The sequence below is a fragment of the Hyperolius riggenbachi genome, chromosome 3 (genome assembly GCF_040937935.1).
Source record: "Hyperolius riggenbachi isolate aHypRig1 chromosome 3, aHypRig1.pri, whole genome shotgun sequence".
Classification (NCBI taxonomy): Eukaryota; Metazoa; Chordata; class Amphibia; order Anura; family Hyperoliidae; genus Hyperolius; species Hyperolius riggenbachi.
The window spans coordinates 62,518,505-63,031,820 of NC_090648.1; the positions used below are offsets into that span (position 1 = coordinate 62,518,505).

General features: G+C 45.6%; 3 protein-coding genes and 1 long non-coding RNA gene across 4 annotated transcripts; 2 read left to right on the top strand and 2 right to left on the bottom strand.

Moving 5' to 3' along the window:
- Nucleotides 1-70,276: 70,276 nt before the first annotated feature.
- Nucleotides 70,277-383,490, top strand: CACNA1A (calcium voltage-gated channel subunit alpha1 A). The gene is made up of 45 exons (XM_068274204.1): nucleotides 70,277-70,404; nucleotides 80,325-80,464; nucleotides 128,023-128,114; nucleotides 141,322-141,471; nucleotides 159,620-159,807; nucleotides 177,762-177,865; nucleotides 179,620-179,735; nucleotides 183,909-183,959; nucleotides 186,138-186,230; nucleotides 190,796-191,005; nucleotides 191,975-192,087; nucleotides 194,255-194,367; nucleotides 199,318-199,449; nucleotides 200,291-200,363; nucleotides 200,454-200,571; nucleotides 206,120-206,187; nucleotides 206,404-206,510; nucleotides 214,256-215,077; nucleotides 216,776-217,206; nucleotides 222,212-222,350; nucleotides 224,675-224,804; nucleotides 228,149-228,208; nucleotides 234,468-234,574; nucleotides 243,636-243,735; nucleotides 246,348-246,508; nucleotides 249,786-249,923; nucleotides 252,492-252,693; nucleotides 255,198-255,362; nucleotides 257,468-257,578; nucleotides 260,365-260,448; nucleotides 287,077-287,193; nucleotides 289,191-289,256; nucleotides 290,349-290,449; nucleotides 292,242-292,392; nucleotides 294,016-294,143; nucleotides 305,145-305,241; nucleotides 330,303-330,408; nucleotides 331,435-331,542; nucleotides 332,585-332,685; nucleotides 334,134-334,243; nucleotides 338,181-338,319; nucleotides 341,972-342,085; nucleotides 370,916-371,114; nucleotides 375,255-375,466; nucleotides 382,962-383,490. The coding sequence occupies exons 1-45, from the start codon at nucleotides 70,312-70,314 to the stop codon at nucleotides 383,487-383,489; spliced, it is 6,888 nt and encodes a 2,295-aa protein (XP_068130305.1). The 5' UTR covers nucleotides 70,277-70,311; the 3' UTR covers nucleotide 383,490.
- Nucleotides 370,870-452,179, bottom strand: LOC137562657 (uncharacterized). Its single transcript, XR_011030158.1, has 3 exons — nucleotides 452,076-452,179; nucleotides 374,961-375,012; nucleotides 370,870-371,130 (listed from the first exon to the last, which is right to left on the bottom strand). It is a non-coding gene; the product is annotated as an uncharacterized lncRNA (long non-coding RNA).
- IER2 (immediate early response 2) lies at nucleotides 432,248-433,561 on the bottom strand. Its single transcript, XM_068272168.1, has one exon. The coding sequence runs from the start codon at nucleotides 433,480-433,482 to the stop codon at nucleotides 433,012-433,014; it is 471 nt and encodes a 156-aa protein (XP_068128269.1). The 5' UTR covers nucleotides 433,483-433,561; the 3' UTR covers nucleotides 432,248-433,011.
- Nucleotides 452,180-480,123: 27,944 nt separating the features above from the next.
- STX10 (syntaxin 10) lies at nucleotides 480,124-501,408 on the top strand. The gene is made up of 8 exons (XM_068274206.1): nucleotides 480,124-480,708; nucleotides 484,678-484,847; nucleotides 487,507-487,601; nucleotides 492,724-492,786; nucleotides 493,077-493,184; nucleotides 500,527-500,633; nucleotides 500,718-500,812; nucleotides 501,163-501,408. Exons 1-8 carry the CDS (start codon nucleotides 480,674-480,676, stop codon nucleotides 501,237-501,239), a joined length of 750 nt encoding a protein of 249 aa, XP_068130307.1. The 5' UTR covers nucleotides 480,124-480,673; the 3' UTR covers nucleotides 501,240-501,408.
- The last annotated feature ends 11,908 nt before the right edge of the window (nucleotides 501,409-513,316 follow it).

Here is a 513,316-nt window from a genome sequence, read left to right on the forward strand (position 1 = left end):
GGTGTGATTAGTCACAGATGAGGGGGAAATTAGACAGGCTAAACTCTCTAATTACATACACGGTGCGTTTCCCTGTGTTTTCCTTCTGTCCTGTGCAAGAGTTCAGGTCCGTTAGTTCTTTGCTATCAGATAATTACAAATCAAAAATTCAGTGCAAATAGGGAGGAGGAACAAGCCTATACTTTCCCAAAATTAGAGAGTAGGACCTTTACTAAAGCGTTTGAAGTCCTCTGGCTCTCTGTATTCTCATCCGCCCAGCCCTTATGGAGGTAGAAGATTTGCTTTAGCTTTCATCTGAAGCTATCAGTCTCTTCTTATGCATAATCTCATTTATAAACTCTGGCCATGATGAGATAGAAGGAGCTCCGAGGGATTTCCAGCCGCTTGAGATATGGTAACTGTTCTGGCAACAACGAGACAATGGGCTTGATTCACTAAACCGTGATAATTCAAATATCACACCTTATTAAAGATATCACACGTTATCAAAAGTTATCACATGTTATCAAAGTTATAACACGTTATCAAAAGTTATCACACGTGTGATAACTTTGGTAACGTGTGATAACTTTTGATAACGTGTGATAACTTTGGTAACGTGTGATAACTTTGGTAACGTGTGATAACTTTTGATAACGTGTGATAACTTTGGTAACGTGTGATAACTTTGATAAGGTGTGATATTTGAGTTATCACGGTTTAGTAAATCAAGCCCAATGTCTGATTATCCTCTTCTGAAGATATGAACACGCCATACATTTCTTGTGTTGCCCAAACAATTATTTCTGATTGGTTTGGGTTAAAATTCACAGGTGACACTTAATGTAGGTGGTCTCTAAACACAGACCAACTACGTATGTCAGTACGGTCACCCGGTTACCTGAGGGATCGGGTCCTAAGCCCCATTGAACTACATCCCTCTAGGGTGTGTACTGGCCTTAAAGCTGCCCATTAATTATACAATATTTTCCTCAGACGTGGTCATTTGATCAGATTTGCGGGATCATAAGTAACAGGAAGGTCTTTATTGATTTTTCCAATAAACGGCTCGATAATGACACTTTCTCTCTTCAGATACGATTACAAAATCCTACATTCCGATCGACAAAAAATTCTGTATTGCGGTCGACCATTGAATTGTTTCACATTGATTTTCCCTACATACTGCGTGGTTTTCTGCACAATTCGATCATAAAAATCGAATGGAATGATCGCATCTGATCGCAAAATAAAAACAAACAGATACTCACCTAAGGAGAGGGAAAGCTCTGGGTCCTACTGAGGCTTCCCGTTCCTCTCGTGGTCCCCTCGTTCCACCGCAGGCTCCTCCGTTCAAATCTCTCGCCGAGGGAGGCTTCAGGAGCCCTAGTGTTCCTGAAGACGGGTGGTTCTGTGCATACGTGAGCGAGAGAGAGAGCGCGCTTGCACACAGACATTATGGAGCCACTCGTCTTCCGGAGCACTCTGACTTTCGAAGCCTCCCATGGCGGAAGAGCACAGTCTCCAACCCATCGGCAAGATACTGCTTATGAAGGTGACAGCGCTAGAACGAGGGGACCGTGAGAAGAACAGGAAATAGGCCCTGTAGGACCCAGAGCCTTCCCTCTCCATAGGAGGGTATCTGTATTTTTATTTCAAAAACTCTTCAAGGTTACTTTAAGGCTAATGACAAACAGGCAGTTTAAAGAGAATCTACAGTGAAAATTGATTTAGCCGAAAATTACATAGCTGGATAGCGCTGACAATAAAGAGTAGTTGTATCCTTTTACTGCTGCTCAGCACCCTCTCCTACTCCGTTTTTATAGATAAAATCCTGGACTTCCTGGATAAAAGATAAAATGGCCATGACCCCTGTGACAGCTTCCAGGTTGCGGCCCCAGTCGGGACAAGAGTGCGCGCATGGATGCGCATGCTCCAGTGCGCTACCCTGCTACAAGGATAGTACTGTGCATAGAGCAGGGTGGGCTGGTTGCACACCCAGCTGAGCATGAGAGGAGGCATAATAATTACAAGGGGGCGGGAATAGGCGGCGATTAACTAGTGAAGAAGAGGCAGAGCTACGGTAAACAGCTCTGCCTCTTCCTGTTGGGTCGTGGAAGATAAATAGATCATCATGCGCAGAAGACCATGACTGATGAGACTGAGCCAGTTACCGTGGCTGATTGCCGCTGAACGGAGGCACTCGGGAGGACGGCGGTGGACTCGGCGGCGGTGGTGCTGGTTATAGGGCTGGAGGAAGCCCCGGGTAAATATCAAATCTTTCTATACTACCGTCTCTGGTATACTTTAATTCTGTGTTTACATTATAAACCGCCAGCGCTTTTTCAAGCGCTGAGCAATATTTTGCAATTTTTTGCAATTTTTAAAATCCTTTTTAAAACGCCTTAAAATTTTTAATATTGCCTATCCCTGCGTTTTCTAAGCCCTTTTCTAAGTGCTTTTGCGAAGCAATTTTTTCTTTCACTACCTGACATCAGTCAGGAAGTGACCTATTTATTCATAGAAGCGCTCAGGAAATCGCTATACAAAGCGCTTTTTGAAGCGCTTTGCGATTTCCCTATACCTTCCGTTATAGGCAAATCACCCCAAAAATGGTACAGGCAGTGCTCTTTGGTACAGATCGCAAGCAAACCGCTCATGGGTGAACACCCCCATAGAGAATCATTGCACACGCGCTTTTAGAGCGATTTTCAAAATCGCTGGTGCTTAAAACTCCCTGAAAAAGCTCTAGGGCCTCAATTCACTAAAGGATGCTAAGTGTTAGCACGCCAGTAAAAAGGCACTTAGGACGCGAAAACGGCCGCTTCACACGCTAATATGCGCGCAATCGTTTGCACGCGCAAAGGTTATCTCTGTGCGGTGCGTTCGAAACGTCGCACCGGTGTGTGCGAAACGTTGCAGAGTTCGCAAGCAAAAAAGCCTGAAAACCTATTTTACACGCGAACGGTGCGACGTTTCGGGCACACCAGCATCAATAACAGCTTTAGACATGCAAACTACTTAGCACCTGAGTTTGCACGTCCAAAGCTTTTAGGCGTGCTAACTGTGTGAGCACCCTTTTGTAAATCTAGCCCTAGGTGTGAACAAGCAACTAAGTCATGTACAATTTTCTTGCCTTCTGCTTGCTCTGCTGCTAAACACATTTTTCTGTAAAACAGAAAAAGCATGGATTGATTTTAGCTGAAGTATGTGAGATCTTTGGAGCAGGCCTTTTGTGCACACTGGAGATGCCAGGCCTTGGAGGGAACACTCGTCCTCAGGAAGGTGATATGAAACCCCCGGTGGGACTTGTCTCTGATCCATCCTCATGTGGAGGAGGAAGTTCCCTCCGGACCCCAGGAATGGCAGTCAGCTCTGGTCTTGGATCAATCATCCCAATAATGTCCCTTACTAATTATAGCTACGGATACTGTTCCTGCTCAGTGAAGCATCCATCTATTGTGTACGGCAGTGATGGCCTTGTCTTTATAACCTACTACAGAGAGACAGTGTGTGTGCATGTGGGCCAGGGCTGGCATTTTTTTTTCTTTTACATATTGCTGGTGGGTGGGAAGTATGTGGTATAGAGTAACCTTGTCACAAACCCTGGTAATGGAAACCTGAATATGATGACCGGTAATTATAGTGATATAGGTCACTGGAGTCATAGCAAAAGTTCCATAAAGAGGAACTGTAGTGAAAATTACATAATTAATAAAATTGCTTATTTTTTATTATTCATTTATAGCTTATTTAGTCAGTGTTTGTCCATTGTAAAATCTTTCCTCGCTCTGATTTACATTCTGAAATGTATCACTGGTGGAGACATCTTTAGTTCTGCCAGGTGATCTGTACGGAATGTTTGTTACTGAGAGTTCTATACACAGAGGGAGATGCTGCTTGCTTGGCAGTTGGAAAAAGCTGTTATTTCCCACAATGCAACAAGGTTCCCCTACATCAAACTGTCAGGACCATGGTCATGACATCACACTGTGGGGGGTCACCACAATATCAGCCATACTTACATTACTGATGATCTATTTGAGAAAAGGAATAGATTTCTCGTGGGAAAGCGGGTATCAGCTACTGATTGGAGTGAAGTTCCATCCTTGGTTAAAGTTCCTCTTTACGTGTATATGTGAAATAGCCCAGGGCAAGACTTTTTCAAGCTGATCCCGTAAACTGCATGGATAGCGCATCCCTGCTACAGAGTGGCTACAAATTACCCAGGATTCTTAGAGTGCAGCGCCCATCTCACACTCCAGCTCCTGCTGTGTCCTGTATCAGGTTCTCTTCCTGTGTCATCACTCAAAAGAACCATCAGATCAGATTCCAGTGGTTCTAAATCATGACTTTGTATGTATATGTGCTATATGTACACTATATACAGAGCATGCATTCATGGAATGGACACGTTATCCATATTTTACTATCACCTTTACTAACCTGTCTCTCAGACTAACCCCCCCCCCCCCCACACACACACACACACACACACACAACACACACTCAACATACAAACACACAAAGTATTCTTTGATTCTTTGATCAATTGGAAAAGGAAATAAATATTCATCCGAAAGTTGGATTTTAGGATCAAATCAGAATGTAAAACCTTAAATGGTTCGGTTAATGGGAAGAATCGATAATTGCCTTCCAATTAGTTTTTATCGTCCAAATCTGTCAAAAGATTGAATCTGAAGGTAAATTTGTACCATTAACGGTACACCTATCTACTTTTGGCAGTAGTTACCCCCATTGCTGCCTCTGCAGATATCCTACATTTCTGTTACTCAGCTAGGCTATAGCTGAGTGCCCACCGCTAGTTCTGGTGTCCAAATCAAGCTCCTATATAGCCATGTGCTCAGCTGAACCGCCGTAGCACTGGAGTACACTTTGCTATACTATAGCTGAGCACCCATCGCTGCAGCACTGGCTCTATCCATAGCCATAGTGCAGCTTCAGTCACCGAAACATTACCGGCTGTTAAAGGGGCACTACAAAGAAAAATTGTAAAATTTAATATATGTGCAAACATATATAAATAAGGAGTATGTTTTTTCCAGAGTAAAATGAGCCGTAAATTACTTTTCTCCTATTTTGCTGTCACTTACAGTAGGTAGTAGAAATCTGAAAGAAGTGACAGGTTTTGGACTAGTCCATCACTTCATAGGGGATTCTCAGGGATATATTTATTTTCAAAAGCACTTAGTGAATGGCAGTTGCTCTGTTCAACTGCCAAAAAACTATGTAGGGAGCAGGAAAGCTGGCCAGCATCATTGTTTAAATGCTTTTTAGGGAATAGCTTGATAAAGAATAAAAGCCTTGCTGAGAATCCCCTATGAAGAGATGGACTAGTCCAAAACCTGTCACTTCTGTCAGATTTACTACCTACTGTAACTGACAGCAACATAGGAGAAAAGTAATTTATGGCTCATTTTACTCTGGAAAAAAACGTAATTCTTATTTGTCTATGTTTGCACATATTTTAAATTTTAAAATTTTTCGCCGTAGTAGCCCCTTTATCTGTCATTCAGGTATGTAATAGCTGAATTCCGACACCGTGCGCCCAAATTACCTTGCTAACACCCCTATAGCCGCTAATTGTATACAGGTAGTCCCTGACTTACGAAAGCTTGACTTACGAACGACCCACTGATACGAACGGCATGGATTCTGTGTTTTCATGGGAACAAGTCAAAACATTTTTTTTTCAAATTGGACTTGTAGTTTTTGAGAAAATCGATTTAAAAAAATTCAACGAAAAAATGGCTTTTAAATTTGTATAAGCAGGCACAGAGTGCAGAGGTGACACAGAGAGGAACACTGGGGGCACAGAGGAGGTACAGGGGACAGAGATGGCATAATGTTCCGACTTAAGAACAGATGCAGGTTAAGAACGAACCTACAGTCCCTATCTCGTTCGGTAACTGCGGACTACCTGTAGTGTGCTATGTCAACGCCTAAATCACTAGTTGCACCATGCTCCCAAATTCCCTGCTTCAACAGTGTGTGAATCTATACAGTGTGTATATATATATATATATATATATATATATATATATATATATATACATATATATATATACATATATATATATATATATATATATATATATATATATATACAGTGCAGGGACGGATCAAGACCAAGTTGCGCCTGGGGCAAGGTCAGGTTTTGGCGCCTAAACTGCCATTCATTTTTCCTTTTTAAGAATTTAACAAACTGCACCTGGGGCAAGATACCCGCTTGCCCCCCCTAGATCCGTCCCTGCTACAGTGGTGTGAAAAACGATTTGCCCCCTTCCTGATTTCTTATTCTTTTGCATGTTTGTCACACTTAAATGTTTCTGCTCATCAAAAACTGTTAACTATTAGTCAAAGATAACATAATTGAACACAAAATGCAGTTTTAAATGATGGTTTTTATTATTTAGTGAAAAAAAAGCCTCAAAACCTACATGGCCCTGTGTGAAAAAGAAATTGCCCCCTAAACCTAATAACTGGTTGGGCCACCCTTAGCAGCAATAACTGCAATCAAGCGTTTGTGATAACTTGCAACGAGTCTTTTACAGCGCTCTGGAGGACTTTTGGCCCACTCATCTTTGCAGAATTGTTGTAATTCAGCTTTATTTGAGGGTTTTCTAGCATGAACTGCCTTTTTAAGGTCATGCCACAACATCTCAATAGGATTCAGGTCAGGACTTTGACTAGGCCATTCCAAAGTCTTCATTTTGTTTTTCTTCAGCCATTCAGAGGTGCATTTGCTGGACTGTTTTGGGTCATTGTCCTGCTGCAGCACCCAAGATCGCTTCAGCTTGAGTTGACGAACAGATGGCCAGACATTCTCCTTCAGGATTTTTTGGTAGACAGTAGAATTCATGGTTCCATCTATCACAGCAAGCCTTCCAGGTCCTGAAGCAGCAAAACAACCCCAGACCATCACACCACCACCACCATATTTTACTGTTGGTATGATGTTCGTTTGCTGAAATGCTGTGTTACTTCTACGCCAGATGTAACGGGACACGCACCTTCCAAAAAGTTCAACTTTTGTCTCGTCGGTCCACAAGGTATTTTCCCAAAAGTCTTGGCAATCATTGCCAAGACTTTTTTTTAGCAAAATTGAGACGAGCCTTAATGTTTTTTTTTTGCTTATAAGTGGTTTGCGCCTTGGATATCTGCCATGCAGGCCGTTTTTGCCCAGTCTCTTTCTTATGGTGAAGTCGTGAACACTGACCTTAACTGAGGCAAGTGAGGCCTGCAGTTCTTTAGATGTTGTCCTGGGGTCTTTTGTGGCCTCTCGGATGAGTTTTCTCTGCACTCTTGGGGTAATTTTGGTCGGCCGGCCACTCCTGGGAAGGTTCATCACTGTTCCATGTTTTTGCCATTTGTGGATAATGGCTCTCACTGTGGTTCGCTGGAGTCCTAAAGCTTTAGAAATGGCTTAATAACCTTTACCAGACTGATAGATCTTAATTACTTTTGTTCTCGTTTGTTCCTGAATTTCTTTGGATCTTGGCATGATGTCTAGGCTTTTGAGGTGCTTTTGGTCTACTTCTCTGTGTCAGATATCTCCTATTTAAGTGATTTCTTGATTGAAACAGGTGTGTCAGTAATCAGGCCTGGGGGTGACTACAGAAATTGAACTCAGGTGTAATAAACCACCTTTAAGTTATTTTTTTAACAAGGGGGGCAATCACTTTTTCACACAAGGCCATGTAGATTTGGAGTTTTTTTTTTCTCACTAAATAATAAAAACCGTCATTTAAAACTGCATTTTGTGTTCAGTTATGTTATCTTTGACTAATAGTTAATGGATTTTGATGAGAAGAAACATTTAAGTGTGACAAACATGCGAAAGAATAAGAAATCAGGAAGGGGGCAAATAGTTTTTCACACCACTGTATATATAATCCAGAGGGGTCAGCAGCTATCACGATCCAAACGATCCTTGTATGCACGCAACTGGGGTGGCCCAATTCCCACAGGACCAGATAAGAATAAAACGAAAAGTTGCAGCACACTGCTCTTTTATTTGAGCTTCACATAACTTGTGTGAAGCTCAAATAAAAGAGCAGTGTGCTGCAACTTTTCGTTTTATTCATATATATATATATATATATACAGTCCTGCTTGAGGTCAGAGCTGGTGACAGATGCTCTCTGCTTGCTACAACTGTACTCTAACAAGGCAAATAGTGAGTATTTGATTAAAGACAAAATACCTATATTTTACCATTGATGTGACACACGTCACCAATTTTGCAAACCAGTGTATTTAGCGGATATGGGAGTGTGTGGAGCCCCGCCTCTCAGTCACACTTTTGTTGTGTGTTATAATCCCCCCCCCCCCCCCCCCACCGGTGCTGTCAGTCCACCTGTTGTAGCGTGGATCAGAGGAGGTGAAAGCAATCTCAGCTGTCTTCACATGGGGCTATGTGCTTACAGACGCAAGCAGATATGATAAGCCTGTAACGCTGCTCACCTGCTCATTCAGAGGCTGCGGTAGGAGTAGTGACAGTCAGAGACAGAGGACTCTTGTACAGCAAGTTCAGAGAGTAATTGCTGGATATAAGGAAAAGGATTACTCTTCATAATAGCCCTACTTGAGTTCAGCCCAGTTGGAATAAAAGCTGTATGAGCCCTTTTCATTCAAATTCTCTGAGACACCAAATAACAATTGTATACATGTCAGGGCCCTGCATAGACGGTCATTTGAATATGATCCGTCACAGTAGAAAACACTTCCTATCTTAACCCTTTCCTGTTGATAAGCCTGACTTTGGCATGTCAGTGCAGAACCCCTCATACAAATAATAGTAATATTGCTGCAAAGCTTTAGTGCTCAAACCCACTAGCAACCTTTTGTAAGCGCTAGTGATTTGAAAAGCTCTCGCTAATGCAATGCTATGGGGGATTTTTATAAAATCACATCGCACAAGTGGGATCACACCCATAGCATTACATTATCAAGAGTTTTTCAAATCACAAAGTGCTCAGAAGTGCGCTCCTAGGGGGTTCCAGGCCTTACTGAAGCCTGTGTTGCCTGCATTTGCTGCCCTATGATAGCCTTACCCATACCTGCCTCTGCCTGTATACTGGCGCTTGTGTGTGTGTGTGTGTGTGTGTGTGTGTGTGTGTGTGTGTGTGTGTGTGTGTGTGTGTGTGTGTGTGTGTGTGTGTGTGTACCGTATATACTCAAAAACAAGTTGACCTCGTGCATAAGTCGACTCCAGTATTCAACCCTCTTAAGCTGCAATTTTTTATTGACTCAAGTATAAGTCCACCCAGCAAAGTTAATGGCTGGACTTGGGGACCAGGAGAGCTTAAAGGGAAGGTTCAAGCAAAATAAAAAAATGAGTTTCACTTACCTGGGGCTTCTACCAGCCCCATGCAGCCATCCTGTGCCCTCGTAGTCACTCACTGCTGCTCCAGTCCCCCGCTGGCAGCTTGCCGACCTCGGAGGTCGGCGGGACGCATTGCGTACATTTTTATGCATTCCCGCTAGTGCAGGAACATTAACACATACATTTTACGCGTTATTGGTTCAATGCGTACATTTTTACGCATTGAACCAGTAATGCGTAAAAATGTATGTGTTAGTGTTCCTGCACTAGCGGGAATGCGTAAAAATGTACGCAATGCGTCCCGCCGACCTCCGAGGTCGGCAAGCTGCCAGTGGGAGACTGGAGCAGCAGTGAGTGACTACGAGGGCACAGGATGGCTGCATGGGGCTGGTAGAAGCCCCAGGTAAGTGAAACTCATTTTTTTATTTTGCTTGGACATTCCCTTTAATGGCTGCAGTGCATACAGTATTGCAGCCATTAACCCCTCCTGTCCCTTAAGTGCAGCCAATACCTCCTTCATGCCCTCAATTGCTGCAATTATTCACTCCCTTTTATGCAGCCCAGTATTTCCCCCCTGCCCCTTTCCTTGTTAATTGTTGTGGCCGGGACTTTCAGACAAGTGCTTTCTTGGCATTTCCTTTTCTCAAGGTCTCAATCAGCACAGGGTAAATTGCTGCAAATGGGAATGTCACTGATAGTGCACACATTACTCAGTGTGCTCAGTGTAGCCCATGACTCATGTATAAGTCGACTCCTATACTTTTATGAAGTGAATCAGACCTAAATTTCTAGACTTATACTCGAGTATATACAGTATACGTGTGTGTGTGTGTGTGTGCGCGCGTGCGTGCGCGTGTGTGTGCAGTGTGTGTGTGTGTGCGTGTGTGCGTGTGTGTGTGTGTGTGTGTGTGTGTGTGTGTATGTATGTATGTATGTGTGTACGTGTGTGTGTGTGTGTGTGTGTGTGTGTGCGTGCGTGAGTGCGTGCGCGTGTGTGTGCAGTGTGTGTGTGCAGTGTGTGTGTGTGTGTGTGTGTGTGTGTGTATGTATGTATGTATGTACGTGTGTACGTGTGTGTGTGTGTGTGTGTGTGTGTGTGTGTGTGTGTGTGTGTGTGTGTGTGTATGTATGTATGTATGTATGTACGTGTGTACGTGTGTACGTGTGTGTGCGTGCGTGCGCGTGTGTGTGCAGTGTGTGTGTGCAGTGTGTGTGTGTGTGTGTGTGTGTGTGTGTGTGTGTGTGTATGTATGTATGTATGTATGTATGTATGTACGTGTGTACGTGTGTGTGTGTGTGTGTGTGTGTACGTACGTACGTACGTACGTACGTACGTACGTACGTACGTGTGTGTGTGTGTATGTATGTACGTGTGTGTATGTGTGTGTACGTCAGTGTGTATGTATGTACGTGTGAGTGTGTATGTATGTATGTATGTATGTATGTGTGTGTATATATACAGTGGTGTAGCAATAGGGGGTGCAGAGGTAGCGACCGCACCAGGGCCTTTCGACCAGAAGTGTCCACTAGGGCCCCTCCTTCAACCACTTTATTAACTCTTTACTGATCACCTCTATATGTGCTTTGATTAGTTGTAACAATGATTAGACTGTTCTCCTTCCTAGCTAACACCCCTATGACACAGCAGCTGTCCCTGGCATGCTTTGGTGCCCCATATCCATTGTTATGTATAGAGCATTTGAGGGGACCTCATGTAAAACTTGCCCTGGGGCCCAGAGCTCCTAAACTACACTTTCCAGTCCCACTTTGAGAACCAAACCCCCCTGTCCATCTCTCTTCCTCATTTATCCCTTTTTTGTGCAGATCTATGTAAATATTCACACGATTCTACTGGCAAATGTATTTAATAGACTCTAAACTTTATTTTCATTCTTTAAATAGATTTCTTATTTTAAATGAATGTGAAGGAAAACTAATGATAGAAAGGACCAGTGTGGTGTGAATGATAAAGCTACATATCTTCTGCTTATGAATTATTTGTGGTATGTGTGACTAGTGGTGTGGGTGTGGCTAGAGGTGGGTGTGGCTAGAGGTGTGGCAGGGGAATGTGTTAAAGGTGTCCCTCCTTTATATCGCAAAATGTTGGGAGGTATGTTATAGGAGGTCACATGACTTGTGTGTGGCTGTGACAAACACTCAGCTACTCCCATAGCTCTGTGTGGGAGAGGAGCAGAGATGAGCAGAGAGCAGCAGCAGTAGATGTCAGACAGTAAAATCTTCAAAATATGCGATTCCAGGAAAGTCTTAGTTCTATTCCCTTACATACGTATTTGCCTTTAAGCAGTGCACATCGCCTGGCTGTCCTGCTGATCCTCTGCCTCTAATACTTTTATCCATAGCCCCCTGAACAAGCATGCAGCAGATCAGGTGCTATGACTGGATCTGTCTCACTGGATTACCTGCATGCGTGTGCCAGGTGTGTGATTCAGACACTACTGCAGCCGGAGAGATCAGCAGGACTGCCAGGCAACTGACACTCTCTAAAAAAACCCTCCCTGATGCATAACCTTAACCTCCCTCCTCCCCGCCCACACACCCACCGCACACTGCAAACACCCTTCCTTACACCTAACCTTACCCACCCTTGCCTCAAACCCCATCCCTGACACCTGACCTTTCCTGGCACAAATACCTGACTCCGAACCTTAACCTCCCACCCCCCACCTGCCACAAAACCCCCTGCAAGAAGAGCTAAATATTGGGTGCGGCTATTTGGACAGTATTTATTGGGCTTCAGTATTTGGATGGGCATCTATGGCAGCGCCCAAACTTCTGCAGCTCTCCGGCGCCCAAATTTCATGCTTCTCTCCAGCACCCAAATTTCATGCTTTAGCCTGAAGAGCCTTTTGAGTTTCGAGGTAAATATATATATTTATTTATTTCCAGCTCTGGTACACTTTAATGTGAATCTGCTATGAGCAGGGCTGGTTCTACACTTTTTGCTATCCGATGCAAACTTGTGAGGATGCCCCCCTCCTGATTTGGAGTGATCGCAAAGCACCCAACAATTTACTCTGCTTCAATTAATGTTCTCACATGACATGCTGCAGCTCAACACTATAGCACACTGGCTGGCTGTGAGTCTCGTTCTCTTCCTACTCTGACTACATGCTGTTAGTCAGGGGCATAGCAATAGGGGTTGCAGAGGTTGCGACCAGAAGGGCCCTCCCTCGACTGCAGTACAGTGTTCTCCCCAGGCTCTTTTAGCCGGGTGCTCCACCCGGCTAGTTTTAGTGAGCACCCGGCTGTTATCGGCTCACCTCTTCCTATGCTGTAAGCAGAGTTGAAGAGATAAGCACCGACCCTGCTTTCTCTTATCGCGCCACACCCAGCTACTTTTTCATGCCACCCAGCTGGAAGAAAATTCTGGGAAGAACACTGCAGTATTAGCTCTCTATTGGTCCTATACTCATAATAATCACTTCTATAGATACTTTGAATCGTGGTAATCATTAACAAGCTGCTCCCCCATCCTCTTCTTGCACCTCTGACGCTGTAGTTGCCATTTGCAGGTTTTGGTGCGCCGTATCAATTGTTATTTATAGAGTGCTTGGGGGGCCCCATTGTCAAACTTGCAACGGGGCTCACAGCGCCTTAGCTACGCCACTGCTGTTAGTGTAAACACAGTACAAAAATGCTGCCCCTGTAATCTCTGCCGCCTGATGCAAACGTCTCACCTTGCCTCATGACTGAACCGGTCCTGGCTATGAGTGCTAAGCGCAGGCTCATCTGCAGGCGTGTCTTCCATGCTAGGAGTCATCACTCTCTGTTGTATACGGGCTGCTTAGGTAATATCACTGAGCCATATGCTCATACATTTCTACATACAACAAAGAATGAATTCACACTTACACAGAGCTATGAGGAATCCTGCATGGAAACCCCCTCATAAGGAAAACATTGCGAGGAATACCAGTGACAGGTGTGATATTGGAAGCCCTTACTGAGCACATTTTTACGCTGCGGTGTTGTGTAGCACGCAGAGCGAGCCGGCGGTGTGAGCGTGTAATGAATACGGTGGCGAGAAAACTGTCTCTAAATAGTATCACGTTTTGCTAAATGCGATCAACAGGACTGCGGATTAAACAGGAAGTTAAGTCAAAATAACCTAATGAATAAAATGGCTTTTTTTCATTTATAAATAATTTAGTCAGTGTTTGCTCGTTGTGAAATCTTTCCGCTCTCGGATTTACTTTCTGAAATGTATCACAGGTGGCAACATTGTTAGTACTGGCAGGTGATCTCTGCGGAATGTACGTTTACTGAGAGTTTTTAAAGTGTACCAGAGACGAAAGTAACTAACCATTTGATACTCACCGGGTGCTTCCTCCAGTCCCATAAGCTCGTTGTATGCCGTCCTCCCGTGGTCTGCCGTTCAGCCGCAATCAGCCCCGGTAACAGGCTCAGTCGCGGCTTTCTGTGCTTGCGCAGAGGACCCAGACTAAACGCGACTGAGTTGTTACTGGGGCTGACTGCGGCTGAACAGCAGACCGTGAGAGGACGGCATGGGACTGGAGAAAGCCCCGGGTGAGTATCAAATCTTTAGTTATTTTCATCTCTGGGTTACTTTAAGCCAGTAGAAGAGATCTCTTTTCTCCCAGAATTCTTTGGTGGGGAGAATTCTCAAACAATGTGATGGGAATGTAATGGCTGGAAAAGCCGGGTACAGGTGTAATATACAGTGGGAAAGCCGGGTACAGGTGTAATATACAATTGGAAAGCAGGGTACAGGTGTAATATACAATTGGAAAGCAGAGTACAGGTGTAATATACAATTGGAAAGCCGGGTACAGGTGTAATATACAATTGAAAAGCAGGGTACAGGTGTAATATACAATTGGAAAGCAGGGTACAGGTGTAATATACAATGGGAAAGCCGGGTACAGGTATAATATACAGTGGGAAAGCAGGGTACAGGTATAATATACAGTGGGAAAGCCGGGTACAGGTATAATATACAGTGGGAAAGCCGGGTACAGGTATAATATACAAATGGAAAGCAGGGTACAGGTGTAATATACAATTGGAAAGCAGGGTACAGGTGTAATATACAATTGGAAAGCAGTGTACAAGTGTAATATATAATGGGAAAGCTGGGTACAAGTGTAACATACAATGGGAAAGCAGGGTACAGGTGTGATATTCAATGGAAAAGCTGGGTACAGGTGTAATATATAATGAGAAAACCAGGTGCAAGTGTAATTTATAATGGGAAAGCCGGGTACAGGTGTAATATAGAACGGGAAAGCCGGGGACAGGTGTAATATATAATGGGAAAGCCGGGTACAGGTGTAATATATAATGGGAAAGCCGGGGACAGGTGTAATATATAATGGGAAAGCCGGGGACCGGTGTAATATAGAATGGGAAAGCCGGGTACAGGTATAATATATAATGGGAAAGCCGGGTACAAGTGTAATAAACAATGGGAAAGCAGGGTACAGGTGTAATAGGTGTAATATACAATGGGAAAGCAGGGTACAGGTGTAATATACAATGGGAAAGCAGAGTACAGGTGTAATATACGATGGGAAAGCAGAGTACAGGTGTAATATACAATGAGAAAGCAGAGTATGGGTGTAATATACAATGGGAAAGCAGGGTACAGGTGTAATATACAATTGGACAGCAGAGTACAGGTGTAATATACAATGGGAAAGCAGGGTACAGGTGTAATATACAATTGGAAAGCAGAGTACAGGTGTTATATACAATGGGAAAGCAGGGTACAGGTGTAATATACAATTGGAAAGCGGGGTAAAGGTGTAATATAAAATGGGAAAGCAGGGTACAGGTGTAATAGGTGTAATATACAATGGGAAAGCGGGGTACAGGTGTAATATACAATGGGAAAGCAGGGTACAGGTGTAATATACAGTGGGAAAGCAGAGTACAGGTGTAATATACAATGGGAAAGCAGGGTACAGGTATAATATACAGTGGGAAAGCAGAGTACAGGTGTAATATACAATTGGAAAGCAGAGTACAGGTGTAATATACAATGGGAAAGCGGGGTAAAGGTGTAATATAAAACGGGAAAGCAGGGTACAGGTGTAATATACAATGGGAAAGCCGGGTACAGGTATAATATACAGTGGGAAAGCAGGGTACAGGTGTAATATAAAACGGGAAAGCAGGGTACAGATGTAATATACAATGGGAAAGCCGGGTACAGGTATAATATACAGTGGGAAAGCAGGGTACAGGTGTAATATACAATGGGAAAGCGGGGTACAGGTGTAATATACAATGGGAAAGCCGGGTACAGGTATAATATACAGTGGGAAAGCCGGGTACAGGTATAATATACAGTGGGAAAGCAGGGTACAGGTGTCATATACAATGGGAAAGCAGAGTACAGGTGTAATATATCAGGGCTGTAGAGTCGGAGTAGGAGCAATTTTGGGTACTCGGAGTCAGAGCAATTTTGGATGCCTGGAGTCGGGGAAAAATGCACCGACTCCGACTCCTAATGAATTTAAACTGTAATTAGAATAGAAAATATAATAAAATGTTCTATTTCTCAGATAATAGTCATCATAAATAATGTATATATACAGTAATAGCTGTGCTTAGTCCACAAATATGAAATAAACCAATCAAAAAATAGTTACTTGTGCTGCTTCAATAAAGCAGTCCTCATATTTTTGAAGTCAGATATACTGTACATATCTGATTGTGTGACTGTATATATGATGTGTACACAGGAATCTCTTACGGTATATATACTAAATAACATCTATGCTGTAAGTATAAAGCCTGATGTGTAGCCGTGTCACTAATAGAGATGGTCAATGAGATGCAAATTATTCTGCGTTGATTCTGGTTTATGCAAATGTATGCACTCCCTTTGTTCATGAAATCAAATAATTTGATATGTTAAAATTTGGTTTGGTGACTACGAATTAAAGGGTACCTGAGACGATGAAAAGCAAAGTTTTATACATACCTGGGGCTTCCTCCAGCCCCCTTCAGGCCAATCAGTCCCTCGCTGTCTCCACCTGGATCTTCTGCTATAAGTCCTGGTAATTCCGCCAGTGAGCGCAGTCCGGCCATGTGCCACTTCCACAGCCAGGGTCGGCTTCTTGGGCGCTCCATGGCGCGGGTCACGTGACCCGGCTGACGTCATTAGGTCTGTACTACGGATGTTCCCTTTAAGAGATGAATTTCATGTTACATTCTTTCAATCAACCAGATTGTAATATGCAAATTAGAGGAATTGAGGCGTTGGAGTCGGTGGAATCCTAAACTGAGGAGTCGGAGTCGGTGGATTTTTGTACCGACTCCACAGCCCTGTAATATACAATGGGAAAGCAGAGTACAGGTGTAATATACGATGGGAAAGCAGGGAACAGGTGTAATATACAATGGGAAAGCAGAGTACAGAAGTAATATACAATGGGTAAGCAGGGTACAGGTTTAGTAGGTGTAATATACAATAGGAAAGCAGGGAAGAGGTGTAATATACAATGGGAAAACAGGGTACCAGTGTAATATACAATGGGAAAGCAGGGTACAGGTGTAACATACAGTGGTAAAGCAGGGTACAGGTGTAACATACAATGGTAAAGCAGGGTACAGGTGTAACATACAATGGGAAAGCATGGAACAGGTGTAATATACAAAGGGAAAGCTGGGAACAGGTGTAACATACAATGGTAAAGCAGGGTGCAGGTGTGATATACAATGGGAAAGCAGTGTACAAGTGTAATATATAATGGGAAAGCTGGGTACAGGTGTAACATACAATGGTAAAGCAGGGTGCAGGTGTGATATACAATGGGAAAGCAGTGTACAAGTGTAATATATATAATGGGAAAGCTGGGTACAGGTGTAACATACAATGGAAAAGCAGGGTATAGGTGTGATATACAATGGGAAAGCAGGGTACAGGTGTAATTATACTGGGAAAGCAGGGTACAGGTGTAATATACAAAGGGAAAGCTGGGTACAGGTGTAACATACAATGGGAAAGCAGGGCACAGGTGTAATATACGATTGGAAAAGCAGAGTACAGGTGTAATATACAGGAACAATATAGACTGCAGATATTAGATACAGGAACAATATAGGCTTCAGAATTTATATTGGAATCATTAGGGTGAGGATGTTGGCTGCTTGGTGAAAATAGGGTGCTAGTTTTGAATACAGTATTGGGAGAAAACGGTGTAGATTTTGGATCCCAGGAGAAAAATAGTTATTGGATGCAGGTAGGGCATGAGGCGCAGGGATTGGATAGTGGTAGAGAACAGGGGCAGATATGAGACAAAGGGAGAACATGAGGTGCAGGGATTGGATAGAGGGAGAGAACAGGGGCAGATATAAGAGACAGAGGGAGAACATGAGGTGCGGGGATTGGATAATGGGAGAGAACAGGGGCAGATATGAGACAGAGGGAGAACATGAGGTGCAGGGATTGGATAGAGGGAGAGAACAGGGGCAGATATGAGACAGAGGGACAACATGAGGTGCGGGGATTGGATAATGGGAGAGAACAGGGAAAGATATGAGACAGAGGGAGGACATGAGGTGCAGGGATTGGATAGTGGCAGAGAACAGGGGCAGATATGAGACAGAGGGAGAACATGAGGTGCGGGGATTGGATAATATGAGAGAACAGGGGCAGATATGAGACAGAGGGAGAACATGAGGTGCAGGGATTGGATAGTGGCAGAGAACAGGGGCAGATATGAGACAGGGAGAACATGAGGCGCAGGGATTGGCTAGAGGGAGAGAACAGGGGCACATATAAGACAGAGGGAGAACATGAGGTGCAGGGATTGTATAGTGGGAAAGAACAGGGGCAGATATGAGACAGAGGGAGAACATGAGGTGCAGGGATTGGATAATGGGAAAGAACAGGGGCAGATATGAGACAGAGGGAGAACATGAGGTGCAGGGATTGGATAGTGGGAGAGAACAGGGGCAGATATGAGACAGAGGGAGAACATGAGGTGCAAGGATTGGATAGTGGGAGAGAACAGGGGCAGATATAAGACAGAGGGAGAACATGAGGCGCAGGGATTGGATAGTGGGAGAGAACAGGGGCAGATATGAGACAGAGTGAGGAGATGAGGTGCAGGGATTGGCTAGAGGGAGAGAACAGGGGCAGATATAAGACAGAGGGAGAACATGAGGTGCAGGGATTGGATAATATGAGAGAACAGGGGCAGATATGAGACAGAGGGAGAACAAGAGGTGCAGGGATTGGATATTGGGAGAGAACAGGGGCAGATATGAGACAGAGGGAAAACAAGAGGTGCAGGGATTGGATAGTGGGAGAGAACAGGGGCAGATATGAGACAGAGGGAGAACAAGAGGTGCAGGGATTGTATAGTGGGAGAGAACAGGGGCAGATATGAGACAGAGGGAGAACATGAGGTGCAGGGATTGGATAGTGGGAGAGAATAGGGCAGATATGGGAGAACATGAGGTGCAGGGATTGGATAGTGGGAGGGGACAGGGGCAGATAGGAGACAGAGGGAGAACAAGAGGTGCAGTGATTGGATAGTGGGATAGAACAGGGGCAGATATGAGACAGAGGGAGAACAAGAGGTGCAGGGATTGTATAGTGGGAGAGAACAGGGGCAGATATGAGACAGAGGGAGAACATGAGGTGCAGGGATTGGATAGTGGGAGAGAATAGGGCAGATATGTGAGAACATGAGGTGCAGGGATTGGATAATAGGAGAGAACAGGGGCAGATATGAGACAGAGGGGGGACACGAGATGCGCCATAGATATGTGGGGAAATTAGATAGCAGAAATCAGAGAGAAAGGGGTGAAGATGCTGCATGCACGGAATTCATAAAATGCAGCTGTTGGATATGGGGAGAGATCAAGGTATCCATATTGGATACAGCAGAGTATAGTAGGATGCAGATACTGGATAGAGGGAGAGCCGGGTTTAGGTGTGACATACTGGCAGGAAGAGAGGCAGAGTCTGGATACACAGAGAAAATAGACTGTAAGGATTGGATAAAGGGGGTAAATAAGGTACTATATATTGGATGGAGGGAGCATCAGGAGGCAGACTTTGGATAAGGCACACAAGTTGGATAAAGGAAGGAAATGGTGCAGAGAGTGCCGACAGAACATGTAGCTTAAAGGCAGACATATTTTCTGCATTTTGCTGGATCAGCAGTGTGCAGCATATGTTCAGTGCAGTGAGTGTGTGTGTGTGTGTGTGTGTGTGTGTGTGTGTGTGTGTGTGTGTGTGTGTGTGTGTGTGTGTGTGTGTGTGTGTGTGTGTTTATGTGTGCATTTATGTGTGTGTGTGTATTTATGTGCGTGTGTGTATTTATGTGTGCATTTATGTGTGTGTGTGTATTTATGTGCGTGTGTGTATTTATGTGCGTGTGTGTGTGTGTGTATTTATGTGCGTGTGTGTATTTATGTGCGTGTATTTATGTGCGTGTGTGTATTTATGTGCGTGTGTGTATTTATGCGTGTGTGTGTGTGTGTGTGTGTGTGTATTTGTGTGTGTGTGAGTGTGATAATGTGTGACTGTGCATTGCTCTGTGTGCAGCGTGTATGTGTATTTGTGCAAATGCAGTGTGTCTGTGTGTCTGTATATAATAACGTGTGCCCAGTGTGAATGTGTATTCCTCTGTGTTCTCTTTGTGCAGCATGTGTGTGTATACTGTGTGTGTGTGTGTAGTGTGTGTGTATGTGGAGTGTGTGTGTGAGTGCGTGTGTAGGTGTGTGTGTGTGTGTGTGTGTGTGTGTGTGTGTGTGTGTGTGTGTGTGTGTGTGTGTGTGTGTGTGTGTGTGTGTGTGTGTGTGTGTGTGTGTGTGTGTGTGTGTGTGATAACGTATGTCCAGTGTGAGTGTGTATTCCTCTGTGTGCAGTGTGTGTATAGTGTGTGTGTGTGTGTGTGTTAACGTATGCCCAGTGTGAGTGTGTATTCCTCTGTGTGCAGTGTGTGTATACAGTGTGTGTGCGCAGTGTGTGTGCGCAGTGTGCGCAGTGTGTGTGTGTGTGTGTGTGTGTGTGTGTGTGTGTGTGTGTGTGTGTGTGTGTGTGTGTGTGTGTGTGTGTGTGTGTGTGTGTGTGTGTGTGTGTGTGTGTGTGTGTGTGTGTGTGTGTGTGTGTGTGATAACGTATGCCCAGTGTGAGTGTGTATTCCTCTGTGTGTGTGTGTGTGTGTGTGTGTGTGTGCAGTGTGTGTGTGTGTGTGTGTGTGTGTGTGTGTGTGTGTGTGTGTGTGTGTGTGTGTGTGTGTGTGTGTAACGTATGCCCAGTGTGAGTGTGTATTCCTCTGTGTGCAGTGTGTGTGCGCAGTGTGTGTGTGTGTGATAACGTATGCCCGGTGTGAGTGTGTATTCCTCTGTGTGCAGTGTGTGTATACTGTGTGTGTGTGTGTGTGTGTGTGTGTGTGTGTGTGTGTGTGTGTGTGTGTGTGTGTGTGTGTGTGTGTGTGTGTGTGTGTGTGTGTGTGTGATAACGTATGCCCAGTGTGAGTGTGTATTCCTCTGTGTGCAGTGTGTGTATACAGTGTGTGTGCGCAGTGTGTGTATACAGTGTGTGCGCACAGTGTGTGTGTGTGTGTGTGTGTGTGTGTGTGTGTGTGTGATAACGTATGCCCAGTGTGAGTGTGTTTTCCTCTGTGTGCAGTGTGTGTATACAGTGTGTGTGTGTGTTAACGTATGCCCAGTGTGAGTGTGTATTCCTGTGTGCGCAGTGTGTGTGTGTGTGTGTGTGTGTGTGTGTGTGTGTGTGTGTGTGTGTGTGTGTGTGTGTGTGTGTGTGTGTGTGTGTGTGTGTGTGTGTGTGTGTGTGTGTGTGTGTGTGTGTGATAACGTATGCCCAGTGTGAGTGTGTATTCCTCTGTGTGTGTGTGTGTGTGTGTGTGTGTGTGTGTGTGTGTGTGTGTGTGTGTGTGTGTGTGTGTGTGTGTGTGTGTGATAACGTATGCCCAGTGTGAGTGTGTATTCCTCTGTGTGCAGTGTGTGTGTGTGTGTGTGTGTGTGTGTGTGTGTGTGTTAACGTATGCCCAGTGTGAGTGTGTATTCCTCTGTGTGCAGTGTGTGTGTGTGTGTGTGTGTGTGTGTGTGCAGTGTGTGTGTGTACAGTGTGTGTGTGTGTGTGTGTGTGTGTGTGTGTGTGTGATAACCAGTGCCCAGTGTGAGTGTGCATTCCTGTGTGTGCAGCTTGTTTACCGTAGGCAGGAAGGTGCTTGCTGTGTGTTGCAGTGATATGCGGCAGTATCACTCAGCTCCTGGTATTCCCTCTCTCCTCGCCCCCACACTCTGCTATTATTTGGCAAGCTCTGTCTCACATGTTGGAGCATCCTCCAGTCTGCGCGAACCGCAGCTGCTGTTCTATGTTCCGAGCACACGGTGTCTCATTAACGCAGGCCCTCATTAGAGAGCTTCTCCAGCACTGTCTCTTCTCCTGTGCGTGTGAATAGTACAATGCAGGGGCAAATAGAGAGAGTCTCCTCTCCTGTGTGTGTGAATAGTACAATGCAGGGGCATATAGAGAGAGTCTCCTCTCCTGTGTGTGTGTGGATAGTACAATGCATGGACATATAGAGAGAGTCTCCTCTCCTGTGTGTGTGTGGATAGTACAATGCAGGGACATATAGAGAGAGTCTCCTCTCCCGTGTGTGTGTGTGTGAATAGTACAATGCAGGGACATATAGAGAGAGTCTTCTCTCCTGTGTGTGTGAATAGTACAATGCAGGGGCAAATAGAGAGAGTCTCCTCTCCTGTGTGTGTGAATAGTACAATGCAGGGGCATATAGAGAGAGTCTCCTCTCCTGTGTGTGTGAATAGTACAATGCAGGGGCATATAGAGAGAGTCTCCTCTCCTGTGTGTGTGAATAGTACAATGCAGGGGCATATAGAGAGAGTCTCCTCTCCTGTGTGTGTGTGAATAGTACAATGCAGGGGCATATAGAGAGAGTCTCCTCTCCTGTGTGTGTGTGAATAGTACAATGCAGGGGCATATAGAGAGAGTCTCCTCTCCTGTGTGTGTGAATAGTACAATGCAGGGACATATAGAGAGAGTCTCCTCTCCTGTGTGTGTGTAAATAGTACAATGCAGGGACATATAGAGAGAGTCTCCTCTTCTGTGTGTGAATAGTACAATGCAGGGCATATAGAGAGAATCTCCTCTCCTGTGCGTGTGAATAGTACAATGCAGGGTCATATAGAGAGAGTCTCATCTCCTGTGTGTGTGAATAGTACAATGCAGGGACATATAGAGAGAGTCTCCTCTCCTGTGTGTGTGAATAGGACAATGCAGGGACATATAGAGAGAGTCTCCTCTCCTGTGTGTGTGTGAATAGTACAATGCAGGGGCATATAGAGAGAGTATTCTCTCCTGTGTGTGTGAATAGTACAATGCAGGGGCATATAGAGAGAGTCTCCTCTCCTGTGTGTGTGGATAGTACAATGCAGGGGCATATAGAGAGAGTCTCCTCTCCTGTGTGTGTGAATAGTACAATGCAGGGACATATAGAGAGAGTCTCCTCTCCTGTGTGTGTGAATAGTACAATGCAGGGGCATATAGAGAGAGTCTTCTCTCCTGTGTGTGTGAATAGTACAATGCAGGGGCATATAGAGAGAGTCTCCTCTCCTGTGTGTGTGGATAGTACAATGCAGGGGCATATAGAGAGAGTCTCCTCTCCTGTGTGTGTGAATAGTACAATGCAGGGCATATAGAGATAGTCTCCTCTCCTGTGTGTGTGAATAGTACAATGCAGGGGCATATAGAGAGAGTCTCCTCTTCTGTGTGTGAATAGTACAATGCAGGGGCATATAGAGAGAGTCTCCTCTTCTGTGTGTGAATAGTACAATGCAGGGACATAAAGCGAGAGTCTCCTCTTCTATGTGTGAATAGTGCAATGCATGGACATATAGAGAGAGTCTCCTCTCCTGTGTGTGTGTGGATAGTACAATGCAGGGACATATAGAGAGAGTCTCCTCTCCCGTGTGTGTGTGTGAATAGTACAATGCAGGGACATATAGAGAGAGTCTCCTCTCCTGTGTGTGTGGATAGTACTATGCATGGACATATAGAGAGAGTCTCCTCTCCTGTGTGTGTGAATAGTACAATGCAGGGACATATAGAGAGAGTCTCCTCTCCTGTGTGTGTGTGTGAATAGTACAATGCAGGGGCATATAGAGAGAGTCTCCTCTCCTGTGTGTGTGGATAGTACAATGCATGGACATATAGAGAGAGTCTCCTCTCCCGTGTGTGTGTGTGAATAGTACAATGCAGGGACATATAGAGAGAGTCTCCTCTCCCGTGTGTGTGTGTGAATAGTACAATGCAGGGACATATAGAGAGAGTCTCCTCTCCTGTGTGTGTGGATAGTACAATGCATGGACATATAGAGAGAGTCTCCTCTCCTGTGTGTGTGAATAGTACAATGCAGGGACATATAGAGAGAGTCTCCTCTCCTGTGTGTGTGAATAGTACAATGCAGGGACATATAGAGAGAGTCTCCTCTCCTGTGTGTGTGTGAATAGTACAATGCAGGGGCATATAGAGAGAGTCTCCTCTCCTGTGTGTGTGAATAGTACAATGCAGGGGCATATAGAGAGAGTGTCCTCTCCTGTGTGTGTGGATAGTACAATTCTGGGACATATAGAGAGAGTCTCCTCTCCTGTGCATGTGAATAGTACAATGCAGGGGCATATAGAGAGTCTCCTCTCCTGTGTGTGTGAATAGTACAATGCAGGGACACATAGAGAGAGTCTCCTCTCCCGTGTGTGTGAATATAGTACAATGCAGGGGCATATAGAGAGAGCCTCTTCTTCTGTGTGTGAATAGTACAATGGAGGGTCATATAGAGAGAGTCTCATCTCCTGTGTGTGTGAATAGTACAATGCAGGGACATATAGAGAGAGTGTCCTCTCCTGTGTGTGTGAATAGTACAATGCAGGGACATATAGAGAGAGTCTCCTCTCCTGTGTGTGTGTGAATAGTACAATGCAGGGGCATATAGAGAGAGTCTCCTCTCCTGTGTGTGTGAATAGTACAATGCAGGGACATATAGAGAGAGTCTCCTCTCCTCTGTGTGTGAATAGGACAATGCAGGGACATATAGAGAGAGTCTTCTCTCCTGTGTGTGTGAATAGTACAATGCAGGGGCATATAGAGAGAGTCTCCTCTTCTGTGTGAATAGTACAATGCAGGGACATATAGAGAGAGTCTCCTCTCCTGTGTGTGTGAATAGTACAATGCAGGGACATATAGAGAGAGTCTTCTCTCCTGTGTGTGTGAATAGTACAATGCAGGGGCATATAGAGAGAGTCTCCTCTTCTGTGTGTGTGAATAGTACAATGCAGGGACATATAGAGAGAGTCTTCTCACCTGTGTGTGTGAATAGAACAATGCAGGGGCATATAGAGAGAGTCTCCTCTCCTGTGTGTGTGTGAATAGTACAATGCAGGGCATATAGAGAGAGTCTCCTCTCCTGTGTGTGTGTGAATAGAACAATGCAGGGGCATATAGAGAGAGTCTCCTCTCCTGTGTGTGTGTGAATAGTACAATGCAGGGCATATAGAGAGAGTCTCCTCTCCTGTGTGTGTGGGTAGTAGAATGCAGGGGCATATAGAGAGAGTCTCCTCTCCTGTGTGTGTGGGTAGTAGAATGCAGGGGCATATAGAGAGAGTCTCCTCTTCTGTATGTGTGAATAGTACAATGCAGGAGCATATAGAGAGAGTCTCCTCTCCTGTGTGTGTTTGAATAGTACAATGCAGGGACATATAGAAAGAGTTTCCTCTCCTGTGTGTGTGAATAGAACAATGCAGGGGCATATAGAGGGAGTCTCCTCTCCTGTGTGTGTGTGAATAGTACAATGCAGGGTATATAGAGAGAGTCTCCTCTCCTGTGTGTGTGGGTAGTAGAATGCAGGGGCATATAGAGAGAGTCTCCTCTCCTGTGTGTGTGGGTAGTAGAATGCAGGGGCATATAGAGAGAGTCTCCTCTTCTGTGTGTGTGAATAGTACAATGCAGGGGCATATAGAGAGAGTCTCCTCTCCTGTGTGTGTGTGAATAGTACAATGCAGGGACATAGATAGAGAGTCTCCTCTCCTGTGTGTGTGAATAGTACAATGCAGGGGCATATAGAGAGAGTCTCCTCTTCTGTGTGAATAGTACAATGCAGGGACATATAGAGAGAGTCTCCTCTCCTGTGTGTGTGTGAATAGTACAATGCAGGGACATATAGAGAGAGTCTTCTCTCCTGTGTGTGTGGGTAGTAGAATGCAGGGGCATATAGAGAGAGTCTCCTCTCCTGTGTGTGTGGGTAGTAGAATGCAGGGGCATATAGAGAGAGTCTCCTCTTCTGTGTGTGTGAATAGTACAATGCAGGGGCATATAGAGAGAGTCTCCTCTCCTGTGTGTGTTTGAATAGTACAATGCAGGGACATATAGAAAGAGTTTCCTCTCCTGTGTGTGTGAATAGTACAATGCAGGGACATTTTATGTTACGGTTATACTAGACACTGGCTTTACATTAACCAAAAAACACAATATATAGTGGCCATTGGTACAAGGGTCATTGGCCTATATTGGTGCTGTATATGACTGTATATGGCCAATATTGGTGCAGGGTATGACTGTATAGGGGCCATTGGCCAATACTGGTGCAGGATATGACTGTATATGGACAATAATGGTGCAGGGTATGACTTTATCAGGCTAACTGGCCAATATTGGTGCAGGATATTACAGTATACAGTGGTGTGAAAAACTATTTGCCCCCTTCCTGATTTCTTATTCTTTTGCATGTTTGTCACACTTAAATGTTTCTGCTCATCAAAAACCGTTAACTATTAGTCAAAGATAACATAACTTAACACAAAATGCAGTTTTAAATGAATGATTTTATTATTTAGTGAGAAAAAAACTCAAAACCCACATGGCCCTGTGTGAAAAAGAAATTGCCCCCTGAACCTAATAACTGTTTGGGCCACCCTTAGCAGCAATAACTGCAACCATGCATTTGCGATAACTTGCAACAAGTCTTTTACAGCGCTCTGGACAGGGTCTCGCTACATGATAATGATAGCCGCTGCTCAGTGGCATCCCCCCAGGTGATCGGAGATCAGATGATCCCGTTCAAAGAACGGGATCTCCTGGAGGGCTTCCCCCCGTAGCAAAGTGCTAGCTGCGTGTAGCAAAAAAAAATTATGCTAATCGGCCCAGTGGTGCCTTCCGGCGGCATAGCCCGAGCTCATGACGTCACTCTAAGCGTAGCATGTACGCTTAGAGGGATGTAGGGGGGCGTAGGAGGCAGAAAAAGCGAGGCTTCAGAGAGGGAGGGGAGGGGAGAGAGGAATCAGTGATCGGGCACCATGGCCCGATTCATTGATTCCTGGGCTAACGATCCGCGGCCGGGAGCGCGCGTGCACATGGATTGGAATAAAGTTTAGAGTCAATGAAACACATTTTTCAGTAACAAAGTACATATATCTACATAGATCTGTACATCAGTCCTGAAATAGGGACAAATGAGGAAGAAAGAGGGACAGAGGTTCCTAAAGAGGGACTGTCCCAGAGCCGGGACAAGGTCCTCCAGCATCCGAGGCTGAGACACCAAAGTGCACCCACCCATCCCTCCCACCCCAGCCGTCACACACTGATTGCTATTAGACTAAGAGACACCCCAGGGCCCCCAACCCCCCCCCCCCCCAACACCTTAACCTCCCTGGCGGTAAGCCCGAGCTGAGCTCGGGCTATGCCGCCGGGAGGCACCGCTCAGGCCCCGCTGGGCCGATTTGCATAATTTTTTTTTTGTTACACGCAGCTAGCACTTTGCTAGCTGCGTGTAACCTCCGATCGCCGCCGCTACCCGCCGATCCGCCGCTATACCCGTCGCCGCAGCCGCCCCCCCTTCCAGACCCCGTGCGCTGCCTGGCCAATCAGTGCCAGGCAGCGCTGTGGGGTGGATTGGATTCCCCTTTGACGTCACGACGTCGATGACGTCGGCGACGTCATCCCGCCCCGTCGCCATGGCGACGGGGGAAGCCCTCCAAGAGATCTCATTCTTTGAACGGGATCTCTTGATCTCCGTTCGCCGGCGGCGATCGGAGGGGCTGGGGGGATGCCGCTCAGCAGCGGCTATCATGTAGCGAGACAATGTTTCGCTACATGAAAAAAAAAAATTAAAAAAAAAGGTATTTGCTGCCCCCTGGCGGATTTTAACAAACCGCCAGGGAGGTTAATCTCTAGATATCTGGCTTGCAGTTACTGCCATGTATCCCCTTTTCTTATTTCTGCTTCAAACACAATAGGTGATTGATAGCTGAGTTGTGCGCCCCCTCCTACACTGCACCCTGAGGCTGGAGCCTCTCTCGCCTCTGCCTCGGCCCGGCCCTGGACAGTCCCTTCAAAAGAGGGACAGTTGGGAGCTATGTATGGCTGTGTCACACCATTACTGATACACTCTATGTCTCTGGCTGTATTACAGCATTATTTGTGTAGTGTATGATTGAATGAAGTAGGAAAAATGGGGGAGCAGGCATGTACTAGTATGTCATGTGCAGTGCGCTCTCCGGCGTGGGCAGGCACTGTAGGACGCGAGTAGCTGGGCCAGCACCTGCACACTGATGCCCGCCTCTGGCAAACACGGAAGAGGCTGTCGGGGGGGATTTAGGTACGAAAGGAAGGGGACAGAGGAGAGGAGCGGAGGGCATGAGGACAAAGGCCTGTGCATGCCTCCTCCCCCGTTTTTCCTACTTCATTCGGCTCTGGTATCCTTTAAGCCACCAGCAAGCAAGAAAATACTCAGAATAATTTTAATAGTACTTCTTCGTCTACCTTTTGGTACTTTTTCAACTGCAGAGTGCTGAAAAATTATCTCCTAGGAGAAAACCTGAAAAAGTGAATTGAGTAAGGGCCTATATGTCTCTGGTTGTATCGCATAAAAATTGGTACAGTATATGATTGTAACTGGATTTATCATATCAATACTGGTAAAGTGGCCATACATTTAGCGATTTGTCTGTATGATCGACCATTCCATTTTATTATTTTATGGAACCGAGAAAGAATCAAGTGTGTTCCAATATGCCTGGTCGATGAAAAAATGCCCGATATCATGTTTAATTGACCAACCTAGTCAATCTAGCAGGATGGAATATGTCAGTCAATTGCACAGGAATCGGCTTCTGTTTACATGCAAATAAACCACACTGAAGTTGATCAACTAATAAAGTCGATCGCTTAGTGTGAGGTATAGTACTGTATGAGCAAGGTCTATTTTACCATTGAGTCTCAAGCAAACAGAAAGCACACTTGTGCGGCATCAGCGGATCCCCCTGCCGGATAACCGAGACTCTATTGTATATGACTGTATGTAGTTGTATCATATCATTTTTGGCCCAGCAAATGCAGGTATCTTATCTTTGGTGCTATAGTCTATAATTGTATCTGACTGTACTCAGTTGTTATTCATGTGGTATGATGATAAAATTACGGCCAAAGACAGAAGTTGGCCAAAGTGGGAACTGGACGGTAGTTGTAAAATCAACCGCCAAAGTCCAACATTGCCCAGCCAATGTGCAGAATGGCTTTCCTGCTATTTCACTATTTGCCTGGTGTCTTGTCACTTTGTTGGACATGACAGAATCTGGAGAGGTGGAAAGGTTAGTGTTAGGCATAGGACATGGTAGGTTAGTGTAAGGCAGATGAGAGGGAAGGTTAGTGTTAAGTAGAGAACAGAGGAGGTTAGTGTTAGGCAGATGAGAGAGGGAAGGTTATTGTTAGGCAGAGGAGAGGGGAGGTTAGAGTTAGGCAGATTAGAGGGAAGGTTAGTGTTAGGCAGAGGACAGGGGATGTTAGTGTTAGGCAGAGGACAGGGGAGGTTAGTGTTAGGCAGAGGAGAGAGGAGGTTAGTGTTAGGCACAGGAGAGGGGAGGTTAGTGTTAGGCAGAGGAGAGGGGAGGTTAGTGTTAGGCAGAGGACAGGGGAGGTTAGTGTTAGGCAGAGGAGAGGGCAGGTTAGTGTTAGGCAGAGGAGAGGGGAGGTTAGTGCTAGGCAGAGGAGAGGGAAGGTTAGTGTTAGGCAGAGGACAGGGGAGGTTAGTGTTAGGCAGAGGACAGGGGAGGTTAGTGTTAGGCAGAGGACAGGGGAGGTTAGTGTTAGGCAGAGGAGAGGGGAGGTTAGTGTTAAGCAGAGGAGAGGGGAGGTTAGTGTTAGGCAGAGGACAGGGGAGGTTATCGTTAGGCAGATGAGAGGGAAGGTTAGTGTTAGGCAGAGGAGAGGGGAGGTTAGTGTTAGGCAGAGGAGAGGGGAGGTTAGTGTTAGGCAGAGGAGAGGGGAGATTAGTGTTAGGCAGAGGACATGGTAGGTTAGTGTTAGGCAGATGAGAGGGAAGGTTAGTGTTAGGCAGAGGAGAGGGGAGGTTAGTGTTAGGCGGAGGAGAGGGGGGGTTAGTGTTAGGCAGAGGAGAGGGAAGGTTAGTGTTAGGCAGAGGACAGGGGAGGTTAGTGTTAGGCAGAGGAGGAGGTTAGTGTTAAGCACAGGAGAGGGAAGCTTAGTGTTAGGCAGAGGAGAGAGGAGGTTAGTGTTAGGCAGAGGAGAGGGGAGGTTAGTGTTAGGCAGAGGACAGGGGAGGTTAGTGTTAGGCAGAGGACAGGGGAGGTTAGTGTTAGGCAGATGAGAAGGAAGGTTAGTGTTAGGCAGAGGAGAGGGGAGGTTAGTGTTAGGCAGAGGAGAGGGGAGATTAGTGTTAGGCAGAGGACATGGTAGGTTAGTGTTAGGCAGATGAGAGGGAAGGTTAGTGTTAGGCAGAGGAGAGGGGAGGTTAGTGTTAGGGAGAAGGGAGGTTAGTGTTAGGCAGAGGAGAGGGGAGGTTAGTGTTAGGCGGAGGACAGGGGGGGTTAGTGTTAGGCAGAGGAGAGGGGAGGTTAGTGTTAGGCGGAGGAGAGGGGGGTTAGTGTTAGGCCCCGCTCACACTTGTGTTTTGGCAAGTAAATGGACCGGATCCTGATCGGATCAGGACCTGATCCTGATCAGAACCGTACGGTTCCGATCCGGATCCGATTCGGATCCGGTCCATTTGTATCAGGCATGCATCAGGCTGCCATCCGGATCCGTGGGCAAAAAATTGTGAAATTTAAATAAAAAAATGTTGGGGTCAGCAGAAGGTGCACCTGTAGAATCAGGTTCCTCCGCTGTAGGCCTCACCTCCACCTCCGACATTCTGCCAAACAGCTCCAGCACGTCTGTCACTGCTGCTCCACTCCAGACATGCTTGGCCCATGTGTCCCCATCCGAAATGGCCGCTTGGATACGCATAGGAAGTGGGGTAGAATGTCAGGTTTTTGTAGGCAGTGTGTTCTGTGCCTTCCGTTCTCCATTGGTTTCTGTGTTCCGGATGGTGTTGTCAGGCTCAGGTCCGGCTCCGGTCCGGGTGCGTGGGCCGGAGATCCGGACCCAAAAAATAGCGCATGTTGGAAAAGTGTCTGGAGTCCGGATTCGGTCCGGCTCCGTACTGTACGGAACGGACACGTGTGACCGTCCGCATAGCCTTTGCATTGCTAGGAGAGGAGAGGAGAGGTTAGTGTTAGGCAGAGGAGAGGGGAGGTTAGTGTTAGGCAGAGGAGAGGGGAGGTTAGTGTTAGGCAGAGGAGAGGGGAGGTTAGTGTTAGGCAAAGGAGAGGGGAGGTTAGTGTTAGGCAGAGGAGAGGGGAGGTTAGTGTTAGGCAGAGGAGAGGGGAGGTTAGTGTTAGGCAGAGGAGAGAGGAGGTTAGTGTTATGCAGAGGAGAGGGAAGGTTAGTTTTAGGCAGAGTAAAGGTGAAGGTTAGTGTTAGGCATAGACCTGCAGGTTGCACATTCAGATGAAAAATCCTTTTTTAGTTACCTCACCAGCCAATGTATGACATACTCTTTTATGTCTGACCTTAGCCACATCTCCTGGCCATTTCCCACATTGGCTGGCCACTCTTCTGGCTTTGGCCATAACAGTTACTGTATGTATGACTGTATCAGACAATTATTAGTGTACTGTATATTTGTATCAGACTGTATCACATCATTTTTGGTTTGCAGGATGTATATTAGTAGTGAGTAGTATTGAATTATTATTACCGGGATATATTATTGTGTCTGACTGTATGAGGTCACTGTGAGTGCAGTGTGACATTGTATCCAGACATTATTGCTGCAGCATGTGATTCTATGTGACTGTTTTGGGTCATTATCACTTTAGGATATGATTGTATCTGGCTGTATCGAGTAATTACTAGTGTACTATACGATAGTATTTGACAGACACAATCACTTTTCTTTAGCATGGTACTTCATAGGATTGTAGCATTGTAGGTAGACTTTATGATTGTATCCAGTCATTATTAGTGCTATAAATTATTGTTTCTGACTGTAATGGGTGATTAAAGAGGAACTGTAGTGAAAATAATGTCATGAATAAAATAGCTCATTTTTTTACAATATTAATTTATAAATAGTTAAGTGTTAGCCAATTGTAAAATCGTTCCTTACCCATGTCTGGTCTCCCAGAATGCTTTTGGAGGAGAATTCCACATAGCTAAACAGCCTAAACTAAGCATCACTGGGAGGGCATTACGAAATCTAAATAGATTGTTACGGTGCCATTGACTCCAATGCATTCGTGTGCCGAGCGCTACTGCTCATACTTCTCGGCAACCCATTACAGAGTCTGCATCATGCTTGTAGGAAATATAAAGCAGAAGAACCAAGAGCTCAATATAGTGTAGTATGTATTGGAACAGGGAGAAATAATGATAAAGCAGAAGAACCGAGAGCTTTATCTTCATTGCCTGATGAAGTGGGATTGTGCCCGTGAAACGCGTTGCAGTTTTATCTAGGAGTATGTGAATAAATTACTATTATATCAAGCGACAGCATCGTGTCTGTTTTGGTGTGGCTGGGCCCCCACCGCCACCTCAACGTTTTAAACTTTTTAGCATACTTTATCCTTTTGGTGCCTCTGCACATCCCTGCATCATGCAAAGCACGTCCATGGCATCGCACAGCGGCTACTGTTGCTAGTCTCACAGAGACTAGTAGCCACTGTGGCGGGAGAGCAATGCAATGCTCCATTGTGAAAGGTGCCTAAACAGGAGCCCTATAGGCACAGATGTCCTGCCACCCTAGACTTTGCCCTCAATGAACCTACAAACCCGAACTAAACTGCGCCACAAGTGTACTTACTGGCCCAGCTGTCACTTCTCCCTTACTACCCTTGCCTGTCATAGCTACAGGTGTCCCTTACCATTAAGTAGCCAGAGGTTCTGCCAGTATTAAGTAGCTAGAGGCATCCCTGACTGAAGGGAGATCTTGTCAGTGGAATGCCAAGTAACCTTTCATTAACACTCTCATCAAGACTCTGCATAGGGAAGGAGGGAGGGAGGCACAGGAGGAGGGGAATGAGCCGCCTTTCCATCATCAGGCGCCTGTAGGCACATGCCTGCAGTGCCTTATGGTAAATCCAGCACTGGGCCTAACACATACTTACCTTAGTAGAGGAAAGCCTCTGGATGGTCCGGAGGTTTCCCAGATCCTCTGCTGTCCAGGACCCTCTTCTTCTTCATGTCTATGTACGAGCTTCTCTGTACTGGAGGAAAAAGCTGTGCATGAGCGTTCTACTGGGCATGCATGAACTGTACTCGCACATGCCCAGTATGGATGCATTGTACATGGATGGGAGCTTGACCACAAGGGCATATGCAATATGTCCAGAGGGACCCAGGGTTGGAGCAGTGGGCTCAATAAGGATCAGGAAAGGCTCAGGCCAGTTTCACACTGTGAACTGGCAGCAGCGATGCGGTGCGTGGCTTCCACATCGCACCTCCAGCAAACAGGCCTGCGGGGAATACCGCATTACTACACAGTATTCCCCATCTGGCATTGGGCCAAGCAGGAAGTGACACGCGCTTGTGGTCACTTCCTGTTTTCAGGGTATGCGGAAGTGCACGGAAGCATATTGTAAAAATATGCTTTGGCGCATGCACACCACGATGTCGCTTTGGTAATATTTTAAAAATCCCCATGTTGCCATAGACTAACATGACTTCCGGGCCGCTGCAGCTCGCTGCAGAAGATGTGCGGTAATGTAGTTCTGCTCCAGGGTCGGGGATGCAGTGAAAACATCAGTTGCGTAGCGCCGTAACGTGGAACTATGAAAGTCTTGTAAAAATACCGCACTGCCCCAGTGTGAAAGGGCCCTCTGGATTCTTAATACTGAGGTAAGTATCCAATTTTTAATTTCAAGTTTGCTTTAGGTACATTTTGAGTTATACAGAATAGACCACTTTTATAGAATGTCATACAAATATATATATCCACTAGCTGATGGCCCGGCATCGTCCGGGTATGTATTTGGCTGGTGTTGGCTCTGCCCACGTTTTCTAACCCTAACACACAATTATTCAATTACTCAATGACCTAGTTTGTGAGCTTTGTAGTGTTTGGCCTCAATAATTTGCATTGAGTTGAAACCAATCTGATTGGTAGTTTGTGCTCCACCCCCTTTTCTGAATTTGAACCACAGTCACCAAATGACCAACTGTACCACGTTTGAGGTTTGCGCCATTAACAGTGCAAGAACGGCAGCAATTAAATATTCCCCTTGAAAATCAATAGGTGAATTTTGATTGGCTTTTGTAGGCTCCACCCACTTTTCTGAATATGAATGAATATGAATCCCTGTCACCCAGTGACCAACTGTGCAAAGTTTGAGAACCCTGCCATTAACACAGTGTAAGAAAAGCTGCAGTTTACATTTTCCCAGTGAAATTTGTATTTGTCTCCACCCACTTTTTGGTTATGGGGATAAAAAGTATTTTATATGTTATTCTAGGTAATGTACTATGTGTGTGCCAAATTTCATTCAAATCCGATCAGCCATTGTTGCGTGATTGAGTAACAAACATCCAAACTTTCCCATTTATAATATTAGTAAGATTATATAGACACGTGAGTATTGCTGTACATATGCACAGACAGGAGGGTGGCATGGAGACAGTGGTGAGGTGGATTGCTGCACTGCGTTCTTACCTCTGCACCAGATCTGCTGCTGAGCCGGACCCCAGAGAGAAGTCCCACATTCTCTAACTTACTTTCCAAGCAGCGACTGCTGCCTCAGTCTATTTCTGCTTGGGCTGGCTAAAGAGCCTGCTGGGCCTATTTACATGGAAACTAGACCAGCCTTCTGCCAGCTTTATTTACTGTACTCATTTTTCATTGTGATCGCCACCATTTTATTTACCAAAGGCTATGTCAGGGCTGAGGCTCACTTGCCGGCGCACGTGAGACAAACCTTCACAGACAACTTATGTTACTATATTTAATTATTTGTCTTAAAGTGTACCTGAGATGGAATGTCTGCCATGATTTCGACACAGAAGCATGCTAGTGATATCATCACATGCCTCTGTGTCCATTTATTACTTTTGTTTGTCCTCCCTGGCCGCTGCATTCCCCCCCCCCCCCCCCCCAAAAAAAATGAAACTCTCAGGTGTCAGGAACCTCTGAGCCTCTCCCCCACCCTCTGAGCATGCCCAAAGCTCAGGCCCTCTCGTGCACTATTCTCGAGGATGTGCCAGGATCCTGGAATTTATTCCACCATCGCGGCCATCTTGGAGAGTAGATGGACTAGTCCAACACCTGTCGGTCCTATCAGATTTCTACGACCTACTGTGAGTGACATCAACATAGGAGAAAAGTAATTTATGGCTCATTTTACTCTGAAAAGAATGTACTTCTTATTTGTGTATTCATGCATTTTAAATTCTACAATTTTTTGAGATAGTGGTACTTTAAATTATTCATGGTATGCATGATTAGGGGTGATTTGGGGCCAGGGCTGAAAGTTTGGCAGGGGCGTGTCTAAATGTGCCCCTTTTTTTGTATCTGAGAAAGTTGCGAAGTATGTTGAATATTGCCTCATAAAGTAGATGCACACGTAGTTTGAAGCCTTGTCCACACTTACAAGGCTTGTCGCCCAGCAGAAATTGATCTGCTCCTTAGGGCGCCATTACAGTGCCAAGGCTGTACAGATGCATTGCAGGCTAGCGACGTGTCCTGTTGCTATGTAGGGGGAGGGAAGGGGCGGATGGAGAGATCTGGTTGAGACGTTACGCAGGAGCCAGTTGAGTGGGGTGAAAAAGGCTCTCCGTTGTCGCTCAACCGAAGCAATCTGTGACAGAGCGGCTGAGGGGGTTCTTGAGATGGGTTGAAAAAATTCCATTTTACTCACCTAGGCTCTTCCCATAGCTTACAGGTCCCTTGGTTTCCTCACGGACCGCTCTGTTGTGCCGCCGTGCCCCTCCACAAGATCGGCTGTCGTGGGCTAATGCGCATACATGGCCCAGGCCGCACCAGCGCCTGGTCCCAGACCACAGGAGCGTGCGACTGGTCCACTTGGCAAGCTTTCAGAGGGGCACAACGGAGTGGTCCGGGACCTGTAAGGCTGCGGGGGCTGGAAGTGTGCACCCAGCCTTTCAGTTCATATTGTAGTCCACCCTTGGTGGATAGGTGCAACTCGCTTTTTTCCTATCTACAGAGAGCGACTTCTTAACCTGAGTGTAACACCTGTAACCTAATGTCCTACACCATTGTGGGCTCCCGGTTTCCTTTTTGTGATATGTGATATTGTGGTCAGCTTATTCCTGCATGTCCAGCCAGCCTCTGCTTGTACTCCGGCTTCTGCCTTCAAGATGGCCGCCTCCCCTGTAGAAAGATGGCAGGTCTAGTGTACCCCTCCCTTACCTATACAGTTCCCTGGTGCCTAGTGGCCCCTCTGCCTCCCCTATACAGTCCTATACATTTCCCTGGTGTCTAGTGGTTCTCCTCCTTCTCCTATACAGGTCTCTTGTGTCTAATGGTCCTCCTCCTTCCCCTATACAGTTCCCTGGTGCCTAATGGGCCCTCTCCCTCCCCTGTACAGTTGCCTGGTGTCTAGTGGCCCTCCTCCATCCGCTGTACAGTTCCCTGTGTCTAGTGGCCACCCTCCCTCCCCTATACAGTTCCCTGGTGTCTAGTGGCTCTTCTCCCTCCCGTATACAGTTCCCTGGTATCTAGTGGCCCCTCCCCCTCCCATATACAAGTCCCTGGTGTCTAATGGCCCCTCTCCCTCCCCTGTACAGTTGCCTGGTTTCTAGTGGCGCTTCTCTCTCCCCTATACAGTTCCCTGGTGTCCGGCCAGCCTCTGCTCGTATGCCGGCTTTAGCCTGCAAGATGGCTGCCTCCCCCGTAGAAGGATGGCAGGTGCAGAGCAGCAGCTGCCAGCCATGGACGAGGCCGCACAGTGTTTATCATACTGTATAGTAAGTAGCTCAGCGTGTCATTGATGCATCGCCGTGGTAGCAGAGCAGCGTTGCGGCATTTTCACGCGCTGCCCTAGATTTGTCAGGGAAAAGATAAATATTTAAGGGCCGCTATGCTGGGGAGGTTTTTCTCTTCTAAGCACTCGCTTTAAAAATGTGCTGTGTCTTTAAAACGGCCGGGAGTAGAGCGAAAATAATCCCATCTGCTCATTAAATATGAAAAGCATCTTTTCCGATGACTTGCTACAGAGTGCGCCATTTACTTGTCATATGGCTTGTTTTAGCACTTTCTGTTGGGTTTGCAGCACGGTTTGAATAGTCTGAAGCCCTTTTTTTCATCCAGATCCTTTTACAAGCTTCTCCAAGGGGGGCCCTGCCCAACCTGCGGCGATATTTAACCCCCCCACAACCCTATTTCCTGCTGTTCCGGGACCCATAGCTGACACTACTGTGCCTCCGCCCATGTTACAGCAGAGATAGCCTATCTAGCTTCTCTGTGTGGAGATCTACTCTCTGGTGTGCATAGTAGGCAGAGGAGTCAGGCGAATTACAGAAAGAAGATGTGTGCAGAGATGGCTTTTATCATGGTGCATCTATATAAGATGGGCTCAGTTCCTGCAGGGCTATAAAGGCTATATCAGCTTACAAACCCATAGTTTCCTGGTGTGTAGTGATCCTCCTCCCTCCCCTATACAGTCCCCTGGTGTCTAGAGACCATCCTCCCTCCCTTATACAGTTTTCTGTTGTCTAGTGGTCCCCCTTTCTCCCCTGTACAGTTTTCTGATGTCTCATTGTCCTTCTTCCTCCCCTGTACAGTTGTCTGGTATCTAGTGGTCCCTCTCCTATACAGTTCCCTGGTGTCTAGTGACCCCTCTCGCTCCCCTATACAGTTCCCTGGTGTCTAGTGGCCCCTCTCCTATGCAGTTCCCTGGTGTCTAGTGGCACCTCTCCCTCCCCTATACAGTTCCCTGTTGTGTAGTAGCCCCTCTCCCTCCCCTATACAGTTCCCTGGTGTCTAGTGGCTCCTCTCCCTCCCCTATACAGTTCCCTGGTGTCTAGTGGCCCCTCCCCTTCCCCTATACAGTTCCCTGGTGTCTAGTGGCCCCTCTCCCTACCCTGTACAGTTCCCTGGTGTCTAGTGGCCCCTCTCCTATACAGTTCCCTGGTGTCTAGTGGCCCCTGTCCCTCCCCTATACAGTTCCCTGGTGTCAAGTGGCCCCTCTCCTATACAGTTCCCTGGTGTCTAATGGTCCCTCTCCCTCCCCTATACAGTTCTCAAGTGTCTAGTGGCTCCCCTCCCTCCCCTATACAGTTCCCAAGTGTCTAGTGGCTCCCCTCCCTCCCCTATACAATTCCCTGGTGTCTAGTGGCTCCTCTCCCTCCCCTATACAGTTCCCTATTTTCTACTGGCCCCTCTCCCTCCTCTGTACAGTTTCCTGGTGTCTAGTGGCTCCTCTCCCTCCCCTATACAGTTCCCTGGTGTCTAGTGACTCCTCTTCCTCCCCTATACAGTTCCCTGGTGTCTAGTGGCCCCTCTCCTATACAGTTCCATGTTGTCTAATGGTCCCTCTCCCTCCCCTATACAGTTCCCAAGTGTCTAGTGGCTCCCCTCCCTCCCCTATACAGTTCCCAAGTGTCTAGTGGCTCCCCTCCCTCCCCTATACAATTCCCTGGTGTCTAGTGGCTCCTCTCCCTCCCCTATACAGTTCTCTGGTGTCTAGTGGCTCCCCTCCCTCCCCTATACAATTCCCTGGTGTCTAGTGGCTCCCCTCCCTCCCCTATACAATTCCCTGGTGTCTAGTGCCTCCTCTCCCTCCCCTATACAGTTCCCTATTTTCTACTGGCCCCTCTCCCTCCTCTGTACAGTTTCCTGGTGTCTAGTGGCTCCTCTCCCTCCCCTATACTGTTCCCTGGTGTCTAGTGACTCCTCTCCCTCCCCTATACAGTTCCCTGGTGTCTAGTGGCCCCTCTCCCTCCCCTATACAGTTCCCTGGTGTCTAGTGGCCCCTCTCCTATACAGTTCCCTGTTGTCTAATGGTCCCTCTTCCTCCCCTATACAGTTCCCAAGTGTCTAGTGGCTCCCCTCCCTCCCCTATACAGTTCCCAAGTGTCTAGTGGCTCCCCTCCCTCCCCTATACAGTTCCCAAGTGTCTAGTGGCTCTCCTCCCTCCCCTATACAATTCCCTGGTGTCTAGTGGCTCCTCTCCCTCCCCTATACAATTCCCTGGTGTCTAGTGGCTCCTCTCCCTCCCCTATACAGTTCCCTATTTTCTACTGGCCCTTCTCCCTCCTCTGTACAGTTCCCTGGTGTCTAGTGGCTCCTCTCCCTCCCCTATACAGTTCCCTGGTGTCTAGTGGCTCCTCTCCCTCCCCTATACAGTTCCCTGGTGTCTAGTGGCCCCTCTCCTATACAGTTCCCTGGTGTCTAGTGGCTCCTCTCCCTCCCCTATACAATTCCCTGGTGTCTAGTGACTCCTCTCCCTCCCCTATACAGTTCCCTGGTGTCTAGTGGCTCCTCTCCCTCCCCTATACAGTTCCCTGGTGTCTAGTGGCCCCTCTCCTATACAGTTCCCTGGTGTCTAGTGGCTCCTCTCCCTCCCCTATACAGTTCCCTGGTGTCTAGTGGCCCCTCTCCCTCGCCTATACAGTTCTTTGGTGTCTAGTGGCTCCTCTCCTATACAGTTCCCTGGTGTCTAGTGGCTCCTCTCCCTCCCCTATACAATTCCCTGGTGTCTAGTGACTCCTCTCCTTCCCCTATACAGTTCCCTGGTGTCTAGTGGCTCCTCTCCCTCCCCTATACAGTTCCCTGGTGTCTAGTGGCCCCTCTCCCTTCACCATGTGTCTTAGCTCAGGTGCTGGTGGGTCAAACATAATGGAAAGTGGGGAAAACCACTTGCGGGTCAGATTTGATGGCATGGTAGGCCACAGCAACACTGTTGGGGGTGGCCTCTGAGCTCTGGACTCTGGAGATTAGTGACTCTTTCAGGGTGAATGGATGAAATATTCATCCACCGTTAGTATGAAGACTTTATTAACAAATGCCTTCATTACAGTGGTGGTTGTCTTTAGTTTCAAATTCTGTTGTATTGGGTGTATCAACAACGTAGAAAAGCTTTTTTAATTTTTAATCTTATAAAGATTATGCATTGAAAAAATAGAACATCATCATAACAACAATTTAACTTCACATACATAAAATCAAGACAGTTTAAGTATCGCAATGACTCATATGCAGGCTCATTTATCTGACAATAGGTAGTTTCCTGGTATAGCGCACAACAAACATTGTGCCAATCTGTACAGTAGCGGGCGGGATTGATGTCAGAGAGACATATGCAGCAGTGAATAGTAGCTTGGTGACACCCATGATGCTACTCAAGGATCCCATACTTTATTATAATGGTCCAAAGACTCCACACTTTACGATAATGATCCATAGCAGAGGTGTCAAACTCAGTCACTTAAAATTAAGGGGCCAACATCTACAACACAGTTTAAGTAGCGGGCCAAATTGTTTATTGACATTTAACATTTATTGAACAGTCTCAACTAAAGGCGCGTATGCACGGCATACTGTAGCAAACAAGGGGTCAGACCCTCCCGCTGGGCGGACATTCTGTCGACAGCAGCACGTGTGTACATGCTGCCGGCAGACTGATAAGATGTGTACACACGTGCTACAGTCAGCAGAACGTCCGCCCAGCGGGAGGGTCTGACGGACCCGTTGTTTGCTACAGTATGGCGTGTGTACACGTGGCATAACTATAGCCCCTCCCCCCTTGCATCAGGCGCAGAGATTTCAGGGGCAGCATAGATGTACTGTGTGTACACTGTACACTAACAGTATGCAGTCAGGATAGGAGGAGAAGCGAGAAGAGAGCGAGGTGAAGAGGTCATCATTGGGGAAAAGCAGCTTGTTGTGCTGTGTGAGGAGTCTGACAGGAAGTGAGTGAGGAGGGGGAAGGCAGGAGAGCAGCAGTGTTTTATTTGACTTGCACAGCAGAAGGGAGGAGGTGGTACTGCTGTCCTGACTGAGGAGGAATGGAGTGACTGAGGGTGAGCAGTGTGACTGTCACAGACTCACAGCCAGCCGGTGTGCTATTGTACTGAGCTGCAGCATGTCATGTGAGAACATTAAATGAAGCAGAGTGAATTGCTGGGTGCAGTGTGATCATTCCAGAATGTGTGGTGTGTGTGTGTGTGTGTGTGTGGGGGGGGGGGCAGCCTCACAAGTTTGCCTCAGGCAGCAAAAAGTCTACAACCAGATCCCCCCCCCCCCCTTTAAGTGTCTCTCTTTCTTATCTTAAAAAGTTGGGAGGTATGACTTACCTGCTCCAGTGCTTTTTTGAGGCTCCTCTGATCTTCCTGACAGCCACACGCTCTATGCTGCGTACCTCTGGCTTTGAAAACATGTCACGTGATCGGGAGAAGGAAGTATGGAAGCCCAGAGCGGGCGACTGCCAGGAAAAACAGAAGAGATAACGTATAGCTGAAGCAGGCAAACATTTCATTGTTCCACTGCAGTATTCTGCTATGCGGGGAGAATAGGGGGTGGTGTGTAGGTGTGCGTGTGTATGATTCTACCAGTTACTGGGAAGGGGGAAGTTGGATCCAATTTTTGGGGGATGGGGGGGGGGGGGGGGTTAAGGGTAGGGAGAGTTATTGCTGCACCCTGGCTCAAACTGACAATGTTTCAGTCAGACAGTCGGGGCTTTTGTTTGACATCTGTGAGCTACATGATTGGCTAGGGTAGCATTCATTTTCTCGCACATCATAGCTTTATTAACCTCCCTGGCGGTAAGCCCGTGCTGAGCACGGGCTATGCCGCCTGGAGGCACCGCTCAGCTCAGGCCCCACTGGGCCGATTTGCATAATTTTTTTTTTGCTACACGCAGCTAGCACTTTGCTAGCTGCGTGTAGCATCCGATCGCCGCCGATCCGTCGCGCCGCAGCCGCCCCCCCCCCCCGACCCCGTGCGCTGCCTGGCCAATCCGTGCCAGGCAGCGCCGTGGGGTGGATCGGAGTCCCCTTTGACGTCACTACGTCGATGACGTCATCCCGCCCATCGCCATGGCGACGGGGGAAGCCCTCCAGGAGATCCAGTTCTTTGAACGGGATCTCCTGATCTCCGATCGCCGCCGGCGATCGGAGGGGCTGGGGGGATGCAGCTGAGCAGCGGCTATCATGTAGCGAGACTTTGTCTCGCTACATGAAAAAAAAAAAAATTAAAAAACACTACTTTGCTGTCCCCTGGCGGATTTTTTTAAACCACCAGGAGGGTTAATCTTATCAATAATTACCTTATATATTAATTTTTGGCTTGTTCCATTGGGATGCAATGTGTGTGTTTTCATTGTTGCAACTATAAATTGTATCAGTTTATGCTTAGCGTGCAGAATTGTATCAGTTGTCATCCCCAAAATTAATACTTTTGGATCCATATTTATTTTTATATTTAGTACCTTTTTCTATCAGCTTGGAAATTTTTCGCCATCATTTTGTAAATACAGGGCAAGTCCCCGGGTATGGTAGAACAAGACCTCTGACATCACAGCCCCTGAAATGTATTGGGAATCTAGTATTAGCTATTGCTTATAATTTTGTAGGGGTCAAATAGTTTCTATGGAGGACTCATAATGAGACTTCCAAATTGTTCAAAACTGAGGCGCCAGATAAGGATAAAATAGTTAAAAAACGTTTAAAAAGGGGGAGGTAGTGGTGGACTTACCTCCCGCAAGTAGAAATATGATCAGTTATTCACTGAAAAATATCTTTATTCAAATAGACTCCAGATTAAAGGGACTCTGAGCACCTCTCATGGGCATGCCTTTAAAGAGAAACTCCGACCAAGAATTGAACTTTATCCCAATCAGTAGCTGATACCCCCTTTTACATGAGAAATCTATTCCTTTTCACAAACAGACCATCAGGGGGCGCTGTATGACTGATATTGTGGTGAAACTCCTCCCACAAGAAACTCTCAGGACCGTGGTACTCCTGGCAGTTTCCTGTCTGTGAACCTTGTTGCATTGTGGGAAATAGCTGTTTACAGCTGTTTCCAACTGCCAAAAAAGCAAGCAGCAGCTACATCACCTGCTAGCAGTAAATATGTCACCATGTAATACATGTCAGAATGTAAATCAGGGATTTAAAAGATTTTACAATGAGCAAACACTGACTAAATCATTTATACATAATTATTGTAAAAATGAAGCACTTTTTTATTACATTATTTTCACTGGAGTTCCGCTTTAAGCATAGCTCCCAACTGTCCCTCTTTTGGAAGGACAGTCCCCCTTTGGGAGCCTTATCCGTCTGTCCCTCTTTCCTCATTTGTCCCTCTTTCAGGACTTTGTCCCTCTTTCTATGTAAATATTTGTATTTATCTACTAAAAATGTGTTTGATTGACTCTAAACTTTATTCCTATCCTTTAAACTGATATATTTCTAATTTTCAGTTGTTAATATGAAAGAAAATGAACCAGGATATAAAAGACCAGTGTGGTTTGAGTTAAAAAAACAACACATTTTTCTTATGAAATCTTTATAGTATCCGTGACTAGGGGTGTGCTGAGGGCGTGGTTAGAGGTGTGGCATGGGCGTGGCATAAGTGTCCCTCTTTCTCATCTCAAAAAGTTGGGAGGTATGCCTTTAAGCCAGACGACTTCAAACAAAGTCGAGCTATGACCCCTCTGGAGGAGCCTCTTGCAATGGCCATGCGTGTCACTTCCTCTTCCTGCTTCATTCAGTGATGCACTTCTCTAACAGAGAATACAGGGGTGACCTGGAAGTTATAACACAGCCAAGATGGCAGATGCGATTTTTAAATTGAAAGAAAACTATTTGGTGTAGAACGGCAATTCAGGAATCAAATGAAAGAGGAGAGCACAGGCTTCAGAAAGGTATGCATCTAATGCATCTAAGTACTTTGCAGTACTGGTCGGAGTCTTAAAGGCATGCCCATGAGAGGTGCTCGGAGTCCCTTTAAGAGCAACGCGTTTCACGGGTAACATCCCGCTTCATCAGGCAGTATATAGCGCTTGTAAAGATCCAGACCAGGTATGAGCGCCTTCAAATTTGTAAATTGCATACTGCCCTTGAATAGGGTTTCTAATGACTGTTACCCTTGTTCTTCGGTTAGGGTCTCTCTGACATCTTTTTCCCCTGCCGCCTGCAGCACATCCTGATTCATGCCAAGTACTTGATTGGGTTAAGCCTGAGGGCCCTTTCACACTGGGGCGGTGCGGCCATTTTACTGTACCCCACCGCAGGGCAATGAAAGTGTATGGAGACTTTCATACTGATGCGGTACGGCGCGATGCAATGGAAGTGACGTTTTTGCCACATCCCCGATACTCGGACAGATCTACATTACTGTGCGGTTCTGCGTCAACTTGTGGCGGACCGGAAGTCATGTAAGTTTATGGTGGCGTGTATATTTTAAAATACTCACCGCAAGTATTTGTGTTGCGCATGTTTAAAAGCGTAGTATAGCAATAGGCTTCCTTGCACGTAAAACACATCGGCCACAGGAAGTGAGCGCCACTTCCTCCTTGGCCAGCTGCCAGATGGGGATTACCGCGTACTAACGCAGTAATCCCTGAAGGCCTGTTTTTGGTGGTGCGGGGTGGCGTCAGTGTTTACTATTGGAGAGCTGCCTCGGCACAGCTCTCCTGCAGTCTTTTCGCAGAAGCTGATAACAACTCATTTAGACTGGTTAATCTGCCAAAACAAACACAGAGAAGTGAATTTCTTTAGCACCTATGTGGAATTAAAACTTTTCATTGTATGCTGTGCAAGAGTTCAGGTCTGCCTTAAAGTAAACCTAAAGGGGCCCATACACTCAGCCGATTTTCTGGCAGACCGATCGATCCCGATCGATCGATCGATTGCAAATCGGTTGGCCAATCGACCGATCGATGGCCGATTTCGATCGATTTCGATGGATTTCCATCGAACTGGCAGGGTGGAAAATTTAGGTCGATCTGATGAGATTGCTTATCAGTTTGCATTGGCCTTAATGGAAATCTGATGGCAAAAAAATGCCATCAGATCGAATTTCAATAGATTTCAAACTGAAATCTATTGGAATTCTATCCTGGTAAAAAATGTTCTAAAAACGCATCAGATAGATCATCAGATGCATTTCTTATCTATCTGCTGCCAATCTGACAAGTGTATGGGCACCTTAATGCTGGATACACACGGTGCGTTCCCGCACTCGATTTCCCGCTCGATTCCCATCGATTCGTTTATTTCCAACATGTCCGATTTGCATTCCGATGGATCGTTAGGTCGATTTTGACATACTTTACATGCGAATCGACCTAGCGATCCATCGAAATGCAAATCGGACATGTTGGAAATAAATGAATCGACGGGAATCGAGCGGGAAATCGAGTGCGGGAATGCACCGTGTGTATCCAGCATAAGATGACTTGAATCACTGTTTTTATACTTACCTGGGGCTTCCCCCTGCCCCGTGAGGTGCCTGGGGTCCCTCGTCGTCCTTCCCTGCAGTTCTGTTCTCTTAGAGTCCTTCCTGGTAGACTGGCCGGTCTCGTTCTTCTGCGCATGGGCGGCTTTGCCACGTGTGCACCCCCTGTCGCACTCCCGTTCCTGGGATAGTTCTGCGCGCAGAATTTCCTAGGAGCCCTGAGCTCTTCTTTAGCCCGCCAGGGATAATTCAGAATGTCAGACAAACTTTTGCCATGGCTGCATTATTTAGCTTTTTAAAGGAAATCGCCAAGATGCTGGTTTGAAAACATCTTAAAATGACACTGAATTAGCCATCAGATGTTTGCTGGATGCCTTTATCTTAGGTGTGGTGGAGGCACAGCTGGAGGCGTGGTGTGACGGGAAGGCATGACGGGAAGTGTGGTGGAGAAATGACTGGAGGTGTAGTGTGGGTATGACTGGAGGTGTGGTGGGGATGTGACTGGAATTTTGGTGGAGGTGTGACTGAAGGTGTGGTTTAGGCATGACTGGAGGTGTGGAGGGTGTGTGTCTGGAGACGTGGTGTGGGGCGTGACTGGAAGTGTGTAGTTAGGCATGGTTGGAGGTGTGACAGGGCATGACTGGAAGTGTGTAGTTAGGCATGACTGGCATGCCTGTGGTGGGGGCATGGCTGGAGGTGTGGTGGGGGCATGACTGGAGGTGTGTTGGGGGCATGACTGGAGGTGTGGTGGAGGCATGACTGAAGGTGTGGTGGGGGCATGACTGGAGGTGTGGTGGGGTATGACTGGAAGTGTGTAGTTAGGCATGGTTGGAGGTGTGACAGGGCATGACTGGAAGTGTGTAGTTAGGCATGACTGGCAGTATGGTAGGGGCATGACTGGAGGTGTGGTGGAGGCATGACTGAAGGTGTGGTGGGGGCATGACTGGAGGTGTGGAGGGTGTGTGTCTGGAGACGTGGAAGTGTGTAGTTAGGCATGGTTCGAGGTGTGACAGGGCATGACTGGAAGTGTGTAGTTAGGCATGACTGACAGTATGGCAGAGGCATGACTGAAGGTGTGGTGAGGGCATAACTGGAGGTGAGGTGGAGGCATGACTGGAGGTGTGGTGGAGGTATGACTGGAGGTATGGCAGGGGCATGACTGGAGGTGTGGTGGAGGTATGACTGAAGGTGTGGTGAGGGCATAACTGGAGGTGAGGTGGAGGCATGACTGGAGGTGTGGTAGGGGCATGACTGGAGATTTGGTGGAGGCATGATCGGAGGTATGGCAGGGGCATGACTGGAGGTGAGGTGGAGGCAAGACTGGAGGTGTGGTGGAGATATGACTGGAGGTGAGGTGGAGGCATGACTGGAGGTGTGGTGGAGGCATGACTGGAGCCGTGCAGTAGACAAGACTGGAGGTATGGCAGGAGCATGACTGAAGGTGAGGTGGAGGCATGACTGGAGGTGAGGTGGAGGCATGACTGGAGGTATGGCAGGAGCTTGACTGGAGGTGAGGTGGAGGCATGACTGGAGGTATGGCAGGAGCATGACTGTAGGTGTGGTGGAGGCATGACTGGAGGTGTGGTGGAGGCATGACTGGAGGTATGGCAAGGGCATGACTAGAGGTGTGGTAGGGGCATGACTGGAGCCGTGTAGTAGGCATGACTGGAGGTATGGCAGGAGCATGACTGAAGGTGAGGTGGAGGTATGACAGGAAGTGTGGTGGGACATGAATAGAGGTGTGGTGTGGGTGAGTCTGTAGCCCAAATATGTTTGTGCTAAAGAACGTTGGTCTTTGGCCAGCTGTACACTGGTTTCTGTACTGCAGGTGCTTTTACAATAGAGAACCCCTGTCATGCTGTCACGAGGGAGTTCTGCCATTGCTGAGCTGCTGTTAAATAAATGACAGTTTCCTGTCTATAATACAGCCTGTGTCACTAGAGCATGCTCTGAATCACGGCCTTGGGCCAGGAAACACAGCAGGACCTATGCCTCTGCTTCCTGTCCCCTATAGTGGTGTTTCTCTGCACTGTTACAGTGTTTACCCTTTTATGAATGACAGAGTTTAACAGCCCCGCCCCCCTGCTGTGGGTGGCATCCTCTCAAGGACCTCTTGACACATATATCTTTTAGGAGCACTTCATGATCGCAGGTGCACACTTTCCTAAACACCACCTTGAGCTGTTAATCAGCTGCAGAATATGTATTGAGGCTTCTTTACATAGCATTTAGCATTTTTATATCAAAACTTACTATAATGAATTGACTGTGACAAGTTCAAGTACTCTTAAGGCCGGCATAAGTAAGCCCTGGGGTGCACATTCCACATTCTGTCTGATGCTGCCCTCTTCAATGTATAGCGACCCTTCACCTTCCATCTCCTCCATGAACTGCAAAGCCAGCCAAAATGATTGTCTGTGGTCATTTCCACCGACACCTACCTGGTGTGGAACAGTTCATGTACAGGCTTGGCAGGGGTCAAAGTTTAGCCCAATGACGAGGTATAAGGGACGCTATGTGTTCGCTACTCGATGCGGACAGCTGAAATCCGCGTGAACTACCAGCTGGGCGAACTGTTCGGGCCATCTCTAGCTGTGTGTACTGTCCTATGGAGAGGAGAGGGGGAGGAAGGGCAGGAGGCTGCATGTACTGTCCTATGGAGAGGAGAAGGGAAGGAAGGGTAGGAAGCTGGGTGTACTGTCCTATGGAGAGAAGGGGAGGAGCCTGCATGTACTGTCCTATGGAGAGGAGAGGGGGAGGAAGGGCAGGAGGCTGCATGTACTGTCCTATGGAGAGGAGAAGGGGAGGAAGGGCAGGAAGCTGGGTGTACTGTCCCATGGAGAGGAGAAGGGGAGGAGCCTGCATGTACTGTGCTGTAGAGAGGAGAGGGGGAGAAGGGGAGGAGGCTGCGTGTACTGTCCTGTGGAGAGGAGAGGGGGAGAAGGGGAGGAGGCTGCGTGTACTGTCCTATGGAGAGGAGAAGGGGAGGAGCCTGCATGTACTGTCCTGTAGAGAGGAGAGGGGGAGAAGGGGAGGAGGCTGCGTGTACTGTCCTGTGGAGAGGAGAGGGGGAGAAGGGGAGGAGGCTGCGTGTACTGTCCTATGGAGAGGAGAAGGGAAGGAGCCTGCATGTACTGTCCTAGAGAGAGCAGAGGGGGAGGAAGGGGAGGAGGCTGCGTGTACTGTCCTGTAGAGAGGAGAGGGGAAGAAGGGCAGGAGGCTGCGTGTACTGTCCTATGGAGAGGAGAAGCGGAGGAAGGGCAGGAAGCTGGGTGTACTGTCCTATGGAGAGGAGAGGGGGAGGAGACTGCGTGTACTGTCCTATGGAGAGGAGATGGGAGGAAGGGCGGAGGCTGCTTGTACTGTCCTATGGAGAGGAAGGGCAGGAGGCTGCGTGTACTGTCCTATGGAGAGGAGAGGGGGAGGAGGCTGTGTGTACTGTCCTATGGAGAGGAGAAGGGGAGGAGGCAATGTGTACAGCAAGCTAATTGTACAAGCTGTTAGTCGGTATTTCTCCTGTCTGGCTCTCCGGGAAATTGCTGATATTGCTGAAACCCAAGAGAAGCTGAAGACGTGTCTGACACTTCTGCTGCCCAGAGGATCAACTGTATACACATCACCATGGCAACAGGGACGTGAGCCCTGTGCTGCGCATGCACACTGTCCCAGTTTGAAACATATTGTATGGCTCTCACAGAATTACATTTTGTATGGCTCTCTCAGCCAAAAAGGTTCCTGACTCCTGTAGTAGACTGTAGAACAGGAAAGGTTGTCCAGTTTGTTATTTATTTATTTATTTATTTTTTTTCAAGCACAACAGCTCACCCTGCTTCCACTCAAATTCCAGGGAAGGGGAGAAGGGGTTTAAGGGGCATAATTACTATTACCACCCCGGTGGCCCCCGAATTACACTGCTGCGCGGCCACAGACATAATAATATTATACCTATGGTGGTGCCCACGTCAGGAGTAGCGCGGGAAAGAACGTGCGCTGAAATGACCTGCCTGGAATTGCATGATGTGTAGGAGGCATAAGCCTCCTCCCTGAGCCAGCAATGCAGGGCTGCTGCTGGGGAGAGAATGCTGGAGGAGCTGGATATTTCAGGCTCAGTCCTGCTATTTCAGCAGGAGCTGGTCTGTTGCAGTCACATCTCTCCTGCAGCATTGTCATCCGGGGCCTGCCTGCTGCAGTGTTGAAAAGCACAGCGCTGTTACTTCTGCATTAATAGCACGTCGCGCTCTTTAGCGATCCCATCACACGGGGTGTTGATGCAGCCTTGATTCAATATTACCGCAGTATCTGTTTTATATCATCAGCTGAGCTAAAAAAAAAAGCAATGTATGGAGGGCGCGATGGCGTTGGGAGCCGGCGATTGGCGGAGGGACGCGGCGTGACGGCAGAAGCCCGTGTGTGTGATCTCAGGCGCTGTGCAGGATCTCAGGGAGTCTCCTCCCCCTCCTCCTCCCCCCCTCCCATACTTAGCGTAATCCTTCCTCTCCCCGGGGGGCTGCTGTTAGCACCACACCAGGGCTCAGCTGGGTCTTCACGCTGCTAAATATTTCATAAATGAGGAAGACAGGCTCTGATGCGGCTGCTCGTTTGATAATAACACTAATGAGAGGGACGCAGCGCGGTGCCACCATGTCACCCGATCACACGTTAATCACCGATCATTAGAGGAGAGGCTCAGCGTGTCATTGTGTCGCCGTCTGAAGGGGCTGCGGAGTACCTGTGTTTGTGTGTCTGCTCGCGCCGCACGGGGCAGGAGGGGCAGCTGGAGGCAGGTTCAAAGAGCAGGATGCCCTGATGATGGTGAAAGGATACAATGAGAATGAGAACCTCAAAGTGGAAGAAGTATTATTATTAGGCATTTATACAGCGCTGACGTTTATCATAGCCGATTGTGTATGCCATACAACTCTACTGACTCCTCTGATGGTCGCCTGTACTTTCTGAATCGCTGAGAGCTCCAAACTCGGCCCGTATATTATTATTATTTATTGTATTTATAAAGCCCCAATATATTACACAGCGCTGGACATTAGTTATGGTTACAGACAATATTTAGGCATCGCTCCCAACTGTCCCTCTTTGGCAGCCCTGTCCTCCTGTCCCTCTTTCCTCCTCATTTGTCCCTCTTTCAGGACTTTGTCCCTCTTTCTATGTAAATATATATGTGTGTTTGATTGACTCAACTTTATTCCCATCCTTTAAATTGATATATTACTAGTTTTAAAATGTTAATATGAAGGAAAATGAACCTGGATACGAAGGACCAGTGTGGTTTGAATTATTAAACAACATATTTTTCTTATGAAATCTTTATGGTATGCGTGACTAGGGGTGTGACGGGAGTGTGATCAGGGGGTGTGGCAGGGACGTGGCTTAAGTGTCCCTCTTTCTCATCTCAAAAAGTTGGGAGGTATGATTTAAGGTGCCCATACACTTGTCAGATTGGCAGCAGATAGATAAGAAATGCATCTGATGATCTATCTGATGCGTTTTTAGAACATTTTTTACCAGGATAGAATTCCAATAGATTTCAGTTTGAAATCTATTGAAATTCGATCTGATGGCATTTTTTTGCCATCAGATTTCCATTAAGGCCAATGCAAACTGATAAGCAATCTCATCAGATCGACCTAAATTTTCCACCCTGCCAGTTCGATGGAAATCCATCGAAATCGATCGAAATCGGCCGTCGATCGGTCGATTGGCCAACCGATTTGCAATCGATCGATCGATCGGGATCATCGATCGGGATCGATCGGTCGGCCAGAAAATCGGCTGAGTGTATGGGCTGCTTTAGGTGTAACATACAGCAATAAGACAATACAGGAATAAATGCAAACCAGATCACACAGCACAGTAGGAGTACAAGGTAATGCTTAGTCAGTCATTGGATGGGAGCATGGAGATTAGGCAAGTCGAGGTCACTCAGATCCATAGGATGGGTGTACAGTGATGGAGGTGTGTGAACAGGTAGCAGACATAAGGAGGAGAACCCTGCCCAAAGGTTTACAATCTAGAGGGAGAGGTGGGGACACGAAAGGTTGGGGACCAGAGTTCAACTGCGGGTTTAGAGCACTAACAAGGGGGGGGGGGGGGGGAAGAGTAGGCCAGAGTGAACAGGTGAGTTTTGAGGGCCTTCTTGAAGATGTTGAAGGAGGGGGCTGCCCTAATGGGGGGAGGTATATGCAGTATGTTCCCGCAGGTGATTCAGATGGGAAAATGCTCCCTATTACTATTATGCAGAAAGGGATTAAGATGAAATGAGGTCCTAGGGAAGATAGCATTTTTTGCCCACCACTGATGGTCACCTGGCTTTTTTTTTTAGCAAGACTTAGTGGGGGCTAGCATCCACTAGGCCCATAGACTCTCTCCAGGCCCTAGGCAGCTGCCTAGGATGATCTGGCTCTCTTGCTATGTCTAGCCATTTGAATTGCACTGCTTTCTTGCTTGAAATTTTAATTCATTTTTCGGAACAGTTTTTGGGTACCTGGAGTCGGAGTCGGGAAAAAAATGCACCAACTCCGACTCCTAATGAATTTAGGGCTGGTGCACACCGAGCGGCTTTTTCAGCATTTCTGCGCGGATCCGCTTGGTCAATGTATCTCAATGGGGTGGTGCACACCAGAGAGGGAGGCATTTTGCAGAAACGAAAAATGCCTGGGTGAGGCCCAGTGCACACCAAAACCGCTAGCAGATCCGCAATACGCTAGCGGTTTTGGGAGCTGATTTCAGAGCGATTCTAGGTATGTTTAGAGAGGTTTTCTAAACATACCTAGCGGTTTTGGGTGCGTTTTTGTGTAGCAGATTACACATATTGTTACAGTAAAAGCTGTTACTGAACAGCTACTGTAACAAAAATGCCTGGCAAACCGCTCTGAACTAGCGTTTTTCAGAGCGGTTTGCGTTTTTCCTATACTTTACATTGAGGACGAAACGCTTCCGAAAACCGCAAACGCGCAGCAGGAGGCGCGTTTGCGGCTTGGCAAAAACCGCAAACCGCCGGTGTGCACCATCCCATTGCAATACATTAGACAAGCGTTTTTAGAGGCGGATGCGGCCGGCGGATCGCTCCAAAAACCGCTCAGTGTGCACTGGGCCTGAGGCATTTTTTGGATTTCGGATGCGTTTCTGCCTCAATGTTAAGTATAGGAAAAACGCAAACCGCTCTGAAAAACGCCTGTTCAGAGCGGTTTTGCCGGCGTTTTTGTTACAGAAGCTGTTCAGTAACAGCTTTACTGTAACAATATATGAAATCTACTATACTGAAAACCGCAGCAGCAATCCGCAAAACGCTAGCAAAACGCCATCGAAAAATAAAAAAAGCGTTTCAAAATCTGCTAGCATTTTGCGGATCTGCTAGCGGTTTTTGGTGTGCACCGGCCCAAAATGGTCTATTTCTCAGATAATAGTCATCATAAATTATATATACTGTAATAGCTGTGCTTAGCCCACAAAAATAAAATAAACCAATCAAAAAATAGTTACTTGTGGTGCTGCAATAAAGCTGTCACTGTATTTTTAAAGTCAGCTATACATATGTGACTGTATATCTGACTGTAGCGTAGCAATAGGGGGTGCAGATGTAGTGACCGCATCAGGGCCCTTGGGCCAGAGGGGCCCCGAGGGGCCCTCCCTCAAACACAATATTAGCTCTTTATTGGTCCAGTACTGGTAATAATCATTTCTATAGATGCTTGAAATAGTGGTAATCATTAATAAACTGTTTCCCATCCCCTCCTTGCACCTCTGACACTGTGGAAATACTTGGCAGGTTTTGGTGCATCATATCAATTGTTATGAATAGAGTGCTTGGGGGCCCCATGTAAAACTTGCATCAGGGCCCATAGCTCCTTAGCTACACCACTGATATCTGGTGATGTGTACACAGGAATCTTTTATATATAATAAATATCATCTCTGCTGCAAGAATTAAGCCAGATGCGTAGTTCTGTCACTAATAGAGATGGTCAATGAGATGTAAATAATTCTGCATTGATGCAGGTTTAGGCAAATTATGTATGCAAATTTATGCAATCCCTTTGCTCATGAAATCTATTAATTTGATATGTTGTTAAATTTGAAAATACAGAAGTACTATACTCTACAAATGTACTCCCCGCAGAGCTGTGTTGTGTGTTGTTCCTGTCTGTATCCTCTACAAGTACTCTTACAAAGGACTAGTTTTGATTTCTATTAAACAGCTATGCTACAACAATATCCTAACTTTAGCTAAAATGCATCTCTGGTGTACATAAAAAAAACACAGAGTACGCCAATGCTTAAAAGTTAAAGTGTCCCAACATATTGTCTGTTTAACCACTTAACGACCAGCCAACGGCGGCTGGTCGCAGTGGTGTTTCCATAGAGGCCGTTCCATGTCAGTTCACGGAGGGAGTCTCCGTGAACAGCCTGCGAGCCTCCGATCGCGGCTCGCAGGCGAAATGTAGATACCCGGAGAAGAAAACAGTGTGACAGCAGCGCCGTAAAGGAGATCGGCGATCCCCGTCCTCTGATTGGCCGGGGATCGCCGCCGTCTGATAGGCTGAAGAGGAGGAGAGTGAGGGGGGAATAGCGATGCGGAGGGGGGCTTTGAAGAGCCCCCCCCCCCGCTACACGCAGATAGCCGGCAGCGATCAGACACCCCCCAGCAGGGCATCCCCCTAGTGGGGAAAAAAGGGGGGAAGTCTGATCGCCCTGCCTATTACCTGATCTGTGCTGGAGGCTGAAGATCATCCAAATGTCAGCCGGTCCTTAAGATTCGCGGGAACCCTGTGTCAGCTGGGTTCCAGTGCATAGATGTGCCCAGTGCTGGACGGGGAGGTGGAAAAACTGAGGAAATCCACTTGCTGGCTAAGCAGCAATAATCGTGTTGTTGATCACAGTTGATCACTTGCTACAGGTTTCTATTGGTAGTGATAACACATTGTTTCTTCCACTTGGCCAGCAGGTGGATTTCCTCAGCTTTTCCACCTCCCAGTCCGACACTGGATCTGCCCCCTTGCAAAAAAATGGTCCTGGCTTTTTTCTATCAAATATAGATAAGGTAGAGGCTTTTTTCTGCTAGGTGGCAGGGCTACACGCTGGATCCCAGGAGATATGGAGCTCAGGTGATTCTTATTATACAGACAACATACTGGGGCATCCACTTGGACTATGACAGGCCAAGGTGGCTGACAGAATAAAGTGTGGAGCTTTTTGTTCCCAAAAGCGGATGCCATCTTATAATATTTTTACAGGACAACTCAGGTCAAAAGAATATGGAGGCTCCTATATTTACAGTATTTCCTTATAAACAATACCAGTTGCCTGGCAGCTCTGCTGATCTATTTTGCTGTAGTGGTGTAATAACACCAGAAACAAGCAAGCAGCTAATCTTGTCAGATCTGACAATGATGTCAGAAACACCTGATCTGCTGCATGCTTGTTTAGGGTCTATGGCTAGAAGTATTAGAGGCAGAGGATCAGCAGGACAGCCAGGCAACTAGTATTGCTTGAAAGGAAAGACATATGGAAGCCTACATATCCCTCTTGCTACAGTTGTCCTTTAACATTCCTAAGCGTTGGTAACGAGAAGATGCCTTTTATGCTACATACTTTCAATCAGCAAGATTGTAATATGCAAATTAGAGGAGTCGGAGTCAGTGGAATCGTAAAAGAGGAGTTTTGTACCGACTTCACAGCCCTGTTTCTGTGGCTCGCTGTGCTATAGGTTGGAATTGTATGGCCTGCTTTAGGCAGGGTTCACACTTGGCAGTACTACAAAAGCAAGCTGTTCGGTCTGAGCACTTGCCATTTCTCTTTGTTTGTTTAACCTGCCTGGCGTTCTGATTCCCGCAGCCCTGCGGCCGCGGGAACGTTTTTTACATATATTTTTTTTTTTTTCATGTAGCTAGCCTAGCGCTAGCTACATGATTCCCCCCTCCCTGCGGCATCCCTCCCACCCCTCCGATCGCCGCCGGCGCAATGGCCCGTCCGGAAATCCCGTTCTGAACGGGATTTCCTGGAGGGCTTCCCCCGTCGCCATGGCGACCCACGTCGTGACGTCATCCACGTCGTGACGTCACAGGGAGACCCGATCCACCCCTCAGCGCTGCCTGCCACTGATTGGCCAGGCAGCGCACGGAGACTCACCTGGGGGGGCCCTGCATCGCGGCGGATTGGCGGCGGGCGGCGGCGATCGGGTAAGGCACGCAGCAAGCAAAGTGCTTGGTGCGTGTTTTAAAAAAAAAATTATTCAAATCGGCCCAGCGGGGCCTGAGCAGTGACCTCCGGCGTAGCTCGTCCAGAACGCTAGGGAGGTTAATCTATGATAATGGCTTTAAAGCTGAACTCTTATCTAAAACGGAACTCTACTAGCTAACTAAAAAAAACACTGAAGTACCCCCTTCTCCCGCAACCACAGGGGCAGCCTCCTCTTCTATATGCAGGAATCCCTTTTCCATTTACAGCCTTCCTTTGTGCAGCATCCGCCCAAGGCACCAGCCTTTGTGGCCTGGTGAAGGGTGGAGCCATACAGCCCACTTGGTGGGTGGAGTCATGTGTCATTCCTAGTTGATGCCTCCTGTAGCTGTATATCGGGGTGTCTAAACATTTTAGGCCAATGGCCATATCTTCGTTCTTCAGAGTGCTAGGGGTACAAACTGGCGATTAAACACAATTTTTGCTGATTGTCGTTAGGTACACTATGCCTGTGACAAATAAAACAAATGAAGTAATTGATATACCGTGTGCAGTTAGCACAGTGGCAGCTGCAAATCAGTGCCTGTTACTGCTGATGTTACAGTGGCAGTTGCTAATCAGTGTCTGTTACTGCCGCCGGCATAGTGGTGGCTGCTAATCAGTGGCTGTTACTGCTACAGTGGTGGCTGATAACCTACAGGCAAGGTTATCAGCCACCACTGTAGCACAAGGTAGCCCATGCATGCGGCACCATAGCTACAACCACATGGAATTAACAACTGTAGAGAGCTTTTGGGGGCCACAAGAAAACGCTCAGTGGGCCGCATTTGGCCTGTGGGCCGGCCGTTTGACATGCCTGATGTATATGGTGTAATGGAGGGCATTTCATTCAGTTACATGGGGTGGATGGATGCAAGGCATAGACAAGGCACTACAAGTTTTCCCTTCCTGCATACTACCTTCTTAAGTTTCTACGATTACTCCCAAGGTGAAAGCTTTTTTTGAGCAATGACCCTACACTTATACTCCTCTTTCAGTCTCAGGCCCTGTAATGCCCACAGGCAAGACTGCCTTCAGGACACCACAGTGGGTACTGCTGTATGGGGCCTGAGTGAATCTGGGGCCCGGCGAACAGTGTCACACATGGGATGAGAGGTGCCGGGAGGCTCACCCTGGAGTTACCCTAGTCAGGTATTAAAGTAAATGTGAGACAAATGGTAAAAAAGTATTTTACTTACCTGTGGCTCCTTCCAGCTCCCTGTAGTCCGTCAACTCCCTCAATGCGTACGTCAAAAAAGGGCGTCGGGAAAAAAAGGCGCGGGGTGTAAACGATAAGCACTGATATCGTTTATAAAAATATTGTGCTTTATTTCGTTTAAAAATAATGTTTTAAAAAATGTATAAATCATTAAATAATGTGTATGAAATCGGCAATTGTGAAAACGTTAATCTTCCCATTTCAAAAGTGAAACTTATAATTAAGTTTCTTAAAAAAAACGATAATATATGTTTAATCGTTGTAATTGTATATTATTGTGAATAACCTTCATTTATTGTTTCTTCTTATAGTAAAATCTGAAAATATTGTTTATAACAATGATATAAATATAATTAAGTTTGTAATAAGTGTGGTAAAACATTAGTAAGTATTACTAAAATTATACCTAACCCTTTATACCTAACCCTACTCTCACACAGAACCCTCCCTGTACCTACCCCTAACCCCTAGACCCCCCTGGTGGTGCCTAACCCTAAGACCCCCCCTGATGATGCCTAAACCTAAGACCCCCCTGGTGGTGCCTAAACCTAAGACCCCCCTGGTGGTGCCTAAACCTAAGACCCCCCAGTTGGTGCCTAAACCTAAGACCCCCCTGTTGGTGCCTAAACCTAAGACCCCCCTGTTGGTGCCTAAACCTAAGACCCCCCTGGTGGTGCCTAACCCTAAGACCCCCCCTGATGATGCCTAAACCTAAGACCCCCCTGGTGGTGCCTAAACCTAAGACCCCCCTGGTGGTGCCTAAACCTAAGACCCCCCCTGGTGGTGCCTAAACCTAAAACCCCCCTGGTGGTGCCTAAACCTAAGACCCCCCTGGTGGTGCCTAACCCTAAGACCCCCCCTGATGATGCCTAAACCTAAGACCCCCCTGGTGGTGCCTAAACCTAAGACCCCCCTGGTGGTGCCTAAACCTAAGACCCCCCCCTGGTGGTGCCTAAACCTAAAACCCCCCTGGTGGTGCCTAAACCTAAGACCCCCCTGGTGGTGCCTAAACCTAAGACCCCCCTGGTGGTGCCTAACCCTAAGACCCCCCTTTGTGATTGCTTTATTGTGTGGAGAATAATGTTTTTCAAACAGTAAGGGATAAAATTTTAATATGTTAAGGACAATGATCGTGGGGAAATGGGGAAAACATAAATTAGCAAAAATGTAATGATAAAACGTTATTGTACGCGGGCGCCCTTTTTTCCCAGTGGGCGCCCGTCAAACGATAATTATTATGGCAGTCTATGGCGGCGCCCTTTTTGTCCACTTGCCTCATGTGCCCGAATTTACTGTTTCCCCCTCAATACCCTTCCGGTCTAATTTGTTGTGTTCCTGTGAAATCCACAAGCATTGTTCCAGGCCTCACACTTCCTCGGTCCTGCCCTCATAGCTGGGAGCGTTCTGTGCAAGTTACAGTCTTAATGAACTGAGCATAAGCAGAAAGCCCCCAGCCACGGGAGCATGTGGAAAATGGACACACAGACGTTAGTGAGTTCAGGCCTATCGAAGATTGTGATTTGCCATGTGGGTGTAGAGGGGAGTGAGGGGCACTCAGTAGGTTTGCCCAAAATTTCTGATGACGGCCCTGCCCACAGAGCCTTCCATGGTGCTAACTCTGCCATTGTACACTCCATTCCCATCTCCTGCTTGGCGGAACAGTGCCTCAAACATAGTCACCAAGGTAGATTTTAGCAACCAGGTTCTTGTTGATTCTTCCTACGGGTTTCCTTCCTATTTGTGTATTTTAATGAACCGTCTGTTGCGAGAGCCAGCTAACGAGACGACAGGATGTCCTTGCTGTCGGCAGACGCAGTCACATGGTGGGCTTGGCACAACAGTGTGATAGTGTTGTGACATGTTGTGACAGTGCACATATTCTCCTTGAGCATTGTTTGACTGTGCCCTGTCACAATACAAGCGTGAGGAAGGCGGTGTGTAACAGAGCAGTGCCGAAAAAGGCAGAAAAGCAGATTTTATTCAGGCACTGACTGAATTTTCTAGGAAGTGCAAAGAAGCAATTAGATGTGCCGTAGCTCAACTACCAATCAAGATTCAGCTTACTCAAGTACATCCAGTGAAAAAGACGACTTCTGGTTGGCTGACTTGGGTCACTGTGTATTGGATGTTAATTTTTGCCTAACTGCGTAAGCACACGTTTACCTGCAGCCATAAAACAGGGAGTCGCAGCTCAACAAACTCCACCTACAACTAGTAGGATTGGCCCTTCAGGCTAGTAGCACACTAGGCAGATGCGGTAGCGTTGCCCGTCATGGAAATCTGTGGGCCGCCTGTAGAAGGGCATACACATTTGTTCTTCAAAACGCTCAGCTTGCTGTATGGTTCTCAAAAACGCATGTAAAACACACATAATGCATCTCAATGGATAAAGGGTAAATAGTGAAAAATGCAAACACACCAAAACCACATGAATACGCCTATAGGGCCCCGTTTCCACATGGATATTCAATTTTGCATGTGTTTTCCCGTATCCAAAATTTTGCATTTTGTATGCAAATTTTTATGTTAATTTTTGCAGCCATCTAGCAAGCTGTCTTTTTTTTTTTTTCAGATTGGAAACACTACAAAAAATAAATTCAATGGATACGATTCTATTGAAACTGCACTGTGTTCAGCATGAATGCGAGTTTTCGCAATGAGAATTTGCGCTCAGTGGAAATTGGCCCTTAGCCTAAGCTCACACTGATACAGTTGCGATGGCCAGGTGGCACTTTTTGGGGGATTTTTTTTCCAAAATGGATTTTTTTTCTTAGTTAGTTAATGGCCACACGGCACATTACAGCGGACAGTCCCTTGTCGCCATTCGGCTGTAACGCACGAATAATAAGTGTGTTGTTACGACAGGCCGCTGAGCCGTTACGACAGTGTGAATGTGCCCATTGTAAGTCCATTGCAGTGTGTTGCTGTGCGATGATAACTCATAACGTGCTGTAATGCACATAGGGCTTGATTCACTAAGACAAATAGCATGCCTTATCCGAGATAACACGCCTTATTAAACTGAATACGCCTTATCAGAGTAGCATAGCGAACTTATCCCTGCTAATTGGCAATGACGAGAGCTCCACTCATCCTGCCCTGAGCCCCTGCAGGTTCGTAGCGCTTGCTATGCTACTCTGATAAGGCGTGCTAACTTTGATAAGTCGTGCTATTTGTCTTAGTGAATCAAGCCCGTAGTGTGAAGCCACCCTTACAGGCAGCAGACACCCAAGGATACATTATAGGTCTGTACTGGTGGGTTTGGGGTAAGTGCCCAGTAATACTAATACTTCTCAATGACATACAGCTTTCTTTGGTGATTTTGGCAAATCTCTCACGTTAACAGTTTCCTAATAACCAACACTAACCGCCTCAGTCTAAAATACCAGAGCTGTCCTGGCCGCGTGCGCCTGCATACTACCGCCCATCTCCACTGACCTGAGCTGTCGTGGAGGTATTTGGGTACTAAGGAGGGGGACGGAGGAGAATGAGGGGAGCGGTAGTCATGAGCACTGCCTCTGATACATCCCCCCACCCCTGTTTTTAATATAGATTCCAGCTTTCGTAGCCTTTAACCTCCCCTCCTATTATTACCTCCCTCCTGATACCCACCTCTAACCTACCCAACGCTAACTTCTTCCTAACATTTAGTCCTAAGCTTTCCCCATGTCATGTCAACCTCTTCCTTACCCCAAATCTCCCCCCTATTGTTACCACCTTCCTGATGCTTACCCCTGTTACCAAGTCCTAAAATTAACCCCTTCCTGACTCTTAAAGGGGAACGAAGTAAAGGGTATACGGAGGCTGCAATATTTATTTCCTTTTAATCAATACCAGTTGCCTGGCAGCCCTGCTGGTCTATTTCTCTGCAGTAGTATCTGAATAACACCAGAAACAAGCATGCAGCTAAACCAAAACAATGCCGAGTGCAACTAAATTTCTAACCAGACCTCTATCCATGTCTCTGGACAAAGCATACATGACCAGCAACAACAAGAAAAAGCGTCCATGACACTATAAATCAACAATTACCAACTCCATGATCATCATATGAAATACTTTATTGAGGGTTAACAAAATAAAATCAATTAAAATTAGTGTCATGGACGCTTTTTCTTGTTGTTGCTGAACAAGCATGCAGCTAGTCTTGTCAGATCTGACTTTAAAGTCTGAAACACCTGATCTGCTGCATGCTTGTTCAGGGGCTATGGCTAATAGTATTAGAGGCAGAGGATCAGCAGGGCTGCCAGGCAACTGGTATTGATTAAAAGGAAATAAATATGGCAGCCTCCGTATACCTCTTACTTCAGTTCCCCTTTAAAGAGGAATAAATAAATAAAGTAATATAATAAAATTGCTTAATTTTTTTAAAAAATTTTTTTATACCATTCATTAATAAATTACGCAGTCTGTGTTTGCCTATTTTCAAAATGTTTCCTCTCCCTGATTAACTTTAGTCCTGTCAGGTCAGACATTCTAAAATGACAGTGCCACATTTCGGAGCAGGGTAGAGCTGAAACATGGCTCAACCTGCTATAGCATAACCCTAGGGTGACGTTAAAATCTCCCCCCTGAGTTGTAGCAACTCGGGGGACACGTAATTTGAGTCTCGGCTATTGCCGGCGGTTGAATGACTTAGTCGTTTTGCTCATTTGAGCTCCGGCTATTGCCGGGGCCCAACTTAGTCAATGAGCATCGTTATAGCCGTAATTCGCATTTGGCGGCGCCTAAATCATCTGTGCAACGCTGCGCCAAAATTAGCTGTCAGGTGAACTCTGTGGAATGTTTAGTTACTGAATGTTCCAAAGCCAGTAGAAATTATACCTGATCTCTCACAATGCTCCTGGGGTGAGAATTCCTCATATCCAGTCTAGGCTTAACATCACTGGGAGAGTGGGGCTACATTCAATAGAGAACAATATATAGCTATAGAAAGTTTTTCTGATGCTGAAACCAACATCATAAACAGTGGGTATTTTAAATAACTTACTGCATTCTACTAATATGTCTTCACGGTTCCTCTTTAATTTCCACCCCTACTAGAACCCTTTCCATTTGCCTAACCCTTGCATCCCTACTACTGATACTCACCTTTCAGCATGCCCCAGCTCCCATTCTCTTCACCTGTACTAACGCCAATGATGCAGACTCCAGCTGATAACGAGGTGTCCAAACCCTGCCCTGCTTACTGATAAACAGTGGGCATGTGGTGGACAGTTTTTGGCACTGTGTGCCTAATCCACTTGCCTGGAACTCCAAAGGGCTCTCTTTGTTCCTGTAGAGTAGAGGCATGCAGCAACTCTGGATATGTACAGTATAGTCTCGTTATAGTAAACTCTGATAGAGTAAACATTCGAATATAGTAAACTTGTTATCCAGTTTCTGACCAATCTCCATTATAAGTCTATGGGAGAAACCCTGGTTATAATAGAACTTCTGTTATAGTAAACCAGTTGTTTGGCCCTTGTGGTATTCTGTATCCAGCCATAGTAGAAAGTGGGCCGGCGCACATGTCATACGTCAGTTGGAGACCCATGAGTCATGGGCGGTGGGCGGGCTGGCGGCCACTTGTAGCCTGCTCGCTATCTGCGCACTACTGTGGGCCTGCATGGATTACCTCAAAAGCATCAGCCGGTGAGACCTATGCTTCCTGTGTAAGCTGCTGTCTGATTACTGAGGGAATTGCCTGCCATTTGTGACTTGTTTGTGCATGACTGCAACGATGTGGACAGAGGAGTACACTATAAGTACTGTACCTGCATTACCTAGTGAAATCTATGTTTCCTGTGCAAGTTGTTGCATGATTATTGCCTGCAATCCCTGCATATTGAGCACGGTGCATGTTGATCTAACTTAGACACTGAGCTTGCTTGCTGACTCACTGAAAACCAATTATTGAATGAATTAAAGTGTACCGGAGACGAAAGTTTAAAAAAAATTCATACATACCTGGGGCTTCCTCCAGCCCCCTCCAGCCTGATAGCTCCCCCTGCGCCGTCCCCTGCCTCCTGGATCTTCGGTACAGGGTCCCGGTATCTTCGGCCAGTTGCGGCAAGTCGGCGCATGCGCGCTGCTCTGTCTCGCTCTTGCGGGTAGGAGAGTTCTGCGCCGGCGCAAAAAGCTCCCAGCGATGGGAGGGGGACGGGCGTGTGCGCAGCCGGGCCACACGTTTATTGAACCCTGACTGGCCAAGTTACGGGGACCCTGTACCGAAGATCCAGGAGGCTGAGGATGGCGCAGAGGGAGCTATCAGGCTGGACATGGCTGGAGGAAGCCCCAGGTGTGTATGAACTTTTTTAAAGCTTTCGTCTTTCTGGCTTACTTTAAGATCCAGGACTATAGCATACTTTATGTGCTTGAGTATGACCATTTCTGATATAGTAAACAACTGATATAGTAAACTGCTTTTCCCGGTCTCATGGAGTTTACTGTAAAGGGATTCGTCTGTAGCGAGGAGAGATGAACAGTGTGCAGCCAGGCCTGGTGGAGGGGCCTGTTACAGTCAGACGTTTCACAGCTTGCTCCCTGCACACTGCTATGTGTGAAAGCTCCCTGTGTTCATGTAATTGAGGGCAGTGCTGCGCTAACCTGTCACCGGCTGCCTGTATCACACTGCTGTGACCTCGGCCCTCTCCACACGCTGCCCGCTGAGCTATGGAAGCCACACTGGGAGTCTGAGGTACAGCAAACACTCCTAGGTGGTAATGTGTGGTGACTGGATCACTTAAACTGTGATTCTAATTATAGCCACTGAGCTGTATAATGACCTTGTTCAGTGGTGCATATGTACAGTACGGAAGCCAGGAGCTGCAAGCCTACACATTCTTCTGATCAGAGGAGCTTGCTGGCCAGTAAAGATAGCCATACTTCAGAAGAGGTATGGGCAGATCGACCAATAGACAGATCTCTCTCTGATCTAATCTGATTGAAGAGAGATCTGTTGCTTGCCCATACACAGCAGACCGATTCCTGATCAATTTGATGCTGAAATTGTGATGGTGCCATCCACCGCCTCGCTGGCCTGACAATGTCCCCCCAATATTAACCACTTCACCCCAAAGCGGTTTTCACCCTAACGGACAAGAGCGATTTTCAGTGCTCATCCCTTTCATTTGCCAATAGCTTAATCACTACTACTCACAATGACATGATCTACATCTTGTTTTTTTCACCACCAATTAGGCTTTTAGGCCTGGAACCCACTGAAATCAGCAAACGCAAAACGCAACCGCTAGCGTTTTGTCTGAGTGGTTTGCAAGCGGATTCATGCGCGTTTTTGGTCGTGTTTTGCAACATTGTATTTTTTTGCCCAGCGAGTGCGTAGCGTTTTGCGTTTTGCGTTTTTATCCTGATTGGTCCTGTGAATTATTTTTCATTTTGTTACAGTGTGCTGAACCGCAAAACGCTAACAAAACCGCTCAGTTTAGGTTTTGCTGAGCGTTTCTGCTAGCGTTTCAATACTTTACATTGAAGCGCTAACGCTCCCAAAATGCTGCAGGTCCTGCGTTTGCGTTTCTGGGAAACGCAAACGCTCCTGTGGAAGTTGCCCCATCCATTAACATTAGCCCAGCGTTTTGGCAAACTGCTAGCGTATCGCAGTGCTGCCAAAACGCTGCCAAAAGCGCTCCTGTGGGTTCCAGCCCTTAGGGGTTGATATTTGTTTTCAGTAATTACTTTACTTTCTATGCATTTTAAAGGGAAAAACAAGGAAAAAATGAAAAAATACACTTTTTCTCCAATTTCATCCCCTATAGTTTTAATATAAACACTACTACTGTGCATAAAACTCATATTTTATCTGCCTATTTGTCCTGGTTATTATTACAAGATTTTAATTATGCCCCTAGTACAAAGTATAGTGACAATATAGTATTGGGAAATAAAGTTGTATTTTTTCTACGGTGTAAATGGGAGAGCTCATGTGCACCCGCGGGAGCGCACACATGCACACGCACAGCGGCAGCAGCACTGTTTGACTTATAAAAACGTCCTGGACCGTTAAGAGGCTCTAGCAGGACGTTTTTATAAGTCTGCTTGTCATTAAGTGGTTCAATGGGCCTAACCAGAACCCAGCGTATTATACTATACCGGTTTGCGGTATAGCGAGTATAATTATAATAGGTTATTGTGTGATGACAAATATTTTTATTGGGGTTTTTTATGTTTTTAAATTGTATTGTACAATCATAAGGTATTGAAGTAGCATTGATCCTGTATATCTTTTTTTAAACTTTGAGTGGTGCTGTTTTGGGGGCTTTTTTGTTCTTCTCTGGGTCTATATTGCTGGATAGTGGTTGGATAGTGTGCTGGTTAAGGGCTCTGCCTCTGACACAGGTGACCTGGATTCAAATTAAAGCTCTTCCTATTTCAGTAAGCCAGCACCTATTCAGTAAGGCATTCTTGGGCAAGACTCCCTTACACTGCTACTGCCTACTGAGTGAACCCTAAGTGTTTTGAGACTGACAAGAGAAAAGCACTAAACAAATACTGGAATTATTATTTATGTGTCTAGCCCTGGCATATCTTGATAGCGCATGGTGGTTTGGGGGCCCCAGCTAGTGAGAGAGACCTGGGGCCCCCGGCTGTCGTGCGGACCAATGTTTGTGATTTTACACATCTTGATAGGCAGGGCCGGAGCTACCATAGGAAAAAATGGGTAGTTGCCCCAGGGCCCCAGCGCCTGTAGGGGCCCCCAAGGTGTCCCTCCCCCATCTTAACTGTTGCTCCCCAGGTACTCTGCAGAGTCTGTTAAGTTGGGAGGTGATTGGGGGGAGGGGGGTCAGCAGCCAGTTCAGGGGCCCAGGAGGGAAATTTGGCTGCAACAAAGGGCCTCTAATGACGCTTTTTAGTCAGGGGGGTGTCTGTTGCGGGGCCCACAGGCTAATTTTGCCCTAGGGCCCAATTGTTACTTAAACCGGCCCTGTTGATAGGCCAGGGTGGGGACACCATTTCTTGTTTTATTGACTAAATTAACAATAGGACAATAAACACTGGGGATTTCTCTCATTCTCATTTATGCTGAAATAGTCTCTTGCAATGCTGCTGAAATGTTTTCCAGAGTGCAATAAGGAAAAGTTAAGTTGTATTCAATGTATTTTCATACCCAGCCCTAATGAGGTGTTTTACATATCTGGGATAGAAGTACTTTCTGTGCTTATACCTACATGTATTGTATTATTTTAGGCTACTTGCACACCAAGACCTTGCGTTAGGTGCTACGTTAAGGTCGCATAACGTGCACCTAATGCAACGCATGGTGGTGCGGGAGAGGACGGTAGAGTGAACCGCGTTAGGCGGCTCTATCCGTATAAGGCCTCCCAGAGTGGCGCTGATTGGCCGGCGGGACCACGTGATGCGGAGCGAGACACTCCGCATCACGTGGTCCCGCCGGCCAATCAGCGGCCGCCAGTGCAGTGAATATTAAGTAGCCATGTGCGCGGCTACTGTAGCAGCATCTCCCTGCCTCCTCTCCGCCCCCCACTGAGCATGTGCAAACAGTCTAACGCGGCTATAGCCGCTCTAACGCCGTAGCATGCTGCACTTTCGGCAGAACGTGCAGCATTACATGTAACGCAACGTGGGCTGTGTGAACAGCCCACTTGTGTTACATTGCTGTGCGTTGGGGGAGCGTTACAGGCTGCACTAACGTGCGCCTGTAACGTCCCTGTGTGGAAGCAGCCTTAATGTATGTTTGATGGGCTTGTTCTCTCTTTGGCCTTTTATTCGGGTATTGTATTTATTACTGTGGTGTGCACCCATTTCCTGTCAGGGTAAGGGGGCCGTTCACACTTATCAGAATCCACGTGCATAGTGCGGGATATCGTTTTCCCACTCATCGCACATCTAATGTATGAATCCGTAGATTCATATCTGTAGAAGCGTGAAACGGCCGTCATGCATTTGTACCCAGCACCCACCGATTGTGCCACCTCTCCATCCATCGGTATGTTTACCTTTTATTCAATTTATGGACAATGCGTGTTTGCACTCATCATGTAACAGAAAGTTTTGAATAAAAACAGTGTTTTGTAATAGTGCCAGCATCATCCACTTCTTATGTTATGTTGTAACTCTAAGCATGCTAGAGCATGCTACGCAGGGCCTGGGCCAAGGCAGAGGCGAGAGAGGCTCCAGCCTCAGGGCGCAGTGTAAGAACGGGCGCACAGCTCACTCAACTATCATTCCCCTATTGTGTGTGAAGCAAGAGAAAAATAAGAAAAGGTAATACACAGCAAGTCAGATAACTAGAGATTAAGGTGTTGGGGGGGGGGGGGGGGGGGTCGGGGTGCCTCTTAGTCTAATAGCAATCAGTGTGTGACAGCTGGGGTGGGAGGGATGGAGGGGCGCTCTTTGGTGTCTCAGCCTTGGGTGCTGGTGGACCTTGTCCTGGTTCTGATGCTACGCGCACCAACCAGGAGAGGAAACGCATTCAAGCCACCCTTGCTTGGGCAATCGTCTTGCTATACGCTGTGGTGCCAACATGCCGCTACCACTCCAGCTCTATAAACTATGAGTGCCCCAGAATATCCGAAACAGGACTGTACTGAGATTGGTATCGTACTAAAATTCACAATTTTGAATACATATGTTCTGGGAGGTGTGCTACTCAGTGATCAGCTGGGGTAGACACTTTTACATGCAGTTCCACAGATATGCGATGATTTTGAGTTATTGACTTTCCTATTATTTTTTTCTGTATTTCGTTTTGCTTTGTTAATCATGTGATTGGACCTGTGTATCATGTGATTTCCTGTGGGTGGGGTTTTTAGGTGTCACTGATGTGAGGAGTGGCACACCTGAGGAAGGGCAATGCCAGAAAGATGTTATGTGCTTCTGTATGCTGACAATACAGGTTATTACTGAGCCATATGTGTACCATCTCCAAGTCTTTTATAGGCTTCAGAAGTACTCCGGTCTCCAAGTACATCCAATTTGATCTCTCAGCTGTATCAGCTGACTGACATGGCAGAGTAGCTAATTTGTAAACACAGGATGTTAAGCCTATGTTTTCTTCCACGAAAGCAGGAATTAGACACACTGCAGATTTATTGCAGGAATTGTATCAGCTGTAACAAAGACATATTTTTTTCTTTAAAGGTTATTATGCTGTTGCTTATCTTTTAGAGCAGAAAGGAAGTTCTGAATTCAAGTCCGCTTTAAATAGCATTTTATTGATAAGGTGTGAGAAGATCACCTAGGAGAAAATGTAGGAGAAAGCGTGAATTGAATAAGGGCCAAAGTCATGCCCTCCAGTGTGTGAGATACTGGGAGAAAAAACTCAAAAACAACGGGAGCCCAAATGGTGCAGTATGCCACAAATGATGAGTATATGAAAAAAGGTATCTGTAAAAGAAAACTCATAAAGGTGGGTTGCACACGGGGCATCCGACCACTTCAGGCAGGTGGAGTGTCTTAAACCTGACTCCACTCAGGTATGCCAGCAATCCTGGATGCGGTCGCTCTCTTAGCAAAACATCTCATGCACCTTGAACTCCATAAGGTGGTGAGATTCCACCCTGGGTCAGGTGTATGAGACTCTCCTCACTGAGAAGTGGGGGGGGGGGGGGGAGTAAGGCACAGGAGAAGATAAAGAGGCACCCAATGTGTATAAAATACTTTAAAATCAATAAAAATAACAAAAATGAAGTGGTTTACCTCACAGATGACAACTCACTTTAGGTTGAAAAATTTAATAGCGAAATAAGCATAGGCAACGCGTTTCGTGGGACCAAGCCCAGTTCTTCAGGCCAAATAAAAGTGTCTATGAACATCAAAGAGAGATGCTCCATAAGCCAAATGGATCGAGCACTAAGGGCTTCTCTTTGATGTTCATAGGCACTTTTGTTTGGCCTGAGGAAGTGGGCTTGGTCCCATGAAACGCGTTGCCTGTGCTTATTTTGCTATTAAATTTCTCAACCTAAAGTGAGTTGTCGTCTGTAAGGTGAGCCACCTCATTTTTCTTATATTTATTGATTTTAAAGTATTTTATACACATCGGCCACCTTTTTATCTTCTCCTATGCCCTCCAGTGGCTGATTTTTGGAAACAAGTTGTAGATTTCCTACATGACTGTATGGGCTGTGCTGATCCCCTTGACATTAACACATCTATCCTAAACCTGATGGATGAAGACACCCCTAAATTTGATAATGCCCTCCTTATAGAAACCCTGTTTGCCGCCAGGCAATGCGTGGCTCTTAGATGGTTGTCACCCGTCTGCTCCTCTTTAGAAGACTGGAAAGGCAAAATTAAAAACTTTATTCCTGTAGTATTCCAACATAGATGGTGTCTCTGCAAATTCAACAAAGTCTAGGACAGATGGCTGACGAATCCCAGTCTATAACTATTTTTATACTCCGTCAGGTTTGGGTTACTTTTATCATCTTGAAATACCTAAAACTATCAAAGAAACTGTCCTTCTGTAAACCCTATACAGTATACCTATAGAGCTTTTAGCCAGCAACAATAGAAAGCTTTTCAGATGTCTCTCATCACAGCCTGTGAGAAAAAAAATGCCTTGTTTACAAGCTGTTTGTAACAGTTTGTATTGGTGTCAGTGTTAGAGGCTAAAGCCATCCATACCATGTAGCTAGGTTTCACCTCTCTGTCACTATTCACAGAGGAATGATTTACTGTTTGTTCCTGTCATGCCTGCTTTCTCACAGATCATATGAGAACAGCTGAGGCATTTTTAGATGCAGAAAAGGATCCGAGAAGAAGGACCTGTACTTTTTCCTTACTTGGATTCTTTCCCCCCCCCCCCCCCCCATCCCATTCAGAATGAGATCTTGTTCTGGCTGTCAGCTATTTATTTTACACTGCGAGGTGGAGACAGAGACACAGGATCAGGCACACAGGGCTGCAGCTGATGATTATTTACACACATTTGGAGCTAAATTTCTGCTTTCTATCATTCTGAACACATTTTACTCACAGTATTAGAGCCAGTGAAGATTGTTTCTGTATGCTGGTTGTTCTGGACACAGTCCTCCATAGTAATACCCACAGTGAGAACTGTTCTCTGTAAATTTAATTTTCTTGATATAAACATGAATATATATATAAGACTTTGTATTATTTGCTAGTAATTACTGGAAATATATGTGGCATTTAGAGTTTTAGTTAACTTTGATAATTCTCCTTTAAAGAGACACTATAGTGAAAAAAAATTATGATATAATGAATTGGTTGTGTAGTATGGATAATTACTAGAATATTAGTAGCAAAGAAAATATTCTCATATTTTTATTTTCAGATCTATCGTTTTTTATAACATTGCATCATTCTCTAATATTTTATGTTTACACACTACACAGCATTCTAAATGATTTTACAGAGCAGGTCAATGAACTTTTGAATCCGTCTCTGAAGAGAAAAAGAAAATACAATGACTGACAGTTGCGATAACAAGTTTCAGAAGACAGAGCTCTGTGCAACTTTGAAAGTCGTGGAGCTCAGTGGCTCTTTTGCATAGATAACTGGAGTTTCTTAACTCTTCCTGTACTGGAAACAATATTAGACTTAAGTCTCTACTCCTAATGTTTTATTTCTTAGCTGTACTACACATACAAATCATTATATAATAAAAAAAAAATTCGCTTCAGTGTCTCTTTAAGTACTTTCTTTCAAGTGATGCACTGTGAATACTTTCTGGATGCACTGTACTCTATAACGCATTAACATGTATTGTCATTGTGCCCATAAACTTCTGGTCAATGAAAAGAATAAGGGCCAAAGTCTATTATGAATTCCACTGAACCTGTATTTTCCTTGACTCCGCCTTCCTCACTCCTTTTGAATACATGATTTTAGCAACTATCATAGCAAATTGCATTGTGTTGGCGATGGAGCAGCATCTGCCGGAGGGAGACAAGACCCCCATGTCAGAGCGCCTGGTAAGTGCCAGACTTTTCACTCTATTACAGTGGCAATACTAATCTTATCATCGCCGTTTGTAACTCGGTTACGGAGTGTTTTCCAGCCTGAGAACGGAATGAGACGAAAACCAGGAAATGGGTATTTACTGCATTTTATTAAAGTGGTTACAGGATAATGTCATAATGAGCTTTTTATTACAACGCAAATTAAATTGTCAAAGTGGGCTTGATGTGTTCAAAATCAATAATGAAGCGATACCAAGCGAGGGATCTGCTCCTTCATTATTTTTTTTTAGCATGATTCATCGAATGAAAGCAAATTTTGGTTAAAAGAACGTCACATAGAAAAATTACTATGAAGTCAGCCAATAGAACGTAACACATGCCAAAAAAAACCCATTCCGTTTAGTGCAGGGGTGTCACACTGAAAATACAAAGTGGGCCGACATTGAAAAATTGGAACCAATTCGCAGGCCGATGTCTATTAGCCACCTCCCTCCCTTATCAAGTTCCCTGGTTTCTAATAGCCCCCTCCCTTATATAGTTCCCTAGTGGCCCTCCCTCCCCTGGTTTCTAATGCCTCCTCTCTCTCCTTGGTGATTTGTGATCCTCCCTCCCCTTTACAGTTCCCTAGTGTTCAGTGGTCCTCCCTCCCCTATACAGTTCCTTGGTGTCTAGTGTCCCCCTCCCTTCTCTATACAGTTCCCTGGTGTCTAGTAGCCCAACTCCCTATCCTATACCATTCCCTGGTGTCTAGTGCTTTGTCCCTCCCTCCTCCACATGGCTTCCCTGGTGATCTAGGTCTTCACCTCCAATATAGTTTTCCTGGTGGCCTACAGTGGGCCAAACATAATGCAAAGTGGGAAAACCACTTGGGGGCCAAATAGGATGGCCACGAGGCATGGTTTAGTGGAACAAAGTGTAATGGATCCTACGCGAAGCAATAGCATCTGTTCACATCAGTCTGATCCGTTTGGACTGTTCTGAAAAGGAGAATGAAACTTTGGGTCCTGCAGAATAATTCCAGATTGGCTGGATGAAGTTGTTGGTAACAGATGGCGACGGAATCATTGCTAGCCTATGAGAAAAGGTGATTTTGTCTGTTTTCACTAGGCTGTTCGCCGCATACATTATGCAAATTACTCACCTGCGGGCGATCATTCGGTCCCTTCACTGCAACCGCCATCCTTTGGGTCCCTGCATGCTGGATATGCTGGTATACAGATCCCAAAGCCCCATCAGAAGCATCAGGCTCACATTGGTTTGCAATAGACCAATGAGAATCATCCCTCCCCCAGGGAGTAATCTCATTGGTGCACTGAGTAGTGGACCAATAAAAATACCCATTGGTGCTCAGGGAGACTTTCCATTGGTGTTTTGCAAACTAATGGGAGACTGATGCTTTTGATGGGGCTTTGGGATGGGTATACCGGCTAGCACACAAAGTACCCAATTAGTGGTGGAAAGTGAACGTGATTGCGGCAGGTACCAAGCAGGGGGCGACACAAAATTCCATGGAGGAAAGACCAGATGAAAAACTGATGGCATATAAGCAGGGTGACCGTACCATGAATGGCTCCCACAGGACATGTGACTGCAGGACATGTAAGCAGGGTGATAGTACCATGCACAGCTCCATACATTACAGCACATGTGACTGCAGGACATGTAAGCTGGGTGACAGTACCATGGACAGCTCCCGTACATTACAGCACATGTGACTGCAGGACATGTAAGCAGGGTGACAGTACCATGGACAGCTCCATACATTACAGGACATGTGACTGCAGGACATGTAAGCGGGGTGACAGTACCATGGACAGCTCCCGTACATTACATCACAGGTGACTGCAGGACATGTAAGCGGGGTGACAGTACCATGGACAGCTCCATACATTACAGCACATGTGACTGCAGGACATGTAAGCAGGGTGATAGTACCATGCACAGCTCCATACATTACAGCACATGTGACTGCAGGACATGTAAGCAGGGTGACAGTGCCATGGACAGCTCCCGTACATTACAGCACATGTGACTGCAGGACATGTAAGCAGGGTGACAGTACCATGGACAGCTCCATACATTACAGCACATGTGACTGCAGGACATGTAAGCAGGGTGAAAGTACCATGGACAGCTCCATACATTACAGGACATGTGACTGCAGGACATGTAAGCAGGGTGACAGTACCATGGACAGCTCCCGTACATTACATCACATGTGACTGCAGGACATGTAAGCAGGGTGACAGTACCATGGACAGCTCCATACATTACAGGACATGTGACTGCAGGACATGTAAGCAGGGTGACAGTACCATGGACAGCTCCCGTACATTACATCACAGGTGACTGCAGGACATGTAAGCGGGGTGACAGTACTATGGACAGCTCCATACATTACAGCACATGTGACTGCAGGACATGTAAGCAGGGTGACAGTACCATGGACAGCTCCATACATTACGGGACATGTGACTGCAGGACATGTAAGCTAGGTGACAGTACCATGGACAGCTCCCGTACATTACATCACATGTGACTGCAGGACATGTAAGCAGAGTGACAGTACCATGGACAGCTCCATACATTACAGGACATGTGACTGCAGGACATGTAAGCAGGGTGACAGTAGCATGGACAGCTCCATACATTACAGGACATGTGACTGCAGGACATGTAAGTAGGGTGACAGTAGCATGCACAGCTCCCTACATTACAGCACGTGTGACTGCAGGACATGTAAGCAGGGTGACAGTATCATGGACAGCTCCATACATTAAAGCACATGTGACTGCAGGACATGTAAGCAGAGTGACAGTACCATGGATAGCTCCATACATTACAGGACATGTGACTGCAGGACATGTAAGCAGGGTGACAGTACCATGGACTGCTCCATACATTACAGGACATGTGACTGCAGGACATGTAAGCAGGGTGACAGTAGCATGGACAGCTCCATACATTTCAGGACATGTGACTGCAGGACATGTAAGCAGGGTGACAGTAGCATGGACAGCTCCATACATTACAGCACATGTGACTGCAGGACATGTAAGCAGGGTGACAGTACCATGGACAGCTCCATACATTACAGGACATGTGACTGCAGGACATGTAAGCAGGGTGACAGTACCATGGACAGCTCCATACATGTCCATGGTACTGTCACCCTGCTTACATGTCCTGCAGACATTACAGCACGTGTGACTGCAGAACATGTAAGCAGGGTGACAGTACCATGGACAGCTCCATACATTACAGCACATGTGACTGCAGGACATGTAAGCGGGGTGACAGTACCATGCACGGCTCCCTACATTACAGCACATGTGACTGCAGGACATGTAAGCAGGGTGACAGTACCATGGACAGCTCCATACATGTCCATGGTACTGTCACCCTGCTTACATGTCCTGCAGACATTACAGCACGTGTGACTGCAGAACATGTAAGCAGGGTGACAGTACCATGGACAGCTCCATACATTACAGCACATGTGACTGCAGGACATGTAAGCAGAGTGACAGTACCATGGATAGCTCCATACATTACAGCACATGTGACTGCAGAACATGTAAGCGGAGTGACATTACCATGGACAGCTCCCATACATTACAGCACATGTGACTGCAGGACATGTAAGCGGGTTGACATGTAAGCGGGCTGACAGTACCATGGACAGCTCCATACATTACAGAACATGTGACTGCAGGACATGTAAGCAGGGTGACAGTACCATGGACAGCTCCATACATTACAGCACATGTGACTGCAGGACATGTAAGCGGGGTGACAGTACCATGGACAGCTCCATACATTACAGCACATGTGACTGTAGGACATGTAAGCAGGGTGACAGTACCATGGACGGCTCCATACATTACAGCACATGGGACTGCAGGACATGTAAGCGGGGTGACAGTACCATGGACAGCTCCATACATTACAGCACATGTGACTACAGGACATGTAAGCGGGGTGACAGTACCATGGACAGCTCCATACATTACAGCACATGTGACTGCAGAACATGTTAGCAGGGTGACAGTACCATGGACAGCTCCCGTACATTACAGCACATGTGACTGCAGGACATGTAAGCAGGGTGACAGTACCATGGACAGCTCCCGTACATTACAGCACATGTGACTGCAGGACATGTAAGCAGGGTGACAGTACCATGGACAGCTCCCGTACATTACAGCACATGTGACTGCAGGACATGTAAGCAGGGTGACAGTACCATGGACAGCTCCATACATTACAGCACATGTGACTGCAGGACATGTAAGCAGGGTGACAGTACCATAGACAGCTCCATACATTACAGCACATGTGACTGCAGGACATGTAAGCAGGGTGACAGTACCATGGACAGCTCCATACATTACAGCACATGTGGCTGCAGGACATGTAAGCAGGGTGACAGTACCATGGACAGCTCCATACATTACAGGACATGTGACTGCAGGACATGTAAGTGGGATGACAGTACCATGGACAGCTCCATACATTACAGCACATGTGACTGCAGGACATGTAAGCAGGGTGACAGTTCCATGGACAGCGCCATACATTACTGCACAGGTGACTGCAGGACATGTAAGCAGGGTGACAGTACCATGGACAGCTCCATACATTACAGGACATGTGACTGCAGAACATGTAAGCAGGGTGACAGTACCATGGACAGCTCCCGTACATTACAGCACATGTGACTACAGGACATGTGGGCAGGGTGACAGTACCATGGACAGCTCCGTACATTACAGCACATGTGACTGCAGGACATGTAAGCAGGGTGACAGTACCATGGACAGCTCCATACATTACAGCACATGTGACTGCAGGACATGTAAGCAGGGTGACAGTACCATGGACAGCTCCCGTTCATTACAGCACATGTGACTGCAGGACTTGTAAGTGGGGTGACAGTACCATGGACAGCTCCGTACATTACAGCACATGTGACTGCAAGACATGCAATCAGGGTGACAGTACCATGGACAGCTCCATACATTACAGCACATGTGGCTGCAGGACATGTAAGTGGGGTGACAGTACCATGGACAGCTCCATACATTACAGCACATGTGACGGCAGGACATGTAAGCAGGGTGACAGTACCATGGACAGCTCCATACATTACTGCACAGGTGACTGCAGGACATGTAAGCAGGGTGACAGTACCATGGACAGCTCCATACATTACAGGACATGTGACTGCAGAACATGTAAGCAGGGTGACAGTACCATGGACAGCTCCCGTACATTACAGCACATGTGACTACAGGACATGTAAGCAGGGTGACAGTACCATGGACAGCTCCGTACATTACAGCACATGTGACTGCAGGACATGTAAGCAGGGTGACAGTACCATGGACAGCTCCATACATTACAGCACATGTGACTGCAGGACATGCAATCAGGGTGACAGTACCATGGACAGCTCCATACATTACAGCACATGTGACTGCAGGACATGTAAGCAGGGTGACAGTACCATGGACAGCTCCGTACATTACAGCACATGTGACTGCAGGACATGTAAGCAGGGTGACAGTACCATGGGCAGCTCCATACATTACAGCACATGTGGCTGCAGGACATGTAAGCAGGGTGACAGTACCATGGACAGCTCCATACATTACAGGACATGTGACTGCAGGACATGTAAGTGGGGTGACAGTACCATGGACAGCTCCATACATTACAGCACATGTGACTGCAGGACATGTAAGCAGGGTGACAGTAGCATGGACAGCTCCATACATTACTGCACAGGTGACTGCAGGACATGTAAGCAGGGTGACAGTACCATGGACAGCTCCATACATTACAGGACATGTGACTGCAGGACATGTAAGTGGGGTGACAGTACCATGGACAGCTCCATACATTACAGCACAGGTGACTGCAGGACATGTAAGCAGGGTGACAGTACCATGGACAGCTCCATACATTACAGGACATGTGACTGCAGAACATGTAAGCAGGGTGACAGTACCATGGACAGCTCCCGTACATTACAGTACATGTGACTACAGGACATGTAAACAGGGTGACAGTACCTTGGACAGCTCTGTACATTACAGCACATGTGACTGCAGGACATGTAAGCAGGGTGACAGTATCATGGACAGCTCCATACATTACAGCACATGTGACTGCAGGACATGTAAGCAGGGTGACAGTACCATGGAGAGCTCCATACATTACAGCACATGTGACTGCAGGACATGTAAGCAGGGTGACAGTACCATGGACAGCTCCGTACATTACAGCACATGTGACTGCAGGACATGTAAGCAGGGTGACAGTACCATGGACAGCTCCGTACATTACAGCACATGTGACTGCAGGACATGTAAGCAGGGTGACAGTACCATGGACAGCTCCGTACATTACAGCACATGTGACTGCAGGACATGCAATCAGGGTGACAGTACCATGGACAGCTCCATACATTACAGTACATGTGACTGCAGGGCATGTGAGTGGGGTGACAGTACCATGGACAGCTCCGTACATTACAGCACATGTGACTGCAAGACATGCAATCAGGGTGACAGTACCATGGACAGCTCCATACATTACAGCACATGTGGCTGCAGGACATGTAAGTGGGGTGACAGTACCATGGACAGCTCCATACATTACAGCACATGTGACGGCAGGACATGTAAGCAGGGTGACAGTACCATGGACAGCTCCATACATTACTGCACAGGTGACTGCAGGACATGTAAGCAGGGTGACAGTACCATGGACAGCTCCATACATTACAGGACATGTGACTGCAGAACATGTAAGCAGGGTGACAGTACCATGGACAGCTCCCGTACATTACAGCACATGTGACTACAGGACATGTAAGCAGGGTGACAGTACCATGGACAGCTCCGTACATTACAGCACATGTGACTGCAGGACATGTAAGCAGGGTGACAGTACCATGGACAGCTCCATACATTACAGCACATGTGACTGCAGGACATGCAATCAGGGTGACAGTACCATGGACAGCTCCATACATTACAGCACATGTGACTGCAGGACATGTAAGCAGGGTGACAGTACCATGGACAGCTCCGTACATTACAGCACATGTGACTGCAGGACATGTAAGCAGGGTGACAGTACCATGGGCAGCTCCATACATTACAGCACATGTGGCTGCAGGACATGTAAGCAGGGTGACAGTACCATGGACAGCTCCATACATTACAGGACATGTGACTGCAGGACATGTAAGTGGGGTGACAGTACCATGGACAGCTCCATACATTACAGCACATGTGACTGCAGGACATGTAAGCAGGGTGACAGTAGCATGGACAGCTCCATACATTACTGCACAGGTGACTGCAGGACATGTAAGCAGGGTGACAGTACCATGGACAGCTCCATACATTACAGGACATGTGACTGCAGGACATGTAAGTGGGGTGACAGTACCATGGACAGCTCCATACATTACAGCACAGGTGACTGCAGGACATGTAAGCAGGGTGACAGTACCATGGACAGCTCCATACATTACAGGACATGTGACTGCAGAACATGTAAGCAGGGTGACAGTACCATGGACAGCTCCCGTACATTACAGTACATGTGACTACAGGACATGTAAACAGGGTGACAGTACCTTGGACAGCTCTGTACATTACAGCACATGTGACTGCAGGACATGTAAGCAGGGTGACAGTATCATGGACAGCTCCATACATTACAGCACATGTGACTGCAGGACATGTAAGCAGGGTGACAGTACCATGGAGAGCTCCATACATTACAGCACATGTGACTGCAGGACATGTAAGCAGGGTGACAGTACCATGGACAGCTCCGTACATTACAGCACATGTGACTGCAGGACATGTAAGCAGGGTGACAGTACCATGGACAGCTCCGTACATTACAGCACATGTGACTGCAGGACATGTAAGCAGGGTGACAGTACCATGGACAGCTCCGTACATTACAGCACATGTGACTGCAGGACATGCAATCAGGGTGACAGTACCATGGACAGCTCCATACATTACAGTACATGTGACTGCAGGGCATGTGAGTGGGGTGACAGTACTATGGGAGCTGTATATGGTGTTGTACATGGTACAGTCTCTGTGCTTACATGTCGTGCATCACAGCAGATTTAATGTGAAGTTACCAGTGATGAGATAAGTTTTGTGAATAAACAGCATTGAAAGTTTTAGACGTTTGTAGCCATGAGGACACAGCCGTGTAGAGTTTATTGTCTGAAACTTTGACGTATGCTGTCTGCTGGAGTCAGTAATCAAGCTTTTAAAGGAAATCTAAAGTGAAAGTAAATGTGTGAGATAACAAATTGTATGTGTAGTACAGCTAAGAAATAGAACAATAATATTAAGAAAAAAGTATCCTGTCATCCAGTACAGAAAGAGTTATCTATTCAAAAGACCTTCTCTGAGTTGTTTGACCAACTTGGCTGAACTCAGTCTTGTTTTCTGCATAGCTTAAAGTGACACTTAAAGTGAACCAGAGACGAAGCAACCTCATTTATTTTACCATATATATCAGTGGGAACATTAGAGAAAGCACCTACCCTGCTCTGTTTCATTCTTCACTGCTTAGCCTGCTTGTTATCAGCCATGATAAAATCACTGACTGAGCATTCAGTCTGGCTTTGCTCAGGAATCATTATAGCTGAGTCATTATAGCAGAGCCAGAAGGGGGGCAGGCTTGGGCTTGAAAAGACATCAGAGAAGACAGACTCAGCTATAATGATTCCTGAGCAAAGCCAGACTGAATGCTCAGTCTGGGATTTTATCAGGGCTGATAACTAGCAGGCTGAGCAGTGAAGAATGAAACAGAGAGCAGGGTAGGTGTTTTCTCTAATGTTCCCACTGATATTTATGGCAAAATGCATGAGGGTGCTTCCACTCTGGTTCACTTTAAGTCTGTCATAAAAAATCATTTACTCACCTGGGGCTTCTACCAGACCCTGGAGCCGTCCCCAAAGAAAGAGACGCGTGGCTACGCCTGCGCAGGTGCAGTGAGCCTGTCTGGCGAAAACTAAACTAGCTGGCGGTGACTGCGAGGGCACAGGACGGCTGCCGGGTCTGGTAGAAGCCCCAGGTGAGTAAAACTGATTTCTTATGACAGGCTTAAGGATCCCTTTAACCACTTGAGGACCGCTGTGTTAAACCCCCCCCCCCCCCCTAGTGACAAGGCCATTTTTTACTAAAATTACCACTGCAGCTTAGAGGCCTAGCTGCAGGGCCGTACAACTCAGCACACTAGTGATTCCCCCCCTTTTCTCCCCACCATCAGAGCTCTCTGTTGGTGGGGTCTGATCGCTCCCCCAATGTTTTTTTCTTTTTAATAAATATATATATTTTTTTAAAATAAAATGCGGTATTTTTGTTTTATTTTTACAACCCTCCCTCCCCCAACCAGCCAATCACTGCGATCGGCTGTGATAGTCTTCAGCCTATCACTGCTGATCGCTTCTTTGTCCCCAGTACAGCGCTGCCTTAGATCGCAGCGCTGTACATGTATATTAGATGGGGGTTTTGCCATCTAACAGTCTCCGGGGCGGCGATCACCTTGCGTGTGCAGTAGCACGCGCGATCTCCTGCTAACCCCCTAGAAGACCGTTCACGCCAATCGGTTTGGAGCGTACCTGGGGCTGCCGCCGCGTCCACGCCAATCGGCGTAGTGTGGTCGGCAAGAAACAGTGAAGAAACAGTGAGCAACAGCTTTAGATAAGGTTTTACTGCAAGAAGGTTCAAAGGGTCATTAGCTCTGCTCTATTCCACAACTTATAATACAGAGTGTGGTTTCTAAACGGCAGATATGACAGAATGAGGCAATATTATAAATGCAGCTATATAACTGAAAATAAAAATATGAAACTCTTTTCCATGACCTTCTCTCCACAGGATGACACAGAACCTTATTTCATTGGAATCTTCTGCTTCGAAACTGGAATCAAAATCATTGCCTTGGGGTTTGCATTTCACAAAGGATCCTACTTACGCAATGGCTGGAATATGATGGATTTTGTGGTCGTACTGACAGGGTAAGGTTCTTTATTTTATTATATGCTATCATGACAAACAATGTTATCCATGACTGGGGAGATTTGTCCTTGTCCTGCGCGGGCACTGGGGATGATCTTTCAATACAGGTGCCAATTCATTCACATTTCAGCTTTTTCTGGGGACCTGAAGTGTGTCCAGAAAAAGTTGTATGACGTGTAAACATATACACGTCATACTTTTACCCCCGTTTATTTGAGCCATAGAGAAACATGGACATTACCTTGCACATCAGGTGTCCTTTCAGTTATAACCGACAGAAACGGATATAGTGGGAAAGGGTTCTACGGCTTTCAGTTCTGACTAGATCCTGTCAGAACTGGGAGTAAACGTTGTTAGAAGACATTGGTGAGCTTTTGAGAGGAACTGACGGTGAGGTAAGTATGTCATATTCATTTGCAGGTACATAATGTGTTTATTTTAAATAGTTGACTTGGTTCAGGTTCCCTTTAACAGCACCTGTCTGTGAAGGAGATGAACGATATGTGTCTCACCTATATAGGCCTGGATGCGTCTTCCCCTGGAGCGCAGCCAGTCACAGCCTGTATGATTTGTCCTGGCAGCTCTGTGGAGCTCAGTACTGCAGTGCTGTAACTAGTTCAAGCTTTAAATAACTGTCCTCATTGTGTTGTCCCAGCAGTGGCATTCTGGGAAGTCAGAGCACCTGGGAATTGATGATCTCGCTCAGCTCGCACATTGGACTTTCCACATAAACTGATAAACTCGCCTTACTTTTATTAAAGACATACTGGCACGCAATTCCGGTGATAAGAAACTCTGAGTCACAGGGTACTATATCAGTCTGTTTCTAATTTGTTAATCTATACTGTTCTAATATATATATATATATATATATATATATATATATATATATATATTCAGTTGGGTAAATGTGAAATATTACTTAACAAAACCTTGTGGACAGTGGTGGCTCCAGCTTTATATTTTTAGGGGGGCACAAAGGGGGCATGGTGGCTGGCTGGTGGGGCCAATTTGGGTGATCAAAATAGATGTTTGTATGGTGAGCTTTAGATATTTTATGCCTATCTCAGGTGATAAAATTCAGGCTAACTAGTTCAGCAATGATAGGAACCAAATCTACTGTAAATATCACAAACGAACATTTAAGCAGAGCAGATTATCCACTTGATGGTGCTATAATTGAATAAACTTTACCTACAGATATACTTGGCTAGTTGGCTGACATTCTTTAATCCTTACTTGCTAGCAAGCTGCTCCTTAGTGGACAGATCACAGACAAATCATTCCAGCCCCCAGCCTGTGTCTCTCGACTCTACAAGGAAGTGGAGGAGGAAGAGGCAGGACAGAGAGAAACACTGTTTGTGTATTTCCTTATCTTAGTAGCTAAGCATTGCTTGATACCAGAGCTTGTATTTTACAGACAGTAATTTTTGGATTATTATCCTTATTCAAAACATTCTGTCTGTGACTGTAAAATACAAACTCTAATTTATTGGCATATTTAAAAGAAACAAGTAATCTTTCAGCTAGTAAGCCTTCTTCAGACTCGGTTCCTGATGACTGACAATATTAGAACATACAATCAGAAGGAGGTAGAGATATTTTTTTCAAATATAAGTGTCATCCAGATACATTAATTATAAGGGATCTTGTAAGGATTGTGAGGTATTTATGGTTTAACGCCTACATAGACTAATGGGGAGTTTTTCTACAGACCCTATCCTGTTCACTGTACGCTGCTGGATCCTGGAATCAGTTAACTGGTATGTTAGTGAGTTGGGGGGGCACTCTGGGTGGCACAGCAATTTCTTGGGGGGGCAGTACTCCAGTGTAGTGCCGCCCATGCTTGCAGGTACAGCTGGTAGCCAGCACATTGAGTTGCAAGTTGTCCACATCCTCAGTAGAGCTTTTTATTTAAAGTATACCAAGATGAACTTATGAAAATGATTTTTACTTACTCGGGGGTTCCTCCAGCCCCCTGCAGCCTGTCAGCCCCCTTGCTAGAGGACCATTTGGCCTGGGGGGGGGGGGGGGGGGGGAGGGGGGGAGAAGGTACACAACCTTGAGGCCCTTTCACAGCAGCCTCAGGCCAAGTCCATATCTTGTGCAAATATATATAATGTAAGGTTAGTGGTAGCAGTAGTAGGAGGGTTAGTGTTAGGTTTGGCTGCAATGGCAGGATAAGTGTGAGAGAAGGGATTAATAGAAGTGTTTGGCACAAAAGCTTTGAGTTATTAGTAGTATAATATTGGTAATATGGAATTACCGATATTAATACAGTTAAACCTTTAAACATAGTTTTAACCTTAAAGAGAACTTGAGGTGGGATTTAATTATGCTAGTGGGGCACAGAGGCTGGTTGTGCACACTAACACCAGCCTCTGTTGCCCCATGGTGTGCCTCCAGGACCCCCCTGCGCGCTGCTATACCCTCCACAGTGCTAGCGACACACAGCGTGTCGCCAGCACAATGTTTACCTATGCGGTGTCAGTCAGCGCCACTCCCCCTGCCTCCTCCGTATCGGCGCTACTCGCTCGCGTCCCTTCCCTCCAATCAGCGGGAGGGAAGGGACGCGGGCGGGTGGCGCCGATACAGAGGAGGCGGGGGAGCGGCGCTTACTGACACCGCATAGGTAAACATTGTGCTGGCGACACGCTGTGTGTCGCTAGCACTGTGGAGGGTATAGCAGCGCGCAGGGGGGGTCCTGGAGGCACACCATGGGGCAACAGAGGCTGGTGTTAGTGTGCACAACCAGCCTCTGTGCCCCACTAGCATAATAAATTCCCACCTCGGGTTCTCTTTAAAGGAGTTATCAGACAAAATTAAAAAAAAGCTTTACTCACCGGGGCTTTCTCCAGCCAATTGCAGCCGTCTGTCCCACACCGACCGCTCCGCTCACTGCCGCCGTCCAGGTCTACGCGCACGGTGCAGAGACCGACCCCGAGGCACTCCTTACTGTTCCTGCTCGAACCACCGCTGTCAATCAAGCCCACGTTGTACGCAGCTTACTGAGCAGGTGTCAGCGGAGAGCGGAGCGGTCGGCGTAGGACAGTCGGCTGCAAGGGGCTGGAGAAAGCCCCAGGTGAGTGAAGCTTTTTTTTTTTTTTTGCTTGATGATTCCTTTAATACAAAATACTGTAACTCCAGGAAAGTCCTTTTTAGGATTAGTACTATAGATACAATTGTTTATCTCATCAGCTTATGTTCGCTTCAGGTCTGCTTTAAACTTTGTACACACCTTTTTTGTTAACCTGAAACAATCATTTATGATTGTTGTGGACAAAAGTCTACAGTGCCCATTGGTGGTTCACAATGTCTGCAGCCTCCTACTTAGAGAACAGCTGGGCCAGAAAACACTGGGCTGATGCCCCTGTTGTCCCTACAGCAGATGCCTTCTACTGCTCCTGCCTTCTGTTCTCCCTAGTACCGATCAGGCTGCTCATTGCCTAATAATTAACCAACATGCCTGTGCAAGATTTGCTACTACACTACTGCCTGAAGTGATCAGGAATGATTGTTTGGTGTAACAGTTATCCAAGGTGTATGCAGAGCTTTAGACCATACATGTCAATCTCCGGTCCACAGGCCAAATATGGCCTGCAGAGCCATCATATTCGGCCCACGGGTGGTTTTCCCAGTTTGAATTATGTTTGGCCCACTCTAGACCACCAGAGAAGCTATATTGGAGGTTAAACCCTAGATCACCAGGGAAGCCATATGGGGGAGGTAGGGGTAAAGCACTAGACACCATGGAACTGTATAGGAGAGGGAGGAGGGCCACTAGACACCAGGGAGCTATATAAGGTTGGGGAGGGGAGACACTAGATGCCAGGAGCTATATGGGGGGGGGGGGGCACTAGATGCCAGGGAACTGTATAGGGGAGGTAAGGGTACCACTAGAAGCCAGAGAACTGTATAGGGGAGGAGGGCCACTAGACACCAGGAAACTGTATAAGGAAGGGAGAGGGGTCACTAGACACCAGGGAACTGTCTAGGGGGGGAAGTGGGCCACTAGACACCAGGGAACTGAATAGGGGAGGGAGGGGAGCCACTAGATACCAGGGAACTGTATAGGGGAGGGAGGGGGGCCACTATACACCAATGAACTATAGACATTAAGGTTAGTCCGATTTAACCATCCAGCTTTGTCACTTGTGAGCTTCAGGATGCCAGCCTGGTGACATTTTCAGAAGGTCGCCTCCGTGTCCCTCCCGTGACTGGCTTACATTAGCCTCGTTTTTTATGCAACGCTCACTTCGCTGTTCCACTTCCGAATCTTCCCGAAGGCAGCATTCAGCTCATTTGCACAATTCTGGGAACTTTTATTACAAGGCAGGAATTAATCACTTCTTCTTATCCAAAATATTTCCTGGGAAAAAAAAAACAATTCAGTAGTTTCCTACATGTTATGGAGGCGTGTGAAAGGCCCCACCCACTCAGGCAACATTGTGCTGCTGGGAGGGGGTGCGGTCAGATGGCGATAGAACCATCATTCTGATAAGAAACCGTTTAGTTAGACTGAGTATTGCGCTGCCGCATGTTGCCGCTAATAGTGAAATATCGCTAATTTAAATGATCAATATTTTACCATGCAGTAACCGGCACCCATTCTCACTTGTACTATCTGCTATAAATGCTTAACCCCCCACCTAATGTCTAACCCTAACCCCCCTTCCCCCCCCCAGTTGGTGCTTAACCCTCTGTTAGACCCCTGCCAAGCTCGGCACCCAATTAACCTGGAACGTTTTTGGCATGTCCCGCCAATAGAAAGAGGCTTTAAAGTGGAACTGAACTCTTGCACATGACAGAAGGAAAACATGCAAAATGCACCCTGTATGTTTTTAGAGAGATTAGCGTATCTAATTCCCCCTCATCTGTGGCTAGTTAAAAGTGTAATTTGATATCTCCCCTGTGTTCGTTCAGGAATCTTGACAGTCCTTGGCAGAGCAGCTAATTTGTAAACACAGGATTTTAACCTTAGGTCTGCTTCCATTAAAGCAGGAAGAAGACACACTGCCGATTTATTGCAATCTTGATATCAGCTGCAACAATGAATTTTTTTTCTTTAAAGAGACTCTGAAGCCTCGTAAAATGTCACTTTTTATACAATTCCCTTCTACACTATCACCCCAGCTTAAACTCCACATCCCCACGGCAGATCGCTGTATCTAAACCCCCCCAATACTGGGGCAAAAATCCACGACTCTGCATTTGCATTGTGTTTGGCCCACTCTAGACCACCAGGGAAGCTGTATTGGAGGTGAAACCCTAGATCACCAGAGAGGTATATGGGGTAAGTAGGGGAAAGCACTAAACACTAGGGAACTGTATAGGGGAGGGAGGACCACTAGACACCAGAAAACTGTATAGAAGTTGGAGGGGGCCAGTAGACACCAGGGAACTTTATAAGGGAAGAAGGTGGCCAGTAGACATTGAGGTTGGCCTGCGACTTGGGCCCAGGGTTCAACTTTGGCCCACTTTGTATTTGAGTTTGACAACCCTGTTCTGGGAGATCATTTTTCATCTGCTATATAAAATAACTTTTCAGCAATTGGAAATGTACCAAACGTAGGTGAAGATTTTCTGTCTAACTTATTCTGAGTATTTTCTTGCTCACTGTTGGCTTCAAAGGCATTTTATTCATAAAGTGTGAAATAGGAATAGGGGATATTTGAATAAGGTCCTCTGTTTCATCACTAAGGTTCCATGATGAAGCCTAATGTTAACCGATACTTACTATCCACAGTATTCACTCCCAGTGGCAAATCCATCACTGCAGGTTTAGTGATTTGGATACCGACTATTGGTTGCAGTGTTGAATCTGCACACTGTGCACAGCCTATCTGAACTGAACACTGCATATACTCGAGTTTAAGTCTCGAAATTTAGGTCTGATTCACTTCATAAAAGTATAGGGGTCGACTTATACTCAAGTCACAGGCAACACTGAGCAGGGATTTGATGCCATAATCATGCAACACCTTGCACAGGAAGCATTGGTCTCACCAGTTGATGCATATACAGTACTGATAGTACTGTAAGATTATCTGTCCACATTTCTGTGCAGCCTGGATAATGCTGTAGCTTTGCAGCCATGCACAAGCAAGTGACAGATAACAGGCAATTCCCTCAGTAATCAGTCAGCAGCTTACAAAGGAAGCATAGGTCTCACTGGATGGTGTTTTTGAGGTAATCCATGCAGGCCCAGAGTAGTGTGCAGGCTACCAGTGGCTGCCAGCCCACCCACCAACAACGGCTCATGGGTCTCTGACTGACATATGAATCATGTGCTTGCCCACTTTCCACTATAGCCGGATACAGAATACCGAAAGGGCCAAAAAACAGGTTTAGTGTAACAGAAGTTCTATTATATCTGAGATTACTATAACAGGCCTTACTCCCATATATTTGTAATGGGGTTTGGCCGGGAACTGGACATTTAGTTTACTAGAAGAGTTCAGAGTTTAGTATAACAAGATTATACTGTACCTTTTAAATACTAGAAATTCCCTTTAAAAAAGAAAAGCTGCCAGAAAAAAATGAAAAAGTAAAAAACAAGAGCAGCTGCAGATATCATGTACACAGAGGATTATGGGCAGCAGACAGCTGTCTTATGTTGCTTGTTAGCATCATTTTCATAACGTCGTCTTATACCGACTCCGTGTTATAGGCTTGCGAGGATAAGCGGATCGCTACATCTCCACTTCTAAATACAAACTACAGCATAAAATGCACAGGGGTTTTTCTCTGTAATTGGAGACAGTACAGATATAAGGCTGTACGCAGATTTAGTAGGATGGGAGGAATACGTACCACCAGTGTTCCTTGTAATGACCACAACAGGTAGGGAGTGAGGACATATATTACTTAGCTGAACCCTTTCCTCGCTCCCACACCTTGTTTAGCAAGATTAGGCGGTAAAGGACCACTAATGCAAAAATGTTAAATACATAAAAACACATAAATAAAAGTAACTTTCTACCAGACTAAATTGTGCTATAAATTACCTTTCTCCTATGTTGCTGTCACTTACAGTAGGTAGTAGAAGTCTGACAGAAGTAACAAGTTTTGGACTATCCCATCTCCTCATGGAGGATCCTCAGGGTTTTCTTTATTTTCAAAAGACCGGTAATTGCTCAGTCCAACTGTCAAAATAGCATGCAAACAGGTGGTGGTGGTGGTGGTGGTGGTGGTGGTGGTGGTGGTGGGGGTGGGGGGGGGGGGGGAGTCAGCCGGCATCTTTGTATAGATTGCTGTTGTAAAAATTAAATGAAATACTGATTCCCCATGAAGTGATGGACTAGTCAAAAACCTGTCAGTTCTGTCAGATTTCTGCTACCTACTATACGTGACAGCAACATAGGAGAAAAGTGATTTATGGCTCATTTTACTCTGCAAGACACATACTTCTTATATGTATGTGTTTACATACATTGAAAATTGTAACGTTTTTCAGAATAGTGGTCCTTTAACCTGGCCGTACAAATATCGCACTTTCACACGCACTTTGATCTCTGTTGAATCTGCCAGAATTATGCAGATTATCAATTCCTGGTGGATTTTGGGATGTTTCTTGATTGAAATGGTGATTGGGCATATTGGGAAATCTCCATCAGGTGGGCTGGGACAGGGCATAACTACAAACCATGGGGAATTTCAGCAGAAATGTGATACATCCCTCACCCCCTGCTCTTCCCGTCCATCCAGACATGAAGCGACAGTCTTGGGTGAAAAAACATGCAGAACATTACAACTGCTAACAGAAACCTGTAGTATATAGAACACAGAGGGCTTGATTCAGAAAATGGTGCTAAGTGTTAGCACGCTAGTGAAAAGCCACTTTGCATGTGCTAACATGCTTTGCACGTGATAACTAGGGTGCTAAGTAGTTAGCACATGCAAACTACTTAGCACCATAGTTAGCACATGCAAACTACTTAGCATCCTTGTTAGCACGTGCAAACTACTTAGCACCCTAGTTAGCACGGTGCTAAGTAGTAGTTTGCATGTGCTAACTACGGTGCTAAGTAGTTTCCATGTGCTAACTACTTAGCACCCTAGTTATCACTCCCAAAGCCTTTAGGCGTGCTAACTGGGTTAGCACGGTTTACTGAATCAAGCCCAGAGTCTGATCACAACTGCAACTTACCTGGCTTTCGTTTCCTGTGGCTTCTGTAATGTCCGAGTCATCCACCTGGATGATACATGTGTTGTTAGATCATGTGCATGAAAAAGGGGTGCAAAGATATTTGCTATATCTATAGACTATTTGGATATGGACTACCTGCATGCAGCTGGCTAGTTCAAGTTATTTGGAAAGGTGCCTGGGCTCGTTGTTTACGTACATAAGGATACTTGGGCACTCAATTTTGGCTAGTAGAACGTCAATAAAATGTACCCATATTCTACATTCTAAAAGTGTAAATTGCTGTAGTATAACATCGGAAAATAATACCAATATTAAAGTACTGAGCCAAATCAATATCATCATCTAGGATGTGTAGCACAAGCACTATACGCAGAAGAAAACACCATCCATCTGGCAAACTCAATAAGAAATGAAAAAATCTTTTCTTTCTAAAGTACAAAATATATAATTCATTTATTTAACAGGTACGTATCCAATCATAAAAACAATTAAAAACTACAAGCAACAGGGCACAGTGTCATAAATAATACAATTATAATATCAATCACAAGATAACGCTGGGAGACGAAGGCTGGTACGCTGACTATATAAGATGGGCCAAAAGGACAGAGTAGGGCAAGGAAATACAGACACTCAGTCTGGGTGTAAGAAATATAGAAAGCTGTAAGCAAGCCCACTAATTCCGTACAGTTAGCACAAAGAACCTCGGAGTAGAAAAATAAACAGTATCTTACCACAAACGTCCCTAAATAATACACTAGCCGTGCCGCCCCTCACATGTATCGTAACAAACCGTTGGTTCTTCAGAGGATAGTGAGGTACGCGATTGTTCCTCATTAAATACAAGCACTGCCGCCCTAACTGCTCGCAGGGCGTGGCCACGTCATGCTGACGCAATGACGCCGCACGTCATCACGTCAGCACATTAACCTAACACTATTCTCACCCAGAACCCTCCCTTACCGATGCATAACCATTGCCACTCCATGCCTAACCCTTAAGAACACACCCCCACACCTACCCTCTGCCACCCCCCCATGCCTAACTCTTAAAAACTCCCGCCAAGCCTAACCTTAACCATCTCCACTCGATGCCTAATCCTTAAGAGCACCGGCCCGCACACCTAACCCCAACTACCCCTCCACGCCTAACTCTTAAAAACACTCCACGCCTAACCCTTAAAAGCAGCGGCCCCCATGCCTAAACCTAATTGCCCCCCTCCCACGCCTAACCCTAAATGGGCACACAAATTTCCCGTTTTGGTCAGAATACCTGATCGGTATCAAAAGGGATAGGCAGAGGATCAACAAAATGGCCAAGCAAACCGAATTTACTAAAAGGGAATAAAGATGGCAGATTCCATATCTCTTTCATTACAAGCTTACTTTAACATGAAACCCCACTTTTGTAGATTTTAGTTGTGATTCCACCTATTACTAAAATTAATAGCAAATATTATTTCGTCTTACTTACTTCGTTTTTGTTGCGTGTGCAACACACAGTTACTCCTCAATAATCCTAACAGAAATATATATATATATATATATATATATATATATATATATATATATATATATATATATATATATATATATATAGCGTGTCAAAACTGCACCTGCCTAGCACCTCAATTACTGCAGGTGTGGAAAATAAAAAACAAGGGTTACTACCCTGTTTGGCTAATTACTTCTGCAGGAGGGAGAAAATAAAAATATCTGGGCAGTTACCATGCTTGAAAACGTTCTGCAAATTGAAATGCAAAGGTATTAAATTACAAAAGATTTGTGTAGTACTGATACACTTCCTCCATGGACTCCGGTTTCCTTCCACACCCTAAAAACACACAGAGAGGTTAGTTAGTCCCCCTAAAAAGCCTTACACTGCAATTGTACCGTAAGACAATGACTGACTATTGTAGGTATTAGATTGTTAGCTCCTCTGCTGGGATAGTGATGGTCGTATCCAGGAGAGCTCACGGAGAAGCATGTGATTTGTTTGATCAGCTGACAGATTTGCACAGCTCTGATTTGCTGTGACCACATCCTGCTTGAGCACATGATCATAACTAGCAAATCAGAGACTTGCATTTCTATCACCTGACCAAACTGATCACATGCTTCTCCAGGAGTTCTTCTAGACATGACCATCACTACTGAGCGACAGTTAGTGACATGACTATATATACTAAAGTGCTGCAGAAGTGGGAAATTTAAATAAAAGCAAATCTAAAGAAAAGCTGAAAAAATGATAGATACTCACCAATGTAGAGTTAAGGCTTGGGGTCCCATAGAGCCTTCCCAGTTGTCTCGGCGCCCCGCTGTTGCATGTTGAAATTTCACACCATCAGGATTCCTTGGAAAGCTTTGGAAGCAATTGCATCCTGGAGTGCTTATGAAGATGTGCGGCTCTGTACTATGCTTACGCGAGCCCAGCTGCAGTCCCATGTCATGTGACAGCGATTGAAGCCTCATGGTGATTGGCTGGCTGCACAGCACTTGTAAAGAGGAAGTAAAGAGGGCCTGTATCGCTGCCGCAAGTAGGTAATGTATAATGCACTGAAACGCGTATCTATGAATTTGCCATTCCCCCTGCAGGTCGCTGTGGATGGTGGGGAATGATGTAATTCGGCTTCCAGCTAATGCTGGCGGCTGAATTACAGTGTTTTTTTTATAATTTGTGCTCCCTCTTTTGACGACACCCAAATTAGTCACTGAGCGCCGCTTTAGCTGTAATTCCTATTACAGCCGGTCCGAGGCAGAGGTGAGAGAGGCTCCAGCCTCAGGGCGCAGTGTAGGAGGGGGCGCACAACTCACTCAGCTATCATTCCCCTATTGTGTTTGAAGCAGAGAGAAATAAGAAGAAAGGATACATGGCAGTGACTGCAAGCCAGATAACTAGAAATTAAGGTGTTGGAGGGGTTAGGGGCCCTGGGGCGCCTCTTAATCCAGTAGCCATCAGTGTGTGACGGCTGGAGTAGGAGGGATAGAGGGGCGCAATTTGGTGTCTCACCCTTGATGCTGAAGGACCTTGTCCCTGCTCTGTAAATTACAGCCTATGATTACGACGGCTGCACCCAAATCTCCTGTGCTGTTTTTATAGCTCTCATCTGGTGCCACTCTGCATTATGTACAGGTCCACCCCCAGCTCCCGCACCTGAGAATCCCCAGCCCTTGCCCCCCTGCCATGGCGGGGTTTACAGGGTCTACTGTAACACTCCTAGCAAGCCATGTAATCAATACAAATAATAATTCAAAAATAGTTTATACGCAATGCATTGCAAATTATGACATATTCCATACAAACTACGTCTTTAAGCAGCACAAATGAAAGCCACAGCTGACCGTATCTGAACAAAAGGCCCTACTTTTACCAAATACCATCCTTCGACAACATGAAAATCAAGACGAGTTGGTGAAGAATGGGACTGCTGGGAAGTATAGAGCGAAGCTCGCATCTATGTAAAATCCACACTAAAATGACTGTATGTAATCAGTGCCATTGTTGAAGCTCTGCAGATGCTGAAGAGGACCAGTTATGAACAGGCTCACGCGGGAATCTGAATCTTCATTCAGAAAATATCCCTACTGTGCAGGCTTAAAGGGAACCAGAGACGAACGGTCTATAAAAAATGAAAAAAGATGTTATACATACCTGGGGCTTCCTCCAGCCCCATAAGCCTGAATCGCTCCCACGCCGCTGCCCTCCGCTGCCTCTATCGCCGGTACCGGGTCCCGTGACTTCCAGCGGACGCGGCTAATTGTACGCAAGCGCAGGGACTCCCTCCATATCTTTACACATGCACCTGCGCAGTACGGAGGGCGCGCACTGCACTTGCGTCGACTGGCCGAAATGTCGGGACCTGGTACCGGCGGATGGAGGCAGCGGAGGACGGTGGCGTGGGAGCGATCCATGCGGATGGGGCTGGAGGAAGCCCCAGGTATGTATAACATCTTTCTCTGTCGTCTCTGGTTCTCTTTAAAGCAAACCTCAACTGAACAATAAAAGTGAAAGTATAAACAAACACACGTCATACTTACTTCCGCGAAGTCTGCTCACCAATGTCTTTTTGATCTAATCACTGTGATCAATGGAATTCTCCGTCCTCCATTTTAAAAATGGCGATGACCCTGTAACAGCTTCCGGGTCAGCACTCCGTTAACCAGGAATATTGCTTGATCCATAAGGAAACATGGACTCTACCTTGCACAATAGTTATCCCATACCTCCCAAATTTTTGAGATAAGAAAGAGGGACACTTAAAGAGAAACCGTGACCAAGAATTGAACTTCATCCCAATCAGTAGCTGATACCCCCTTTTACATGAGAAATCTATTCCTTTTCACAAATGGATCATCAGGGGGCTCCGTATGGCTGATATTGTGGTGAAACCCCTCCCACAGGAAACTGTGAGGACCATGGTCCTGGCAGTTTCCTCTCTGTGAACCTCGTTGCATTGTGGGAAATAGCGGTTTACAGCTGCCAAAAAAGCAAGCAACAGCTACTTCTAGTGACATCACCTGCCAGCAGTAAAAATGTCACCATGTGATAAATGTCAGAATGTAAATCCGGGAGAGGAAAGCTTTTACAATGGGCAAACACTGAATAAATCATGTATACATAATTATTGTAAAAATGAAGCACTTTTCTTTGTTACATTATTTTCACTGGAGTTCCTCTTTAAAGGGTAGGTTCAAGCAAAATAAAAAAAATGAGTTTCACTTACCTGGGGCTTCTACCAGCCCCATGCAGCCATCCTGTGCCCTCGTAGTCACTCACTGCTGCTCCAGGCCCCCGCTCGCAGCTTGCCGACCTCGGAGCTCGGCGGGACGCATCGTGTACATTTTTACGCATTCCCGCTAGTGCAGGAACATTAACACATACATTTTTACGCGTTACTGGTTCAATGCGAAAATTTTTGCGTAAATGCGTAAAAATGTACGCAAAGCGTCCCGCCGACCTCCGAGGTCGGCAAGCTGCCAGCGGGGGACTGGAGCAGCAGTGAGTGACTACGAGGGCACAGGATGGCTGCATGGGGCTGGTAAAAGCCCCAGGTAAGTGAAACTCATTTTTTTATTTTGCTTGGACATTCCCTTTAAGCCATGCCCATGCCACACCCCTTATCCCACCCCAGCACATCCCTAGTCACACGTACCATAAATAATTCATAAGAAAAATATGTTGTATAATTCAAATCACACTGGTCCTTTCTATCCTGGTTTATTTTCCTTCATATTAACATTTTAAACTAAAAAAAATATCAATTTAAAGGATGGGAATAAATGTTTAGAGTCAATTAAACACATTTTTAAAATACATATATCTACATACAGTAGATCTGTACATCATCCCTGAAAGAGGGACAAATGAGGAAGAAAGAAGGACAGAGGGATTGGGTTCCAAAAGAGGGACTATTCTGACCTATGGCTATGCTATCCGTTGTAAAGGTGGCCACTAACTGTGCACTAGCGAAAAATCGTTAGAGCGATCAGAAATTCTGATCGGATTGGTTGTAAGAGAGAGAGGCGAGTGGGGAGGAGAAGTAGAGAGAGGAGAGGTAGGTTATATTATCCCCCCAGTCATTCAGTTGTAAGCCTATAACATGGAGTGATCTCTCTATCTCTGTCTCCCTCCCCCTCTTCCCCAGCCCCCCCCCCCCCCCCCTCGCCCCTCTCTCTCCTCAGCTATGTTTGCATTAAAGTAGCCGGCTTTGCCAGCGACGGGTGTGATGTTGGGACACAGCTGAGAGGATATCAGTTAGCGATGCAGCTCCGGAGGCTACAGAGGCCATTCTCTTTACAGTAAATGCATTTGGGCAATTCTTCACTCGCAGTTGTGTCACTGTGACCAGATGACCAACAACGCGGCACACTTTATATGAATGAGTCAACAGGGAAAAAAAAATGAAATGCTGCAGACTTTCTCTCTCTGTTTGTAGGAAACTGAATATTTTGGAGATAATTCATGTAAACTTAGTGGAGCATAGTGGAGGTTTTGCCTGTAGCAAGCAATCAGATTTAAAGTTCCTCGTGTTGTAAATAATGATAACAGTCCTCACCATAGTTTAAGGGTGAGCTTACAGATGGAGGAACAGGAACAAAGTTCCGTGCTACCACCTAACCCCCCCCCCCTTCCCCATTCGGCACTTCACAAATGTAACGGTTTATTGCTCGGTCATACAACTTAGCACTCAAATTATTTTTACCTCCTTTTCTTCCCTCAAATAGAGCATTCTTGTTGTGGTATTTGATTACTGCTGCCATTTATAGTTTTGTGTTTTTTTTTTATAGATAAAAAAGTCCTCAACATTTTTTTTAAAAAAAAGAAATGTCTTATCCTAGTCAATGAAGGAGGGGGGGGGGGGGGGGGGCGTGTACTGAGTCAAAATCATGAATTGTCATGCCAGCTCCTCTGCGCAGACACACAGTGGTTTTGCACATGTGCAGTTCATTCCCCAGCAAATCACCTCATATTCCTGCGCAGCTTGTCGATCTGCACAACTCAGCATGTAGCAGAGAGAAGCCATATAGAGGGTGTTGCTGCACCACAAGTCCCAGCTAGCCCTCCTACAGCTTGTATTCTGGCTCGTCCCCCAACAGCCGGTTTTCGGACTGGAAGATAGAAAAGCTGAGGAGATCCACCTGGTTTTGGCGCACAGTACTTAACGCTGGGCGCCAAAACCAGACGCCCCATAGCAGCAATGTAATTCTGCCCACGGTGTGGAAGTGTAATTTGGGGCTCTGGCGGTTGGTTGCCAGAACTCCCATTACATCTCCCTCCGAGTTGCAACAACTCAGAGGGGGAATCGTATTTAACACGGCCAGGGAGTTTTGCGGCAGCAGGGAGAGTCACATTCGGCTCTCCCGGCGCCTAACTCCGTGGCGACGCATACAGCGGGCTGGCCAAGCAGCAGAACCCATGTGTTATCGCTCCCAATAGAAGCCTGTATCAAGTCTTCACAGTGAAGCAGCAGTGGGCCTGGGAAGGAGGGGACAGTAGACTACCAAATATACCTCTACTGTAGTACAACTGATATGGTAGAATATTTCTACTACCCGACTGACCTTACTAGTTTAGATTGGGTAGTATAACACCACAAAAGTATAACAACAAGACACATCACTGTACAATGGGAGTATCAGTGCATTAAACCCACCACCCCCATCCCATCCAGGATCCCCTTTCCACCCCAAAGATTCTGACACATGCTTTCCCTTCACTAGCTACCTCCAGCCACTAGGTGGTGCTGCTAAGTAGAACTTAGAGGGCCTCTCACTTCATCTCAATATTGACAGTGTCTGATATCTACTCAGTAGCCTGGTAGGGTGCAGCATTGGGTAAGTAATCCCCCTCCCCCCAAGAATTATACACCTGCTCTCTCTTTACCAGCTACCTTTATCTCCCTTTACCAGGTGGTACTGCTAAGTAGAACTTAGATGGCCTCTCACTTCATTTCAATATTGACAGTATATCTGATATCTACTCATTGCTGAGGAGGACATTCTATGAGATATCCAACTATCAAGTGCCAGGAATTGGAAGAAAAGAAGCTGGCTTCCATATGCCAGCCAGGGCCATATCATATGAACAACTCTTCCACTGTGACATGTCTCTACAGACAGCCACATGTCACAGTAAATCCAGCTTACATACCAGTACAGTTACCATAAAGGGTCCACCACCCCTCACCACAAACTGCATGTTGTTAAGGTTTCTGAGGAGCACAACTGTGGCTGGTATCAGTTCCTCGCACTGCAAATCTGTTATCAGCTTCATGTGCCAAACAGGAATCAGGACCACTTTGGCAAAATTCCCTTTAAATTGTATTTCTTAGTGCCAAATTTGCAGCAAAGTCTGTCTTCCACACATTGCTGCCATTTGAAGAGAATGCTGGAAAGTATCTGGAAAATGTTACTGTGCTCCTGTACCTGTTTCCAAGAATCATTAAGGTTCATGCAATGGGGTCTACGCCTGTAGAGCTTTGTTGATATGGAACTGTCCCCATTACCTCCTGTCAGCTGAGGGCAGTGTTTGTGGACAGGTCACGGACTGCTCATTCAGAATACCAAAGAATCTGACCCTTATACCTCAAAATGCAGCCACTAGTGGTAGATAAAGGTGAAATAAGGCAAAATGTGTACACTTAATGTAAGCTCTCAAAGCAAAAAACACTCCTCTCAGCCACCTGTTCGTATTTCACAATAGCATCAAAGTTAAACAGGAATGCTTATTCCCAGAACCCTCTCATGAAATCCAGCTGTCACGTGACCCTGGCTGGACAAATGGATCTTCTCGATCTTTTTGCTTCCTTTTTGCTTCCTACAGCATTTTGTGAGAGGAAGCATAGCCCTCACATTCCTTGTTGGTATGGCAGCCTGTGCAGTGGGGGTGGAACCAGGTGAAATGTGCGTGTTGTCCAGAAAGAGAGTGCAGGAGGTAGCCTAGCCTGGCAATCTACTTTGGGGTTTGAAGGAGGAAGTAGGAGAGTTGTGTGAACCGCGATGGAACGCATCAGCTATAAGCGGTGGTGTAGGTAAGTTAGCTGCCCCCCCCCCACCCCCCACCGCAGGCAGCGCTATCTAATTTAAATTTTGATTATGAGTAGCTATGTACTTGTAGCTACTCGTAATGTTCTCCACTACCCTAGATTAACTGGGATATGTGAAGGTTCAGGACAGAAAGGTACCTGTTTACTTATTTATTTTTTCCTGTTTACTCTTGATGGAAGGATGACTTTTTTTCAACCAAACTACCTATATGTAACTATGTTACTTACCATACGTTCATTTTATGGGGCCACTCCTCTGCTTCTGCCTCTCAGCCATCCTTGCCTAGAAAAGTGTACTGCTTGCAAATTTGTCCCCCGGCAGCTAGACTCACATGCACAGTGTTCCGCCTCTCTTCAATGGTCAGTGGAGGTGACAAAAATGCTGGATTTATGGCATTACACCTCATCGTGCTAATCCTCAACACACACGTTTTACTCACCTTTTCATGAGAATGTGGCAGTTTCCAGTCTGTGCGTCTGTAGCCACTGAATGCAATTTCTATGGCGCAAAGTTTGCAGACATCAACGCTGTACAGATACATTGCTAGGCAACAACATAGCTTTGCATCTATACAGTATTGGGTCCCTAAACCATACCCGTAGCAATCGCGTTTGATCACTATGGGTGACATTACAGGTGTCCCTAAATCTTGAGGCAAAGTATAGGGGACACATGGGGTTCATAAGGTAGATAGGGGTTAAAACCTAACTAATGTGACTGTCACTTTAAGCTTTTTAAACTTTCAATGAATTATTGCTGCTATAAAGCAACCATTCACTTTTAAACCGGTGCACACATGGAAACGACGAGGAGGACACAATAGGACGTAATAGTTATGTCTAAGAATCTCAACTGGTGGTATTTTTTCTTTGCTCTAAAACGTTATTTACACCATAAAACCTATTACCGCAAAAAAGTTGGTAGCAGAACAGCATTCAAACAGTTAACACAGCACTTTCTTTTTCAGTGGGCAGTTTCTGGCCGCATCTGAAGATGTGATATCTTATCTTTTGTTTACTAATTGTAGCTCACAAAGGAATGTAAACATTAGCAGTGTGCTGGAACTGGGCTGCTTAACATAATAAAAGCAGAGACAGCTGAGAAATCATCACTAATAAACAGCTGAGAAGTGATCACTAGATCAATTTTAATAAACAGTACAGACCAAAAGTTTGGACACACCTTCTCATTCAAAGAGTTATCTTTATTTTTCATGACTATGAACATTGTACATTCACACTGAAGGCATCCAAACTATGAATTAACACGTGGAAGTATAGTACATAACGAAAAAATTATAGGTTCTTCAAAGTAGCCACCTTTTGCTTTGATTACTGCTTCAAGAGGTAGTCACCTGAAATGGTCTTCCAACAGTCTTGAAGAAGTTCCCAGAGATGCTTAGCACTTGTTGGCCCTTTTGCCTTCACTCTGCGGTCCAGCTCGCCCCAAACCATCTCGATTGGGTTCAGGTCTGGTGACTGTGAAGGCCAGGTCATCTGGCGCAGCACCCCTTCACTCTCCTTCCTGGTCAAATAACCCTTACACAGCCTGGAGGTGTGTTTAGGGTCATTGTCCTGTTGAAAAATAAATGATGGTCCAACTAAACACAAACCGGATGGAATAGCATGCCGCTGCAAGATGCTGTGGTAGCCATGCTGGTTCAATATGCCTTAAATTTTGAATAAATCCCCAACAGTGTCACCGGCAAAGCACCCCCACACCATCACACCTCCTCCTCCATGCTTCACGGTGGTAACCAGGCATGTAGAGACCTTCACTTTTTCTGCGTCGCACAAAGACACGGTGGTTGAAACCAAAAATCTCAAATTTAGACTCATCAGAGCAAAGCACAGATTTCCACCGATCTAATATCCATTACTTGTGTTCTTTAGCCCAAACAAGTCTCTCCTGCTTGTTGCCTGTCCTTAGCAGTGGTTTCCTAGCAGATATTCTACCATGAAGGCCTGATTCACACAGTCTCCTCTTAACAGTTGTTCTAGAGATGTGTCTGCTACTAGAACTCTGTGTGGCATTGACCTGGACTCTAATCTGAGCTGCTGTTAACCTGCAATTTCTGTGGGTGGTGACTCGGATGAACTTATCCTCCGCAGCAGAGGTGACTCTTGGTCTTCCTTTCCTAGGGCGGTCCGCATGTGAGCCAGTTTCTTTGTAACGTTTGATGGTTTTTGAGACTGCACTTGGGGACACTTTCAAAGTTTTCCCAATTTTTCGGACTGACTGAACTTCATTTCTTAAAGTAATGATGGCCACTCTTTTTTCTTTACTTACAGTGGTGTGAAAAACTATTTGTCCCCTTCCTGATTTCTTATTCTTTTGCATGTTTGTCACACTTAAATGTTTCTGCTCATCAAAAACTGTTAATTATTAGTCAAAGATAACATAATTGAACACAAAATGCAGTTTTAAATGATGGTTTTTATTATTTAGTGAGGAAAAAAACTCCAAATCTACATGGCCCTGTGTGAAAAAGTGATTGCCCCCCCTTGTTAAAAAATAACTTAACTGTGGTTTATCACACCTGAGTTCAATTTCTGTAGTCACCCCCAGGCCTGATTACTGCCACACCTGTTTCAATCAAGAAATCACTTAAATAGGAGCTATCTGACACAGAGAAGTAGACCAAAAGCACCTCAAAAGCTAGACATCATGCCAAGATCCAAAGAAATTCAGGAACAAATGAGAACAAAAGTACTGTAATTGAGATCTATCAGTCTGGTAAAGGTTATAAAGCCATTTCTAAAGCTTTGGGACTCCAGTGAGCCACAGTGAGAGCCATTATCCACAAATGTCAAAAACATGGAACAGTGATCAACCTTCCCAGGAGTGGCCGGCCGACTAAAATTACCCCAAGAGCGCAGAGAAAACTCATCCGAGAGGCCACAAAAGACCCCAGGACAACATCTAAAGAACTGCAGGCCTCATGTAACGAATGGTGTCAGCACACAGAGTATATCTGATTATTGATGATCTGCAGTATCACCAATAATACAGATATACCTGATTATATGGTGATCTGCAGAATCACCAATAATACAAGTATAGCTTGACACAGGACACCTAATGTAGTGTAAGTGTTTGGTGCAACAGTAAGAAAGGTTATCTCCCGAGGAGCGGGAGATACAGACACGACTGCAGCCAAGGATTCCCTGAGGAGCGGGGAATTGGGCTGTATTGCAACCAGTGGACCCCCGAGGCCTCTGACTGTGTAGAACCTAACCTCTTTAAGAGGAAGAGATGGAGACTGTACTGCAGCCAGGGATTCCCTGATGGATTGGGAATAAGACTGTACTGCAGCCAAGGATTCCCTGATGGGCTGGGAATCAGACTGGACTGCAGCCAGTGAACTCCTATGGGGTAGAGTCTACTGACTGGACTGTGGGGAGGTCTTCCTGTGGAGCAGGTAGCCTTCACAGCTAATGGACATCTAGAGAGCTGGTGTCACAAGGAGTACAGTGAGGCTGATCACCCAAGGGACGAGTGTCAGCCAGAAAGGTCAGACAGGCCAGGTAGGCAACACACGAGTATATAAAGTACAGAGACAGAAGACTGATACGGTATCCGGGTACAGGCAAGGTTGGCAACGGGTAGACAGATAGGCAAGGTACCGAATCAGTAAGCAGAAGAGTGGTCAGGAAATCCAGAGATCATAACAGGTAATAGTATAGCACAATCCTAGTCTGAGGTGTGAGGTCCGTGGTCTCAACACCTGGGAACTAGTCTAGAGTATAACAGTAGTAACACAGCAATATCCTAGTCTTAGGTGTGAGGTCCTTGGTCTCAACAACTGAGAACTAGTCTAGAGTATAACAGTAGTAACACAGCAATATCCTAGTCTTAGGTGTGAGGTCCTTGGTCTCAACACCTGGGAACTAGTCTAGAGTATAACAGAACAATAATACAATAAAGGATAAAGCGGAATCTGACTAAGTGTGAATTCCCAGCTCCGGCTGGTTCTAACACACTGTAAGATCTGACTGAGGTCTGAGTGCTAACACGTGAGTATTTGCAACGGCAGACAACCCACAACTGACAAGCAAGTCCTATATATACTTGCAGCGCTCCGCAGCGCCGCCCCAGCCACTCAGCAAATCCGGAGTCCAGCTGGGATCAGCTGATCGGCCTGATCAGCTGACTCCCCTTCTGCTGGCATAAGGGTCCTGTCGCCTGGCGCGCGCGCGCACGTAGCTCTCCATCTGTGTGCACTAGAAGGACCAGGTGAACCAGTGACATGTTGCTGCGCGACAGAGGCCGCCGGCTGGAACGCGGAGATAGCCGTCCTGCCACTTGCCGGCGCGGCGGTATCTCCGCTATTCATTACACCTCACTTGCCTCAATTAAGGTCAGTGTTCACGACTCCACCATAAGAAAGAGACTGGGCAAAAACCGCCTGCATGGCAGATATCCAAGGCGCAAACCACTTTTAAGCAAAAAGAACATTTAGGCTCGTCTCAATTTTTTCTAAAAAACATCTCAATGATTGCCAAGACTTTTGGGAAAATACCTTGTGGACCGACGAGACAAAAGTTGAACTTTTTGGAAGCTGTGTGTCCCGTTACATCTGGCGTAGACGTAACACAGCATTTCAGCAAAAGAACATCATACCAACAGTAAAATGTGGTGGTAGTGTGATGGTCTGGGGTTGTTTTGCTGCTTCAGGACCTGGAAGGCTTTCTGTGATAGATGGAACCATGAATTCTACTGTCTACCAAAAAATCCTGAAGGAGAATGTCCGGCCATCTGTTCGTCAACTCAAGCTGAAGCGATCTTGGGTGCTGCAGCAGGACAATGACCCAAAACACACCAGCAAATCCACCTCTGAATGGCTGAAGAAAAACAAAATGAACAAAAAGACTTTGGAGTGGCCTAGTCAAAGTCCTGACCTGAATCCTATTGAGATGTTGTGGCATGACCTTAAAAGGCGGTTCATGCTAGAAAACCCTCAAATAAAGCTAAATTACAACAATTCTGCAAAGATGAGTGGGCCAAAATTGCTCCAGAGCGCTGTAAAAGACTCGTCGCAAGTTATCGCAAACGCTTGATTGCAGTTATTGCTGCTAAGGGTGACCCAACCAGTTATTAGGTTCAGGGGGCAATTTCTTTTTCACACAGGGCCATGTAGGTTTTGAGTTTTTTTTCTCACTAAATAATAAAAACCATCATTTAAAACTGCATTTTGTGTTCAATTATGTTATCTTTGACTAATAGTTAACAGTTTTTGATGAGCAGAAACATTTAAGTGTGACAAACATGCAAAAGAATAATAAATCAGGAAGGGGGCAAATAGTTTTTCACACCACTGTAGATGCTTTTTTCTTGCCATAATACAAATTCTAATAGTCTATTCAGTAGGACTATCAGCTGTGTATCCACCTGACTTCTCCACAACGCAACTGATGGTCCCAACCCCATTTATAAGGCAAGAAATCCCACTTATTAAACCTGACAGGGCACACTTGTGAAATGAAAACCATTTCAGGTGACTACCTCTTGAAGCTCATCAAGAGATTGCCTGTCAAGAGTGTGCAAAGCCGTAATCAAAGCAAAAGGTGGCTACTTTGAATAACCTACAATATGACATATTTTTAGTTGTTTCACACTTTTTGGTTATGTACTATACTTCCACATGTGTTAATTCACAGTTTGGATTAGGGCTGCACGATTTTAGGCAAAAATTGAAATTGAAATTGCGATTTTTCACTCAGAAATAGTGATTTTGATTTTTTTCACGTTTTTTTTTTCAAAACAAGCTTTAGCACTAAATTGCACATGTATGCAGGTGGGGCCTTCTGTGAGGACGCTGGGCTGGGGGCAGTTAACAATTTGCGGTGTATTGCGGAGTGCTTAAGCCGGGCAGCGTGGAACGGATCCACTCGAGTCACTGAGTGGCAGAAGCTAGGACTAGCAGGGAATATTTATGATTGTTAACCTCTTGCCGACCGCGTCACGCCGGTAGGCGTGGCCGCGGCAGCAGCCCCAGGACCGCCTAACGCCAATTGGCGTAAAGTCCTGGGGCTCTGTTTTGCAGGAGATCGCGCGCAGGCTGCGCGCGCATCTCCTGCTTGGGGGGCGGAGCTCCGCCCCGCCTTCAGTCTCCGAGCGGCTATTGCCGCTCGGGAGACTGTTAGACGGCGTGATCGCCGTCTATTTACTCTGTGCAGCGCTGCGATCAGCAGCAGCGCTGCACTGGGGACAGCCGTGTGACACGGCTGTCCCCCTGGGGGACAAGAGAGCGATCGGCTCTCATAGGCAGAAGCCTATGACAGCCGATCGCCGTAATTGGCCGGCTGTGGGGAGGGAGGGAGCGAGGGAGGGAAGGGGTTTAAAGGAGCAGTGTTTTAAAAAAAAAACACAAACATAAATATTGATTAAAAAAAAAATAAACATGGGGGGAGCGATCAGACCCCACCAACAGAGAGCTATGTTGTGCGGCCCTGCAGCTTGGCCTTAAAGCTGCAGTGGCCTTTTAAACTAAAAATTGCCTGGTCACTAGGGGGGTTTAGCCCTGCAGTCCTCAAGAGGTTAATGAGCGGGGCAGCAGGGGGCGAGTCCAGTCCAGAGCGGCACACAGCGCCACCAATCAATAGATAGAGATGGCATGACCGCAGCGGTAGGCGGAGCTGTACCCTCTGTACAGCTCCGCCTACCGCCTCCGTCATACCATCTCTATCTAGCTATTGGTGGCGCTGTGTGCTGGACTGGACTCGCCCTTCCCCTGCTGCCCGGCTCATTAATAATCATAAATATTCACTGTTAGTCATGGCTTCTGCCAATCAGTGGCTCCCAAAACCAGTCACTGATCCGGTGATGTGCGGCGTATTGCGGAGTCACGAGTGCTTGAGCCGGGCAGCGGGGGGTGGATGCACTCGAGTCACTGAGTGGCAGAAGCTAGGACTAGCAGTGAATATTTATGATTGTTGATGAGCCGGGCAGCGGGGGGGTTGGAGATTCAAGTCCAGAGCGGCACACAGCACCACCAATCACTAGATAGAGATGATATGACGGCGGCGGTAGGCGGAGCTGTACCCTCCGTCATGCCATCTCTATCTAGCTATTGGTGGCACTGTGTGCTGCTCTGGTCTGGACTTACCCTCCCCCTGCTCCCCAGCTCATTAACAATCATAAATATTCACTGCTAGTCGCGCGGCTTCTGCCAATCAGTGGCTTCCAAAACCGAAGCTACGGACAATTCCGAAATCGTCTGCACATGAATTGCGGTTTCGGTATAAAACCGCGAAACCGCGCAGCCCTAGTTTGGATGCCTTCAGTGTGAATCTACAATGTTCATAGTCATGAAAATAAAGTAAACTCTTTGAATGAGAAGGTGTGTCCAAACTTTTGGTCTGGACTGTATAAATAGAGCAGCTATGCAATAAAATGGAATGGCAGCTTTCAGAGCAGATTGTACTGTGAGAAGTATTACTTGAGTACAAAAGCAACAATTATGACTGAATGGGTAATAGAAAGTAGGAAAACATTTTTAATTGAATGTTACGTCAGTTTTATCCCACTTTAAAGAAAAATTCCACCACCCATCCTCCATTCACCTATTCATCCATTTATCAACCCATCCATTCATTTATCCATCCATCCATCCACCTATTAATTTATTAGTTCACTTATTCATCCATCTATCCATCCATCCATCCATCCATCCATCCAGTGGATGCATATACCGTACCTGTCCATCTATTCGTTTTTTTTTTTAGCCCACATAATCCTTCATCTTTCTATCTATCCATCCATTTTCCACTCCTTAATATTATTAATAAGTCCTTCCGGCCCTCCAACCCATTCATTTATTCTATCACTCATTCACCCATTCATTTATTTGCCATTCAGTCATTTTATTCATAAATTCATCTATTCATGTATTCATTCACAAATGATTTGTCTACCTTAGTGTCTTTATTCCATACCTTCTTCCATCCATCCTTCCATCCATATATCCTTCCATCCATCCATTCCTTCCATCCATCCTCCTATCCATCCATCCTCTTATCCATTCATCCTCTTATCCATTCATCCTCCATCCATCCATCCATATATCCTTCCTTCCTTCCTTCCATCCTTCCTTCCTTCCTTCCATCCATCCATATGCAGGACCATCCTAGTAGTAATTATCCTACCTGAGCAAGCATTCATTAAGGCATTAAACCATTCACTCATCAACCCATATGTTTTTCAGTTCAAAGACTCATTCTTGTATTTGCCTATCTGACCATCATCCACCCATTCTTCTATGCCTCCACCTATAACCATTTATTCCATTCACCATTACCCTCATCCATCCCTATCCATCCATCCTCTCATGCATCCTCCGCCATTCATCCCAGCATCCGTCCGTCCAGCTGTCCATCTGTCCGCTCATTGACTTCAGCCGCTTGATGCTGAGCTATGGATAAGCATCTCTGGGCTAACCGAAAAATATTCAACTGCCAGACAGAACTGTGGCATTCCACTGCAAACTCAATCCTCGCACCTTAAATAGGAAAACACGCAAGGAAGCCACAGACACCTCTTTGGGGGTATCTGTCTGACATCCGAAGTCATTCATAAAAGCTGCATGTCCCCCCTTCCTCCTCCCTCCTCTTGCCTGAGCCTCAGCTCTGCGCTATGCCAGGGAGACAGGAGGATGGGGAGAAGAGCATTCTGTTCTCGGCAAAGATGCTATCAATGAACAGTGGTTTGTCACCAAGGTAACAAGACGAAAAGGTAGTCGTGGAAACCATGTGAATGAGGCATGGCTTGTTGCCATGGAAACCTTGCTGAATGGGGATAGACCCACAGCCACCCGTCACCTCTCCCCCTCTCCCCCCTCCCCAAAAATATATTACCATAAATCCATAATTTATGGGACCTGATGATGGGATATTAATAGTACACAGAAAGGACTATCCTAATGCAGTGATGTGTTTTACCACAACGAGATGACTGCCATTGTATGTGATATTATCCTATAGCATAAAAGACAGCGCTAGGATCCTGAAACACTGCCTGATATCACTCAAAGCACACAGGCTGTGCTCTTCAGCATAGGTGACCTAGTTCTATATGATCCATAGCTTGTGCTAAATATGTCAGAGACCGCTCTGCGTTCTAATCTGAGCGCCTCATTGCAGTAAAGTGCACCTGTCATATTGCAGCATCATGGGATATATTGCAGTGCAGGCAGGGAAAGAAAGTGGACAGCGATTTAAAAAAAAAAAAATGAAGACTGAAATGTACGGTTTAGCCCTATATCTTACAGGACGTTGTCTCTGCATTCTGATGTTGGCACAAATGTGTCATCTCTGAATATTTATTGGATAACCGAAAATGCAACTCATTCAGGGGTGTAACTAGAGGGGAGCAGTACCTGTGATCGCAGCGGGGCCCAGAGCTGTGGGGGCCCCCAACTACTAACGTTCCCTTCTTCCCATACAGGGGACTCTACTTCAGATCTTGATGGCCACACTTGTCTTATGAGCCTTGTAAGACGGGCTCAAAGCCCTGGAGGGCACCAAGGGGAGGCAAGGGAAGGGGAGTCAACACTGGGGGGCCCCATCAAAGTTTGCAGGAGGGCCCCATGAATTGTAGTTAAGCCACTGAACCCACTTACTGATTTTAGGTAGTAGTGACCCCCATACTGGGTCCAGGGCCGCCTTCAGGGCATCACAGGGGGGACTGCTCTATGGGGCCTGACAAAAGTGCCACACAGTGTGGTATCGAGGCTCATCCACCTTAGTCAGTTAGTGATTAAAGTAAACCTGCGACAAATGGGAGAAAAGGATTTTTACGTACCTTCCAGCCCCCTATAGTCACAGCGTTTGCACTGTTCCGGGTCGCGTGGCTCTTCATGATCCCATAGCTTAACGAACTGAGCATACGCAGAACACTCCCAGCCATGGGATCATCTGAAAAGCGGTCACACAGATGTTACTGTGTTCAGGCCTTCAAAGACAGTGATTTGCCATGTGGTGAAGAGGGGGGGGGGGACCAGTAGGTTTGCCCAGTATAGGGCAGAGGGGAATGAGGGAGACCCAGTAGAGTTTTACCCAGTATGGTGCTCAAAAATTTGTGATGGCGGCCGTGACTGGGTCCATCGGTGACCTTTACCCGTGACCAATCCCTTTCACTAAAGGTGGCCATAAGTTACTCAATGGCCACCAGATCCATTGTTCGATTGATCCTTCTCTGGTTGAATCTCATCACAGAGGGATGTTGCTAGGAAAAGAGGAATGAGTGACAAGGTGACAAAATAAACTATAATTGGACCCCCCTAAAGATCAGACCTGAGACCATGAGAAATCCTATTGAGGTAAACACATAATGGGTGGTCACCAAGAAGTAATGTCTACTTGGTGCCCACCTATTTTGTGTTTACTTTGATCAGAGAGGGATGTGTTACCTGCCCACACGCTGTACACCAATTTCCAATAGATTTCAACATTAAATCACAACCGCTTGTGAGCCCCCAGATCTCCCCCCATGTAACGTGCGCCCCCCAAGCTTACCTGTTTACCAGCGGCTTCCTCCAGTGTCCCAAATCTTCTCTCCAGGGACGCCAGTACCCTGTGACCTGGTGGCACGTGCGTAACCTTGTACATGTCTTCAGGTGGTACAGGCCAGGCGGTGATGGAAGCAGGAAATGGGAGGAGGCGTGCTGGCGGATAGGTTTACCCCCCCTCCCCCCCCCCCGGCTCACATTAGATTTCGGAGGGTATACATTACTCATGGGGGAGACCAGCCAGGGGTTTGTTGGGCCCCTTTAAATGAAAACTTTCCAGCATGCCGGATCAATCGTTCTGATCAATTTCGGATGGAAAGCACACAAAATTACAATTGGGCAGCCACGTTGCAGCATCGATCACTGGCAGATTTGATCATTGAGATCAAATCTGCCGGATATTAATGTAATGTGTGGACAGCTTAACTCTTACTCCCAAACCAATGTCAAAGGATTCCCATACACGGCACAATCTTGGTTGTATGACAAGAAGTGCCAACTGATTAAGAATACTTTGAACAGATTGTTTAGGTTAGCTTTCACACTACGTGAATGTATTAAAATCTGTACAATCAAGATTATATGGTATATGCCCACTTAAAGACCAACCTCAACCCCTCACCCTTTACATGAGCTTTCACCTCAACTTTCCTTCTTAAAGTGAACCTGACCTCTTGCACGGGACAGAAAGAAAACAGCGAAATGCACCCTGTATTTAGGGAGTTTCGCGTCTCTAATTCCCCCTCATCTGTGACTAATCACAACTGTAATTCGATCTGTCAGCTGTTTGCCTTAGCAGAGCAGCTAATTTGTAAACACAGGATGCTAACCCTATGTCTGCTTCCATGAAAGCAGGAAGAAGACACACTACAGATTTATTTATTTATGACAACATTTGGAGTATATGTGGACTGATGTGAAGGTTTTCCACGAGATGTTTTCATTTATTTTTATTTTTTCAAAGGAATTTTATAAATATCTTTATAAGAATTTTAATTGGAATAAACTTAGTTGGTATAGAGTCATCAGCGCTGTCCTCGCTTTATAAATTTACACTACAGATTTATTGCAGGATTTATATCCGCTGTAACAAAGAAATGTTTTTCTTTAAAGGTCATCATGCTGTTGCTTATCTTTTAGAGCAGATAGGAAGTTCTGGGTTCAGGTCCGCTTTAAAGGGAAGGTGGGAGCATGAAAAATAAAAAGATCTACTTACATGGGGCTTCCTCAAGCCCCTGGCATCCTGTGTGTTGCTCGCCGCAGCTCCGGTGCACCGGGATCCTCTCAGTTGCATCACCAGGTCGGCATCTTTTGTGCAAGCGCGTGGCCGTGCCGCTCATGATCGCGCTACGTAGTCTGGAGCGTTTTGCACAGGAGCGCAATTGCGCAGGTGCAGAAGATGCTAACCTGGCGAGATCTGACTGCAACGGAGGGATCCCGGGACACCCGAGCTGCGGCGAGGGACACATAGGCTGCCAGGGGCTTGAGGAAGCCCCAGGTAACTAGATCTTTTTTTTTTTCATTCTCGCAGCTCGCACCTTCCCTTTAAAGGATACCACAACTGACATGTGGCATAATGAGATAGACATGTGTATGTACAGTGCCTAGCACACAAATAACTATGCTGTGTTCCTTTTTTTCTTTCTCTGCCTGAAAGAGGTAAATATCAGGTATGTAAGTGGCTGACTCAGTCCTGACTCAGACAGGAAGTGACTACAGTGTGACCCTCACTGATAAGAATGTCTATCTCATTATGCCACATGTCAGTTGTGGTATCCTTTAAGGAAAGCCTAACATTAGCACAATCACCATAACTTTTTTCACCACTAGTTCTTCACCTTCTCCACTGTAAAATCTGACCGCAAGACAATCCTAACTAACTTCAACACCAAATGACCTTACACCATGTAACTTTGAGACCCCTTTCACACATGGTGTTGTTCTGCGGTACACTCTCCCGCTGCTCCCCCCTCACAGTGAATACACTACCCGTGGTGCAACACGGCGGGGGCAGACTTTTCAGTGCATTGCTGACCAATACCGCGCGGCAGGTATTTGCATTGGAGTCAATGGCTGATAAACAGTGTCATACTTCCTGTCCAGCAGGGAGCGCGTCACTGGGGGGCGGAGCTATACATATTACCGTCAGCACACTCTGCCGCGGGATAATGTGCAAGGGGAAATGGTGGGGTGCGATTGTCCGAGGTTCCAAACAATTTTCTGGAGAGATATAATTGCCTAAAAGATTGCTTGTTGTATTGTATTGTAATGAAAGAGATGTCTCTGTATTTCCCTGATATCTGCCCTGTTGTGCCTGAAAAGTGAAATGCTTATGTAACTACCTGTCCCCCACATCAGTCAGATATTGGTGCTGCCCTCCTTGCATGTGAAGCCCCTCGATTCCATATATAGCAGCACCCCCCCCCCCATTTGTAGCAGCCACCTGCCATGAGCAACCTCTACGTTTGACAGCCTCATCTTCCATGTACAGCAGCCCCCTTCCTGGTGTAGCCCAGCCTCATTGGGCAGCAGACCCCCACTGCCCCGTGCTTCCCTCATACCTAACCTTCCTTTCCCAGTTGTTGCCTTCTCTTCCATGTACAGCGGCCTCTCTCTTCCATGTACAGCAGCCTCCCTTCCATGTCTAGCCTCCAATCTTGAGCATACCTCCCAACTTTTTGAGATGAGAAAGAGGGACACTTAAGCCATGCCCCTGCCACACCCCTGATCACTCCCCCAACACACCCCTGCCACACCCCTGACCACGCCCCATCACACCCCTAGTCACACATCCCAGAAAGGTTTCATAAGAAAAATATGTATTTTATAATTCAAACCACACTGGTCCTTTCTATACTGGTTCATTTTCATTCATATTAACATTTTATAATTAGTAATATATCATTTTAAAGGATGGGAATAAAGTTTAGAGTCAATCAAACACATTTTTTAGTAGAGGAATACATATATTTACATAGAAAGAGGGACAAATTAGGAGCAAAGAGGGAAAGGGCTCCCAAAGAGGGACTGTCCCTCCGAAAGAGTGACAGTTGGGAGCTATGCTTGAGAGCTCCCTAGCAGCCATCATACATTTAGATATCTCCAGTAGATTAGATGTTAGAGTTGATAAAAAAAAAACATCCAGTTTAATGAAAAGCATAGGTAGGGAGGCTATGAATTACAAAAATACATGATTGATGACTTCATTGGCTTTGCGCTGCATTGAGCAGTATAGGGGGAGCGGCTGCAATGATGCAAATTATATCAGCTCAGATCGAGTCCCGATCCCTGCGGCCAACAGTAATTGAGCGTGTATACGCACCTTTAAAGTAGAACTGAAGATAGTTGTAAAACAAACAGTTTCACTTAACTGGGTCTTCTGCAAGCCCCCAGCAGCCGTCCTGTCCTGCGCCGGTCCTCCATGATCCTCCGTTCTCCCGCTGCTAACTACTTTTGGTTTCGCCGCTGGGCCACTGTGACTGCGCGGCTCTGGCCATGCGTATCCTTCTCCGCGTTCCAGTCCGCAATAGTGCTATTGCAGACGGGAACGCATAAAAGAATACTCTTGGCAGGGCTGCGCAGGCGCAGTGGCCCCTTCACTTACCAGTCGAGAAACGAAATGGAGCGACAGCGGGGAACGGAGGATTGTGGAGGACTGGCGCAGGACAGGACGGCTGCTGGGGGTTTTCAGAAGCCCCAGGTAAGTGAAACTGTTAGTTTTAAAACTATCTTCAGTTCCGCTTTAAAGAGAAACTCCGACCAAAAATTGAACTTTATCCCAATCAGTAGCTGATACCCCCTTTTACATGAGAAATCTATTCCTTTTCACAAACAGACCATCAGTTTTGCGCTGTATGACTGATATTGTGGTGAAACCCCTCCCACAAGTAACCCCTCCCACAAGAAAAGTTCAAACTTTTGTGGAAAATAGCTGTTACAGCGGTTTCCAACTGTCAAAAAACATGCAGCAGCTACATCACCTGCCAACACTAAAATGTTCACTGGAGTTCCTCTTTAAGTATAGCAATAGCAGATGGGGTCATGCAGTGAAACAGGTCATTTTGGCGCTTGGCGCCGTCATAGCACTAGCGTTATGCTGTGCAAGAGTAATTTGGTGATCCAGCGATCACCAGACCCCCAAATACATCTCCCTCCAAGTTGCGACAACTCGGAGGGGGAAGAGTACTTAACGCTGCCAGGGAGTTTAGCGGCAGAAGGGTGCGCCGTTATTCGTCTCACCTGCGCCCAGCTCCCCGTCGGCAGAGGTATGCGTATCCCCCTGCAGTGCCTGGCTGTACAGCAATGTGTGCTTGTAGCTAGCAATATTATTTGGCTAAAAATATGGAATAAAACAAGTGCATGTTAGAAGCACTGTATTACTGTAGCTCCATAGGAAGTGGCCTTAAAGGTGCACAGCACAGAATACAGCCTATCACAATATTATTAAACAGTTGCCAGGGTTATTCTCGCTGCTGTGCATGCATGGTAAAATATTGTACTTTCTCACAAGGCATCCAATTAGGGTCATTTAATTAGTGCCCCAGCGCCTACAGATGTTGTTAGCTACAGGCATTACTTCCGTTAAAAGGCTGCCTCTAATTAAACAGACATCGTCATTCAACAACCACTTCACACGCTGCTATTTCTGCTTCCGAGAAGGACAGGCTTCTCCTTCTTCTCAGTCGCATGTATTCTAATGATGCTGAAGGCTTTGACACTGCACTGAGTGCACTCCAATATCACTGAGGAGTTTACACACGTTCATGCTGCTCAGTATTCTCAAATCAGGCTCTAACTGGGCTCAGTATTCTCACACTGCACTCTAATAGAGCTCAGTATTCTCATGCTGATATGTAATAGTGCTCAGTATTCTCATACTGATATGTAATAGTGCTCAGTATTCTCACACCGCACTCTAATAGGGGCTCAGTATCCTCACACTTCACTCTAATAGAGCTCAGTATTCTCATACTGATATGTAATAGAGCTCAGTTTTCTCACAGTGCACTCTAATAGAGCACAGTATTCTCACACTGCACTCTAATAGGGGCTCAGTATCCTCGCACGGCACTCTAATAGGGGCTCAGTATCCTCACACTGCACTCTAATAGAGCTCAGTATTCTCATACTGATATGTAATAGTTCTCAGTATTCTCACACTGCACTCTAATAGGGGCTCAGTATCCTCACACTGCACTCTAATAGAGCTCAGTATTCTCATACTGATATGTAATAGTGCTCAGTATTCTCACACCGTACTCTAATAGGGGCTCAGTATCCTCACACTTCACTCTAATAGAGATCAGTATTCTCATACTGATATGAAATAGAGCACAGTATTCTCACACTGCACTCTAATAGGGGATCAGTATTCTCACACTGCACTCTAATAGAGCTCAGTATTCTCACACTGCTGTCTAATAGGGATCAGTATTCTCATACTGATATGTAATAGTTCTCAGTTTTCTCACACTGCACTCTAATAGGGGCTCAGTATCCTCACACTGCACCTTTAATAGAGCTCAATATTCTCATACTGATATGTAATAGAGCTCAGTATTCTCGCACTGCATTCTAATAGAGCACAGTATTCTCACACTGCACTCTAATAGGGCTCAGTATTCTCACACTGCACTCTAATAGGGTCTCAGTATTCTCACACTGCACTCTAATAGGGGCTCAGTATTCTCACACTGCCCTCTAATATGGCTCAGTATTCTTACACTGCACTCTAACTAGGCCCAGTATTCTCATACTGCACTCTAATAGGGGCTCAGTATTCTCACATTGCACTCTAATAGGGCTCAGTGTTCTCACACTGCACTCTAATAGGGCTCAGTAGTCTCACATTGCACTCTAATATGGCTCAGTATTCTCACACTGCACTCTAATAGGGCTCAGTATTCTCACACTGCACTCTAATAGGGGCTCAATATTCTCACACTGCACTCTAATAGGGGGGTCAGTATTCTCACACTGCACTCTAAAAGGGCTCAGTGTTCCCACGAGGCACTCTTTTAGGGGCTTAATATTCTCACACTGCACTCTAATAGGGCTCAGTATGCTCACACTGCACTCTTTTAGGGGCTCAGTATGCTCACACTGCACTCTAACTGGGCCCAGTATTTTCATACTGCACTCTAATAGGGGCTCAGTATTCTCACATTGCACTCTAATAGGGCTGTAACGATTGTGGAACTTTCTCCGTGATCAGCGCACAACGCATGCGCTGATACGGCGGAAATCCTCCACAAGCGTATATTTGCAGGCACCCAGCAATAGGTGCTACGCACCCGTAGAGGGAAATTCCTGTCGGCAGATGGCGCTGGGGAGTGCAGAGGAACCAATCCTCTGTACCTCCACAAATGCCAGACAGGAATTGTACGAAGCACAGAACGCAATCGCAAGAGAGGCGATTGCGAATGAGAACGAGCAAAGGTACAGGTTGTATGTGTGTGCGCCAACCTAGTCGCCACCCTGCGACAGTGCACACACAACAGCAGATATGAAATAGGAACGCGATCGCGAGAGGTGCGATCGCCAGACGTGACACAAGGCAGATCAGAACAGAATACGAGGTTAGCAAAGGCACAGCAAATAATACAATGAGAATAACAAGCGCTAACTGAACGTGAACACCGCACTCATTCGCAACAGTGCACGCGTTCGTGCGCGGTCTCCACGTGATAAGCACAATAGAGACAAGCACGCCTAACTAACCAAGACAAGACAAACATGTAACAGAGGACGCGAGCGCTTGCTTAACGGTTACCTCACCGAGCCTCCAGCAAGCGTTTGTAGCAGACAAGACAGACACACGAAAACAGGGACAAGCGAGAGATAGGATCCACAGCACTAGCGAAAGTGGCTAGCGCGATCCAGGTACAGAGTAGCAGAACAGAAGGATCCACAGCACTAGCAGAAAGTGGCTAGCGCGATCCAAGGAGACAGAACAGAAGGATCCACAGCGCTAGCGCAAGATGCTAGTGCGATCCAAGTGAGACAGAACAGAAGGATCCACAGTGCTAGCGCAAGATGCCAGCGCGATCCAAGTGAGACAGAACAGAAGGATCCACAGCACTAGCGCAAGGCGAGTGCGATCCAGGGAGACAGAACAGAAGGATCCACAGCACTAGCGCAATGCGAGTGCGATCCAGGGAGACAGAACAGAAGGATCCACAGCACTAGCGTAAGGCGAGTGCGATCCAGGGAAGACAGATCAGAAGGGGCTACCAGTAACAACCGCTGTTCCGGTTAGCACCCAGACACACAGAACGACTTCCTATCGACCACCGCTGGGACAGGACAGTCGCAACAGACAAACAAACAGATAAGCAATCCTAACGGCACTAAAGAAACTGCCTAGTGCAGTCCCCAGAATTACTCTAAGATAACTTCAACAAGAAGTAGCATGGCTGACACTCACTAGGAGTGTTTACTACAAACCCTGAAGGAATGACCAGCAAAGGACTGTGGGTAATCCCAACCTTTATACTGCCAGTCATCACAGGAGGCAGGTAGGGGATTTGCATAACGAATGTATGCAAATTCCTCAGCAGCAAGCTGCAATACTGACAGAAGCTCTCCTTTCCAGAGTCCTGCAGCATGCAAACCTAAACAATGGTCAAAAAGCTGCCTGCCTGCACAGGCAGCTGAGCAGATCATTACAAGGGCTCAGTGTTCTCACATTGCACTCTAATAGAGCTCAGTATCCTCACACTGCACTCCAATAGGGGCTCAGTATTCTAACTCTGCACTCTAATAGGGCTCAGTATTCTCACATTGTACTCCAATAGGGTTCAGTATTCTCACACAGCACTCTAATAGGGCTCAGTATTCTCACACTGCACTCTAATAGGGGCTCAGTATTCTCACACTGCACTCTAATAGGGCTCAGTGTTCTCACACTGCACTCTAATAGGGATCAGTATTCTCACGCTGCACTCTAATAGAGCTCAGTATTCTTACACTGCACTCTAGTAGGGGCTCAGTGTTCTCACCTGCACCCTAACTGTCAGTATTCTCACACTGCACTTTAATATTACTTAATATTCTCACGCTGCATATTTAATAGAGCTGTGTATCCTCACACTGCACTCTAATAGGGGATCAGTATTCTCACACTGCACTCTAAGAGGTATCAGTATTCTCACACTGCACTCTAATAGGGGCTTAGTATTTTCACACTGCACTCTAATAGGGGCTCAGTATTCTCATATTGCGCTCTGATAGAGTTCAGTATTCTCACACTGCACTCTAAAAGGGATCAGTATTCTCTCACTGCGCTCTAATAGTGCTCATTATTCGCACACTGCACTCCAATATCACTGAGGAGGCTCAGTATTCTCACACTGCACTCTAATAGTGCTCAGTATTCTCACACTGCACTATAATAGGGGCTCAGTGTTCTCACACTGCACTCTAATAGGAGTCAGTAATCTCAAACTGCACTCTAATAGGGGCTCAGTGTTCTCACACTGCACTCTAATAGGGATCAGTATACTCACTGCACTCTAATAGGGGCTCAGTATCTTCACACTGCACTCTAATAGGGGCTCAGTATTCTCCCACTGCACTCTTTTAGGGGCTCAGTGTTCTCACATTGCACTCTAATAAGGGCTCAGTATTCTCGCGCTGCACTCTAATAGGGGCTCAGTATTCTCAAACTGCACTCTAATAGAGCTCGGTATTCTCACGCTGCACTCTAACAGAGCTCAGTATTCTCACACTGCACTCTAATAGGGGCTCAGTATTCTCACACTGCACTCTAATAGAGCTCGGTATTCTCACACTGCACTCTAATTGGGGCTCAGTATGCTCACATTGCACTCTAATAGGGGCTCAGTATTCTCACACTGCACTCTAATTGGGGCTCAGTATTCTCACACTGCACTCTAATAGGGGCTCAGTATTCTCACACTGCACTCTGATAGTGCTCAGTATTCTCACACTGCACTCTAATAGGGGCTCAGTATTTTCACACTGCACTCTGATAGTGCTCAGTGTTCTCTCGCTGCACTCTAATAGGGGCTCAGTATTCTCATACTGAACTCTAATAGGGATTAGTATTCTCACACTGCACTCTGATAGTGCTCAGTATTCTCACACTGCATTCTAATAGGGGCTCAGTGTTCTCACACTGCACTCTAATAGGGGCTCAGTATCCTCACACTGCACTCTAATAGGGGCTCAGTATTCTCATACTGAACTCTAATAGGGATTAGTATTCTCACACTGCACTCTGATAGTGCTCAGTATTCTCACACTGCACTCTAATAAGGGGCTCAGTATTCTCACACTGCACTCTGATAGTGCTCAGTATTTTCACACTGCACTCTAATAGGGGCTCAGTATTCATAAGGAGGAAGCCAGGTAGTGTGCCATTGGACAGATGAGATTTTAAAACACTGCATACGCGGGGGGACTCAAGCTGAGGGTATGTCGGGTACATCCAATTGATCCATAAGCCTGAAATCATTCAAAACGTGCATTGGGCAGACATGTTGCAGCACCAATTTTCCTCCAATTCGATAAAAATAACCCTGCAAAATTGCCTGATGTATGGGCCCCTTAAGAGTGAAATCAGCTGCGTAGCGCATTTCCTGAGCTCCTGTGCAGTGAACTCTGCTGCCATGTCCCGGAGACATCAGTAGCAAACAAAAAGCAAAAATAGATACAAAGGCATTGCTCATTGAACAATATTGCCTTATTGCTGACATTGTTCATTGAACAATATGGGCAGAAAACGGATGCAAACTTTCACTTCTCTAGCTTGTAACCGGTTTAGAAGTTTTCTGTGCATTTGTGCGAGCAGACACTTCCTAAGCACATTTGTGATTAACACAATCTACGTGTAATGCAATTCTTGTACATTTTCACAACTTTGGCTGGATTCACACTATACTGGTTGAAAAACTGATCCTGTAAAAACATTTGCTGTATTTTTTGTGCCTAGTTTTTCACCCCGTTTTCTGTAACATTCCCACTACCCGTCGTTGCGTTCTTTTGCCATTGCTGCCTCTTGTCCATTCGGGTCCCTGCATACTAGAAACACCAGTATACCGATCCCAGAGCCCAATCAGAAGCATCAAGCTCACAATGCTTTGCAAAAGACCAATGGGACTCCTCCCCGAGTAGCAGAGATAATTTTCCTTGGTCCACTACTCAGTGAACCAATGAGAATCCTCCCTGAAGAGAGAAGATTCCCATTGGTCTATTGCAAACCAATTGTAGTCTGATGCTTCTAATGTGGCTCTGGGATTGGTATACCCGCGTTTCTAGCCTGCAGGGCCCTGAATGGAGAGCGGCGCGGGAGGACCTGAATGGACAGCAGCAGGTGAGTATTTTGCAGAATGTACGCGCCTAGTGAGAACGGACACCGAGGCTAGCATTGATTCTGTTGGCCTCTGTCACGTCTGCTTTGTCCGGATGATCCAGAAGAGTTATACGGGACCCAAACTTGCATTCTGCTCACCAGGATGGACCAAGCGAATCTGCTCCAAGCGGACTGGTGTGAATGGATCCCATTGCTTTGCTTAGGATCCGCTCGCATTCTTTTAGATCCTTTCTGTTTTGTACCGCTAAATGGAACGTTTTTATTGCAGGTGTGAACCCAGCCTTACAGGCTGTATCAAGTGATACAGATGCCAATCCTGCATTCAAAACTTTCAAAACTTTGTCTGCTGTTATGATTTGGAGTTATCACATACCTTAGGAGCACTGGCCCTTTAATTGCCATTGCCAAACAGTTGCATGCTGGGGAAGGGGGGGGAGGGTCTTTTTATCTATAATATATTCCACCTCTTCCCTTTATTTCCCCCTTCTTCTAATGACATAAGACAGTGCACTTCCTAGTATAGACCTCAGTGGGAGTGTCTGAAGACTCTAGGAGGAGGGCAGGTAACGAATACACAATTAGCAAGAGGAGAAAAAAGAGTGAGGGAAGAAAAGTCAGGATTAGCTTCAATCACAGGTAACTAAGATGGAAAGTGTCTAGAATAGGATTCTCTGTTTTTCCTTTATAAAATTCACAGGAATCATTACGTGGATAGCACAATACATCTGTTATGTAAGTAGAACTAGTATTTATCTGCTTATATATGTGTTTTTTTATTTCTAGGTTAGCATGGGTGTCACTTGTTCTTTAATGTACATTTAAGTCACAACCATTCCACAGTGCCTCTAAATGAAGCTGAAAGAGTGTCAAAGATTGCTACCAGTCTGTTGATTAGTGCAGGTGTTGAAAATGAGTAACAAAGCCTCCTGCATTGTGCAGCTAATAAAGAGACAGGTCATTTGGGCACTGGCACAGATCAAGAAATTAGGTGCCGCCATAGACCGCATTAAAAATGTGCAGCTATGGCTTTGACAATTGATTAAACTGGGCACAGGAGTTTGGTTATTATATAGTCGTACTCCGGCTATCATGACAATCGACAGCAGAGTTCAACTGTTGTGTAGCCATACTTAAGATTGACTGTGGTGCATGTATAGCTGAGTAATGATATCACCTATATGTATAGCCGACTACTGTTATTTGCTGTGACAGATTGGTATCAGCTGCGGCACTCAGCTCTAGTGTTAGGTGTAAGTTTGGGCGAGGCTAGAGTGGTTGGCATAGGTGGGGGGCATAATATAAGGTGTAGGCAGAGGTGAATGGTGTTAGCCAAAGGTAGGGGTGGGGATAGTGTTAGGCGTGGACGGGGGGGGGGGGGGTAGTGTTAGGCATAGGTGGGGGGAGGTTAGTGTTAGACCTAGGTGAGGGGGTTAGTGTTAGGTGTAAGTATGGGGAGGCTAGTGTTAGGCATAGGTAAGGGGATAGCATAAGGTGCAGGCAGAGTGGAATGTTGTTAGCCATAGGCGGAGGGGTTAGTGTTAGGCATAGGTGGGAGGGGGTATTGTAAGGGGTAGGCAGAGGTGAATGTTACATAGTTATTTGGGTTGAAAAAAGACAAACGTCCATCGAGTTCAACCAGAGAACAAAGTACAACACCAGCCTACTCCCTCACATATTCCTGTTGATCCAGAGGAAGGCGAAAAACCCTTACAAGGAATGGTCCAATTAGCCCCAAAAGGGAAAAAAAATCATTCCTGACTCCAGATGGCAATCAGATAAAATCCCTGGATCAACATCATTAGGCATTACCTAGTAATTGGAGCCATGGATGTCTTTCAACGCAAGGAAAGCATCTAAGCCCCCTTTAAATGCAGGTATAGAGTTTGCCATAGCTCTATACCATAACTTGTTAGCCATAGGAGGGGTGATTAGTGTTAGGTGTAGGTATGGGTTATGAGGATAGTGTTAGGGGTAAGCTTGGGTGGTTAGTGTTAGGCATAGGTATTGGGAGGTTAGTTTTCTAGGAGTAGGTGTATGTGAGCGAGGGGGGGGGGAGGGGTAGAGTTAGGCTTAGATTGGAGGAATTAGGTGTGGGGGTAGTGTTCGGGGTTAGTGTTAGGTGTGGGGGTAATGTTAGGGGTGAGAAGGGAAAGATTGGCTTTAGGCGTATGTTTGGGAGGATTAGTGTTAGATACATACACAACATGATACATGCATAGGCATCAGTATGGTAGGGATTAGATTGTGAGCCCCTCTGAGGGACAGTTAAGTGACAAGACAATATACTCTGCACAGCGCTGTGGGAGATGTCACTGCTATGTAAATACTAAATAATGATAATAAAGTGTTTTCCCGCTGAACTGAAATGCTGGATTTAGGGCATTTCCCCCAGAACATGAAGCTGTACGCAGTTCCGTCAGGCAGCCTGTAGTCATTGCTCCGTAAGACAGAGAAGCTTCCCTGAAGTGATCTATGTTCCCGGAGGGGGGTGTGTGCTGACTCATCTCTGCTGCAGGCAAGCCAGAGCTAAATGACTGACCCCTGTGTCATTTTGGTTAATCATCCTAAAAGACTTAACCCCTTGAGAGAACGTTCATGGGGAATCGCTGCTACCATACATTGTATCCCTTACACAAATTAGGCCCTAATTAACCAACGCATCCCTTGTGACCCCAGGGGGACCCCGCTGGGGATATCATAAGCCATCCAGTAACCATGGACCGGACATTTCTTCACCCTCCACCAATCAGAAAAGTGCTAAAAATAAGGCGGGCAAACTTAGGGCTGGTTCAGATAGGTGGTAAACAATGCGTTTTTGGCGCTGTTTAAGCCTGTGTGATCACCACTCCATTCAAATAAGTGGATCTGGTACTTAAATGACAGTGACAGCTTTTGGCGTTGTAAACGCCTTGGGAGATGCCTCTTCTCTTCCTGGACGGTACGTGTAGCATTCAGTGTCAGCTGCATTCACAGTTCCATGTCCCCTATAGGGCTCCAAACAAAACATAACGCCGGGAATTGGCGCCGCAGAAAAGCTTCTAGCATTGGCTAAATGGGCCCCCACCAGCCATCCCGCAGAAGCCTGTCTGAACCAGCACAAATGCTGACATTATGATAAACAAGTCCAACGAACGTTACAGACAGGGCCGGATTTGTGAAAGGCCGTAGAGGCTCAGGCCTTGGGTGGCTGTAGCACCTGAAAATGAGAGCGGTGGCTACATATGAAAGAGGAGGCTACAAAAGGGGAGCAACACATGAAAATAGAAGCTGATGCCCAAGGCAGCTGTACATGAAAGAGAGGGTCAGCAGTGCAGGGATGTTACACATGGAAGAGGAGGCTGCATATGGAATGGGAGGGGCGCCGATTGACATGGAACGGGAGCCCCAATATCCTTAGCCTATGGACAGAAAAATTATAAATCCGGCCTTGATTACAGGAAGTGTGGGCCAGCTGGGCAAGCAGAAGCAGTGACCTCTGCTTGTTGTTTAGTGATCTAGAAGGATGAAAATCAGGGAACTGCTGTACACACGTTAGATTACCTAGCATGTGTTTTTCCAGGCTTTATTTTTGGGTTCTTTTCCTTAATTTGTGCTGAAAAGTTATTCTATAGATAAGAAACAAAGCTGAGTCTTCCCCACATGCAGATTCAGATGGGGAAACACAGCCTATTGAAATCAATCCGATATGGCTTGGCTAAAGGGATTTTTATGTGTTTCGCATCACAGGTCTACAGTCATCATTTCTCGCAAAAGACGCATGTCGTACATTTGCCAATGAACCAGAGACAGGCAGCCTGTACTGCTCTCTGCCATGACAATAAACATTTTTACATACAGGGAATGTGCGGGAATGCTTTCAAATGTTCTTTCATGCAGTTTTTCACGACACTTTTTTATTAGCATGGTTTGTTTTCGTTAAAGATCTAAAAAAGTATTGAAAAATGTCCACTAATCTTACAAACTGGCACTTTACAATATATCAAAACTACGCTCAAACTTTGAAAGTGGTTCAGGAGAAGTACTTCTCAGGACCCCTTATATTCCAAATGGTTTTAGGCTAATTATTATTTTTAATCACGTGCCTTAATACACACACAGCAGAAGCTGGTGATAGAACACATGTGGGGCACCATCTGCGGGTGGGGTTTCATCCAGGGTGGGGCTTAATCCAGGGACATGGCACTTCCTACAACCAATGGCACTCCAGGCAATGGCCTGGAATGCCTTTATTTAAAAATTGCCCTGTTATTAGGGTAAGCCAAGTAACCTACCAATGTTTTTGAGATTTGGGACCTTGGAAATTGGAGCTCTAGGAGGAAACCCTCACAAACCCGGAGAGAAAATACAAACTCCTTACTGATAGTTTGCAGACCGGGACTCAAATGTGGGACTTAAGTGTTACAAATTAAGAGTGCTAGTCATTACTAGTGATCAGGGTCGGACTGGGCCACAGTAGTACACTTTTTTCCCTCGGTGGGCCCCGCCTCCAGGTCTCTGGTGGGCCCCCCCCTCCTTGTCTGACAGAGCTCTAATTGCTGCCTGCAGCACAAAAATTCTCTTCTCAGTGCTGTAATCACTCATGCTGAGAGCAGTGGCGTAGCTTAGGAGCTGTAGGCCTCGATGCAAATTTAACAATGGGGCCCCCCAAGCACTCTATACATAACAATTGATACGACGCACCAAAACCTGCCAATGGCAACTGCAGTGTCAGAGGTGCAAGAAGGGGATGGGAAATAGCTTGTTAATGATTACCACTGTTCAAAGTATCTATAGAAGTGATTATTATGAGCACAGGACCAATAGAGAGGTAATACTGTAGTTGAGGGAGGGCCCTTCGGGGCCCCTTTGGCCCAAGGGCCCCGACTCGCAAACTCTGCAACCTCTGCGGTCACAACCTCTGCAAAGTAGGACATTACTTTATATTGAAGGAGGGGACTCTATGCAAAGTTTTGCTGGGCAGCAGTGTCTCTGAATTACAATACTGCTAAGATCATGTACATTTGGCCCTGTCCATAATACATCATGACCACACCCACCTTCCGGTGCATGGTCACGCCCTTTTTTCACTGCAATCATGGGATGTGTGAGCCCCAGGTTTAAATTTCTTTGGTGGGCCCCCAGTGTCCTAGTCCGACCCTGCTAGTGATAGTCCTGTCTAGGAGAACTCTTGGAGAAGCATGTGAGCAGTTTGATCAGCTAATAGATTTGCAAAGCTCTGACTTGCTGTGATCCCATCCTTCTTTATTACATGATCATGACTAGCAAATCACAGACTTATATATCTATCACCTGACCAAACTGATCACATGCTACTCCATGGGTTCTCCTAGACATAACCATCAGTAGTCGCTATATAATTGTACTACTAGAGCAATTTTTAATTGACGCAGTTCCAAGTCGCTATAACAGATCAAGACGTAGATGTGTAGCATTAAATCACTATATGTAAATGCGGGTTTCTAAGAATGCATATTGAATGGGGTATGAGTGGGGTCCACTTCCTGTGAGTAGGCTGCTGCCAGCAATCAGAGAAGTGGTACAGAGCAGAATGCATCAGCTGTTGACAGTGATCGGTTGACAAAGCATTGCAGCTTACAGTGGACTCTGTTCTTTCTAAGAGATGAGCAGCTCCTTGAATCCAGCTCTAAATATTGTCAGGATTAATAGTGCATATTATTTCAAACTGCTTACCTTGTATAAATTAATTCAAATACTTAGCGACTACTCCACACTGATCGTAAAAGACAATGGCCTCAATTCACTAAGATCATGCTGGAGATAATAAGGCAAGAGAAAACTTACCTCCACACAGTAAGAGAGTTATCTTATCTCTTCATTCCTTAAGGTCCGTACACACGCCGGACTTTAGGCAACGACGGGTCCGTCGTTGCCTCCCGTTGGGTGGGCGTGCCAGCGACAGTCCGGCGTGTGTACGCTCTGTCTTCAGACTGATACGGCTGTTTCTGAGCGATCCGCCCGGCGGATCGCTCAGAAACAGCCGTATCAGTCTGACGACAGAGCGTACACACGCTGGACTGTCGCTGGCACGCCCACCCAGCGGGAGGCAACGATGGACCCGTCGTTGCCTAAAGTCCGGCGTGTGTACGCTGCTTTACGTTACCTCTTCTGTAGTTAATTTACCTCCTCTGTAGTTATTAATTTACCTCCCCTGTAGTTATTTTCACACGCAGTTAATGAACAGCCTGTCTTTAAAGAGACTCTGAAGTGAGAATAAATCTTGCTTCAGAGCTCATAGTTAGCAGGGGCACGTGTGCCCCTGCTAAACCGCTGCTATAGCACCGCTAAACGGGGGTCCCTTCACCCCCAAACCCCCCACTGCGACACTAGGTCGCAGACTTGGTCGCTCCTGGAGGCAGGGCTAACGGCTGCAGCCCTGCCTCCAGTCGCGTCTATCAGCGGCGCATCGCCGCCTCTCCCCTGCCCCTCTCAGTGAAGGAAAACTGAGAGGGGCGGGGGAGAGGCGGAGATACGCGCTGACAGACACGCGTGGGGCAGGGCTGCGGCGGTTAGCCCTGCCCCAACCAGGAAGCGCTCCCCCGCTGAAACGAGGGGATTTGGGGGATCAGGGACCCCCGTTTAGCGGCGCGATAGCGGCGGTTTAGCAGGGGCACACGTGCCCCTGCTATCTATGAGGTCTGAAGCGAGATTTATTCTCGCTTCAGACTCTCTTTAACTCTGGAGTTATTTTAAGGATTAAAGAGTTAACTTAAAGACAGAAGAGTTAACTTTAGGTTTGCCTGAGGTAAAATGTTTCCTGAATACTGCATGCCTTATCACCATGGTAACAACTCTAGAAGAGTTATTAAAGACAGGAGATAAGCTTAGTGAATTGAGGCCTTTGTCTTGGCTGGAAGGCTCGGAGCAGCTGCCAGTCATTCAGTAAATGAAGATGGTGGAAAATAAGCAACAATTGTTCCCTGTCCCTGCAGCTAATTACTCATGGAAGAAGAGGAAAGTGCCTGGGCTTCCGTCTGCACTGAAAGCTAGTTCAACAAAGACTATACATTCCAGATTATAAATGAATTGAGCTTGAGCTTAGTCTGTTTTTGATATGTGGACATTTATCCATTTCCATTTCAGTTTCTGCTCACACCATATGCTAGAAAAACTTGCTTTACAAGTTCAATGTAGTTCAATGCTTGGCAAACTTTGTTTCTCAAAGAAGAACTTTAACCAAGAATTGAACTTCACTCCAATCATTAGCTGATACCCCCTTTCCCACGAGATATCTCTACCTTTTTTGAATAAATCATCAGGGAGGTCTGTATGGCTGATATTGTGATGAAACCCCTCCCACAATTTGTTGTCATGACCATGGTCCCGACAATTATCTGTCTTTGAACCTCGTTGCATTGTGGGAAATAACGGCTTTTTCAAACTACCAAGCAAGCAGTATCTCCCTCTGTGCATATAACTCTCATAACGAACATTCCATACAGATCACCTGGCAGAACTAAAGATGTCAACACCAGTGTTACATTTCTGAATGTAAATCAGGGAATGGAAATATTTTACATCGGGCAATAATGACTAAATAATTTATAAGTGAATATTGTTAAAAATCACCAATTTAATCAATTATGTTATTTTCACTACATTTCCTCTTTAACTGCATGCATGTGTTATGAAATAACAGGAGTGCTTAGTGAATTAAGAGCTATTAAAAGTCATATGTAAGAAACGGGCCTGTTTATTTAATCAGAAGACATGGCTGCCTCCTCTCTGATAGGTTTCTTATAATGTAAAGAGCAGCCCCGTTTCTATGGGCGTGCAAATAGTGCAATTGCACAGGGTGCCGGATTGGGCGGCAGTAGGGGGGTGGGCGGAGTGGTATGGGGAGCTGGCATAGTAGTTACAACTCACCTTCTGCCGCCGATCCCCCGCAGCCTCTAACTCCTTCCTCTTCCAGACGTCCATCAGGTTGTTAACAGCGCCCCCTGTGATGACGTGACCGCATGTCATCTCAGGGGGTGCTGTTACCAATGCGACAGGCGAGAGAGGAGGAAGATAGAGGCTGCGGGGGAAGGTGAGTAATAACTACTATACCCGCTCCCTCGCCGCTGCGGGGCACCTACCTATCTAACCTTTACTTGGGGCACCTACCTATCTAATCTATACTGGGGGCACCTACCTATCTAACCTATACTGGGGGCACCTACCTAGCTAACCTATACTGGGGGCACCTACCTATCTAAGATATATTGGAGGCACCTACCTATCTAACCTATACTGGGGGCACCTACCTATCTAACCTATACTGGGTGCACCTACCTATATAACCTATACTGCGTGCACCTACCTATCTAACCTATACTGGGGGCACCTACCTAGCTAACCTATACTGGGGGCATCTACCTATCTAAGATATACTGGGGGCACCTACCTATCTAACCTATACTGGGGGCACCTACCTATCTAACCTATACTGGGGGCACCTATATAGCTAACCTATACAGGGGGCACCTACCTATCTATTACACCCTCGCCCTGGGTGCAATTTAGCCTAGGTAAAGAGAGATGTTAGGGGTAGTTCTGAAGTATAAGGAATGGACATTATTCTTGCATACCCTTTAGGCTACTTTCACACATACGATTTTCAATCGCACCACACCATTTTATATTTTATACTTCCTACGACAGACTGTGCTGATTGGGTATTTTTCCTAGCTCCGCCCCCCACTCAGTGACGTGCTCCATGCTGGACAGGAAGTATGGCACTGCATTTTTTAATGGAAGTCTAAAGCCTGAAAAAAACCAAGCATTTTAAATTACTTCGGTTAGCCCCCCTGCAGTCATCCTGTGCCCATGTCTTCCTTTCCGCGACCCTCCAGCCATCAGCAGTGTCCCCCTCAAAGCTGGCAGGCCATGCGCCTCCTCATTGCACCCCCATGCAAGGCAGCGTTCTGTGCTTGTGCGGTACGGGGAAATTGCTACTGCACATGCGCAGAATGCCCCCGGCAACAGGAGCGCGTTTAGGATGCGTGAGGCACGGGGCCGTGCAGGCGCTGTTGCCTGCAACTGGCCTCCCCCGGCCAGCATTGAGGAGGTCACCGCTGCTGACTGGAGGGTCCCGGAAGGACAGCGCAGGCACAGGATGACTACAGGGGACTGCAAGAAGTGCGGTCCCCTGTAGTCATCCCCTGTAGTAAGTAAAAATGCTTTTCTTCCTCCAGACTTAAAGAGACACTGAAGCGGAAAAAAAATTATATAATTAATTGGTTGTGTAGTACGGATAATTACTAGAACATTAGTATCAAAGAAAATATTCTCATATTTTTTTTTCCGTTAGTGTGTTTTATAGGGTTGCATCATTTTCTAATATTTGCAGTTTACACACTACTCAGCATCCTAAATGATTTTACAGAGCAGGCTAGTGAACTTTTGAACTGTCCTCTGCAGAGAAAAAGAATATACAGCGACAGACACTTGAGATAATAAGCTTCAGAAGACAGAGCTCTCGGGGACTTTGAAAGCCAGTTGTGGAGCTCAATGGCTCTTTTGCATAGATGACAACTGGAGTTTCTTAACTCTTCCTGTACTGGAAACAATATTAGACTCATGTCTCTGCTCCTAATGTTTTATTACTTAGCTGTACTACACATACAAATAATTATATCATAAGTTTATTTTCACTTCAGATTCCCTTTAAGTATACCTGCATGTGCATGGACACCGCTACTGCAAGAATCTATAATAGATTGTAGCGGTGCCATCGACTCACATGCAATCATGTGCCAAGCGGTACTACTCAGCAACGCACTGCAGAGTCTGTGTCGCCTCTCCGTCCTCAGAAACACTTCTGGGTACTGTGGCCTGTCTCATAGAGACTAATGGCCCCTGCGACGAGCTGCGTCAGGGGAGAGCACCGCGATGCGACCTGCCATGGGTGAAGGGAGCCTTAGATGTATACATCTCCTTATTCTTTCATTTTGTATATCTTTGTGATTGTTACTGGTATGAAAATGCTGAATAACTAAATCTCCTTATCCTACCTCCAGAATTGTGGCATCTACTGGGCCAGAGTTGGACCTCCGAACTCTCCGGGCAGTGCGTGTCCTCAGACCTCTAAAGCTGGTGTCGGGAATCCCAAGTAAGTAAAACATCTATAAACAGTAAAGGACCACTATCCAAAAAAACTGTACAATGTAAAATGCAATAATCTAAACTGCATGTAAATGTACTACAAATTACCTTTTTCCTATGTTGCTGTCACTTGCATTAGATAGTAAAAAACTGAAAGGTCTGACAGATTTTGGACTAGTCCATCTCCTCATGGCTGGAGCAGCTCTGCATTATAGATGTTTGATGTTGTCTCTGAGTTATACTCTGGAATATAACGGAAGTGTATGGGAAAGCCAACAAACAATACAAAACAGTTCAAGAGAACTCCAAGGTGAATGCTAACGAAAAAGATACATATTTGCCACATATCAGGAAGCCTCAGGATCTTCCAGAGGCTTCCCATGCCTTCCTTGAGACCACCGCCGCTGACTGGGAACCTCTGAAAGTTTGCGATCGCGCTCCACTTTGTGCACGAGCGTGGCTGTGCTCCACTTGGCATAGTATAGCAGGGAGTGCAGCCACGATAATGTATCCGACAAGCTTTTGTCAGATATGTTCTGGGCAGGGCCGGTATTACCATAAGGCACTGTAGGCACATGCCTACAGGCGCCTGATGATAGAAAGGCAGCTCATTTCTCTCCCCTAGTGCCTCCCTCTCTCCTTCCCTATGCAGAACGTAAATGTGTGGTTACTCACCCAGCTCCCGGCATTCCACTGACCATTACATGGGGGCATCTCTAGCTACTTAGTATTAGGTAGCCAGAGCTATCCTCAGTATTAAGGGGCACGTGTAGCTAACTATGACGGGCAAGGGAAGTAAGGGAGAAGTGACAGCTGGCACAGTCAGCACACTTGGGGTGCGGTTCAGCTGGTGTTTGTTGGTTTATGGATGTTAGCTTGATTCCTTCCGAGGTGGCTGCAAGTTCATTTTAGCAGCAGTCAGACCTATGGATTCAACTCCCTGGTTCTTAGTGAGTAGTCTCCATCCAGCTGATGGTGTATATAAGATTAATACAATACAATACAATAACATTTCTATAGCGCTTTTCTCCCATAGGACTCAAAGCGCTTAGGCTCTCTCAGATTCAGTAGTTAGTAGGATGAAGTATTCACACAACAAAAGTTATATTTCTGCAAATGCCAGACTGAACAGGTGGGTTTTCAGTCTGGATTTAAACACATCCAGGGATGGGGCTGTCCTGATCTGTTGAGGTAAGGAGTTCCAAAACATAGGGGCAACATGACAGAAGGCTCTGGGACCAAAAGTTTCCAAGTGGACTCTAGGTATGACTAGATTATTAGAACCTGTGGATCTGAGAATGCGGGGATTGCTACGCAGCTGTAACATATCTTTCAAGTATCCAGGGCCTAGATTATTCAGGGATTTAAATGTCAGTAGGCCGATCTTGAATAGGACCCTCCATTCTATAGGTAGCCAGTGAAGGGAATGCAGGACTGGCATTATGTGGCAGTGACGGGGTTGGTTGGTTAGCAGTCTGGCAGCAGTATTCTGTATCAGCTGTAGGCGGTACAAGACCTTTTTTGGAAGGCCAGTGTAGAGAGCATTGCAGTAGTCCAGTCGGGATGTGATGAAGGCGTGGACTAAGGTTGGCAGATCTTCTGGGGGTATGAGGTGCTTGATTTTTGCAATGTTCTTCAGGTGAAAATAGGATGATTTCACCACCGCAGAGATTTGAGTTCTGAAGTTTAAATCCCCATCAATTAGAACTCCCAGGCTACGCACATGATCAGAGCTGCGTAGATCCGTGCCTCCTATTCCCAGTGGTGAAGACTGCAAGTTAAGTTGTTTTGTTATCATGCTCTGCCCTCCAATCAGAAGGACTTCAGTTTTGTCTGCATTTGGTTTCAGCCAGTTGTCATTCATCCATTGCTGTAGTTCACGTAAGCAGGCGTTTATAGTTAAGAGTTGGGTCTGTCACACCAGGCTTGAAGGAAAGATATAGTTGGGTGTCGTCTGCGTAGCAGTGGTATGTCAGGCCATGTTTTTGGATTAGTTTTCCCAACGGTAGCATGTAAATCGTGAAAAGCAGGGGGGAGAGGATTGAGCCCTGAGGCACCCCATACTTAAGTGTTACAGGGGTGGACAGGAAGGGCCCCATAGACACTTTGTGGGTTCTGCCACTGAAGAAGGATTGGAACCACTGAAGTACTATGCCATCAATGCCGCAGTATTCCTGTAGCCTGTTTATCAAGATTGACCTGTAAATAAAGATTTCAGATGCATTTTCACCAACTTAAGTGTCGTGTCATTGCATCTCCCAGCTGGAAGGAAACTATTCACTAAAACCAGGGAGTTGAATCCATAGGTCTGACTGCTGCTAAAGTGAACTTGCAGCCATCTCGGAAAGAATCAAGCTAACAATGGAGGACGAAGTCTAGGATGCCAGTACATCTGTGCCTATAGACTCCTGAGATGTAAATCCGGGCCTGGTTCTGGGGGTCCGCGTGTGGCAACTGTGGGGGGGGGGGGGGGGAGGACACGGGAAACCTCTGGACTATGGAAGTGTAATAAACTTGTAAACAAAAGTAGAATACTGCTGTATACAGGGGGGAAGCAGATAACTTTCTCTCCTTTATTTGCTCACAAATTACTTAAAGGGACTCTGAGCACCTCTCAGGGCATGCCTTTAAGACTCCGACCAGTACTGCAAAGTACTTAAAGATGCATACCTTTCTGTAGCTTGTGCTCTCCTCTTTCATTTGATGCCTGAATTTTTCAATTTAAAAATCGCGGCTGCCATCTTGGCTATGTTATAACTTCCGGGTCACTCCTGTCTTCTCAGGTAGAGAAGTGCATCATGAAATTACATCAGAGTAGACTAAAGGTGACCATACACTTATTGATGACTATCAGATTTCGTCTACCAGATAGATTCCATTCAGACACCTGTCAGATCATATCTGACAGGAATCTATCTGATGTGTGCCACACACTAGGAAAAGATTTACAATAGATTTCAGTATGAAATCAATTAAAAAATCTGGCAAACCACAGCGATGCACTGCGGGATACAGGTCTACGCTAAGGGCCATCAACCTGCTGCTGCTCTCCACCCCCCGCCGACGGACCTAGATTTGCTGTTGCTCTAATTAATCAACCTGATCGATTCTGGCTTAAAATTGTCCAAATGATTGATTGTGCCGCCTGCTGCATTGATTGCTAGCTAATTCAATCATAGTGATCAGCCAGATATCGATGGGAGAAATCTGTTAGTGTATGGTCACATTTATAGTCCTTCATATTCATTGTTTACAGTGTTTAAGTGAACCAGAGATGAAGCACCCTCATGTATTTTACCATATATATCAGTGGGAACATTAGAGAAAACTCCTACCCTGCTTTCTATATGGTAAAATACATGAGGGTGCTTCGTCTCTGGTTCACTTTGCATTAGGGCAAAAATGTAGTCCCCCCACATCGCAGTGGCTTTTCGTCTTTATGCGACCGGCCACGCTACCCACGGTGGTTCTGACAACGCAGAGGCCATGCAGACTCTGCAGTGCGTCACCGAGAGGTACCGCTTGTCACTCAGTGGCATTGGAGTCAGTGGCACCGTAACAATCTATTTAGTAGCGGTGCGCATGTGCATTCTTCACAAATCAGTGATGTACTTCCTGTCCAGCAAGGAGGGGGCGGAGCTACGCAAATCACCCTATTTGTGCACTCTGCCGCAGGGGGATTTAAACACGAAATGCTGTGGTGCGATTGTCCTGCGGCGGGCTCCCCTGCCGCAAGACAATAGCACCGCGCCATGGAGGTTGAGTCATGTTTACTAACACGCTAATAATCTCCTCTTCCGCTTTGTAATCAAATAGTGCTACTTGATGATACATCTCCGGACAGATATGCTCGCTAGTGGCAGCATAGGGTGCGTTCCTAAGCAATGGACGATACTTTATATACGGTAGTGATGTATTTCTACCGTGATACTTCGCCAGCAAGGCCGCTACTATGTTAATTAGCGATACGTTACCACAGCGTGGCTATTTAAAGTATCGGACGTTGCTACACTGCCTCTAGTGCGCAAAGTGTGCAAAAGATGTATCATTCGTTTGGGCTATTTTATTAGCGTACAGAAGAGGAGGTTACTCGCGCTGTGTCAGTGCGTTAGTGACCATGGGCTTAATTCACAAAGCGGTGCTAACAATTAGCACGCTGGTGAAAAGCCCTTTATCATGCCTAAACTCAGTTTAGGCGTGATCAGTTTAGGTGTGATAAGTTTAGGCGTGATAAGTTTAGGCGTGATAAGTTTAAGCACCAACTGGGTTAGCACCGCAGTGCACAGCTGATCAAAAGTTTTGCGCTAGCAAAATCTGGTGCACTTTGCATAGAGTTTAATGGCGCTGCTTTGCGTGCGGGACTTTGAGCACGATCTAAACTTATCTAAACTTATCGCGCCTAAACTTATCACGCCTAAACTTATCACGCCTAAACTTATTACACCTAAACTTATCACGCCTAAACTTATCACGCCTAAACGTATCACGCCTAAACTGACTTTTCACCAGCGTGGTGCAATGGTTATCACGCCTAAAGTCTCTAACTGGGTTAGCACCGCTTTGTGAATCGAGCCCCATGGGCTCGATTCACAAAGCGGTGATAACTCGGTTATCACGCCTAAAAGACTTTAGGCGTGATAACCTTTGCACCACTGAGTTATCACCGATTTTTGCTCTAACTCGCGCGAAGTTTCCGCGTGCGCGCGCAAAGTCCCATAGGGCTTAATGGAATCTTCGCGCGAAGCGCGCGGAAAATTCGCGCGAGTTGCTTCTTATCATGCCTAAAGTGAGTTTAGGCGTGATAAGGGGCTTTTCACTGGCGTGCAAACACTTTGCACCGCTTTGTGAATCAAGCCCCATGTGTGAAACCAGCTTCAGTCTATAACCTGATTAGGTTGCTTTCGGACACCTAGGTGACCCAGGGCCGGTGCTACCCTAGAAGCAAAGGGGGCAATCGCCCTAGGGCCACAGAGCATGTAGAGGCCCCCAGGGTGTCTCTCCCCATCTTAACTGTGGCTCCCTGGCGCCTCTGCAGAGTCTTTGGCAGGGCAACGTATCACCTGTGCTGGCGGGCAGGTGAGACACTACACTGCGAAAGACTCTGCAGGGGCCCTAGGGAGTACAGTTAAGGTGAGAGGTGATTGGGAGAGAGGGTCCACAGCCACCTCAGGGGCCCAGGAGGGAAATTTGGCTGCAACAAAGAACCCCTAATGCCGCTTTTTGGCTGAAGGGTGTCTTTTTGGGAGGCCCCTGGGCTGACTTTGCCCTGGGGCCCCACTGTTACTAGAACCGGCCCTAAGGTGACCCTGTGCTTGGGTGTCCTGCTATTGGTGACCTGCATGAACCCGGCCCGGAATAAGTCCTAAGTAAGGGCTAGTGCACACCGAAATCGCAGTAGCAATCGTTAGCGACTGTGATTTTGTGAAACGATTTTCAGTGCGATTTTTGAATGAATGAGTGTTTTTGCTCATTCATTCAAGCTGAATCGTTCCAAAAAATGCTACATGCAGCGGGTTTTCAATTTGAAAAAGTCACAACGCTGCTGTGGGAACACCCTCATAGGGCAACATTAGCCAAGCACTTTTCAAAACCGCTGGCGATTTGAAGAGCGCTCAAAAGGGCCCTTGGTGTGCACCAGCCCGTAGGTACGCGGTGTGATTAGAAATGTAGATTTAGTCCGGGAGGGCCGTCACCTGCCTCCTCCATCAGCTCAGAGGAAGGAGTTAAATATCAGCTTGGTCCAGAAGGTGAGGCTATGCTCTAAGCTGTTATTTATGCTGTCACTGTCTCATAGCCGCAGTCGGTGCAGCAGATGGCTTGTGGCTTCCTCCCTGTGTATCCCCCTTACCAGTGGCCAATAGAAAGGAGCGTGTGAGTAATGTTGCCGTGGCGCAGACGCCTCCCCCACGCAGGTGACATTCTGCCAGGTCGATGCTGACCAGGCCATTCCTGTCACTGAAGCAGAACCTGGAATCCAGGAAATGTGTCACCGGGGGGAGGGGGACACACTTGCCAGATGACCATATTGATATTTAGTCATCGTTGATAAATCAGACATATTAAATTTAACGGGGGGTTTAACCCCTCAAACCCCACTGGGCATGAATGGAGGCTTGACGGTAACTGACAGAGATATTTGCATTTATTGATCGCTGGGACAGTATGACGGGGCCTTCCCGCTGATCACCGGGCTTCTCTTCCCACTCTGCTATGTGATGATTCCTCTGTGCTGTACAGGGGGAGGAGGGGCTGCAATCACTCAGCTATAGTAACACTACCAGTCTGATGTATGTAGCTTCTGAATGCTTAGCTGTCGATGGATCGGTTGACCTCGCAGAAACGCCTCCAGACGAGCGAGGTTCCTCGGTCCATCTTCCTGCTTGCGATGTCACATGACGGCACATAACGGGCGTGAACCAGAGTTCAAACGAACACGGCACTTTTTACGGGAGTCGTCGGCGATCTTAAAGTGTACCAGAGATATTAAAATACAAAGAATCAATACTTACCCGGGGCTTCCTCCAGCCCCATAAGCACGTGAGTCCTTCGCCTTCCTACCACGCTCTGCCGTTCAGCTGCGATCAGCCCGGGTAACAGGCTCAGTTGCATCAGTCGGTGCCTTCTACGCATGGGCATGCTCTGCGGGAGGCGCATGCGCAGGAGACCCTGACTGACGTGACTGAGCTGTTACCGGGGCTGGTTGCGGACGAACCGCGGCACTTGGGAGGATGGCAAGGGACTTGCACGTGTTTATGGGGCTGGAGGAAGCCCCAGGTAAGTATCGATTCTTTGTATTCTAACAGCTCTGGTTTTCTTTAAAGATCCCATCCGCCGTGATGGTTGTTATCAATTTTTAAATTTTCACTGTGAGTGCCTGCACCACGTCACACCAATTCCGTGTAATGATGTCACTACATGCGGATGCGGCGGTATCATGTGGCGGAAGGAAGTGAGGATTAGCGCAGGCATGACAGCTGAGCATGCAACGCTCACCATGGCTCGGTGGGGGGGGGGGGGGGGGGAGGTGATACACTTAAGAGAACTGGCCAGCATGCTGAAATCTATTAAAAATCTGTCTGCAGTGTGTGGGCAGGCAATAGATCCCACTGTGATCGGATTCAGTCAGAGGGATCTATCTGCAGTGGCAGCAATATGGGAGGCAGAGGTTGCAACTACACTGGGGTCCCCAGACCAGAGGGGCACACTAGGGGCCCTTCTTCATCCATCTTATTAGCTTTGCACTGGTGCTAGGCTAGCAGTGATACCTCTATACATGCATTGCATAGTGGTAATCCTTCACAAACTGTTTCCTTACTAAATACACTTCTCTGACACTGCAGCTGTCCTTGGTAGGTTTTGGGGCTCCATAGCAATAGAGTGCTTGGGCCCCCATGTAAAACTCGCACTGGGCCCCCAAGTTCTTATTTACACTGTAGAAGTTTTTTTTTTTTTGGTGATTCTTGTAAGGGCCATGAATACCTAGGTGAGAAGTGGTGAGAGACCGGGAGCCCAAAGGTGCTGTATCATCAGGTATAGGGAGGATAAACTATGATATAAATATATACTCACAAAGGTGGGTTGCAGTTCCTGCTACCACTGTATAGGCCTGCAGGGAATTAACCGTCCCTACTCCCTGCTCAGTACTCCAGCAGGTCCTGCTGGACACTGGATGGTCGCTCTCCTGTAGTACGATAGACTTTCCAGAAAAAAATGCAAAGCAATTACCTCCAAAGGAGGTCTGACTGGTAATGGGTAGGCTGGAGGCACCCAACCCAATGTGTGTTTTATTATAGTGTTTTAAAGTATAAATAAAAATAATATAAAAAGCATTTTATATTGACCTGAGGAAGCGGCCATGACCCGTGAAATGCGTTGTCAGATTGCTTTTTGAATAAACATTTTTCCAGTTGAACTGGTGTCTATATCTTCTGGAGAGGTAAGCGATCACCTCACTTTTTTTATTATACTTCTTTATTTTTATTTATACTTTAAAACACTATAATAGAACACACATTGGGTGCCTCCATCCTTATTTACGCCACTGTGCATCTGATGGTCGATCTGTTGGCAGATAAAGTGATGTATGGCCGTATACCTTAACTTTTCCATGTATTATACCTCTTCTTGTGACTTCCATCCTATGTAATGGATGTGATCTTAACAACCCAGCCAATACACATTCAGACATCAGAAAGATGTGCTGATTTTTTTTTTTTTAAGACAGATCATAGTTACATAGTTATTTGTGTTGAAAAAAGACATGTCCATCGAGTTCAACTAGAAAATAAAGTACAACACCAGCCTGCCCCCTCACATATCCCTGTTGATCTGTGTTGATCTGTTGTTTAAAGGATCACTACAGGTAGTCCTCGGGTTACGGACGCCCGCTATATGAACGCCCCGCCGATGACGTCACCGCGAGCGCCGGATTGCGGTGATTTAAATGTTTTTAAGTACTTTTACATTGATCTAAAGACGCCATGTGTGTGTGGGGAGGTGAGCAGATACATACCACACACCTTCCATGTCCTGGCGTCACACTCTGCCTCTACAATACACCTCGGTATCATTACACAAATCCGCGTCCTCTGACGCAGGACAGGAGGCGGCCCAGCATACTGCGCATGCGCAGCACAGTACAGTATCTGAGTCAGAGGACGTGGATCTGTGTAATGATACGGAGGTGTTTTGTAGAGGCAGAGGGTGACGCCAGGACATGGGAGGTGTGCGGTATGTATCTGCTCACCTCCCCACACACACATGGCGTCTTTAGATCAATGTAAAAGTACTTAAAAATATTTAAATCACCGCAATCCGGACACTGTCTCGACTTAAGGACGCATTCAGGTTAAGAACGAGCCTACAGTCCCTATCTTGTTCGCTAACCGAGGACTACCTGTACAACAAAAAAGTAAGCAGTTCAAATCTGACAGAGCCAACAGGTTTTGGACTAGTCCATCTCCTCATGGTAGATTCTCAAGGTTTTCTTTGTTTTTAAAAGCATATCCTGAGCAGTAGTTGCTACGTCTAACTGCCAAAATACAGTAGTGTGAAAGTGAGTAGGGAGGCTGGCTGGCATCTTACTATTTTGGCAGTTAGACTTAATTGCTGTTCAGGAAATGCTTTTGAAAACAAAGAAAACCCTGAGAATTCCCCCATGAGAAGATGGACTAATCCAAAACTTGTTGGTTCTATCAGATTTTAACTGCTTACTTTTTTCACTGTAATGGGCCTTTAAAGGAGTCATCAGGCAGAAAATGCTGCCCTCTGATATACAGTACTTAACCGGCGGATTCCTTCAGCCCCTTGCAGACGACATGTCCCACGCTGCAGCGCCGCTGGCCCGGGGTCCTCACCGGTGACCTCCTCTGGTGCGCCTGTGCAAGCGCCACTGTCAAGCCCACGTTGTCTGCGATGTACTGCGCAGGCGCACTAGAGGAGGTCGGGCAGGCAGCTGCGAGCGAGAGTGCGGTTTGGGACGTGTTGGCTGCAAGGGGCTGGAGAAGGCCACGGGTAAGTATATCAGAGGGATTTTCTGCCTGATGACTCCTTTAAGCATAACTGATACATTATTGGAGCGGGAATGTATCAATTACGTCAAAAAGTCATAAAAGTCCAGTATTGTACATCTAGGTTTGAGGCACTAACAATTTTTAGGCAAATTTTTTTTTTTTTGGGGGGGGGGGGGGGGGAGGGGATGGTACAACCTACAGTCCCTATCTTGTTCGCTAACCGAGGACTACCTGTACAACAAAAAAGTAAGCAGTTCAAATCTGACAGAGCCAACAGGTTTTGGACTAGTCCATCTCCTCATGGTAGATTCTCAAGGTTTTCTTTGTTTTTAAAAGCATATCCTGAGCAGTAGTTGCTACGTCTAACTGCCAAAATACAGTAGTGTGAAAGTGAGTAGGGAGGCTGGCTGGCATCTTACTATTTTGGCAGTTAGACTTAATTGCTGTTCAGGAAATGCTTTTGAAAACAAAGAAAACCCTGAGAATTCCCCCATGAGAAGATGGACTAATCCAAAACTTGTTGGTTCTATCAGATTTTAACTGCTTACTTTTTTTTACTGTAATGGGCCTTTAAAGGAGTCATCAGGCAGAAAATGCTGCCCTCTGATATACAGTACTTAACCGGCGGATTCCTTCAGCCCCTTGCAGACGACATGTCCCACGCTGCAGCGCCGCTGGCCCGGGGTCCTCACCGGTGACCTCCTCTGGTGCGCCTGTGCAAGCGCCACTGTCAAGCCCACGTTGTCTGCGATGTACTGCGCAGGCGCACTAGAGGAGGTCGGGCAGGCGGCTGCGAGCGAGAGTGCGGTTTGGGACGTGTTGGCTGCAAGGGGCTGGAGGAAGCCACGGGTAAGTATATCAGAGGGATTTTCTCCCTGATGACTCCTTTAAGCATAACTGATACATTATTGGAGCGGGAATGTATCAATTCCGTCAAAAAGTCATAAAAGTCCAGTATTGTACATCTAGGTTTAAGGCACTAACAATTTCTAGGCAATTTTTTTTTGGGGGGGCGGGGGGATGGTACAACCCCCTTTAAAAGGGGGGTGGGGGTTAGGACTAGGTGTTATGCTAGGTACACATGATGAGATTTTCTGTTCGATTTACTGTCAGATCGATTTTCAATCTGATTTCCAATCAATTTTCCATAGAAGTGAATAAAAAAATCAGATCGGACCTGTTAGAAATAATCGATCTGACAGAAAATCTCATTGTGCGTACCTAGCATTAGAAACGGGGTCTTTATCATATGTGGGTAGATAGTGTACTAGTTAAGGGCCCTGCCTCTGGCAAAGGAGACCAAGGTTGCGAATCTTCGCTCTTCCTGTTCAGTAAGCCTATTCTCATTCAGTAAGGAGTCCTTAGGCAAGACTCCCTAACGCTGCTACTGCCTATAGAGAGCGCCCTAATGGCTGCAGCTCTGGCGCTTTGAGTCCGCCAGGAGAAAATCGCAATATAAATGTTCTGTCTCTTGTCTTGTCATGTGACCAGTTAGGGGTATCCAAATGATGAGGGAGAGGTGAGGAAACCACTGTCAAAAAAAATTGGTGTTACACAGCTGAGACGATAGCCGTGAAGCCAATTCCCAAACTGAGCGTCGCAGAGCCTCCGCGCAGTCACAGCTCCGTCTTCAGAGATGTCCCCCCCGGGATTTACTGCTATGTGGAGTACGCTACAAACAGTGTGTTGTGTTCATCTTTATGTAAAAATCTAATTGTTAAATAGGAACTGAAGCATCCTGCATGTCTGCCAAGTTTCCCACTTGCCCACACACAGCAGATGCTCCGAGCTACACACCAATATTTATGAGGTGGTTAATTATGAATTCTAAAACACATAGGCTCAACACATTAGCATGTGAAATGAGGAGGACTCGCAACCTCTAGCCCTCATCTGCTGGAAGCCCCGCCCCAATTTCACCATATTATTAACCTCATTTGTAATTTGTCCTAAAGCAAACCTTTCAGGCTTTGCTTAGTCATATAAATAGCCACTGCGGCTTGTAGCGCAATTCCAGGAATCTATTAAATTTACTCAAGTTTAACCCTTCCCCTTCCTCCCTAATCCCTGGAAAATGCCAGTGCTATGGCTCTGATTTGCGAAAACCTCTCCCGGCATCTCCAGTAGGTATCAGGGCTGGATTCCTGGAATGGCCACCAAGGCCCTGGTCTTGGAGCGGCTGCAGCCAGAGGGGGTGGCTTGACATGAAAGAGGAGGATGCAGAATGAAAAAGGAGGCTCTAAAAGGGGAGTTACACTTGGCAGCGAGGTGCTGCTGCCCAAGAGAGCTGTACAAATAGAGTACATGGATAGTACACATGGAGTGGCATAAACAAGGCATGTCCCAGGCTGGTGTCTGGACCCGGCCCCTCAGGTGACGTTACAGTGCCGAGGCTATACAGATGCATCACTAGTCTGAAGACTGACAAAGTGTTCTGTTATGTGGGAGGGCGGTAGGAGCAGTGCTGGTGTGACATCAGGTGAGCGGGGTGACCAATGCTCTCAGCCAAAGCAATCCCTGCCCGAGTGGCGGAGGGGGGTCAGGGACTGCCATGTACACACTGGATTTTCAGCAGAGACAGTCTCTACCAACCAGCATGTCAAGGTGGGAGCCATGGGGGGGGGGGGGGCACTCTAATTATGCAGAGCAGGGCACAGAGGAAACTACTTACAAAAGCTCTGGGCACCGGTTCTCTTCACTTGCTACAGCATCAGGTGCTAGGCTGCATTCTTGTACGGCTCTCGATGTGTCACCTGAGGTGCAGCAAAGCAGTAGGCATCTCCAGGCATTGATGAGGAACAGCGCTTGGAGCTTTTGTAAGTGGTTTGCGCTGCATTTGCTCTTAGGAGGGTGGGGGGGGGGGGGTTAGTGTTATGCGGTGCCAGGACAAGGTCCCCCAGCACCCAAGGCTGAGACAATAAAGTGTGCCCCCCCTCCATCCCTTCCATCACACAATGAATGCTATTAGACTAAGAGGTTCCCCAGCCCCTCCCCCCCCCCCCTTACCCCCAAGCAACAGGAAAGGATGTGTATGAGACTCTACTGTAAATGCAAAATGTAGAATAAAAAATAAAATAAGTTGCAGGGGTACAATTTAAAATTTTGCATACAGTGCCACCTGCTGGTTTAATTATAGTATATGTTTATAAATGAGGTCTAGGGGTTCTGTGATTTTTCTTTTTCTTCTCTCAATTTTTGTTATGCAGAGGCTGGACAAGGTGTAACCTCAGGGACGTATCTAGACCAAGCTGCCCCAACTTGCGCCTGGGGCAAGGTCAGGTTTTGGCGCCTAAACTGCCATTCCCCATCCAAATTTTGCCGCCTTTTTAAGAATTCAGCAAACTGCGCCTGGGGCAAGAGACCCACTTGCCCCCCCCTAGATCCGTCCCTGTGTAACCTCTGTGTAGGTAGGCCAAAGGGAAGGCCTACATAAATCTAACTACAGCCTGAACACGCTAAAAGGATTGTCCACATACCGAGAGTCTGTCTAGCCCCCCCTGCAGCAACCACCGCACGTATCACCGCAGTGCTAGCACCTCCCCCCCCCCCCTTTTTTTTCTCTTTTTGCCTCACATGTAACCACTGTGTAGTACTATGTACAGGGGCCAGAAGCAGACAAGAATTGTCCATTTTCTTATGTGGATTAGAGCAAGCAGCTTTTTTGTTTACTATATTTACATGTCATTATTTTGTTCTGTGCAGGTTTACAAGTGGTCCTGAAGTCCATAATGAAAGCCATGATTCCCCTGCTTCAGATTGGGTTGCTGCTGTTCTTTGCTATCCTCATCTTTGCCATCATCGGGCTTGACTTTTATATTGGCAAATTTCATACTTCCTGCTATGAACCAAGTGGTAAGATGGTCTTTTCTTCTTCTTCTTTTTTTTTTTTAGGCTGGGTTCACACTATGCTGGAGCAGAGCCCAGTAAAATGTATGTGCACTGTCTGTTATTTAGTGACTAGACCTCCTTTTGTGAACAAGGCCTTTGTGTGACATGTTCCACCCTACCTATGAGTCCCTTATAGGGAGAAATCTTCTTACGTCCTGTATCTGGGGCAAACTCTGTCTCTACTGTGAGCCCTGGCGGTGGAGCACATAAAAGCAGCTAAGGCTACCGTATGTCTTGCTGTAAGGTTTTCATTCTCTGTAGTACCCCTACATGAGAGTGAAATCTTGTAGAAACGAAAAGAACACAGAGAAACCGGGAGCCAAATCTCGTGTGAAATTGTACAGGCAAATGGAAAATTATGTAGGTCAATAGTTATACTCACAAAGGTTGGGGACAGAGGATGCAACCACTCATATGAGCATGTGGGGAAGGACCGTCCCCACTCGGCCTTGTGAAAGGAAGTCTAGAGGTCGCTGCTCCCAAAACGTTTCTCAAATAGCTTCCTGAAGACAACTAGAAAATGTAAATCCCTCTACAGAGGGTTACTATATGTACTAGACAAGGAGGAAGAGAGGAGCCCAAGGTATAAAAACAAAATAGATTATATCTATATTTAAGGTGATCTCACCTTAAAGATGCCACATTCAAGGTTATGATGCTTTCAATATAGACAAAATGTATTGTGCACATCAGACTACGTGTTTCGCAGCCAGAAAGAAATGCTTCATCAGGTCAAATTCAAGTGCCTTAAAAAAGTTAAATATGAACTTCAATTGTGACAGCACCAATGTAGCTTGACGTGCAGCGATCAGCCCTGGAGTGCACAGGGCATTACATCAAATAGAGAGTGTGTGCTACAGACATCTGAGGAAAGAGCTAAACTCTGAAACGCCGTGCGTCATGGTGACCCGGCTCACACTCAGTACTGCTTGTTATAGATTTTAAATGTTCTAATAAATTCTGATTTTAGACGGTGCGGATCCTGCTATCCTATTTAAAAAAGTTAAATGACAGTTGCTCAGAAGCAGAAAACAATCTTACATCAAATTCCAAAAATTAAATATAATAAATCATATAAAATCATACAGTATATAGTAGATATGACAAAGCATAATTTGAACCCCACATATAAATGTATAGATATAAGAATATAAATATGCCAGTAAAAAAAAGCCAGAAAAACTTTGCGACCAAATAAATACATACAGTATATAAACAACAATAAACAATCACAGTCTGCTTAAACTAATACCACACACATAATTAAATGTTTCCATGTTTTTATTGAACACACCATGTAAACATTCACAGTGCAAGTGGAAAAAGTATGTGAACCCTTGGATTTTATAACTGATTGAACCTCCTTTGGCAACAACAACTTAAACCAAATGTTTCCTGTGGTTGCAGATCAGATGTGCACAACGGTCAGGAGTAATTTTTGACCATTCCTCTTTACAGAACTGTTTCAGTTCAGCAATATCACTTTCTTGAGGTCATTCCACAGCATCTCAATCGGCTTGAGGTCTAGGATTCTGACTGGGCCCCTCGAGAAGGCATTTTTTTTTCTGTTAAAGCCATTCTGTTGTTGATTTACTTCTATGCTTTAGGTCGTTGTCCTGTTGCAGCACCCATCTTCTGCTGAAATTCAGCTGGTGGACAGATTGCCATAAAGTGAACCAGAGTTGAAAATAAACGAATGAGATAAACAATTGGATCTGTCCTTCTACTCCTAAAAATGACTCTTTTAGATATCTCAAGGTTTTACTTTATGCATAAACATTTACAAAGCAGATGTAATGGTTTATAGTCTCTGCTCAATTGCAGTATCTATAGAGTCCCAGAGTGAAAATACCTGAACTATTGACCTTTTTATATTTTCCCTCACGGTAAAAACCCAGGTATCTGCTTAGGAAAGTGTTTTATAGCTGTCATTTGTTATCAGTGAGCCGACTGGGTCCTGACTGGAAATTTTTTTATAGCTAATTATAAACTCCTTCAGGCAAGGAAAAAAGGAAAGGAGCACAGCATAGTTGTCTGTGTTCTTGCCACTGTATATGCACATGTCTATTTCATCATGTCACATGTCATCTCTGGTACACTTTAAGCTCTCCTGCAAAATGTCTTGATAAACTTTGGAATTAATTTTTCCTTCGATGATAGCAATTTGTCCAGGCCCTGACGCAGCAAAGCAGCCCCAAACCATGGAGCCCCCATCACCATACTTCACAGTTGGGATGAGGTTTTGATGTTGGTGTGCTGTGCCTTGTTTTCTCCACACATAGGCCTCAATTCACTAAGCTTTATCAAACACTTTATCAAACGTTTGAGAATTTTCCTCATGGGTAAAATCTAATTTTGAATTCACTAAGGTGTTATAGATTTATTGAAGTTTTATCAATAAAACATTCGATAAATATATAACACCTTAGTGAATTGAAAACTAGATTTTACACATGAGGAAAATTATCAAATGTTTGATAAAGTGTTTGATAAAGCTTAGTGAATTGAGGCCAATGTGTTGTGTGTTTCTTTCAAACAACAGAGTGGGTGGTTAGGAAAACATTTTGAAATCTCTAGTCTGTAAAAGACCCAGCTACATTCAGGATATTATACACCCCCTGAACCAACTGGTGGCCATCGGCCCAGTGCCTGGAAGCACCATTCTTGCCACTGTGGATGTAGAGTCTCTCTACACCATCATCCCCCATAATGATGGTATTGCGGCCTGTCGCAAATAGTTTCAAGGTTTGGACACACCTATAAAACCAATTGCTGGACTGATGAGATTCATTCTCACCCACAATTATTTCACTTTTGGAGAGGACCTCTATTTACAGTAAAGGGGAGTGGCAATGGGCTTACGATTTGCACCGCAGTACGCAAATCTCTTCATGGCAAAGATTGAAGAAGAATACCTGGATCTTTGTTATATAAAACTCATGGCCTACTTTCGTTTTAAAGACGATATCTTGATCATCTGGTCTGTAGGTGAGGAGGATCTTAAAGGACTTATGAGGCCAAGTACAGTAAAAAAAAAAATAAAAAAAGTTAGCTACCTGGATCAGCTTGTAAGGCACGGAGGACGCGGCTGTGCGGCTGCGCAGCTCTAAGGCCAACCCCCCGATCCACGCTACTGTTATTTAGTCGGGGGGTTGGCCTTAGAGCTGCGCAGCCGCACTCGTGGCTATGCGGACTGCGCGGCCAGCTCCGGCGCCCATCTTGGTACAGGCTGGGGAGCCCGACCCGGGCCGCGCGGTCGGGGACCGTTCGGGGGGCTGTTCGGCGGCGGGGACCAGGCGGAACGGCACGGAGGGCGCGGACGGCGTCCTCCGTGCCTTACAAGCTGATCCAGGTAGTTAACTTTTTTTATTTTTTTTACTGTACTTGGCCTCGTAAGTCCTTTAACCAATTTCACAGGAACTTCAATGCCTTCCAACCCACAATCAAACTGAAACTGAGCCACTCTCACAGGGAGATTAACTTTCATGACACCATCATATACATCAGAGAGAACAGCTTACAAATGTCCATGTCCCGCAAACCGTCAGATCGTCCCACATACCTCAGGTATTCCACCCCAAACATATAAAGAATTCCATAATTTACAGTCAGGCAATAAGATACAATCGGATCTGTTCTGGTAGGGATGACAGAGACAAACACCTGGGTTACCTGAAGAAGAATTTAATTAAACAGGGATGTTGAAGCAGTAGAGTGTTGTACCGTGTTAGCCATCAGTAAAAGCAAGGAGCGTGGAATCAGGATGATAATATTTATTGGCTAACTTAGAGATGCGTAAACAGTGAGCTTTCGGCTTATAAAAAGCCTTTGTCGGACTGGTTCCTGACCAGAACTGAAAAACACAGCTTATATACACTGACATACAGAGGAGAAACATTCTTTAGCAAACATAAATGTAATTAGATGCCTTAACTGTTATGGCTGGTACGCACGAGTAACAAATTTCTCTCAGAGACAAGAGACAAAAAAAAGGCAGCGACAGTTTGTCGCCAGGTCCCTCTGTGCAACAGCTGTACACACAGCACACAGAGGGACAGAGATGCTTTGGAAGCTGTCGCCGAAGGTTCCTCCCCCCGCCGGAAGCTCCATACATTGTGTATGGGGTTGCTGTCGCTAGGCCGCATACACACACGGTACGCGTGGCGGACTAGCGACAGTTGCGGCGACAGCTGTTGCCGACAATTGGCCGCGCCAATCGCCTGGCGACAGCTCTGAGTAGTGACGGTTCAGTGTGCGCGCCTCATACACACGGGCGACCTGTCGCCGCAACACGCGCGTGCCACGTGATTGCGGCGACAGTTGTAGCCCATGTGTATGAGCCATTACTCAGGAAGCTTTCCTAGGCATCCTGGCTGAATTGATAAGATCAACAGTTCCCTCAACATAACATAATGTAGACTCAGGTGATGGGGAGACATCATAAATTCCGAGTTCAAATTGTAACTGGTCTGGTTACATGCGCCATTAGTTCTAAGCTAAAGAGAATTGTGGCATTTGAAACCAGCACATGAAAGCAAATACAATGAATAGTGACAGTAAACATCATCTTACACAGCATATGGCACAAAAAAATGAATGAAAAGATAGAAAAATTGAAAGAATTGTGGCATTTAAAACCCATCGTACCAGCACAAGAAGTTAGAGTCCTTGTTTAAACCATCTTCTACAGTTTTGAACCAATGTATAAACTTTGTTTCTTGTGTTAGTCTCATATTTTCCGATTTGAAGCCACCCATTAATACAGTGATGCGAAAATCGTGTAAGCTGTGTCCAGGTAAACAAAAGTGTGTTGGTATTGGGAGATCAGTATATTTTGTAATAATATACTGTATGTACAGTATATAAACTGTATGTCAGTGTATATAAGCTGTGTTTTTCAGTTTTTGTAAGGAACCAGTCCGACGAAGGCTTTTTATAAGCCGAAAGCTCACTGTTCACTCATCTCTAAGTTAGCCAATAAATGTTATCATCCTGATTCAAAACTCCTTAAAGGGAAGGTTCAGGGACTAACTAAAAAAAATAAAAATCCATTTGCACTTACCTGGGGCTTCCTCCAGCCCGTGGCAGGCAGGAGGTGCCCTCGGCGCCGCTCCGCAGGCTCCCGGTGGTCTCCGGTGGCCGACCCGACCTGGCCAGGCCGGCGGCCAGGTCGGGCTTCTTCTGCGCTCCATAGTGCGTTTCACGCCGGCGCGCTGACGTCATTGGACGTCCTCCGGGCTGTACTGCGCAGGCTCAGTAGTTCTGAGCCTGCGCAGTACAGCCCGGAGGACGTCCGATGACGTCATCGGGCCGGCGTGAAACGCACCATGGAGCGCAGAAGAAGCCCGACCTGGCCGCCGGCCTGGCCAGGTCGGGTCGGCCACCGGGAGCCTGCGGAGCGGCGCCGAGGGCACATCCTGCCTGCCACGGGCTGGAGGAAGCCCCAGGTAAGTGGAAATGGATTTTTATTTTTTTTAGTTAGTCCCTGAACCTTCCCTTTAATTAAACAGGGATACAATTATCTAATGGCTGAGACCCAAATCAAGAAAGCTAACAATATCCCTAGGACTCAGCTCCTGGAATACAACCAAAACCAGGAAGAGAGCCGTGTCCCACTGGTAGTCACCTACAACCCACACCTGCAAATCTTAAGAAAGATTTCAAAAGAACTTCATCCTGTTCTACACAAGGATCAGAGACTGAGAAAAATATTCCCTGAACCTCCCCTCCTAGTGTTCCGACAGCACCCAATCTTAAACAGATGATAGTCAGGAGTGCCTTAAAGAGGAACTCCAGTGAAAATAGTGTAAAAAAAAAAAGTGCTTCATTTTTACAATAATTATGTATAAATGATTTAGTCAGTGTTTGTTCATTGTAAAAGCTTTCCTCTCCCAGATTTACATTCTGACATTTATTACATGGTGACATTTTTACTGTGGGCAGGTTATGTAGCTGCTGCTAGCTGTTTTGGCCGTTGGAGACAGCTGTAAACAGCTATTTCCTGTCTGTGAACCTTGTTACATTGTGGAAAACTGGCAAAAGTACTGCGGTCCTCAGAGCTTCTTGTAGGAGGGGTTTCACCACAATATCAGTCATACAGCGCCCCCTGAAGGTCTGTTTGTGAAAAGCAATAGATTTCTCATGTAAAAGGGGGTATCAGCTACTGATTGGGATGAAGTTAAATTCTTGGTTGGAGTTTCTCTTTAAATAGGCCAGAACAGAATGGAACATTCCCCTGCCGAGGGAAAAGGTGTGGGACCTGTAAACACATTCATTCCACCGACACTATACTAATACCAGGTACACAACAGGAATACAAAGTACAAGGCACCTTTTCCTGCGACTCATCTAATCTGGTGTACCTGATCATGTGTGCAAAATGCCCCAAAGGAATTTATGTAGGAGAAACAAGACAACCTCTACGTGATCACATGACACACCACAGGTTCACTATTAACAGCAGAAAAAAGGATATTACAAAATATACTGATCTCCCAATACCCACACACTTTTGTTTACCTAGACACAGTTTAAGCGATTTTTTCGTCACTGTATTAATGGGTGGCTTCAAAGCGGAAAACTTAAGACTAACACAAAAAACTAAGTTTATACATTGGTTCAAAACTGTAGAAGATGGTTTAAACAGAGACTCTAACTTCTTGTGCTGGTACGATGGGTTTTAAATGCCACAATTCTTTTTATTTTATTTTTTTCTATGTTTTCATTTTTGGTTTCATATGCTGGTAAGATGGTGTTTACTGTTACTATTAATTTTATTTGCTTTCATGTGCTGGGAAGATGGTTTTAAATGCCACAATTCTCTTTAGCTTAGAATTAATGGTGCATGTAATAATCAGCCCAGTTACAATTTGAACTCGGAATTTAAGATGTCTCCCATCACTAGAGTCTGCTTTATGTTATGTTGAGGAAACTTTTGATCTTATCAATTTAGCCAGGATGCCTGGGAAAGCCTCCTGAAGTAACAGTTAAGGGGCCCATACACTGAGCCGATTAGTGGGCAATCGATCGATTTGCGGCCGATTTTGATCAATTTCAATCGATCTGACATGCTGGAGAATCTAGGTCGATCTGTTGACATTGCTTATCATTTTGCATTGGACCTAATGGAAATTTGATGGCAAAAAAATGCCATCAGATCGATTTTCAATAGATTTTCATACTGAAATCTCTTGGAAATCTGTTCCTAGTAAAAAAATGTTGCTAAACACATCAAATAGATCAGAAATCTATCTGATGATCTATCTGCTGCTAATCTAACAAGTGTATGGCCACCTTTAAGGCATCTAATTACATTTATTTATGTTTGCTAAAGAATGTTTTTCCTCTGTATGTCAGTATATATAAGCTGTGTTTTTCACATTTTGTCAAGAACCAAGTCCTTATTATAAGCCAAAAGCTTACTGTTCATTCATCTCTAAGTTAGCCAATAAATGGTATCATCCTGATTAAAAACTCCTTGCTCTTTCAAACAACTCAACTTTGCTTTCATCTGTCCACAGAATATTTTGCCAGTACTGCTGTGGAACATTGAGGTGCCCTTTTACAAACTTTAAACATGCGGCAATGTTTTTATTTTTGGACAACAGTGGCTTCCTCTGTGGTATCTTCCCATGAACTCCATTCTTGATAAGTGTTTTACATATCATAGATTCGCTAACAGGGATGTTAGCATATGCCAGAGACTTTTGTAAGTCTTTAGCTGACACTCTAGGATTCTTCTTTACCTCATTGAGCATTCTGTGCTGTGCTCTTGCAGTCATCTTTACAGGACAGCCACTCCTAGGGAGAGTAGCAGCAGTGCTGAACTTTCTCCATTTATAGACAATTTGTCTCACCGTGGACTGCAAGGCTTTAGAAGATACTTTTATAACCCTTTCCAGCTTTATGCAAGTCAACAATTCTTAATTTAGCGTTCTTTTGTCCTAGGCATCATTCACATCAGGCAATGCTTTTTGGGAAAAGCAAACACAAAACTGGTGTGTGTGTTTTATAGGGCAGCTGTAGCCAACACCTCCAATCAGGGGCGTAGGGCCTGTGGTCGCAACCGTCGCCACGGCGACCTGGGCCCGGCTCCTGAAGAGGCGGGGGAGGGGCCTGGGGGGGCCATGTCTTTTTGTAGTGCCGACCGTGCGGCCCGTGCGCGCTATTGGGAGGGGGCACCCGCGGGGAGGGCAGCCCGACCTCTCCCTCCCTACCTCTCCCCGCCCCCCCCCCCCCCCCTTCAGATGCAGAGTGAGCGGCGCACGGAAGCGCTGTAGGCTGAACTTACCTCCGTCCCTGCGTTCCAAGCGCCGCTGATCTCCTCCCGCTGTATAGATGCTGATACACACTGCTTCCGGCTAAACAGGAAGCAGTGTGTAACAACATCTATACAGCGGGAGGAGATCAGCGGCGCAGGGACGGAGGTGAGTTCTGCCTACAGCGCTTCCGTGCGCCGCGCTCTCTGCATTTGAAGGGGGGGGGGGGGGCCCGGGGAGAGGAAGGGAGGGAGAGGTCGGGCTGCCCTCCCCGCAGCTGCGGCTCCCCTCTTCATTATGGGGGGGCACCTACCTACCTACCTACCTACCCTATCCTGGGGGGCAGCTACCCACCTAACCTATCCTGGGGGGGCAGCTACCTAATCTAACCTATCCTGGGGGGCAGCTACCTAATCTAACCTATCCTGGGGGGACAGCTACCTAATCTATCCTGGGGGGCAGCTACCTACCTAACCTATCCTGGGGGGGGCAGCTACCTAATCTATCCTGGGGGGGCAGCTACCTACCTAACCTATCCTGGGGGGGCAGCTACCTACCTAATCTATCCTGGGGGGGCAGCTACCTACCTAACCTATCCTGGGGGGCAGCTACCTACCTAATCTATCCTGGGGGGGGCAGCTACCCACCTAACCTATCCTGGGGGGCAGCTACCCACCTAACCTATCCTGGGGGGGCAGCTACCTACCTAACCTATCCTGGGGGGGCAGCTACCTAACCTATCTTGGGGGGGCAGCTACCTACCTAACCTATCCTGGGGGGGGGGGCAGCTACCTACCTAACCTATCCTGGGAGGGCAGCTACCTACCTAACCTATCCTGGGGGGCAGCTACCTACCTAACCTATATTGGGGGGGCAGCTACCTACCTAACCTATCCTGGGGGGCAGCTACCCACCTAACCTATCCTGGGGGGGCAGCTACCTACCTAACCTATCCTGGGGGGCAGCTACCTACCTAATCTATCCTGGGAGGGCAGCTACCTACCTAACCTATCCTGGGGGGCAGCTACCTACCTAACCTATCCTGGGGGGGGGGCAGCTACCTACCTAACCTATCCTGGGGGGGAAGCTACCTAACCTATCCTGGGGGGGGGCAGCTACCTACCTAACCTATCCTGGGGGGCAGCTACCCACCTAACCTATCCTGGGGGGGCAGCTACCTACCTAACCTATCCTCGGGGGCAGCTACCTAACCTATCCTGGGGGGGGGGCAGCTGCCTACCTAACCTATCCTGGGGGGGGAGGCAGCTACCTACCTAACCTATCCTGGGGCGGCAGCTACCTACCTAACCTATCCTGGGGGGGCAGCTACCTACCTAACCTATCCTGGGGGGGCAGCTACCTACCTAACCTATCCTGGGGGGGCAGCTACCTACCTAACCTATCCTGGGGGGCAGCTACCCACCTAACCTATCCTAGGGGGGGGGGGGCAGCTACCTACCTAACCTATCCTGGGGGGGGCAGCTACCTAATCTAACCTATCCTGGGGGGCAGCTACCTAATCTAACCTATCCTGGGGGGCAGCTACCTAATCTATCCTGGGGGGCAGCTACCTAATCTATCCTGGGGGGCAGCTACCTAATCTATCCTGGGGGGCAGCTACCTACTCTAACCTATCCTGGGGGGCAGCTACCTACTCTAACCTATCCTGGGGGGCAGCTACCTACTCTAACCTATCCTGGGGGGCAGGTACCTACTCTAACCTATCCTGGGGGGCAGCTACCTACTATAACCTATCCTGGGGGAAGCTACCTAATCTAACCTATCCTGGGGGAAAGCTACCTAATCTATCCTGGTGGGCAGCTACCTAACCTATACTGGGGGGCACCTACCTCATCTAACCTATACTGGGGGGCAGCTACCTAATCTAACCTATACTGAGGGGCACCTACCTATCTAACCTGGGGGCACTTACTTGTCTAACCTGTATTCGGGGCACCTAGCTAGCCTATACAGGTGGCAACTATACTGGCTACCTATATTGGAGGCACCTACCTAACTAACCTATACTGGGGGCACCTACCTATCTAACCTATGCTGGGGGCAACTATTCTGGCTACCTATATTAGAGGCACCCACCTAGCTAACCTGTACTGGGGGCACCTATCTATCTAACTTATACCGGCGGCGCCTGCCTATCTAACCTATACTGGGGGCAACTATACTGGCTACCTATGCTGGAGGCACCTACCTGGCTAACCTATACCGGGGGCAACTATACTGGCTTACCTATGCCTGGCTACCTATACTGGGGGGACCTATAGCTGGCTATAGGGATTCGGATATGTGTGTGCGTCGGGTGTTGCCGGGGAGGGGGGCTGTTGTTGCCGTGGGGGGGGGGCCCACATCCAGATTCCGCATCAGGGCCCAGAGGTTTGTAGCTACGCCACTGCCTCCAATCTCATCTCACTGATTGGACTCCAGCTGGCTGACACCTCACTCCAATTAGCTCTTTGAGATGTCATTAGTCTAGGGGTTCACATTCCTTTTCCACCTGCACTGTGAATGTTTACGTGTTGTGTTCAATAAAAACATGGAAACATTTAGTTATTTGTGTGGTATTAGTTTAAGCAGACTGTGATTGTCTATTGTTGTGACTTAGATGAAGATCACATCACATTTTATGAATTTGTGCAGAAATCCATATCATTCCAAAGGGTTCACATACTTTTTATTGCTACTGTAATAGGTGCTGCAGCAGGGAACACATCTGCCAGATAAGGAAAGATACTGTCACTTCTCCCTTACTTCCTTTGCCCATCATACGTAGCTACAGGTGCCCCTTAGTATTAGGTAGCCAGAAGTACCTTCAATATTAAGTAGCCAGAGGTGCCCCTGACTGAAGGAAGAATGCAGTGGAATGCAGAGAGCTGGGTGAGTAACCTCTCATTTACACTCTCTTCAGAACTCTGCATAAGGAGGCGCTCAGGGAGGGGACTGAGCCGCCTTTCCATCATCAGGCGCCTGTAGGCTCGTGCCTACAATGCCTTATGGTAAAACCGGCCCTGCTTATTACATCTTGAAAGCTGCGTGAGATTCTGCATATATGCGGGATGCACAGCATATGTTTAATTAATGATGTGACTTGCTTGAGACAGGAAACTGTAGCTCTTGTTTACATATAACTATAGTGTTGGATTTGCCATTTATCAGAAGGTAGATCATCAAATGCCAGAAGTTGTGTTGCCCGATGCATAAGCAGACCGCAAATAGCTTGTATTGTGCTGCCCCAGAACATACATAGACAAATTACACGCTATGGAGAGCGGATCTAGCCTGAATTATAATTTCCATTTAGATCAGGCACCGCCCAGCACTCCAGATACTGATAATGATCCAGCAATTCCAGCAATTCTGTAAAGCTGCTCCTTAGAAAGGAAATGTGGCTGCTTTAGAGAAAAGGGAAATATAATGGAAAAGACTTGCATACATGGGAGCAGAAGAGGAAGAAATAGCCGGAGTTGTGCAGCACTGAAGCGAGATAATAGATGCACCCGCAGCTCTCCGGGATCTCAATGTACTCTTTTTTTATTTTTTATTAAAGTGTTAGTGCATTTATGCTTAAAGTGAACCAGAGACGAAGCACCTCATGTATTTTACCATATATATCAATGGGAACATGACAGTAAACAACTACCCTGCTCTCTGTTTCATTCTTCTCTGCTAAATCTGCCTGTTATCAGCCCTGATAAGAATCCCTGACTGAGCATTCCGTCTAGCTTTGCCCAGAATGATTATAGCTGAGTCAGTCTTCTGTGATGTCTGTTCAAGCCCAAGCCTGCCCCCTTGTGGCTCTGCTTTCCTGCTATTTTTCCTCAAAGCAGCAAAGCAGAGCCACAAGGGGGCAGGTTTGGGCTTGAAAAGACATCACAGAAGACTGACTCAGCTATAATCATTCCAGTGAAAGCTAGACTGAATGCTCAGTCGGGGATTCTTATCAGGGCTGATAACAGGCAGATTTAGCAGAGAAGAATGAAACAGAGAGCAGGGTAGGTGTTTACTGTTATGTTCCCATTGATATATATGGTAAAATACATGAGGGTGCTTCGTCTCTGGTTCCCAGCGAACCTGAACTCAGAATTTCCTCTATGCACTAGAAGATAAGCAGCAACATAGTATTCTTTAAAGAAAACATTACTTTGTTACAGCCGGTGCAAATCCTGCAATAAATCTGCAGTGTGTCTACTTCCTGCTTTTATGGGAGCAGACATTGGGTTAACATCCTGTGTTAGCAAATTTAGTTGCTTTGCCAAGGCAGCCAACTGCCTGAGTTGAGAGGCCAAATTACAATTTGTAATTAGACACAGATGAAGGCGAATTAGACAGGCTAAACTCTCTAAATACACACAGGGTGCATTTCTCTAGGTTTTCCTTCTGTTCCATAAAAGAGTTCAAGTCCACTTTAAAGAGAACCTGTGTTCATATCACAGGAAACAAAGCAATCTTGTGAGAAGACTATACAGCCAGCCGTCCTATGACTGCTCCATATCTCACTTTTGCCTTATTTTGCTTTGCTCTGAGTTTACTTTTTATATGTGTATGGAGGGTTGTGCCTGCCCCTTCCTCCCTGAACCCTTCCTGGTGTGTCCAGTAATCACGGATGCAGAATAACTGGAACTAGGTTTATTTACAAGTTGCTGCAGTTCAGTACATCAAGCCCATCCTCATCGCCAGTTCCTTGTGCTCAGTAATCACCTTACCTCCCAACTTTTAGAGTTAAAGCCGTCCTAAACCCAGGACTTCCTCTCTGCTCTAAAATATAAGCAACAGCATAATAACCTATACAGAAAATAACATTTCCTTGTTACAGCTTATAGAGCTCCTCAGAGATGCAACAGTATAGTTACTTCCTTTGCTGGTTTGCTGGGAGCACATAGAGTGTTAAACTCCTGTGTTTACATATAGCCTGTCTGAAAGGAACACCAATTATAATGGCTCATTACTAGCAGATAAAGGAGAATTAAGGTCCGTACACACGCCGGACTGGAGGCAACGACGGGTCCGTCGTCACCTCCCGCTGGGTGGGCGTTGCAGCGACAGTCTTGCGTGTGTACAGTCTGTCGACGGACTGATACGGCTGTTTCTGAGCTATCCGCCAGGCGGATCGTTTAGAAACAGCCGAATCAGTCTGCAGACAGACTGTACACACGCCGGACTGTCGCTGGAACGCCCACCCAGCGGGAAGTGACGACGGACCCGTCGTTGCCTCCAGTCCGGCGTGTGTACGGACCTTAAGACAGGCTGCCAGGCCTCGATTTACATTACAGAAGGCTATAAGCACAGATGTCCTGGCACCCTAGATTTCACCCTCCATGAACCTAAAACCCCCTGCCGTACCGCACAGCAAGTGTGCTGGTTGGCCCAGCTGTCCTTCTCCCTTACTTCCCTTACCCATCATAGGTAGCTACAGGTGTCCCTTAGTATTAGATAGCCAGAGGTACCCTCAGTAGTAAGTAGCTAGAGGTGCCCCCAAGTATTAGGTAGCCAGAGGCTTCTCAGTATTAAGTAGCTACAGGTCCCACCGAAAGAAAGGGAGATCTCGCCAAGAGCTGGGTAACCTCTCATTTACACTCTGCTTGGGACTCTGCATAGGGAATGAGAGAGTAGGGCATTGGGGAGGGGAGTGAGCCGCCTTTCCATCATCAGCCGCTGGTAGGCACATGCCTACAGTGCCTTATATTAAAAATCCGGCTCTGCAGGCTGTTATCTCTAAATGCAAACAGGGTGGGTTTCTCCGTGTTTTCCTTCTCTCCTGTGGAAGAGTTTAGGTCCTCTTTAAAGAGGAACTGTCACGAAAATCTTAAAATTTAAAATGCATACAAATAAGAAGTACATTTCTTTCTGAAGAAAATAAGCCATAAATTACTTCTCTCCTATGTTGCTGTCACTTACAGTAAGTAGTAGAAATCTGACATTACCGACAGATTTTGGACTAGCCCATCTTCTCATAGGGATTTCTCAGAGTTTTCTTTATTTTTAAAGCACTTTGTGAATGGCAGTTGCTCCGTCCAACCGCCAAAATAGTGTGCAGCGAGCAGGGAGGCTGGCCGGCATCTTTATATAAATCTTTTTCAGGGAATGTCTTTATAAAGAATAAAGGGTTTTTGTCAGGGTTTTTCACCTTCCTCTGGATCAACAGGGATATGTGAGGGAGCAGGCTGGTGTTGTACTTAGTTCTTTGGTTGAACTCGATGGACGTATGTCTTTTTTTTAACCCATGTAACTATGTAAAGGCCATGCTGAGAATCCCCCTATGGAGAGATGGACTAGCCCAAAGTTGGTAATGTCCGATTTCTACTACCTACTGTAAGTGACATCAACATAGGAGAGAAGTAATTTATGGCTCATTTTACTCTGGGAGAAATGGACTTCTTATTTGTATATGTTTTAAATTTTAAGATTTTCGCAACAGTTCCTCTTTAAGAAAGAGGGACACATTAAGACATGCCCCTGCCACACATCTAGCCACGCCCAGCCACACCCCTAGTCACGCATATCGCAAAGAATTTATAAGCAAAAGATGTCATTTTATCATTCAAACCACACTGTTCCTTTCTATCCTTTCTATTCCAAAATAACATTTAAGAGTAACAAATATATTACTTTAAAGAGAACCCGAGGTGGGTTTTAAGAATGCAATAAGGACACAGAGGCTGGTTCTGCATACAATCACCAGCCTCTGTTTCTGTACTGGAGGAAGCCCCCGGTAAGTAGCGCTTATTTTCTTAAATTTGACCTGACAACTCCTTTAAAGGATGAAACTAAAGTTTATAGTCAATGTAAAACATTTTTTCAGGAGAAAAATACATATATTTACATAGATCTGTACATGCGTCCTGAAAATGGGACAAATGAGAAGGAAAGAGGGACAGGGGGACTGGGTTCCCAAAGAGGAATTGTCCCTCCGAAAAGGGACAGTTGAGAACTATGGTAATCGCGGATGCAGAATAACCAAAACTAGGTTTATTTACAAGCTACTGCAGTTCAGTACATCAAGCCATGCTTTTCTTTCTGTATAATAATCCTATCGTAATAACTCTAACATTTTTTATAGCACTTTTCTCCTGTTGGACTTAAAGTGCTCAACAGCTGCAGCCACTAAGGGCGTGCTCAAGGGCCACTCTGCAGTGTTAGGGAGTCTTGCCCAAGGTCTTCTTACATCTTACAGTATTCAAACCCTGGTCTCCCATGTCAAAGGCATAGCCCTTAAAGTGAATGGGAACCGCATTTTAAAAAATGAGACAGATACTTACCCAAGGAGAGGGAAGGCTCTGGGTCCTATAGAGCCTTCCTGCTCCTCTCCTGGTCCCCTCGTTCCAGTGCTGGCTCGCCCGGTAGCAGTATTTGACTAAATTAGTCAAATACTGCTTTACCCGACCGAAGGAGGCTTCAGAAGTCTTCAGGGAGCCCGAGTGCTCCTGAAGAAAGGCGGCCCTGTACAGCGCCTGCGCAAGCACGCTCTCTTGCACACTCACGCCCGTGCAGTATGGAGCCGCACGTCTTTGGGAGGACACGGCTCCCGAAGACTTCCAAATACCCTTTCGGTGGGGGATTGAACCGGGGGGAGCCAGCACAGGATAGAGGGCACCGAGAGAGGAGACGGAAGGCTCTATACAACCCAGAGCCTTCCCTCTCCTTAGGTAAGTATTTGCTTCATTTTTTCAAAATGTGGTTCCCATTCACTTTAAAGAGACTCTGAAGCCAATTTAAAAACGGCTTTTTACCTTTTATTTATGTTAGGCATGTTTGCCCCTGTTAAAACGCTAAAACAGTCTTCCTTCACTGAGAGGGGCGAGGGAGAGGCGGCGATCAGCGCTGATTGACGCGCATGGAGGCAGAGCTACAGCCCAAAGCTTTGCCTCCCCGGGCAGAAAAATTCACGACCAAGAAAGTCATGGATTTTGCACAGGGGATAAGGGGGGTAAAAAAATCCTCGTTCTGCCTGCAGGATAGCGGCGTTTTAACAGGGGCAAACATGCCTAACATAAATAAAAGGTAAAAAGCCGTTTTTGAAGTGCCTTCAGAGTCTCTTTAACCAGTACACTATCCAGCCACTCATACCCAGCACACACACTGACAGGCAGGAACAGGAATCAATCATTCTAGAACAGCATAGATAGATCCCATGCAATCATGCATTATCACAGTGCCATCCACAGGCCAGAAGAAGCATAAACACAACATTTTGCAATCCTTTTTCCCGATTACTCACGCCCCCCGCCCCGCGCTTCATTTTTTCCAGTGTGTTGGGGTGGACATGTGTGATCGGGATGTGCAGCGGCGGTAGAGACTCAGAGGGTCTGTACCTCCTGGCACTACAACGAAGTATGTGCCCCTTGGCCACCTCGGCCCCCCTTGTAGGCGCTGGGGCTATTGCTACACCCATGCCATCACCAACAGCCCACTCATCAACTGCTTACCAGATCCTGAGACCTCATATTAAAGCAGGATTGTCAGCTATAAAATCAAATTCCATGTACCGACTGCTCTGTGTTTATAATGTAGTCTACATGCAGTCTGCATTGCAAGCATTCCAATATAATCAGAAATGTTTCTGCTGCAATGAATCTTCTCTCAGTCAGCCTGGCTTTATTCTGGTACTTTGCCGAGGAGAGTGAAGCTTGTAATCTCCCCTCCCACATTCCTGCTCCTCACTGATTGGCTGAGGGGAGTTCAGTGTGACTGGAGGCTGGGAAAGAAAATACACCTCACCCCTCTGCTGAAGCTGCTGAAATACAATCTAGGCTGTGCTCACATGTGTTTACAAAGTAAGCTAGATATGACAGTGCAGTTTTAGTACAGAGCTCAGTGGGGAGGAAGACTGGCAATGCATACACCATTCCAGGCAGGAGAAAAAAAAGAGTAAGGGAGGAAATGACATCAGGATTGGCTTCAGAGGCAGTAAAGATGGAAAATGCCTGGAACAGTTTTGTCCTTATTTGTGAAAGCAAAACATGGACAGTACAATACATATGTTATGTAAGTAGAACAAGTATTTATCAGTTATGTATGTATGTGTTTTTTCCTGGGTTACTATAGCTGCCCTGCTGCTTTAGAAACAAGTAACTAAAAAAGAGTAAAAGTACAGTAATAATCCGTACGTGGCATCGAGGAGCGAGTATCACTGATGGAGGAGATCCCAGGACTGGATGTACATCACAGGAGCCTATAGGCACAGATGTCCTGGCACCTTAGAGTTCGCCCTCCATGGACCTACATACCCCTTCCGAACCGCACCATAAGTGTGCTGGCTGGCCCAGCTGTCTCCTCTCCCTTACTTCCCCTGCCCAGTGTACATAGCTACAGCTACGCCTTAGTATTAGGTAGCCAGAGGTAAGTAGCTAGAGGTGCCCCAGTGCAAATGCTGAGAGCTGGGGGAATAGCCTCACATATACACTCTGCTCAGGACTCTGTAAAGGGAAGGAGGGAAGAAGGGGCTCAGGGAGGGAATTGGGCCACCTTTCCCTCATCATCAGGCGCCTGTAGGCTCATCCCTACAGTGCCTTATGGTAAATCCGGTCCTGGGAGATCCACATGCTTATACAGGATCTTTACAATGTGGGGTCTCTGCTTCTGGCAAGCAGTTGATGAGTGGGGTAGAGACTGGTAGAGACTGGTGGGTGGTTTGGGTTGTAAGTGCCAAAGAAAAAAATAACTGAAGTACTTGAAAATATTTTGTTACTCTTCTTGGCAGAAATGGTTGGATTTTTGGTACAGAAGAATGAAGCAGTGCACAGCTTTCATTGGGTTGTTAATATCGTCTGTTTATCGTATTTAACTCCCATAATGCTTTGCTCCTCAGCCCGATGAAATACTCTCGTTATTTATCCCCCTAGGTGAAATCAAGGAGGAAATGCTCTGCGGGAACGAGTCAGCATCGCGCAGATGCCCAAACGGAAGCTTTTGCTACGATAGATGGGAGGGGCCCAATAACGGGATCACGCAGTTTGACAACATCCTGTTTGCAATCCTGACGGTGTTTCAGTGCATCACTATGGAGGGATGGACAGACATTTTATATTCCGTAAGTACATCAAAATATTCAGTTTAACTATTTAATTTTAACCACTTAAGGACCGCGGTGTTAAACCCCCCCAGTGACCAGCCATTTTTTACTAAATAGGCCACTGCAGCTTTAAGGCCTTGCTGCAAGGCCGTACAACTCAGCACACAAGTGATTCCCCCCCTCCCTTTTCTGCCCACCAATAGAGCTTTCTGTTGGTGGGGCTGATCCCTGCCAGCTTGTTTATTTATTTTTTATTCATTTATCGTTTGCAATTAATTCTTCATTTTTTTTAATTTATTTTTTAAAAACACTGCCCTGCCCCCAGCCTATGACAGCGGATCGCCTTTGTGCCTCTGGGGGGGGACAGCCAAGTGACACAGCTGTCCCCAGTACAGCACTGCCCTAGATCGCAGCGCTGTACAGTCTTATTAGACGGTTTCGCCGTCTAACAGTCTCCGAGCGAGAGACTGATGACGGAGTGGAGCTCCGTCATTTCAGCGGGGATGCGCGATCTCCTGAAATCCCTAGCACTTCATGCCGATTGGCGTCTAGTGGTCCTTGGGCTGCCGCCTTGTTCAAGCCAATCGGCGTGGAGTGGTCGCCAAAAGGTTAAAGTTGTATGAAACTCAGCATGTCTTATTTGCTCGTAAAGATATTTACAACCTTAAACGTTATACCACAAAAAAATGGTAGCAGAACAACATTCAAGCAGTTAAACACAGCACTTTCTTCTTCAGTGGAAAGCTTGTTGCTGAATCAATAATTATCTTTTGTTTAACCCTCCTGGCGGTATGAAAAATTCCGCCAGGAGGCAGCGCGGCAGTTTTTTTTTTTTTTAAATCATGTAGCGAGCCCAGGGCTCGCTACATGATAGCCGCTGCTCAGCGGCATCCCCCCGCCCTCTTCGATCGCCTTCAGAGAAAAAAACGGGATTTCCTGGAGGGCTTCCCCCGTCGCCATGGCGACGAGGCGGGATGACGTCAGCGACGTCGTGACATCATTGGGAGTCCCGATCCACCCCTCGGCGCTGCCTGGCACTGATAGCGGGGCGGCGGTGATCAGTGTGCTGGCGCAGCTAGCAAAGTGCTAGCTGCGTCCAGCAAAAGAAAAAATTAAGAAAATCGGCCGAGCAGGGCCGGAGAAAACCTCCTGCGCGGCTTACCCCGAACGTTACCGCCAGGAAGGTTAACCTTCCTTTGTCAGCTACAATTTGTAAATATTAGCAGCAGTGCTCAAACTGAGCTGTACTCATAGTAGAAGCAGAGAAAGCTGAGAAGTGATCACTGTATACATTGTAATATATCAATGCAGCAGCTATACAACAAATGCAATGGCAGCTTTCATAAAAAGATAAACTGTACTTTGGGAACTTGTAGTTTGTAAACAGATATTAATTAGGAAAACACATTTTTATTGAATGTGTTATCAGAGTTTTATCCCACTTTAACTTTACTTGTTTAAAAAAAATGTATTTCGCCTATGTGATTCTGATATATGTTGACATTTTGACAGATTTGCAGTTCTGATGCGCTGCCTACTTTTGCAAAAATGTAATGGAATTTTGCAAGATACAAACCTTTGCAAAAATGAGAACTTTCTTGAAAATATTTTTTCTTATGGTCACAGACTTCAACTCCTTTGGTGTAAATGTACTTTCTTCTGCTGGTAGACTTCCATAAATGTAATTTTGTGTAAATTGTGAAAATGACTCAAAATCAAGATTACCCATGAAATCATTATTACGATCAGATTTGGAACTGCGAAAATTACGTGAAACTTAATGAAAGCAAAATTACCCTTACGTCCATCACTACTTTTGTTTTTGTGTAAATTGCAAAAATTACTCAGGCTTGGTTCAATGTGTGTACCAGTCCTGTCAGTTTCTGACAATTGGCATCAGTATTGTATTCCTTTCTGTGGCTGTGTTCACACATAAAAGGTGTACATTTCCGGTCCAGTCCTGTCAGTTTTCTATGTGCTTTTAGGCTACTTTCTCACCTGGACGTTGCGTTTTAGGGGACGTTATGGTTGCATAACAAGCCCCTAACGCAACGCCTGGTGGTGTTGGATGTGGACGTCAGACTGAGCCGCGTTGTGCAGCTCACTCTGGCGTCCGTGATGCGTACTCTTGGACGCATGCGGCATCAGGTGGTCCCGCCAGCCAATCGCCGCACAGAGCGGCCGCTCCAGGAAGTAAACACTGCACGTCACACCGTGCAGTGAATATTAATTAGCCATGTGCCTGGCCGAGGAGGAGGAGGGGAGACCTCCTCCTCCAACATCACTGAGCATGTGCAAACAGTCTAACGCGGCTTAGCCGCTTATAACGTACAGCACGCAGCACTTTAACTTGACGTGCTGCAATACAATGTAACGCAACGTGGGCACTGTGAACAGCCCATTGACTTTTCATTACTGTGCGGAGGGCTGCGTTACAGGCTGCTCTAACGTGCGCCTGTAATGTCTAACTGTGAAAGCAGCCTTATGGCTATGTTCACACATAAACGTGTGCATTTCCGGTTCAGTCAGGTAAAATTGATAGAAAACGTGTGCAAAACTGACAGGACTGGACTGGAAATGTACAGATTTATGCATGAACCAAGCCTCAAAATCAAGATTACCTATAAAATAATAGTTCTGATCAGATTCAGAATAGCGAAACCTATGTGAACATTTACAAAAAGCAAAATTACTCAAGCAAAATAATTTTGCTTAAATTGCAAAAATGACTCAAAATTGCCCATGAAACAATAATTACAATCAGATTTGGAACTGCGAAAATACATGAAAATTTGAAAAAGCCAAATTACCCATTGTGATCATCACTTCTTTTGTTTTTGCTTTTCAAACATTGCCTTACGCTTTAAAAATCATCTCAAAAGTTAGTACAATAAATAAACTAAAAAGTTCAAGTACCACCCCAAGCCCAAAATACTGACCCCTTGGGGTGGAGAACCTAGGATATATGGTTTTGCCAACTTTAGAAATAGCCCTTGCGTGTTTCTGCTTGTATTCAGACAGATTCACTTAGACTGCAGTGCAGAAGCTGCCGGTACCTCGGGCAAAACATGTGAACTGCATTCATTAAATTTTTATCTTTCGTTTGAAGTTTAGTTAGTGAGAGTCATTGTTACAAAACACAGCAGTTACTCGAGAGAAAGGATGTCTCCATTTATTGTGCACAGTTCTGGTTCTTTGTGTGTCTATGACCATATAAAAAGCAGCTTCAGTGGTAAATGTTTTTCTATATCTTCTATGGACACAGAATTTTTACTAGCTGATACCCAACCCCCCCCCCCCCCCCCTTCTACTCCCCCTCTCCAGCTATTTTCCTGCAGCACCAACGTCCGCAACTGTGGCCTTCAGTCTGCATCACAAGCCATTGTCCTTACACAATAGAAATCCATATCTGGCACTGATAAAGGCCAAAGCATCCCAAAACAGCTGTCTGCCAGTTGGATCATACAGCTTTGTAAAATTAAAAGCTGCAGGCATGCTATACATTTCCAACTCAGGACATAAAAGTTTGGTTAGCAGGACTCCACCCACTGTCTGCAGGGACGGATCAAGACCAAGTTGCGCCTGGGGCAAGGTCAGGTTTTGGTGCCTAAAAGGTCAGGTTTTGGCGCCTAAACTCCCATTCATTTTGCCGCCTTTTTAAGAATTCAACAAACTGCGCCTGGGGCAAGATACCCGCTTCCCCCCCCCCCCCCCTAGATCCGTCCCTGACTGTCTGAAAGTGATGCATTAGGGGCTGGCTTTTTGGATAACGGTTGACTCTGCCCGTTTTCACTTTAAATGCTGAGGCGAGTCAGAGGAACTTAAAGAGACGCTGAAGTGTCAGAAAAATCATCTTTTTATTTAAAAAATGTGTTTAACATGCTATCCCTACCTAAACCGCCGCATCCCCACCGCTGAAATCTAGCTAAATCCCCCTACATCCCCCCTCCCTTTCCCCTGCAAAATCCACAACTTTCTTGGTCGTGGATTTTGCTGCTATTGGAGGCAGAGCTATGAGCTGCAGCTCTGCCTCCATTCGCGTCTATCAGCGGCAGATCTCCGCCTCTCCCCGCCCCTGTCAGTGAAGGAAGACTGAGAGGGGCGGGGAGAGGCGGCTGACCGACGCACTGAGAGGCAGAGCTGCGGCTCATAGCTCTGCCTCTCACGGAAGCGCTGCCCGGATTGCCCCCTGGGGAGTTTGGAGGGATTTAATTCGATTTCAGCGGCGGGGATGCGGCGGTTTAGGTAGGGCTAGCATAGTAAACACATTTTTTAAATAAAAAGCTGATTTTCTTGAGACTTGAAAGTCTCTTTAAAGGAAACCAGAGATTAATGCTTTGGCACAAAATAAACATATCCCCGACAGATTTTACAAAATAAATACTATACCAGGTATTTTTGCCGCTCTGGTGTGCTGTTTTTCGTTTTTTTACTAAAACAAAAAATCAGTTCATCAGAAAAGCATATTATTTAGTGGGCTGTGTGCAAAATGAAATCATCATTTCTAAAAACCTCTTATGACTAACAAATATAGATGAAAAAATGCAATTTTCCTCGGCACCAGCAGCTCCTCCCATCTCATAACAAGCTCTCTGTGATGCTGCCAGTATACATAGCAGGAAATCAGAGCCACAAGGGGGCAGGCTTGGGCTTGAAAAGACATCATAGGAGACAGACTCAGCTATAATGATTCCTGAGCAAAGCCAGACTGAATGCTCAGTCGGGGATTTTATCAGGGCTGATAACAGGCAGATTTAGCAGAGAAGAATGAAACAGAGAGCAGGGTAAGTGTTTTCTCTAATGTTCCCACTGATATATATGGTAAAATACATGAGGGTGCTTCATATCTGGTTCACTTTAAAGCAAGTTTCCACAAACCTAGTTGGGTATTTTAATTGAAAACAGGCAAAGTGGAGGTTTCGGGGTATATTCACTTCGGTCTTACACGATGAGTAGAGCGCAATGCATTGCACAGAATGTATTGCCTTATGCTTTACTCATGCTATTCTGAGGACTGTAGTATAGAGAATATATCCCTTCATTCCAAGAATGGGACACTGAGGCAGCCAATCACAGAATGCTGAATTTTTCAGCGGAATTCAGATTATGGCAGTAATTTTAGGCCAACCAGAGAATGCAGAAGTTTAATTACCAACTGGAAGTTTTAGAAATTCGAAATGCAGAATAATGGAGGTCCGCAAAAAATAGCTAAATCTGCAAATTTTCTTTATTAAAATTAATTTACTTTATTGGGGGAAAAAATCACATTCTTAGAAAATATGCGGAAATCGGGAAATTGGATTACATGGAAACCCACAGAACCACTTTTCGGAAAAACGGAAATCACCATTTCCAACCATCCCTACTGAGAATTATATTTCTTTCCTCCCGTTTACACTGCCTCTTTAACCACTTCAGGACCGCAGTGTCAAGCCCCCCCTAAAGACCAGGCCTTTTTATTGTTAATTGGCCACTGCAGCTTTAAGGCCTAGCTGCAGGGCCGTACAGCACACAAGTGATTCCCCCCCTCCCCCTTTTCTCCCCACCAACAGAGCTGTCTGTTGGTAGGGTCTGATCGCCCCCCCTGTGTTTATTTATTTTTTTATATAAATATTTATGTTGGCTCCGTCCCCACCCCCCGAGCAGGAGATGCGATCTCTTGCAAAATGCAGCCCCAGGACTTGATGCCAAATGGCGTTAGGCGTGGGGCGGTCTTTAAGTAGTTAATGGTGACTTCTGAGATGCGGCATAAGCCACACATGCCATGTGCAATAACGCACCCCCGTGCTCTCACTGATGTTGGCGGTTCTGCACTGACAACAAGATTCTGGAGAGCGTAAGGATCCATACCAGGCTGGAATGAGTTTATAAAATTGTCCTAGCTACTATTATTATTATTATTATTTAATGTATTTATAAAGCGGCAACATATTACGCAGCGCTGGACATTAGTTTAGGTTACAGACAATATTTAGGGGTGACATACAGCAATATGACAATACATGAATACAACACACAGCACAGTATGAGTACCAGGTAATGCTTAGTCAGTCACTGGATGGAGCATGGAGATTAGACAAGTTAGGTTCACTCAGATGCATAGCATAGGTTCACAGTAATGGAGGTGCATGATCAGGTAGGACACAAAAGGAGGAGGACCCTGCCCAAAGGCTTACAATCTAGAGGGAGAGGTAAGGACACGGAAGGTAGAGGACCAGAGTTCAGCTGTGGGTTTAGAGCACTTGTGAGGGGTAATAGGCCAGAGTGAAAAGGTGAGTTTTGAGGGCCTTCTTGAAGGTGTTGAAGGAGGGGGCTGCCCTAATGGGTGGAGGTAGGGAGGTCTATAGTGTTGGAGCGATACTAGGTGGCAAAAAAATGTAAACCAAATTTATAGTGGACTATAGCCAGAGTTGCTGTAAATGTGGGCAAGCAGAGTCCTTCAGTCACTCGCAAGTACCCACATATAGTGTTTTCCATACACCCATGATGAATTTTTTTTTAAATGTTTTCGCTGGTAAAACCCACCTGTTTACACAAGGACAAACCTTTCCCCACCCCATTATTAGGGTATGATTTGATCCAGGTGACACTTGAAAAATGTTACCTCTATTAGCTACTAGAGATGACCTGAACTGTTTGCTGCCGAGCAGTATTCTGTGAACATCCGCTGTTCGCATTCGCAGTGAACAGCGAGCATTTGGCGTGTTCGATTCGCCCCCTATACATCATCATTGAGCTAAACTTTGACCCCTTACCTCAGTGTTTCTCAACATTTTATTGGCCCTGTACTCACCAAGCACCCCCTAGCATAGTAAACATCACAAGTACCCCTTGACAAATATATATTTAATCCTATTACATGATAATTGATTCTAAACAATTTACAAGCACTTACTATTTAATTAGATAAAATACTAATTTGGTGGTGTTTAAATAAGATTTATCATTTTCTAAAACTCTAAATTTGTTATTCTTGGTTAAGTATATCAAGCCCGAGTACCCCCTGCAACCATCAGAAGTACCCCCTGGGGTACGCGTACCACACGTTGAGAACCTAGGCCTTACCTCACACTCAGCAGGCACATGGCAGCCAATCAGCTAGCACCCCTTCCTGGACTCCCCACCCCCATATCAAAAAGCAGTTCCGGTGGCCATATTGGATTAATTCTCTGCCGGTTGCTGACTGTTAGTGAGAGCAGGTTCAGACTTGCTGCAGATAGGTAGGGAAAGCATTAGCTAGGCCTGTGTTCTTGTTCCTCACTTGCTGTGAAAGTACTTCTGATGGCTAGCACATCGGTCTCGTGTTTATTTTGTGTGTGACACTCCACAGCCCACTGACACCCAAAGCTGTGTGCACACTACTGCTGTTACCTCATTAAGTTACAGGCACAGAACCACTCCAGTGCATTATTATTTCACTGCATTTCTCTGTCTGTGTCACTCCACAGCCCACTAACAGCATGTGCTGTGCATAATGTTATTTCTGCCCTTTAGGGATTAAAACCCGACTTTGCGTCAACTCCATAATTTTTGGTGGGACTTTTGGCATGGATCCCCCTCCGGCATGCCACAGTCCAGGTGTTAGACCCCTTAAAACAACTTTTTCATCGCTTTTGTGGCAAGAAACAGTCTTTGTAGGTTTTAAAATTTGCCTGCTCATTAAAGTCTATGGCAATTCGCCAGATTCGCAAACATTTTCGGAAATTTGCATTCGCCATTCGCGAACGGAAATTTCTATGTTCGCGACATCTCTATTAGCTACTAAGAATAATTTTCCAATCTTCTCCGGCGGTGGGAAACTTTGTGAATCAGGCCCATAGCGGTCTCTTGGCGTAATGACATCGTCGCAGCATAAAATACATTTACGCGTTCTTGAATGGTTGTTTTGATTAGACTGCCTTGGAAATTTACAAGCGAAGAAAGGCTACAGATTACTGGATGTCATTTTTGTAGGAAACGGAGAGATGGGGGAGCCTTTTCTTCAGGAAGACTTCTGCCTCAGAGTGCCAATTATGCAAAAGACGCCATCGCTTTTTCGGGCGTTTGCAAGCCGTCTGTCATTGGTTACCAATCGCTGAACCAAACATTTAGCCACTCTCTGGAACGCTCCATGATACACTGAAGAGAAACAGAGCAGCAGCCCGTACACTGACTCGCTTTAACAATATGTACAGTGCTGAACTGCGCTCTCCCCTGTTTTAAATGTCTCCAAAAAAATGAAAAAGACTGCACATAGCGTAATACTGTTTCTAATAGTCCACAGCACCCCTACAAGTCGTGATTTCTTGACTGCTCTGTTCCCTAACCAGGTACGCACCCTATAACACATTGGTGGTTTCATAGGTCAGGAAAATGCAATGGCTTACTGCCCCCCCAAAACAACTGATGCAGTATAAAAGCTTGTCAAATAAGCTTTTATCCCTAGGTTTGTAAAAAGGTCAAGAGGACATGATGAACTGTGCACGGAGGAAAGGAGAATTTACCATCTATTTAGGAAGGGATTCTTCACACTAATGATGGATAAGGTGTAATATCGTAACACGGGAAGCTGTTAAAAGGTTCTTGGAGTCTTTCCTTGCCAGTTTTCATCAGCTATGAATGCTGTGCGTTGGAAGGTGATACCCAGATTCAGCCAGGACATTTCTGCCTTTGTGGCTCACTGGATTTAGGTGCAGTAAGGCTCAGAACGTTGAACTTGATGGACACATCTTTTTTTCGCATATATGCAAAATAGTCTCCACGGAAATTTGGCCGCCAGAAACAGCTGCTAGTAGTATATAGGTAAAATGGCTGATATTCGGCAGTGGTAATTCTGATAGTAAAATATTGGTAAATGTCGCTAAACCTAACCCTGTTCTCACACGATCCCTCCCTGTACTGATGCCTAACACTAGCCGACCTCCCCACTGATGCCTGTCCCTAACCAGCACATTACCAATGCCTAACCCTAGCCGACCCCCTCCCCCCCCCCCCCCCCCAGCCATACCTAACCCTAACCAACCCCCCACCGATGTCTAACCCTAACCAACTCCCCACCAACACCTAACCCTAACTGCCCCCCCCCCCCCACCACCACCACAAACCTGCTGATACACACACACACACACACACACACACCGATGCCTATCCCTAATCAGCTCACTACCAATACCTAATCTTAACCGACCCCCCCACTTATGTCTAACCCTAACCAACTCCCCACCAACACCTAACCCTAACTGCCCCCCCCCCCCCCCCGCAAACCTGCTAATAACCATGTTTTCGCCAATGTACTTGATAAATATCAGGTGCCCACGTTAATCATAGCTCTCAACTGTCCCTTTTTCAGAGGGACAGTCCCTCTTTGGGAACCAAATCCCGCTGTCCCTCATTCTTTCTCATTTGTCCCTCTTTCAAGACTGATGTACAGATCTATGTAAATGTATGTATATATTTCTTATTTTCACATGTTATTATGAAATAAAACTAATGATGACAGAAAGGACCGATTTTGTTTGAATGATAACTGGTAACACAACATCTTTTGTTTATGCATTCTTTGTGGTATGTGGGGCTAGGGGTGTGGCTGGGCTTGGCTAGAGGCGTGGCATGCACCCTGGCGAAGCCCACAAGGGGCGGGCGCAATGCATAGGTGCCCCTGCTCCTTGTGTTATTCAGACACTACTGCAGCCAAATAGATCAGCAGGACAGCCAGGCAACTGGTACTGTTTAACAGGAAATAAATATGGCAGCCTCCATATCTCTCTCACTTCAGGTGTCCTTTAAATGCTCCCCACACACACCTCATTTGAAAGTGAACCTCTTTGAATTCAGCAATGAGCAGGAAGCTCACTGTCCAGGCATGCTGGAATTTGTAGTAACTTTTCCCGTGGTTCACCAGAGAAGGTGATGTGGGATTTAATGCACACAGTAATCCAGCCAGTGCCTGTGTGAGTGACAAAGGGCTCAAGGGCAGCATCCTGACAGACAGAGACTGAGATGGAGCTCCCCTCCCCCCCATTCTCTGCCAGGAGAGCCGCTCTCTTTCTTAGGATGCTTTTTTTCTCCTGCCGCTTGTATTTTTAGCATCAAGAAACGGGCATAGGAACCTTTCAGAGCACACGTAGATGAGAGCACCACCCCCATCTCCCTGCAGGGACAGGAGGAGGAGGAGGAGGTATAACCCTCCCACAGCTAGAAACCTGACGACTTTCCATTCAGCACTCAATACTTTGCCCATAAATGTCATCATGTCTTATCTCAACTGGATATTCACATAGAGATATTCCAGTGTGTCTCTGACTGATGTTATTATATGGCCTCCATTCTATAACTGCTCAGTAGCTGGACTGATCTCTATAACGTCACCCTTATCCTGTAATTGTCCTGTATCGATCACTGATAAGTCCTCCTCCTCAGAGCAGGATCATCCACCAGGCAACCTAAGCAGGTGCCTGGGGCCTAGTGGGTGTCAAGGGGCCCACCTACCACCTTCTCTGACTTCTCTCCACTTCAGCTTACCAAAAAGACCACAAGGGGGCCCCAAATCTGCTACCCTATTACATCTTAATCCATCCATTCCCCTCCTCATCCTGTAATTGTCCTGTATCTATCACTGACTAGTTATTACACGTCCCCTCATCATCATGTAACTGTCCTGTATCTATCACTGACCAGTTATTACAAGTCCCCTCCTCATCATGTAACTGTCCTGTATCTATCACTGACCAGTTATTACAAGTCCCCTCCTCATCATGTAACTGTCCTGCATCTATCACTGACCAGTTATTACATGTTCCCTCTTAATCTTGTAACTGTCCTGTATATATCACTAGTCTGTTATTACTTGTCCCCTCCTTATCCTGTAATTGTCCTGTATATATCACTGACCAGTTATTACATGTCCCCTCCTCACAGGGCAGTTTCTATGCTAAATTGCACCCAGATCGAGGGTGTAATAATTGCGCCCCCAATATTATTTGTGATGCGGTATTTAGCCCCCCAGTATAGGTAGCCAGGCATAGGTGCTCCAGTATAGGTAGCCATGCATAGGTGCCCCCAGTATAGGTAGCCAGGTATAGGTGCCCTAGTATAGGTAGCTAAGTATAGGTGCCCCCAGTATAGGTAGGCAAGCATAAATGCCCCCGGCAGAGGTAGCTAAGTATAGGTGCCCTCAGTATAGGTAGCCAGGCATAGGTGCCCCCAGTATAGGTAGCCAGGCATAGGTGCCCCCAGTATAGGTAGCCAGGTATAGGTGCCCTAGTATAGGTAGCTAAGTATAGGTGCCCCCAGTATAGGTAGCCAAGCATAAATGCCCCCGGCAGAGGTAGCTTAGTATAGGTGCCCTCAGTATAGGTAGCCAGGCATAGGTGCCCTCAGTATAGGTAGCCAAGCATAGGTGCCCTCAGTATAGGTTGCCAGGCATAGGTGCCCCCAGTACAGGTGGCCATGCATAGGTGCCCCCTGCATATGTAGCCAGACATAAGTGCCTCTAGTATATGTAACCAGACATAGGTGCCCCCACTACAGGTAGCCAGGCATAGGTGTCCCCAGTACAGGTAGCCTGGCATAAGTGCCCTCAGTATAGGTAGCCAGGCATAGGTGCCCTCAGAATAGGTAGCTAGGCATAGGTGCCCCCAGTATAGGTAGCTAAGTATAGGTCCCCCAGTACAGATAGCCAGGCATAGGTGCCCGCTGCATAGGTAGCCAGACATAAGTGCCTCTAGTATAGGTAACCAGACATAGGTGCCCCCAGTACAGATAGCCAGGCATAGGTGCCCCCTACATAGGTAGCCAGACATAAGTGCCTCTAGTATAGGTAACCAGACATAGGTGCCTCCAGTACAGGTTGCCAGGCATAGGTGCCCTCAGTATAGGTAGCAAGGCATAGGTGCCCTCAGTATAGGTAGCCAGGCATAGGTGCCCTCAGTATACGTAGCCAGGCATAGGTGCCCCCAGTATAGGTAAGCAGGCATAGGTGCCCTCAGTATAGGTAGCCAGGCATAGGTGCCCTCAGTATAGGTAGCCAGGCATAGGTGCCCTCAGTATGGGTAGCCAGGTATAGGTGCCCCCAGTATAGTTAGCCAGGCATAGGTGCCCACAGTACAGGTAGCCAGGCATAGGTGCCCTCAGTATAGTTAGCCAGGCATAAGCCCCAGTATAGGTGATAGAGGGGGGAGCCATGGCCACAATGACTTTCAGCTGCAGGAAGGGAGGCCCAACTTCTCCCTCCCACTCCTCAGGGACCCCATCCATGCTTCCCCCTCCACTGCATAGTAAGCGCAGCGGGACGCCTGGTGGAAACAATTCACATCCTTCCGGGCTCCATGTGATGATCACTTGCTGCTGGGCTCTTCTGTCTGCACCCGCTTACTCTCACTACTTCCTAATTAGCAGAGGAAGTACTGAAAGTAAGCGACTGCAGTACTGTAACTGCACAGCGCAGTAACTGTGGTGTGTCTGATGAATGTTGCCATTTAGTTTCATTAGTTTCCAAGCTATGCTCATTCCCTGACAGATTACAAGTAATTTTCTAATCGTTCAGCCCTAAATGATTTACAAGTCTTTCCACAAATGATCTGCTTAGTGAGGTTAATTCATAATACTTTTCCCACCTTGCTTATTAGCTCACAATTTATCTCAACTTAACTCATGATTTATCTCTCCTTATTTGACTTTGCTCATGGTTTATCTTTCCTTATTTTACTTATCTCTCCTTATCTGTTTTCCTCTTGAGACAATCACATACAGTGGGTTGCAAAAGTATTCGGCCCCCTTAAAGTTTTCCACATTTTGTCACATTACTGCCACAAACATGCATCAATGTTATTGAAATTCCACGTGAAAGACCAACATCTAGTGTACACATGAGAAGTGGAACGAAAATCATACATGATTCCAAACATTTTTTACAAATCAATAACTGCAAAGTGGTGTGTGCATAATTATTCGGCCCCCTTTGATCTGAGTGCAGTCAGTTGCCTATAGACATTGCCTGATGAGTGCTAATGACTTAATAGAGTGCACCTGTGTGTAATCTAATGTCAGTACAAATACAGCTGCTCTGTGAGGGCCTCAGAGGTTGTCTAAGAGAATATTGGGAGCAACAACACCATGTAGTCCAAAGAACACACCAGAGAGGTCAGGGATAAAGTTATTGAGAAATTTAAAGCAGGCTTAGGCCCCGTTCACACTTGCGGTTTAGTAAAAACCGCACCGGATGTCCGGACCGCACCGTATCCGGACCGGACCTGATCCGTACGGTTCCTATCCGGATCCGGTCCGTTTGCATCCGGTTTCCGTGCGGTGTGAACACGGTTGCGGTCCGGATCCGGTTTCTTAAGGAGATAACATCCTTTTAATTACCTGGGGTCTGGGAGGTCAGCAGAAGGGTCTGGGGTCATTGTTGGAGACAGGTGGACGTGTGGAGACCATCCGTGGATACAGAGACTGCAGTTGGGACCATGGATCCAGGCATTTTTTACTCGTAAACCTGGGAATTCTCTCTGTTGTTCGCCTCCTTCAGACATATCAGACATGTTGCTGGCAAAAAGAGCTCCAGCATGAAATCGCTGCTGCCCCACTCTTCGCTGGGCCCATGTGGTCCCCATCCAAAATGCATAGGAAGTGGGGTAGAACGTCCGTTTTTTGTAGCCAGTGTGTTGTGCGCTCTCCGGCTCTCATTGCTTTGTATTGGCCGGATGGTGCAGTCCGGCTCCGCTCCGGATACGGCTGCCGGAGGAGCCGGACCAAAAAATAGCGCATGTTGGAACGGACGCCGGAGTCCGGATCCGGCCCGGATCCGGTCCGGCTCCGGTCCGGCAGAACGGACGCATGTGAACGGACGCATAGGCTTTCATTGCCATGCCGTGCGTCCGTTCCGTCCGTTCTGAAAGCGGTCCGGCTCCGGCACGGCGATTCCGGACGGCCACCGCTAATGTGAACCGGGCCTTAGGCTACAAAAAGATTTCCAAAGCCTTGAACATCCCACGGAGCACTGTTCAAGCGATCATTCAGAAATGGAAGGAGTATGGCACAACTGTAAACCTACCAAGACAAGGCCGTCCACCTAAACTCACAGGCCGAACAAGGAGAGCGCTGATCAGAAATGCAGTCAAGAGGCCCATGGTGACTCTGGACCAACTGCAGAGATCTACAGCTCAGGTGGGAGACTCTGTCCATAGGACAACTATTAGTCATGCACTGTACAAAGTTGGAATTTATGGCAATAAGAAAGGCATTGTTAACAGAAAGCATAAGAAGTCCCATTTGCAGTTTGCCATAAGCCATGTGGGGGACACAGCAAACATGTGGAAGAAGGTGTGCTCTGGTCAGATGAGACCAAAATGGAACTTTTTGGCCAAAATGCAAAACGCAATGTGTGGCTGAAACCTAACACTGCACATCACTCTGAACACACCATCCCCACTGTCAAATATGGTGGTGGCAGCATCATGCTCTGTTCAGCAGGGACAGGGAAGCTGGTCAGAGTTGATGGGAAGATGGATGGAGCCAAATACGGGGCAAACTTGGAAGAAAACCTCTTGGAGACTGCGAAAGACTTGAGACTGGGGCGGAGGTTCACCTTCCAGCAGGACAATGACCCTAAACATAAAGCCAGGGCAACAATGGAATGGTTTAAAACAAAACATATCTATGTGTTGGAATGGCCCAATCAAAGTCCAGATCTAAATCCAATCGAAAATCCGTGGCAAGATCTGAAAACTGCTGTTCACAAACGCTGTCCATCTAATCTGACTGAGCTGGAGCTGTTTTGCAAAGAAGAATGGGCAAGGATTTCAGTCTCTAGATGTACAAAGCTGGTAGAGACATACCCTAAAAGACTGGCAGCTGTAATTGCAGCAAAAGGTGGTTCTACAAAGTATTGACTCAGGGGGCCGAATAATTACGCACACCCCACTTTGCAGTTATTTATTTGTAAAACATGTTTGGAATCCTGTATGATTTTTGATCCACTTCTCACATGTACACCACTTTGTATTGGTCTTTCACGTGGAATTCCAATAAAATTGATGCATGTTTGTGGCAGTAATGTGACAAAATGTGGAAAACTTCAAGGGGGCCGAATACTTTTGCAACCCACTGTATAAAAGTTTTATACATACCTGGGGCTTCCTCCAGCCCCTCCGCACAGATCGCTCCCACGCCATCTTCCTCCGCCTCCTCCTTCTCTTGGTAGAAGCCCCGTAAGTTTGGCCAGTCAGGGCACACTGTGCATGCGCCGACTGGCCCCGGCTACACTTTAAGTGGAAAAATAAGTAAGGTGAGGCAATTCATTATATAAGCTATATATAAGCCAGTGTCACACATTCAGTACAGTTATTCCCAGTGGGCTGCTGCCTATGGCCGTTCTGGCCGATGTGTACAGATAAATGCCGGAAATGCTCCTCCATAAGAGGATGTGAGGTTCCTCAGACCAACAGCTAGAGCAGCTTTCAGCATTACTTTAAAGAGGAGCTGTCAGCCATACAATCTCAGAAAAAAAACCCCACATATATAAGTAGATAAATACCTGCTCTACTTACATAACAGATGTATTGCACTGTCCACGTTTTAATTTTAGTAATTTTATGACAGTAAAAAAAGAGAAAATCCTTCTTAGCATTTCCCATTTTAACTGTGGCTATATTGAAGCCAATCCTTATGTCATTTCCTCTCTTACTCTCCTCTGCCCAATTGTGTATGCATTGCCCACCCTCCACTATAGAAAGTGCATAGTCTCAGCATGAGAAATATTGGCCAATCGGAGAGGAACAGAGGTATGGGAGGGGAAAACAGGAGGGAAAGAGGGTTCAGCCAATCAGGCTGCATTAGTTAAGTCTAAGGGGTAAAGCTGCGTACACACATGCGACTATAGTCGTTTGAAACAATCGTTCCCCGATCATTTCAAATGACGATTGTTTAAAAAAAAATCCAACGACCATTAACCCAAATGATGGACGAGCTAGATCGTTAAAAGCAAAAGATCTGCCTTGACGGATTTTTTTAAACGACGATCGTTTGCAAAAGTAGTACATCGTTAGAAAATGGTCGTTCGTACTAGGCTTGACATGCACATTTCGTTGTATCTCCATAGAACCTTTCATTTTTATGCGCAAGCGCAACAGTTGCTTTTCGTGATGTAACGTTCGTTCTATGAATGTGTCCTGTGACACGTTAATTGCTACAATATTATACCATAATTGTTATTTTAACAGGACAGAGTGTGTTTTTGTATGTTTTGTCAACGCATATTATGTAAATGCTCTACCTACATACCTACCGTATGAAATCTTGTACTGTAATGTCATATACGTAACGTTAGTTTTACAGTGTAACGTACGTTTTGAGCCGTTCGTTACGTACAGGCAGAACTTGCTATGATGTCACTTCCAGGAACAGTATGTGACGTTGTTCCGGATCGTTCGTTAACAAACGATCAGATCGTTATCGTTACGCACCTTTAAAAGCTAACTTTACTTAGGTCGTCCTTTCATCAATTAAAAGATCGTTTGTCGTTCACAACGAACGATCGTTGTCGTATGTGTGTATGTAGCTTTAGTAAAAAAGCAAAAAAGACAACCCAGCATGCGCTGCAACTTCCTTTGAGTGGCAAAAGTACCTGAGAGTCAGGTAAACTGGGGAATTATGATTTATCAACATAAAAAGTAATAGTGATGTTAACCTCCTGAGCGGTCTGGACGAGCTCAGCTCGTCCATCACCGCCGGAGGCTGCCGCTCAGGCCCTGCTGGGCCGATTTTTATCAAATAAAGTGCAGCACACGCAGCCGGCACTTTGCCAGCCGCGTGTGCTGCCTGATCGCCGCCGCTCTGCGGCGATTCGCCGCGAGCAGCGGCGAAAGAGGGCCCCCCTAGCCGCCTGAGCCCTGCGCAGCCGGAACAAAAAGTTCCGGCCAGCGCTAAGGGCTGGATCGGAGGCGGCTGACGTCAGGACGTCGGCTGACGTCGATGACGTCACTCCGCTCGTCGCTATGGCGACGATATAAGCAAAACAAGGAAGGCCGCTCATTGCGGCCTTCCTTGTTTATTCTGGGCGCCGGAGGCGATCGGAAGATCGCCTCCGGAGCGCCCTCTAGTGGGCTTTCATGCAGCCAACTTTCAGTTGGCTGCATGAAATAGTTTTTTTTTTATTTAAAAAAAACCCTCCCGCAGCCACCCTGGCGATTTAATCAGAACGCCAGGGTGGTTAAATGATACCCGAAGTGACATGTGACATGAGGAGATAGACATGTGTATGTACAGTGCCTAGCACACAAATAACTATGCTGTGTTCCTTTTTTTCTTTCTCTGCCTAAAAGAGTTAAATATCAGGTATGTAAGTGGCTGACTCAGTCCTGACTCAGACAGGAAGTGACTACAGTGTGACCCTCACGGATAAGAAATTCCAACTCTAAAACACTTTCCTAGCAGAAAATTACTTCTGAGAGCAGGAAAGAGGTAAAAAGGGGAATTTCTTTTCAGTGAGGGTTACACTGTAGTCACTTCCTGTCAGGACTGAGTCAGCCACTTACATAACTGATATTTAACTCTTTCAGGCAGAGAAAGAAAAAAAGGAACCCAGCCTAGTTATTTGTGTGCTAGGCACTGTACATACACATGTCTATCTCATCATGTCACATGTCACTTCGGTATCCTTTAAGTTTTGGATTGTCTGGTTAGCATCCGTATTACTTGTTTACCAGATAAAAATAAAGAATTGATTTTTGATTTTATGCACGACAGTTACACTTTAAAAGTCAGGTCTCCTACAAATACTTTTGTTTTCACACTAAGTGCCAGTTTGTTGCAGTTGAGTACGGCTTTACTAGTGCTTCCTGTTATCCGTCATATAGACTAATGGCTTGTCACTCTCGTGCTGTGTCTTCTCTATCAGTCTCTCCTGTTATCCGTCATATAGACTAATGGCTTGTCACTCTCGTGCTGTGTCTTCTCTAGCACTCACTATACTCTTCCTTGTGTTCTTGTCTTTGCAGAGTAACGATGTGTTTGGCAGTGCCTGGAACTGGCTGTACTTTATCCCCCTGATCATCATTGGCTCCTTCTTTATGCTTAACCTTGTTCTGGGTGTCCTTTCTGGGTAAGTACAGATGGATTTGTACCAAAAGGATTATGAAAATAACAGTTTCGCTCAGAAGCCCAATCTGCACTTTCTAAAGCTGCGTACAACACTTGGGATCCATGTCACCTGAAATATCTTTTTGAGATTGCTTCAGGTGATAGTATACCTTGATCAGGAGATTGCTTCAGGTGATAGTATACCTTTGATCAGGAGATTGCTTCAGGTGATAGTATACCTTTGATCGGGAGATTGCTTCAGGTGATAGTATACCTTGATCAGGAGATCGCTTCAGGTGATAGTATACCTTGATCAGGAGATCGCTTCAGGTGATAGTATACCTTGATCAGGAGATTGCTTCAGGTGATAGTATACCTTGATCAGGAGATCGCTTCAGGTGATAGTATACCTTGATCAGGAGATCGCTTCAGGTGATAGTATACCTTGATCAGGAGATCGCTTCAGGTGATAGTATACCTTGATCAGGAGATTGCTTCAGGTGATAGTATACCTTGATCAGGAGATCGCTTCAGGTGATAGTATACCTTGATCAGGAGATCGCTTCAGGTGATAGTATACCTTGATCAGGAGATTGCTTCCGGTGATAGTATACCTTTGATCAGAAGATTGCTTCAGGTGATAGTATACCTTGATCAGGAGATCGCTTCAGGTGATAGTATACCTTGATCAGGAGATCGCTTCAGGTGATAGTATACCTTGATCAGGAGATTGCTTCAGGTGATAGTATACCTTGATCAGGAGATCGCTTCAGGTGATAGTATACCTTGATCAGGAGATCGCTTCAGGTGATAGTATACCTTGATCAGGAGATTGCTTCCGGTGATAGTATACCTTTGATCAGAAGATTGCTTCAGGTGATAGTATACCTTGATCAGGAGATCGCTTCAGGTGACAGTATACCTTGATCAGGAGATCGCTTCAGGTGATAGTATACCTTGATCAGGAGATCGCTTCAGGTGACAGTATACCTTGATCAGGAGATCGCTTCAGGTGATAGTATACCTTGATCAGGAGATTGCTTCCGGTGATAGTATACCTTGATCAGTGAACAGTCACGCAGCTCTGTTTTAGAGTAGGTTCACACTTATTTTAAAAACGTATCCGTGGCTCCGTTTTTTGGCCCGGATCAAAAACCGAGCCACTGATACAAATGTTAAAAATAGCAGCAGTCTTCATTCAGTTTCAAAACTGCCGAATTCCGACTCGAGCTCTTTGCAGGCTGCAGCCGCCGTACAGCGCAAGACAGCGATGTACTCATAGTACTATAGTCTAGGGCTAATTTTAGTGGGAGCCAATTAACTTATCTGTATGTTTTTGGAATGTGGGAGGAAACCGGAGTGCCCGGAGGAAACCCACGCAGACACGGAGAGAACATACAAACTCTTTGCAGATAGTGCCCTGGCTGGGATTCGAACCAGGGACCCAGCGCTGCAAGGCGAGAGAGCTAACCACTACGCCACCATGCTGCCCAATGTACACATAAAAATCTTTATGTTAAAGGGACTTAAAATGAAGAATTTAGCCATAGTGCCACTTTAATTCTGGCTCACATGCAAATTCAATGCAAATTCCACAGCTTAAAATTGAGCCAATCAAAATCAACAGGAAGTACAGTAACAAGCTGCAAATGAGCTGGAATGATCAGCCTCTCATGGACTATCTGTGCTCGTGGCAGACAGGTGAATATCTCTGGTTTTAGAACACAATGCCGTACAATGCGGAGGTTATGTACTGAAATCTTTTGTCTCCCGCAGGGAGTTCGCCAAAGAAAGGGAGCGGGTAGAGAACCGCAGGGCGTTCATGAAGCTGAGGAGACAGCAGCAGATTGAGAGGGAGCTGAACGGTTACATGGAATGGATATCCAAAGCAGGTGAAGTCATGTGACTCGCTAGATGTATATTGTGTGAGAGTACCAACATGTTTTGTGCTGTTCTGAAATCACTCATAACTTTTCCCATGGTCTACTCCCAATCAGCAAAGAATGGTCAAAAATGCCAAATTTAGTTCTACAAAGGCTCAAATCTTGCAGGGGGTTATTTAAAGTGTACCTGAGCCTGAGGTGACATGTGACATGATGAGGTAAACGTGTATGTACAGCACAAAATATATTAATAACCAGGCTGTTTCTCTTTTTTATTTTGATACCTGAAAGAGTTAATTTACAGGAATGCAAGTGACAGCTTCTGTCTTGTTGGAACCTTGTCAGGAATATAGTAAACCTCACTGACAAGCAAATTACAGCCATAACTTTTTACCTGGCAGAATAATACTTCTGAGCGCAAGGGAGAGATAGAAAAAGGTCAACAGTCCATGTACTGTATTTTAATTCTTGGACACTTAATAGACTGTCATTGAGCAGAGACAATAAAACATTAAATCTAGTTTGTAGATGTTTAAATATAAAATAAAACCATGGGATATAATAGTCTATCTCATCAGTTCATACTCACCTCAGATTCACTTTAAATGAGGGGCTGTTCATACATAACTGAATTTGCGTGCGGTTTGCTTTTTCAAATTTGTGCTTGAAATCAAATGCTATTTTGAAATGAATTACATGTATAATAGAGTGTAAGGTGAAAGTGGCCATATCCTGGCAGCCTCGGGGTCCCCCCCACACACAGATGCTCAATAGGGGTCTTACCATCATAGGATAGGGTTGTGGAGGGCTCTGGCATCAACGTGAGTTGAAGCCAGATTCAGGGAGAGGACAGTAAGGCCAATTACATGCTGTCTTACTGTCTAGCGAGAGGACAGGTACTCTTTATTGGGCTGTTACTTAATGTTTGCGTTAGGTGGGCATAGATCTGGGGGTGGCAGGTGGAGTATATGTAAACAAAGGGGTTCAGCTGTCTTCTCATAGAGGAGCAGACTCAAAGACTCAGTAAGGTAGTAATTGTACATTATTGATTGTGGCTGCAGAAGAGCCTACTGCAGTGCACCGCACCATTTTGTTCTCTGCGGCAGACTGCGCCACCGGGCAACAGGCAAATCTGCGTGGCCCTGCCCCCCAAATGTGTGAGCCAATGACGTCAGAAACACCTGACCCCTCAGTCTTGTGCACACTTCCAGACAGGAAGTGCGACACTAGGCTTTACCGTATGCGCATGCTTGCTGCACCACTACCGCAACAATCTATAAAGATTGCTTGCAGTGTCATTGACTCCCATATAGTCATCCGCCACGTGGTACCAATCGGAAATCTACCACTCGGCAATCCGCTGCAGCTTCTGCATCGGCCAGACTACTTCCACCGCATCACATCACACTGGGGGCACTGTGATCCCTCCCATTGGGATCAATGGCCACTGTGGCGGGGGAGAGTACTGCCATGCAATGTGCTATGTGTGCAAAAGGGCTAAAACTCCCCACGTGAGGAGGGGTTTACTACCATCGATTTATCTAGCGACAGCATCTTTTATATATATATATATATATATATATATATATATATATGTATATATATATATATATATATATATACATACATAGTATATAGTATATATATATATATGTGTGTGCTTGTGTATATATACTATATATATATATATATATATATATATATATATACACAAGCACACACATATATATATATATATATATATATATATATATATATATATATATATATATATATATATATATATATAAGATGCTGTCGCTAGATAAATCAATGGTAGTAAACGGTAGAAAGCATCTGTCATTATGTATAGCCCAGTGCTGCACACCAAAGAGCACTAGCGTAATCGCAAACGCTCAGCGCTTTTTGAAGTGAATTTTCAGAGCGATTCTAGGCATGTGCCTAGTGATTTTTGAAACATGTCTAGCGATTTTTGGAGCATTTTGGTGTAGCTTTTTTTTTATATTTTGTTACAGTAGAGCTGTAACTGAACAGGACTTGCGTTTGCATCTGGGAGAAAAGCTCACAGCTCTGGTGTGCTCCATCCCATTGAAATACATTAGCCCAGCTTTTTTTTAAAGCGCTCAGAATCGTGCTTGGTGTGCACCAGCCCTATGTTTGTATATCAGTTCAGCCAAGCTTTAGTTTTTCCCTATTTATAACACAGTCAAGACCTGTCCATTTCAGATGTTAATTTATGACTCACAGCGCATGGAGTGGTCTGTATAATGATATCTTATGCCTTTTGCCCATAGGAGGACCTCTTATCTGCTGTTCCTGCAACACTACATCAGTCTCTACTGCCCCCTCCTGGGGCCGCTCATAACTACCGAGCACTGTACAGAGCCAAGTATTCCCAGCAGTTCCCCAGCATATGACAGGCATTAGCTATCAATAATATATTACTCACACAGTGATCTCCCTAGAATTTTTTTTCCAGCCGGGTGGCATGAAAAAGTAGCCGGGTGGGTAGCGATGAGAGAATGCAGAGCCAGTGCTTCTGTGCACAACTCTGCTTACATCATAGGAGGAGGTGAGCTGATGACAGCCGGGTGCTCATCAAAACTAGCCAGGTGGAGAATCCGGCTAAAAGAGCCTGGGGAGAACACTGCTCACACATTTACAGCCTCAGATAAACCATCCACAGCTAAAGACAATTATTATCATACATTTTTATGCAGAGTACGATTTTGTACAAAACGCTTTGTAAGTGCTTTTGCAGAGCGATTCCGTTTTTTCACTTCCTGACTTCAGTCAGGAAGTGAACTCTTTCACCCGGGAATGAATAAATACAATGGGCTTGATTCACAAAAGAGTGCTAACTGATAGCACGGCCGTTTTCGGGCAAATTTTCGCGTTGCGCGAGATTGTGAATTTTTGCATGAAACGATACCGGTTTCACGCGCAAACGATATAGTTTTACGTGAAAATTCGCATTTGCACGCGAAAACTATATTGTTTGCACGCGAAAATTCACGATTGCGCAAAACGCGAAAACGGACGTGCTATCAGTTAGCACTCTTTTGTGAATCGAGCCCAATGTATTTATTCATAAAAGCGCTAACGTAATCGCCAGATAATCGTTAGATAAAGCGATTTGTGAGCGTTTTGTGTTTTCCCTATACCTTCCATTGTAGCAAAATCGCCCCAAAAATGGTACATGCAGCGCTTTGCTGAGCGGAAAGCGGACGAAACGTGCTGATATGAACTATCCCATAAGGATTCATTGCACTATCGATTTCAGGACGTTTTTTAAAAATCGCCAGAGCTAAAAAAAAAAAAACCACGCAAAACGTTCTGAACAAGCCCTTAGATTGTAAGCTGTGCGTTGTGTTTCCAAACTCTCTTTTCAAGGCCCTTCTTGCTAGGACAAGGCTTGCCGTATGCCCTGTAGTGTCACAATACATCTCCTAAACCAGTATTTCCCAGAAGGCTTGTACACCCACTTGACTAAAGTTGGCTGAGGCTGCAGATAATCCTCAGCCAACAATCAACGGTGTATACAGCAGCCGCTGACCCCCGAGTTATCTGCCGAGCGGATCTACTCACCTGATCGGCGACCAATCGTGACGTCGCATACACACCGCTCCATCGTCCCTCAGCCCCCCCCTCGCATAGCTACAGTACATGCCTTCAGCTACATAGTGCAGGGGACACTCGTCTGTACCGGTCAGCTCAGCGATGTCGCCCAAGGGCATCAGGTTCCGATCCCAGATGGGAAACATCAACCACAGGTGTGTACCCACCTAACCATGCACTCCGTTTAGTACTTTTTGTGCTGAATGTGGAGAAGATGAGTTACCAAGGTGGGCATGTGGGTAATGGCCAGGCCAAAAAAATCCAGTTGTTTCATTCATTGCCAGGTGGCAGTGTCATAGGAACTGGTTATTATAAAAGGGGCCTGTTCAATTCCTTGGTTACAGCGCATAATGTACTACTGATGCGTCATGCGTGCATTTTTAGCGGATAAGGAATGACTTTAGCGCTCCAGCATAGGGTTACAGCTCAGCACAGCGCACACAGCTAACGCATGGAAGGACTCTTTGCATTGAGTCATTTTACTATCTGCATTTCGCAGGTTCGTTCTGTTTTCAGCAGTGCCTCCAGTTTTGTTCTTCATCTTGTTTTCTTTTCTGCCTCTAGAAGTAATTCTTGCAGAAGACGATAGCGACGTGGAAAGACTTCCTTATGATGGTAACGTAGATATGAAAGAGAAATGATTCTGAACACTACTGTACTTTTGTACATGAAAATGTAAAATGTAATTCTATTAAAGTCTTACCTCATTCATAACCTAAGCAGGGAAGGGGGCTGAGTCTTAAAGTTTTGCTGTTAAATTATCTGACTTAAGGGTGGTTCACAGGGACGCTTGGCGGGTGTTTACTGTCAGTGTCCAGGACTCGTTGTTAAACGCTCCCATTCAAGTGAATGGGAATGTTTGTATCGGGCGGCCCCACCAAAAGCCTACGAAAGCCCCCGAAGGAGACGCCGCTGATCGGGATGCTGCTTGAACCCCATGTGAACCGGCCCTTCCTTGTTAACTCACAATTTATTTCTTCTTAAAGGAATACTTAAGTCTAAAAAAAAAAAAGAGATTTACTCACCCAGGGCATCCCTCAGCCCCCTGAAGCTGGATGGTGCCCTCGCAGCCCTGCTCCGATCGTCCTGTCCCCGCCGGCGGCTACTTCCGGGTTCGGCGACAGCCGCCGACAGGCTGGGAACGCGAGTGATTTTCTGCGTTCCCAGCCGCTATACCACCCTCTATGCTGCTATAGCGTATAACATTTATGCTATAGCAGCACAGAGGGTGATATAGCAGCTGGGAACGCGGAAAATCACTCGCGTTCCCAGCCTGTCAGCGGCTGTCGCCGAACCCAGAAGTAGCCGCCGGCGGGGACAGGACGATCGGAGCGGGGCTGCGAGGGCACCATCCAGCTTCAGGGGGCTGAGGGATGCCCCGGGTGAGTAAATCTCATTTTTTTTCTTTAGACTTAAGTATTCCTTTAACTGACTTAACCCATGCTTTAGCTCCTTATTTGAGTTAACTAATTTCTCCTTCTCTGTTTATCTCATGAATGATTTCTCCTTATGGTATTTGTTCATCTCATGCACTAGTTATGGTGAAAAATAAGTAAAGGTGGCCATATACATCAGGCGACCATCTGATTCGAATAATTTAATTGGAACGGATGAAAATCGGGGCCACCAAGAGCATGCCCGATCGATGATGCGACCAGTTTCAAGGCGAAATTGGTCGCATGTATCGATCAAACATGCTGCAAGATGTAGGGTCGACTTGCATGATTGGGTGCGCGGCGGTAACAGCGTGAGTTATCGCGACGAGCGGCAAACGAGACGGAGCCCCCTGGCGATGTCCCCCCAATGTAAAATGTTCCCGTCCGGGGCAGTATACGGTACGTCTTCACACGTGGTTGCTGGCGTAATGCGGGCGCTTGTGTGACATCACACACGTGCCCTCTAATACACCGACAACCATGTGGGGCGCTTGTATGCGCACGGAGCCCAGAGCCAGCGGCGGCCATGGACAGGTAAAGTATACTGTCCCGGACGGGAACATTTTACTGTATGTGGGCAGCAAGGTGGCAGATGCAGCGCCGCAAGGATGATTCCCGAGAGATTTCATGCTGAAATTGATTGGAAATCGGCCTGAGGTGTATGAACAGCCAACAGATTGCATTCAATCAGAGAGAAATCTGTCTCTTGGTCAATCTGCCCATATATCGTCTGATGTCACTGGATTACGCTGAGCTGTGTGAACTAGTGACATCGCTGTAGCCTCAGGGACCCGGCAGTGATGTCACTGGATTCCACTGAGCTGTGTGAACTAGTGACATCGCTGTAGCGTCAGGGACCTAGCAGTGATGTCACTCGATTCCGCTGAGCTGTGTGAACTAGTGACACGCTGTAGCGTCTGGGACCTGGCAGTGATGTCACTGGATTCCGCTGAGCTGTATGAACTAGTGACATCGCTGTAGCGTCTGGGACCTGGCAGTGATGTCACTGGATTCCGCTGAGCTGTATGAACTAGTGACATCGCTGTAGCGTCTGGGACCTGGCAGTGATGTCACTGGATTCCGCTGAGCTGTATGAACTAGTGACATCGCTGTAGCGTCTGGGACCTGGCAGTGATGTCACTGGATTCCGCTGAGCTGTATGAACTAGTGGCATTGCTATAGCGTCTGTGACCCGGCAGTGATGTCACTCGATTCCGCTGAGCTGTCTAAATAATTGAGTCTGTCTACAGAGCGGCAGATTACACTATCTTAAGATGATTGGTACATCATAAATGCGTAGCTAATCAATGCATATAAACGTCAGCGACTGATATACTTCCTTTTTCTATAAACGCAGGAGCACTGCGGAGGCCCACAATCAAAAAAAACAAGACCGAGCTGCTGAATGCCGATGAGGGGGAGGAGGTCATCGGAGATATCACTGCAGTGGGTGAGTGTCTGTCCAGCTCCAGTTAAAGGACCATTATCCAAAATTAAAATACGGTACATGAAAACACATTAATAAAAAGTAAATTTCTCCCAAAGTAAACGTGCTAGAATTTACTTTTCTCCTATGTTGCAGTCACTTACAGTAGGTAGTAGAAATCTGACAGAACTTACATGTTATGGACTAGCCCATCTCCTTATGGGGAATTCTTAAAGTGGACCCAAATTAAAAATACAAGATTTCAGAAATAGAATCTATTTTCTAAATTATAACAATAAATAGCAGCATTTTTTCAGCTACATGATGACAAATATAAAATATTTTACATTTATTGGAAGAACCCCTCCCTTCCTTTCAAATTGCCAGGATTTTTCCGGCAAACTGGTGGAGTAGATGGTGTCTGGCAAAGGAGGAATTGCTAATGGCTGCCCCCAGTATAACCCTAGCTATGAAAAGAGAAGGGTGAAATGCATGCACTGAAATGCTCATAGGTTTGAAGGAGTGTTTATTTATCTTTGTATGTGTCAGAGTGGTGCAACTACATATTTTTAATTAAAAAAATGTTTGGTTTGGGTCCGCTTTAAGGTGGCCACACTATACAATTTGTTAAATATCTATTCAATTCAAGAATAGCAATCAATTTTTGCTGATTGTAACAATTAAAAAATCTGACCAATGTACCACATACCTATGTTCAGTTTTTCCCCAATCATGAATAAAATAATTGAAAGCCCAGAAAAAAATGATTGGAACTGTACATCAAGTAATTGACAATCCATCACATACCACACAATTGTTGATAAAGTTGGTCTGAAATTTCGAACATGTCCAATCTCCAAAAATAAAAAAAAATAAAAAAACGGGAAATTTGATCGGATTTATCGAGCAAAAACAAAGAAAAGCTCTCGATTTTTTGGGACAACTGATTGAAATTATCGAATTGGTGGAAAATTGGATCTTTTAATTGTAGGGCGTGTTGACACCTTTAGGGATTCTATATTTTCAAAAAGCACTTTGTGAATGACAGTTGCTCAGTCCAACCGCCAGAGTAGTATGCAAACAGGTAGGAGGCTGGCCTGCGTCATTGTAGAGATCCTCTCCAGGGACTGCTTTTGTAAAGAATAAATTAAATACTGAGAATCCCCCATGAACCAATGGACTAGTCAAAAAAATTGGCCATTCCGTCAGATTTCTACTAACTACTGTAAGTGAAAGCAACATAGGAGAAAAATAAATGTATAGCTCATTTTACTCTGGAAGAAACTGACTACTTATTTGTATGCGTTTACATGTATTCGAAATTTTACCATTTTTCGGGACAGTGGCCCATTTGAAACGAAAAGGAAAAGCTCACTTCAAATTAAGTGTTAGGTTTCCATATGGAACGCTATGATTACTTTATCTGTTCTCCTTATTTCTGATTGGGAAAGTTGTTTCTTGTCTTTTTTTCAGGATTGAAAGAGGAACTGTACTGAAAATAACATAATTAATAAAATTTCTTATTTTTGTACAATAGTACTTTTAAAAATGATAAAGGCCTTGTTCACATCTAAAATCGCAATCGCTGACACCAGTGTTTTGCGATTTTGTGAGTGAATTTTTTTAGCGCCTCCCGGCGCTCACCTGCTTGACACCCCGAGTAGGAAGGACAATAGAAGCCAAGCTAGATTTCCCAGATTAGCAGCACTGTGGTGAAAGCCATGTGTCTGCATGAGGAGGAGGGACCTTATAATTCACAGGAAGTAGATGTAAGCTCTCATTTCTTCTGACAGGAAATAACAGGATCTTCAGCCCCATATACACACTCAACAGCAGTCTTTTAAGCCGCATCTACACGCGTAGATGCGGCCGCGATGCTCCTTATCAATCGAGCTGATGCGGCTCGATTGATAAGATCCGACAGGACGGATCTTGCTTCCGCCGATTCCCTGCTTGCTCTCCGCGAGGGGACAATGGCAGGGAATCGAGCGGAAGATAAGCGGCGCCGGCGGGGACGAGCGGGGAATCGAATGCGGCGCATGCGCGGCGAGCGGGGACGCGGCGGGCACGCGCGGGGACGTGGAAGAGGCGATCCGGCGGCTAATCGAGCCGCCGGATCGCCACAACATCTCCTCAACATCTCCCCGTGTAGACGGGGCTTAAAGGTGCCCATACACTCGTCAGATTGGCAGCAGATAGATAAGAAATGCATCTGATGATCTATCTGATGCGTTTTTAGAACATTTTTTACCAGGATAGAATTCCAATAGATTTCAGTTTGAAATCTATTGAAATTCGATCTGATGGCATTTTTTTGCCATCAGATTTCCATTAAGGCCAATGCAAACTGATAAGCAATCTCATCAGATCGACCTAAATTTTTCACCCTGCCAGTTCGATGGAAATACATCGAAATCGATCGAAATCGGCCATCGATCGGTCGATTGGTCAACCGATTTGCAGACGATCAATCGATCGATCGGGATCGATCGGTCGGCCAGAAAATCGGCTGAGTGTATGGGCCCCTTAAGGCTCTCACAACTTTTCTTGTGAAACACCCAAAAAAAAATCTCTTGCTATAGTTTAAGCAGCTGATAAGACTGATAAGAAGTCAATCCAAATGTTGAATTGACTTCTTATCAGTCTTGTCAGCTGCTTGAACAAAAGCAAGAGATTTGTTTTAGGTGTTTCACAAGAAAAGTTGAGTGTGTGTATGGGGCTTTAAGGCTCGTACACACGCCTGACTGCAGCCAACGACGTGTCCGTCAGCACCTCCCGCTGGGTGGGTTTTCAGCAGACAGTACAGCGTGTGTACAGTCAGTCTGCAGACTGATAAGGCTGTTTCTGAATGATCCGCCTGGCGGATCGTTCAGAAACAGCCTTATCAGTCCGCCGACAGACTGTACGCACGCTGTACTGTCTGCTGAAAACCCGCCCAGCGGGAGGTGCCGACGGACCCGTCGTCGGCTGCAGTCAGGCGTGTGTAGGAGCCTTTAGCCTACAGGAGACAATTATGCAACTACAGGCAAATACTGCCACACAGAGGAAGTCTCACACTAAAAAAAAGTCCATTTCCCACATTTACTTTAATCAAGATGATTGTTTTCAGAATTTGCTTTGTTCAGTTTTGGGATTAGGTGAGCCTTAAAGGACACATCCGAGCACCTTAAAACTAAAAAAAATCTACTTACTTGGGGCTTCCTCCAGCCCCTGCCAGCCGTCCTGTGCCCTCGCCGCAGCTCCACTCCCCGCCGGTGGACCAGGGTCCCCTCCGGCGCAAGATGCCCACTGGTCAGAGTCACGTTGACATCATCCGGACTGCACTGTGCAGGCGCAGTAGTTCTGCGCTTGCGCAGTACAGTCCTGATGACGTCAGTGAGCCGCATGGTGAAGCCCAAACAAATCCTGACCTGGCGAGGTCAGCATCTGCACCGGAGAAGACCAGGAGCCACCGGAGCTGCGGCGAGGGCACAGGGCGGCTGCAAGGGGCTGGAGGAAGCCTGAGGAAAGTGGATTTTTTATTTTTATTGTGCTCGGACCTTCCCTTTAAAGTGTACCCGAGTTGCATAAAAAAAAACAGTTAGCTACTTACCTAGGTAGAGGGAAGCCTCTGGACCAGCAATTATTAACCTTGTTGAAGGTATGGATCTCTACAAGTTTTGCATGTGCATTCACCGAACCCTTCCTAGTCGGAACCCTTGGTAGCAGGAGGGTAACTACAGGGGCAGCTCCTGCAACCAGGGGGGCCCAGAGCTGCAAGAGGGCCCCAATTACTACTTCACTCCCTCCTATACAGGGGTCCATTTTTTAGATCATGCCTTTACATGGACACACTTGTTATGGGTGTGAAGAATATGATGTCCACACTTGTTTTATGACCCTTGTGAGATGGGCCCCCAAAGCTGTGAGGGTCATCAAAGGAAGGCAATGGGAGGGTGTGAACACTGGAGGGCTTGCTGGGTAGCTGGACAAATAAAATGTTTTCTTTTTCAAATATAAAACATAAATATATTTATTTTATTAGTGCACAAAATGAACCTTTGCTACTGCAAAGGCTCGGCCGTACTTGAGCAGGCACAAGTCACGCCCGTGCACAAAGAGGGGCGGGGCTGCAAAGTGTCCGAGAGTTTCAGCGCCGCATCAGGGGCCTCGAGGAGGACATGGGAAGCCTCTGGAGGATCCAGAATCTTCTCCCTAGGCAAGTATCAAACTTTTGGTGCTAGTCTACTTTAGGGAACCCGGCAAAAATCCTCATAGAGAACAGTTGTCCAAACACAGCACCCTCCACAGCACAAAGCTTTGTGATTGGCCAAATAGTGTGGGTGTAGTTTAGTACCACCTAGCAGTTTGAGAGGGTGCTGTCCACCCAATCTCGTTTGCTTAATTTCCCTATGAGGTTTCCTGCTCGGTCCCCTAAACTAGACTAGTGCCAAACTTTGTATGTTAAAAATGTTTTGTGTTCACTTTAAGGCACAAAGCAGAATATATTGTTTCTTTTTCTATTACACCACCTTGTTGTTCTTGTGATATGTGCTAGGATGACTGTTATCCCTTATGAATGTTCTCACACCTCTTGTGTGTTGTTGCAGGGTCCCCCTTCGCCCGTGCCAGTATAAAAAGTGCCAAGATGGAGAATTCCTCATACTTACACAAGAAGGAGCGGCGCTTTCGTATCTACGTTCGGCGTATGGTGAAGACTCAGGCTTTTTACTGGGTGGTTTTAGGCCTCGTAGCACTAAACACGCTGTGCGTGGCGATTGTGCATTACGGCCAGACTGAACAGCTATCTGATTTTCTCTGTGAGTTTCCGCATTGTTTATTATTATTGATTCATAAAGCACCAACATATCCTGTGGCGTTGTACAAAGTAAGAAACAAATATGGGGTACATAACAGTACAGACAGCGGTATACACCAACATACAAAATACAGAATAGGTACAACATACAGAATTGGTAATTACAGTGACAAATGTAACACAATGAATAAAATGTATAACTAATTTCAGAACACGAAAGGGCGTGAGAGAGCCCTGCCCCTGCAAGCTTACAATCCACAGGAATAGAGGGAAACGAAGTGGGGTAGAATACTATAATCATACTAAGAGTCAGTGTGTTTTTAGGATATCTAGTAAGGTAAGGAGTACAACCTTGGCCAGAGGTCAAAGGGGAATGACCCAAGTTCTGTGCAGGATGCTCCCAGCAGCGGGAGTGTAAACGAGGACGCACAAGGCCAGGGCCGCGTAGGCACAGTGGGCAGCAACTGAAGACTGCAAAACAGAGCCGCAGCGGAGAACGGGAGGATTTTTTGGTAACGACGCCGGCACAGGGAGGCTGCAGGGGGCTGCCAGAAGCCCCAGGTAAGTGAAACACTTTTTTTTTTAATACTTCAGGTTTCCTTTAAATAATACCAGTTACCTGGCTGTCCTGATGATCCTCTGTCTTTTATACATTTAGCCATAGACCCTGAACAAGCAAGTTTTCTAACAAAAAATCTTACAAGATTAGCTGCATGCTTGTTTCAGGTGTGTGATTCAGGCACTACTGATGCCAGAATGATCAGCAGGACTGCCAGGCAACTGGTATTGTTTAAAGGAAATAAATAAGGCAGCCTCCATGTGCCTCATGTTCCCTTTAAGAGTGTGGACTTTATGGGTTTAGCTATGATCAGGCAGGTCACTCGGAAGCATACACATTGCTGGTTTAGCTAGATATAAAACTAAGATTTACTCTGGCAGGTTCTGACCGTGGTTTCTTCTCTCCTTGCAGACTATGCAGAATTCATTTTCCTTGGGCTCTTTATGTCCGAAATGTTTATAAAAATGTACGGTCTTGGAACCAGGCCTTATTTTCATTCCTCGTTTAACTGCTTTGACTGTGCCGTAAGTATATGGAAAGGTTGTCACTGAAATACCATCTGTGGTGTTCATACTTCTGACCTGTAGTTGGCAATGTTACACTTGTAATATTATCTAGACTGTTGTGGATCATTGGTTTCTGTCGTTTGCTGACAGGAGATACAGAACAAAGCCGCTGCTTTATATAGAGAAGCCTGTAAATAAACCTTATGGTTATTCTGTTGTAAGTTTACCAAAGACGCTTGCTTTATTACTGTGTAGTGATAAGTTTTCACAGAGAGGGTGTTATCTTAGCACTCCAGTTCTTAAAGAGAATCAGTACTGTCCGATTTGTACAATAAAAAACATACCAATCGAGTCACTGTGAACTCCTGGATCCCTCTTTGCCGTTTCCGCCGCAATCCTGACTTTTAATCGCCAGTTGTAGGCAGTGTTTACAAACAAAAAACATGGCCGCTAACCAGGAAGTGATGTTTGTATATATATATATATATATATATATATATATATATATCATGTTACAGTATACTACAAGTTTTTATTACATAGTGAACTCCAGTCAGGGATTCTCACAGTTTCTCAGCATGGGCAGCTCCCTTTATTAGTCTGTGACTAATAAACAAAGCATACACACAAAGCCTGCAGGGGGCGTGGAGAGGTGTGCATAACTTCTCCCTATCACAGAGGCAGTGCATTCCTTTCTGGGTCGACAAAGCTTGACAAAGAAAAGAAGATTAGATATATTACAGAGATAGTGCAACTAGAAAAGGCTGCAGTAATCCAGAGCACATTAGAACAAGTATAGGAACTTATAGGATAGAAAAAAATAAGGCTGAAAATTTTGTTACAGAGTCTCTTTAAGTTATCACCTCTGTAGTTATTCTTACATGCAGTAGATAGGGAAGGCAGGAGCATCATCCCTCCTGCTGCCTCCTCTGCCAGCAAGATTGCAGTCAGCCTGCAGGTGCGTATGGTGTCCATGGAAGGGGAGAGAGAGAGAGAATGGATGTGTCTGTGTATGTGTGTGTGTGTGTGTGTGTGTGTGTGTGTGTGTGTCTGTGTGTGTGTCTGTGTGAGTCTCTGAATGTGTGTATACACATAAGCTTGATGTCTCCCTCTTCCTTCCTCTCTGTGTGCCTGCTGTGTATTTCTCTCTATACACAGTCCCCCTTCTACATAGAATACTAAAAAAATAAAGCAAAAAGCTCAAGATCCTCTACTTTACATTGCAGTCTCTAGTAACACTCAATGATAGCTAAGGGCCAGGTGATAATTTCTCACACACTTTACATTTGTTATCCATTGCTTTCCTCTCTGTGAATTGACATGCTGTCTTTAAAGCGGATCCGAGATGAAAAACTAACTATAACAAGTACCTTGTCTATATATCTTATATAAAGTTTAGATAGTTTACACAGCAAATCTAGCTGCAAACAGCTTTAATAGAAAATGATTATTTCTTCCTGTGATACAATGACAGCAGCCATGTTGTTTGTAAACATTACACAGAGGCAGGCTTATCTGTATCTTGATCACTAAGCCTGTGAAAAAAAACTAATCCCCCCTCCTCCCTCCTCCCCTCTGCCTCTGAAATCAATGGCTAGTAACACCTCCTCCTGCCCAGACTGAGCTCCCATGAGCCCTTGCTACTGCCAAGGCTCTCTTAAAACCTGTGGGCGTGGTTTATTTAGTTTATAGGGAATTAGAGTATTAAAACAAAAACAAACAAGTATTTGGCTTGAGGAATGCCCTATAAACAATAGGAAAGGAACGCAATTATGCAATGAGTAAAAGTTCACCTCCACTTTAAGTTTAGGATTCACATACTTAACTTAAAGATTGAAACATTAACTTTAAGAATCAATCCTTAACTTAAGGACAGAGATCTTAATTTTAAGGATTGCATGAAATAAATTGCCTAGGGAATAATAAAGGATTTTTCATCATGGTGATAACAGCAAAAACAGTTCAGAATCATTATTAAAGACGGGAGATAAGCTTAGTGAATTGTGACCAAAACGTTTGATACTCTGAATGTGGACAGAAGGAGTTTTTTTAGTGGTCAGCTTCACTGTAATATTAACTTTGCTTGCTGGTGACAGCAGGCTGCTTCTTGTGATTATCTTCCATTTTGTGCATACGCTTATTCTATAGCTTTCTCTACATGATGTTCTGTCTCTTCTCCTCTCAGGTTATCACTGGGAGCATATTTGAGGTTATCTGGGCAATGGTGAAGCCCGGCACCTCATTTGGAATCAGCGTCTTAAGAGCCCTCCGCTTGCTGCGCATATTCAAGGTTACAAAGTAGGTGGTCTTATTTCCAATCTGCATGACCGAGAATGTTAACATTCAAGTCTGGGGTTTATAAAAGTCTGTTGTGTTAAATGAAAGACACAGCAATAGGCACTTGTAATGGCCTGAATCCCCTCTCTAATATTGCTGTGACAGCGAAGCCTTAAAGAGGGCCTTTAACCCGGGATTTAATTTCATCCCAATCAGTAGCCCCTTCCCCACAAGAAATCTTTACATTTTCTCGGATAGCTCATCAGGTACATCTTTATGGCTGATATTGGAGTAAATCCCCTCCCATAATGTGATGTCAGGGCTATGGCCCTGACAGTTTACTGTCTGTGAACCTCATTGCACTGTGGGAAATAATGTTTTTTTCAACTGCCAGGCTAGCAGTATCTCCTTCTGTGTAAATATATTTATTAAAAAAACAACAACAACCTTTTAGCCTATCACATTTTTAGTGGGAGTGTTTATAGATAATGGCAGTTGGTGCTGTCTGTGTTTTGTTTTTGCCTTCCAGCAGTAAAGATGAAGGGAGACATTTATCAAGAGTGTCTGAGACAAAATATTAGTAGGTTTTTAGAAATCCGTGCAGAACCATCTCAGACAGCCTTAGAAATCACTAAATAGTGCAGATTCCTTCTTAAACTTTTAGGAATAGGAGGAGCTAGGAAGGTCTCTCAGGCAGTGCAGTGTGTGAGGGAAATTACTGTTGCAGAGGTAACCAACACACCTGCTGTCAGTGGGCTCTGATTGAGGGGGGCGGAGCCCTTCACAAATCACATCTAGCTAGCACTGGTGCACTATCTGGAGAACTGCTATGAAGCACTTCTTAATCTGCAGCAGTTTAGGAACGGATTTGCACTTTACTTAACTGTAGTGCAGCTCTAGAAATCCACGCTAAACTGCCGGTATTACGTGGGATTTGAGAAGTTTCTTACTATCATGCAGAACAGTCCCTCTGCTGGTTAGAACAGTTCTAGAAGAAAAAACTGTCGGTAATGCTTTGATAAATCTGGCCCGAAGACTCAAGGTGGAGCAAACAGCATGAGCAAATTACACATCGTATATCAATCATTTCTATTCTATTTCTATTTTTTAACTACTCACTTTGCAATATATTGATTTTTCCCCCTCTACTACTATAGTTCAGTGGGTTATCTTTAAAGTGGGTACACACCATGCAATTTTCACTATCGGTTGACTGATCATACCAATAGCTAGGTCTGACATCGATTGCATATACTGTAGAGGCAAGCTAGTGTATTCATGTATGCCATTTTTTTAAATTCCAATCAGATTTCCGATCATTTTTTCTAAATTGATATTGATCAAAAATTAATCAAAAGGACATACATACAAAATGATAGCCAGTATTTCCATTAATAATTTCCATCTGCTTTTGATCGAGAACAAGATCGATTCTGAGCTGGGATGGGGAGGGCTGACTCTTCCATAAACACAAAGGGGGTAATTGGGCACTATAACAGCATTGGTATCTCACCTGTCCCGGCGTCCGGCATGCTGTTCCGGTTGTTTCATGCTCCCCGTCTTCATATCTCGCTGCCTGTCCCTTGTGACCAGCACATATGATTACGCAACATGCGGCAGATCACAAGAGGCCGACAGCAGTAAGAGGACAGGAGCAGCGTGCTGCCACCGGGACAGGTGAGATACCAATGCTGTTATGGTGCATGGGCCTTGGGGAGCATGTCAGAGTTAAGGGGGGAGATAGCAGCAGCTGGCTTTGGGGCCCTGCGGGCTGAGTTTGCTGGGGGGGGGGGGAGGGGGGGGTAGCAGGTTACTTTTACCCCGGGGCCTGATCAGCGTTGAACCAGCCATGGGGACGGGTCACTGGCAGTCAGTAGGTTGTGTATTTTTTTCTCAATCGGAAACAGTATCTGAAGTGAAAGTTGCTTGGTGTTTGCCCTCCATTACCTGCCGGCAGCTACACAACTTTCCCCTGGTAGTGTCAATGGCACCGATGTCAGTGGTGTCAATTCCCCTGATAGAAGAAGTGGCAGAAAACTCAGAGGCTTATGTGAACTGCTCTGCCCTTATCTGCTCTGATATTCCACCATTCTGTATAGGCAGTTGAGGTCTTACGGAACATTTTACAAAGAGGACTTCTTTGGCTATATTACTTTACTTCTTTCTACAGGATTACTGTACAAGATGTATTGTTTTTAGAGCCTTATTAACTAGTCAACAGAGTCTATAAATCATTGTATTTAGCGTATATATAAGTAATGTATAGGACTCACAGATGGATTCAGTTAAAATGGGGCCCTAGGCAAGGTGGAAGCTTTGGCTCCCCCTAGTGGTTTCTTTGGTAATCTGATATGGGGGAGGGCTCAGAAAAAAGTGGCAGTTGGGCCTCCTGACTCCCACTTGACCCTATGAAACTGCCTACGTTGCCTTGTAGCTGATCCTGCTCTGATAGGACTAATGACCAGTAACAGTGACATTTTCTATGCAGAACTCCCTGGATCTTTTTGGTACATGTTGTTTCCTAAACTAAGAGTCCCCAAGGGCTCGATTCAGTAAGCAGTGCTAACTGTTACGCTTCTGAAAAGGCCATTATCACGCCTTAACTCAGTTTGGGCGTGTAGCGCAGTGCACGCGAAGTGCCCATTCACATCTATGCGACTTTCCGTGCGCACCGCGCTGTGTGCGCGCAAAGTTTCACGCGCGGGATCTGATTTTAGAAACAGTGCTAACCTACTTAGCACCCTGGTTAACACACCTAGGGCTTGATTCACAAAGCGGTGCTAACTGTTAGCACGCCTGTGAAAACCCCCTTAGCACGTCTAAACAAGATTTTCGCGCATAAAACTTTATGCGCATAAAACTTTATTTCGTGCAAAACTTTATGCGCATAAAACTTTACGCGCGTACTGCACAGAGCGCAGGGCGCTCCGCGCGAAGTGCCCATTAAAGCCTATGGGACTTAGTGCGCGTAAAACTTTGCGCGCGTAAAACTTTGCGCGCGCAAAGTTAGCGCGCGATCTGATTGAGAAATCCGGTGCTAACCTACTTAGCACCCTGGTTAGCGCGTCTAAAGACTTTAGACGTGCTAAGTAGGTTAGCACCGCTTTGTGAATCAAGCCCCTAAAGTCTTTAGGCGTGCTAAGTAGGTTAGCACCGTTTACAGAATCAAGCCCCATGTATGCATCTCTTCCTAATATGGTTCATAGATAGCTTTGTGTTTAATATCTAGAAGTCTGTTATGATTTTAAAGGTAAGATTTTAAATATTGTTGTTATATTGACTGTGCAGAGTCCACACGAGCTACGAGGGTTCATCCAGAAAGTAAAAGCCATTTGCTTTTATCTGGGTAATGTAACTTCATCATCTGTCAGGCTAATCTCTTCTTTCCTTGCACCGCTTGTCAAGGGACTGCAGAATGCTGGTAATGGTTTGCTCAGCAGCATTAACACAAAGCTCCCCTTCAATTACTGCAACAACAAAAGGGTTGAAACCTTGTAAAAAATATATGATAAATGCTTAATTGATTTTTTACTTTTGCACTTCCTGATCACTGTGATTGGTTTACAGTGATCGGGCGGTGAGGAGCCAATGAAAACAGCTCCTGACCGATGCAGAGAACTCCACTGAGATCTGTGCTTATGGGGATGCGCTATTGTGTCATCCGTGTTAAAACTACAGCCACACCAAGCTTAGGCAGCCACAAGTGCGGCGTCCTGCTGCACTTGTGGCATAGAAGTGAATCAACAACAGAATGGCAAGACCTCTAGAAAGCGATTTGCACCAGACATCCCAAGAATAATGCTGAATTTAAACCAGTTCTGTAAAGAGGCATGGTCAATAATTACTCCTGACCATTGTGCACATCTGATTTGCAACTACAGGAAACGTTTGGTTGAAGTTACCTAGTTATATAGTTATTTGAGTTGAAAAAAAGACATACGCCCATCGAGTTCACCCAGAGAACAAAGTACACACCAGCCTGCTCCTCACATATCTCTGTTGATCCAGAGGAAGGCGAAAAACCCTTACAAGGGGTCTGTTCTGGGTCCAGTGCTCTTCAATTTATTTATTAATGACCTAGTAGATGCAGTAGTGAGCAATGTTGCTATTTTTGCAGATGATACAAAATTGTGCAGCTAATTGGACCATGCCTTGTAAGGGTTTTTTCGCCTTCCTCTGGATCAACAGGGATATGTGAGGGAGCAGGCTGGTGTTGTACTTTATACTGGTTGAACTCGATGGACGTATGTCTTTTTTCAACCAAAATAACTATGTAACTATGTAAGGCATGATCCAATTAGCCCCAAAAGGGAAAAAAAATCCTTCCCGACTCCAGATGGCAATCAGATAAAATCCCTGGATCAGCAACGTTGATCCAGGGAAGTTATTGCTGCCAAAGGAGGTTCAACCAGGTATTAAATCCAATGGTTCACATACTTTTTCCACCTGCACTGTGAATGTTTGCATGGTGTGTTCAATAAAAACATGGAAACATTTAATTGTGTGTGTGGTATTAGTTAAAGCAGACTGTGATTGTCTATTGTTGTGACTTAGATGAAGATCAGATCACATTTTATGGCCAATGTGTGCAGTAATCCATATAATTTCAATGAGTTCACATACTTTTTACTGCTACTGTATGTGTGTGTCTGGTGGATCTAGAAGACCTTCCCTGCCAGTGCCTTGTGGTTAATTTGGGGTACCATTGTAGCTTGCTGCACCCCATGTGACCATGACTAACATCTTTATGCCTATGAGCCAGTGGCCAAATTACTGTAACAACTTTTAGACATAGGAAGAGGAAGCTGAAGGTTCCTTTTCCTGTGTCAGTGTTAAGATGAGCTAGAATTTACCGAACTGGCAAAATCAAGTTCATCTCTGATTCTAAACCTCTTTTTTATTCCATTTTAGCTGTGCTTTAAGTGTAAATCAGTGTTATTTAGGTGTGTTTGTTTTCTCTTTAATAAACAGATATTGGGCATCTCTTCGTAACCTGGTGATCTCCTTGCTGAGCTCTATGAAGTCCATCATCAGTTTGCTGTTCCTGCTCTTCCTTTTCATTGTGGTCTTTGCCTTACTGGGGATGCAGCTGTTTGGTGGACAGTAAGTACCTGTATGTCCATAGGAGATTGAGGGGTATGCAGTGGTACTGACCTCTAGGTTTCCACAGTGTGGTCTGGAGACCCCAGCAGTGGCGGAAAACTGGAGTCTCCCATCCATTAGTCTAAATCAAGCAACCCCTGACTGACACTTTCTGCTTAGAGCTGCAGGGCCTCTTAAAGACACAACTGGGCTTGTTACGGCTCAAACAGGTGCTAAACTCCTCCTGGAGGATGTTTGCTTCCAAAATAATTTGCATGCAAAGGATTTTGTATTACACCCTTCTAACACGAAGAGGTCAGCCTGTCAGAAGGGACCCTAGCAACTACCCATTAAAATAGGGGAAGGGGTGCAGCAGGAATCGCACACAACCCTAACCTCTGTTTAAAACACGTTGCTTTAATGATCTGATGCCATTCCTGACTGTGGAAAGTTAGCAGTCTACAGTGTTCACTGCTACAGTTTTCTCTGGTCCTACAAGATTGATATAAATGGCTAACACACACAGGAACCCACTAAGGCTGATATGTCAAAAGAGGTGCAAAGAATTCTGATGCAAAAAAAAGGGGCAGTTGTCCAGAGCAATCGGTCAGAATCTGTTTTTTTAATAGAGTTGGGCCCCTTTGTGGTCTTTTTGGTAAGCTAACGTGGAGAGAGGTCAGAGATGGTGGCTGGTGGACCCCTTGACACACACTAGGCCCCAGGCACCTTCCTAGGCTGCCTGATGGATGATCCGGCTCTGTGTCACGATGTCCAGTCTGCATATCCATCTCTCTTTCCTTGCATGATAACAGTCGCACCTTGTTGCATTAACTGCTATTTACACCTTTGTCTTTGTTAACAGGTTTAATTTTGATGAAAAAACCCCTTCTACAAACTTTGATAACTTTCCTGCAGCAATAATGACTGTGTTTCAGGTATGAGAGCCTCCCATCTCCATGGTACTTGCTTGTACAAGTAGTACCTCCAAGTCAGCTGTCTTCTCACTTTTCTTTTATTCCCAACAGATATTGACTGGGGAGGACTGGAATGCAGTAATGTACGATGGCATCAAATCTCAGGGTGGAGTGAAAAAGGGCATGGGATTCTCCGTCTATTTCATCATACTCACCCTATTTGGAAACTGTATCCTTCGTCTACAAGATGCAACTAATTTTGTCCATTCAACAATTACCCTGATCTTTTACAGGACTAGATGGATGGATGTAGTAGGTATTGACTTCTGACTGCATACTCAGCCAAACCAAGAAATCAGGTAAACTTGGCACCACACCCGAATGTCACCTCATCCTATACCGTGGCAAATCAAAGGATTTCAGCACCAAGAATGTTGGTGATGTGAGATCTCAGGGTAGGAAGGTAAGGCTTAGGTAGAGGGAGGTCTTAGGATTAGGCATCGGTAGATGAAGGTGTTAGGGTTTGGCTTAGGTAGAGGGAGGTCTTAGGGTTTGGCTTAGGTAGAGGGAGGTGTTAGGGTTTGGCTTAGGTAGAGGGAGGTCTTAGGGTTTGGCTTAGGTAGAGGGAGGTCTTAGGGTTTGGCTTAGGTAGAGGGAGGTCTTAGGGTTTGGCTTAGGTAGAGAGAGGTCTTAGGGTTTGGCTTAGGTAGAGGGAGGTCTTAGGGTTTGGCTTAGGTAGACGGAGGTCTTAGGGTTTGGCTTAGGTAGAGGGAGGTCTTAGGGTTTGGCTTAGGTAAAGGGAGGTCTTAGGGTTTGGCTTAGGTAGAGGGAGGTCTTAGGGTTTGGCTTAGGTAGAGGGAGGTCTTAGGGTTTGGCTTAGGTAGACAGAGGTCTTAGGGTTTGGCTTAGGTAGAGGGAGGTCTTAGGGTTTGGCTTAGGTAGAGGGAGGTCTTAGGGTTTGGCTTAGGTAGAGGGAGGTCTTAGGGTTTGGCTTAGGTAGAGGGAGATCTTAGGGTTTGGCTTAGGTAGAGGGAGGTCTTAGGGTTTTGCTTAGGTAGAGGGAGGTCTTAGGGTTTGGCTTAGGTAGAGTGAGGTTTTAAGGTTTGGCTTAGGTAGAGGGAGGTCTTAGGGTTTGGCTTAGGTAGAGGGAGGTCTAAGGGTTTGGCTTAGTTAGAGGGAGGTCTTAAGGTTAGGCATAGGGAAAGGGAGGTCTTAGGGTTTGGCTTAGGTAGAGGGAGGTCTTAGGGTTTGGCTTAGGTAGAGGGAGGTCTTAGGGTTAGGCATCAGTAGAGAGAGGTCTTAGGGTTAGGCATAGGTAAAGGGAGGTCTTAGGGTTTGGCTAAGGTAGAGGGAGGTCTTAGGGTTTGGCTTAGGTAAAGGGAGGTTTTAGGGTTTGGCTTAGGTAGAGGGAGGTCTTAGGGTTTGGCTTAGGTAGAGGGAGGTCTTAGGGTTTGGCTTAGGTAAAGGGAGGTCTTAGGGTTTGGCTTAGGTAGAGGGAGGTCTTAGGGTTTGGCTTAGGTAGAGGGAGGTCTTAGGGTTTGGCTTAGGTAAAGGGAGGTCTTAGGGTTTGGCTTAGGTAGAGGGAGGTCTTAGGGTTTGGCTTAGGTAGAGGGAGGTCTTAGGGTTTGGCTTAGGTAGAGGGAGGTGTTAGGGTTTGGCTTAGGTAATAATGGCAGTATTTGTATAGCGCCTTTCTCCTGTCGGACTCAAAGCGCTTGCGAGGCAGCCACTAGAGCGCACTCAGTAGGCAGTAGCAGTGTTAGGGAGTCTTGCCCAATGAACTCCTTACTGAATTACTGGCTTACTGAACAGGCAGAGCGGTAGAGGGAGGTCTTAGGGTTAGGCATCAGTAGAGGGAGGTCTTAGGGTTTGGCTTAGGTAGAGGGAGATCTTAGGGTTTGGCTTAGGTAGAGGGAGGTCTTAGGGTTTGGCTTAGGTAGAGGGAGGTCTTATGGTTTGACTTAGGTAGAGGGAGGTCTTAGGGCGTGGCTTAGGTAGAGGGAGGTCTTAGGGTTAGGCACCAGTAGAGGGAGGTCTTAGGGTTTGGCTTAGGTAGAGGGAGGTCTTAGGGGTTGGCTTAGGTAGAGGGAGGTCTTAGGGTTTTGCTTAGGTAGAGGGAGGTATTAGGGTTTGGCTTAGGTAGAGGGAGGTCTTAGGGTTTGGCTTAGGTAGAGGGAGGTCTTAGGGTTTGGCTTAGGTAGAGGGAGGTCTTAGGGTTTGGCTTAGGTAGACGGAGGTCTTAGGGTTTGGCTTAGGTAGAGGGAGGTCTTAGGGTTTGGCTTAGGTAAAGGGAGGTCTTAGGGTTTGGCTTAGGTAGAGGGAGGTCTTAGGGTTTGGCTTAGGTAGAGGGAGGTCTTAGGGTTAGGCATCAGTAGAGGGAGGTCTTAGGGTTCAGCTTAGGTAGAGGAAGGTCTTAGGAATTGGCTTAGGTAGAGGGAGGTCTTAGGGTTAGGCACCAGTAGAGGGAGGTCTTAGGGTTTGGCTTAGGTAGAGGGAGGTCTTAGGGGTTGGCTTAGGTAGAGGGAGGTCTTAGGGTTTTGCTTAGGTAGAGAGAGGTCTTAGGGTTAGGCTTAGGTAGAGAGAGGTCTTAGGGTTAGGCTTAGGTAGAGGGAGGTCTTAGGGTTTGGCTTAGGTAAAGGGAGGTATTAGGGTTAGGCATCAGTAGGGGGAGGTCTTAGGGGTTGGCTTAGGTAGAGGGAGGTCTTAGGGTTTTGCTTAGGTAGAGGGAGGTCTTAGGGTTTGGCTTAGGTAGAGGGAGGTCTTAGGGTTAGGCTTAGGTAGAGGGAGGTCTTAGGGTTTGGCTTAGGTAGAGGGAGGTCTTTTAGGCATCAGTAGAGGGAGGTCTTAGGGTTTGGCTTAGGTAGAGGGAGGTCTTGGTGTTTGGCTTAGGTAAAGGGAGGTCTTAGGGTTTGGCTTAGGTAGAGGGAGGTCTTAGGGTTTGGCTTAGGTAGAGGGAGGTCTTAGGGTTTTGCTTAGGTAGAGGGAGGTCTTAGGGTTTGGCTTAGGTAGAGGGAGGTCTTAGGGTTAGGCTTAGGTAGAGGGAGGTCTTAGGGTTTGGTTTAGGTAGAGGGAGGTCTTTTAGGCATCAGTAGAGGGAGGTCTTAGGGTTTGGCTTAGGTAGAGGGAGGTCTTGGTGTTTGGCTTAGGTAAAGGGAGGTCTTAGGGTTTGGCTTAGGTAGAGGGAGGTCTTAGGGTTTGGCTTAGGTAGAGGGAGGTCTTAGGGTTTTGCTTAGGTAGAGGGAGGTCTTAGGGTTTGGCTTAGGTAGAGGGAGGTCTTAGGGTTAGGCTTAGGTAGAGGGAGGTCTTAGGGTTAGGCTTAGGTAGAGGGAGGTCTTAGGGTTAGGCTTAGGTAGAGGGAGGTCTTAGGGTTAGGCATCAGTAGGGGGAGGTCTTAGGGTTATGCATTGGTAGAGGGAGGTCTTAGGGTTTGGCTTAGGTAGAGGGAGGTCTTAGGGTTTTGCTTAGGTAGAGGGAGGTCTTAGGGTTTGGCTTAGGTAGAGGGAGGTGTTAGGGTTATGCATTGGTAGAGGGAGGTCTTAGGGTTAGGCATCAGTAGAGGGAGGTCTTAGGGTTTGGCTTAGGTAGAGGGAGGTCTTAGGGTTAGGCTTAGGTAGAGGGAGGTCTTAGGGTTTGGCTTAGGTAGAGGGAGGTGTTAGGGTTTGGCTTAGGTAGAGGGAGGTGTTAGGGTTTGGCTTAGGTAGAGGGAGGTGTTAGGGTTATGCATTGGTAGAGGGAGGTCTTGGGATTAGGCATGGTTAGAGGGAGGGTTCTGTGTGTGAGTAGGGTTAAGGTAAGTCATAGTAAAGTATCTGTAAAGATTATTGATAATTGACTGTTGGAATTAAGTAGTAGAATATTGGTAATTTTACTGATATTCTACTAGCGGCAATCTCTCGCGTTCTTTTTTCCAGGTGCCTTTATTACATGATTGCTCCTCCAGGTACATCTGTGCTTTCCCACATCCCCAACCATACTGATAGGTTATTGGTGCTCTACCCACCTTCCCCCCAAAAAATGAACATAACATTTGTATCAGCACAACACCATTAGCATCTTATTAACCACTAGTCATTATGCCCGTTCCATTAATGGTCACTAGGTGTACACTGCGCATGTGCAGCCGTGTCCGGCGCCTGCATTAATACCCACTAAAGTGAACAATGAAATTGTTTAATCTTAAAAGCACATGTTGTGTATGTTTTCAATGATAAGTATTACTTTTACCAGCACAATTTCATGTTTAAAACTCAGTGTTTATGCTGTGCTGGCCTGGAGCTGTATGCCTACCCTTACACATGCAATACTTCTGCACCCCCTGGCTTCCTGTTCAGGAGGCGGCGTCTTACAGCTTTTTAGTTACATACTTCCTGTGAACTGCAATTGCAGCATTGAGACAAGCTTCCGCCAATTACCACCTATGCTGTACATATTTCAGTTTTTTACTTGCTTCATTTTCTCCAAAGTTCCTTGGTTAGGCAGAATGGCTCCTGGATTGTGACTTTTTTTTTTAAAAAACAGCCTTTATTAAACAATTATTAAGCAAATACAGTCAGCAACTCAGAAGTTATTAGAACTGGTGCAGCAGTACAATACACTTCAGAAGATCGCAATATTTATAAATATTACAATTTTTACAGTGTGATTTATAAACTTAATTACTTGCAGAAAATAATCTATCCTGTATTAAGGAGATATCTGGGAGCCCAGGAGTATCGAGCCAGCCTGCCCATATCCTATCAAATTTCGTTGAGGCTTTCCTATGCAGATAAATGCTCTTCTCCAGTTTTAAATATGAGTTTACCTGTTTAACCCAATCATCTACAGTTGGGGGAGTTGGTTCCTTCCATAGCATTAAAATTAATTTTCTAGCTTGGAATAATAATGTAAGAATCATAGTTTGCACATGCTCCTGTACTTTCAGCTCCAGAGACGAGCCCAATATACAAAGTTGAACCGTACGATTTAACTTTTGTTTAGAAACAGTATCTATGTTATCGATCACTTCCTTCCAATATCTATACCATTTTGGACAGCGCCAGATCATCTGTAACAGGTCCCAATGGTCCCTACTGCACCTAGGGCAAATTGGATCATCTCTGCACTTTATAGAGAAGAGTCTCTTAGGAGTAAGTAGATTCCTATATATAATATTTAGCTGTGAGAGTTTTTGAGAGGCATTAGTAGAGACCAGGGGGACATTCTGGAGAATGCTAATCCAACCTTCAACCGTCAACTCCCCTAGATCCTTCACCCATTTATCGTAGCAGGTAAGAGGGAACTTCTTCAGAAATAACCCAAGTATCATAGAATAGCAAACTGAGATAAAACTACTACGCCCTTTATACTGACTCGTTAAATTAAAAAGCGGTGCTGGTTGTAATCGTAGAGAGTGCAGAGATCGCTGTTTATTGATTGCATGTTTTAGTTGCGTATATTGAAAATTCACCAACAATGAAGAGGATCTTTGTGAATGAGTGAAAATGTCCGATAACGGTTTTAACCTTTCATCGTCGGTCAGAATATGAGTCAGTGAGGCAATTCCCTCCCTTGCCCAACTTTTTAAGAAGGATAAATTTGCAAGTTCGGGGAGACGGATCACGGCATATAACGGAGTATAAGTGGTAATCCCCTGAATTTCTGGATTGTGACTTTAGTGCATAACGGACATGAAACAGAGCACGGTGTATTACAGATAACATGTAAAATATGTTTATAAGATTGAGTCTCGCTAGCTGAGTACAGTAGGCTGGAGGTGTTCCTTAACTTACTCCGCACAGACACACTGCTGAATGTCTTCTTGGCTATCGCTGTGGACAATCTAGCGAATGCTCAGGAGCTCACTAAGGTGCGTTATGGGTAATACTGAAGGCTACGTTCACAGTGGGCCGTTGCTGCGTAGCGGCCATGTTATAATGTGGAACGTCACGCTACAATGCACCACCTGTGCGACTTCACAGTGCGGCCAAGGCAGTCATTGCAGCGACCTCTGTGAACCTAGCATTATAGACTATTGTTCATGGTATACAGACTGTGGCTCTGACCAGCATTTATCTATCTTCAGGATGAGCAAGAGGAGGAAGAGGCAGCCAATCAAAAACTGGCATTACAGAAAGCCAAGGAGGTGGCCGAAGTCAGTCCACTGTCAGCTGCCAACATGACCATAGCAGCGTAAGTGTCTTAGAATTCCATAATAGAAGGACATTACAGTTTTGCATTACTGATTATAATATTAGATAACCTGCAGTTTACCTCAACTTACTTATTTTACTACCGAAAATCATAAAAAGTTTAAAGTGGCACGGTAGCCATTAAATTAGTTTAGGACAGAGAAGAGAAAGGTTAGAACCTGAACCAGATATGTATTGCTTGCTATCTGAGGCCATTGCCAAGACTTCCCCTTACTGTTCCAGTAGCAGGCTATCTTCAAAACAGGAAGTGAATGGAAATATTTCCAACAAGCAGGGCCGGGCCGAGGCATAGGCTGGAGAGGCTCCAGCCTCAGGGCGCAGTGTAGGAGGGGGCGCAGAATTCATTCAGCTGTCATTCCTAATTGTGTTTGAAGTAGAAAGAAATAAGAAAAGGGGATACATAGCAGTGACTGCAAGCCAGATAACTAGATATTAAGGTGTTGGGAAGTTGTGGGCCCTGTGGCGCCTCTTAGTCTAATAGCAATCAGTGTGTGACGGCTGGGGTGGGTGGGATGGAGGGGAGCACTTTGGTGTCTCAGCCTTGGGTGCTGGAGGACCTTGTCCCTGCTCTGCCAACAAGGAAATAGACAGTAATAAAAAAGTACTTTCTAGTAGACTCAGGAATGCTTTCAAATTCTGTTACCCCAACAAAGTCCACTTATTTCTGTATTGGTGGTCAAAGCTCCATCCGTGAACACAGACAGCTATAAAATGCTGGCAAGGTTCTAACCTTTCCCTACTCTATCCAAACACAGAAAAAACAATTTGGTTGGAATTCCAGTTTTAACATCTCTTACTTTTCTTCCTAGAGTGGACCTGAAATCAAAACCAAAGAGTCTTCATGTTTAGCGCTACAGTACAAATACTACATTCAATGAATTAATTAATAAAAAATAGCCTTCCTTGAAATGAAGCTGAACAGGAAGTGCCTGTTGCTGTATCTACCCTAGACTGAGATAAAGGCTGTACTTCACAGCTGTATTCAGGAAAGAGGAGCTTCTACTGTACATCTGAGATATTGGAAATCTCTGCGATTACATTGTTTTCCCAGAATGCAGCTGTAACAACTTCCTTTTTTTCTCAGCCTAGGCTAGGTACAGAAGTAGACATTTTTATGTCTGCTTTAGTTTAATGTACATAAACATGGTGATTTTCAGTTTTGTCTTTAGGACCAGTTTAAAGTCCACTCCTTTTGATCAAAAAAAGTCGATCCCCTAAGTTCAGATCTATACATCTCGAGGGAATTTTATACATTATTTCAAATGTGTTGCCTTGTTTGTATCTGCAGAGACAGCCACATGTACAGCTCAGCCTTCCTGCAAGCAGAGTGAGTATTGGGTGTGTCAGTGTTATGTTTAGGGCAGGCGATGCTCCTCCAGATTTGCAGTGCAGTCTGCTGTGTTTCGGCTGGGCAATCTCTATTTTACACACCTTAAGAAGTACAGACTTCACTCAGGAAATGACCAAAAACAAATGATGGCACAGTGATTCATGAAGGTGAATGATCTTATACAGAGGTTTGATGTACAGACTGCAGTCAGGGCCGGCCCTAGACTTTTTGCCGCCTGAGGCAAGATTCGAAAAAATCGCCCTCCCCCCCCCCCCCCCCAGCCGTGGGGTGGGGAGTGCCGAGCTGGAGGGGTAGCTGGCAGAAAGGGGGTATTGGGCCTAGCGGCGGGGAGGGGGGTCGGACTCCCCCCTCCCTCGCCTGGGTCCCCCGATCTGCGCTCCTCCTCCAGCGTAAAGTACCAGGCAGCCAGCGTGCATATCATTAAGAGGCAGCGGGCGGGGGAATCACTCACCTCTTCCGCGTTCCATCGTGCGCTCCACTGACGTCACTTCCTGCAAGGCCGTCCACTTACAATACAGTGGGCGGCGTTGCCGGAAGTGACGTCAGTGGAGCACGCGATGGAACGCGGAAGAGGTGAGTGATTCCCCCGCCCGTTGCCTCTTCGTCATATGCACGCTGGCTGCTTGGTACTTTACGCTGGAGGAGGAGCGCAGATCGGGGGACCCAGGCGAGGGAGGGGGGGGGTCCGACCCCCCTCCCCGCCGCTAGGCCCAATACCCCCTTTCTGCCCTCTACCCCTCCAGCTCGGCGGGCGGCCCCAGCGTCCATGCAGAGGCGGGTGCCGCCCCCCCCAGATTTGCCGCCTGAGGCAAATGTTTCACCCCGCCTCATGAGCGGGCCGGCCCTGACTGCAGTTTCATTTTTGACGTTTGTGCTTAATTTTGATTCCTTGTTCAGAACTTCGGACAACAGTATGTTTTAAACACGTTTGTTTATATGGTGTCTGTCTGAACTTGTGTTGGATTCTACCTCCTGTGTAAAATAACATTTGTGTTTAAAGTTTAAAAGAAGAAAAAGTGCAGGCTTTGTGCGTAAATAATACTCCTTTTTAATATACTTGAATCACAAAATGACTTGATACATACCTGTGATATGTCATAGCACTTTCTTCTTTAACATTCGTTATTTTTGGAGAATTTTTAACACAAAAAAACAGAGAAATAACAGAGGTTTGGACAAATCGGCATTTGGGGTAAATATACAAACTGATTGGCTGCAAAATTCAACTAAGTTTTATTACATAAAATATCAGCTTCCATGATTACAACCAATCCCTGTGACCAATTAACTGAAGCCATTTGTTTTCTGGTTAGCTCTCTGCTTTTTTGTGTATCCGGTGAGAAATGCCAGACAATGGGGGAGGGGGGGGGGGGGGGAGAGATGAGAGGAGGAGGGGAAGAAGAAACTGTAAAGCTTCCTACACATGCTAGATGAAGCTCAGCTGAAGCGGCCAAAACAACTAACCTCTGCCAAGAATGTAGTGGGTGTACAGTGGCCAACAATGTCTTGGCTAACATTCAGCCAATTGGATCAGACTGAGAGCTTTGCTCTCCCCACTCACCCCGCCCACAGTGTGATGTCACAACTGTGACGCTCCGTCGGCCCTCCACCCACTTGCATGGGAGCAGAACAGGTCGTTACCATGCAGACTGGTGACACATATGTACAGTGTTGGCCCGGAAATGTCGCCAAAGGGATCAGGTACAGATCGCCGCCAGGCAACATTTCTTGTATGTGTATATGAATCTTTAGGGGGGATGGACTGGGGGAACATCAATATGGGGTTGATTCACAAAGCTTTTTCTTTTGAATTATCTCACAAGCAATCTCACACAGGAAGTGAGCAGCAGGCAATCTCACACAGGAAGTGAGCAGCAGGCAATCTCACACAGGAAGTGAGCAGCAGGCAATCTCACACAGGAAGTGAGCAACAGGCAGTCTCACACAGGAAGTGAGCAACAGGCAGTCTCACACAGGAAGTGAGCAGCGGGCAATCTCACACAGGAAGTGAGCAGCAGGCAATCTCACACAGGAAGTGAGCAGCAGGCAATCTCACACAGGAAGTGAGCAGCAGGCAATCTTACACAGGAAGTGAGCAGCAGGCAATCTATAACGGGAACTGAGCAGCAGGCAATCTTAGACAGGAAATGAGCATTGCAACAGGTGTGGTGTCAGTATGCCCTGGATTGTTATCGTGCCCTAAACCTCATGACGTAGCAATGATGCGTCATCAAGCTAGGGCCGCATTACTCATGCGCATGATAGACAGCCGATTTCAGAGACATGCACAGTTGCCCTATAATAGCACGCGACTGCCCAGCCCGGAAGCAGCATCAGAAGTTATGAAAAGTACTGCACCATTCTCTGTACAGACTGCCCCATTACTTTAGTGCTGCAGCAAGCAATAGCTACGTGATATCTCACCTACTCCTGTCACTCGTCTATTGCTTGCTGCGGTACTAAAGTAATGGTGCAGTCCATACGCAGAATGGTGCATCCCATACAGAGAATGGTGCTGTCTTTTTCATAACTTCCAGCACTGCTTCCGGGAATGGCAGCACAATGTTATAGGGCAACTGCGCATGTCTCCGAAATCAGCTATCCATCAGCTGGATTCAGAGACCGAAAGTTCTATTGCGCATGAGCAGGGGCGTAGCAATAGGGGGTGCAGAGGTTGTGAACATATCAGGGTCCTTGAGCCAGAGGGGCCCCGAGGGGGCCACCCCCAACTGCAGTATTAGCTCTCTATTGGTCCTGTGCTCATAATAATTACTTCTATAGATTCTTTAAATAGTGGTAATCATTAACGAACTTCTCCCATTCCCTTCTTGCACCTCTGACGCTGTAATAGCCATTGGCTGGTCTTGGTGCGCTGTATCAATTGTAATGTATAGAGTGCTTGGGGGGGTCCAATATAAAACTTGCACCGGGGCCCACAGCTCCTTAGCTACGGCACTGTGCATGAGTAAGATGGCCCTAGCGTGATGATGCGTGATTGCTACATCATGGCGTTTAGGGCCCCCTAACGATCTAGAGCATATTGACATCACACAAGCAATCTCAGACAGGAAGTGATCAACAGGAATTCTCAGACAGGAAGTGAGCAACAGGCAGTCTCAGCCAGAAAGTGAGCAACAGGCATTTTATACGTTATTTCAAATGTGTTGCCTTGTTTGTATCTGCAGAGACAGCCACATGTACAGCTCAGCCTTCCTGCAAGCGGAGTGAGTATTGGGTGTGTCAGTGTTATGTTTAGGGCAGGCGATGCTCCTCCAGATTTGCAGTGCAGTCTGCTGTGTTTCGGCTGGGCAATCTGTATTTTGCACACACTAAGAAGTACAGATTTCACTCAGAAAATAACCAAAAATGAATTACACTACAGTGATTTATGAAGGTGAATGAACCTGTGCAGGGTCAGGGTGGGGTTGAGTAGTAAAGCTTTTTCTCTTGAATTATGTTACAGCGAGTCTCAGACTGGAAGTGAGATGTTGGCAATATCAGACAGGAAGTGAGCAGCAGGCAATCTCAGCCAGGAAGAAAGCAGCAGGCAAACTCAGGAAGGAAGTGAGAAGCTGGTATCTCAGACAGGAAGTGAGCAGCAGGCAATCTCAGACAGAAGTGAGCAACAGGAACTCTCAGGCAGGAAATGAGTAAAAGGAAATCTCAGACAGTAAGTGAGAAGAAGGCAGCCTCAGTCAGGAAGAGAACAGCAGACAATCTCAGAAAGTGAGCAACCGGCAATCTCAAACAGGAAGTGAGTAGAAGGTGTTCTCAGAGAAGAAGAGAGCAGCAGGCAAAATCAGACAGGGAGTGAGCAGCAAGCAATCTCCCATAGGAAATGAGCAGCAGGCAGTCTCAGACAGGAAATGAGCAGCAGGCAGTCTCAGACCAGAAGAGAGAAGCTAGTATCTCAGACAGGAAGTGAGCAACAGGCAATCTCAGACAGGAAGTGAGGAGCCGGCAGTCTCAGACAAGAAGAGAGCAGCAGGTAGTCTTAGACAAGAAGAGAGCAGCAAGCAATCTCAGACAGGAAGTAAACAACAGGCACTCTCAGACAGGAAGTGAGCAACAGGTAATCTCAGACAGGAAGTGAGAAGCAGGCAGCCTTAGACCGGAAGAGAGAAGCTGGTATCTCAGACCGGATGTGAGCAACAGGCAATCTCACAAAGTGAGGAGCAGGCAATCTCAGACAGGAAGAGAGCAGCAGGGAATATCACACCGGAGGAAAGCAATTTCAGATAGGAAGTGGACAGCAGACAATCTAAGGCTGGAAGTGATCAGTAGCTAGTTTCAGTCAGAAAGTGAGCAGCAGGCAGTCTCAGACAAGAAGAGAGCAGCGGGTAGTCTCAGACAAGAAGAGGGAGCGGCAGGCATTCTCAGACAGAAGTATTTAATTCCATTTTGACACCAGCTTCCTGTAATCCAGTTCACAGCAGCACTCAGACTGGTGGAGGGCTGCACTGTGTGTCTCCCCAGCCTGTGCTGCATTGCAGAATGCATCTTGATTACAGGAGGTGAGAGCAGAATAACAAGCCAGCCAGTTAGCTGCTGACCTACACTGCTGGTGGATGGAGCATATTTTTAAAGCCCTAGTTTCAGGTTTATTTGTAATTGATTTATTATTCATAAATGCCAACTCCATGAGCATTTTAATTTTAGTTTTGCATAGTGTTGAAGATGGTTAGAAAGGTTTGGGAGGGAGACGGGGAGTTATTGCTGTCAATTCTCCACTGAAGAGATATTTCATCACTTCCTGTCCCGTGGACCTCCAGGGAGTTGTGTGGCTTTAGTGTGAAAATGGATGGTCACGGGGAAAGGAAATGACACGCAGCAATAAACAATATTCAGGGATCATCACTCTGAAATGAATAGCTGTCTCTGACACGCTCCCTACTCTCTATGTCAACTTTCTATGGTGTCAGAGCAGAGCCATATAATCCTAATAGAGTTTCTAACCCTTTACAACATTGTCCAAAACTGCAATATTTCTTATCCCGGAGCTGTGCTTCAAATGCATTAAAAACGTGCATTTCACACTGACCTGCAAGAACGATGCATCCTTGACAATTATTAATAATAAATTTGTTGTAATCAGGTCACAGGTGGCCAGGTCCTCACTGCTAATGTACTTGTTCCCCCATTCATATTCACCCCTCCCCCCTCCATTCCCAGCAGTCTGAGCCTGGCATGCTTTAACAGAAATAAACTTGAATTGGGGCTTTAAACGGTTACATGATTGTAGTCTTGTTAGTGCTTTTGTAGTGTTACAAAAGAGGTTGAGTGTTGTATAAGATACTCTTTATTTCGAACTAATCGTTTCTTGAAAGATTACCTTTTGGGAGTATTTCCCTCCTCAGATCCCGAGTATATTGACTCAGTTTCTAACAGTAAGAGCCCTTTTCCACTTTATCAGTTGCTGACAGTTATAGCTGAAATGACAACTGATTTGCAAGGTAATGTCCATGTTTCCCTATGGCTCAGTTCACATTATACGCATTTTAACAGAAAGCTTTTTGAAAATGCGCTGCGGCGGATTAAACCGCATCCGTTTTTGCAGCATATTGTGTAAAAGAGGCCTTAAAGGACCACTATCACAAAAAAAAAAAAATTGTAAAATTTGAAATGTGTGGTTATTCATATAGTTAAAATGTTTCTTTTTTTCCAGAGTGAAATGCACTATAAATTTATTTTTTTCCTGCTTTGCTGTCACTTACAGTAGGTAGTAAAACATCTGACAGATCTGTCAGGTTTTGGACTAGTCCATCTTCTCATAGGGGATCTTTTGGGTCTGCTTTATTTTTAAATGTACTAACTGGATGGCAGTTGTTCAATCCAGCTAGCAAAATAGTGTGCAAGTGAGTAGGGGTACTGTCCTGCATGTTTGTATAGATCCTTTCCATAGAGTGCTTTTGTAAAGAATAAAGGAGATACTGTGAATCCCACATGAGGAGATGGGCTAGTCCAAAACAGATCAGATCTGTCAGATTTTTTACTACCTACTACTACTGTAAGCGACCGCAACATAAAGAAAAGTAATATATAATGCTGTTTTACTCTGAGAGAAATGTACTTCTTATAAATATTTATTTTAAATTTTACAATTGTGATGTTGATGCTTTAACATTTGGAAGTTAAGTCGGTAACGTCAGGATCTGATGAAGTGAATCCCTTCCAAAAGTGATCCTTTGAAGAAACTTAGCATTAGTGCAAAGGAAAAACGTATCGTATACAAGAGGAATAGTACACAACCTCTTTTATTGGTTGTAAGCTGTATACTAACACCAAAGAAGTTGTGTAAAAGGGAAAAAAAAGATGGAGAATGCTTAAAGCCATGAATGTTGGTATAATTGTGATTGCATGTTTCATTCTTGTAGGAAGGAGCAACAGAAGAATCAGAAGACCAACATGTCCGTTTGGGAGCAGCGTACCAGCGAAATGCGTCGGCAGAATTTGATGAATAGCCGGGAGGCATTGTATAGCGAGCTGGATCCAGAAGAGCGTTGGAAGTTGTCTTTCCTGCGCCCAGATGTCAAGACACATCTTGACCGACCATTAGTCGTGGATCCTCAAGAAAACCGTAACAACAACACCAATAAGACGAGGCCCGGAGAAAGCAAGACACCATTGGAACAGCGACTTTCCCACCAACGAGCGGAAGACTATCTGCGCAAACAAGCCAGGTTTCAGGAGCGTGCAAGCAGAGCATATGACATGGGCCAGGAACCTGGCCGAAGGCCCCGGAGTAAAGATCAGGATATTTCTCGTGATGGGCAGGACATGGGCCTCCAGGAAAGGGACAGGACGGGGGAGATAGATGGAGGTGTACGACCACCCCAAGATCCATCCAGGAGACACAGAGGTGGAGGGAGCAAGGAGAGCAGAAGTGGTTCTCCTCTGCCTCGTGGGGACAGCGATCACCGCAGACACAGGGTGCATCGCAGAACAGGGGAAGACCAAGAATATGTGGGTGGAGGTGGAGGTGGGGGTGGGGGTGGGGGTGGAAGGGGAGGAGGTGGCGGAGGAGAAAGGAGACCCCGTCACCCAAGAGAGGGCGGAAGAACAAGGGAGGTCAGTGGTGGAGGGGAAAGTGAGGGTCCCGATGGAGAACGAAGAAGGCGGCATCGCCACACTGCACAATCCACCTATGACAATGACGTCAAGAGAGATGACAGAGAAAGAAGACATCGGAGACGGAAGTGAGTAACGGGCTGTGACTGGGGTACAATAATATCTTGTTTGGCATGAGTTGTAAAAATCATAACCAGACCTCTAAATCAAAATGTTTCCAACCTCTTCCAGTCCAAGGGCTGCTTTCCAGTGTGGATTTTTTATGTGGGAGGGGGGGCTTGGCTGCGAGTTGTCCTGATGATGGTCTTTGTCTTTTGGACCAAGGTGGTGTCCTATGGGGATGGTGGTGTGTTAGGGGTAACAGAGTTAGAGTTTTCGCCATGGTGTGGACATGTGGAAAACCATCACAACCTTCTAAACCTCACACAAGCACCTTCTAAATGGGCCAGAGTCCCCCCCCCCCCCCCAACACAATGTGCCCTGTCCCATGCAGCGCATCACCAGGTGGCACTGTCCTCTCAGCTGTGCTGCTTGTACAGCTCCCAATGGGTGTTCGCAGCAGGTGCCCTGCGGAGGATAAAGCAGCACAGCCGACAGCTGTAACGAGAGGACAACGCCACCTGGTGATGCTCTGATGAACACTGCTCTGCATGAATGAAATTAGAGAGAGAGGGGCCAGGCATACAGAATGGCTTAAGACACCCCAAGTACTGCCACCGCATCTGATGCATATTTTTCTGTTTTGGATGGAGAGTGGTAGAGTTCAGTTTCCATGCTTCTTGCATATTGCTGTCATTCATGCTAGTGAAGAAGTCTCCTCAGTATAACCAGCACCATTGCCAGCGGCCAATTCTGGCTTCTTCACAGGAATGTCAGCAATAGGTGGAAAGCAATAGGTGGAAATAAAAATCTTAGGTTCTATATCCCTCTCATTTAAAATGTATTTTAAAGAAGCACCACCCTCAGTTCCAGCCAGTCCCACAGGGCCTGTCATCCACAGGGTGTAGGAAGATGTGTTTTACAAGGTGGCATAGCAGTATAATAAACACACAACCATGGATTAATCATCACCAGGGCCGCCTTTAGGGCATCACAGGGGCTACTGCTGTATGGGGCCCAAGTGAATCTGGGGCCCGGCAAACAAAGCCACAAACGGTTCCCAGCTGCAGTCTGTGTCTGTCCTTCTGGCTGCCCATTAATGTGATGCCAGGAGGCTCATCCGGGAGTTACCTTAGTCAGTTAGTGAATAAAGTAAACCTGAGACAAATGGGAGGAATGGATTTTTACTATCTGGGGCTCCGTCTAGCACCCTGTAGTCTGTCGGCTCCTTCATTGCCCTTCCGTTCCGATCCGTTGTACTCCTGTGAAGTCTGAACAATCCAGCTGGGTTGTTGAGCGCTGCGCATGCACTCTTCTGGGCAAAGTGCCTCCTCCATCGTGCTCCCATAGCTGCACAAGCGCAATTACAGTCTTAATGAACTGGGCATAGGCACAACGCTCCCAGCCATGGAAGCGTTAAAAGCAAACACAGGGACGTTTGTGTTTTCAGGGATGTTAGTGCTTTCAGGACTTCAGAGATTGTGATATGCCATGTGGGGGCAGAGGGGAGTGAAGGGCGCTCAGTAGGTTTGCCCAAAAATTTCTGATGGTGGCCCTGATCATCACTGTTCACCGCAATGGAAACCGTGTTCTATTTCATTTAAGCCTTAGTCTAGCCAGTGCACACATGCATGTCCACAGGAGCCAGTTGGTACATTGAGCACTCCTGTGAGTTTTCCTCTGAATCATTACTTACTGATTGTCTTGTCTATTGTTTGGACTTGCAGGGACCCCAATGCTCCAGTGCAAAGCTCAGGCCCAAGTCTGTCTACCACGAGGCCCATCCAAGATCGCTCTCGCCAGGAGAACCAGAATCAGCAGCCAGAAAACATGGACAACATCCGCAACAACAAGCTGGTGACGACTGAACCCCCTATGGGAGGAGGAGGAGGCGGTGGAGGTGGAGGCATGAACCACAGCCCGGCTAAAATGGGCAATCACATCAACTGCGCCAACAACAACAGCATTCCCACCGTCAATTCCGCTCCCAGAAGGACTCCTCTTCCAACTAATTCTGGGCCTCCCCCTTCCGCACCAGATCCCACCCAGACGTTCAGTAACCCCTCTGATTCATCCAAAGGGACTAAAACTGTTGAGCAGACCACAGTGGACATCCCACCGCCTTTCCCTGCGCCAGTAGAGAACGCTATTGGACAGGGTAATGTCATTGAGCCACCACTGTTTGATTTTTTGTGTCCATCCCATTGTTTTGGCACTTCCCACAATTTACTTTAAAGTGTATCAGAAGGAAAAAGAAGTCCCCTAAATGGGTACTTACCTCAGTAGAAGGAAGACTCTGGTTAATCCAGAGGCTTTCTCCTCCCCCTCACCTCCACCGATTCCACACTTGGTCCCTCTGAACCTCCTCAGCAAGGGCTTGTCAAATAGTGCAATGCAAGACCACGGTCGTCAGAAAAAGCTATCCCCTTCGTTGGCGCACATATGACTTCAGTGGCAGCATTGCAACAGTCTAATGATCTGATCATTGCCGGAAGCGTGAAAATTAGTGCCCAGAAGTACAAAATTTGCTACACATAAGTACTCTGCACGGATTGATTGATATTGTTCGGTACAAATGATTAAAAGCGATTAAGAGCGAGTATCGTTCGAACTGATGGGATAGAATAGCCATCTTTTACCATCATTGGAACGTGGCTGACCCTTGAGCGACCCGTTGTTTATCTGTTTGTTTCTGACAACCACGGTGAAACTAGCCTAAGGGCTGGATCACACGGACACTTTTGCGATGTTAAATGCGGAGTTTCAGACGCAACCTTTTTGGGATCTACCGCCGTCCCATTCAAGTGAATGGGAGCGTTTAGGGATGGCTTTTCTGAACGCCTGGTGGTTGATCCCAGCATCGCGGCTCTTCTTGAAAGCAACATGCAGCTTTCAGAGGCGGTAAACGCTGGGAAACCAGTGTGGGGAACCTAAACGCCAGCCTTGAAGGCTTCCCAAAAGCCTTCAAAAGCTAGCGGTTAAAAGCTGGCATTTAATCGCCAGTGTTTGAATGTGGCGTCTGGCAAAAACCAACCGTCTGTGTGAACCAGTTCTAAAACAAATGCTGGCATCTTCTCTGTGATTTTGCAGTGAAGAGACAGCAGAAGCTGGCCTTAGAAGATGGATACTGGAACACCCTGTGCTCATAGCAACAGACCAATTAGAGTAAATGTAGAGAACAGAGCTGGGCACCAGTTTGAATTAAGAGGGAGAAGGAGGCGCCCTGGTTGTAGAAAAACTTCTAAAAACAGTTTAAAAGCGAAAAGAATAACGAGGTGTCTTACCTCATTGAGGTAAGACACACCTCATTATCCTTTTCGCTTTTAAACTGTTTTTAGAAGTCTTTATACAACCAGGGCGCCTCTTCTCCCTCTTAATGTGCATAGTACACCCCCGTACATAACCTGTCCGATGGTGGTGACAGTACACATCAGTGACATCTGTCCTCGTTTTTTCTTCTAAAGAGTGACCAATTCCAGGTCCCTCCAGGATCACCCCGAGTGGAGCATGGTTTATGGTCTCCACCTGCTTCCTGTGGTCGATTGCCCCGTGCAACCCTCCTTTGTAAGTAGCATTTATCTTCAATAATTGACATACTGCACTACTGGGCTCCCGTCTTTTGTCTCCTGTGCGTTTTTCATACCAGTGTGAATTGCTGCAAAACTTTAATCCACCTGGTGCACTTACCGTTACAGTTGTAACTGTTACTGTCCTGGATTAAAGTGTGCTTCACACTGGTGCCGTGCTTTGTTCTCTACATTTGCTGTAATCTTCTCTGTGATGCTGATCCCCTGGCTATAAAGCCCTCTAAAATCACTCACCTGGAGCAAGTTTACACTACAGGTGTTCCGACTTCCCTGATCTGTGCTGCCGGCATTACCACCAGAGGATTAGCATAGATGGAAAAGACTAGAGACGGTCAATAAAACGCCAATCATTTGGGCGCGCATGCAAATTAAATGCAGCTTGGAATTCAGCTAACACAAAACGGCAGGAAGTTCATCTCACTTTCTCAATTCCGAGCTGCATGCAAATAATATGCATTTTGCATGCAAGTTTGCATTGTTAGCATGTTGCTGCCCATCTCCAGTAAGGAATCAGACTATATAGCACTTGCCTCAGTGCCCGGACATGTTATGTGATACAGGCCATGCAGAGTGAGGAGCAGCAATGGATTCTGTGATAAAGTGGCACAGAGAATCTCACAAGGCCTGATTATTTCCATAGCAGAATGAAGGTCAGCCTAGAAGATGAATGGAATTATACTGCAAAACTGTAACTCAAATCAGGTCATGCTCCCAGATATAGCAGCACCAGAGACGGCCTGCAATGTTCTGCTGAGGCTAAAGTGGTGGGACAATAGCACCGCCGGCCAGCCACTGAGCTGCAGGGGTCATGTCATCAGGAGTCTGTCTATTCACTATCTATCATCCATCTATATATCTTTTGTCTATCTGTCGGTCTCTTGTCTACTAATCTATCTATCCATCTCTGATCCATCTATCTTTTGTCTATCTATATCACCATTATCTATCTATCTGTGTGTCTGTCTGCCTGTCTGTCTGTCTATCTATCTATCAATCTCTGATCTATCCGTCTATCTATCTATCTATCTATCTATCTCTTGTCTATCTATCTATCTATCTATCTATCTATCTGTGTGTCTATCTATCTTTTGTCTATCTATCTATATCACCATTATCTATCTTTCTGTGTTTCTGTCTATCTATCTATCTATCTCTTGTCTATCTATCTATCTATCTATCTATCATTATCTATCTACAATGTTCCCCATAATTATTCATACTCCTGGCAAATTTTGACTTAAAGTTACTTTTATTCAACCAGCAAGTAATTTTTTGACGGTAAATAACATAGGTGTCTCCAAAAAAGAAAATAAGACGATGTACAAGAGGCATTATTGTGGAAAAAAATATTTCTCAGCTTTAGTTTACATTTGAGCAAACAGTGTCCAGTCCAAAATGATTCATACTCTTCACAGTCTATGGGAAAATCCAAAATTTGATACCATTCCAAATAGTCCAAGCTGTTCTAAAGCATCCTAATTACCCTGATTAATTGGAAATAGCTGTTTTAATCAACTCAGTAGGTGAAAAACAGCAGCTCTCTGCAGTTGGTTTGTGGACAGTCATGGCTAAGACAGAGGAGCTCAGTAGGGACCTGCAGCTGCGAATTGTGGCTGCTCACAAGTCAGGAAAGGGCTACAAGGCCATTTTTAAATGTTTTCAAGGTCCACGGGTTACAGTGAAAAGTATTATTGAAAAATACAAGATGTTCCACACTGTAGAAAATCTCAGAGGTTGTGGTAGGAAGGCAAAAGTGATACCTGTGCTGGCCAGGAGGATAGTGAGAGAGGTGAAAAAGAATCCAAGGATCACCACCAAGGCCATCCAGGTGAATCTGGGCTCTGCTGGTGGCAATGTCTCAAGGCAAACAATCTAACAGACACTGCACACTGCTGGGTTCCACGGATGCAGACCAGGGAGGACGCCACTTTTCCAGATAAGGCACACAAAAGCTTGCTTCGCCTTTGCAAATGCTCATCTGGACAAAGAAGTAGACTTCTGGTCTTCTTTGTTATGGTCATATGAAACAAAAATTGAATTGTTTGGTCACAATGATGTTTCCTTCATTTGGCGTAAAAAAAAAAAGGAGAAGACTTCAACCCAAAGAATACCATCCCCGCTGTCAAACATGGTGGTGGGAACCTAATGCTTTGGGGGTGTTTTTCAGCTAATGGACCAGGGAACCTAATCACAGTAAATGGCACCATTAAAAAAGAGCAATACATGAGGATTCTCAACGACAACATCAGGCAGTCTGCAGAAAAATTTGGCCTTGGGCACCATTGGACATTTCAGCATGACTATGACCCAAAACACACAGTAAAAGCGATGATGAAATGGTTAGCAGACAACAACATTAAAATTTTGGAGTGGCCCAGCCAGAGTCCTGACTTGAATCCAATTGAGAGTCTGTGCAGGGAGCTAAAGATCAGAGTAATGGCAAGAAGATCCTCCTACCTGAAAGATTTGGAGCTTATTGCTAAAGATGATTGGGCAAAAATACCTGTGGAGACATGCAAAAAGCTGGTCTGCAATTATAGGAAGCGTTTGATTGCTATATATTGAGAAGGGTATGAATAATTTTGGACTGGACACTTTTTGATCAAAAAACCAGAAAAATACTTGCTGGTTGAATAAAAGTAACTTTAAGTCAAAATTTGCCAGGGGTCTAAAAAATTATGGGCAGCACTGTATCTATCTATGCCTTGGCTATCTGTCTATCGTCTATTGGTCTATCTGCCGTATCTCTCGCCTATCTCTGGTCTATCTGTCTATCGATCTATTTATTTCTCATCTGTCTAGCTAACTATTGTCTGTTTATCTATCTGTCTATCTATCTTTCTTTCTTTATATCATCTATCAGTCTATCTCTTGTCTATCTATCTCCTCTAAGTTGGGCGCTGGGTGGTGCCACTAGTAAAACATGTTGGTAATTTATATTACCAATATTTTACAATGCATTTACTCAGCATCCATTCCCACTTAACTCCTCCCCTCCTAAAACTGACCACCCACATTCTCAACAGTCTAACTACAACACCCAAACGACCGCAGAGGACCAGTTACAACCATTATTTCCTATGTAATAGCCTATGTATTGCCCCCCCCCCCCCCCCGACTCACCGCTTGCTCGCCTGCCTACTGATAACTAACACAGACTGCCTGCCAATCCTTGCGCCCGAATGACCTGATCCGGTCTGTCTATTCACCCATTTATTCTGCGTCTATCTATTAGTATCTGTCAGTCTATGTGTATATTTTGTCTGTCCCTGACATTTCTGCCCCTCTGACAACTGAAACAAGGAGAGAAAGTGGAGAAACACAAAAAGTCATAAAAATAAACATCCCAACAACTTCCTCCTCCCTTCTTCCCCAGAGCGGAGTTTCGCTCTCATATTCAGTGCTACTCCATTGATTTTTCTGTTTAGCCCACAGAAGTTCTCTCTTTGGTTGTTTGTACCACTTGGGCCACCATTCTGTTTTGGATCAGAGTGTAATAAACAACTTTTCATTGTTCCGTGTTTCTGGTCCAGTAGGAAGAGCCCGCTCTAATGCCTGTTCCTCTACCTCTTGTAGTGAATAAGACGGTGGCCGTCTCTCCCCTACCTCAGAAAGAGGATGAGAAGAAGGAGGAAGAAGAGGATGATGATGATGGCAAAGGTCCCAAGCCGATGCCACCGTACAGCTCCATGTTCATCCTGTCCACCACAAATCCGTAAGTTATGTCTCTATAGGACATGAGTGTTACTACAGGGGAGCAGCCCCTGCCACTGCACAGGGACCCCAAGCTATAAGAGGGCCCCAACTACTAACCTCCCCTACCTCTAATAAAGGGGTCCATCCTTCAGATCAGGTGTTTTGTGGCTACTCTTGTTATTGGTGTGAAGTCCACACTTCTTTTATGACCCTTGTGAGATGGACCTCCAGACCATGAGGGTCTCAAGGGGTTGGCAAGGTTAAAGAGTGTGAATGTTGGGGGGGGGGGGGGCATCAATATTTGTCAGGGGGCCCTATGATTTACAGTTCCGCCCCTGCTGCAGGCCTTATTGTCCAAAGGAGCCCGTACATTGGCAGATGGCCAGAAGATTCAAACACCAGATCTTTCTTTGATCAAATCTGATCAGAGAGGGATCTATTACTGACAATGTATTGTACACACATTTCCAATAGATTTCAGCATGTCTTTGCTGCTAATCTTTAGTAATTATTCATAGTACACAACCAGTTCAGTATATCATATATTTTGTTTTCGCTTCAGTGTCTCTTTAAGCTGCACTGTTAAGCAGCGCACCTTAATGTGAAGGAGCGGCCGCTAATGCATGCCTTACATAGTTGCACTCGCTGCTATGTAAGGAGCGTGCCTTCCTTAGATAGGAGCGTGCCTTCCTTAGATAGGAGCGTGCCTTACTTAGATAGGAGCCTACCTTCCTTAGATAGTAGCGTGCCTTCCTTAGATAGGAGCGTGCCTTCCTTAGATAGGTGAGTGCCTTCCTTAGGAGACTGCCTTCCTTAGATAGGAGCGTGCCTTCCTTATGCTGGGCATACACAGACAGGAGGGAGGCTTATCAATCGAGCCTGATGGCTCAATTGATAAGATCCAACCTGTCCGATACCCCGCCGGATCGATACTGCGCTCGATACTGGCGGGGAGAACAATGGGAGAAAGGAGCCGCCCGCGGGGATGAGCGGGGATCAATCGGCGCGCACGAGCAGGGATGCGCCAGCATCGAGCCAGAGGCTCGATCTGGTGCATAATCTATGCCGTGTATGCCCGGCATTAGATAGGAGCATGCCTTCCTTAGGAGAGTGCCTTCCTTAGATAGGAGCGTGCCTTCCTTAGAAAGGAGCGTGCCTTCCTTAGATAGGATAGTGCCTTCCTTAGATAGGAGTGTGCCTTCTTAAGATAGGATAGTGCCTTCCTTAGATAGGAGCGTGCCTTCCTTAGGAGAGTGCCTTCCTTAGATAGGAGCGTGCCTTCCTTAGGAGAGTGCCTTCCTTAGATAGGAGCGTGCCTTCCTTAGATAGGAGAGTGCCTTCCTTAGATAGGAGTGTGCCTTCCTTAGATAGGAGAGTGCCTTCCTTAGATAGGAGCGTGCCTTCCTTAGATAGGATAGTGCCTTCCTTAGATAGGAGCGTGCCTTCCTTAGATAGGAGAGTGCCTTCCTTAGATAGGAGTGTGCCTTCCTTAGATAGGAGAGTGCCTTCCTTAGATAGGAGCGTGCCTTCCTTAGATAGGATAGTGCCTTCCTTAGATAGGAGAGTGCCTTCCTTAGATAGGAGCGTGCCTTCCTTAGGAGAGTGCCTTCCTTAGATAGGAGCGTGCCTTCCTTAGATAGGAGAATGCCTTCCTTAGATAGGAGTGTGCCTTCCTTAGATAGGAGAGTGCCTTCCTTAGATAGGAGCGTGCCTTCCTTAGATAGGAGCGTGCCTTCCATAGATAGCAGCGTGCCTTCCTTAGATAGGAGTGTGCCCTCCTTAGATAGGAGAGTGCCTTCCTTAGATAGGAGCGTGCCTTCCTTAGTAGCGTACCTTGCTATAGATAGTTACTGTGTATAGGAAGGCACGCTCCTATCTAAGGAAGGCACTCTCCTAAGGAAGGCTTGCTCCTTACATAGCAGCGAGCGCTACTATGTAAGGCATGCATTAGCGGCCGCTCCTTCACATTAAGGTGCGCTGCTTTAGCAGTGCAGCTTAATGAATCAAGCCCAATGACTCTTGCTGTAATGTCATCCAGTCATGCACAGATAGCTCATCCGAGCTGCATGGTGCTACCTAATGCTGGAAGCCTGAAAGGAGAGGAGCAGGAGGACTCATTAGGTAAACAATAGGAATTAGTGGAGAAAAATCCAACATCGTTGATTGCATTTTAGCTGAAGCAGAGATGCTGCACACGACAGAGGCACTTGTACAAACATTAGACTTATCCAATCGTCAGTGATGAGTTCAGGTGACAGTAATGTAATAGCTGCACAGTTGTTCAGAGATTGCAGCCTTTTCTCCTGTCCTGGTTATTTTCTCCTCTCTTTGCTTCTGTTGCAGGTTACGCCGGCTGTGTCATTACATTGTCACCCTGCGATACTTTGAGATGTGCATCTTGCTGGTCATCGCCATGAGCAGTATAGCCCTCGCCGCAGAGGACCCCGTGTACCCAGAGGCCACCAGGAACATTGTGAGTCATACTTATCTACTGACATGTCCTGTTCCGTGCCGATAAAAACGGGTGCCTTGGCTTGCCGTCTGCTAGCCAGTAAAGCCTAGTGCACACTTTCAATTATGATTGGTCAATCACTGACCGATTTTGCCGCCTCAATGCAGTATGAGGGCTTACCTACACAATCTACTCACAGTATTCACAATTTGTTGACATTCGTACTGCATGGAGTGGTAAAATTGGTCAGTGACTGGTCAATTAAAATTGGATGTTTGTATGCACCTTAAAGCCTGGTACACACCTTCAATGTTGATTGGCCAATCACTGACCAATTTTTCCATCTCCATGTAGTATGATATCTTACCTCATACTACGTCAGGCACCCATAGACACAGTACTTTGGTCAGTTTAAATGTCTGTTTCAGTCTACCTGGTAATGCGTGACTAACAGCTGCTAGGAAGGATCTTCTCTGGCTGAGGATAGGGTAAGGGGAGGCATTGCATGACAAACTCCATTCACCACTACACTGGCATGGCCCTGGCACCTTAAGCTGTGTACCAACTCTCAAGAATGGGCATCACAATAGCCCCGTGACCTCTGCCATCGGTGGGGGGAGGATGGGCAGGAGCTGAGAGGGGGACAGTCCTGCAGAGTGACAGAGGAGCATTATATATTATCTGGCAAAACAGGTCCTCTTTACTTCCTGTTCAGTTAACAAGTGAAGGTGAAGTGCAGCCAGCCAATCACCATGCGGCTTCCGATCCTGTCACCTGACAAGGGATGGAAGCTGCATGGTGATTGGCTGGCTGCATGGCACTTGCAAATTAAACAGAAATGAAGAGGACCTGTTTTGCCCGGTAATGTTTAATACTCTTCTGTCCCTCTACAAGGCTGACAAACACCCCCCCCCCCCCCCCGTGAATCCTATACATTGCATTGAAGAGCAAACACTCCAAAACGCTGCAGGACCTGCGATTGTGATTTGGTGTAATCGCAATCGCTCCTGAGGGTTCGACTGCATTGACTTTCATTAACCAAGCACTTTGTGAAATCGCCAGATCCCAAAACACTGCTTCTAAAATCACTGTAGTGGACCATAGCCCACTGACAGTGTGAAAATAGAGTTTTCTGGGTATCAGCCCCCAAGGTGTGCAGCGTACCTGCAGCCCAGACCTCAGGGGCAGCCAGTGGAGACAGGGCCGGTTCTAGCTACAGTGGGGCCCTGGGGCAAAAGTAACTTGGGGGGGCCCTGATGCCCCCTTCCAACCAAATCATCCCCAGGGCCTCTGAGCCGGCTCCAATCCCCGCAGTAACACAATATCATTAGGTGTGCATGATATGTCCCCTAAAAAGCATTTTTGGGATTCCCATTATTCACCTCCTCCTTTTCTTTACAAAGTAAACACACAGCATCCCCACTGTCATTGGCCACCACAGCTGGAGGCGAGGAGGTGCACGGGGGGGGGGAGGGGGCGGGGGCACAGGCTGTGGGGCCCTGGGGCAATTGCCCCCTTTGCCTCTATGGAAGCGCCATCCCTGAGTGGAGACCCTTTTGCAGAGGAAGAGTTAATGAGTAGAGGAGGAAGCTGTGCCGGGGACTCAGCGTGAGGTGCGCTGGACTGACAGCCCGTTAATCATATCGCCCTCCCGCAGCACTGCTTACTCTGCAGATCCCGTCTGTGTGTGCGCACTGCACGCTCCCGCGAGGGGAGAGGAGGAGATGGAGGGATGAGAGTGCAGGCTGATTGAAATAATGGGAACATTGGCCCCAGTGGGATAAAAGAAGCTGAGAGTGGTGGATATAAATAGCACTTTATAGTGGTTATATATAACCAAGCATATTTTTATATTTATATGCCTTTGCACAAAATTAAAGGACCAGTGCATCTAAGACACTGATAACGTCTATGTATGGGAACATTTATTAGCATGAGCAAATCTCTGTGTAAAGACACACAACACGATTAGCTAGAAGAAGGGCACGGCGATAAGATCATTTAGCTGGCTGTTAAAGCAGATCCGAACTTGCTCTCTGCTCTGAAAGATACGCAACAGCATAATAACCTTTGAAGAAAAACATTTCTTTATTACAGCTGATACACATCTTGCAATTAATCTTCAGTGTGTCTACTTCCTGCTTTCAAGGAAGCAGACGTAGGGTTAACATCCTGTGTTTACAAATTAGCTGCTCTCCAGAGGCAGCATAGATTCCTGTGCTGACACAGCTGAGAGATCAAATTACAACTTGGGATTAGCCACAGATGAGGGGGAATTAGACAGGCTAAACTTTCTAAATACACACAATGTGCATTTCTCTATCCTTATGTCCTGTGCAAGAGTTCAGGTCCACTTTAATGAGGACTCAAGAATGGCAGGAACAATGGAATCGGGGAAGTTGTACGCAGGCTTCTACAATAGTCTGTGCAACATGGAAGTGTTCCCTCCTAGAGGAATGACTGTGCTTGGAGCTGACTCTGTCTCTAGGCAGTCATATGCAAACCTTACTGGTGTGTGTGGTATGCCCTGCATAGGGGATACATCATTTCTAAATCACCCTGGTAGAATAAGCCTAATGATAGCTAACAGGCTCTACAGCTGTAGAAAGGTACTGCTGACTGGCTGTGAGCAAGTTTGTTGGGGTAGCCTGTGGGGTGGGATAGCTAGCACTGCTTGAGCATTAGCCATGATCCGGCACTGCTTAGAGAGGAACTTTAACCCAGAATTGACTTTATCCCAATCAGTAGCCGATAACCCCTTTCCCACGAGAAATCTTAAGCTTTTCTTGAATAGATCATCAGGGGGCTCGGTTTGGCTGATATTGTGGTGAAACCCCTCCCACAGTGTGATGTCATGACCAAGGTCCTAGCAGTTTCCTGTCTGTGAACCTTTCTCTTCTTCAACCCTTCAGGGTTTCCACTAGTGCTGAAAACAGGCAAATCGTGCGGGGAAACTGTCATGGGAATAATGGTGCCGCCGGCCAAATTGCTTGTCATAGCGGTTCGGCTGACATTGCGAGTGGCAGCGAATCCCATAGCCGTGCATGCACCGGCTTCCAAGATTCGGCTGCGCACTCGCAGAAGAGGAAGTGCCGCCGCGAGTCTTGTAGGACGCGCAGCGGCTAGTGGAACACCAGTGAAAACGTCCAAAGTGTAGCACATTCTGGAGGTGCCTGTTGGATGTATGGGCGGTGGGTGCAGGGCTCTGATTATGCCTTGGAAGAAGCTCCCAATGAGCGGAATGGCCATCAGGCATAGTCAGCGCCTGAGAAAAAGACTTGTTGTTTGACAAAGGTATACTAATCATGTAAAACATCTCATTTGTGACCTGTCGGTTTGTTAATCACATTTCTTTCTGTCTTCAGGTTCTGCGGTATTTTGACTATGTGTTCACTGGCGTCTTCACCTTCGAGATGGTTATCAAGGTAGGAAGTGAAGTGGCATCAGCTGATTACAGAGGTGTTAAATCTGGGGATTGGCCACCCTGTGTGCTCAGTGCGTAGGTGGTCTGTAGATAGAACAGTGCAGATCATATACTGTGCCTATAATGAGAAAAAGATAGGGACCCTGACCAGGGTAGGGCCCTATTTGAGCCGACCTTATTAATTACCGTAACAAAAGCTATGACACCCAATTGGAGTTATAAGGCCACAGCTTTATTACAGTGTTGACATTAAACATTAAATGAGCTGTGACAAGAAACACTGAAATAAAAAGGGGGGGAAGGAAACAAAAACATATTACAATCACAACATATTTCTATTGACAGATGGCGGGGAGCTTGAGCGCTCTGCAGGTCCCTTGACAATGCCCTCCCGTGCCGGCCACCAGCCTTCGGCTTACATTATCACATTATACATTATTGCATTATCCATTATTGCCATTATCCATTATCATTATCATATATATTCCATTATGGGATCCTCATTTGGCGCATTAATTGGTTATGCCAGCTCGGTGGGGAATACTTTCTCGATGTCCAAAGATACGGCATTGTCAAGGACCCGCCACAGCATTCGTCTTTTCCCTCTCAAGGACGAATGCCCGCCCACACGCAGAGCGCTGCCTCGAGAGCCTCTCTCAGGCCATATAAAAGAGACAGCGAGATATCCTCCCGCTGTACCCCCCCCCCCTACTTCTATTGGGGCATACCCGCTCCCCCACCTTAGAGCTCCATGGAAAGGTTAATGCAAAAGCCAGTTGAAACAGCCGACTTTCGTGTTCACTGCGGCCATATACCTCCAGTGCGCCCGGTAGTTCCAATCCGCCGTGCCAGCGTGATGGCCGTTAAGCCTGGGTCGATCCCGTCGTTTACCGACGTGCCCCATGGGTGTGATAGGTGATGGGTTAAGCGATATTTACTTGCCTCTCTTTTGAGGCCCCCCCCCCCCTAGGGGGGAGATGTGTAGGTTGGTTATAGTTTTGCGTTTGCCGTTTGAGCAGGCCGATCTGCTTGGCCAAACGCCATATGCTAGAAGGTCGGCTTGCTCCCTGTTGGGGTACCTAACTAGCCATGGGGCCATCGCCGCGATGTTAACTGGCGTGACCCCCTCTCCCCGTTCATTGCTCTGTCTTGGTTCCCTGTGTGTTCTTGTTTCTTTTGAAACAGTTAGCCCCTGGATGCCCGCTGGCCCCGCAGGCTGCGCAATCGTGCTTATATCTGCATGTGGATCCCCGCTCGCAGGTGTCATTGTTGTATTTCCAGCATAAACCTTTTTTCTGCTGGGCCAGTGAGGCATCTGCCCCGCCGTCCTGCGCTCTAAAAGGGGTGTTGTGGCCCCCCTTGTACTCGCTACCGTACTCCGGCTTGTCTGGGCTACTCAGCGACATCCATAGCATGATGTCCCTGTGTTCCCACGTCAAAGATGACCTGACTGCCATCCTTTGGCGAAACTGCTCATCGTATAGCAGCCAGGCCTTCCCTCCGTATTTGTGGTGTGCTTCCCTGATGCCGTCCAAGTAACAGAACATTGCTGCGCATTGTTCTGGGTTCTTTTCCCCCACTATGCTGGCGAAGATGTGAAACGCCCTAGACCAGTTGGGGAATGTCCTGGGTATTAGTCTATACATTCGCCTTATGTTGTCCTCCTCCTTGCGGTGTTCTTTGCCCATTTCCCACTTGTCTATGTTAAAGTTATCCAGGGGGAGTACTGTGAATATGTCAATGTACTGACCCTTCCAAATTTTTTCCTTTGTTTCATCTGACACGTGGAAACCTAAGGGGCCCGCAAAGCAGATGTAGGTGCTGCTCTTAGCCGAATCGGCTAGACGGGGTGCCCGTCCGGGCTTCTCGGTCGTTGCCACCTCTGGGGCTGCGGCGACCGGCGGTTGACCGTTCCCAACCTCTGGAACCGAGCCGCACACCTCCGTCTGCTTCGCGGGCCTTGCTTCCTCACCCCCACCCCAGGCCCCTCCCTGCTGGGTTGTATTATTTGCCCTAATGGCCTTTAGGATTTCCAGCAGTAAAGCCCGCTGGTCCCCCTCCTGAGAAACACCGTTAGCAGTTGTAGAAGCATACATTTCGTTGGCAATCGTTTTGTTAGTCTCACCTGCTTGGTTTTCCGCCTCCTGGAGTGCCGCTGGTCCATCTCTTCCATGTGGCCCCTGAGCTATCTGCTCCCCGGAGCCGTGATGGGCGACCTGCTGAGGCAATAAGAAAGAGGCAACTCCCTCCGCCCAGTTGTACCGCTGCCGCGCGCCCTGCTGCTGCCGTCCTTCCCCGCTGCTGCTGGCCCGGCCTTGCGCCTGGTCCACCCTCGCTTCCCACGCGCCTTCTTGATATCCCCATCCGCCCTCTTGCTGGCCCCCGTACTGGCCCTGATCCTCCTCCTGGTCTCCTTCGCTCTCCCCCCCCTCCTCTGCCGAACTCACCTCCGTGGCGTGCTCCGGCTGTTGTTGCCGCCCTCTGCCCCCCTCCCACCTGCCGGGCCTCAGTGCTGCCCCCTGACCCCCACCCTGGCTTCTCGTGGCCCCCCTGCCCGCTGCCCTCTTCCCCCTAGCCTTGCGGCCCCCCCCCCCCTGTGCTGCCCTGCGTCCCTCTGTCCTCCTGGGGCCCCCTCTGTCTGTGGCCCCTGCCTCCCCCCAACGGCTCCCGGATCCGTGTTGGGGCTCTGCGGTGAGCCCTTTACTTGTCCCAGTGCCTGCAGGCTCGGGGCTGGGCTGGGTCCCCCTAGATGGCCATGTCTGTACGGCCTATGGGTGGGGGTGGCCGCTTGGTGGCTGGTTGGGGATGGGGTGCGCTGCGCTGCGGGGGTTGATGCAGGGCCCCCCCTGGCCCCACCGCTGCGTTCGCCGCCGCGTTGGACGCGCTGACAGGGCCACTTGCCTGCATTGTCCCGGCGGCGGCCATTTTGCCGTGGGCTTGAGGAGCTGGGACGGCGGCCATTTTTTTGGAGACCCGGGTGGCGGCCATCTTGTGGGAGCTCCTTGCGGCGGCCATTTTGGGTTGGGCCTCGAGGGGGGAGAGGGAGGGGGCGTGGACCTTCTGCCTGCTCCTGTACGGGCGAGCGAGTCTCCCCACTCCGGCCCCTATCCGCCCCACCATTGCGTTCCCCGCAATCCGCCGCCGCTGCCTGGGCCCCCATGTTCCCCGCGCTGACCTCCGCTCCGATGGGGCCCTCCTCCCCCCGCCCCCCACAATCCGCCGCCGCTGTTCTCCCCTGCTGACCTGCTACTTGGGACTGGGCCCCGCCGCCCCCCATGCCGACCTCCGCAGTGATGGGACCTTCCTCCCCCCGCCTCCTGCTCCTGGCTGGGGAACCTGCGGGGCTGAAGCGGACCGGAGGCCTCCTTCTCCTCGTGCCCTCCGGCCGTGGAGCCCCAGACAGGTTAGTGAGCTGGGCCTGCAGCCACAGCATCCCCTGCTCCCCCGGCATGGCCCGCACCCGGTCCCAAAGCTGCTGTATAGGGGCATCCATGGCTGTCCCTGTTGGTATACTGTGCAGCTGTTTGGGGAGGGTGGGGGGGGGGCTTCGTATGTGTTGGATGGGTCGGGGCACTGGGGTGGTATCGCTGGGACGGGGTGGCTGGGATGGGTGGGCTGAAATGGATGGTGGCTGGGATGGGTGGGCTGAAATGGATGTGAAGCGATGGGCTGCGCTGGGAGGGATGGGTGGATTGGCTGGCACTAAAGGGGCTACCGAGGCTGGATGGGAGGGAGGCCTGGAGTGCCCAGAGGCAGTATGAGATGGGATGTTAATTAGACTCTGCAGTTCTGCGAAATTGCATGTTTCTGCCGGGAGGGGAGCTGCTGTTTGTGGGCCTGATGCTGGGAGAAGGTTGGGGAGAGATTTCTGTCTAAGGGCCTAGTAAGAAAAGCCTGCACTTACCCCAGCCTTTGCTCCAGCGAAGAGAGAAGTTTGCTGCATCCACACGATCCCAAAAGGAAGGCTGCCAGGCCAGCCCCCTGGTCTTATAGTGTCCTGGCCCTGGCCAGGACACTCCAACTTTCTTTCACACCTGGCGACCCTATTGTTCTTGGACAGTCCAGCTCAGAGCCCACCCGGTCACGCCCCTTCTCGCCCTAGCTTCGCCCAGCTCTCAGGTTACTAACTCCTTCCTTTTAACAGCTAGCTCATATTGCTTATTCCAAATTGCTTATACATGTCCTGTCTGTCATTAAAGTGACCCTGTAGTGAAAGGGATATGGAGACTGCTATATTCCTTTCCTTTCAAGCAATGCCAGTTGCCTGGCTTTCCTGCTGGGCAGCACGGTGGCGTAGTGGTTAGCTCTCTCGCCTTGCAGCACTGGGTCCCTGGTTCGAATCCCAGCCAGGGCACTATCTGCAAAGAGTTTGTATGTTCTCTCCGTGTCTGCGTGGGTTTCCTCCGGGCACTCCGGTTTCCTCCCACATTCCAAAAACATACGGATAAGTTAATTGGCTCCCCCTAAAAAAAATTGGCCCTAGACTACAGTACTTACACTACATAATATAGACATATGGCAATGGTAGGGATTAGATTGTGAGCTCCTTTGAGGGACAGTTAGTGACAAGATATCTATATACACTGTACAGCGCTGCGTAATATGTCGGCGCTATATAAATACTAAATAATAATAATAATATCTTTGGCTGCAGTAATGTCTGAATCACTGACCTGAAACAAGCATGCAGCTAATCTAGTCAGACTTCAGTCACAAACATCTGCAGCATGCTTGTTCAGGGTCTATAGCTAAAAGTATTAGAAGCAGAGGATCAGCAGGACAGCCAGGCAATGTGCATTGTTTAAAAGGAAATAAATATGGCAGCCTCCATATACCTCTCACTACAGGTTCCTATTTAAATTCAGATAATAAGGAGAGTGAACCAGATGTGGAGCAAAACATGCCTTAGGTGTGGCTAAATGAACCCAAAAAGAACAAGGCCAATTCTAATAAAAATCAGGGTGATAAATAAAATGGACCTTGTATAGGTAGATAAAATAGCTGTATCATGGGCCGAATGTGCTGGTCAAGCCGTACTACAGTTTGCTTTCTTCTCTGTGTAAATGTAACTGGTAGGCGGGTCAATTAGAAGTGACCATGTGACTCCCAAAGTTGGAAGACCAGACTACATTTCCCAGCATTACAGCAGAAAGCATTTGGGTAGCAGTAATAACTAAGAGCTGCTGTGACAGAGGCAGTGAGGAGAGTGCAGCATGGGAATAGTTTGCACATTTGTTTCTTTAGCTGCATGGTTTAGTGCTCACCTTATCTGTATTCAGTGTTATGCAGAAGGGATGTTTGTCATTACGCTGCCACAGTCTGCTCACTTTCTGAACAATTAGCGGCAAAGTGCTGGGATTCTGTAGCTGAATCCGTAGGTGTACAGCTGCAGGCAAGCACAGCTATAAAGCACAGATTTTAATATTTTGAAAATGCAGTGTGAAAAGTAACACTTATCATTTATGCTAAGTATAATAATTGCTTTTGGGAATTAAATACTTACATTTTGGGTTTTGTTGGGCTGAATGCAGGCTGTGCTGTTGGCTGAGCCACAGAGTACAACATTTAATGCAAACCTGCAGAATAATTCAAATAAAAAAACAGATACTTACCTAAGGAGAGGGAAGGCTCTGGGTCCTATAGAGCCTTCCTGTTCCTCTCATGGTCACTTTGTTCCATTGCTGTCTTCCCCATTCAAATCTCCCGTTGCAGGAGGCTTTGGAAGTCTCAGGCACTCGGGCTCCCGAAAATGGGCGGCTCCATACTGGGCAAGCCTGAGTGCGCAGGAGAGCGTGCTGGCGCATGTGCACCTCGGAGCCGCCCGGGCTCCCGAAGACTTCCGAATCCTCCCGCGGCAGAAGAGAGCAGTCTGACCTGTCGGTTGGAGACTGCTAATGGGTAGACAGCGCTGGAACGAGGGTACCACGAGAAGAACGGGAAGGCTCAATAGGACCCAGAACCTTCCCTCTCCTGATGTATCTGTTTTTTATTGGAATTACACATCAGGTTCATTTTAAAGCTTTCTAGGGTAAAGACAGTTCTTCCTCAAGCATAATGTGGATGACCTCAGGTACGTTCCATCTGGACCTGTCCTGGGCATATAGAGAAGGTCCAGGGCCAGGCTCATAACTGGGCAGAAGTAATAATTTGTCATAGCTGACCATGAGTATATTGTCTTCATTAGGATAAACTGAGCAGAAATGGTTACGCTGATGATGAGACTGTCTGCTTTGGTTCAACTATCATTCTTCTCTCCATAGATGGTGGATCTGGGTCTCATTCTTCACCAGGGAGCTTACTTCCGAGACCTGTGGAACATCCTCGATTTCATCGTAGTTTGTGGTGCACTGGTAGCTTTTGCTTTCTCGTAAGTTCTTAACTTTCTTAAACTCCTTGGTCACAGCAGATAGTTTGGATCATGGTAATACTTGTCTCCTTGGGCAGGAATGTTTGGCCAATGGCGTCGTGTTAATGCATGGAAAGATATTTAATGGCATTATTACTAATGAATGCAGGCATAAGTTGACTGCCATGATTGGCTTGGCCTTGTTTGCATCAATCTGATTGTAAATAATTATAGACATCACTATCAATAACTCTTTTGTATGTTGGACACATGATGTGGCCCAGTGCACGTGAGGCGTGCATGAAAAAGGGGTGCGTGGAAATTTGGGCGTACAATTTTGGCTACTAGAATGTCGGTAAAATAATACCAATATTTTACAACAACTTGACCTAACCCTGTTCTCACACAGAACCCTCCCTTACCGATGCCTAACCTTAACCACCCCCCTCCACCTAACCTTTAAAAACACCCCCCACACCCAACCTTACCCCGCCCCCCTTTCCCCCCATGCTTAACCTTAACCGACCTCTGCCACCAATCCGCACCCAAATTTCACAGTAAAGCTGCAAATTATAATGGCACCTATGACAGTGCCCAGGTTTCTGCCGATAGTGGTCGCCCACATTTCCTGCTTCGCATGCAAAAGTTGACCATGATGGAGTTCAGTTGATGTAATATATTATTTTCTGTCCTATAAATGATCCCTTACCTAGCTTAACCTTTTTACCGTCTCATTTGTGTAACACTAACTCCCTCCTCTACTATGACTGATCCCTTACCTAGCTTAACCTTACATCCACCCACTATCCCATGTCCTACCCTAGCTTCCACCTCTCCTACGACTAATCGCTTACCTGGCTTAACCTACTTTTCTTACCTTCACCCACTATCCCATGTCTAACCCTAACTCCTTCCTCTATGACTGACCCCTTACTATGACTGATCCCTTACCTTCACCTTAACCTTACCTTCACCCACTGTCCCATGTCTAACCATAACTCCCTCCTCTACTATGACTGATCCCTTACCTAGCTTAAACTTACCTTCACCCACTGTCCCATGTCTAACCCTAACTTCCTCCTCTCCTATGACTTACCCCTTACCTAGCTTATTCTTACCTTCACCCACTGTCCTATGTCTAACCCTAGCTTCCTCCACTCCTATGGCTGATCCCTTACCTAGCTTATTCTTACCTTCACCCACTGTCCTATGTCTAACCCTAGCTTCCTCCTCTCCTATGACTGACCCCTTACCTAGCTTATTCTTACCTTTACACACTGTCCTATGTCTAACCCTAGCTTCCTCCACTCCTATGGCTGATCCCTTACCTAGCTTATTCTTACCTTCACCCACTGTCCTATGTCTAACCCTAGCTTCCTCCACTCCTATGGCTGATCCCTTACCTAGCTTATTCTTACCTTCACCCACTGTCCTATGTCTAACCCTAGCTTCCTCCACTCCTATGACTGACCCCTTACCTAGCTTATTCTTACCTTCACCCACTGTCCTATGTCTAACCCTAGCTTCCTCCACTCCTATGACTGACCCCTTACCTAGCTTATTCTTACCTTCACCCACTGTCCTATGTCTAACCCTAGCTTCCTCCACTCCTATGACTGATCCCTTACCTACCTTATTCTTACCTTCACCCACTGTCCTATGTCTAACCCTAGCTTCCTCCACTCCAATGACTGACCCCTTACCTAGCTTATTCTTACCTTCACCCACTATCCCATGTCTAACCGTAACTCCCTCCTCTACTATGGCTTCTCCTTTACCTAGCTTAACCTTACCTTAACCCACTGTCCCATGTCTAACCCTTAACCTGATCACTAAAGGATGTTGTGGGACAGCTGTACTAAAGCTCGATTTTTGCATGCGATGACCATAAACAACCATGTTTAACATTGTTCTAACAGTGAAAATCTAGCATGTGTATGTACCATAAAAATTCCCATACCTTTCTTTGATGCCTGTTAATTAAACTATCTCTCAAACCCTTCCCCTAATTGGATAGTTTAGCCTGAACTTTATGGTCTACAAAACCTTCACAGTGACCTCTAACCCTGACCTTTCTGACCCCTGAAAATATTCCATCCGCATGCACCATTACGTTGGTGTCTTTTTACTACAAGAAACCTTCTTAGAATGCTTGTAATCTGTATGTGATTGTCTTCTACATGTGAGTAGCAGGCAGTGCACAAATCCGTTACATCTTTCATCGTATTGCATCATCAATGTGTGCCCATAACCTACCAGACGCCGACTAGTGCCACAGCCAATACAAGCATAACTGGGGATCGTGATCATGTCCTGATTAAGAGAATCAGTATTTAAAATCAACAGATGTCAAAAATCAGCAACATTCGTTATACAGTATATGGATATTACAACTCTCTGCTGTTAGTTTAATCTTAGAAAAGTCTAATTAAAAGCTTTTTAGCACCCAGGATATCTTAATTGCACATTAAAAATGCATGCTAATAATGTGGCTCGTTATTAAGAATACTTCAATTTGACCTCTTCTTTTTACATTTAAAAGTTTAACAGAGGCTTTTTATTACCCTACTTCTGCCCAACCACAGAAATTTCAGGCAGAAAACGACTTGTGTAATTATTTTATTGCACACATTAGCAGAGAGCAAACAAAAGGTTTTATTAGTAGGTGGGTGGGGAGAAAGGATACTGTTCTTCAAAGAGTTTAGAGATGTCACAGATGCTATCTTCACACCTTCCTTCTGGATAAATAAGGGCAGTTAGAAGGGGTGGGGGGAGACATGGCAGCTCCTATAGCTATTAAAACCAGGAGAAACTGCAGGAAAAAAGGTGCTTTGTTCCCTTTAAGGCAAATTAGGATGGGGCCCAGCTATAAACCCCTCTAAGGAGAGCTGCACAGAGAATTGTCCTCACTGTCTGACAGATGATTCAGCACACAACTAAGAATATTCTCCCATGTGTTCCCTGCTGCTGTCATGTGACCTCTGATGTCACAAGCTGCAAGGAATGCTAGTAAGTACCAGCCTACAAGGAGGCTAGCTAGGAATTAGTTTGTAGCCAGCAAAGTGACTTGCAGAGCTGATAGGCCTGATAAAATGTGGGCTGACTATGTCTCCTATACCCCACTCCCACTACCACCTGTTGTTAGGCCCCTGAGGCCACTATTGCTTGGGAAATGCTTCTGCGTGACATACTTGCAAAAACGCAACAGACACATACATCAAATAAGGCTGTACCCAGGCATATGGCTGTGTGGCTACGTAGCTAGACATCTTGCAGTACAAGCCTTCCAGATAGAGATGGTCATTGAGCTGCCAATAATTCCAATTTACATACAAATTTCATTCAAACTGTATGTGGCTTGGGGATAGGCCAGTAAAAATCTCTTTTTTTCTGATTTTGATTGGCCGGACTCCCAAGTTGCACAAAGATTGAATTAAAGAGAAACTTTATCGAAAGATAGTAGTAGGCGGGGAAAATACGCCAATACCTTGCAAAGAGAGAAGTAAAAAAATAGTAGATAGCTCAAGAAATAAGTGATATTTGCCATGTTATCCGTAGTTGATATTTGTATATTGTTTGATCCACCTTGAGCCTGCAGGTCAGCATCTTTACTACTGGCAGACAAGAAAAAAAACAGCCCCAACTGCCATTATCTCACTAACAATGTGATAGGCTAAGAAGGTGTTTTGAATTTCTATACTAGGTTAAGTGCATCTCATTGACTTTCTCTACTCTTAGCTTCCGGTCTCGCCAGGACTTTATCTGTGTGGCGTAATCCACAGTGAGTCCAGGGGGAACCATCAGTTAGAATGCTGGGTACACACGTTGTGATTTCCCGCTCGATCCGCGGGATCGATTCGATTATTTCCAACATGTTCGATCTGGTTTCGATGGACACAGCCATACTTAATATGCGAAATCGACGGCTGTATCCTTCGAAACCCGATCGAACATGTTGGAAATAATCGAATCGATCCCGCGGATCGAGCGGGAAATCACAACGTGTGTACCCAGCAGAAGGTTCTTTTCTTCTGGCTCCTGACCCAGCATCCTCTGTACTGTTACTCAGGATTGGTCACACTGCTCAGTATATTGAGTCTCTTGTTCTTGAGAGAATGACTAATACCTTGCGTACAGATAACACATAAAACCAGCACCCCGTCCTGACCCCGGGTGGGCTCTGCATCTGCACAACATACAGTAATAGACTGCTGTGCTTCTAAAATAAGGTGCGTGAATAATGGATTCATCTCCAGAGGGCAGCCCAGCATTCCACCTCTGCCGTAATAAGCAGAGTATTTCTATCTGAATTTTCACAATAGTGCTACCTTATCATAAGGTTTAAGAACTGTAGAACATTTTAAAGATTTATAAATGGTCACAAATGAGTAGTCCTGTATCCTCTCCAGTAAATCAGTCTTGTCTGGCAGAATAAGAAAGTAAATATATACTGTATTTGTGCAAGTAATAATGATATATTTGAATATTGTTTGCATGTTAAGATGTAGCAGCATGCCTTCTATAAGAAAATCTATTCAGTACATGAATCTCATAAGTAATTATTTAGTCGACTGATAATCTTTTAACTACCTTACGTCCAGGCAAGCTACATGTACAAGTCTAAAGGTGGCCATACATCCAGAGATTTTGTGGCTCAATCGACCATCTTATTCGATAAATCTATTGAATCAGATGAAAATATGTGCCACAATATGTTTGATGATTTGATCAATTTCGGGCCGGAATCGGTCCATTGCTTTGATCGAGCACTAAATTCTCACCTATCCCACTGGTGTGATTGCCAGAGTCATCCCATCACCCCTGTTACTGAGTGCCAGTACCAAGTGGCACCATACACAGGGCCGGCGCTACCATAAAGGCAAAGGGGGGCCCGACCTCTGCTGAGGCCCCAGCAGCACCGACCCTGCTATATTTTCTTTTCCAATAGCTCCCCCTCCCTCCCCCCCTCCCCCCTGCTCGCACTGCTCCCCGGGGCCCTGCCGCAAGTATATTAGCAGCCATAATTACCTTATTCCCGGCAGGTGAGCGGGTGGGCAGCGGCTGCACTCGGAGACACGCTGTCTCCCTCCCACTCTATGACCAGGCGTGTGTTTACACATGACGCACCGGGTCATAGAGAAGGAGGGAGACAGTGTGTCTCCGAGTACAGCCGCTGCCCACCTGCTCACCCGCTGGGAATAAGGTAATTATGGCTGCTAATATACTTGCAGCAGGGCCACGGGGAGCAGAGGGGTAATGGGGGGGGGGGAATGCTAAAGTTTGCCCCAGCCAGGGCCACAGGGCCCCTTGAACCGACCCTGACCATACATGCCATGTGGTACCACCCTTGCAGTAACCGAGTTGACACCAGAGGGCACCGGGTGTCATGCCAGTGAGACTGGTGAGAAATTCCACAAAACTCCCACCAAGTCGAGGGCATCTGCCAGGCAGATGGCATCGCTAGGCCATTTCTGGATATTGGGAATCGGCCTGCGGTGTATGGGCAAGCAACAGCTCTCACTCTGATCAGATTCGATCAGAGAGAAATCTCTCTTGGTCGATCTGACCATACATAGCTGGATGTATGGGCACCTTAAAAGACTGTCTGTTCTGCCTGCAGCAACCAGTCATATCTCTCTTTCCATTCCATATAAGTAGATTTTTTTCCAGATGCAGGGGTCCTATGTTCTTTTGGTGTAAAGAAAAATAAGAGAATTAAGTTTTACATTACTACAAAAAAGCCCAGACGTCTGTGCACTGTTTGAGACTTGATGGCCATTTGTTCGTTGTTCGTGGAATTCCATCCAGCAATTGTCTGAACTTGAGGACCATGAGAAGAGGGGGGCCTGTCGAGAGGACATGATGTTGGTCTCTTTACTCATATGTGGTTCACTCACTTGATTTGACTTGTCTTTCATGTACAGTATGTTTATGTTTGTGGCGTCATGTCTCTGTGTGATTAATTCCCTCTCATTCCTACACCGGCTGCCTCCTCCAGGAGCAACCAGCGGTAATGTCCATTTGTCCTTTCTCAGCCTGTCTCTCTCTTCTTCATCACTTTGCAGACATTATCAGAGCTACTGACACTAAAATGCATAACAGGGACCCATGAGTAATAGGCCGGCTATACTCCAGTAGAACATATTCCGACTGTAATGAGAATCTAAGATCTTCTGCCACTGCTAGAGTTGCCTTTTCAAACTGCAGTAGTTGTTCTGCCAATTTAAAGAAAATATACATATGTTTTTCAAGAGGGTCTCCTACATGCTGTCTTTCTTCTCTGGTCTTGTTCATTGTCCTGAGTGGTCTATCGTCAACTTTTGCTTTTTATCAAAATATCCTTTGCCAAATGACCACCTTGAGCCGGGAAGACCTTGGCTTATCAGATCCAATAACCACTCCATAATTTAAGCTTGCGCCAGATTTACTTGTACATCTCAGGAGTCTATAGGCACCCAAAACTTAACAAATCTGGATGTGCACGCAGGTTCGTTTGCCCCACTGCAAGTGTGCTAGCTGCCCCCATACCCAGACCAACCCAGCCATCTCTTCCCCCCCCCCCCCCCCATCCCCTTTGCTTGCCTGGTATGCTAAATACTTTATTTCTGTGCTACAGGGACAGTAATGTTAACATGGGTCATGGATGGTGAGCTGGCGCCTCTAGTCTAAAGCCTCTTACACATGTACAAGTCAAGTTGTCTTTTGGGGATCCATACCCGATCCCTCAGGAAACATGGTTGGGCTGAGGCTAACAGACTTGTCGTTAGACTGCAGGCTAAATACCTGTTCTTCAGGAGGTGGAGCGGCAGGGCCGTGACATGATGTGGTAGGGAGGTTAAGTGGCAAGAACAATGCTCATCCTGCAGACATGCTGTTTTTTTGGTAGAATTGGTAGTTCATGCCTACCATGGAGAAGCTTCATCTAGCTTATGTTAAGTGTGCCTAGTGCCAAGTCTTGCCATGAGTCCAGCTAACCTGTTTATATATATGCATTGCAAGGCTAAATCCGGTTCAACACGTACCATTTTTTCTAACACCTATTCTGTGTATTCTGAGCCTTTAGACCTTCAGAGGCTTACGTAGCTGCCAGCAGGGCCGGCGCTACCATAGAGGCAAAGGAGACAATTGCCCCAGTGCCCCAGAGCCTATAGGGGCCCCGAGTGGCTACAAGAGGAAAAACATTTTTTCAAAAAGACCTTATAGTTTTTGAGAAAATCGATTTTAAAGTTTCAAAGGAAAAAAAATACACATTTAAAAACCCACCAACTTTAACGGTTATTAGCAAATCCACCTTAAATGCTAGAAACCCTAAATTTGTAGGATGTATTAAGGAGATCATTGGGAATAAGAAGAAAAAAACAATTTTTTGAAAAGACCTTATAGTTTTTGAGAAAATCGATTTTAAAGTTTCGAAGGAAAAAAGTATACTTTTAAATGCGGTAAATGTCACTTTTAGTACCTAACGGTAGTGTAATTTTACATGTATCAAAAGAAAGAGCAATACATTTCCTGACAGGGTTTTCAGGGGGTCCATACGCAGCCACAGCGCTTTGGCCAGGGATCGCTATACAGCCGCAATATGGCTGTATGAAGATCCCTGGCATTTTTTCCTATTTTCCCAATTTTTTTTTATTTTTAGAGTGTGGGAATTTTTTTTTTTTAATTATGTGGGGTCCCCCCTCCTGAAACTTTTTAACCCCTTGTCCCCCATGCAGGCTTGGATAGCCAGTATGTAGAGCTCCGACCGATTGGGGCTTCACACCCTGACTACACCAGCTGCAAAAAAGGTCACTTAATGCCGATTTTTGTTCCGGGGTATCTGTTGGGGGGGCCCCCCAGGTTTATTTTGCCCTGGGGCCCCATTGTTGCTTAAACCAGCCCTGGCTGCCAGCTTACCATCCACTCTGGGTATGGCTGCACCAACACATAGATAGAGTTCAGCTGGAAGAGAGATGGTATTCATGCTATAGCGACACTTACTTGTAAGTTTTTGAACCTGGTGGTAGTCTTGGGTTACATTCATAGGGCCCCCAGCGAAACTTTCCACCCCTTCCCTTGCCTCCACTTGGTGCTTTTTCCTGACCTTGGGGTCTATTTCACAAGGGTCATGAAACAAGTGTGACCCTCATGATTTTCACCCATAACAAGCGTAGCCACAAGGTTAGTATTTGGGGCCCCACCACAGCTCTGGGCCTCCCTGCAATCGCAAGGGGCTTCTCCTCTCTAGTTACATCGCTGGTTACATTATGGAACATGAAAAGTTTGTTTAATGCTTCACGTTCCTTCTTATGTGGAGATCCTCTTTAAAAACTCTGAAATAATAGACTGGTTGGCTTTCTTTCTCTTGAACTGTACGTTTTTTCTGATAAGAGCATCTCAAGCAGAAGATCCTAGTGACTGTGTCCTGCTTGCTGGGCAATGTGACGTGTAGGAGGCAGCCATGAGTATGAACGGCATTGCCTTGGCTGTGCCTCTCGTAGATTCCTCTGGAGGATCAGACATTTACTGAGATTGTTGCCGGTGGGGATAAAGTGCCGTTGTAAGGTTTCAGCGGCCGGGGATTTCTGCTGTGTGGTTCTGTAATGTAATTTCAAGTCCTGAGGGACAGGATGTGTTATCGGAAGACTTGACAAATGCTCCTGAGAGTATTCTACATATTAGCACTAGGGACTGAGAATACCCAGGTCTGCTAACAATCTCCTTTTCTCTTTTTCTCATCTCCTCTTCCTCTTCTATCCACATCTCTCTTCTTGTCCATCCGCCTGTTCTATGCTCTCTGCCTTTTTCTGCTCTCCTTTGTCCTTTTTATCTCAATTTCTTCTGATTTTCTGACTCGCCACTTCTCTGTTCATTTGCACTTGCATGACTTCTCCACAAATCTGTCTCTCCGTCTATCTTCTTCCTTTCTTCTTTGCCTATCTCTTCTCTCCTTTATGGTTCTATGCCTCTAATTCTTTTTTCCTGCTCTGAACCTGACTTTACTTCACTCTTCACTCAACCTGACTATCTCTTCTTGATTACTTCTGCCTCTTCCTCTCTCTCCTCTTCTTCTTCTTTCTTGTTTCTTCTGGTGTAACAACAGAGGTGGAAGTAAAGGGAAGGACATCAGTACCATCAAGTCCTTGCGAGTGCTTCGGGTCCTCAGGCCACTGAAGACTATCAAACGGCTGCCAAAACTTAAGGTCAGTGATTTTTCTTGTTTTATAGTTAAAGTATACGTGTTCCAACACCAGGGCGAGCTTTATGGAAAGGCCACCAAGTCCCGGGCCTTGGGCGGCAGCTGGCCAGGGGGCGGCTGGCCATGGAAGGGGGATTGCTGCATATGGAAGAAGAGGCTGCACATGAACCCAAAGGTTGCAAATAAGGAGCAACATATGGAAATAGGGAGCTGCTGTCCAAGGGACTTGTATAGAACTGAAGGAGGATGCTGTACATAAATGTTAGACATGTAAGAGGGGGTGCACAAGGAATATGAGGGGGTACTGTACATGGAAAGGTAGCTGCAAGTAAGTAGGCCTAGGGACTGAAAAAGTATAAATCTGGCCTTGTCCAACACCAAAACACTTGGGATTAGTTGATAAAAGCAAAGCATTTACATTTGTTGCTCTGCCATGCAATGATAGGTACTGCATTGTGTTTTTAAAAAATTTAGTTGGAAAATGTAGATCACGGTTTCAACATATGTCTTCAAGACATCAAAACTGATCTGGTGAAGGCCCCCTGCTAACCCCTTCTCCCTAATACAGCACAACTCCTTGAGGCTCCCTTCTCTGCATGTCTTGTGAAATGCATCAGGCGCTGCAAGGAGTTACAGTGTACGGTGCAGCTGAAGACATACGGTGGGATGCGAAAGTTTGGGCAACGTTGTTAATCGTCATGATTTTCCTGTATAAATCGTTGGTTGTTATGATAAAAAATGTCAGTTAAATATATCATATAGGAGACACACAGTGATATTTGAGAAGTGATATGAAGTTTATTGGATTTACATAAAGTGCGCAATAATTGTTTAAATAAAATTAGGCAGGTGCATAAATTTTGGCACTGTTGTCATTTTATTGATTACAAAACCTTTAGAACTAATTATTGGAACTCAAATTGGCTTGGTAAGCTCAGTGACCCCTGACCTACATACACAGGTGAATTCAATTATAAGAAAGAGTATTTAAGGGGGTAAATGGTACATTTTCTCTGAAGAGTAGCAACATGGGGGTCTCAAAACAACTCTCAAATGACCTGAAGACAAAGATTGTTCACCATCATGGTTTAGGGGAAGGATGCAGAAAGCTGTCTCAGAGATTTCAGCTGTCTGTTTCCACAGTTAGGAACATATTGAGGAAATAGAAGACCACAGGCTCAGTTTAAGTTAAGGCTCGAAGTGGCAGACCAAGAAAAATCTCGGATAAACAGAAGCAACGAATGGTGAGAACAGTCAGAGTCAACCCACAGACCAGCACCAAAGACCTATAACATCATCTTGCTGCAGATGGAGTCACTGTGCATCGTTCAACCATTCGGCACACTTTACACAAGCAGATGCTGTATGCAGAGGAATCCTTTTCTCCACCCACAGCACAAGCAGAACTGCTTGAGGTATGCTAAAGCACATTTGGACAAGCCAGCTTCATTTTGGAATAAGGTGCAGTGGACTGCTGAAGCTAAAATTGAGTTATTTGGGCATAACAAGGGGCGTTATGCATGGAGGAAAAAACCACAGCATTTCAAGAAAAACACCTGCTACCTACAGTAAAATATGGTGGTGGTTCCATCATGCTGTGGGGCTGTGTGGCCAGTGCAGGGACTGGGAATCTTGTCAAAGTTGAGGGACGCATGGATTCCACTCAGTATCAGCAGATTCTGGAGACCAATTACCAGGAATCAGTGACAAAGCTGAAGCTGTGCCGGGGCTGGATCTTTCAACAAGACAACGACCCTAAACACTGCTCAAAATCCACTAAGACATTCATGCAGAGGAACAAGTACAACACTCTGGAATGGCCATCTCAGTCCCCAGACCTGAATATAATTCAAAATCTGTGGTGTGAGTTGAAGAGAACTGTCCATGCTCGGAAGCCATCAAACCTGAATGAACTAGAGATGTTTTGTAAAGAGGAATGGTCAATACCTTCAACCAGAATCCAGACTCTCATTGGAACCTACAGGAAGCGTTACGAGGCTGTAATTTCTGCAAAAGGGGGATCTACTAATTATTGATTTCTTTTCTTTTTTGTGGTGCCCAAATTTATGCACCTGCCTAATTTTGTTTAAACAATTATTGCACACTGTCTGTAAATCCAATCAACTTAATTTCACTTCTCAAATATCACTGTGTGTGTCTCCTATATGATAGGATTAACAACGTTGCCCAAACTTTCGCATCCCACTGTATACAGTATAAAGTAAAGAAATTAGAAGTAGAGAACCAACACTAATTTGACTTTTATAAATAGTAAGATAATTACCCCATGTTGACCATAATGAACAGTTATTTCAGATTTGGATTCATTCACAATTCATTAAAATGTAGTTATAATTCTAATTAAGCATTAAATTTGATAAGCATATACATTTAAAAAAAAATAAGAAATAATCAAATTCTTTGCGTTATCTGCACAAAAATTGTGCTTTGCCTACACTAAGATCTGTATAAATAGACATAATGTCAAATGTTATATTTCTCAACCCCTTCTTGCTTGCTCCCTATGGATAATGAAATGACATTTTTGCATAACAGAATAGTATGTTGTTTTTACAATACTCAGTGTTGGTGACATGGCTTTCCCTCATCTTTCAGGCTGTGTTTGACTGTGTGGTGAACTCTCTGAAGAATGTCCTCAATATCCTTATAGTTTACATGCTCTTCATGTTCATCTTCGCTGTGGTGGCCGTCCAACTGTTCAAGGGCAAGTTCTTCTACTGCACAGATGAGTCCAAGGAATTTGAGAGAGATTGCAGGTGGGGGACTCACCTTCTCTACTCTATATATATTATGCCTTAGAGGTTTGTCCCACCGCTGTGCCTAAGCCCAGCCTTGTCCCTCTGCTGTGCCTAACCCTAACCTTATCCCTCTGCTGTGCCTAACCCTAACCTTATCCCTCTGCTGTGCCTAACCCTATCCTTATTCCTCTGTTGTGCCTAACCCTAACCTTATCCCTCTACTGTGCCTAAGCCCAGCCTTGTCCCTCTGCTGTGCCTAACCCTAACCTTATCCCTCTGCTGTGCCTAACCCTATCCTTATCCCTCTGTTGTGCCTAACCCTAACCTTATCCCTCTACTGTGCCCAACCCTAACCTTATCCCTCTGCTGTGCCCAACCCTAACCTTATCCCTCTGCTGTGCCCAACCCTAACCTTATTCCTCTGCTGTGCCTAACCCTAACCTTATCCCTCTGCTGTGCCCAACCCTAACCTTATCCCTCTGCTTTGCCTAACCCTAACCTTATCCATCTGCTGTGCTTAACCCTAACCTTATCCCTCTGCTTTGCCTAACCCTAACCTTATCCCTCTGCTGTGCCTAACCCTAACCTTATCCCTCTGCTTTGCCTAACCCTAACCTTATCCATCTGCTGTGCCTAACCCTAACCTTATCCCTCTGCTGTGCCTAACCCTAACCTTATCCATCTGCTGTGCCTAACCCCAGCCTAGTCCCTCTGCTGTGCCCAACCCTAACCTTATCCCTCTGCTGTGCCTAACCCTAACCTTATCCCTCTGCTGCGCCTATTCCCAGCCTTGTCTCTCTGTTAGGCACAGCAGATGGATAAGGTTAGGCACAGCAGAGGGAAAAGGTTATGGTTAGGCACAGCAGAGGGATAAGGTTGGGGTTAGGCACAGCACAGGGATAAGATTAGGGTTAGGCACAGCGATGGGGCAAGGCTGGAGTTAGGCTGTGCCTAACCCTAACATTATCCCTCTGCTGTGCCTAACCCTAACCTTATCCCTCTGCTGTGCCTAACCCTAACCTTATCCCTCTGCTGTGCCTTACCCTAACCTTATCCCTCTGCTGTGCCTTACCCTAACCTTATCCCTCTGCTTTACCTAACCCAAACCGTATCCCTCTGCTGTGCCCAACCCTAACTTTATCCCTCTGCTGTGCCTAACCCTATCCTTATCCCTCTGTTGTGCCTAACCCTAACCTTATCCCTCTGCTGTGCCTAACCCTAACCTTATCCCTCTATTGTTCCTTACCCTAACTTTATCCCTCTGCTGTGCCCAACCCTAACCTTATCCATCTGCTGTGCCCAACCCTAACCTTATCTCTCTGCTGTGCCTAACTATAACCTTATCCCTCTGCTGCGCCTAATCCCAGCCTTGTCCCTCTGTTAGGCACAGCAGATGGATAAGGTTAGGCACAGCAGAGGGACAAGGCTGGGGTTAGGCACAGCAGAGGGATAATGTTAGGGTTAGGCACAGCAGAGGATTAAGGTTAGGGTTAAGCACAGCGATGGGGCAAGGCTGGGCCTAACCCTAACATCCCTCTGCTGTGCCTAACCCTAACATTATCCCTCTGCTGTGCCTAACCCTAACATTATCCCTCTGCTGTGCCTAACCCCAGCCTTGTCCCTCTGCTGTGCCTAACCCTAACCTTGTCCCTCTGCTGTGCCTAACCCTATCTGTATCCCTCTGCTGTGCCTAACCCTAACATTATCCCTCTGCTGTGCCTAACCCCAGCCTTGTCCCTCTGTTGTGCCTAACCCTAACCTTGTCCCTCTGCTGTGCCTAACCCTATCTGTATCCCTCTGCTGTGCCTAACCCTAACCTTATCCCTCTGCTGTGCCTAACCCTAACCTTATCCCTCTGCTGTGCCTAACCCTAACCTTATCCCTCTGCTGTGCCTAACATTAACCTTATCCCTCTGCTGTGCCTAGCCCTAACCTTGTCCCTCTGCTGTGCTTAACCCTAACCTTGTCCCTCTGCTGTGCCTAACCCTAACCTTATCCCTCTGCTGTGCCTAACCCTAACCTTACCCCTCTGCTGTGCCTAACCCTAACCTTGTCCCTCTGCTGTGTGTAAACCTAACCTTATCCCTCTGCTGTGCCTAGCCCTAACCTTATCACTCTGCTGTGCCTAACCCTAACTTTGTTCTTCTACTGTGCCTAACCCTAACTTTGTTCCTCTGCTGTGCATAACCCTAACATTAACCCACTGCTATGCTTAACCCCAGCCTTTTCCAACTACTGTGCCTAAACACATTGTCTTGTCCATCTACTGTGCCTAAACCTTGCCTTGTCCATTTACTGTGCCTAAACCTTGCCTTGTCCATTTACTGTGTCTAACCTCAACCTTGTTTCTCTGCTGACCATACCTGTGTCCCTCTGCTGTGCCTACCCCTAACCTTGTCCCTCTGCCAAGCTTAACACTAAACTCATCCCTCTGCTGTGCTTAACCCTAACCTTGTCCTTCTGCTATTTCTAACCCCAGCCTTGTCCCTCTGCTGTGCCAAACCCTAGCCTCGTCCCACAGCTGTGCCTAACCCCAGCCTTGTCCCTCTGTTGTGCCTAACCCCAGCCTTGTCCTTCTACTATGCTTAAAGGGGAACTGAAGAGAGAGGTATATGGAGGCTGTCATGTTTATTTCCTTTTAGACAATACCAGTTGCCTGGCAGCCCTGCTGATCCTCTGCCTCTAATACTATTAGCCATAGCCCCTGAACAAGCATGCAGCAGATCAGGTGTTTCAGTGGTTCAGACTTATAAGTCTAATCTGACAAGACTAGCTGCATGCTTGTTTCTGGTTTTAATCAGATACTACTGCAGAGAAATAGACCAGCAGGGCTGCCAGGCAACTGGTATTGATTAAAAGGAAATAAACATGACAGCCTCCATATACCTCTCTCTTCAGTTCCCCTTTAACCCCAGCCTTGTCCTTCTGCTGTCCCTAACCCTTCCTTGTCTCTCTAATGTACCAAACCACCAGCCTTATCCTTCTGCTATGTCTTGCCCTAATCCTGACCCTCTGCTGTGCCTGTGGCTTACTTTTTCCTCACTGCTGCCCTGTGATAGCTCTAATTTATCTGATGTCTATTGTTGATCTCTTCCATGCCTGATGCCTAACCCTTACCTATCAATTATATACGAACTACGACTATGGGACACCAGGAAAGTCCTATTTAGGAGAAGGGCTATAGATACAATTATTTTTCTTGTCAGTTTATTTTCACTTCAGGTTTGTATTCAGTCATTTAGTAGAAGCCGTGGAGCTGGCATGTAATGCTGTATCATGCTCTGTGTCTCTGCAGGGGAGAGTACCTGGTCTATGAGAAGAATGTGGTGAAGGCACAGAAGAGAGAGTGGAAGAAATGGCCGTTTCACTATGACAACGTGCTGTGGGCACTGCTCACCCTCTTCACTGTGTCTACCGGAGAGGGCTGGCCAGAGTAAGAACACTTCTCTCCTCTTTACAGAAATGTGTCTGAAGGAAAAACAAGAATGCTATACGGAGGGCTACAAGCAGAACAGTGGTTTCCATACCCTGATCAACAGTGATGATTAATGAGATGCAAGCTGCCCCTGAACACAGGCCACACCCCCAAGCAAAAATATTCTGACCGCTAATCCCTTCCTTATGTCACTAACTGTCCTTAGAATCTTTCACACTTATCAGTGTCTCATATCCTCTTTAGTGACATGAGTGCCTGTGCTTAGTAGGCACATAAATGACCCAGGGTAACCCCTCCCCTGCGCTTCCTTCCTGCACAAGCCCACTATAAAGAGCAGCATTCAGATTGCACATATCTGGTATGAATGTAATAATCACTATTGCCTATCATACACTGCAGGATCATGGAACTTATCGATGGCTTCTAACCATTGCTATGAATAGGCAGTGGTGTAGGGATCACAATAACAGCCATAGCAGATGCTGTGGGGCCAGTGGCCAAGGGGGGCCTAGTGGTCTTGACCAGCGATAAATGGGTCCACTATGGGCCCCATGACGACCCGCAGCGAACCCCCAGAATTGCAGAGTAGCAAGCAGAGTGGTGGAGAGTTGTGACTCACCTCTCCGGGCTCCACTGATGATCTACCTTCCTTGCAGCATCCTCGTCATGGGTTGCATACCAAAACATGGTGCTGTAGTCATAGAGACTGGGAAGCATGGGGAAGGTAGATCATTGGTGGGCCTCTTAAGGGGCTAATCTGGCTACCTATGCTTGGGGGCTACTCATACTGGGGGGCTAATCTGGGTACCTATACTGGGGGCTGATCTGGCTAAATATATGGGGGGATAACTATACTATTACTGTGGGGATACCTATACAGGGAACTAATCTAGCTACGTATACTGAAAGGTTAATCTGGCTATTTATAATTGTGGGGTTAATCTGATTACCTATATTGGGGGGCCCTTTGGCTACCCATACTGAGGGTACCTCTAGCTACTACTGTGGCGACCTATACTGGGGGCTACCTAATACTGGGGAGTATCTCTTTCTCCCTATACTAGGGGCTACCTGGGGCACAAAGGTATCTTATCATTCTCTTTGGGGGGGTAGGGGGGAGGGCAATCAAAATTTTGCTATGGGGCCCCATGATTTTTAGCTATGCCTTTGTGAGGGCTCAGGGCCGAGGCAGAGGCAAGAGAGGCTCCAGCCTCAGGGCGCAGTGTAGGAGGGGGCGAGGCAGAGGCTAGAGAGGCTCCAGCCTCAGGGCGCAGTGTAGGAGGGGGCACACAACTCACTCAGCTATCATTCCCCTATTGTGTTTGACTCGGGGAGAAATAAGAAAAGGGGAAACATGGCAGTAACTGCAAGCCAGATAACTACAGATTAAGGTGTTGGGGGCCCTGGGGCGCCTCTTAGTCTAATAGCCATCAGTGAGTGACGGCTGGGGTGGGAGGGATGGAGGGGCGCACTTTGGGGTCTCAGCCTTGGGTGCTGGAGGACCTTGTCCTGGCTCTGATTGGGCTTAATAAATAGATTGAAGGTGAATGCTTATTTAACCATATACAGTTATTTTAATGTCTTGCAGATTTTCTATTGATTTTACAACCTTGTTCAAATGATTCTTCCTTCTGATCGAATCTTAATGTTGTCGATTTTTTTACAGTTGATCAGAATTTTCTTCCACATTCGATCCTTTCATGTTCGATTCATTTCCCAATTATTGATCAGATGTTCCTAATTAAAACGTTTCTCTGCATGCTGTTTGCTTTAGACCCAGTCGTTTCATTGGATTGATTGTAGACCCGGGTGTAATTCTCATTAACCCATTTGCAGCTTCAATAGAGTTATCTTATTTGCGGTAACTGCAATGCTTTTAACCTCAGTCGGCAGAACACGTTGTGCTGTAAATTCTTGGAATGCTTTGATCTCTTCCTCCTAACATAACATACAGAAACTGAAAGCTGAAGTCCTCTATTGCCTCACACTGCCCCCTAGTGACAAGCAGCCATAAATACACATGACAGCAGTACTAATCAGAAGCTAGAAAAACTGTAAAAGAGAAAGTAAAGAAAATATGCTAAAATAAATTGGCCTGGAGCTTTTGCAAGCTTCTAAATAAATTGGCTGCTAAAGGGTTAATGGGCTTGATTCACAAAGCGGTGCTAACTGTTAGCACGCCTGTGAAAACTCCCTTAGCACGTCTAAACATGCTTTTCGCGCATAAAACTTTACGCGCGCAAAACTTTATGCGCGTAAAACTTTACGCGCGTACTGCACAGAGCGCAGGGCGCACCGCGCGAAGTGACCATTAAAGCCTGTGGTACTTAGCGCGCGTAAAACTTTGCGCGCGTAAACCTTTACGCGCGCAAAGTTAGCGCACGATCTGATTGAGAAATCCGGTGCTAACCTACTTAGCACCCTGGTTAGCGCGTCTAAAGACTTTAGACGTGCTAAGTAGGTTAGCACCGCTTTGTGAATCAAGCCCAATGTGTGGGCAGCTTTAGCCTTCCTGTGGAATCAGTAATCCTCCCGTACCTGTAACGTCTCCTCCTTCCTCTGCAGCGTACTCAGGCACTCTGTGGACGCCACCTATGAAGACCAGGGTCCCCGGCCAGGATTCCGCATGGAGATGTCCATCTTTTATGTTGTTTATTTTGTAGTTTTCCCCTTTTTCTTTGTGAACATTTTTGTAGCTTTGATCATCATCACCTTCCAGGAGCAGGGAGACAAGATGATGGAGGAGTACAGCCTGGAGAAGAATGAGGTGAGCCAATGCCTTCATGGGAATAGGTCACCTTATTATTAGTATTATTATTATGTATGATGGAGCAGACTGTTCTGTACACGCGGATAGGCACCAACCAAGTATAACAAGTTAGAACTCTTTACTGAAGAAAACATGCAGAGACAGGGGCGTTCCTAGGGTCCTTGGAGATCGGTGGCACCTGGGGGCACTAGGTAGGGGTTATGTGCCGCGGCAAAAATGGGCGTGGTCATGTAATGAGTGGGCGTGGCCATGGGTGGGGACAATCGTACATTAGATTAGGACAGTTGTGGCGAACTTTTTGGAGGCCCAAACTGCAACCCACAAGTCACTTATCTATCGCAAAGTGGCAACAGCAATTTAAACTAAATACTATACAAACGTTTTAACACATACATGAACATTATGGAAAATCCAAGTTGAAAAACTGAAAAGATAAACCATTTCATCCATCCTACTCCTGAAAAAATATATTCATTTTTTTAGAACCTCCCAGTTTTATTTTCTGTTTTAAAAAGCTAAAAAAGTAGGTTTAATGCTATTGTCTCATATGATGATGATTCAGCTTTTCCCATAGTCTCGCAGTTAGCAATCATGTGACCCCCAACAAGACAAATTCAGCAATCATGAGGCCCCTATCAAGACAAATTCAGCAATCATGAGGCCCCCAACAAATCATGAGGCACCCAACAAGACAAATTCAGCAATCTTGAGGCCCTCAACAAGACAAATTCAGCAATCTTGAGGCCCTCAACAAGACAAATTCAGCAATCATGAGGCCCCCAACAAGACAAATTCAGCAGTCATGGGGCACATAAATAGACAGCATTTCACATAAATAGGCAGAATGCCCCCTTAATATGGTATACACCTCTCACCTGGCTTCTGAATTCTCCTCTACTGGCTGCTGTACCTGGCAATACTGTTTTTGGCTGAATTGGTGATGATGTGTGAGCTGAAAGGCCTGGCAGTGATGCTGTGGCCTGGCTGGCGGTGATGCTGTGGCCGATGTTGTGGCTGGGTTGGCTGGCAGTGATGCTGGGCTGTGCTTGGCTGGTTGAAGTAAATGCTGGCCTGACTGGTGGTGATGCTGTGGCCTTTTTGATAGTGATTCTGGGCTGGTTGGCTGGTGGTGATGCTGGGCTGGCTGGCCTGGATAGTTTAGGTAGCGACAGGTGCCCCCTAGTTAAGGTTGCGCCAGGAGTACCCCAGTTTAGGTAGTGACAGGCTCCCCCCAGTTAGGTAGTGAGTGACAGAGACCCCCAGTTGGGTAGTGAGTGACAGCAGGGACCCCCAGTTGAGTAGTGAGTGACAGCAGGGACCCCCAGTTGGGTAGTGAGTGACAGCAGGGACCCCCAGTTGGGTAGTGAGTGACAGCAGGGACCCCCAGTTAAATAGTGAGTGACAGCAGGGACCCCCGTTTAGATAGTGAGTGACAGCAGGGACCCCCGTTTAGATAGTGAGTGACAGCAGGGACCCCCGTTAGGTAGTGAGTGAGTGACAGGGTCCCCCGTTAGGTAGTGAGTGAGTGACAGGTACCCCTGTTAGGTAGTGAGTGACAGCAGGGACCCCCGTTAGGTAGTGAGTGACAGGGACCCCCGTTAGGTGGTAAGTGAGTGACAGGGACCCCCGTTAGGTAGTGAGTGACAGCAGGGACCCCCGTTAGGTGGTGAGTGAGTGACAGGGACCCCCGTTAGGTAGTGAGTGACAGGCGCGCTCCCCACTCCACCTACCTTGTCGCGTCAGACCTCAGGATCAGCGGGCGACCCAACCAGATAGAGCGGGCGCCGGGCACAAATATGCGGAAGTGATGTCACTTCCGCATATCAGCGGTGTCCGCTAGGTCCTAGCGCCCGCTCTATCTGGTCGCCCGGCGCTGATCGAGGTCTGAATGGCAGCGGGGAGCAGGGCAGAGCGGGGCAGCGGGGACAGCGAGGTCTGAATGGCAGCGGGGGAACAGGGCAGAGCGGGGCAGCGGGGACAGCGAGGTCTGAATGGCAGCGAGGAGCAGGGCAGAGCGGGGCAGCGGGGACAGCAAGGTCTGAATGGCAGCAGGGAGCAAGGCAGAGCGGGGCAGCAGCGGCATGGAGATCCGTGGCAACCCAGGACAGATTGGGGGCACGGCCCCCCCCCAAAATAGGGCTAGCGACGCCCCTGTGCAGAGATAAAACATACACCGCAATCAGGAAATGCAGCTTATTAAGAACAGAGAGGAACACAGAATGAATACAGGAAATCACAATTCCCTAGAGATCATTGTAGCCCTTTACAGACAGTGACACCTTGTGGTTGCTTTGCTATACTGAAATTTAAATAAAAAAATGTTGTTAAAGCCAACATAGTATTTATATAGCGCTGACATTTTCCATAGAGCTGTACAGAGTATATAGTCTTGTCCCTTAACTACCATTATTCTTTCACATGATGTTTCATATTTTTATATCCTGTTATATTAACCTAGGAATCCTCATGTGATGTGTGTTTGTGCTTTGTCCCTGTTCCAGAGAGCCTGCATTGATTTTGCTATAAGTGCCAAGCCCCTGACCCGCCACATGCCGCAGAACAAGCAGAGTTTTCAGTACCGGATGTGGCAGTTCGTGGTGTCCCCTCCATTTGAGTATACAATCATGGCACTGATTGCCCTGAACACCATCGTGCTGATGATGAAGGTAAGAGCGTGTACAGCAGCCCTCCCTCCCCGATCCATTCACAACCCTCACTTGCAGCCTTTCATTTGTGGAGGCTGATCTTCCCTTCCTAGCACTCCTTTCCACACCCACAACCCTACCCCACCTTCCTCGCCACCATCACCTCCCCAGCTGCATCCAATGTGGCATCACCAAAGCTCCGCCCCTGCCCAAGGTGCTCTGCAGTTATAAACAATGGAGGTTATTGAAAAGGTAGTACCTAATTCACCACATCTTACTGTAATGGTGCACACTACATGCATATGTCAGGGGGTCCCCGTCTTTCAGGTTTTTCCGAAAAATAAGACGGTTTACATTTGGAAACACCCGCTATCTCCCACAATGCATCGAGGTTCACTGACAGGAAACTGTCAGGGCCATAGCCCTAACATCATAATGTGTGAGGGGTTTCACCACAATATCACCCATACAAATATCCCTTATGAACTTGTAACGATTGGTGTCAGCACACAGAGTATTTCTGATTATTGGTGATCTGCAGTATCACCAATAATACAGATGCTATACCCGATTATGTGTGATCTGCAGTATCACCAATAATAACAGTATAGCTTGACACAGGACACCTAGTGTGGTAAAGTGTTTGGTGCTACAGTAAGAAAGGTTATCTCCCAAGGAGCGGGAGATACAGACTCTACTGCAGCCAGTGGACCCCTGAGATGCAGGTGGCCACTGGCTGTGCTGTAGCTGACCTCCTCAAGTGGAGGAGAGACAGACTGTACTGCAGCCAAGGATTCCCTGATGGATTGGGAATCAGACTGTACTGCAGCCAAGGATTCCCTGATGGATTGGGAATCAAACTGTATTGCAGCCAGTGGACTCTTATGGGGTAGAGCCCCCTGACTGAACTGCAAGGAGACTTCCTGAGCCCTTGCAGCTAATTGACACCTGGAGAGTTAGTGTCACGAGTAGTACAGTGAGACTGATCACTCAAGGGATGAGTGACAGCCAGAAGAGTCAGACAGGCCAGGTTCGGCAACACACGCGTAGATAAGGTACAGAGACAGAAGGCTGATTCGGTAACCGGGTACAGGCAAGGTTGGCAACTGGTAGTCAGATATGCGAGGTACCGAATCAGAAAGCAGGAGAGAGGTCAGCAAAGCTAAAGATCATAACAAGTATCAATATAGCACAATCCTAGTCTGAGGTGTGAGGTCCTTGGTCTCGACACCCGGGAACTAGTCTGAAGTATAACACAGTAATCTCCTAGAATTAGGTGTGAGGTCCTTGGTCTCAACACCCGGGAACTAGTCTGAAGAATAACACAGTAATATCCTAGACTTAGGTGTGAGGTCCTTGGTCTCAACACCCGGGAACTAGACTGAAGTATAACACAGCAATATCCTAGACTAGGGTGTGAGGTCCTTGGTCTCAACACCCGGGAACTAGACTAAAGTATAGCACAGTAAACTCCTAAAGCGGAATCTGGCTAAGTGTGAATTCCCAGTTCCAACTGTTTCTAACACACTGTAGGATCTGACTGGTCTGAGTGCTCACACATGAGTATTCGCAAAGGCAGACAAGCAAGTTCTATATATACATCCAGCGCTCCGCAGCGCCGCCCCAGCCACTCAGCCAATCAGGAGTCCAGCTGGGATCAGCTGATTCCCCTTCTGCTGGCATAAAGGTCCTGTCGCCTGGCGTGCGCGCACGCGTATCTCTTCATCTGTGTGCACTAGAAGGACCAGCCAAACCAGAGACATGTTGTTGCGCGGAAACAGCCACTGGCTTGAACGCGGAGACAGCCGCCCTGCCGCTTGTCTGCGCAGCGGCATGTCCGCTATTCATTACAGAACTATTTGAGAAAAGGTAAAGATTCCTCATGGGGAAGGGGTATCAGCTAATGATTGGAATGAAGTTCAATAATTGGTTAAAGTTTCTCTTTAATAACATCTAATCTCCACCTTGTTGATTTGTCTTGTAGCTCTAAACTATTTTTACTTTCCTATAGACAGAACTTTGAGAACCTTGAGCTTCTGAAGATAGTCAGATTTCCACATCAGTAAGGGATCCCTGAATGTTTTACAACAATGCCACCATAACTCCTTCCTGTTCCTCTCTTACAGTTTCATGGTTACTCCAGCACATATGAGCAAGTTCTGAAAACATTCAACATTGTCTTCACCTCCCTGTTCTCTCTGGAATGTATCCTGAAAATCATGGCTTTCGGGGCTCTGGTGAGTATCTTTTGGAGTTCTTCATGTCCATGATCTCTGCCGATCTCTACAGATATTTTATTGGTGGATGTTATGCTGCAGAATTGAGGAATACAGTTGAGGGGGATAACTGTGTCCAAAATGAACCATGCACAGCAATCCACAGAAAGTGGCTATTCAGAAAGCAGGGCCCCTACGGAGAGAGGGGAGTGATCTAGGGAGGTCCTTTCATGATAGGGTCTAGCTGAGGGAAGCAGGTATTAAAGGTTTAAGTGGGGAGGAGTATATGGGGCCCTCTGATTAGCAGGGATATAAATAAATAGGTTGGTGGCTGGTGCATTGTTTAAACTGGGGAAGTGCACTGGAAGATGCCTCCTCCCTCTCTCTATTTATGTTTTTTTTCTTTTTTTCCTTTGTTGGATATTTGGGATGCTCAGTTATGTGTTGTCTTTGCAGCTGGAGGGGTAAGGTCTCCGGTGGTGGGACAATATTTGTGGTGGTGAGGATTCATCTCAGTGTGTATACCTCCAATTTATGTGGTCTTCAGTTTGTAATAGTGCTGTCGTGAGGCATGCAGCTGTCCCTGAGCCGGCGGCCAGTGCCGAGAAGCCGGTTTACATTGGCTGCTCGCCCATTTGGGTGCTTAAAGAAAACCTGAACTGAAAAGTAAAAGTCAAAATAAGCATACACAAGTCATACTTACCTTCCATGTAGTCTACTCCTCAGTGTCTTTCTCCTCTCCTGTCCCGTGTCCTATTTGTTCACTGTGATCAAGGGAATTTTCCGTCCTCCATTTTGAAAATGGGCATTACCCATAACAGCTTTCTGGTCAGCACACAGTTAAACTGTAACATCGCCCACTTGAACCATAGGGAAAGATGGACATTACCTGGTACATCAGTTTTCCTCTCAGCTATAACTGACAGCAACTGATATTTTATTGACAGCAACTGATATATTTCAGATCTGACAAAATATTGTCAGAACTGGAAGGGATTATTGTCAGAAGAAAATGGTGAGCTTCTGTGAGGAACTGATGGCAAGATAACTATGTAATGTTCATTTGAAGTTACCTCATGTGTTTATTTTAAATATTTTTACTCAGTACAGGTTCTCTTTAAGCCTCTGGATAGGGATGGTCAATGAGATGCAAATAATTTCGAGTTGATGCAGCAATATGTACATTTTGTATGCAAACTTATGTAGCTTGAACATGAACCAATCATATCCTGCTGAGGTAAAATTTGATTGGTCCATTTTCAACCTGCATCAATTTGCATACAAAATTTACATAATCCTGCATCAGCTTGAAATTATTTGTTTCTCATTGACCATCCCTACCTCCAGATCCCTCTTACTCCTTTTATTATAAATGTGTTACTTTAATGTTTGGATTGTGTTATATATTTTGTTAAATAAAGAAAGAGCTGCTTTGGCCTATTTTTTTTTTCATTGTAAAAGCTGACCTTGTCATAGTTATTTAGCTGTTTAGGCGGTTGCTGGTTTAGGGGTGGACAACCAGTAGGCTATGCTCCTATCATGATCATAGCAAGCGGATGTTTGCCCCGGACAAGCTTTCACTGAAACTAGCCATACACGTGTCAATTAATGCCCAATCTAGCAAGTGATTGATCTCCAAACTGAAATGAGTCAGGTAGAACGGATTGATGTTCCACCTCGTCTCACATGCTTTCAATTAGATTTCAGCAGAAAGGCACCCTATAGGTTATATCGCTTGATGAAGTGCAAAGCTATGTAGCCGTCAATCGCCTGTTACTCCTGCCCCTGTAACTTCAGCCAGTCATGGCCGGTGTGACGCAAGAGAAGTGCGCCCTCTACGTATCTCTCCAGCAGCCGTCGGAGAAATACGTAGAGAGCGCACTTCCCTTGCAACGGACTAGCCGCGACTGGCTGAAGTTACGGGACTCGGTACCGGAGTTGGAGAAGGCTGAGGACGGCTGTGTGGGAGCAATCTGTGCGGATGGGGCTGGAGGATGCCACAGGTATGTATAAAACTTTTGTTATAATTCGTCTCTGGTACACTTTAAAGTGAACCTCGAGACTAAAAATATACTCAGCAGCACTGAAAAGGCCTGGTGTTTCTTTAACAGTTTCACAGCATCAGAACTTTATTTTTCTTATCCAAGCCTCATTTTTGGCTGCACAGAAGCTAAGCTCCGCCCCATCATAGAAAATGGCCCGGGTATTCTTCCCCTGATACTGTGCTAAGCATGATGGGATTTCTGATGTTGTTGTTCTCGTTGCCTAGCAACTGGGAGGGGTGATCAGGACACAGGACAGTTGGAACTGTGTCTAATGCTCCCTGTCACCTCCTTTCAACCGAAAAAGATGGCTGCCCTCATGAAATCACAAACATTTGCCTGTTCTTTTAAAACAGGGTGGGTAAGAGATCATATTATCTATCTATTTTAATTAACATAACTAATGTAACTTAATGACAGTATGTTTGTTTAGGCTGAAGTTCCTCTTTAAGTATGACTGGATTAGTCACATGCTTGTTTTGGATGGGTGATTCTGACTCTACTGATGTGTAAAAGATCAGCAGGGCTGCCGGGCAACTGGTATTGTTTAAAAGGAAATAAATATTGCAGCCCTCATAGCCCTCTCTTCAGTTGTCCTTTAAGCAAGTATGTTGAAGCCAATAGATCACCAGCAGATTTGATCAAAGATATTTCTTATAGAGTACTGTATGTAATAATGATTAAAAAGTAAGATTTTGTATTGATTTCTTCTTGTTGCCTTATCTGTTAATAAAGAATTGTTAACCATATTTTTCTCTTTTCTAGAACTATTTTCGTGATGCTTGGAATGTCTTTGATTTTGTGACGGTTCTCGGCAGCATTACTGACATTGTAGTAACCGAGTTCTGGGTAAGTGCAGAGAAGTGGGTGGGGCTGAGGGAGATCTCTCTGCAGAGCATCTGGGGCTTGTCCTGTGTGAGGCGAGAGTGGGTAACGTGGTTCACTGTGGCTTGTCCTGTGTGAGGCGAGAGTGGGTAACGTGGATCTCTGTGGCTTGTCCTGTGTGAGGCGAGAGTGGGTTACGTGGCTTGTCCTGTGTGAGGCAAGAGTGGGAAACGTGGATCTCTGTGGCTTGTCATGTGTGAGGCGAGAGTGGGTAACGTGGTTCACTGTGGCTTGTCCTGTGTGAGGCGAGAGTGGGTAATGTGGATCTCTGTGGCTTGTCCTGTGTGAGGCGAGAGTGGGTTACGTGGCTTGTCCTGTGTGAGGCAAGAGTGGGAAACGTGAAACTGTGGCTTGTCCTGTGAGGCGAGAGTGGGTATCGTGGCTCACTGTGGCTTGTCATGTGTGAGGCGAGAGTCGGTAACATGGCTCTCTGTGGCTTGTCATGTGTGAGGCGAGAGTGGGTAACGTGGCTCACTGTGGCTTGTCATGTGTGAGGTGAGAGTGGGTAACATGGCTCTCTGTGGCTTGTCCTGTGTGAGGCGAGAGTGGGTAACGTGGCTCTCTGTCGCTTGTCCTGTGTGAGGCGAGAGTGTGTAACGTGGCTCACTGTGGCTTGTCCTGTGTGAGGCGAGAGTGTGTAACGTGGCTCACTGTGGCTTGTCCTGTGTGAGGCGAGAGTGTGTAACGTGGCTCACTGTGGCTTGTCCTGTGTGAGGCGAGAGTGGGTAATGTGGCTCACTGTCACTTGTCCTGTGTGAGGCGAGAGTGGGTAACGTGGGTCACTGTGACTTGTCCTGTGTGAGGCGAGAGTGGGTATTGTGGCTCACTGTCACTTGTCCTGTGTGAGGCGAGAGTGGGTAATGTGGGTCACTGTGGCTTGTCCTGTGTGAGGCGAGAGTGTGTAACGTGGCTCACTGTGGCTTGTCCTGTGTGAGGCGAGAGTGTGTAACGTGGCTCACTGTGGCTTGTCCTGTGTGAGGCGAGAGTGGGTAATGTGGCTCACTGTCACTTGTCCTGTGTGAGGCGAGAGTGGGTAACGTGGGTCACTGTGACTTGTCCTGTGTGAGGCGAGAGTGGGTATTGTGGCTCACTGTCACTTGTCCTGTGTGAGGCGAGAGTGGGTAATGTGGGTCACTGTGGCTTGTCTTGTGTGAGGCGAGAGTAGGTATCGTGGCTCATTGTGGCCGGGCTGTTGATATGTGTTGGCGTCTGCTCTTCAGTTAGCTGTATGTGTGACTGGTGGTATGATGATATTTACTGAGCACTTGTGCATAGATTTTCATTTTACACTCAGAACAAGAATTAAAGTGAAAAAAGTGCCCCAAATCGGTACTTACCACAATAAAGGCAAGCCTCTGGATTATCCAAAGGCTTCCACCTCTACTGGCCCTTCCAGCTCTGTCTCCTCCACAAAACCATGGATGGATTGTGCATGCCCAGTGGCATGGACCTAATCTGCCTCAGCTTTATCCGCCAAGACCTAAGCGAGTCTGTGCTACTGCCCAGGTGGCTGAATTTCAGCAGGACACAGCGTTGGAACGGCAAGGTGGAGGGAGATGAGGGAAACCTCTGATGGATCCAGACTAATCAGACTAATAGAACTGATCCGAAATTTATTTTTTTCTGACCCAGTAGTTGAACTCTTGACCTCGTGCTTCACAGGCAGAAGCAGAACCTCTAGTTGACATAGGCTGGCTAGAATCAATCCGAAATTTGCAGCAACAGAACAATCGATAGACCGATCCTTCATCATCGATTGGCATTATTAATGGTATCCAGTTGATTGTACGCTCAATCGTTTGGGGGCGGGGCCCAGTACATTGTCTTACATCTCTAGGCCAACATTTAGCTGTACATGTCTGACTCACAGCTTGTCCTTAAGGGTACCCGAGGAGACGTGACATGAGATAAACAAGTGTATGTACAGTGCCTAGCATATTAATAGCCGGGCTGTTTTATTTTTATTTTTTTTTCTGCCTGAAAGAGTTAACCTTCAGGCATGCAGGTGACAGTTTCTGATGGATTATAGTGTAACCCTCAGTGATAAGGCATTACAGCCATAAAATTCTTTCCTAGAGAGAAGCGCTTCTGAGCTCAGGGATAAATAAAAAAGGCCAGTAGTTCATATATTTTAGCTCTGGCACACTTAATAGACTGCCATTGGTAAGTAACAAAACATTTACTTTGTAAATGTTTAAACATAAAAAAATGTATGGGATAGCTAAAAAAAAAAGGGGGGTCGTTTTTAGGAGTAGGAGGATAGATACAATTGTTTATCTCATCAGTTTATTTTCACCTAGGCTAGCACTTAGCTGTAATTAGTACAAATGATGCCTCCCCCATCATTAGCCATCAAAAACTATTTACTTAATAGCTATAGTTTCAGAATTCTAGCGTTTAAATGGCATGATGGTGATCTGTGTGACATAATGTGACAGAATGCAGCTTACTTTACAGTGTTGCGTAATCATCCACTGACCTCCTACTATGTATAATATGGAGCTCCTGTTGGCAAATTATTGCAGCAGTGTGCATGAGAATCTTGGCCTGTGCTCTACTAAGCAATTGCAGTGCTCTGCTGGAATGTGTTAAGTGAATACTACAGCGTTCTGTTGGGAGGTGCTGTGTTGGAAGGTGCGTGTGTATAATGCAGCCGTGTGCTGGAAGGTGTGTGTGTATAATGCAGCCGTGTGCTGGAAGGTGTGTGTGTATAATGTAGCGCTCTGATGAAAGGTGTGTGTGTGTGTATATAATGCAGCCATGTGCTGGAAGGTGTGTGTGTATAATGCAGCGCTCTGATGAAATGTGTGTGTATAATGCAGCGCTCTAATGAGAGGTGTGTGTGTATAATGTAGTGCTCTGATGAAAGGTGTGTGTGTATAATGCAGCGCTCTGATGAAAGGTGTGTGTGTATAATGCAGCGCTCTGATGAAAGGTGTGTGTGTATAATGCAGCCGTGTGCTGGAAGGTGTGTGTGTATAATGCAGCGCTCTGATGAAAGGTGTGTGTGTATAATGCAGCGCTCTGATGAAAGGTGTGTGTGTATAATGCAGCGCTCTGATGAAAGGTGTGTGTGTATAATGCAGCCGTGTGCTGGAAGGTGTGTGTGTGTGTATAATGCAGCGCTCTGATGAAATGTGTGTGTATAATGCAGCGCTCTGATGAAAGGTGTGTGTGTATAATGCAGTGCTCTGTTGGAAGGTGTGTGTCTTTAATGCAGCCGTGTGCTGCAAGGTGTGTGTGTGTAATGCTGTGCTCAGTTGGGAGGTGTGTGTGTAATGCAGCACTCTGTTGGAATGTGTGCATAATGCAGTACTCTGTTTGGAGGTGCGTGTTTAAAGAGAACCCGAGGCGGGGTTCTGACAATGCAATCCACGTACAGAGACTAAGTCTGCCTATACTGCCCAGCCTCTGTTGCTATTTCAATCCCCCCTAAGTTTCCCCTACGCTCTGCAATCCCCCATAAATCACAGCCGCGCTCTGCAGACTGTGTTTACATCTGTACTGTCACTCTCGCCACTCCCCTGCCTCCTGCATAGCTCCGGTCCCGCCCACGTCCCTTCCCTCCAATCAGCGGGGAGGGAAGGGACATGGGTGGGGCCCGGAGCAATGCAGGAGGCGGGGGGAGCGGCAGACTGACAGTACAGAGATAAACACAGCCGCTGTGACACACTGCGTGTCGGCAGTGCGACTGTGATTTATGGGGGATAGCAGAGCGCAGGGGGGGCTTAGGGGGGATTGAGATAGCAACAAAGGCTGGGCAGTATAGGCAGACCCAGTCTCTGTATGTGGATTGCACTGTCAGAACCCCACCTTGGGTTCTCAGTCTGCTGGAAGGTTTGTGTGTATAGTTTAATGCTCTTTTGGGCGGTGTGTGTTCAATGTAGCGCTCTGCTGGAAAGTGTGTGTGTAATGCAGCACTCTGTTGGGAGGTGTGTGTGTGTAATGCAGCACTCTGTTGCAATGTGTGCATAATGTAGTGCTCTGTTGTAATGTGTGTATAATGCAATTCTCTGTTGTAATGTGTGTATAATGCAGTGCTCTGTTGAAAGGTGTGTTTGTGTGTACCATTCAGCGCTCTTTGTGCGTAAAATGAAAGGTGGTTGGAAGGTTTGTGTGTGTGTGTATAATGTAGTGCTGTGTTGGAATGTGTGCGTGTATAATGCACTACTCTGTCTGTGTATAATGCAGCACTCTGTGTGTTTATAATTCAGCACCCTGTGTGTGTATAATTCAGCACCCTGTGTGTGTGTAATATAGTGCTGTGTTGGAATGTGTGCGTGTATAATGCAGCGCTCTGTGTGTGTAATATAGTGCTGTGTTGGTTTAAGTATGTGTGTATAATGCAGCACTCTGTGTGTGTGTAATATAGTGCTGTGTTGGTTTAAGTATGTGTGTATAATGCAGCGCTCTGTGTGTGTGTGTAATATAGTGCTGACTGTGTTGGTTTAAGTATGTGTGTATAATGCAGCGCTCTGTGTGTGTAATATAGTGCTGTGTTGGTTTAAGTATGTGTGTATAATGCAGCGCTCTGTGTGTGTGTGTAATATAGTGCTGTGTTGGTTTAAGTATGTGTGTATAATGCAGCGCTCTGTGTGTGTAATATAGTGCTGTGTTGGTTTAAGTATGTGTGTATAATGCAGCGCTCTGTGTGTGTATAATGTAGTGCTGTGTTGGTTTAAGTATGTGTGTATAATGCAGCGCTCTGTGTGTGTATAATGTAGTGCTGTGTTGGTTTAAGTATGTGTGTATAATGCAGCGCTCTGTGTGTGTATAATGTAGTGCTGTGTTGGTTTAAGTATGTGTGTATAATGCAGCGCTCTGTGTGTGTATAATGCAGCACTCTGTGTGTGTATAATGCAGCGCTCTGTGTGTGTATAATGCAGCGCTCTGTGTGTGTATAATGCAGCGCTCTGTGTGTGTATAATGCAGCGCTCTGTGTGTGTATAATGCAGTGCTGTGTTGGAATGTATATGTGTGTGTGTGTGTATATACAGTAATGCAATGCTCTGTTGATACATTTGCAGTGGAGCACATATAGTGAACTGTTCTATTACACTGCATGTATGAATAGTGCAAAGCTCTGCGGGAATATGTACAGTACATGGGAATAATATAGTGCTATATTGTATTATATTTATGATTAATGCAGCGCAGTCTTGGAATGGGTATGAGTATCATACTGCTCAGCATTAATGTGTATATGACTGATGCAGTGCACTGGGGGAAATTGTATGTTACTAATGCAGTGCACTAGGTCCTAGGTTCTCAACGTGTGGTACGCGTACCCCAGGGGGTACGTCTGATGGTTCCAGGGGGTACTCGGGCTTGATATACTTAACCAAGAATAACAAATTTAGAGTTGTAGAAAATTAGAAATCTTATTTAAACACCACCAATTTAGTGTTTTAGCTAATTAAAAGCAATAGTAAATGCTTGGAAATTGTTTAGAATCTATTATCATGTACTACCATTAAATATATATTTGTCAAGGGGTACTTGTGATAATGTTTACTATGGTAGGGGGTACTTGGCGAGTACAGGGCTTTAAAAGGGGTACATACCATTCAAATGTTGAGAAACACTGCACTAGGTGGCCTGTGTCTTAATAATGCAGTGCTGAGATTCACTGGATGGCATAGACATGGTAGGGTGGCAGAGATAGTAGTGGTGTAACAATGCTCAATCAATCACTGCATTGGCTCTTCACTGGTGTTATTGAGGTAATGATTAAAATATCTGATGAAAGGATATAACCATTAATAAACTCTTCCCCAGTCCATTACTGGACACCTCTCACTAGGTTAAAGTGTAATGGGACCATAAGCAATTCACTAGCTAAACCTTGTCACAGGGCCCCTAGGAACCTGCCTAACTTTCCCTGTGATTGAACTGGCTCCGGCAGTGTGTGTGTTTATATTTACACGCCATCACATATATGATATATATAAATCATGTATGACATACATGTGAGTAGTGTAGTGCTTTTCTGAAGTGAAGAATACTTGAAGGTGTGCTGGGTATAATGTGGATGGTGTGGTATGTTGGCTCTGCTGTGTGTAAGAATGCTTTGTATCAATGCGTCTGAATAATTTGGGGCTCCACTGGAATGTATAAGTAAATAGAGCAATGCTGTCCTTTAATGTGTGAGAGAATATGTTTGTGTATCGTTGTAATGTATGTGGATGAGCGATACAAGTTGAGTATAGTGTGATGTTTTGTGTGTGGTACAAGCCTTTTACTGCATAAAACAGTTGCTCTTTCAGGATGGCTCTGTGTGGGTGGTCCAGTGGGCGGAACAATGCTCCTAGTGGGTGGTACAGTGCTCTGCGTGGGTGGTGCAGTGCTCATTGGGATTCTATCTCTCCTATAATGATCAGTTTATCTCTGTCTTGTCTTTTTCATGTCTCTCTCTATCCCTCTGATATTTTGGCCCCCGGCAAAAAATAACTCATCCAATCAAAATGCACTATGAATCTCATGTGTCCATCCATGAAACTGGTCTGTGACTTCATGCCAACTACACCCCACCTCCCCCATATACCTAACAATCCTCACCCCCCAACCCCACGCACAATTTCCTGCTGCAACCTCCTCCATCTACAACTGCATCGCAGAACCCGGTTGGTTTGTAATTTATGACCTAATGCATAAACATTAGCTGTTTGCATGTCAGAGGCTGTGCACTCCAGTCCACCCCATCCCTCACTCCTGATTCGTCTCTCAGAAATACAGTCTCCTCCTAACCAGCAGGTGTTTATTCCTGATGCTGTACTAAACCAGTACTCTGTACATAACATGTCACTGCTTCCACCAGTTACATGTCAGTCTGCTCTTACTAATGACATATCATAAGCCTTCACTCTACATATCACTCAGCCTTCTCGCCATCCCCCAGATTGTGGACACTTTTGAATTTTAAGATTTTCTTTAAAATCTCCATTAACAGAAGAAGATGCAAACGTACTACATTAGCTGATTTTGCTCCTATGGGGAAAAAAAGTAGAGGAGGCAAATCTCCATTGCTTATCTGTACCAAGCCTTGTCTATACTTCTTATCTTCACTTCCTTACTTTTACCCTAGCACTATACAATATAGCTGATTGCTTTGTTTCTGTGAGTGCAGGGAGCCTCCTGCTGTTCCCTTCTCCATAGAACAATACATGCAGTCTCCTGCCTCTGTTCTCCCTCCCCTCCCCACTTGACAGCACATGCAGTCTCCTGCCTCTGTTCTCCCTTCCCTCCCCACTTGACAGCACATGCAGCCTCCTGCCTTTGTTCTCCCTCCCCTCCCCACTTGACAGCACATGCAGTCTCCTGCCTTTGTTCTCCCTTCCCTCCCAACTTGACAGCACATGCAGTCTTCTGCCTCTGTTCTCCCTTCCCTCCCCACTTGACAGCACATGCAGTCTTCTGCCTCTGTTCTCCCTTCCCTCCCCACTTGACAGCACATGCAGTCTCCTGCCTCTGTTCTCCCTCCCCTCCCCACTTGACAGCACATGCAGTCTCCTGCCTCTTCTCTCCCTTCCCTCCCCACTTGACAGCACATGCAGCCTCCTGCCTTTGTTCTCCCTTCCCTCCCCACTTGACAGCACATGCAGCCTCCTGCCTTTGTTCTCCCTTCCCTCCCCACTTGACAGCACATGCAGACTCCTGCCTCTGCTCTCCCTTCCCTCCCCACTTGACAGCACATACAGCCTCCTGCCTTTGTTCTCCCTTCCCTCCCCACTTGACAGCACATGCAGTCTCCTGCCTCTGCTCTCCCTTCCCTCCCCACTTGACAGCACATGCAGCCTCCTGCCTTTGTTCTCCCTTCCCTCCCCACTTGACAGCACATGCAGTCTCCTGCCTCTGCTCTCCCTTCCCTCCCCACTTGACAGCACAGGCAGTCTCCTGCCTCTGTTCTCCCTCCCCTCCCCACTTGACAGTACATGCAGTCTCCTGCCTCTGCTCTCCCTTCCCTCCCCACTTGACAGCACATGCAGTCTCCTGCCTTTGTTCTCCCTTCCCTCCCAACTTGACAGCACATGCAGTCTCCTGCCTCTGTTCTCCCTCCCCTCCCCACTTGACAGCACATGCAGTCTTCTGCCTCTGTTCTCCCTTCCCTCCCCACTTGACAGCACATGCAGCCTCCTGCCTTTGTTCTCCCTTCCCTCCCCACTTGACAGCACATGCAGCCTCCTGCCTTTGTTCTCCCTTCCCTCCCCACTTGACAGCACATGCAGTCTCCTGCCTCTGCTCTCCCTTCCCTCCCCACTTGACAGCACAGGCAGTCTCCTGCCTCTGTTCTCCCTCCCCTCCCCACTTGACAGTACATGCAGTCTCCTGCCTCTGCTCTCCCTTCCCTCCCCACTTGACAGCACATGCAGTCTCCTGCCTTTGTTCTCCCTTCCCTCCCAACTTGACAGCACATGCAGTCTCCTGCCTCTGTTCTCCCTCCCCTCCCCACTTGACAGCACATGCAGTCTTCTGCCTCTGTTCTCCCTTCCCTCCCCACTTGACAGCACATGCAGCCTCCTGCCTTTGTTCTCCCTTCCCTCCCCACTTGACAGCACATGCAGTCTCCTGCCTCTGTTCTCCCTTCCCTCCCCACTTGACAGCACATGCAGCCTCCTGCCTTTGTTCTCCCTTCCCTCCCCACTTGACAGCACATGCAGTCTCCAGCCTCTGCTCTCCCTTCCCTCCCCACTTGACAGCACAGGCAGTCTCCTGCCTCTGTTCTCCCTCCCCTCCCCACTTGACAGTACATGCAGTCTCCTGCCTCTGCTCTCCCTTCCCTCCCAACTTGACAGCACATGCAGTCTTCTGCCTCTGTTCTCCCTTCCCTCCCCACTTGACAGTACATGCAGTCTTCTGCCTCTGTTCTCCCTTCCCTCCCCACTTGACAGCACATGCAGCCTCCTGCCTTTGTTCTCCCTTCCCTCCCCACTTGACAGCACATGCAGCCTCCTGCCTTTGTTCTCCCTTCCCTCCCCACTTGACAGCACATGCAGACTCCTGCCTCTGCTCTCCCTTCCCTCCCCACTTGACAGCACATACAGCCTCCTGCCTTTGTTCTCCCTTCCCTCCCCACTTGACAGCACATGCAGTCTCCTGCCTCTGCTCTCCCTTCCCTCCCCACTTGACAGCACAGGCAGTCTCCTGCCTCTGTTCTCCCTCCCCTCCCCACTTGACAGTACATGCAGTCTCCTGCCTCTGCTCTCCCTTCCCTCCCCACTTGACAGCACATGCAGTCTCCTGCCTCTGCTCTCCCTTCCCTCCCCACTTGACAGCACATGCAGTCTCCTGCCTTTGTTCTCCCTTCCCTCCCAACTTGACAGCACATGCAGTCTCCTGCCTCTGTTCTCCCTCCCCTCCCCACTTGACAGCACATGCAGTCTTCTGCCTCTGTTCTCCCTTCCCTCCCCACTTGACAGCACATGCAGCCTCCTGCCTTTGTTCTCCCTTCCCTCCCCACTTGACAGCACATGCAGTCTCCTGCCTCTGTTCTCCCTTCCCTCCCCACTTGACAGCACATGCAGCCTCCTGCCTTTGTTCTCCCTTCCCTCCCCACTTGACAGCACATGCAGTCTCCTGCCTCTGCTCTCCCTTCCCTCCCCACTTGACAGCACAGGCAGTCTCCTGCCTCTGTTCTCCCTCCCCTCCCCACTTGACAGTACATGCAGTCTCCTGCCTCTGCTCTCCCTTCCCTCCCCACTTGACAGCACAGGCAGTCTCCTGCGTTTGTTCTCCCCCCCCCCCCCCCCCCCACAAACTTGACAGCACATGCAGTCTCCTGCCTTTGTTCTCCCTTCCCTCCCCACTTGACAGCACATGCAGTCTCCTGCCTCTGCTCTCCCTTCCCTCCCCGCTTGACAGTACATGCAGCCTCCTGCCTTTGTTCTCTTTTCCCTCTCCATAGGACAGTATATACAGCCTTCTGCTGCTCCCCCACCCCTTTCTAAATTATAGTGCCTGCAGCTCATTCAACCCAATTGGCTCTTTTAGCGGGTTGCTCCACCCAGCTACTTTTGGTAAACACCCGGCTGTCATTGGCTCCCCACCTCCTATGCTGTAAGCAGAGTTGCACAGAGAAGCGCCGCCCCTGCTTTCCCCCATCATGCCACCTGGCTGGAAAACATTTCTGGGGAGAACACTGCAATTGCATATGAACTGTCACTGGTTGCCAACAGACTGCCTCCTGAAATTATTGTGAATAACTGGCTGCCAAGACGCTGCTGTCTCTGTGGGGCCGAATCGTATTGTTAGTTTTGTGTTAAGGAAGCGAAGTGATGACAAGGGCTACAGACTAGGGGTGGTCAATGAGATGCAAATAATATCAAGTTGATGCAACATTATGCACATTTTGTGTGCAACTTGAAAATGAACCAATCAAATCCTGCCGAGGTAAAAATCGATGGGTCCATTTTCAAGCTGCATAATTTTGCTTGCAGCATTTGCATAATCCTGCATCAACATTATTTGCATCTCATTGACCATCCCTACTAGAGACCAATCTCTATGAAGCACCCTCTGCCAGGAGCAAGATGGATAATGTAATATATCTGATTTCTGATCAGGGGCCACTTTTCAAGTTTTCTGTTATATGAAAAAAAAAAAAAAAAGAAAAATTAAATTGGAAAATCCAAAAGCACATTTGCCTTTGCGTGTGGTTTTCAGGGTAATTTCTAGTTGTCCTCCTCAAAATCATAACAGTTTAGCATTGATGCCGAATGACCAGACCATTAGAATTGGCCAAAACACCTCCATCACCCAATGCAAACCAGCCTGGGCTGTCCAAGCTAAAAGCTAACTCCATCTTTGTGGCTAAATCGCTTCTCTAAGCAAATACAGCAAAAGAGCTTTGCCTTTGTGAATAGGATTATTCCTTTCATCCAATTATACCTGTAGAGAAACTTGCCGTTTGCACCGTGCCCAATGAAAAATGTTCAAATTTAGTCTCTTGGGAAATGTAGAAATAAAGGGCTTGATTTGCTGTGGTATTTCTTGGCCAACAGCAACAGCGCTCAGCTGCTTCTTCTGTGTAGGTAACTTGGCACTGATTTCTTCTCAGTGTGTGGGTCAGTGCATGAAGATATTTTGACACATAGGCAATAGGTTGGGCACCTGATCTAAAGCCGAAGGCACAAAGTCATTGAATTGAGATGTGAGTGTTGTGGTGGGGTCCAATCACCTGGAAGGTTAGGATAGGGGATGGTTGGCGCTATTACTTAGGGTTAGGGGAAAGGTCGGGTGTCTAGAAGGGAATTTGTGTTAAAGAGGAACTGTAGTGAAAATAACATAATGAATACCGTAATTGATTACAATATTCATTTATTCATTATTTAGTCGGTGTTTGTCCATTGTAAAATCTTTCCTCTCCCTAATTTACATTCTGAAATGTATCACAGTTAGTGACCATTTTAGTCCTGTCCAATCATATCCATGGAATGTTTGTTCGCTGAGCATTCTGAAGCCATTACAAAATATACCTGGTTTGCCACAATGCTTGGGGGTGGGGGGTGGGGGGGGGATTCCAAATAGGTAATCAGCCTAGGCTTATCACTAAGCAGTCATATAGTGCTAACTAATTACCAACTTTGCCCAAATCAACACTCCTGCATTGAAATGTACACCCTGGACAGATCTAGCCTGAAGTTATAATAAACCAATATTTATGTGGCAAGGGCTTGTAACCCTCCTCTGGCTTACATCGGACTGTATCGAGGCCTGCGTAGTGGTCAGTAAACACGTGGCAGTATTAATTACTGAGCTCTAATGCTTTACCCAACAACATCATATTTGTCTCAGAGTTGGAGTTACTCTTTCGTCCTCTTTGGAGCGGGCAGCCCAGCCTGTGTGTGACCAGTCTCACTCCTTTGTGCTGGCAACTTTGACCTTGTAAGGCAAGCAACAAAAACAATCAGGCCTGTAAACGTAATTTAGCACCTGCCATGTTGCCTTGTTTGTACAGGCTCTTGAGGTAGCCATGGTACCCTATGTAATCTTGTCGCCAAGGAATGCCGTAACTATGGGGGCATTATATATAATGCAGGTAATTCAAATTCAAACAAAAAAATACAAACCTGTCCCACTTATCACAATGGAAACTTCAGAAATCTCTTTACAAAAATGGAGCAAACCAGCTCACCCCCCCTTCTTTTTTTAAAATATGATATATCAACTTATTCCACTCACTCGCCTTACAGTGTCAAACTTGCCAGAAAGCTGGAGTAATCTTATTGCACCTCTGTTAAAGTGCACCTGTCACTCAGTCATGCCCCCACCATCCTGCGGGCCGACCGAACTGCAGCCTATCCATTCTTGGGAAAGTGGTGACATTGCTGCGTTGTCCCATCATCCTGCAGAATTGATAAGCTGCCTCTTTGAAATCTTAATGGCTGTAGCACTGGACGGCAGGCACACTTTAATAGCACACTGCATCACTGAGGAGTACATGCCCCCCTTCCTTTATTTCAGGGCTCCGGTGGCCTTGTCTCTGAGCTCAGCCTTTTTCTCTATCTGCCAAAACGAGACCTTTGTGAACTGTCCTCTCCTTCCCCTCTTCCACCCCAGACCCCCTGCAGTTTGAGAACTGAGCTCTGCATGCCTTTGCCCCTTCCACTCCTGTGAGGATTTTGGCTCTGCCTTTTGCTGTGCATGTTGCATTGTCCCAGCCAAACACCAGGCAGCTTCTGGGGTACCTTCAACAATGGCCACAACTATGACTCAGACAGAAGGTGCATTTGTTTATTGCGCTCCCTATCCTTGCAATAAGGCATTTCACAGCACTTTTCAGAGTACAGTGACCCGATCACATCATCGCCTTTGGTCAATTCTAAGTCATGTTTTGTTAGAAAGCTTATAAAACTTTGACAAATAAATATTTGCTGTGGAGTACCCGGGCTTGACACTGGATTTTCTAATGAGAAATCCCAGCTTTTCTTGCATCCTCTGGAACGATTAACTTTTAACTAAATAAACCTTCCACTTCCTTCACCAAAATAAACTCGTGTGCACCCACGACATGCTGTAGACACTCTTGTCATTTTATCAGACGGTCACCCGGTGCCCATTTAGTCGTAGATGAGTAATTAGTACCCTCTGCCATTTCTGAAGATGACTAAACAATCCTGTAGTTCTTTCTTATTTATCCTGAAATATGACACCCTTCAGCTTTGTAGGTCAGCAACTGACACACATATAGCCATGTACATTAATCATGTCTGGGTACTCAATCTTTGTAAATGTATATGTTGCTTGAGTGCAAGTACCAAAAGGGTCCCTGCAAATACTGTACTAAAAGAGTGCCTGCAAGTTTCTTACAAAAAGGGTGCCTACATACATCGTATCGAAAGGGTGCCTTAAAGTACTGTACCCAAATTGTGCCTGCCAATACAGTACCACAAAGGTTCCTGCAATCCTGGCAATCCAGTGCCTAAAACTAATCCCCCCTCCTAGTGCCTAAACATACCCTCCCCCTCCTAGTGCCTAAACCTATCCTCCCCCTCCTAGTGCATAAACATACCCTCCCCCTCCTAGTGCCTAAACATACCCTCCCCCTCCTAGTGCCTAAACATACCCTCCCCCTTCTAGTGCCTAAACCTACCCTCCTCCTCCTAGTGCCTAAACCTATCCTCCCCCTCCTAGTGCCTAAACATACCCTCCCCCTCCTAGTGCCTAAACCTATCCTCCCCATCCTAGTGCCTAAACCTATCCTCCCCCTCCTAGTGCCTAAACATACACTCCCCCTCCTAGTGCCTAAACATACCCTCCCCCTCCTAGTGCCTAAACATACCCTCCCCCTCCTAGTGCCTAAACCTATCCTCCCCTCCTAGTGCCTAAACCTATCCTCCCCCTCCTAGTGCCTAAACCTATCCCCCCCCCCTCCTAGTGCCTAAACCTATCCTCCCCCTCCCAGTGCCTAAACCTATCCTCCCCCTCCCAGTGCCTAAACCTATCTTCCTCCTCCTAGTGCCTAAAACGAATTCCCCTCCTAGTGCCTATACCTATCCCCCCCCCTCTCCTAGTGCCTAAACCTATCCTCCCCCTCCTAGTGCCTAAACCTATCCTCCCCCTCCCAGTGCCTAAACCTATCTTCCTCCTCCTAGTGCCTAAAACTAATTCCCCTCCTAATGCCTAAAGCTAATCCCCTCTCCTAATGCCTATATCTAACCTCCCCCTCCTAGTGCATGAACCTAACCTCCCCTCCTCGTGCGTAAAATACCCCTTCTCCTCCCCCCCCCCTTCCCCCTGCTTAATGCGGATCCGAGATGAAAAACTAACTATAACAAGTACTAGAAGAAGATGAAGCGCGCCATAGTGCATTAAATGTGTAGGAGTTTTTATTAACAATTAAAAGTTATACTCACAAACATGAGTGATAAAAATCGCATCTCAGCGGACTGCCAGCCGCTTGCCTCTGCAGTGGGGGATGGCGCGCTGTGGCCATAACTATAACAAGTAACTTGTCTATATATCTTATCTAAAGTTTAACAGTATATTATTGATTCTTCCTGTGATACAATGAAAGCAGCCATGTTCTGCTTCTTGTGATCATTACACACAGGCAAGCTGCGCTGTATCTCCACCCCTCAGCCTGTGAAAACTTCACTCCCCTCTCCTCCTCCATCTGCCTCTGAAATCTCTGACTAGTAAGTAACACCTCCTCCTGCCCAGACTAAGCTCCCATAAGCCCTTGCTGCATGGGTCTCAGAGTGCCTAGGCGCTGGAGGAGCTGTGGGCGAGGCTTGTTTAGTTTATAGGGAATTGGGGTATTAAAACAAAACAAAAAAGTATTTGGCTTGAGGAATGCCCTATAGACTATATGAAAGGAACAAAATTATGCAATGAGTAAAATGTATCTCGGATCCACTTTAAAACCTAATAGTAATACAAAATGGTAAGTTGTCGCGCCACTATAAACAGCAGCTGTATCTGATGAGAGATATCCCACTTCCTCAATGCAACTAAAATCATACAAAATATCACACAGCGCTAAATTGATTCTAACCTGAATTGGTTAGTGAATCTTTATTGTAAAATACAAGTGATTCAAATAGTAAAATGCAGAACATCAAAAGCCCCTCTCCAATGGGGAAATCAATAATGAGGTCTGCAATCAAAACACATAATTACATATGCAAATGCAAATAAAAATTTATTAAAAACTTAAAAATCAATAATTTTCTAGCTTTGTTATTAAAGTTTACTAATAGTCAAATTGACTTGTGCATAATACTCAATACTTAGATATGTAGCTGGTAATGTGTCTCTTCGGGAGCACTGTACCTTCCTGATATGAAAATGCAAGGGATCCAATATCCAGTTATAAAGGTATTTCCTGTAGGTGCCAATATTGTTAGGGTAATGGTATCCTGCTCCTTTCAGAGCGGTATCTGTGTTGCTAATGCAATTGCCTATAAGTCTTTGGCATATAATGATGAATTATCAATTCCTTCAGAACATATGAAATGGTTGGACTGAATTCCACCAACCGTACTCAAGATCCTCAGTTGAGTAGTTATAGCACAGGTACTGTTCTGGGAGCCGCTCGATCCCACTGGCTCCGGCCGGCAGCACAGAGGGAGAGACTTGCCTGGCTGCTTGGTAGAAGATGCAGCATCAGGCGTTTTGCTCGGCTCCCATAGGTTGTAAGGAGCACTCCAGCCATAGATGTCAAACGCCGGAGCTTTGTTCTCTCTAATGCTCACGGCTTGCGCTGGATAGCCGCGCCTCCTCCCCGTAGCACGTGATGTCACACGTGATGATGCCTACTGCTGACATTTCGGGAGGAACACCTCTGTTTCTCAAAGATGGCAACACAGGGAATAGAGGGGGCTGGCTTTTAAGATGTTTGGCTGCGCTGCATGTCTATTGTTATTCAAATGCATGCAATTCTAATTCTTTATTGAATCCGTGTGGTATCAGAGTATTCAGGTTATATATCCAATTGGATTCCCTTCTAGACATATGCATAATAAAATCTCCTCCCCTCCAAGGTTTCTCGACTTGTTCCACTGCACAGAATTTTGTTCCCTTAAAGGAACAGTTAGAATATCCAATTAGAAAAGATTGCGCTCCAAAGGAAAACCACTTAACCAGGGGCTCGCAGCTCAATCAAAGTCACCGCTCTTTGATACACCAATATCAGTACAAACACACCGGGCTCTTCAATCCTGTGACCCCCACTACAGAGGCCCACAGATCATCCTTGGAATATAATCACAGAAAGCCACATATAGTGCTGAATAACGTTTTGTAAAAGGGACCCTTTTCACCACTCCTTGCACTCCACCGCGAGCCCCCTGATGAGTCATTTATGACGAAACGCGTAGGGGAGGAGTCTGGTGACACGCTGACGTTCAGGGAGAGAGGAGACGGCATACGGCGATAGCTGGCTGTATTCCGCGGTACAGCCGCTGGCTGCCTGTTGCTTTATTGCACGCCGATCTCCCGGTGTATGTTTATTATTTTTTTAGCTTGTATGGTTTTATTGGCGTATGCCTTTTTATAATAAAAAGCTTTTTACTGGAACCTGATGCTGGACCCATAACTCTGCGGGACGGACACACGTGGAGAAGAACTTTGAGTACTGATGTGCTAGAATACAAGTATCTTGACGTGAGTGCATACCCAAAGGGGGGTGTACGATTGCCAATCCCATTGGTGGGCACGTCCCGGTGGAGTGCAAGGAGTGGTGAAAAGGGTCCCTTTTACAAAACGTTATTCAGCACTATATGTGGCTTTCTGTGATTATATTCCAGGGATGATCTGTGGGCCTCTGTAGTGGGGGTCACAGGATTGAAGAGCGCGGTGTGTTTGTACTGTTAAAGGAACAGTTGTGTTCTTGTTTATAGTGGGCTGATAGCGGATGTTTTTTATTTCCTCTTTGTATATTGGCACAGTGCTCTCCTAACCTTTCTTTTAGTGGGCCTTTTTTTTCTGCCCACGTATTGTTTCAGACATGGGCATGTTAGTACATAGATAACTCCTGTCGTGTTGCAATTCATAACTTCCTTCACACAGAAATGCTCCTTGTTGGATGTGGAGATTACCTCCTTTATCCTCTCGACTGGTAAGTCATTTTCTTTACAGGCCCTGCAAAATCCACATTTCTTAAAGTAACCTGACTCTCTTTTCTTCTTTTGTGAGTTTTTTTTACAGTTGGAGCCAATAGGATACCCAGATTTCTAGATCTTTTAAAATGATCCTTGGATTTGCGCGCAAAATTGTAGTTAATACAGGGTCCTCCCTTAAAGAGACTATGTAACAAAATTTTCAGCCTTATTTCTTCAATCCTTTAAGTTTCTATATCTGTTCTAATGTGGTGTATCTTACTGCAGCCTTTCCTAGTTGCACAGTGGCTGTATTATCTCTGTTATATAATCTAATCTTCTTTCCTCTGTCGGGTCTGTCGGGCTCAGGCACTAAGGCTGGAATGTGCAGCTCTGCTTGTGATAGGATATAAGCTATACACACCCTCTCCAAGCCCCCTGCAGGCTCTGTGTGAGTCACAGACTGAGCTACTCTCAGCCTATCACATACTGGTTAGAGGCCATGTCTTGTTTGTAAACACTGCCTAAATCTGGCAATTACAAGCCAGGATTGCAGCAGGGAGTGGCAGAAACAGCACAGAGGGGGCCAGGAGAACATAATGAATAGAATGGTATGCTTTTTATTGTAAGAATTTTAGAGTACAGATTCTGTTTAAGATGTTCCAGTACTTCCCCACTATCTTTTTCACTTTATTTGCCTGTGAGGAGTAGTTCATTATTAAACCTGGTTGTTGGAGAGTTTGTTAGTTTGATCTTATCTTCTCCTCCAGTAGATTTTCCCTATCATGATTTCTTGCTATTTCCTTAGTGTTAATAACCACATTCTCGGGGTAACCCTTATGTTGAAATCTCTTTTGTAATGTATCAGCCTCGGCATCAAAATCCAATAATTTAGAGCAATTCCTCCTCAACTTCAGGAACTGCCCTCGGGGTATATTGGTAAGCCATTTTTGGTGGTGACAGCTTTCGATATTAATGTAGCTGTTAATATCCACTTTTTTCAGATATGTTTTTGTCATAATCTGATTTTCCTCAGGGAACACAGGTCCAGAAAGTTAACCTTTTCTTTACTGAACTCTCCAGTGAATTTAAGATTGTAGTCATTGATGTTAATCCAGCTCAGAAAATGTTCAAGGCTCTCCTGTGTACCTCTCCATATACAAAATGCATCGTCGATGAACCTCCTCCAGAGCACCAGGGCGGGTCCGGGGCCCATGGGGCCACTGAGCACAAATATCTCCCAGTGGGCCATATAAAGATTCGCAAAAGCTGGAGCGAACCGGGTCCCCATCGCCATCCCAGTGCCCTAAAGGAAGTACTCATCACCATACTTGAAATAGTTATGTTTTAATATAAATAAGCGGCTTTGCAAAATAAACTGAATCTGTTCATCCTGCAAACTGCTAATTTTTTCTAAGAAAAATGTAACGGCTTCCACCCCTTTTGTATGTGGTACACCGTATAGAGGGAGTCCACTGTACAAAGCCAGTAGTCCTCAGCCCACTTATATTCAGATAGTATCTTGAGGAAATGTCTAGTGTCTTTGATGTAGGTGGTGGTCAATTTAACAACTTCTTGTAGATATTAGTCCACATATTTTGACAGATTTGAAGTCATGGAGCTGATACCCAATATTATCGGTCTCCCTGGGGGATTATCCAGGCTCTTGTGGATCTTGGGGAGGTGGTAATATACTGGTATCCTAGGCTTATCGTTATACAGAAATGTGAATTCCTCTTCATCCAGGATTCCCTTCTGTTTCCCTTCCTGTAAAAAGCTTTCTAACCTTTTCAAGAACTTGAAGGTTGGATCCAGCTTCAGTATCTGGTATGTGTTCCCATCATGCAGTTGGCGTATTGCCTCCTCATGGTATTGCTCTTTACTTTGTAGAACTACCCCCTCCCCCCTTGTCAGCTGGACGGATCACAATGGAGTCATCGTTCTGCAGATCTTTTAATATTTTCCTCTCTATGGGGGTCAAATTGTCCGCAAACCTTGCGTTCAACTTGCTAATCTCTTCCAGAACCAAAGTTTCAAAGGCATTTATTGGTTTACTGGCCTCCTGAATTGGGTGAAACTTGGACTTACATCTGAGACCGGAGTGTTTGTACACATCTTCCTCCTTCTCCGGATTTGATGGTTTTCTCTCCCAAGTGCTTGTGGCAAAATATTTTTTCAAGCATAAGTTCCTCATGAATTTTTTGATGCTTATAAAAGCATCAAACTTATTCAACTTATTGCTTGTAATCTATTTTTTGTTGTTGCGTTTTGTCTGGTGGAATTTTCTGTTGTTGTTGTTTGGTTTTGGGGAATCCAATCGGATATATAACCTGAATACTCTGATACCACACGGACTCAATAAAGAATTAGAATTGTATGCATTTGAATAACAATAGACATGCAGTGCAGCCAAACATCCTAAAAGCCAGCCCCCTCTATTCCCTGTGTTGCCAACTTTGAGAAAGGGAGGCGTTCCTCCCGAAACGTTAGCAGTAGGCATCATCACGTGTGACGTCATGTGCTACGGGGAGGAGGCGCGGCTATCCAGCGCAAGCTAGGAACGTTACAGAGAATGAAGCTCCGGTGTTTGACATCTACGGCTAGACCGCTCTTTACACCCTATGGGAGCCGGGGCAATACGCCGGACGCTGCAACTTCTACCAAGCAGCCAGTTAAGTCTCTCCTCTGTGCTGCTGGTGTTCCAACATTTTAGCATACCTGACAAAATAGCATACAAATGCTACTGAGCATGTGCAAAGTCATGCAGGTCATACATTAACCCCATAATGCTCATCAGCAGCATTAACCTTTGCAACCCCAGTTAGCTGCCTGGGTGCTGATGTGCAATCTCCACTATCCAAGTGGACATAGAGTTAGAATAAAAAGTTGTCCGAGCAAAGCGAGGACCGAGCCCGCAGCCCAGCGAGCGAAGCAAACGGGCAAGGGGACACTGATTCTACTAAATCAATCACTTTAAATGTATGCTGTTTTGTCAATGTATGCTAGTTAGTTGGAACAACACGGATACCGCTCTTAAAGGAGCAGGATACCATTACCCTAACAATATTGGCACCTACAGGAAATACCTTTATAACTGGATATTGGATCCCTTGCATTTTCATATCAGGAAGGTACAGTGCTCCTGAAGAGACACATTACCAGCTACATATCTAAGTATTGAGTATTATGCACAAGTCAATTTGACTATTAGTAAACTTTAGCAACAAAGCTAGAAAATTATTGCCAGGTAAACCATTGGCCCAACATAATACTGAGGCTCCAGCACCATTATATCCAAATTGGATTTTATATATTTTTTTATTTTTAATTTTTTAATTAATTTGTATTCGCATTTGCATATGTACCGTATTTTTCGGACTATAAGACGCTCCGGACTATAAGACGCACCTGTTTTTAGAGGACAAAATCCAGGGAAAAAAATATATATACTAAACCTGGTGCATCTGTAGTGCAAGGGTATCTTATGGCCCTTCCCCCCTCGCCTTATGTGTTCTCTTGTGTCTCCCTGTGTCATTCTTTCTCTGTCCCTGTGTCCTCTGGTGTCCCCATGTCCTCTTATGTCCTCGTTTTCTCTGGTGTCCCCCTGTGTCATTCTCTGTCCCCCTGTGTCATTCTGTGTCCCCTTGTGTCATTCTCTGTCCCTCTATGTCCCCCTGTCTCCCTCTATGTCCTTCTGTCATTCTCTGTCCCCCTGTGTCCTCTGGTGTCATTCTCTGTCCCCCTGTGTTCTCCAGTGTCATTCTCTGTCCCCCTGTGTCATTCTCTGTCCCCCTGTGTCCTCTGGTGTCCCTCTATGTCCTCCTGTGTCATTCTCTGTCCCCCTGTGTCATTATCTGTCCCTCTATGTCCCCCTGTGTCCCTCTATGTCCTTCTGTCATTCTCTGTCCCCCTGTGTCCTCTGGTGTCATTCTCTGCCCCCCTGTGTTCTTCGGTGTCATTCTCTGTCCCCCTGTGTCATTCTCTGTCCCCCTGTGTCCTTCTCTGTCCCCCTGTGTCCTCTGGTGTCCCTCTATGTCCTCCTGTGTCATTCTCTGTCCCCCTGTGTCCTCTGGTGTCCCTCCTCCTCTGTCATTCTCTGTCCCCCTGTGTCCCTCTATGTCCTCCTGTGTCATTCTCTGTCCCCCTGTGTCCTCTGGTGTTCCTCCTCCTCTGTCATTCTCTGTCCCCCGTGTCCTCTGGTGTCCCTCTATGTCCTCCTGTGTTATTCTCTGTCCCCCTGTGTCCTCTGCTGCCCCCCTGTGTCATTCTCTGTCCCCCTGTGTCCTCTGGTGTCCCTCTATGTCCTCCTGTGTTATTCTCTGTCCCCCTGTGTCCTCTGCTGCCCCCCCCCCCCCTGTGTCATTATCTGTCCCCCTGTGTCCTCTGCTGTCCCTCCTGTGTCATTCTCTGTCCCCCTGTGTTTTCTGGTGTCCCTCTATGTCATGCACTGCCCCCCCCTCCCCCGGTCCTTGTGTCCCACTGTGTGCGGTGTCTGTGTTTGCCATTAACATTAGTGAATAAGGAGACCACCAGATATTAATATGGTGCAGTAGGTAATCAGGGCGCTGAACCAGCGCCGAGTGAGAGAACAACAATGAAAAGCACGTGTGTGAGGAAAGATGGCAGATCGCTGCATTAGCTTACCGAAGAGGAAGGAATACAGCGCAAATGCCACCGCTACCGTGCGGCTTTCACTAGTTTAGATGACAGCAAAGCCATTGACCAATCAGGTGGGGGAGCGCTGCCTCAGTCAGCCAATCCCAGCGCATACGGCTACTGCCGGTTTGTTACACCGCCCGATAGTCCCGTGGGCGGGATCATGCTCGTCATTGCGGCCATTCACTGCACTCCCAGCTACTGAGGGCGTGCAGTGATTGGCCGCAATGACGAACATGATCCCGCCCTCGGGACTATCGGGTGGTGTAACAAACCGGCAGTAGCCGTATGCGCTGGGATTGGCTGACTCGGGCAGCGCTCCCCCACCTGATTGGTCAATGGCTTTGTTGTCATCTAACCTAGTGAAAGCCACATGGTAGCGGTGGCGTTTGCGCTGTATTTCTTCCATTCCTTCCTCTTCGGTAAGCTAATGCAGCGATCTGCCATCTTTCCTCACACACGTGCTTTTAATTTATTACTGATTACTGCAGTATATTAATATCTGATGGTCTCCTCATTCAATAACGTTAATGGTACACGCAGACACCGCACACAGGCAGACACCAGACACGGGGACTAGAAAAAACATAGGCACTGCTATGTACATTTGGACTATAAGACGCACTGACTTTTTCCCTCCACTTTTGGGGGAGAAAAAGTGCGTCTTATAGTCCGAAAAATACGGTAATTATGTGTTTTGATTGCAGACTTCATTATTGATTTCTTTGATCATTATTTGATATCTAAGTATTGAGTATTATGCACAAGTCAATTTGACTATTAGTAAACTTTAACAGCAAAGCTAGAAAATTATTGATTTTAAATTTTTTTATAAATTTGTATTCGCATTTGCATATGTAATTATGTGTTTTGATTGCAGACCTCATTATTGATTTCCCCATTGGAGAGGGGCTTTTAATGTTCTGCATTTTACTATTTGAATCACTTGTATTTCACAATAAAGATTCACTAACCAATTCAGGTTAGAATCAATTTAGCGCTGTGTGATATTTTGTATGATACCACTTTAAAACCTGTCCACCCTTCTAATGTCTAAACCTAGCCTCCTCCTCTGGTGCCTGCTATATGTAGCCGATCAGCTACTCTACTACAAACCTATATAGTATCCGATAGTCTACTTATGTAGCCGATCAGTTACTACTCCCGCATCAGGCACCAAACTCACTGCCTGGGCACTCAATTATCGGTACTCTGCATTAACGTACATTAAACGCCTGCTAAGCTGTGCGCCCAAATCACCTGCTTTGATCTGCAAGAACCATATCAAAAGGATGCCCGCAAATAATGTACCAAAAAGGTGCCTGCAAACATCACAATAAAAGGTGCCTGCAAACACCAAAAAAAAGGTGTCTACAAATACCATACTAAATGGGTGACTGCAAATACTATACTAAAAGGGTGCTTGCAAATGCCATACTAAAAGGGTGCCACCAAATAACATAATGAAAGAGTACATGCAAATAATATACCAAAAGGGTGCCGGCAAATCCCATACTAGAAGGAGAAGGGTGCCATCAAATACCATACTAAAAGGGTGCCAGCAAATACCATACTAAAAGGGTACCATCAAATATCATACTAAAAGGGTGCCATTAAATACCATACTAAAAGGGTGCCTGCAAATATCATAGTAAAATGGTACATGCAAAAAATCTACCAAAGGGGTGACTCCAAAAATTATAATAAAAGGGTGCCAGCAAATACCATGCTAAAATGGTGCCTGCAAATATCATACTAAAAAGGTGCCTGCAAATACCATACCAAAAAGGTGCCTGCAAATACCATTCTAAAAGGGTGACTGCAAACATCATAATAAAAGGGTGCCTGCAAATACCATACTAAAAGGGTGCCTGCAAATAACATAATAAAAGGGTGGCAGCAAATACCATACTGAAAGGGTGCCTGCAAATAACATAATAAAAGGGTGGCAACAAATGCCATACTGAAAGGGTGCACGCAAATAACGTACTAAAAGGGGGCCTGCAAACACCATAATAAAAGGGGGCCTGCAAATGTCGAACCAAAGGTGTTTGCAAATACTGAACCAAAATGGTACCTGCATGTAGAACAGCCTTTCCCCTGTTCTTATTGGATTCCATATATAATCTGAGTAGAGGCCTTGACGTCTGTGGCGTGGAGCTCAGTCTGTCGTCTTCCTGCTGTTCTCAGACCAGTGGGGACGCCATTCCCTTATGAAAAACAGGAAGGGGCGGAGATGCCAAACCCTGTTGTGTAGAAATGGATTTGAAGCGTACCAGTGGCACTTGCTAGCACCCTGTCGTAATTTCCCTTAAGCAACAGTTTACAGATGTTGTGAATTCATTAGCCAACCCTTCCTGGTTAAGTGAAGCTACATGGCCATTAAAGCCTGTCCCTCTATGAGTCTGAGCATAGCGGCTACGCTGATTTGCCTAATTCAAGATGGCCGATGGTTTTTGTGCTAACCCCAGAAGCACCTGTCATTTTTATGGGACTTGAACACAACGGATCCCTTGCCTTTCAGGAGGAATGTGAAATGAGAGAGAGGAACATCTGGAAATGCTTCTCAGTCACTAGTGACTCTGCCAGGGAGAATGTGCTTCTGTTTTTTGTTTCTTCCGGGGGATCCGTTTCCTGTGCGAGCCTCCGAGGCTCATATGATTAGACATACGCTGTGTCCTGACTCCACTCTGTCTGCCGCCATAATGCACAGATTTGGTGTGAGGAGTGGAGGATCCCGAGCTCTGCATGTGCCATAACACTCCTACTGTAAAATGGCTGCTTGTTTCCAAATACAGTGCATTTGGTTTGATTCTTGGTTCTTAAATGAAAATAAAAAACAAATCTTCATGAATTAACGCACTGGGATGAAGGAGGCATCGGGGGCCCCTTTGTGGCTCTGACTCTGCGCCTTTCCCCCTGGCCTTGTGTCTTAAAAGTGAAGTCCGGTTCAATCATTATGGAAATTAAAGAGGACCTGTCAATAAGCAGCAGACATAATGGTACAAAGGGTGAGAAGGCCATAAATTCTGCCAGTTGTTAAGGTTTTAGTGTATTTTTTTATTTGTGACATTCAAGTTCCCACTATTATTATTGCGATTGATTTATAAAGCGCCAGCATATTCGGTGACGGTGTACAAAGTAAGAAAAAGAAAAATGGGGTACACAATGATACAGATATTAATATACATCAAAGATCAGTGGCTGGATAGTGACTGGTTGAGGGCACCGCCTTTGACATGGGAGACCAGGGTTCAAATCCTGGCTAGGGTCAGTACCTATTCAGTAAAGAGTTCAAGGCAAGACACTGGTACAAGATGCAGAATTGGTCATTACAATCAGTGATGGGCGAAAATGACAATATTCTTTTTGCATCCATTTTCGCGAAAATAATGTGGAATTCAACTTTCCAGTGAAAATGCCATTGAAAATCATATTGTAATAAGTTTGTGATTTTTCATATTTTTGCGCTAAAAATTTTAACAATTTTAGATAATTTTCACTGTAAATATTACTGATTATTTGCGTTTTTCAAGAGTTTCGATTAAAAAATGTGTTAACTTTGACCATATTGCGAAAATTCAATGTATTGAATGCAACACTGATTACAATGACAAATGTAACGTGACAAATAAAATATATAACAGAGTGCAAGCCACAATATGGATAACAAATTCCAAGACACAAAAGGGTGAGATAGCCCTGCCCTTGGGAGCTTACAATCTAAAGGATGCACTATGGGCATTGTGTAATGACCAAGCTACAACGCGGGCATACCCTGGTTGTTATTTCTCATAACGTGGATTGCTATGTAACGCCCAGAAACGTACAGTAGAAAGCATGTTTGGGTAAAGTGATCCTTTTCAACAAAGAGATGCGAACATGCGCATACAATTGTATGGGGTGCGTGTTCACAAGCATTGCAAAGAAATGCACCCAGAAGCTACTCCTGTCTTATTTGTGTTATACCTATTTAAACTGAGTATACTGTATTTCTTCCATTTGCTTACAAAGCAGGGCAGGGGTGATCTTTGCATATTAAGAGCCTTTAGTTTGATACCTTCCATGATAGAACTTAGGGTTCTGTGATAGTTATGGTCAGTGAGATGCAAATATTTCCAAATTCATGCAGGAATATGTAAATTGTATGCAAAAATATGCAGCTTGAAAATGGACCAATCCATTTTAACCTTGGTGAGACTTGATTGGTCCATTTTCCAGCCACTGAAATATTTGCATCTCATTGATCATCCCTGTTCTGTGATGCCAAAGCTCTATATTGTAATCAGCTGGGATGGCAAGTTGTCCACTCAAGGCCTCTACACATGCTAGATTAAAGTTGGCTGAGGCGGCAGATAATGACTGCTTCTGCCGATCATCCCACATGTACATAGCAGCATTGTTATAAAGTAGAGACTATAGCTATAACCAGATATAACCCACACCTCCTCCATAGAACAGAGCCGGGTACTTAGTGGAGGCCTTCAAAAATACACTAAAATCCTTGTAACCCCTCGAACCATCCTTATTTGCAGCATTATATCTGCTACAAATGTGACAGGCCCTCTTTGCCAAGAAACTTATGAAAAAAATAAATAAAATTATTAGTAGTAGGACTTTTTTTTTTTTAACCCTATGATGATTTCTCATTGGATGCAAGAGATCCCCCTCTTCTGTCCTACCTGTCTCTGCTTCTAACTTGTAGTCTATCTGACCTCTTGCAGGAGGACGTGGGGTTTTGCGAGAAAACACGGGGACATTATCACTAGTTTTGCTACTTTCTCAAAAGTATTCTTTTCTGATAATAATTTTATTTATTTATTTCAATCTGAAGAAGGTGATTAAACTATCTCTTCCTGTCTTCACTGTCTTTCTATTCCCTCCCATTTGTACTTTATAGGATAACTTTATCAACCTCAGCTTTCTACGTCTCTTCCGTGCTGCCCGTCTCATTAAACTCCTTCGACAGGGCTACACCATCCGCATCCTCCTATGGACCTTTGTTCAGTCCTTCAAGGTTAGTAGCTCTCTGTAGAGAAAGGGGCGGAGATGGCTATTCAGGGAGGGAGGTGTGAGGCAGTCTCCAGGTAAGTCTGCTGCCATGATTGTGAGTTGCTATATACCGTATATACTGGCGTATAAGACAACTTTTTAACCCTGAAAAATCTTCTGAAAAGTCGGGGGTCGTCTTATACGCCGAGTGTCAGAATGTCAGGTCTGGTCAGGATGCCGTGTGTCAGGCAGAACTGTAATTACCTTATGCTGCAGTCATCCGGTAATAAGAAAGATAGATCGCGTTCTCAGTTTAAAAAATAACTTGTTGTAACAGCTTCTTGCGAGCAGCCGCTCACACGGGTAGCAGTGCAGCTTCCGGCGTCACCTGACTTGTGACGTGTGCGCTCCACAATACAGCCCGGAAATCTCTTCCTGCGTGATCCTCTTCAGTGGAGCGCACACGTCACCATCACCAGTCAAGGGATGCAGGAAGCTGCACTGCTACCCGTGTGAGCGGCTGCTCGCAAGAAGCTGTTAGAAGTTATTTTTTAAACTGAGAGCGCGATCTATCTTTCTTATTACCGGATGCCTGCAGCATAAGGTAATTACAGCTCTGCCTGACACCCGCCACCCTGACCCTCCTACTATGGGGTAGTCTTATACGGCGAGCATACCCCAACCTCTACATTTTAACTGGCAAAGTTGGGGGGTCGTCTTATACGCCCAGTCGCCTTATACGCCAGCATATACGGTATATATTTTACTTATGGTACATTTGGGAAAAGGAGACAAAGACACAGGGAACCCAATATGGTGTAATACGTCAGTATAGGTGGGTGGCAAATAGTAGTGAAATTGTAATACAGAGCAGGGTTACTAGAAAAGAAACCACTAACTTCACATGAGGGGAAGTACCGTCCCCTCTTGCTCTTTGTTGGAGGTCAAGTCGGTCGCTACTCCAGAAAAATAAATAGCTAGGAGGATGGGTCCAATTGCGGGTGTCCCTTGGGATAAGGGATAGGCCATATGGAACAATGGATAGGAGGCACCCAATGGTGTATACACAGGTATGAAAATGTATAACTGAGTCCTACCTTTAAGAAGGACTGGCTTCAAGCTTCAAAATAGAAACTTTATTTGTGCACTAGACAACACGTTTCACTACTACAAGCAGCTTCCTCAGGTCAGTAGTAGTGTGATAATGTAGTACGTATCTGTCTGTCTTGAAGTGAGTCCTTCTTAAAGGTAGGACACAGTGACCTCATACCCGTGTATAAACCACTGGATGCCTCCTATTCATTGTTCCCTACTCAGAGTACAGTGCTCTACAACAAAGAGAGGGAGGGATGGGAAAGCCTCCAGGTAAGTCTACTGCCATGATTGTGGGTTGCACTATATATCCTACTTAGGGTATTGCTTTAGAGAAGAGGCTATGGGTATAACCAGAAGTCTTGATGTTCTGTCGTACATGGCTTTTCCATAGATCTGCAGACATGTGCAGCTGTTTTTATCTACAGGTGCTATTCCAGACTGGAAAAGTATTTACTTTATGAAAAATGTAAATTTAGGGCTGAAGATATTGAATCAACCAGATAACATAAAGTATATTTTAATCACTGGGGTGCACTTTTGTCCTGCAGTCTAGATGTGGCTTTGTATAGTACAAATATACAGTCATTTCACCTCCAGGTGGAGCTCAAACCGCAATCAGCCTTGACGTTTCAAAGTCAATAGATATAAACAAAACTCTAGATTAAAATGTTCACTGAAAACCGTCTTCATTTAGTGTTCAAAGACAATTGAGCGGCTATTCATAGGAATTGCAGCATGGTGGAAAACCGTTGCTGTCTGATCTTATTGGAAGACAGAAGGAATGAGGGGAAATCAGGTATCATAATTTAGGTACTTGTGACCCAATACAAGGGATACTTGTCAGAAGCAATGCTAGAATTGGTTGCATCCTTATGATTGTTATTTCTGAATGCTTTCTAATGGCCTGGCTTTTCTGATCACCCACAGGCGCTGCCCTACGTCTGCCTACTGATTGCCATGCTCTTCTTTATTTATGCCATCATTGGCATGCAGGTAAGTGCTACAATCCATATGTATCTACATGCACACAAATGTACAATCCGTATGCATTCATGTGAACGCATACAAATGTAGTGTATTCATACATGGGTGCCTGTGCAAAATATGGACACAACTTTGATTTAGCATGATGGTTATATATTATGCACCCTAGTACTGAGGGGGCAATGTGCCCCCAATTATGTGGGGGTAATGGTGCAGCCCCTGTATACGTGTGTGCTCCCTTCAGGTGCCCAATTCTGATAATGTAATGCCTTAAAGCAATGATGGCTAACCTTGGCACTCTAGCTGTGGTGGAACTACAAGTCCCATGAGGCATTGCAGTACTCTGACAGCTCTAAGCATAACTCTGGGAGGCAGAGGCATGATGGGATTTGCAGTTTTGTCACAGCTGGAATGCCAAGGTTAGCCATCACTGCCTTAAGACAAGACACAAAACATGTATACTGCGCTTTTCTCCTGGCGGACTTAAAGCGCCTGAGCAGCCGCTAGGACTATATATAATAGTCCCAATAGACTAATATAAAGCCCCATACTCACTCTCAATCAATGGGCTCAGGATCCCTCGGACAACATTGTAGGACCGAGGCTGTGCAGACGCGTCGCTGGCTTGCTCTATGTGTGGGGGTGTAGCGGCGTGGAAGTGATGTCACGTAGCGGGCGGAGTAACTGTGGAGAACAATGCGCTTGGCCGAAGTGGCACACCAGGTCTCTGGCTGAGCGGTTGAGAGGGTAGGTGGCTGCCATACACATGCTGGATTCTCAGCATAGGCGGTCATTATTGGCCGCCTCAGCCAATTTTCATTTACCAGGCATACGCAGCTTTTGAGAATTCTGCTTTGCAAAGGCTCTATCAGCACATTACAAGCTACAATTGAAGTTCATGTTCATAAATACGAGGATTTGCATAGTTAGTGTAACATGCAGAATAATGCGTGCCCTTTTCATCAGACCATCCCCATAGGTTACTGCCATAGATGTGTGGAGTACTCCGCTGTTTGCACAGATTTCCTTGTTCAGGTTTGTGAAGCATTACATACAGTAAACAGTGTGTCCAGCCGAGTCACCCTCATGTGTGCCTTGCAGGTGTTTGGTAACATTGCCCTGGATGAAGACGATGAGGACACCGCCATCACGGATCACAACAACTTCCGCACGTTTTTCCAAGCTCTCATGCTACTTTTCCGGTGAGCTTCTCACTTTTATTGAATGTCATTATTGTTCCACTTTAACCATTTCAGCCCGTGGGGATTTTTCACCTTATGCATCAGAGCAATTTTTACCTCCCATTCATTCGCTAATAACTTTATCACTACTTATCACAATTTATTGATCTATATCTTGTTTTTTCTGCCACTAATTAGGCTTTCTTTGGGTGGTACATTTTGCTAAGAATTATTTATTTATAAATGCATTTTACCAGGATTAATAAGAAAAAAATGGAAATAAATGCATTATTTCTCAGTTTTCGGCCATTATAGCTTTAAAATAATCCATGCTACCATGATTAAAACCTATGTGTTTTATTTGCCCATATGTCTCGGTTATTATAACATTTAAATTTTGTCCCTATCACATTGTATGGCACCAATATTTTATTTGGAAATAAAGGTGCATTGTTTCCGTTTTGCGTCCATCACTATTTACAAGCTTATAATTTTAAAAATGTTTGTAGTATCCCCCCTTCAAATGCATATTTAAAAAGTTCAGACCCTTAGGTAACCATTTTTGTCTTTTTTTTTTTTAATTGTAATTTTTTTTACCATTAAAAATTGTATTTGGGTAATATTTTGGTGTGGGACATAAACAGTTAATTTTTAATGTTGTTAAATGTGTAGATTGTAATGTAAAAAGTATGTAGATGTAGTTTTACTATTTGGCCACAAGATGGCCACCTTAGTTTATTGTTTTCCCTCCTTGTACTTCTCGCTAAGCGGAAGTACAAGGGGGATGCGGAAATTTTTCCGGGCAGAAGAACTGAAGCCTCACGCATGAGCGCTTTGGTTTTTCTGCGGGGGACAGGGATCGACCATGTTTCCTTTCACTGATCCCAGGGCTACCGGGGGACACCAAGCAGGAGCGCGCCGAAGCGCGGGAGCGCATGTGAGCAGCCGCCCGGACGTGAGCTTCACGTCTGGGCGGCTGAAGTGGTTAAAGTAACGGTCATCAATATACTCAACTGCCTCTTCTACATATAAACATTATTAGTAAAAATAAATAAAAATGTGATAATCCAGGTGTAAGTTCCATGGCTGTATAAATCAGGCTGGAGCCCTGAGTGTTCAGTGCACTATTATAGTGACCTGACATCCCGCTGGGAGGTGCATGTTGTCACTCCGCCTCTTGTCTGTGGTGAGAGGGGGCGGAGCATACTGTAGCTACACACATCAGTCACTCCTTCCTCAGGAACTCACTGATGGGAGAGATGGAGGGCATAGCTGTAGGTGGCAACCCCACACTATAGAGAACACGGTCAGAGTACCAATCACCTTCCTTCTTATACTGATGTAATGATGGGGTTTGTGGTTCGGTGGACAGAGACAACCAAGCTCGTGGGGAGTGCAGTGGAAGGGCGCTTGAGGGGTGGTCACCTGATCACCACAGTTTAGGATCTCTTCCTTTAGGTGACAGCTGAATGTTAAAGGTGAACTCTGGGCAATTTGCTAAATACAAAGCCTGTGTAAGGTGTTTTTTTTTTAAATGGATTGGCAAAGTGCTATGGCAGTGGGACCCTACGACAGCGAGGATTACACTACCGAAATCACCAGCGCTTGCCATCAGGGATTACATAATAAACAGCCTAGGCTAAGCATCAGTGGGAAGGCATACATACTAACATACAGCAATATAAAGTGATAGGAAGCATTTCTGATGCTGAAACCAGGATGTTTACAAGTGGGTATCCTGAGAATGTTGCTACACAGTATGTACATTTCTGCACATTGAGTAACATTGTGATGTGTGTGTTCCGTGTCACAGGAGTGCCACTGGGGAAGCATGGCATGAAATCATGTTGTCCTGTCTGAGTGAGAGGCCCTGCGACGTCATGTCAGGAATAAAGGAGAAGGACTGCGGAAGTGAATTTGCCTATTTCTACTTTGTGTCCTTCATCTTCCTCTGTTCATTCCTGGTGAGTGAGGGTCGAGCATCTCTATGGGGGAAGAATAGTGAGGTCAGCCAGGGACACTGAGGAATATGCAGAGAACCACAATACACCTTTCGGGTACAATGACAGCATTTACCGAGTTATTTTTAGCCCAAACCCCTTCCTTATGGAGATGATATCCAAGGGCCACCATTGGAAGGGTACAAGAGGGACTGCTGTAAAGGGTCCAGTGACTGTTAGGGGCCAGGTGTTCAAACCCCACCCCTTTCTAATGTGTCATTTCTGAGACAGATCTGCTGGTGCCTTGAGGTGAAACTAATAAGACCAATTTATAGAAAGAAGAGATGGTCACCTCAAGCAGCCGCGTATTAAAGGGAAATTCTGCTTTTATTAAAGTAAATAAATAAATCCAGAGGAAGCCTGTGCAAACAAGGGAAGAACTCCGAGCACACAGTGTCCTGGCTGCGCACTGAACCTGAGACTGTAGTGCTACAAAGTTTTAACCACTTAGTCACCATGCTAATCAAGTAGCAAGATGGGATTTTGAGGATAGTTTGTATTCCAAGCAGAGCACTGTTGCTATGATTCTTAGCGAGCTACAAAATGAAATAACAAAAAGGAGTGAAGAGCACTAGTCTGTGTTCTATGTCCATGGTCATTTTAGCCGTAGTACTGAATAACCAAAGAGCTCATGGTGGCCATAAATCACTAGTAGAGTATAAAAAAAAAGCTTAAAGGGGCACTACAGGGAAAAAACTGTAAAATTTAAAATATGTGCAAACATGTTTAGCTTCTAAGGGTACAATGGTTAATTTGCATATATTCAGCAGTGTTGCTCTGGGAGACTCTCAAGCTCACTCCAACCTGAATTATCGCAAATTCTTTCTGTTTTAAGAAAGCAAACTTTTGTTTTTCATATACAAATAAGAAGTACATTTTTTCCAGAGTAAAATGAGCCATAAATTACTTTTCTCCTATGTTGCTGTCACTTACAGTAGGCAGTAGAAATCTGACAGAAGTGACAGGTTTTGGACTAGTCCATCTCTTCATAGGGGATTCTCGGCAAGGCTTTTATTCTTTATAAAGATATTCCTGAAAAAAGGATTTAAACAATAATGCTGGCCAGCTTCCCTGCTTCCTACAGTTTTTTGGCAGTTTGACAGAGCAACTGCCATTCACTAAGTGCTTTTGAAAATAAATATATCCCTGAGAATCCCCTATAAAGAGATGGACTAGTCCAAAACCTGTCGCTTCTGTCAGATTTCTACTACCTACTGTAAGTGACAGCAACATAGGAGAAAAGTAATTCATGGCTTATTTTACTCTGGAAAAAATGTACTTCTTATTTGTTTATGATTGCACATATTTTAAATTTTACAGTTTTTCGCTGTAGTGCCCCTTTAAAAAAGACCTAAAAGCCATCCTACTAAAAAGCAACGCTGAATATGAATTTGCCAAAAGGTATTTGTGATAATTCAAGTTTAAGTGAGCAACAGGGATTTCCCATTGTGCATCACTTCCAAATATGCAAATAATCTCTTAAAAGCCAGGCAGGCATCCAGAACAGCTGGTGTATATAGGAAGCCTATAGCTGTAGTTTGTGCTCATTGGCCCTCATTCCACGTCTCTTTCTCTCTCTCTCTGCAGATGTTAAACCTGTTTGTTGCTGTTATTATGGATAACTTTGAGTACCTCACCCGTGATTCATCCATTCTGGGTCCTCATCATCTGGATGAATACGTCCGAGTCTGGGCGGAGTACGATCCTGCTGCTTGGTGAGTCCTCCTATTTACTCTTCCTAATATAATCTGTATGAGGGGAATATCCTGTATTATTATTAGGCTATTATTATTAGACTACAATGTGGTCAAGGACCGTCAGATTTTAAATGATCGTTTCAAAACAAAAACAAAAACTAACAATTTTTTGCAGCAAACAAGTAGGCCCCACCTTAACACTCCAACGCCATTATGTAGGATGGTCCTTACTGATCCAAATTGTTTGCCGTGTTGTTCAGACTGACCCATCAGATGCTTTCGCTGAGCGGTGAAGTCTAGTTGTAGTAGGACAGTCACCTGGTATGAAACTGCAAGGGAGCAATGTCATAAAAAATGCACTATAAAAAAGAAGGAACATGAAACAAAGAAGGAAGATTGTTGGCCAGACACAGAAATGGATTTTACTTTCAGTGGAAAAAACTATGAACGCGATGAAAAAAGCACCGATCTGTGGACGAGACAAGTCTCATAGAAGACAAGACATCAGTGACATCCGCAAATATGGATTGCTAATGAAGACGATGAGTAAATACATATAAATAATGTAATTTGTGATGCTGAGGACAGAAAATAAAAATGAGGAGATGGCATTCATCATTCAAGACAACAATTAATTTGTAGAACTCACAAGTCCCCCCCCCCCCCCCCCTAAAAAAACCCACACATTTTTATTCGGATGTCTAAATAAGTTTTCTTCTAAGCTTGTCATTGACTTGCAACTGATCTTAATATGGCAAATCGAGCTGGTCGGTAAGATGCTAACCGTATCGCCTTGCATGTAAATTTAAAGCAGCACATAGAGAAAGAGCAAGAGGATGGTTCCCGTGGAGGGGGGGGGGAGAGGGGGTGGTGGGGATGCAGTTTTTCCGGTGGTCTGGCAACAATCAAAAGCGTGCTCAGTTCATAGGGTAATCTGTGTGTCAAGAGAAAGAAAAGCGTGCATAGTCACAAAGTGCTGCGTGCGTACATTCATGAATAAAATGTGGGACACATACCGGAGTTAGCTGCAAAACGGTGCAGGGGCTGGAGAGCCTTTATAAAAGGCTTAAAGAGACTCTGTAACAAAATGTTGAGCCTTATCTCTTCTATCCTATAAGTTCCTATAGCTGTTCTAGTGTGCTCTGTCTTACTGCAGCCTTTCCTAGTTGCACAGTGACTGTGTTATCTCTGTTATATGATCTAATCTTCTCTCCTCTGTCGGCTCTGTCGGGCTTAGGCAGTCAGGCTGGAATGTGCTGTGCTGCTTGTGATTGGATAGAAGGTATACACACCCTCTCCACGCCCCCTGCATACTCTCTATGACTCACACACTGAGCTCCTTTCAGCCCATCACTTGCTGTCTTTTGTTTGTAAACACTGCATAAAAATGGCAATTACAAGCCAGGATTGCAGCAGGGAGTGGCAGAAACAGCACAGAGGTTCCCAGGAGAACATAATGAATAGAATGGTATGCTTTTTATTGTAAGAATTTTACAGTACAGATTCTCTTTAAGGGCTCTCCAGCCCCAGCACCCACCGCACCATTTTGCAGCTAACTCCGCTATGTGTCCCACATTTTATTCAGGAATGTACGCACGCAGCACTTTGTGACTACGCAATTTGAATAAAGCAACTGAAGCAGTGCCGGTGCTTTTCTTTCTCATTGACACATACATTTAGGCTGGTTTCACAGTGGGACGTTACAGGCGCACGTTAGAGCAGCCTGTAACGCAGCCGACCGCACAGTAATGAAAAATCAATGGGGCTGTTCACAGTGCGGACGTTGCGTTACATTGTAACGCTGCGTCACAAGGCAACGTACTGCATGCAGTACTTTAGACGCGGCTGAGCCGCGTTAGACTGCTTGCACATGCTCACTAATGTTGGGGAGGAGCGGAGAGCGGCCAGGCACATGGCTAATTAATATGCACTGCACGTTATGACGTGCAGTGTTTACTTCCTGGAGCAGCCGCTCTGTGCGGCGATTGGCCGGCGGGACCACGTGATGCCGCATGCGCACAAGAGTGCGCATCACGGCATCACTGACGCCAGAGTGAGCTGCACAACGCGGCTCACTCTGACGTCCAGATCTAGCACCACCAGGCGTTCCGTTAGGGGGACGTTATGCGACCTTAACGCCCCCTCTAACGCAACGCCCTGGTGTGAAATTAGCCTTAAAACGGACCTGAAGCGATAATAAATGTATGAGATGATTAATCGTATGTGTTTTACTAAAGGTAAAAAGATCAAAGAACTGAGTTTTATTTTTTTATTTTCATTTTAAAGGCTTCATATTAAGACTGAATTCTAAACAGCAGCTGTGACAAATCTGTCTTGCTGAACTTAAACCTGAAAAACAAACAGAAGTAATGACCCTTTAGACTTTCCATCACTAAAACCTTATCACGAGCCTTTTCTCAGTCAAAAATCTTTTGGCTCCTATTTATTTTTCAGTAAATTGACTGAATTTGACAAGCTGGCATGCAAGTTAATTTGCATAGATAACAGCTCTAGTTTGTTGTTTTTTTCTAACTCTTGCTGTACTAGAAAACAGAAAAAGACTTCAGACAACTTCTTAGTAGGACTAGTACAACTTCTACGGCTCTGTGAAGCTGCACCCCCCCCCTCCCCCTATAATCAGCACAAATAAAATCCATCTTGTTTGGTTAGTGCAATGATTGTGCCCATTTGTGCTGCAAAGATTGAGATTTGTGCTGCTTTCATTTTAAAGATAGCACTTATTTTTCAATTTCAAACTTTTTATTGAGTTTTAACAAAGGAAAGAACAGTACATGCTATGCAGTGCTAGGCAAGGTATTCATTTGGGCAACTTCTCATGACTCACAGCAAACAAGAAATTTGTCTGTCTCGACATCACCTAAGATAAAGAAGGCATGAGAGGTTATCGCATTTTGTGGGACCTAGGGTCCCTTTCATAGTAGCGCAAGGAAATCAGGGCTCCAGAACGAGCTCCGTTCCCTGCCTCTGAGTGCCTTGTCTAGCAGCAATCTATGACCCCCACTTACCTACCAGGCTGTGGGGATTGGTTAAGGAGAGAGACCCCCCTGTGGTGGGGGGGAGAAGGGGGAGGAGAAAAATAAAGGGAGGAAAAGAAGAGAGAGAATAGAGGGAAAGGGGAGGGATAGAGGAGGTGAGCCCCTCCTGTGCAAAGACTTATGAAGCAGGTCTGCTTGGCTTAAAAATTTTCGTTGTTCAGTTGCTTCCAGTTATAGACAGGTATGCCCTCCAAGGGCCCCATATTGTGTCCACTCTGGGTTGCCTGTCCAGGAGAGTTCCTGCTAATTGTTCTTGGGTCATAATGCAAGTGATTCTGTTTTTTACTTCCTCAAAAGGGACAAGTTGCTTTTTCCAGGCTCTGGCAATGGTTTGTTTTGCTGCTACAAAGATAAATTGAAGGAGAGCCTCCTGATTTTTATTTAGGGAGCCTGTGCGGAAATGCAGCAATGCTGACCACGGGTCTCTACGTAATTGGGTGTGATAGCACTTATTTTTTTCCCACGCAATAACATCACCCAGCCCCCTTACAACAGCCTACGTACATGAAACTGGTATGGTTGGGTAGGGCTGTATTGGTGCTCATTTGTGCTGTAAAAATCATAGGGGTTTGATTCATTAAGCTGTGCTGCTAAAGCAGCGCAGCTTAATGTGAGCAGCGCAAGTTGTGAGCACGCTATGCGCAGTAGTGCAGCATACAGCATAGCATGCGCTGGTAAAATACGTGCACTCCATTCACATAATGGCCGCTCCACTCATCCCGCCCTGAGCCCCCTTGGGTCCAGTGGCTTCATAGGACATGATCCCCGCACTTTGATTGGCCCAATAGGCTGCCTGCCGTGTGCAGAATTTGCGCTGCTCACATTAGTTCTATCTTTGATGGTTTTTGAGATTTTCAAGTTTTTATATAGGTCAAAAGTTTACCCCCCCCCCCCTTCCCACACACACACAGCAGTGCAAAGGCTTAGAGAACCTTTGACCTTTATAAAAACTTGAAAAAATAAGTGCTGTAATCTATTATCATAACGGAAGCAGCACAAATCTTAATTTTTGCTGGTTGTGGGCCACTCGGGGGGACAGCTTTTTCACTAAGCCGTCCCCTTACAGCGCTGCAACTACATCGCAGCGCTGTATAAAGTCAAAAATACATTTATTTTCTTTTAACAACTTGCCAGCCACGATCGTGGGCTGACCAGCTGATCTCCGTGCGGAGCTGCCCATGCAAAGCAGGGATGCGCGATCCCCGCTAATCTCCGCCCCCAGGACTGGATGCAATTCTGCGTTAGGCAGTCCTGAGGGAGCCACTCTGTGGCCGCCATCCTGCGTTAGGCGGTTGCAGAGTGGTTAAAGCAAACCGCATGCTGCTTGGAACTGGGCCAATCAAAATCATGAGGAAGTATGTTCGATGTAGGCGTTTCTAAGTTGCTTAAAATGTGCTATTAATTTGCATGCAAGCTGAAATGAGTTGCATCTTAGTGACCACCTCTAGCGGTAACAGCAGTCAGGAGAGCTGTACACCTCTATGCGTCTTCTTACAGCCATGGATTCCAGCAGAAGCTACTTACTTTTGAAAAGAATAGTGGCTGTTGGAGAGGATGATGGTTATTGTGTAGGAAGGCTTTCACTATAACAGAATCATTGCTAACTGTTGGCGCACTCCAGTCTTTTTCTTTTTCTGTGGCTTTAACAAGGAACTTAACCAATAAGAGTTGCTTTTGCCTCCTTTTGAGGATTTCACGGAAATGTGACATTGTACAGTTCCTACACTCAGATTATGTACAATCCTGTTGCATGAAACAGAGAAGAACCCTCCACCCAGTTGTGATGACATGATGTGCGGATACGTACTGTGCTTGCATAGCGAGACCTTGCTTGCATATCATTTAAAAACTTCATGCAAATGTTTGCTGGTCTTGCAAAGTTCTTACAAACCAAGTTACCCTCAATCCAAGAATTTTACTGCAATTACATCACGATAGCAATGTGATTATATTGTACGACGCAACTCACCGCATGGCCTCTCTATGGAACGCAGTCTAAAGTGAACTTTTCCTGGAAGTGGATTCCAGACGAGAAAGAAAATATAGTTTTATATAGACCAGCATTACATACCAAGAAATAAAAATAGGTATAAAAAGAAGAACATTGAGACAAATCAGAGTGACGGTGATTATTTACACGTAATAGAGATGGTCGGAAATGGAGATTTCCAATTCTGTCAAAAATTCCACTTTCTGAAAAGTGTCTTTCCACGGAAATCTGATTTTCCGATTTCTAATTTCCGCATATTTCCAGTGATTGTTATTGTTTTGTCTTAATTTGTCAATAAAGTTAATTGATCGCAAAAATAAAAATTAGCAGAATGGATTTTGGATGTACGCTATTATGCGGAAACCGCATTTCCAATTGGCAACTGCAGTAAAGTTTTTTACATTCTCTGATTGGCCTAATAATTTCTGAAATCTGATTGGCCTAAATGGAAAAATTCTGCATTCTGTAATTGGCCCCAAAATTTCTGAAGTCTCTCCTGATTGACCTAAAATTACCAAGGTAATTTTGCCCCCAAAAATTAGCATTCTCCGGTTGGGCTAAATTTCTGGGTTGCAGTACTGCGGTATTTTTGCTGAATTCTAATTTTTGTGTGCCAGTTACTGTATTACTGGACATTTTCTGACCATCCCTAATACGCACAGCTTTCTTCAGCAGTAGTTGGAAATCCAGACTCCATACCATGGAAACTTGGCGATGTGAAGAATGTCAACACATAAATGAAAGAACCCGGGAATCTGTGATTCTCCCTTTCCTATGAACATTCAGCCATTGTGCACTCTTTTTCTTTTAGGATTTACGTTTTCTCGAAAGATTCATGTTTTATGTTTTCTCTGTTTATATGTATTTATTTTTATGTGTGTTTTTTTCTGCAAATTTTTAATCCATCAAGTGTTTATATTTCTGAGCCAATATACATTCCCATTCGGTCATCTCTTCATATTATTTTCTCTGCTGAATTTTCTATTGACTATAACAATATGTTTTCTGCAGTGTTATCAGTATGGCTGGGCAGTGTGGTTGAATTCTCAAACTGATTCCTGAAACAGTAACAAAACGTTGTGCTTAGATTGCTCTATCCCCATCTACCTACATTATGAAACTTAGAGTCGCTGCGACTGATTTATAAAAACCATGGCAAGGAGAACTTGTAGAAATCTGGGGAAGAAATTGTACCAAGAGCGTCCAGTCGGAATCCTCTATCTACACGTGCTTTATTTTTGCACCAGTTCTGCGCCAGTTTTCTAAACAGTTTTCCACGAACAGCTGAAGGTGGTGAATTCACCGCCTGTAAGCTGCTCCTGTCCACCAGCAGGGCACTTACTAGCACTCAGCAGTGGACAGGCACCCCCTCCCTGCCCTTTATGGATTTGCATCTGAGCACAGCAGATGCAGCATTCAGATACCACATAAGTTGGCTTTCCACCGAGGGGTAACGCTGTAGCATGTCAAACATGCAGTGTCACCGAATGCTAACTTTCGACTCCATGTAATTGCAGCCAAATGGCACTTGTGGCCGGCAGCGAAGGTGGCTGAACTGCTCAACAAACAAGCATTCCAGCCGCCCGTGCAAAAGAGGCCTTACTGATAGTCCTCTGGGTCCTCCTCAGTAGTATAGAGCTAATAGACCTTAAACAACAGGAAAATGCAAAACCACACAGTTTACATGAGTACGCTAGGTCAATCCATCATAGTAAGATTTGAGATTTAAAACTGCTTGAATCTTTTAATTAATTATAAATACTTATACGGGTTTAACAATCAAACTAAGATCGTGCACACAGTCTCAAGATAAAGAGATACACTATCTCACAGTCTGTGGCCCAAGAAGATACACAAATCATCAAGGCTGGGTTCACACTGTAATAGATTGACACTTGTTGTCTGTCGCTCTCTGGATCCAGACTCTCACATCATATGCAATAAAAAACAACTAACATCACATAGCGTGTAACTGCCAGGACCAATTTCCAAACACCTTTCCTCTGTGTCTTACTCTGTCACCAAAAATCTGCCACCAGTGCAGGGACGCTCCCCCCACGTGCCCGCACTCACCCTAGAGACCTGCAAATTATCCAGAGGCTGGAATGACAGTGTTGGGGGAAATAGATTATTATTTAAGATACATAATATATTATTAAATATAAAAAAGTATTGCACTCACATGAAGTTAGTGGGCGGAGCGACGACACACGTGACTGGCAAAGGAAGGAGAGCAGAGCAGCGTGCGATCAAGTGTGGACCTGAGGCGGTATCAGTGGTTTCCCGGGGACCATCACTGTATACTATATGCCTGTTTTCCACTAACCGCATGTGAGTGCAATACTTTTTTATCTTGAATTAATCGCTGGTTTTACACTATATGAGCATTTTTAGTTGCAGTAATTTGTCCTGAAGAGCGGCATCTGTGTATCTGCCTGCTGGATCTATATCCCCCAACACTGTCATTCTTCAGCCTCTGGATAATTTGCAGGTCTCTAGGGTGAGTGCGGGCACGTGGGGGGAGCGTCCCTGCATTGGTGGCCGATTTTTGGTGACAGAGTAAGACACAGAGGAAAGGTGTTTGGAGATTGGTCCTGGCAGTTACACGCTATGTGATGTTAGTTGTTTTTTGATTGCATATGACATGAGAGTCTGGATCCAGAGAGCGACAGACAACAAGTGTCGATCTATTACAGTGTGAACCCAGCCTTGACGATTTTTGTTTGATTGTTAAACCTGTATAAATATTTATAATTAATTAAAAGCTTCAAGCAATGTCTGAAAAACATTTCTAAAGAACTGAGTATCATGCGGAAATTAGAAATATGTGCAGAACATGTACAAGGTAAGTAACTGACCCAATCACACTCTCCAGTGGTAATCTCCATGGCAACGACGGCGTCATGTGGCCCGTCATCATTACGCACCCGCCTGTCACATGACGGCGTCGCTGCCATGGAGATTGCCGCTGTGCGATTGGGTGAGTTGTGCTCAATTCTTCCCTGCCATTCTTCTGTCATATGGGAGGGAGGCGATTGGAGAGCTGTGCTGTAGCAGCGGGCTGCATTCTAGAGGAATGCAACCCCATCCTAAGAAAGATTGCCCACCCCTGCTCCAGACTATCCAGAGGCTTACTACTACTGAGGTAAGTATCTAATTTTGTATTCAAAATCCACTTCAGATGGAAATTTGCACACAAGGCAGAATTATTTTCAACGCATTGGTCCTTTCTACTCAGCAGGTTAATGATTTAAACCAATAAGGAAAGACATAACTGGGTTGTACTATGTCATTTAAGTGGGGGAATGTTTAATAAAAGAGATTCCTCCTTACACTTTCAATTTTTCCCCCGTAAAATTAGGGACATGAGTTGAAAAAGTCAAAGTCCAACAAGTTCACCTTCACTATTAATTCAGCCCCAGTTGATTTGGTCCAAAGGAAAAACGAAACCCTTTGGGGAAATGCAGCCAATTATGTCCCGGAGTGCAGGAGATAATATTCTTTCTTGACTCCACAAAGCAGGTGAATGGATTCCCTAGATCAGAACTCCATGATCCAGTACACTGGATAGTGCACTGGTTAATGCTAAGCACACACTATGGAATTTTTCAACAGATCGAGGAGTCAAACCGATAATTTCTGACTCCCAAGTGATAACGGGATCGATTTTCAGATCACTACTGCACAAAATCGATCCCATTATCCGTCACAAGCAGATCGGACATGTCAGAAATTACCGGTTTGACCCATCCATCTGACAGGAAATTGCATGGTGTCTACCTAAAATTAGAGGCACCACCTCTGACATAGAAGACCAGAGTTCAAATCTTGGCTCTTCCTGTTCAGTAAGTCGGTAGCTATTCAGAAAGGAGTCCTTGGGCAAGACCCCCTAACACTGCAGGGTGGCCTACTGAGCGTGCCCTTGTGGCTGCAGCTCTCAGGCACTTTGAGTCCAACAGGAGAAAAGTGCTTATTTTACAAATCATAACTATGGGTAGCATTGGTTGAAATAAACTTGTCCAGTCACTTTTCTAAATTTTGCTAGCGATCTTGCCATTGCCGCCTCTTGAGGTCTGGAATGGGATAAAAGCCCAACGAGTGTTTTTTTTTTACGACAGGAAATGTTTGAGACTTGAACCACATGGGAGCGTTGATGTGAATGTGAGTGGTACATTTCTGCCATCTTATCGCAGTCATGCCAGACACAGCACTACATGCAAGAGTGTTACGAGTGCAGGGAGGGTCATTCATGAAACCTTCACCCCCTCTCAACTAACTTCCCTTCTGTTCTTATTTCAGCGGGCGCATTCATTATAAGGACATGTACAGTTTGTTACGGGTTATATCCCCACCGCTGGGGTTGGGGAAGAAATGCCCCCACAGGGTGGCCTGCAAGGTTTGGAAAACCATTAAACAAAAAGCAAAACAAAAACAATCCAAATACAAAAAACAAAAACACTGAACGAATTTCCACAATCCTTACCCCATACCCCCTTCCTTCTCTCACCCCTGGAAAATATTCCTTTTCTTCCCTCCCTTTCAAATCTAGCCCGTTGTCCCCTGCAAGAATTTCAGCGGAATGCGCGTTGCTTTCACCTACCTAATTTAATATATATATATTATGCCATATATATATGTTTTTACTATACAGCTGTACTCAGCCGTGTACACATTGTGCATCCTCGATCTTTGGCTGCCAGGAGGTCGGTTCTTCAACCCATGGCAGCTAAAGCGTATATATATATATATATTTATAGTTTTCAGAAGAAGCATGGGCTTGCTGGGTTTTCGGGGGTCCTGGGCTTGGATGATATTTTATTTCGGGAGGGGGAGCCTGCTTTACAGAAAAAAAATAGAGAAAAATTTGCTTGATGAAGGGGGAGGGTGCGGAGGAGTCTCAGGGGGGCTCCATTGACCATTCTAGATTCTTCTTCCATATTCCATAAACCTCGCTCCCCCACACTACCCCCCCCCCCCCCCTCTTTTTACCACCACCACTGAATACATCTTCCTTCCTGCTCCTAAACCACCTTCCCAATTCATACTGGCAGGACAAGGCATAAATCTTCCAATACCTATACTGGAGAGAGGTTGTAAAATGAGATTCCTCCACCCTGCCCATGGAATCCTGTACAAGCAGTGTATTCTGTAAACCAATGTTTCCTTTCCCCAGATCTAGTGTAATATGGCTGGGCTATAGTCTGTAAAGGGCCTGTCCCCTCCTCCTGGAATATCTGACTGAGGTTTTACTGTATGGGGGTTTGAGCTAAGTTCCCGGTGTGGGTGATTGCTCTGCGTCTCTTCTTCAGGTAGTGACAAGTTGATCTAATTTCTTTTCACTCCTTTTTCTCTCCATTTTCCTCCAATACCTCCCCCCCCCCCCTTCCCTAACTGTGTCCTGGGATTTACTCTCTCTCATGTTTATCTTCCTTTCACTTTTTTTCTTCCTCTTCTTGTTCTTCTTCTGTATTCAACCTCATCCTCTTCTTGTATCCCCTTCCCATTCTTCTGGCTATCTGACATTTTTCTTTTTGGCTTCCAACATTCAACTTACTTTTGTTTCTCTTTATATATATTTCCTTTTTAATTGCCTTAACTTGTGTCACCTTCCTTTTTTTTTTCAATCATGACCCATATCTGGTCTGCTTGGGCAATTTCTTTCCTTTAATAACGTTTTGAATCCCTCCGGCATTTCTTGTGTATTAATGTCTTGTCGTGGTCACTCATATGATGTGTTCCTCTTCTCTACTCTATGCTTTGGTTTCATTTTACTATGCTGGCTTGACTCTTCTTGGTCTTCCATGTCTTCCACGGCTCCATGCATCTCACATCAACCTTCAAATGTTTGACTGTGGTCCATCGTACAATCTCTGCATTTGTTGGCCATGTTCTTCCCCCTTTTCTGTTCCATTTGCACTATCTCCCACCTGCCTCCTCTCCATGGCTCTGTGGCTCCTCTCTCTCTGTTCCCAGGGGTCGCATGAAATACACAGACTTGTATGAGATGCTCAGACTTATCTCGCCTCCCTTGGGTCTGGGGAAGAAATGCCCTGCTCGAGTTGCTTATAAGGTAGATCCCTCCCCCTTCCATAATGCTTACCCCTTTCCTAGTCCGTTCCTGGGTCTCATATTTTTACTGCCAGTTAGAGGTAACTTAACACTACTGCTCTGCCATTTTGTGGCTTCGTCAGCAGAAGGGTTAAGAAATACCCCCAAAAAACAGGGCATTAATGCCAGGACCCTATTGTGTAACTTGAAGCCTTTTAACAGAATTGTGTCTATTTGATGTTATTTTTTGGTATTTTGACGTGGAGATGTGCTGTCAGTGTGTATGTGTCTATGACATGTTTTGTATGTTGGGCTATTATGATAACTTTGTTCCTACCAATGGGAGAGGAGCTTAGCTAACTTAAAAACATGTATTATTAAAGTGTCCCTGGCTTCTCTCTGAAATTGAAAACACAAGTCTTTTTATATTTTTGAAATATTTCCAAAACAATAGAATTTTCAGTTACATTTAGAACATCCTCTCTTACACCTAAACATGAGTTCAATTTCAGAACAGCATATTATTTCTATAGTCTAGTGTGGTTAGTATATTACACATTATTTTAGGACCCTTGTAGATATCTTGGAGGCATGTGGAAGAGGATTGTATGGTTTATAGTGTGGATGATTTAGATTATTCTTATTACATGGTAGAATCCCTAGGTCTTGGCAGAGCAAGCTTTGCATTTTTTTTCCTTCGTATGAGTTGAGATTATCTGTACTGCTCTTATTTTGAGGGAAATTTAGTTGTTAGATTCTCAGAATATGAAAAAGCATTCGGTAAGTTGTACATGGTGGAGAAGAACCAGGTTTACATGGTGGATTAATTTGCATAATCAAGTTTACATGGTGGGGTGATGTGTAGAACAAGGTTTACATGGTGGGGTGATCTGTAGAACCAGGTTTACATGGTGAGGTGATCTGTAGAAATCAGGTTTACATGGTGGGGTGATCTGTAGAACCAGGTTTACATGGTGGGGTGATCTGTAGAACCAGGTTTACATGGTGGGGTGATCTGTAGAACCAGGTTTACATGGTGGAGTGATCTGTAGAACCAAGTTTGCATGGTGGAGTGATCTGTAAAACTTGGATTACATGGTGGGGTGATCTGTAGAACCAGGTTGTCATGGTGGGGTGATCTGTAGAACCAGGTTTACATGGTGGGGTGATCTGTAGAACCAGGTTTACATGGTGGGGTGATCTGTAGAACCAGGTTTACGTGGTGGGGTGATCTGTAGAACCAGGTTTATGTGGTGGAATGATCTGTAGAACTAGGATTACACGATGGAGTGGTTTGTAGAATCAGGTTTACATGGTGGGGTGATCTGTAGATCAAAGTTTATATGGTGGGGTGATCTGTAGAACCAGGTTTACATGGTGGAATGATCTGTAGAACCAGGTTTACATGGAGGGGTGATCTGTAGAACAAGGTTTACATGGTGGAATAATCTGTAGAACCAGGTTTACATGGTGGGGTGATCTGTAGAACAAAGTTTATATGGTGGGGTGATCTGTAGAACCAGGTTTAGATGTTGGAGTGATCCGTAGAACCAGGTTTACATGGTGGAGTGATCTGTAGAACTAGGTTTACATGGTGCGGTGATCTTTAGAACCAGGTTTACATGGTGGAGGGGTTTGTAGAAAAAGGTTTACATGGATGAGCGACCTGGTGGAGTGATCTGTAGAGCCAGGTTTACATGGTGTAGTGTTCTACAAGCGTCTCAAAGCATGCTGGGATGCTCAGTGGGTCTTACACGGTAGAACAAACTTTCAATTACTATTATTTAGAATTTGTTAGAATTAATCTGTGGGTAGAATGTGCCATACATTTCCTGGGACACAGTTTAATGTAGGCTTCCCTTTAAAAGACATATAATCATGACAAATGCCACTGATCAGTAGATATCTTTTCACGCAGTGGAACATTTGGTAGATCTCCCAATTAGTTGGAATTATGACCTGTATATTTTTTCTTACATGATGGCAGGTGTTAAGGGATATTACTTTGTATACTAAAATATTTCCTCTTACTTACATGTCAGACTTAACTGGTGATAATTTAGGAAGATATTTTTGCACTGTGGTCCATTTATTAGGTCCTATCGATTAGTTAGGCGGAATAGTAAGAAGATGTTACAAAGTATGATCAATAGGTCTCTCATACAGCATACTGAAGTTATGTGTTTGTCCGTGGCTATATGGTAAAGGAAATATAAAGGCTTATTGTGACATGGTGAAAATGGCTATATTACTCGTTACATGATGAATAAGAGATCACCATTGCGGAATGTTTTCTTATCTCTGGTGGCCTTTGTAGTTTATATGCCTCTACTTAGTTTTAAGAAGTGTACATAGGCTTTACTGCTGGCAGAATGGATTTGCTCTGTTTAACTAGTTGGCAGGTTGAATTGTAGACGTCCATTTCAATAAGGGATGAGCTGTAGATTCATACAAGATCTTTTATGGGTGTCACCCATTGTTGAAGAACTGAATGCCTTATGGGTGAGTGGGGCAAGGATACAGAGATCTGATAGGGGTGATCTGATCTGATAGGGGTATTATCTACCTGAATCACATAGAGATGAATCTATTACTCTTTCTTTTCCTTTCTCCATCCCTTACTCTTCTGTTTTGCCTATGTGTATGTCCCTTCTCTTATCTCTCCACACTCACTATGGTAAGTTCACAATGCATTGGAAGGATGATGCAGGCCTGATATAATCCTTATCCCTTCCTGCTTGAAATATATCCCGTGCAACAAAAACCAAGGAAGTTATTGCAACTTCATGATAAATGTACTCATCAGAATCCAACTACCCGAACTTTGTTACCACCGCACCCTGTTCTATAAGATAAAAGGTTTCCATCTGTGTTGGTTCTTAACAGGTACTACATTTGTGTCGCATACATTTCTCAATTGTCAGCAGTTCTTGTAAAATGGTTATGACATGACTTGAGTCTTCTGTAGATGGAGTTGCACCAACCATTGGCTTCTCATCTCCGACTGGAACTTTAGCAATGACTTTCCACGTACGCTCACTTGTAGACATTGTCTTAGCTCTCTCTCTCTCTCTGTCTTGCACTTTGTTAGATTTGTATTTTTTACATTTCTGTCTGCAAAATGATAGGTCTTCTATTGCTTGCAGCAGGGCAGGGGCGTAACTACAGAGAAACACACAATTTATCATCAGTGGGAATTATTTTGTTTACACAGGCAGGACTTGAAAAATAACCTTAAAATGTCAGGGATCCTGCCTGTGTCTTTTCTATACTGGGGAAGGGGGCTACCTAATACTGAGAAACATCTGGCTATCTATACTGGGGAGGGGGTTCCCTAATACTGAGAAACATCTGGCCATCTATACTGGGGAGGGGGTTCCCTAATACTGAGAAGCATCTGGCTATCTATACTGGGAAGGGGGCTACCTAATACTGAGAAACAGCTGGCTATCTATACTGGGGAGGGGGTTCCCTAATACTGAGAAGCATCTGGTTTATCTATGCTGGGGAGGGGGCTACCTAATACTGAGAAACATCTGGCTATCTATACTGGGAAGGGGGCTACCTAATACTGAGAAACATCTGGCTATCTATACTGGGTAAGGGGGCTACCTAATACTGAGAAACATCTGGCTATCTATACTGGGGAAGGGGGCTACCTAATACTGAGAAACATCTGGCTATCTATACTGGGAAGGGGGTTACCTAATACTGAGAAACATCTGGCTATCTATACTAGGAAGGGGGCTACCTAATACTGAGAAACATCTGGGTATCTATACTGGGAAGGGGGCTTCCTAATACTGAGAAACATCTGGCTATTTATACTGGGAAGGGGGCTACCTAATACTGAGAAACATCTGGCTATTTATACTGGGAAGGGGGCTACCTAATACTGGGAAACATCTGGCTATCTATACTGGGGAGGGGTTCCCTAATACTGAGAAACATCTGGCTATCTGTACTGGGGAAGGGGCTACCTAATACTGAGAAACATCTGGCTATCTATACTGGGAAAGGGGGTTCCCTAATACTGGGGGCACATCTGGCTATCTAACCTGTGGAAGGGGGGGTACCTAATACTGAGGCATATCTGCTATCCATACTGGGTGGGGGACCTACCTAATACTGGGGGCACATCTGGCTATGTATACTGGGGAGGGGGCTACCTTATACTGGGGACCCATCTGGCTACCTATACTGGGAGGGGCTACCCTATACTGGGGGCACATCTGGCTACCTATACTGGGAAGGGGGCTACCTTATACTGGGGACCCATCTGGCTATCTATAGTGAGGAGGGGGCTACCTAATACTGGGGGCACATCTGGCTATCTATACTGGGGAGGGGGCTACCTTATACTGGGGACCCATCTGGCTACCTATACTGGGGATGGGGCTACCTAATACTAAGTCACATATGGCTAACTATACTGGGGGGAGAAGGGCTACCTAATGCTCGGGCCCATCTATATTGAGGAGGGGGCTACCTAATACTGAAACACATTTTGCTATCTATATTGGGGAGGGGGTTACCAAATACTTGGGGCACATCTGGCTATCTATATATTGGGAAGGGAATACTTACACAGGGGTAACATCTGGCTACCTATACTAGGGAGGGGGTATTAAATATTGGGTGCACATCTGGCTATGTATACTGGGGAAGAGGCAACCAAATATTGGGTGCACATCTGGCTATGTATACTGGGGAAGAGGCAACCAAATACTGGGGGCACATCTGGCTATCTATATATTGGAGAGGGGGATACTAATACTGGGGCACATCTGGCTATCTATGCTGGGGAGGGTGGCTACCTAATATTCCAACTAGCCAGTGATAGAAAGATGCCCTTCATTGTATAAACTCTTTACCTTACTAGTGTAATAACAGTAGCAGAAGAATGGTGTGTGTGTGTGTGTGTGTGTGTGTGTGTGTGTGTGTGTGTGTGTGTGTGTGTGTGTGTGTGTGTGTGTGTGTATAGAAGATGTGGCAATAACCATTATTCTTAAAGGACCACTGTCATTAAAATCCTAAAATGCTAAATATATGCAAACACATACAAATAAGTACATTTCCTCCAGAGTAAAATGGACCATAAATTACTTTTCTCCTATGTAGCTGTCACTTCCCAGTAAGTAGTAGAAATCTGACATTACCAACAGAGTTTGGGCTATTCCATCTCTCCATAGGGGATTCACAGCATGGCCTTTATTCTTTATAAAAACATTCCCTGAAAAAGATTTATATAAAGATGCTGGCCAGCCTCCCTGCTCGCTGCACACTATTTTGGCAGTTGGACGGAGCAACTGCCATTCACTAAGTGCTTTTGAAAATAAAGAAAACCCTGATAACCCCCCATGATTAGTCAGATTTTGACTTCTGAGGGCTCGTTTCCACTATAGCGAAACCGCATGCAGGCACCGCATGTGGATTCGCATAGGCAATACAAGTGGATGGGATGGTTTCCACTTGTGCGTTGTGCGGGTGCGTTTTGGTGTGCGGGGGAAATCTGCACGGCAGAGCCGTCAGATTTTGCGTGCGGCTGGAATGTGGGCGAATCGCCCGCAATGCTTTTAATAGGGAAATCGCATGCGGCTTTGTCATGCGGTTTTCCCCGCAATTTCACATGTAATGTTGTTGAAATTTACACAGGCAGTGACATGGTTAAATTAATATTTCCCAAATGTTTCCCAGTAGCCCATTATGTTCACTCCTGAGAAGTCCTGTATTCTGCTCCTCCCGAACACTAAAAAGGGCACATATAGAATTGGTGTAAAGAGTTTTGGCGCTGGTCTGTGATTTTGTTTCAGCGTATCTCCCCCATCAATGGCTTAACACCTATCAATCGCTAAAAAATCCCATTGCTGGTGCCTAAATCTAAGCTCCCAGTATAAAGTCCACAAGGACCAGCCCACTCAGGGATTTCTTCCAAAACTCATAGAAATATTTATTACAGAATCTTCAACATCATAAACATTAAAATACGTGAGCCGCCACCACTGGCGTAGGGCCCGCGGTCACAGGGGTCGCCGTGGCTCCTGAAGAGGCAGGGGGGGGCCCGGGCTAGCTAGTGAGTGACAGGGAGTCCCCCCAGCCGCCGCAGGCCCCGGGGGCTGTGTGTTGGAGGACCCGGGCCCCCCCGCTCTAGTCGCCGCTCGCTCCCTCCCTCCCTCTAGCCGTCAGACCTTGATCAGGCGGCGCCGCGGTGACCAATAGTGCGGGCGCTAGGACCCAGCGCCCGCACTGATATGCGGAAGTGACATCACTTCCCCATATAGAGCGGGTGCGTCCGGCACCCGCTCTTACTGGTCAGGTCGCCGCTGATCCTGAGGTCTGACACGCCGCAGCCTGCGGCGGCCCTGTCACTCACTAGCTAAAGGGGCTCTCTGTCACTCACTAGCTAAAGGGGCTCCGTCACTCACTAGCTAAAGGGGCTCCCTGTCACTCACTCACTACCTAAAGGGGCTCCCTGTCACTCACTGCCTAAAGGTGCTCCTTGTCACTCACTCACTCGCTGCCTAAAGGGGCTCCCTGTCACTCACTGCCTAAAGGGGCTCCCTGTCACTCACTCACTCACTACCTAAAGGGGCTCCCTGTCACTCACTCACTACCTAAAGGGGCTCCCTGTCACTCACTCACTACCTAAAGGGGCTCCCTGTCACTCACTGCCTAAAGGGGCTCCCTGTCACTCACTCACTACCTAAAGGGGCTCCCTGTCACTCACTCACTGCCTAAAGGGGCTCCCTGTCACTCACTCACTGCCTAAAGGGGCTCCCTGTCACTCACTCACTGCCTAAAGGGGCTCCCTGTCACTCACTCACTACCTAAAGGGGCTCCCTCTCACTCACTGCCTAAAGGGGCTCCCTGTCACTCACTGCCTAAAGGGGCTCCCTGTCACTCACTGCCTAAACGGGCTCCCTGTCACTCACTGCCTAAAGGGGCTCCCTGTCACTCACTGCCTAAAGGGGCTCCCTGTCACTCACTGCCTACAGGGCTTATTATGTGCATTTACTGGTGAAAAGCTGTCTCTCATTATATGCATTTACTGGGGAAAAGCTGTCTCTTATTATGTGCATTTGCTGGGGAAAAGCTGTCTCTTATTATGTGCATTTGCTGGTGAAAAGTGGTTTCTTATTATGTGCATTTACTGGTGAAAAGCGGTCTCTTATTATGTGCATTTACTGGGGAAAAGCTGTCTCTCATTATGTGCATTTACTGATGAAAGGCTGCCTGTCATTACGTGCATTTACTGGTGAAACGGTGTCTCTTATGTGCATTTAGTGGGGAAATTTTGTCAGTAAAAATAATCTTTGTCAGTAAATTTTTAGGTATTTGTCAGTAAAAAATAACATAAAAAGGTTGGCAACACTGGCAGGCTGCGCAGCGCAACGGGAAAGATACAGGCAGCCCACCTCACACTTGGGCTTGGTGGGGGGAGGAGCCAACGACAGCGAGCGAGAGTAGGGTGGCCGCAGGCAGCCATAAATACGCAGTGTGTGACTGCGTCGCACTCGCAGAGCCTCTCAGCCTGAGTCAGTCCAGAGACTAGCAGACTCGCAGGCAGCCAAAGCCAGCCAGGAGCAAGCCAATGGAAGAGGGGTAGGAATGGGGTATCATATGCATGCGTAAAGAGGTGGAAGGTGTGGGTGTGATTAGGCAGGACATGGGTGTGGTTATGTGGTTGAGCGCGGTTAATTTAAACACTCCCATAGGCACCAGAGAAAATCTTGCACCCAGGTGCCAGGCACCACAGGCTCACCCCTGATTGCCTGGGTATGTTTGTTGTGTTGGTCCTATAATCTGTCCAGGGAATTTATGCTTTATAATGTAGCATTTTATTGCAGTGTTTTTAGTATTCTGGAGTGGTTAAGCACTTGTATTATTATCATATTTAAGTGTGAAGTTTAATTAGGCATGTTTGTATAATACAAATTGGTATTACCAGTCAGCTTTGTGACCCAGTGCTAAGGTGTGTGCGTGCGTGAGTGTGCGTCAGTCAGCAGCAGTGTGTGTGTGTATATATATATATATATATATATATATGTGTGTTGGCAGCAAAGTTTTTAAACATAAGTGTGAGCCGGGCCTTATGCTGAGAATGTAGAAAAGAGAGAAATCGAGAGCCCAATATGGTGTAGTATGTCAGAGATACGAAGGGAAATGAAAAAGTGAGATGGTTATACTCACAAACATGGGTTACCGCTCAGGCAACCACTGTATAGGCAGGTGAGGAGATTAGACCTGTCCTCACTCAGGATTAAGAAGTCGCTCTCTGTAGATGAGAAAAAATGGGGTAGGGTCATCCCTCCACCTGGGGTGGACTCAAGTATACTGGTAGGTGATCAGAGGCGCCAGCAAAATAAAATTAATATAAAATTGTTAAAAATTGCCGGGAGGGAAAGTGGTGGACTTCCCCTCAATAATTAGACACCAAGGTCTGTCATCAAATCAAACAAATACATTTATTCAATAGTACCCCAAAATCTGCAACGCGTTTCGTGGGAAGAGACCCACTTCTTCAGGCAATAAAACGGGGACAACAAACACTGTGAACAAAGGACAGAGGGTATTGCTATAAGATTCCTGCAAATAACAAACATACAAAAAAATAAATAAATCACAAAACGATGATATAGCAATAATCATATATCAAAAATCAGGATAATGGTTATGTAACAAAAGTAGGGACTAAATCCATAGGTGGCACATGAGCTAAGTGGAGTATCCAGACGTATACATAGGGGTATTAACATATGTACAGACAATAAAAGTTGATGAAATTATAATAACAACAATAAGTATAAAAGATAGGGACAATAACTATATATACTAAGTTCATATGTTTGCTAAATCAAAAGCCAAAAGAACAAAAAAAACAAAACAAAAAAAAAAAATTTGGGCAATTACATTTGTACAGATGATAAAAAGGATGAAAAAATAGGGATAATATTTATGTGTTAAATACTTGAGGCAAAAAAAATGATGCTGGGAATACACGGGTTGATTCTGGGGCTTGATTCTGGGGCTCGATTCTGCGCCCACTCATTTTTGCCACTCAAATCTGTGGGCGATTCTCTAATTTTCCGCTTGTTTTTCTTATCTTTTTCCATTGTCCCCAATGCAGAATTGAGCGGCAAAACGATCGGACGTGTCGGAAATTATCTATTGAGCCATCTTATCAGCTCAGAATCGAGCCGTGTATTCCCAGCACTAGGTTCGGGCTGATCTCTGCTACTTTCAATGTGTACAGTATAAGCTGTTATTCTGTGCCTGTACTGATAGTAAACTAGCTGCAGTGTGTACTGATTTCTTCTACCTCCAGTATGTACAGTATAAGCTGTTACTCTGTGCCTGTACTGATAGTAAACTAGCTGCAGCGTGTGCTGATCCTTGCTACCTCCAGTATGTACAGTATAAGCCGTTAATTACTCAATAAAAAGTGCGCTCCCTCACTCCTGGTACACTCCCAAATTTCAGGCAAAATATATACAAAAGATTGTAACAAAAATAAATATATAAAAAAAACGTATATGTGGCTCAGTTCATCATTTTACGTGTCCATGGATCGCAGAATCAGTCACCAAGCATGTAGTGTGTAATCCAATTTCTGTCAAAATAATCCTGCGCTCACATGTATCTCCTCCACTCCGTGTTTGTATCATTCATAAGAAAAAAAGGGGGAGAAACAAAGACATAGCGTGATACTGTTTCAATAGCCTATCACTTATTATATAAACCAAAAACCTTAATCCACCAACATTCAGTTGATATATGTTCCCACCATGTGCTACCGCTGCCGAGCCACAGACAGCAGGAAAACTTTATGCAGTAAGCACGCACTCCAAAATGTCCAAACAGTGAAGTAGACACCCTCACAGTGATTGAACCACAGATAGAGTCTCACAGGTCCTCACCATCTAAAGTAGCTGCCCAGACACAGACAGCAATAAAGGCCCACGAGTTCAGTTCACCTCCTCCTGTGTACAAGTTGTAACACCACCACCACTAGCCTCTCACCTTCTTGGTTGCTGCCCAGATTATAAGACAGCAGCCACACTTTAGCTATATCCCCAACACTTTCCACAGCGTTTCTTCAGCGGTACAGACAGATCTCCCAGCTTAAAAGGCTTGTTAGACCTAATGACTGAAGGAGCTTGACATAGTGTAAAACTGTATCATTTATTAAAAAATTAAAAGTAGTGCACTCACATCTTCCCAGTAAAAAATGCGCATATCAGCAAGACAGATCCAGCATGTTGACTCGCCCACGCCTCTAAGCTCCGCCCAACGCGTTTCGTACCTCCGTACTCATCAGGGGCTGGAGGCGTGTGGGTAATCGTGGTTTTTATATCCAGTATCCTTATTCCTTTGCCCTATCGGCATTGTGCCCATCTCCAAAATGGCCGCCATGGGACTTCCGCCCTTAAATTTACCCAGCAGCCTTCCGCTGCTTCCTGCCCAACAATACATTGCCCAATTACAAACGTCCACGTCAGACTGGGCGTGCCTCCGGTCGCCTGCCACTCAACAGCAGAGCTCCAAATCGCCCTCACTCTGGACATAGTGAGGCTCCGCCCCCCGCATCATTCCGTGGACGTCATATGGAATATACGAAATGGGCACAATGCCAATAGGGCAAAGGAATAAGGATACTGGATATAAAAACCACGATTACCCACACGCCTCCAGCCCCTGATGAGTACGGAGGTACGAAACGCGTTGGGCGGAGCTTAGAGGCGTGGGCGAGTCAACATGCTGGATCTGTCTTGCTGATATGCGCATTTTTTACTGGGAAGATGTGAGTGCACTACTTTTAATTTTTTAATAAATGATACAGTTTTACACTATGTCAAGCTCCTTCAGTCATTAGGTCTAACAAGCCTTTTAAGCTGGGAGATCTGTCTGTACCGCTGAAGAAACGCTGTGGAAAGTGTTGGGGATATAGCTAAAGTGTGGCTGCTGTCTTATAATCTGGGCAGCAACCAAGAAGGTGAGAGGCTAGTGGTGGTGGTGTTACAACTTGTACACAGGAGGAGGTGAACTGAACTCGTGGGCCTTTATTGCTGTCTGTGTCTGGGCAGCTACTTTAGATGGTGAGGACCTGTGAGACTCTATCTGTGGTTCAATCACTGTGAGGGTGTCTACTTCACTGTTTGGACATTTTGGAGTGCGTGCTTACTGCATAAAGTTTTCCTGCTGTCTGTGGCTCGGCAGCGGTAGCACATGGTGGGAACATATATCAACTGAATGTTGGTGGATTAAGGTTTTTGGTTTATATAATAAGTGATAGGCTATTGAAACAGTATCACGCTATGTCTTTGTTTCTCCCCCTTTTTTTCTTATGAATGATACAAACACGGAGTGGAGGAGATACATGTGAGCGCAGGATTATTTTGACAGAAATAGTATAAGCCGTTACTCTGTGCCTGTACTGATAGTAAACTAGCTGCAGTGTTTGCTGATCTGTTACCTCCTGTATGTACAGTATAAGGTGTTGCTCTGTGCCTGAACTGACAGTAAACTAGCTGCAGTGTGTGCTGATCCCTGCTACCTCCAGTATGTACAGTATAAGGTGTTGCTCTGTCCCTTTACTGATTGTAAACCAGCTGTATTGTATGTACAGTATTAGCTGTAAAGCCTGGTACACACATACAATTTTGAATAGCCAATTTTACTACTTCCAGGTATTATGAGAGCCCAGCTCTGTTCACAGTATTCAAAGTCTCTTGGCCCTCATACTAGATGCAGTGGTAAAATTGATCAGTGATTGACCAATCAAAATTGAATGTGTATATGCATCTTTATTCTATGCCTATACTGATAGTAATCTATCTAATTAAAGGCATATTGCTACTAATTGCCCTATTTCCTCTGGGTGCTGAGTATGTCTGCAAATTGAACGTGGCACCCATGCTGCTGGAAAGCTGAATTGATATAGCCATGCCATGCACAGCTATGGGGATACGGATATGTGTGCGCGTCAAGTGTTGTGGGGGGGGGGGGGGGGCGCGGTTGTTGCCGGGGGGGGGGGGGGGCCCACATCCAGATTCCGCATCGGGGCCCAGAGGTTTGTAGCTACGCCACTGGCCGTCACAGGGACAATCCAGCAATACGATAACCGCCAAAGATGGTCAATGTCCATCGAAAGCCTGGTCCCCAAGCAGACGGAGTATTTATAGCAGTCGGGTAAACAAAGGTCACCATCATGTAGAAAGTCCAAACATCATGGCGACAGACGCCGGCCGAGAACTGTTTTGGGCGTACAGCCCGTCTTCAAGCCAAGTAAAGTGGACTTTATACTGGGTGTCCGACCTGGTGCTCTGGCGGACTGACCTTGCATCTCAGTTTATGCTGTGGCGGAGTGCGGTCTGGAGACCACACTTGGATATTTAAATTTAAGCTTTCTTCATTGTCAACCAACTTTGTGATGTCTAACCCTATACCCCACCCCCTTCAGTGCTTAGCCTTAACTTCCACCCTTAGTGATAAGTCCATTCTGATGCCTAACTATCACCCCACTTTGACTTCTAAGCTTAAAGAAAACCTGAACTGAAAATTAAAAGTCAAAATAAGCATACACAAGTCATACTTCCCTTCCATGTAGTCTACTCCTCAGTGTCTTTCTCCTGTCCCGCGTCCTGTTTGTCCGCTGTGATCAAGGGAATTTTCCATCCTCCATTTTGAAAATGGCCATTACCCATAACAGCTTTCTGGTCAGCACACAGTTAAACTGTAACATCGCCCACTTGAGCCATAGGGAAACATGGACATTACCTGGTACATCAGTTTTCCTTTCATCTATAACTGACAGCAACTGATATTTTATTGACAGCAACTGATATATTTCAGATCTGACAAAATATTGTCAGAACTGGAAGGGATTATTATCAGAAGAAAATGGTGAGCTTCTGAGAGGAACTGATGGCGAGGTAACTATGTAATGTTCATTTGAAGTTACCTCGTGTGTTTATTTTAAATATTTTTACTCAGTACAGGTTCTCTTTAAAGAGGAACTCCAGTGAAAATAATATAATAAAAAAAAAAATGCTTCATTTTTACAATAATTATGTATAAATGATTTAGTCAGTGTTTGCCCATTGTAAAATCTTTTAAATCCCTGATTTACATTCTGACATGTATTACATGGGGACATTTTTACTGTTGGCAGGTGATGTAGCTGCTGCATGCTTTTTTGGCAGTTGGAAACCGCTGTAAACAGCTATTTCCCACAATGCAGCAAGGTTCCCAGACAGAAAACTGCCAACTCAGAGTTTCTTGTGGGAGGAGTTTCACCACAAGATCAGCCATACAGCGCCCCCCGATGGTCTGTTTGTGAAAAGGAATAGATTTCTCATGTAAAAGGGGGTATCAGCTACTGATTGGGATAAAGTGCAATTCTTAGTCGGAGTTTCTCTTTAATATTTAATGCTAACCATTCTTAATGGGCAACTGAAGAGAGAGGGATATGAAGGCATATGCAGATCAGATGTTTTTGACACCATTGTCAGATCTGGATTAGCTGCATGCTTGTTTCTGGTGTTATTCAGACACTACTGCAGTCAAATAGATCAGCAGGGCTGCCAGGCATCTGGTATTGTTTAAAAGGAATTAAATATGGCAGCCCCCATATTCCTCTCATTACAGTTGTCCTTTAACACTACAATTCTTAACCTCTGTGCCTGACCCTAATAATAACAGTGACATTTACCTTCTATCGCATGCTTCAGAGTTCCAGTATTTGCCAAGAACAGTTTTACATTGCCTCTGGCACCTATTGATGCTCCTTGGTATTTGGCCATAGCAATACATACCTCTTAACATTTTGTGATAAAAAAGATGGGCATTTTAAGACACGCCCCTGCCACACCTCTCACCACACCCGTTGCCATGCATATCACAAAGAATTCAGAAGCAAAAGATATACAGGATGGGCCATTTATATGGATACACCTTAATAAAATGGGAATGGTTGGTGAGATTAACTTCCTGTTTGTGGCACATTAGTATATGTGAGGGGGGAAACTTTTCAAGATGGGTAGTGACCATAGTGGCCATTTTGAAGCCAACTTTTGTTTTTTCAGTAGGAAGAGGGTCATGTGACACATCAAACCTATTGGGAATTTCACAAGAAAAAAATGGTGTGCTGTGCTGGTTTTAACGTAACTTTATTCTTTCGTGAGTTATTTACAAGTTTCTGACCACTTATAAAATGTGTTCAATGTGCTGCCCATTGTGTTGGATTGTCAATGCAACCCTCTTCTTCCACTCTTCACACACTGATAGCAACACCGCAGGAGAAATGCTAGCACAGGCTTCCAGTATCTGTAGTTTCAGGTGCTGCACATCTCGTATCTTCACAGCATAGGCAATTGCCTTCAGATGACCCCAAAGATAAAAGTCTAAGGAGGTCAGATTGGGAGACCTTGGCGGCCATTCAACTGGCTCATGACAACCAATCCACTTTCCAGGAAACTGTTCATCTAGGAATGCTCGGACCTGACACCCATAATGTGGTGGTGCTCCATCTTGCTGGAAAAACTTAGGGAACGTGCCAGCTTCAGTGCATAAAGAGGGAAACACATCATCATGTAGCAATTTCACATATCCAGTGGCCTTGAGGTTTCCATTGATGAAGAATGGCCCCACTATCTTTGTACCCCATATACCACACCATACCATCATTTTTTTGTTCCAACAGTCTTGGAGGGATCTATCCAATGTGGGTTAGTGTCAGACCAATAGCGGTGGTTTTGTTTGTTAAGTTCACCATTCACATAAAGGTTTGCCTCATCACTGAACAAAATCTGCGTAAACTGAGGGTTCTGTTCCAATTTTTTTTTCTGCACATTCTGCAAATTCAGTGCGCCGATCTGGGTCATCCTCGATGAGATGTTGCAGTACCTGGAGTTTGTAAGGGTGCCATTTGTGAGTAGCTAATATCCACTGAAGGGATGTTCGACTAATGCCACTCTCCAGTGACATGCGGCGAGTGCTACGCTGTGGGCTCTTGCTGAATGAAGCTAGGACAGCCACTGATGTTTCTTCATTAGTGACAGATTTTAATGCGTCCACATTTTGGCAAATCCAACACTGAACCAGTTTCACGAAACTTAGCAAGCAGTTTGCAAACTGTAGCATGAGAGATGGGTGGTCTAGTAGGGTGTCTTGCATTGAAATCTGCTGCAATGATCCGGTTACTGCGTTCACCAGACTTCAACACAATTTCTATCCGCTCCTCGCGTGTTAATCTCGGCGACATGTCAATGGCTGTAAACAAAGAGAAACTTGTAAATAACTCATGAAAGAATAAAGTTACGTTAAAACGTTACAGGATATAAGCCAGACGAAGGCTGCAAGGCCGAAAGCTTGCTTATTTTTATTCATTTTTAGTTAGCCAATAAATGGTATCATCCTGATTTATAACTTCTTGCTTAAAACGTTAAAAGCACACTATTGTTTTTGTGAAATTCCCAATAAGTTTGATGTGTCACATGACCCTCTTCCTATTAAAAAAAAAAGTTGGATTCAAAATGGCCAACTTCAAAATGGCCGCCATGGTCACCACCCATCTTAAAAAGTTTCCCCCCTCACATATACTAATGTGCCACAAACAGGAAGTTAATATCACCAACCATTCCCATTTTATCAAGGTGTGTCCATATAAATGGCCCACCCTGTAGTTTTATCAATCAGACTTCACTGGTCCTTTCTACAACCAATAGTTTTCCTTCATTTTAACAGTTGAAAATAAGAAATATATATCAATTTAAAAGATGGGAATAACGTTTAGAGTCAGTTAAACACATTTTCAGTAGAAAAATACATGTATCAACATAAATCTGTACATCAGTCCCAGTGGCGTAGCTAAGGAGCTGTGGGCCCCAATGCAAGTTTTACATTGGGGCCCCCCCAAGCACGCTATACATAACAATTGTTATGGCTTTCCAAAACCTGCCAATGGCAACTACAGTGTCAGAGGTGCAAGAAGGGGATGAGGAACAGTTTGTTAATGATTACCACTATTCAAAGCATCTATAGAAGGGATTATTACCAACACAGGACCAATAGAGAGCTAATACTGCAGTTGAGAGAGGGCCCTTCGCGGCCCATCTGGCCCAAGGGCCTCAGTGCAGTCGCAACCTCTGCACCCCCTATTGCTAAGCCCCTGATCAGTCCTAAAAGAGGGACAAATGAGGAAGAAAGAGCGACAGAGGGATTTGGTTCAAAAAAGGATTTTGGTCCAATGTTCCTCTGAAAAAGGGACATTTGTGAGCTATGATAATGTTATTGATCCTGGCTCCTGTTTATACTACCCGTGTTTGCCCTTAAAGAGGGACAATGGTGTCATATAATAAAATACAGACATGTATTTAGGATACCCACTTTTACATTCCTGGTTTCAGCATTACAAAAACACTTCCTTTAACTATACATTGCTGTATATTGGTATGTAGCCCTGCCCTGCCAGGGATGCTTAGCCTAGGCTGTTTAGCTATGTGGAATTCTGGGAAACCAGGTATTATTTCTATATTTTTATGTGCCCATCACTAACTTCCAGCACTGCCCTAACTCTTTTGGGCCTAGAGCTCCTCAGGTTTCTACTGAAATCCTCTTCCACTCCTACATGAAGAAGCTGGTGGATATTAGACACGTTAATTTGATACCTCCACCTTCCATGTGAGGATCCCCCACAGATACTTAATAGGGTTTAGGTCTAGAGTCTGGCCAGCCCAGCCCCTTAAACCTCGGGTGTTTTTTTAGCAAGGCTGTGGTTGTCTTGGAGGTGTGTTTGGAGTCATTATTGTGTTTTTAAGTTTATCTTGGTCTCATCAATCCACAGGACATGGTTCCAGTAATCTATGTCCTTAGTCCGCTTGTCTACCATTTGCAGGCTTTCTTGTGCATGACCTTGAGAAGAGATTTCCTCTTGGTACAATATCCATGCATACCAATTTGAAGCAGTGCGTGGTGTATGGTCTGACAGGCTGACCCCCACCCCTTTAACCTCTGCAACAATGCTGCCTGCATTCATACATCTATTTGCAAAAGACAACCTCTGGATATGACGCTGAGCTTATGCAATCATCTTCTTTGGTCAACCATGGTGAGGCCTGTTCTTAGTGGAATCTGCTCTGTTAAACCACTATGTGGTTTTGGCCATCGTGCAGCAGCTTGGTTTCAGGGTGTTGGCAATCTCAGAAATTCTTTTCTGCCATGAGGTGCCATGTTGAACCTCCAGTAACCAGTATGAGAGTTTGTGAGTGTGATAACACCAAATTTAACACGCCTGCTCCCCATTCACACCTGAGACCTGGTAACTAAGTAGTCACATCACCCTGAGGAGGAAAAATGTCTAACTGAGCAGACTTTTGACATCCTTCACTTTTGTTGCAGACAGCTGGCTGCGTGTTGCGGTAGTTTGATGGGACAGCAAATTTACATTGTTATACCAGCTGTACACTGACTACATGAAAGTGTAGAATCTTCACTGCTGTCCCATGAAAAGATATAATAAAATAATTACAAAAATGTGAGAGGTGTACTCACTTTTGTGAGACGCTGTATATGTGCCGCAATGGCATGTATCAATGGCAGTGTTGATAGCAGAGCAGGCAACTCGAGAGTGCTAAAATCAGAAAGCAACTCAGTACGTGTATAAAATAGATGTACCTGCAGCTCTGTAGAGGTCATAGGGCAACATTGGTATCCAAAAATTGTCCTCCTTAAGTGATCCGTGTAACCAGCCAATACAACCAAGGCCAGGCATCTTCTCATCTTCACCACTTGAGTGATGTTGATGTCCTCTCGCGGATGGAACCATTCCACTGTTGCTTAGTAGAGCCTCAGGGTTCTTCCACTTGTTCCATGCCCCCTTGGTTTCATATTACAGATTTAAAAAAAAAACTTTAGTTAAAGATGGACCTCTTTTTGAAGTTTGTCATCTTTCATAAGAACTGCGAGATCCCGGGGCAGCTGGTTTGGTACATCACCAATCCCGATTGGGCTATTTCCACCAGAGCCTGAGCGGAGAGTCACTAGTGCGTCTGCGCAGGCAGGCCACTGTAATTATTATTGCTGCTTTTGGCTTGGGGGTCCCATCGCTGGAACGAGCTGCCTGAGGAGGGCGGGGGAAGCCTCGTTAGGATCCAGAGACTTCCCCCTCCTGGGGCAAGTAGCCCCAGGAGCACTTTTTCCCTTAAAAGTTTACTTTAACCACTTAAGGATGATGCTATTTGAAATCCGTGTCGTTTTGATGCTGAGCTGGCTGCCTGGGCGTAGATTTCAATTCACCGACGCCGCACGTTCTCGACGCTTTCATCGCCTCCGACGACCTCGCTGCTTTCTCCCCTCCTCAGCTCACTCACTCTGCCATCTCTATAATGGAACCCTGTCTATCAACATAAGCAACTCCCTTTGGCTTACATTGATAGACAGGGCCAGGAGCCAATGACAGCAGCTCCTGACAGGCTCACAGGAACTCTGCCATCATAGAGACAGCAGAGTGGGTGGTTGTGGTTTGCGGCGTGCGGCGTGAACAGTGGTTGCGGCAGATATGTGCGATGATTCGTCGGTATTCATTAGTGTTCTGCAGTTTCAGGTACCAGTAGTCTCTGGTCCTTAAGAGGGCAGAGACCGCTGGTCCTTTAAAAGGAAATAAATATGACAGGTTTGCAGAATTCCCCTGCCATGGAAAAAATTACGGAGGCTGCCATTACTGAGGTTCTTCTGATAAAGCTAACTGCCTGCTTTCATTGTAACCTGAGTCACTGACATGGAGCAGGAATGCAGATTAGGAGTGTTAAAATGGTATGAAACTCCATATTAACTGAATTTAAATTTAAATAAAAAAAAAAAACATCCTATAAGAAATTATATATTTATCTAGCCTATCCTGTTGTTTTAGTGTTCACTGTCACCTATTTAGTCAGCGCTGACTAGTCTGCTGGTTCATTTGGTTACTGCCGTGACCCCACCTTGCGGTGGCGGACCAGGTTATGGTTTAAGGCTACAGTTGTGGCTATAGGGTTGGCCTCCGTTTTCTCTTACAAGTGTGTAGTAATTGACTGCATAGGTGAGGAATAACGGACACTAATTGTAATTGGTCCTTTCCTACCACCCCCGTGCGGTGGATTTCACGGTCATGATCTTTTTGTGGGGATTGCATCGTCTCCTGTTAACATCTGGGTGATTTGTACCATTTGGGAACAATTGTTCCTTATTTGAATAGATTTGTTCTGGTTGTACTCAGATGAATATATTCAACTATTGGCGAAAGGAATTTTGTTGCCAATGTATTATGTCTATGCAACCTGTTTCTGATTTTTTGTAACCAAATAAATTGCTGGCAGTGGAACAACATATACTGGTAGTGTGTGGTGTTTTGTACGTATTATTGAGGGTCCCCCTGCACACAAACCTGACCCTCCTCCTAGTGGAGTCCACACTGTAGCTTGTCTCCTCTTCTTGCCGGGAACCCTGTGCTCTATGCTGACATTCTGCAGCTCCTGATCACGTCATGCATCGAGAGCCAGAGGACGTCAGCATAGAGCACAGGGCTCCCAGCAAAAAGAGGAGACAAGCTACAGTGTGGACTCAATAAACATAACAGCACTCCCTCTGTTACTCTGCACTAGAGAGGGAGGGAGGAGGAGTGTACAAGAAGGGAAGAGAGGAGGAGCCGGCCCCTATAGCCCCTGGGCCCCCCATAGAGGTCACAGGGCTATTGTTACGCCACTCCAGTGACTGGAGGAGGACCCAATGTAGATCCCTCAGGTCCTGGGATGTGGTGGAGTTGCAGCCTCCGCATACCTTATTGTTACACCACTGCTTCCCCCAACAAACCTCCTTTCCTGACACCTACTCTTAACTTTCACACATTCACTAATAAAGCTATTCCTCCTCCTACTCTATTATTATTATTTATTGTATTTATAAAGCGCCAACATATTACGCAGCGCTGGACAATAAATAGGGATACATACATTGCAACAAGGGGTGACAGACAGAGAGGTAGCAAACGGTTATACAACATAGCACAAGGTTATACTGTACATGCAATCAGGGTATAAAATGCATTTTACAGAGACCCGGCAAAACAAGTACGAGTTAGTCCATGAGAAGGGTGTCATTACCGGGGTAGTAAAATTAAGAAGGACACACTAATGGAGGGAGGAGGCCCTGCCAAGGCTTACAATCTAAAGGGGGCGGGGGGGGGGGGGGGGGACACATAAGGTAGCACTGTGGAAAAGGTGATTGACTGAGAGAGTTAGAGTGGTAGATGTCCAAACTCTAACCCCCAAAATATATAGATAACCCTAACCTATCTGGTGCTCTCCAGAACCCTAACCAATACTCACATTTCATCATCTTCATCTGTGGTTTCAGTTCCACGTAAAGAGCCCAACCCATCACCCCTCCCCCACACTGAAATCTTCCTGAACAGCCAAAGCTGCTTCAACCCCACTACCAGGCTTTCAAAACACCACAGCATAGCTGAAGCCACAAAACATTCTTTGGAGGAGAGATCTTAAGAGATCTCGCAGATGACTACTTTTTTGGCGTTCCCAAAAGTTAGAAATCCTGTCCAAGGCGCTTTTATTGTCTCCATGGGTAATCTGTTGCTGCAGCTTCTGCTGTTTTCTCTGTGCTTACCCTTCTTCTTCATTGCCATATGTTTAAATAAGAGCACCAATTTGAGCCTAGTGTTTGTTTTTGTGAAAACGCGTGAATACTTTAAAAGCAACTGGGTTGGAGCTGCTTGGGGGACTGCCCTCCTCTAATGTCTATGGCCAACTTTATGCTGTCTGGCTTTGTAAGACAGTGATTACCTAAATTGAGACCGATCATAAAACAAATGGTATCTCTCTTAAATGTAGGGGGTGAGGGTTCGTTTGGTTTGGAGAGGGAATAGTTTTTAGAACCAATGGAAATTTTGCATATGGGAGCCAAAATCACTGAAGGGGCCAAAATCTAAAACATAGTCTAAGTCGTGGGCTAAATTGTTTATTATGATTTAACATTTGTTAGTACAGTCTCAAATAAAATGCTGTAACCATAGTAACTGTTGGGGGTGGGGGTAAGGGCCCACTCCTCCCCCTTCTACAGAGTAGCCAGTTGAGCAGTTTAATATTTACCTGCTCCAGTGCTCCTTTGGGTCTCCTGCAATCTTCCTGACAGTTGCACTCTCTATGGCGCATACCTCTGGCTCTGAATGCATGTCACATGATCGGGAGCTGGAGGTATGGAAGCACAGAGCGTGCAGCTGCTGGGAAGAACAGAAGAGACCCGATGCATCGCTGGAGCAGTTTAATATTACACTGCTCTGCTATGTGAGGAGAGGGTGTTGGGGGAAAGGTGTGAAGGTGTGTGTTTTACCAGCCACACGGGGGATTCGGACCCATGAGCTGATTTCGCAGGGAGGTCCAGTGGGTTGTTGCGACACCTAGACTCAAACTGACAATGTTTTAAGGAAGGGTACAAGCGGGGTAAAAACACATGGAAAAGGGGAGCTGCCAAAGCAGGAAATTTGGGCACCAGAGTCACTGAGGAAGTTTGGGCATTGAACATAGATAGACTAGGGTTATGGTAAGGCATAGAAATTAGCTCAGATATTAGCAGGGATTTGGGGCATTGAACAGGGGGTAGTATTAGGAATCAGTTGGGGTTAATCTAATTATACAATATTGGTTATTTTACAGATATTCTACTTGCTGACAAATTTCCTTGTGCCTCTATTTCATATACATGGGAACTACTGCCCAAGGGAGCTGTATATGAAACACTGCTGTATATTGTTACAGCAGAGGGCGCTGCATATGGAATGGGAGTGAGAGTCAGACTGCCATACATGGAAAGGGGGCCACAAGAAACCTTGTCTAGGGGCATGACAGGTATAAAACCATCCTTAGTTCTTATCATGGTCTACAACAGGCATGGGAAAACTTGGCCCTCCAGCTGTTACGAAACTACAAGTCCCACAATGCATTGCAGGAGTCTGACAGCCAGAGTCATGACTCAAAAAGGCAAATGCATTGTGGGACTTGTAGTTCCGTAACAGCTGGAGGGCCGAGTTTGCCCATGCCTGGTCTAGAACCAATGAGAGCCAGAAAGTCTAAGCTAACTCACATCCATGGCTCTGTAAGAGTACGGCTGTAATGTGCTATGCACCAACATGCAACTAGAGGCGTAAAATATCTTTTCCCAGGTACTCTGCCAACTCTAGTAAACATGGGGTCACTTTTTATTTTTCCGGATTTGTGCAGGAAGTAATGACAAATGAATACCTTCTATTTTAGGCAAGTAATGCTGGACTGCTCTCTCAGGATATTAGGTGTAGGGGTGTAGCAGCCTCGTAGCACCCTACTTGCATGAACCTACAGGACATCTGTGGGCCGATGTGAGATTTGCGTGTCTCCAGCTCATACTCTACAAGCAGCAAGCCTCTACCTGCTCTATTATCTCCTCAGGTCTTCTTTATCAGTCAAGGTTAAGCAGGACACTCTGTAAGACCCTCGGCCTATTATCTGCTTCGTACATCATACCTACCTCGGGACCTCAACCCAATGTCTTTATCTTTACCCTTCCTGTACTATATGATCTGCTGTAACTTTGGTGGTCTAATTGGAGAAAAACTTTGCTTCTTTGACATATCCTATCTGAGGATAGGAAAAGTCCCTTCCTGTCTTTAGAGTGTGGGGGGTTTGATCTTGTTGTGTGGCCAGAGCATCTCACGGAGATACCGTAGTTTCTTCAATCCTGTTGAACTTTTACAACTGATACAATAAGTTTCACAGCTTTGTTTGTGAATGTATTTCTTTTTCTCTTTTTACTCCCTCTCTCTCCCCCTTATCTCACCCTCCCCCTCGTCTCACTCTCGCCTTCCTCCCGCTCCCAGCCACCCTCTCTCCCCTGTGCTCCCCCTTTGTAGGAGCTCTAGTTCTCTAAAGGGATTTTGCATGGGGGATTCCCTGCACGTTGCACGTCACGGTTCTGCATGCCGCATGCTCCAGGTTGGCCTGTGGATTTGCCTGATGATCTTGGCTTTGGTTTGTGCTGGCTGTTCATTGTTTTGCCTCTGCACTTCCAGGGTAGGGTGACTTGTTGGAGCCCTCACTCTGGAGGTGGAGGGTTGTTTTATAAAAAAAAATAAAGTTACTTCCTTGTAAACAGAACTCTAAGGCTCTATAGTTTTTCAAACAATCGCCTACAGAAAATATCACTAATCTAAAACCAAAGTCACCTTTTGGTTTACTAAAGGTGAGATAGATGTGGCTACATTTAGTGTCTCATACTGTTTTATGCCATTGGCCACTTTATGTCACAGGGATGCTGAACAGGTGGGGTGGAAAACTTGGGGTTTTGCTCAATGACCACTTTGGCTATATCCACATCAAGCCAAATCTGTAATACCTGGACATTCCATAGTCCCATTGAATTTACCTATATGTAAATTCAGTGGGAGTACAATAACCACAATACAGTGGATTGCGCAATAACTTCCACTGTCTAACCTATGATCTGTATTTTAAGCAGGGTTGGCAGGTATTTAAAGCATTATTCCTGCATACATGGCCGAATCTATTAACCCATTAGCAGCTTCAATGGAGTTATCTCATTTGAGATATGCGCACTGCTTTTAACCTACGTCGGCAGAACTCGTGCTGTAAATTTTGAAATGCTTTGATCTCTCTCTGCTAGCAGAAAATACAGAAACTGAAAGCAGAAGTGCTCTGTTATTGTCTTACACTGCCCCCTAGTGACAGGTGGCCATACATACACATTACAGCAGTACTAATTAGAAGCAGGAAACTGTAACAAATAAGAAATAAACAAAATGTGCTAAAATAAATTGGCATGGATCACTTTCAAGCCTCTAGATAAATTGGCTGCTTAAGGGTTAAAGACCCCCAAATTTTGAGAACATATGTACTAGCAGCGTTTATTTTGGGTGCAGGGAAAAGCCAAAAGACGGCTCTCCCTGTGCTAGGCAATCTTGGGGAATATGCAAAATATATTCCCTACTGATTACCTATTTTCCTCCTTTATGCGTGTAATTTGGGGTTCGAAACTTAAATTACAGTGATTTTTTTTAGTCGGCACCCAATCAGGCACAGCGTGGATGCTGAGCAGGCCAGGTTGCCCTTTCTTGCAGATTAAGCTCTTGACAGATGTTGAGGAAAAAACACTTCTCTGGAACTGCCTGTCAAGATATTTAACGTTAATACTTAGGAACACTGAAAAATATACTCAGGGACCAGTTATAAAGAACTCTTTTACTGCCTACAGGCTACTCGTCAGATTTGTTTGCCAAACAGAGAATTAAACCATCCGCGTACCTTGCTTTATCCTCAGGAGTGGTGATCATGTGATCTGCCTAGCCATTTCCTCCAGCTCTGGGGAAGGAGGTTATTCTCCATCTTCTAGAGAGCTTGCATGAAGGTGTGTTTCGAGACCACTGTAGAGGTGCCGACACACAGTCAGGAAGAAGCTGGTCTGAGGTCAAAGTCATATTTAGGTTTTATTTGGCTAACAAAGCAGACATGGGATGGAGGGTGAGGCTAAACCCTTTGTGATTGTGCTGAGAGTTGGCCATTAAGTAGTGCAGAGAGCTTCCTTAGACAGTAATAGTGCTCATTTGCCAACATAATCCACCGTAGCCAATTATCATCTCTACTGAGACTGGTGAGGCTGGATAGGGCCCAATAGAGGCCCTGAACACAAGGATCATTTCTTGGTATGGCCAATAAGGTGATTTCATTCCCTTAATCACTTTAGGCAATAAAGTGTTACACAGTTATGGTCATTTCTGATAAGATTTCTTAATCATGTCTGGGTTTTCCAACCCAGCAATTAGCAAGTGTATACATGTGCAACAAGAACGCTTTGACGGTGACATTTCAATGCACCATATCACAGATGGAGACAGTTCTTGTTTCCGTCATACCTCCTTTTAGCTTGTCATTGTCAGTGGTATAGCACTGCAAATGGTTAGAGCCTTATGAGTCCTGTACATAGGTGAGTAATTTGCTCTCAGAGTAGTAGTATCTGCGTTCTCATGCTGTCTTCTCTGGGTCCTTTCAGCGGCTCCTTCGAATGGACCTTCCTGTGGCTGATGATAACACGGTGCATTTCAACTCCACCCTCATGGCTCTTATACGAACTGCTTTAGATATCAAAATTGCCAAAGGTAAGATGACAGTGGTTTCAGGTAAGTCAGGGGAGAGGTGTGGGGGAGAGGACTGGCCAGACACAATGGGTGGGCACTTCTACGCTGCTAAAATGTTTTCTCATTTCCTGTTCTGGTCACAGGAGTAGGAAGTGAGAGGACGTTGCCACGGATCTAGCAATCCACTTTAAAACGCACGCTAAATCAACCCTGTTTGGTCTAGACTGTTTTTTATCTTTTGCATTTTTGTTAGCATGGTCCAAGCATGATCTATACCAAACCAGGTGCTTTTGTGGTAGAGAGAAAGTTTTCCTCCAAAACAGCATGGGTTTTACCAAGCGGTTATTGTTTTAATTTACTAAGGTTTTTATAATAATAAGACATGATGCCAAAACCCAAGATCGAAACAGGGACTTTTAGATCTTCAGTCTAACACTCTGCCAAGCTGAGCTATTTTCGGCTGTGTCAAGCAGTTATTGTTATTGTGTATTTATACGGTGCTGAAATCATAGAGTTCCATATAAAATGTTTTAATGCCACCCACACACACCCACCTCTTTAAGGCTCTAGAGTACCAGAAAGCATAGAATTTGTTATGGCTTCTATGACATTTCAAACACTACTTTTCTTATCTATGTCTGTTGAAAAGGTTTTGAGGCAGGTTGTGGTAGTGATCTCCTGAAAGGAAGTGGTAAGTAAGACACATGGATGTTAGCTCAGGCCTGTGAATCAGAAGGACGGCATTCTGACATTCCTCTAGATCTGTATCTTGCCTTACTTCTGAAAAGACATTTCTAAAAATTGCAACTAGAGATGCAAAAAATGTACGTTTCTTCGATGTTCACCCAGTTACACACGCAACCAGCAGTTTACATCGCCGTGATGACAAAGGAGAAGCATTTGAGCTTTCTTGCCATTTGAGTAAATCCCAACTGGCTGAAAAATGAAACGAAGAAACTATATTAATGTCCCGTAGTTACGATTGGGTTTGTTTACCGGTGTTATACAGAATGTATCAAATGCTTTTCTCTCCGTTGTGCGTTTCAGGTGGTGCCGACAAGCAGCAAATGGACAATGAGCTCAGAAAGGAGATGATGGCCATATGGCCACATCTGTCTCAGAAAACCCTTGACCTCCTGGTGACGCCACATAAATGTAAGGGAAATGGTAAAGACATCTGCTGTTCTCGTCATTCTAATGCTCTCCCAATGACATAAGATTTCCAGTTTACCACTCAGATACAAGTTTCCATCTCCAAATGACGTAGTAACGCACCCAGCAACATGCCTCCATTCTGCGGCCATCTCCTGCTCACTTGAATTATTGTGACTGAAAGCCAGCTGTAGTGATGTAAGGTCATACATCTCAGCCGTGCCCACGGTATAGCATTATATATACTCAATGAGATAGACTTGGGGACATCAGACTCGAAGAAGGATTTGGGAATACTGGGTGATAATAATGAAAAACACGAGATGTTGGTGTACTACAGACTGTGTATAAATCTTTGGTGAGGTCCCATCTGGAATAGGTAATACGGTTTTGGGAACCGCATGACGGGGAAGACTGTGGAGTTTTTGAGCATGCACAAATACGGGCTAAAGTTCTCACTTATGAAGAAAGATTGGACAAACTGGACTTTATTAAACTTGTAAAAGAGACAACTTAAAGGTTGAGTTCAGTGTGTAACGTCCAGTGAATTGGTGATGGTTATGTCTAGGAGATTTCATGGAGAAGCAAGTGATACGTTTGGTCAGGTGATAGATATGTAAGTCTCTGATTTGGCAGTCAGATCATGTGCTCAAGCAGGATGTGATGACAACAAATCAGAGCTTTGCAAATCTATCAGCTGATCAAACATATCACATGCTTCTCCATGAGTTCTCCTAGATATGAACATCGCTGCCAGTAATACACAATAGAGAAACACACAAGGCAGGAATTATACTCCCTCTGCACTCCCTTAGTCACCCTCTTCCATGAGAAGCCACCTATGACCCCATAGGAAGCAGCTTCTCTCTACTGTGCGCAGCAGTCGCCCACCTACATATACATCACCCCCTCCATGTGCACCATTCCCCCAAGGGAAGTTGTTAGCCTGTGTATTGACAGTAGTAGTGTTTTAGTAGCTGGTTTTCAAAGTGTTGCATTTCTGCCGATCCTTACTTTGTTTTTATTTTTATTTCTGCCTCCTTAGCCACCGACCTCACTGTTGGAAAGATTTACGCTGCCATGATGATTATGGAGTATTACAGACAGAGCAAAGCTAAGCGACTGCAAGCGCTACAGGAAGAACAGGTAACAAACACTAACTTCAGTCAAAACTTTATTTTTTTTTTACTCTGGAGAGCATGGGAAAGGTTAATTTTTTTTTATTATTTATATGGCATTGTCATCTTCTGTAGTGCTTGAGTCTTCCTTTAAGCCCCATACAAACGCTCAACAGCAGTCTTTTATGCAGCACAGTTATCAAACAACTTTTGTTGTAAAACAAGTTGAAACAACCAAAAAAAAGTTGCTTGCTATTGTTCACACAACTGATGAGACGTCAATCCAACAGTCTTATCAGTTGTTTGAACAATAGCAAGCAACTTTATTGGGGAAGAAACCCATGCAAAATTGGAGAGAACTCTGCCGATGAAGCAGGCAATTTGGGAGCCTGTTAGTGGGAGAAGGTTGGGCGCCCATCGAAAATATTGGTAAAAGTGTGAATTTTAAAACAGCAGACACCAAAATTTCACCTTTTTAAAGGTCTTTTCTATGGGCTCCTATGAGGTGCCCGCTATTTGTAGCTTTTTGCACGCAGGAATTGCGGCAGGGGGACAGTTAAGGTTAGAGGTCCGTGGGAATGGTTTTAAGGTTAGTCGTGAATGATGGAGTTGGTTAAGGTTAGGCGTGGGGGGGGGGGGGGGGGAATTTAGGGTTAGGCATCGGTAGGGGTGTGGTTAAGGTTAGGCATAGGTAGAGGGAGAGTTCTGTGTGAGAATAGGTATTATCATAAATATACCGATATTCTACTTGCTGAAACTAGGTGCCCAAATTTCTTGGAGCCTCTTGTTCATGCACGCCTCTGCAGATAGTGTCCTGGTCTGGGGTCAACCTGGGGACCCAGCAGTGCAAGGCAAGAGTGCTATCTACTTTACCCTGCCACCCACTAACATTATCCAGATTATTGCTGCTGTTTACTCAGCTCTGAAGTATTTGATCGAAACGGTAGAATACCGCTACGGGGAAGCCAGGAAAACAACGGGGAGAGGGGATGCTCTATGGGACCAAGAACCTCTCTCTCCTTAGATGAGTATCTGACTTTTTTTATTTAAAAACAGGTTCCCATTCACTTTAAGCAGTGTCTGGAAGCAGGAAAATAAATGACACCAGCTCCTTCCTGCACATGTTTTTTGTGAACAGTGACTTTTTTTTTTTTTTTTTTACAAATTTGCTAATTGGCTGCACTTGCGTTGGGGAAAGGGAGGAGGAGGGGCCCCCCAAAATCCCCTGGGCCGTGATTGTTACACCCGTGTGTATGTTTTGGGGATGTGTGAGAACACCAGAGTGCCCAGACACGGGGAGAACACATAAACTCCATGCAGATAGGGTCCTGGCTGGGATTCTAGCACTGCAAGATGGGAGTGCTATCCAGTAATGCGCTACACCTAATGCTGCCCGTAATGTTGTAATAATGTTGGGAAACACTGGTATAGGATGTACTGTAGCCTGTGATGTGACCCACAGTCTTCTTTTACCAGAACCGAACTCCGCTCATGTTCCAGAGGATGGAGCCTCCATCACCCACGCAGGATGGACCAATGGGACTAAATACTCTGATGTCATCTCAGCGGGAGCCAGGAGGGGACATGTGAGTGACATCTCTAGCGCTGTTATACTAAATAAATGACATAGCTCAGAAGGCAGCCTGCACACCAGCCATATCTCCAGTAGGAAGTATTACATGCATCTGTAGAAGGTAACAGAGCAGATAGGGGAATTTCTAGCCAAGTCTTGGATTAAGTGAAATGGATTACAATCTTTGTCAGTGTTTTATTGCTTTCTGTGTCCCCAGTGCATAGATTGTCCTCTTGATTTGCTGGATGTTATGTTTTTTTTAAAATAAAGGCTACTAGGAGCTCATAAGTTACCAGGCAACTGATTGACAAAGCAGCTGTATAACTGATTGGCACGTAGCAGCTAAAAGCCTCACACATGCTAGATTAGGGCAGGGGCAAACCCAGGATTTTCAAAGGGGAGGGGGATTCCTGAAAGGCCTCCCTCAGCCATGCACAATACGGTATAATAATATGGTAGGACATCATGCTGGGTACACATAATGCAATTTCCCGTCTGACCGACTATGCGATCAATCAGGAGCAGTTTGGATACAGATAATAATGAGGACAGCCAACATTGCTAATTAAAGGGAAAGTGAAGCATTCACACAGCAGGGCACAGGGCTGTGCTCATATCTGGCTCAGTGCTCTGTCATGTTCCCCAAAGCTGCTCCATACTCTGTACACACACTGCTGCTCTATGCTCTGTACACATGCTGCTGCTCCATGCTCTGTACACATGCTGCTGCTCCATGCTCTGTACACACGCTGCTGCTCTATGCTCTGTACACACACTGCTGCTCCATGCTCTGTACACACGCTGCTACTCCATGGTCTGTACACACGCTGCTACTCCATGGTCTGTACACACACTGCTGCTCCATGCTCTCTACACACACTGCTGCTCCATGCTCTCTACACACACTGCTGCTTCATGCTCTGTACACACGCTGCTGCTCCATGCTCCATACACATGCTGCTGCTCCATGCTCCATACACATGCTGCTTCTCCATGCTCTGTACACACGCTGCTGCTCCATGCTCCATACACACGCTGCTGCTCCATGCTCTGTACACACGCTGCTGCTCCATGGTCTGTACACACGCTGCTACTCCATGGTCTGTACACACGCTGCTACTCCATGGTCTGTACACACACTGCTGCTTCATGCTCTCTACACACACTGCTGCTCCATGCTCTGTACACACTGCTGCTTCATGCTCTGTACACATGCTGCTGCTCCATGCTCCATACACATGCTACTGCTCCATGCTCTGTACACACACTGCTGCTCCTTGCTCTATACACACGCTGCTGCTCCATGTTCCATACACACGCTGCTGCTCCATGCTCTGTACACACACTGCTGCTCCTTGCTCTATACACACGCTGCTGCTCCATACTCCATACACATGCTGCTGCTCCATGCTCTGTACACACGCTGCTGCTCCATGCTCTGTACACACGCTGCTTCTACGTCCAAAGTCAACTGTAGCTGGGAAAGAAAGGGGACAGTGCTGTGAGCTGCAGGATGTCTTGCGATATTCTGTTGTCTCAACTTGTGCCTGTGCCCAGACACTGCACCGGCCTGGTCTGAGGGGGGATTCTGGGCAGCTGTAATCTCCCCTTGCGTTTGCCTATGCAGGATCCAACTCCAGTCCTGAAGGGCTGAGGTCCTCACACATTTTTTGGCACATTTTTCAGTCCATCCCAAAGACTTCATGGATATGGCCCTCGAGAACTGGAGATGGACAGCCGTGCACTAGTTGAAACTCGACTGACATGACTTATAATCACCGCCTCTGCCAAGGATCTAGTTTGAATTTTATGCCTTGGTGGAGCTACTCGGCCAAGTGCTGGCGAGAGTATTGTTCTCCTCATTCACACCGCCCCACCGCGTGATGCTGTATAGAGTACATTTAACCACTTCACCACTGAGGGGTTTTACCCCCTGAGCACCAGAGCAATTTTCACCTTTCAGCACTCCTTCCATTCATTCGTCTATAACTTTATCATTACTTATCACAATTAAATGAACTATATCTTGGTTTTTTTGCCACCAATTAGGCTTTCTTTAGGTTGGACATTATGCCAAGAATTATTTTATTCTAAATGTGTTTTAATGGGAAAAAAGGAAAAAAATGTGGGGAAAAAAATCTTTATTTTTCAGTTTTCGGCCATTATAGTTTTTTTAATAATGCATGCTACTGTAATTAAAGGGACTCCGAGCAGTGCAGAAACTATGGAAAGATGCATACCATTTTGAAGCTCTCTTTCTCCTCTTTCCAACGACACATAAACCACCGCCCTACGCCTTTTAGTTTTCGTTATTTTCGCGATCGAAATCGTGTTTGCCGCCAGTTCGATCGCGAAAATAGCGAAAACTAAAAGACGTAGGGCGGCGGTTTATATATTGTTGGAAAGAGGAGAAAGAGAGCTTCAAAATGGTATGCATCTTTCAATAGTTTCTGCACTGCTCGGAGTCCCTTTATAATCCATGAAATGTATTTGTCCATTTGTCCCGGTTATTACACCGTTTAAATTATGTCCCTATCACATTGTATGGCACCAATATTTTATTTGAAAATAAAGGTGCATTTTTTTCAGTTTTGCGTCCATCCCTAATTACAAGCCCATAGTTTATAAAGTAACAGTGTTATACCCTCTTGATATAAATGTTTTGAGAGTTCAGTCCCTAAGGTAACTATTTATGTTTTTTTGTTTTTTTTATTGTAATTTTTTTTTTTATTACAAAAAAAAAAAATGGTAACAATTGGGGAGTGTAGGAGTTAATGAGTTAATTTATAACGTAAAATAATGTATTTGTATATGAAAAATTCTTATGACTGTAGTTTTACTAGTTGGCCACAAGATGGCTACAGTAATTTTTTGTAAATGCATCCTGCAAGCGTAGGAAGTACGCTTGCAGGAAGTTCAGGGAGGCTGGGAAACTTTTTTTTTCACAATGATCGCGCTGCTTCTCATAGAAGCAGCCAATTATTACTGGGAGGCAGAGATCAACGAACGGGAATGGTTTTTCCCATTCATTGATCTCCGGGCAAGCAGGCGGCGGTGTGCACGAGCGCGGAAGCGCAGGAAGTAAGGGAGAAGTGACATCTGGGCTAGCCAGCACACTTGCGGTTCTAAGGAGCCAGGATATCTATGCCTATTGGCTCCTGTGAGGTAAATCCGGGCCGTAGTACAGCAGTGCCTCCGTCCATTCCATATGTACTATTTATGTACAGTTGCAGCTCTTTCATGTACAGCTTTTTTGGACAGCAGCACCCCTCTTCGATATCTTGCTCCCCATTTACATCCTCTTTTTCAATTTGTATTCACCTCTTCCATGTCCATCTGCCCTCTTCGGCTTCAGCCACCCAAGGCCATGACCTTTGTGGCATTCCCAGAAATATGGCCCTGATGTATACAATAATTCTTATGAAATAATGGCAGTGTGCATTTATTTTTAGAATCATCATAAAACATCCACTTCTAAAGGAAAAAAAAACTGACTTACACAAGCTAATCTATTTATAGTATATTTATACAAAAAGGCTGGCACCACAAAAATACCAATCAATTGAAAAATGCAGTGACCAATGAAATTGCCCAGAAAAGAGTGGACCTGATGGAGGAACAGGTAAAGGTAGAGGTACATACAGTACCAAATATGGTCCACTCTTTTCTGGGCAATTTCATTGGTCACTGCATTTTTCAATTGATTGGTTGATGCAGTGATGTGTCACTATATAAGCTTGCATTTCAGTTGTTTTTAGTTACCGTAGGCTGATGTGGCTTGCCAGCCTTTTTGTACAAATGCTTACGGATCTTACTGGTACTGAGATCCTTGGCTTGGGCACACAACAGTTCCTCTTTTTAAATGAGTGCTCCTCCATCTTCCATTGGACTATATAGTATATTCATAGTGCGTTGTCTGTACATGTAATCTATGATGTGTGGTGTTCCAGGACCATCCCTGAGGGTGGAATGAAGGAGAGCCAGTCCTGGATGACACAGAGAGCACAGCAGATGTTCCAGAAGACAGGAACCTGGAGTCCAGAGAGGGCCAGAGAGCAGGAGAACACCAACAGCTGGCCTGACTCACAGGTAAGTCACATGCTATAAACTGCTGCAAAGTGCATAATCCTTGTACTCATTGTCAGCTCAGGTGTAATGACTGGAATTGTCTGTGTAGGAAAGGGTTGCATTATCCCTATTACCGGTATTGCATAAACATCCCCTTCCATGTCAGAGGTATCAGTTATGTAACAGTAGATTGGTTACTGCTCATGGTATGACCCGTGTGGTATTCCCAGGGAAAAAAAACCTTTACCACCATCACATTCATTTCTTAGTGTGGAGCAACAAGAGGGCAGCTCAGTTGTGTGGCCTAACTACCTAAAATTTGCCACATCCCTTTGTTCCTCAATTCTTCTCTTCTGTCTTCTCTGTTCCTCACTTCCTTTCTGCTGTATTCTCTGGTCCTCACTTCCTTTCTGCTGTCTTCTCTGGTCCTCACTTCCTTTCTGCTGTCTTCTCTGGTCCTCACTTCCTTTCTGCTGTCTTCTCTGGTCCTCACTTCCTTTCTGCTGTCTTCTCTGGTCCTCACTTCCTTTCTGCTGTATTCTCTGGTCCTCACTTCCTTTCTGCTGTCTTCTCTGGTCCTCACTTCCTTTCTGCTGTCTTCTCTGGTCCTCACTTCCTTTCTGCTGTATTCTCTGGTTCTCACTTCCTTTCTGCTGACTTCTCTGGTCCTCACTTCTTTTCTGCTTTCTTCTCTGGTCCTCACTTCCTTTCTGCTGTATTCTCTAGTCCTCACTTCCTTTCTGCTGTATTCTCTGGTTCTCACTTCCTTTCTGCTGTATTCTCTGGTTCTCACTTCCTTTCTGCTGACTTCTCTGGTCCTCACTTCCTTTCTGCTGTATTCTCTGGTCCTCACTTCCTTTCTGCTGTATTCTCTGGTTCTCACTTCCTTTCTGCTGTATTCTCTGGTTCTCACTTCCTTTCTGCTGACTTCTCTTGTCCTCACTTCCTTTCTGCTTTCTTCTCTGGTCCTCACTTACTTTCTGCTGTATTCTCTGGTCCTCACTTCCTTTCTGCTGTATTCTCTGGTTCTCACTTCCTTTCTGCTGTATTCTCTGGTTCTCACTTCCTTTCTGCTGACTTCTCTGGTCCTCACTTCCTTTCTGCTTTTCTTCTCTGGTCCTCACTTCCTTTCTGCTGTATTCTCTGGTTCTCACTTCCTTTCTGCTGTATTCTCTGGTTCTCACTTCCTTTCTGCTTTCTTCTCTGGTCCTCACTTCCTTTCTGCTGTATTCTCTGGTTCTCACTTCCTTTCTGCTGTATTCTCTGGTCCTCACTTCCTTTCTGCTGTCTTCTCTGGTCCTCACTTCCTTTCTGCTGTATTCTCTGGTTCTCACTTCCTTTCTGCTGTATTCTCTGGTTCTCACTTCCTTTCTGCTGTTTTCTCTGGTTCCCACTTCCTTTCTGCTGACTTCTCTGGTTCTCACTTCCTTTCTGCTGTATTCTCTGGTTCTCACTTCCTTTCTGCTGTATTCTCTGGTTCTCACTTCCTTTCTGCTGACTTCTCTGGTCCTCACTTCCTTTCTGCTTTCTTCTCTGGTCCTCACTTCCTTTCTGCTTTCTTCTCTGGTCCTCACTTCCTTTCTGCTGTATTCTCTGGTTCTCACTTCCTTTCTGCTGTCTTCTCTGGTTCTCACTTCCTTTCTGCTGTATTCTCTGGTTCTCACTTCCTTTCTGCTGACTTCTCTGGTCCTCACTTCCTTTCTGCTTTCTTCTCTGGTCCTCACTTCCTTTCTGCTGTATTTTCTGGTTCTCACTTCCTTTCTGCTGTATTCTCTGGTTCTCACTTCCTTTCTGCTGTATTCTCTGGTTCTCACTTCCTTTCTGCTGTATTCTCTGGTTCTCACTTCCTTTCTGCTGACTTCTCTGGTCCTCACTTCCTTTCTGCTTTCTTCTCTGGTCCTCACTTCCTTTCTGCTGTATTCTCTGGTTCTCACTTCCTTTTCTGCTGACTTCTCTGGTCCTCACTTCCTTTCTGCTTTCTTCTCTGGTCCTCACTTCCTTTCTGCTGTCTTCTCTGGTTCTCACTTCCTTTCTGCTGACTTCTCTGGTCCTCACTTCCTTTCTGCTGTCTTCTCTGGTCCTCACTTCCTTTCTGCTGTATTCTCTGGTCCTCACTTCCTTTCTGCTGTCTTCTCTGGTCCTCACTTCCTTTCTGCTGTATTCTCTGGTCCTCACTTCCTTTCTGCTGTCTTCTCTGGTCCTCACTTCCTTTCTGCTGTATTCTCTGGTCCTCACTTCCTTTCTGCTGTCTTCTCTGGTCCTCACTTCCTTTCTGCTGTATTCTCTGTTCCTCACATTTTTAAGCTGCCCCTACTATTCCCCACTTACATTCTTCTGTGCCCTACTTGGCTCACTTTCTGTTGTCTCCTTTATTCTTCACTTCCGCTGTCTCTTCTGTTGCTCACATTTTTCCTACTGTCTTCTTTTTTCCTTTGGTTAATTTCTGCTGCCCTCTCTATTCCTCACTTCCTGTCTGCTGCCTCCTCTATTCCTCACTTCCTGTCTGCTGTTCCCTCAATTCCTTATTTCATGTTGGCTGTCCCTTCTAATCCTCACTCCCTGTCTGCTGCCTCCTCTATTCCTCACTTCCTGTCTGCTGCCTCCTCTATTCCTCACTTCCTGTCTGCTGCCCTCTCTATTCCTCACTTCCGGTCTACTGTCCCCTCTATTCCTCACTTTCTGTCTGCTGCCTCCTCTATTCCTCATTTCCTGTCTGCTATCCCCTCTATTCCTCACCTCCTGTCTTCTGCCTCCTCTATTCCTCACTTCCTATCTGCAGACCCCTCTATTCCCCGCTTCCTGTCTGCTGCCTCCTCTATTCCTCACATCCTGTCAGCTGTCCCCTCTCTACCTCATTTCATGTGGGCTGTCCCCTCTAATCCTCACTTCCTGTCTGCTGTCCCCTATATTCCCCCCTTCCTGTCTGCTGCCCCCTCTAATCCTCACTTCCTGTCTGCTGCCTCCTCTATTCCTCACTTCCGGTCTACTGTCCCCTCTATTCCTCACTTTCTGTCTGCTGCCTCCTCTATTCCTCATTTCCTGTCTGCTATCCCCTCTATTCCTCACCTCCTGTCTTCTGCCTCCTCTATTCCTCACTTCCTATCTGCAGACCCCTCTATTCCCCGCTTCCTGTCTGCTGCCTCCTCTATTCCTCACATCCTGTCAGCTGTCCCCTCTCTACCTCATTTCATGTGGGCTGTCCCCTCTAATCCTCACTTCCTGTCTGCTATCCCCTCTATTCCTCACCTCCTGTCTTCTGCCTCCTCTATTCCTCACTTCCTATCTACAGACCCCTCTATTCCCCGCTTCCTGTCTGCTGCCTCCTCTATTCCTCACTTCCTGTCTGCTGTCCCCTCTCTTCCTCATTTCATGTGGGCTGTCCCCTCTAATCCTCACTTCCTGTCTGCTGCCACCTCTATTCCTCACTTCCTGTCTGCTGCCCCCTATATTCCTCCCCTCCTGTCTGCTGCCCCCTCTATTCCTCACTTCCTGTCTGCTGCCCCCTCTATTTCTCCTTTCTACTGCTGATATAATAACCTTACATGCTATAATGATGTAGAGAGATAGAGGTCAGAGGCAGCAAAGTGGTTAGAATGGGCCCTGGGGACATGAGCCATGGGGAGGGAATATATGAATGTTATATTAAAGATAATAATTCTGCCTCTGTTGACAGTTGGTGGAGATGACAGAGATGGGGCGAGATGGCTACTCTGACAGTGAGCAGTATCTTGTCATTGAAGGACATGGGAGAGCCGCCTCAATGCCACGTTTACCGGCCGACAACCAGGTAAGTCATTCCCAATTATATTAGGAAAAAATAACCATTACACTACCAGTTAGATTTAAAAGGTATACCATTCTCACTGAGGCCCATATGCAATTCTCTTTTTCACTTGAGTTTTCTCCTACTTGAAATTTTCAAACTTGTCAATAAAATGCCTTTCAAACCACCAACAAGCAAACAAATACTCCAAATATTTTTATAGTACTTTTTTCAACTACTTATTGGTACTTTTTCCATTGCAAAGTGCTAAAAAGTTGTTATAAACCGAAGATGAAAAATAATCTCCTAGGAGAAAACTCAGGTGAAAGTGAATTGCATATGGGCCTTAGTGTGAAGTTCTCGCCTTAATGGCTTTTACCAAAATAATTGTATACTAATAAGTAAAAGAACTTCATTGCACTCTTTAGTGAGAGTAATGAGTGGATAAAAAAAAAACGACTTTGTCCTGTAATTAATTTAGTGGATCTGGTCACATGGACAGTGACAACTCAAAAGAAATGACACCAACCTATTTATAGAGCTAGGAACAGGTGATCCTCCAATATCTAAATATGTATCAAATATTTTAGCAAAGATCTTAACCATAATAAATTATGGTTACAAATCCACAAACCCTGATACTTGCCCCGCCCTGACATAAAGCCTAAAGGCACTGATGTAGCAATAGGAAATGCAGAGGTTGCGACCGCACTGGGGCCCTTGGGCCAGAGGGGCTCCGAGGGGCCCTCCCTCAACCACAGTATCAGGTTTATTGGTCCTGTGCTGATAATAATCACTTCTATAGATACTTTGAATAATGGTAATCATTAACACACTGCTCCCCATCCCCTTATTGCACCTCTGACACTGTGGTTGTCCTTGGCAGGTTTTGTGGCACCATATCAATTTTTATGTATAGAGTGCTTGGGGGGCCCTAATGTAAAACTTGCACTGGGGCCCAGAGCTCTTTAGCTATGCCAGTGCCTAAAGGTGCCCATAAATAATCCTAATTCCAGAACAATCGACCGCCCGATTGTTGCTGTCGTTCAGAAACGGCAAACGCTGACTAAATCATTTATAAATGAATATTGTAAAAATAATTTGTTCATTATGTTATGTTGTCTACAGTTTCTCTTTAAAGGAAAACTATTGCAATAAATTGTAAAATTTAAAATACATACATACAAAATGAAGATTTCTCCCAGAGTAATTTATCTTTTTTTCCTATGTTGCTGCTGTCACTAACAGCAGGCAGTAACAGGTCTGACAGGTTTTGGACTAGTCAATCTCCTCATGGGGGATTCTCACGTTTTTTTTTTTTTACAAAGGCAATTACTGAACCGCAGTTGCTCAATCCAACTGCAAAAAACAGTGTACAAATGAATATGGATTCTGGCCAGCATATTTATATACAGTAGATCCTTTTCAGGGAGAGGTTTTGTAAAGAATAAAGGAAATACTGAGAATCTACCATCAGAAGAAGGACTAGTCCAAAACCTGTCAAAACGTCTGCTTTTTACTACTTATGCTGCATACACACTTGAGATAAAAGTCTTTGGAAAAGGCAAGATCACAGACCAATTTTACCCCCCTCCATGTAGTATGAGAGCCATACTTACACAGTCTATTCTATGGAGCTGAACTCTCCATCAGATAAAATCTTTGCAAGATGCTGCACACAGAGATGCCCGTACACATTCAAAAGATCATTATCTGCAAAAGATCTCTTCCTGCAATAGATCCATTCCTGCAAAATGCATTCATAGTCTATGAGATCTGCAGATCCTCATATACACCTTCTTTAACAGACTTCATCTGCATATCTGGCAATCATCTGCAGATCTGAAAATCCATCCTGGTGGATCTGATCTGCAGATGATCTGCAGATGATTGCCTGTTAAACAAGGTGTGTATGATGATCTGCAGATCTCATAGACTATGAATGCATTTTGCAGGAATGGATCTATTGCAGGAAGAGATCTTTTGCAGATAATGATCTTTTGAATGTGTACGGGCATCTTTGTGTGCAGCATCTTGCAAAGATTTTATCCGAAGGGGAGTGCAGCTCCATAGAATAGACTGTGTAGAGTATGGCTCTCATACTACATGGAATGGGGTATAATTGGTCTGTGATCTTGCCTTTTCCAAAGACTTTTATCTCAAGTGTGTATGCAGCATTACTGTAATGTATAGTGCAATTTTCTCTGGGAGAAATGTATATTTATATGTATGTATTTAAAACTTCATTATTTTTTTTTGTGATCGTGGTCCTGCGAGGGGATACAAATGATCAATTTATTCTACAGAAATTCTCCCTGAGAAGGAATTTTGAGGCTTACACAGGAAGCAGACGTGAGACACAGCGACATGATTGTAACCGGCCAATCAGGGAGCTTACAAATCAATCACCTGATAAAATCAGTCACTGGCTTTTCCATGTATTCTGCTCACTACGAATTTCTGTCAAATAAATTCATCATGTCAGTCAGAGGAGTCTTTGTGAATGCCAAAAACACATGTAAAGTTCAGACATGTAAATGGGGTTTAAGTTTGACAGATTTCATACGGTGGTATCTGTAGATGATGTGATCAGATTTGTGTGTTTTTGAGATGTTACATTACATATACATCCCAGAGTTCTAGATATCAGAGTCGGTTTTCAGTGCTGGATTGACGAAGCTTATGAATCACTTTTGCATGAGCTGCATTGAACATATTTGACATATTCGCGAAGCTTTGAAATCACTGCCCATCATATACATGGAGTAATACCCATCATCAAGACATTGATGTACATAAAATAGCATTACATCCCCATGGCTACATATACATCCTCCGAAATATGTAATGCTGGTAAAACAGTATATATAGCTGACTGTAACCTCAGGTCATAAGTGTTTTCAGTCACTATGTTCTTCTCATAAGGGCTTGCATGATTGGCACTGAGCACCCTGCAGTTGTTATGTATTGCAGCCGGATGGCAGCATTCATAATCACACCTGTGTCAGCGTTTAATATGCAGTGTGGTTACCGGACAGCAAAGGAAAGCCTCATGTCATGTTTGAGCGTAGCTGTAGCCTTTTAGGTATATTGTTGGGTATCACACAAATCGGACGCATGCGGCTTCTGGACAAATCGTGCACCACCATAGACTTTAATTTAAAATATTGGCAAGCTGGTGCCAAAAGGGAAAATAGGACACCCAATAATTATCATTTTTTGTGAGGTTCTTCCTCTGTTTTGAAGCCAGAGACAAAGGGAAATTCAGGCATTAGGCGACAGCCAGTAGTTACTGATTCTTTCAGTTTTTTGTGCAGGGAACGGTTAGGGTTAGGCATCAGGAAGGGTGTTTGTGCGAAGGGGGGGGGGGTGATTAGGGTTAGGTGTTGGGAAGGGTGTTTGTGCAGGTGGGACAGTTGGGGTTAGGCATCAGGAAGGTGGTTTGTGCAGGGAGGGGGAAGTTAGGGTTAGGCACTACCAGAGGAGGTCTTAAGGTGGCCACTAATGGTCCAATTTTCTAGCGTAAAATCGTTCGAGCGATCAGAAATTCTGATCGGAAGAAAAATCGTTCACTACACCATCAACGACCAATCTTTGCTATCTATCGATCACGATCGTCTTTACAATTCAAAATTTAGTTCGGCGAAAATTCAGTCGGACGACTTTTTTTTCACTCGTTCATAATCGATCATAACCATTAACGGAGATTATTTACTGGCAATTCGATCACAGCCGACCTAGAATTTCAGATCGATCGAACGATTTTTCGCTAGAAATTGGTCCATTAGTGGCCAGCTTTAGGATTAGACACCACCAAAGGGGTTCTTAGGGTTAGGCACCACCAGGGGAGGTCTTAGGGTTAGACACCACTAAGGGGGGTCCTAGGGTTAGGCACCACCAAGGGAGGTCTTAGGGTTAGACCACACAAAGGGAGTTCTTAGGGTTAGGCACCACCAATGGGGGTCTTAGGGTTAGGCACCACCAAGGGAGGTCTTAGGGTTAGACCACACAAAGGGGGTTCTTAGGGTTAGGCACCACCAATGGGGGTCTTAGGATTAGGCACCACCAGGGGAGGTCTTAGCTTTAGACCACACAAAGGGGGTTCTTAGGGTTAGGCACCACCAAGGGAGGTCTTAGGGTTAGACCACACAAAGGGGGTTCTTAGGGTTAGGCACCACCAAGGGAGGTCTTAGGGTTAGACCACACCAAGGGGTTCTTAGGGTTAGGCACCACCAGGGGAGGTCTTAGGGTTAGACACCACCAAGGGGGGTCTTAGGGTTAGGCACCACCAGGGGATGTCTTAGGGTTAGACACCACCCGGGGGGGGTCTTAGGCTTAGGCATTGGTAGTGGAAGGTTCTGTGCAAGAGTATGGTTAGGTTTAGCTTAGCTATAGTAAGTCGGTAACCATAGCAAATATTTTACTGAGGAAAATTAACACTTTAAATAGTAGAGTATAGGTAAATTTACCAATATATTACTATCGGTACTGTTCCTGCACCTGATTTTCCATGGCGGCCTGGAATTCGCGTACGTATATTGTTGGACTCCTTCTATTCCTTTTGCCAAGTTTTCTTCAGCACCGCACATCGCATATCCCCTACTACTTGACTAACTATAATATATTTTAATACAATTACTTTTCTTCTCCTATTGTTTTAAGAATTCTACAAATAACTTACAAAAATCAGCATCCCCGACCTCTTTAACCTCTATTGACTCATGGAGGCTGGGAATGTCCAATATAGCTGAGCCACTGCTCCTATGGGACTCATTCCCACCTCCAGTGCGCAGGAAAACATGGAAGGAAAAAGCATGGTGGCAGAGGGGGCTTGGTGAAAAATGGAACCTTTTGCCTATCCCCTCCGAGGGGAAAGAGTATAGCGGCACACAAATACGCCTTACCCAATTCCACAAATGGCTCAAGGAAAAAACACTTGGCAAAAGTCGAAACGAGACATTTATGCCATGCTTTTCTCCTGGTGGACTCAAATCATTTCAGAGTTAAAGTCACCGAGGGCACTCTCCACGGGTGACCAGGAGCTTTAGGGAGCCTTGCCCAGAGACTCTTTAGTGAATTACGCACTGCCGGGATTTTAACCCTGGTCAAAGGCTTAAACCCTACTTCAGAGGCAACACCCTTAAAGAGACACTGAAGCTAAAAAAAAATTATGATTTAATGATTTGTATGTGTAGTACAGCTAAGAAATAAAACATTAGGAGCAGAGACATAAGTCTAATATTGTTTCCAGTACAGGAAGACTTAAGAAACTCCAGTTGTTATCTATGTAAAAGGGTCATTGAGCTCCCGACTTTCAAAGTCGCAGAGAGCTCTGTCTTCTAAAGCTTATTATCTCAAGTGTCAGTCATTGTACTTTCTTATTCTCTGCAGATGACAGGTCAAAATTTCGCTAGCCTGCTCTGTACAATCAATTAGCATCTTTTTTTTTAGTTATAAAATAAAACTATATAACTGAAAATTAAAATATGAAAATGTTTTCTTTGCTACTATTACTAATTCTAGTAATTATCGTACTACACATACAATTCATTATATCATAATTTCCACTTCAGTGTCAGCTGCCTGTTTATCTAAAGTCTATTATCATATCCAAGTCCAATAATCTAAGTCCTCTCATCTCAGGGATTTTCATTAAATCTTGATTGGAAACACCCTGACATTGGTCCGAACCCCTACATCTCACCACAACCCGGGCAAAACCATCTTTGAATCTACTCCTGGAGTCCATGGATCTCAACTAACAGGAAATAGCAGTAGAATGTTGTCCCGTAAAAGCAAGTAGTTTTTTTTTATCAGGATGATACCATTTATTGGCTATATAAGAGTAAGCTTTTGGCTTCTTATATATTTACTCTTCGGCTCAAAAGCCAAAAGCTTACTCTTATATAAATGGTATCATTTTGATTCAAAACTTCTAGACTAACAGGAAGTCTTAGTTGCTCAGATTAGAATGTGATTAGTGTTCTAGACATGGCAAGCATGCAGATGAGTTCACCCTAGGAGAGGCAGCTTCCTTCACCACCTTCTAGAAAACTCCTCAGCATGAATGTATTGGCAGCTGTGGCCACTGCCAAACACTCCAGTCCTAGAAACTCTTTAGTGCCACCAACTGGTCGAAGCAGTATCTGCATCTGCTGAGAGACTACTGCCCTCTAGAGGAATAAATGGTGTTTTTCTAAATGGACACTGGGGGAAATGTATCAGTTCCAGAGAGTAGGCTGCACAGCAGTGTATTAAATATAGTACAGTGGATAGCAGCCATGAAGATTGCAAAGCCAGAGATTATTTCCTGCAAATTACTAGTTGCTAAACAATTACAGGAAATTCATGGAAGATCAGCACAAAAGTACTCCCTCTACAGTCTCCAGTTTTTATGAAACATCCCTCTTTCTCTACTCAGGTAAGTATAAGACATGAAAAAGCCCCTAAATACCTTATTTATGCCCATCCTGGATCCTGATGGGAAAGAATGATGAACAGTAATTTGGCCATGCCTCTCCTCCCAGAAAGCTGTGTGGCTTGCACATGGGGACTGCAGTCAAAATGAAAATGTTTTGGGCCTTTTTCATCTCCTGACTTACAGGGTCACTATCTCACAAATAAGTAAAACTTAAAATACACCTGTAATAGTTGTTAATTTTTCCAAAAGTAAAATACACTATAAATTACAATTTCCTTATGTTTCTGTTACTTACAGTAGGCTGTAGAAATGTGACAGATGTGAAAGATTTTAGGCTAATTCATCTCCTCACAGGGGATTCTTAGGAATTCCTTAATTTTTTTAAAGCCCTTTTTGGATGGCAGTGGCACACTCCATCTGCCAGATTAGTGTGCACAGGAGGAGACTGGTTTTTCAGCCCCATCGCAAAAGTCCTTTCCAGGAAGTTACAGAGAAATGTATACAAGCGCTCATAGACCATGCATAAGATACAGATTACAAATATAATATGATTGTAGGTAAACTGAACAAACAAACACCAGTTCATATGAGTGGAGTGCTTCCTTGCAATTTGTGATTAGCGTTAGAGAATAATGTTAGATGGGCTTCAGTGCTCAGTATCAATCTTACCTAACACAAGCTGGTGGCTCACTCTTCAACACATAGAGGGGTGGATCAGACAACAGTGCTCCCCCCCCCCCCCCCCCAATGTAAAAAGACTCACCGGATAATACGGCCGAACGGGCCCGACAGCGCTTCAAGAGTATAGGCCACCCCTCGGCCACACCGGCAACCTCAGCTGGGCACTTGTATATCCAGTACAGTAGGCGTCACCTCTAAAGAAAAAACACTTCACATCGCGTAAAAATATCTTGTGCAAAATAAAATTGAACTCCAAAAGCATCCGTTTGTATACCTCCCGAAAGGGGACATCTAGAAGGTAGGATCACACCATTTTTTATTGAATGCTGTATCTACCATATAGAGTGAATATACCATTTCGTTCTACCGGGCGCCTCCTACCCTTTCCACAAAACTTACCCAAACCCCTAGTCCCAGGGGAAGATCCACATCGGAAAGCCTCCGATAAATGGATTTTTTTGAAGCAGCGACCAAGAACAAAGGCCGAGTGGGGATGGTACTTCCCCACAAGCAAGAACGAGTGGTTGTCTCACCCAGCAACCTACTCTTGTGAGTATAACATCTATTGCACCTACTTAATATTCCCGTGCCAACTAACGTATTGCACCAGATTGGGCTCCCGGACCTCCTGTGCATTTTCTCCCACTACCCCTACTAAGTCTACTGTAAGCATGTCAGCCTGAGTATAGGCTCCAGCCCCAGGAAGTGCTTTTGAAAAGAATTGAAAAAAAAAAAATACCCCATGTGGAGAGATAGGTCAGCCCAAAATCTTTCAGGTCGATTTTACCAACTAGTGTAAGTGACAGCTAGATAGGAAAGTATGAATTTACAGCGCATTTTACAATGGGAAAAATGTACAACTAATACACATGTATTTTACACATTTTTTGATAATTGTGTACCTGTAAGGAAAAAAGTGCTCCAAAGGGGTACTCACCTCAATAGAGGTAAGCCTCATTGGCTTCTTCTTCCTCTACAGCGCTAGCATAGACGGGGATTTTTAGCTGGCCTTTTGAAGTGTTTTGAAGCCAGACTAATACCTACATTGAAATACCTACTCCTCAGCATTTTGGACGTGTTTGACTGGTGGCTGCATGTTTGAAAGCTGTCAGCTGTGAAGACTTTCTGTCTACTAGCTGGCATTAAAGGACAACGGAGGTGACATGTGACATGATGAGATAGACATGTGTATGTACAGTGCCTAGCACACAAATGACTAGGCTGTGTTCCTTTTTCTTCTTTCTCTGTCTGAAAGAGTTAAACATCAGGTATGCAAATGACTAGGTCGGACTATAGCATAACCCTCACTGATAAGTAATTACAGCCATAAAACACTTTCCTGTCAGTAAATGGCTTCTGAGAGCAGGGAAGAGATAAAAAGGGTCAATAATTCATAGATTTGACCCTTTACTACGGACGGCTAAACTGTATGCTTGTTGGACAATTTAGCCTCTCAGGCACTAGTGCCTTTCCACTGCAGTTTCATGCTTTGGTAACACCATGTGTATCATGGTTTACCACATGGTAGTGTTACCTGGCAGTGAAAAAGGGTGGCTTGTCGTGTCTGAGCATGATCATGGCTGTGCTCAGGTGTGAGTCCATATTGGGAGCTGATTTTTTACCGCCATTGCCCAGTGATAGCAAGCGTCCGGCCAGTGCAGCTGACGGGCGGTGAATTCATGGCCTTCATCCTTTAATGGTAAAGGGGCCTTATTCGGGGTAAACACAGGATTTTCAAGGAGGGGAAAGGGGATTCCTGAAATGCCTCTCTCAGCCACGCATGATATAATAATATGGTAGGACATCATGCTGGGTACACACAATGCAATTTCCCATCAGATTGATCTGATGATTTATTTCTGACATGTCCAATCTGCTCCTGAACGACAACGGGATCGATTAAGACCAGTTTGAATACAGATAATAAAGAGGACAGCCGGCATCTGTAATGAAGAAGGAAGTGAAGCCTTCTGCTAGGTCCCGACTTCCTTCTTTACTAGCACACAGCAAGGACACGGCTCATACTTAGCTCTGTGCTCTGTCAAGTTCCCCAGAGCTGCTCTATGTTCTGTACACAAGCTGCTGCCACATCCAAAGTCAATTGTGGCCGGGAAAGAAAGGGGGCGAGCACCACATAGTACAGGCAGCAGCATGGTGCTGTGAGCTTCAGGCATTCTGGGGTCTCAACTTGTGCCTGTCCCCAGTCACTGCACTGGCCCTGGTCTGAAGGGGGATTCTGGGCACCAGTAACCCCCCCCCATACTTGCCTACATATTAATATTGAAATGAATGCAAAACATCACTGAGCAAGTCTTCATAGCATTTGAAATGTACAGGTTGGGGACAGTGTCAATTTGCAGTGGCTCTTGTATGGGGACCTCACTGTGACTGCCCAGCTCTGCCCATCTGCAGTGGCTCTTGTATGGGGACCTCACTGTGACTTCCCAGCTCTGCCCATCTGCAGTGGCTCTTGTATGGGGACCTCACTGTGACTTCCCAGCTCTGCCCATCTGCAGTGGCTCTTGTATGGGGACCTCACTGTGACTGCCCTGCTCTGCCCATCTGCAGTGGCTATTTTACGGGGACCTCACTGTGACTTCCCAGCTCTGCCCATCTGCAATGGCTCTTGTATGGGGACCTCACTGTGACTGCCCAGCTCTGCCCATCTGCAGTGGCTCTTGTATGGGGACCTCACTGTGACTGCCCAGCTCTGCCCATCTGCAGTGGCTCTTGTACTGGGACCTCACTGTGACTGCCCAGCTCTGCCCATCTGCAGTGGCTCTTGTATGGGGACCTCACTGTGACTTCCCAGCTCTGCCCATCTGCAGTGGCTCTTGTACGGGGACCTCACTGTGACTGCCCAACTATGCCCATCTGCAGTGGCTCTTGTACTGGGACCTCACTGTGACTGCCCAGCTCTGCCCATCTGCAGTGGCTCTTGTACTGGGACCTCACTGTGACTGCCCAGCTCTGCCCATCTGCAGTGGCTCTTGTACGGGGACCTCACTGTGACTGTCCAGCTCTGCCCATCTGCAGTGGCTCTTGTATGAGGACCTCACTGTGACTGCCCAGCTCTGCCTATCTGCAGTGGCTCTTGTATGGGGACCTCACTGTGACTGCCCAGCTCTGCCCATCTGCAGTGGCTATTTTACGGAGATCTCATTGGACTTGTTGGATTTTCCTGTTACTGTATTTGGATCACGTTTTGGAATATGCAGAAGAAAAAACACTTTGGGAGGTAGTGAGGTCAGAGAGATTAAGGAAGTCCGTGGCGTTTTTGATAAACAAAATTCCATCATGACAGAAATAGACTTCTCCATTGTGCTGACACTCGTCACGCTTTCCACTTCCATCCCTAAGCATGCCTCACTGCTTTCATCTCTGTTACCGATAGTCGTGTCCAGCCTGTAAACTCGTGTTTGGAGCTGTGTGGAACTTGTACAATTAAGATGTCTTGAGCTGTGTTGATGTAAGACGTCCTCCTCTTGTTGTGGCTGTTATGTTGTCTCATCTCTGTGTAGTCATGTGTCCTCCACACTGGACATGTTGAAATGAAAGTGTTTGGGTCTAACTTGCTGTTAACTTGTGTTCTCTCTTTCTCTGTCTCCCTCTGCTGTTTGTCCTTCTGTCTCTTTCCCTACGATGTCTGTCTGTCTGTCTGTCTGTCTCTCCGTCCTGTGATCTTTTCCCTCCCTCTTGTCTCTTCTCTCCCCTCTGTCTTGTCCCACTGTAGCAGCGAAGGAAAACACGACCAAGAGGGAGTAACCTCAGTGTATGTAACACCTCTTCAACATGCTCTCACGCTCTGTCCTATCTTCTGTCTGTCCATCTATGACTATTGTAAACACACCCCATGTTTTCTCTATCCTCAATGATGCTGTCATTACGTTTTTTTTTCCTGTCTTTCTACTGTCAGTTCGACTCTCGCATAAATAATTGACTGTGATGTCGATTTACCATAGATTGTCAGAGTGACCTAGGCATCATTACACTAGGCCCAGTGGCCCATGCTGCACAAGCACAGAACTTTTAGGTTTCCAAAACAGCTGCAGAACCACTGTTTTCAGAGACAGAAGGGCGTTCCCCTCTATATCTCCCCCGCCGGTACCCCTACGTTCTAGTGGGCAACAGTCGCCAGAAATGTTGCTGCGCTAGTGGCAGTATGATGAGCGATCTGCAGTGTAAAAGGTGACACTGTGTCCCAATTTACACCGAGGATCCCTCTTCATACTGCCCCTAGCGCTGTGGCATTTTTCGGTGTGGGGGGAGGCCACTCCGGAGGTCCCTAAGGGGCCTTGGAGGGTGCTGGGGACTCCAAATTTTGACTGTAGGTGAATAATCGCTGACACTGGCAGCCCCCAAAGCTGAAGCCTCCACTATTTTTTGGGGGGCTTCATCGCTGCTAAAATTATGCACCACCCATCTGTTACATCTCTGCCCCGGAATCTCCGCAGCCATAACCAAGCTTGGTGGCCGGGTAGTGGACCCCCCATGCAACCTTTGTGCCAGGCTTGATGTCTGCAATTCAGCATGGAAGCAGCTCAGGCCAGGGTTCATCTGTCTACCCTTCCAATTTGTGGTCTGTATGTGGCATGGTAGCGGAGATCTTAGATGTAACCAATTAGTGCGCATGCCCAGAGAGTTCTAAGCTTCTGGACAGCACAAGATCCATGCTGGCGCCCTACTGTGCACGTCTCTGAAAACAGCTGTTTAGCGGCTACTTCGGTGACCTCAAAGTTCTGCTCCGCTTGTGCAAAATCAGCATGGGCCTAGCGTGATGACGCCTAGGTCATGCTGACAAAATAGGGTAAATTGACAACACACCTACACTGTTTTCTAGAATAAATGTTTGAAAGACCCAGTTCAGGCACAGCCAATTTTTTTATATGCAATTAATAGAACATTTTAAATGATGCATCAAAATGTGTCATAAAACAACTGTAGTCTTTCTTGCCAAATGCAGAAGAAAGATATCTCCTACACCAGTTTATAGCTCCTCATCTCCGCCTCAGTGACTTACCACTGCCTGCTTATTTATGGTCAGTCTGAAACATTCCCCCTATAGTCACATGGGCATGCAGGGGGTAGAGAGATTGCTTTGTCAGCTTAAAGGGATACTGTAGGGGGTCGGGGGAAAAGGAGTTGAACTTACCCGGGGATTCTAACGGTCCCCCGCAGACATCCTGTGCCCACGCAGCCACTCACTGCTTCTCCAGCCCCGCCTCCAGTTCACTTCTGGAATTTCAGACTTTAAAGTCTGAAAACCACTGCGCCTGCGTTGCCATGTCCACAATCCCGCTGATGTCACCAGGAGCGTACTGCGCAGACACAGACCATACTGGTCCTGTGCAGTATGCTCCTGGTGACATCAGCGGGATCGAGGACATGGCAACGCAGGCGCAGTGGTTTTTAGACTTTAAAGTCTGAAATTCTAGAAGTGAACCGGAGGCGGGGCCGGAGCATCGGTAAGTGGCTGCGCGGGCACAGGCTGTCTGCGGGGGACCATTAGAAGCCCCGGGTAAGTTCAACTCATTTTCCCCCGACCCCCCTACAGTGTCCCTTTAAGCCATGCCTCCCCACTGAGTGATGTCCTATCCTGGCTATCAGTCTCTACTAGGCAGGCATTGCTACAGGCTGAAGGTGGTGATGGGTGAGTGATTAAAGTGGTATTTAAGGGAACTTGAAGTAGGAGGCAAATGGAGGCTGACTTATCCTTTTAACCAATACCAGTTGCCTAGCTGTCCTGCTGATCCTCTGCCTCCAAAACTATTAGCCATAGCCCCTGAACAAGCATGTAGGTCAGATCAGAATCAGAATCAGAATCATTTATTTCGCCAAGCATGAGCAATCATGCCCGGAGTTGTTTTTGGCACATACATATAGCTCAGGAAGAAAACAGAGAAGAGTGCATAGCAGCAGGGATAGATTACATTACATTTGCATACAATTTGCGTCAGAAAAATTACATACATCACAGTTCATTTGTGGCCTTGAGCTGACCAGCGGTTAGCCTTGAGCAAGTCAGATGTTCAAGAACCTGACAAGATTAGCTGCATGCTTGTCTAGAATGTGTGATTCAGGCACTACTGATGTCAGAGTGTTCAACAGGTCTGCCATGCATCTGGTATTGTTTAAAATAAATTAAATATGGCCTCTCACTTCAAGTTCCTTTTAAACTCTAAAAAATGAAAATCCAAAGAAACAAAAACTGTATTGTGTTAATTAAATAAATATCTTTAAGACCTTGCCTTACAACCATTTTTTCAATTGTTCAAGTGTAAAAAAAAAAAAAAAAAAATTTACACTGGTTATTTTTTGCCTTTGCAGGCAACAGTGGCGAATAGAGGAAGAGGCTGTTATCTTAATTGTGCTGCTGTTAAGATATAATTGCAGTCACTGCAGGGAGAAAGGAGCCTCAGGCAGGACCACCCTGCTAAAATCTTTCCAGTATTCAGCAGGATGGACCCTGCTTTGTAGTTCTCCATGCAGTGACTGTGATTATTATTTATATAGCGCTGACATCTTCCGCAGCGCTGTACAGAATATACATTGTGTTGTCACTTAACTGTCCCTCATGCTGAATACACAACGGTTCGTTCCCGCATCGAATGCGCCGCTCGATTCCCGACGAATCGATTATTCCCGAACATTTCCGAGCACATTTCGATGATTTTTAGGTCGATTGCCATGTAAAGTATGGCAAATCGACCTAGCGATCCATCGAACCGCGAATCGAACATGTCGGAAATAAACAAATCGACGGGAATCGAGCGGCGCATCGACAGGAATCAAGTGCGGGAACGAACCGTGTGTATCCAGCATCAGAGGGGCTCACAATCTAATCCTTACCATAGTCATATGTCTATGTATATAGTAGTCTAGGGCTAATTGAGGTGTAGCCAATTAACTTATTGATGTTTTGGGGATATGGGAGGAAGCCTATTTAAAATGTATCTAAGATAACAGCCTCTTCAGCAAAGGCATGAAATAACTTGTGTAAAATGTATAACGTAAAATGTTTTGTACACTTAAATAATTAAAAAATATATATATTGTAAGGCAGGGTCTTATAGATATTACTTTATGTTTTGTTTTGTTTTTAGATTTTAATTATTTAGAGTTTAATACCATATTAAGCAAGGAGTTTTGAATCACGATGATACCATATATTGGCTAACTTATGCTGGGAATACACGGCTCGATTCTGAGCCATTTAGATGGCTCGATAGATAATTTCCGACATGTCCGATTTCCGGCCCGATCGTTTCGCCGCTCAATTCCGCACTGAAGACAATGCAAAAAGATAAGAGAAATGAGCGTAAGATAAAAGAATGGCCTGGGGAATCGATCGAGCGGGAGTATCGAGCGGCAAAATCGAGCCGTGTGTGCCCAGCATTAGAGATGAGTAAACTGAGCTTTCGGCTTATAAAAAGCCTTCGTCGGACTTGGTTCCTGACCGAATGTCTGTCCGATGAAGGCTTTTTATAAGCCGAAAGCTCACTGTATATTCATCTCTAAGTTAGCCAATAAATGGTATCATCCTGATTCAAAACTCTTTGTTTTTACTGATGGCTAACACGGTACAACACTCTACTGCTTCTACTATACCATGTTTAAGCAAACTACAATTCCTGAGGGAGGAGTATCTGCGAATTGACACAACACATATTTTGTTTTATTTTGCAAAAGCTTTTTTTGTTTTGTGTTGTAAAAAAAATAAAAAAATAATGTTTTAGTACTCTAAATACATATAAGAAATGTGCCTGAATTAGGGCTTTAACATTACAAAGAAGCAGGGCAGATGCTGGGATAAAACTAGTGGTGGTTTAAAGCAAGGTGGAACCAGGCAAAGCCAATTTTTTATGTCGCAAAATATTGGGAAGTTAACAATGCTGGCAGAATGCAGACACCTTATGTATGCAGACACTTTATGCATGTACTGACATTAATCCTAAAATCAATTTTTTCTTGGGTATTCAGTGGCGCAGTCTATACATATACTGTACTTACTGTTGGCTAAACCCCGCCCATTCCGGTGGTACATATCACCCTATGCTGCATACATTGTAGCACACAAGCTTTATGGGTTGAGTGTGAGAACAACTAGAGGCTACTGGTTTTCTGCCACTGCACTATTAAAGGACCACTATTGCGTAAAATACAGGTAAACACACACTTATAAGAAGTTGATTTTTTTCCAGATTTAGGTGTACCATAAATGACCTTTCTTCTGTATTGCTGTCACTTACAGCAGGGGTCCTCAACCTTTTTTGGCCCACTATCCAGACCAACCTTATCTACCTAGTATAGGTAGTATAGTTGCCCCAGTATAGTTAGTATAGTTGCCCCAGTATAGGTAATATAGTTGCCCCAGTATAAGGAGTATACAGTGGTTTGCAAAAGTATTCGGCCCCCTTGAAGTTTTCCACATTTTGTCATATTACTGCCACAAACATGAATCAATTTTATTGGAATTCCACGTGAAAGACCAATACAAAGTGGTGTACACATGAGAAGTGGAACGAAAATCATACATGATTCCAAATATTTAAAAAAAAAAAAAATAACTGCAAAGTGGGGTGTGCGTAATTATTCAGCCCCCTGAATCAGTACTTTGTAGAACCACCTTTTGCTGCAATTACAGCTGCCAGTCTTTTAGGGTATGTCTCTACCAGCTTTGCACATCTAGAAACTGAAATCCTTGCCCATTCTTCTTTGCAAAACAGCTCCAGCTCAGTCAGATTAGATGGACAGCGTTTCTGAACAGCAGTTTTCAGATCTTGCCACAGATTCTCGATTGGATTTAGATATGGACTTTGACTGGGCCATTCTAACACATGGATATGTTTTGTTTTAAACCATTCCATTGTTGCCCTGGCTTTATGTTTAGCGCCATTCACCTGTTGGAAGGTGAACCTCCGCCCAAGTCTCAAGTCTTTTGGAGACTCCAAGAGGTTTTCTTCCAAGATTGCCCTGTATTTGGCTCCATCCATCTTCCCATCAACTCTGACCAGCTTCCCTGTCCCTGCTGAAGAGAAGCACCCCCAGAGCATGTTGCTGTCACCACCATATTTGACAGTGGGGATGGTGTGTTCAGAGTGATGTGCAGTGTTAGTTTTCCGCCACACATAGCGTTTTGCATTTTGGCCAAAAATGTAATTTTGGTCTCATCTGACCAGAGCACCTTCTTCCACTTGTTTGCTGTGTCCCCCACATGGTTTGTGGCAAAATGCAAACGGGACTTCTTATGCTTTTCTGTTAACAATGGCTTTCTTCTTGCCACTCTTCCATAAAGGCCAACTTTGTGCAGTGCACGAATAATAGTTGTCCTATGGACAGATTCCCCCACCTAAGCTGTAGATCTCTGCAGCTCGTCCAGAGTCACCATGGGCCTCTTGACTGCATTTTTGATCAGCACTGCACGGCCTTGTCTTGGTAGGTTTACAGTTGTGCCATACTCCTTCCATTTTTGAATGATCGCTTGAACAGTGCTCTGTGGGATGTTCAAGGCTTTGGAATTTTTTTTGTAGCCCAAGCCTGCTTTAAATTTCTCAATAACTTTTCCCTGACCTGTCTGGTGTGTTCTTTGGACTTCATGGAGTTGTTGCTCCCAATATTCTCTCAGACAACCTCTGAGAACATCACAGAGCAGCTGTATTTGTACTGACATTAGATTACACACAGGTGCACTCTATTTAGTCATTAGCACTTATCAGGCAATGTCTATGGGCAACTGACTGCACTCAGACCAAAGGGGGCTGAATAATTACGCACATCCCACTTTGCAGTTATTTGTAAAAAATGTTTGGAATCATGTATGATTTTTGTTCCACTTCTCATGTGTACACCACTTTGTATTGGTCTTTCACGTGGAATTCCAATAAAATTGATTCATGTTTGTGGCAGTAATATGACAAAATGTGTAAAACTTCAAGGGGGCCGAATACTTTTGCAAACCACTGTAGTTGCCCCAGTACAGGTAGTATAGTTGCCCCAGTATAAGGAGTATAGTTGCCCCAGTACAAGGAGTATAGTTGCCCCAGTATAGATAGTATAGTTGCCCTAGTATAGGTAGTATAGTTGTCCCAGTATAGGTAGTATAGTTGTCCCAGTATAGGTAGTATAGTTGCCCCAGTATAAGGAGTATAGTTACCCCAGTATAAGGAGTATAGTTGCTCCAGTATAGGTAGTATAGTTGCCCCAGTATAGGTAGTATAGTTGCCCCAGTACAGGTAGTATAGTTGGGGGGGGGGGGTTGTGTGCAGCGGGTTCCCGTGGGGGCGGCCCCATTATAAGGAATATAGTTGTATCGGGAGTATAGTTGCCCCAGTATAGATAGTATAGTTGCCCTAGTATAGGTGGTATAGTTGCCCCAGTATAGGTAGTATAGTTGCCCCAGTATAAGGAGTATAGTTGCCCCAGTATAGGTAGTATAGTTGCCCCAGTATAGGTAGTCTAGTTGTCCCCGTATAGGTAGTCTAGTTGCCCCAGTACAGGTAGTATAGTTGCCCCAATATAAGGAGTATAGTTGCCCCAGTACAAGGAGTATAGTTACCCCAGTATAGATAGTATAGTAGCCCTAGTATAGGTAGTATTGTTGCCCCAGTATAAGAAGTATAGTTGCTCCAGTATAGGTAGAATAGTTGCCCCAGTATAGGTAGTATAGTTGCCCCAGTATAATTGCCTCAGTATAGGTAGTATAGTTCTCATGTACATAGATAAAATGCTAAAAAAAAACACACCTATAACAAAACACTCATGCCTTTCATACTATTCACAATCATACCATAAATTCATCAGGTGTATCAAAAACCTCTTCCTAACAACCTGAGCTAATTAAGATCTACACCTAGACTCTAGATTGCTTGTTGGCAGTCCTTAATAGCATATGATTCCTGGAGCATAGAAAAAAGGCTTTTTTCTTTTCTTTCTTTCTTTCCAGCAACTATTCCAAAAATAGATCGTATATTAAAATCCTATTCATGAGAAGAGTTGATCAATTTTGTGCAATAAACAGGTGTCAGTTCCAACAGTGCATCACTCAGCCTCAGTGGATTCAGCCCGTATGATATGTGCTGTCAGTTTTTCACACAGGCATCTTTTAAGACTTTATAAGTCACAATGCATGGATCAGCCTCAAGGGATTCAGCCCGTTTCATATGTGCTAACAGTCTCGTTTACAAACGCTTTTTCAAGCGTGACTTTACAGCAAACTATGTTCAATCAGAGTACCTCTATGTCTTAGAAGCTCCTCTCCCCGATCTTCAAGCTATAGACTCAGCCGGGTACTTCAGAGCTCCCTTTTCCGTTCAGCTCTCGGCAATGCTTGGTCGCATACGTCACTTCCTGCTGACAAGTTCAGCGTGACGCCCGCTGTCTGTTCCAGCAAGCCGTAAGCTGCACTTTCTGGTGACGTCACCTTAAAGCAATAGGATCCTTTGATGTGCAAATGGTCGCTAAGCGCTATTGCGGCCAGTTTAGTTCCTAAATGCTCCAGAAACTGTTTATTCAGTTACAAGAGAACCTCTACGCGTTTCAGCTATAATACGTTAGCCTTCTTCAGGAGGATTGATTTTACTCGACATAGTTCATCCACTTAAATAGGTTTTTGCCTGCTCCAGGCAAAGAGGGTCCTGGGATCCCCTCTTTGGAACTTGCAGCTTAGGTGTTCTAGTCTCCTTAGCGCTAACTTCTGCTAATAAAGTAGGTAGTATAGTTGCCCCAGTATAGGTAGTATAGTTGCCACAGTATAAGGAGTATAGTTTCCCCAGTATAGGTAGTATAGTTGCCCCAGTATAATTGCCTCAGTATAGGTAGTATAGTTGCCCCAGTATAGGTAGTATAGTTGCCCCAGTATAAGGAGTATAGTTTCCCCAGTATAGGTAGTATAGTTGCCCCAGTATAAGGAGTATAGTTTCCCCAGTATAGGTAGTATAGTTGCCCCTGTATAAGGAGTATAGCTGCCCCAGTATAAGTATAGTTGCCCCAGTATAGGTAGTATAGTTGCCCCAGTATAGGTAGTATAGTTGCCCCAATATAAGGAGCATAGTTGCCCCAGTATAGGTAGTATAGTTGCCCCAATATAAGGAGCATAGTTGCCCCAGTATAGGTAGTATAGTTGCCCCAATATAAGGAGCATAGTTGCCCCAGTATAAGGAGTATAGTTGCCCCAGTATAAGGAGTATAGTTGCCCCAGTATAAGGAGTATAGTTGCCCCAGTATAAGGAGTATAGTTGCCCCAGTATAGGGAGTATAGTTGCCCCAGTATATAGGTAGTATTGTTGCCCTTAGTGGCGGCCGCTTCCTCTTTCATATTCTGCTGGTCGGCCCCTCACCTCCATGCTGCGTCTTCTTTCACAGCAGCGCGTCCCCCGGCTGCTGTGAAGAGGCAGGAAGCAGGACAGCGGTTCCCCTGGTAAACATCGCCGCTACAGGAAGCCACTCTCCTAGTTCTGCCTCTTCACAGCAGCCAGGGAATGCGCTGCTGTGAAATCGCAGCATAGAGGAGAGGGCAGAAGGGCTATGACGTTATTATAGCTGCGGCTGCACTCTGCAATGCGTAAAGGCGTGGATCCAGCCGCGTACACTCGTGGCTAATGAGGGCTGGCGGGACTGAACTTAAAAGCGTAAAGATCATTCAGAGGCAGGGGATTAGCTGAGGCCCGGCGCAAAAAAGCTAGTGGCCCCGTATTGGGCCATGGCCCGGTGGTTGGGGACCCCCGACTTACAGTATGTACGTTTTGGACTAGTTCATCTCCTCATGGGGGATTCTCAGTATATCCTTTATTCTGTACAAAAGCATTCAGTGGAAAGGATCTATACAAAGCTGTTAACCAGTCTCCCTATTCATTTGCACACTATTCTGGCAGTTGGACTGAGCAACCACCATTCAGCAAGTGCTGCTTATCCAGTATATTGGTACTGCAGACAGACACCTGCTTATTCAGCATATTGGTACTGCAGACAGACTCCTGCTTATTCAGCACATTGGTACTGCATCCAAACATTACAGCTGTCAATGAAGATGAGAGAATATGACTATCAGTTATATTTTGAGGTTAGGCACTATTTTAGGAGGGTTTGTGTAAAACTAGAGACATTTGGCAGCACCACATTTCTGCTATAGATTGCAGGCTGGTAGTGATCAGTCTATTCTAGTGCCAGGTTGGTAGCGATCGGTTGATTCTAGTGGCAGGCTGGTAGTGATTATTCAGTTCTAGCTGCAGGAGTTACAGTGATCTATTATTTCTAGTGGCAGGCTGTGAACAGTCGATCCTAGTGCCAGGTTACATAGTTATTTTGGTTGAAAAAAGACATATGACCATCGAGTTCAACCAGAGAACAAAGTACACACCAGCCTGCTCCCTCACATATCCCTGTTGATCCAGAGGAAGGCGAAAAACCCTTACAAGGCATGGTCCAATTAGCCCCAAAAGGGAAAAATTCCTTCCAGACTCCAGATGGCAATCAGATAAAATCCCTGGATCAACATCATTAGGCATTACCTAGTAATTGTAGCCATGGATTCTTTCAATGCAAGGAAAGCATCTAAGCCCCTTTAGGTTGGTAGTGATCAGTCGATTCTAGTGGCAGACTGTTAGTGATCAGTCGATTCTAGTGGCAGACTGTTAGTGATCAGTCGATTCTAATGGCAGACTGTGATCGGTCGATTCTAGCTGCAGGCTAGCAGTAATCTGTTGATCCTAGTGCCAGGCTGGTAGTGATCGGTCGATTCTAGCTGCAAGCTGGCAGTGATCTGTTGATTCTAGTGGCAGGCATTGAACGGTCAATCCTAGTGCCAGGCTGGTAGTGATCGGTCAATTCTAGTGGCAAGCTGGCAGTGATCGGTTGATTCTAGTGGCAAGCTGGTAGTGATCGGTCAATTCTAGTGGCAAGCTGGCAGTGATCGGTTGATTCTAGTGGCAAGCTTGCAGCGATCGGTTGATTCTAGTGGCAAGCATGCAGTGATCGGTTGATTCTAGTGGCACACAGGCAGTGATCGGTCAGTTCTAGTGTATGGTAGACAGTGATTGGTAGATATTAATGATAGGCAGGTAATAATAGTTAGGAAGGCAGAAAGAAGGTGACAGATGACAAACGGTGATAAATTGCTGTGCTTGAGCTTATGGCTGCTGTCTCCTGGCCTGGCTGGCGAGTCAGGTCACTTCGGCGCTTGCCCCGCCTCTGATTTGGGCACCGGCATAGACCACTGTAATTTGGGTGCCATACTTTTATTTTACTTTAAGTGGAGAAGTGTTAGAGGCTCGTTGGAGTTTTGCTCGCTGTGTCTACACATGGGACAGTTTTCATAACTTCTGAATACAGGGAGATGGGTTTCGGTTTTCACACAAGGTCCTCGACAATGTAATGTTTTCCTTTATAGAACATAGAAGAGTTATAACGTCTGTTTTTATGATAATCTTCGGTGTTGCCAAGGTAGGAAGTGGGAAGAATATTCCCAATTTACACATTTTTGCTATACATACCATAATGGGTAAGGCCACAAAGGTCCGGACCTTGGACGGCTGTTGCCCACAGGGGACAGCTGAGCATGGAAGAGGGGTGGCTTCATATGGAGGAGGAAGCTTTGAATGGAAAAGGGAGGTTCCAAATGGGCTAGTGTACAAAGCAAAGGTGAGAATGAAAAGGTTTTGAGGGCTCGCTTGAAGGTATTAAAGTGTATCTGAGATGGGATTATAAAGAAAATATACATACCTGGGGCTTCCTCCAGCCCCCTCTGGCCTGATTGCTCCCACGCCGTCCTCTTTCGCTTCTCCCTTTACCCGCAGTTGGCCCTGGAAAAGACGCATTCTGGCCAGGTGTGCTCCCGTCATTATGAGTGTTCTGCACCTGTGCAGTAGTCCTGCGCAGGTGCAGAACGCTCCCAGCAACGTGAATGTGGCGTGAGCACACGTTCGGCCAGCCCACGCTTGCGCATTTGGCCCCGGACTGGATGACTTTCTGGGACCAGAGAGGCAGAAGAGGAAGCGATCAGACCGGAGGGAGCTGGAAGAAGCCCCAGGAATGTATATATATATTTTTTTATAATCTCCTATCTCAGGTTACCTTTAGGCCTCTTTCCCACCAGGACGTTGCATTTTAGGGGACGTTATAGGTCACATAACGTGCCCCTAATGCAACGCCTGGTGGTGTTGTAGGAGGACGCTACCAAGAGCCTTTTTTATGCTATGGGATGCGGAGACCACGTGATCCGCATCACGTGGTCCCGCCGGCCAATCGCTGCACAGAGCGGCCACTCCAGGAAGTAAACACTGCACGTCACTGAGTGCAGTGAATATTAATTAGCCATGTGGCTGGCCGCGGAGGAGGAGGGGAGACCTCCTCCTCCAACATTACTGAGCATGTCCAAACGTCTAACGCAGCTTAGTATAACGCACAGCATGCAGCACTTTGTTTGAACGTGCTGCGTTACAATGTAACGCAACGTGTGCACTGTGAACAGCTCATTGATTTTTCATTGCTGTGCGGTGGGCTGCGTTACAGGCTGCACTAACGTGCGCCTGTAACGTCTTAAAAGGAGGGGTTGAGTCTGATGACTGGTGGGAGCGAGTTCCAGAGAGTGGGGGCAGCCTCATGGCAGAATACCCAAAGCATAAGGGGCTAAAAGAGACTGAAAAGCCCTCTTACTGAATTATTTGACTTAATAAGCTTAATAATCTTAATTATCTTACTGAATTGTCACAAATACCTTCTGTTTTAAGAAGGCAAGATTTTATTACGGAAGGAATTTGCTTTGGCAGATGGTGTTTTAGTTAAGTAATTCTTCAAACATGTGACGCTTCCAGCGCAATCTGTTGAAGTGCAAGTGATTGTGGCTTGATGCAGGTTTCTATTGGGAGTCATAACACAGGGTTACTGCTGCTTGGCCAGTAGGTGGATTTCCTCAGTTTTTCCACCTCCCAGTCCGACACTGTTTTTAACATTATATCCAGTTTCTCCGACCTATCCTGATGAGTTGGACCTGCCATCCTCATTTTAGCTGCCTTCCTTTGAGCTCTCTTAAAACCACCCATGTCCTTGTTATAGAACAGCTCTCAGAACTGCACTCCACATTCAAGAAGCCTCTGTTCACTTCAAACATCTGATCATGACTAGGGATGACAATGCTTAGGATAACTTACAGAGAAACATGAGATAAGTTTGATCAACTGATAGATTTGTAAGGTTCAGATTTGCTAGTCATGATCATGTGTTAAACCAGGAAGTCATCACAGCAAATCAGAACCTTACATATCTATCAGCTGGTCAAACTGATCACATGCTTCTCCATGAGTTCTCCTAAGCATTGCCATACCTAATCACATCTACTGGATTTAGGAAACCGGAATACTGCATCTTCACATAACTCATGTTTAAACACATCTTAAGCATGAGGTCCCCTAGACTAAAATATGTTTCTTGCAGCTCACTTAGAAAAAAAAATTGCAACGTAAAATGTGTTCGCTAAAGCAGTGAAAACATATTGGGCTCCATATATTAAGTTCAATTTCTCTACTGGTATGTTTTTTTGGATGGCTGTAGAGTGCATGGAGGTAAACTATACAAACTTCATGCAAATGGCATTCTGCTCAAGCTTGGAATCTGGAACTCTGGTGCTGTACAGATTCATAAGTAGTGATGGTCGTTATGTCTAGGAGAACTCATTGAGAAGCATGTGATCAGTTTGGTCAGGTGATAGATATGCAAATCCAGGGGTGTGGCTAGCCCGAAAGATCAGTGGCACGTGCCCCGGTTCTAATCTGGGGTGCCCCGGATGTTTCCCAGGCAGTGTCAGGCAGCAGAACCCATCTCTAGCCACTTGGTCTCCGGATTCTGCAGACATCTCTTCTGGGCTTCTCCACTTAGTGTCTAAGAAATAATCAGACATTAGAGCTCCTAAAGTCTGATTCTCAGATGCTGGGGAGGATTGACAGCTACAGAGGCTGTCTCCAGACTTGGAGAGCAGATGGCGGAGATAAGTAGTTCCTCCAGCTGGGCTACTTTGCTGGCAGGGGAGGGGGGGGGGGGGGTTGTTCAGGGGGGAGGAACAGTGAGGACAAATACAACAATGCATGCTCCCTATGGAGGCTCCGCAGCTTCAAGCATGTCACTACAACACCCAGCATGCCCCATAGAGGCACCACAGCACCCAATATGCCCCATAGAGGCACCACAGCACCCAGCATGGCACCACACAGCACCCAGCATGCCTTTTTTGTATTATTGGAGAGGGGGCTTCAACAGTTTTCTAGGCAGGCCTACTTAGACCGCTGTAAAGTTCATGTAAATTTGGCTCCACCCATGACCCCATCCACATTATGGTGCATGGCCACACCCATTTTCATCTGAAGTGCCCAAAAGTGCCCCAGATCTCCTAGGATCCTAGCAACACCCCTGTGCAAGTCTCTGATTTGCTGGTCAAATCTATCGGCTGATCAACAAATCACATGCTTCTCCATGAGTTTTCCTAGACACGACCATAAGTATTCATAAGTATAAGGCTTGTGGAAGGATTGCATTAACTAACTGAAACTTAAAGGGACTCCGAGCAGTGCAGAAACTATGGAAAGATGCATATCATGTTAAAGCTCTCTTTCTCCTCTTTCCAATGATATATAAACCACCACTCTACATCTTTTAGTTTTCGCTATTTTCGCGATTGAAATTGCCGCGGTCGCGACTTCGATCGCGAAAATAGAGAAAACTAAAAGGCGTAGGGCAACGATTTAGGTGTCGCCAGAAAGAGGAGAAAGAGAGCTTTAAAATGATATCCATCAAGCCATAGTTATATTGTATTACACAGGACGACACTTTCCCCAGCGTCAGCAGCTCCATTCTGCTGAATGCAGCTGCTGACTTTGACAAAAAGTCGCCCTGTGTAATACAATATAACTATGGAAAGATGGATATCATTTTAAAGCTCTCTTTCTCCTCTTTCTGACGACACCTAAATCGTTGCCCTACGCCTTTTAGTTTTCTCTATTTTCGCGATCGAAATCGCGGCCGCGGCAATTTCAATCGCGAAAATAGCGAAAACTAAAAGGCGTAGGGTGGCGGTTTATATATCATTGGAAAGAGTAGAAAGAGAGCTTTAAAATGATGTGCATCTTTCCATAGTTTCTGCACTGCTCGGAGTCCCTTTAAGGGGGGAAATTAGGTTGGGACCTGTATTACTTTGGTTCCTTATCTTCTATCAAGCTTGCCATTGGCATAAATTCCAGCCTGGTGGGGAAGTGACTTGGTGCTCATAAAGCAACAACTGATTTTTACAGAACTTTTGCGCACATTATTATCTAACATAATGTTCTCTTAAATGCATATATACAAACACTGTGCCTGAAGGAGTACTTTACAGCCCAACTAAAGGTTAGAGGAGAAAACGGACACTATGACTATTCCTGACTAGTTCATCCCTATCCTGCAATGTCTTATTTGTAGCCTGCTATCCTCCCATTTGTGCTTGTCTCTTATGTTGGAGCTGTGACTGCAGATCTGGCAGGTGTGCGCCACCTTGTGTTAATCTGTGGTGAATCTCTGACCAGCTAGAGGCAGCATAGAAGCTGTGGTCAAGAGCTCTGATATTATATGTCACACATGCACCTGGGAGGAGGGGAGGATGCAGATACTTTTCACCATAGAAAAGTGGCCATACATCAGATCGACCATCAGGTAGATCCCTCTCTGATCGCACTTGATCAGAGAGGGATCTAATGCATGTCCACACACTGTACACTGATTTACAATAGATTTCAGCATGAAATCACCTGCCGGCCCGGCTCCCCCAGGGTATACACGTGTGTTCTCCATCCCCCCCCCCCCCCCCTACACACACATGCGCATGGTGAGTGTTGAAGGCTCACCTGTGTCCTCTGGTGTGATTCCTGGCCTCCTACGGTGCCCGGCATCCCCATGAGCACCTGTACCATGTGACACAGGTGCATGTAGTGACATCAGTACATATGCCAGTGTCACGTGGTACTGAGCACACAATCAAGCCCTTGCGGCTCAGATTTTCGGCTCAAACCTTTCGACTGATTTTAACTGGAAAGCAATCAAAAGATTAATTGCGTAGCCATGTTGTGAAACCAATTCTCCTCTGACTCGATAAATGATCAGATTGGCCCACAAAATCGAGTACTGTATGGGACACCCTAAAAGTTCTGGGCAGTATGACATACAGGGCAGAGCTGAATTCGTTGGCACTAGCCCTGCTGTTTTTTGTTTCAGTTTTAATTGGACTTGAAATGAAATGAAAATATCTATGTATTTAAAGCTGTTGTAGTACTCACCATAGCAAAAATGCAGTTTACATAATCGCCAATCAAAATGCTTATTTCAGCTGAAAGACATAGGCCACATACAGACATCAGACCATAGTCTTTGGAAAATGAAAGATCACAGACCAATCTTACCACCCTTCCTGTAGTATGAGAGCCATACTCTACACAGTCTTTTCTATGGAGCTGAACCCCCCATCAGCCAGAAATCTTTGCAAGATGCTGCACACACAGATGCTGTACAGACACAAAAGATCAGTATCTGCAAAAGATCTGTTCCTGCCAAAAATCCATTCCTGCAAGTTGCAATGATAGTCTATGAGATCTGCAGATCATCATACACACATGATTTAACTGACATTCATCTGCAGATCAGATCCACCAGGATGGATTTTCAGATCTGCAGATCTGCAGATGAATGTCAGTTAAATCATGTGTGTATGATGATCTGCAGATCTCATAGACTATCATTGCAATTTGCAGGAATGGATTTTTGGCAGGAACAGATCTTTTGCAGATACTGATCTTTTGTGTCTGTACAGCATCTGTGTGTGCAGCATCTTGCAATGATTTTTTTCTGATGTGGAGTTCAGCTCCATAGAAAAGACTGTGTAGAGTATGGCTCTTATACTACAGGAAGGGTGGTAAGATTGGTCTGTGATCTTTCATTTTCCAAAGACTATGGTCTGATGTCTGTATGTGGCCATAGCCTTGTTTATAGCTAGGGATAGATTTTTACATGTTCTGTGTATGTTTGAAAGAAGCCCTTCCAGTCTCAGGTAAGTTTTTAGTCAGTGTATGAATCATAACTTAAAGGGAATCTGAAGTGAAAACAAACTTATGATATGTATGTGTAGTACAGCTAAGAAATAGAACATTAGTAGCATAGATATGAGTCGTATTGTTTTCCAATACAGGAAGAGTTAAGAAACTTCACTGTTATCTATGCAAAAGAGCTTCTCTGGGCTCTCTGACTAATTTAGTCAGAGAGCAATGCTATTTTCTGAAGCACTTATACATCAATGACAACAATGAAAGACCACTTCAGATAAGATTTTACTGCAGAGAAGTTCAAAGGGCCCTTAGGGCTCTGTTTCATAGTTTAACCACTTACTGACAAGCTGATGCATTAAAACATGCTATTGGAGCCTGTTAACGACTCCAGGACGTTTTAATGCGTCGCTGGCTCCCGCCGCTGCTGTGCACGTATGCGCGCCTCCCCCGCCACCGTAAATAGTTGCCTTAGGGACTTAGCTTTTTAATCTATATTTTATGAGGGTAAATTACTATTACTTTACTACATAGGGATTTGTATTTATGGACCAGACAAAAAAAATTACACCTACTGTATATTTCCCAATAATATATTGTCACCATACATTGTCATAGGAACATGATTTAAAGGGAATGTCCAAGCAAAATAAAAAAATGAGTTTCACTTACCTGGGGCTTCTACCAGCCCCATGCATCCATCCTGTGCCCTCGTAGTCACTCACTGCTGCTCCAGTCCCCCGCTGGCAGCTTGCCGACCTCGGAGGTCGGCAGGATGCATTGTGTACATTTTTACGCATTCCCGCCAGTGCAGGAACATTAACACATACATTTTTACGCATTACTGGTTCAATGCGTAAATTTTTACGCATTGAACCAGTAGTGCATAAAAATGTATGTGTTAATGTTCCTGCACTGGCGGGAATGCGTAAAAATGTACGCAATGCATCCTGCCGACCTCCGAGTTCGGCAAGCTGCCAGCGGGGGACTGGAGCAGCAGTGAGTGACTACGAGGGCACAGGATGGCTGCATGGGGCTGGTAGAAGCCCCAGGTAAGTGAAACTCATTTTTTTATTTTGCTTGAACCTTCCCTTTAAATGGTCTAATAATTGGGACAAATGGGCAAATACAATTTGTGGTTTTTATCCACAGGAAAATGTTTTATATTAAAACTTTAATGGCCAAAACCTGAGAAATAATTATTTTTTTTCCATTTTTTTATTTTTCCCGTTAAAATGCGTTTAGAACAAAAAAATTCTTAGCAAAATGTACTAGCCACAGAAAGCCTAATTGGTGGCAAAAAAACAAGGTATAGATCATTTTGTTGCGATAAATAGTAATAAAGTTATTGGCGAATAAAAGGGAGGGGCACTGACAGGTGAAAATTGCTCTTGTCCGTTAGGGTAAAAACTCCTATGGGGTGAAGTGGTTAAAATACAGTGTATAGTTTGCGAACTGCAAATATTAGGGAATGATGCAATGTTATTAAAAAAAACAACTATATAACCAAAAATAAAAATATGAGACTCTTTTCTTTGCTACTAATGTTCTAGCAATTATCTGTACTACACATACGATTCATTATATCATAAGTTTTCTTTTTTCGCTTCAGTGTCACTTTAATGCAGTCAGGTTTCCTGGACTGAGCGGGTCTAAAAGCTTTGAGACTGATGGTAATAATTGCTGTTGTATTTTCTTTTGCAGACAATTGTGGATGGAAGCCCCATGAAACGCTCCGCCTCTATGCTTGGTCATTCTCGGTCTAAAGGCATCCGACTAAATGAATACTCGTTGGAGAGGGTCACTCCTGACGACAGTCCGCGCCACGGGCACCAACGCAGAAGAGAAAGGGGACATCGACAGTCTGATAGATCCTTAACTCGTTATGTAGATCTAGAATCAGGTCAGTATGATGTTTTCTGCTTTTAGACAAGACAAGACAAATAACATTTATATTGTGCTTTTCTCTACTGGGGCGCCCTCTATAGACAGTAGCAGCGTTAGGGAGTCTTTCCCAAGGACTCCTCACTGAAAAGGTGCAGCTCACTGAACAGGAAGAGCCAAGTTTTTAACCCAGGTCTTCTGTGTCAGAGGCAGAGCCCTTAAAGAGACACTGAAGCGGAAAAAAATTATGATATAATGAATTAGTTGTGTAGTACAGATAATTACTAGAACAATAGTAGCAAAGAAAATATTCTCATATTTTTATTTTCAGCTACCGGTATATAGTGTTTTTTTTAACATTGCATGATTCTCTAATATTTGCAGTTTACACACTACTCAGCATTCTAATTGTTTTTACAGAGCAGGCAAGCAAACTGTCCTCTGGAGAGAAAAAGAAAATACAATGATTGAGGCTTCTTGCACACCAAGACGTTGCTTTAGGTGCCACGTTAAGGTCGCATAACGTGCACCTAACACAATGTATGGTGCTGCAAGAGCCGGCGGTAGAGTGAGCCGCGTTAGGCGGCTCGATTCCTATAATGTCTCCCAGAGTGGCGCTGATTGGCCAGCGGGACCACGTGATGCGGAGCGAGACACTCCGCATCACGTGGTCCCGCCGGCCAATCAGCGCCCGCCAGTGCAGTGAATATTAAGTAGCCATGTGCGCGGCTACTGTAGCTGGCTCTCCCCGCCTCCTCTCCGCCCCCCACTGCGCATGTGCAAACAGTCTAACGCGGCTATAGCCGCTCCAACGCTGTAGCATGCTGCACTTTGCGCAAACGTGCAGCGTTACATGTAACGCAACGTGGGCTGTGTGAACAGCCCACTTGTGTTACATTGCTGTGCGTTGGGGGAGCGTTACAGGCGCACTAACGTGCGCCTGTAACGTCTTGGTGTGTAAGCAGCCTGACAGTTGAGAGCTTCAGAAGACAAAGCTCTATGACTTTGAAAGTCATGGAGCTCAATGGCTTTTTTTTTGCAGAGATAACAACTGGAGTTTCTTAACTCTTCCTGTACTGGAAACAATATTAGACTCATGTCTCTGCTCCTAATGTTTTATTTCTTAGCTGTACTACACATACAGATCATTATATCATATTTTTTTTTGCTTCAGTGTCTCTTTAACCAGTACACTATCCAGCCACTTTAGGAAATTTCTTCAGTGTAATTGTCTGGCTATGTCAGATATTAAGTATAGCATAACGAGAAGTATAATGTAAAGTATAATGATGTGTCTGTAGTGTCTTTGTTGCTTTTAGCAACCAATGTAATTTTTATTTTATCTTCCACCAAGCACTATAAGTAACACTGCTTATTTCTGGTTACTGTAAAACACACACACACACACACACACACACACACACACACACACACACACACACACACACACACACACACACACACACACACACACACACACACACACACACACACACACACACACACACACACACACACACACACACACACACACACACACACACACACACACACACACACACACACACACACACACACACACACACACACACACACACATTCTTTTAATGCAATCAATCCCATTAATGTGGGTTAGTCTCTCTTTGGGAACCTAATCCCTCTGTACCTCTTTCTTCTTAACTCCTAGGCGACAACTCCACGCCAATTGTCATGAACGCAGCGGCAGCCCCAGGACCGCTCAACGACAATTGGCGTGAAGTCCTGGGCGGGGTTTTGCAGGAGATCGCCCGTCGTCATGTCTCCCAGCGGTGATCGCCACTAGGAAACTGTTAGATGGCGAAGCCGCCGTCTATTTAAATTGTACAGCACTGCGATCTACTGCAGCGCTGTACTGGGGACAGCAGTGACAGCTCTCATAGGCTGATGTCTATGAGAGCCAACCGCTGGGATTGGCTGGCGGAGGAGGGGTTAAAAAATAAAAAATTAGTAAAATTTATTTAAAAAAACACCAACAAATAAAGAAAGAAAAAAATAAACCAACATCCCAGCAGGAAATCTCTGTTGGTGGGCAGAAAAGGGGTGGAATCACTTGTGTGCTGAGTTGTGCAGCCCTGCAGCGAGCCATTAAAGCTGCAGTGGCCTAAATTGTACAAAATAGCCTGGTCACTGGGGGGGGGGGGGGGGGGGAGTGTAAGCCTATGGTCCTGAAGTGGTTAATTTGTCCCTCTTTCAGGACTGATGTACAGATCTATGTAGATATATGTAGTTTTCCACTGAAAAATGTGTTTAATTGACTCTAAACTTTATTCCCCTTGATTTATTTTTTATTTTGAATTGTTAATATGAAGGAAAATTAACCAGGATATAAAGGACCAGTGTGGTTTTAGTTATAAAACAACATTTTTCTTATAAAATCTTACTGGTGTGTGTGAATAGGGGTGTGGTGAAGGCATGATTAGGAGAGTGACAGGGGTGTGGCTTAAGTGTCCCTCTTTCTTATATCAAAAAGTTAGAAGGTGTGCCCCAGAGTATGTATGGGCTTTACCCACTCCCTTATCTCAGTCACTGTCTATAGGCAGAGCTCAGAGACCTCCAATGAAAACACTGAAGGTCATATAATTTGTTGTTGATTATTTTATTTGTTCAGTAAGCATACTAATTGCACTGCCTGATACAGCCACTGGGGGAGCACTGCTAAAGATTTGATTATTATTCTTTTAATATAGTCAATTATATGAAGCCAGACCATCAACACTGCAGCCAATCAGAGGATGGAAGTACACATTAGTTTATACGTGACTTTATAAAATGCTAACATGTTATGTATTGCTGTAGATCAAATAATAAAGGAAATGTACTGTTATGTGTCTTACTTTTATAAATTACAAAATCCATAGAAAACATTTACAAAAGATGGGGGCCTTGTCTTGTGAAAATACAGAACAGCAAGCTAAAAAAAAGTATACAAAAATTACATGGAAATGTTCCCATCTCATAAGAACAGCAAAGAGGCCAAGTATAGTGAAGTGATCCCCACAGGGTATTTACAGTTAAAGCATACCTGAACTTACATATGACATGATGAGATAAACATGGGTACATATAGTAACACTAAAGGCCCATACACACGTCGGATTTTTGCGAACGACCCGTCGTTTGAACGTTCCGTCGTTCGCACGTCAAATCCGGCGTGTGTACAGACTATCGTTCGGGTGATAAGACTGGTTTTCAAACCAGTCTTATCACCCGAACGATAGTGTGTACACACGCCGGATTTGACGTGCGAACGACGGAACGTTCAAACGACGGGTCGTTCGCAAAAATCCGACGTGTGTATGGGCCTTAAGCCCCTGAAAGCGGATCCGAGATGAAAAACTAACTATAACAAGTAACTTGTCTATATATCTTGTCTAAAGTTTAGATAGTTTACACAGCAAATCTAGCTGCAAACAGATTTAATAGAAAATGATTATTTCTTCCTGTGATACAATGACAGCAGCCATGTTGTTTGTAAACATTACACAGAGGCAGGCTTATCTGTATCTTGATCACTAAACCTGTGAAAAAAACCTAATCCCTCTCCTCCCCTCTGCCTCTGAAATCAATGGCTAGTAACACCTCCTCCTCCTCCTGCCCAGACTGAGTTCCCATGAGCCCTTGCTACTGTGGGCGTGGTTTATTTAGTTTATAGGGGATTAAGAGTATTAAAACAAAAAAGAATTTGGCTTGAGGAATGCCCTATAAACAATAGGAAAGGAACACAATTATGCAATGAGTAAAAGTTCAGCTCGGATCCACTTTAAAAGTTGCGTCCGCTTTATTTATTTATTTTTTTTGCATTCAAAGAGTTAAGAGAGCAGTTTACCTGCATGCAAATTAAGCAGTTGAATAGCAAGTTGAATGCAGCCATGGCTCTCCTGAAGAGTAAATAGAAGCAAATAAGTTTTATTTGGGTGAGCAAATACTGTTGATAACAAAGGAGAGCTGAAAAGTATAAATAACGTATGGAGGGAGAGTTGAAAGGCTAAGATACTAGTAGTTTGGTTGGGGCTGGGAGGAAGACCCATCCAAAGTTTTGCTGAGGTGTCCGGTCATTTCTAGTTACAGATAGAACTCAAACAAAATGTACCTCCCACCTATTAACTTTATTTGCTAACAGGCCTGGGTACAGAGCTGAGTACCACAACACAATCATGTGATCTGCCTTCAGAAGAACGTGGACGTACCCGGGACAGAAAGCACCACCACCACCACCACCATCATCACCACCACCACCACCACCACCCTGGCTCTGAAAGAGAGCGCCTAGAGTATGGGAGGCCAAGTTCTCGTTCTCCAAGCGCAGGTCGGGACTACACGCCTCATCGACAGGTGGGTCCGGATTTTCATGATGTGTCAATCAGTGGTAAAGGGCCAAACCTCAATGCTGTCCATTGCAATGTGTAGTCTTCAAACAGGAACCGTTCAAAATAGCAGAGTGAAGCACAGATATATGCAAATTGCAGGAAAGTGAAATAGCCAATCAGATTTCGCCTTTACTGTACAAGGAAAACCCCTTTCTCTTTGGATTTCGTACAGTACACCATTTTTTATCTTATATAAGTGAACTTGTCCAGGTCCATTTAACAGCTTCCATAGACTGACGCTGCTTCTTAGGTGCATTTAGCACAACATGCCTGCAAATGTCATTGTGATATTCCAGACCATTTTGCATACATGGCAGCCCCCTGATCCATGGGGAAAACTGAATACAGGCTTTTAGCTTCTCTAACTCTCATCAATGTTCCACCTCTTCCTGCCATCCACAAACCAGGGAAAGAAATTTGACCTCCAGTAACTAAGTACAGTCTCTATACAGCAGGGCTCTAGCCTTGGCAGGTGCCTGGGGCCTGATTGGTGTCCACAGGCCTATCTGACACATTCTCTGACTTTGTCCTCTCGGTCACCTTAGGGGAAAAAAATACAGGTGGCAGGGAGAGCCATGCTGGGGCACTGATTTCCCCTTAGCCCATCTCTGATCTGTAGTAAAGTGCATATCCACTTCCCCAGAAAGGCTCCTGATGGTCTTTGCTGCTCTCCTACTCTCATTTCTGCAGTTTTTGTTTTTTTCTTGCACAGTGCTGAAAACATCCCACCCCTTCCAGCACCTGGCACTATGGGAAAGTTGCGTGGTTGGAGTACATTCAAAATGGGTGCTGGGAGAATTTGGGGCGCTGTAAATAGCCGCTAGTAGAATATCAGTAAATCTACTGATACTCTACTATTGGCCAGTGGTAATTTCCCATAGAAAAATATTGGTAAAGTATGGATGCCTAACCCTAATCGATCCTTCTACCATTGATGCCTAACCCTAACTGACCCTCCACCGATGCCTAACCCTAACTGACCCTCCACCCATGCCTAACCCTAACTGACCCCTACCCATGCCTAACCCTAACTGACCCCCTATCCATGTCTAACCCTAATCGCCCCCTATCCATGTCTAACCCTAATCGCCCCCTATCCATGTCTAACCCTAATCACCCTCCCGCCCATGCCTAACCCTATCTGACCCTCCACCCATGCCTAACCCTAACTGCCCCCCTACCCATGCCTAACCCTAATCACCCTCCCGCCCATGCCTAACCCTAACTGCCCCCCTACCCATGCCTAACCCTAATCACCCTCCCGCCCATGCCTAACCCTAACTGACCCCCTACCCATGCCTAACCCTAACTGACCCCCTATCCATGTGTAACCCTAATCGCCCCCTATCCATGTCTAACCCTAATCGCCCCCCACCCATGCCTAACCCTAACTGACCCCCTATCCATGTCTAACCCTAATCGCCCCCTATCCATGTCTAACCCTAATCGCCCCCCGCCCATGCCTAACCCTAACTGACCCTCCACCCATGCCTAACCCTAACTGACCGTCCACCCATGCCTAACCCTAACTGACCCCCTACCCATGCCTAATCCTTATCGCCCTGGCATGCCTAACCCTAATCGACCCCAACCATGCCTAACCCTAATCGATCCCCCTCCCCATTAATGCCTAACCCTAACTGACTCCCCTTCTGTATAACTCTAATCAACCCCCCACCTAGCCTAACTCTAATCAATCCCCCCCCCCATTGATGTTTAACCCCCCACCCATGCCTAACCCTAATCACCCCCCCACCCATGCCTAATCCTAATCTCTCCCCCCCCCCCCTTGATGCCTATTCCTCCCTTTTCCCCCCCACCAATGCCTAACCCTAACCACCCCATACCCGTACCAATCCCTCCCATCCTCCAAACCCGCTGATATCTGTAGTGAAATATTGAGTGCCGTGTAAGTTAAGCCTTGAGCTTTTAGGTGGTATGTTACATTTGTCCCTGAAGATGGCACAAATGTAAAATACAATACAGGCACTTTGTTGTGTGGAAGGCAGAAAGAACATGGGGGAGCACACAGAAAAAAGGCTGGAATGTAACAAAGCTACTTACCTTGCATTACTTAAACAGCAGCATCAGTGTGGGAATATTGCAAAGATAGACAGGTTCACTTGTATAAATCTCCTGGCAGCAGGCCAGCCAGCATAAGCCGGTTCTGGTTCAGTTACAAAAAGTAACTGGAAGGAAAGTGTTAGTGTTTTCTGCTCTAATGTGTCCATTGCTATATCTTATTGGTGTCGCCCTATAATACGGAGCATTAGAAGGTCTGCATGGCATAGGAGTGAGAAGGGGGCATCCCGTAGCTTTCCGGATACTCACAAAGCACCCCCAACACAGTAAGGCAGGGAATGCAAAACACGCACCTCCGCACTCCTCATGGAAGCCAGGCCCCGCATGGGAATCAGACATTTTGGCATTTGCTGGTATTCCATTTGCGTATTTTTTTCTGGGGAATTGGGCACCTTTCTTCTAATTTCCGCACAACACACGGATTTCCAATTACAATATATTTCACCAGAAGACGGAATATTGTGAACTAATGCGGAAAACGCAAGCACGATCACAGAGCGCCAGAATCCCCAATCGCATGAAAGCATCAATTTATTCCCTGCCTTAAAGGGACACTTAAGTCAAACAAAAAAAATTAGTTTTACTCACCTAGGGCTTCCAATAGCCCCCTGCAGCTGTCCGGTGCCCTCGCCGTCTCCCTCCCATCCTCCTGGCCCCGCCGGCAGCCACTTCCTGTTTCGGTGACAGGAGCTGACAGGCTGGGGACGCGAGTGATTCTTCGCGTTCCCAGACACATTAGCGCCCTCTATGCTGCTATATGGTATATGATATATGCTATAGCAGCATAGATGGCGCTATTGTGGCCAGGAACGCGAAGAATCACTCGCGTCTCCAGCCTGTCAGCTCCTGTCACCGAAACAGGAAGTGACTGCCGGCGGGGCCAGGAGGATCGGAGGGAGACGGCGAGGGCACCGGACAGCTGCAGGGGGCTATTGGAAGCACCAGGTGAGTAAAACTCATTTTTTTGTTTGACTTAAGTGTCCCTTTAAGGTGGCCATACATGGTACAATTTTTCAATTAGATAATTTAGTTCGATTATTCTGTTAGATCGAATATAAAGATTTTTCCAGCATGTCCGATCATTTTTCCCGAAAAAACGGGATAATCGTTCGAATTTCTTGATCGAAAAAAAAAAATATTTTCAACTTTCATTCAATTCGATCATTTAGATCGAATAAACGGGAAAATCGAACGTTTTTATTGTATCGTGTATGGGCACCATTAGAGTGGAGAAAGAACTGAGCCCATGGGTTATACAGGTGAAACTCAAAAAATCAGAATATCATGTAAAAGTTCATTTATGTCAGTAATTCTGAACCAGACTGTGAGACAGGGACCCTTTGTAGATGTTTTGGATGAATAACTGTATTTCTTGGACTATTAGACTCACTTTTTTTTGCCCAAAAGTGGGGAAAAAAAGTCACTGCGTCTTATAGTCCAAATGCAGAGAGTTCCTGACTTGTGAACGCCTGCCAATACAAACCTCCAACCCACCGCAGTGTCGGGACTCCCTCTACTGTGCCCATGCAGAGGAGGAACAGGGGACAAATAGAGCACCAGGGGGACACAAAGGGGCATAGAGGAGGACACATGGGGGACACAGGAGGACACAAGGGGGACAGAGGAGAACACAGGGAGACACAAGAGGTAGAAGGGGACATAAGGTACAAAGGGGGCATAATCCACAAGATGCCCCTTCACCATGGATGCACCAGGCTTAGTATATATTTTTTTCCCCCATTTTTTGCCCTTTAAACTTAGGTGCATCTTATGGTCAAGAGCATCTTATAGTCCAAAAAATACAGTAGCTGATGAGAGTCTGACACTTTTAGCCTCGAATATTGAACCTTTTTCACAATATCCTAATGGTCTGAGATTTTGATTGTGGTGTTCTTATAAGCTGGAAGCCATAATCATCAAAATTATAACAAATAAAGGCATGAAATATCTCGTTCTGCAAGTAATGAGTCAATTTCATATATTAGTTTCATCTTTTAAGTTGAATTACTGAAATAAATGGACTTTTGAATGATATTCTTATTTTTCAAGTTTCACCTCTATATGCTGCGCTGTATTATTTTCCGCTCAAATGCAAAGGCAGTTTTTCAGTCTTAAAAGTGACACGTTTCCTGTGCAACATTCTATGTGGATGTTGCCTTTGTCGCAGTTGTACTGCATACAAGTCTTAGCTCTCACCGCTGTGTGCGGGAGCTTTCACCTTCTGTCCAGACTTCTGGAGCCGCTCCATCTAACGCTTACCCTGACAGCCGGCTGCAGAGTGGGTGGAGAGTCATAGTGCTGGTGTGGAATGAGCGATGGTGTCTCGGACTGATCAGTCCAGATTCCCTGTGCACAGTACAGTGATTTGCAACCAATAGTGCATAGTTCCCATATGAGGGCCAGAACCCTGCACTATTAACTCTCCACCTGTTGTACAGCCAGCTTTCAGAGCTAGAGTTGGATGGAGCGGCCTCAGAGGTATACACCCGGACACTCTGCTTTGCCGAAACATTAGTTGTACACTCCTGCACACCGCGGTAAGGGGTATGACCAAATCACGCCCTCTTTCCAACCATGGTGTCTCCCACAGGCTGGACGGCCATCTTCTGGGGTCATAACAAGTGTGGCTAATATGATCTCCTCCCATGACAGTGTGGCCTCCATGACTCCCCTCACCCATAATAAGTGTTGCCATAACTACACCTGTTTGAGTAGTGGGAGTGGCACCCTGTTTCAGAGGGAGGTAGAGTTTGTACATCCTGCCCAGCCTTCTACCCCACCCCCATTACTTCCCACAGCTTGATTTGTGCTGCATCGGTGGCAGAAGAGATTATGTACTCGCTCATACTATTGTACAACCTTTTACCGGGAGACAGACTAGATAAATTACTAGAAGCAACGCAGGCACTTTCCTTTCAGATACTTTTTCTCAGATAAGCTACTATAGAGGCTAGAACCCAGGACGCCCCCCCCCCCCCCCTCCCAAGGTTTCCACAGGGATAAAGTTACTGGATGATTATGGCGAAGGTTAAACGTTCACCTGAAACTGATTAGTCAGTGTTGGCTGGACCCCGGTTGGCTTTATGTACCAATAGTTTTTTATAACATCAGGTATTTTGCATTTCTTACAGCAGAGAATGCTGTGGTTGTGCAGAGAAGGGGGGGGGGGGGTGTACCCTGAATGTTATAAAGGAGTCTCATTGTTAAGCCTTCACTCATTCATCGGTTTTGGGTAGACTTTGTAAGGTATTGTTATAGCAAAATGAGATATTCAAGATTGTTAACTTTGAATTTGTGAACTAAACTTCATCGTCCTCTTACCATTGGCTTACTAGTATCGCCACCCCTAGCTGAATATAATATAATCCGCCATGGAGGGGTTGATGGTGTAGGAGTTAGGGACCATTCTGAAGTGTTCTTTTTGAATTTAAGGTGATCCTGTAGTGGATTCCAGTATCAGAGATACCAAGGACCAAACACATTCTCCTAATGCTCTAACTAGCCCACCCAGGACAGAAGTTGGCATAAGCAAATCAAAACCTTAAGCAGCTGATCCACTTAACCAGCATCTGTGTTAATTACTCAGTGATTTGTTAAAGTAATACTACTGTAAAGTGAACCTGAAAAAGTTAGTTACCTATGAAGAGGTGGTGATGGGGGGCTGTAAATTATCAACACCAGGTGTCAAATGCCCTAGATATGCCACTGCCCCGCAGGGCACATGACAGCCTCATCTGGATAAACTGACACTGCCAGGGTTGGTTTAAAGGGCCCCAAGGGTCCCATGGCAAACCTAAGCTGGGGTGCCTCCTGCCCCGAAGGTTAGTCCTCCCCCCCCCCCCCCATTGCACCCCTAGGTGAGTAGCAGACAGGGAGGCATTTACTTTACCTGATTCCACGCCGGCACGGTTGCCATGGTTTCCTCCACCTTGCCCTCTGCCTTGCTCCTTTCTCCCTGGTGGTGAGACGCACTCACATACCTGCTATGACTAGAAGAGTGCTGCTGTGGCTGTCCGCAGTGCGTATGTTTCACCACCAGGAAGAAATTATTATTAAGGTGAGGCGGAGGAAACCATGGCACCTGGGCCAGCATGGAATCAGGTAAAGTATATGCTTTCCTGCCACTACAAACTACAGTACCCAGCGGGAGGGACAGACGCTTGGGGGGCCTCTATGGACTCGGGGTCTGGGGGCAATTGCCCCCTTTGCCTTAATGGAAGCGCCGGCCCTGGACACTGCTGGATTGGGACAGTAGTATGTAGCATTGCATTCCAAGATTACCTTAAAGCACTTCTGAGGCAATGTAGATAAAGTGTTTCGATGCTTTCAGCATTTTTGGTTAATAATCTTGAATCTCTCATTCATCATAAACCAACCCTAAAGTGTTTTACAGTATTAACTAAAAAATAAATCTGCAAATAACCTGCAGGGAAGGGTATTTTTAAGTAAAGATCTTGCCCTCTGTCCTTTACCCATACTTTCTAATTCCTTGCATTTTTTGAAACTTTTTTCTTTTCTTGTATTTTTTTCCTTTGTTTCTTTTTTGTTGTTGAAGGGGTGCTGATGTGAAGTCCCCCCTCATTTCATTTCCAGTTTTTCCCCCTTTCTTTGCCTGCTTGCCCTTTTCCCCCTTGCAGGGGCTTCAGCTACCCATACTTTTACGTTATGCGCGCTGCTCACGTTTTAGACAGAACTGTAGTTAATTCTAGGCGTAAAGTGATAAATGTTGAAGGAGAAGGTTGAGTTGTGGTGGGCTTTTGTTTGTCTTTTAGTTGCCTCTTCTTACTTTGGTTGGACCTTCTGTCTCTTACCCCTGCTTGTTTTGCTCAATCTGCTTGTTCCTGCACAAAAAACTTACAGAAAATCCATCTCTTTTCCACTTTTTCCGTTATTTTTATTTTTACTCCCCTGTTGCACCCTTACCCCCTTTCTCCTTTTGACCCCGTCATAACCCTTCTGTGTTGTGTGAGGGCGCTTCTCCCTACCTCCTTGCTCAATTCACCTCTTTGTATCTGTTTCTTGAATGTTGCGTGCCTGTACATTCTTGCACTTACTCTTGTGAATTTTTGTCCTTCATTCATATCTGCTGTTCTATCCCTCTTCATTTTTCTGTACCATCTCCCAATCTTTTCTCATATCTTCATTCAATATCTTGTATGTTCCACTCTTCATACCATATAACCCATCCTTGTCTGCTTCCTACCGTATTCTTTGTGGTGTTTACGTCCCTGTACTTATTCTTCATGGTTATCCATGTGTTCTCGTTACCCTCTCTTTTCTGTCCTCCCTTTTGTGTCGTGTATGTCCCCCACCTTGCGTGTCTCCTTTCGTGTTTTCTCTTGCTCTTGAATTCCCATTTTGTTTGGATTTTTGTGTAGGGCAGTAGTTCAGTGGATGGCAGCCCCGTGCCCTCAACCTCTGGGGCCAGCACACCCCGCAGAGGAAGGCGTCAGCTGCCCCAGCTTCCCCCAACCCCCAGGCCACGTATTACCTACTCCCCCGTGGTCCGCCGGCCTGCCAGCATCGGCACCCCACAGCAGCAGCTGTCCCCTTCCAGAATGACTACACCCCTCCCAAGAAGATACCCACAGAGTGACAGCCACGAGGGCAACAATGAGAGACGGGCCGCTCACAACGACTCTCCTCGACCACACCGCCACACCAGGGGACAATGCTCTGATGCCCCTCGCGCTGGATGCAGGCACAGTGGCCCTTACCGGGATTCCTCCTATGAGGGACCCCACCCCTGTGACCAGCGCACCTCCAGGACTGCCGACCCCGGGGGGGCACCTCCCCTATCGCCACATGGGCGCAGGTTGCCCAACGGCTACTCCCATGGGACCCCGCGACCCACTAAGTCTCGTCACGAACGTTATAGTGAAAGTGAGGAGGACGACTGGTGCTAAAAAAAATGATATATATATATATATACATTTATATATATATATATATATATACAAATATATATATATATATATATAACTATAAAAAAAAACTTTACTCTAGCAGGGAAAACAAAGACACGTCTACAAAAAAAAAAGGAATAAGAAAGGGGGAGGAAAAATGTTTCCCAAAAAAATAAAAAAATAATAATTGCCACCAAAAAGAATATCCTCCTTTTGTTCCTTTCCACGTTTTGGTACAAGGAAGGACGCCCTTGCAGCATGTTTTTTTTTTGTTTGGTTTTTTATAATTCAATGTATTTTGGAGGGCATCTGTATTTTGCAAGAAGAATAGATGACACTCAGGAGGATAAAGCAACAAGTTTACCACCAAATTCCCCTCCCTGCTCTCTAAGTTCCCCCCCGGTTATCACCGTTCAGAACCATCTCCATCGCTCCAATTTTTCCACTTAGAAGAGGAGAGAATAAAAACGCAAAACGGCGTGAGAGTTTCTAAAAAGCTGCAGAGAACTTTTGGAAAATGTACAAAAAAAATGGTATTTTTTTCTCAATTTGTATCGATGAGTTTTATCATCCAGAGGATTGGATCTATGTGTGCTGGCTAATGTCTTGGAGAGAGCACGCAGATGCACACGCGCAAGAGTGTTTAGAGTTCATATTTGTTCATATTGCCTGCGGAAATGAGAAATATTACAAAAAAAAAAATATCCGACAAAAAAAAAAAAGACAAAAAGTTGGAGAAAAAAAAATACAAAAAAAAGCAGCATTTGATTCAACATCTGATTTTTTGCTTGAAATTCCCAAAAACGAGACATAAAAAAAAAAATCACAAAAAACAAAAATTGCTTTGCTAACTTTAAAAAAAAGCTTTTTTCCGACTTTGTTTGAAAAACGTTAGATGCGGAGTGTGGCGGATGCATGAATATTATAAATGGCAAAAAATGTTAAATATATATATATATAAATATATACACAATGAATTTAAAAGATAACGATAGATGAAAAAAAAATGAAAACTCTATCCAGGTGGCGAGCTGAGAAATATTTCTATTTGTCAAAGAAAATAGGGGACATGTTTAAAAGTGGATCAAAGTTTGTTCTTAAGTCTATTTATTCTATTCATCAAACAACATCATTGTCCAGACCATATTTCTAGATGCAAGGTACTTGGTACCTATGTGGCCCTTATCTTGGGTCTTATAAGCCTGTATTGACTTGAAACTTCATGTAGATAAGACAGATCTCCCCCTAAACTTTAATTTCAGTTTTGAGTGTCAATGAGGAAGAAAGGGTGCGTTCAAAATTGTACTGCCTTTGACCTGATGTGAAGATCTAAAAATTCCTGTTCATGTAGAATAGATACTCCTTGCGGTTCTCTCACATGGGTGGGTTTCCTTCGGGCATTTCAGTTTCCTCACACATCCAAAAAACATACAGAGAAGTTAACTGGTTTCCCTCTAAAAAATGGCCCTAGACTATGATGGACATATGACGATGGTAGGGATTAGATTGTGAGCACCTTGACAGTTAAGTGGCATGACTAAACGCTCTGTACAGTGCTGCGGAAGATTTTGGCGCTATATAAATAATAATAATACTAAAATAATAATAATAATGAGAATTAGGTTTCCGCCTCCAGTAAGACATCTTCTGATGGTTGTTAGTGGCAACTGACATATGTTTACTTCAGATTTCCTATAACAGCCCCAATGACTGTGAAGGCACAGGAGACTAGCATAGCCGACTGGAATTTGAGCAAACCCATTCATTCGAAAGTGGTTGCTTTTATCAGTGATGGAAAAAAAGGGGGTGGGCTTAGCAAAAATTAAGAAAGGTTATCGCCTACTTTTATTGAATGCATCAACTTCCCCCACCCCTTCCTCATTCCACACCACTAAGCCCCTCCCCTTCATTGCCCCTCCCCTTCAGGCCTTTAATCTCTGATCAGTGACCTCACTCTGGTCTGGACACAGTCAGTTTTGGCTCCCTTTGTAATGGTCTCTGACAAACAGCATGCACTGAAAATGATTTTTTTGCCAAAACGGAGCAGCTTTATTCCACGTTAAACATGTCTCCCGTACTGTTTTATGACTCCAGCATGACAAGGATTTAATGCAATTTTTCAATTTTTAAAACAAGTGTTTTCCTTTATGTTTCTGATCTCCTGTCTTGATTTATTCATGGTTTTTATGTGTATTTTATGTGTTATACCTGTGGGCGTGGCTCAGAGCTCCTCCTTCTTTGAGGTGCAGTGGCCAGATGGGGATTCCTGCAGGCCCCTGGAGGCGGAGCTTTCTAGGGAAGACCTTAAGCCCAATCGTTTGATTGGTTGAGAGCAATGTTTCAGCTCAGTGTGGGGGAAGGTACATACAGAGCATCTTTAAATTTGCCATGTAGGGACCCCATCTGTCTCTGTCCTCAAGGAGGAAGCTTCCTTTATCTAGAAAGGGTGTTGCTTATTTTGTAGCTGTCAGCTGACTGTGCACACAGCAATGTCATACAATGTAGAGAGGAAGGTGCACAAGACCACTATACAGGGCTTTCCTGGAGTGCTCTAGGCTCAAAAAGCATTTACCATGACTGTATAGCAAAGAGTAGAGCAGCCGGGCACATCCAGATAAAATGCCTTTATTCAAAAAGTATTAAAATCAGTTCAACAACAGGCCGTGGCAACAATCCACCAGGAGAGAGAGGGTAGACATGTAAAGGTGTCGACAGCTGTTTCACACTACACAAAAGAGTGCTTCCTCAGGACACAGCTCAGGACTGAGGAAGCACTCTTTTGTGTAGTGTGAAACAGCTGTCGACACCTTTACATGTCTACCCTCTCTCTCCTGGTGGATTGTTGCCACGGCCTGTTGTTGAACTGATTTTAATACTTTTTGAATAAAGGCATTTTATCTGGATGTGCCCGGCTGCTCTACTCTTTGCTATACACACACAGCAATGTCATGTCTGTTTCCTCAACCAAACTTGTCAGCTCAGCCTATTTCTTAAAGCACAGCCAATCTGGAATCCGTGTTGCCTGTAATACCAAATATAAGACTTTGTGAAAATTTACCTCTGGCAAAAAAAAAAAAAAAAGTTCTGCAGTAAATATGGGCTGGTCAGGGCTTTTCCCAGACAAGCACTTTCATGCTTGTTTTATGTTTACAGCAGCCTGTAGAGTGAGGAGATGGTTGGACGCCAGGTAACAATCCAACCGTTGAAAGGTGGTCTCTGGTCAGACTGGCACATATATATATATATCTGCACAGCGCTTGTAAGGCTGTGTCTGCTTCTGCAATGGCAGCGGCATCTACTGTTTACATGTCAATACTTTAAACACGTCTGACAGGCTTCACTCAGATGAACATCCCTGGTTACTACTGGTACCCCATACGATAGTATGACACTCCCAATGCCTCTTTACAGACCAGCCAGGTTTTTATTGTTGTTTGCTTGAGTGGAAAACTTTTACCTCTGTTCCTGATCTAGTAACATGTCACTAGGACAATACGTGGGAGTAATAGTCTCTCTGCCAGAGACATCAATGGACACAATATATTTGGAAGGACTACAAACTGACTTCCATCTTTGTCTCCTATTTAGGAGGTTTCTTAGTATCTCTGTCTTGGTGACACCCGGTGCTCACCGCAAAGCCAGTTGTCCCTGAGACAGGGTAATTTAAAGGACCTCTATCACGAAAAAAATTAAAACCAAAAATGACTGATACATAAGAGAGAAAGAGAATTGTAGGAAGAGTAAGTGTTAATAGTTATTTAAAAAATAAATCACTCCTGCTGTTTAGATTAGCGTGACATTTTTTGTGAGACGCTGTTGCCAATGGACCCGCTTGATTCTTCTGCCGTGGGGGAGCAATTAATCATCTTTTTGATGCAAGAAAAGATTCCCCTCACCTTGAGCTGAGAGTCGTTGGACCATCCTAAAAACATATTCAGTTCCCAAGCATGTTAGTAAAACTGTCATCTGCTTTCCTGAACAGTCCTCTGCTGTGCCTGTCTGAAACTGGAGAGGGGTCCTTCAGCTGCTGCTGATCTAATGTTTTTGCATTCCTTCAGGAAAGCAGATTACAGTTTTATTACTGAGCTCGTGGGAACCGAATATGTCATTGGGATGGTCCAACGACTATCAGCTCAAGTAGAGGGGAATCTTTTCTTGCATCAAAAGGATGATGAATTGCTCCCCCACGGCAGAAGAAACAAGCATCCCAGAAGTCCGTTGGTAACAGCGTCTTATGCAGAATGTCACGTTAATCTAAACAGGAGTGATTTCTTTTTCTAAATAACTATTAACCTTTACTCTCTCTACTACTTTCTTTCTCTTATATATCAGTAATTTTTAGTTTTATTCTTTATACATTTTGCGATATCGGTCTTTTAACCTCTTATGATGCCCCCCCCCCCCTCTCCCCGTCAAATAAGTAAATAAATAAAAAAGAGGGATAAAGGCAGCATTAAATTCTAAATTCTTTATATGATCCTAAAAAAAGTTTTCTCTGGAGTAAGGCATAATATTTTTCATTTACAATGTATAGACAATTTTCACAGATTACGCAGACTATTCACTCTGAAACTCCTGCATGGCTCTCCCACGGTCATGCAGAGGATGACTCCGCCCTTACACCCCAGCACTGAGGCAAGAGAGGCAGGCACTGCCCTGCCTCTGAATCACTTAGTCACATCCTTGCCCTTGTAGGCTTTCTGATATTCATAAAGCTAGAAGAGTCAGCTTCACTACAAAATAAGCATCACTTCGGTTAAGTGACAGTCAGGCTTTTGTAAGAGACAGTCTAAGAGCTGCCCCTGTTACCTTCAGCAGCCAATCAGCTGTACCGTTCATCAGAAACCAATCAGATTTTACCTTACTGCAAGTGAGTGAAAATCAGCTTGGTGGTTGTAAGCATCTTTTGGATGCTATAATCCCAGAGCCTAATATTTATTTACTTGAGTACAACTGAAACAATGACCATACTACAATGGATTTTCAGTGTGGGCACTGCCATCTGTATTATAGAGAGTGGTGACGCAGCTGTGTAATGACTGTACTCCCAGTGTCCCACCCTAAGTCCATGAGATGGGTGGCAGCACTGATCTCTTCCTTGGAGGTTCTTGGTCCAGAATCCAAACACAGGTCACAAATTTTGAGAATTTAACTTCTTTCAAATTACCATGGAAACCAGATGGAGACTGACTGAGCCAGCCATCTCTGCGTTAGCATGCAAATCTGACCTGTTAAAAGGGCAAGCTTTGTAACATGTGGTGCTCTTCTTTTGCACTAAAATAAGTGTTATGTTACCATAAAAGTGTAAAAAAAACAAAAAACTCAGGTTGAAGGAAAAGTGTGCTGACCTGCAGACTGGACACCTGTTGCTCACAGGCGCCTGGAAGGTGATGAGGGGACACAGCAAGACAGTCAAGCATTGTACGCAGATGCATCACTGCACTATTTTTGTCTTTTCTGGGTGTTTTATACATAAGAATTCTGAACTAAAAATGTCTAGGATTGGATTCTATGTTTGCATTGAACTGTACGTCAAATGAAGCACCCCCAAAATTCATTGTATCAGAAACGTCCCCTGTAATGAGAAGTTCATAACACTAGAGGGCGACACACTTCACCACTTTGCTGCAATCCAATATAAAATACGGGGCTTACTTATAAAGGTCTGAATGAGGGTGATTCAATGATTGCTTCTGCCTTGCTGATATTTTCCATTGAAATGCTTCACCAATATTTATTTATTTGTTCAACTACTGTAGTCTCATTCTGACATCGGCTCAATTTCCAATGTATTTATTTATTTTTGTGAAGTCTTAAAGGTCCCCTATGTGAAAAAGTGTAAATTGTAAAATATAAAATATGTGTATGTGGATATAGGAAGTCAATTTCTCCGAGATTAAAACGCGCTATGAATAACTTTTCTCCTGTGTGCCTGTCACTTAAAGTAAGTGGTAAAAATCAGACAGGTTTTGGACTAGACCATCTCCTCATGGGGATGTGCAGGGTTTTCCTTATTTTTTCAGAGCGCTTACTGAATGTTAATTGCTCAGTCCAACTGCCAAAATAGTGTAGAAACTAGTGGCAAAGCTGTCCAGTATCCTTGTATAGATCCTTTCCAGGGGTTGGTGTTTGTTAAGAATAAAGTAGAAACTGCCCATGATGAGATGGACTAGTCCAAAACCTGACAGATCTGTCAAATTTTAACTACCTACAGTAAGCAGCAGCAACATAGGAGAAAAGTAATTTATAATGCATTTTACTCTAGGAGAAACATACCTCTTATAAATATGTGAACATGTATTTTACATTTTACAATTTTCAGCAAAGCCCTTTAAATGTGTCTCATGTCATTGGTCACAGTGTGCCAAAAAAAAATCTGGTGATTTTCTACAGGGCATAGAATTGACAACAGGCAAAAGAGATACATTTCATGTAATTGTTAAATTGTGTTTGCTTTATTGAGATAAAGGCAGAGGTTTCAGGATATTGTGTAAATGCATTCCTATCATGTTTCTATTGCTGCTGTCACTAGGCCAGTCACATAACACACCTTCTAAGTCTGCTGTTTTACATTATAAGGCACACAGGTGATAACAACCTGCTCCTCTGTTCACTGTGTACTCACAACACGAAGTGTCAGCAGCCAGGCCTAAAGCTGCCGATACAGTACGATCTGATCTGACAACCGATATAGCTCTGATCACAGAAAGGGGTGTAACTAGATGGACTGACAGACTTTGCTGCCAGTCAGTGGATTTCTGCAGGGTGTGAACATGTGCAACAATGGCTCCTGTTCTGTGCAGATAGATCGGATTTCCTGAATGATCAATACTTACCCTGGATACAAAAAGCTTCAAATTGAGCTTCCTGTCAGTTTTTCAGTTTTGGAAATAGTTTGCAGGTTGAAAACTATATTGGACAGGTCATTTTTATCAATAACATCATACTACAGAATGCTCATGTGCTACTGGTTATGCTAATTATATAACAAAATTAGAATTTCCCTTTATGTTACAGTACCAAGAACCACCAGGATTTATTTAATGAACTGAAAGGAGCTTAAATGTATCAAAGTACCTTATTATTTAAAGAAAATGTATCCAAAGTACCTTATTTAAAGAGGAACTCCGGTGACATATAGTAGAATGTAGTAAATTATGCAGGATACCCACTTTAATGTGAATTATCCTGGTTTCAGCATCAGAAACACTTCCTGTATCTATATATAGCTATATATTTGTATGTAGCCCCACCCTCCCAGTGATGTCACAGCCTAGGCTGTTTACTATGCATCCCTCTCCTTCCACTGCACTCTGGGAGATCAGGTGTTGTTTCTGGTGGCTTTGGAACACACACACAAAAAAAAATATTCCGCATTGCTGCACCAACCAGCAGTAACCAATGACATTTACAGTCGGTAACATGGCAGATACAGAAAACTGCCAGGATTTAAAATTCTTTATAAATAAGTCCCTGGTAAGTGTAACTTCAGTGGTGACATGTTGTGTGTGGCTGGCATGACGCCTGAGAGGTTTACAAAGAAAAAGCCGACAAAGTCCAGCCAAGGCACAAAATCTCTACAGACACAATGTGAAAAGCGGTTTACCAAAGTTTGTTGTATTTATTTATTTTTCTGCTGAATGCATTATTTGAAAACAAAACAAAACAAAAACAAAACTAGCATAATATTGGAAGCTTGAACTATCACATAAAGCCTGTCTTCAAAATACATCTTGATTCATGGCTTCTGTCAAAATAGCCATTGCACACATTGCAGTTCAGCCAGCTGGAAAACTTCTTTCATCAATCATTAGAAATGTATCACAAGTAGGAAGTAGGTTGCTACGTGCGGTCTAATGCTGGGTACACACTATGAGATTGTATAGTCGATTTACTGTCAGATCGATTATTTCCAACATGTCCGATTTGCTTTCCGATCGATTTCTGAGCATTTTCCCATCGATTTCCGTTAACTTCAATAGGAAATTGATCGGAAAATGCTCGGAAATCGATCGGAAAGCAAATCGGACATGCTGAAAATATTCGATCTGACAGTAAATCGACCATACAATCTCATAGTGTGTACCCAGCATAACATAGTCTTTATTTTTTGTTTTTATCCTGGCTGCCATGTTGTTATAATGTAGGCCTAAATATTTTGAGCCTCTTGGTATAAGAATGGTTGAAGAATGGTGGGAAATGTAATAATAATAATAATCCGAACATTTGTATAACGCTTTTCTCCTGTCTGACTCAAAGCGCTCAAGAGCTGCAGCCACTGGGACGCGCTCAAGAGGCCACCCTGCAGTGTTAGGGAGTCTTGCCTTGAACTCCTTACTGTATAGGTACTTGACCTAGCCAGGATTTGAACCCTGGTCTCCCATGTCAAAGGCAGAGCCCTTAACCAGTACTCTATCCAGCCACTACATACAATGTATTTATTCATAACAGCACTGGGGAAATACAAAGCGCTTTTTAAGGCGCTCAGCGATTTCCCTATACCTTCCATTGAGGCAAATCGCCCTAAAAAATGGTACAGGCAGCGCATTGGTGAGCGGATCGGAACCTACGAACAACCTAACAATCGAACCCCTCATATGTGAACACTCTCAGAGGGCATCATTGCACAAGCGCTTTTAGGACGATTTTGAAAATCGTTGGCACTTACAAAAAGCCGAAAAAACGCCCTAGGTGTGAACAAGCCCTTACAATGGCCAAACACGGACTAAATATTCATTAAATTAATATTGTAAAAAAATAAGCATTTTTTTTTCATCACATTATTTCACCACGCTTCCTCTTTCATTGATGATCAATGACATACAGATTTCTGAGTTCAGTGTAAACAGCATGCGCCTTAGAACTCAGCAGCTCCTGCTTACATGATAAAGACGCCCCAGCCAGGCTCATCACAACTTGCCTGCATGTTGCCATGAGAAGACATAGCCGTGCTGTAGCTGTGGCAGAGCTTTCTGCATTGTGCTGACGTCAGCAAGTCAGTGCAGGGCTGTCACAGCAGCATCAGCTGACCTCTGTTCTGGTCTGCTGCTCCTATTCTTCACTATACAAAGAAATCCCTCCATTCACTCTGGCAGGACAGCCATCCTAATCCCTCACTGAGAGCTCAGCTGATTCACACTGAACTGATGAATTCACACTGGGGCATTGCATCGCTTTCCCTCGCTGCTCCCCACTGGGAGTCCCCAGCCACAGTGGCCATTAAGCTAAGTACTCACGGGGGGGGGGGGACAATTGTAGCTGTCGCTAGCACACTGGAGCGTGTGCGCGACAGTTCGGCGACAGCTCGTCGCCAAGTCCCTCTGCTTCCACACGGCAGCAGAGGGATTAGCGATGGAGTGCAATTGCTCCAAAAATGCTGCAGGTCTCACCTGCTGAACAAAGCTCTTTTCTGTAAAAACAAAATACCCACACTTTCATTATAGTGCTAGCAGTAGGGTATTGTACCGTGTTAGCCATCAGTAAAAGCAAGAAGTTTTAAACCAGTATGATACCATTTATTGGCTAACTAAAAACGTATGAATGGACACAGGCACACTATTAATGATACCAAATCTGGACTCCCAGTTGCTACACACTTTTGGTCCAACGGACACAGCATGGATGATCTTTGTGTCACTGCCCTGAAGGGTGGCTTCAAAACGTCAAATGATCGATTAATAGCAGAAACAAAATTTATAAATTGGTTCAAAGCTGTGCAGAATGGTTTGAATAAGGACAACAACTTTCTATATTGGTATGAGATTGATGATATTTGAACTTTCTCAGCCATTATAGCTTAACTTGTGAACTAAGAATTTACGATACCTCTGTGTCAGTCCCACTCCCAGGTATGTGAGCAGGTGTTAAACAAGGATCCTTAGCTTAGCTTACAACCTCTAACCCCAGGTCGATGGTCTGTGTGAATTAAGGCATCTTAATGACATGTATTTATGCTTGAAAAAATATCTGTTTTCCCTTTTGATGTTGCATGTATATAAGCTGTCTGTACCACCAGTTTACAAACTAACAGGATATAAGCCAGACGAAGGCTGAAAGGCCGAAAGCTTGCTTATTTTTATTCATTTTTAATTAGCCAATAAATGGTATCATCCTGGTTTAAAACTTCTTGCTTTTATTATAGTGCATATACTGGGCAGAAGTGTGTTTGTAGCACAGCAATGTGCTGCGGTGACAGCTCAGGCATCCTAATATAAATGAATGGTGAGTGCAATGCTCTGCAGCCGGGCCTGACGCCCACACAGCAAGATCACTGCCAGGCGTTGAGTGTCCCTAAAATAACATAAAATGTGAGGCTCTGATCAATAATGCAATGTACCTGTCATTTTGCTAAAATACGAGCTTATCACTGCCAATGTTTACATTACAAAACATGAGCCAAAGGCAGCCCTTAGTGTTTGTGGAGTTTATCACTTCAACGTGAAATAAATTTAGAACAACACTTTACAATTGTGAGAAAAGCAGGGATAGAATATTGTTCAAGCAGAGATGGGAGTCCGAGCACAGTGTACCAGCTTGCATTGTATATACTGGAGCTGGCATGCCTGTATCTTGACAAGGGGATAAAATAAGTACATAGCATTATTGATCAGGGGCAATGTTCGCCCCAGGCTCTTTTAGCTTGGTGTTGCACCCGGCTGTCATCGACTCACCTCCTCCTATGCTGTAAGCAGAATTGTGCAGAGAAGCACCGGCCCTGCATTCTCTCATATTGCACCACCCGGCTACTTTTTCATGCCACCCGGCTGGAAAAAATTTCTGGAGAGAACACTGAGGGCTCCTTTTTAATAATTCATAGACACTCATGCACCTGTAATCAGCCTTAGAAAAAAGTTAGATACTTACCTCAGTCGGGGGAAGCCTCTCGGTGCTCCAGAGGTTTTCTTGATCCTCCGCGACCCCTCCGCTAACAGCCAGGACCCTCTTCATCCTCGCCGCTGAGTTCCCCTTATAGGTGCCAGTGGGTTTGCCCCCGCGCAGTAGCACAAGGCATTTTGTGCACAAAGAAAAAAGGCTGGCGCAAGCAGTTCCGTGCTACCGCCCAGTGCGGCCAAGGTTTTACTGAGGGCCCCAGATGGGGTTGTGGAGGATCGGGGGAGACTCCGCATCATCCAGAAGCTCCCCCACCTACAGACATGTAAACAGACTACAGACAAATGACATCCAGACAGATAATGGAAACACACTTCTCTGAAGCTGCTCAGAATCGTACAACTACAGCTAAGTCCCCTGTATCCGGCAAAGGCGGGGATTGCCTGATGCCGGATACTTGTGCTTGCGGACACGTATCCGTTGTTGCGCTATATAAATACTAAATAAGAATAAAAATGTACTTTCTACCCTACAATGCCCTGTAAACCCCCCAAAACAGCCGTCCCCATTATCCCCTCAGGCATGTTGGTTCGTTGAGCCTTCCGATAGCACGAGTTCAGGATAACGAGGACTTTGCTGTATTAGGGTAAGGTGGCATTAAATCTGTTGCACTGCGCATGGGGCACATCACAACGGATTTCAGAATTAGTGGCTTCTGGTAATGCACACATCACAAAGCACAGTACCTCATTGGAAGTCATTTGTAACGTGGGCGTAACGTGCACATTGCCTGCTAGCACACAGCTTGGGTCACGTTGTGACGGAACTCAACGTACTGCGAAGCCAACTGCCAAAGTGAGTGGGCCCATTTTAGGACCAGTGCAGCGCCTTGCTGTGCGATTATAACTTAGATTATAAACCTCCGCAACCCGCTTAGTGTGAACGAACCCTCAGCATCTTAAAACTGCTACACACTTTAAGCTTTAAAACCCCTCCCTCTCGCTATAACTAACACTAAAGATGCTTCATTCAGGAGTATATCTCTGCAACAGATATCAGGACTGACGCCCGGTACTTAGTCCACTGGGCAACAGTTCAGGGCTGATGCCATACAGACGTGTCCCTGGCCTCCAGGAGGGCTACTGTACACACGGTAGATTCTCAGCCTAGGGGGCAGAGTTTTATCCAGCGTATGTACGTAGCTGAAGGCCTATGTACACCGCCTGAAGCACTGGCAAGGTTGAGGCATGAAGAGGGGACCTGCTGGCTGCTAGACACGCGCACACACACACTTTCATAGATGTAAGTGCAATTTTATGTGTTTGAATTGAATAAAATGTTTAATGCACTATCAGAGCGCTCCACCCTACTGCTTTTAGGCTTATACTGGAACCACCCAACTTCAAGAGCTTTACCATGCGCTAAAACTTACCACCGCATTCATATACACATAATACACGTAGCACAGAAAGGAGCGTATAAAGAAAAATACAATTTGGCCACATAGGTTATAATCATACATGGTTAAAAAGTGAAGTGGGCAGGACCATATTTATGAAAAGGCCCGGGCCTTCGGCAGCTGCTGGCTAAAGAGTGCGGCTGGACATAGACGAGGGGTTGTTGCTTATAGAAGAGGCAGCACATGGGAAAATGAAGCTGCAAACACATAGAAGGGGAGCTGTGAATGCAGGGCTGTTTCTGGCAACATTGACGCTCCACGCAAGGCTCCTATTGTCTCCCTGCCTACACCAATCTAACAAACAGGAAAAGCATACACTACATTCGTTTTGTGAGTACATTTTTAAGAATAAGTTTGTAAAGAATAAACAAATCATTATCAAGCCATATACATCTCACCGGGGAAAACTCACTAACCCCATATAAAAAACTCTTCCTATAACTTTTTTTGAGGGGTGTACATCCATTTTATAAATATTTGACTGTTTATGTACAGTATAGATCTTTACAGGTTAGAATATTGTCCTGGCAATCCCATCAGAGTTGTAACAATCGCTACAGCAGTGCCCATTTAGCTACTAAAATTACCATCCACTCCTTTCTCAGTGGAACTAGCAGTTGGCTATAAGAATTCCACAAAGTACAGTATGCTTTGCCTATGCCTAAAAACGGCCCTGTGTGCATAAAATAGAGTGTCTTCTGTACGTGGATATTAGAAATGGAAGAGGGAGCTACACATGGTAAGGGAGCCACAAGAAAGTTGGCCTAGTGGTGGATCAATTATAAATTCGGACTTTGGGATAGGGGTGAGCCACTACGCATAGAACAACAGAAGAGTTCTGATTATTTTTCTCAATCATCGTGAGGAAATGACCAAGGTGTGCTTTTCACACTGATGACATCACTTTGGGATAAAGGTCGGTCGGTATGTAGGATAACGAGGCAATGAGTAGTTGTGGGACAGGTTACTAATTGTAGGTTATGCCAGACTGTAATTCCCTGTTAACATGATGGCAGTAGATATTATGTAAATGTATCTGACAGGAGAAATGCCCTCTTTATTCCCTGTTATCAATTTCTCCTATTCATTTTCCCTGTGTGGCATAAGAGAAGGAAAGGGAGACTACATACTGTATCAGTGACATAAAGCAGTATGATAAATAGTGTCTACAGTGCAAGCCTGGAAACAGTGAAAACAACAGCCCTATGGGCCATATGCAATTCACTTTTTCACCTGGGCTTTCTTCTAGGTGATATTTTCAAAACTTGTCATAAAATGACTTTTAACCACTTTACCCCCACGTGTACGAATTTCTCCGTCCCTTTTTCCATCCTTTCCCCACCAGGGACGGAGAAATCCGTACTTTCCGCACTCCCGCCGCTGCCTACGCTCCCGCTCGCTCTAGCGCACACTCCCGCTCGTAAACACGTCGCCAGCCGCTCGCCCGGGGATCAATGAACGGGAAAATCCATTCCCGTTCGTTGATCTAAGCCCCGCAATGATCCGCTGCTTCTCCGATAAGCAGCGCGATCATTGTGAAGAAAAGAAAACTTACCCAGCCTCCTGGTACCTCCTGCAAGCGTCCGGAAGGACGCTTGCAGGTCGCATTAAACAAAAAGTTACTGTTGCCATCTTGTGGCCAAATAGTAAAACTACACCCTAAAGCATTTTTCACATACAAATACATTAGTTTTACACAAAAAATTTACTCCTTACCTCCCACACTCCCCAATTTTTTTTTATTTTTTTTTTGTAATAAAAAAAAAAAAATTACAATTAAAATAAATAAATAAATATTTACCTTAGGGACTGAACTTTTTAAATATTTATGTCAAGAGGGTATAACACTGTTACTTTATGAACTATGGGCTTGTAATTAGGGATGGACGCAAAACTGAAAAAAATGCACCTTTATTTCCAAATAAAATATTGGCGCCAAACATTGTGATAGGGACATAATTTAAACGTTTTATAACCGGGACAAATGGGCAAATTTCATGGGTTTTAATTACAGTAACATGCATTATTTAAAAACTATAAAGGCTGAAAACTGAAAAATAATAAATTTTTTCCCACATTTTTTCCTTTTTTCCCATTAATACACATTTAGAATAAAATAATTCTTGGCATAATGTCCAACCTAAAGAAAGCCTAATTGGTGGCGAAAAAAACAAGATATAGTTCATTTCATTGCGATAAGTAATGATAAAATTATAGACGAATGAATGGAAGGAGCGCTGAAAGGTGAAAATTGCTCTGGTGGTCAGGGGGTAAAACCCCTCAGTGGTGAAGTGGTTAAACTATCAGCAAGCAAACAAATACTCAAAATAATGTTGACAGTAGTTTTTCTCCTACTTTTTGGAACTTTTCCCATTTTAAAATGCTAAAAAGTTATTTTAAATCGAAGATGAAAAATTATCTCCTAGGAGAAAACTCAGGTGAAAAAGTGGATTGCAGATGGCCCTATGTGCCAGTCCTAAGAATGATTGATGTGATCAATGTTAAAGAGGCCCTGTAGAGACAAATAGAATGTAGTAAATTATTCAGGATAGCCACTTTTATGGTACTTTTCCTGGTTTCAGCATCAGAAACACTTCCTATATCTATATATTGCTGTATGTTGGTATGTAGCCCCGCCCTCCGATTGATGCTTAGCCTAGGCTGTTTAGCTATGCAGAATTCTCCTCTCAAAGAATTCTGGAAAGCCAGGCATTATTTTTCACTGGCTTAAGAATGCTCAAAAACAAACATTCTGCAGAGCTGCACCTGACAGTTCTAAAGATGTCAGAATGTAAATCAGTGAGTGAGCATAGATTTTACAAGGGCTGAACACTGACTAAATAATCTATAAATGAATATTGTAAAAAAAAACAAAAAAAAAAAAAACATTTTATTCATTACATCATTTTCACTGCAATTCCTCTTTGGCGCTTTGAGTCCACCAGGAGAAAAGCGCGATATAAATGGTCTGTGGGCTGGTGCACACCAGAGCGGTTCTGGAGCATTTTTTAAAACGCTAGCAGGGGGAAAACCGCTTGGCTAATGAAAGTGAATGGGCTGGTGCACACCAGAGCGGTTTGTTTTTCCACAAACGCAAACTCGGGGGCTGCAGCATTTTTTAGATTTCTGAGGCGTTTCTGCCTCAATGTTAAAGTATAGGAAAGTGGAAAACTGCTCTGAAAAACGCTAGAACAGAGCTGTTTTCCAGGCGTTTTTGTTACAGAAGCTGTTCAGTAACAGCTTTAGGGCCCATTCACACTTGAGCGTTTTGCCGCGATTTCGGCAAAACGCTGAAATGCTAGCGCTTTTTAAAAGGGCTAGTGTAATGAAACCCTATGGGCCCGTTCTTACTACGATTAACGCAAATCGCCCAAAAACGCTAAACGCGTAGCCTGCACCATTTTCAGGCGATTTCCCGGCGATCGCGTTTCAGTGCTATAGAAGCGCTACACGTGATCGCAGAAAAATCGCTGCAGTGTTCAGTGATTTTTCCGCATGAAATCGCGGGGAAAAAAATCACTCCTGCAAAACGCCGGGAAAAATCTATGGCGTTTTGCGTTTCTAAGTGTGAATGGGCCCTTAGGGTGCGTTCGCACTTGAGCGTGAATCACGCAATTCCCGTTTAATGCAAACTGCTAGCGGTTTTTAAAAACCGCAAGCACATGTCACACTATGGCAGTATTCTCACTGCCACGTTTGCGGTTAGTGTTAACCGCAAACGTGTTACATGCAGCGGTTTGCCGGCGATTAGCATGCATAGCACCGCTAATCGCAATCGCTCCCAAACCGCTGCAGTGTCCAGTGATTTTTTTCCGCGTTAATTGTGAAAAATCACTCCCGCAAAACGGTTTTAGATGTGAACGGACCCTAACTGTAACAATATTTGAAATCTGCTACACAAAAACGCTCCAAAAACGCTAGGCATGTTAGAAAACCTCTCTAAACATGCCTCTGAAATCTGCTTCAAAAACCTCTAGCGTTTTGCAAATCTGCTAGAGGTTTTTGGTGTGCACTGGGCCTCCCTGTGTCTTTAATACAAAGCAAAACTGTAAACAGGTCACTAAACATCAGCTATAGAGAGAAAGCTAGATATCTCCCCAGGAAGGCTCCTGTTGTTTCCAGGTTCGATTCTTCTCACTCAACACTGCAATGACAGTAATGCACACCCTCCAGCTTCATCTTCCAAGATAGCCGCTAGATATCTTGCCTCTTCCAGTAGTGGGTGGTATGCCAAGGTAAGGGAAGTGGCTTTGAGTGATGGCTACGCCCCAATGTTATGTTTCCCATAGTTTCAGTGGCTGGAAACAGCAGCACAGACAACCTCTGGAAATGGGGCAGACGATCGCCAAAGATTTCTCAGCTGCACAGAGGAGAATTGGCCAGCAGCAGGAGCCTTCTTGAAGTGTGGACTGTTTGTCTTCCGCTGCAGGTTACCTTTTTGGTCCAAAATGACACTTTAACTACTTCAGTAACAGCAGTCACTGGCCCCTTAAGGAGCAGGGACCGCTGGCTGGTACAAAAAACATGGAGCCTACCGACGCCGTGTCGGACCCGTTCTGAAGCTCACTCTCTCTGCCATCACTATAACAGCACAGATCTGTGAACTGATTTCATTGGCTCCTGACCCTGTGATCAATGTGAGCCAATGAGTGATTTCAGGATCAGGAGCCAATTAAATCAGCTCCTGATCTGCTCACAGAGCTGTGCTGTGGCAGGGCGAGCGAGCTACAGCGGTGGGCTTATTGAAATCTACGCCCTGGCAGGGATAATGGGTCCCAAACGGAGTAGATTTCAATTAGTGAGGTCCAGTTAAAATGCTCATGTACTGATATCACACAAAGTGCAGCATTCCATGTAAAGCCCCCGCCAAGACAGCTGCCTAGCTTTTGGATAGAGTGATGAATGACTAAAACCTCTGTCATGTTTTTATTGCGGCCTGTGTCCACCCTGTACAGATTTCTCCTTCACTCTCTGTCTCGGTAACACAGGGTCATTGCTGGGACAGTAAAACTTTGCAACAAGGACATCAGTAGCGATAGTTCTGTCGACAAATCACCATGAAACGCTGCAATAACCTTGTACAAAATAAGAAAAACTGAATTTTGTGTTCTTGGCTGGACTGTTCCCAAGTTTTATCGCAGATTTTTTTTCAGGGGACATTTATGACACCAAATAAAGCTACTTTTCAGTTCACTTTTTCACCAACGTTTTCTCATTTTTCATATTCTTTTTAAAATAACGTTTTAGTACTTGGCAGTTTAAAAAGTCTCAAAACGTAGGTGAAAAAGTAGCTCATGAGTACCTCATGTATTTTACCATATATATCAATGGGAACATGACAGTAAACACCTACCCTGCTCTCTGTTTCATTCTTCTCTGCTAAATCTGCATGTTATCAGCTGTGTTAAGAATCCCCGACTGAGCATTCAGTCTAGCTTTTCTAGGAATGATTATAGCAGAGTCAGTCTTCTGTGATGTCTTTTCAAGCCCAAGTCTGCCCCCTTGTGGCTCTGCTTTGCTGTTATTTATCATTGAAGCAGCATAGCAGAGCCACAAGGGGGCAGGCTTGGGCTTGAAAAGACATCACAGAAGACTGACTCAGCTATAATCATTCCGGGCAAAGCTAGACTGAATGCTCAGTCGGGGATTCTTATCAGGACTGATAACAGGCAGATTTAGCAGAGAAGAATGAAACCGGGTAGGTGTTTACTGTCATGTTCCCATTGATATATATGGTAAAATACATGAGAGTGCTTCGTCTCTGGTTCTCTTTAATGATCAAACTCTGACTCATATTAACATACCCGTATCTGCCATGCACCACTCGATATAACATCAAATGGCGGGAAACATCTGGTGCAATGTCATTCTGACTGCTGCCGCTGCTAGCTTTGATGTGAATGCTTGTACTGGAGACCCTCATGTTTCCACTCATATCCACCTTTCCTGATCAATATGGGACTGATTAAAAAAAATATATATATTTTTCTAGACAGGTTGTTAGATTCAAATGAAAAAATCAATCGTCTGAGCTTAGTTTTATCTTCATATTTTTGGTTAGAATAAAGTCAACATCCTAATGCTTATCCAATGTGTCACTAAATAGTCAAATGCATATTTCTCACTGTCCTGGCAATCTTGAATTTGTTCAGGGTGAGAAAAAGAAATCCTGTTATTGTTCCGTACTCTGTGACCTTATTTCTAGATACAAAACTCTGGCCCTGAAGTCAGTCAGGATAAATATTGGTACAAGCAACGGTCATTTCTATTAGTGAACTCACCCTCTTGTAAATATGGCCATTCGTGGGATAACATTTCTGGCAAAAATATATTTGATCACCCTTGCTTAATCTGTCAACTAATGACCCGAACATATCAAAATGATAACCTTCTGGGATGAGCGACACTGCCGAGTGATTTGCGATCCGTCCGTGCTGCGTTTGCCTTTTTAAAAAAACGCAGAAAAAATTGATTGCAGTGATTTTGCCTTGATTCTAATGCAAGTTCATAGAAGCACAACGTGAACGGATCGCAAAGCACGCAGCAGTGTGGCTCAGCCCTAAAATTGATTTAAAAGAGAAGATTGGACATAGCACTAAATTATAGTGAGGTGGGTGGAGGAAGGAAATGTGTGGGTGTATAGCGTTGTTTGCATCACACAAAGCTAATGGAAGTGGTGGTACAACAGAATGGTAATACGTCAATACTAACCAATTTCTAATTGAGAATGTGATTGATTATTTACAGAATCAGACACGATGCTGACACGCATGTGGAAGTAGTGTTATTGACTTCATTAAAATCTCCTACTTCTGCAGCTAAAAATCCTGTCTGACAATTTTAATCAATAAACAAAGAGAAGTAGCTGTTTAAAGGGGTTTAGTTTCAGTTGCTTTAATTGCATCACCCTGCTGTTCAGACTACAAAAGGTCAGGCACAGACTGGATCTCTCTGGGAAGATTGCAATCTAAAGTGATGACAGTCTGAGGTCCAGGAAGTGACCAGAGTCTGGTCTCCTGGCCAGGTACTTTACAAGTGGTTTATTTCTCATCATCTTTTCCTAGTGTCTGCACAGAAGAAAAAGCTCTACAGCTGAGTGTTTGCATGAAACTGGTTTTTAATGCAAACATGAAAACAAACAGATACTTACCTAGGGAGGGGTAAGCTTCTAGATCCTCCAGAGGCTTCCTCCATCTTCCTCCAACAAGCCATTCAGGAACAAGGACCCCTGAAATGCGGCATGCACAGTAGCACAGATCTTCTCCAGCTTTGGTGGAAATAGCTAAGCCTGATCGGGTCTGTGCTACTGCGCATGACTGAGCTGTCGACAGCCCCTTGTCAACGGTTTTGCGGAGGGGACAGCATTGGAACGGCCTGGCAGAGGAAGATGGAGGAAGCCTTTTGGAGGATCCAGAGGCTACCTTTTCCTAAGATGAGTACCCATTTGAGGTACTTTTTTTTCTACAGGTCTTCGTAATTCACAAATACTTATAGTTTGATGAGACATATATTATAGCTTAAAGATAACTCAAAATATTAGCTATCTGATTTCTGTCAAGGTATGGGGAATATACACCCCTTCCTACAGCTACATAAAGACATCAGGTGTTGTGCTAGCCAGGCAGCTATCAACAAAGCAAGAGATCAATCGCTCTCTGATCAGAAACAGGTTTGGTAGTGATGGTTTCTGTACCACGTTGTCATGTCAATCTCGATAAGACTTTGGCAGAATCGAATGATGCATCAGTGTTCACCCTGTGAATCAGTACACTGCCTGAAATTGATGGAAGCGTCATTGATCGTGCAGTAGAATTCTGGAACATTTGACCAAACTGACAGAATCAGCCGGGAATGTCAGTGCGAGTGCGTGGCTTGTCACCTTAACTCGCTCAGTCTGACTTATGACAGAATGTCTGTATTGGTATTCCCCACTGTTGAATGTGTTCGAGGCAGATATCTATAGAAAAGGGTAATCTCAGTCAGTCTCTGTTGCTTTTCCTGAGAGAGTCTTGTGCTGGTCTTCCGTTTGCCCTTCTCCCCTAAATATATATGCAGAATTGGCATTGCCAGCTGGGCCATCGCTGTACCAGTCAGTGTCCATGTAATAAAGAAAATCCATTGTAGTTGGTGTCAAGTGGATGGTGTACACACTGAAGAATGTTGTGTCTATGACATTACACTCTGTTTTGAAATGTTACATGACCACACAATTCTACAGAAATTGCAATTAAACTGGGATAACTGGAAAATTCAAACTGGGCACATTGAGCCTGTGAAAGGTCTTACTCATCTATATCAGTGCTGTCCAACTCCAGTCCTTGAGGGCCAAAGTCCTCACAAGTATTTGGCATAGCCCAAATTAATTGGTAGAACAGAATCAGGAAAGGTGTAGTTCATCAAGTAGGGTACATTTTTTGTACATCCTATATCCTGGCATGGATACGGCCCTAGAGGAAGGGAGTTGAACAGCCCTGATCTAGAACATGGAGTATAGCCAAACAAAACAGTTTCCGCTGAATTTTACCGTTTTTTCATCTCAGAAGACATTTTGTCTCTCATCCAGGTGACTTCCTCAGAAACATCTATTTTAAACTGGAACAATCATCCCTGAAAGGGGAGGCATTTGGCACCTAGACAGTTTAACATCAATTCACACTTTCAAGTATGTAATGTTAGCAAATAATATTGTCAGAATGAGTATCAATAAAACTAGGCTCAATGCCCAAAGTGAGCGAGTTATGTACATTTATAAATGTCTAGGTACTTCCTCGCCTCACTGGAATCTAGGAAACGCTTGGATTAGTGACAGGAAATCTTCAAGAGTACAAAGAAAACCCCAAAAACATTTCAGTTAAAACTGTTGTATATTCCTTGGGGCCTTTTCACACTAAAAACTGCGATCCGCATCACATACACACTGCAATGGCGATTTTCAGCATTTTAACAAGCGTGCTTTTACGGGTGGTTTGTGGCGGTTATTTTAAAACCTAATATAGGTGATCCCAATCACGCAGAAAATGTAGTATGCTGAGCTTTTGCGTTCGGCCAAATATTGTAGTGCATCTGTGGAAAAGGGACACTGCAATTACCATGTTAATTACAGTGCCATTGTAATCAGGAAATCACGTCGATTTGCAGCGATCTGAAAAACGCAAACCCCGTCAGTGGAAAAGGGCCCTAAGGGTAGTCTGTGCATACATAATGCTACAGAACAGGTCATAAGTACTGTTTACAAATATCTCAACCAGTGTGGTAATATTATTAGATGAAATTACCTGTTGGTGTTTATTCTGGTACAATATCAGCACATCTTTCTAAAGGTGTCCAATAACGGTACAATTTTCCCTTCATATTTGATCTTTCAACGCCATTTCAACGATCAAAACTAATCAGAAGGAAATGATCGATTGTTCCCATTAACGGAACGATTAAAGGAGGTTTTACATTCCGATCATAAAATCCAACTTTTGGATTGATATTTTTTCCTTTTCCATTCGACCAAAGAATCGTGTCACATCGATTTGTTCCACACACAGCGCAGTTTTCTATACAATTTGATAATAAAAATTGTGTCAAAAGATCGAATCTGAAGGAAAATTGTACCATTGATTGGCACCTTAAAATTGTCAACCATTACATCTGGTTGTGGTCTGTCAGTCGAGGAGTCCAAAAACAATATAGCAAAAGGAACGTCAGACTTTTTTTTACTTATGCATCCATGATTGAAATTGTGACACTGTTTCCTTGATACTGTTTACTGTATTTTAAATAAAGCTTGAATAGAATGTTTTCATTCCACTGCTTAAACTCCTCCCAAAGGCCATGGGATGGGCGTCACCCCAAGTGCATGAAATAAATATAGGGGCGTGTTTAGACCCTGACCTTTGGAGAAAAAAAAAACAAGAGAGATGGATTGAAACTGATATTTTATGATCTGAAGATTTGTTTATCTATAAAACTATCCAGCATTTTGTTGTCTTGGCTTTGAAATGATTTTCCTTAACTGATGACGCAAATGACGAGACTAGCTTATTGTGACGCGATTGTATTTTTTACCGACTGACTTATTCCCGACATCAGCTCGCCACTGTTCAGGAAAGAGTTTCAACAGACCTTTTAACCCGATCGACTGTCTCTGACGTGTAGAAAGGGTTAAAAGGCACCACTGGTCAATGAAAGATTATGCGGTTGACATTTCTTTACAAAGAAAAAAAAATTAAAGAAAAAAAAATCAAGGGCCAAAAAATAAAAAAAAGTTAAAAAAATAAAATAAAAATGTGACCCTGATAATGCAAAGCTGGTCCAGCTAATTTACTTTTTATCCTGCCATTTTTCCTGTTTGATTTTAGAATAAAAAATTAAAAATATCAATAAAAAAATGAAGATGTTTTGATGCATTTTAAAAACAAGAAAAATAAATAGTAAACTGCTTTACATGGCTGTTGTAAAAGAGAGAACGGTTATTATTATTATATAATTATTATTTTCCCTGTGTTATTTGGGATAAGTGGTCTTCTGTGGTTTGGTCTGATTACACGGTGAGCTACAAGAATCAGCACTATAGCCTGGTATGTGCGTTCAATTATGATTGGTCAATCACTGACCAATTTTACCACCTCCATGTAATATGAGCGTTTACCTACACGATCTGCTCATAAAATTCGAAATCTGTTGATCTTCATACGCCATGGAGGTGGTAAAATTAGTCAGTGATTGACCAATCATAATTGAAAGTGTGTACCGGGCTTTAAAGGGAACCCAAGGTGAAAGGGATATGGTGGCTGACATGTTTATTTCTTTTTAACCTCCCTGGTGGTAATCCCGAGCTATGCTTGTGCTAACTGCCAGGAGCTCTATGCAGATTGTAGAGCGCAGTGGGCATTTTACTCACCCTCCGGGGGATCCAGACGTCAGTAGCCGTTCTCCTTCCTGCCCTCTGAGGCTCTTAATCACTCTGGTGAGATCGCCGTCATCAATCTCACCACAGAGTTACAGCGCCACCTGTAGGATAGAGGTGAAATTGCAGTGCTGGAGCCCAGGGAGGTGAGAGTGCTGGGACGGCTGCAGAGACTTTGGCAGCATGATTTTTTCCTGATTTTAGAGTCTGAAAAGTTTTAAAAAGACCCTAAAATTTGGAAATAATCATAGCACCAGGGAGGTTAAGTAATGAACATTGTCTGGCTGTCCTGCTGATCCTCTTCCTCTAATCCTTTAAGCCCTAGACCCTGAACAAGAATGCAGATCATGTGTCTATGACAAATCTGACAAGATTAGCTGCATATGCTTGTTTCAGGTGTATGATTTAGACCCTACTGACCAGACAGATCAGCAGGACTGCCAGGCAACTGGTATTGTTTAGAAGGAAATAAATATGGCAGGTTGCATAGGTCTCACAACTCAGGTTCCATTTAAAGGGACTCTGAAGCGAGTTAGACAGCATTTAAATAGTGTAAAGCACCTTACATAGTGCTAAACCGCCGCTAACCCGCGGCAAAACGAGGGGTCTTTACCCCCCAAATCCCCTCTCCTTTGTCTGGGGAGCGCTTCCTGCGTGAGGCAGAGCTAATGGCTGTAGCTCTGCCTCGCAGCGCGTCAATCCCGGCTGATCGCCGCCTCTCCCCGCCCCTCTCCCTCTTCCTTCACTGAGAGGGGCAGGGGAGAGGTGGAGATCTGCTGGCAGATTGTCGCGCATGAAGGCAGAGCTGCAGCTAATAGCTCTGCCTCCATGAGCAGCAAAATCCACGACCAAGAAAGTCATGGATTTTGCAGGGGGGATTTAGGGGGTAAAAACCCCTCGTTTTGCCGCAGGATAGCGGCGTTTTAGCACTATGTAAGATGCTTTACACTAATCAAATGCTATCTCACTCACTTCAGAGTCTCTTTAAAGGGATACTGAGTGCCTACAAAAAAACACGGTTCTCTAACTATGAACCGCGCATGTGCAGGACTATCACATCGGCCAGCGTGAGGATCCATATCGGCGGGTGTGATGACGTGTAACGTGCGCGGCGGGTACTTATACTGGCGACTTCAGGCGGAAGTCGCCAATTAACAGAGCCGCCAGCGGGAGCCAGGAGGACGCCGGGGGACCTCGCAGCCTACGGTGGGCTGGAGGAAGTGTTTTTGTATGTGCTCAGTATCCCTTTAAGATTGTGTACACAAATCCAATTTTGATTGACCAGTTCTACCACTTCCATGTAGTATGAAAGCCAACAGATTTTGAATACTATGAACAGATTGTGTAGGTGAGCTCTCAATCAAAATTGCATGTGTGTATATGCATCCTAAATATAGTTAATGAAAGGTCAATTAGAGTTTATGCATATTTTGTTAATTTTATGCAAATATGTGCAGCTTAAAATTGGACTGATCAAATGCAGTAGCTGATGATTTTGATTGGTCCATTTCCAAGCTATATAGGTTTTTGCATAAGATTAACATAAAATTTGCATCAACTGTAAATGATTAGGATCTCTTGTAAGCACTTGGATGAACCATAAGGTGGCCTCTAAGCAGCAATATTTAGTGAACAATTATTATTATTATTTAGTATTTACATACCACTGACATCTTCCGTAGCGCTGAACAGAGTATATTGTCTTGTCACTGGAGCTCACAATCTAATCCCTACCATAGTCATATGAACAATCATTTTTTTTCAATCAGATCATTCAGATCGAATGAAAAGATTGTTTTCAACGGATCCAAACTACTCTCAATATACAGTAGAAACCAGGTGTAATTGTAGATATAAAAAAAAAAAAATCGCTATGCCAATCAACTGGTACGAGCGATTAATAATCTGATTGTTCAAGATGGATTATACGATTTCATACAATTTGATCTGAGCGATCTGATTTAAAAAAAAAATTGTTCATTAAAAATGTCACCGTTATTGGGCACCTCTTAAGTGTTAAGGCACCAATAGATTACTCAGCTTGGTGGCCAAGCGACCGATTTGATAATTATAACTGAATCGAATGAAAATTGGTGCCACAAGAGCGTACCTGATTGAGGATGCAACCAATTTTGGGACAAAATTGGTTGCATGTATCAATTGGACATGCTGGAAAATCTCGGGCCAATAATCGTGCGATAATCGTGAATGATGAATGCAATGGATACCCCCGGATGCTGTCCAGCCCTCAATGTTTTATGTCCCCCCGATGCCCCTTGCAGTTATACTTTACCTGCCACTATCCACGCAGCCGCCATCCTCGTACCTCCACATTTGTCCCACTTGACTACTGGCATGTAGCGCATGTGTGATGTTGCACATGCACCTCACGTACACCGGCAATCACGTGGGGGCGCACTTGAGGACGATGGCAGCGTGGACATCGGCAGGTAAAGTATAACTGCAAGGGGCGTCGGGGGGACATAAAACATTTCGGGGCTGTGAGGCGGGGTCACATGGCCAAATCCTGGAAGATTTCATGCTGCAATGGATTGGGAATCGGCCTGCGGTTTATGACAGCCAACAGATCTCTCTCTGATCAGATTTGAGAGAGATCTGGCTCTTGGTCGATTGGCCGCCAAAATATCTAGATGTATGGGTACTTTTATTTTGTGTGTGTGTTAAAATAACATAAAATTGGGCCAATGGACAAACAAATTATTCTGTTTTCTAACCTTGCATTGGTCTTTTCCAACCACTCTCAACTCAATTTGTATGAAGGGAACAGAGGTGGCAAAAGAATAAAATCCACTAAAAAAAATTGTAAAAACATAAATAAAGAGGAGGTAGTGGTGGACTTACCTACTCAAGCAGACAAACAAACTGTCGATTTTAACAGTGAAAAGTTTCATTTATACACTCCAAGAAATTGTGCAACACGTTTCACAGGCGTAACCCTGCTTCATCAGGCAGTAAAAAAGCGGAGACTACAACACCTGCAGATCAGTGTAACACTAAGCGCCTCTTTAGTTATACTGTGTACAGTATAATTTGTTACACCAGGTTTGTATTGATGGTAAACCAGCTGCAGCTTATGCTGATCTCTACTTGAATAATCTGCTTTGAAGCAGTCCCCACTGTTTCCACTTCATCTCTGCTGAGAACATCTGGAAATGATGAGCAATAGGTTTGGATTGGTCATTCCTGGCCTATTTTTGTAATGCAAACACAAGTTATAAGCTTGCATTGTACAACAGAAGCAAAACCAGTACTACAAGTACAATGCATTATTGACCAAACCCTCAATTTATGTTATTTTAAGCACACTCAAGTATAATTAAGCGGGAGTTTGAGCTGTCACAGCCACTACCATACAGACAGCTGCCATCTGTGTTCCCTGCCATGCTGCTCTTCTTGGCTTCAGTAGTGTCTGAGTCACACCTAGAACAAGCATGCAGCCAGTGCAGGCAGAACACCTGATCTGCATCCTTGTTCTGTGTCAGTGGCTGGCAAATTATATAAGCCTAGTACACACTTTGAATTGTGATTGGCCAATCACTGACCAATTTTACTACTCTCATGTTGTATAGGGGGCAACACATTTTGAATACTATGAGCAGATTGTGTAGGTAAACTTTCATACCACATGGATGTGGTAGAACTGGTCAGCGATTGGTCAATCATTATTGAAGATGTGTACCAGGCTTTAGAGTGCATACACACATCCAATTTTGATTGGGCAATGAAAACTGATAGATAAGTTCATATAGTACATGGAAGTGGTAAAATTGGTCAGTGATAGGCCAATCAAAAGTCGTTGTGTGTATGCACCGTTAGGCTATTGCTTCACACTGGGTGTTGCATTATAACGGGCACATAATGCAACCAAAAACATTGGCGGTGGCATATGACACAACACAGGTAAAGAAACAACTGGCTAATGTGCATCTCCGTTGATGAACATTGGGCCCATCAGCATATTGTGCGCTTCTACCGATGTACTGCATGTTCTGTGTTATGCATGTCCCCTCAGAGGAGCAGCAACAGACGTGGTCGAATGAAACTTAAAGGAACACTATTGATTAACATGTTTTTTTAAACCTGGGATTGAGTAAGTTCCTGAAGCACTGGTAAATAATGATGTACACATTTCACTTGCTTATCTCTTTTGTTTACATTATCAAATTCCTTTCACACTTAACTGACGGCAGGTCTGCTCAAATCTGACACAGAGTGAACCATGAGGGGAGGGGGAATTCCCTCACAGTGCAATTAACCTTGTGTGTGAGAGAGAAAGCTCTCAGCAGCTACAGCTGCTGTGTTCTCTGTCTCTGACAGAACTGTCTGCAGAGAGCAGAGGAAATGTAACTTGTTTTAAACATTTGTGATTGTCTGTGACACCGCAGCTTTTCATACTTTTTTTTTTCTTTGAGGCAGGGAACACACTTGTCTTTCAGTTTTCTGCATGCGTTTTCCTGCATACTTTATCTGCACACCAAGTGTATTTCTATGCAGGAAAATGCGCACATTTTTTTCACAGCAGCTGATGTAGTTGATAGAGAAAACTAACAAAATGTGCAGAATCAGGATGCAGAATGTCAGTTTTTTTTCTGCGCGCGAACATACTAGCCCATTGATTAACATGAGTTCTCAGTTTTTCTGTGCAGAAAACGCGCACAAAAACAGACAAGTGTGTTCCCTGCCTCAGAGAAAAATACTCTGTAGTCTGATATGCAAAAAAAACCACTGGCTGTGCATTGAAACAGACAACCCTTTTGAGAATGATTAGTTCCAACGGAGCTAAATCCTACACACAATGAATTAAAGCTTTTGCCTCTGAAATTTGAAAAGTAGGAAAATGTTTACACAGCAACATTGACATTATTTGACATTATTTGTACATTCTCATTTTAGAACACTTGATTTGATAGTGTTCCTTTAATGCACATTGTATGCAGCACGGAATCCAGATATCCAGGAAGTGTATTTGATTGGGCTACTTCTAATCTGCATACAATTTGCATTATATTTTTGTATGCTAGTCTGACTAGAATCTCATTGGCCATCTATGATTAGCAAGGGTAACCGCAATGGGAGAGTATGAGTGGCGTTCTGGACCTGCAATTCCCACAAGCCTCTATGCTGCATCATGCTCAGGCGACCTGGAAAGTGGGGCTCATGCAGACACTTCTTTTTTTATATAAAACAATGGGTGAGATGCAGTACGCACCACACCTTCCCCCTTCCCAGTAGGCACTGGGGGGAGCCAGGGCATTGATTGGAAGACCACGGGACCCAGGCTGGAAGACTCAAGATGATGCTGCTGATTGTGTGAGTATGTTTTTTTGTGTGTTTAGAGGAAGAGGGCAGACAGGTCAGAATTCTTATTTTAAAAAGTCGGACTTATTTTAAAAAGCGGACCTCAACTCAGAACTTCCTCTCTGCTCTAAAAGATAAGCAACAGCATAATTACCTCTAAGGCTGCTTACACACCAAGACGTTACAGGCGCACGTTAGTGCGCCTGTAACGCTCCCCCAACGCACAGCAATGTGACACAAGTGGGCTGTTCACACAGCCCACGTTGCGTTACATGTAACGCTGCACGTTCTGCGCAAAGTGCAGCATGCTACGGCGTTGGAGCGGCTATAGCTGCGTTAGACTGTTTGCACATGCGCAGTGGGGGGCGGAGAGGAGGCGGGGAGAGCCAGCTACAGTAGCCGCGCACATGGCTACTTAATATTCACTGCACTGGCAGGCGCTGATTGGCCGGCGGGACCACATGATGCGGAGTGTCTCGCTCCGCATCACGTGGTCCCGCTGGCCAATCAGCGCCACTCTGGGAGACATTATAGGACTCGAGCCGCCTAACGCGGCTCACTCTACCGTCGGCTCTTGCAGCACCATACGTTGTGTTAGGTGCACGTTATGCGACCTTAACGTGCCACCTAATGCAACGTCTTGGTGTGCAAGAAGCCTAAAGGATACCTTAGCTCTCATACATTTCCAAAACGTGGGGGAGCAGGCATGTGTAGTAAGCAGTCCCCCGATCTACTCCATCCCCTTCCATTATCTAGTAAAGACCTCCCACCCCCCGGAGCTACTGCCGGGTTGCTCAGGGTCGGTGAGCAGTGCACAGGTGCTGCCCGGAGATGCACTTCCTTGATCGAGTGCCCGTGGCCGGGAGCGCCCTGCACATGCACACTACCTAGTCGTGATGTCACAACTATGCAGTGCGCATGTGCAGAATTCTCCCGGCCATAGACTGTCAACATTAATGTACATAAACTGAACATAGACTTTAATACAAAGCCTGCATGCAGTTAGAATAACACAATCAGTTACAACATAGTACTGTAAACAGGCCCATAGAATTGTTTTAGGTAGTTGACATGCAGAATTATTCTGCACCGCAACTGAGCACTGTGAACATGCCCTGAGCAACATTACAGAATCAAGATTGCATGATTTAAAGGAATACTGTAGGGGGGTCAGGGGAAAATGAGTTGAACTTACCCGGGGCTTCTAATGGTCCCCCGCAGACATCCTGTGCCCGTGCAGCCACTCACCAATGCTCCGGCCTCGCCTCCGGTTCACTTTAAAGTCCGAAAACCACTGCGCCTGCGTTGCCCGGTCCTCACTCCCACTGATGTCACCAGGAGCGTACTGCGCAGGCACAAACCATACTGGGCATGTGCTAAACACTACTGGTGACGTCAGTGGGAGCGATGACACAGCAATGCAGCAACGCAGGCGCAGTGGTTTTCAGACTTTAAAGTCGGAAATTCCAGAAGTGAACCGGAGGCGGGGCCGGAGCATCGGTGAGTGGCTGCGTGGGCACAGGATGTCTGCGGGGGACCATTAGAAACCCCGGGTAAGTTCAACTCATTTTTCCCCGACCCCCCTACAGTACTCCTTTAAGTTAAATTTAATCCCTGGTGCAAATCATACCACACTATTTGTCTGTCAGATCAACGGGAAATTTCCAGACTTTCGATAATTTCCAGCTAATCCGATCTGCTTCTGATTGAGAAAGGGGTCGATTCTGTGCAGTACTCAAAATTGATCCCTTTCTTGACCGGAAGCAGATCGGACATACTGGAAATGATCGAATAATGGTAAATGTCCCATGGATCTGACAGGAAAATTGCATGGTGTAGGCATTATTCAATATTCAGTACAGTATTAACCTGAGTAATTCACTTTAACACTGCAAAACAGACTAATCAGAACGTAATGAGTCAAGGATGATAATCTGTCTCAAAAGGATTCATCGGGAAAGATGTAAACTTAATTGCATCATCCAACATACCTGGTCATATTTAAACCAGTTATTTGACTTAGTTTTTGTGCCTTGTAAACAAAGAAAACAAAAAACAAAACAAATAACAGACGTGAAAAGGGAATAATATGGAAACCAAAACACACATTTCATCTCATGGTGAGTCTGGATCGACTAAAAATAGTAAAATACAAGATTAACATAAATAATCCAAAATAAATACACCCAAATAGAAGTGGCAGCAATTATTAATTAAGATGACATGGAGCCCTAAGCAAGGTAGTAGGTGTGGCTTATCCTGATGGTCCTTTTGGCAATCTGAGGTGGGAGACGGGACAGAGAAAGTGTCGTTGGGGCCCCCTGACACCCACTAGGCTCCAGGCACTTGCCTAGGTTGCCTTGTGGAGGATCTGGCAGACACATTTGAGGCAAACCTAGGAGCTTGTATCTTGTCAGTGGCACAAGGAGCCCTGTGCTCCAATGTCACTCTTAGGGCTCATTCACACCTACAGCGTTTTTGCCCTTTTTTCAAGCGCAGGCGATTTTGAAAATTGCCCTAAAAAGCTTGTGCAAGGATTCCCTATGAGAGTTCACATCTGAGTAATTCAATTCCGATCCGCTCAGCAAGGCGGTGCCTGTACCATCTTCTGAGCGTTTTTGCTCAATGGAAGGTATAGGGAAATCGCAAAGCGCTTGAAAAAGCGCTTTGTATAGCGATTTCCCCAGCGCTTTTAAGAATAAATACATTGTATGTATTCTTCTCCGGGTCAAAGAGTTCACTTCCTGACTGAGGAAGTGAAAAGAACGAACCTCTCAGCAAAAGCGCTTATAAAAGTGCTTTATAAAAAATCGTAACGCGCAGTGGAGCGCCGAGAGAGGGAAAAGAATTGCGCACAAAATCACAAATCGCTGGTGTCAGCGATTGCAGATGTGAACAAAGCTTTAAGCCTCGTACACACGAGGCACAAATGTAGCAAGAGACCAAAAAAAAAAGCAGCGACAGCTCGTCGCCAGGTCCCTCTGTGCAGCAGCCATACGCATGGTGCACAGAGGGACAGAGATGCGGCGGAAGCTGTCGCAAAAGACTCCTCCCCCCGCCGGAAGCTACGTCCATGGTAAGTGGGTTGCTGTCGCTGGTCCGCATACACACGGCGGACTAGCGACATTTGCGGCGAAGTTGCAACGACAGCTGTTGCCGGCGATTGGCCACGCCAATCGCCTGGCGACAGCTCTAACTAGCGACGGTTCGTGGTGCGCGCGTTATACACACGGGGGACCTGTCGCCGCAACACGCGCGTGCCACGTGGTTACGCCGACAGTTGTAGCCCGTGTGTACGCAGCTTTACACTGAGCTCGTTCCAACAGTGTATATATGAGGTCACATGAAATGGGGAACTAAAACCTGCATTTCCAGGACAACCAGTGTAAGGGATGGATAATGAGATGCAAATAATTCCAAGTTGATGCAAACATATGGGATCCCCGCTCTAGCATCACAGATATTTGGGACAGGTCCTCACCTGGATGTGATTTTATGCATCTATTGGTATGCCTCTGAAGAAGCAGCCTTCAGCCATGGAACTCGTGTCAGGCAGCTTTTCAATTCTGCTTATGCAGCTACATGTTATGTGAAACCAGAAGACATTTGATGTTATCTAATAACATGGACTAAATTATGATGCAATAAATGTGATGCTATTTTGAACACTGAATGATTTCGGCTTGCTCTCTTTGCACCCCATATCTTTGCATTTTGGCTTGATCACCAGATCAATGATCTATGATCATACTAGTAACGTGACTCAGGAAGCAACATCTCCTGTGAGCTCAGACTGTCAGAAGTAAGGGATCGTTCACACTATAGACAATTTTGCTTATTTTTAAGCGCTGGCGATTTTAAAAATCACCTTAAAGAGACTCTGTAACAAAATGTTCAGCCTTATTTCTTCTATCCTATAAGTTCCTATACCTGTTGTTATGTGGTGTGTCTTACTGCAGCCTTTCCTAGTTGCACAGTGGCTGTATTATCTCTGTTATCTAATCTAATCTTCTTTCCTCTGACAGCTTTGTCGGGGTCAGGCACTCAGACTGGAATGTGCAGCTCTGCTTGTGATAGGATAGAAGCTATACACACCCTCTCCACACCCCCTGCAGGCTCTGTACGAGTCATAGACTGAGCTCCTCTCAGCCTATCACAAGCTTTTAGCAGCCATGTCTTTTGTTTGTAAACACTGCTTAAAACCGGCAATTACAAGCCAGGATTGCAGCAGGGAGTGGCAGAAACAGCACAGAGGGGCCCAGGAGATCATAATGAATAGAATGGTATGCTTTTTATTGTAAGAACTTTAGAGTACAGATTCTCTTTAAGGCTCCCTGCACACTGCATGCGATTCCGATTTTAATTGTTTTTTACATGCGATTCCGACTCCCATTTTTAATCATTACTGCATGCTGCGTTTGTATCTGCGTTTTTCTGTTGATAGCATTCAGGGAAAATCGGAAATTGCAAATCGAAAGCGGAATCGCAAATTGGCAAATCCATGCACACTGCAAATCCGATTCGCGATTCCTATTCCGATTCCGATTTGTGTTTCCGATTTTCCCTGAATGCTATCAACAGGAAACCGCAGAAAAGAGAGATTAAACGATTAAAAAATCATAATCGGAATTGCATGTTAAAAATGATTAAAAACTGGAATCGCATGCAGTGTGCAGGGAGCCTAAAAGTGCTTGTGTAATGTTAGCTTATGTGAGTGTTATTTATTTATTGTATTTATAAAGCGCCAACATATTACGCAGCGCTGGACATTAGTTTAGGTTACAGACAATATTTAGGGGTGACATACAGCAAAATTACAATACAGGAATACATGCAAACCAGATCACACAGCACAGTATGAGTACAAGGTAATGCTTAGTCAGTCACTGGATGGAGCATGGAGATTAGGCAAGTTAGGTTCACTCAGATGCATAGCATGGGTTCACAGTAATGGAGGTGCAAGATCAGGTAGGACACAAAAGGAGGAGTGAGGAGGTAGAAGGTGACAAGGTGATGGTCTGAGGGTGGAAAGGGTGCGATGTCAAGGTCTGCAATGGTGGTGGATTTAGTGAATATAAGGTTGAGAGTGTGACCTGCAATGTGGGTGGGGGTGTTGATGTGTTGTACTAGGCCAAGTGAGTTGGCAATGGTGAGTAGCCGGGTCACAATGGAGTTCTGGGCTTCATCAATGGGAATATTGAAATTCCTGAGGATGATGGTGGGGAGGTCAGAGGAGAGGATGTGAGGGAGCCAGGAGGCAAGGTCATCGAGAAATTGTGGGGCGGAGCCTGGAGGGCTGTATAAGACCGCAACAATGGCAGGGAGGGGGTGGTAGAGGTGGATGGTGTGGGCCTCAAATGATGTGAATTGTAGGGAGGTAGGTGGGGTGAGGACACGGAAGGTGCAGAATGGGGAGAGGAGCAGACCCACCCCTCCCCCATTCCTGTTGTCTGGTCTGGGGGTGTGACTGAGGTGAAGCCCACCATAGGAGAGGGCAGCCTCTGCAGCAGAGTCAGAGGGGGTGAACCATGTCTCAGTGAGTGCGAGGATGGTGAGGGATTTGGAGAGGAAGAGGTTATGGACCACTGTAAGTTTATTGCGGACGGATCTGGCATTCCAGAGAACACAGGGTAGGGAGAGCATGTTTTTGTGGGTGGGATGGATGGTAATATGGTTGGAGCGAGGATGGATGTTGAGGTTATTTGTGGGCAGAGGGCTGTAAAATGTGTGAAGCAGGCGAGCAGGGGATGCTTGTCCGGCAGCAAGCTGTAGCCTAGGATAGGGTGATATATCACCAGCTGCAAGTAAGAGTAGGAGGGAGAGAGTAAGCAAATGTGAATGGGATTTAAATGTTTGTGAGGTTTTTGAGCTGCTGGAGGGAGAGAGAGATTTCAGGAGAGCTAACAGTTCATGAGAAGCTGAGTAAGTTGAGGAAAGCAGAGCAGGTGAAATGAATATGGAGTGTGGTACATTGGGAGGATGCATGTAGCAATGGAGCTTGTAGATGTTTGCAGTCAGGCAGAACATAAGAAAAGGCGTAGTAAACATGGTAATGGTCTGTGATTATAACCAGGAAATTTCGACCCACTAAACAGTTTATATGAGTATGCAGTTAGTGCAAGCAAACCTGTGTAAATAAAGAAGTAGAGACATCTTGGCTGTGCAGCATATGTCCAGCAGTGGCATTTTTAGCAATAGCATTGGAGGCAGTTCTGGATGCAGAGTAGTAGTTTCCAACAGAGTCCTGTGGCTGTTGAATCCTGTTTGAATTCCTCAAATAAGCGATGAGCTTTCTATCCAATCACAAATGCGGCTCCTGCACCATTTCCAGAGCGTTTGCGATTCAATAGAAAATATAGCAAAATCGCTAAGCACTTAAAAAGCGTTTTGAAAAGCGATTTGCTGAGCCCTTTAATCCGATGTGAACAAGTCCTAAGGATTCATTCAATATTTGGGAGTAATTTTTTTAATTTTCAGTGCTTCAGCAAGCAAGCACAGACAGTGTCTAAGCTACAGTATATCACAATGTACCAATGTGTCAATATGCAGGGATTTGCAGGTAATAATCACACAACAGCTTATACAGGAAGCATAGGTCTTACTAGTCAATGTGGGTACTGTACTGATAGTGTGCTCCTCTGTCCACATTTCTGTGCAGCCCAAATGATGCTGTAGTGTTGCAGCCATGCACAAGCAAGTCACAGATAACAGACAATTTCCTTCAGTAATCAGACAGCAGCTTACACAGGAAGCCAAACATAAAAGTTCAAGGTGATATCCGCTCTACCTTTTGCTAAGAACAGGGCTGGAACCAGGTGCCTTAATCACCAATAGACAGATCTTAGAAGAAGTGGAGTTCCGCTCAATGTTCCGCATGGAATTGTAGCCTTTATTGAACAACGAATATAGTAAAACACACCGTAGTGCTGTGTGTTTTACTATATTCGTTGTTCAATAAAGGCTACAATTCCATGTGGAACATTGAGCGGAACTCCACTTCTTCTAAGATCTTACACAGGAAGCATAGGTCTCACCAGCTGATGCTTTTGAGGTTATCCCACACAGTCCCACAGATAGCAAGCAGGCTACAAGTGGCTGCCAGCCCGCCCACTCACAACGGCTCATGGGTCTCTGACTGATGTATACGCATGTGCCCGCCCACTTTCCACTAGAGCTGGATACAGAACAGCGCAAGGGCCAAACAGGTTTACTATAATAGAAGTTATGTTATATCAGGGTTTACTATACCAGGCTTATAATGGGGTCAGGCATGGACATCTAGTTTACTATACCCAAATGTTTACCATATCAGAGTTTTCTCTAATGAGCTTACACTGTATACACAAGAACCACAAAGGAAATTTGCTGTACTCTACACAGAGCTGACTTTTCCAGTGTGGAAGAAGGAACTGGTTACACAACATATAAATATAGATCAGATTACAAAACACAGAAAGCTGCATTGCTCAGCATACTTCATTTCTGTAGGAACTTTCAGCCTGTCTATTCCTGTCTGCCTCTGGGTATTCTCCTGCTGCAGTGATTGACATTAACTGGAAATTCCACCCACTAGAGGAAATTGCTTTCTTGTCAGGAAATAGCTTCTAAAAGAAACTGGCAGTTAGCAGGGTCAAAGTTCACAGCCAGTCAGTGGATTAGTGCAGGTGTTCACACTATCTGCCTCACTAATAGGAGGTTGGTCTGACTCTGCCCTCAATGAACTATAAATACAAAACCTTCTTAGGCCCCACTAATTCTACCAACTATAGGATTCCACATGGACCAACAGGGGAACTGTCTATACTGTCATAGAGATGCAACAGGAAAAGGAAACTCCCTGTATAGGTGAGTATTGATTTCTCGGTTTCCCCTGGTATCTCCCTGACGGTCTTAAAAGGAGCAAACAAAAAAGAAGGGACAGGGAATTAGAAAACATTTATGGTACTAAACAGAGTATCCTACCAGGGTCATAACTACAAGCCATGGGGGCCCCCTACAAAAATGTTATTGGCCCCTACACCATCCTAATCCCCTCTCCCAAATGCCAGTTACCTTAACCCCACTCACCAGTCCTCCAGCAAGTGCAGCTAAAACAAGAGTGGCCATCTGCACCTGCGATTACAGACCACTCTTCCCCCTATAACAGGCAGCATAAGACACAGCAGGCATTTTTGCCGCACATGGCACTTGTCACGTCTCGGCTACCCATAGACCGCAATACAAATTTGTGGATATGAGGAGCTAGGACCTGGATTTTGGCACACCATAGCGGCGCATTGCTGACAGCCAATCTTAAAATTGATGCCTGAGCAGACAGAGCGGTGGGGGAAACCACAGGGACAGCTCTCCATTCAGTATACATTGTAGCCAAACCCATCCAGTGGCAAAGGGGCCATCCGGCTTGCATAGCGCAGAGGGGGAGGACAAGTAATTGGATTGCGCCATACTTTTTTTGACAGAGCAGCATCCCCTGTGCAGTGGTGGGCTGCTTTTCGGTACTCAGACATCATCAGTACTTTTAATGGGCTAGCCTTTTGCAGGTATAGTAAGGGGAAAGTAATTTAATTTTAAAGCTACAGTCTTTTTAGTACAAAGTCACTCCAAATGATTACTAGCATCCTATGAAAAACATATTCTTTGATTGTTGTCTTAAAGGAGAACTGTAGAGAGAGGTGTATGGAGGCTGCCATATTTATTTCCATTTAAGCAATACCAGTTACCTGGCTATACTGCTGATCATCTGCCTCTAATACTTTCAGCCGTAGACCCTGAACAAGCATGCAGCAGATCAGGTTTTTCTGACAATTTTGACAGATATGACAAGATTAGCAGCATGCTTGTTTCAGGTGTGATTCAGCAACTTCTTCAGCCAAATAGATCAGCAGGGCTGCCCGGCAACTGGTATAGCTTAAAAGGAAATAAATATGGCAGCCTCCATATACCTCTCACTACAGTTTTCCTTTAAGAGGTTGTGATGTCTCCTGCACCCCCCCCCCCCCCCCTCCCAGGCCAGGGCTAAGGCGGCAGTAACACCAGCAAGCTGCTCTGCCTATGCACACCTATGTGTGCTCTCACTAACCTCACGGCCAGCCACCATTTCCAGAGTTTTTGATTGACGGGCCCTCCTGCCCCATCGCTGATTTATTTACACTGTGGGGTCCTGTGGGCAATAGTCATGCAACTGTATCGCACCCCAGTATCCAATCCTTCTAGCCCCTTTGGCAGAGATCGGCAGCAGGAAGTGATGCTGGTACTATACAATACAATACAATAACATTTGTAAAGCGCTTTTCTCCCATAGGACTCAAAGCGCATTACCTCTCCCGATTCCTGTGGCTTGCACTGCTGCTGGCCTCCAGTGCTTGCATGCACTGAGTTGCTGATGATGTCATCAAGCCAGGACCCAGTACATGCAATACAAGAGGCCCGGAATCAGAATAAGCTAATATTAATCACGTATATAAGAAAAATTTAACTAAACACAAACTAGGATAACTAATTCCATTAGTTATTTTTGTTTAGGCTGTGTTCATTTATTTATACTGTAATTCTATTGCCTGTTGCAATAACATTTTACCTAATGTATATTTATGATTCTGCTACTGCCACTCGATACCTTCACTATATTTTGCATCTATTGATTATGTAAACAGCATCGTTCACTAATTTGGAATGTGGGCTGGTGCACATCAAGAGCGGTTCTGAGCGTTTTTTAAAACACTTTTGGAGGAAAACTGTTTGGCTAATGTTAGTCAATGGGATGGTGCACACCAGAGTGGCTCGTTTTTCCCCCCAAACGGAAACTCGGGTCCTGCAGCATTTTTTTAGATTTCTGAGGCGTTTTTGCCTCAATGTAAAGTAAAGGTAAGTGGAAAACTGCTCTGAAAAACGCTAGCTCAGAGCGGTTTTCCATGCGTTTTTGTTACAGTAGCTGTTCAGTTACAGCTTTACTGTAACAAGATATAAAATCTGCTACACAAAAAAGCTCCAAAATAGGCTAGGCATGTTTAGAAAATATCTCTGAGGGCCCATTCACACTAGAGCGTTTTGCCAGCGATTTTGGCAAAACGCTCAAGCTTTAGCGCTTTTGAAAGCGCTAGTGCATTAATACCCTATGGGCGATTCTTATTTGGGCGATTTGCGTTAATCGCCGGCGATTAACGCAAATTGCCAAACAGAAACGTGTAGCATGCACCATTTTCAGGCGATTTCCCGGCGATCGCGTTTTAGTGCTGTAGAAGCGCTAAACGCGATCGCGGGAAAACCGCTGCAGTGTGCAGTGATTTTTCCGTGTTAAATCACGGAAAGATCACTACTGCAATTGCCGGCGTTTTGCGCTTTTAAGTGTGAATGGGGCCTAGACATGCCTAGAATCGCTCTGAAAAACAGCTTGAAAAACCTCTAGCGTTTTGTGGATCTGCTAGAGGTTTTTGGTGTGCACTGGCCCTAACGCTGAGGCCTGGAACCCACTACAAAGCGCTATCGCTAATCGCTAGCGTTTTTCATTAACGTTTTGTAAGCAATTTCACGAGTGTTTTCTGGTGATTTTGGTAGCGATTTTAAAAAGTATAAGCGTTTTGCCAGTGATTTGCTATTATAATGGCAGTATTTGTATAGCGCCTTTCTCCTGTCGGACACAAAGCGCTTGCGAGGCAGCCACTAGAGCGCACTCAGTAGGCAGTAGCAGTGTTAGGGAGTCTTGCCCAATGAACTCCTTACTGAATTACTGGCTTACTCATTAGCGGTTATAGTTCTGATTGGTCCTTTCAATCAATTTTAATTTTTTTACAGTGTGCAGTAATTTAAAAACGCTAGCAAAATAGCTCTGTATAGCGATTTATGAGCGATTACGCCAGCGTTTATATACTTTACATTGCAGAAACACTAACGCAAAACGCTAACGCTCAAATATGCTGCATGTCCTGTGTTAGCGATTTTGGTAATCGCAGATGCTCCAGTGGAATTTGGCCTTTCCATTAACATTAGCTGAGTATTTAAAAAAATCGCTAGCGTTTTGAATCGCTCCCTAAACGTTCAAAAATCGTTCTAGTGGGTTTTAGCCCTGAATTGGTGTCAGTATTTAGGCCTGGAACCCACTACAAAGCGATATCACTAATCGCAATCGCTAGCGTTTTTAATGAGAGTTTTGTAAACGATTTCATGAGCGTCTTCTGGAGATTTTGGTAGCGATTTTAAAAAGTGTCAGCGTTTTACCAGCGATTGTATAGCAATTTGTGATTAGCGTTTTTAATCCTGATTGGTCCTTTCAATTAATTTTTATTTTTTTACAGTGTGCAGTAATTTAAAAACGCTAACAAAATCGCTCTGTATAGCGATTCAAAAGCGATTATGCCAGTGTTTATATACTTTACATTGCAGAAACGCTGATGCAAAACGCTAACGCTCAAAAATGCTGCGTTTGCGATTTTGCTAATCACAATCGCTCCAGTGGAATATGGCCCATTCATTAACAATAGCTGAGCGTTTAGGGAAATCGCTAGCGTTTTTGAATCGTTTCCTAAATGCTCAAAAATTCACTCTAGTGTGTTCCAGCCCAACTCTTCTTTGTATCAACAATGCTTTTTTCTTTCATTACAATTTGGTATTTTTGATTGTTTTCCTCCTGTGTTCATCCGAATATGCCAATAAACATGTTTGAAAAAAAAAAACTAGGGTAAATAAACCGCTAGATAAAAATCAGAAAGCCATACAATAATATAGAGAAAATAAATACGGTAATAGAAAACATAGCATGTACTAATTTCATAAGTTGGTACATGTCCGTCAGGTTCAGCCTGTTTGCTCAGCCTCTCTGCACCTTAATACAGAGGAAGGAAAACTCGTAAGGATAAAATTATCTCCTGACTGGATCCAAGTATCACTGTGCTACACCTACTAATTATAGCTGAGGGTGCCCTGCAATGTATAGAAAGAATCCACATGCCTTTTAACCTCCCTGGCGTTATGATTTTATGTGGCGCACGGCCGCGGGAGGGTTTTTTTGCCCAATTTTTTTTTTTTTTTAACATGTAGCTAGCCTAGCGCTAGCTACATGCTTCCCCCCTCCCTGCGGCGTCCACCCAGCCCCTCCGATCACCACCGGCTCATAATCACAACAGGAAATCCCGTTCTGAATGGGATTTCCTGTATGGGCTTCCCCTGTCGCCATGGCGACAATCGCGATGACTTAATTGACATCATGGGGAGTCCCGATCCACCCCATAGCACAGCCTGGCGGTAATTGGCCAGGCTGCGCAAGGGGTCTGCGGTGGGGGGGATGCTCTCTTTCGCGGCGGGTAGCGGCGGCGATCGGAACAAACACGCAGCTAACAAAGTGCTAGCTGCGTGTTTGAAAAAAAAAATTATGCAAATCGGCCCACCAGGGCCTGAGCAATCCTCTGCGGCGGCATAGCCCGAGCTCAGCTCGGGATTACCGCCAAGGAGGTTAAATACAGCCATAACTACTTCCTGTGGTAAGATCTTAGACATACTGAAGATGAGGGAAGCATGTGAATGCTATAAAGCAGGGGTGTCAAACTCAAATACAACGTGGGCCGAAATTGTACATTGGGATCTAGTTAGTTGCGGGTCAACCTCCACAATGTGTACTGGTGTCTAATGGCCCCCCTCCAACTCCTATACAGTTCCCTGGTGTCTAGTGGTCCTCCCTCCCCTATACAGTTCCCTGGTGTCTAGAGCCTCCACCTTCCTCTATACAGTTCCCTAGTGTTTAGGGCTTTCCCCCTACCTCCCCCATATGGCTTCCCTGGTGATCTAGGGATACACCTCCAATATAGCTTATTTTGTGGTCTAGAGTGGGCCAACCATAATGCAAAGTGGGGAAACCACTTGAGAACCACATTTAATGACTCTGAGGGCCAGATGTGGCCCACGAGCCAGAGTTTGACATGTATGCTATAAAGGCTTCCGGTCTCCTCCTCACCACTGCTCACTGGGACCTAAGATCCAGGCCATGCTCCTCTTCTGGCACGGGCGCAGATCATACCTTAAGACGAGCGCCGACCCGATCTTCATTGTGACAAGACGGGGAAGGGGGAAAGCGGCCGGAAATAAGAGAACAGAGGATGGCGTGGGAAGCCTCCATAGGACAGTATGCATTCTTTTTAATCAGGTCCACCTTGTTTACTTTAAAGAGAACCCGAGGTGGATCTTCGGGGGGCAGATGGGACAGAAGCATGTTCTCTGCCTCCTGACATGCCTGTGTCCCCACACCGCTGCTCTCTAACCCCCCTCGATTAGCAACAAGTATTTGTCGCTATCTCATAGGTAAACATTGAGGAGAGCAATTCCCTGTCTACAATGCCTGCCAGGGGCGTTCCTACAGGGTTAACTGAGCTGCCACTGGGCAGCTCTCTCTCCGTGGCCACGCCCCCTGCCACACCCCCGCTTCCCTGCACACTATGAGAGACACGCAGTCTCTCAGTGCAGCATGCAAGTGAAAGTGGGCCGCTGCTGCAGCCCACAGGAGCAGCGGGAAGCTGCGGTTTTTGCGACTACCTGATCTGCTCAGCCCCGCGGATCAGTTAGCCTACTTTTTTTTTTTTTACCCCAAACTAAATAACCTCTGCCAAAAATCTAGTTTGCGTACGGCAGCCTCGACCCTCCACACTGCGTCAGTGAGAGATCTGGCTGAACACTGCCTGGCTGTAATGTTCTCCCTCCTTACCCCTCCCTCTCATCAGCTCTCTGTCCAATTCCTGATCCCTGCTGGGTGACAGTAATTGTACAGTATGTGTGTACCTATTTTTAGTGTTAGCAACCCCTTTCTACACAGGTGGTAAAATCTCCTCTCCTTCATAATAGATTAAGTCCTCTAATCCTTTCTATGGACCTAGTGATTAAAAAAGCCCCAAAAAACTCAGTCTTAGGGCTCAGCCACACTGTAAGCGCGTTTCTGAGCCCTTGTGATTGATTACTGCTTTCTGAGCATAAAAAAAAACAAAACGCTCCCATTCACTTTCATTAAGGGGCCTTTTCCACTGCACAGCTGAATCGCAAAATCGCTTTTTTTTTTCCCTTCTCCTATTTATCATAGAAATCACGAGAAGTATTTTCCACTATAGTGATTCGAATTGGAAATCGCAAATATTAATCGCTTTCTGGAGCGATTTTTAGAGTGATAATGCAAATGAAAAATCGTAATTACAACACAGAATTAAGAAACAATCGCAAGCGCTTGTGATTTGTGAATGCTATTGGAAAAGGGCCCTAAAATTGCAGTAAAAATCGCAGAGGTTTTTCACGTACGCAATCACGGCGATTTTTACAGCGATTTTAATGAAAGTGAATGGGGGCCAATTTTTAAAAAGCACTCAGAAAGCACTAATCAATCACAAAGCGCTCAGAAAAGCGCATAGTGTGTCCGAGCCCTTAGGGCCCCTTTACACTAGCAATCACTAGCACTTGCACTAAACGCTAGTAATTGCGATTCACCAAGTCCTTAATTTTTTCCCGCAATTGTGATTTTGCTATGCATAACATAGCAAGATCGTAGTAAAAAAAAAAAACAAAAAAAAAAATCGTTCCGCAGCATGACTGCGCTTTGGTAAAAATAGTGATTTAGCATTGCAAACGCTCCTAGTGGAAAAGGGCCCTTAGAGTGTTACGACTGTCTTTAAAGGGATTTTTCCATTTTAAATAATACCAGTTGCCTGACTCTCCTGCTGATCCTGTGTCTCTAATACTTTTAGCCTCAGCCCCTGAACAAGCATACAGATCAGGTGCTCTGACTGAAGTCAGACTGGATAAGATGCATGCTTGCTTCAGGTGTGTGATTCAGCCACTACTGCAGCCAAAGAGATCAGCAGGACTGACAAGCAACTGGTATTGTTTTTAACCCTGGAGGAACCATGCAAATACATTTTGGATCTCAAGGAACCCCTGCAATTAGTTTTTAGATCTCAAGAAACCCGATTTTTTTTTTTGTTTTGTTTTTTTGTAGGTGGCTGTTTGTGTCGCTACACCCTATTAAAGTGACCTTCATTATAATGTTGCCTTATTCTACTGCTTTTTATCAATGAGCTCATTATTATTCTGAATTTAATGCTTTTTACAGTAACCCCTTATGTGCTCCCCATCAGGAATGAGCTCTGGATAAAATCTGAATGAGGGCTGGTCCACATCAAGCGTTTTCAAAACCACTGCCGCCTGTGAAACCGCTTGGCTAATGTATCTCAATGGGATGGTGCACACCAGCGATTTGAGGTTTTTAGCAAACCGCAAACGTGGCTCCTTTTGCGGTTTGCAGGTGCGTTTCTGCCTCAATGTAAAGTATAGGAAAGTGGGAAACAGCTCTGAAAAGTGGTAGAAGGTAGAGAAGATGAGACTCCAGCACTCTCAAAACTACAACAGGGGACTGGACTCGACTCCTAGCATAAGACTGTGGCAAAGTAATTCCCTTGAAAGAGCGTGCACAGGCTATATGGCAGCAGGCAAACTTGTGTGGAGGAGAGAGATGTGATGGAGCCAGCACTGCAATTCGAGTAATTTATTCAATCAATAGAGTCTTTCCCCATTGCGGTGAACAAGCACCAGCAGCGCGAAACGGACGTCCGCAGGGGGACATAGACCTGGCGCCCACCTTTCCGCTCTGCATCCGACCTTGCTGACTGTAAGTGCTTCTGCTTTTATTGATTGAATAAATTACCCGAATTGCAGTGCTGGCTCCATCTCATCTCTCTCCTCCACACAAGCTCTAAAAAGTGCTAGATTAGAGCGGTTTTGCAGGCGTTTTTGTTACAGAAGCGGTTTAGTTACAGCTTTACTGTAACAATATATAAAATCTGCTACAGAAAACGCTCCCAAAAAAAACCCCGCTAGGCAGGTTTAGAAAACGTCTTTAAACATGCCTAGAATCGCTCTTAAAATCTGCTTCAAACACCTCTAGCGTTTTGCAGATCTGCTAGAGGTTGTTGGTGTGCACTGGGCCTGAGTTGAGTTTCATTTGGATTTCATGTAATTAGAGCACCTGAGTGGGTGTGTGCAAGGGGGGGGGGGGGGGGATAAACTTACCCAGCAGCCTTCTTCTTTAACCCGTCCCATGCTGCGTCCAAGCCGCATCACGCGACTACAAACACTTCCTCCCTCCGGTTTGAAGGAGGAAGCGTAGTAGTCACGTGATGTGGAATGGGTTAAAGAAGAAGGCTGCTGGGTAAGTTTAACAACCCCCTCCACACACACTCAGGTGCACTAACTAGAGCAGTGATGGCTAACCTTGGCACTCCAGCTGTGGTGAAACTACAAGTCCCATGAGGCATTGCAATATTCTGACAGCTCTAAGCATCTCAGGGAGGCAGAGGCATGATGGTATTTGTTGTTTTGTCACAGCTGGAGTATTGGTATTAGCCATCACTGAACTAGAGGATGAAAATCCAAATGAAACTTATTCGGATTTCATGCGAATTTTATGCGGAGCTCATCCCTGCTCCCTATAATGCTCCCAACCCCCACAATGGGGAAAAATGCCAGGGAACCCCTGCAGAGTACTCAGGGAACCCTGGTTGAGAAAGCCTGATCCAACGTCTACATCTCCAGCCCAAGAATCATGCAAGGGTCAGGAAGCAATGAAAAGATCACTTTCCCCTGCAAGTCGGGTATACTATAATGCCTAGTACACAATACAATTTTCCATCAGATTGATGGTCAAATTATTATTTCTGACAGGTCCACTTTTTGTATAGAAGCAAATGGATGAGACTTGTCAGGAAAAAAAAAAAATCAGTTTGACAATGTGACAGAGAATTGCATCGTGTGCACCAGGCATAATGCTGGTAAAACACAATGACTTTCCATCAGATTTACTGTCTGATCGATTTTTTTAATCAATTTCCATTTACTTCTATGAGAAATCAATCAAAAATAAGATCAGACCTGATAAAAATTATCAAACCATCTGCCTAAATATCATGGTGTATTCCCAGCATGGTATGGCTGGAACATGGGTTAGGCTCATAACAGCAATATATATATATATATATATATATATATATATATATATATATATATATATATATATAAAAATAATAGAGGCCATTCAATAGGTTTTGTAATGAGAGGAGAACTGACAAAGTCTATTCTCAGCTCAATGGGAACCCACCCTAAAGATGGCTATTCACTCGACTTGGCAGCCGAAAGACCATCCAATTCAGTAATTATTGAATCAGATGAAAATCTGTGCCAAGAGCATTCCCGATCAACAATGCCACCAATTTCATCCTGGTAAATCTTGGATTGACCTGCATGAATGGGTGTACAGAAACAACAGCGTGTGGTTAACCCACCCCCCCCCCCCCATGTAAATTTGTGCACATTTATACTTTACCTGTGTGTTGTCACCCCTGCATGGTGCTCATCCACCTTCCACTTAAAGGGAAGGTTCAGGGAGGGTGGGTAAAAGATAAAAATCAAATTCCACTTACCTGGGGCTTCCTCCAGCCCGTGGCAGGCAGGAGGTGCCCTCGCCGCCGCTCCGCAGGCTCCCGGTGGTCTCCGGTGGCGCGCCCGACCTGGCCAGGCCGGCTGCCAGGTCGGGCTCTTCTGCGCTCCAAGGCCCGGCACTTCTGCGTCCCACGCCGGCGCTGACGTCGGACGTCCTCCGTGCTCTACTGCGCATGCACAGTAGTTCTGCGCATGCGCAGTAGAGCCCGGAGGACGTCCGATGACGTCAGAGTGCCGGCGTGGGACGCAGAAGTTCCGGGCCTTGGAGCGCAGAAGAGCCCGACCTGGCAGCCGGCCTGGCCAGGTCGGGCGCGCCACCGGAGACCACCGGGAGCCTGCGGAGCGGCGGCGAGGGCACCTCCTGCCTGCCACGGGCTGGAGGAAGCCCCAGGTAAGTGGAATTTGATTTTTATTTTTTACCCACCCTCCCTGAACCTTCCCTTTAAGCTCAAACACATGCCATACACAGCCAGCGTGAGGCACAAGTGGAAGAAGCTTAGAAGTCAGATGGGCACTTCAGCTGTTGACAAGTATAAATCCACACACCCGGGATCTGTTGGCTGCACGTACAATGTGCGTTTACACATTATCTGTCCAGTGTCGCGCTGCCCATCCGCGTACAAGAGGAATTGTGTTTTAGGCCTCCTTTCCACGGACTGTTGAGCTGTGTGCTCAGCAAGCAGTTGCCAGGCTGCAGTGATCAGTTATCAGTTGTCAGCATTTGAGAGGCATTTCACTGCCTACAAACAGTCTGTGGAAAGGAGGCCTTAAAAAGTAACTTTAGCTCAGTCTGACAGCACCGAAGTTACTCCCTGTGCGCCCAAGTCTCCTGCGCTGCATTCACCGTGTTCGTGCCCATCCTTCCTCTCCAATTAGCAGCATACAAGCTGCCAGAGTTGCGTGTGCATGATACACGGGCTAACTGAAGAGAGGCGGAAGATGGACGGGCACCATGACACAGGACAGGTAATTTATAAATGCACATTTACATTGCAGGAACAGCATCAAGGGTTTCGTCACATTAGTTCCAGTATCACTCACGTTACCGCGGACTGCACACCCGATCAAGCAAGTTGGGCATCTTGCAGCATGTCCAAACGCTTAAAGAGGAACTGTAACGGCAAAACATCCCCTGGGGGGTACTCACCTCCAGTGGGGGAAGCCTCCGGATTCTAATGAGGCTTCCCACGCCGTCCTCCGTCCCTCGGGGGTCTCGCTGCAGCCCTCCGTACAGCCGTGACATATTTACTTTCCTGGCTCCTGCGCAGGCGCTCTGACGGCTGCCGGCTCCGAAGTAGGCGGAAATACCCGATCGCCGTCGGGTCCGCTCTACTGCACAGGCGCAAGTCTCCGGCGCCTGCGCAGTAGAGCGGACCCGACGGAGATCGGGTATTTCCGTCTATTTCCGAGCCGAATGCAGCCACAGCGCCCCCGCTGGAGCCAGCAAATATAAATAACAGTAAATATTGAAATTACAGTCGGCTCTGTCGCCGGCTGTTCGGAGGGCTGCAGCGAGACCCCCGTGAGACGCAGGACGGCGTGGGAAGCCTCATTAGGATCCGTAGGCTTCCCCGGCCCAAGGTGAGTACCCCCCAGGGGATCTTTATAAAGTTACAGAGTCTCTTAAAGGGATACTGTGGGGGGGGGGGGGGGAATGAGTTGAACTTACCCGAGGCTTCTAATGGTCCCCCTGCAGACATCCTGTGCCTGCGCCACTCCCCGATGCTCTGGCCCCGCCTCCGGTTCACTTCTGGAATTTCAGACTTTAAAGTCTGAAAACCACTGCGCCTGTGTTGCCATGTCCTCGCTCCCGCTGTTGTCACCAGGAGCGTACTGCGCAGACCCAGTACAGTATGCACCTGCGCAGTACGCTCCTGGTGACAACAGCGGGAGCGAGGACACGGCAGCACAGGCGCAGTGGTTTTCAGACTTTAAAGTCTGAAATTCCAGAAGTGAACCGGAGGCAGGGCCAGAGCATCGGTGAGTGGCTGCGCGGGCACAGGATGTCTGTGGGGGACCATTAGAAGCCCCGGGTAAGTTCAACTCAAACTTTTCCTGCCGACCCTCCCTACAGTATCCCTTTAATGTGACCAATAAGTCAATTGGGCATGCACTTGGCGGCACAGATTTTCATCCAATTATAACATTCAAATTGTTGATCAGTCACCAAGTCACCCAATATATGGCCACCTTTAGGGCCAGTGCACACCAAAAACCTCTAGCAGATCTGCAAAACACGAGGTTTTTGAAGCAGATTTCAGAGCGATTCTAGGCATGTTTAGAGAGGTTTTCTAAACATGCCTAGCATTTTTTTGGAGCGTTTGTGTCGCAGATTACAAATCTTACAGTAAAGATGTTACTGAACAAGAACACCTGGAAAACAGCTCTGATCTAGCGTTTTTCAGAGCAGTTTTCCACTTTCCTATACTTTAACATTGCAGGCAGAAATGCCTCTAAAAATGCCGCAGCCCCAAGTTTGCGTTTGTGGAAAAAAAATGAGCCGCTCTGGTGTGCACCAGCCCATTCACTTTCATTAGCCAAGCGGTTTTCCCCCTGCAAGAGTTTTTGAAAATGCTCCAGAACCGCTCTGGTGTGCACCAGCCCTCTGTTTTCAAACCAGCTATATTTCTAAATCCACTTAACCCAAACTGAAATGACTGGGTTCTGTCCAATTTTGCTTCAAGGAGGGATAAATCACCTAGAGATGTTTAGATATCTACCAGTAATTAAAAAGTTCTTAGGATAATCCTTTCGCACTCAGACCACAAAACGCTCAAAGTGACAGACATGCAACAATTGAAAAGTGAAAAAGGGAGCTTTATTACAAAAAAAACAAAAACTATGCAGTTGCTTCATAACAGCAAAAAATGATAACATTTAAATGTGATACAGTACTAGTTCACAACACCAATGAACACATTCAAGTAAACAAAATGTCAACCATCCCAATGTCTTCTTGCCATGGAAGTTAATACTGTACTGTATAGAATCCACTTCTCAGAAGTGTAAAGTCACTACAGGTCTAACTGGCAGTTCAGTTGGTTAGTTGAAAGAAAAAAAAAAAAAAAAGTCCATCTTTCTGATGGCTGCCACTGCCCTATAATCTGTGGGCTCTTCTGCAATAACGACGTCGGGAATGTCCGCTGGGGAGTCATCTGTGACTCAGCCGAGAGTGAGTGTTCCCGTACAGCAGCGACTGAGTCATCAGCATCTTCCGGAGAACTGGTCTGGTCGCTCTGCTGCGGTTTCAGCTTAACCCCTCCTGCAGCTCGATGAGAAGAGCCTCTGGGGGTTCAGGCACACGGACAGGCCAAACCAACAGCGTAGCGATAGGTGAGGGGTCCATTTACAGTACCTTGTGGCACAATGGCAGACAGTTCATGACGCCAGTGTAGATGCCCAGCTCCACGTAACTCTGGTCTCAGGTACCGGGGCCACAGCTCCTTCCAGATTAGTCCACATCTGATTCGCCTTCACATCCAAGGCGGATCCTTGACGCGACCACCGCTGACTAGGCAGCGTTTTCTTGCTTAGAACAAGGACAGTCCAGCCCGCTTAGCTTAGAAAGCCTCCACCGCTCTGCTATGCACCCCTGGCAGACTGGCGGGCCCCGGCTCTCGGCATCCCCCGGGGATCTGGGACGGGACGGTCTTCAGGAGCCGCTGCAGCACTTGGGCCAGGCCGGGGAAAGCTCCCCCTTGCGGTTGTGGCTGGGGGGTCTCCTGCCAGAGGCATGCTCGCTTGCTGGGCACCAGTTCGGGCAGGCGGGACCCGCACGATCGTCTCTTGCGGCTCTCTCTGGCCTCCGCCGCGGGAGGCGGCACCGGCTTCGGTTCTGGAAGCTGTACAGAGGTGACCATGAGCTCCCGGGCGCTCCGCATCACCATGGCGAGCTGTAGGGAGCGGTGCAGCCGCATGCCTCCCCTCTGAGTGCGGGTACGGAGCAGCTTCAGGGCGGACAGAGAGGCGATCCGCTGGGCCTCGCGGTGGACGGCCTCCTGGTGGGCGAGCAGCTGTGCGTAACTCTCCATAGCGGCTGTGCGAAGACCACAAACTTTTTACTGACTTATAACTTTCTCTCCTGGAGATCCCGGCTTATGAGATCGAGCCGCTCTGGAATCTCTTTATATACGCGATCCAGGCGAGAAGGTGGGACCAGACAGTGGGTGGAGCATGGCCTTAAAGTGGCAGGATGTTACTATCATTGGAATGGAAAATACGTCAGCCATGGCCGGGGCTCCGCAGCTTGTTTACACTCGCTGGAATGCAGCATGCGGCTCTGCTCCAAACGGGATGCCTCGTGAATGAGTCGGACTGAAATAAGACCACCACAAAAGGATGCTTTTTATTGCTCTTGACCAACATAGAAAGAAGAATGTGCGATCATGCATGCATAATAATGCCACTGATCCAATATACAAATGCGCATAATAATGCCACTGATCCAATATACAAATGCGCATAATAATGCCACTGATCCAATATACAAATGCGCATAATAATGCCACTGATCCAATATATAAATGCGCATAATAATGCCACTGATCCAATATATAAATGTGCATAATAATGCCACTGATCCAATATACAAATGCACATAATAATGCCACTGATCCAATATATAAATGTGCATAATAATGCCACTGATCCAATATATAAATGCGCATAATAATGCCACTGATCCAATATACAAATGCGCATAATAATGCCACTGATCCAATATATAAATGTGCGTAATAATGCCACTGATCCAATATATAAATGCGCATAATAATGCCACTGATCCAATATACAAATGCGCATAATAATGCCACTGATCCAATATATAAATGTGCATAATAATGCCACTGATCCAATATACAAATGTGCATGATAATGCCACTGATCCAATATATAAATGCGCATAATAATGCCACTGATCTAATATACAAATGTGCATGATAATGCCACTGATCCAATATATAAATGCGCATAATAATGCCACTGATCTAATATACAAATGCGCATGATAATGCCACTGATCCAATATACAAATGCGCATGATAATGCCCAGGGCCGGATTTCTACTCTTTACCACCCTAGGCCACTGTCACCAGTCGCCCCCCCTTCAGTATAGGTAGCGAGATGACCCCTCCCCCTTCCCTCTAGTATATGTAGCCAGTTGACTCCTCCCCCCTTTCCTTCCAGTATAGGTAGCCAGATGACTGCCTTATTCCCTCCTCCCCCCCCCCCCCCCCCTGAGTATAGGTAGCCAGCTCGCCTTCACACCGCAGCAGCCATCTGTGTCGCTCATTTCTCCGCTCGTCTCCAGTGCCGAAGCTTGCTCTTCTTTCCGTCTCCAATGCTGCCCAAGTCCATAGCCACTGGCCACAATGCAAACTTGCACAGAGAGCAAGGTGGCTGCTGCAGAGGCGGCTAGCAGCAGAGTACAACGGTCAGGAGCTTGCCCGATCTCTATGCAATGCAGCATTTGCAAGCTTGCAAATGCTGCACCAGTTTAGCCTGCTGCTTTGGTGCCCTTCCCCCTGTGGTGCCCTAGGCCATGGCCTAGGTGGCCTTGGCCAAAATCCGACCCTGATAATGCCACTGATCCAATATAAAAATGTGCATAATAATGCCACCGATCTAAAGTACAAATGTGCATAATAATGCCACTGATCCAATATAAAAATGTGCATAATAATGCCACTGATAAAAATAGGCGTAAAATGTCACTGCTCTATATATGAAAATAGGCATAAAAATGCCACTGAAAAGTGCACTGGAAGAGCTGCTGAGAATGGCAAACAGATCTGATTCTGGACTGATAAGAATCAATGCAATAAAACATGTAACCAATGCAACAAAGATGCAAGATCTCAGCAACATAAGCAGAAAGGTCTTACAAACACACATTGCAGGGGAGTAATCTGCTATTCCCATGAATGGAATTACAGAGTCCACAAACTTGGCATCATTACTTGTGGCAGTGAATGGCACAAATATGAATTAAGTTGATAGTGGTATGAGTAGATGGTATAATTAGTGGATGATGCAAACCGCCTAGCTGCCTGCTTACAACGTTCTGCTGCAATAAGATTATCCCCATCTCACAGGAGATGCTGCACACCGCTGCCTCTCTCTGCAGAGGTATCTATACACGCTCCCCCCATATAGCTCTGCAAGAACAACAACTATGTTCCAGCGTGGACAGGGTTAAGCCCTGTGACGTCTCGCGCCAGTGGTTTCCGCAGCGGATTCCTTGCCTATATTAGGAAGGCGTGACATCAGGGGGGAGGCTTATGGGGAAATACGCAGAAAGAAGCAGCCCGGCGGCTTCCTAGGCCCATATATGGAGAGCGGGAGGGGGGGAAGGGTGCTGCTGGGAGATTTGCTAGAAGGAAACTCGCAGATACTTGTGACGTTGGGGTAAATCACAGGCGCCTAGCAGCAAAACGTGAACTTCTGTTTACGGCACACGACAAGCAGCAGAACAAAACACAAACACTCTGCTGAGGTTACTATGTGATTATTATAGCTGGGCAGGTCATGAGACTCAGGTAGTTTAGGTAAATTTCACCTTACACACTGTCCCATTGCATTGGACAATATAATCTCATAGCGTATGCTGGGCATACACAGGTTGATCCGGTGGCTGATTAGCTGCCGGATCGACTCCCGCTGCGTCGCCGCGGATCGATTCCCGCTCGTCCCCGCTGGCGCTCCTTATCAGCAGCTTGACTCCCCTCTATTGTCCGCCGGCAGGGATCGAGCGGGGAATCATGGGACCTCTCGGATATTATCAATCGATAGAGATGGGAAGTTCGGATCTTTTCAATGATCCGGATGATTCGAATCGGATCATTGAAAAGATCCGGATCTTTGATCCGAATCTCGGATCATTTTAATACCGAAGCATTGGGGGGTGAAATGAACAGCAAGACAGGTCTGTGGACAGGAAGGGGAGGGGGGTGGACACAGAGAAGGGGAGAAGATGGACAGAGGGCAGGGAGGAGGGACGAGCAGAGAGCAGAAATGTTTGCTTGCACACAATACCCACATGCTGCAATCATATGCTTTACGTATATTTCACCTATATGCTCATCTGTGTTGCACAGTGAAAGAAAGCATTCCCAGAAGATAAGTGCAGCTGTTTAGTGCCGAGTGCAGGAGGACCATATTGCCCTGCAATCACAGTGCCTGCAAAGTTACTGAGCTGAGCCAAAAGCTTCCAATGTGATCACTGTGCACAACTACGTAACAGACAGCCTATAATGAGCAGCATATTGCAGCCAGTATGTGTGCTCTACACATATCTGGCAGTGGCACCCATGTCCCCTCTACCTGTCCCTGTAAGGCTGGCTCCCCTGAGTCCCCTCCAACAGAGCGATCCATCTCTGCTCTGCTTCCAGGACCCCGCTGCCCGCTGAGAGGGGGCGTGTCGCTCCTGGCCCCGCCCCTTTTGCAATCCGAATCACTCATTTTGATGATTCGACTCACAAAATAGATTCGGATCAAAGATCCGAATCGTTCATGATCCGGACAACACTATCAATCGAGCCATCGGTGGCTCGATTGATAAGGGAAATAAACTCCGTGTATGCCCAGCATAACGATGCAATAATATTGTACTGATACATCACATCAGTGTGTTAGCAGTGCGATGCGACTGAATCTATTGGAATATGGCGAGGCATGCTGTGCAGTACTGGACAATTCACACAGTTACAGTTGTGTAAAGCAGGCTTTATGTATTGTATGCCCAGAGCCAGGACAAGGTCCTCCAGCACCCGAGGCTGAGACACTAAAGTACGCCCCTCCATCCCCCACCCCAGCCCTATTAAACAGATTGCCATTAGACTAAGGTTCCCCAGGGCCCCCAACACCTTAATCTGTAGTTATCTGGCTTGCAGTTACTGCCATGTTTCCCCTTTCCTTATTTTTCCCCGAGTCAAACACAATAGGGAATGATAGCTGAGTGAGTTGTGTGCCTCCTCCTACACTGCGCCCTGAGGCTGGAGCCTCTGTCGCCTCTGCCTGTGTATGCCTCATTGTAGGAGTTGCTTCCCATGTGTACCATGCAGTGTGGCTGTTCCTCTCCATTGTTTTTCAATCCTGTTTTTACCAAGTACGCAACACCCCAGTGTGAAACTAGCCAAAAGGAGTGTACACACCTTAAAATTCTGTCACCTGCCGGGATTAAGACTTGATCCTTTGGGTTAAAATTTGGGTCCTAATGTTGTACAGATGTGTCAATAGCTTCAAGGCAATTCGTTGTTTTGTTATGGAAGGGGACAGATGGTCCAACATGTTTTGTTATGGAGGGTGGGGTGGATGGGTCCAACGCGTTTTGTTATGGAGGTGGGGCGAACGGTCCAACTCATTTTGTTATGGAGGGGGGCGGACAGTCCAATGTGTTGATTTGTTATGAAGGTGGGGGTGCGGACGGTCCAACGCATTGTTTTGCTATGGAGAGGGGCCAACACTTTTTGTTATTGAGAGGGGCGAATGGTGCAACGCATTTTGTTATGGAGGTGGGGCGGACAGTCCAACACTGCAAAGCGCAGCACAGGGCAGACGGGGTGAGTAGAACGAGCGGGTGAGTCAATGAGTCAGCACCATAAAGTAAGCCTGTGACTTTAAAAGGAGGGAAAGTCCCATACTTACCTTGAAAGGGGTAAGATCCTAGATCACAGGTGTCCGGCCCCCCACACCATTTTATGTGGTCCTCGAGAGCTTCAAATCTGCACGATTTTAACAGTAAAAGAAAAAGAGTTTCACCTACCTGGGGCTTCAACCAGTCCCCTGCAGCTGTCCTGTGCCCGCACCGTCCTGGAATGATCCTCTGGTCCCCCGCCAGGGCTAAGTTTCATTTTGGAGCTACTGGCCAGTGTGCCTGCCCGGCCCTGGTCGTGCGCTTCCTCGCTCACATCGCTGTACCCGGGACCAGGTTCAGTATGAGATTTTCTCCTTCATCTACTGGCCAGTTGCTCCATAATGAAACTTCTCCACGGCAGGGGACCGGAGTTTCGTTGAATGACGGCGCAGGCACAGGGCTGCTACAGGGCACTGGTAGAAGCCCCAGGTAAGTGAAACTTTTTTTTTTTTCTTTCGTTTCAGTTTAGGTGATGGAGCCCAGCCTGTATTATTTTTAGTTCTGTAAATACATGCCCAATCCCCATCTCCCATTGTGTTTGTCATATACAGTAGGTTTTCTCTTTATGTAGATCTTCTCTTCTCAAATTTAAAAGCATGTCATCTTTGCCCTTCCTACCCATACCTCAGTATGGTAGTTTTACTGCAGATTACAGCAATCCGCCCTTCCGCACTCCAGTAAAGGGGCCACATTTGGGTATTGCACCTAACTTTGTTTTGGGTACCTACTGAAGACATCCCCCACTCGCCAGTTACATTTTGATAAATAATATGGCCTGCAGCTAAGACCGTGTTTCAGACTTTGGCCCCTTATGTGATTTAGTTTGACACCCCTGCTTTGGATCCTCCTGAGGCTTTCCACGTTGTCCTTAAAGGAAACTTAAACCAATCTTTTCTTCCAAAATAAACATAATACTTTTTTTTAAGTGAATCATTCACTTACTGTAGTGTCTGCTCTTTTATTTTCGGTCCAGCCCTCGCTATTACCCTATGTAGCGCCCCCTCACCATTTCTGATCGACCGCCCAGTCGATGAGCGTCCAGACCTCCCCGGGTCCAAAAGCCGATGTGTTATTTTTTTTCAAATAGAAGGTGCGCGGCTGACTGCAGGCGAGCGCATGGATTTCATGTGCGCACATCACCTCGCACGTCATGCGCGCACGTGTCCCCATGTCAATAATGAGCATGCGCACGCTGTGCAGAAGGGGAGGACAGATGCACGTGCTAATACAAGATGCTCGTGCACTTCAAACAGTGCACGAGCAGAGGAAAGGGACTTCCCGCTCTGTCAGACGCTCTGTAAATGAAAGCAGAGCGGCAGGAGTGCCATATTAGGGACCGTTAGGAAACAGCACCATCTGCCATACAGAGTAAATAAAGGCTGAGGAGAGGATAAAGATACAAAAAACAAGTTTAAAAATACATTTCATAATTACTAAGGTAATTTCTTCGATAGCATCAAAATGGTTTAGGTTTCCTTTAACCACTTAAGGACCAGGGGTGTTTTGCCTGATCAGTGCTGCGTGGGCTCTCCAGCCCGCAGCACAGATCATGATTGAGCCAGGGTGACCAGACTTCCCCCCTTTTTTCCCCATTAGGGGGATGTCCTGCTGGGGGGGTCTGATCGCCGCCGGCTTGCTGTGTGTAGCGGGGGGGCTTCTCAAAGCCCCCCTCCACAGCGATTTCTGCCCTCCCTCTCCCTTTCGCTATGGGCGGCACAGGACGGCAATCCGTCCTGCGCTGCCTGTGATAGGCTTCAGCCTATCAGATGCCGGCGATCCCCGGCCAATCAGAGGCCGGGGATCGCCAATCTCCTTTACGGCGCTGCTGCGAAGTGGGGATTTCTTTCCCGCGTGTTTACAATTAGCCTGCGAGCCGCGATCGGAGGCTTGAAGGCTGTTCACAGAGACACCCTCCGTGAACTGACATGGAACGGCCGCTTCCTATCGGCGTTAGGCGGTTGTTAAGTGGTTAAAGTAAGCTGCACAAAAGAAAAAAAGGGATGTGTGCTCAGACCAGTCAACTCCTGACTTTATTACTGGCTGCCTCAAGTCTGCTGACTAATTAAAATGGCAAAGCGTTTGCATAATGCATTCGCCTACCAGAATATGCAGGATCTAAACTTTCAACCTGCCTTTCCTGCAGGAGTTGGCCCACGCAATGTGCATTGCATCTCAACAGGGGTGCCGCGTGTAGGCCTCCTTGTACCCCCAAGGAAGGAAGGGCAGTGCAGACACCCCCAAAAAAGTGGTTAAAGTAAACCAGAGCTGAGTGAATATGAAAAATCGATACTTACCCGGGGCTTCCTCCAGCCTCATAAGCATGTCTGAGTCCCTCGCCGTCCTCCTGCGGTCTGCCGCTCAACCACGATCAGCCCCAGTAACAGGTTCAGTCGCATCAGTCGTGGCCTTCTGCGCATGCGACTGAGCCTGTTACCGGTGCTGATCGCGGCTGAACGGCAGTTCGCAGGAGGACGGCGAGGGAATCAGACGTGCTTATGAGGCTGGAGGAAGCCCCGGGTAAGTATCGATTTTTCATATTCACTCAACTCTGGTACACCAATCCAGAGCAGGGACCCTTTGGCCGTGCTCGATCAAGGACAGGAGCGTGGCCACACTAAGCAGAAAAAGGACGCCTGCGCAGTAGCATGAAGCCACTCGGGCTTGGCGGAAAAAGTGTCCTGCACAGTGCAGTCACGCTTGTTCATGGACGGAAGCCACTGTATAAAAACTGGAACTCTCAGAATAGGTTGGTAACTTCTGAGTAATTCCAAGCAGCAGAGAAAAGAAGTATTGCCAGTCATAGATCATTTCCAGTATAATGAACAACCAAACAATAACATTGTTACATGCATGGCTACTTTTGGATTGTTTTCATTCAGTACGATCAAAGGTTACAGTAATGTGATGCATCAATCACTAGTCTGACTGGGCTGTTCTCTGCACTTGCATGTTTACTCTTAGCTGAATAGGAGGAGGCTTGCTGAGGGGAAGATGGTTTTGTGACTTGGAAAAAATGTCAATAAAGTTTTCACTTGGCTTTGAACAAGAAAAGGCAGAAGTCCCTCCCACAGAAGGTATATTTAGGTAAACATGAATATCAAACATATGCACAATGTGTCAATCAGTACATCATAATCAATATTATACAGCCAATATGATTCACATGTAAGCTGCACACAATGTTTAGCACCTTGGAAAACTTAAAGGCTCGTACACACGTACGAACAACCGGTCGTTTGAATGTCCGGTCGTTTGGACGTCAAATCGGGCGTGTGTACGGTCGGCCGTTCAGCTGATAAGACGGGTTTTGACGGATTCGCTTGTGTGTGTTTGGGAGTGAGGGGAGTGAAACACCTGTTTTTTGGGAGGGGGGTTGAAACACCAGTGTGTGTAGGAGGGGGTTAAAGCAGTTGTATGGGGGGGGGGAAGGAACCACCTGTGTGTGTGGGGGGTAGCAGTTTTATGAGGCCCCTTCCCCCAGGGCCAATAGAGGACTATTTGTGGTGCTCTCCCCTTCCACAGAGCCGCATGTTCCCATTTCCCGATTATTTGTATGTCTCTTGCTGCACTATGTATGCTGGGGACATGCGAGGCATGTTATCACGCATCTCCAGCATGCATTGTCTCCAGCATGCATTGCATGGCTAAGGACATATGAATAACCAACAGAATCTTGCATCTCTGTGGCAGAGGAGAGAGAAAAGCAAATGCTCCTATTCAGTATTGACTCTAGTTTACGAACCTTCCTAGGCCTCGTTCACATCAGGGCCGTTTCTGTGCGCTTTCCACAGCGCACTGCCCTGTGCGTTCAGCAAGGTATTGATTTTTCCATGTAACTAAATGTAGCTGGTTCACATCTATGCGCTGCGCTGAGCAGCGTTACAGAAACGTAGTGTTGCAGGCATTTCTGTGCGTTGAGCTGGAAAGCGCACAGTAATGCAAGTGAATGGGTCCGCTTTTTTAGCGCATAGAAGCGCGTACAAGCGCATAGAAGCGCATGGGTTTTTTACCCCTAATTGGAGAAAAAAATACATTTACATACAAAAACAAAGTTTTATTGACAACTGCTGCTGCTACAGTAAGCAAAACGTGCTTTAAAGAAGCGCAGCGCAACGCACAGAAACGCGGACTAAAGCGCGCACAAGCGCATGCGTTTTTTACCATGCGCTTTAACACGTTTTTCAGCGCAGCAGATGTGAACGAGGCCCAACTGGTTCTTGTTCCATGGTTTTACCCCGTTTGATTTGTGCGGGGCATGTTATCTGCATTCAGTCTGGGGGGGGGGGGCATGTTATCTGCATTCAATCGGTGGAAAGGGACATGGTATACTGTATATGAGTGTGTGCGTGTGTATGCCCATGTATGTGTGTATGTGTGTGGGGGGGAGGCGCAACAGACTTTCTCGCTCGGAGTGACAGAGAGGCCGGAAACGGCCCTAAGCCCACCATTCTAGTGCAGGCTTCCTCTACACCTATTTGACTGGTGCCAGTTGAATACATTTCTTTAGGTCGTGAGCACAGCCATGGATGAGCGTATCTGGACTGGGAGTACACAAATAAGGTCCACGCATGCACAATAGAACAAAGTGCTTGTGCAGAGAGGGAAAAAAGCTGTGCATGAGCGTCTTCCTTGTGCATGCTCAGTCTGGATGCATTTGACCACAGCTGGAAGTATGGCCAGAAGCTGAAGTGGGACCCTGTGCTGGAGCGGTAAGCTCTGCGAGGATCTGGCATGCCTCTGGACTTTTCAAGGCCTCCCAACTATTGAGGTAACTTTTTAAATTCAATTCAGCAGTGCCCTGGAGAGGAGAGAAGATTGCCGCTGGAACAAAGAGGTCCAGGAATGCTTGAAGTGCAACTTTACATGTTATGTAGAAAGCTTATAGTGCCTGCTTGCATACCTGAGTGACATTCTGCATAGTTTAAAGTGAACCAGTGCCGGGAGGGAACTCAGGGAAGCCTCTGGATATTCCAGAGGTTTCCACCATCCCCCTCCAGCTCGCCATTCCAGTCCTGGGACCTTCCAAACCTTTTCAACAAGAGTTTGTCAAGTAGGTTCGGGTGGCCACACTCTCGTCAGAGTACAAGCGTGGCTGCACTGTGCAGGTACAACACAATTAGCGCCTGCACAGTAGCACAGCTCCATGTTACTGTACAGCCGTCCATGTGCCTGAGCAGTGCGGCCGGATTCGTACACTGGAGAGTGGCTGTGAAGAACAGGGTCCCAATCAGGATTGGATAAGCTTCTAGGTCATCCAGAGGTTGTAAGGGAAGTATCTAACATTTGTTTTAAAGGATACCCGAACTGAAATGTGACATAATGAGATAGACATGTGTATGTACAGTGCCTAGCACACAAATAACTATGCTGTGTTCCTTTTTTTTCTTTCTCTGTCTGAAAGAGTTAAATATCAAGTATGTAAGTGGCTGACTCAGTCCTGACTCAGACAGGAAGTGACTACAGTGTGACCCTCAGTGATAAGAAATTCCTCTTTTTATCTCTTTCTTGCTCCCAGAAGCCATTTTCTGCTAGGAAAGTGTTTTATAGTTGGAATTTCTTATCAGGGAGGGTCACACTGTAGTCACTTCCTGTCTGAGTCAGGACTGAGTCAGCCACTTACATACCTGATATTTAACTCTTTCAGGCACAGAAAGAAAAAAAGGAACACAGCATGTGTGTGCTAGGCACTGTACATACACATGTCTATCTCATCATGTCACATGTCAGTTGAGGTATCCTTTAAACTCAGAGGTGTAAGAAGCTGCCAGGTTTTTGCAATGTCGAATCCCTCTTTTACTTCACAGAACCACTGTTTCAGCAAGAAAACTATATTCAGAGTTCGTCCTGAAAGTTGACCTGAACTCCTTCACAGGACAGAAGGAAAACATAAAGAAATGCCCCCTGTATGTATTTAGAGAGTTTAGCCTGTCTAATTCCCCCTCATCTGTGATTAATCCCAGTTGTAATTTGATCTTTTAGCTGAGTCAGCTGGCTGCCTTGGCAGAGAAGCTGATTTGTAAACACAGGATGTAAACAATATGGGCCTGATTCACAAAGCGGTGATAAACCAAGTTATCACGCCTAAAAGACTTTAGGCGTGATAACCTTTGCACCGCTGAGTTAGCACCGCTTTGTGCTGGTGATCGCGCGCAAAGTCCCGCGCACAAAGTTTTGCGCACGCAATTGCGCATCTCTGCGCGCAGCGCCCATAGGGTTTAATGAGCACATCGCGCTGTGCGCGCAAAACTTTGCGTGCGGGAATTTCGCGCGAGTTTCTTCTTATCACGCCTAAACTGAGTTTAGGCGTGATAAAGGGCTTTTCACTGGCGTGCAAACAGTTTGCACCGCTTTGTGAATCAGGCCCTATATCTGCATAGATGAAAGCAGGAAGTAGACACACTGCAGATTTATTGCAGGATTTGTATCCGCTATAACAAATAAATGTTTTTCTTTAAAGTTTATTATGCTGTTGCTTATTTTATAAAGCAGAGAGAAATTTCTGAGCTTAGGTGCGCTTTAAGAACATAATGCTGATGAGTTGAGTGAACATTTTGCTTTGTAGGAAAGGTCAACTACGTCAACTACGTCTTTATCTCACTCCTTGTGCAGTCTAGCTGTCTCTGCCTGGAACTACAAAGTATAAACAAGATAACAGCAAGAACATCTACACAAGTTACTTTAGGGCCCATAGCGGTATGCCCATCACTGTGTCGGGCATACCGCTCGCTCTCCTCAGGGGTCCCCAGGACTAATTTAACTGTTTGCCTGGCTGTAAAAGCTTTAGCTAGCACTAGGCTGGATAGTATATGTAGCCGACCCCCCCCCCCCCCATCACCTGATCCAGCCAGTTAATACATTACCCAGCCTGGATCCATCGATCAGCGCAGCCTCCTCGGACAGCTCCGTTCTTCTCTATGGGGAGGATCGGGTCGGCGCATGACGCCATGTGCGATCCTCCCCATAGAGAAGAGCGGAGCTGTCCGAGGAGGCTGCGCTGATCGATGGATCCAGGCTGGGTAATGTATTAACTGGCTGGATCAGGTGATCGGGGGGTGCCGGCTACATATACTAGCTAGACTAGTGCTAGCTAAAGCTTTTACAGCTCGGCAAACAGTTAAATTAGTCCTGGGGACTCTAAAGCTGCAAAACCTCCTGAATGGCGTACCGCTCAGGAGGTTAAAAATCATAAAATCTTAGCGATACCATTTTGCGCAAGTGATTTTACTGTGATTAGCACTGTAAAATCACTGTACACTACTGCGATTCAGAGAGATTGCAATCAGAATCGAGGAAACATAATCCAGGTAATATTTTTTGCCAATGGAGCCAATCGCAGCAGTGAGATCACTGTCATAGGGTTAGAATAGCACAAGCGCTTTAAAAAGCGCAAGCGCTTCAGCGATTATCGCCCGCTAATCGCTGTAGTGAGAATGGGCCCTAAGAGAACATCAGTCATAAATTACCTAAAAAAAAATATTTAAATAATAATTTCCCCTTTAAATAGTAATACTATAGCCTGCTAAACGGTTCTCTCAGGCTTTTTTCACATCAGTTGAATGGCCTGCGACGTGTCATCGGGATGTTGAGGTGCGACACTGATTAGTTATAATTCACCCAACAGGAAAACACTGGCTCGAGAAGATCAAAAGTTCCCGGGTGCGTCGGACGGCAATGCACCAAAATGCAACGTCGGATGTGAAAGGTAAAATGAAAGTCTATAGACTTTCATTTTACCTTGGGTAATGCAAAGTATTGACTTTGCGTTAAAACGCTGCAAATGAGCTCTAATGTGAAAAAACCCTTATGTTTTCATAATTAAGCCTTTTTTTTTTTTTTTTTTTAAACGTGTTTTTATTAAATTTTCAAAGAAAACAGGTTTTCCACAATTGGCTGAATTACAGATAATCATTGACCGTACAACAGTCACCAGCGTAGCTAATGTGGCCAGAGTTCCCATCCCTACCCGCCTCCCTCTTCCCCCTTCCCTCTCCCAAAACCTTTATCCCGCCCTCTCCCCCCCCAACCACTCTCTGATCATTCTATTTGAAACTGAATAACTTGTTCAACTCCGTCCCATTTTGCAGTTATTAGTTTCATATGCCTATCCATGAGTCATACACCAAAGTCCAGGCGGCCCAAAGTACCGGATATGTGCGCCTTTAAGTACCATGTGGTATATTTAAAGGGGGTTATTATATTGCATAGTTCCGTGTCTGATAGAGAATCCAGCATGAAGGGTTTCCATTTCTTGAAAAATTTCCTGGTGCCTTTTTCTTTGTGGAGGGTAGCATCCAACCTTTCCAGTGCCATTAAATGATTTAGTTCCTCTTGCAGGTCCCAAATGGTTGGACTGGTAGGATAAATCCATCTATTGTATATTACTTTTCTTGCTGCTATGAGTATTACATGCACTAGTGTGGAGAGTCCGGCTGCATCATTCTCTTTTGCCATAGAATTGAATAATAAAACCATGGGGTCTTTTGGTAATGTAATTTTACCTATTCTGTTGGCGTATTCTAGCACCTTGTCCCAATATTTTTGGATGACTGGACAGTTCCAAACACAGTGGAACATGTCCGCTTGGTGTAAGTTGCATTTCGGACAGTGGTCTATATAACCTGGTTTGGGGGTTTGGTACCTAATGTTAAATGCGTATTTAGCATGGAAAATCATTAATAGGTGCGATTCTCTCCATTTCTCGCTTACAATTGCCTGTCTGATGCAATTATTGCCATCTAGTATTCTCTGTTCTAAATTTTGGACTGTAAGAAATTTATTCCATTTTGACATGTTTCTGATGGCTAAGTTTTGTGCCCCTAAAGTGGCTAATTCTTTTTGTATGTCTGACAACGATTTCCTTTCTCCCTCTGGTCTCAGAAACGTGTCAAAAGGGTGTATGCATGCAATAGTGGAAATTTCCCTCAGTTGAGCCCCCACAAAAGATTTGACCTGCCCGAAGGCTAAGAAGTCTGATTTAGGAATGTCATACAGCCGAGTCACTTCTGTGAATGTTAGCCATTTATGCTTTCTTAGGTCTAGCAGGTTTCCCAATTTAGTGATGCCCTTATCCGTCCTCCATCTGATATAATTTGGTTGTAACAAGCCCGGCTGAAAGCCAGGGTTTCCCTCAAAGGGGATATATTTAGATACTTTCCACGGCAGGCCGAACATCTTTCTCACCTCCCTCCAGGCTATAAGGGTATCTCTATAAATGCAACTATGTTTCAAGCGTAAAGGTAAAGCCGCCCAATTAGTATGTAGGATACCTATTAGGTCCAGTGGCTCGGCTATATGTCTCTCCATGGTGGTGTTAGAGAATTCTTCTGTGCCCCTTATCCAATCCCTGACATGTCTAAAGACGCATGCCAGGTTATATCTCCTTATGTTTGGTAGGCCTAGGCCCCCCATCTCCTTCGGGAGTTGTAATCTGTCGATCTTGATACGAGCGCGTCTGTTATTCCAGATAAATTTGCCAAATGCTTTGTTTAAAGCTATTATGTCTGTATGTTTCCACAGTAGTGGCAGTATTTGCATTGGGTAAAGAAGCCTGCCAAAGCTGATCATTTTCAGTAGTGCAGCTCTTCCCGCTATACCTAAAGGAATATTATTCCAGCTCTGTAATTGTGCGATGACTGATCTGACCAACGGTGAAATATTATGTATATACAATGAGCTCGGGTCTCTCCCTATGTCAATACCCAGATATCTAATTTTATCCTTTGCGATTTTAAGTCCTAGCCCTTCGAATTCCTTTAAATCGGCAAATTTAGATAGGGGTAGGATCTCACTTTTATTGGTATTAATTTTAAACCCTGAGTGTTGCCCCACTTCCTGTATAATGTCTAGCGCTCTGGGTAAGTCTGTGCTTGGGTCTGCTGTGAACAGTAAAAGATCGTCTGCAAACAAGGTTTGTACTAGTTTCATCTGACCCACTTGTATACCTCCGATCTCTTTATGCATTAGCCTTGCTAATGGCTCTAGAGAGATATTGAATAACAGGGGGGACAGGGGACATCCCTGTCTCGTCCCTCGTTGTAATTTCACCGATTGGGAAAGGAAACCTGCAGTATATATACGAGCCCTTGGCTCCCTATATAACAGAGAAAACATGTTAAGGAAGGCCCCCTGAAAACCCATTTTCATCAGTACTTTGGCAGTCCACGTCCAATTTACAGCGTCAAACGCTTTTTCGGCATCGAAGGGTTTTATGGCATTGGATTTGCCGGTTCGTGGGTAGGCTTTTGTATGTTCCAGTGCTGTCAGGACTTTTCTTATATTAGTTACTGCTGCTCTCCCTTTTATGAAACCCACCTGCTCTTTATCTATTAGCTTGGGCATTAAGTGAGCTAGCCTATCAGCCATTATTTTGGTCATTATCTTAATATCCTGATTTATCAAAGACACCGGCCTATATGAACCAGGTTCTTGTGGATTTTTCCCTTGCTTTAACAGCAGTTTAATATATGCCTCGTTTCCTGTATTTAGTAGTTTTTCTCCTTTCAGTGTTCTATTAAATACTGCCGCTAGTACTGGGGCCACTTCTGTTTGTAAAATTTTATAATATTCTCCTGGCAAACCATCCGGGCCCGGGGCCTTATGATTGGCCAGGGCCCGGATAGTCTGCTGGATTTCTCTCTCTGAAATAGGTGAATTTAGTTCGTCTAATTCTTCTTGAGTCAGTTTAGGAAGTTGAATTCTTCCTAATAGAGAGTCCATCCCTGAGCTATCTTCCCCTGGTGGAGCAGCATATAAGTCCCTATAGTAACGGGCAAAGGTTTCATTGACGTCATTGGGTTGATGTATTATTTTTCCGTCTACAGTTTTAAGAGAATGTATAGTGGTAGGTGTAAATTGTCCTTTAGCCATTAGAGCCAGTAGGCGGCCTGCTTTGCTCCCATGTTTATAGTATTTCAAATCCCTATAAGGCGTAAGGAGAGATTCCCTTTCTTTAAACCAATGGTCAGATTCAGCCTTCGTTTTTTGCCAGTGCACTTTGGCATCTTCAGCTGGATTGTTTCTATAATTTCTGTATGCCTGCCGTACCTTTGCTATCGCCTCCATATAGCGTTGATTTATTTGTTTTTTTTTGGTGGCAGTATATGCCATGATTCTCCACCGCAGGACCGCTTTGGATGTGTCCCAAAGGAGATGGGAGTCCCTGTTATGTTCCGCATTGTCCCCTCTGTATTCAAGCCACCACCCTTTTAAAAGAGTATGAAAGTCCTCGTCCCCATAGAGATGGGACGACAACCTCCAAATTATGTCGGTTCCTCTTTGAATCCTCTCATTCAGCTCCACAGACACCGGTGCGTGATCTGATATAACTATATCTGCTATTTCTGCCGTCATTACCCGAGTAGTAACCGAATCGTTCACAAAGATATAATCCAGTCGCGAGAAGGACCCGTGCACCGCCGAATAAAATGAATATTCTCGGTCATAAGGGTGCAAGAAACGCCAGGTGTCTGTCAGCTGTAGAGTGGTGCAAAAGGAAGCTAGATTGGTATTTTTAGCTTTATCCTGTCGGAGTGTTTTCCCTGAACCTCCCGATCGGTCCTCACTTAGTTGCATGACATCATTACAATCCCCTCCTACTATCAGTGATTGTGTGGAGTGTTTAGATAACTGCCACTGTAGGCCCTCCAGGAATTTGTTGTTGTCTGTGTTCGGACCGTATGCATTATACAATACTAACGATTCCCCTGCTAGGTGTAAATGAACGCCCAGCCATCTGCCAGCCTCATCACATTGGAGTAGATCTGCTTTCGCCCGTAGTGACTTATTAATCAATGTAATAACTCCTGCTTTTCTTTCTACCGCTGGTGAGCCGAAGCAATAAGCCACCCAGCTTTTCTGTAGGAATTTAAATTCCTCCGCCCTTAGGTGTGTTTCTTGTAGCATGGCAACATCCGCCTTCAATTTTTTTAGATGGCGTAGAACCCGTGAACGTTTATTTGGGGAACGTAAACCCTTTACGTTCCATGTTACTATTTTGAAAGTCATGTTACTCCTCTCACGTGGTTTAGTGGCAGATGTCTGGGCTCTTTATCGACATATGGAAGCTGTTTCAGAGTATAGATCATATCAAGTGCAGAGAAAAACAATATATTACATACATGCAGCCTAGCTAGTTCCCAATCAGAGAGTGGTCCCTCCCCCCTTCCCCCCCCCTACCCCATGTCCGAACCAGTTATTGGGCACGGTCACCTCTCCCAGGAGTCCCAGGATGGACCAGATTAGCCCCATGGTCCAGGCTCTTACCCACTCAGACTTCGCTTCTTCCCTACATGGGTCACATTCCACCTTCATCCTTCTGTAAGGTAAGGCCTCCATGTGGCCTATGCACATCCGCATTGTTAACAGTTAACGAAAAGTAAACCATAGCAGCCTTTCAACCATAGGCAGAAAATATAAAACCAAGAGAGTAAATATGAAACCAGGAGAGCATATATAACAGGGATCCTTCCAACATGGAGGAGTTCCATTCCAGAATAATCACTCGCGGTCAGGGTGCCTCACCTCAGGTGCCCGAATCTCGTGGACTAGTTGGGGCGCTTTTCCGGTGCTGAGGGCTGCCATCAATGCCTGGTCTTTGAAGAAATCTCTCGGCGTCTTCAGGGCGTTTATAGATAAAAATCTCCCCATCTTTGCAAGTGATGCGCAGCGTTGCCGGATATAACAGGGCAAATCGGATGTTTCTAGTCACCAGCTCTGAGCACACGTGGTTGAAGGCTTGTCGTCTTTTCGTAACCGCCAGCGAGTAATCATTGAACACCATTATTCTCCTTTCTTCGTGCATGAGTGCTTCTTTGCGGGCCTTAAACGCCATTATCAGCTTCTGTTTATCTTTATAGTCTAAATAGCGTACCATAACCATGCGTGGTGGCCTTTTGTCCCCTTCTTTCCGTGCAGGGCCTACTCGGTGCGCTCTTTCCGCCTTACATGGGCCTTGTATCCCCAGCATCTCAGGCAAGGTTAATTCGCAGAAAGCGTCAATTTCTGCCATCTGGACTGTTTCCGCTAGCCCCACTATACGTAGGTTGTTGCGGCGGGATCTGTTCTCCAGATCCTCCAGCCGGTCATAGAGTGCTGCGTCGTTTCTGCGTGTTTCATCTAGCTGCCTGTTTGTGTCTTCCAGGTCTGCTTCTGCCCGCTGTAAGCGTTTCTCAGCCTCTTTTAGTCTGCTGCTGTGTTCCTGTAGTTGTTTATTGATAAGCCCCATAGATTTCCTTACTGCGCCCTCCACTATGGATTGCAGGTCTGGTGCGATCTGCTTAGCAACTTCTTTGGCCAGAGCTGTGAGGTCTGCGCCCCTCATACCTCTGAAACTTTCCTCCTCCACGCTATCCGTCTCCCAGGTGCGGGTTGGTGAGGGTTCCTCTTGCCGCTGAGAGGCCGAGCGAGATTTCCCCGCCGCCATCTTGGATCTGGGGAGCTTCGGTGTGTCTTGCTCCCTGCGTGCTGCCCGAGTGAGGTAGCGGTCCATTCGTTCCCTCCCTGGCTTAGGAGTATCTGCCGGAGTCTGTTCGGCGATTTCGCCGGGTTTATTTGCGGCTGCTATGTGGAGTTTTGGACGGCTGGCCGGGAGCGCCTGTTCACCACCGTCCGTCCATGCAGGCGCCGGAACCGGAAGTCAAGCCTTTTAAACAAGAAATTATTTTACAGTATAATCAAAGTCAATTACCAATTGGCATTTGATGGACCCAAGAGTGGTGCAACTCAATAGGGACTATTAAGTGAGTCCATTCATTATTGTTGCAGGGTGAAGCCAAAAAACAGCTCACCCTGCTCCTTGCACAAACTCTAGGCCCACGCTGATTACTATTCCCCCGTCGAGTTGTAGCAATTCGGGGGGGACACAATTCGTGCACCGGCTATTGCCAGTGGCCGTATTACCCTTTTTTTTTACTCCCTTTTATTGGGGCGGCAATCAGCTGCCTCACCATAAGTACATACATTTAGTGATTTGACATTAAAATAATGTCGTACCCATTTACTTGGTATGATCCTCCCACACTGGGGGTACCCTTCTGTGTCTGGATGTGTGTGTGCCCGTGCCTTGTCTGTTGTACAGCTTGCGGTGCCTCCTGACGTGCTGAGCACGAACACGGTAAATCCAGCGCTGGAGACTTGGGCGCAGCAGCGCAGGAGACTTGGGCGCAGCAGCGCAGGAGACTTGGGCGCAGCCGGCGCCACCATAGGCCGTAATAGGAACTACGGCTATCGCAGGCACAGAGAATAACTTCAGCGCCGTCAGAAGACGGACCTGAAGTTGCTTTTAAAACAATAATTCGGATTCCAGCGATTGCTGGAAGCCGAATTATTTCATTCCCCCACTATCCATGTCGGCCTGGAGGGGGAATAGTAATTAACACGGCCGGGACTTGTGCAGCAGCAGGATCAGCCATATACCGGCTGTATCCTGCTCCCAAGTCTCCGGCGCCGTTCTCTATCGTACGCGCTGAGCACTCCTCACATACAGGACCCCACTGACTATGCAGGCAAGCGATGGACTCAGGAGCAGGTGGGGTTGTGGCTGGACTTCTACAGTAAGAGATCAAACAAAAATCAAACTCTAAAAATTAAACGGAGTATCAATTATTTTCTGTAAAAGAACAAATAGAAAAAAAATCAAGATATTTAAAGTGTACCTGTGACTTTAAAAAGTGAAGACGATAGATACTTACCTTAATAGACTAACGTGCGCCTGTAACGTCTCACTGTGAAAGCAGCCTTAAGGAACCAGAGGTGAGAGACACGGAGGCTGCCAGATTTATTGCAATGTGCACTGTTTAAAAGGAAATAAAATTTCAGCCTCAGTGGGCTCTATTCACGTTACTTTTATCACTCATTACTAATTCTGTATTTTGTATCATTTTTGTATTTTGTCACTAATTATGTATCTTGCATATTGGTGTACACAATTGTCTGTATAATTATGTACCCCATGTTCGTTTCTTACTTTGTACAGTGCCACGGAATATGTTGGCGCTTTATAAATCAATAATAATAATAGAGCCCAATATTCTCACCTTGAGTTCACTAATTAATGTGCGCTCAAAGAGTTTTGTTCACAGAATTATCTAATAATCATTTTCTAAGAACAATGTTCACCTTCCTTAAAGGGAAGGTTCAAGCAAAATAAAAAAATGAGTTTCACTTACCTGGGGCTTCTACCAGCCCCATGCAGCCATCCTGTGCCCTCGTAGTCACTCACTGCTGCTCCAGTCCCCCGCTGGCATCTTGCCGACCTCGGAGGTCGGCGGGACGCATTGCGTACATTTTTACGCATTCCCGCTAGTGCAGGAACATCAACACATACATTTTTACGCGTTACTGGTTTAATGCGTAAATTTTTACGCATTGAGCCAGTAACGCGTAAAAATGTATGTGTTAACCACTTCGGGACCACAGTCTTTTCGCCCCTTAAGGACCAGAGCCTTTTTCTCCATTCAGACCACTGCAGCTTTCACGGTTTATTGCTCGGTCATAAAACCTACCACCTAAATGAATTTTACCTCCTTTTCTTGTCACTAATACAGCTTTCTTTTGATGCTATTTGATTGCTGCTGCGAGTTTTACTTTTTATTATATTCATCAAAAAAGACATGAATTTTGTCAAAAAAATGACTTTTTTAACTTTCTGTGCTGACATTTTTCAAATAAAGTAAAATTTCCTATACATTTGAGCGCGAAAGTTATTCTGCTACATGTCTTTGATAAAAAAAAAAACATTCAGTGTATATTTATTGGATTGGGTAAAAGTTATAGCGTTTACAAACTATGGTGCCAAAAGTGAATTTTCCCATTTTCAAGCATCTCTGACTTTTCTGCGCACCTGTCATGTTTCATGAGGGGCTAAAATTCCAGGATAGTACAAATACCCCCCAAATGACCCCATTTTGGAAAGAAGACATCCCAAAGTATTCAGTGAGAGGCATGGTGAGTTCATAGAAGATTTTATTTTTTGTCACAAGTTAGCGGAAAATGACAGTTTGTGACAAAAAAAAAAAAAAAAAAAAGTTTCCATTTCTTCTAACTTGCGACAAAAAAAAATGAAATCTGCCACGGACTCACTATGCTCCTCTCTGAATACCTTGAAGTGTCTACTTTCCAGAATGGGGTCATTTGTGGGGTGTGTTTACTGTCCTGGCATTTGGGGGGTGCCTAATTGTAAGCACCCCTGTAAAGCCTAAAGATGCTCATTGGACTTTGGGCCCCTTAGCGCAGTTAGGCCGCAAAAAAGTGCCACACATGTGGTATTGCCGTACTCAGGAAAAGTAGTATAATGTGTTTTGGGGTGTATTTTTACACATACACATGCTGGGTGGGAGAAATATCTCCGTAAATGACAATTTTTTTATTTTTTTTACACACAATTGTCTATTTATAGAGATATTTCTCCCACTCAGCATGGGTATGTGGAAAAATACACCCCAAAACACATTATACTACTTCTCCTGAGTACGGCGATACCACATGTGTGGCACTTTTTTGCACCCTAACTGCGCTAAGGGGCCCAAAGTCCAATGAGTACCTTTAGGATTTCACAGGTCATTTTGAGAAATTTCGTTTCAAGACTACTCCTCACGGTTTAGGGCCCCTAAAATGCCAGGACAGTATAGGAACCCCACAAATTACCCCATTTTAGAAAGAAGACACCCCAAGGTATTCCGTTAGATGTATGGTGAGTTCATAGAAGATTTTTTTTTTTTGTCACAAGTTAGCGGAAATTGATTGTAATTGTTTTTTTTCACAAAGTGTCATTTTCCGCTAACTTGTGACAAAAAATAAAATCTTCTATGAACTCGCCATTCTCCTAACGGAATACCTTGGGGTGTCTTCTTTCTAAAATGGAGTCATTTGTGGGGTTCCTATACTGCCCTGGCATTTTAGGGGCCCTAAACCGTGAGGAGTAGTCTTGAAACCAAATGTGGCAAAATGACCTGTGAAATCCTAAAGGTACTCATTGGACTTTGGGCCCCTTAGCGCACTTAGGGTGCAAAAAAGTGCCACACATGTGGTACCGCCGTACTCAGGAGAAGTAGTATAATGTGTTTTGGGGTGTATTTTTACACATACCCATGCTGGGTGGGAGAAATATCTCTGTAAATGACAATTATTTGATTTTTTTTACACACAATTGTCCATTTACAGAGAGATTTCTCCCACCCAGCATGGGTATGTATAAAAATACACCCCAAAACACATTATACTACTTCTTCTGAGTACGGCGATACCACATGTGTGACACTTTTTTGCAACCTAGGTGCGCTAAGGGGCCTAACGTCCTATTCACAGGTCATTTTGAGGCATTTGGATTCTAGACTACTCCTCACGGTTTAGGGCCCCTAAAATGCCAGGGCAGTATAGGAACCCCACAAGTGACCCCATTTTAGAAAGAAGACACCCCAAGGTATTCTGTTAGGAGTATGGTGAGTTCATAGAAGATTTTTTTTTTGTCACAAGTTAGCGGAAAATGACACTTTGTGAAAAAAAAAACAATACATATCAATTTCCGCTAACTTGTGACAAAAAATAAAATCTTCTATGAACTCATCATACACCTAAAAGAATACCTTGGGGTGTCTTCTTTCTAAAATGGGGTCACTTGTGGGGTTCCTATACTGCCCTGGCATTTTAGGGGCCCTAAACCGTGAGGAGTAGTCTTGAACCCAAATGTCTCAAAATGACCTGTGAAATCCTAAAGGTACTCATTGGACTTTGGGCCCCTTAGCACAGTTAGGCTGCAAAAAAGTGTCACACATGTGGTATCGCCGTACTCAGAAGAAGTAGTATAATGTGTTTTGTGGTGTATTTTTACATATAACCATGCTGGGTGGGAGAAATATCTCTGTAAATGACACATTTTTGATTTTTTTTACACACAATTGTCCATTTACAGAGAGATTTCTCCCACCCAGCATGGGTATGTGTAAAAATACACCACAAAACACATTATACTACTTCTCCTGAGTATGGCGATACCACATGTGTGACACTTTTTTGCAGCCTAGGTGCGCTAAGGGGCCCAACGTCCTATTCACAGGTCATTTTGAGGCATTTGTTTTCTAGACTACTCCTCACGGTTTAGGGCCCCTAAAATGCCAGGGCAGTATAGGAACCCCACAAGTGACCCCATTTTAGAAAGAAGACACCCCAAGGTATTCCGTTAGGGGTATGGTGAGTTCATAGAAGATTTTATTTTTTCTCACAAGTTAGTGAAAAATGACACTTTGTGAAAAAAACAATAACAATCCAATTTCCGCTAACTTTTGACAAAAAATAAAATATTCTATGAACTCATCATACACCTAACAGAATACCTTGGGGTGTCTTCTTTCTAAAATGGGGTCACTTGTGGGGTTCCTATACTGCCCTGGCATTTTACGGGCCCAAAACTGTGAGTAGTCTGGAAACCAAATTTCTCAAAATGACTGTTCAGGGGTATAAGCATCTGCAAATTTTGATGACAGGTGGTCTATGAGGGGGCAAATTTTGTGGAATCGGTCATAAGCAGGGTGGCCTCTTAGATGACAGGATGTATTGGGCCTGATCTGATGGATAGGAGTGCTAGGGGGGTGACAGGAGGTGATTGATGGGTGTCTCAGGGGGCGGTTAGAGGGGAAAATAGATGCAATCAATGCACTGGGGAGGTGATCGGAAGGGGGTCTGAGGGGGATCTGAGGGTTTGGCCGAGTGATCAGGAGCCCACACGGGGCAAATTAGGGCCTGATCTGATGGGTAGGTGTGCTAGGGGGTGACAGGAGGTGATTGATGGGTGTCTCAAGGTGTGATTAGAGGGGGGAAATAGATGCAAGCAATGCACTGGCGAGGTGATCAGGGCTGGGGTCTGAGGGCGTTCTGAGGTGTGGGCGGGTGATTGGGTGCCCGCAAGGGGCAGATTAGGGTCTAATCTGATGGGTAACAGTGACAGGTGGTGATAGGGGGTGATTGATGGGTAATTAGTGGGTGTTTAGAGGAGAGAATAGATGTAAACAATGGATTTGGGAGGTGATCTGATGTCGGATCTGCGGGCGATCTATTGGTGTGGGTGGGTGATCAGATTGCCCGCAAGGGGCAGGTTAGGGGCTGATTGATGGGTGGCAGTGACAGGGGGTGATTGATGGGTGGCAGTGACAGGGGGTGATTGATGGGTGATTGACAGGTAATCAGTGGGTTATTACAGGGGAGAACAGATGTAAATATTGCACGGGCGAATTGATAAGGGGGGGGTCTGAGGGCAATCTGAGCGTGTGGGCAGGTGATTGGGTGCCCGCAAGGGGCAGATTAGGGTCTAATCTGATGGGTAACAGTGACAGGTGGTGATAGGGGGTGATTGATGGGTAATTAGTGGGTGTTTAGAGGAGAGAATAGATGTAAACAATGGATTTGGGAGGTGATCTGATGTCGGATCTGCGGGCGATCTATTGGTGTGGGTGGGTGATCAGATTGCCCGCAAGGGGCAGGTTAGGGGCTGATTGATGGGTGGCAGTGACAGGGGGTGATTGATGGGTGGCAGTGACAGGGGGTGATTGATGGGTGATTGACAGGTAATCAGTGGGTTATTACAGGGGAGAACAGATGTAAATATTGCACGGGCGAATTGATAAGGGGGGGGTCTGAGGGCAATCTGAGCGTGTGGGCAGGTGATTGGGTGCCCGCAAGGGGCAGATTAGGGTCTAATCTGATGGGTAACAGTGACAGGTGGTGATAGGGGGTGATTGATGGGTAATTAGTGGGTGTTTAGAGGAGAGAATAGATGTAAACAATGGATTTGGGAGGTGATCTGATGTCGGATCTGCGGGCGATCTATTGGTGTGGGGGGGTGATCAGATTGCCCGCAAGGGGCAGATCAGGGGCTGATTGATGGGTGGCAGTGACAGGGGGTGATTGACGGGTGATTGACAGGTGATTGACAGGTGATTGACAGGTGATTGACAGGTGATCAGGGGGGATAGATGCATACAGTACACGGGGGGGGGGGTCTGGGGGGGGTCTGGGGAGAATCTGAGGGGTGGGGGGGTGATCAGGAGGGAGTAGGGGGCAGATTAGGGACTTAAAAAAAAAATAGCGTTGACAGATAGTGACAGGGAGTGATTGATGGGTGATTAGGAGGGTGACTGGGTGCAAACAGTGGTCTGGGGGGTGGGCAGGGGGGGGTCTGAGGGGTGCTGTGGGCGATCAGGGGGCAGGGGGGGGGGAAATCAGTGTGCTTGGGTGCAGACTAGGGTGGCTGCAGCCTGCCCTGGTGGTCCCTCGGACACTGGGACCACCAGGGCAGGAGGCAGCCAGTATAATAGGCTTTGTATACATTACAAAGCCTATTATACACTGTTGCAGCGGCGATCCGGATGCCAGTAACCCGCCGGCGCTTCCGAACGGCCGGCGGGTTACGGCGAACGGGGGGCGGAGCCAGTCCCCGGCGGCTGATCGCGTCACGAATGACGCGATCGCCGCATAGCCACTCCCGCAGCCGCCCCCGCCGATGGGCGTATTGCGGTCGTTTGGGCCCAGACTTTGCCGCCGCCCATCGGCTGGGGGCGGTCGTTATGTGGTTAATGTTCCTGCACTAGCTGGAATGCGTAAAAATGTACGCAATGCGTCCCGCCGACCTCCGAGGTCGGCAAGCTGCCAGCGGGGGACTGGAGCAGCAGTTAGTGACTACGAGGGCACAGCGTGGCTGCATGGGGCTGGTAGAAGCCCCAGGTAAGTGAAACTCATTTTTTTATTTTGCTTGAACCTTCCCTTTAAATGAATAATGAAATGATATAGTGCCTTTTTTTTTTTTTCAAAATAGTGATTCATGCTCAAAGGAATGGGTAAAAAGTCATTCTGCCTCCAGTATTCTGTGTCTGACACATTTAAAATCCTAGTGGTTCTGGCTAATGATGAGCAAACTGAGTATTGGGTGACACACTTCCCTTGTGACTGTGGGTGCTGGTTTTACAGTATCCAAGTTTCACATGATCCACCATCAGAGTATCTCTCCTCCCCCACAACTACAGAAGAAACCATCCCCCCACCCTCTGTGCTGGGAGTCCCCTGCCTCCGAAATGGTGTGTGGGTGTGAGGAGGAAGGAAACAGCCGAGGCGGAAAGATTTGGTTCCGGCTGCAGCCGCCCACGCCTCTGTCCCTGTGTAAACTATTTTCGAGTTCAGGAAATATTTCACGTTTCTGCCAACCACTACACAGGGAATCATAATAATTAAATTGGACAGATTATACATTCAGTCTAGCAGTTTGCCAAATGCATGCATGCACACGCCTGTAATCTGTTCTTTGTTATAGTTTAGAAAAAGAAAAATACAAATATTTGAGTGGTCACATAAGGCCATGGCTTTACAGTATGACTCAAAGCTAAGGGCAATTCAATACAACTTGATGCAATTCATAGTTTTGGAAACTGCAATATAAAGTCATTGTTCTGGTGCTCAATGTGTTTAGGAGTTAACACCATTTCAAAATGTAGTACCAGCAGAAGTTGTACTCAACATTGATTGAACACTAATAGGGCTGCTCAAATCCAGATTCGGGAGACACCTGGATAGTTGCTATCCGGATATCTCCCAGTAAACCTGTGCGAGAGGGGGGGGGGGGGGGGGTCAAGCTTACCTGTCTGACGTCTTCTTCGTTCGTCCATGGCGCCTTCCACGATGTGTTCCACGCGGCGGTCACGTGACTACAAACACATCCTCCTTCTGGGTTGAAGGAGGAAGTGTTTGTAGTCACGTAACGCGTGTGGAGCGCATCGTGGGAGGCGCCATGGTCAGACGAAGAAGACGTCAGACAGGTAAGCTTGAACCCCCCTTACAGGTTTAATGGGAGATATCCGGATAGCAACTATCCGGGTGACTCCCGGATCCAGATTTGAGCAGCCCTAAACACTAAGGCAGGGGTCACACTTGTCTTTCAGTTTCTACACTTTTCAGAAAACTGAAAGACAAATGTGACCTCTACCTTATAACAGCTAATGTAATTTATAGAGAAAACTGACAAATTGCGCAAGATGTCAGTTTTTTTTCTGCGAGCGAAATCTACATGTGACCTAGCTCATTGATTAACATGAGTTCTCAGTTGAAAACAGATTTTCTGTGCAGAAAACGGGCACGAAAGCCGACAAGTGTGACCCCTGCCTAAGGCCTCGTTCACACTATACGCGCTGCTGTGCGCATTTCGGCAGCGCGTATGGTGTGCGATCAGCAAGAACATCAGAAGTGCATAGAGAGCACTTCTGACGTTCAGACTATGCGCATTGTGCAGCAGTGCGATGCGCTATTATCGCACTGCTGCATGAATTTTTGCCAAAGCGCATCGCTGATCCTATTCACTGTAATAAATGGGATCAGCAGCACAACGCATGGCAACGTGGATAGTGTGCGATCGGGTGTGCTTGCATGCCGAACGCACAGGTCATACGCGTTACCTAATGTGAACGAGGCCTTAGAAAAACACCTGATTTCAGGCAGAGGGGTGCCCTCTAATGATACAATCTTTTTTTTTGCCCAATCTTACCATTTCTATGTAATATAAGAGACTACCTAAATATCCAAGCAGAATATATTCACTCAGTTTTTACCTTTCTACTACATAGATTTGGTAAGATTGGACAAAAAGTTTGTATCATTAAAGCGGACCTGAACTTATGCTGGATTGATGGCTCATAGATAATTTCCGACAGGTCCTAACTGATTCCATCATTTTTCTGATTGATTTTCTCAAAGAAGTGAATGTAAGTCGATCGGAAAAATTATCAGAAAGTAAATCTGCCAAAAAAATTCATCATGTATTCCCAGCATTAGAACTCCCTCTCTGCTTTAACCCCCCTGGCGGTATTCCCGAGCTGAGCTTGGGCTGAGTGGCAGGAGCTCAGAGCAGTAAACCCGAGTACAGCTCGGGCTGCCTGAAACCGCCGCTTATGTCTATTTCCTGGGTCCCAAGCAGGACCTAGGCTTCTCCCTGACGGCAGCCAGGATCCCCATTACATCTGCTATTCCCGGTGGCCAATCAGTTATGGGGGGGTGAGGGGATTAAAAAAAAAAAAATCTGATTGGCCCAAAATTGCATTGTATTAGATACAAGGGGATTTGTATCCAATGCAATGTTGCCATTTGGTTACTGACTGCATCTGATCTAAGTTTCTTGTGTGAGTGTGATCTGCTGACTTTTCTGCCTGTTACCGATTTTTGCCTGGATTTTGACTATTCTCTCTGCCTTCTGCCTGCACCGATTTTTGCCTGGACTTTGATTGATTTACTGTTGCCGATTTTTGCCTGAATTTTGACTACTCTCTGCTTACCACCTGCACCAACCTCTGCCTGCCTATCATCTGCTATGGTGTCAGCCTCCAGAAGGCGTCTCACATCGGAAGCGCTGATGGAGTTTGAGGACAGCAATCTGCCGTCACTGGCGGACTCGAGTGACAGCGACACACCTGCTCATCTGTCATCTGACCCAGGTAGCGACAGTGACTCCATCACCACCGAGGTCAGTGATGTCCGCATTTGGTGCCCCATAGACCTTACTCCGGCTCAGCCAGTGCCCCCATGTTTCCCTTTTACTGGAGAGCCTGGCCTGAAGGTAGATTGTGAGCACAACCCCTTAGCTTACCTGCAGCTCTTTTTATCTGATGTGGTCATTGGCATTATAGTGGAGGAGACGAACCGTATTGCCACCCAACAACTGGCTGCTCCTCAGGGGTACTTTTCAAGGAGCAGGACATGGGAGCAAGTCACCAAACAGGACATTTGGCTCTTTTTCGGGCAAATTATTCTGCAGGGGGTGGTGGGGAAGCCCCTGCAGAAATGGTATTGGTTTAAGAACAAAATAATTGCTACCCCTTTTTTTGGAACTGTGATGTCCAAATATCAGTTTAGTTTGATTATGAAGTTTTTTCACTTCAGCAACAATGACACCTTTGAGGAGTCCACCCACCCTGCGCCGAAACTTTAAAAAATTTGGGAGGTGTATCAGCTCGTCTTTGACAACTTCCGGACCACTTATGTGGGACATAAGTTGTTGACTAGAGTCTGATGGCTTATAAGGGGAGGCTGAGTTGGGTCCAGTACATAGCATCTAAGTGGGCCTGCTATGGCATAAAATCGTACATGCTATCCGAATCGTCAACCGTTTACATTTGGAATACAATACTGTATACCGGCAAAGGCACCAAGTTCAACCCCAGGTTCAACAACTACGGAGTGGCGACATCCTCTGTGCTGTCTCTGGTTGAGCCTTTACTGAACAAAGGCTATTGTGCCACCACTGATAATTTTTACAGGTCCCCTGAACTTTTTGAGTTCCTCATTAGAGATATTGCGAACGGTTCCCGAACCGTTCGCCGGCGAACATCTCCGCATCTCTGGGCCTTGTACAACTTCTATTGGTCGCTATGACCCGGAGTAGTACGCCTGCGCTGGCCTGGCAGTGCGCGTCCTAGATCCTGTTGACGGGCATTTTCTGCGCATGTGCGTGACGACATGAGTGATGTCACGCTCATGCGCAGAGAGTGCCCGGCAACAGGAGCGCGATATAGGACGTGCACCGCCAGGCCAGCGCAGGCGTACTACTCTGGGTCATAGCGACCCGGAAGTAGTACAGGGCCCAGAGATTCGCCCGCCAAACGGTTCGGGCCATCTCTATTCCTCATACATAATAGGACTGATGCCTACGGCACCGTTAGGCCTAACAGGTGGGAAATGCCATCAGCGTTTGCCAAACAGAAGCTAAAAACTGGGGACTGGGGAACTGCCGCTTGACAAAAGGGGAAAATGCTGTCTCTCCGCTGGCGTGACAAAAAAGATGTCTGTCTCCTCAGCACAGTCCACAACACCTCAACTGTCACCGCCAGCACGAAAGGAGGAAAAGACATTCAAAAGCCTCAGGTCGTGGTGGACTATAATTTCGCGATGGGTGGTGTGGACAGAGCAGACTAGGCAATTACCCTGCAGTACGAAAACAGAAAAAGTACTACAAAAAGATTGTCCTCCATCTCCTGGAGCGAAGCTTGTGGAATGTGTACATCCTCTACATACAAGCAGCGCAGTGACAGGCCAGTAACTCACGCAGACTTTATCTGGAAGATGTGTGAGTGCATCTGCCTGAAATATCAGACCGCAACAGATGCCAGAGTGGGGCGCCGGTCCTCCAACCCAGAGCACCTCACTGGCCGTCACTTCATGGAGTATATTCCACCCACTCCTCAAAAAAATGCCCCAACCAGGACATGTGCTGTATGCTGCAGCAAGACTGACGAGAAGGGGGGAAAAGTCAGAAAAGAATCACGATTCTACTGCCCCAATTGTGATGTCGCCCCGTGTGCCATTCCCTGTTTTAAGATATAACACGCGTGGGAGGTGTATTAGGTATATATTGTACTGTATGTACATATTGTATTATAAGCTGGTGCCTTATTTGTACAGTTTTGCTATTTTTTTCAGTTTATTGATAAATTTAATTATTTCAACAGAGCTGTGAATAAAGTAAGATTCGATACTTATCCGGGGCTTCCTCCAGCCCCATAAGCAGCGCTGAGTCCCTCGCCGTCCTCCTGCGGTCTGCCATTTAGCCACAATCAGCCCCAGTAACAGGCTCAGTCGCGTCAGTTGGGGGTCTTCTGTGCATGCACGGGAGGTCTGCGCATGCACAGAAGGCACCGACTGACGCGACTGAGCCTGTTACCGGGGCTGATTGCGGCCGAACAGCAGACCGCGGGAGGACGGCGAGGGACTCGAATGTGCTTATGGGGCTGGAGGAAGCCCCGGGTAAGTATTGAACCTTACTATATTCACAGCTTTGGTACACTTTGAAGCACTGGTATGAGCGCTGCGTGCCCTAAAAGCTAAACCAGCCTGAGATCTTGGCATTTTTTCTTGAGACTCTTGTGGAAATGTTTTCATAGCTGTCCTTCCAGCTGTTTTGAACTGGGAGTAGAGGTTATAAATAGGTTTGGAAGGGGTTCGGAGAGTCTATGGCCCTGACACTTATGTTGAACAGCATTATTCAGGTAGCTAATCACGAACTGTTCTGTCATTTAATCCCATTCTCTAACCCCCACCCATATCCCCCAACCCCTCTAATGTCTCTGACATTCCAAAGAAACACACCAGCCCCTAACTCGTGGCTTTCAAAGCATTCCAAAACAGCCTGAACAGTTTCTAAATAATCGCATTCCAAAACTGTTTGAATGATAATGTTAGAGTCCAGGAACTGTTGACCTTACCACTGAGATAGAACCACCCCAGCGCAGAGTCTAAGTGACCACGGGTCTTCACCAACACTCCCCTAAAGGGAATGCCGGAACACCCCCCTAATGGGGATGCCGCGCTTCGCTGCCTAGTGCCCACCAGGTTGCGCTGAGAATAGCTCCACAGTGATTCAGAGAACAGGTGAATACTGATGGGTGTAGGGCTGATGATTGCAGGCGTAGTCCACAAGGCAGGTCCAGAGGTCGGGGCAGGCAGAAATCAAGGATGGTCGGGGTCACAAGCTGAGGTCAGGGCAGGCGGCAATCCAGGGTATCGGAATCACAAGCCAGAGGTCAGGGCGGGCAGATATCAAGCGGAGTCGAGGTCACAAGCCGGGTCACAACAGGGAATCAGATAATCAAGGTAGGTAATATACAGGAAACACTAGCCAAACTGCCAGAACTAGCAGCACTGCAGAGAAGGGCAGAGCTGCTTAAATACTAGTGGCCATTAGAACTCTGGCGCCAAAATCAACGCCTGCGCGTGCGCAGTGCACAATGCTCCGTGCACGCGCGCTCCCGCGCATGCGCCGTGCGCAGCGGCGTGTGCGCGCGCGCTACTTCGTGTATGCGCGCGCAGCGCCCGCGCCGTGCGCCATCTTGGATCTGAGAGGAACTACTAGGCCCAGCGTTCCTCCGCGCGTGCGTCTGGAAACCCCTGCCTGGGCAAGCTGAGAGTCCTTGGCCTGGTGAGTATAACATTGCCCCCCCCCTACGGGCAACCTCCGGGTGCCCCCAGGTCTAGGTTTCTGTGGGAATCTTTGATGAAACTGTTTTATCAATCTGGGAGCATGAACATTCTGGCCCGGTTCCCAAGAGTTCTCCTCCATCCCAAACCCCTTCCACTTAACCAAATACTGGATGGAATTTCTAACCCTTCTGCTATCAAGGATCTGTTCGACCTCAAATTCCTCCACTCCCTCAACCAGGATGGGAGCTGGAGGACAAGCAGTGCGTCCCGGAAAGTCACTAACCTCAACCTTCTTCAAGCAGGAGATGTGGAACACTGGATGGACCCGTAAGGATCTTGGTAAGGATAGTCTGAAGGCCACTGGATTAATCTGTTCCAGAACAAGAAAAGGCCCAATAAACTTTGGCCCAAGCTTCTTTGAAGGGCAACGCAACTTCAGGTTAGTTGTGGAGAGCCAGACCTGGTCCCCTGGTAAAAGACTTGGCCCCTCCTTTCTGCGTCTATCAGCAAATCTTTTACTCTTTTCTCGGGATGCTTTCAGAGCTTCTTGTATTTTAATAAAGTTTTCAGTGATGAAAGATATTCTTTCCTGGACTCCAGGTAACTTGGACTCAGACTTGATATCCAGTAGAAATGAGGGATGGAATCCATAGTTCATAAAGAATGGGGATTGGTTAGTGGAGGTATGGACCGTGTTATTAAAAGCAAATTCTGCAGTAGCCAGTAGTGAGGACCAGTCATCCTGTGAAGCAGAGGTGAAACATCGGAGGTATTGTTCAAGAGTTTGGTTGGTTCGTTCTGTCTGACCATTCGTTTGCGGGTGATAACCTGAGGATAATGAAGAATGAATTTTAAGTTTCTTGCACAGCTCCTGCCAGAACTTAGAGGTGAACTGGACTCCCCGATCTGAGACAATGTTCTTGGGTAAGCCGTGCAACCTGACTATTTCTTTTAAGAAAATCTCAGCCGTCTCCGCCGCTGTAGGTAACCCTGGGAGAGGGAGAAAGTGCGCCATTTTGGAGAAGCGATCAACGACCACCAGGATAGTTGTGAACCCCTTAGAAGGGGGTAGTTCGACAACGAAGTCCATGGCAATGTCTTCCCAGGGCCGTTCTGGAACTGGTAGTGGGTGTAACAACCCCCATGGCTTGGTGCGGGAACTTTTGGATCGCTCACAAGTCTCACAGGTCTTCACGAAGTGTTTACAATCCTTAGAAATTTCAGGCCACCAAAAGGTTCTTAGAAGTAGGTCGAGAGTCTTGGAAACTCCAAAATGGCCTGCGAGTCTATCATCGTGGCAGGCCTGCAGGACCAGAAGTCGTGACCTGTAGGGAACAAAGATCTTGTCCTGGTGATAGTAAAGTCCATCTTTGAGAAGGAGGTCAGGAGGGTTTTCGAGGAGAGCGGATTCTTGCTGGAGGGAGGTACGTAGACTTGATTGGAGGAGTAGAAAATGTTGTGAGGAAAGTATCTTCTCTGGAACGGAGTTAGGGCTGGCCTCTGAATGGAACATGCGTGATAGAGCATCCGGTTTGGTGTTTTTAGAGCCTGGACGGTAGGTTAAGTGAAAGTTGAATCTTGAGAAGAACAGGGACCACCTGGCCTGTCGAGGTTTTAATCGTTTTGCAGAACGGAGATACTCGAGGTTCTTATGATCTGTGAAGATGAGGATAGGATGCTCTGCTCCTTCTAGCAAGTAGCGCCATTCCTCCAAGGCCGCCTTGATAGCAAGAAGTTCCCGATCTGCCACGTCATAGTTCTTCTCAGCACTGTTAAGCTTCCGGGAGAAGAAGGCAATGGGATGAAGAATATCTTTTGAATCAAACCGTTGCGACAGGATAGCTCCAACAGCTATTTCCGAGGCATCAACCTCCAAGATAAAGGGTCTAGAGGGTTCTGCGTGTCTCAAAACGGGTGCTGAGGTGAAGCAAATCTTCAGTTTTTCAAAGGCTTGCTGAGCTTCGGAAGTCCAGTGAAAGGCTTGTCGGGTACTGGTCAGCCGCGTGATGGGGGCCACAACTCGGGAGAAATTCCGGATGAATCTTCTATAGAAATTCGCAAATCCGATAAACCTTTGCACGGCTCTTCTATCAGAAGGAACTGGCCAGTCCAGAATGGATGAGACTTTCTGTGGGTCCATCTCTAACCCCTCTGGAGAAATCCTCAGACCCAGGAACTGGATAGACCCCTTCTCGAACTCACACTTCTCGGGTTTTGCATAAAGTCCATGAGTTCTGAGTCGCGACAGTATCTTCTTAACATGAATGCGGTGCTCCTCCAGAGATGAAGAAAATACCAGAATGTCATCTAGATACACAACCATGAAGTCATCGATGAAATCTCGGAAGATGTCATTCACGAAGTGTTGGAATGTGGCTGGGGCATTGCATAACCCGAAAGGCATAACTAAGTACTCGAAGTGTCCGAACCTGGAACGGAAAGCCGTCTTCCACTCGTCTCCCTCTCTTATGCGGATTAAATTGTAGGCTCCACGAAGGTCCAATTTGGAGAATATCCGGGCAGTACGGAGTCTTTGAAATAAGTCCGACATGAGTGGCAAAGGATACCGATTCTTGATCGTGATTCTATTCAGCTCTCTGTAATCAATGCATGGACGGAGGGAGCCGTCCTTCTTCTCCACAAAGAAGATTCCGGCCCCGGCTGGTGAAGTGGAGGGACGGATGAACCCCTTCTTCAGGTTCTCATCAATATAGTCCTTTAATACTTGGGATTCGGGCTCAGATAATTGATAAGTCCTTCCAAAAGGGATAGCAGCTCCAGGCTGGAGATCAACAGGACAGTCGTAGATGCGATGCGGGGGTAAAACATCTGCTCCAGACTTGTCAAACACATCCAAGAAGTCATGGTAGGCCGAGGGAACAGAGTCTTTCTTCTCAGAATTCAGGCAGAAGAGAATACCCGCCCGGGGGAAGCAACTGCGAAGGCAATAGTCTGAATGGAAGGACACTCTCCCCGTTCTCCAGTCGATAGAAGGATTGTGCATCTTCAGCCAGGGCATGCCCAGGATAATTGGGAAGAGAGGAGATGGCAGCAAATCAAAGCAGAGGTATTCCTGATGCTCCTCTTGGATAATGATCTTGAGGGGAAGAGTCTCTGTTGTGATGGGGCCAGAGTTAGTGGAAGAACCGTCGGCTAACTGAATGGTGAGTGGTACCCGTTTACACCGGGTTGGAATCTGAAGTTGAATAGCCAGGTTGATGTCTAGGAAGCAGGAGCAGGCTCCAGAGTCAATAATAGCGTTGACTTTAACGATCTCTCCTCTGGGGCCCTGAAACGAGAGAGTGAGAGGGACATGAGAGGCCGCTAGGAGTTGGACAATCCTGTCTTTGCAAGGAGATGGATCAGGCTTACCGGTAGGCCTGACCGGGCAGTTCAGACGGAAGTGACCTGATGCTCCACAGTAGAGACACAAGTTGGCAGACCTTCGGCGTTGTCTCTCCTCTTGAGAGATGGCAGGACGAGCCAGTCCTAGTTGCATGGGCTCGGGGTCATCAGCAGCAGTAGCAGGAGTCGGAACAGTTGGAGAATGGGCAGTCTCAGCCATGGAGGGAAACCACAAGGGACGGGTAGGTCCGGATCTCTCCACCCGTCTTTCTCTCAGTCGTCGATCAATTTGGACAGACAGTTGGATCAGGTCTTTCAGGGTCTCCGGTACTCCCACTCGGGCTAACTCATCCTTTAAGACCTCAGATAACCCTTGTCGGAACTGGAACTTGAGTGCCGGCTCATTCCAGGAAGTGTCACCTGACCAGCGGCGAAAATCCGTCACATATTCTTCCACTGGCCTCTTTCCTTGGCGTAAAGCTTGAAGGGCGGTCTCTGCAGATGCCCCTCTTCCGGGGTCATCGTACAACTCGGCCATGGCCTCAAAGAAGGAGGCGACATTATCAACCACGGGATCCTCCCGTTCGATCAGCCGAAGGGCCCAGGCCTGAGGTTCACCCTGTAAGAGCGAGATGATAGCTCCGACCTTAGTCTCTTCACGGGAAAAGGTTCGTGGCAGCATTTTAAAGTGAAGCTGACAAGCACTCCGGAACAAGCGGAACTTAGATCGGTCCCCTGAAAACCGATCAGGTAAGGGTAATTTAGGCTCCGGTATCACACTCAGGGCGCCTTCCCCAGGAACAGGTGCCAGGTTAGCAGCTGGAGCTTGTGCCACTGCCGCAGGAGGGACAGCCGCAGGAGTCACTGGCTGGCTTCGGAGGAACTCCCGGATCTCGGAGTTCTCTTTCTGAACTTCTGCCACTGAAAGTCTTAATTGAGACACCATCTCGCACAAGAGATCCATCTGGGTTGACCCTACACCAGTATTCATAGTGGCTGCTAGTTACTGTTAGAGTCCAGGAACTGTTGACCTTACCACTGAGATAGAACCACCCCAGCGCAGAGTCTAAGTGACCACGGGTCTTCACCAACACTCCCCTAAAGGGAATGCCGGAACACCCCCCTAATGGGGATGCCGCGCTTCGCTGCCTAGTGCCCACCAGGTTGCGCTGAGAATAGCTCCACAGTGATTCAGAGAACAGGTGAATACTGATGGGTGTAGGGCTGATGATTGCAGGCGTAGTCCACAAGGCAGGTCCAGAGGTCGGGGCAGGCAGAAATCAAGGATGGTCGGGGTCACAAGCTGAGGTCAGGGCAGGCGGCAATCCAGGGTATCGGAATCACAAGCCAGAGGTCAGGGCGGGCAGATATCAAGCGGAGTCGAGGTCACAAGCCGGGTCACAACAGGGAATCAGATAATCAAGGTAGGTAATATACAGGAAACACTAGCCAAACTGCCAGAACTAGCAGCACTGCAGAGAAGGGCAGAGCTGCTTAAATACTAGTGGCCATTAGAACTCTGGCGCCAAAATCAACGCCTGCGCGTGCGCAGTGCACAATGCTCCGTGCACGCGCGCTCCCGCGCATGCGCCGTGCGCAGCGGCGTGTGCGCGCGCGCTACTTCGTGTATGCGCGCGCAGCGCCCGCGCCGTGCGCCATCTTGGATCTGAGAGGAACTACTAGGCCCAGCGTTCCTCCGCGCGTGCGTCTGGAAACCCCTGCCTGGGCAAGCTGAGAGTCCTTGGCCTGGTGAGTATAACAGATAAGCCACACATTTCAGCTTTATAAACAGCCTGATGAACAGCCCACAGATTCCACCTTCCAAACAGCAGCCAATAGATTCCACCATCCAAAATTGCCCACAGATTCCACCTTCCAAAGCATTCCCAAACAGCCTGAAGGACAGCCCACAGATTCCACTTTCCAAAGCATTCCCAAACAGCCTGAGGGACAGCCCACAAATTCCACCTTCCAAAGCATTCCCAAACAGCCTGAGGGACAGCCCACATATTCCACCTTCCAAAGCATTCCCAAACAGCCTGAGGGACAGCCCACATATTCCACCTTCCAAAGCATTCCCAAACAGCCTGAGGGACAGCCCACATATTCCACCTTCCAAAGCATTCCCAAACAGCCTGAGGGACAGCCCACATATTCCACCTGCCAAAGCATTCCCAAACAGCCTGAAGGATAGCCCACAGATTCCACCTTCCAAAGCATTCCCAAACAGCCTGAGGGACAGCCCACATATTCCACCTTCCAAAGCATTCCCAAACAGCCTAAGGGACAGCCCACATATTCCACCTTCCAATGCATTCCCAAACAGCCTGAGGGACAGCCCACATATTCCACCTACCAAAGCATTCCCAAACAGCCTGAAGGAAAGCCCACAGATTCCACCTGCCAAAGCATTCCCAAACAGCCTGAGGGACAGCCCACAGATTCCACCTTCCAAAGCATTCCCAAACAGCCTGAGGGACAGCCCACAGATTCCACCTTCCAAAGCATTCCCAAACAGCCTGAGGGACAGCACACATATTTCACCTTCCAAAGCATTCCCAAACAGCCTGAGGGACAGCCCACATATTCCACCTTCCAAAGCATTCCCAAACAGCCTGAGGGACAGCCCACAGATTCCACAGTCGAAAGCATTCCCAAACACCCTGAAGGACAGCCCACAGATTCCACCTTCCAGAGCAGCCCACAGGTTCCACCTTCCAAAGCATTCCTAAACAGCCTGAAGGACAGCCCACAGATTCCACCTTCCAGAGCAGCCCACAGGTTCCACCTTCCAAAGCATTCCCAAACACCCTGAAGGACAGCCCACAGATTCCACCTTCCAGAGCAGCCCACAGGTTCCACCTTCCAAAGCATTCCTAAACAGCCTGAAGGACAGCCCACAGATTTCACAGTCCTAAGCATTCCCAAATACCCTGAAGGACATCCCACAGATTCCACCTTCCAAACAGCAGCCAATAGATTCCACTATATAAAGCAGCCCACAGGTTCCACCAGCTAAAGGATTTCCAAGCAGCCTGAAGGACAGTTCACAGATTCCACCTTCCAAAGCAGCCCACGGGTTCCACCTTCCAAAGCATTTCCAAACAGCCTGAAGAACAGCCCACAGACTCCACCTGCCAAAGTATTTCCAAACGACCTGAAGGACAGCCCACAGATTCCACCTGCCAAAGTATTACCAAACAGCCTGAAAGACAGCCCACAGATTCCACCTGCCAAAGTATTTCCAAACAGCCTGAAAGATAACCCCCAGATTTCACCTGCCAAAGTATTACTAAACATAGCAGCTGGGATCGCTCCTGGAGTGGCTGTGCATGGCCCCAGAATGTAGAGTCAGCAGCGGAATATGACACACTTGTCCAGCCAGCGCTTCCTCCTCTACACATCTCCCATAGCAGCCGCTCACGGGCATGGACTGAGCTCTCATAACTGCAGGTTACATGAGTGGCACAGAATCACAGGAGGCCAGGGTTGTAGGTTGGAGATGGTACCATGCCATTTGGCTACCAAATACTTCTTATCTGGGACGTGGTGGGGTACACATGGCTACCTAACACGACTGAAAAAGATTATTTGAACCTCTCAGTGGCCATTTTGTGCTGAGATGCCATTTTCTTTCTATTGTAACTTTTTATATTAGTTCAAGTTATACATATTTTAGCTTTTAAGAAAGCCATTGAGAAGTGTAACGATTGTGGAATTATCTCCGTGGTCAGCGCACAAGATGTGCGCTGACACTGCGGAAGTCCTCCACAAGCGTATAAAACAGCAGAACCCAGCTTTGGTGCAATGCACTTGTAGAGGGAAATTCCCACCGGCAGATGGAGCTGTGGAGTGCAGAGGAACAACCCCTCTGCACTGCCACAGATGCCATATGGGAATTGTACGAATTGCAACAATGCAGGGCAAGATAGCCCTCAGAGAGAGAGAGTAAGCACAGCGACAGAATGTATGTGTGTCCACCAATCTAGTCGCCACCCGGCGACGGTGAATACACAACAGCGCAAACCAAGTGGGAACGCAATCGCAAGAGTGGCGATTGCCAACAGTGACACAAGACCGAATAAAGACAGAGCACAAGAGTAGCAAGAAAGACACAACAAATAACAATGATCAGAACACCAAGGAAAATAACAAACGCACTCGCTAAGTGCGGTCGCCGCACGAAAAGCGCAACAGCGACAAAGCACGCTAATGGCGCGGTCTCCGCACGAAAAGCGCAACAGAGACAAAACACGCCAACCCTAACTAACCAATGTAACACGAAAATGAATAGAGAATGCAAACGCTTGCTAAACGGTTACCTCACCGAGCCTACAGCAAGCGTTCGTTCCAGACAAGACAGACAGAAGGAGTAACCAGTAGCAACCGCAGCTCTGGCCTACACTCCCAGACAGAGTACAGAAGGAACAACCGCCACTACCGCTAGGGCGAATGCGATCCAAACAGACAGAACGATTTCCTGTCGACCGCCGCTAGCGACAAGACAATCGCAACAGATAGACAGTACAAGGCAATACAGATAATACAACCTGACTACGCTAGAAGGAATGCTAGTGCACCCCCAAGGAATTACTCTAAGATAATCTTAGCAAACAATTAGCAAAGGCTGAGACTCCAGGTAAGTTAGCAAGAACAAATCATCATGACCAGCCAGCAATTCTGGGAAGAAATGTTTTTTATACTGCAAGCCATCAGAGGAAGCAGCTAAGCAATTTGCATGACAAGTGGATGCAAATTCCTCCCCAGAACAGCAACTCTGCAGCTTGCAGAGTGGAGACAGGTCTCTTTTCCAGGGACCTGCAGCACTCAGACCTAACAAATGGTCAAACAGCTGTCTGCCTGTGCAGACAGCAGTGCAGATCATTACAAGAAGCCATTTTTATGTGAAGTCACTATAGAGATACATATGGTAAGTTCCCTTTAAACTGCTATTTGTTTTTTCCACAATGATATTTCTCTGTCTAGTTGACCAAGGCTGAATAACACCCTCTGCTGAAGGCCTCCGGGCCCAGGAATGATAATATTTTCCTTGGTTGTCTGAACATTGTCTGAATTGCTCAAAACAATATTAGTCTCAATATTTTCAGCATTCAAGGATGATGGACAGTTCATTGTTGTGAGAAATTTCTGTGTTCATTAATTATTCTCTGTTCATTGTATGAATAGTATTTTCCTTTATGATGCTTGATGATATATAACCATCAGAAAGGTGAATAAACCTTTGAGTAAGTTTTGCCTTGTGTGATCCTTTTCTTATTCCAGGTGCCCCCGATACTGATCACCGAGGCTGACAGTGGTGTGTATGTATGTATTGTGTGATTGGAGTCTCGAGAAGAACCCACCATTATTACCATCCTTTCAACGATGAAGAGGGAGCACATATGGCTACCTAATACTACTTAAAAGAGCCCGAGGTGGGCTGCGGATCAGGTAGCGCCATCCACGCTGCACCTGTGGGCCACACTCATTTCCATGACCTCTGGGTCATGACGCTGGAAAGAGAGAGATATCTCTCTTCACAGCGTGCAGGGAGGCAGGGGAGCAGCAGGGGGCGCGGCCAGAGAGAGAGGCAGCTCTGTAAAGCCTGTAGGAATGTCGCTAGTGGACGTTTTGAGTAGGGAATCCCTCTCCTCTATTTACCCTCTGAGATAGCGACAAATATTATCGCTAATTTGGGAGGGGGGGGCAGAAAGTGGCAGTGTGGGGACACAGAGCCATGTCATGAGGCAGAGAACATGCCTCTGTGTCCCCATCCGCCTCCTCAAGGAACCGCCTTGGCTACCTAATACAACTATCTAGGGTGGTAGGAGCACGTATGGTTCCCTAATACTGCTAGTTGTAGTGTCCTCACATAGATACCCAATAGTACTATCTAGGAGAAAGAGCTTACTGGGCTACTTACCTGCTTGACAACCGCCTCACGCCAATTGGCGTGAGCACGGCGTCTCCCCCAGGACCGTGTAACGCCAATTGGCGTTACACGGTCCTGGGGTGGAGATTGCAGGGGATCGCGCAGGCATTCCCGCTTGAATGACTTCGCTCCGTCATCAATCTGCCAGCGGCGATCGCCGCTAACACTGTTTCGCTATTTACATTGTACAGCGCTGAGATCTATGGCAGCGCTGTAATGGGAACAGCCGTGACACTCGGCTGTCCCCTTGGGAGGCTCAGAGAGCGATCGGCTCTCATAGGCTGATGCCTATGAGTGCCAATCGCTGTGATGGATTGCCGGGGAAAGGAGGGATCGGCTCTACAAAAATAAAATAAATAAATAAATAAATAGACTAATTTATTAGAAAAAAAAATACAAATAAACAAAAAAATAAATAAACATCGCTGCATAGACCAGAGCCCACCAACAGAAAGCTCTGCTGGTGGGCAGAAAAGGGGGGGGGGCATTTGTGTGCTTGGTTGTGTGGCTCTGCAGCGAGCCATTAAAGCTGCAGAGCACCAATTAGTAAAAAATAGGTCAATAGGGGGTGTAAGCCTATGGTCCTCAAATAATCAATATGACTGCCTAGGGGCCTCACATAGCTACCTAATACTGCCGTCTGCAGAGTACACATGGCTGGGTACCCTGTACTGCTATCTGGGGGCACATAGCTTCTTTATTTTTGCATCTGAAGCGCACTGGCTACTTCATTTTTGCTGTGTGGTAAGAGACTAATAGAAATAGGCACCACTGTACAAAAACATTAATTATTAATAAACTATGACATTTATTTTAAGGGTACCGGAAGTGAGGAAAAAAGAAAGTTAGAAACTTACCTCAGTAGAGAGAAGCCTCTGGATAGTCTATAGACTTCCCCAGATCTTCTTACAACCCTCCAATCCTGCGCTGGGACCCTCTGAAGATAATGTTGATTATTGCTTGTGGCCGCCACATTCCGCAGGTGCCAAGTACAGCCCGTGCAGTGGATAGAGCCGCTCCTACAGGCGCCTGCGCAGTGTGGCTGTGCTTGTACACAGGTCCCGGCAAGCAGTGTAGGAGTTGATGAGGTCGGGGGAAGCCTCTGATGCATCCAGAAGCTCTCTATACAGTGATGAGGAGCTAACATTTTTTTCCTTATGCAGATTTGCTTTAAAGTGGACCTGAAATCTTGCATAGGACCGAAGGAAAACAGAGAAATGCACTTAGTTTGTATTCAGAGACAGTGGCGTAACTAAGGAGCTTGGGGCCCCAGTGCGAGTTTTACATGGGGCCCCATGCACTCTATTGATATGGAGCCCCATACCTTACCAAGGACAGCTGCAGTGTCAGAGAGGTGTATTTGTAGAAAGTTTGCTAAGGATTACCACTATGCAATGCACACATAGAGGTGCTCATTACCAGCACCAATGCAAAGCTAATAAGATGGATGAAGGAGGGCCCCTTGTGGGCCTCTCTGGCCCAGAAGCCCTGGTGGAGTTGCAACCTCTGCATCCTCTATTGCAGCTTTGGCGAACCTATGGCACGCTTGCCAGACCTGGCACGCGTAGCTGAATCTGCTGGCAAGCCAACGCTGCTGCGCTATGAACTGCATGAACTGGCCGCAGCGTCTACTAGACGCCGCGCCAGTTCATAGCGCGCAGCCCTGCTCCAGCCCGCAGTCTCCCGGGAGGCAGAGCAGGGCTACGGGAAGATGGCGTCCGAAGCCCTGTACTAAAGACTATTTGTGTTTACAGTACAGGGCTTCGGGCGCCATCTTCCCGTAGCTCTGCTCTGCCTCCCGGGAGACTGCGGGCTGAAGCAGGGCTGCGGGCTATGAACTGGCGCGGCGTCTAGTAGACGCTGCGGGCAGTTCATGCACTTCACCCAGTCCCATGCACGCCTCCAGGACTTCACAAGAGCTGCTCCAACACTATGGAACTCCCTACCTCCACCCATTAGGGCAGCCCCCTCCTTCAACATCTTCAAGAAAGCCCTCAAAACTCACCTTTTTACTCTGGCCTACTACCCCTCACAAGTGCTCTAGGCCCACAGCTGAACTCTGGTCCCCTACCTTTCATGTCCTTACCTCTCCCTCTAGATTGTAAGCCTTTGGGCAGGCTCCTCCTCCTTTTGTGTCCTACCTGATCATGCACCTCCATTACTGTGAACCCATCCTATGGATCTGAGTGAACCTAACTTGCCTAATCTCCATGCTCCCATACAGTGACTGACTAAGCATTACCTGGTACTCATACTGAGCTGTGTGATCTGGTTTTTCTTGTATTCATGTACTGTCATTTTGCTGTATGTCACCCCTAAATATTGTCTGTAACCTAAACTAATGTCCAGCGCTGCGTAATATGTTGGCGCTTTATAAGTACAATAAATAATATTAATAGGAGATACAGGAAGGATAGAAGACAGCGCTGGAGGCTCGGTGAGTATTTTACACTGCACTGTGGTGGTGAGGGGTTGTGCTTTTTCAGCCGGCTGCTCAAGTAACCGAAGCAGATGTATCTGGCATCAGGCAAACCCCACCGGTGGGACTCTGCTGTACTTGGGGATAGTTTGCTCTCCTTTGTCAAGTGCCGCTTAGGGCTGTTTCACACCAAGAGCACTTTTCAGTAATTTTCCAATTGCTAGCATTTTGAAAAGCGACTGGTTAATGTTATTATCAAATGGGCTATTTAACACTGGAGTGATTCATTTTTTAATTTAAAAAACACAAAAGTGCTGCAAGTAGCTTTCTTTGCAAATGAGCAATCCACAATGTTGGCCTTTATTTGTAATCTAAACTATCATTATATCGATTAAAAACAAAATCAAGTGATATCTGAAAAGAGTACGTCCAACTTTAGACCGTGGTAGGCAGGGCCGGGCCGAGGCATAGAGCCTCAGGGCGCAGTGTAAGAGGGGGCGCACAACTCACTCAGCTATCATTCCCCTATTGTGTTTGAAGCAGAGAGAAATAAGAAAAGGGGATACATGGCAGTGACTGCAAGCCAGATAACTAGAGATTAAGGTGTTGGGTGCCCTGGGATGCCTCTTAGTAATAGCAATCAGGGTGTGACGGCTGGGGTGGGGGGGATGACGGGTGCACTTTGGGGTCTCAGCCTTGGGTGCTGGAGGACCTTGTCCCTGCTCTTGTGGTAGGGGTATTAAACTGATTATGGTGGTAATTGGATGATAATCTCCTCTCAATTTCAATAGTACCATACGCTCTGTGCTATATATGTATAAAGACATAGCTACCAACTGTCCCTCTTTTGGATGGACAGTCTCTTTTTGGAAACCAAATCCCTCTGTCCCTCTTCTCCCTACGTTGTCCCTCTTTCAGGACTGTTGTGTATATTTATGTAAATATATGTAATTTGTCTCCTAAAAATGTGTTTAATTGACTCTAAACTTTGTTCCCATGCTTTAAATTGATATATTTCTTCTTGTTTTCAAATATTAATATAAAGGAATATAAAGGAAAATGAACAGGACAGAAAAGACCAATGTGATTTGAATTATTAAACAACATATTTTTCTTATGAAATCTTTATAGTATGTGTGGCTATGAGTATGTTGGGGGCGTTATTAGGGGTGTGGCAGGGGTGTGACTTAAAGAGTAACTAAGCAAGGATTGAACTTCATCCCAATCAGTAGCTGATACCCCCTTCCTATGAGAAACCTTTACCTTTACTCAAGCGGATCATTAGCGTGCTCTGTATGGCTGATATTGTAGTAAAACCCCTCCCACCGTGTGATGTCAGGACCAGGGTGCTGACATCACACTGTGGGAGCCTTGTTGCATTGAGGGAAATAGCAGCTGTTTCCAACTGCCAAAAACACATCATCTCTTTCCACGGAAATCCCCATGTGATAAATGTCAGAATGTAAATCGGGGAGGGGAAGATTTTACTATAGGCAAACATTGACTTAATCATTTATAAATAATAATTGTAAACATTAAACACTTTTTTATCACATTATTTTCACTGGAGTTCCTCTTTAAAGGAGAACTGTAGTGAGAGGGATATGGAGGCTGCCATATTTATTTCCTTTTAAGCAATACCAGTTGCCTGGCAGCCCTGATGGTCTATTTGCCTAAAGAAGTGTCTGAATCACACCAGAAACAAGCATGCAGCTAATCTTGTCATATCTGTCTAAATTTGTCAGAAACACCTGATCTGCTGCATGCTTGTTCAGGGCCTATGGCTGAAAGTATTAGAGGCAGAGGATTAGCTGAATAGCCAGGCAACTGGTATTGCTTAAAAGGAAATAAATATGGCAGCCTCCATATACCTCTCACTACAGTTCTCTTTTAAAGGACCACTATCGCCAGTGGCATAGGTAAGGAGCTCTGGGCCCTAATGCAAGTTTTACAATGGGGCCCCCTAAAGCACTCTATACATAATCCTACCTAATAAAAGCTAACTGTCGCTGCGTCCAGCAGTTTTGTCCCCGAGTCCCAGGATTTTTGTTACTGCGCATGTGCGCAGTAACTGACAGCTGGGACCAGGACAGGTGGGCGGGTGCAGGCGAGCAAGGTGGGCGGGCGCGTGCCTGCGCCGGGCACGCGCGCTCGGCGGTTGTGTGCGCAGCGTGCGCGGGCATGCGCACTGGCAGCGGCCGTAGACCTAGAGCCCGTTTTTAAACGGGCTGGGTCTACTAGTAATTTATATGGCGCACCAAAACCTGCAGTGTTAGAGGTGCTAGAAGGGAATGGGGAACAGCTTGTTAAAGCCTAAACTGCCATTCCCCATCCACATTTTGTCGCCTTTTTAAGAATTCAACAAACTGCGCCTGGGGCAAGAGACCCGCTTGCCCCCCCCCCCCCCCCCCAGATCCGTCCCTGCTTTCAGTTTAGGTTCCCTTTAATGATTACCACTATTCAATGTATCTATAGAAGTGATTATTATGAGCACAGGAGAGGACCAAGAGAGCTAATTCTGCAGTTGAGGGAGGGTCTTACTGTCCCAAGGGCCCTGATGCGGTCGCAACCTCTGCAACCCCTATTGCTACGTCCCTGACTTTCGTGAAAAAAGTAGGCAGTTAAAATCTGACAGAACCGACAGGTTTTGGACCAGTCCATCTCCTCATGGGGGATTCTCAGGGTTTTCAACAGCATTTCTTGAACAAAACTGACAAATTAGTGTGCAAGTGAGTAGGAAGGCTGGCTGGCATCTTACTATTTTGGCAGTTAAACTGCTATTCAGGAAATGCTGTTGAAAACAAAGAAAACCCTGGGAAACCCCCACGAGGAGATGACTCGTCCAAAACCTGTTGGTTCGGTCAGATTTTAACTGCCTCCTTTTTTGGCGATGGTGGTCCTTTAAGTGTCCCTCTTTCTGATCTCAAAAAGTTGGGAGGTATGATACAGATGCAAAATAATACCGCACCTATCTCTTGCCTGAGCTTACTGAAACCACTGTCATCCTTCCACACGTCTTCTCCACTTCACTCATTATTTTTTGTCTTTTTTCTGGCCAAGTTACTTATCACGACGACCGTCGACATTACTGCGCCACAAGTGAGCTCTTCCCGCTCAAACACCAAGGAGGCAGCCTATTGGCTCCTCCTCTCCCCACGTAGATGCAGCACGAGCTGTCTATACTCGAAAGACTGCCCGATGCAATTGCACCTGGCTGGGAAGAGAGGCAAGGTACCGCGCATGCGCTATCAGCCTCTGCCTTTCACAGAAAGGCGGAGCCGACGGGTTTGACGACACCGGAATTTCCAGCCAACCAGGACGTCTTAGAGGAAGTGCTAGAGAGGTGTGAGCAGTACTGGTCTCTGGAGTCTCCTAAGAAAACTACAACTTCCATGAGACTCCGCGGCAGAACCGGAAACACGTGGAGGAACTCCCCTGTGTGGGTGGAAAAGGAGGAAGAGTTGACAAGTGGGGAGAGGGGCGATTTGTTTATTCGGGGGCAAAGTGTGGCTACAGAAATCAATGTAGCCCTTGGAGGTCAGGTTCTGTAGACTAGACTTATAGAATGAAGATGTAGCTGCAGTGGGTAGACTTTCTATAGATAATAGCCAGGTACAGAGCCTAGCGAGAGTTTATCAGATTTATTGTGCAGATCTCAGGTGCTTAGGCAAAACATGAACGCGGATCACAGACCATAGATTTCCAAAGGGAAGATTACAAATGGTCTATTTTTAATGCCAAGTTATTTAAAGCCTCTATTTTGAAGACGTACCACTGTGCCTTATTCATGCAGAAAAATCACTGTATTTATTAAATATATATATATTTTTAAATATATAACTGACAAGAAAGGAAAGAGTTAAACCAGTATGCACAGCATATAGCCATATACATATCTGGAGACTTTACTTCTGTAATAAGTGAAAGGAGTTAAAAGAAAGAAGACTACTCAGGATGTCTGTGGAGGATCCATTCTCTGTGGTAAGAGGGTGAGTACCTGAATGTAAGGTGTCTTCACAAGATGGGTGTTAGGGGCCCTTATTTCCTATAGAATTGACGCTGAGGCACTTCATATTCATAAGTGCTGGTTTGAATTCAAGACAGCAATATTTGCTTGGAATTTGTATGTTTTCCCCGGTCTGCGTGGGTTTCCTCTGGATTTCTCCCACATCCCAAAACCATACAGATAAGTTAATTGTCTATACCCCACAATGGCCATAGACTAATGCTGGGAATCCACGGTTCGTTTTTGAGCCATTTAGTTTGGAGCAGTGCTTTTCAGCGCTCCTAGATTTGGACGCAGCCGGCGCCACCATAGACTGGAATAGGAATGACATCTATAGCGGCGCTCCGTGAGTAACGTTGGTGCCGTCAGAAGACGGAGCCGAAGTTGCTTAAATAAACATAATAATTCGGCCTCCAGGAAGCCTAATTATACCATTCCCCCACTATCCATGGCGGCCTGGAGGGGAAATAGTAATTAACACGGCCCGGTCTTGTGCACAAGCAGGATCAGCCAGGATTAGATTGTGAAGGACAGTTAAGTGGCAAGACAATATACCATGTACAGCGTTGCAGAAGATGTCAATGCTATATAAATACTAAATGATAAAAATAAAAGTAGGGATGAGCTGAATATTGAGCATTAGGCGATTTTCTTGTTCTACAATAGCCATAATTCACCTGGGCAGAACTGAAACTTTGCATGGTATCAATCACTGATTGGAGCTAATATGGTTGGAGCTAGTCTAGTTTAGGGGACCCAGCAGTAAACCATAGGGAACAGTTCTCCAATCACAACACCCTCTACAGCACAAAGTGCTCTGATTGGTCGACTATAATGCGTGTTGTTTACGACAACTTATCAGAAACATCACTGTTCGAGAAGGTGCTGTCCACCCAATCTGGTTAGCAGAATTTCACTAAGGTTTTCTGCTGGGTCTCCTTAAAGGGGGGAAGTAAGAGGTATACGGAGGCTGCCATATTTATTTCCTTTTAATCAATACCAGTTGCCTGGCAGCCCTGCTGGTCTATTTCTCTGCAGTAGTATCTGAATAACACCAGAAACCAGCATGCATCTAGTCCTGTCAGATCTGACATTGTCAGAAACACCTGATCTGCTGCATGCTCCAGGGGCTATGGCTAATAGTATTAGAGGCAGAGGATCAGCAGGAGGGCCTGGCAACTAGCATTGCTTAGATGGAAATAAATATGGCAGCCTCCATATCCCTCTCACTTCAGTTGTCCTTTAAAGGGATCTGAGCAGCTCCTACTTTCAAATATCTTAAAGGGCTGCCATGTTTGAGATGCTAACTCCCCCTGCTCCATTTTCACTGCAGTTATCCAGCCTTGGTGTGAAGTTCAACAAGTCACTTGTGTTATCTCCTTGAAGTACAGTTCCCCCCCCCCCCCCCCCCCCCAATGCTTAATGGGTTTGTTTGAGTTTTAACTTGTTGTCAATTAGAATCCTTATCAACCTTCCATTTTCTGTTGCTTGTGACCAACCACTGGGCCAGAGAGAGAGGAATACTGCCTGTAATTTTAACCCTTAAATGTAAAAAGATGAGGTAAAATGTTTCTTTTTTTGTTTTTTTAAATGAACCATATTTTTAGCATGTATTTTTTTTTTTATTTGCTATCGAGCTGACCTGAGTTAAATATGATGCTCGGTTCCCTTTGACTAGACTAGCCACCAATGGGGACAGATAATACATCGGAGGACAGAGCCTACACTACAGAAATGTGCATACATCTGAAATCAGCGCTGGTAGACTTGGGCGCAGGATACAGCCGGTATATGGCTGGTCCTGCTTCTGCACAAGTCCGGGCCGTGTTAATTACTATTCCCCCTCCAGGCTGCCGTGGATAGTGGGAGAATGATATAATTCGGCTTCCAGCGATTGCTGGAGGCCGAATTATTTTGTGTTTTTTTTTTTTTTAAGCAACTTCATCTCTTCTGACGGAGCCGACGTTACTGAGAGCTGCTGTGGATGTGATTCCCTTCATAGTCTATGGTGGCGCTGGCTGCGTCCAAACCTTGCAGCGCTGAAAAGCACTGCTCTGCAGAAGTGTAACCTATTTGGGGACTGGCCTTTATTTATTAGAATGATCGTGCAGCTTCTCATAAAAGGCGCCGATCATTGCTATGGGGACTTAGATCAATGATTAGGAATTGCTTTCCCATTCATTGATCTCCTGGCGGGCAGATGGCAACATGAACGAGCGCACAAATAAGCGGGAGCGCGTACAGCAGTGGTAGCAGCGGGAGTATGTATATTTACTCCCCTGGGCGGTTAAATGAAGTCTGCAGGGGAGTAGATATTAGGGCGGCACGATTTTTGCTCTCAGAAATTGCAATTTCGATTTTTTTTTCCCCCCAATTTTTTTCAAATGCTGGGGGGGGGGGGGTGTTTCCGCACTGCCCGGTCCGCTGTCTGTAATACTTTGCTTCTGGCCCCACTGTGCGCGGATTGGCCAGAAGCAGTGAATATGTATGAGTGTTAATGAGTGGGGGGGGCGGATCCACTCAAGCGAGCGGCCGGGCACATACAGCATTACCAATCACTGGCTAGCGATGGAATGACGGCAGCGGTAGGCGGAGCTGTATGCTCTGTACAGCTCCGCCTACCACTGCCGTCATTCCATCGCTAGCCAGTGATTGGTAATGCTGCTGTATGTGCCCGGCCGCTCGCTCGAGTGGATCCGCCCCCCCCCCCCTCTCATTAACACTCATACATATTCACTGCTTCTAGCCAATCCGCGCACAGCGGGGCCAGAAGCAAAGTATTAAACAGCGGCCCGAGAAACTGATGGTACTGACGATCAGCAGATCATCTTGCCACGAACCGCGGTTTCGGTTTTAAACCGAAAAACCGTGCAGCCCTAGTAGATATACTGTACTGAAGCTGTGAAGTGGTTAAAGGGATACTTAAAGGGGAATTTCAGCCTAAACAAACATACTGTCATCAAGTTACATTAGTTATGTTAATTACAATAGATAGGTAATATAATCTCTTACCCACCCTGTTTTAAAAGAACAGGCAAATGTTTGTGATTCATGGGGGCTGCCATCTTTGTCATGGGGGCAGCCATCTTTTTTGGTTGAAAGGAGGTGACAAGGAGCAGGAGACACAATTCCAACTGTCCTGTGTCCTGATAACCCCTCTTAGCTGCACACGCTAGGCTTCAAATCCAAATTCAAAATGTAAAACAAAAAATTGCACCAAAACAGCAGAACGAGAACAACAAAATCAGAAATCCCATCATGCTTTGCACAGCATCAGGGGAAAAATGCCCGGGCAGTTTTCTTCTGTGCAGCTAAAAATGAGGCATGTATAGGGGAATCAAAGTTCTGATGCTGTGAAACTGATAAAGAAACACCAAGCCTTTTCAGTGCTGCTGAGTCGATTTTTAGTCCGGAGGTTCACTTTAAGTCAGGCAGAAAAAATTAGGTTAACTCACCTGGGGCTTCCCTCAGCCCCCGGCAGCTGATCGGTGCTCTCGCAGCCCCGCTCCGATGCTCCTGGACCCGCGGGCGACGACTTCCGGTTTTGCCGTCACCGGCCGACAGGCCTTGCCGCAATAGCAGTATAGGGGGTGCTATTGTGGCTGGGAACGCGAAGAATCACTCGCGTTTCCATGCCTGTCGGCCGGTGACGGCGAAACCGGAAGTCGTCGCCGGCGGGTCCAGGAGCATCACAGCGGGGCTGCGAGGGCACCGATCAGCTGCAGGGGGCTGAGGGAAGCCCCAGGTGAGTTAACCTCATTTTTTTCTGCCTGACTTAAGTATCCCTTTAAAGGTATTGCCTAAACAACTTTTGTTGTTAGGTCTTCGATTTCACTGTCTATCAACTGTCTGTGGAAAACAGGCCTAATTGTGACATCAGAGAGCGGTTATCTTCAATCATTTGTGGTAATTCCTGTGATTTTAAAATCTAGTCACTATTTCTGTCTGACAGGGAGGTGCAGAAGGCGCTGAACACCAGCCGCGGTCTCTACCAGCGATGGTGTGAGCTCCTACAAGAAGGCAACGTTAACAGTGCTGAAGAGTTTGATTGGACAACCAATGAGTTGAGGAATTCTCTGAGGAGTATTGAATGGGACCTGGAGGATTTAGAAGAGACCATCAGTATCCTAACATAAGCAACCAATTATATTTTCTCCGTTCTAGTATAGATGAAGATGGCTGAATATTGTTTATCTAATCACACAATCAATACATATAGACCTGATATTGTTATGGTGTACAGTATTCCCCCCAGAAATTATTTCCAGCCGGGTGGCATGAAGTAGCCGGGTGGGGCGAGATGATAGAATGCAGGGCCGGTGCTTCTCTGCACAACTCAGCTTACAACAGAGAAAGGTGAGCCGATGACACCCGGGTGCTCACCAAAACTAGCTGGGTGGAGCACCCGGCTAAAAGATCCTGGGGAGAACACTGGTGAATAGGGCTGAAATATTCTGCAGCACGTTATAAAGTCCCATTGCCATGTCATTGCCTATCCCTCCAAGCAGGGCGGTGGAGTTGGAACAAAAATCATCCGACTCCTCCGTTTATGAAAACCTCCGACTCCGGGTACCCAAAATTGCTCTGACTCCAACTCCACAGCCCTGCCTCTGAGAAGCCCGCAATGTAAGTGCAAATGCGCTCTTCATATATAAACAGCATAGGGCACATTAAAGTTGTTTAAAGGAATACTATCAATGCCCAAGTGTTCTAAAATGACAATGTACAAATAAAATGACAATGTACAAATAATGTCTAAGTAGCTGTGTAAACATTTTCCTACTTTTCATGTTAAATATCAGAGGCAAAAGCTGTAATTTATTGAGGGTAGGATTTAGCTATATTAGGACAAATCAATTGCAGAAGGTGTGTCTGCTTCAATGCACAGCCAGAGTTGCATATCAGACTACAGATTATTTTTCTCAGAAAGCAAAAACAGTATGAAAAGCTGTGACAATTACAAATGTTCATAAAGTTTCCTCTGCTCTCTTCAGATACTTCAGTCAGAAACACAGGACAAAGAAGCTGCAGAGTTACACACAGGGTTAACTGTGAGGAGAATTTCCCCTCCCCTCATGGCTCATTCTGCATCAGTTTTTTCAAAGTAGTTTGATAACCGTAAACAAAGAGGTTGCTAGTGAAATGTATACACCAGTACTTAGCAGCACTTCCCAAACAATTTATATCTCAATTGAAAAAAATATGTAAATCGATAGTGTTCCTTTAATCAATTGAATTCAATATGCCAATATACGGCCTGCTATGAATGCTCACTTAAAACGGGAGGGAGTTCGCCAGTGTAGAGAGGTCGACAGCAGTTTCGCCTCCACAGGGCTTCTGATTAGGCGAAACAACTGTCAACCTCTCTGCACTGGCGCCCCCTCTCCTGAGTGTTCATAGCCTGCTGTATATTGGAATATTGCGACTTGAATGTGCCCTCTCCGCTAGACTGTTGTCTGTCTCTGGGAGGCACTTCTTGGTACTTGCCAAAGTGACTGTGTGTCTGATCTCTTGGATTGTGGATTGGAAATAATTGTAGATTCACACTTGCAGCAAAGCAATGGACATGTAACGGATCCTATAGTAAGTATAGGATCTGTTTAGACATGTCTTCCATTTGCTGCAGTGCTGTAATGCAAACTCACAGCATGCACACTTTTACCAATTATAACTTAGCCAATGAAACTGATCTGAATGTCTGATCGCTTGCCCCGTGGAGAGTGACAGTATGTGTTCTTTAAAGGACTACTGTAGGGGGAGGGGTCATGGGAAAATGAGTTGAACTTACTCGGGGCTTCTAATGGTCCCCCACAGACATCCTGTGCCTGCACAGGCACTCACCGATGCTTCGGCTCCGGTTCACTTCTGGAATTTCAGACTTTAAAGTCGTAAAACCACCACCTGCGCAGCCACGCCCTCCCTCCCGCTGACGTCACCAGGAGTGTATTGCGCAGGCCCAGTATGGTCTGTGCCTGCACAGTACGCTCCTGGTGACGTCAGAGGGAACTAGGACACAGCCGTGCAGGCGCAGTGGTTTTCCGATTTTAAAGTCTGAAATTCCAGAAGTGAACCGGAGGTGGAGACCGGAGCATCGGTGAGTGGCTGCGTGGGCACAGGATGTCTGTGGGGGACCATTAGAAGCCCTGGGTAAGTTCAATTCATTTTCCCCTAACCCCCCCCCCCCCCCTACAGTATTCCTTTAACTGTCCACAACACAGGACTCCCAACTGTGAACCTACAGTAATTAGGCCTAGTGCACATTATAAATCTCAAGCACTATTGCAAGCGTTGAGCGATTTATAGTGTTGTTGTTGTTTTTTTGTTTGTTTTTTTAAGTGCTTTTAATCCTCCTATGAGGATTCATTAAAGATTTATTGGACTTTTTGCTAAATGTGAGGTGCTCCTGGATTTATTGAACTACCTCTAGCTCTTCTAATTGTCCGGAGGTTGCACCGCTGTGTTCACAAGTATTGGGCAAGCATCACGTGTGCATCAAAACTTTTCTTTTTGCTATATTTGAAACTGATGTTAGTTGCGCTGCCGCAATCAACTGAGAGGAGTTTTTTCTGACCCTAACATTTTATCTGCTAAAAATACCACTTGGTTTATGGGCACCGTTTAGGAGAATGAAGGGCATATCCTCACAGCACATTCATACATCAGATCAGTTGTTACTGTAGGCTGGTGGTTTGTATTTCTTGCCACAAACTACCTGTCCAGTCCTTGTCACCCCTTCCCTCATATCCCAGAATCCTCTGCTCTTCCTTAACTCGTGTTGTAGGCATCGTGGAATCCAACACAAAGAAGTTTAAGATCTCGCCTTCCGAGCTGAGTGAGAGGAAGAATTTTGTGGAGAAGACTCGAGGGTCACTTAAGGTGATGCATAAACATTGCATTCTTGTGACTTTCCTCTTCTAATGGTTTTATACCTTATTCATATACCTAAACAATTGCCTAGCACCTCGTCTGTAGAGCAGCATCTACTGCCAGCAGGCAACAGTGGTCATTACTGGTAGGAAGAATTAAAAGGAAGTGATACCACAGAATACTAGAAGTCAGTTGTGTGAACGGAACACTGCTCAGTATTTCACATCTTCTGAAAAGTGAAAAGAGGAATTCCAGTGAAAATAACGTAATGGAAAAAGTGCTTAATTTTTACAATAATTAATTATAGATGATTGAGGTCAGTGTTTTCTCATTGTAAAATCTTTCCTCTCCCTGATTTACATTCTAACGTTCATCACATCATGTCATTTTTACTGCTGGCAGGTGATGTCTGTGGAAAGAGATGATGCATTTTTGGCAGTTGGAAATGGCTGTTATTTCCCTCAATGTAACAAGGCTCCCACAGTGTGATGTCAGGACCTAGGTGCTGACATCACACTGTGGGAGGGGTTTCACCACAATATCAGCCGTACAGAGCTCCCTGATGATCTATTCAAGTAAAGAAATAGATTTCTCATGGGAAAGGGGGTATCAGTTACTGATCGGGATGAAGTTCAATCCTTGGTTGTGGTTTCTCTTTAAAGAGACTCTGTAACAAAAATTCCATCCTGTTTCTACCATCCTACAAGTTCCTTAACCTATTCTAATGTGCTCTGGCTTACTGCAGCACTTTCTACTATCACCGTCTCTGTAATAAATCAACTTATCTTTCTCCTGTCGGACTTGTCGCTCTGTCTGGAAGGTTGCCAACTCTTCAGTGTTGTTCTGTTATGCAAGCCCCCTCTATGCACACTCTCGTGTGTGTTATTTACATTAGGCAGCCTCTCTGCTCTCTTATCTTTTACAAGCTGGATAAATCGTCCTCTGTTAGGCTGTGAAAGGAGCTGGACTGTCACATGCTGAGGAATTACATACACCGGGCAGAGCTGTCTGCAGGAAGAAACAATCAGCCTGTCACTCTTCAGTGGGTGAGAGCTGCAAGGGGGTAAACACACCAATGATCTATTGAGATTCAAAAGGAAGGCTGTATACAGCCTGCTTGTGTATGGATGTATTTTCTATGTGTGGACATACTGTACATCAACCTACTTCCGGTTTTGGTGGCCATTTTGTTTATAAACTTTTTAAAACTGTTTTTGACTACTTTTAATGCGTTGGGGAGCGGCGAAATTGTGACAGAGGGGAATAGATGTCCCCTAACGCACTGGTATGTTTACTTTTGTGCGATTTTAATAATACAGATTCTCTTTAAAGCTGGCCATACATTACTTGATGTATGGCCAGATGGACCATTAGATAGATCCCTCTCTGATCAGCAGGATCCATTGCCTGGCCACATACTGTACCGATCTCCATTTCATGTCTGCATGAAAGCTTTTGGAAATCATCCTCGCCCTGCCGCCCCCAAAGTGTATAAGTGTGTGTGCCCCCCCACTCAGTGTGAAGTCTCACCTCTCCGCTAGTGTAACTTTTGGCGTCGTCTGGTGCTCAGCATCACTGAGAGGGCCAGTACTATGTGACTTGCCACATGTGATGTCACAACATTTACCAACATGGCCACCAGTGGAGGACAGGAGTTGCGCCGAGAGGTGAGTCTTCGCTGTTACGGGGGCCCACTTTACACTTGGGGGTCACCAGCTGGGGGCCCATCAGTCATCGCAATATAGAATGCCGTTACTACAGCACCCCAGGTCGAGCTTTTGCGACCAAGATTTTACCTCCGTTCCCGATTGATCCATGTTTCAGCCAGAAATCGATCGACAGATCAATCCAGCATCTGTTGCAATTTTTCTTCTGTTTCAATGATATTGAATCAGAAGGTCAACCAGGCTGCAATATTAAGTAATGTATGAAAGTGTTTTCATTCTCTTTTAGTCCCCTATACTTTCCCAGTAGTTTTGGGTCACCCCAAGCTGCTTGGTTACTCTGCAAGAAAGTCTGAAACTGTACCTTCCAGATAGGAGTGCGCTGACACTACACAGGGTAGCTTTGTGCTTTTTGGTTGTGTGATAGTCCAGTAGAGGAAAATCTCGCGATTCAGGAAGATGGATCCTGCGACGTCTCCCAGGCGACAAGCGCTCCCCCAATCGATCTTCTGGTCGGCAGGGTATGTGTGACATTACATGACAGGCGCGAACGAAACTTTAAGCGATTGTGGTACTTTGCACAGGGGTCGTCAGGGATCTTCAAGATCTGATCCGCCATGATAGTCGTTATTGCTGTGTGACGCTAAGCGACGTTCGCATTATTGTGCACCTGTACCCACGTCGCAAGACCGCAGAAATGACCACTTGTTGCTCAGAAAATCGCCGGTCCTTGTTAAAATCGTCAGTTAAATCGCGAGGGTGGTACACGCATTTATTCACACATTGGAAGCATTTGCTAGGATGTCACTGCACTGACAGGTGTTTTTCATTGACCCCCATGGAGGTCAGAGCGCTATCTGTTGCTACTATTATGCCTGCAGCAGGATTTGTAGATGCCAGCCAAGTGTCTTCATTGAGCCCAGTAGAGTTTACATCAGTCCTAGAGTCCTAAAACATCACTAAATCCCAGGAATCCCTGGCAGGGTGATCAGCCCTTCGTGGAAACTGCAAGCTGAAAAGTAAACATGCTCAGCTCTGTTTGCTGGCAGATTCCTCCAGCCAGATGCTACATCGCTGTTCACAGAGCCTGGCTTAAAGTGGGCCTGAACTCTTGCACAGGACAGAAGGGGAAACTTATAGAAATGCACCCTGTATGTATTTAGAGAGTTTAGCATATCTAATTCTCCCTCATCTGTCACTAAGCACAACTGTAATTTGGCCTGTCAGCTCAGGAATCTCATCTGGCCTGGCAGAGCAGCTAATCTGTAAGCACAGGATGTTAACCCTTTGTCTGCTTCCATGAAATCAGGAATTAGACACACTGCAGATTTATTGCAGGATTTCTATCGGCTGTAACAAAGAAATGTTTTTCTTTTAAAGGTTATTATGCTGTTGTGTATCCTTTAGAGCAAAGAGGACGTTCTGAATTCAGGTCCGCTTTAAAGAGAGTCTGAAGCGAGAATAAATCTCGCTTCAGACCTCATAAATAGCAGGGGCACGTGTGCCCCTGCTAAAACGCCGCTATAGCGCGGCTTAATGGGGGTCCCTTCACCCCCAAATCCCCCTCGATACACCCGGGGAGCGCTTCCTGGTTGGGGCAGGGCTAACCGCCGCAGCCCTGCCCCACGCGCGTCTGTCAGCGCGTATCTCCGCCTCTCCCCCGCCCCTCTGTCTTCCTTCACTGAGAGGGGCGGGGGAGAGGCGGTGATGCGCCGCTGACAGACGCGACTGGAGGCAGGGCTGCAGCCGTTAGCCCTGCCTCCAGGAAGGGAAATTCTGTGACCTTTCTACGACACACTTTTGCGGGGGGTGGGTTGGGGGTGAAGGGACCCCCGTTTAGCCGCGGGATAGCGGCGTTTTAGCAGGGGCACACGTGCCCCTGCTATTTATGAGCTCTGAAGCGAGATTTATTCTCGCTTCAGAGTCTCTTTAAGGTGTGTACACACCTTTTGACTTATGTCGCCAGTCTGGAATCAGGACTCGATCCCCTTGGGTGACATTGCTGTGCCAGCCTGTTCTTTGTTGCCATGTGGGGGGCGGGGCGGCGGGGGAGTGCCCTGGACAAAAGTTGGCCATCGCTTGGTCAAGTTGATCCGCCGGACAGATTGCTTGTGGAGCGGTTGTTGGGGTCTACTGTATACACACCTATCGGCTGAGTTGGTCATTATCGTTGTGTGTGTGTATGAGCCTTTACTGGTGAAAGTCCTCCAGACGAGTAGCTGAGCTTAGGATATGCAGTACAGGTGTGAATACAGGTGAATTATTTTAGTGTATAGTTTAAGTTAGAAGTGGACTGCATATGATTGTATCTGCACAATAAATACTGCCACAGAGTCTCTTTAAGTTTGACTGCATTTGCTGCATGCTTGTTTCAGGTGTGTGAGGATTCAGATATTTCTGATGCATGAAAGATCAGCAGGACAGCCAGGCGACTGATATTGTTTTTTTTAAAGGGAAATAAATATGGCAGCCTCCATATCCCTTTCACTTAAAAAAAAAAAATATAACATTTATTTTGCGCTTTTCTCCTGGCGGACTTAAAGCGCCAGAGCTGCAGCCACTAGGACGCACTCTATAGGCAGTAGCAGTGTTAGGGAGACTTGCCTAAGTTCTCCTACTGAATAGGTGCTGGTTTACTGAACAGGCAGAACCGAGATTCCAACCCAGGTCTCCTGTGTCAGAGGCAGAGCCCTTAAAGAGGAACTCCAGCCCAAACAAACATACTGTCATTAAGTTACATTAGTTATGTTCATTAAAATAGATAGGTAATATAATCTCTTACCCACACCGGGCTTTTTTTCTTTGATGGGTGGAGCTTAACTAAAAAAAATGTTTTGGTAAGAAAAACAAAGTTCTGATGCTGTGAAACTGTTAAAGAAACACCAAGCCTTTTCAGTTCTGCTGAGTAGATTTTTAGTCTGGAGGTTCACTTTAACCATTACACTATCCAGACAGGTGTACTTTAAAGAGGAACTCCAGTGAAAATAATGTAATAAAAAAGTGCTTCATTTTTACAATAATTATGTATAAATGATTTAGTCAATGTTTGCCCATTGTAAAATCTTTTAAATCCCTGATATATATTATCACATTTCTTACATGGTGACATTGTTACTGCTGGCAAGTGATGTAGCTGCTGTATGCTGTTTTGGCAGTTGGAAACAGCTGTAAACAGCTATTTCCCACAATGCAACAGGGTTCACAGACAGGAAACTGCCAGAAGTTCCTCGGTACTCGGAGCTTCTTGTGGTAGGGGTTTCACCACAATATCAGTCATACAGCGCCCCCTGATGGTCTGTTTGTGAAAAGAAATAGATTTCTCATGTAAAAGGGGGTATCAGCTACTGATTGGAATAAAGTTCAATTCTTGGTCGGAGTTTCTCTTTAAGTTAATTTAGACAGCTTTTCTTCTTTATGTACTGGCATCTGTTGCTCTTGTCTGATTGGTGAAATCTTGGTGTTTTCAGGAAATGAGGGATCACATCTCCAGCCCCCGGGCACAAGCCTTCACTGAACGAAAGAACAGAGAGGTAACTGTATCACCTTCCCTCCAACATCGCTGATTGTCAATAGATTCCTGTGTAAAAGAATTCGCAGGTGAGCAGTTTGATCAGGTGATAGATTTACAAGGCTCTGATTTGCTGAGATCACTTCCTGCTTTAACCCATACAGGAAACCGGATTGTGACCAATCAGAGCCCTACAAATCTTTTACTTGATCAGACTGATCACAAGCTTGTCCACGAGTTCCTGAACAACTCTGATTGTCAACTTTTACCTCTTGCCTGTACTGCAATATTAATGAACTTTGTCTGCCCTAGGCTCTGGGTGTCGCTAACTCGCTGACTACTGATCGCTTTGCCCGTCTGGATGATGAGATTAGATCGGGAAATTCTCGTTTAATAGAGGATCAGCAAGCACAGCAGCAGGTGGGTGTGTGACTAAATAAAAATCATGCTAAAATGAAAAAAAAGTACCCTTAGGCCCCGTTCACACTTGCGTTTTGCCATGCAAACGGACCGGATCCTGATCGGATCAGGACCTGATCCGGATCGGAACCATATGGTTCCGATCCGGATCCGGTCCGTTTGCATCAGGCATGCATCAGGCTGCCATCCGGATCCGTGGACAAAAAAATTGCGAAATTTAAATAAAAAAAATGTTGGGGTCAGCAGAAGGTGCACCTGGTGCACTTGTAGAATCAGGTTCCTCCGCTGTAGGCCTCACCTCCACCTCCGACATTCTGCCAAACAGCTCCAGCACGTCTGTCACTGCTGCTCCACTCCAGACATGCTTGGCCCATGTGTCCCCATCCGAAATGGCCGCTTGGATACGAATAGGAAGTGGGGTAGAACGTCAGGTGTTTGTAGGCAGTGTGTTCTGTGCTTCCGTTTCCCATTGGTTTCTGTGTTCCGGATGGTGCTGTCAGGCTCAGGTCCGGCTCCGGTCCGGGTGCGTGGGCTGGAGATCCGGACCCAAAAAAATAGCGCATGTTGGAAAAGTGTCCGGATCCGGTCCGGCTCCGTACTGTACGGAACGGACACGTGTGAACGTCCGCATAGCCTTTGCTATGCGGAACGTACGTTCCGTTTGTTCAGTATACGGTCCGGATCCGGCACGGCGAATCCGGACAGGGAACGCTAATGTGAACCGGGCCTTAAAAAAAAAAAAAATTGTGATTATTGCACGCTGTTAGTATTGAGCACGTCAGCCTGAGATTTTCCAGCATGTCCGATCGATACATGTGACTAATTTCGGACCAAAATTGGTTGCATCTTCGATTGGGCATGCTTTTGGCAGCAGCGATTTTCATACGAATTGACATTATCTAACACACACCACACACCACACACACACCTTTAGCAACATACAGACAAAATTCCTGAATGCTAGCAGGGATGGTGGCAGCTGCAGATCGTAATTTAAAACTCACACCTTGGGAGCAGTGGCATAATTTCAAGTCACAACGAAACATTGATGCCCCCCCCCCCCCCCCCCCCCCCTCGACATCTCTCAGGCTGCAAGGATAGGGAAAAAAACTGCCCCAGAATGCACAGTGGCTTGTCATAGGTTCATAAGAGGTTTGAGAATCAGGATTAGAAGTAAGGCTAGAATAATTATTTAAATACAGTATTTATTTAAATAAATAAATACAGTATGAAACGGATCATATGTACCGTATTTTGCGGAATATAAGACGCTCCGGCATATAAGACGCACCTAGATTTAGAAGGCAAAAATCAGGAAAAAAAAAAAACTAAACCTAGGTGCGTCTATGTTGCAGGGGTGTCTTATGGACCTTTAAACCCCCCAAAACTGTCTCTATCTAAGCTGAACTGCTCATCTACACTAAATCCTGCTACACTACACTTCACTTACCCCTGCTGCCCCTACCAACTACACTACACGAACTAACCCCTGCAGCCAACCCAAACTACATTACACTTCACTAAGTAACCCCTGTAGAAACCCAAACTACACTACACTACTACACTACACTACTACACTACACTTCACTAACTAACCCCTGCAGCCAACCCAAACTACACTACACTAACTAAATCCTGCACCCAACACAAACTACACTACACTTTGCCCCTGCAGCATCTCACCTGATCCTGCTGCCGCGATCCTGTCCTCCTCCGTCTGACTGCCGCCATCCAAGGGTCATCCGAGGGTCCCAGCTGTGGTCATCTGAGGGTCCCAGCCATCCCATCCAGAATCCCGGCTCTTCAGTGTCCCAGTCGCCAGATCGTCTTCACTGCAGACAGCAGCCATGCGGTAATCACGCGCTGCTGCCTCGCCGACATCCTCCATGGTAACGGCGTCCTCTTCCTAGTTACGGTGCCCCCTTCTGTGTGACGAGCAGCGCATGTGCGGACAGGATCGCGGCTGCAGGAACCGGTAAGTATGTTTTGGGGCCCAAATACCGTACCTTTAGAATATAAGACGCACCCACTTTTCCCCCCTAGTTTTGGGGAAGAAAAAGTGCGTCTTATATTCCGAAAAATACGGTACTTTTTATATTTATATATATATATATATATATATATATATATATATATATATATATATATATATATATATATATATATATATATATATATATATATATATATATATATATATATAATTTTGCCTTTTTAAAACAGAAGGTATTTACGAGATTTCAGCTGTAAGTGAGCAATTTACCATGATGCATCACACCCGAATATGCAAATATCTCTTTATGCCCACTTTTTTTTCATCTTAATATAATTTTTAGATTTATTCTCATCCTGCTTTAAAGAGACTCTGTAACAAATTGTTTATCTTTATTTCTTCTATGCTATAAATTCCTATGCCTTTTCTAATGTGGTCTGGCTTACTGCAGCTTTTCCTAATTGCACAGTAGCTGTGTTATCTCTGTTATATGATCTAATCTTCTCTCTATAGTCGGCACAGTCAGGCTGAGGCAGTCAGACTGGAATGTGCAGGGCTGCTTGTGATTAGCTAGAAGCTGTACACACCCCCTGCAGGCTCTGTGTGACTAACACACTCTGCTTAGCTGAGCCTATTAGAAGCTGGTTAGTTTGTTTGTAAACACTGCCTAAAACTGGCAATTACAAGCCAGGTTTGCAGCAGAGAATGGCAGAAACAGCACAGAGGGGACCAGGAGCACATAATGAATAGAATGGTATGCTTTTTATTGTAAGAATTTCAGAGTACAGATTCTCTTTAAAGCCCAACTCATCCAAAACTGACCGATACATTTTTTTTTTTTTTTGAAAGCAATTATGTTAACTAGTGTAAAATTAAACTTTTTATCTTTGGAACAGAACCTTTTTGTAAAAAAAAAAAAAAAAAAAACCTTATGCTGGGAATACACCAAACAATTTTCTGTAAGATTCTCTGTAATGCTGGGATTACACGATACGTTTTGTTGTAAGAATCAATCCGATAGATGCCTTCAATGATAAAATTCCGACATGTCCGATGTGCCGCTCGATTCATTTCCGCTCGATTTCTTATAGAAGTCAATGGAAAAAAGATAAGAAAAACGAGTAGAAGATAAGAGAATCCAGCAGGAAATCAAATGGCTAATAAATCGCATGCCGAATCGAACGCAAAAAATGTATCCTGTAATCCCAGCATAAGATTTACCTGCCAGATAGATAAATTCCAACATGTTGGAGATTATCTATCTGCCGAGCAATTAGGCAATGTTGTACTCAGCAGGAGATGACCTGAAGACCATGCACCAGAGATAATGACCAGGCTCTACAGAAAATAATCTAATTATGCATTCTAACAGAAAATCTAACAAAAAATTGTATGGTGTATTCCCGGCAGCTGTGCACAGTGGCATAGTGATTAGCGCGCGCAGTTCGCAGATAAGCTAATTGGCTTCCCCATAAAAATGGCCCTAGACTATGGTACATAGACCTATGACTATGGTAGGGATTAGATTGTGAGCCCCTCTGAGGGACAGTTAGTGAGAATATGCTCTGTACAGAGCTGTGGAAGATGTTGGTGATATAGAAATAGTACATAATTGCAGTATTTGTATAGCGCCTTTCTCCTGTCGGACTTAGTGCTTTGCGAGGCAGCCACTAGAGCGAACTCAGTAGGCAGTAGCAGTGTTAGGGAGTCTTGCCCAAAGAGCTCCTTACTGAATTACTGGCTTACTTAACAGGCAGAGCCGAGATGCGAACCCAGGTCTCCTGTGGCAGAGGCAGAGCCCTTAACCATTACACCATCCAGCCACTATATTAAATAATAATATAGTCCAAAGACCTTTGGAGCCTGAATAGTTTGCTGTCAGCAAATTTGGTGTTATAATTGCTCAACACCCACTTCCTGTGCGTTACAAGTCTGCATGCTCTTGTTGACGAGGGAATGCCAGCACAGTAACTGACACCAGCTGCCACCCATCTGTTTTGCAGATGAGATTGGCAGGCAGTGAACTGAGCCGGTAGTTGGCACTCTCCCATGCATGTGGCATGAACACTTGAAGGACAACTGAAGCAAGAGGGATATGGAGGCTGCCATATTTATTTCTTTTTAAACAATGCCAGTTACCTGGCAGTGCTGCTGGTCTATTGGCTGCAGTAGTGTCTGAATCACACCAGAAACAAGAATGCTGCTAAACTTGTCAGACTTCAGTCAGAAACACCTGATCTGCTGCATGCTTGTTCAGGTGCTATGGCTAAAAGCATTAGAGGCAGGGGATCAGTATGACAGCCAGGCATTTAGCATGGTTTAAAAGGAATTTTAATATGGTGGCCTCCATATCGCTCGTACTGCAGGTACTTACTTACTTTTAGGTATGTACACATTGTCGACCACAGAGATTGGGACTAAATCTCCCAGGAATCGGTTTAGGTCCATGTGTCGTACAGATGCATTGTGAGGCTAGAGCCATGTAATGTCTTCGGTTGCTGTAGTGAAGTCTAACAAAGCAATCGATTTGCCTGAAAGGTTGGCTGCAGATCTGCTGGTGTGTATCACATTTAAAGGAATACTATCGATAAACATATTTTTTTCAATTGAGATAGGAATGGTTTGGGAAGTGCTGGTGTATACAGTTCACTGTTTTCATCTTTCTTTACTATTATCAAAATACTCTTACACAAAACTGACGGCCAAGCTGAGTAGGGTGACAGGCCAGTAAATTATGAGGGGAGGGGGATTTCCTCACTCTGTGTTAACCCTGTGTGTGACTGCAGCTGCCTATCTCTCTGACTGATCTGTCTGCATGAGAGCAGAGGAAATGTTTCTTGTTTGTAATGGTATGTGAAATATGACACCACAGCTTCATATAACTCTGTAGTCTCACCCCATGCAAAGAACAGCACTTGCAGTGTAAAATTGAAGCACCTCTTCGCCAATTAATTGTTCCAATACTGCTAGAACTTATACAGAATGAATTACAGCATTTGCCTCTAATATGAAAAGTAGGAAAATGTTTACACACCTACTTAGGCCTGGTGCACACCGAGTGGTTTTTTAAGCGTTCCGCTAACCGCTTCTGCCTGTGAAACGCTTGGCTAATGTATTTCAATGGGATGGTGCACACCAGCCGTTTGAGGTTTTTAGCAAACGTGGGTCCTGCAGCACTTTTGCGGTTTGCAGATGTGTTTCTGCCTCAATGTAAAGTATAGTAAAAAGCTCAAACTGCTCTGAAAAACGCCACATCAGAGCGGTTTTCCAGGCGGTTTTGTTACAGCAGCTGTTCAGTAACAGCTTTACTGTAACAATATATGAAATCTGCTACACAAACGCTCCAAAAAAACACTAGGCATGTTTAGAAAACCTCTCTAAACATGCCTAGAATCGCCCCAACACTATCCTGACGCAAGCCTCCAGGGTTTGGTGGACGGCGAGCAGACTTATGTCCCATTCCACATGGGAATACTTCACACCCCTATGGCATAACCCTAAACTACCTGAACTACTTAAACTCTGCAACACTTCCTGTTGGGCTGATTCTGGAATCCATTACTTGGGCCAAGTCATTACAAAGTCATCTCTGCGCCCATACACAGATCTTCAAAACCAATATTCATTATCCCCACAATTTCAATTTATGTACTTGCAACTTCAACATGCTCTGCGATACCAATTTCCTAATGGCCTCCCTTCCATTGAAACTTCAATTCTTATGGAATTTCTTAGACGGCCCACAGCCACACCCTATAGGCACTCTATATAATATACTAAATGAACATATAGCCGGCCCAATTGTGGAAAAATCCAAAGACAAATGGTTGCAATTAAATTTCCAAATTGATGAAGAGGAGTGGGAGGACTGTCTGCTCGCTACCCGTCTAGTATCTCCCTGTATCCGAGATCGCTTAACCCAATTATACATAATTCACCAAAGCTACCTTATCCCTAAACATATCTCTAAATACTCCTCACATATAGCCAATATCTGTCCGAAATGTGCACTGGACAACCCCTCATTTTTACATCTGCTATGGTCTTGCCCCCCGATTACCGACCTATGGAGACAAGTAGTCAATTTCCTACATGACACCATGGGGTCACCAGCTACGCTGGATGTCAAATGCTGTATCCTAAATATATACAATGAAGATGTAAATACATTTGATAAGTATGTTCATGCTCAAAATGTGTATAGCATTTAGATGGCTATCCCCTTCATGCCCCACATTCCTTGACTGGAAAACTAAAGTAAGGAACTCTCTTCCTCTTAAGAAAATGGTATATCAGCATAGGGGATGCCCATCTAAATTTAACAAAATCTGGGACAAATGGCTGGACAGGGTCCACTGATGCACTATATGAGTAATTAAGGTTGCTAACTGATCTATGCTCACTAACACTCATTATCCTACTCAACTATCCATTCATTAAAATCCTTGATCTCTGGTCTTCTCCTCCCTAACCATTTGGCGTTCTAGCCCCTGTGCAATCAGATACTCGCCACATCGGCTGCACTCTTCTTCTCTCTCTCCCCATATGCCTATACTGTCATGCCTGCTCTCTATGGGTAACCCCTCCCATCTGCTACTTTCATGTAAATTGTATTATACAGATCATGTTTGTATTTCCTATGTACAAGCTTTGTAAAGTATTTAAGAACTCTGTTCTCCCACGTACTTGCATACTCTGTAATGATCCTTCTATATACAATAAACCTTTTGGTCAATCAAAAAAAAAAAAAAAAAACATGCCTATAATCGCTCTGAAATCTGCTTCAAAAACCTCTAGGGTTTTGCAGATCTGCTAGCGGTTTTGGTGTGCACTGGGCCTAAAGGTGCGTACACACATGCGACTATAGTCGTTTGTAACGATCGTTCCCCGATCTTTACCAACGACGATCGTTACAAAAAACGAACCAACGACTATTAAGGCAAACGACGAACGAGGCAAATCGCTACAAAACAAAGTTCTGTCTTGGCGGATTTTTACCACCGACGATCGTTAGCAAAAGTGGTACATCGTTGGAAACGATCGTTCGTACCAGGCTGGACATGCGCATTTCTCTTTTTCTCCAAGGAACTTTACAATTTTATGCGCAGGCGCATTAAGTGCTTTTACGTGGTATAACGTTCGTTCTAACGATGTGATCGTTACACACTTTTTACAACTAACTTTACTTCGGTCGTTCTTTCGTCAATTAAAAGATCGTTCGTCGTTGACAACGAACGATCGTTGTCGCATGTGTGTACGTAGCATAAGACATTATTTGTACATTGTCATTTTAGAACACTTGGGTATTGATAGTTTTCCTTTTTAAGTAAAGACATTTTGTCTCCTCAGCTGATCATAGATGAGCAGGATGCGGAGCTGGAGTTGGTGTCGGGCAGTATTCGAGTACTGAAAAACATGTCGGGACGTATTGGAGACGAATTGGATGAGCAGGCGGTGTGAGTAGCAGGTCCTCTTTACAATCATGTGACCTCGTCATGTCATTTGTCCAGCATGTGAGGACTGTGTAATCTTTCCCACAGGATGCTGGATGAGTTCTCACATGAGATGGACAATACTCAGAGTCGTATGGACTCCGTACTCAAGAGGTTGGCCAAAGTCTCCCACATGACTAGCGGTGAGATTTCTATTAGAGACTGTGATATTTCTTATCAGTTTAGTAGAGACTAGCACTAAGTGCTCCTGGGAGATGGGACCCAGCTGGATACGTGCTCAGAAGGTATGTGCACTGCAGAGGAACACTCGGGGCGGAGCTACCATGAAGCCACCTGAATCGTGTGGTTCCGATGACAAAATCTAGGGCCACCAGGCTTCCGCCCGCCTTCCTGGCACACACACGCGTTGAACTAGCCCTTAGACATGATTCTGGGATTTCCTATGATCCAGGCTGCACTTTTGTGTGAATAAATGTACATGTGGAAGACATTATCACACATAACCAGTTATTTTTTTTAATCTCTTTTTCAGATCGGCGACAGTGGTGTGTGATCATCGTTCTGGTGATCGCTCTTATTATCGTGCTGATCCTCTGGTTCACGTTGTGACACAGAGAAGTGACCCTGGCCTGCCCTGAATATGGAGTTAATAAGTTACACATGGACTTTACAGGTCAACCCCATCCCAATGATCAGGATTTCCCTGTGAAAAGTCACTGCAACGCTGCCAAGCATCCGCCAACACATACTGTAACCAATAAAATGTTTTTATATCTGATCAGGGGCATTCTGTTTATGGCATCTTTCTCATTGATGTACTTTAATTCCCTTCCGGGTCCATGTTTGGGTCTGTTTCCTCCTACTTTGGGAAACTGCTTGCATCGTGTCCAGAAACAAAAAAAAAATCTGCCTGCAGCATTTTCCTGGCCAATCAGGTGGGACTATGTGACACCCAAAGCAGAAAGAACCATAAATTCCAGACTACACTTTACAGCATCCCTGCATGACATTCATCTACATTAGGAGGCAGAGTTTGTAGATGGGGCACAGCTGCAGGAGAGTTGCACTAGGCAATGGGTACTTACATTTGAAAAATTCAGTTCAGGTTTAATTTTCACTAAGACACATGATTGCTTTAAATGACACCTGAACTAAGAGGAATATGACATTAATTTCCTTTGAAACAATGCATACTGCCTGGCTGTCCTGCTGATCATCTGCCTCCAATACTCTTAGCATGCAGATTGAGTGCTCTGACTGGAACAACCACATGCTTGTTACAGGTGTCTGATGCCCAAGCGGTTCGGCTGCTGAACTCCAATCCAACTCCAACCCCTGACAGGCCGACCTACTGGCATGCACCAGCGGGGTCTTTCAGTCAGTAATTATTGGACTGCTCCTGCATGGCAGGTAGAAAAGCACTAACTGTTGACCCAGGACTGTTACTTGTGTTGAACAGATCTATACCATCACTGTAGTTCTTAATTGTTTGTGTGTGTCTTGTCTTCCTATACTATGTCTAAGCCATGTGTACCATAAACAATTCCGAGTATAGCTCTTGCTGTATTTGGCGAAATAAAAATGATGATTCTGATTCTGAGATCAGCAGGACTACCAGGCAACTGGTATTGTTTAAAGCGTGCATTAAAGAGACACTGAAGCGAGAATAAATCTCATTTCAGTGCGTATTCAGCAGGGGCATGTGTGCCCCTGCTAAAACGCCACTATCCTGCGGCTGAACGGGGGTCCCTTTACCCCCAACCCCCCCCCCCCCCCTGCAAAATCTACGACCAACTTGGTCGTAGATTTTGCTGCTGTTGAGGCAGGGCTAAAGGCTGCAGCCCTGCCTCTCAGCGCCGTCTATCAGCGGCGCATCGCCGCCTCTCCCCCGCCCCTCTCCCCCGCCCCTCTCAGCGAAGAAAGACTGAGAGGGGCGGGGAGAGGCGGAGATACGCGCTGACAGATACGCGTGAGGCAGGGCTGCAGCCATTAGCTTTGCCTGAATGCGGAAGAGATCCCCGCAAAGAACGGAGGGGATTTGGGAGGTAAGGGACCCCTGTTTAGCCGTGGGGTAGTGGCGGTTTAGCAGGGGCACACATGCCCCTGCTGAATATAAGCACTGAAGCAAGATTTATTCTCGCTTCAGTGTCTCTTTAAAGAAAACCTGTAACAAAAAAAATGTTCCCCTGGGGGGGGTACTCACCTCGGGTGGGGGAAGCCTCCAGATCCTATTGAGACTTCCCCCGTCCTCCTGTGTCCCACGGCGGTTTTGCTGTGCCCCTCCGAACAGTGGGGATGTAAATATTTATCTCCCTGGCTACAGCGCAGGTGCAGTATCAGCTCTCCACCCGGAAATGGCTGATCGCTGTCGGTCTGCTCTTTACGCAGGCGCAAGTCGCCTGCGTAGTAAAGCGGACCTGATAGAGATTGGCTATTTCCGCCTATCTCCGTGCTGAGAGCTGCAATAGCCCCCCCCCCCCGCTGGAGCCAGGAGAGGTAAATATATCAAGCCTTGTCGGGTCAGGATTGCCGGACACTTCAGGGGAGCCAGCGCTGGACTGGAATCTGCGGGATCAATTAGTACACTCAGATATGGCCCCAAAAACACTTTGGTTACAAAGCAGGATCCCAAATGGGATGCACAAGTGTGGTGTGTGCTCTGTGTGTTGCCACGTGGATGTGTGTAGATCCTTTAATACCCCTCAACGCACAAAGGAATGGGAGATTCGCAGTTTTATAAACTGCAATTCAGAATGGACAGTGTATGTCATTCAATGTCCATGCCCATTAGTGTATGTGGGGATGGCGACAAGAAAGCTAAAGACTTGGCGAACACATAAGCAATATAAATTGTGGCGCAAAACCAAACGGTGAATATCGGAGTGCGCTTGCAGAACACTTTTGCACTAAGCATAACGGATCAGCAAGGGGCTTGACCTTCAAGGGAATCTTTAGATTGAGTGGAAATAGGAGGGGTGGAGACAGGGAGAAGGTCCTGCTACAGCAGGAATGCAGATGGATATACCTGCTGGACTCAGTGACACCGAATGGGTTAAATGAAGAAATTGAATACTCATCGTTCCTGTAAATAGAAAATCTTATTGATACAAACAAGTATGAAGAGAGGGACGTATTGTTCGTTCTGGGTACTTGTAGAACAGAAAAGTTTGAAAAGTTTTGTAACTTTGTGCCAGAAAGATAATTGGTATCCAATTCATGTATATGTGCTGTGCATACGACTAGGTGGGTGAATTCTAGCAAAAAGAAAAAATGCGCTTGAAGAAACTTACCAGGAATTGCAGTAAGCGTGGCAAAATGAAAGCTGTCACAAAAAGAGCCTGTGAATAGTCTATAGAAGGGGAGGAGATGGATCTGAGCCCCGGTGAGAAGTGTGGTGGTTGACATGGCAACTGGGGAGGGACCTGAGCCAGGCATAAGCGTACTGGATGTGCATAAAGGAAGTCCCGGCGCCCCTGTCACTCATCCTGACGAAGCTCGCAGTGGGTGGGCGCAACGCGTCGATGGGCGGGGTCACGTCCTGTCCTGTGTTTGAGCACCTCACTCTATGCCGGCAACTGCTGTAAGGACCGAGTGAACGCTGAATCGCCGCTCCCCGTTGATGTCTGCAGCGTGGTTGAGCGCAGCGAGAGAAAGCAGCATCTAGGACACGTAGCTAGAACAAAAAGCGTAAGGAATAACACTGGGCGCCCAGGGACTGGTGAGATACTGGACTGGCAGCGCTGCTAATCGTGTAACATAAGCTTGCTTGGCTATGTTTGTCTGTGCTTTGACCGGAACTAACAGCATTGTATTGTCGGCACTACCATCTTACTGACTGCAGCAACTAGTCAATATCCCTCTCCACCACTCTGAAGAGAATCCGGATAAGCGGTACCGGTACCAGGGTGGATGTGGTTGGGTGACAGTTTGCTGGGTCATGTGTGAGGAGCGCTCCACAGTTTGTTTTAAGTGATTTTATGGTCTTGGAATCCTATGCACTTTTGGAGTCTGTAACTTAATAAAGGTATTTTGAATTGGGAAACCCGAGAGCAGTTGCTTTAATTGTTGTAGAAAGAGCCAGCGCTGGACTGCCTGCAGCTACAGGGGAGGGGGAAGCCTCATTGAGACCCAGAGGCTTCCCCCTCCCGAGATGAGTACCCCCCAGGGGATGTGGTTTTTTTGTTAGTCTCTTTAAGTGACGTGATGTCATGAGATGGACATGTGTATGTACAGTGCAAAGCATACAAAGAACTATGCTGTGTTCCTTTTTCTTCTTTTTCAGCCTGAAAGTGTTATTTAGTTATTCAAGTGACAGTTTCTCTCCAGTCGGGACCAAGATAGGACTATAGCATAACCCTCACTGAGTATAAATTACAGCCATAAAATGTTTTCCTGGCCGAGAATAGCTACTGAGAGCAGGGGATAGATAAAAAGGTGAATCATTTATATATTTTAGCTCTCTGGGACACAGAAACACTGACATTGAGCTGAGACAAAACAATAAAAAAAAACTGTGGGAGATAAAATAGCTGTATACATTTGCATAAACCTGCATCACCTCAAAATTTGCATCTACTTGACCATCCCCTACTTCTTCACTGGACTCTGCAGAGTTCTTTTATGGAACCTTGGCTGGTGTTTTCCAGTACCGGAGTTACTCTGTTTCCTTGGAGTCACCCTGCTGTGCTCGTCCTTCCTCCCTTGATGCCATCTGATTGCTTAGGACTAGTATTAACATGTTTGGGTTCTTGTTGAATATGTTCAGAGCTGGATAGATGGGGTTTTGGAGGATGGTGGAAGCCTCTAGGTCAGGAGTCCCCAACCTTTTTCAGTTTGGGGACTGCTAGCCATACCAAACTTTTTTGTGGGGGAGGGTGAGGGGTGTGGCAGTAGGGGGTTGGGCAGCAACCCCCACTATATTTGCCCCATTATAGGGAGTATAGTTGCCCCTGTAGAGCTAGTATATTTGCCCCAGAATAGGCAAGTAGCTAGTATAGTTCCCGCAGTATAGGTAATATAGTTGCTCCCTGTATAGATAGTATAGTTTTCTCTGTATAGTCAGTATAGGTGCCCCCAGTATAGCTAATACGGTTTTCCCAGTGCGTGCTACCACCTCCTATTACCTTATGAGCTGGTGGCCGCTTCCTCCATTTGTCCCCGCCGGCCCCTCTCCTCCATAAATTTCTCACAGCAGCGCATCTCGCGGCTGCTGTGTAGAGTCAGGAAGCAGGAGAGCAGCTTCCTGTAGCGTTGATGTATATCGCCATTACTATGGGACCTGCTCCCCTGCTTCTTGACTACACACAGCAGCCGCGAGATGCGCTGCTGTAAAAAGATGCCAGACCTGTGGCCCGGCATTGGGCTGCGGTCTGGGGGTTGGAGACCCCTGCTCTAGGCAGGGATGCTCGGGTGGTGCTTTTTATCACCCGCCCGGATCCGGGTACCTGGATCTGACCTTGCAGATATTCGGATCCGGATATCTGACCAAATTACCCGCGGGTACCCGACCTATTCAGGTATCCGGATAGAAAACCCGGAAGTGCCCTTTACATAGCTTTAAAATGTTTTTTAGGGTAAATAATGCATGTAGCATCATGTTTTTTTAAAGGGAAATACTAATTAATTATTTGGTGGAAATAAAATGAAAAAAAAAAAAGCTGTCAATTAACATCAGGACTAGGTTCCAGACAGCGGTCGTGCAGCCCACATTGTGTCCAAAGTCCAATCGCACAACTGGGACATGACAGTTTTCAGCCCAGACACCTCCAAAAAAATGACACCGCAATTATGTTTTGGGTTGAATATAGGTGGCGGTATCAGCAGCAGTGGCCTGTGGCACTGTGGCGGCCTGAATGGGATGCTGCGGCATTTCTCCCTGTGGCGGTTGAGTGGTGCGGCTGGTGGTAGCGGCAGAAGGATGTGGTGGGTCCCGTATTCCACGGCCACTGTCTGCAATGCTTATCCTCCGTGCCAAACCCACCGACGCATCCTCCTCCTCAGAGCTGACATCACCATCCTGTCTGTGGATGGAAGTCACGGTCCTTCATCCCATCATCAACATCATACCCCCCCTCCTCAAAACCCAGAACATCCTCCTCAAACTCCTTGCGGCTAACAGCCCTGAGTTCAATCACGGCGCCTGAAGCAAAAAGCTCGCTGACTGAGGGTAGGCTGCCCGCTGGGGTCGACACTGACACGGCAGAACTTCTGAGGGTGGCTGTAATGTTGCTCCCTATCATCTTGCCCTTGCTGCCCCTCCCCCAGCAGACATATTACAAGTTATACGTGATGATGTCACCAGATGATGTGGGGTACTCTTACTTTAATAAAATCGGGGTTGGACTTTACAAATCAGCATGGAGTGACAGACCGCAGAGTAGAGGACAGACAGTGCACACTGTGTTATGGTGACGGCCTGGCGGGTACACGCGGTGCGTTCTTGCACTTGATTTCCCGCTCAATTCCCGTCGACTCAATTATTTCCGACATGTCCAATTTGCGTTTCGATGGATTGTTAGGTCGATTTGACATACTTTACATGCGAATCGACCTAACAATCCATCGAAACACAAATCGGACATGTCGGAAATAATCGAGTCAACGGGAATCGAGTAAGAAATAGTGTGGAAACGCACCGTGTGTACCCGCCAGGCCGCCGCCATAATTAACTTCAGTACTAACTACAATACAATAACACAGTAATCCTCCTATTACCTATACTGTCCTGCTGGCCTACACAGACACGAACTAACTGAGTGAATGAAAGCAAACAATTACAAGCTAGCTAGCTAAAAACACAATAGAACAATAGTGTAGTAAAGGTGTTTAGCACTCAAAGCTTTAGGTTTATCACTGTATACAGCACTTGCTAAGCAAGCACTGGAGCAAGTCTGTCAGTGACCAGCCAGCCACACAAGCAAGGACGATCTGTCTCATCTAGTGTTGTCCAGATCATGAACTATTCGGATCTTTGATCCAAATCTATTTTGTGAGTCGAATCATCCGAATCATCAAAATGAGTGATTCGGATCTCAAAGGGGGCAGGGCAAGGAGTGACACGCCCCCCCCCCCCCCCCTCTCAGCGGGCAGCGGGGTCCTGGAAGCAGATCAGAGATGGATCGCTCTGTTGAAGGGGAGGCAGCCTTGCACAGCCACAGGTAGATGAGAGAGAGGGGACATGGGTGCCACTGCCAGATATGTGTAGAGCACACATACTGGCTGAAATGTGCTGCTCGTTATAGGCTGTCTGTTCCGTAGTTGTGCACAGTGAACACATTGGAAACTTTTGGTACAGCTCAGTAACGTTACAGGCAGTGTTGCCAACTCATCCCTTTAATTACTGACACATATGCATTATACAGGTTTTGTGGCTAGGTAGATGAAGTTAAGGCACTGATTATGTTGAAAATAGCCCCTGAAACTGTATAACTTAGAAGTGTCAGTAATTAAAGGGATTAGTTGGCAACACTGGTTACAGGCAGCATGCTGGGCTAGGACAGGGCAGGCACTGTGATTGCAGGGCAATATGATCCTCCTGCACTGCTCTAAACAGCTGCACTTTACTTCTGGGAATGCTTTGGGGAATGGGAGTTGGGAGTATACAGATGAACATATAGGTGAAATATATGTAAAGCATATGATTGCAACATGTGGGTATTGTGTTCAAACAAACATTTCTGTTCTCTGTTCGTCCCTCCTCCCTTCTCTGTCTACTCTCTGACTCCCTGCCCTCTGTCCATCTTCTCCCCTTCTCTGTGTGTCCACCCCCCTCCCCTTCTCCTGTCCTGCTAGTCATTTCACCCCCGAATGCTTCCCTTGTAAAATGATCCGAGATTCGGATCTTTTCAATGATCTGATTCGAATCATCCACATCATTGAAAAGATCCGAACTTCGCATCTAGTCTCTTCATGCCAGCTATCCTTGCTATACAGGGGGGCTGGCCAGGGTTCCCTTCTGTGATTAGGTGCCAGGACTTAGGCTGGGAGGCCTCTGATTGGCTCAATGAGGTCAGGTGGGGCTGGCCAGAGTTCCCCTCTGTGATTGGTTGCTAGGGCTTCTGCTGGGAGCCCTCTGATTGGCTGAATAAAATCATCTCCTTACTAGTTACACTATCCGGATATCTGGACCGATACCCGCGGGTATCCGGATTATGCAGCTAGCCATCCGGATAGAATCCGGATAGTGCTATCCGGATAGTGGCCCAGGTATCCGGATCCGACCCGGATATCGGAAAAATGGTCGGATACCCGGATGAGCATCCCTGGCTCTAGGTCACAGGTGTCAAGCACAAGGCCCGTGGATGCAACCCTCCTTGCCATTTTATGTGGCCCTCAAGAGCTCCGATGTCCATCATTAAAAGCAGTAAAATTTCCATTCAGAGGATGACAGGGTTACTGGTTGAAACATTGTCAGTTTGGGACTGGATGCAGAAACAACTTCCCACATGGCAGAGTAGCGCAGTGTGCTATTTGCCTGCTCCGACAATGCAGCATTTCTCTTCTGTTCTTCCTGGCAGCTGCAAGCTCTATACTTTAGTACCTCCAGCTCCTGATCACGTGACATGCATATGTCTGTCAGAAGGATTTGAGGATACCCAGGGTGGCCCTGGAGCAGGTGGTTGTTGGACTGCTCCGCTGCACTGCTCTACAGAAGGGTGAGGAGCAGGTATCCAGTCACACATCCTCTGCAGGGGCAAACCCAGGATTTTTTTTTCTGGGGGGGGGGGGGGGGGGGGGGGATTCCTTAAAGGTTTTCCTCAGCCATGCACAATACAGTATAATAATATGGTAGGACATCATGCTGGGTACACAATGCAATTTCCTAACCGACCGACAACAGGATCTATCAAGAGCAGTTTGGATACAGATAATAATGAGGACAGCCGAGATTACTAATGAAGCGGAGCGTGAAGCATTCACACAGCAGCCCCACAGGGTTGTGCTCATACCTGACTATGTAAAGTTCCCCAGAGCTGCTCCATGCTCTACACATGCTGCTACTACATCCAAAGTCAACTATAGCAGGGAAAGAGAGGGGGTGGTGCTGTGGGCTGCAGATATTCTGGTGTCTCAACTTGTGCCTGTCCCCAGACACTGCACCAGCCCTGGTCTGAGGGGGGATTCTGGGCAGCTGTAATCCCCCCTGTGTTTGCCTATGCTCTGACAGAAAATGCAGATCTCAATGAGACTTACCAACAAGTGGTTCAGCCCACTCTTCCTGAGTAAACATGCTTCAGCTGTATCAGGTTTTTTTTTTTCTTTTTTTAAACAAACCTTGAATCCTCAAATTGGGTTTCATGAAAGGTTTTTCTAGTTAATTGGGTCATAATCATGTTGGAGGATCTGTCCTTCCGCTGGGACAAAACTGCTGACATCAAGCTGTACATTTCACTCCAGAATGTCTCGATGATGGGATTTTGTGTTTCTCTGCAAAGTAGCCCCAAAACTTAACTGGGACTTCCCCCCCCCCCCCCCAGTAGTTGTGGTGTTCAACAGATGGCCATTGAAATGTTAATACTTCATGCCTGCATGCAAATTTAATACAACTTAGAATTGGACCAATCAGAACTGACAGGAAGTGAGTTTGATTGGTCTAATTCCAAGCTTTATACAATTTGCATTAAAATTGCATACACGTTTGATATTTAGTAGCCCATTTCCAGTGGCATTGTTTAATTTTTTTCCATCTGAGGACATTAACCACTTCAGTACCAGTAGTCTCTGTCCCCTGAAGGACTAGAGACCACTGAATACCCGTTGCCTCAGGCCACCTACTCTGCCGTCTCTATGACGTCAGTTCCTGTGTGCCAGTCAGGAGCTGCTTTCATTGGCTCCTGATGTGTGATCAATGTAAACCATTGGGAGTTGCTTACATTGATGTCAGGTTCAGAAGCCAATGAAATAGTCTCCTGACCAGCTCAGAGGGCTCTGCCGTCATGGAGACAGTAGGGCGAGTGAGCCAGCGCCAAGAATGCGCAGTGGTGATGTGAAAGCTACAGGTATAACAGCATCAAAACAGGGCGTAGATTTAAATCACCACCGTCAGAAAGCGGTTAAGCAGATGTAACTAGCCAATTCTATCCAGTTTTGTCTCTTGAAAGCATCGTCTTGCTTTAGGTTTTCTTTCAGCACTGGACTTTGGCTCCATCTCCTTGGTCTTCATCCATTGAGCTCACTGTCCCTCACAAAAGTATAGATAGTGTAATCTAAAGCCTAGTACACATCTTCAACTTAAATTGGCCAATTGCTGACCAATTTCACTACCTCCATGTAGTATGAACGTTTGCTTACACAATCTGTCACTATAGCCACACTATAAGCACTTTTCTGTGCACTTGTGATTGATAAACTCAGTGCTTTTTAAATATCGCTTCCATTCACTTTCATTAAAATCGCTACAATTTTTCATACAGGTTTGAGCGATTTTAATGAAAGTGAACAGGAGCAATTTTAAATAGCGCTCAAAGCGCTTATAGTATGGCCGAGCCCTAAGAGCCCTTTCACTTTTTATGCATCACAGAAATTCACCTTATCCTGTTGCAGAAGCCATGATGGTACTATACAGCCATCACACAATATCCCTCTAACTTTAGGTGTCCTTGAACATTATACACACTGCTATTAGATTGCAACAATAATGAAAAGTTGCAACACACATCAGAAGTGCAATGCGACACATACAGTACATTAAAAGTATGCTACATTGTCACTGTATATACCAAAATTCTTCACGTCACTCTCCACATTTGCAATCCCCACAGGTTAACAAAGCTCACATAGTATAATACTGTATTAGGCAGCACAGTGGCCTAATGATTAGCGCTCTCACCTTGCAGTGCTGGGTCCCCTCTTCGAATCCCAGCATGGTCAACATCTGCAAGGAGTTTCTATGTTCCCCCGTGTCTGTGTGGATTTCCTCCAGGCACTTCAGGTTTCCTCCCTCATCCAAAAAACATACAGATAAGTTAATTGTCTTCCCCCTAAAATTGGCCCTAGACTATGATACATACATAGACATAGGTCGATGGTAGGGATTCGATTGTGGGCCCCTCTGAGGGACAGTTAGTGACAAGAATATATATATATATTTTCTGTACAGCGCTGCGTAATAGGCGTAGCGCTATATAAGTACTTAAATAAATGAAGTTTGCACATCATGCTACATCAATTGCCTGTATCTGTCACCAGTGAAAAGAACTCTAGTGCACAGCACACACCACGCCTCTGCAACTCAAGGACTGGGGCTTACTGGACAATTGCCACCTCAGAGACCAGGTGGATGTAGAGGTTTCACAATACAATGTCCCTTCAAGGCAAATGAATATGCAACAGTTCCTGAATTCATTAATGTTTCAAAACACACAATAAAAAGAGACCTCCTCTTTCTGCACAGTAAAATGCACTTCCTGTAGAAATAGAGACATGTTTAATACCATGTATGCTGTGCACCCAGGGACTCAACTCAGATCACTTCCTCCTCATGACGTCAGAACGCCCTGGCTTGGCCCTACGCATTTCATCCACTGGGACTCCCATGCTTTTATTTTCCCAGGACTCGAAAGTTTAGTGCACACAATGGGGGGGTTCTCCATTTTTATTGTACTGTCACACTATGGTCTTTATCTTGTGAGCCCCCCCAGGTGTGGTGTGTGCTGTGCACAGGAGTTCCTTTTCCCTGATGACAGTTACAGGTACTTGCTGTAGCATAACGTGCAAACTTCATACAGTATTATGCTACGTGAGCTTTGTTTACCTGTAGGAATTGCGAGGGTGGAGAATGCTTGTGTATACCATATTTTTTCAGAATAGAAGATGCTCCAGACTATAAGACTAGGTTTACATGGCAAAAACTAGGAGGAAAAAACAAACTACTAAACCTGGTGCTTCTATGGTCCAGGAGCATCTTCTAAATGTTCTCGCCAATTATTGTGTCCTCCTTGTACCTCATGTGACCTCCATCTCCCTTCATCGTCCTTCTCCACATCTTCCAAATAAATGAAACCAGCATCAGCATATCCCACTTAATCCATCGGAGCCCGCGGCAATCAGAGACCTCTCCTCTCCCTCACTGTTCCCCTGATTGCATCATCAGCAGAAGACGGCACTAGGGGAGAAGTGAGGGAGAGGAGAGGTCTGCTGCTGCTTTTATCTGTACACTGGGGAGAGTACAGGGACAACACAGGGAGTCCCTGACATCACGGGCGGTGGATCAGCAGTTCGTAGCGGCAGGCATTCGTAAGTCAAGGTCTCCCCTGTATTTGTAATAGAAGACACAGTGACTTTTTCTCCTTATTTTTGGGGGAGAAAAAGTGCATCTTATATTCCAAAAAATACAGTAATTTTGGTTCTGATCTCTTAAATGACTGTGGCCTTTGCATTTTCTAGCCCATGTGTGGGATACATTGGACAAAGTGCTTCGGAAGATGCTGGCGCTATATAAATACTAAATAACATACAATGATGCCAAACAGCACAGTGACTACTGAATAACTGATCATATGATTACAGATGTATAATGCGAATTAGAAAAAACTGCTAGTTAAAGGCTAGGACACTTGTTTGAATCTTCCGAGGAGAAAACGCATATAATGCAAGTCTATGGCTGGGAGCGCACTTTGCAGAATTGCATGCACTTTTCAGGAGTGTGCTATGGCCCGGTATGCAGAAATAAGCTGCATGTCTTGTGT

Bases quoted from the DNA above. Each gene is read 5' to 3' on its own strand.
- CACNA1A (XM_068274204.1), top strand. From the start codon at position 70,312: ATGATTTTAGCAACTATCATAGCAAATTGCATTGTGTTGGCGATGGAG. The intron at 206,511-214,255 runs GTAAGTGTCTTA...TCATTCTTGTAG, and splicing joins GCCAACATGACCATAGCAGC to GAAGGAGCAACAGAAGAATC. The intron at 289,257-290,348 runs GTAAGTGCTACA...TGTGCCTTGCAG, and splicing joins ATGCCATCATTGGCATGCAG to GTGTTTGGTAACATTGCCCT.
- IER2 (XM_068272168.1), bottom strand. From the start codon at position 433,482: ATGGAGAGTTACGCACAGCTGCTCGCCCACCAGGAGGCCGTCCACCGC.
- STX10 (XM_068274206.1), top strand. From the start codon at position 480,674: ATGTCTGTGGAGGATCCATTCTCTGTGGTAAGAGG. The intron at 480,709-484,677 runs GTGAGTACCTGA...TCTGTCTGACAG, and splicing joins CCATTCTCTGTGGTAAGAGG to GGAGGTGCAGAAGGCGCTGA. The intron at 484,848-487,506 runs GTATCCTAACAT...CTCGTGTTGTAG, and splicing joins GGATTTAGAAGAGACCATCA to GCATCGTGGAATCCAACACA.